The sequence below is a fragment of the Copadichromis virginalis genome, linkage group LG16 (assembly GCF_057382275.1).
Source record: "Copadichromis virginalis isolate Kocher_CV1m ecotype Utaka linkage group LG16, C_Virginalis_male_GT1.1, whole genome shotgun sequence".
Lineage (NCBI taxonomy): Eukaryota > Metazoa > Chordata > Actinopteri > Cichliformes > Cichlidae > Copadichromis > Copadichromis virginalis.
In genome coordinates this window covers 31,427,219-32,003,934 of record NC_140633.1, presented here as the reverse complement: position 1 = coordinate 32,003,934, position 576,716 = coordinate 31,427,219, and the positions used below count along the sequence as shown (strand labels likewise).

Here is a 576,716-nt window from a genome sequence, read left to right as displayed (position 1 = left end):
CCCATTGTGCTGGGTAAGCCCCTGGCTTAGACAGAGAGGGAGACAGGACCAGCTGTAATTAGTTTAGCTCCCTCACTGCTTCACATCCCGCCAGGAGAGGGCTTTGCCCAGTGAAAGGTGTCTCCACAGGGCTCTGAGGCTGAAATGAGGGCGCTCATCTACTAAAGGTCCTATGGAAGGGGTAGGGTTCCTTAACCTCCAATCTGACATGCTGTGACTAAATTGTACGAGAGGGAATCACAAGATGGGTGTTTAGAAGAGTGAAGGGACCTAATTATGAAGGTAGTAGGGGGAGATAGTAGAGTATTCATGCAGCCGCTGAGACCAGCATCCTTGTATAACTCTTGAAATAAAGGTCAAGAATTCATTAAACCAGTCTACATTCAGGAATTTGAAAACAAGCTTTAGCATAATTACAGATGAATGGGATTGGCCACATCAGGAAGTTCACAAACTTTGCCATCTGGCACAATTGTTTTTAAATTCTTCTATATCATGTGGCACAAATTGCATTTTTCCACGGGGGTTTATATATGGTGGCTTAAATCTGGGGTCTAAATACGGTCATCCAAACCTTAAACATGTTTGAATCTGGTGCTTAAAGATCCAATGAGTCCATATAGAAGGTATTTGTGGAAAACTGCATGGGAATCATAAAATCTTACCACAGTTTTACTGGATAGGTTGCCATTTCCCAATGTTTGTCTTAACCCTGCCTACCAGAGCTATTTTCCATTTTAATTTAGATTTTTTTCCCACTGTGGGTGTTGTCTTTGGGAGGTGGGTTGTTCACCCATCAGTGAGCAGCGTCAATGGTTCCCAACCCAAAGTCGTCCATTTTTCCCAGCCCTTTGCCCTGTGTGAATGGATACCCTCTCCCCTCATTTACTCTGGCTATGAAAGAAAAGGCCTTAAATAATCCCCCTTTGCTCTAATCAGGGGAGCTCAGGAGGACTGTACAGAACTAAAGGGGTTCTGCCTTTGTGCCGGCCTTGACTGTCTTGATTTCGTTGGCATTTTCTGGCAAGGACCACCACCCCGGGGCTTTTTAATTTGGTCTCTATTGACTCTGCTTTAATTGGGTCGGGGAGAGATGCATCCAGATTTCAACCCCAAGTTCAATCATCTTAAACCTTCATTGTGTTTTTCACACATTTTACAAAAGATGCAAAGCCTGCTGTGACGGAAGCTGAGTGAGGGAAAGGGAGGAGTGGGAGAACACAGGAGGGGAGGCATTGGAAGAAAAGTAGAATTGATTCAGGGTTTGAACGTACAGCATGTTTGAGAAAGGGGGAATAAAGCCTCTGGATCTCTACACACTTAATCAACACTGACTCACTTTTCCCATTATTGTGACTGGCTGAGCTCAAAGGTCAGCAAAGCCACAAGGACCTATCGATTTACCTGACCCCATTTCCGCATTGTATTAACACAAGGGGATATATGGGTTACTTTTGTGGATAAGAAAAATGCGTTAACAGAAGATGCAACTGGAATGCTAGCTGGTTGGACAGATCACATCTGATGGTTGACATACTCCGATCATGATCTGATGCTAAGCTACCAAAGACTTTTATTTGACCGAGGAAAGATTAAGAGAAAGATCATTTCTGGAGTCTCTCTAAGACCTACAGTATAAGTGAAGTGAATGTCCAGTATCCTTTTATGGAATAATTGCTTGGTTGGAACAAAGGTAAAGTTTCTCCTGTTCAAAAATTTAGCTTCTCTGATCTGTTTCTTGTGTTGTTTGTCTAACTTTAACTTTGCTCCTAATTTTTCATCTTTGTGGTTTCAAAATGTATTTAATAAAGAAATGTATGCACGTACATATGAGCAGTTTTAGGCCTAGTAGCTTTAAAAGGCCCACACAGACCTGTTATGTAAGGGAAACTACATCTGTCTGTCTGTCTGAGTCAAGACTGCCTTGTTTCTCCTGTAGTGGGATGCTGAGTTCGCAGGGTTGGGGTTTCGGGGGATGACTATAACAAATGGAGTGTCCTGATAAGAGCACTGGTGTGTTTAAATGTGTAATCATTTGTTGCCTCTCTGTAGACCCACCAGCCGGTTGGAGACAAGTCAGCGCTGGAAGAATCATGAAATCCTTGAGAATGTACCCCAAGGAATCTCATTAAGGAGCTCCACACGTCGATGGTGCAGCCTTGCACCACTGTTTTTCTTAGTGAGCAGGAGCAGGCCATGGCGGATTTAACTGGATAATGGTATTGGTTTCACATCAGCACAGGCCCACAGTGGATAAGCTGTGAGGACAGCCTGCCTCTCTCTCTCTACCCTGGTCTCCTGTTTCTTGACCGAGTAATTACTCCTTAAGCCCACCTACCCAGGCAACAAAAATAGAATTGATTTCCCATTATGTGAAGCATCACTCCTGCTGGCGAGGTTCTGTCCGGGTGACTAAGCAGCATGCACTCAAGTATTACCCAGGAGTCTGGGAGAGACTGCGCCTTGGTTGCATGGGGTGATGCCATGTTTTATTCCTCAAAACAAAGCAGACATGGTGTTTTAACACCTTTTTGCGCCAGAACAGTCATTTGACAATAGTCAGAAAACGCTGAGGAAGTGAGAGGGAGCGAGCCCCACGCAGTCAAAGTCTGCTGGGTTAATTGACTTTAAAGTGTAGGATTCTCTGTGCTGATACACTGTCAAAGTTATAAACGGGATGGTGCTAAGGCTAAATGTTTTGGTCCTAGATCTTCAGCAAATGCAAATTGATTATATCCTCCTTCTGCTGCTCCACAAGACAAGCTTTTAGAAGCACAGTGCTTGACTTTTACTGTGAAGGGAGAACAGGAAAACTGTGTTGCTGGGTCAGTGGAATTTATGTTTGTAGGACCTTTGTTCAGTTCGTGAATCATAAATAATTTTTGAGTAGATCAAATTCATGGGTTAGGTGAGGCCGGATGAGCGGGGAGAGCATGTGTTTGTCTTGGGGATGGACTGGAACGAGTTTTTGTGGGTTTTCCTTGTCTTATGCAGGCCTGAGTGGGGCCCCAGTTTGTTAATCAAGCATGTCCCAGTTAGTCATGAGAAGGGTCAGTATTGCATTTACTTGAATACATTATAATATACAGTCACTTGCAAAAGTGGGTGTTTCATGGTAAAAAAAAAAAAAAAAAAGCTTTGATGGGGTAATCATGGAAAGTCGAGGCTCATTTCAGTTAGAGAACTCCCACCGTTCTAGAGATACTGGTATTTTGTTGTCTGGGAAGACAGTTCTACATAAACTCAGCAGCTTTTTGTCAAATAAAATGATGTCAGTGAAATAGATGTTTGAATTAAAAACACATATGAAAGTGTGTGTTTATGTTGATGAAGGAACCTGCCAGCTAGTATGTCTCACTGATGTGTTTTTAAAATTTTTTGCACAATAATAGAGCTTTTTGGCACAGAGGAATTAGGCAATAAAGCAACACTTGCTAGTAGGATGAATTTATTGTCGACCACATCCAAGTCTGGCCAATAAAAGTAGAGTATTCACAGGGATAAAGAAAAGCAAACATCCTGATCACAGAGGAAGGTGCAGCTTTGTCCTTGAAACTCAAAGAAACTCTTCATTGTTGTTCTGACTGTGGATTGTGCTACCAATTATGAAACCTTTTGGAGCATTTTCAATGCAATTATCTGACCAATAATATGTTCAGATAATTGCCTGGTTCTGTTAGAGGTCTCTTTCTTGTCAAATAGGAGTTTGCTAAATGCTTGCTCATAGCGTATCTTTTCAGATCTCTTGAGGGGACTTGTTGTGAACTGGTGCTATAAATAAAATCCAATCAAATTATAAATGAGGGTGACACTGTGGTGCATTGGTTAGAAGGTCCTGGGTTCAAATCCTGGCTCCGGGTACTCCAGTATCCTCCCACAGTCCAAAGACATGCATGGGGTTCGGTCAGTTGGTGATTTTAAATTGCCCATCGGAGGGAATGTGTGCATGGATGATTGTCTGTCTTTCTGTGTTAGCTCTAGGACAGACTGGCAACCTGTCCATGATGGACCCCACCTTTTGCCCTAAGATAGCTGGGATAGGCTCCAGCCCCCCTGGACTGTACAAGCGGAAGAGGATGGATGGATTATGAAAATGAAATGAAAATGATGTGTACTGGAACACAGGAGTGTGAATTTATAATGATTCACATCAGTTTCATATTATTTATAGACCAAAAAAACCCCAAAAAGACATTCACAAAATACATCTAAAGCTGCATGATGTGTTGCAGTTTCACTCAGGCATTCAGCCTCACTCTGTCATTTGATTGCTGTAGGATGGGCCTAAACTTCATCCTATTTCACAGCCACACTGTCCTCCCGAGCCGGTGCCAATCACAGCAGGCAAACTCGCCCAGAGCTCAGAGTGGCTGGAGCTCATTAGAAAAAGCTGGGCATGTTGTGGAGCCAGAAACATCCGGAAACCCAATGTGAGACATTCCTTGAGGCGTAGGAGAGGTTAATCAGCAGGGCAAAAACAATGAGCTCGGGTCCTGCAGGTAGAGAGGAGGGAGGAGGAGAAGGAGGAGGGAGGAAGAGGAGGGCGGTGTCCGAGGGAGTGCGAAGGACGGCGTGGTGGGTCGACTGTGAAATGAGGGAATGTATCAGGAAAAACACAAGGACATCCTGGATGCTGCTTGTTTCTGTGTATGCAGCAGATTTTTGTAAGTCACAGCATATCAAGTGTTTCGTGGAAGTGTTCAAAATTCAACATCTGTTATAAGCCAAAGGTCCTGTGTTATATTAAGACTTTTTTATTCCACCCAAAGCAGACATTAGGCAAGGCACCATTATGGCACACTGTGCTCCTCAGAGTGAACAAATTAAACCTGCAGTAGTGAAACAGATTGCATATATAAACTAATTCTAGCTAGTTAGGTTGTGTGGATACATATACTTGCTAATGACAGCTCATGGTCCAAAGGTCCAGTTCAGGGACTCCAATTAGCTGAGGTGAAGATTAGCAGACAGCTAATGTAATTTAAACAGTTGTTATGATGGGGAAAATTAGCTATAAAGATCAAGATATTTTTTTCTGTAAACAACTACTGCTGTAAAGTTGGAAGTTTTTGCATAGTAGTCTCTGGGGACTGACTTATTTCTGGAGCCTCTAGTGGACATTAGAGGAAATGCAGGGTTTAATTGTTAATCTTTTAGTAATGTTGAGAATTGTCAGCATCAGCTGTATTGAATTTTATCCACACTCTCCTGACTTCTATAACTACTTGGCAAGCATTTCAAGCATTGCCTTACTGTCAAATGTTTACTGAAGATAACTGTCGCTTTCCAAAAACAGTCTGACTAAAGCAGTACTGTACAAAAAATGTCAACATGTGTCCATCTACAGTACAGTGTACAGTGTTGAACGGGGAAAAATATTTGACATTTCAAACATGTTTTCTAAGTAAGGTGTGCGTGCGTGTGTGTGTGTGTGTGTGTGAGGAGAAAAAGAGATGAGCAGTGAAGCAGCATGTGAAAGAGACAAAGATGCCCCACCCCTTGCGTCAAAGGCTCCAAAAGACTGATTTCTCGCCCCCTTTTTAAGTTTACTTTTTTATTTCATATCATTTTCATTTCTCAGAGCCAGCAGTCCCTGCTTAGGTAGCAATCAATATGTATTGTAAAAAAACAAACAAAAAAAAAAAAAACATAAATAGAGTGGTGGAAACTTGAGGAAACATGCTTTGGTTGTGCTTTGTTTTTTTGCTGAATGGGACGTTCCATCCATGTAATGCGGGAGCAGATTTAAAATATAACACAGAGTGGATAGCTTGGACAGTTTCATACATACACCACAGCCCATTTTAACCACTAATGGAATGGGCATAGTGTCAATTCACGGCCGGTCCCAGCTGTAGGACTCACTGTGGCTGGTTTTTATATGAGGTGCCTTTGGCCCAGGCCCACGCCAGGCTAACCACACTGCCCTCGCACCGCCACTCATATGAGACAAAAATACTGTACATCTCTCAGCAAACAAAGTTATGAAAAAGTATGATTCAAATGAAACAGCAGGGACTAATCTGCGCAGTATTTTTGTTTTTCCCATGGCTCCAGGAAGGATGATTTTTTTTGGAGCGATAACGTCAGCTGAGGAAATGAGAGATAAATCAAATGTCAGTACAATCTCGCTCACACTCCACCCTGAAGGATTTTTTTTAAAACTTGTTGATAGCACCACCTTCCATTCTTTGTACCTCTGGCTTCACCTGCTGCAGCCTCTGCTTTCTGCTGCTGTCACTGGACACATTCATTAGCATATCTGGTCATTTTCCCTCCTTGTTAACATGCACAAGTCTTATTCGTTTGTGCCTCAGTTATCAGCCTGTACCATATGCTGTGTAGGTGGTAGCAAAGAGTCTAGACAGATCCTTTGGCAACTCTATCTGCAGACCCCCTGAGACTTTCCTCTTAGTTGCTTCCCGACACAAGTTTGATATGTTTGATAACCCTCCCCTCCTGGGTGCTGTGTGTGTTTGTGTGCGTGTGCTTGTATATGAAGGTGCCCGCATGTGTCTGAATAGGGCAATGATGCACAGTCTCCTCTACAGGCATTAATCATTCCCTGGCAAAAATGTGACGTTGGAGCTGAATTCGCGTGTGTTCGGCATTTCTTTTATCTCACCTCTTGTAGGGCTGAATGCATGCGTTAAACCCGTGTCCACCTCTCCACCTGTACAACTCTGTATTTTTGGCTGTGTGATTTTCAGTTAATTTGACTTTATTCTGAGACACACGTCAGCTCTCTTTCTCTTTTTTAATTCTTTAGACACATGAGATACATGGACCCTTTGCCATTAATTGCTTGACAAAACAGCCACAGCAGCAAAGCACAAATCAGGGTAGCAGTCTAACAACATAGTACAAGCATGCTGATTAATTGATTTTCAAGAATAAAGCTTTTCAGTTATATTTGGAAAAAATGATAGCATTTAAAAATCACATAAAAATTAACAAAGAGCTTGTGTTTTTTCCCCAACATGTTATATTTGGTTTAACGTGTTTCCCTGGTTAACTATATAGATGCTGGAGAGTGCAAAATTAACCCCTAGACTGCAAACCCACAGTAGGAAATTCAGAGAAATGAAGTGGAATTGCCTCATTAATAAAGATGCAATAATAATGATAGTTACTGTAAAATCTGATAGAGTGGTTAGAATGAATAGCAGTGTTACATGTTGTTCTATGCAAAGCATCTCCACAGCAGCAGTGTGGATCTCAGGCGCCCTGCAGTGCCTGATGGTGGTTGCTTGGGGAGTGGTCAGTTATGTTCCCATAATTTGCATGGTCGACTGTTTTGGCCAGACAGAAAATGAGACATCCAAATAGGGCCGCAGAGGCCGTTTGACCTCTGGCTGTATTTACAGCATGTTTTAGAAGAGCAGTTTCGCCCAGAAGAAAAGTTCTGTCTGCTCCTGATGCTAGTTGGCTTGCATTTCTATCCTAACCCTCATAAATCCCTGGTGTTAACACACATGTCATTTTAAAGCTATTAAAAATGAATGCGGCGACAGTGGGATTTCTCAAGTTCATCCAGCTTTTTGTTGCCAAATGACCCCCAGACCTTGTGGGTTCCTACATTACGATATACTCAATAATTATTGATTGGTTTCTTTCCTGTGGTTTGTTTTCATAAAAGCCTAAATGGAGCTTGACTTACATGGGAATCAATAGTTAATGACCGACTGACAGATCTTTTCCTTTGTTACACAAAAACACCATATGGAGGATGTAAAAAAGCACTTGTGGTCACATCAGCGTTCTCATTAATTTATCAAAACCTTGTTCTTGACTGTCCTGCGTGTAAGTGCAGATGTAAGTAATTATATGACCACACACATGTAGTCCTCACACCCTATCCTGGTCTTTAGGGGGCAGCAGTTGGAACTCGCCCACCAGCAGAAGCAGCAGAGAAGTTACCACCACGACATCAGATCTCACCTGCAGGGGCACCATGATCTCAGCCGAAGCCAGATTTTGGATAGGGGGAACGGGCTGCCCAAACAGGCTGCTTGGGCTCGGGCCAGCCACGCAAGCTGTGAAAAGGTCCCGCGGCCTCGTTCACATTTCATCAGCACTGCATTTGTTCCAGCTCCTCTCCACTTCCCCTGCCATCTGTGGTCTTAATGAAGCTGTCAAGAAGCTGTCATTCATTCACGAGTGGTGGTCCCATGCAGCATGATTGCAAACATTTAGCCATTGGGGACAGAGTGAAGCCTCAAGCTGCAGCGTAAAGTTCTAGTTTTGCTGAGTAAACGACTTTCACCTCATCCTCGCTCGCGAACAGCTTTTTACCTGTGATGACATGGGGCTTTTTGTGTGTCCTTGTGATCCCCTTTTGAATAAAATCACCGGGTGTTTTATTAACAGAATGAGTAATGACAAATCACAGCATGTCTTAGAAAGTCTTGGATGAGAGTGGGATGTAGTTGTGAAGAACAATAGAGAAAGTCCTACTGTTTGTGGCAGAGGAGTCATAGCAACGATAGACCACTGGGAAGCTGATGAATGACAGAAGGGATTCGTGTTCGCAGAGTGTCACTCATGGCTACTATGGCGCTCGATGTATCCACGCCTTCCTGTTTTTACAGGAGAAGTGGTAACTCCCTCTGTCTTAAGACAATCTGGAGCCTGTGATTAGAGGAGGGCATGAAAACTCGACTCATTTAGGCAAAAGTGATTTTTTTTAAACAACCACAATGTGTTCACTCCAGAGGGAACAAGCTGCTAATCCTCAATCCAGGCACGAAAATGTCAAGAGTTGAAATCAAGCCACTTATTTTCCCCAAGGACCAACAAGATGGCTGTTTTCAGTTAATCTGACAATCATTATTATTATTTTTTATCTTTTCGGACTTGACATCACCCCACTCTCTTTCATGTGTTCATCTAAAGTTTAAAGACATGTTCATATCTCTTTGTTTTACCAACTAGTTTTCATTCCCACTCAAATATCGCAAATTTTGCCTTTTTTTTAGATTTTTTTTAGAGTTGCTGTTGATGCCTTGATTTAACGGCTGCAGTAGTACTGGACACCGAAAGCAGGCTTTTAAATCATGTGGCAGCATCAAAGGTCTAACATAAAGACAAAATCTGCAGTTCCTCTAGTGGCCACCTGAGGGTTTCTCTAAAATCTAGGTAGTCCATATATACTCCCATGTTAAAATGTTTCAGCAGAAATAAACATGTTTATAGTTTGAATGCAAGAAAAGAGTGTGGTTTCATGGGGCAATAGATTTGGTGGGAAACTAAAGGACAGTTTGGCATACAGACTCAACCAGCCAGTGATCGAACCACCAACCTTCCATTCCAAACTATCAGACTGCAGCTATAGCTCACTCTTCATAAGTAGAAAGAATGACAGTGTAAGAATGACAGTATTTCTATGAAAAGCTTTAAGTCTTTAAACTACAGTTACAGGTGGTACATTCTTGCAGCCACAACAGTAGTAAAATAATAAGGATGCACTAATGTCATATCTGCTGCTGTTGGTCTTTTACACTACTGTGCTTGTAAATCTCACAAGCTGCTCTATTTATTTATTTATTTTACATCCTGCACTACTTCCGCAATTGTACATAGGTTTACTTTAAATATATTACTTAGTGTCCTTTATTTATTTTCATATTCTTCAGGAAATTAAAGTGTGAGAACCTTTTTTATTCTCCTGTGTGTCCTGTACATGTAGTGGATTGACAATAAAAAAAAAAAACTTTCAATCTTTGATTCTTGAATAAGAAGGCAAATGTGACCATGCTGCCACTGACAGAATTTTATGAGACTGAAAATATCAATAAAAAAATTGAGGATGATGATGACCCAAAATGTGGACCAAATTTTATTCAGAGAAATTCATAAACTAAGATGTAAGAAGTACTTAAACAGCTGGATATTTGCAAAGTTTCGTTTTTGATCTGTTAGACCCAAGAAAACCTTTAAAGGTCAACGGATGTGGTTCTTTCAGAGTCTTGCTGAAGTGCAGTGTTTCACTGTACATGCATACATGTTGACATGTTGACTACCAGCACTGTATACTCTCAGAGACAGGGGTACAGTAAAAGTCCATTTATGTCTCCACAGATACCATGTGCATCAATGTATCCCCAAGGGATTATTAATGGACCTCAGGGTAACTGTGTATACTCTTTTGAGTGTCAACTTACATACATAGTACATGTATGCAGTGAAAGCTTCATAAGCTTCAGTAACAGAGAGTCTGAGTTGTGGCAAATACAAAAAGAAATTTGCTAAAATATTCATTTTCTTATTACAATTCAAAGTTTAACTGTCCCCTAAACTGATTTCATTCATCCTAGTTAAGTAGTACATAAAAAAGCAGTTTTCATGTCGCACTAAAGATGCACCCAAACTGAAAACTGCCTCACTTTGAAGATGATGGTGGGTTGCTCGTGGATATTCCATGCTTCACTTGTCTAGCTAATCCTCTAATGTATTTATTGTCATGTGTCAGTCTTATGTCAATCAATAGTATGCTGTGCTCTCATTGATAGTTCCATCAATAACTCACCTGGATAAAGAGGTTAATCTCAGGTGCCACTCATTTCATGTCACTAGCATTTAGTTCACAGTGCCTTTTCTCTGGTTGTCCTGATTGCTCCCAGTGTGGGTGCAGATTTATAAAAGCACTCCACAAATGTTAGTCTCTTAAAAAATGAATATGTGACCCAATTTTGTATCTTTTTAAAAGGTCATTAAGACCTCCGTCATCTCTGGTCTCTGAGTGAAAATATGTATTTCCTGACCAGTTACTTTGCTACATGGCCTGATGTATGTGTTGTATTATTACCAATTATTAATACAAACCTTAAATCACTCTCCTAATGAGGACACACAGGCAGGCTCTTCTAGTGTTGAAGTTTTAGGCAGAGGGCAGAGCTGACATCCAGCCCAAAGACCATTTGACAGAAAAACATGGCCACTGTGATTCTGTTGTAGAAACATGCACTGGGACATGAATGAAGGCTACAAGGCTGACTGCTTCTCTCTGCTTCTGTTAACTGCTGAAGATCAAGCTTTGGCTGCTTGGCTACATACACTACAGCATACACTCAACTTGAACATCACTCCAGGTTCTTAGCTAGCTTTGTGTTAGCATGCTGTCTGTCCAGATGCTTGCAGAGAGTCTCTGTGTTAGCCAAAGTTTTCTCTGACCTGGCAATAGTTTGCACTTTACTGTTACATTCTTACCCTTTCATGGAATAAAAAGAAAACTAATGTCTATATTTTCACTCCTCAAAACTTGCAGACTGCTCCACTGTTTTCCTACATGCAAACCGTGTGCACAAAAGGAAAAAAAGCTGCATAGGCACAACAGGCACATTTGATGAGTTTGAGGTTGATTAGTGACTGTAATGTGATTACAACATTTTGAACAATCACACACTGAAAAATATAATGTGATTACATTAACATGTTTGACCCACAGGACATGTGGGCTACTGTAGTCCACATGTCCAGTGGTGTCTGACACTGAGATCTCAGCAGTTGATGGGCGAAGCCTCTGGTGATCTGGATGCTTGTTCTGGATGCTCGTTTGAGTTGGGATATCGAGAGTTTGGCAGCTGTTTGCGGGCAAGTGTTGTTCATGTTTAGGCTATGCCAATGTTTAGGTGGGTGGTAAGTATTAAAGTAACATCCGCATGATTGGAAGAACCTGACATTTCCCAGTGCTGGAACAAGATGATCATTGTTCACTTCATCAGCGAGTGGTTTTAATATTGTGGCTGATCATCCAGACTGCTACATAATCACCCTCCTGCAGTCCTCAGATGCTGAACTAAAGAGGAAAACAGAGAAAAAGCCTTGGGTGCGAGTTCAGTGTCCTTGAGGGGGGAATTTTAACCATGAGAAAGTGTCGCTTTTTCCACCAGAGCTTGTTGGGATTGTGAAAGGTGGAGGCAGTGGAGTCTTTTTTGTGAGTGCCAAATGGGGATGAGTAAGCGATCCCAAGAGCCAGAGGTTGTTCTGGGCAATAAGGAGTGTGGCCACACTGACGTTAGCCAGCGCTCTCCTTTTATAGAGGAGAAGGGTAGCATGGAGCCAAAAGAGGCAGACTGAAGCAGCCAAAGCTAGCAGCACATCTTAGCGGCTGTGGCCCATTCTCATCTAAGCCTGGACAGGCACCCACAACCGCAGAGCCTGGAACAAACCGCTTGCTCAGTCCCTTTCATTTAACCCATCACTCTTTCATTTCTCCAGCTTCAGCCTCTCTCCATCTCTGTCAGTTTTTGCCTCCACCTTTGGCTCCTGCTCTATTCGTCATTCTCCTTTGCGCTTTTTTTTTTTTTTTGGCTGTCCCACTTGTCAATCTGTTAAACCTATCAGGCATTGCTCACAGGGCAAAAATGTGCCATAATGAAATAACATAGGGAATTACAGCATGTTGTGGGTGAAGATGAAACTGGTCTATTTATGAGCGCAGAACAAATAAACTAGCTTTGAGGGTACGTCTGGACAGCGTCCACCACAGAGTAGTGACAGGGCTTCAAAAAGCAGTAAAGCTGGAGGGAAAAACCATTTCACAGCCTAAGTCGGGTCGTTATGAACAAATAACGTAATGGTTGGCTTTAGGTTAGCAATATTTCTGATTTTAGACTGGGTAGAGTTTGATCTTACTCTTAATTAGCCAGTTTTCAGGTAGCATTAGCACACTTAAATCTGCTCAGTGCACCCACTGGATATGATTAGGAGAAAAGAAAAGCAGACACATTCTCACAGTGTATATTTCATTTTCACACAGACAGCTGGCATAAGGTGGTGGAGCTGTGACTACAGCTTGAAAAAAAGCTCTAAGAAAGCTCTAATATGAAAATATTAAAAATAATAGCAACGGCTTCTTAACCAAGCCTTTCACCCCGAGAATGCCTCTGAATAGACAAGAATGCCATGAAGCCAGAAGCATTGCACCTGTTGTTCTTTGCACCTGAAAGCAATGACAGGAAATGTAGCATGAAGTGTTGTTGCTATGGTTTCCTATAAAAACACTGGGTAAAAAGAGTAGTGGGTATAGTAAGTGCAAAGTGGCCTGATATACTGCACTCCACTGAGGCTGAAGTCATCGACCATGAGTCAGTGAATGGCTAGAAAAACATCAAAAAGAGGCGTTCACATTCGACGTTAAACATTCCTTTAGAGGCAGGGAGGGAAGGACTTCAGATACAGATACAAGGCAAAGCATTTCCTTATTGTTTGACTTTCACTATCTTTAAACCTAGCATATGCCCACATATCTGCACAAGTCCCTGACATTTAAGTGAGGACAGAAACAAAATAAGTATTGAAAATTGACCATAAGTAAGTTGACTGTGTTTAACTGAGATGTGTGGCAGCAACAACTCTACTGTACAAATAAAGAAGCAGCTTCCATAACTGTCAAATGAAGCTAATGCTGATGAGCCAAAAACTGCAGTTCCTCTGATTACCGCTCATGGATCTCTCCAGCAGTGAGTCAGTCTCTTAAGTTAAAATGTCCACTACTACAGCAGAAATCAGTATGTTCACAGCCTGATAACAAAACTGTTTTACTCGTTATAGCTAATTTCACCCTTCATAACAGCTGTATAAGAGGTGATCATTATTATAACTGACCCATTCGTATAGAATTAAGGCTTAAAACTAGGGTTTGGTGTCTGTGAATGATGGGTGGATGGTGACACAGGCAGCTGTAGCTTCTAGCTGTCTGCTAGGCCTCACCTCAGCTAATTGGGCTGTTTTGGGGATCCTTTTGTAGCATTTTAATGCAATTATCTGATCAAGAATTTGGCTGATCTGCGGTTAATTGTACTAACAAACTGTTCCAGTTTTGATGAGTGAAATTATCAGATTTTATTTGGATTTTACTAAACTAATCAGGCATCTTTGCACAATGCACTCAAACCTAACTAGCTTGCAAACCAAGGTAATTAGTGTTTGTTGAAAGCTGGCACTTCATCCTCCCACTCAGAATGGTCACTTGGAGACATAAAACAGTGGTAAAGGTTTAAAATTTGGACTATGGTAGAAACTAAACAGCCTCAAGAGCTATAGAAGTATGCCTATAAGATAATGTTACTTAACAATATTTAGCATACATCTGAACCATAGAGTGTGAGGGTTAATATTGCTAACCAAGCCTTTTCGTGACATTAACACGCTCTAATTTCACTTCATAGGAAAGCTTGTTTCGACCGCTGAAAAAAATCTCTGTTTTTTTAACCAGTCAATAAGTCAACAATAAGTCAAAATTTCAAGTTATTTTCTCAGTTTTAACTGATTTTCTCAAGAGCCTAAGTTAGCAAGCTGGAATTTTGAGACAATAACCTTTTTTTTTTGCTCATGAATATTAAAATATGTTTTTATTTTAGTAGCAGGACACAAGCTTCTATACCATTGTACACCATGGTTCAGGTCTGTGCTTCTGTTTGCTGTTCAGCATCATTTTGGCTTTGCAGCCTTTCAGTGTTAACTATTGCTTGTGTGTTAGCATGTTACCTGTGCAGGTCTTTGGAGATATTTAATGCCAAGTTTGCAGCAGTGGTTCGTTGGTCTTAGCTGCCGATTAGCTACTTACACTTCTAATGCTGTCTTTTCCCACGGTGGATTACTTTCATTAACTTATTAATGAACAGAATGAAGGAAAGCTGCTGTTTCTGGGTTCCAGGTGAAAGTTAACTGACTTTTTTTTTTTACTATTTTGTACAATGGCAGGCTTTCTTGAGTTTTATGCTAAGCTAAGCTAAACCCATCTACACGTCAGGTTAGAACTCAGACATACTTAGCTGTCAATACTTCACCATGATATTTCTTTTCCTTCTGTGTGACAGTGTCCTCACTTGAGCTGCAGGTCTCATAACAGGACAAAAAAAGCACAGCTGTCCTCTGGAGCGATGAGGACAAAGAAGGGGAACGAGCCACCAAAGCGTGCTTTTAGTGACACGGTGAGCGAGATCAGACTCTTTCTCATTACACACCACCCTCACTTTGCTCTAAGGATTCTCTTCCTCTCACACACACAGAGGTCAGTCATCCATCCAGATTACAACACCCGCTGTGGGGGTTGTGGGTGGGTTCCTGCCTGATACTGAAGGGAGCTCTCACTTTGACACTGTTATTTCTGGAGCGCTTTCGCCTGATCGTCATCTGCTTGGAGCACTTTCCACTCAAACCTGCACATTTAGCTCATGTTCACTAAAGCTAACATGCAGCATGACAAGCAGCAAGATGACAATAAAACTGGCTGTAATTCACTGCTGAAACATACTGTATGTACGCTCAATGTTTCCCTTAGTGACACTGTACTGAAAAATTTAATGTATATGAATAAAAGTTGTACATCTAAGGTGGAATGTCAAAACCTTTTTAGTCCTTTTCTATTAATTCCCCCTAAAATGTCTCAATAACTATAAATGTTGAGTTAATAACACTGCACCAATGAATAATACAGCATTTTATAATAAATATAAGACAGATTGAACAAACCACAAATGATTCTAAATCTTGGTGAATCATCCATACAACCAGTAAGTAAATTCAACATGCAATGTTAGCAGTAAATTCAACATGCAATGTTCCATAGTAAATCTTTTAGTTATTCTTTAGCAGTAAATCAAGCTTGAATTTTATCATTTGTAGGTCATGCATAGGTGAAGTAGCTGTGCTGATACATTTGAAAAATCCCTGTTTGGAAAATAGGTCAACATTAATCCAAAATCTTTACAACCATGTTTGGCATGCAACCACAAATCGAGGTCAGAAAATTCCTCTGGCTTGCAAATTCGAAAGCCGTGCTGTTTAACCTTGTCCTGTAGTTACTGTAAGCATGAGGAGTTTGCATGTTCTCTGCTATTTTTCAGCTGCTTCTGGTTGTTTTCACATTGGCCCGAGTGCAGCTCGTCATCTGTTCAATTTGGGTTTTTCATTTCAGTAATAAAGCTAAGCTATCATTAAAATAAATTGTGTGTATTAGATTTTTTTTTCTTTTTCAGGAGGATTTAATTTCAGGCCACTTTTTGTCTTGAAGTTGGCCATGTCAGTAAAAGCTTCACCCTCCCTCAGGCTTTGCGAAGAGTGACCAGGAAAAAAAGAGTCGAAAGCTGTGGGGATAAATAGTAATAAAAAAAACACTAATAAAACCTGGGATGAGGCTGTAACAAGCATTAGCTCTACCTCCCGTGTCTGGCATCTCCCGGGAACTCTTGCAGAGCAACAGATGGTAAACTCTGAGTGACTCAGCTGCAGCTCGTTCATGCATGGTCCTCTACTGGCACCTGCAGGTCACATGCAGTAAGGATCGACTGCGCTTTAAGTTACAAATAAGGGGAAAAGTTGCACTATTTGCCATCTTTTTAAATGCTCACTGTGTGCCACTTTTACACATAGCACCACTCTACCCTCAACACGCCCTGGAACTGCTTAATGAATCAACTTAGTGCAATAAGTGAGGTTTCGACAGCTATTGTGAGTGATGATGAAGAGATCTCCGCACAGCCTCGGGCTCTAATCATAAACACATGTGAGTCTTCCCACTATCTGGGCCAATTATAGGCTGCAGACACTAAACAATCTATCACAGGCGTATAGAAAAATGACCCCCCTGATACAAAAGGAGGGATGAAAAATGGCATGGAATGTGAAGAGGTGAGAGCAGATGGATTATGAACTATAAATGTATAACAAATGAACCGAGCAGGGGGCTCAGGACTGCCAGACCTTCTCAATCAATCACCACTCTAACAAGACGGAGGGCAGCGCGCTGTCGTCTCAAAGTGAAAGACTTGCAAGCGGCAAATTCCACGATCGGATGAGAGTGGCACACAAAACACACAAGTCTGCACACAAAAAGAGGAATGAGCAGTTGGAAGGTCTCTCTGCAGGATGTTTATGAGGCTTTGCAAGGTTAAGAACTCATCAAACAGCTCTGTCTGTGTCTGCTGTTCTGCACACCAGTGTTACAGACAGACAGATGCCATGTGGTCACTCCAACGCTTCAGGCCAAAGTCAAGTATCTCAGCAACAACTTCTATAGGTATTGCAGGGATGGGAGAGATGAACTTTTGTAAGTTAAGAGCATTTAATTATATTTGACAACTGAAGCTAAATTTGTCACAAAGTGCCGAAATATGAAATACTTACTTGTAGTAAATATACACCAAAAATAAAACCTGTGTTAGTTAACAAAAAAAAACATTCAACTTTGGAGATACAAATAGCCAACGAATACAAAAATTGGCCATATTCATAAATATGAATAAAACTCAAGTCATTTTCTATTCTGCTCTGTGTGAATGGGTGTAATCAACTCAGGATCACAGCCACACTTTAAACTTTAGCTGAACTACTCGGTCCCCCTCAGCCACAGTTTAGAGTATGATTTTCTTTTGCATTATTGATGTGGATGGAGTGCTGCAGCAGTGAGTCCTAAAACTCAGATATAAATTGGGTCATTTCATAAAAAAATCACCTCCCACCTCATGCATGTTTAAATTCCTAGGGCCTTAAATTGTTTGAATTATGTAATGCGTCCAAAATATTTAAAAGAGCATGTAAATGCCAATGTCATCTGGCATACGATGTTAAAATGTAGGTTAGAAAAAGAGTTTCATATGATCTAATGTGCTTTGAATAGTCACCTATGCCCCATCATGATACAAGCCTTGAAAATTTACCCAGAATGCACTTTTCTGATGTTTCCTCCAGCAAATTATTAGAAAACTCATCAAACATCCAGAGTACCAGTGCTGGTTTCTTTTCCTTTGTGTCACAGATATTGAACTGCTGCACGTTATTCAAACTGCGATGTGTCCCATCATATTGATGTTCCCAGCTGGTTATAGAAAGAATCATATTGAACTAAAAACATATTTTGCCTTTAGACTGTAATTTGTTGCCTTTTTAACTGGAGCTTAAATATGGTTATAAGGGTTCAAAAATCCTGGAAAAAGTAACTTGAGCTAATGAACACCAAATTTTGGCTCAGTCCTATGTGCCTGTCATTCTAAAAATATTTACAACTTCATTAAATATGATAAAGTTATTGTACAAAGAAATAAAACAAATTATTGTGAAAAGATCAGGTGGGAATTTGCTTCACATTTGGTTGGTTTTATATGGAAATACCCAGTTACCCTTTTGCGGTTCAAGTTCTCTGTCTTGAAGTAATTGTGTAATTTTTTTTTAACTAGTTGCTAACAAGTAGTTCATTGAGACTGAGGAAGATGTTTGGGGATATCCAGGCTATCGTGCCAAATACAGCAACGTAAAGCCATTGACATTAAAGTCATGGGACCGTGGTATAGTTTGTTTACAGCCTAGCTTCAATATTTTACTTTATGAGTCATACACTTTTTGTTCAGCAGGATAATCTTTTCTGACTCTAAACTTTTATTTCTCACATATCTTATTTTCATTGATAACTCGGAGGCCTAGGAAAACTCTCATTGGCTTCTTGTCAAAGGAATTACAGTGATACTAACTTCCAGCACTTCCAATAATTAAGCGTGGATTTACGTAACGGAGAACACAGCAAATATTTTCTCCCGACCTCTCTCTCTTCAACCTGAACAGCGCTTTGCTCCTTCGCTGTTTACCTCCGCCCGCCCCTCCCTCACTAAACACACTTCTGGCTTTAATCCTCTTTGCTCCTGCAGACAGACTCTCCCTGCTCTGTTTCACTCACTGTCCACACACATATCCACTCTGCCCTCCCCTTCTCAGCCTCCGCCTCATTGTCCCCGCACAGATGACCTTACGGTCCAGCCGGAGCCCCCACCTGCCACTGGCACCATGCAGACTGAGCTCAGGGGCCCGTGTGGGGGTGGGAGCCGGATGGCTAAAGCGCCACATGCAGCCAATAAACACATTGTGCCGTGCTGTCCGAGTCCAACGAGTCACAATGAGCCAACAGTGTGTGTTCTGGGTGCAGTGATGTCCTGTTGTCGGGGCCTTAAAGGGACACAGAGGGAGGAGGAGGAGGGAGGACAGTGCATCCCTCTTCAACCAACCTCCTGAGGTATTTAGAGGTGAAGAATGGAGCTGTTAGCACAAGATATGCATAGCAAGACACATAAGTTCTTTTCTTTTGCAACCACAATACTTTTCCTCAGATTTCATGTGGAAATCGCTGCATTGGTTTGTTCCATACAGGGAATTTGGGGGTTGGAGCTTCATGATACCAAACCTCTCAGTAAACCCTGCAGCAATGAATGTTTTTTAAGACTGGATGACACAAAAGTAAAATGGCTAGTTTGAAAAAAGTGTAAGAAACTGGTAGTTTGATTCATCCCACATATCTGTGGGAGAACTCATGCTGGATATGCAATTGCGTAGCTCAAAACACTCATGTGACCAGCTGATACAAGCCCTATGTTAGTCTGTCTGTGTTGTGTGCCTGTATGTGTTACTATGGAGACACCTAAAGCAGTAGGTGCAACCACAAAGGCTGGTTGAAGTACTTCAGCAGGTGTTTACGTGTCTGTCTGGTGACTAATTTTATCATGTCAATATTACAAGTTCCAGTCAGGAAATTTTACAGGTGTGTAGCTGAGATCAGCTTTCAGTTCGTGCTTCAGTGCATAACTGAGACACACCAGCTTTTGCATTAAGGAGGAGCTGGGGTGGAAGCAGGTTAAAAAGCATTGGTTCATATGAGGTTTATAGAAGCGTATCCAGCTGAAATGAGTGGGACTGTGGCTGTGTTGTGTCATTGTTGCCCACAGGAGCTTCTGTTGTGCATTTTGGTGATGATTTGGTCAATCAGACCGAGTTCAGTGTTTTGATTGATTTTTCTGTCGGCTCTCAGGGTCACCAGTGTTCCTGGAATCAGCAGATAGTGAAGTCAGCTTTTCAGTGTTAAGGCCAAGAACTGTTTTGTGTAAACATGCTGATATAAAATATACACATCACAGTATAAGTATGCATATGTAATAGAAACCAGGATTAGCTGAAGAGTGAAAAAAAGCCTTCATAGAGAGAAAAGGGTAAAGTGTTTATTTAGCTGTGCTACCACAACTGCTCTGTCGTTGACACCTGTCTTTATCCTTGTGTCTCAATAACTCTTTTCTTGCCTGGACAAATGGTACAAGTCCATGCAGGTGAATTTTTGAAATCCCAAACTGGATTTCTTAAGGAACTTTAAGGTGGTTTGGAGCAGAGAAGTCAAAGATAATTCACAGGCCATCACTTGTCATTCAAACCACCAGTGCCTACGTCACTCCATAACTGCATTTGTTTCCCTTTTTTATTGACTTAAGTATCCAGCATTATATTGAGAGTTCATATTGAGAGTTGATCCAGCATTTGAATCCATCTGTTTAGCTTTGTGCAATTCAGCTGGTTACCAAAGTACTTGTGATTTGGCTTATAATATAATTTCACCTCATGAAGTATTGGAATATGTCTGTTTAGGATGAGGCAAGTCAACATCACTTGCTAAGGTTAAGAGATTCAGTCCTGATAATAAAATCTTGAGTTAAGGTTAGGCACTACATTTCTATTTTTTCTCTTTAAATACCTACATTTAAAATCATGCAATGCCACAATATAGGATTTCTTTTGATATGAAGCATCTTTTGAAAATGTGAAAATTAGCATTTAGCATATGGCTAAAACCAAAAACAGCCTCAGACCTAGTCGGTGGGTTTTAAAGGTGAAAATACTGCTTCAAGCACAAATACACTTGCTTTCCACTTTCCTCTCATCTTCCCCCTGGCTCAGATTTTGAGAGGACAGCAGTGTGAAACTGACACAGCCATTATCTTGCTCTGTCTCAGCCCTCCCTCCTCTCCGCTCTCCCATCTCTCACACAACAGGGAGGGGAGTCTCGTACCCGAACAAAAGGACGGCAGCCGCTTTGTCTAAAGATTCTGCTTTAAGGTCACCGGTTTGTTGTAAAGCCATGCAAATATTAGCATGAGCCATGGATTGGTGGATTGTCCGATTAAAGCTTTTTTAAGTTGTATATTTACATTTTCCATAATGAAACCCTTTAATACTCATCCACCCACCATTCACTTTGGAGCCAAAGTTGTGACTTTGACCTCCCTGAGGTGAAGATGCCATCAGTTTTAGTTATGTGGAAGCAGAGTCCTGGGTTTCATTATTTTTATGTTCAGCTACTCGTGTATTTGCCTGTGCGGGTCATCCATGTATCTTCCTTAGACAATTGCAGCCAAGTGGAAACCTTCCTGCCAGCACTCGTGTCACCTCCCAAGGCTCCGGTGTTATAACTCAGAGGAGCTTCTGCAGAGGGCCTTGCTTTACTGCATCACCTTCATTAACCACCGTGCTGGAAGCTTCCCTGTCATCCCTGGGTCGATGACTTGCCTCTCAACTCCGGCTTAGCTTCCCCCGAGTTTATTTTTCCACTTATCTGTGGTGAGGACGGAGGGAGGCAGAGACAGAGGCAGAGGAAGGGGAGATACTCGGGGCTTTGGATGCGTTTTTTTAATCTGTTATTCTCCTGTATTGGCACGGGCGTCTCCAGTGTGGGGATTAAGAATCCAGACAGAGTGATGGAGCTCGGCGCTGACCCCGAGGGCGGCTGACGAGTAGAGGAGGAGGAGGAGGAGAGGGGGAGAAACAAAATAAATCATCTCTGTGGAATGAAAGAGAGAAAGACTGAGACACAAAGAGGATTGTGGGTTTGTGAGTGTGTGACGGACAAAGACTGTAGAGAAGAAGCAATAGGGAGCAGAGAGAGAGAGAGTTAGCTGCTGGCAGTGGTAATGGTCTTGTTGAAGTGGGGAGCAGTCTAAATCCTGAAACATGACCTAATAAATCTGAAGGTTACCTCACAGCGCAGCTCTGTGGGAGGATCACACTTCATTTCCACACTGACAAATGCATCAGATGAATTAACAACAGTTCACAGTTTCTGGATCGAGGCCTATCAGCTCAATGCCATTTACCTCATCTCTCATTTCTTCCACTTTTCCCACGGCAGATAGATCGCTGCGTTGCTCCTGAAGGAACTGGTGTCCTGTGGTTTTTAATTGGTCTCCTATGACTCTGTATATGACCCAGAAAAAGAAATACGGAGTCTGTGCTTGTTGTTTCAGGTGCTATTTATTGTTGGAGCATGCAAACACAAGTAAAACTCCATTTCCCCTTGACCTGAAACAGACTGTAGCATCAAGAAATTCTCTGGAATAAGCAGATTAGCTAAAATAAGCCAGAAATCTAAACAGAAGGTCAACTCTGAGGCAAAGACAAAATTGTTATACAAATTTCAGGAGATTTTTAACTTTCAGAAGGATAGGTTTGACTCAAATCATCTAAGCTGATATGAAATATAAAACCTAAAATGATCTAACCCTTAAATCACAAGTTTTGGGTATTTTGTTTTGTTTTGTTTTTTACCTACCATCATCTCATCTGTGCACCAAATAATGTAGGTACGGTACAAATAGATAGAATGAAATGCAAAATTAAGCCCAACAAACATGATTCTTGAGCATATCTTCATCCTGCCAGTCTTGACTTAAGAGCTGATCAATGCTCTTTTCAAAACTGGTTTGTAGAGGAGATCGGATAATGGCACACGCTGTCAGATGGTCAGTAGCCAATGTTTTCTTTCTAATTTTTTAGACACTCTGAGGAATTGAACAGCTCTTTTAACTGGGAAATTCCCCAGAAACATTTTAGTGTTAATACCTAAAACACTCAGATTCACACATTTTTTGTTTCTGGCGTCACAGAGGTGATATTCATATTGTGGTCATGTCACAAGTACAGAAGCTCCACCCACCTGCTGGTCTTTTCTTTTTTTTTTCTTTTTTTTCTTTTTTTCAAAATCAGCCAATTATAGGAAACCTGAACTAAAGGAGGACAAGCTAATAAAAGCTTGTTTCAGAGAGTGGATGAACTGAAGCCCTCTAATTCTAGTATAATCCGAGAATAAAAACAGGAAGTGAGCAAAATATGACATCTTTAAACTGATTAAAAAGGTTAAAGATTAAAAAGCAAAAAATTAAAGTCCTTCTGGCTGCTCAAGTTTAAATTGTCTTCATGTGAACACTAGATGGTGCTATTTTTTCCATCTGACACTTTTGCTTTTATGAAACACCATCTTATTTTCAGCAGTTAGGGTACATGCCGGTTACAGTATACATGAAAGCAGGCAGATTTAAACCCTCTGACCTCTGCTTTGAGTTTAAACTGAGCAGTGAAACTCGTGTTGCTGAAGGAAGATGTTTGCATGCGTTCTGGATGTGCTTTTTATGTCTTCAGTTGCCAGTTTTAGTCGTCTAGATGCACAGCTTATGCACAGACTCTAATTATTTAATGTAAATCCAGCTTGAACAGATATGCAGGCATCATCCCAAGGGAAAATATAAGAGTTGGAAGCAAAGAGCTCCTTTAAACTTCAAATAATCTGAGTTCATCTGTATTGGGATTCTGGAGAGCCCACAGTCTCTTTACCCTTTAACATCCTCCGTGTTTTGTTTCCCTGGGTTTCCTTCCCAGGCTTTTTATTTGTCGTGATTGCTTCCTGGCTCAAGGTCATTTCTTCTTGCTCAGCCTCCTCTCCTCAACGTATCGATGCCAGGAGAGCCAAGGTTCTTGGCCGCTAAAGGAAAATCGATATCCCTGAGCGCTCGGAGCTTGTGCTCTAATATCCTCCGAGCGGCGCCTGCCAAAATGTTTATGCTGTGTTCATGGGAGATTTTCAGAGAGACACAGAGAAGAATAAGGAGTGACGAGACCGTATCACAGTAGCTCATGATTTACACTGTTCTCATTAAAGAGGTGCAGCTCCACTCAGTCTTAGCTCAAGTTTGGTGAGGAGGATAAATGTTACTGATCTGCAGGTTACAGGAGGGTGGATGACCTCGTTCTTCTGAGTGTTTATTTAACACAGACAAAGGGAGACATGAGCTTCCTCTCCTCCACGTGCTGACCGCTGGTGAATGGTCTGCCACAGGTGTGAGACCTGACAGCTCCCAGCTCTGCCAGATGGGCAACAGAGCAAACACAGGCCGTGTTAATCTCCAGTTGTCTTTTTGCCCTTGTGGCTGGTGGATGTGACTGTCAAGGGTGTTTGCATGAGGCGTATTGACGGTTTGACCTCCTGACTCGATAAACTCCTCTGTACTTCATCCTATGGAGCAGACAAAAGCAAGGAATGATGGGGAGGGGCGAGCTTTGGTATTCTGGTGGCGCACGTCTCCATTGTGGCACTGTCACTTCGCTTTGGGAGGAGGCCAAAGGAAAGGTGGGGGTGCCTGGGGGAGGGGGGGGGGGGGGGGGGGGGTTGGCCTTTGCCTGGTTAACATGCAAATGAAGCATTTAATGGGCCTGAAAAGGTCATGGAGGTCGAGCTCTGTGATAATCGAGAAAGAGATTAAAGCGCCATCGAAGCAAATGTGTGGGTGTTTGTGGGTGGCTGCGCAGCGTTGCAGCTGGACTTCTTTCTTTGCTCTCCAATGTTAAATAGAAGCTATTCTGTGCCTTTCCAGCTATTTATGTTTATTTATTTTTTCTTTTTCTTTTTGTATTTGTATTTGTGAACTAAACGAGATTAGCTTTGCATGATTCACGAAACTTTTGGACATGTTAAATATGACAAATCACCACTGGAACATATTTTGCATAGATAGAAGCAGAATAGCTTTAAAGCCTAGACGTGGAGAGTAAGATCGTCAGATTGTTTCAGAAACTGCAGATTTTATCTATCCAAAAAAGAACAATTTAAATCAATTACAAGATGAAATCATACATTTACAATTAAATTCAGTGTAATTAATAACAAATTTTAAATGGAACGTAACAACAGTACAAATAAAAAAAACATAAAAATACAATAAAAATGTTTTGTATGAAATATTAAGCGATTAAATAATTTTTTTAAATAAAACACAAAAGAAAATTTTTTATAAAAATATGGAAAAATCAAGTGTATCAAGTGATAGTAGATAAAAATCAGTAATAATTGGACATAAATCAAACCGAACAAAAGGAACAGATGGAGACGCAAAGAGAATTAGTAACACAACGAGTGACGATGGCTTTTCTCAGGCTTGATGGTGTGGGTGTGCAGGTTGTTTGGGGACAATCAATTTTGTATGATATCTCTTTTTTTTATTGATATGCACCCTGGGGAGGTAAAGGCCATCATGGCTCGTGCTATAGATGTCTGCTTGGTGGACGATTGATTGGTCTGGCATTTGATCTTGTGGCTCACAGTGTAGGATGGGGACACAGAGCCATGAGAGCACTCATGGCCACCCTGCTCACCATTCCCCACCTCTGTGGTCCCTCTCATCCCTTTCCCATCATTTATCCCCCTAGACCTGGTTACGTCTGCTTTTAAGATGATATTTAATATATTTTTAATTCCATACTTAAAGTCTGAATGAAACATGACTTTGTGATAGAAACTAATTGCACTCAAAATGTAAAAATACAAAGGATAGCTTGTTTCCAAGCACATCGATTAATCTTTGAATTTTTTCTTTTAAGAATCCTTGTTGTAGCATCACATTAAGGTACAAAATTGTCACGAGAAGTTCAAAAAGGCTCTCTGTGAGGTACAAACCGCAAGGATGGACAGAGAGCCATGCTGACTTATCAAAAGTAAGCAAAGGGACACCCACTCAATCAAAATAAAAATAAAAAACCTTCCAGATGCTATATAAGCATTTAAATGAGCCTGCATTTGCCAGTTGTCTGATATGTGTCACTTCATAAATCACTAAACGCACCGGACTGGGGTTGAGCTAGAGCAGTACAGGCTCATTGCAGTTATTCACCTTTGATGCTCCCTCTTATAGATTTTTTAGGGCGATTTGTGGTTAATGGTTCGAAGACTTCTACCTATGAGTCTCCCCTGCTGCAGATCCCTCTGTGAAATAATAAAATGATAATGTAAGGCAGAGAGGAGCTTTTAATTTGTAAACTGGGCTCCACTTCCTTCTCCGTGTGCCAGACACAGTAAAGGAAGAACCAACCAGTTCCATCTTCTACTTTGATCAGACACTTAATGCAGCTGGATTCCCAGCATATATTTTCTTAAATGGGAGGTAATGAAAAAGCTGCAGGTATTAGCACATAAAAGACTGAAGCACGGGGGGATGTGAGGGCTGTAAGCCGGTGACTGTGAATTAATGTGTTCAGTGAACATACTATGAATCATAAAAGCAGATGGAGCAGCAGGATGGATGTTTAACATATGTGGATGAGTGCTTTCAGCAGTCTGCGCTGCCACCGTGTGGCGAGTGAAGGTATAGATGAGAGCCCCAAAATGTGCCCAACGTTTCCTTCTTGAAATAAAAGTCTGCTTTACAAACCATCGGTCAAAGCTGGGTGAATATGAGAGTATTACAGGAAGGAGGAGAACTGCTCTATTGCCACCATTTCCACATGAAAGTCCATTTCCTTTCGGGAGTCTCAGAGAAGAAGAATGCTGTGGGGGGAGCGAGGCTGGAGTCGCTCTTATCACTGCCACCTCCTATAGGCAAATTTATAGAGACATTTCTCTGGCGTGCTCGGCCTAAACGTCAGATTTCTAATCCTGAGTAATCCTCAGTGAGAGGGTGAGGGAGGATGTATGAGACAGCTCGAGCTGTACCAGGAATGTTTCTGTGCATCAGCGTGAGGAAATCTGAGCGAGGATTCACGCTCATAAATCACCTTTTAATAAGCAGAGTGACGTTAGAGCAGCACGGGGATGGAGATGGAATCATCAGACTCATTTCAGCGTTGCTCATTTAAACCACATGGAAAAATGTTTCATAACATGACATTTTCATGGGAAACAGGATGATGGGCAGCTTGATGGGCCAGCTGCCAGCGTCTGTTCACAAATGTCTCAGTTACAGAAAACAGGGCTGGGATTACTCCCTCCTCCTTTTTCCTCGTGCAGGTTTTCTGAATGGGAGCTGGTATCATCAGCGGGATTTAGAGTGTAAACTGGGCTGTTACAGATCACAGCAGCATTTCAAAAGGAAACACAGATTATCATCATATGCTGTGCCATGTATGATGATAATAATTATAAAGTTTATCTGTGTAGCACTTATCAAAGCCAGTGATATAAAAAGCTGTACAAAGAGCAGATAACACACAATAAACTGAAATCATGAACCAGGAACTACATTTTAATTTTTATGACAGGTTATGAAGGACATCCTGGAGTGAAAACTGAAAAACAGTGTGAAAATTAACCACAATAAAAATAAAAACTAGGCACATTTAAATGAAGCAACATTTTGTATAAATTCACTTTAACAGAACAAAATTCAAAACTGAACTGGGTTGAACAATAAATAAATAAATAGACTAAAAGAATAAAAAATAAAAATCATTGAATGATGGTAAAATTTCTAAAATTTGTTCGTCTTTAAGCTTCTTCAATCCAAACTAAGCTAAAATAAAATAATACACACACAAACAAGAACTAGAGACTGCTTTTTATCATCTGTTTCTATCTACTTCATCAGAACAGAATAGAATTGAAGGAGAAATAAAAATAACATTTGCAGAGATCTGGGGACCTTCTATAAACTTTGACTTTCTGTTAAATCCAAATATTTTACAGTCTTAATAATTTGTTCCTGTAAACCAAGCAGTGTTGGTTTACATATGTTTAGTATGAACAAAAATGGTTTTAGTTTCATGATGTTATACTAGGGTGACCGTATTTTGATTTCCAAAAAAGAGGACACTTGGCCCAGTCATGAAGAACTTTAAAAATACTGTTTGCTTAAAGAAAAATTTACCATATTTAAACGATGCCTTCTCTGTACAGTTAATGAATGGTGAAATAAAATAAAAAAAAGTCATATAGGCTTTTACAAGTCAACAAGTGCAAAAAAAATAGGAGAGTTGCTCATCCTATGTTAGACTACATAAACAACCACTGAAATTAGATTTGTAATGATGGATAACAATTAGTGAATCCCTAACTAAAAATAAAATGAAATTAAAAAAAGAATCAACAAGTAAAAATATAGATTAAGCAGCCTACACAAAAAGTACAAACTTCAATGTATTACAACAAAGCGTTCTGCATGAAGTGAAACATCTCATTCTGTGAGAAATAAAACAGAATAACAGGATATTTAAAAAATGGTTGTTCGATTGTTTTGTTTTGTTGTTGATTGGGACTATAACATGATAATTTTAACCGGTGATTTTAACCTGCACATAGATAATCCTTCTGACCCTGCAACAAAAGAATTCTTAAACATTCTTCACTGTTTGGATTTTACCCAGCACGTCACGCAGCCGACTCACAACAGAGGACACACTCTGGACCTGGTCATCACCCATGGGCTGTCCACCAGCGTGTCCTCTGTTGTTGACTTGGCTGTCTCTGACCACTACTGTGTGTTTTTTAACATCACCGGTTTTATTCAGCGGGAGACCTCGGTGCGAACTGTGAGGAGGCGCTATCTAACCTCTGAAGTGGCTGCAAATTTTACCAGGGTTTTAGACGAATGCCCCCCTGTGATTTTACCTGCATCCTGCGATTTGATTTTTAGTTATTTCAACAGCAAACTGAAGAAAAGCCTTGACTCCGTTGCTCCACTCACCACCAAAAAGATTAACGTAAAACATGCATCACCTTGGAGAAACGAAGAAGTCAAAAAACTCAAAAGAAATTGCAGGGCAGCAGAAAGGAGATGGAGGAAAACTAAAAATAATATCAACCATCAAATATTTTGCGAGCAACTTAAAGTGTACAATAATACATTAAGGAAGTCAAGAAATTCATACTTCGCCAAAATAATCAGTATTAACAAAAATAATCCCAAGGTCCTCTTTTCCACCATAGATCACTTATTTAACCCTGATTTTAACAGCTCCCAAAGAACCCCCACAGACTCACTCTGTGAGCAGTTTGCAGACCACTTCAGGGGAAAGATCAGCGCCATCAGATCTGATATTTTATCTAATCGTGATATGATTTTAAATACATCTGAGGGCTCGATTGTACCTGAGGAGACACTGGACAGCTTTGTCCTGGTTAATGCTGAGAACCTTCAGAAAGTTTTCTCCACAGTGAGACCCACCACATGTCTTTTAGATCCAATTCCTTCTTCACTCTTTAAAACACTTTATGGATTTTTTGAGGCTGAGCTTTTATACATGATGAATTGCTCTCTTCAGTTGGGTGTCTTCCCTGCTGCCTTTAAAACGGCGGTGGTGAGGCCCCTTCTGAAGAAGAGCAATTTGGATTGTAATGATTTTAATAACTACAGACCTGTATCCAACTTACCATTTTTAAGTAAAGTCTTAGAAAAACTTGTTTTTACTCAGATTACTGATTTTCTCAATGATAGACAGATCCTGGAGATATTCCAGTCTGGATTTAGGGTGAACCACAGCACAGAGACGGCTCTCCTAAAGGTTTTAAATGATCTTAGATGTAACTGGGACTCCCAAAAGCTCTCAGTCCTGGTGCTACTGGATCTAAGCGCAGCCTTTGATACAGTAGACCACGCTATTCTTTTAAACAGACTGAAACACATGGTGGGCCTCTCTGGTGCTGTACACAACTGGTTCACTTCCTATCTCTCTGACAGAACTTTTATGGTGAGTATGGATACATGCTCCTCTAAGATCCATAGAATGACATGTGGTGTGCCTCAAGGGTCGGTTCTAGGCCCTGTACTTTTTAATTTGTATATGCTCCCTCTCGGCAGTGTCATCAGGAGGCATGGAGTGAACTTCCACAGTTACGCTGATGACACGCAGCTGTACATCTCCGTGTCTCCTGATGACACCAGACAAATGGATGCCCTCTTTAACTGTATCTTGGATATAAGATCTTGGATGGCAGAAAACTTTTTACAACTTAACCAGGACAAAACTGAAGTTTTAATTGTCGGTCCTGAGGCTCAGAGAGAGAAACTCTTGTCTAAATTAGAGGCATTTTCACTATGTCCTTCGCTACAAGTGAAAAACCTGGGTGTTATTTTTGACTGAGCTTGGTTTTATCCCACATATTAAACATGTAACTAAAATTGGATTTTATCATCTAAAAAATATAGCCAGAGTCCGCCCTATTCTCTCTCGGGCCAACACGGAGATGCTGATGCATGCTTTTATTACCAGTCGCATTGATTACTGTAATGCCCTGCTCTCTGGTCTTCCTAAGAAGAATATTTCAACTTTACAACTCTTGCAAAACTCGGCAGCTCGTGTGCTGACGAAGACCAGAGGGCGGGCCCACATTACACCGGTTTTAGAATCGCTGCACTGGCTCCCCGTGTGTTTCAGGATCGATTTTAAAGTTCTTTTATTGGTTTTTAAATGTATTAATGGTCTTGGGCCTTCCTATCTCTCAGATCTGCTTTTACCATACGAACCCTCGCGGACCCTGAGGTCCTCTGGTACTGGCCTTTTGATTGTCCCTAAAGTCAGGACACATACTCACGGAGAGGCAGCGTTTCAGTGGTATGGTCCTCGTCTGTGGAACAGCCTGCCGGAGGAGCTCAGGGCCGCAGAGAACGTACATGTTTTCAAGAACAGGCTCAAGACCCACCTTTTTAATTTAGCTTTTACTTAGCGTTTATTTATTTTATGCTTATTTATTCTATCCTGTTATTCTATTATTAATTTAGGATTTACCTAATATTTGTTTGATTTTATTCTTATTCATTTTTTAATCTTCTTATTCTATTTATATTGTATCCTGTTCTTATTTATTTTATCATTTTACCCTATATATATTGTATTGCGTCATATCTCCAGTGTTTCCTCGGAGGGCGCTCTCTGCACCGGGGCTGTTATTGACCGTGGCTGCTGGGTCTCTGGGGTCCTCTCAGCCTGGCTGGGGGGCTCCTTTGCCTCCCTCCTGCTGTGTGCCCAGCCTGGAGGCTGCGGTCTGTGACCGGCTCCCGGTGCAGACGGCTCCCTGTTATAGTGTTTCCTCACTTGGCTCATGCGAGCCCAGCCCAATTTTTACTCTTTAAGTGTGCGCGTGTGTGTATGTGTGTGTGGGTGGGGGGATATATGTGTATTGAGAGTGTGGGGAGTGAGTTGGAGGGTGGGGTGGGCTGCTTTTAACTATGTAAAGCACTTTGTGCTACATTTTCTCTGTATGAAAAGTGCTTTATAAATAAAGATTGATTGATTGATTGATTGATTTAAAAAAGTATATCGGTAAAGTTTCTATCGTTGGGGAAAATCGGAATTTTAAACTTGTGTCGCGGAACTGTTGTTGAGCTGTTTCATTCGGATGCATTTGACCGGTGCACGCAACATGGAGGACGGTGTGTAAACAGAAGCGATGGACGCGGCTTAAAGGTTCATTTTCAAAGAAACTCCGCTGCTCTCTGATCGCATGAAGCCGTGAAGGTGAAGGTGGAGGTGTTCGGGTAAGTAATATAAGGAAATGAATGGAGTCACTTTGGACGCTTTTATTCCCCCTGCCCCCCATTAAATATGATCAGAAAAGCTCGCAGAGAACAAGACGAGCCGCAGAATCTGCTCGGACGTTTTCTAATTTACTGTTTTATGAAACATGAAGAGTGAGTGACTGTGTTCCACACTTAAACTACAGAAGTGGAAGTGGGGAGGTTTTTTATGCTGCTGTAGTTCAGGGGGGACTGTACCTGTGCGAAACTGTCAGGTGACCTCCGCGTGTGCATCTCCTCTCAGGGTCTGACTGATCTGAAATCAGCGGGGTAACATGCTTCCTGTCCGGCAGCTCCTGCGGCTCCGGCCTGGGGTTGCTGTCAGCTGTGCCACTGGGCAGAGGATCCATAAACTGGCCTCGGTGCAGAAGGTCACATCACTTACCCCGAAGAAGTTGCGAAGTTTGCTGTACCCCTTCAGCGAGCTGGAGGCTTACCTGCACAGGTGCGTAAAACAGGGCTGGTTCTTAGTCATCAGTAGTGGAGATTTTGTGAACGTGAGCTGGCATCATCTGCTGGAGTTGCACTGATAACTGTGAAAGATAACATCATCAAGTTTATTTGTACAGCACCCATTACAACGAGTAGCACAAAATGCTTCACAGAAACATGTAAGACACAAAAAAATTAAACATTACGACAAATAAAACAGAAATTATGCCACTGTTCTCACAACTAATTTAATTTAATTTAAAATATTTATGTATGTGTAAGTTATGGAAAAATGTACAGATGAAACTAAATCTGTGTGAAAGTTTTCATGAATCAAAATGAAAACAAAGACAATCAAGGCAGCAATACATGTGAACTCACTTTAATTAAATAAAAATACCTGAATGTAAGACAATGATAAATAATAAAGCAATAAAAAGCACTCTGAGAGTGCAAGCCTCCAAAAATCGGAGGGTAACGTGTCAGTTCTTTACTTTAATTACACAAACATAATGTAGGTGTAGGTAATAGATAATGGGTACAAGCCTGTAAATAACTGCACATGAATAACTTTATCTTATTATATAATATTACACTGCAGCATATTTCTAACTAATGAGGCACCTCATTGGTATCATTTTGACAGACTTCATTTTTAGTAAGGTTTTTATTGTAAAAGATTTGGAGGAACTATTTTTACCGTTTAAAAAATATAAATGAGTTTGCCAGTGGCTTCTGTTTCAATCTGTAGCATGTAGCTGTTGATACAGACATTTTCTAATGAAATTGAACCATATTTGTATTTTCAGGTCTGTGGACCGGACACAGTTCCAGCTTTTTGATCCCACTTTGGAGGACATGATTGAGGCAGAGAAGCTCTTCCACTCTTCACCGTCTCATAAGATCGATTACTATATCTCTGCAGAAAGGATGGAGCACGCACCCGATCTCAAACAGCCAGAGGTCAGAGGACAGCATTGCTCAAAACATTGTACATAAATCATGGACATAACTTCTGGTGTTGGGAGTGCCGTAAACATGCATTCTTTCTAATGGCCAGCAGGATGCAACTCCTCAGCTTTTAAGATAAGATAAGATAAGATAACTCTTTATTGTCATTGCACAGTCATACATAGTACAGTAGTACTAAAAGAAGGTCGTGAGAGAATACGCCTACTCACTGAATCTGTGACCTCATAAAACACTTTTCTGATGAGACCATGGTCTTAGTTGCTAGTGACCTCCATCTCTTATATACAGTCTATGGCCTATATCTATATCGATCTACAAAGCTGGATAATGCCAATCTGTATATGTTACCATCGCCACAGTGAGACAGACAAGCTCAAAATCCATATCTTGATACTATCATGATACACTAACTTTCACAGACGCTCAGCTGACTCTTAACTGCTAAATAGAGTCTCTGAACTGGACCTCTGGACCACATTTGTGCTCTTGGAGCGTTTTGGAGCATTTTAATTCCATAGTTCTGACCAATAATATGGGTGTTGTGCACTTCATTTCACTAACAGACCATCCAAAAAGTCTGAGCTCCAGTTTTGGTGAGTGATTTTGTTTAGATGTTACTGAGCACTAATTAGCAGGTATCTGTGGATGCAGCATTAGCTGAAAACATAGCATTTGTTCCTCTTGTTTAAATATGACGCCACAGAAACAAGATATTGAGGACTGCAGTGCTGAGATCAACGGGAGTTCACAAATCAATCAGTGATGCCAGTTTAGCTGCGTCCATCATGAATTTCTTTAGCCTGTCATTAATAGTTAATGTAAGGTGATAATTACCCAACAGTACATTGCAGGTTTGTTTAATAGGTAAATACTTGATCAAAGTGGATTACAAAGGGAAGGGTTACGCATATTTCTGTTTGCTCTTAATGATATATTTAATGATAAAAGTGGGCTTTTTCCCCCCATGCATTTGTCATGACAACATGTCTTCTTTCAAACATGTTGATGCTTTGACTATAATTTTCCATTTCTTGTCACTACAATATAATTGTTTCCTTTCTGGTTTATAATTGCCATTTTTCTACTCTTACTGGGCACTCAAAGCACTTTCACAAAGTAAGCCACATTTACTGGACACAGCCTCTTTGCTAACAGAGTGAGGGTAGCAACATTTCTTGCTGGAAAAGGTTTGAGGTGGAAATTTTGCCTCAAAGTGACAATGAAATCAGCTCAGAAGATGAGTCGGGTTGGATTACTCTTCCTTGCAGAAAAGTGACTCAAAACCACAACTGAATGATAAAGTAAATGTTGTAGGTATGAGGAGCACAAACAACCATTTAAAAAAGGATTCTTGTGTAAAATATGATCACTTTACTCAGTTATTTCAGTGGTCACTTGAGGTTTAACGCAAAACACTTGTGCAGAATAATTTCCCTGACTCTGGGTCAGGTAGAATGGCTGTAAAGAAAGAGAATGTGGACTTTAAGTAGCTTATTCGTCCCTCCTCAACCCTAAATGGATGAAAAATGTAACCTAATGTCTCTTCATCCTCATGAATAATGAAGCAGAACTGAACATGGCTAATAAATCATCAGATTTATAACCTCATGGAGAAGAACGTTAAGCTCTGGCAGCGAGTGTTAACAGGACAGAGAAGTTCCGTTACCACTCGGCCTTCTCCAGAAGGCGAAGCGTTCAAAGCTCGATGACAGTGTCCACCTGGCAGGTGTGCCACATGGCTAAATGGCGCTAAAGGTGATATGGTGGCAACTGGAGCAGGAAAAAGATTCCAGGATAAAAATCGCAGAACTGTAAATTACAGCACACAAATCTGCAGCTGACTTCCTGTTGGTGTTTTCCAGGTGTGTTTTATCGGCAGGAGCAACGTGGGCAAGTCGTCTCTCATCAAAGCTCTGTTTTCTCTCACCCCTGAGGTGGAAGTCCGAGTCTCTAAAACTCCAGTGAGTAACTCGTCACTCCAGCTCCACACACTGTTTCCCTTTAAAGTGGTGAACAAACACAAACCTCAGTTATTTCTTTTATAAAATGCTGTGTTTACATTCACACCTGATTGTTGCTGATTTTCTGTTGTTCTTTGGCCGCTCTGGCTGTGAAAATGACTTAAAATGATCTGCTCTATACTATTAGATGGCTTTTTTTTTTTTAAATACTCTTAAAATTATGACCTTTTTTGGAAGTGGAAACTTCAAATTACACTTTGCATATTCAGTTTCTTTCTTACGGCGAGGGAGGAGATGTAAGAATTTCTGACCAACTCACTTAAACACAGACGAGGGTTAGCTTGTAGAAAAAAAATTTCTAAAAATAACATTTTTTTATACCTGCATCTAAGAAATGGAGCAAATTCTGGGAACTACTTCAGGTGGTACACATGAGTATGCCTCACTCAGTTTAACGCCTATTTAAGCTGCAAATTTCCCATCATTCCCTCTGCCATGACATAACGGGAGGTGATGAGTTTGGACCTTGGACAGGAAACTCTAATCTGCCTCTATTATAAATCAGTCATCTCAAACATTAGTTATCTTACTGAAAATGTATTAAAAAGATACTGATGTACTTTCAGTACCCTGCTATCATCAAAAATACTTCTCAGTTTGACAAAACTGAGCATAAAAGTTAAAAACATAAATTTTGCACTATAGAAAGTGTTGGTAATATGATGTGCACATTTTAATTGAATTTGTGTTGGTGTGGGGACCATTCAGTGTGTGTTCTGTAAATGTGTTACATGTAGAAAATAATAAAAGTCACTGTTTTACAAAGAGATTGGCTCAGAAGATGCACATTTGCCACAGGGATAAAAATAAGATAGAAACTGGCAGATAGAAACTTCACAATAAAAAGGCCCTGAGGTCATTTCCACCCTCATGGTCATCATCATTTTTTTTTTGTGGAGTTTGCATGCTCTCCCTGTGTTTGTGTTGGTTCTTTCCAGGTATTCCCGCTTCCTCCCACAGTCCAAAGACATGCAGTTAGTGAGCATTGGTTAATTGGTAACTCTAAACTTCCCATAGGTGTGAATGTTAGTGTAAAGGGTTGTCTGTCTCTATGTGTTAAGCCCTGCAACAGACTGGCGATCTGTTTAGGGTGTATATAAAACTGGGCATACACTGTGTGATTATTATTATTTATTTTATTTTTTTTTTTTGTCGTCAGTTGCGTTGTTTTGATCGTGATAATTTTGTGAAGCCACATCAAAAATCCTCAGATGAGTTTGCCAAAGTTCTACAAGTTCGCTTGTACCCAGATCACACACTGCACTGACATGCTACTCCATCTTTTCACTTCCATTTCTGTGTTTGCGTTATGAGGGTTGCAAACAATCGGCAAGAATCAGGATTTTTTCTGGTTATTTAAAACTTATCTGAAAATCAAAGTAAGAGTGGAAAAAATAACTAGACAAAAAATATCAATGGTTTTAATTTTACACATAATCAGCCTGATTATAGAGACTATGATGTCTACATGTTTGCATGTTTTCCCCATCTGGAACTTCTTACATGCTGCTCCTCCTTGTGATAAATAAAAAGACTGAAACTAATAAAAACTAAACATTGTAATTTAATGTTACAAAGTTGAAACACACTCACTGATGCTGCAATGACTGAGTTCATCAATATCTGGACATCATAAGCTTTGCCTGTGTCTTACCTTCAGGGTCACACAAAGAAGATGAACTTCTTCAGAGTGGGCAAAGCCTTCACCATCGTGGACATGCCAGGGTATGGACACAAGGCACCCAGAGATTTTGTGGATATGGTAGAGCCTTACCTCTACACACGGAAAAAGTAAGTGATGAAGAGCTGATGAAAGACTTGTTTGTGTTGTTTATTCATGATGTCTATGATGGAGCAATACTGAGGATTGCCTCTGACAGTTAGCCAAAGAAATCATGCTATGAAACTATCCTGAGGGGTTGAGGTAAGTAAGGAAAAGTTGTTTATTGCAGTGAAAAACCAGTTTGGCTAATGCTATCTGCTAATATAAGCCTGTTTAGTTTGCCTTGTAGTGATTGGTCATTGCTGTTGTGATGTTTTTGGCAACAAAGACATGTTCACAAAAATCAGCGCTTTTCTTTCCAAGCTCTTTAGAGTACCATGACCTGGATGACTGAGAACTTTCACAGACAATATATACAAAACTTAAAAGGTGGTTGACAACCAACATTTTAAAAAGGAAAATGTTTAACATTAGTAGTCTTAAGCTTTTAAATGCAGTCTCTTATATTAATTTGATCCTTCCCGCTTATTTAGGAGTTCCTAATAAGTATAAACTAACACTCAAACTAATAAAAACTAAATGGATGTTCACCAGGTCTCAGGTGACACATCTAGGTTTGCGGTGAGCTTAAATGTCACTCAGCGTTTGTGCTCCTGTCTTTCTGATGGTGAGCGACCGTGTCTTCCTGGTGCGAACCTGGTGTTCACTAAAAAACCTTGTGTAACATGTCTTCTTTCAGCCTCGTGAGGACCTTCCTGTTGGTCGATGGCAGCGTCGGTCTGCAGAAGGCTGATCTGATTGCCTTGGAGATGTGTGAGGAGACCCGATGTCCGTATGTGGTAGGACTCTGGCTTAATTTCAGTTTTGTAATCATCAGGATGATTTGGTGCGAAAAAAGTTTTTAAGATCTTGCGGTTTGTAGAACAAGTGAAGCCTGGTTAGTTGATTGAAAGTAACTAAATTTAATCAGCTTTCCATCCATCTTCATCCGAGGCCGGGTCGCAGGGGCAGCAGACTAAGCCGGCACACAATGCACCCGACCCCTATGGCGCCTCCTGCGGGAGGATGGGCCCATGTCTCCTCTTCGGGCTGTGCCCGGCCGGGCCCCTTAATCAGCTTTCATGTGGAATATTTTGTGGAATAAATGGTAAATGGTAAATAGCCTGTATTTGTATAGTGCTTTACTAGTCCCTAAGGACCCCAAAGCACTTTACACATCCAGTCATCCACCCATACACACACACACACTCACACACTGGTGATGGCAAGCCACATTGTAGCCACAGACACCCTGGGGCGCACTGACAGAGGCGAGGCTGCCGGACACTGGCGCCACCGGGCCCTCTGACCACCACCAGTAGGCAACGGGTGAAGTGTCTTGCCCAAGGACACAACGACCGAGACTGTCCAAGCCGGGGCTCGAACCGGCAACCTTCCAATTACAAGGCGAACTCCCAACTCTTGAGCCACGATCAAGAGGGGTCTTTGGGTTTGCGCTCTTTGGTGGAGTTGTTGAGCACTAACCAATCAATCAGCTTTATTCGCCACATGCAGGTTGCCCTGCAGTGGAATGGACCCACCCCCGACCTTACACACACAACACAGACATCACATGGGGATACAGGTCGGAGATCGGTAACATTACAGAAAACCACTGAAATGTACACTACAATGGGAAAGTACAAGAGGAAAAAAAGAGACCTCTACTCATGCTGGACTCCTATGGGAGGACAGCATGAGAACAGGAAACAAAAAAACTCCTCTGCACAGAAATCACATTGGTTGAGCAAACACAGCAGCCATCCTGCCACTGCGCCGCCACTCCAGCGTGGGTCCAGACCCGCCGTGTTCTCCAGGAGGAAACAAGCATCGAAGTGCCTCCCCCTCCGCCTTACATGTGGCTCATTCTTCTTCTCAGTCCTTCATCATTATGTCCACACTGAATTAATGCTGAACGTTCCCACTCAGCTATTTAAAAACTGGCCGTTAAAATGAAGCAGCCCCGCTCGCTGCGCACTCTGCGGTCAATTATTCATGCTCTGAGCTGATTAAACACTGCAACACATTAAGGCTGTGACAGCACAGTCGAAGACAGTTTCAAACTTAAAACTGATATTTCTGTGAAGTTGAAAAAGAAATGGGGAGTGTACACACTTTAAATATGATTACATGGAAGTAGTGGTTGCAAATGATCGGATTCTTTTAATGATTTACAAGGCAAAGGACAGACTTGTCAGTGAAGTTTATTGAGTGTCACATGGTAGTAGGTGGCAGGAGGTCTACGTTCTCTTGCCGATAGATTTTCTGTACAGCTTTTACAGTCAAGGCTGCACCCATTTTAGACTCACCGGGTTCCTCGTTCATTTCTTTGAACTGCAGGAGAACAACAACAAAGTGAATCCTTTAAAATGCTGATCAGGGAGTGCAGTGTTTTTAAGAGACCACCAGGTGTCAGAGCTAGTCTGCTTTGTTAGTTCAGGATGATAGAAGCAAGCATAAAGTGAAACATATCCTTGCTAAGGGAGGGTCCATGTAAGGTACCAGTATTTATATAGTGCTTTTCCAGTCTTACTGGGCACTCAATACAGTTTAGAATAAAAAACTATTCTAACCGTGCTTTCGTGCCATTCCAAGCACTGCAATTTGCCACTTTAAAAGTGCCGGTTAACCTAACGTGCATGCATTTGGCCTGTGTGAGGGTGTCTACATCCAAAGAAAAAAACCACAGGGACATTGGTCAGACTTCACTCCGAGACCACAAGCTGGATTTTAACCCAGGATCCTCTGGTTGAGAGGTGACAGTGCTAACACTTCTGCACTAGCTTAAAAGTTATCAGTGGATCAGGATCATCTGATTCATAACTTATTTATAACCTTGATCACAAAGAAAAGTTTGAAGCCTAATCTTAAAAGAAGAGAAATTAGAGACTGTTTCTGTGTCCTGAATCCAAACTGGGAGCTGGTTCCACAGCAGAGGGCCTTGTCTCCCATTTTAGTTTTAGAAACGATGTAAGTCAAGTAGGCCGACAGACTGAGATAAGTGGAATAATATGGCACAATTAAGTATTTAGAATATGATGGAGCCGGATTCTTCACAACTCTTAGCCCCGTTAGTATTCTTCTTGCAGTTTTGGATTTACTGAAGGCTTTTTGGGGGAGCCACGGGGACATCCTGTCTGTGCGCTTTTCTGAGAGTTGTACTTTATTGTTCAGATGGTGGTGACAAAGATCGACAAATGTGGGAGTGGCACTCTGCTGACAAATTTGCTGAACCTTCAGGATGTGGTAAAGACAGAGACGACGAGCTGCTTCCCTCAACCGTTTCTTATTAGGTAACTGTCTCACTTCCTCTCACAGACCAAGACTCACACAGTGGGTTTCTTAGTGATGAAAAAATATAAACAGAGCCCTCAATGAGTCTTCTTCCTTTGAAGCTTGAGTGATACTTCCTGGATTTCTATTGTTATATTAAACCTGACTCTGACACATATGTTTTCATTAATTATTGTTTTTGTTCAAACTCAGTGCCTGAAAGCTGATAGTTTTACAGTATAACAATACTTCACAGCATAATAAAATGTCTATATTTCTCCCTTTTTGTGTTCTTTGTGAAACAGCTCAATCCAGTTTGGGGGGATTTACCTGCTGAGATGCTTCATCGCTCATGTAACAGGCAGCATCAGGTTAAAGGAGACGTCACAGAGCTGAAAAGAGGCCGACTCGGTCTCGCTGAGAGGGGCAAACGGGCTTCTCTGCTACATTTCTTTAAAAACAACAACAACAACAACAACAACAACAACAACAACAACAACAACAACAACAACAACAACAACAACAAAACCTGATATCCAAAAAACTGCTTCAGAGGCTTTTATTTTCTAATAAAATGTGAAAGACTCTCTGGTTTGCTTATCTTCTTACTTTCTAGTTTGACAGACTGTCAAGTCCAGTTTCAGACACTTTACTGCTCTGAATTTGTGTTTTGTGTCTTTAGATTGGAACTATCAATATTAGGTTGAAAGAAATCTCAGTGCAAGTGAGGAAAGCCACTGTTAGGCTTAATGAAAATAAACATATAGAGATGATGACAATTATTGCCATGGTTATGAAAACCAACTTCACATCATCTAACCAAGTCAGGAACACTATTTAGGAGGTAGTAGGATCACTGTCAAGTTTCCTTCATGATTGCTGTAAACTCTGTTTATTTCTAATGTACAAACCACTGGTTACGCTCAATAATGGGAAGGAGAATTTACTGAAAATTTACTGAGGATATCGCTAGTACTTATGTAATTATTAGGGCTGAAAAATGCTAAAAACAATAATTAAAAAACAAATTTGCACCCACACCTACTGAGGGTCTGCGTCTCAGAAAATGATCATAGTATAAGGGTAATATTCTGCATACAGCTTCATTAAATATACTGAAGCTGTATGCAGAATATCAGAATTCTCAGGGTCAGATTGGAGGCGATTATTTTTTGATGAAATTATTTTTTTTTTTTTTACATTTATTCTTACATGATGCTGCCAGATGTCTCATTACAATCCCACTTCTCTGTACTGCAAGTGTTTTTATTCAGTTTGTTTTTAAAAATTATGTTTTGTCTTATCCAGAGAGTGTTGTCTAATGAGGTTGGCATGTAGACGGATACAAGGGGCGAATGTTTGACGGTGGGACTTAGAGTTTCCATGCTGCACCTTGAATGGGCTTTTGCATGGGAAGGCTTTGGGTTGCGTAAGGACAGATGACCGTTTTGGTTAAATATTGAGTGAACGCCATGTCACAGTTGGAATATCATCAAAACTGGAAACAGGTAATCCCCAAAGGGGGTGATAATGCCATAACTTTCACTATGGTCAAATTCTCAAAATTTGACCCTCAAAAATTCTTCAAACATTTAGACACAAAGTGGAGATTTAGATACATATAATGTCGTAAACCACATAAGCATGAAGTATTTGATTCAATAACATGGTGAAATAACAAGCAGCAAAAGGTTGATCATGTTAATGGTGTTTATTCAAGGGTGCAGAGGAGATTATTATTATTAAAGACAACAAATGAAATAACGAAAAGTAGAAGTGGAAAGAATTTGCGTTAACGGTAATAAAATCAAAAAAAAGAAATACTAACTAAAACTGTACTGAATGTTCACAAAACTAACTAAAATTAACTAGATTTATAGCAAAATGTGTTTGGTTGCATTGATGTGTGCGTGCCCTGCAATAGTGAAATTAAGGTAGTACGTTAGTCGAGTCGTCTGTGTTGCTGCTCCGTCCACGCGCAGAATCAGGTCAGGAAAAGTCGGGAGACAGCGCCAGAATAGAATTGAGGATGATTTTAATATGACTGTTTTGTAGACATAACAAGAGTCTTGTAGTGGAGAGGGACGTAATGTCCTCCTGAGACCCAGAGAATAAGAAAAAACAGGGAGAAAATATTTTCGTTTTTTCTTTTTTCTTTTTTTTTTCTTTTTTCTTTTAAATGAATCAGGTGTTATTAAAATAACAATCTCATAAGATGAAGATCAGGGACCAACCCAGAAGTCACTGACACTTCACTAGCTGTAAACTATTGGTTTAGGAATAAGTGATGGCACTGAACTTTCTATTTCACAAAAGTCAATTTATTTAGGATATCTGAGGAAGTACTGATTTTATTTGGAGACACAAAGGAACATTTGGCACTTCCCTCATCTCACATCTGTTTCATTGTTGTACCCAATCATTCTACAACTGAAAGGCCTTGGACTGCTAACCATTTCAGGCAAGTGGAGTGAACCATATTTTGCTTGACTCTCATCAGATTGGGGCTTCCTTTTATTGATCTTTGGAGAGAAGTCTTCATTACTGGTATTATTCAGGTCTTGTTCACAGGTTTGTCCCAGGATTCTCAGCCAAGAGGAGCTTAAACCCCAGATACTGTGAGTTCTTTTCACACATTGAGATCACTGATAACTCTCAGCAACGACGTGATCTCGTAGAAACAATTAGGTGTTATGGATTCAACTATAATTGCGACACTTATTTTTTTACTTTACTGGAAAAGATTTCTGCATTTTACCCATATTTTATTTTTAACTCAAAATCAAAATTCCAGATTCTACTACATGTTGGTTTTGCACCAGATAGGACGACAGATTTCAGGTGGCCCTGTGTCTTTCTCTATTACATCTGCCACTGCATCTCGATAATCTTCTCTGTGGCTTTTAGTGGGTCCTGACCCTCTCATATTTTGAAAAATCTATGTTTGAATCTCCCTTAATAATTGTGTTAAGAATTCTCTCCGCCTTTGTCAAAAGTTGGGTATTAGGAAAAAGTGAAATAAATATAAATATAAAGTCCCAATGTGTAGAGCACACATTAATAAATTAGTCATGTTCCCTGTGAAAGTAAATGAGCCTAATTCTTAAAGACCCCTGAAATTATTTACCAGATGTTTATTTTTTGAATAAAATAAAAATCTGAGTTTAACAAAACATTTTAAATGTAAATATCAAGCTTACCTTTCTCTCTTCCATAAAATGTGCTTGTGGGCACGCCAGCCATTTTGAAAAGGTGGGAAAAACAATTGGCAAGGCCACACCCCCACACATGTGACATAATTTTAAAGGTACTGTTGTCCTCTCTAAGAAACATCAGGACTTAGAGGAGTGGCAAGTAGAGTATGAGAGCTACAAGCAAAAAACTAAATGTGTACTACAGTGCGCAAAAATGAATTACTGGGTCATCAGGGGGTCTTGAGGGATATTTATAAAACAAAAAATCCCACAAACCTTAAAAGTGCACTTGAAAAGCTCACACAAGAAGGTTAACCTAGCTTACCTAGAAGACCTCATCAGGGGGAGCACGCTCCCCCTCGTTGAAGAGCTCACCCACTTAACTCGCATCCCAAGAAAATAGCTAACCCCAGATAAGGCAGCGTGATGTATCCCGAGATAACAGGACTGGGACATCTAAATAAAGGTGTGAAACAATCGCCTTCAAAAGGTTATCAATTGACTTCAACCAAAATTAGGAACACTCGGTGCGGCAAGAGTTAATAGTTATTAGTCTCAACACCCAAGGATAATTAGAAGAGCATGACTGATATGATGGAACTGAGATTTTGTTACACTTAACTTTTGCAAAACACAAATAGAACTAAATTGAAACTAAGGATTTTCAGAAAATAAAAACTAGACTAAACTAGCAAAGAATTGGTAAAAACTAATTACAACTGGCAAAAAAAATTGAAAATCTGGAGTCGAAACTAAATAAAAGATAAAACCTAATGAAAATGGCGAAGCGTTTAAAACTCTGGTGCAGAGATTGGCAAATCTGACCAGGAACGTTATAAAATGGATTGTCAGAACAGTCAGCGTTAAAGCCACTTTTGACAGTCCATACTAGGATGGCATTGGACATCTTGGGCAAAAAGGGGACACCTTCCTGTTCCTTTTTCTGGAGAATACACAGATCGTTGTTTGAAATCGGAGCAGAATAATCCCCTGATCTGTGTTACGACTGAAGGGTTGTCTAACCCCTAAGGTTGAAGAATTAAGAGCAGAGGATCACCCAACTGGACGACACTGGTAGCTGCAGCAATAGAATAAAGGTTAAGAGCTCTTCGGACAGAGGTTCTAGTCTACGTCTGAATGGTATAAGGGAACACCAAATAAAGCTGTGGGAGAACAGGGGAGTGTCATCTGGACCTGCTATCCTTGTAGTAATAGTTTGTCTTGCACCTGACTTGCGCAAACACAGAGGTCATCTTACATATGGTTTGCCCCTCAGGGGGACAAAGGACCTCAGGAGTGAGAAGAGATGAACCCGGCCACACTGGGCTACAGGGTGTTTGTGAGGTCATTATTCTAATGACCTCATCAGGGGGAATTGTAAAATTATGATATTATTTTATGCCATGTTATACCCCTAATTAAAGATTGTGAATTATTATGTAGTTTTAGTTTGCATTATTCTCCTGAATTAGAAGAAGCTGATAACTATTGCATTAGTTAAACTGATTTGCATTACATTAAATTGCTGACTTGTTGTGAATGAATGATATTGTTTTATGATGCATTATATTGCTGAGTTATAAGAAATACTGTTCGCAGAAGGTTATTGTCTAATTTGTCTGAGTAGAAGAGAACAGAGTGTGCTGGAGTTTTCTGCCCCATTTCAGCAGGAGCAGATAAACAGGGAGCCAAGGTCGTAGCTTAGGCGCTGTGTGAGAGAGAGCATGTGAATGTTTAGGCTTTTTATGATAAGGTGGAGGCACCAGAGGTTATAAAAGTTTGAGCAATGCTCCACCATTTTGAGATTTTGAGGCTGTCTGCATCAGTGTCCATCTCCCACGTGTGTGATCATTAAATCATCGTTTGACTCAACCCGGCCGGACCAGTGTTGTTATTGTGGTTTTTTCTCTTGTCTCCATCCCCAATATTTTGAACCTTAACACTTTCCAGTATAAAACTATGACTAAGACAATGTCATAACTATAGCCAACAATTGTGAAATACTTCTACATATACAATGTTAATGTCAGGAATTCACTGTTAATTCAAACATAATAAAAAAGGAACCTTATATAACGAGTTGAATGCATTATAATGAATTCTATCCATCACAGAACTTGGCTAAACTTTAATATAGCAAGTAAGTGATTATACAACACCATAAAACAGTGAGACTGGCAGCCATTAAGATAATCCTGGACATAAAAATTTTAAAGGTTTTCCAGTTTAAGCATAGGCCTAACCTCAGGCCTGTTTTTTCTGTTGATTAAAAAAAATAAAAACCTCTTAACTAAAAATAAAAATCTACATGGTTGAAAAAAGAAAACTCATGATGCCTTGATCTCTGTTATACCCTCTTACATTTACCTTTATTTTACCAGGACGTTCCACTGAGATTGAAATCTCTTTTACAAGGCTTGGCAGCTTTGCAAATTTAGATCGTTGGGGTTTAAAATGTCTAAATTTATTGCTGTGTTTCTATTCCTGAAGATTTTTATCTGTTCCTACTTTTACTCTGACACAGTGAGAAAAGGTGCAAGAACAGACCAATAACTGTTGAACATGTGAATAAAATTTGTTATATTGTTAAAAAAAAATCTAAAAGAATCAAACCTTCTCTCCTAATATCACCCCATTAGAGACCCCCCCTTGTTCTAAAGAAATTATTCAATGACTCATCTTCTAGCTGCTGATGTGATCTTGTCCTTTGGAAAACATACGTCTGAATTTAGAGAGAAGTGTTGCAAAAGCTCATCAAAATAACTTAAAAGAGTTATCCTATGCTCACAACAGGTTGCTGAAGTACTGATTACAAGGAGCTGTTTAAGAATGGGAATCATATCAGAGTCCGCAATCTGTTTTCATCAGAAAGCTGAAACTAATGAACTAATTTTGACAAAGATCAGAATGACAATTGCTCAGACTGGTTTGATTTGTATCCACAAGGCCACATGTAAAAATAATAATTAAAAAAAAATACAAATCTTCAGTTTTTAAATGCTGAAATCATAATATGACTGAAAAATTAATAACTATTACAGACAGACTGAACTATTTATTCCCCTTCTTTTTGAGAAAATAGATTATCATTCATTATAATGTGGGAATAGCCCATTGTTCCATTTCATTACGCAAGTTTGTACTCTGATAAAATCGAAACAGTAGTTTCGTCTAATTTGTTTTATGTAACATTTCTAAGATTAAATTAATTCTTTACAGTTAAACCAGTTAAAGTATCACAATAACACAATAACCGTGGGCCAAGGATTGAACTCTGTTTAAAGTAATTAAACAGAGAGGAAGACAGAAGTTCTTTTCTATCATGTGTTTGTTCTAAAAATCCAACAGTCCCAACACAGCACAGAAGTTTTTCTGAACCACACACCTACTACACAATCGAGCTCTGATCCAGTGTTACAAAACTGCTTTAAGCTTCATGAACAAATAAACAACTAACTTACAAAAAGCAAAACAACAACCAATACCCAGAAAGTTGGTTGTGTTCATCTGGACGTAGCATTTTCAGTGGGAGAAACACCGCCTCTCTGTGGCTTTCAAACCCCAAAACATGTTGCGTTAGAAATTGGCCCACCCCAAGGATCCGGTCCCCTGGCACATACAGAATAATATAGTGTGCACTGTTAAGTGCCAGGAGGCTTGCCATGATTTATACATTAGGGAAACCAAACAACCTCTGGCTAAACAGATAGCACAACACATCAGGGTAGGTCTCTGCAGTCTATTTACACCTACAGGCCAGTAGCCACTTTTTCAATGATGAGGATGTACACATCAGGACAGGGAGGAACGCTGGTTTGAGCAATATCTAAAGAATTGGGGAATGGCTGCAATCACAGCATTGTAAGATGGTAAAAGATGTACCATTAGGCCCCCTCCTTAATTCAGAGATGGTCTTTTCCCTTTTCATGTAAATGGTGCTAAAATCCATTTATCATTGGCCATTGACCAAAGGTTGTTGATCAATGGTCATGTCAGTTTGCATATTAATGATCAAGAAAGTGACCTCACAGTCCATTATTTACGGAAATCTGCTGTCTGCTGAGACATCACCTGGATGAGTAACAAAACGTTTCCTCCACTGAAAACACTACGGCCACATGAACAGAATCAACTTTTTGGAAATTCCTTATCTGGATGACTGAGACAACAACAAAATACTTTTGACTGGGAGGTTGAAGATGGCACAACTTGGTACAAATCCGTAAATCCATAAACTTTTCACAGGAACTACTATGCAAAAGACCAGGGCCATAAACTCAACGCAAACTCAACATCTGTTGAGCTAGTTGGCTTCTCCCCAAGCAAGATGAATTCTTATCACTCTTTTTTCTCTTTTTTAACAGTAGAGCAGTAACTACGGTGTGAATCCTATCAGATTAAATTGTTATCTGCAGACAGATTTGTGGATATATGACCCAACAAGCCTTCACACGCTCGTTCACATCAGGAGAGAAGCCATACTTAAAGTTTACTGCAGTCAGAACGAAGGACAAGTCAGATTGAGCAGAAAAGATAACAGCTGACCGAGATAAAGACTGATAAGACGCCCTCTGAAGACAAACTGTTTTACACTGCAGTGGATGACTATGATCCCCTTCCTCATAGCTGATCTGCACACATACCTTTACACTTTATGAGCCGTGAAAACTTTAAAGGTGCCCTATTAAAGTAGTAGGGCTAAAAAGCAGAAGAGATATTATGTATATTTACATACGCCCACTTTATACAAAAACTCATATTCAGCAACATCATTAGTCAACTATATGTTACAGTTTATTAAAACACTGGTGCGATCAAAAAAATCCTCCCTCACATGGTAACTTTTGGGCAATTTCAGTGGTTTACTGTAAGTGTTCTTTTTTCATGGAGGAATGATTGCACGTCATACATGTGTAATTAACTGAAAAAGTTAGTTTGATTTTAATTTGGGTTTTACCTAATCCACACAGGCTCAAAATTATACATACATGTTTGAGTATATACATATGCGATATAATATATAGATATGTATTTTATTAGGTTGTGTTGAAATTTATACAGTGTCTTTTATCTTGGCATGGCCGAGATCTATTAAATTTTTGTTAGTGATAGCCAAACCTTTTATTTTTTTCCACCAGTTACATTTAAAGTTTGAGCTTCAAAAGAAACGATTAAAGATTTAAATCTTTCAGCTGCTGATGTGATCTTGTCCTTTGGAAAACTAAAGCATAGATTAAGAGAGACGTTTTGTAAAAGCTCATCAACATAACTCTCTCACTAGATCCTGACAAAAAGTTGCTGAAGAAGTGATTACAAAGAGGGGTTTAAGAATGGGTATCATATCAGACTCCATAATCTGTTTTCATTAAAAAGTGGATATTAGAAACTACAACTGGCCAGCATAAAACAGATTTATTTGACAGCAATCACTAAATTGACCAATACTCAGAAAAATGGAAAAGTCCAAGGCACTCAATGATGGTCTAAGAATGAGAATTGAGCTGAGACTCACACAAGTTAGTAAGGTCTCTTGGAGCCATTCCTAGACAACTGACAACATTTTAAAAAACTAAAATAAAATAAAATGTAACTACAAGTTATATCAGACACTGCTTTGTTTTAATAATCAGTGTTTGCTTTGAAGACTCCCAAAAAGTTGATTCTACTCTGGACGTCCTCTTTTCAGTGGGAGAAATGTTTCGTCGCTAATCCAAGTGACTCTTTCAGTCTCAGCAGGTTTCCCCAAAATTATAAACAGTACGTTTGAATAATGACTGAACCCGCTGACAAATAATAGGCTGTGAGGCCAGTTTATCTCTATCAAGAAAAGGAGAAATTAGGTTTTGATTTCATTTGTTTGTTTGTTTCTCTCACTGAAAATTCTACGTCCAGATGAACAGATTAAACTTTTTGTGATTTCCTTACCGGATGATTGAGCATGCATGGAAACTTTGAAAACTGTTTACTCAGTTTTACTTTATGGGTTATTTTTCAGGGAGTCTCATAAAAATGTAACACATCAATAACAACTTCTCTCACTAGCAGTTGCACATTCAGTTTCTCCCTGCTATTTCCAAGAGCTTCCTTTAAAAACAATGGCTAACCGAAGTAAAGGTTTCATGCGTCATTGTATTTTTAATGACTTTAGTCATTAAACTCATTAAACTAAAGTGCCACCTGGAGCTTCACTTTTTGAACGACAGTACAATGACACTAGTCACTGGGTTCACCAGAGCATGCTGGTGATTTTGTACTCAGGTTTTTATCCACCTTATGAGCCCACCACTACAAAACATAATTTATCCATTGATCATTACCGCCATTTACTAGTACATGCTGCAGTACTGTTTGCCTGTTCATGCTATTATCTGTTAAATGAAAATTATACCATACTATAAGCGTCTGGACTTTGTTAAGTTTTTTATATCATGTATTGATGTATTGCCGAGGTCCACTATGGGAAACTGTTGTGGAGAAATGGTTTTCAGGTTCAGTGAGATTCCTGTCTGAAAAGGTCTTCACCCATTTTTCCTGACCGTCATTGGTTGTGAAGTCTTCCTGTTCTTGTCTGTATTGTGTAGATTTTGACTGTGAAGTACAAGTTTTCGTATGCATCCATTGGAGTATGAATGTGTGTGAATGTTAGCTATGAAGCACTTACAAAAGTGTGCTTGTGTGAATGGGTGAATGCACAAGTTGTGTAAAGCGCTTTGAGTGCTCAGATGAGTAGAAAAGCGCTATATAAGAACCAGTTCATTTACCATGAATGAAGCTAGGACAGCCACTGATGTTTCTTCATTAGTGACAGTTTGCTTGCGTTGACATTTTGGCAAATCCATCACTGAACCAGTGTTGGATTTACAGTTAGCAAAACAGTTTGCTAACTGTAGCATGGAAGATGGGGGGTGTCGTAGGGTGTCTTGCATTGAAATCTGCTGCAATGACCCGGTTACTGCGTTCACCAGATATCAACACAATTTTGATCCGCTCCTCACGTGTTAACCTCTTCGACATGTCAATGGCTGTGAACAAAGAGAAACTTGTAAATAACTCAGGAAAGAATAAAGTTAAGTTGAAGCCAAGCACACCATTGTTTTTCTTGTGACATTACCAATAAGTTTGATGTGTCACATGACCCTCTTCCTATTGAAAAAACAAATGTGGTATCCAAGATGGCCGACTTCTAAATGGCCACCATGGTCACCACCCATCTTGAGGAGTTTTCCCCCTCACCTATACTAATGTGCCACAAACAGAACTTTCACCAACCATTCCCATGTTATAACGATGTATCCATATAAATGGCCCACCCTGTAAATCCGTTGGGCATCTTTCTTTGCCTTTAGACAATAATTCTGATGACAATGGCAAAAGAACCAAACGGGACAGGGGACAGGTGAAGAAAAAGAAAAAGAAAAAAAAGAAATCCCAGCAGTGGCTGGACAAAGCTGGACTGAAGGACAGCACAGAGACACTAATCATGGCATCACAGGAACAAGCTCTAAGTGCAAGATCCAAAGAGGTTGGGGTCTATCACACCAGGCAAGACCCCCGGTGCAGGCTGTGTAAAGATGCCCCTGAGACAATCAGCACATAACAGCAGGGTGCAAGATGCTAGCAGCAGGCCATACATGGAGTGCTATAACCAGAGGTGAAAAGAGTACTCAAAATTTGTACTCAAGTACAAGTACTGTTACAGTGGTTAAATTGTACTCAATTACAAGTAAAAGTACTGGTGTTAAAAATACTTGAGTAAAAGTGCAAAGTACTCTTCTCAAAAACTACTCAGAGTATTAATTACTTGTTAACAGACTGATGTTTTATTCTGTCGTCAATAGCAGGCATTCAACTCGATTCACCAGTATAATGTTCAAAGCACATTTCTCAGATGAACAAGGTATAGAAAGGTAACTTGTTTTGTAAATAAATGTAGATATAAAAGAAGGAATTTTGTTTGTTAAAAGAATGACAAAAATGTTTCTGAACATGCGTCGAACCATTTAAACTTTTCCCCATACACTGAACAACAGGCAGGTAAGTGTCTTAAACTCTTAGCATTTCTGTCACACTTTACTTTCTGAACCTTTTGTTCAGTTTCAGCAAGAGCTGGTTTTCTAAATTAACAGAGGCTATCCGACTTCGTTTGGCTGTGAAGAGTAAACCAGCACAGCTAAAAAATCGTTCACACGCAGCAGAAGCAGGCAGAGCTGTGTTCAGTTTAAGAGAGAGGTTTTTGATTGCTGAGAAGGAGTGCAGCAGCTCCATGGTGTCTGTGGCACAAGCAAGGTAACCATCAAGCTCAACTGTACTTTGCAGCCTTCTGGAGATTGGTCTGGAGAAGAATTCATCTTCATCAGATGACTCTCTTTGCTGATCCTCACTCCCATGCTCTATCGTTTCAAGATGTTGTTTGATGTATGTTAAGGCTGTAATTGCAAGTAGATAATACTTAGAGAGCAAAATATGTGTATTTAGCAAATCTAATTTAAGAAAAGGGATCACATACACAAAAATGCTGCCCATACAGCTAACAAATAAAAACAATCTACATTATGTTCTTTAAAAAAATATATCATATTGGGAAACATATAACCCTACTGATCAAGAGCCATGTCACTATGATAGGCCTATATCAGGCCAATGATACTGATCAACTGATCCATCAATCTGGCTCTGGTACATGTCAGCTGAGAGCTGGAAGATTAATTTGAGATGCAGCTCAGCACTATGTTCCAGTTTTTTTTTTTGTTTTTTTTTTTAAATATAGGCCAGCTGATTGTAGGCCTGTGAGTTTTAAATGACTACAAATTTAATTTATTGTAATGACGGTGGTTGCCCAAATAATAAGCTAAAACATTCCTACGAATTGTAGCTCATATGCATGTGCACACACACGCACGTTAGCTAGCTCCATCTTATTTTAATATCAGGCTAACCAATGGTGGTGACAATATCTTAGCCAAACTAATAACCTTAACACACATGAAAAATAAGAAAGCAATATTGTACACGTATAGTTGTGAAACCTCTTACCTCAAGTTTTAAATGACTACAAATTAAATTTATTGTAATGATGGTGGTTGTCCAAATAATAAGCTAAAACATTCCTACGAATGAGGTCAAACAAAGTTTGCATTGCATCTGGACGCTGTCCCCTTTTCTCCCTCTGTACATGAAAAATTCCTCCAGGTACAGCCATGGGGGGCACTCGTCCTCCGTCTTTTCTACGTCGTTTTCATGGTTGACAGTGTTTTGATTTGATAAATTTAAATTTGATATACCTTTATTAGTCCCACAAGGGGAAATTTCATAAGGCTGCCGACCTATTGCACGCAATGGCGGCGCCATCTTACCCTCCGACCATACATACATTACACAAAACATCACATGGGGAAGACAGGTCAGAGAGGTATAACAATGGAAAATGCACCACATGAGGAAAGATAAGGAGAAAAAAATAACTCCCCCTAGACTGAGCTCCAACAGGGAGATCAGTTTGAGAACAGAAAAAAAACACCTCTGCACATAGCACATGAAAAAAACTCTTAATACACCAAAGAAACACATGACAAGCGACAGGGGTGGGTAAAGAGTGAAAGACAGCCGAATTAGACAGTACATCCGGGCCTGCATGCGCTGGTCTCCTTGATCCCCGTCAGCATCGGAAGAGAATAAGTGTCGAAGGCGTTTGGAAAGCGAGGGGGGATGAGTGTGTGCATATCAGTGTATATGTGCGTGTCCAGAGTTCAGCTGAGACAGTGTCCTTCGCCCTGCTAGGCTAAGTAAACAGTCTTCCAGCCAACCCAGGTGGCCAGCATGGAATGGGAAGGAACAGACTAAACACAGTCGTTATCAGGGTGTTATTGTTCAGCTCCAGCCTTGAGACCGCAACCGGCGCCAAAGGGGGTATCCGCATAAGTGATAGTGATTTTTACTTTAGTGCGAACAGCTCATATGAATTTCAAAGCAGTTCTACAGTCCAACACTGGTCTTTCAATCTCCCGCAAGCTTCGCCATACTTGTGTTCTGTGATGTTGTCATTTCTTGTGCTCAAGGAGACGATTTCTGAGAACTCACGGCAGTGTGCCTCCCCGAAATGTCATCCAATTTGCGCCCAGAGATGATATTTCGGGCTAGCCCTTCTGAGATGTATCCAGTCTGCAGTCAGAGATCTTATTCAGCAGCCGTAGCCTCTCCAAGATCTTATCAATGAGCCCATTTTGAGAAACTCACACCTCTCCCATCGTTCCAATCCCAGCGGGCAGCCTTGTGGGGGTTTGAACAGCCGGTTCCGCTTTCTTAATTCTTCGATAAGTCAGGGCCAAGCCAGCTCCGATCAGCCAGAACCCTGTTACCATGGTTCCGAATAGGTAGATATCTTCAGCACTAGGGATGGGTATCGTTTAGGTTTTATCCGATACCGGTGCCAAATCGGTACTTTTGAAACGGTGCCGGTGCTTAAAGAATGGAGAACACAAACTTTGTCCAAAAACCTCTCATGTTCAGCTGGGTTTTTTTGTAAAAAGACAACAATGTGTTCCTTTTCTGCAGCTATGTGGCATATATGGCATCACTCTTGGCTGGAAGCAGTGCTTAATCAATGGAAAAAACACAAACTTTGTCCAAAAACCTCTCATGTTTAACTGTTTCCCACTTTTTCTTTGGTCATTTTAGCCTTTTTGGCCAGGGTGAAGGGAGCATCTGCCATCAAACAAGAAGACAGCCGCATGTAGCTATGATGATGTTTGCTAGTTCACCTTACATGCATTCATGTAATAACGTGGTTAGCCTACTCAACGTAAATTACACACGAACAACATGAAGCTACTCACGCAGAGAAGAACGGCTGCTGCTACATCATCATCCGTCATCATTTCTGCTACACTGGCAGGGCTAGGGGCCAGGACTCTCCTCTTCGGGTTTTTGGGGGATGTTGTTCCGGGTCCGATAACTGGCAACCCACCCGACGTGCACGGTGTGAGGTCTGGCAGCAAGCTATCAAATACGGCGCATTTCTCGGCTTTTAAAAAAAACGCTATGCGTCGCCAGCTGTTTAATCGGATTCTTGGTGTTACCTCCTTTGACAGTATCACAGTATCAGCTTAAAGCACTTGTTGCAGGCTGCTGAGTTTGCATATTTTGCTGTGAAGTACAGGCAGACTTTTGACCGCTTCGCCTTGGACATTTTTAATCTGTAGCTCTGCTCTAACAGAACGTACGTACCTGGCCCCGCCTACTATCCTCGGAAACGTAAAATGATTGGCTAGAATCTAAAGTGTATCACAGCTCAGGAAAAAAAAGCACCGAAATAAAGCACCGAAATGTGCGCTGCTTTTCGGTCTGGTTACTACCGTTTATATCAGAACCGGTGCCATCATGGCACCGGACACCGGTACCCATCCCTATTCAGCACTCAGGCTCACCCAAGCTCAAACTTCTCGTTGAGAAAGGGGTGTCGATTGCATTTAGTGACCAGTTGATCCAATCCATAATTCCTCTTTTAGGTTTTAGAGAACAGACTGTGAGAGAATGTTCCAGGGAAAAGTAAGTAAAAACACGATCTATACAATAATGACACATTTATTGACTTCCAACAACTAAAGGAAAAATTTAAACTTCCAGACCAAAATTTTTTTAAATTTCTACAAATAAGAGACTGGATCAAAGAAAAAACCAAAGGAACTTTCCCTGAGATTCCCAAAGAAAGTCCTTTTGAAACGCATCTTTGCACCAAACCATGGAAGTCAATAAAAGGAATAGCATCTTCAATATACACTATTATTAATGAAAAATTACCTGACTACAACAAAACGGCTCTGAAAAGAAAATGGGAGGCAGATCTGGGCTATGTTTATGAAGAGGTAGAATGGTACCATCTAATGGAACAGGCACAGATCATGTTAATTTCCACAAATCATAGACAAATGCAATTTAATATATTCCACAGGACATATTATACACCTTACAGATTACATAAAATTGATATTAATTACTCTCCCAAATGTTTGAGATGTAAGGTGATAGATGGTGATCTCCTTCATATGCTGTGGAATTGCCCAGTAATAGAGGAGTTCTGGAGACGGACTACTGAAATAATTTCAAGGGTGATTGGGATCCAAGTCGAAATGGACCCAAAACTATGGATTTTAGGTGACATAGATTCTATAAACGTGGATTACCACAAGAAATATTTTATTTTACTTGCAAGTACTGCAGTTAAAAAATGTATTCTGACACATTGGAAATCTGAAAATTCTCCAACACTGAGATATTGGATTAATGAGTTAGCATCCTACTGTACACCTGAGAAGATATCGCATAGTGTAAAAGGGAAATACGGAACCTTTAAAAAAATTTGGGGACCATTTCTTTCAGTATTACCGTCTTTGGACTTGACAGAATATAGAGATGACGTAAATTCCTCTGGGTTTACCCTGAATTTATCCTTGGTTAGGCCCTTCTGATCAGAGTTCTTGAATGTTGTGCTGATTCTTGTGTATAGACGGGTGTAAATATGGGCTGTTTGGATACACGAATGTGATGAAGTTGAGAGCCATACAGGGGTAAAGGGGTGGGGGGATGGTGGGGAAAAAAAACAAACAAACAAAAAAAAAACACAAGACAAGACAAGGACATAAGAAGCTAAGCAGGGAAGATAAGGGAGAGGAGGAGGAGGAGAGGAGAAAAGTGCGACCGCCTTCGTCAAGAGCAAGAGCAGGGTCCTCTGTCTTCATTTTGGCTTCTTTGTCTCCAAATCTTCCGTCTATAAAGTAGTTTATACTCCACCATTTAGCACCTCTAGACACCTGTGCCTGCTGCTGCAGCGGAGTTTATTCTTTGCTTACGTCTTAAATTGGCGCGGTCGCTATTGCACAGCGTTATTGGCTGCAAAAATGCAGATGAAAGGTTTGAATATTAATTCAAATTGTGGGTGTACTCAGTAGCGACTTTTGATTTTATAAGTAGCCAAGCAGATTACATGGTGTAAGTTGTACTCAAGTATGAGTAAAATTACACACTTGAAAAATTACTCATAAAAGTACAAGTACCCAAAAAATCTACTTAATTACAGTAACGTGAGTATTTGTAATTCGTTACGTCCACCCCTGGCTATAACGAACTGATCGGCATAGTATACAGGAATATGTCACGGTTCGGGGCAGCAGCCGTGTGAAGAGTGGAAGGAGGACTCAAATGCAGCACTTATTCAGATGTGAAGGGTGATTTATTAACAATACCAGACATAAAGTGGAGATGGCAAACAGAACTAAGGACGAACTAAACTGGGATAAACTACAGAAAGGAGTGGCAAACCTGAACATGAAGGGAGAACAGCAGGGAGAGCACGCAGGGGATTTCACAAGGTATGAATACAGACGACGCGACGAGGAACAGAGGCAAACACACACTATAAGTACACAGAGAGACACTGGGAAATCACACACAGGTGGGAGACACAGCTGGACCTGATTAACCTGACGAGACAGGGGAACACTAACACCAGGGACCAATAGAGGGAGCACAAACCCAAAACCCAGTATCTAAAATCCCAAAACACAAACCATCCCAAAACAGCCCAAGAATAATAAAGAGAATAATAATAATAAGGAACACAAACACAAAGTCACTGAGTCATGGCCGCAGGACCATGACAGAATATCTGTATGGCCTGGAAGTCACGAGTTCAAAATAGGACACTCCCCATAGGGTGGTCAATAGATGTAGCTATACTACATATATCATTAGCCTGTGGTAGAGAACCCAAGCTTGAAGGATAGAGTGCCTGAAGGGGCAAGACGGGATTTTTTTGTAATTTTATTTATCATTTTAGCCCATTGCTAGGTAGGAATGTCCTCATGTTTTAGGCAACATGATGGGATTAAAATAAAACATTTATTAATCAGATTTGTAAATATAAACATGGTCTTATTTTGATTAAATTAAACTGATGGGGTGGTGTTGTGGTGCAAAAATGCAAAAACATACTACTTTGGTCCTACTTTTGCTGTCATGCATAAATGAGTTATTGTGGATATAAATTACATTTTACTACCATGAAATGAAAATACCAATGTTGTTTAATAGGATGTTATATGTGCATAAATCATTTTAGTGTCTTGACCTGGCAACCACGTGGCATCCACTCTGTAGATAAGAGCCTTTAGGGGCCTAAAATGTACCTGTGTGCCAAGTTCAGTTGCTCAACTGTGTTAAGGGAGTTGGTGGATAAAGTAGCAAACACACAGACAGACAGACACTTCATGTGTTAAAGTGAGATGCACTAATGTCAGGATTTAGTATGGAAATGCTTAGTTCCTCAATAACCCGCAATATATTTATATGTAAAACATTCAGTTCAGTTCAAGAATGAAAGTTAGACATTGACATGACCATTATGGACTGATATGGGCATCCAGAGAGGATTTAAAAAGGTATTGCGTTGGTGTGTTTTAGGTTTCTAACCTCATGATGTCTCATGTACAGTACATTACATAGTGAGTGCTTAAAATGGAGACTTTACTAAAATGAAACAACACATGATCTGATTAATATGAAGGAAACCCCTGTGAAAGAATCATAAATTACATAAACTAGTCTGAAAAATAAATGATAGATGAAAAATAATAATAATGGATTGCATTTATATAGCGCTTTTCGGGACCCTCAAAGCGCTTTACAATACCACTATTCCTTCACTCTCACATTCATACACTGGTGAAGGCAAGCTACAGTTGTAGCCACAGCTGCCCTGGGGCAGACTGACAGAAGCAAGGCTGCCATATCGCCCCATCGGACCCTTTGGCCATCACCAGTAGGCGGTAGGTGAAGTGTCTTGCCCAAGGACACAACGACCCAGACTGCAAAGTTGCATAAAGTCAGTTAGGAAGGCAATAAAATATATCTGGAAAATAAAGCCACCAATTAGAGAACAGCCCAGGGATCTCCTGGTGGGTTTAAACATGCTCATGTGGCAGATTTCTTTTCTTCTTTTATTAGGTAAACTGTTTTTATGTTGATGATGCTGGTACTATCCTTGTGATAGCCCTTAAATTTCTATCAGGACACTTTGACTTTTTATTGTTTCCACACCTGGTACATGAAGTGCCCGTAAACATTTTCATCCTTTCATGTTTTATTGTTTTACAGCATCTTGATTCTCTATATAATTAGACCTATGGCACATAAAAAAAAGGTAAAATCAAAATGCAAAAATGAATGACACCACAGACAAATCACCTCTAGCCCACCCCCCACCCCCAATTTATGTGCTCTTTTCCTATCAATGCAAAAAATATTTCTACACTTTCTTTTATGATTGTGTAAGCTGCATGCCTTTATATTGGGAATGTTATGGGAACTGTGCAAAGAACATGTGCTCTGTGGCTTTTCCTGCATGATGATGCTTGATGACATGAGAGTCCAATAAAAATTTAAAACCCACGTGGCTATAAAAAATGGAGCCAAGGTCCAATGGCATTTCATATTTCATTGGGATTTTCTTTTTTATATGCATGTGTTTTGAACGCTGACCCCATAAAACATAGACTATTGGTTAATTTTTTATCTTTCGGGCAAATTTTATTTGGCTTTGGAACCGTGGGCATAAAGGGCAGTGATCCAAGCTCACTCCTTCTCTTTGTCAGGTCCATTTTCCTGGACAGGGGGAGAAACTGGACTCGTCTCATTTCAAGGACCCTAGCCCCAAAGTGTGTGCAAGTTTTAAGGATCTGCTGATATTCTTCTTCTGCCACAACAATGTCCATGCTGAAGCCAACCACCATGCTGCCAGCTATCTGTGACAATGCTGCCACAGCCTGCTCGGGCACAGACTGCCTTGTTCCTCCCAGTAACTTCAATGCCATCCTGGGAGTAGTGATGAGCACGGTCCTCACCATCATGCTCGCAATGGTCATGTTCTCCATGGGCTGCACAGTGGAAACTGCAAAGCTGTGGGGCCACATTAAGAAGCCATGGGGCATTATCATTGGCTTCCTCTGCCAGTTTGGCATTATGCCTTTCACAGCTTTTGCCTTGTCACTGGCTTTTGGGGTCCAGGCTGTGCAGGCAGTGGTCATCATCATCATGGGCTGCTGTCCAGGTGGCTCAAACTCCAACATCATCTGCTACTGGTTGGAAGGAGACATGGACCTCAGGTGAGACTTTGGGCAGGTTCATTGCTATTTTTTCTTTTTCCCTTTATGTTAAAGAGCAGACTTCTCTGAGCCTTTTTCAGCTGGTGGTTTCTCCCTGTTAAAAAAGGAACCTTCTTTTTTCCCTACTATCACCAAGTGTTGCTCTTAGAGGACCACTATGTTTACTCTATGATAACTATTTGTTTCTCTTGTGTATGTAAACTAAATAGAACATTTTCATGTTTTTTGGATCCCAGAACACTCTTAAGCTATTTTAAGGAAGACTTTCTTGTTGTGTAGCTACCTGGCAGGAGAACAACAGAATTAATGTATTACAAGTTTTTATTGGTCTAGAGTTTTATTTACATTTATTCAATGTTAATGCACTATTTAAATAAAACAAATTGTGTTAGTGTGTTTAAGCACAGCTAGGGACAAATGCAGGAAACTCATCAGTGTCCAAATCCTTCGCTCCTCAGTATCAGTATGACAACCTGCTCCTCTCTCCTGGCCTTGGGGATGATGCCTCTCTGTCTTTTAATCTACACCAGTGTATGGACATCCAGTGACACCATCAAGATCCCGTATGACAGTATCGGTAAGGAAAGCTCTCGCAGAACTGAAACACCTGTAAGAATTTCAAACATGTGCCTTTAAGAATGTGTATTATCAGGATGTAACTGTGAATGCTGTTCCTGCCTCTAAGGCAGTGGTTCTCAAAGTGTGTGGAGCACCCCACTGGTGGGGCACAAGTTACCTGGCAGAAAGGTTATGCGGAACTAACATCAGAATCACTTTTATGGTGGAACAAAGACATTTGTGGCAGCTAGGTTAATAATATGCACATCCACTGCATCCCCTGAAAAGCTGCAGCCGCGTGTGCAAGTCTGTCGGCTGTCGACTTACACATGCGGCTGCAGCTTTTTGGCTACAGCCTACACACATCAACAGTACCTAGTTCATTCTGTTTTAAGCTGGTGAGGTGTGTTTGCGGATGGCGCTCAGGTATGTTCACCTGCCCCGCAGACCACGCCCCGCCAAAGCTCTGCTATCAAAAGCAGGCTCACTGCAGCCACCATTAGTGAATAGTATTAAACTCTCATTTAAATGATATATTTTTCATCTCTGTTCACAAGTTTCTGGATTTTGTTTTTTTAACTTAGACTGAACATTATTTTTCCATGTCTGATAATGTTCACATTCTGTTTAACTTGTTGCTTTTTTGAAGAAGTAGTGCAGACTAATGAAGCAGTCTAGTGAAAAAAGTTACAAGTTGTGAAACTGGGTGATTGGGACCCACAACCAGTTTCACACCTTGGCTCAGGCGATTAGAGGATCATCAGGGGGTCCTTTTGTCCCTCTGTGGGGGGATACTCCCACTGGGTTTATATCTGGGACTCCCCACCATTTGACCTTAGAACTGAAGAAGCTTGTCGGATGAGAGGTGAAATGTCTTCAAGTAACTTAAAGAAGTCCAGACGCTTTTCTTTGCAAGCTCATTTGACTACGATGACCTGGATGACTGAGTACCTTCACAGACACAATCTACTATTTTGCATCATCAGGTATCACTCTGGCAGCCCTAATCATCCCGATTGCTGTGGGAATGTACGTAAAGCGCAGGTGGCCTGAGATGGCAAAAAAGATTCTGAAGGTAGGAATACTCTACAGCACAGGTGTCAAACTCCAGGCCACGAGGGCCGGTGTCCTGTAGGCTTGAGATGTTTCCTTGATCCAACACAGCTGATTTAAATGGCTAAATGACCTCAACATTTCTTGAAGTTCTCCAGAGGCCTGGTAATGAACTAATCATTTGAATCAGATGTGTAGACCCAGGGAGATATCTTAAACCTGCAGGACACCGGCCCTCTAGGCCTGGAGTTTGACACCCCTGCTCTGCAGTTTATTGAATATAATGCTACAGGTTTAATGTTTTCACTTATAACATCTTGTGCCTCTGTGACATGTTTCTTTTTAGAAATAGCATTTCCATCATACATACTGGGGGGATGTGATATTTCCATTTTACAGTGCCGAACCAGTTAAATCACCTGGACTGGGTTTTAATGGAGTGTTTATGTTGTGCACAGGTTGGATCCATTGTTGGCTTGGTTCTCATTATTGTTATAGCTGTGGTTGGAGGAGTCCTCTACCAGTCGTCCTGGACCATTGCTCCCTCCCTGTGGATAATTGGCACCATCTACCCCTTTATTGGATTGAGCCTTGGGTTCTTCCTGGCTCGCTTTGTGGGTCAACCCTGGTACAGGTGAGGTGACAGCAAAATGTTTCTGACACAGCTACATTTAAAATTTGACTTATTGATGAGGTTCGTCATTGTTCCTTTATTTGTTCAGATGTCGAACCATTGCACTGGAGACAGGTTTCCAGAATGCCCAGTTGTGCAGCACTATCGTCCAGCTGTCCTTCAGCCCAGAGGAGCTGGAAATCATGTTTGCCTTCCCCCTCATATACAGCATCTTCCAGCTCGTGTCAGCACTCGTCTTTGTGGGATGTAAGACCTTAAAACAAACAACACATACATTGGCCATTTTCTCCTGCATCGCTTGACTTTTTTTTAGTTCTTGGTCAGTGAATGCAGCTTCCTTATTTTCCTTCTTTTCGTCCATTGTGATGTTTTTTTGCTGTGTTGAGTCAACAGATTGAGCCAGGTGCTGTGCCATATAAGGATTAAATATTTAACCCAAGTTTAACCAGTAATAGAGTTGCAGCATGCTTCATGCTTCTCTGGTGGTTTATCTGTGTCAGAGATCAAGTATCATGACACCTATGACAGCAGCGGTGATGCCCAACTAGCTGCCACACAAATATCAGCTACAGGTACCCCTTTAAAAAGGGCCAAAGGAGCTGCCATTCCCTGATGGAATGAGCTCTCACTCCCTGGGGCAAAGCAAGACCTTTGGTGCTGTACGCCAGTGAGCTTGCTTCTATAATCCAGTGGGACAGCCTTTGTCTGCTTCACCAATCCAGCCAGAGGTAGAGCTCTGTATAAACATACAGCTGGTAACATAAACACACATTCTGAGTGCTCTCAATGTGGGTACGTAGCACACACACTGGACAAAGAGAATGCATCCTCCTCTGCTCCTCAGATGCAAAAGGAGGGAAGCAAAAGCTCAGCAACTCAAACTCCATTCAGTTATAAGATGCAGGCTTGACCTTGGGAAAATAGGCAGCATTCGGACGCAATACGACCTTATGGCCATCAGGAGAGAACTGTGCAAGAGGGATGCACTGCAACGCATGTAGGTCACCCACTTACTTTGCTGAAGCCAAAGTGAGAACTGATGCAGTCTTATATGAGAGAAATTTCATATCCACAGACTCAATGGGTTCAAAAGAGGGGCTACATATGCCTCCAGCACTAAAGAAAAGTCCCAAGCAGGGACACTGGACTTAAGCACAGGTCTCAGCCAACAAACCCTTTTCAGAAAAGGTATGGTGAGGGGATGTGCACCTGGTGTCACCCCGTCAAAGCCAAAATGACAAGCAGATATAGCTGCTAAATAAACCTTAATCGTTGAAAATGAAAGGACCTCATCCAGCAGCTCCTGCAGGAATTTCAAAACATTCACAAAAGAGCACTGGAATGGGACAGTGTGGCGGTCCTGGCATCATTGCTCGAAGGCTCGCCATTTCTAACAGTACAAGCCTCTAGTGGATGAGGCCGTAGTGTTCTGAATTGTCACTATCACACTAGGTAGCAGACCCTTAGCAATCAAGTTTGACCTCTCAGCAGGTAAGCATGAAGACGCCACAGATCCGGGCGCAAATGAATTATTTCTCCTCCCACCTGAGAGAAGAGGTCCCTGCGGAGGCTAAGTTGACTAAGTTGCCAAGGACTCACTGCTAGCAGGCTGATTATCTCTGAATACCAAGACCCTGTGGGCCACCAAGGGGCCACTACAATCAGTCAGAGAGACTGCCGACGCAATCTCTCTAAAATTGGAGATATCATTTCCACTGGGGGAAATGCATACAGGAGCATGACTGGCCATTGGTGCGCTAGCGCATCCATGCCCAAGGTTGCATTGTGAACGATTATTGAGAAGAACAGGGGGCAGTGAATATTTACCCTGGAGGCAAAAAAAGATCTACCTGTGCATTGCCAAACAGATCCCAAATCTGAGCCACTATCAAAGGGTGCAACCTCCATTCCTTCACCAGAGTACCCCCCTTGGGGGAAATGAACACTGCACCATAACAGCAGAGAGCGAGACAGCTTTAATAGAGGAAGGGAGGGTGTCCCTCCCTGACTGTTTATGTAAGAGACTATTGTTGAATTGTCCTTCCTGTATAAGACATGCTGGCCCTCCAGGACTGGACGGAAATGTTTGAGAGCTAAGAACACTGCTAACAGCTCTAAGTGGTTGATGTGAAGATCACGCAGGGCTGCGGACCAGATCCCTCTCACTGATGCACCCTCGCACAGCGCTCCCCACCCCCTTAGGGAAGCATCTGTGGACACCACCTTGCAAAACAACACCCTCCCATCTGAGAGCCCTGATGCAGTAGCCTGGGCTCCGTCCAGGGATAGAGAACTAGCATGCACGATGCGGTTACCATCAGCCTCCTCCAGAGGTGACGCGATGCACACAGGTGGTGAGAGAGAGTCCAGCATTGAAACACTCTCATCTTTACCAGTCTAAGTGGCACTACAGTGATCATAGATGCCATCGTGCCCAACAAATGTAATATCGTCTGGAAACGCAGTCTCTGTCCCAGATGAAACTGAGCGAAGCTGTAATGAAACGCAGCCACGCAGCCAGGTGCAAGCGTGTCACTGAGGCAACTGAGCAGCCAGCTGGCTGACCTGCAGCATCAATGGCGGGGTGTTGTGTGTCTGTGTCTTTAGCACTGATGCACTGATGCTCTAACATCTATGAACAATTTTAAGTGCAACATCTTCATGAGTTTTTATGTCACCCAGGAGTTTTTTTGTTTAGTGGGATGTTTTATTTGCTGTTATTTTTCATCCCTCACTTTTCCTTTCAATTCTACTCTCTTTAGTTTGCAAACCAAAAGGTTCTGTGTTGGGTTTAGGTAATTACAAGTATTTTAAGTAATTTAGAGAGAAAGACTTTGGTTTGGGTTAAAACAAACCCCCTAAAAATAGTAATCCTGCACATTTACCAGTGATGAGATGGACCTAACACAATCTCACTAATGCCATACCCCAGTGCAAATCGGAACACATCGGAAGGAAAGACTTTGCTTAAATTAGCAATGCCTGTGTGTTTGAGAAGATGGGGCTACTTAATGTCACAGAGGTGAGAATAGCCTTGAATAAACATAGGTTTTAATGTGTGAAAATGTGGAGTGAGGGGATTGATGGAAGTTAGAGTTCACATTGTTGAAAATGATATGGAGGCCGTCTTCTGCAGAATACCTTGAAATTTTCACTTTTCTTTCAGTCCTGGGCACCAAACATTTGAGAACAGTGGTTTACAGATTATCATAGATGCTTACTAATTTTGAAACTGAACAGAAAAGAAGACGTAGGATGCTTCAAATTGTCTTGTTATGGCATCTTGCATAGATGCTTTGTCACTGAAGTCCTGTTTATTCCACTTTTAAAGGTTTTGTCCAAAGGTGTTTGCTCACTGGTTCTGAATCTATGGTTTGTTTCCTGTCCAGGCTTCCAGCTTTACAAAAGGTATTGTGGTGGCGGTTCGTCTGCAAACAGTGACACTCCGTACTTGGAAGGTCACAATCCTGATCTAGAAGAACAAAAGTACCGCCCACGGGAAAATGGTGGCTTTGAGGGCGATGAGAGCAACAACACGGATGTGAAGGATAAAAGCACTGACAAAAGCACTGAGCTGTGATGCAGCCCTGAAAACCAGAGATGTTCGGTTGTTGGTATGAGCAATAACAACTGCATCACTGAACACACCATTCAGACTCTACTGTGAAGACACAATGCACTCTGCAGGCTGTATGTGCACCACACTAAACCATTTGGAAAAGTTTTAGCTGAACAGGGTTGCACAAATTTCTTCCCTGGGACAGTCAGTATCTAACTTCAAGTGGGAACGTGGTGGGGACCAACTGCTGAATTATGTGTTATTTACTTTTATTCATATGTAAATATTTAGAACCACTTTGCCTGTACATTGTTAGTGTCTCTTAATGAGTGCTTCAGTGGTGGAAAACAGGGTGGTTTTTTGTTGTTGTTGTTTTTTGTAATGTGACAGTCATAATTTATTTGATATTACTGTTATTTCAAAAGCAACAAGAACACAGTGATGACAATAAAGAACAAAATGTGATATAATGATGTAGTTACAGCGTAAGAAAAATCTATGTGAGATCCAGTCATGTAAAAGGTGCTGTGGAGTTGTTTTTTTGTTTTTTTCAAAGTGTGTGATTGAAACGACCCTGCCTGATGAAGTGACACTGAGGTACAGTTACCGCAGAAGGATAACTCAGATGTGGGTAGTGATACATACAAATAATCTGAAGAAACACCAATTTAAAAAACTGAGTGCAACTGTACTTGCTTTGGCAGAGGGGTTGGCAGTTAAATAAATGCAATGGACAAGAAGTAGAAATCAAGTAGGATGTAGAAAACCCAAAAGTATACAGATCAGTTTAAGTTACACAAATACAAGAAAAAATGTAAATAGATTGCTATAACATTAAAGAAAAATGTGACATTTCTTATATAAAAAATATGGTTACCAATAAAGCTGTTAGCATGAATTAACTGTGTAACAGCTCCATAAAAGTAGATAAAGATAAACAGATTTTTGTTATTGTTGTTATCTAAAAAAGCATATTTGTTGGATGTTATTTATGCCCTGCCGGGCACACATGGGGCGGCGTAACCGAATGTGCAGCTTAGTATACAGGAACATCTGTGCCAAATATGGCCTAGAAGTCCCGTGGTCAAAATAGGACATACCCCGTAGGGTGGTCGAGAATAACCAAGCCAAGATCCTGTTGGACTTCCAGATACAAACAGACAAAGTGATTACGGCTAACCAATTGGACACAGAAGTGGTGGATAAGCAGATTAAGATGGCTGTAGTGATAGATGTAGCTATCCTAAATGACAGCAACATTAGAAAGACGGAACACAAGAAGCTGGAGAAATACCAAGAGCTGAGAAAAGAACTCAAGGAGATGTGGAGGGTGAAGGCAACATTAACCAGATTTGTAAATCCACCATATAGATAATAACCTGTAGAGGCCTAAAATGTACCTGTGTGCCAAGTTTGGTTGCTCAACTCTTGATTGTGTAGAGGGAGTTGGTGGATAAAGCAGCAAACACACAGATAGACATTTCATGTGTTAATATGAGATGCACCAGATTTAGCATGGAAATGTTTACTTCCTCAAGAATCTGTATTATGTTTATATGTAAAACATTTAATTTAGTTCACAAATGAAAGTTAAATATTGGTATCACCATTATGGACTGATATGGGCATCCAGAGAGGATAAAAAAAGGTATCACGTTGATGTGTTTTAGGTTTCTAAGCTCATGATGACTCATGTACAGTACACTACACAGCAAGTGCTTAAAATGAAAACTTTAATAAAATGAAACAACACGTGATCTGATTAATTTGAAGGAAACCCCTGTGAAGAAATCATGAATTACATAAACTAGTCTGAAAAATAAATGATAGATGATAAATGATAGGTAATGGCAAAGTTGCATAAAGGGAATTAGGAAGGAGATAAAGACTTTAATAAACTAAAACAACACAGGTTGTACTCAGTGGTTAAGAAAAGCGGTAGAAGCACTTAACAGGACAGTCAGAAAAACTCACGACCACACTGGTACTGGGAATTCCACAGTGCTTGTCCTTTAGTGCACATTCTCTACATCTACCTTACAAGGCCCGCTTATCATACATGAAGCACAACCTGTGTTCCTACAACATTGCAAGTAGTTAAAGAGGTGAAAGACTTAAGGTCCGTCCAGTCCATACGCTCACGTGCAGGTGCATACTTATGAAGTTACTAACCCTTACCTTGCATTGTCTTAAAGAGAAACCACACCATTGTGACTGTTACAACATGTTCTCATTAATTTGAATGAAACCCCTGTGAAAGAATCATAATTTACATAAACCAGTCTGGAAAATGGCAAAGTTGCATAACGTTAGTTAGGAAGAAGATAAAATATATGAAAAATAAAGCCACTAATCAGGGAACAGCCCTGGGATCTCCTGCTGGGTTTAAACACACTCATGTGGTGGATTTGTTTTTTTGTTTTTTTAATTAGGGAGGCTGTTTTTATATTAACAGCATTTCAGATTAAAAATTAACTCATGTTCAAAATGGTTGATCATGCAGACTTTGGGGTGTTAATTAAAGATTATGTCACCATGAAATGACGAGCTTTTTCCTCCGTGCCTAGTCTCCTGTACAGAACAGAATGCATTCAGCTTGTCAAATTTACATACGTTTTCGATCGCTACAGTGTGACTCTGCAGTGCTGTGCTGTATGTTTGTAAGTTTTCTCCCCAACAAACACAACAATGGCTACGAAACATTTTGAACCATCAAAGGCAACTGCGGTACCACCCATAAGGCAGAGGAAGGAACCATCGCACAAAAGGTTGGACTTCCGGACATGCTAAAGGAAGGTAGAAGTTACCGTATTTTCCGGATTATAAGGCACACCGGATTATAAGGCACGTTAAGCGAAACAAAACAGATAAGTCAAACTTAACTCATTCTTCTTGCTTTCTCTACTTGATTCATTGATGTTGAATTCTCTGGCAGCCGCTCTATTCACGTTCTGCACCTGAAACAGGGTTTGATCTTTGGTTTCATTCTATAATACTGGACTTATTTTTCTACAAAGGTTTGAACTTTGAGGGTGTTTAAACAAGAGAGAAAAGTGTGAAAATGTTCATGCCTGTCTGAGAAAAGTGTATGAAGTGTGTAGTGAGGGGTTTTTACAGCTTAAAACATCTATAATAATTTTTTTTTAAAAGCTGACTACTTTGCGGATTTGACCTATCTCAGGTTATTTTTTAGAACATAACTCCTACAATAAACGAAGGACCACACCTTTATTTTGTTTTATGGGCTCTGGGTTACTCATGTTTAAAAGAATGATTAAGAGACCAAAGACGGCCATATATAATTGTGCAAAGGACATGTATTCTGTGGCTGCTGCCTCTTTGAAACTTTTCCTGCATGATGATGCTTGATGACATGTGAGTTCATTAAAACTTTAAACCCACAAGGCTGTAAAAACTGGAGCCATGGTGTAATGGTATTTCATATTTCATTGCGATTTTCTTTTTTATATGCATGTGTTTTGAATGCTGACCCCATAAAACATAGACTATTGGTTATTTTTTTATCTTTCCGCCCAATTTTATTTGGCTTTGAAACCGTGGGCATAAAGGGCAGTGATCCAAGCTCACTCCATCTCTTTGTCACATCCACTTTCCTGGACAGGTGGTGAAACTGGACTTGTCTCACCTCAAGGACTCTAAGAAGCCCCAAAGTGTGTGCAAGTTTTAAGGATCTGCTGATATTCTTCTTCTGCAACAACAATGTCCACGCTGAAGCCAACCACCATGCTGCCAGCTATCTGTGACAATGCTGCCACAGCCTGCTCGGGCACAGACTGCCTTGTTCCTCCCAGTAACTTCAATGCCATCCTGGGAGTAGTGATGAGCACGGTGCTCACCATCGTACTCGCAATGGTCATGTTCGCCATGGGCTGCAGAGTGGAGGCTGCAAAGCTGTGGGGCCACATTAAGAAGCCATGGGGCATTATCATTGGCTTCCTCTGCCAGTTTGGCATTATGCCTTTCACAGCTTTTGCCTTGTCACTGGCTTTTGGGGTCCAGGCTGTGCAGGCAGTGGTCATCATCATCATGGGCTGCTGTCCAGGTGGCTCAAACTCCAACATCATCTGCTACTGGTTGGATGGAGACATGGACCTCAGGTGAGACTTTGGGCAGGTTCATTGCTATTTTTTCTTTTTCCCTTAATGTTAAAGAGCAGACTTCTCTGAGCCTTTTTCAGCTGGTGGTTTCTCCCTGTTAAAAAAGGAACCTTCTTTTTTCCCTACTATCACCAAGTGCTGCTCTTAGAGGACCACTATGTTTACTCTATGATAACTATTTGTTTCTCTTGTGTATGTAAACTAAATAGAACATTTTCATGTTTTTTGGATCCCAGAACACTCTTAAGCTATTTTAAGGAAGACTTTCTTGTTGTGTAGCTACCTGGCAGGAGAACAACAGAATTAATGTATTACAAGTTTTTATTGGTCTAGAGTTTTATTTACATTTATTCAATGTTAATGCACTATTTAAATAAAACAGATTGTGTTAGTGTGTATAAGCACAGCTAGGGACAAATGCAGGAAACTCATCTGTGTCCAAATCCTTCGCTCCTCAGTCTCAGTATGACAACCTGCTCCTCTCTCCTGGCCTTGGGGATGATGCCTCTCTGTCTTTTAATCTACACCAGTGTATGGATATCCAGTGACACCATCAAGATCCCGTATGACAGTATCGGTAAGGAAAGCTTTCAAAGAACTGAAACACCTTAAATAATTTCAAACAAGTGCTCTCAATAATGTGTATTATCAGGATGTAACTGTGAATGCTGTTCCTGCCTCTAAGGTAACCTTTTTATAATCTACTTTTTTGCATCCTCAGGTATCACACTGGCAGCCCTAATCATCCCGATCGGTGTGGGAATGTACGTAAAGCACAGGTGGCCTGAGATGGCAAAAAAGATCCTGAAGGTAGGAATGCTCTACAGTTTATTGAATATAATTCTACAGGTTTAATGTTTTCACTTATAACATCTTGTGCCTGTGTGACATGTTTCTTTTTAGAAATAGCATTTCCATCATACTGGGGGGATGTGATATTTTCATTTTACAGTGCCGAACCAGTTAAATCACCTGGACTGGGTTTTAATGGAGTGTTTATGTTGGGCACAGGTTGGAACCATTGTTGGCTTGGTTCTCATTGTTATTATAGCTGTGATTGGAGGAGTCCTCTACCAGTCGTCCTGGACCATTGCTCCCTCCCTGTGGATAATTGGCACCATCTACCCCTTTATTGGATTGAGCCTTGGGTTCTTCCTGGCTCGCTTTGTGGGTCAACCCTGGTACAGGTGAGGTGACAGCAAAATGTTTCTGACACAGCTACATTCAAGTTTGACTTATTGATGAGGTTCGTCATTGTTTTTTTATTTGTTCAGATGTCGAACCATTGCACTGGAGACAGGTATCCAGAATGTCCAGTTGTGCAGCACTATCGTCCAACTGTCCTTCACCCCAGAGGAGCTGGAAAAGATGTTTGCCTTCCCCCTCATCTACAGCATCTTCCAGCTCGTGTCAGCACTCGTCTTTGTGGGATGTAAGACCTTAAAACAAACAACACATACATTGGCCATTTTCTCCTGCATCGCTTGACTTTTTTTTAGTTCTTGGTCAGTGAATGCAGCTTCCTTATTTTCCTTCTTTTCGTCCATTGTGATGTTTTTTTGCTGTGTTGAGTCAACAGATTGAGCCAGGTGCTGTGCCATATAAGGATTAAATATTTAACCCAAGTTTAACCAGTAATAGAGTTGCAGCGTGCTTCATGCTTCTCTGGTGGTTTATCTGTGTCAGAGATCAAGTATCATAACACCTATGACAGCAGCGGTGATGCCCAACTAGCTGCCACACAAATATCAGCTACAGGTACCCCTTTAAAAAGGGCCAAAGGGGCTGCCATTCCCTGATGGAATGAGCTCTCACTCCCTGGGGCAAAGCAAGACCTTTGGTGCTGTACGCCAGTGAGCTCATCTTTGTGGGATGTAAGACCTTAAAACACACGACATATACATTGGCCATTTTCTCCTGCATCACTGGACTTTTTTCAATTCTTGGTCAGTGAATCCTTATTTTCCTTCTTTTCCTCCATTGTGATGTTTTTTTGCTGTGTCGAGTCAACAGTTTGAGCCAGGTGTTGTGCCATATAAGGATTAAATGTTTAACCCAAGTTTAACCAGTCACAGAATTGCAGCGTGCTTCATGTTGTTTCAGTGGTTTGCCTGTGTCAGCTATAAAGTAGAGTTGGTACGATACCACTTTTTTATGTCCGATACCGATATCATAAATTTGGATATCTGCCGATACCGATATGAATCCGATATAGTGTGTTTTTTAAACAAAAAAACTGTTTTTTAATATCGTGCTGCTTTTTGTATAAGTTCATACTCAAGTTAAAAAACAAACACTAAAGCTATTCTGTTATACCTGCATGCAAAAAATACACTGCACCCAAAACATTTCATAGTTCAGCAAAACTGATCAATCTAACAAACTTAAACCTACTCTATCCTTCCTATTCTGGTATTTTAAAGAGTAAGCAACCTAACTAATAGGGTTCTAAAACTCCCAGCAAAAAATAAATAAATAAATAAATAAAATAGGGAACCACCCACCCTCCACCTCATGATGCTTAATCGACGTAATCAACTTTAATTTGATGCAGTGTGAAAAGAAAATGAAAAATGCACAGAAATAAATTATTTTCCAAAAATAATTAAATAGATTCAACATCTTTCTTCAACAGAATTGCAGACTGCACAGATTGTACCTTCCCAAAAAAAAAAGTACTAGCTTACTGGGGTATATTAGACTTAATAGTTGCTATATATAGTAATGGACTTCTATACATTTTACATCAGATTAAAATAATTATTTATTAAAAGCTAGATATTTTAAATGAGAATAAGAAAGAAAAGTATGTCTTTGTGCCCCGTTTTCCTTGTTAATGCCCTATCGGCCCCCTGGCAAAACTTTGCTAGATCTGCCCCGGCTGCATAGAAAAAGATCCTGGTGTAGAACATAAATAAATTCCAACAACAGCTTATCAAGCTTAAACGTGCTGCTGTTGTTCAGACCCTGGTTTCCTCATTCTCATAACTTCTTGGAGATGAAATGCCGGATTGCTAGCTAGGCTACAAATACACACAGCTGCTCTATCACGTGACAAGCACTGCTGCAACGTGCTACGGTTATGAGCCGAGTTACGCCGTGTGGCAAGTTTTGTGAGGTGCTTTCGTGATATTTAATGGATCGGATTACATTTTTTAAATTTTTCTCCGATATCCGATCCAGTGATTTACGTCAGTATCGGACGGATACCGATACGTAATATCGGATCAGTCCATCTCTACTATAAAGTATCGTAATATCCATGTCAGCACATAGTTTGAATATTTTTTCCACCAGTTTCTTTCGGGAAAATTGGGAAAATGGATGACTTTACCTCACAGTCTTATTACTATTTCTTTGACCATTGAATTGTCTAACTGTGAAAGCAAATTACATAAAGGGGGATGCTGCTTAGAATTCAAGGGCACCAGTCAAGGTTAATTCAAGTGTTTCCCAAGAGGTGTCCAGGTGTGCCAGGGACTTTGTGTAAACCAAGCATCATTTTGTAACAGAAAAAAAAGTAATGTAAGAAATTGAATTTGACTATATTATTGACTGACGCATTTAAAGCTGTGATTGAGGAGAGCATTGGAGAATGGCGGAGAAGATGAAGAAAAGCACCCCCAAAATCACCTACAAAAGCTACCTGTCTTTAGAAACTTCCTCGCATGAAGTAATTAGCAGCAGCTTTACAACCTGAGACTCCTGAATGGCAATGACTTTTCACAACTTCCTGCAACAGTGTGTAAAATAACAGCTCAAATAGACGTTGAGAGGATTAAGTGACATGAGAGGACGATATATATGTTATAGGTTTACCTAGGCAACTGATATCTGAAATATCCAGTAGCAATTAACATCAGAGATGTTAATGGTCATTAGCCCAACTGTGGCATTTGTTGGCAGGAATTAACTAAACATTCTCCTGAGAGAAATACTGGCTTTTGTAAAACAGTGGTGGATTTGAACCAGAAGAAGCAGGAACAATGCACTCTCAATAAGAGGTATTGTTCAACACCGCTTTCTCGGGTCTGCTTACTGTGTCTCGCCATGCATGCAGACATCTGTAGCATTACTTTTTTTTTTTTTTTGCCTGTCCCATTTGGTTCTTTAGCCATCAGAATTGTTGTATGAAGACCAACGAGGATACCCAATGGATGCATCTTTAGCATTACTGCACTGAAGCTCTAACACCTATGAAAAACTTTAAGAAGTGCAACATCTTCATGAGTTTTTATGTCACCTAGGAGATCTTTTGTTTTGTGGTATTTTTTGCTTGCTGGTTTTTTTTTCATCCCTAACTTATTCCTTTCACTTCAGGTTAAAACAAACCTCCTGCACATTTACCAGTGACGAAATGGACCTTCCACAGTCCCACTAATGCCATACCCCAGTGCATCTCGGAACACATTCAAAGGACAGAATTTGCTTAAATTAGCAATTCCTGTGTGTTTGAGAAGATGGTGCTACTTAATGTCACAGACGTGAGATTAGGCTTGCATTAAAATAGGTTTTCGTGTGAAAATGTGCAGTGAGGGAATGAATGAATATTATAGTTCACATTGTCTAAAATGACATAGAGGGCATCTTCTGCAGAATACCTTGAAATTTTGAATTCTGTCTGTCCTGTGCACCAAACATTTGAGAACCACTGGTTTACAGTGTATCGTAGATGCTCACTTATACTTGAAACTGAACAGAAAAGAAAACATGGGAGGCTTCAAATTTTCTTGTTATGGCATCTTGCATAGAAGTCCTGTTTATTCCACTTTTAAAGGTTTTGTCCAAAGGTCTTTGCTCACTGGTTCTGAATCTATGGTTTGTTTCCTGTCCAGGCTTCCAGCTTTATAAAAGATTTTGTGGCGGCTCGTCTACAAACAGTGACGCTACATACTTGGAAGGTCAGAACGCTGATGTAGAAGAGCAAAAGCACTGCCCACGGGAAAATGGTGGCTTTGAGGGCGATGAGAGCAACAACACGGATGTGAAGGATAAAAGCACTGACAAAAGCACTGCGCTGTGATATTGCAGCTCTGAAAACCAGAGACTTTGGATTGTTGGTATGAGCAATAACAACTGCATCAGTGATCACAGCATTTGGACTCTACTGTGAAGACACACTGCACTCTGCAGGCTGTATGTGCACCACACTAAACCATTTGGAAAAGTTTTAGCTGAACAGGGTTGCACAAATTTCTTCCCCGGGACAGTCAGTATCTAACTTCAAGTGGGAACGTGGTGGGGACCAACTGCTGAATTATGTGTTATTTACTTTTATTCATATCTAAATATTTAGAACCACTTTGCCTGTACATTGTTAGACATGTGTCTTAATCAGTGCTTCAGTGATTGTAAACAGGGTGTTTGGGGTTTTTTGTAAGGTGACAGCCATAATTTATTTCATATTAATGTTATTTCAATAGCAACAAGAACACAGTGATGACAACAAAGAACAAAATGTGATATAATGATGTAGTTACAGCTTAAGAGAAATCTATGTGAGATCCAGTCATGTCAATGTAAAGCTGTTAGCATGAATTAACTGTGTAACAGCTCCATAAAAGTAGCAGTAGTAGTTAAACAGATTTTTATTATTACTATTTTGGTTATTTATTGTTAATTATTATTTTATTATTAAAATTGGTCAGTAAATCCTGTGGTTAGTTGTTGAGTGAGGAAGTAGCTAAAAGCCAAGTGTGAATGATTGAAATAATAATTTAATAGTCATACATAAATGGTTAATAAGAATGTAATCAGTCTTTGAAAGTCTGGGGTTTCAGTGATCAGTTTTTCTGTCCATACTCAAGCATCAGACTTTGAAATCAACATATTCACACTTTAATGTATGAGTCTGCTGTACTGCAAAGGGACTTTGTTTAATGAAGCAATTACAGTTTAATTTCATTTACTTGGACATTTTTTTTAAATGATGAACACAAACAGTTTTTAATGAATACATTTCTGTTCTCAGTTGTGTAGTTATAAATAAAGATTATTTGCATGTTATTGTTTTTGTGCAGTTGTTCCAATGTCCTTTGTCTTATTTAAAAAAAAAAAAAAGACTAAAGCTTGTCTTTGACCGTAGTGTGGTAAAATGTGAACAGCTGCACGTAGTCTTGGTTCAAGGTCACAATCATAATGTTATGTAAATAAATAGTCACCAAGTAGTCATGCTAAATGACGGTGGATACTAAGAAGACTGTTGAACAACAAATGCAACCCATGGAAAACAATAAAGGACAAGATAAGTATGGCTGGAGTTATTGGATTATGTCAAGTTTCATTCATAACAGTGGCACTGTGTCACCCCTGCCATCTAACACCTCAGTTGCTTCAAGCATAGGCTTAGCATCTACAAATTCAATTTTTCAATTCAATTTTATTTATGTAGCGCCAAATCACAACAAAAGTCGCCTCAAGGCGCTTCATAGATACAGAGAAAAACCCAAAAATCATATGACCCCCTATGAGCAAGCACTTTGGCGACAGTGGGAAGGAAAAACTCTCTTTTAACAGGAAGAAACCTCCAGCAGACCAGGCTCAGGGAGGGGCGGGGCCATCTGGTGCGACCGGTTGGGGTGAGAGAAGGAAGACAGGATAAAAGACATGCTGTGGAAGAGAGACAGAGGTTAATAACAGATATGATTCAATGCAGAGAGGTCTGTTAACACATAGTGAGTGAGAAAGGTGACTGGAAAGGAAAAACTCAATGCATCATGGGAATCCCCCGGCAGCCTACGTCTATTGCAGCAATAACTAAGGGAGGATTCAGGGTCACCTGGTCCAGCCCTAACTATATGCTTTAGCAAAAAGGAAAGTTTTAAGCCTAATCTTAAAAGTAGTCCCGAATCCAAACTGGAAGCTGGTTCCACAGAAGAGGGGCCTGAAAACTGAAGGCTCTCCCTCCGTTTCTACTTTTAAATACTCTAGGAACAACAAGTAGGCCTGCAGTGCAGGAGCGAAGTGCTCTAATAGGGTGATATTGGTACTACAAGGTCATTAAGATAAAATGGGGCCTGATTATTTAAGACCTTGTACTCTACCACAGAGCGGGCAAACACCAAGTGACAGCGCCGACTACTTTGCGGATTTGACCTATCTCAGGTTATTTTTTAGAACATAACTCCTACAATAAACGAAGGACCACTGTACACCTTTATTTTGTTTTATGGGCTCTGGGTTACTCATGTTTAAAAGAATGATTAAGAGACCAAAGACGGCCATATATAATTGTGCAAAGGACATGTATTCTGTGGCTGCTGCCTCTTTGAAACTTTTCCTGCATGATGATGCTTGATGATTGTGAGTTCATTAAAACTTTAAAACCCACAAGGCTGTAAAAACTGGAGCCATAGTGTAATGGTATTTCATATTTCATTGTGATTTTCTTTTTTATATGCATGTGTTTTGAATGCTGACCCCATAAAACATAGACTATTGGTTATTTTTTTATCTTTCCGCCCAATTTTATTTGGTTTTGAAACCGTGGGCATAAAGGGCAGTGATCCAAGCTCACTCCATCTCTTTGTCACATCCACTTTCCTGGACAGGTGGTGAAACTGGACTTGTCTCACCTCAAGGACTCTAAGAAGCCCCAAAGTGTGTGCAAGTTTTAAGGATCTGCTGATATTCTTCTTCTGCCACAACAATGTCCACGCTGAAGCCAACCACCATGCTGCCAGCTATCTGTGACAATGCTGCCACAGCCTGCTCGGGCACAGACTGCCTTGTTCCTCCCAGTAACTTCAATGCCATCCTGGGAGTAGTGATGAGCACGGTGCTCACCATCATGCTCGCAATGGTCATGTTCGCCATGGGCTGCACAGTGGAGGCTGCAAAGCTGTGGGGCCACATTAAGAAGCCATGGGGCATTATCATTGGCTTCCTCTGCCAGTTTGGCATTATGCCTTTCACAGCTTTTGCCTTGTCACTGGCTTTTGGGGTCCAGGCTGTGCAGGCAGTGGTCATCATCATCATGGGCTGCTGTCCAGGTGGCTCAAACTCCAACATCATCTGCTACTGGTTGGATGGAGACATGGACCTCAGGTGAGACTTTGGGCAGGTTCATTGCTATTTTTTCTTTTTCCCTTTATGTTAAAGAGCAGACTTCTCTGAGCCTTTTTCAGCTGGTGGTTTCTCCCTGTTATAAAAGGAACCTTCTTTTTTCCCCTACTATCACCAAGTGTTGCTCTTAGAGGACCACTATGTTTACTCTATGATAACTATTTGTTTCTCTTGTGTATGTAAACTAAATAGAACATTTTCATGTTTTTTGGATCCCAGAACACTCTTAAGCTATTTTAAGGAAGACTTTCTTGTTGTGTAGCTACCTGGCAGGAGAACACAATAGAATTAATGTATTACAAGTTTTTATTGGTCTAGAGTTTTATTTACATTTATTCAATGTTAATGCACTATTTAAATAAAACAAATTGTGTTAGTGTGTATAAGCACAGCTAGGGACAAATGCAGGAAACTCATCTGTGTCCAAATCCTTCGCTCCTCAGTCTCAGTATGACAGCCTGCTCCTCTCTCCTGGCCTTGGGGATGATGCCTCTCTGTCTTTTAATCTACACCAGTGTATGGACATCCAGTGACACCATCAAGATCCCGTATGACAGTATCGGTAAGGAAAGCTTTCAAAGAACTGAAACACCTTAAATAATTTCAAACAAGTGCTCTCAATAATGTGTATTATCAGGATGTAACTGTGAATGCTGTTCCTGCCTCTAAGGTAACCTTTTTATAATCTACTTTTTTGCATCCTCAGGTATCACACTGGCAGCCCTAATCATCCCGATCGGTGTGGGAATGTACGTAAAGCACAGGTGGCCTGAGATGGCAAAAAAGATCCTGAAGGTAGGAATGCTCTACAGTTTATTGAATATAATTCTACAGGTTTAATGTTTTCACTTATAACATCTTGTGCCTGTGTGACATGTTTCTTTTTAGAAATAGCATGTCTACGAGAATATTATTGTGCAGCTCAGTTAAGACCGCTGATTTGTCTCTGTTGTCCAAACTACACCGCCGGATGGAAAGATGTTGAAGGAACAATAGTAAAAGAAATACCAGTTTCAGCTTTAATATCGGACATAAAATTGCAGAATAAAATACATATGGCAGATAAACCTATACTACAAATAATGATATCAGCTTGGAAAGAAGTAATAAAAATTGGTGGTTTGGAAAATGCCTCTAAGGTTTTAAGATGGTGTGCATATGATTCAGATTTTACTCCAAATCAATATGATAATAGATTCAAAAACTGGATTTCAAAAGGTATAACCAATTATTATTCATTTGTCCATAAGGGTGCATTTCAAAGCTTTGAATCTTTAAGGAGTAAACATGACTTGGGATCTGATGATTTTTTTAGATATCTACAGATCAGAAATTATTTTAATCAAAACTTAAAAGTGAACCTAAACGAATTACAATTTGTAGAAACATTCTTATTACTAACCAAATCTGAAGTGCAAAGTAAAATTATTTCTAAATTATATAACAGCATCCGGCGGTGTAAAAACGACAGCACTCTGTATATTAAAGCGAAGTGGGAAAAGGAGGGTAATTTGACAATTACAGAGAAGTGTTGGGCTCACGCATGCAAGATACAGTGGGCTACCACTGGGTCTAATGTTTGGCGTGAATTTTGCTGGAAAAGCATTATGAGATTTTTCATTACCCCTGCTCAACAAAGATATCGAGGAATTGGTGATAAATGTTGGAGATGTGGGGGAGATGGAGCTAACCATTTCCACATCTTTTGGGACTGTAAAGATATTCGCCAGTATTGGTCTCTAATCCATGATCATTTACGTGTTTTTTTCATTTGTTTTTCCTTCAACTTTTGAGACCATGTTTTTGTGCAATGCACCAGTGGATAAACTGAATTCCAACGACAGAAGACTCCTGTATATCCTTCTGGCCGCAAGTAAAAAGCCTCTTACGAGAAGATGGCTTAAGCCTGAACCACCAACGATAGAAGACTGGATACATTCTGTACAAGAGATCTATACGATGGAAAAAGTGTCATTTTCTCTTAAACTTCAGAGGGATACCTTCTACGGAATATGGTCTAAATGGAACGACTATGTTAAGCATATGAGGTGTGATTTTGTGTATGATGTTACAACCCTGAGTTCTACGTAAACCTACCTGCCCTGCTGCCTCCTAACCCTAGGTTTTTTGTTTGTTTGTTTGTTGTTGTTTTGTTTTGTTTTGTTTTTTTTGGGGGGGGGGTGTTTTTGTTTGTTTGTTTGTTTTGTTTTTTCAGAAAAGAAGAAGAAAAAAAAAAAGAAATAGCATTTCCATCATACATACTGGGGGGATGTGATATTTCCATTTTACAGTGCCGAACCAGTTAAATCACCTGGACTGGGTTTTAATGGAGTGTTTATGTTGTGCACAGGTTGGATCCATTGTTGGCTTGGTTCTCATTATTGTTATAGCTGTGATTGGAGGAGTCCTCTACCAGTCGTCCTGGACCATTGCTCCCTCCCTGTGGATAATTGGCACCATCTACCCCTTTATTGGATTGAGCCTTGGGTTCTTCCTGGCTCGCTTTGTGGGTCAACCCTGGTACAGGTGAGGTGACAGCAAAATGTTTCTGACACAGCTACATTCAAGTTTGACTTATTGATGAGGTTCGTCATTGTTTCTTTATTTGTTCAGATGTCGAACCATTGCACTGGAGACAGGTATCCAGAATGCCCAGTTGTGCAGCACTATCGTCCAACTGTCCTTCACCCCAGAGGAGCTGGAAAAGATGTTTGCCTTCCCCCTCATCTACAGCATCTTCCAGCTCGTGTCAGCACTCATTTTTGTGGGAGGTAAGACCTTAAAACAAACAACACATACATTGGCCATTTTCTCCTGCATCGCTTGACTTTTTTTTAGTTCTTGGTCAGTGAATGCAGCTTCCTTATTTTCCTTCTTTTCCTCCATTGTGATGTTTTTTTGCTGTGTCAAGTCAACAGATTGAGCCAGGTGCTGTGCCATATAAGGATTAAATATTTAACCCAAGTTTAAAGAGTAACAGAATTGCAGTGTGCTTCATGTTGTTTCAGTGGTTTGCCTGTGTCAGCTATAAAGTATCGTAATATCCATGTCAGCACATAGTGTGAATATTTTTTCCACCAGTTTCTTTCGGGAAAATTGGGAAAATGGATGACTTTACCTCACAGTCTTATTACTATTTCTTTGACCATTGAATTGTCTAACTGTGAAAGCAAATTACATAAAGGGGGATGCTGCTTAGAATTCAAGGGCACCAGTCAAGGTTAATTCAAGTGTTTCCCAAGAGGTGTCCAGGTGTGCCAGGGACTTTGTGTAAACCAAGCATCATTTTGTAACAGAAAAAAAAGTAATGTAAGAAATTGAATTTGACTATATTATTGACTGACGCATTTAAAGCTGTGATTGAGGAGAGCATTGGAGAATGGCGGAGAAGATGAAGAAAAGCACCCCCAAAATCACCTACAAAAGCTACCTGTCTTTAGAAACTTCCTCGCATGAAGTAATTAGCAGCAGCTTTACAACCTGAGACTCCTGAATGGCAATGACTTTTCACAACTTCCTGCAACAGTGTGTAAAATAACAGCTCAAATAGACGTTGAGAGGATTATAAGTGACATGAGAGGACGATATATATGTTATAGGGTTACCTAGGCAACTGATATCTGAAATATCCAGTAGCAACCAACTGTCAGGTAAAAAGCCTTATGGCTTTAGTTGGATCAGAGATGTTAATGGTCATTAGCCCAACTGTGGCATTTGTTGGCAGGAATTAACTAAACATTCTCCTGAGAGAAATACTGGCTTCTGTAAAACAGTGCTGGACTTGAACCAGAAGAAGCAGGAACAATGCACTCTCAATAAGAGGTATTGTTCAACACCGCTTCCTTGGGTCTGCTTCCTGTGTCTCCCCATGGATGCAGACATCTGTAGCATTACTGCACTGAAGCTCTAACACCTATGAAAAACTTTAAGAAGTGCAACATCTTCATGAGTTTTTATGTCACCTAGGAGATCTTTTGTTTTGTGGTATTTTTTGCTTGCTGGTTTTTTTTTCATCCCTAACTTATTCCTTTCACTTCAGGTTAAAACAAACCTCCTGCACATTTACCAGTGACGAAATGGACCTTCCACAGTCCCACTAATGCCATACCCCAGTGCATCTCGGAACACATTCAAAGGACAGAATTTGCTTAAATTAGCAATTCCTGTGTGTTTGAGAAGATGGTGCTACTTAATGTCACAGACGTGAGAATAGGCTTGCATTAAAATAGGTTTTCGTGTGAAAATGTGCAGTGAGGGAATGAATGAAAGTTATAGTTCACATTGTCTAAAATGACATAGAGGGCATCTTCTGCAGAATACCTTGAAATTTTGAATTCTGTCTGTCCTGTGCACCAAACATTTGAGAACCACTGGTTTACAGTGTATCGTAGATGCTCACTTATACTTGAAACTGAACAGAAAAGAAAACATGGGATGCTTCAAATTTTCTTGTTATGGCATCTTGCATAGAAGTCCTGTTTATTCCACATTTAAAGGTTTTGTCCAAAGGTCTTTGCTCACTGGTTCTGAATCTATGGTTTGTTTCCTGTCCAGGCTTCCAGCTTTATAAAAGATTTTGTGGCGGCTCGTCTACAAACAGTGACGCTACATACTTGGAAGGTCAGAACGCTGATGTAGAAGAGCAAAAGCACTGCCCACGGGAAAATGGTGGCTTTGAGGGCGATGAGAGCAACAACACGGATGTGAAGGATAAAAGCACTGACAAAAGCACTGCGCTGTGATATTGCAGCTCTGAAAACCAGAGACTTTGGATTGTTGGTATGAGCAATAACAACTGCATCAGTGATCACAGCATTTGGACTCTACTGTGAAGACACACTGCACTCTGCAGGCTGTATGTGCACCACACTAAACCATTTGGAAAAGTTTTAGCTGAACAGGGTTGCACAAATTTCTTCCCCGGGACAGTCAGTATCTAACTTCAAGTGGGAACGTGGTGGGGACCAACTGCTGAATTATGTGTTATTTACTTTTATTCATATCTAAATATTTAGAACCACTTTGCCTGTACATTGTTAGACATGTGTCTTAATCAGTGCTTCAGTGATTGTAAACAGGGTGTTTGGGGTTTTTTGTAAGGTGACAGCCATAATTTATTTCATATTAATGTTATTTCAATAGCAACAAGAACACAGTGATGACAACAAAGAACAAAATGTGATATAATGATGTAGTTACAGCTTAAGAGAAATCTATGTGAGATCCAGTCATGTCAATGTAAAGCTGTTAGCATGAATTAACTGTGTAACAGCTCCATAAAAGTAGCAGTAGTAGTTAAACAGATTTTTATTATTACTATTTTGGTTATTTATTGTTAATTATTATTTTATTATTAAAATTGGTCAGTAAATCCTGTGGTTAGTTGTTGAGTGAGGAAGTAGCTAAAAGCCAAGTGTGAATGATTGAAATAATAATTTAATAGTCATACATAAATGGTTAATAAGAATGTAATCAGTCTTTGAAAGTCTGGGGTTTCAGTGATCAGTTTTTCTGTCCATATTCAAGCATCAGACTTTGAAATCAACATATTCACACTTTAATGTATGAGTCTGCTGTACTGCAAAGGGACTTTGTTTAATGAAGCAATTACAGTTTAATTTCATTTACTTGGACATTTTTTAAAATGATGAACACAAACAGTTTTTAATGAATACATTTCTGTTCTCAGTTGTGTAGTTATAAATAAAGATTATTTGCATGTTATTGTTTTTGTGCAGTTGTTCCAATGTCCTTTGTCTTATTTAAAAAAAAAAAAAAAGACTAAAGCTTGTCTTTGACCGTAGTGTGGTAAAATGTGAACAGCTGCACGTAGTCTTGGTTCAAGGTCACAATCATAATGTTATGTAAATAGTCACCAAGTTGAACAACAAATGCAACCCATGGAAGGTCAAGGTCAAGGTCAAGGTCAGATTTATTTATATAGCACATTTCCAACAGCCGATGCTGCACAAAGTGCTTAACAATAACAATAAAATTAAAAACTACAATGTAATACAATAATAACAATAGAAACAATAAAATAGAAGAATTGAAACAATACTAACTAATTCAGATAAATCCAAAATGCTTGGGTCATAATGTGTTAAAAGCCAGAGCGTAAAAGTGTGTCTTTAGTAAAGATTTAAATTGCTCAAGAGTTTGAGCAGATCTAATATTAAAGGGGAGACTATTCCAAAGTCTGGAAAACAATAAAGGACAAGATAAGTATGGCTGGAGTTATTGGATTATGTCAAGTTTCATTCATAACAGTGGCACTGTGTCACCCCTGCCATCTAACACCTCAGTTGCTTCAAGCATAGGCTTAGCATCTACAAACATAATATTGGTAATGATGTAGCCATCAGAGATTAGGATTATCAGTCAAATTCAGGGAATTGTTGATGACACGTAAAATAACCTTCAACAAGGCAAAAGGTTAAGTTTAACAGGTCCCTGAATTAAACTTAACTTTCGAGGACCTGACACCTTTACCTTGTTGAAGGTTATTTTATGAGGGCATCCCCCAACTTACATGAAAACTAGTTGTCTAGACAGTGGCCTGCATGGGTTTCTGTGTTGGTCAACTATCCATCCATCCATCCATCTTCATCCGCTTTGTCCGGGGCCGGGTCGCGGGGGCAGCAGCCTAAGCAAAGAGGCCCAGACCTCCCTCTCCCCAGCCACCCCTGTTGGTCAACTATATATTTCATTTTTGGATACTTCCGTTGTAGGCTTGTTATTAGTGAGTGAGGCCTGATTAAGAGGTCAAATCAATGCTGCAGATTAAAGGCACAGCTGTCCACAAACAAAAGTGCAAACTGCTCTGATAAAGCAGGGTCATTGCTGTGACTTAAGTGTATGCCTAATTGTCTTTACAATGATTCCGTGCTTATGTCTGACTGAGTAGTCCTCAAAACACAATTTTGGAGAAGAAGTCACAGTGTCTTTATCCAACTAATTCCACTCCTTTATCAAACACACTAAACCCTATAAACATTCACCACAGGTTTTTGTGAAATTAAAATCTGTAAGAATGCCACAGCAGAGCAACCGGACTGGGATCATTCTGCTGCAATGCTGGAGGCAACCCGTGAATTTGTTTGAATGGCATTCAAATCCTCCATTGACTCAGCAGCAACTTTAGGCAATTCTGACTGAAGAGTGGGCTGCCAACCCACAAAATTACATCTGGAGGTTGTGCCTCTATGTGTCTGAACAGGCATATTACAACAGTGATCAGTGAGGATAGGGTGCACACTAATAACTGATTGTGTATTTTTTTTATTTTTGTAATCTGCAGGGTTGTCACTACAACAATATACAGTGCTTATTTTTCTTGTTTTGGTCCTCCTTCTGTTTGTTTTGTCACTGATTAAGTTAGGAAATTCAGTGGTCATTTGCCTGCTACACAAACTACACCAGAGAATTTACTCGTGGTGCATTATTAAATCCTTTGACTGTGTATTTGCTCTCTAAATAGTGTCAAAAACATCAGATAATGTCGGCTAGATCAGTAGAGACTGATTATTAGCTAAAGTTAGCTTTATCTAGTTTCCACCCAATGAACTGTTTTTATTTTGGTACTGTTCTGGTCGAATTGGGCTTCGTTGTTTATTTTAAATTGCCTTTAAGGAGAGTGAACTTAAATAGTGAAAACAGCCCAGACTTATTGGAAATGCACAATGATATACTTGTTTTTGAATCTTTCATCAAAGCTAGTTCCAGGGTTTCAAATGGCTGGAGTACCTTGCTAAGAATGCATCTTTCTGTTTATAATAATAATAATAATGGATACTTTATTGATCCCCATGGGGAAATTACTTGTTTTTTCTCTGCATTTGACCCATTCACTCAGTGAAGCAGTGGGCAGCCCACTAAGCAGGCGCCCGGGGAGCAGTGTGTAGGGACGGTACCTTGCTCAGGGGTACCTCAGGGTAGCCGTTAAGTGGATTCGAACCGCCGACCTTCCGATCATGGGGCGACCACTTTACCTACTGAGCTATCCCTGCCCGGGATCAGGTTTTTATCAGGTTTTTAGTAAGAATCTAAATAACAACATTTATGAAAGGCGGAGTTAGGAGTTGGCAGTGTTTACAGCAGATAAAAACAGCACATTTCAAAGTAAAAGTGAAGCAAAAAATACCTGATGAGACTGACGAGAGACCAGATGATGAGACCAGAGATGGAAAGTCAGAACAGTTGGCCTTCTGTGTGAAGGAGGGTGCAGTGAAGGAAAGGTTCATGGCCCAAATTTTGATGCTGCATCTACTGCAATTGAGAAACTACTGGTAGAGAAAGGAACTGATCAACTGAAAGTTGAGTCTGTGTAACATAGAATTACCACAGACTTGCAACAGTCATAGATTGGGGCATTTGGGGGTGTGCAATCCCATTTTAGAAAACAGTAACTTGAACTAATATACACTATATTTTCCCTTCATATCTGCTTTGCTATAAACTGTTTATTAGCAACTGGAAAAAATTCTGATAATCATGATTGAGTCGTTCCGTTTTTCACCCAAGAGCACGTGTATTATATTAAAACGGATTTTTTAAAAATCATTCTTATACATCATAGTCACCTAATTAGGTTGCTTTTGAAAATAACATTGTAATGTGTATCTAAAATGAGGTTTCATATCTCATCATACGCAGTACATTTGTTTTTTGCCGTCACGGACGCGTGGCCAATCCAAACAAATTCTTTCACTTCCCAGACCTGCGGTGGGAATTTACGAGGTGAAATCGAACGCACCAGCAGCCCGTTAGCAGTAAAGCAACGACCAAAAAAGAGACACTACAGCGGAGGACTGTGCGTAAGTAAAACATCATTTTAACGCCAAAACTGGCTGTTTTGTTTTTTTTTCACATGAAGTGACCTTTTTATAACTATTTTAGAGCTCAGAGGCTTTTCGGCACTGAAGCTCGGACCTGCTTTGGTTCCGTTTTGATCAAACAGACGAAAAAAAAGTTGATCTCATTTCCTCTTCTCGAGCGTTACCGTTATCATTCCTCTGATAGATTTTCCTCGGGGTTTAATATGTGGGAAACCAGTAAGTTATCTTACTTTAGCCAAGTGGCTTTCCTTCGATTACATAAACTACTGAAAGCACGCGGGGTGTCGCTGCTGGAGATGTGAGCGAGTTGTGGGTTCACGGGTCGCATTCCCCCTGATTAAACTGAAGTGTCTAAAGTCACGTTAGGAACGGTTGTACACATCAGACAACTTCACGTTAACAGCCGCCTTGTACAAAAAAGCGCCTGTTGCTACTTATCTAATGTTAAACGGTTAGAAAACACTTTTTGTCCTGAGTATACACCTAAGATAAAGAAAGAGGGCAGTTAGCGTAGCCTTAGTCACCCAGACAACTTCATGTCTTATTATCTGTAACAGTCCGAGAATTTCAGATTCGATAGGAGTGAAAACATCACTAATGTGGCTTCATGGGAATACAGCGGCTCCATTGTGTGTGCTTTATCTGATTGCACCAGCTTGGGAAAAGTAATATATTACACATTTACCCAGAGGATTGGCAGAGACTGGTTGATTTAAATCTTTACCTCATATTTTAAGTTCGGTACCATCTATAAAGTGCATTTCCTTGGAAAGAATATATTACTGAATTTCTGATTAACATCCTCCCTAACAAGTCAGCTACCAGAATACAATGCTGACACTATGTTGGTCCAGTAACTCCACAGATCACTTCCACTGTACTGATGAATGTTTGTAAAGCAGTAATAGCTTACTGCATTTAAAAAGAGGCCATGCAGTCTCTTTTTAAATACTTTTTAATTTGACCCTTTTTAAAAAAAAATCCAAATTATTTGTAGGTGATTATATTAGCTTTTTTTTTTTTGCAACAAGCTAACAGTTACTCTGTGTATAGTCCTGAAGTGGCCTCCACACAGTAGCATCCACACAGGAAGTGATTTGGTTGTTTCCTTCCCATAACATTGTCACTGGCTGTTGGTTGGTAGTGGATAGGATACCAGGCTCTGGTTGCTTAGGTAACACTTGTGTATTTACTCCCCTCGTGTGTCAGTCAATGATATCCTTTGCACTCATTGGTGGTCAGTTCAGTCAGTCAGGACTAAGAAAGGTTTAACTGCCATTAACTTTACTGATCTCTGGTTTCCAGTTTGATTGCAGTTGCTTCCATAGACTCCCGGTCCCACAGAAGTCTGTGGGAAACTAGCCCTGACTTTTGTAAGCACTTTTCAGATTTTGTATCAGGCGACACAGGATAAAATATTTATTTGATCAATTTTGGTCATTTCGTCACGAATTGGTTGCAAAACTCTTCAGTTTGATGCTTCATAACACAACTTGATGAACCTACACCAGAGGTGCCTCTGTCCATCTTTTGCACTGTGTTTTATACTGTATAGAGCAGTGGTCCCCAACCTTTTTTGCGCAATGAGCCGGTTTATGTCAGACAATATTTTCATGGACTGGCCTTTAAGGTGTCGTGGATAAATACAACAAAATAAAACGAGTACCGGTACCCAAAAAAAATTATTCATAACACACGGGAAAAGACCCAGGGAAACCAAAGTTAACAATAAATACCCTGTAAATCATACATTTCACACCGAGCCTCAACTCTTGTGGCCCAGTACCAAACAAAGTATCAAAGTTGTTTGGTACCAGTCCGTGGCCCGGGGGTTGGGGACCGCTGGTATAGAGGACACTCCTTTAAACTAATGGAGATAGTGGATCTGGAGCAGATGCCATGGAGAGTTCAGCAAGGTGATTCACAGGCCTCACTGCACGTACTGTCTGGACTGGACCCAGCTGCGCTCACCAGAAACTGGACTTCGGTATTGAGTTTGTACTGCTGCATGGGCTACAGCATAGAAGAGATCATTTTTTCCCTGATCATTAAACGTGTACATGGAGCAGTCTGAATGATCTAGCATCAAAAAACAATAGGAGGACATTTTTTTCTCTTGCTTTGATTTTAGATTGGAGCTTAAAGTGGCTAAGTTTAAAAAGATCTCCTTTTATCTTGTTCCAACTTTGTTTCAGCAAGTGTGCGTGTTTTATAAAGAGCGGCGTTTATGCAGGTGAGCAGCAGACTGAGTTAGTGGAGCTACGAGGTAAAAATGCAAAGAGGATGCAGATTTTTTTACCTGTTCAGCTGATAGCTGTCCACGTATGGTCACAAATTCTGGTCATCTGAATTTTTCATAGTTGCACATGAACATTTCTTCATGCTTGAAGTTTTTTTTTCTCATCAGTACTGTTGTGTTTTGTCTTTGGGCCCCACATGGTTCTTTACGAAGTATAAGGTGGTGCTTTAATAGGTGCATGTTAAACTCGACTGCGATTGGATGATTTATTGGGTCAATGGAGCAGATGGGCTAGCGCTAGTTAGAGTATGCTCACAGTTTCGAAACATTGCAGTTTCTTTAACAGCTCCATCCTGTTTCATTTGTTTGGCTGATATCTTCACATATTGTAAATTCATTAACACAAAGAAATCTATAAGACTTAAATAACCTATGTAAGACAGAAACCAACATAACAACATAGGAACAGTTTTGCTGTGCTATTTTCACCACAGGAGTTGATCATGGTGCTCAAACGTTATTTAAATTCCAGTGGGCAGCATTGCAGCAACCTGAGTTTTCTGCGACTCAGATTTCTGTAATAACATGATTACACATCCTGCTACAATAACAGTATTTGTTGACTGAGTGAGGTTCAGTCACTGCAGGAGAAAACCTCTTCACTGAAAAAATCCTACGACAAATCTGAAGTCTCAGAGTTGGTTAAAAACGACAGTAGAGTTTTTTTTTTAGAGTAACTTGTTGTAATATTTGTTGGAACTGTAATTGAAATCAAAATACACAGTTATTTGCACAGCCTTAATTCGAGCTGCTTCATTATAGCAAATGATTGCTTTCCATAATTGGACCTCGAAAACCACAGATTCTCTTGACTGTCATCTCAGCCTGAGCCGTGAGTGAGTTTTGGCTTTTAGAAAACACTTGAACAGAGGTGCATTTGAATTGTAACAGAAAACAAACGAGTAATCACTTTATCCTAATTATCCTGTTTTATTTAGAATCACTGGAAGACAAAATGTAAAAAGGAATTCCGATTAACCTTTCAGTGCTAGTATAATCACATGCCTGAAATGTTAAATTTAAGAATAAACTGTATTTATGCCAAAAGCTGGAACTTCCTGTGTTATAGTATCCAAAATATTAAAGAATGCCTATCACAGATTAGCTCAAATAAAATAGAAAAGTTCAGTAAAATAAAATCCAATAAGGTAAAATTTACAATCAAGAAGGAGTTCATTTACACAGAAAAGGTTAAATAAGATTAAAAAAAACAAGAGCGTCATAAACCAAAATCTATATTAAAAACAGAGCAGGTGCTTTGATTTGTAATAGAGGACAAAAAGAGAGCTTAAAAACAAAAAAGCCATTGTTTTAGCCTGAGGGGTGCTGAGGCGCAAAAGTCCACAAAGGTTGCTAACTTCCTGCATAGTCAGTTGCAACTGACCTCCAAAATAGCGATGGGAATTCCGGCTCTTTTTAGAGAGCCGGCTCTTTTGGCTCGGCTCACTAAAAAGAGCCGGCTCTTTTGGCTCCCAACTGGCTCTTCAGGTTGTTTTGTTGCTAGAAAGGTAGAAGCCTGGGGGATGCTAGTGTTAATTAATTTATTATCAACAACAATATAAAATTATGCACAAAAGGAATTACTAATGTTTTTTAAAAAATGTGGTTTTATTTATATATGTTTATATATAAATATATACGGTGGCCCCTAGAGACAAAGCACGTACAAACTCTGAAGCATGTACAAACTCCAAAACACATTTCTAGCGTTAACTGAACTTCCAAAACAAAGCTACCTAGATCACTTAAAGTACACAATTGAAAGCATATGTGTATTGTTTGTGTATTTATACACAGGCAGTCATATATATTCAAATAATTTAAAAAAATGTTAATTTACTTGGTACTTCGTGGCTTGTGTAACCACTAGGTAACAAAAGCTCAACACTGCCCCTAGCATCCTGGAGCACTTCCGTTGTGTTTTGTACATGTTTTGGAGTTTGTACGTGCAGACTGCAAACCAGGCTTTGTCATCCAACACAGCGTCTAACCTCACAAATGTGCTTCTGGAAAAATTGTCAGAAATTCCCATAAACACGCTCTTAAACATTATGGAAAGCCTTTCCAGGAAAGCTGAAGCTGTTATAGCAGCAGAGGGTGAGCTGACATCATATTAAACCCTGCGTATTAAGAATTAGATGTGACCCTGAAGTTCACAAGGCAGATGAGCCGATGCTTTAGGAAATATAGAAAAATATGGTGAAAAACAGCTGTTGCTCCATTTGATCCTAGATTTTAAGGACTGCATTCCTGAATATTGCTTTTTTTTCTCCATGAACAACAAAGTTATGGTCCCATTTATTCATGTGACTCTCAAGTATTTGGACAACACTTGGCTAGGTGTGTCACTTAAGTGTTGTGACCTCAGAGCTGTTTGCTCTTGTGACAGCCTGATAAGACAGCGGTCAAGTCCAAACAGAGGAATACTAATGGCTTTGTAAAACTGAGTATACTTCCTCACTTAGAGATGGAAAATTACTGCTCACAGTGAGAAAGAGCAACGCTATTAAAACTCAGCTTACATGTTATGTAAAAGCATCCTTAAATGAGTCACTGGTGCTGTTTAGTGACTTGTAGTAATATAACTGATATAACTAAAGCACCACTGCTTGTTCATGCGTATATTACACAGTAAACCGACCTTATATCCATCTGTGTTCTGGCATTTCACGGAATGATCGATTAGCTGATGAATGATAAAATAATAACAACAACAATAACAAAAGTCAGTAATTTCATTGTCCATTGGAAAAAGAACAGCCCTTAATATTTTTTTATGCTGTAAAACTAAATTACATTTAAAATGAGCCAGTAGTTCACGTTTTAAATTTTGGTCTTTTTTATATTTTCAACTTTTTGAAGGTGGCCTTGGGTTAGAATTCACAGGCTGGCTAGGCAATTTTTCTGTATTGAGTTTCCATGTTCTAAATGTGCCTGTTTTGGTTCTCTTTAGTACTCTAGCTTCGCTGTCTCTGCCACAACAAGTATTTAAATATATGTTTTTGAAATGCCAAACGATCATGTGTGTCATCAGCCATCCAGGACACCATCTATTAAAGCCAGAGAGAACATGCTGAGCGCAGTGTTTCCCATAGCTGTATTAGTTTTTATTTAAGCAGGAAGTGAAACTCTTGAAAATAAGCTTTATTTCCCTAGAGTGCTATGGGTGTTGGCATGTTTCAGGATACTGGGAGTAACTCCACCTCCAAGAGAATATATGAAGAAGCCATCCGTCAGGGAGAACATGAGGCTATCTAGTTAGCATCAACTGGACTTTCAAAATAAGAGTGAGGAGGATTATTCATTAGTAAAATAGCTAGTAAATGTGGGAACACAGAGACAGACGGCCACTCATACTCACATCCAGCCCTACATGCACTTCTGAATCACTAGTTAACCTCACATGCATCGCTTTGGACTGTGGCAAGAAGCTGTAGTACCCAAGCCACTGGAGGAACATGCAAACTCCAACCAGTAAGTGTCATGGTTGGCTGTGTGGTAGGCGGGCAAGCAGGAGTGGTGGATCCAAAATGCAGGACTCAGACACAGAAGTTCAGCTTAAAGCGCAGCTTTAATGCTGGAAAACCTCTTACTAACTAAACTCACCAAAAGACAAACAAAAACGCTGGTGGACTAAAACACTGAAGCACAAAACACTGAACTGGAAACAAAACACTGGCAACACGGAGGCAAAACACACACAGCTTGTTGAGGGTACGACGCAACACTGACTCAGAGAAACACAGGGTCTAAATACACTGGGAAGTAACGAGGAGAATGAGACACAGAAGGAGAGCACAGCTGGGGGAAATTAGAACTGACGAGACAAGCAAAGCAGGACACATTCACATAAGTCACGGACCTTCAAAGTAAAACAGGAAGGATCACACAGAGACGCGAACTTGACACCGTGGAGACAGCAACTAAGAAACACAGAGACATAAACCATAAGGCAGAGGACTCTAAGAACCGAGAGACACAGAGGGGAACCCAAACATGCAGACACAGACTTACACAGAACAGAGGGCACATAGAGAAACATGAAGGGCAAGGGATAGAAACTAGAAACCATAGCATAACTCACACCAAGTACAATAATACAAAACCCACAAAGAACTAAAACGCTGGGTCAGGAGACCCAGGACCCTGACAGTAAGGCCCCAAACAGCTGTTTGATTCAAATTCAGCACTGTAACTGAGTAACATTAAACTTCTTATAGGCTTGAAATTTCATATTTCAAAACTGCAGGAAATTACTGGATAAATGCTTCCCACAGTAGGGGTTCAGTCTGGATTTAGCCTGCTTTCTTTGTAGATGAGAAGCTTGAGTGTCAGTTTGAAGGTTTCTGCTTTGGCTCCTTGTTCAGATGCTGGGTGCTCTCAGTCGGTACTAAAAAGGTATCCAGTTGGTATCCGGGGCTATGGCTCCCCACGCCCTCTAGCAGATCATTACACGAAGGAACCTTTTAAATACAAGCGCGCTCATGCTCACAGGTGTACACACGGGTGCTCACAGACACAAACTACACCCTTTTTGGCTCCTACTTCTCCTCCTGTGTGCTGTCAATCCTACGTGCTGCACAATAATAATTAATATTTAGTATTTACTGTTATATTCACATAGATCATCGCAATGATGTTGTTTATTATATTGCTCTCTCTTTTTTGCTTGTTTTCTCTTTTGTCTTCCTCAACAGGTGATCCAGGTGATTGATATATGTATTTTTTGTCTGTTTGTTTTGTTGGTTTTTGTTTTTTGCCCTTTATCATCATTCCTCTTCCCCGCTGTTTTTCTTTCCCTCGTTCTTTCTCCCTTTTCTTTCCCCCAGTCATGTCTGTCCCGTGTGTAGTAAGCGAAAATAAAATAAAATAAACAATAAAAGCAAAGGTGAGTCAAATAGACCAATACGGCAAGGCCGGGATGGTCCATTTGGTCAAGTAATTCTGTTGGGCATCTTTCTTTGCCTTTAGATGATAATTCTGATGGCAAAAGAACCAAACGGGACAGGGGAAAAAAAAAAGGTATCCAGTTGTTTTGTGCGTCAGAACAGTTTTCCAAAGGCTGCTGTTGTCACTGGCCATCGGGTAAATGCAGAACAAACAGGATTCATTTGAGGAGTAAAGTTAATGTGCACTCAAACCAAATGTCTTCAGTAAATTAATTCAGGAGAAAAAAATTTGTTCATTTGATAAGAAGTTTATCATTCAACAAGGAAGAAGGAAGAAGAACGGTATAAAATTCTGTCAATGCCACAATGTGCATGTAAATAAAAGTTAATTTTGTCTTTCTCAGGACTCTGCAGGCAGTCGGAAAAAAGATGCAAATGAGGGAAAAGCTCTGATGGGTTCTAAAATGAAAGTTAAATTAGTGTAGTTGCGTGCAGGATCATAAGTACTAGAGTTTTTGGAAAGTTGAGTAAACTATGATTATATTATCGTGTTATATTATTATTATTACACTACAATTCTGGCTCTGTTTGAGGAGCGGTGCTCCAAAAAACTTGGTGTAGTCCCTCTGCTCTTTTAAGATATGAACTCGTGAATCTCCACTCATGTTCTGGTGATACAGACAGTTTTTAAAGCATTTATTGTGTAGTGGTTTGCACATTAGCTTAGAAAGTAAAAGGTTCCAGGGTCAGTTCCAGCCACAGACAGGTTAGGAAGGGCATCTGGCGTAAAACTGCCCAATCAAACATGTGGAGCTTGCTGTGGTGACCCCTCGTGAATACGGAAGCAGCTGTTGCTTGGGTTTTTCATTTGTCCTGTCTCCTGTAGTGCAGCCTTTGTTTCATCCACTTTGATCAGGGCCTGTTCACACGGACGGAGATGAAACTCATCGTTTTGCACCGTTTAACAACTTACAGCATCCAGGTGGAGTCAGTCAGCGGCTCTAGTATCTAAAAAATGTAAACTTTTAACAGAAAGAAGGCTATTTAGTCCTGCATATCATCGCACAATGAAGCTAAAAAGGTGCTACCAGTCTGTAACATTTGTTCTTGGCACTTTTTAGCTATGATAGTGGGTCCATATAACGCACGACTGTATACACTTACTTTCTTTTAGAAGATGTTCCAGTGAGAGTGAGGGCTGCCAGGTATGAGTCAGAACAACCCCTGTTTGTGGAAACAGCTCCCCCTGAGAAGCAGCCTGTCCCCATGCGACCGCTACAAGCACGCCTGCTGCAGCTACAATGCAAACGTCTACGTCCTTGGAGGCAGAGAGAACAGATGTCTGAGGGACTTCTGGAAATACAACGTGGGTAAGGGCCCCCATCCATTAATAGCCATGCATATATAAAGATGCAGATCTATATAAAGACGGATGACAGAATACTTCCTTAGAAGCGATATCCTTGTGGCTGGTCGCAGAATAGCCACTAGAAAGACCTCTTTTTAAGAATTACATATTAGGCAGAGTAGCCAAAAACCATGTTCAGGTACTCATTTACATAAAGCCCTCTCTTCAAATGACCAATTAGTCTACTACTTAAAACAGCACAAAAGAAACAGACAAATGTTATGACTTAACACTTTGATCTTCACTAAGATCTGTCCTTTCAGGTATGGTTATGATCACCTCCTGCTCTGCCCTGGTGAAGGCTACAATGCTTCAAATCTCCATCTTTTATATGCAGTCTTTTATTAAAAGATAGCACCAACTATTCCTATGGTATTTGGGCAACGCCTTTGTGCAGATGTAGAAAGTGTTGCAAGTCGTTCAAGTTTATATACACACTGTCATTCATGAAAAAAGATGCAACATTTATTCCACTTAAACTTTGCAAAGGATGTTTTTTGCTGCATTCTTATAAAACAGCCTCCTGTAATATTCTTTTTGTAATCATCAGTTAACAACACTGCTGTGTTCAATATTTCAGTGTCTGATGAATGGACCGAGTTGAGCTGCAGTGGTGAAGCGGCACCAGAGGAGCTAGAGGGACATTCTATGGTAGCTCACAAGGTACCTTCAATTTCTTTAATCATTGGACATAAAGCAGAGAGACCATCTTATGACAGCGGTGGGCATGCAGAGTATGTTTAACAGCTTTGAACTTTTCAGGGTTTCCTGTACGTGTTTGGAGGCCTGTTGGACTCTGCATACACCACATGCAGATGTGCTCTCTGGGTGTTTGACATCGGTGAGTTTCACTGCAGTGCAGCATGGGCTGGCAGCCAGTCACACTACTGTTGTAGTCAATTCTCAGGCTCAGCAGGTAAAACATGTTGCTGCATGTCGATCCTCCTAATCCCTGTAAAACGTTTCATTCCTCTGTGTCACTAAAGCTGAGAGAGAAACCTGAGAGGGTCTCCATGCTCATAACCTCACGACTCTAAAGACAATTAGAAACAACATAAGAAAAGGTGATTTACCCCAACACATATTTATCAAATGGAGGAAAACTGCAGCTGTGTTCATTTCCTGCTCTAACACTTCCTGTGTTCTTCACTTCAGCTCAGTTTTTATTCTGCTTGTTCCAACATAACCTAAATTCCATCTCATGCACAGTTTTTTTCAATTCTCACCACTTATTGTATATAAAATCATATCACATCTGTAAAAAGCCCCCGAAACGCCCACCCTCAAAATCAATTGGTTCTTTTGTTTTCATAAGAACTACAATATGTTTAATGAAGCAATTGTTTTACACACTTGTTACATTTTACCGAACTTGGATATTTTTAGAAGTATAAGCTCTTGAAGTTTTCGTTCCACTCCAAGTGTCACGATGTAAAGAAAAATCTAGTTTTTGTTCAGCATGATGGGATCTGTCATGACTTGCATAAAATGCAGCAGTTTCATTTCTTTGACATAGAGCAACAGAGACAAGCATTGAAAAAGTGCATTCTGGGTAAACTTTCAAGGTTAATATCCTTGGATGGATAGGTCAATGTAGCGATAGCTGTGGAGTGGAGAAACAACACTGGTGTTACCGCAATCTCAATAATAGTTAGGACAGATCACACTGATCAAAGCAAGTTATGGTCCTGAAGATGTTTTTCTAAGTTCGAATCTCAATTGAGTTGAAGGTCAAGGTCAGGGGTCAACTTCTCTTAAAATCACCTATGCTAGGAAGCGGACAGGTAGCACAGGTAGCTGGTGGTATTTCTAAATATGTTATTTATTAAAAATATTTTGCCTGGTTACATTTAAGCATTAAAAACGACAGGATTAGGTTTAAAACTGTCTTGGTTTAGGTTAAAATATAACATTTACCACGTCTTTTAAAGCCTCTCTACTTTGGCCAACTGGACAGTTTGTGTCCCTGTAACAATAGATTTCATAAGACTGGGCTGCACAACAGTGTGTGTCAGTGTATTTCAGAATTATTGCAGAAGTGCCTCTCCTCTTTGTATGTTAGCCTTTACTTACTTTTTTTTGTCTTGGAGTAAGGCTGACAGATGTTGTAAAGATATCATATCCATTTTATTGTACGTCACTCTTTTAGTTTAATTTTCTTGTGTCATTTGTGTTTCAGCAAAGCAGAAGTGGGTGCAGTGGCAGGGAAAGAGGAGCTTGCTTCAGGTACCGAGTGCTTTTCATATCTAAATGATAACATGTTCTCTGTCTATAGAAAACAATCAGATGGTTAGATCTCATTATCAGCTTATAACAGAAATAATTAACCGCTCAGTCCTCGTGTGCTGCCGTTTGTTTTGTGTCACGCAGTCACAACACTTGGAAGCACATCAGTGAACACTGTGCACAGTTCCTGCCATCCTTTGCTTGTTTTAGCTTGTATCAGCAGAACAGAAGTCACACACTACCCACATATTTGTTAGAACTTTAAAGGTCAAATAAATTGATTTGCAGTGTTTCCCCACAGAATGGATATAGCTAAGTAGGAAGAGGATCACCAAAGTAGGAAGAGAAAGGTTAGGGTTAGGTTGAAGAAGCCCAAATTTAATGCATTTTTTGTGACTGTTCAATCAAGGTCATAGAAGTAGCTTACCATCTATTCTAAATGTATTTCTCTCTCTTTCTGTGTGCAGACCCAAATGCCGACCAACAGGAAGGGCCACAGCACCGTGGTGCTCGGCTCTGCCATGCTCATGTACGGAGGATTCATTGACATGAAAGGCACCTCCCAGGATTTCTGGAGTTTGGACTTTAGTGAGTTTAAAACTGACAAAAGGGAGAATTCAGTCAGCTCCTTCCATATAAAACTAACCAAATCTTAAAATTCCCACCTCACACCCTCAAAATCAGCTGACCTTTTATGGTATTTGCCAGAGTTACTATCAAAAGATTAATTGTAGCTTTTGTTCAGCATGATTTTTCTATAAGCAACTTTGAGCATTAATATAATGGGATAGATCATAAGTTCAGTAAACTGCATCAGTTTAGTCCCACTTGATGCCAAGCTCATCTTCTAGCTGTGATTCCATCTTGGTCAATATAATTTTATAAACTGCTCATATTTACCAGTGTGAATGTAGTTTATAGCTGTGAGATGGAGAAACAAATTGACAATTAAACTGAGCTGAACCGTTTCTAGGAGTGAAGTCTCACCCATATTCAGTTAGAGGGCAGCATGTGAACATCATCAGCATTGTGACACATGCAAACACAATGTGAGCTGCAGAATGAGCATTAATTATAGATACTTGTTTGTGTGTGTGTTAATGGCAGATACCATGTCTTGGTCCCTGCTGAGTGGCTCTCAGCAGGACTCATTAGGCCCAGGCCCCAGACACAGTCACTCAGCTATAGCCTATCAGGGCTGCGTGTACCTGTTCGGAGGCTTAAAAGGTTTACGGGAGCAGAGAGACTTCTGGAAGTGGAATTCCAGCAGCCAGACATGGAGTTCACTCAAGTAAGTGCGGAGTTTGTCTGTATTTTTGAAAACTGGATGCAGTGAAAAAGATCAGTCTCGACATTAAAACCACTGACAGGTAGTGATGGGCAAACTGAGACATACAAAGTCGTTGTGCCAGCACTGGATCATGGTTTCAAAACAATTTCACAGCCATCTCCACAGCGACACCTGCTGGCTGCTTTTGTGTCAGTACTTGAACAGGCTATTCTGTGAAACAACACAGACAAGCATTGCAGATTTCTAGACAAATCTACATGTTATACCAGACTATCAATAGTTATGATCAATACATGTTTTGGAGAACTTCCTTTACAACAAAATAAGAAATACTTTGGAATGGTTAAAGACAGCGATGACTGCAATGAACTCTGTGTTTCAGCATTTTGCTGTGGTTGTGTTAACGTACATGAGGCTGTTTCAGTTACTTACTAATTCAGTGCAATACAAAACAAGCCAGTTTGTAAATAATGTATACTGAAAATAGCTGCTCTGTTCATCATGATGTCCACACAAGGTCTGTGGATTTGACTGCGGCTCATTTTGTAAATAGGTTAAGTAGAGGCCCCAATATCATTTATTCTCTTTGTGACTGAATATAGCTAATTACACTTATGGAAAATGAATAAAATAAGAGAAAAATGAAGCAATACTGTCTACATTTGTCATATGCAAAGATTTTTATTCACGACATTTTGAGTCTTTTTGGTTTTTCAGCTATTCTTAGGTGAGTCAGATGTTTTTTCATTATTATTAACTGACATCCCTAACCTTGGAAAAAGTCCATTCACGAGGCACACTTATTGCAGGTATACATAAGTCTTTTTTGCCATGATATAAAGGTGTGAATATGTAACACATCACTCCTGTGAATATACTACTGGATCATATGCCCCTTGAAGGAATTCATCTCTGTGGGTTTCACTAACCTGGCTGTCAAAAAGTTCTATGTTTTTTTAATCCTGTGCTGTGGTTATTGTTTTTGCTGCTGCTGACTCTTAAGCTTTCTGGGAGTTTTTACTATCATTATATTTGGTCTACACTCTGACAATAAAACCTAGAAGCTGTAGGTAAGCCGCCTGTTGAAACTATAGTTAAATGCACCAGCAATGAACCCAGACCCAGAGTCATTCTAAATTAGCTCACACTGGCTCTTACAGATGGTCAGCCTCTAAAAAACACAACTTTGCTCATTAGCTTTTTCAATTTAGGCCCAGTTTATACAGGGAGTGCAGAATTATTAGGCAAGTTGTATTTTTGAGGAATAATTTTATTATTGAACAACAACCATGTTCTCAAAGAACCCAAAAAACTCATTAATATCAAAGCTGAATGTTTTTGGAAGTAGTTTTTAGTTTGTTTTTAGTTTGAGCTATTTTAGGGGGATATCTGTGTGTGCAGGTGACTATTACTGTGCATAATTATTAGGCAACTTAACAAAAAACAAATATATACCCATTTCAATTATTTATTTTTACCAGTGAAACCAATATAACATCTCCACATTCACAAATATACATTTCTGACAGTCAAAAACAAAACAAAAACAAATCAGCGACCAATATAGCCACCTTTCTTTGCAAGGACACTCAAAAGCCTGCCATCCATGGATTCTGTCAATGTTTTGATCTGTTCACCATCAACATTGCGTGCAGCAGCAACCACAGCCTCCCAGACACTGTTCAGAGAGGTGTACTGTTTTCCCTCCTTGTAAATCTCACATTTGATGATGGACCACAGGTTCTCAATGGGGTTCAGATCAGGTGAACAAGGAGGCCATGTCATTAGTTTTTCTTCTTTTATACCCTTTCTTGCCAGCCACGCTGTGGAGTACTTGGACGCGTGTGATGGAGCATTGTCCTGCATGAAAATCATGTTTTTCTTGAAGGATGCAGACTTCTTCCTGTACCACTGCTTGAAGAAGGTGTCTTCCAGAAACTGGCAGTAGGACTGGGAGTTGAGCTTGACACCAACCTCAACCCGAAAAGGCCCCACAAGCTCATCTTTGATGATACCAGCCCAAACCAGTACTCCACCTCCACCTTGCTGGCGTCTGAGTCGGACTGGAGCTCTCTGCCCTTTACCAATCCAGCCACGGGCCCATCCATCTGGCCCATCAAGACTCACTCTCATTTCATCAGTCCAAAAAACCTTAGAAAAACCAGTCTTGAGATATTTCTTGGCCCAGTCTTGACGTTTCAGCTTGTGTGTCTTGTTCAGTGGTGGTCGTCTTTCAGCCTTTCTTACCTTGGCCATGTCTCTGAGTATTGCACACCTTGTGCTTTTGGGCACTCCAGTGATGTTGCAGCTCTGAAATATGGCCAAACTGGTGGCAAGTGGCATCTTGGCAGCTGCACGCTTGACTTTTCTCAGTTCATGGGCAGTTATTTTGCGCCTTGGTTTTTCCACACGCTTCTTGCGACCCTGTTGACTATTTTGAATGAAACGCTTGATTGTTCGATGATCACGCTTCAGAAGCTTTGCAATTTTGAGACTGCTGCATCCCTCTGCAAGATATCTCACTATTTTTGACTTTTCTGAGCCTGTTAAGTCCTTCTTTTGACCCATTTTGCCAAAGGAAAGGACGTTGCCTAATAATTATGCACACCTGATATAGGGTGTTGATGTCATTAGACCACACCCCTTCTCATTACAGGGATGCACATCACCTAATATGCTTAATTGGTAGTAGGCTTTCGAGCCTATACAGCTTGGAGTAAGACAACATGCATGAAGGGGATGATGTGGACAAAATACTCATTTGCCTAATAATTCTGCACTCCCTGTAGCTGTATTGTCCTAATCGCTCCAGCAGTTTAGCAAATTACAAGCTTGCTACATTGCTTTTCATTTTTTAAGTTAAAGTACTTTTTGCTTCCTAGTGTTTCTTTATTCACATTTTTTTTACCTGTGTTTTAATTTGTGAAACTATATTTTAGTTGTAATTTATTTATTTTTTTAGTTTTGCTTTTAAAGAACTTTGTGTTTCAAATCAAGAAACTAATTTGCTTCAGATGATTTAAATGATTTATTCCAGATAGAGTGGTGTAATGCAGAGTAATGAGGCGTGGTGTTCATGGCAAATTGTAAAGGGTGAGAAATGAGTCAAACCTTGTAAAACAAATGCAGTTTTTAGCATAAAGAGTAAAGCAAAGAGCAGGAGGAACATAAAGGGAAGGTCAAGACTCACGAGAAAACTTGACAAGCAGTCTGTTGCAGCTCCTCATCTGAATATTCCCACATAACACAACATGGCAGAAGAACCTGATCCAGTTGATGAGACAGAGAATCCTTCAGCAGCGGCTGAAAAGACTGGGATCACTTTTCAGCCGCTGCTGCCTCGTGCTGACAGGCTGACATGTGAGGTGGAAACACTGATTGTAGTGTGTCTGTTGAAAAAAAAAAAAAGGAAAGAAAGAGTCCTGAGGAACCGTCTCTTTAATGGTTTAGTAATACGTAAATTTATGTATATAAAGAGCTTCAGATCACTGAGATTTACATCTGGAGACTTGTTTTTCTTTTGTTGTTTTTTTTGTTCTGGATGACTGAATATGTTACATGTAAAGACTTGTGGATTGATTCGTCTGGCGTTATGAACATGAACAGCAGTTTATCAGGACTAATGATTAGCCGGTCAGTAGCATAGTCAGGACTAACGTCACTTGTTTTTGCCCCCTGAGGCACAGGTATCATACAGCAAATGGAAAAAAAACAGACAGACAGTGTGACCCTAATAACACAATGTTACGGGAAGGTCTTGTGATTTCTAATGGTGATAACCTGACTTTGTAGGTTGTAAACCGTTACAGTTACATTTAAGTAAAGTCTGAGAAAAATATGAGAGCTTAAGATGCAGATGTAATTGTTTGTTTCTCACCTCCCCTCCAAACTTTCTCTGGTTGGTTTAGAGGCGTTTTATGGCAGGGTTCCTGAAATGAACTGACTGAGTGCTGCCAACTTACAGTGGGGCAAAAAAGTATTTAGTCAGCCACCGATTGTGCAAGTTCCCCCACCTAAAATGATGACAGAGGTCAGTAATTTGCACCAGAGGTACACTTCAACTGTGAGAGACAGAATGTGAAAAAAAAAAAAATCCATGAATCCACATGGTAGGATTTGTAAAGAATTTATTCGTAAATCAGGGTGGAAAATAAGTATTTGGTCAATAACAAAAATACAACTCAATACTTTGTAACATAACCTTTGTTGGCAATAACAGAGGTCAAACGTTTACTATAGGTCTTTACCAGGTTTGCACACACAGTAGCTGGTATTTTGGCCCATTCCTCCATGCAGATCTTCTCGAGAGCAGTGATGTTTTGGGGCTGTCGCCGAGCAACACGGACTTTCAACTCCCGCCACAGATTTTCTATGGGGTTGAGGTCTGGAGACTGGCTAGGCCACTCCAGGACTTTCAAATGCTTCTTACGGAGCCACTCCTTCGTTGCCTGGGCGGTGTGTTTTGGATCATTGTCATGTTGGAAGACCCAGCCTCGTTTCATCTTCAAAGTTCTCACTGATGGAAGGAGGTTTTGGCTCAAAATCTCACGATACATGGCCCCATTCATTCTGTCCTTAACACGGATCAGTCGTCCTGTCCCCTTGGCAGAAAAACAGCCCCATAGCATGATGTTTCCACCCCCATGCTTCACAGTAGGTATGGTGTTCTTGGGATGCAACTCAGTATTCTTCTTCCTCCAAACACGACGAGTTGAGTTTATACCAAAAAGTTCTACTTTGGTTTCATCTGACCACATGACATTCTCCCAATCCTCTGCTGTATCATCCATGTGCTCTCTGGCAAACTTCAGATGGGCCTGGACATGCACTGGCTTCAGCAGCGGAACACGTCTGGCACTGCGGGATTTGATTCTCTGCCGTTGTAGTGTGTTACTGATGGTGACCTTTGTTACTTTGGTCCCAGCTCTCTGCAGGTCATTCACCAGGTCCCCCCGTGTGGTTCTGGGATCTTTGCTCACCGTTCTCATGATCATTTTGACCCCACGGGATGAGATCTTGCGTGGAGCCCCAGATCGAGGGAGATTATCAGTGGTCTTGTATGTCTTCCATTTTCTGATGATTGCTCCCACAGTTGATTTTTTCACACCAAGCTGCTTGCCTATTGTAGATTCACTCTTCCCAGTCTGGTGCAGGTCTACAATGCTTTTCCTGGTGTCCTTCGAAAGCTCTTTGGTCTTGGCCATGGCGGCGTTTGGAGTCTGACTGTTTGAGGCTGTGGACAGGTGTCTTTTATACAGATGATGAGTTCAAACAGGTGCCATTCATACAGGTAACGAGTGGGGGACAGAAAAGCTTCTTACAGAAGACGTTACAGGTCTGTGAGAGCCAGAGATTTTCCTTGTTTGAGCTGACCAAATACTTATTTTCCACCCTGATTTACGAATAAATTCTTTACAAATCCTACCATGTGAATTCATGGATTTTTTTTTTCACATTCTGTCTCTCACAGTTGAAGTGTACCTCTGGTGCAAATTACTGACCTCTGTCATCATTTTAAGTGGGGGAACTTGCACAATCGGTGGCTGACTAAATACTTTTTTGCCCCACTGTAATTCAAAGACATTATCAGAGGTGCACGTCACAGAAATCACTGCGCATTAGAGCTCTGAAACTGATGAAGGAGACTTGGAAATCAAGTTTGCATCCAGATCAAAGGGAAATTTTACTGTCTGCATATTCTTGGTGACAAACGTACCACAAATAGACTCACTGTTTTTCTAATCTGTGATATATCAGCTTTAATTCCCAAAGTGTGAAAAGAGCTTTGGCAAAAGGAAAGGAAAAAGGGGGCAGGAAGCTTGTAGTGTCTGCTGTGACACACAGATGTATCTGCAGTCAGTTTTTTGGTGTCCTCAAAACACACAAGAGTCAGTATTAAACTCAACACCTCACTTTAAGATGTTTTTCCACAGATCATTTGCCTCACCCCTCTTTTGTGTCCTCAGTTCCTCTCTTAGCGTATTAGTCTTAGCCCCTCCCTACCACAGAGAGCAGAGGAGGCAAGGAAGAGACACAAGGAGAGGAGTCAAGGCAGCTGGTGTTCAACAAAAAGAGATGTCCGTCCTTTAAATACGATGAGTGACACATCTGTCAGAAATAGATTTATCATCCCAGGTTTAACAGTGCAAATGATGTGTTTTATATCCAGGGGTAATTTTAATAAAGTAACATGGCACAACACGCCATATAGAAATATTATCACACATACGATCACACATGGATCAGCAGATTATCGATTACAGCTCCTGGTGCTCCCAGCACTTCCTGTCTGACCGGTCTGTTTAGCTCTGATGTTTTTAGCACTGACTGCTGAACTTATTTGGCATCATTTGGTGTGCTCTTTCCTGCTAACACCACCTGTGGTTGTTTTTCTCAGGTACGGCCCTCCTAAACTCACAGGACACTCAGCTGTCACCTATAAAGACTCAATGCTCCTTTTCGGTGGAGGCGAGACCCAGGACTCTCCAAAGAACTGCCTGTGGAGATACAGCTTCATCACTCAGACCTGGATGCAGCTCACCACACTCCCGGGCTCCAACCCCCCAGACAAGATTCACCATTGCTGCACTGGTCTGGGTCCCAGCTACAAAACCAGTAGCACCAGCAAGAGCTTCTGCTCAGACTCAGGACTCCAGCCCAGGTTACTGGGAGGGAAACTCAAGCCGTTTAAGAACAAGTGCTTCCCAGCACCAGATAACGCTATAGAGCTGGAGACTTTCACTCCAGACAGAGAAGCCAACAGAAGTTCTTCAGAACTGGAGACCAGCAGAGAGGCCTTAATAGAGATAGATGGTCAGCGTATTGGAAGCTGCCTGACATTTGAGAACAAAGCATTCATGAAACAATGGAGCTGCTCAGAGGAGGAGGCGCTGGAGGACAAGGATGGAGACATCACTCAGCATCTGCCCGACCTGCTGCTGGTGCTCGGCGGAAAACCTTGTACGAGAACCAGCCCCATCTCCATGTGGCAGGTGACGATGATTGACTGAATAAACGATTCTGTTCTCTGCGCGAGAAGCAGGTTTTAATAGGTGTTACTAGCTTTCTGTGAAAAAGAAAACAACATGAAATATTTTTATACTTTTGTACAGTTTCAGTGTTTTGATTTTTACATTTTTTGCAACATTCAAGTAAATTTTGGGGAAATGGCATTAGCATGAGCTGTGTCCTGTTAACAGTGAATGTGAAAAAACACAGTATCTGTTCTGTGTATCTGTTTATAGTTTCTGTAAGAACAGGGAAGGTATTGGAATCAGATCTTTAGTGAACATCAGCCCAGAATTTCACAGTCATTTATTCCTGTATTAATAAAGACAGAATAGTGCATTTTTATTCTTGGTTGTACTCCCATTGTACACTTCATTAGGTACACCATGCTACCACCAGGGTGGACCTACTTTAGTTAATTGTTCATGGCACAGATTCACCCAAGTTTCTGCAAACATTCCTCAGAGATTTTGTTCCACATTGACATGACAGCATCACACAGTGGCTGTACAGTGAACTCATTGTCATCTTCATGATACCAGATACCAGATATGTGGCACATCATGTTATCCTGCTGGAAGCAGCCATCAGAAGATGGATACACTGTGGTCATACAGATAGGCAACAGCTATACTCAGGTATCTAATGAACTGAAAAAAGAGCAAAACAGAAATAAATGAAAAATAAGCATTATTTAATTAACATTAAAATAAGTATTTGCAGTGTCAGAAGGCTTTGGAGTGTCTGTATTTACCATTGGTACTTACTGAGGCAGGGACATCTAAAGAGTGAGTCAGCTCTTTGTGTTGTGATGGATTATTTTATTCTTCTGACCTCCTTAAATCTGTCCACGATCAATACCACACATCACATGAGACAGAACAGCTAATCTAAAGCTGAACACTTTCAAACAAAAAATCAACTGTAATGAGCAAACCTGCTAAGAAATACTCATTCAAAATACACAAACTCCCTTCAGGTGGTGCCAACAAAGGTGAACGTGTGTCTGAGTGAGTTAAGAATATTTCTACTCGAGTAAAAAATATTTGAAATTGTGTTGCATTCGTTCGTCAGCTGAGCTTCTCCCACAGCTCCTTTTAAAATGACCAAAATTGTTTCATTTATGTTCTCATATTTTTATAGAAATATAGCTTCATGACAGAAATTCTTACCTGTTCTATGAAAAGGACATTTAAACAATTCCCATCTGTTACTTCTTACAAAACAACTTCTTTGTTTTAATAAAAGTACAAAAAGTAAACTGAACGTATGTTTGAGTGAATTACAGTATGCTTATATTATTTAAGATGGCGACTGTGCAATACTTTGATAAACAACATATTGCACTGGAGACCTCACAGTCAGACTCTTTGTTACCTCCATGCTTTACTTTCAAACTAAATCCAAACATCTGGGCTGCAGATGTGGAAGATCGGCAAGATTTTTGACAGAAACAGAAAATCTATAGATCACTCAAATATCTGAAGAGTGTCAAAGTCATACCAAATTCTCTAAAAGGATTCTTTTTTTTTTTCAAATAAAAAGTATTGCAAAAGTACATCGAAATGTCACCTAAAGGTCAGTGAGGAATATTAGTGAGTTGTAAAATAATAGTGTGCTGAGTGCGTCCTTATGCCAGGACACAAACTTAACAAAAACAAAAAGGAAATTGTGATAAAACTTCGAAACACTGAACCTGCCCGCTGATCAGCTCCTCTTACTGACCCCACAGCTGTGACCGTTTGGAAATGTTTTCACCTGCTCAGAAATTTGAACACAGGTCAGCCTGACAATCTTCTAAATCTGTTTGAAGTGCAATCAACGAATGCTTTCACCTAACAGTAATGTCAGCTACACTACACAAGAGGGCGCCACATCTCCACAGACTCCATCAACGAGCTCCAGAAGATGAACTGCTTACCTATGTCTGTTTTCACTTCTGACTAAAAATCCCTTTGGACTCACAGATGGGTTTGATTTCATCTTTTTAAAAAAAACAAAAAACGTGTGTCTGTTTTTAAAAAGAACTGTCGTTTACATCATGAATTCATGGCTGTTTAAAGGGGATTGAGCAGGTCATGAAAATCTGAAGTTTTTATTACATTAGATGCAAATATTGTCACCGAGGGGCTCCCGTACCTTCACTGTAACTGATGTAGTTTGTACAATGGTGCTGTTGTGTCCTGTTTGCTGTCTGTGCTTTATTTTTTGAGTAATGTGTAACACTTTAATGTAACTGCCTCAGAGTTACTGGATGTCTAAAAAGATCTCTATATGACCATTGGCGCTTTATTGCACTGAACTTTTATGACTTTTATGATTTTCTAAATTTAAACATGTTTCATGGCTGACCCTCTTTTTCCCCAGAATGTCCTGTTAGAAATGCCAAGGCTTCAAATGTTTTTCTTAATCCACTTCTGTAAATTGTCCCTGTAAAGTGCAACAAATCCTCATGTTTGAGGTTTGCTAAAACCCACTCTTTAAAAATGAAAAGTTACATATTTTTGAAAAATATCTGTGGACTTCAGGCTGGGTTTACCAAAAAAAAGGGAAGTCAGAATGTAAACCTCAGAAACTTTGGATTTCCACTTGATTTTACAGAGACGTTCAGTGAATTTGAACACTGGGTCTGCCTAGAATCTCAGCATTAATAAAATGCTAAATAGAGTTCATGTGGACCTTTATTGATCCAACTTTTATTTTCTCTCTGAAGTACATCTGTTCTGGGGTTACTCTGGCTTTGCGTGAGTACACCTGTAGGAGAGTAACTTAATCAGCTATTATGCTGCAGACCAGGCTGCTCTAATCCATCGCCGCCGCTGCTGCTCTTCATTTCTTTTGACCTATTGACCTACATTGCTGCTACACACATGACACACAGACGCTTCTGAAAACTACAACAGGCACTCTTACTGGGACTTAAAGGCTGCACAGTCTAATCTGACTGCTGTGCAACATACTGGCCCTCATTTAGAGCAGCAGGTGCCTTTTCCTTTGGAGATTGTAGTTCTAAAGACCCGATGAAAGCAATCCAACACTGATGTTTTCTTCTTATGTAGTTAAATTGAGAGGTTATTACCAAAAGATCACACACCCCTGTTCTCTGCTGGACATCGGGGCGGGGGGGCTGGGAGGAGGTGTTGGCCGTCCGATTGGGATCTGGGATGCGGGGCCTCCCCGCTGCTGCGGAGCCTGGGGCGGTCTGCTTGCCTCCACCCCGGGGGAAAAGGTAACATCTCCTGGGTCTAGGTGCAGTTTCCCCCTCCAGGGGTGAGGGTACCTGGACCTGGGGTATAGAGTTTGTTTGGGGAGTGTGATTGTGCGTACAGTGTCCATGTATGTCTATCCCTACGTTGAGTGAGTGCTGAGTATTTGTATATGTGTGCATGAGGGTGGGAATGGATGTTTGTGTCTGTGTGTGCCTGTTTGTCTGTGTTTCTATGTCAGGTTGGGTCTTACACTCCACCTCTCTGGGAACTCCCAGGCCCTCCAAAGGCCTATCTCCCCTCACCACACTCCCTGCGGGTAACTGATGCCCTCAGGGGTTGGTGCGTTGGTGGTTTTTGGTGTCCGGGGCTGGGCGCTCAGGTAAAGAACCAAATGGGACAGGCAAAAAAAAAAGAAAAAAAAAAGAGAGTAACTTAATCAGCTATTATGCTGCAGACCAGGCTGCTCTAATCCATCGCCGCCGCTGCTGCTGCTCTTCATTTCTTTTGACCTATTGACCTACATTGCTGCTCCACACATGACACACAGAAGCTTCTGAAAACTACAACAGGCACTCTTACTGGGACTTAAAGGCTGCACAGTCTAATCTGACTGCTGTGCAACATACTGGCCCTCATTTAGAGCAGCAGGTGCCTTTTCCTTTGGGGATTGTAGTTCTAAAGACCCGATGAAATCAATCCAACACTGATGTTTTCTTTTTATGTAGTTAAATTGAGAGGTTATTACCAAAAGAGTGAAGTATAAAATATCAAGTGTTATAAGTATTATAACATCCCTTTACAAATGGATTATTACATTTAATCATTATATTTAAAAAAAACAAAAGCAGATGACATTTTTAAAAATCCAGTTTACATATTTTTTTAATGCATTCAGCATTAAAAGCTAAAATTTCAGATGTGATATTCAGACTCTTAGTTTTTTCAAAGCCTGTTTGACAGCAGTTACATTGTGGATATCTTGGTTGAGTGTGTACAGACTCTTGGATTTGGGAAGTTTCTCCCACTCTTCCAAGGAGATCATCTCAAGCTTGGTTGGGCTGGATGGGGAGTCTCCTGTCCCTGGAGAAATCGCTGTTGAACATCTAACCTTCAAACTGTGGATATGCTTGGCTGAAATCACCCTAGCAACCATATCTACTAGTTGAGGAATGCCTCCACAGCATGATGCTGCCTCCACCATGCATCACTGCAACGGTGGGCGTATCAAGTAAAGAGCAGTGCCTGGTGTTTTTCCTGGAGTTCTGCCAGCGGGTATAGTTTTTCTTGCATCAGACATGGCAGTATGTTTCCTTGTGTGCTGCTCATGGACCTTACAGCCGCTGTGATGTCACTCATTGGTTTCAGTCTCTAAGCTCCGAAGTATCCGCCATGTTTTGTTGGAGTAGAATTCCACATATTTTGAGGCCCGAGGCTCCAGAAAGATCATAGACTGTATGGAAGCATCACACAGATTAGTGTGATGCTCAGTAACATGCAATTGAAATTTTAGAGAATCACTCATTTAAACTGAAGTATAAACTTTTAGGATGGTAGGGTAGGTATTCTGGACGATGGCCGAGAGGACACCCTAGTTTGCTATTGAGGCTGCAGATGACTAGATGACTAGAACTATTCTACATACATGCATTGACAGCTGTAGGGCCAAACAGGCATTTCGATAATACTTAACCCCCTGCTGGCCCTGGGACCATTTTTGTACATTGTAGTTTTTCAGTTACAAGCCATTTGCACTGTGTTGAATAGAATATAGCCAAATTCTCTAAAAAAAAGTTTGGCATAATTTCATTTCAAAATTCAAGTCTGACTTCCTTAAATTAGCTTCAGTGGCTAAGCTAACAATACACATCCTCTTAGAGCCCTAGGGGCCGTTTGCAGCCCCATTGACTTCCATTATAAACGCTATTTTTCACTGCAGAATTATTACCGTTAATGTCTTGGTGATTACTTATGTTTCCGTTTCGTTTTGCAGGACGGGCCTTAGAGTTGTAATTTTTTTATTTGTCCACCGGGTGGCGCCCTTGCTCCACATTTGACCCCGGGCTGGAAAACAGTGGGCTGCTTAAACAGACCTGCGGGAAATGAAGCCTCATTTCCAGCGTGCAGCAGCGGCTTCGCCCGCTGATCAGGCGGGACCATTTTCGGCCCCTAGGACCGTGAGAGGGTGCATTTTTTTTTTAGTCAACAGGAAATGACGTATTTGTTGTCACGTGGTATCGGACGTGTGGGCTGGAAAAAGCAGTCCCCGGTGATCGTGCCCCGGTGATCGTCGCGACTTACCCCGGGACGATGCACTTATTTCGGCCTAGAGGAGGAGCATTTGCCGCCTGGAGACCATTTTCTGGTCCTGAAAAAATAAATAAAAGGCGATCGAAATGAATGTTGGTGCCAATCTTTAGTCCATCTAAAGGCCTAATTATAATAACAATTGAATATTACCTCAAATGTTTTTTTTGGAAAATATTCAAGTTTTATGTTTTTTGGGGCAAAAAAAGCAGTGCGCTCATGTGACGAAACCGGGATATAAAGGGTTAAAATCCGCGAAATGTAATTAAAACTTGACATGAATATTTCAAGGAGAAGTAGGTCTAAAAGATTGGCTAATTTAAAGTGGAATAAAATATTAATATATAAATTTTTTATAGCACTTTTTTGGGCGTGGTCGATTAGGACCGATAGTGTGTGCATTTTATGAAATGCGCTCCTGCAAAAAAAATAAAAGGCGATCGAAATGACTGTTGGTGCCAATCTTTAGTCCATCTAAAGGCCTAATTATAATAACAATCAAATATTACCTCAAATGTTTTTTTTGGAAAATATTTAGTTTTTTTGTTTTTTGGGGCTAAAAAAACAGGGCGCTCATGTAATAAAACTGGGATTTAAAGAGTTAAAACAACGAAAATATAATTAAAACTTCATATGAATATTTCAGGGAGAAGTAGTTTTAAAAGACTGACCAATTTAAAGTGAAAAAAAATATGAATATATAAAGTTTTTATAGCACTTTTTGGGGCATGTACATTTTTGTACACTAGGGCCTTAAAAGGATGCATTTTTAAGGGCCAGCCACTCACTTGACTTTCATTGGTCACTGGTACACTGGCAGCAGGCATGTCATACTTACTGACAGTGTTGGGAAGGTTACTTTTAAAATGTATTCCGTTACAGAATACAGAATACATGCCCCAAAATGTATTCTGTAACGTATTCCGTTACGTTACTCAATGAGAGTAACGTATTCTGAATACTTTGGATTACTTAATATATTATCGTGCTTTTTACAACAACGTGAATGTACTATTGCTGTGTGATTTATTACTATTACTGAAGGTGCGCGACTCCGAACTGTAGTAAAGGGACCTCTGACTAATACGGCGGGGTCCCTGTCGGCTCATAGCCGAAAAATAGCTTTACTTTGTTGTGTGGGTCAATTTTTCTTGCGAGAGACAGAGAGAGGCGTTGAAAGACTGCTCCAACGGAACTTATTGTTTTCGGAGGAAAACACGAACACGGTGTACAGTCGAGTCTTAATAGCTTACTTACAACTGGGCTCGTCAGACACTCTTCTTGGCTGAAGTGGTTATTATTATATTTACATGCTTCCAGCTCCCGTTTTTCCTCGACGACAACTCGTACCTTTCCACTCCCCTTTTTCTCCCTCCTCGCGCTCACAGACACATAACGTGTATGGCAGTGCATTCTCCCTGCAGCACGGACTACACTGCCCATGATGCTACATTCTTTAGAGCTATGCTTGTAGCATTCTGCCTGTTAGCTTAGCACAACAACAACAACGAAAAGGCGCTCTCTCACCCAGGAAACACACAGTCGCAGAAAGAGAGAGAGAGCGTCGCCCTGTAACCATGGCAACCGTAACGCTGCCGCCTGGAACGACAGAACGTAGCTGTCAAACAAAACCCAAACAGTCCTGACCCGCGACAAAATGAAACAGGAAAGTACCGCAGTGTAATCCATTTATTTCAACAAAGTAACTGTATTCTGAATACCACCTTTTTAAACGGTAACTGTAACGGAATACAGTTACTCATATTTTGTATTCTAAATACGTAACGGCGGTACATGTATTCCGTTACTCCCCAACACTGCTTACTGAGTCCACTTTTCTCCTAGAAATACTCAAAGGAAGGCGAGGAGAAGATAACTCACCTATGGATTTTATCACAGAACTCTCCAGAGAGCTCCTTGTCCTTCATTTACTGGGAATTGTGAGATAGTCCTAAATTTAGGAGTGTCTTTCTGTTTGTGTATAGCAGCAGTGTGTAATGAGGTCTTTCTGTCGATAGATGGCGCTGTTTGTCTGATAATTTGTGTGGTTATCAGCCCTGCGTTCTCCTCATTTAAGTTCCTGATTTCATTTATGGTTCCATCCACCTTTTTTTAAAGGTTGCAGTGAAATATAAATTCAGTCTTTAATGTATCTGATTAAAACTATTATTTTTTTCTATAGCTCACAAACACAAGTGAATGAATCAAAGATACTGAAAATGGTTCTGTATGGGCTGTAATCTGTGTGAAGTTCGAATCCTGTGTGGAAACACACGTTTGATGCTTTAAACCTAAAACGTTTAAAAATCTTTAGAAAGTAATAATTAAAATGACTAATTTCGGGGGTCTGACTGTGCGCGGTACCTCCGCTAAAGGGGCCGTTATAAAACTTCCTACATTTGGATATCAAGTGATCACCCACACTGAAGGCTGTAAGTCAAATATTGCCAAGACCTGAGGGAGAAAAAAAATTATGCAACCGCTCCGGGGCCTCCGTGTTACCATAATAAAACCATGTCCCACAGTCGTGGATCTTTAGACGTAGTAATAATCCCTTGCGCGCTGTTGGTGGAAATCCCCACGTGGTGTACGAATTCCTGTATAAAAACTTTGGGTGTGCGGAGCCCCTGTTGTCGTGATTGCAAAGAGAGGAAAGGGTCTCACTGAGCATAATCTTGCAGGACGCACGGGAGCTTGCCACCCTCACCCGCGCACGGCGCACACACAAAAAGACTCGGGACTCACGGAGCGCTCGCGTTCTGCTTGAAGCTGCGGGACAGGAGTCTCCGCAGGCTGCTTGAATGGAGAGGAGCCGCCTGTACGGGGTTTTATTCACACTTGTGCTCTTTTGTTTTGGCAGATTACGCGTCTGAACGCAGCGTGGTTTGACAGAAGCGCATCAACAATCAGAACTGTCGTGCGCGCCTCTCGGTTACAGAGATGAACTTTTATTTTGTTGCTGGATAACGAGCTGGAAGCACAATGACTGGAATCGTTTAGTCTCCTGGAATACAAACACATGCTCAGTGGATTTATTCACTGGATGATTTCTCCCGGAACTTTAGTAAATGAAAAGTCGCTTAAATTTCGGTGTGCATTTTTAAAAGATTCACAATTTCTTTCGTAGCGTTTGGACTGTAGAATAAACTTTAAAATGAGCTTTTATAGTGTGGCACTGTCTTGTTTAGTTGCGTGCGTGCTGTGCGTGCGCAGCAGCTCGGTGACCGGGACAGAGACTCAAAGCTCACCCCAGGAGTCGTGCGCGTCCTGCGGCTTCAGGGGGCCGGATCAGTCGGAGCGCATGAACATAGATTTCCTGGAGGCGGTAAAGAGGCACATACTGAACCGGCTACAGATGAGAGAGAGACCCAACATCACCCATCCCATCCCGAAGGCTGCGATGGTGACGGCGCTGAGGAGACTGCACGCCGGCAAAGTACGAGAGGACGGCCGGGTGGAGATCCCCAGCTTCGACGGGCAGGCTGCCTTCAACAACGAGGTTCAGGCGGAGACATCTGAGATCATCAGCTTCGCAGAATCAGGTACTAATCAATAATTCACTGCACATGTCTAATTCGACCCTTGCCTGAACTCTTTCACCCTTTGAGTCTTAACAGGCAGCATGGCACCAGGTGAGTTAATAACTGACAATCCTTAGCAGGTGAATATATATATATATATATATATATATATATATATATATACATAAATTTTTTTTATTTTTAAGCGGCAGAGGCACCCACAACAAACAGCCATAAACCAGCCATAAACACGGAATCTGGTGCAGCCGTCATTTTTTCATCATCTTATTACGTCACACTGGCTGCTGATTTAAATCCTCCTGTTCTGGAAATCCAGAAGAAATGAAACCAAAGACAGAGTCCTTAAATTACCCCCTGTGTTGTCTAGGGGATAAAAAAAGCACCTCTGAATCCAGTTTCATCTCAAAGCTGAGCTCACACTCAATACTCCAATGTATAAAGCCCTCTTTTAAATACGGACAAAGTCCCTCAATTGGCCATTTATCCCTTCCTCTAAGAATGTGTATCTAACTAATTCTCAGAAGTCCAAAGAGACACACACACACACACACCCTCCTGTGCGCACACACACCCTGACACACAGCCTCAAAAACACACATACACACACACACATATACACAACAAAATCATCGACAGAATGGAATAATTGTCACTTGGTGCTGTGAGTACCACGTCTCCAGCACAAACTGTTAGTTTAAGAGAAAGGAAACATAAAATTAAACTCACAAAAATAAGATGCTTTGTACACACACACACACACACAGGTTTCCCATTGGCTCTGCAGCTACAATTAGCCTGAATGGACTGTGAGCTCCTGCCTTCCATTGGGAATGATCTGAGCGCCCTCATGACAAGGCAACAAAGGCCGGGCAATTATTATAAGAGCTCTGTGTGTTCACATCATGTCAACATGGAGAAGAAAAACAGCAGCGAAAACAAAAGAAATTGCTCAGAATAATGTATGAGACATCTGAGTCCATGCTGGGTTGGATGAGGTGATGGGACTGTTGGTGCTGTTAGTGTGTCTGTGTGTGTGCCCATATTGCAGCGTTGCAAAGCTTTAAAGGTTCGCTGGGCTCCTTTGCTGCTGCTTCTTCTTCTACTTCTGTGTTTTTCCTCGCTCTATTCTTCCTCACACCTTTGAGCCTTTGTGTGGCATTGTACCATGGAGCTGGCTCGGGTCCCTGCTCCCTAGACCCCGTCTGCCTCCCGGCCAGCTGGCTCGAGGCCCCCCAGATCGGATGCTGCCAGCCAGGGCACGGTTTAGAGGCGAGGTCTCCAGAATGCTCTGAAGCCAGGGGAGTTTGTCCCTCCCCAAAGATGAGGAAGCCTGAATTGTTGTTTTAGAACAAGGCAAGATGGGGGGTGAAGTTGGCATCTGTTTAGCCAACAGAGAGCCAGTAAATGGATGCTGATAGGTGTTTGTGTGCTTTGTTTTTCTGTGGGGTCAGCTTGTGTCCCGTCAGCGCAGGGTTAACCGCAGTGCCTTATCTCCGGTAGCACAGTGGTACAGAGTCTGCCAAGTGGCCTCGGGCAGGTGAGGGAGGGGATGCCAATCTCTCTTCTCCCCTGACATGCTCCCGTGGGCCCTCACTGAGGGATTCGGTGTCCCGTATCCACAGGAGCGAAGCGGGGAACACGGGCAGAGAAGAAGGGAGGGCGAGAGAGAAAGCGCTGGATGGAGAAGTTCAGATGGGCGCTTCTCGATTGCTCGCTGCCACTGCTTGGACCCAGTGAACTTGTGACAAGTGGTCCAAAACTCAGAATTAAGACTTCATTATGGGAGGTCACTAAGTAGTTCCTCCACAGGATCAGGTTGGCAGGTTTACTGCAGGACACTGCTCTTTCATGAGGAGCTGTCAGTCATGGCACTCCTGGACCTGCTCCAGCCATTTTCCACATTCACTCAGCGGGGTGTGTTTCAGTCAGTGGGATCGGCTGCTACTGTATAGCTCCTGATCCTATAAATGATTTATGCACAGTGATTAAAAATTCCTCTGTGGTAAAGCTTTAATAGCAGCAGGTCCAGCACATTTGTGGCTTTAACCTCTGGTCAAGAGTCCAGAGTCTCACGTCCACGCCTCCTCGGTCTGTGTGGAATTCCTTGAGAGCTGAGGCCTGAGGGGTGGCGGCCATATGACACGTTAGAGCCACGCCGTGTGGTCTTGTCGACAGCATCTTTGAGTAATGAGCTCTGAAGCTTTCTATCTACCTGCCTACTTGCCTGCCTCCATCCACAGCCTCCTCCCTGGCTCGGCAGCGCAGGTGGAGACACGCTGAAACAGCCCACCCAGGTGTCCTGCCTGCTGATAATCACTAACAACGTTTTTCCACTGTGGGGTCAGGCGAGGCGTGTCCAGGCCAGCTCCAAGCTGCTTGTAACACAGCATGAAAAGAACAGTTCATTCCTCCTAAAGAACCTCAGCTGAAATAAGTCATGCAGTGTTCAGATGTATGCTCTTACAGCGCGAGGATCTATATGGTCCATGACACTGAAGGAGTGATTGTTAATGCTCCACTCAGAGAATCAGACATATGCCACCTGTCTACAGGTAGAAGCTACGTTAGACGCTGTGGTTTCAGGCTTATTTCAGCACTTGAAAACCTTTGATATCAAGCAGAAGTCCATTCATGCCTTTGTAGTGGCAGATTAAACCTGCCAGTTGTCGTGACATTGCCGATTTTTCCTGTGGATTTTAACCCTTTACCATCCACAAAGTCACAGGGCAACCACTTAGGGTTAGGGGTTGGTGGCATTTTAGCTACTTCAGAAACTAGAAGACATGACCTTTCAGATCAGCTCTGTCAAAATGCAGTTTTTTGCAGTTTTTCTGTGAGTTTTATTTCCCTCTAACTATGCAACTAAGTGAAAATTCCATCAAAATAAGTTCATGTAACCATAACCCAGGTAGCTGTTAAAAGCAGGGCTGGATATGGAAAAAAAATCATATCAAGATCATTTTTTTTTCATATCAGTTGAAATTGATCTATATTATGATACAAAACAAATCACTATTTCTGTGAAGCCTAAAGGTTTCTGTTCACTCCAAAGTGTAGATATGAGGCTATTATATAAAATATAATAGATATTGCCCTTGCCCTATGACAGCTGGGATAGGCTCCAGCACCCCCCGCGACCCTGAAAAGGAGAAGCGGAAGCGAATGGATGGATGGATTAATACATATTAATTAATAGATATTAAATGTTTATGATCAGGGAGCCAGATAACAAGGATCCGCTGCTTAAATCCAACATTTTCCACTCTGCTTGCTGCCGTAATGTCTTACAATGTAATGCATTTGTGATGTCACTGTGTCACACTCTTTGGCTTTTGCTGTAAAAGCATGTTACACAGAGAAAGAGTCCTGGTTTGTATACAGTCTTGGATTGTGTGTGCATTTTGAAGGTAAAAGGTCAGCTGTGCACTGATGCCACTGCTTCAGATTGTATAAACGATTCATGGTGTTGCCTGCTTTTGTGGGAACAGTTTGTGGCGCATGCTGCTCTGCTTCTTTGTCAGATTTGAAATGGCCAACATGTCTTCACAGACCACCGGAATCCTCGGATGTTCTAGTGGAAAACGCCCGATGTCTGTGTCGATGACACTGTTTTTGTTAACGTTTGTCATTTTCTCTTTCATGTCACTCACACTCTTGTCATACTGCTGTGTACGGCTGAGTAGCTCAAAGATTAGCTGCTTTTTATCAATTTTATTTTAACCATATCTCAGATTGTGATTAAGGAAATGTTATTATCATTATTTTTATCATTTTCTTGCCCACCCCTAGTTAAGAAGTTAAAAAAAAATAGAACTGTTGTGTTCAGAAAATTGGTTTATTTATGATTTTATTCATCAGTTTTATTACCTACTGTTTCTCCATTTGAGGCAGAACGTCACCATTTAATGAATTAAACACGAACTAACTAGCAGAAAACCGTTAATAATTTAGTACTTAACCATGGTTATCTCAGTTTTGAAGATTCACTTTCCTTACTGGCCAATCTTGGGAAAATGTCTTAGATTGTGATTTGATCATATCACTCTGGGAAATTTGATAAACCAATTTAAAGACAGATTCATGAGTAATGAAATTAAAGCTTAGTCACAGGCTTACTGCAGATCCTGAGCAGCTACAGCATAAAAGCAGCTCAGTGATATCCAGCGTGTAAAAATTCCTCAAACTGTTCTGGCAAAAGATTTCAAATGTGACCTCTGAATACTCCTAAACCTAAACCCCTCTGTGCATACTTTTCCCAACTTGTCCCTAGCCCCGTTTACATCCTAACCTTTAATCCCTTCTCTTTCTCTGTCCCAAACCTTTATAACCCTTCTCTTCCCTCTCCCATTGTTTAGTTGTTCTTTAGTCATAGTACCATATGGTTTGATCATGTAATTAAGTTATTTATTCAAAAAAAACTGTAACAATACTTGTATAACAAACACAATTTTTATTTTCAAATCTTCTCTGAAGTTTTGTCAGTTAAGGGACAAAGAAAATAACAATTGTAACTCAAACACACGAAAAACTATTTACATTTTCCCCAGAAGAGTCTCTCTAACGTCTCATTATTCCTCTGTAAAACATAGGGGTTAGGGTTATCACCAATGATGACTTAGACCTCAGACCCCAGAGGGTTACCCATCATCAGTGATGATCCCAACACTAACCCTAATTCTCACCCAGGCAATCAAATTATTTATTTATTTATTATCTTTGCAATTGGTTCAAATATAATTCCAAATTACACACACTGAAGAATAGTCATGCTTTGTTTTTTCCAAATTAAAAAAAAGAAAAAGCACATTTTTACCTTTCTCCAAAATGTGGGGTTTGAGTTACCACCTATATTGCACTTGCATTTCGGAAGGTTAATACATACGACACAAGCCAAATGAAGCAAAAGAATACTGTCTGACAGGAAAATGAGAATACAGTGTTAGGGTTATGTTGGTGTAAGGTATTATGTTGGTGGGTTATGGTTTAGGTTTACTTCTCAATATCAGCAATGACTTGATCTCGGATGTTAACTACACCTGAATTTCATCTCTTTGGGGAATAGGTTGGCCTGGAATCAAAATGGGACATGATCATACAGACGTCTTATTTTGCAGCCTGTCACTGTGTGATGCCCGTCTCTCTCTGAGCTCAGAGCTGTCAAGGCACGTACGGTGATGACTGAGGCGAGGTTAGTTACTTGTAGCCCTGAGGGGTCTTTGCATGAGCTGCTGTTCAGCTGATTCCTTCACGGTGCTGGCTTTGCGTCGATTTGAGCGTGTACTCGTTGTGCACCGTCATATTTTAGCCACAGGCTGATTGTGTGGAGAGTTGCTTACCGTGGGGATGGGTGGGTTTGTGTGAGCAACCAGCTGACGTACTAGAAAGTGGAGAGCTGGTCTGAACAGGCCCCTGTGTGAAGGTAAAGCTGCACTTTAATGGAGGAAAAGGCGCCAGGCGCTTTAAAGAGGAGGCCCGTCTTTGGTGGCCACCTGTTGACACTGACACACACTAATCAGTGGGCAAACAAAGTAATTTAGCTGCTTTCAAAGCTCTGCATGAGCACATTGTGGCAAATCTCCTGAAACAGAAACCTTTCTAGTTACCTCAGGGTAATTTGGAAGACATCATTGGGCTGAAAAAAAAAGTAGTGCCAGAGAGAGCCCAGCGCCACCTTTAGACACCCAGGATCTCTTCATTGTGCTGCTGTAGAAAGTGGCCAGTGTCATGTAAATGGCTTTTATTTTTGCCTCATCATGCTTTTTGCTGGAACGCCACGCGTTTCAATGGTGGGCTGCAGCGCGGCGCTCTCCCACTGCCTCACACAGGGCTTTGTGCTGTCACTCTCAGGGTGCTCCCGCTGGAAGGAGGTGCAAAGGGGTAGCATAGGGTGGGAGGCGGGGCTCGGGTTGGGCACGAACAGCGAACTCAGTGAACCCCCCGCAGGCCTTAGCCATGCCCGCCACCCTCCCAACTTTTCCACTTCTATCCTTCCTCCTTCCCTTCATCTTCCTCCTCCCTTTTCCTTCTTTCGCTCTCTTTTCTTTTTGGTCCTGTCACTTACAAAAATGGACCTAAAGCCAACTGGGCCTGATCCCAGAACTGGCCTGTTACCGCTGGCCTATCAGGAGCTACCACAGAGGTCACCTGATGCAGTCATTGAGAGTTAACAGAGAAAACAAGGGGAAAACAGATCTGTGGAAACAAAGCTGTGCCCTTCTCAGGGGCTTTCTCTGTTTGTGTGTTTGTGTGAGCGTAGAAAACAGTCTGTAGGTCAGTAACCTTTCTCCTCGAGCCACAGAAGTGCGCTTGGTTTAAGCACAACAAAGACCTCCCAGCCTGTCATGGCTTTCAACGACCCATGCTCAATTGTCGAGAAGATGATTAAGCTGTCACATGTTCGCCTATCTCTCTTGGATCAGATGTGATATCACTTACTGAAATTACAAACTACAGCCATGTGATAACTGCTGAAGCATTTTCATAAGCACTGAGCAAACTGAAAACAATATAATGCTGCTGAAAGGTCCTCAGCTTTGGATCCTATGATTTGAGTCAGACATTTATTTTTGTTTTTGCACACTGAACTGACTAAAAGAGACTGTCGTCTACCTTCTTAAAAATTCTACCTCTGTGTAATAAATTCTTCTGTTTATTCTCTTGCTAACAGATGAACAAACACCCTCCAAATCCAACCTGTACTTCCTCATCTCCAACGAGGGAAACCAGAACCTGTACGTGTCCCAGGCCAACATGTGGCTGTATTTCCGTATACTTCCAGGTGGTCCTCAGAAGGGCATCAGGAGGAAAGTGACAGTCAAGATCCACTACCAGGAGGCCACGGCTGTCAGCAGAATGGAAGGAAGCCCAGGAGGTGGAGGCGGCGGAGGGGGAACAGGTCGCTGGGTTCTGGTGGAGAAGCGGGTGGATCTGAAGCGCAGCGGCTGGCATACGTTCCCGCTATCTGAGGCGGTACGGGCAGTGTTTGGGAAGGGCAGCCGGAGACAGGACCTGGAGATCCACTGTGAGGACTGTGAGACAGCTGGAGTGGCTCCTGTTCTGGTGGACCCCGGCGACCCATCCCACCGGCCCTTCCTGGTGGTGCGTGCACGACAGCTGGATGGAAAGCACCGCATTAGAAAGCGGGGGCTTGACTGTGATGGCACCAGCGGGGGCTTGTGTTGTCGACAGCAGTTCTACATAGACTTCCGGCTTATTGGCTGGAACGACTGGATCATTGCACCAGCAGGTTATTACGGTAACTACTGTGAGGGCAGCTGTCCGGCCTACATGGCAGGCGTGCCGGGCTCAGCTTCATCCTTCCACACTGCGGTAGTTAATCAGTACCGCATGCGGGGGATGAGCCCGGGCTCAGTAAACTCCTGCTGTATCCCCACCAAGCTCAGTACTATGTCTTTGCTCTACTTTGACGATGAATACAACATCATCAAGAGGGACGTGCCCAATATGATCGTGGACGAGTGTGGCTGCGCCTGAGTCCACACTGGCCCGTCATTATCTGGACTGTCAGGAAGGCCTTTTGTACAAACAGGATGTTATTGTACGGTACACATATATATCTATACCTACTGTATGTGCAAGCAACACACACTGGTACCATCTAGCAAAAGCAAGTATCACTGTTGTGTCCACGTGTGTTTGCACGTGTCAGCACAGGCGTGTGTATTTATCAGAGTGAGCGACACGCTTGCCGCCCGCATTCTGCCCATTCGTTGGTCAGCGGCGGCACGAGAAGGGAACGCTTATCACCAAATGATACTTTTCTCTAGTTTGCCATTTCTAGTTAAAAAATAATGGCCCGTCATCTCCTCGTAAATGAAGATTTAAAACAAAACAAAACAAGCGCTTAAGGAAAGTGACATGATTGGCTTCACTGCCCACACGCCCCCTGCCCTGCTCCTCCAACCCTCTGAAGTACTCTGAGCACATAACAGACTTGTGTTTTTACAAAGCACTGACAGTTCATCAGCTTATACAATTCAGAACACCAGCACTTCCCTGCCATGCAGACAGACTCAGTCTGGCTGTCCTCTCTGGTGGAGTTAAACTGGCAGCGCTTAATGCCTTGCAGGATTACAGCCTTCACAGCAGCGCAGCGGCAGAACAAAGTCCTCCACTGAGCCCCCACCGCCACCTCTGCAGCCGCCACTGCTGGCGTTATTGTGGCCGTCACTCTTGTGTTGACAGAGAGAGAACTGCTTTCTCCTTCCCCCTGAGGCTCAGCAGAAGCCAGTCTGCAGACTTGGAGACTCTAGTTTTGGCCCAGTGGGTCACCACAGTGCAGTGCAGCACTTGCAGAAACTGAAATGCACACCCTGAATAGCACTTGTATAAATAAATGCCTTCCAAGGGGTACTGAGTGTCCTGTCCTATCGCTGAATAAGTGCCACATGAGCTATGCAATGTATAGTAACCTATACCCATACTCAACATGCTATTAGACTGAATCCTCTCCCCCTCTCTTTCTCTTCTTCTTCTTCTTTCTCTCTTCAGTCCTCAACTCTTTATCAATACTTGAAATGTAATCTTTCGCTTCCTTTCCAAAGCGAATGATTGTTGTGACGTTTGCACTGAAAAGTTGCGGATTTAGCGAAACAAAAACTGCCATTGAAAAGTTATTTTTATAGAAGTAAATTTGAATTTTGTTTCAGATGTATTTTAACTAATTAATGGAACCAAAGAGGCCACGATTTTAGCTGTAGTGCTCGGACGGCAAGGCCGCCGGGTCACTGTGTAAAATACCGTTTGTGATCATTTGTAAAAGGCCTACCACCGCATCAGGGTACGACATTTGATTCTCCTGTCTTAGCTCTATTTTCATTCTCTGTTTTGTACAATGAGCAACATTTCATTTTTCATCTTTAATTCTATTTTTTGTTCCAGTTTTCTATTTAATAAGAAATGCTACTTTAGTTCCTGTCTAAGAAACATTTAGTCCAGTAAATGTCATCTGTACAGTTTATGTAAAATAAAATGTTTTCTTAAATATTTTGTAACTTTAACTTCCTTTCTGCATCATGTTTTAAGTGTGACTGTTTTTGCCTAATGACAACATTCATAATATATTTTATTATTATTATTATTATTATTATTATTATTATTATTATTATTATTATTATTATTATTATTATTATTATTATTACTACTACTACTACTATTGTTGCTGTTGTTGTTGCTGTTGTTGCTGTTAAATCTGCTGAGCATTGGGACCAGTCATAAGGTAAAATTCAAAAATAAAGTCAAAATGTCAAGAAAAAAAGTTGAAATGATGAGAATAGAGTCAAAATAGTAATTTTGATTTGATGGACCAGATGTTTTTTTTCCCTCCACATTTCAACTTTATTCTGAAAATTCAAAGTAATAAAAGAAAAACTCTTCCTGTAGAAAAACTTCTTCACCTAAATGTTTCGCTAAAAACACTCTAGTTGTAACAGTTCTATGGTGTGTGTGTGTGTGTGTGTGTGTGTGTGTGTGTGTGTGTGTGTGTGTGTGTGTGTGTGTGTGTGTGTGTGTGTGGCCCCCTAACTGACTTCACTGTTGTTGGTAATGGGTGGCCCCCTATGGCTCCACCCCTGGGTGAAAGTGTTGGGTTTGTGCTTTAGTCTTTTCTGTGCTTTAGGCTGATATCCACCTAAACAAAAGGGTGAGGCTGAAGTTGCAAGAAAAACATGAGCACATTTCAATCTTTGTCTCCACTGGTTCAAACATAAAACATTTCTCTGCTGTCGCCTGCCAGGACCAAGTGTCTCTCATAAGCTGGAGCTGTAGAACAGTAATTACAAGCATGATTAACAGCTTCAGTGGCATCCACAGCGAGTGCCAGCGGACAAACCTTCAAATACCTGCCCGATTCCTCCTTGGCTGCAGAGTCTGTTGCCGTGCTTATTTGTCATCTGTCTGCACGGCGTGTTGTTTTAGTTTAGGATACTTGTGCACATGCTCATGCAGGCTGTTACATCAGACCTGTTTCCCTCTGCATCACAATGTTTCTATTTCCCAGCGTAGGTCTGCAGTTGCTACAATGTGTCAACACTTTATGCAACAGCACAAGGCTTGCCCGCCTGAATGTCTGTCTGTCTGTGCCAACACCTACCAACGGCAAGATTTCAAATAATGTTTCTGCAGAGCCTCCATCACAACACATCACATGTCCCTGTTAAAACATCAGCCAGATAATTGCTCTAAATGTGTCTATTAGGACCTGCCAGGAAGCGCAATGAGATTTGTTTACCTGCAGGGCAAATAGCACGTTAGGGAGGGATCAGTGTAAGTAACTTTTTTACCTGGAACACCGCGTAGGAGTGAGAATAACCTTGAAGAGCAAGAGAACATTTCTCTATAAAGACAAATTATGAAAACAAATCAGTGTTATGGTGTATGACTGACAGGTGAAGAAGAGAAATGATCTGTCACAGAGTTTTTTTTGTTTAATACTTACTGGAGGAACCTGACAACGTGTGCAGAGAGCAGGGAGGTGCGTAGCTGTCTTGTCATGCTTTCCAGTGCATGCCAAAATCTCCACAGCTGGAATGTTAACGACGCCAAGCTGGAGCTGCAGGCCATTAAAGCAGAGCTGCATTCTGGGCCACACACTCGCTCCCTTAAAATCACATTACAGGTGCGTATTTTGTAGGCTTTTGGCATCGATAATCACTGGAGCTGTACGCACGTTCCCAAAGGCACCTTTAAACAAACATGCACATACACAAGTGCAGCCTCTCCAACCCCCGAGCTATCAGCTTAAACAAATATTGTCCTCCTTGCCCTCCCACATCTAAAACCGTCACAGGTTGAGGTCATGACAGCTGCCAAGTTGACAGGGTCAGCTGGTTTATCGCCGCAATAGCAGCGCTTATTCTTCCAAATCAGCCCTGGCCGCATTCACTAATGAATTTATGATTATTCATCGCCCGGGGCCAGGAATTCCTCTGCTTGTGTTTGTCTCCGTGGTCTGGAGGAATGCATTACATGTGTTGATGGGGATGTACTGATTGCCCACGTACCCTCTACAAAGGGATTGTTGGATGGTAAGGAAGGTTTTATACCCACCATCCTTAGGATGGCTTTAATCTCCATTAGAGGTGATAAAATCCTGACCTTTTTTTCCAGCCTCAAGATATTGTCTAGAGGGACTTTTATTCTACGGAGATATGCCATTAAATCTAAGACAGGAGGCTCATTCTGCCTCTATTTACCTCACCCTACAACCCTATGGGTTGTAGGGTGAGGTAAATAGGTGAATTATGTGGGATCAATAAGATGTTGAGCAGGGGTAGGAATTAATAAGTATGTTCATACTTCTTCCTACTCCTTTTCAGACCAAACATTGTTACATTATGTCAGACGATTTTGTTTTATTTCATTATATATTTTTTGTTTATCTGAACACATACGTGTGTGTGTGTATATCTACATATATATTCGTATCTGTAAATGAAAATATATGTAGTGTGTATATATTGTTTTTTGTTTTATATGTCTGAAACAAATAAAGATACAATACAATACAATACAATAGTGACATTTTGACCTCTGGAGCAACATGGACTGTGCTCCTTGGGAGCTCCTTCTCACAGGAGGATTACGGCAGCCGTGAAAAGGCTTTGCAACTTGAAAGCATATTTGTGATCACTAATGAGCCCAAAAACTTCATTAATCCAGATATTCCAGCCTCGATTTCTTTTTCTTTTCTACTTTTTGCCCCTCTGTTGGGTTAATCAAAATGATGTAATCAGTTTACTGTGCCAAAGGTGACACGGGAACGACCAGTATGGAAGTGCTGGTTAGGATTTAAGTTGACTGACAGGAGCACCAACTCTGACTTTTGGTTTTACAAATGGAAAACAGCATTAACACTGCTTCTAAGTGTTGTTACCAGATCAGTGATTATATTTTCTCTCTTCTGGCTGCTGCTGAGCAGGAGGTGAAGAGGTCAACGCGGCACAGGGCGTGTATTTTTGTGAGTCCACAATGTCATAATGTCAGGGTTGTTTCTTAGCAGATCAGTAGAACAACTGAAGCCTTGTCACCAACTCTCCGCCTGCCCCCCAAACTGTCTCGCTGTCAGCCCCTAAACCTTCTCACCTTCTCACCCCACCTTCCACCATCCCGACCTCCTGACTCCCAGAGTACTGAAGGCAAACTCAGGGGCAACAAAGCCCTCATTTGTTGTTGTCTGTGTTGCCCACCTTAATGATAGAATGGATGGATATGTGAGACTAAAGGGTACAGTCTTAGATTCTGCTATGTTTCCTTTCAGCATAAATTTGTAATAATCTGCAACACAACCTGAAACACAACACCATGAGTAATTTGCAAAAGCAGATTAATATGACCATAGATTGTAGGAAAAGCTAGAAGCAGACAGCGTGGTCTTTGTGTTTTGGAGCCAGAAATGTATTTCGATGAGAGCATGAAGTACTGCACACAGACAAAATAACATCCAAATAAAATCCTAAAATTTCACTCACCAAAACTGCAACCATATTCTTGGTCAGATAATTTACTAAAAATGCTCCAAAGGGCTCCAGCAACACAAACACAGTCCAGAGGTCCAGCAGACAGCTAACAGCTACAGGTGCCTGCTTGCCATCCACCTGTCAGTCAAAGAGGCCACACCTCTAATTTTCAAAATGTTAAGCCTTGAAGGTACAACAAGTATTTTTTTTAACAAAAAAAGAAAAAGAAAAGCATGCTCTCAAATATACATTTATTAGTATGTAATTATGTCTTTCACCAAACTGATGCATGAATCCATTAAAAATACACAGGATATGATCCCCTTCAGTAAAGAAGCAAAAACAAGAGGAAAATGATAATATGACTGGCATCTGGATAAAAATCTCCCTCCTCCTCTTTATCACAAACCTCATCTCCTAAGCTGTTCTCCTAAGTTAGGTCTCTAATACGCAAAAACATGCATAAACATGCTTATTCGTTCCCAAGGTTGTCACAAGTACTTACTGTCAGCAGATCAAACAGGTGACACTCATATTTCCAGACAGCTGACAACAAGCCAGCTAAACAGCCACAACAGCTGGTTATAAGCTAATATTATGGCAGCTAATGTTAGGCCCAGCACTCCTAAAAATCACACTTTCCCTCTGATAACCAGTTCAATAACTCTCTCACATTGTATGACAGTTTATTCAAGTGTCCAAGTTCAACAATGTTAGAGCCATATGAAAGGAAGATTTCTCTACACCGGCTAACAGCAGCTAACAGGGACTGACAGCAGCTAACAGCAGCCAAAATCATTGAAGTAAGAAATAAGCATAACTGACTCATCAACTCATACTGGACTCCTTTCACAAAGTTTTAGCCTCTTCCAGAGGAAATAGATTTTGATACCAGTTAGACTGACAGCCTACACTCACTACAGAGCAATGGTGCCCAGAGCTGTTTGTCCTACAGCAACCGTCAGAGCTAGGATTATGCACTTCAGTTAGCAGGAGTAAGAAAACATAATTCAGTTGACAACCTGCAATCTACTGATATCTAACTTTAAACGGGTCAGTTTTAGTAAGAATGATAGCGATAAAGGGGATGACAAAGAGGAGGAGATTGGGAAGGATAGAAAAACTTTGGACTTGATGGCATTTCTGCGACCTTTAGTGATCCACTGCTGCCTCTCCCCATTTCAGTCCACCAACTTAAAAAGTAAGGGAGTGAAGAGTCAATAGCAATGCAACCAGTCAGTCCATTTCAACCAGGGGCCAATAGAGCTTGTGTTCAGCATAAAAACAATAAACAAACAAGCAATCAAGAAAGAACAAGCCACCTTGATTGCAGTCTAAGTTAAACTGAAACAGAAAGAGAAACCTAGAATTAGAGCATTAAAAAATAAACCAGTGTGGCTTCAAACAAATGTCAGTTAAGATAAGGGGTGTAAACAGTGGTGGTTAGGGTTAATGTTCGGGTCATGACTGAGACCTCACATGCACCCTTTTTTAAAGAATTTTTGCCGAAATGAACCAACGAGATGGTGTTTAATGGAAAACTAGGAAGTGCAAAATATTTTTATTTGACATGTAACATCTAGTTTCTGAAAATTGTCCTTTTCAGTAGGTAGATGAACTGAAACTGGACATATCAAGGTGGCTTAGATTTTATATGTATGTTTATATTAGTAGGATTATTTAAACCTTCTAAGTATATTCATTATGAATCAAATAAAATCATTTACATTAATAATAAATCCATACAAATTTTCTTTAAGTTAAATAACTTTTTGGTCAGCTTAGATATTTTGTATATATTTGTATGTTTTTAATACATTTTTCTATTCTTTTCACTCTCCTTTGATCAGCTGATGGCTTACTGTTAAGTCATGGTAATAGATGATTGCTGTAAAAAAAAAAATCATAGTAATGATGTAATTACATGATAATTAATTATCTCATTGTTCACTGCGGTACATTTCCAAGTTCAAGAAGTTCACGCTAGAATAAACTGCCTGAAATGTGTTTGGTGTGAACACACCATGTGGCTCAATAACCGGCACCCCCACACTTAGTCTCCATCTATCCATGTCCTCCTCTTCTGCCCCTCATTATTCATGCCTTTGGACATCTTCCTGTCCTTTGTCCCCTGGATTTGTTGGACAGTTAAATTTAGCTCTCTGATGGTATTTTAGACCGATGAAGGATGCTTTTTAAAACCTTTAAAAGGGAAAGGAATCCATGTGACTAATGTCACATGCACTCCTGGGAGTTAAATGAAGAATCAGTATATAAACAGTCTGGCTTTTGTTTCCAAGAAGCATAGTTTCAGTCCACATTTCAGTGACGTAGTGTTGTGTTTGGCTGATAGACAGGCAGTGATGCTGAACTCACTCACAGAAGGAAACAATTGTACTCATTTTTAACTAACACTGAACAAGGAAAAATATATACATGGAAAATCTATGATAATTTATCTGTAACACTACTTCCTTGTACACCTTTTAGTAGATGTGAGTGTGTGTCAGAGGGGAAATTCCAGCCAAGGGGATGTAAGGTGTGGCTACGGATCATCTCTGACCACTTAAAAGCGAGGCCATCATCAGCGTTCCTGTATGACTCTCAGCCCCAGCTGCATTTCTCTGAGGGCTCATTATTCCGGCAGGTGCCCTATTGTCCCAACTTTGCGGGCCTTTTCATGAGCATACCAAAAACACAACACCAAAATATGCAGGGGGGAGGAGGACGTGAGGGTGAGAGTGGAGGGGGTGGTGGCCTGTGTCAAAGTCAAGAAGACTCAGAAAAAGTATGACATCAAAAGCAGAGAAGAGAGGACCCTTTGTTGCGAGAGAGAACGCCTACCTGAGCTGTTTGGATGTTTGGTGGGATGTGGTGATGGTGGCCATTAGAAAGGAAAAAAGGTAGAGTCAGTGATGTAAGGATTATCAAATGAGCTGCTGGAGTTCATGTAGCAGGGGTCAGCCGGTTCAAGGCATCCTGTGTCTTTTTATTAAGTTTGATTCATCAACCATCTCCCAAATCCTCCTTCAAAAGTTAAAAGAAAAGAATCACAGAAGCTCCACTTAAACACCAAGGTCCAAATTTGTTCAGTTCTTTTAGCATGGCTGTTCTCCAAGGTGTTACAATGAAGTTTAAAAATAGAAGATTTACAAGGTTTAGCTGGGATAGAAGTAAGCACAAATTTAGGTCCCATTAACATGGACCTACATGTGAGTCAGCGACTGGTTGCTGGAAGTTGTTAACATGAAATTGGTCACCAATAGGCATACGGTAGTTCACTGAATACTAGTGAAACAGTGAATACTGCGACGTATGCAGTATTCACTGTATGTTTCCCTTCAAAGTAAAAGCTGCACTTTTTGAAATGTGTTGGTTGCAGCAGTAAGGCAAAACTTCATTTCCAGTTTGCTCTTTTTACTTCTAGCACATTGTGAGTGTTAACAAATAAGTCAGCATCTTTTATACAAACTACTGACATCTGTGGGAACCTGCTCATTGCAGAGCAATCACAGGGTTTTTGCTGCAGCACAGTCTTTGCAAACAATTTCACCTGGGAAGACCTTTTATAGTCTTTACAGGAATTGGTCCTGTCATGTGGTGAGGAGAACGCAAAGTTGTGTGAAAAATGTATCTGTTTGTTTGGCTTTTTTTTTTTTTTTTTTTTTTTTTTTTTACCATTAGAGGCTTTGCTTCGATTCACTCCATTGTGATGTTTTCAGCGAACCATGGCTAAAAGAGCCAACAGAGCGTTCCTACTGCAGAGTATTTCTCAACAATCTCATTTGAGATGATCTGTCAGAGATAAAGGAAACATGAAATATTATAAATATTACCCACAGGGAAATATTGCCCATATATTGATACACATTGAACAAGATTATAAGATAAGATAAGATAAGATAAGATAGAACTTTATTAATCCCTCGGGTGGGTTCCTCTGGGAAATTCGACTTCCAAAAAGCACAGCAACGACCGAAGTTACAGTTACAGAATTGTTATATATATATATATATATATATATATATATATATACACACACACACACACACACACACACACACACACACACACATATATAAATACAGAGACAAATATAAATAAAATATACAAAGGGGATAAATAGAATAAATAGGAATAAAAAATAAAAATACAAGTGAATTGCACATTTCAAGTATTGAGTCTATTGCACTGTTGACTATTTACAAAAAGTATTGCACAAGGTATTGTACAGTGAGGTGAAGAGGCACTACAGCTTAGTTGTTCCCCCCTCCTTTGTCCTCCTGTTTCCCCTCCCTCTCCCCTCCAGAGAGGAGTTAAACAGTTTGATGGCGTGTGGGACAAAGGAGTTTTTAAGTCTGTTAGTTCTTGTCTTGGGGAGAAGCAACCTGTCACTGAACAGACTCTTCTGATTGTTTATGGCCGTGTGCAGAGGATGCCCAGCATTGTTCATAATGTCCATCAGTTTCTTTAATGTCCTTTTCTCTGCCACTGTCACTAGAGTGTCCAGCTTCATGCCGACCACAGAGCTAGCCCTCCTGATCAGTTTCTCCAGCCTGGATGAGTCCTTCTTTGCTGTGCTGCTCCCCCAGCACACCACAGCATAGAAAAGTACTCCAGCAACCACCGACTGGTAAAACATCCTCAGGAGCTTCCTGCAGATGTTAAAAGACCTCAGCCTCCTGAGGAAGTACAGTCGGCTTTGGGCTTTTTTATACAGGTGCTCTGTGTTGCATGACCAGTCAAGATTATTAATCAATAGATAAAATTACTCTTATTCACAGAGGAACCTGTGGAATATTTAAAGGTCCAGTTCACCCACACAACCCCCCAACTATGATCTCACTCCAGGTGAGTTGAAAGTTGGCAACGTTAAATGTGTCATCATTTAAGAAGCCGACAGAACACATGCGATAAAGTCTGCTCAAAGTTTATCAGCTGTCAGTTTTACTGGCTGTTCGGTTAGGTTTGGGAAGAAGCTTTGGTTTAGATTAAAGTTCACCTGTTGCTAACTTTAATTGTGCATGCTGAAAATGATGCCTAACGTCATCCTGTATGTGACAAGCAATGTGCCCGGGGCTTTGGGGCCAGTGTTCAGCTGGCCTCAAATTAACTGTTTTTTGTTTTCTGATGCTGCATTGTCACTGGTTTATGGTTGGATGGATGTCAAGGCACTAACATCCCCTGCTGTGTGTCAGAGATTGTGTGTCTTTGTTGTATTTCTTCCACACTAAAAGGACTTTCCGATGAGGTCGTACAAAGGATCTGTTGACAGATGTTTCAGTAATAGAAAAACAACTGAGGCTTGTGTTTTATTTCCTCAACTGTGTTTGTGTGTTTGTACACCAAAGAGACATTGTGTCACACATATGTTAACACATTTTGGAAACCATACTCGCAGATTATTGATATTTCATCTAATTTAGAACTAAATAAGAGTCATCCAAACTGTATTACAGTCACACACAAAAAAAGAGTATTAATGTTTTAAGAAAATGGGGATGTACTGATTGCCCACGTACCCTCTACAAAGGGATTGTTGGATGGTAAGGAAGGTTTTATACCCACCATCCTAACCCTCCACCAAATAGGTGGAGGGTTAGGATGGCTTTAATCTCCATTAGAGGTGATAAAATCCTGACCTTTTTTTCCAGCCTCAAGATATTGTCTAAGAACTTGTTGTGTTATTTATATAAAATCTGAATTTTAATATTAACATTAAGTTTCAATAAACAAAAAGCCACAATATAAATTGATACATTAAGACACATTAAGAAAGAATTATGATAGAATTTATCAAGAAACACAATCATCAATATATTTTTATATTTGTATTTATTGTATTGTATTGCATTTAATTTTAAACCTATAATAAAAGTAATTATTTAATTAATTATATCTATTATTTATATTATTAACGTAATAAAGAAATGAATTTTTTGTGATTTTTGTTGTAAATTGAATCTCAAACTATTTTGACTGAAAGCTTGCAGTGCTTATTTTCAAATATTACACCTTTTGTACTTGTAATACAGATTTTGAGAAGGTATGATTAAGAATTAAGCCTAACTCAGTTGTTACATAGTGAGAGGCGGACTGTAGCAAGACCAATATAGAAACAGCAAATTGTGTTATTTTTAGCCCATAGCTGTTTTTTTCCACATGCTATATAATATATATTTGGTGGCACGGTGGTACGGTGGTTAGCACTGCTGCCGCACAGCAAGAAGGTCCGGAGTTCAATTCCACCATCAGGCTGGGGTCTTTCTGTATGGAGTTTGCATGTTCTCCCCGTGTTTGCGTGGGTTCTCCTCAGGTACTCTGGCTTCCTCCCACAGTCTGAAGACACACTGTTAGTGGGGATAGGTTAATTGATCAGTCTAAATTACCCATAATGTGTGAGTGTGAATGGTTGTTTGTCTCTGTGTGTCAGCCCTGCGACAGACTGGTGACCTGTCCAGAGTATCATAGATAACACAGACATTAAAGAGTAGCTTGGCTGCTTGACAGTTAATAGGATGAAATATCGCCTGTAAGATTAACCTTCTAAGACCCGAACTCCTTCATGCATGCATTTTTAATTTTTCTTTGCTATTTGGGTTGATTGGGACCTAAAGAATGTAAAAACAAAGAATTACCAGATTTTTGTTTTTGAGAAAAATGAGATCCACATATGAGGGCATTTGCTTCAAATTTTGATAGAACAGTGGCAGTATAATGTCCTCATAAGTGGATATCAGGCCCTTGTAGAGAAAAGTATTTTGGTCCCAAAATGTGATGTCCACATATGTGGATGCCACATCCTAGGAGGTTAAACTCACATATGTGTGTCTTAGTAGCAAAAGCACACGCCCAGAGTGCTGGTAACACTGAATACAGGTTTAGTATCATAAGCTTGTCACAGAGACACATTCACACCAGTTAACCCAACGCTATGCATGTCTGTGGGAAGAAACCAGAGTACCTGAGAAAAGCCACCCAAACACAGGGAGAAGCTGCACACAGAAAGGCCCTGGGCTGGATTTGAATGCAGAATCTTCTTGCTGTGAGGCGACATCACCATGCCATCCTAGGTGAACAATGTAATTTGTATTTACATTTTTAAAATTTTATTCATATAGTGCCAAATCCCAACAACAGTCTCCTCAACGCACTTTACATGTAAGGTAAAGACCCTACACTAATAGAGAGAAAACCTCCCTTTTAACTAGAAGAAATAGGAAGAGATAATAATAACTAATATTAAATGCAGAGTGGTGTATAAACTACTGTGTGGACAAATGTTGTATATTTGTGATAATAAATGCCTCCTGCTTTAAACACATTTGACTCCCTGAACCGAACCTGCACCCTTTATCTTCACCTCTTTAAAGTTCTCTTTAAAGTGTGCAAAACACAACAACAACATGAGTGCGCATGAGCGAGCGAGCTGCAGACAGTGAGTGAGAATGTGAGTGCCACGTAACGCTGACAGCTTTCAGGTTGAGACGGCCTCCCCAACGGTGTGAAGGAAAACAATGCAGCACTCTTTCAAACACATTCTTGGCGCCAGCTGCCAGCAGAGATAAAAAAAATGAAAGGTGAAGGAGAAACACAAACGCAAACAACAAAACGGTCATATCTCTGGGCGATGAACAGTCGCAGACAAACGGTTTTCTTGCTGTCGAATGGAACAAGTTCACGTAGCTTTCCACACGTTGGACAGCGAGCTTGATATATTGACATTCCTGCTGACTTAGCTGCCTTGTGAGCGAGCCACTGCACATCGAGCATGAGAAAAGAAGACGAGATGGTTTGGGGTGTGGGGTCTTCTCTCTGGGCGTGGATATCACTCAGATCAAAATAAATTTTCCGGCGCCTTAACTCACGATCTGGGTGAGCGAGTGTGCCACACACAGTCTTTGATGGCTCACATGTTGCAGGAGATACTATCTGAAGTTACCCACCCTCTAAAGTCTTTCTTCTCCCTACACATATTTTCTTTTTTTTTTTTTTAATCTCAGATTTCCATGGTGGAATCGGATCCCTGCCCGCGCTCCTCTGTGGTACACACAACAAAGGCATCTGTTGTACCAGGCAGTCATCGTGTTCAATTTAATGTCTCCTAAATACTTTTATTGGTGAATCTTTCAGGTGCATACTGAACATTCCTTTGGGCTTTTGCCAGAAAGCCACACAGAAAGAGACTATTACTCCTGTGAACAATTTAAAGGAAAAATCCAAGTCTGGGCCTCCTACAGTTAGTGGCTAGAGTGGCTCTGTTATTCTGCAGGGGGCATTTTGGTGGAATTAATTGGGTCTGCTTCCTCCTTGAATATCAATAAAAAGGTGTCTGTACTGTGAAAGCTTATTTTTATTCCAGTTACACAGAAAGAGTCCTTTGACATCAGGGCATGATGCAGAAATGCAAATCTCATATCCAAATTGCCCAATGACCTTCATATCATTTTTAAACACTCTGCGTGAGAGTATTTTTTCATCGTGAAAGGTTATTTGTGTGTTTTAACTCACAACACCTTGATCAGATCTTTTCTAAGATGTAGTTTTTAGTGTCTGAAGCTATCCAGCGAGTAAAAACAAAGCAAAAAACAATGTGAAGCTTTAAATGCTATGTGAACATAGCATTTAAATAAGACCTGAACGCACCGTCACGGGAGCATCTGTATGACACCAGTGGGCGTAAGTATTTTATGCCGTCCGATAGAGTAAGAACTCACTGATTTATCCTTCACTGAATCTTTTCTATTATATGGCATGTGTGGCTGAAACACAAAATGAGGGAAATATCTTTTGAAAGTATGCTCATCCATTCAATGCAGATCCTGAGTCATGTCTTCAAACAGCATTTGTCTGTGAGTAGGAGGAACAAACAAAGGGCAAACCCCCCCCAAAAAACAAACAAACAAGAAAACCCAAAACATACTGATAGTCTGCTATAAAGAAGTTTGATCTCTGTAGCTGTAATCTTCCTTCTTCGTAGCAACTGTACTGGGGTGACATGGGTGACTTTTTGCAATAATGGTTGCCCAAGCCATTCAGAAAACTATAAAAACTAAAACATAGCTATGTAACAGTCTTGAAACACGTGGTCTGTCCATCCTGTTGCTCTGCTGACGCTCTGCTGTCTTCATGCTCGTGCCACTTCTGTACCTGCTCTGTGACTGCCTTCCATCTTTCATGCAGAGTGAGCAGGTGTGAATAATTAATTTTATTACGATGCGGGTAGGAAGTAAAATCATTTCAAAATAAAAGCATATAAAATACATACAAACAGGCAAAAACTATTCTTTTAAAATCAAGATTCAAGGTTTAAAGTTTGCATTATTTTTTCTTTTGATTTGTTTCCAGTCTGCCTACTTTGCACTACTTTGTATCCTCGATACATCTACTAAGACAAATCTGGGTGTGAAATCACCTCATATATTGACACATTTTACGCTTGAACATGAGCAGACATGACTTTTAATTACACCCAAACCTGGCCAACCTCGTAATGTGAAATTATTAGTCATGGTGCTTTCACCCACCACAGCAGACAATCCAAATGACAATGATCCAAGCCCTGCTGCCTAAAATAGGTACCACCTCCAGGGGTGTGTCTGTGTGTGTGCGTGCGTGTGTGTATGTGTGTGTGTGTATTTTTCAATACATAGCCACCACAACAACCCCGTTTTGTAGGCCTGCAGACTGAGGTAATGCCCTATAAGAGATTCCTGATGCCTTACCTCATGCCTGTCTGACTTAAAAACACCTCAGTTATCTCAGCCACTTCCTCCTTCTGACCACATGCATATCAGCTGAGGTAAGGATGAAGTGGCCTGGTCCTGCACCAGCAGGCTGCTTGTAGTGACCTGATTAGATTGGGCCGGTAGAGTCAGATGGCACAGCGGGTGAAGTGGATCACACGGGCAGAGTCAGCATTCTATTTTAAAAATAATATCCTCATTCGCTCCCTGTCTTCTAACCTTATATAAGATGGGAAAGGTTATCAATAGGTAGGGCACTTGTCACGTTTTCAACCACAAATTATACTCCATCACTGCACTGCCATTTTCTGTCTCTAATCTTTCAGTTTAACGGAGAAACCTTTGCCGAAGAGCGGACCCTGCACCAGCGGAAACAACGCCAGGATGAAGAAGAATCTTTCAGTTTAACATCTCCTGTCATCTCTTTGTTTATCACCAAGTTAAAAATAGTCACATCTTCTCTTTCATTTTTACTTTCTTGTTACCCTTCTTTTTTGACTTCCACTATTTTTCTCACTTCTTTTGAGCTTTCTTTCCCACTCGTTATTTCATATGGCTCTTTTGTCTCCTCTCTTCTTCTCATATCTTCCCTTCTGATTTCTGGTGGGGGTTTTTTCATCCAAGTATTCCTTATAAGACTAGCAGGATTATTAACCATGACTAATAGGACTCTCGTCAGGACAGACCCAGATGCTTTGCATGCTTTCTCAACACCGCTGGGATCAGTGGTAACTGTAGCTCTATCTGAGCTGGGTTCATTGAGAAACCCTTGCAATAACAGGGACGGATTGTGTTTAAGTCTAACCAAGCAGTAGTAAAGCCACGGGGATTTACACAAGGGGTATCGTCAACATATTAAGCAGCAGCAGTAAGCTAACACCCTCCCTCTCTTTTGTTGATCACACTGCAGACCTGTTTGGAATGTGCTCTTTTTGTACTAAATGGTTTCTTTTATTTTTCCACCTCTCTCAGCCAAAAAAACAAAAACAAAAAGCCAACACTTTTAGATGAGCAGAAACACACCGGACTCTCACCACCTCACCATTTTCAGTCACCAGCTCACACTTTAATAAGAATTTGTCATCAGTCACACTTGTGGCCAATAAAAAATAGTGTAGCTAGGACTGAATTCACTTTGGCAGTCTTTCTGTCTGCATAGATCATTCCCAGGATGTGAAATACTGCCTTTTTGTCAAACCACTGGCATCTGACAAGTATACACAAGGTGTCCTTTGATGATATTGTTGTAGTATCACTTATACTAATAATGAGACAGGTCCCACTCTCAAATTGTCACATATGGACATTTGGTTATGACCCCATTTGAACATTGCAGCTATCCTGAAGCACCATGTCATGCATACTATTAACATCCATTAGGTTCCCTGTAACCTGTTTATTGTTAGGTTTAGGTTTATATGCAGTTTTTACGAGTTTGATATCTCCAAGGGGAATTGTTAGCACAGAAGAAGCATGAGGCCAGAGTGCATGTAGGAGTCTTGATTTGGAAAGTCTAGTTTCTAAAACTATGCTTGTTCAACATGTTGATAGAATTCACACTAATTTCACTGGTGACCCAGTGGATGTTAAGAGGTTAATTTAATGAAAAGATGTGTTTTAACTAGGGCTGTCAGCGTTAATCTCGTTAAAATGACGTTAACGCCATAACCGCATTAACGCGGCAAATCTCCGTTAGCGGGTTAGCGCAGATCGCTTCGTACCTGTGGCTGCATGCCGTCGACGCATTAGCACGGTTAGCTCGTTAACGTGTTAGCGCCATCCAGCCCCACGCACGGGGCGATCTGCGCTAACTCGCTAACGGAGATTTTCCGTGTTAATGCGGTTATGGCATTAACATCATTTTAACGAGATTAACGCTGACAGCACTACTTTTAAACGAGAAATTCCTTGGCAAACCAGCAAGTACAAACAAAGCAAAACTGATGGCTCTCAAATAGGACACAACTGACATTTTGTGTGATTTATTCCACACAAAAAGAACCAGTGAGGGTGGCTGGTACATCTGACGAGGATCCTGCTGGATGTGTACTACACAAGGTGAAAAAAATCCTATCTATTACATCTTTCAGCTGTGTGGTTGATGAAAATGTCTTCAAGAAACTTAAAGAAGTCCAGTTGCTCTTCTTTCCAAGCTCCTTAGATTAGACAAAGATAATACAAATAAATATAAAATGCAGTGTCTAAATTAAGGTGTTTATTACTAAGGAGAAAAAAATCCAGACCTACATGGCCCTGTGTAAAAAAGTGATTGGCCCCTAAACCTTGGGCCACTCTTACCAGCAACAACTGCAATCAAGTATTTGTGATAACTGGCAATGAGTCTTGTACAGTGCTGTGTAAGAATTTTGGCCCACTCATCTTTGCATTTTCGATTTTCGAGCATGAACCACCTTTTTAAGGTCATGCCACAGCATCTCAATCAGATTCAGGTCAGGACTTTGACTAGGCCGCTCCAAAGTCTTCATTTTGTTTTTCTTAAGCTATTTAGAGGTAGACTTGCTTGTGTGTTTTGTTGACTTAAGCTTGAGGTCATGAACAGATGACCAGACATTCTCCTTCAGGATATGTTGGTAGACAGCGGAATTCATGGTCCCATTTACCACAGCAAGTCTTCCAGGCCCTGTGGCAGCAAAACAGCTCCAGACCATCACACTACCACCCCCATATTTTACTGTTGGTATGATGTTCCTTTTCTGAAATGCTGTGTTACTTTTACACCAGATATAATAGAACACAACTTCCAAAAAGTTCAACTTTTGCTACTTTTTACCAAAAGTTTTGGGGATCATCACAATGTTTTCTTGCAAAACTGGGACAATCCTTTATGGTCCTTTTGCTCAGGAGTGGTTTCACCTTGGAACTCTGCCATGCAGGCCATTTTTGCCAAGTCTTTGTTATGGTGGAGTCACGAACATTGACCTTAAGTGAAGCAAGTGGGCCAGGGAACTGGATGTTGTTCTGGCGTTTTTTGTGATGTCTTGGATGAGTTGTTGCTGCACTCTTTAGGTAATTTTGGTTGGCCAGCCACTCCTAGGAAGGTTCACCGCTGTTCCATGTTTTCGTCATTTGTGGATAATGGCTCTCACTGTGGTTCAATGGAGTCCCACAGCTTCACAAATGGTTTTATAGCCTTCTTCCAGACTGAGAGATCCTAATTACGTTGTTTTTCATTTGTTCCTGAATTTCCTTGGATCACAGCATGGTGTCTGGCTTTTATCACTGTATGCAATGCATTAATGTGTCTACAGGACAGGACAAAATTGATGTGTGTCATCAACCAGCAAAATACAGACATTGTAAAAACCTAGGGTAGCACAATTTATAACAAAGGAAGCTTTAACTTTGGCCAATGTTTAGTTATTTAAACTGATACTGTCAATGAGGGAAAAAAATAAACCCAAAAAACTTAAAACTGTAGCTGATTTAAAAATAAAGGCCAAGATTACAGATATGATGCCAATGATAAGTCCAGAGTAACTGAGCCAAAGTCCAGTTAAGAATCCAAACTGTGTCAAGTTGTTAACGTCAAATTCAAATTCAAATTCAAATTCAAATTTTATTTGTCACGTACACAGTCATACACAGTACGATATGTAGTGAAATGCTTGGACAACTGCTCGTGACCTAAAGAAAACAAAAAAGGAAAAGGCTATGAATAAGATAGGAAATAAATATGAAAAATTTAAAAGGGTAAATTTAACTAGGAAGGAATAAAATATAAATTAAGGTTAAAAATGAAATAACTGTACAACACAAATTAGAATGAAGGGTAAATTTAACTGGGAGAATAAGATAAAATATATAAATTAAAGTTGAAAATAAAATAACTGTACAACAAAATACACAATATAGAACTATATAGGTTCAAGGTTCAAGGTTCAAGGTTCTTTATTTGTCACATGCATAGTTATACAAGTATAACATACAGTGAAATGTAGCCTGACACGCTCCTCGACATGTGCATAAATTGGGGGGGGGGGGGGGGGGTGTAGAGGAAGAACATTATATATATATATATACATACATATAGTATATACACTGGGTGAATGTGCAGTAGTAGCAGCAAGCAGGTGAATTCTGTACATTAATATGAATAGACATCTGACTATTTTACAGGATAGACAATATAAACATATTTAAAGTTAAAGGAATTGAAATGTACATTGTGCCTTGGTTTAGAGTGTCTGGAAGAGAGTCCTGTCTCAGTCATTTATAGATGATGTGAGCGGGCGGGTGTGTGTGTTTAGGGCACGGATGGCTTGGGGATAGAAGCTCCTCTTGAGTCTCTCTGTCCTTGCCCGGAAGATGCGGAACCTTCTACCAGATTGCAGAAGTTGGAACAGTTTGTTGCCTGGATGGGACGGGTCCTTCAGTATCTGCGCTGCTCTAGTCCGGCATCTCCTGGTGTAGGTGTCCTGAAGCGGGGGGAGAGCAATCCTGCAGCAGCGTTCTGCTGTACGGATCACTCTCTGGAGAGCTTTTTGGTCCTTCACACAGCTGTTCCCAAACCACGATGTCATGTTCTGTGTGAGGATGCTCTCCACAGCACCTGTATAGAAAATCCTGAGGATCTTTGGAGAGACCCTGAACTTCCTCAGTTGTCGTAGGTGATACAGGCACTGCCTAGCCTTTTTGGTCTGGACCTGAATGTGGGCAGCCCATGTCAGGTCTGAGGAGATGTGGACACCAAGATACTTGAAGGACTGCACCCTCTCCACTGGAGCTCCATTGATGATGATGGGCTTGTAGTCTCTGTGCTGACCCCTTCTGAAGTCCACCACCAGCTCCTTGGTCTTGCTGACGTTCAGCTGGAGGTGATTGTCCTGGCACCACGATGCCAGATTCTTCACTTCATCCATGTAGGCCGCCTCATCGTTGTTGGAGATGGCACCCAACACCACTGTGTCGTCAGCAAACTTCACAATGGTGTTGGAGCCGTGGGTGGCCACACAGTCTGAAGTGTAGAGGGAGTAGAGCAGTGGCGAGAGGACACATCCCTGAGGTGCTCCTGTGTTGATGGTGATGCTGTTGGAGAAGCACCTGCCCACCCTCACCACCTGAGTTCTGCCAGTGAGGAAGTCCAACACCCATGCACACAGACGGCTGTTAAGTCCCAGATCCCTCAGCTTTGTGAACAGTCTGCAGGGCACTATTGTGTTAAACGCTGAACTGTAATCAACAAACAGCATTCGCACATAGTTACCCTGTTTCTTGTCCACGTGGCTGAGAGTGGTGTGTAGGACGTGGGCGATGGCATCCTCTGTGGATCTGTTGGATCTGTAGGCGAACTGCAGCGGATCTGTGGTGTCTGGGATGGAGGAGGAGATGATGTTCTTCAGCAGCCTCTCGAACACCTTCATTACTACCGAGGTCAGTGCAACTGGCCGGTAATCGTTCAGGGATGAGGGTTTGCTGTTCTTGGGCACAGGGATGATGGTGGATCTTTTGAAGCATGTGGGGACCACAGACTTCGCCAGGGACTCGTTGATGATGTAAGTGAACACACCTGCTAGCTGGTCAGCACAGCAGCGCAGCAGACGGCCGGTGATGCCGTCTGGCCCCGCCGCTTTCCTTGTGTTCACTCTCCTCAGTGCCGCTCGGACGTCATGCTCCGCGATGCTGGTCACCGGTCTCTCGCTGATGACGTCACTGTCCTCGGTAGTCAGGCGGTAGATAGCATTAGCCGCCTGGCTAACCTCGAAACGGGCGTAGAACCGATTCAGCTCGTTGGTGAATGCAGAGTCGGCGTTGATCGGCGCAGTGTCCCTGGCTTTGTAGTCCGTAATGGTGCGTAGTCCGTGCCACATACTCCGTGTGTCGCCCTGGTGGAAGCGGGACTCCACACGTTCCCGGTACCGGCGTTTGGCATCTCTCACCGCGCGCCGCACGCCGTATGAGGCCGCTTTGTAGGCGCTCATATCGCCAGTGGCGAGACCCGCGTTGTAGGAGGCGGTCCTGGCGTTTACTGCAGTGCGGATCGATCTGTCCATCCACGGTTTCTGGTTTGGGAATGTGGTGACTCTCGCAGTGGGGATAATCTCCTCCGCTAGCATATTGACGAAGCATACTGCTACTTCCGTAAATAAGAATGTATGTATATATACATGTATGTATATAAGAATGTATGTATATAAGAATGTATGAAGAAATATAAATAAATATATACACAATAACAGCAGCATATACACAATAACAGCAGCGTGATTTAAGTAATGAAGTCAAAGTCAAAGTCAAAGCAAACCTTAAGTAATAATAAAAATAATTTAGTTTAAGTTTCATGATTGTCAGATCTTGAGATTGAAGTGAGGAAGGACATTTGCAAGGCAAATCCTGAACCAGGTCATCCAAGTTTACCTACAGCTCACATTACTAGGAATAAGAAGTCATAGTCAAAGCCACCATGAGGTCACCCATTAGTCTGTGATGTTTGTTATGCTGAGCATTTTAGTACCCACCATCGATTTGAAAACTTCACATTCATAAGGTCACTCTGCCCTAAATCATTTTTATACATTTTTTTTATATGTACACCTTTACTTCAATAGGACTATCATTTATAAAATCAAAATCATTTTGTAATTGATAAGACTTGAAACTAAAGATTGAGACCATAAACTTAGTAGCGGTGGTTTGCGTAGATGAGCTGGAGGAGATGCCCAGGGAGAGGGAGAATCTTTGCTTGGACTGCCCTTGCAACCCAAACCTGGATAAACATTTAAAGCTAGCTGACTGGATGGATTGATGGGTGGATGGAACGCATCAGGAAAGTGTTTATTGAGGGGACAGAGCAAATGAGCAGTGAGCTCACTTTCTCAGAGATTTCTGTTTAGTCTGAGTTCTTCTTGCAAACACTGGAGTTTCCCTCTTCCTGCCATTTGTAAAAATTCAGGTTTAAGGCTCTTCTACAATGTATTTAGACCCAGACATTTCCAATTTTTCACAGTCTGTGGCTTAAAACCACGTGCTGCACTGTATTTGTGCAATAATTAGATTTACTCAGGATGCACATGTCACTGCTTACCATGATGTAATAATCAAGAAAGCAAACTGAAAGTGGGCTATAAAAAAGTTTCTGAAATCACCTCTTACTGAATGTATCAGTGATTTTTATTATTGTGATGGTTTGACTGATTTATAGAAGACAGCTGGCTGTAATCCCACATCCAGACAAACAGAGATGTGTATAAGCCTTGTGTGTGAATGACTGAGTCAGTATACAGGTGCTCCACCTCATCTCAGGCGGCTGAGGCAATTTGTCTGGTAACACACACACACCCATACACATAGAGCGGATGAGGTTGCAGTTTGGAAACTACTGACTTACTTGAGCAAAAATGAAACAGCTTGGGCTGGGCTTAATTGTTTCTCCCCCTCCTTTTCCCCAGTAAGCTGACAGCTCACAGACAGTCATTTCATAAGTCATACACACAGGAGGTTGGCTGGACCTCACGTTTCAAGTCAGAAGGCTGTAAAGGAAGCAATCCTTATATGGTTATCCTGTAAAACTCACAGGACTAACACACGACTAACAAAAGGTGCAGGTGTGCCTTATTTGGCATCAGCTGGATGTTCTTAACCCAGACACCTTAATCACACCTGTAGCACATACCAGCCTCATCAATGGACCATCATTGTAATGACTGCATGTGTACTGATTCTCACAACAGTAACCACAGACACTTCCATATAATTTTCCATCAGTGGTGGAGACTTTGGTTGATTTTGCCACACTCAAATTCCTATTGTGATTAAATCGGAATGTTGCTTACTGTACAAATAAATAACAATGAATGAATAAGCAGGGAGGACCCTGAGGTAGAATGAGCCACTGTAAAGCTGGGAAAACCCAGACTTTAACCACCCTGGCAGTCAGAAATGATCCTTCCTAAAATGTCCAATAAAGCAGCATTGACTCATGCAAAATACTTCAACTCGGGGGAGGAAAACAGGATGGAGTAGATCAATTAAACCATCACCCGCCCCTTTAAATTTAGGAAAGATTATTTTTGGTGTCTTACTCTTAACAAGTCATTTTGTGGTCTTAGGATCAATCTGCAGTTGCGACTCATCGATAGGAATGAAACCTCTGTGATTCAACATGTTATGTCTTGGCTGATTAAAAATTAATTTGATAAAACAGGCACTATTATGTGACTCGCTGGATTTTATGCCCCATCATGAACCCTTAATGTAATTTTGTAACACCGCTGTAAGTTATTTTGGATCCCAAAGTGAGCATATTTAGATTAGAGTATAGCGGGTTAGGTTTACGGCTCATGCTATGATTTTTTTCTCATAGCTCATGAAAAAAACAGAGACTGATGAGATTTTTAACCGGCTTTTTGTGATGTCTTATCCTTGTTGATGCAGTTAAGGCTGGGAAGCAAGATAAGGGGAAGATATCCTCAGTATGCTGAAGTTGTTTCATGGTACAAACCCCCATTTGGACTCTGTCAAGAGTCACTACCCCTTCACCAAATCTGAAATAATTTAGCTTTCCAGTGAATATTTCAATTTTTAGTCACAAAAAGTTTTTCCTGCCATAGGTTTGTCAAGCTAATTCTATCCTACATCTTCTTTTACCACTGGTGTGGTTAGGATTAATGAAAAGATGTGTGAAATATAGGTGTGATTTCAGCTTTATAGGCTTTGATTTGATTGTAATTTGTTTGTAATAAGACATTTTATAAATGATAAATCACCTTTTTGGCCCTTCTAGATGCTAAAACAGTTTTGTTGCTCAGGCAGGGCTGGACTGGGACAAAAAATCGGCCGGGGCATTTTGACTAGAGACCGGCCCCCCAGGTATTATAGGAAAAGCCACAAAGCCTTTGAATGAAAACAGACGCTGTTGTGACAGTGATATAAACTGTCTTGTTGGTATATGTATGATTTCTATACATTTTACGTCAGATAAAAACTTGTTGTAAGCTTCAGATAATTATTTAATAAAAGCGAGACATTTTAAATGAGAATAAGAAAGAAAGGTATTTCTTTGTGCCCCCCTTTCCCTGTTAATGCCCTACCTGGCCCCCTGCAGCTGTCAGCGTAAAAAAGGATCCTGGTGTTATTTGTCTCTCAGAAACAGTTCATAACTTCCCTTCAACTCATTCATGTCACCTAAAAGGTAAACCTGTTTCTCCATCACCTGTTTAGCTCTGATGATTCAGTAAGGACATCTCCTGGTTTCATCTTCATGTTTCCCTCTCACCAGATATCCAAACCGATATCATGACCAGCAGCTTTACAGCTGTGGCTCCAACAAACATCAGCTGATACTAGAAATTAATATTAAATAAATTCTAACAACAGCTGATCAAGCTTAAACGTGCAGCTATTGTTTGACGCGACATCCACTGGTTTCTTCTTTCTGGCGCAAAGTGGGCGATAAACAAACAAGAGAGAAAAGACGATCAGCTGATCATTGATCACTTTCATGATTGAAGAAGAAACCGGAGAGGGAGGGGGAGAGAATGAGAGAAGAAGAGGCAGCTGTGCAGCGTAAAGACAGAATAAATCCACCTTTGTGTCTTTTTCCATCCTAGCCGAAGTACAGGACAAACTGTGCTCCTTTTCAGCTCAATACGAAACGCGTAATATATTCTCTGAATGCGGGACGATTCCGTCTTTTTACAGGACGGTTGGCAACTCTATTAACCTTATGAATAAAATAAAGTTCACTATCAGTAATATCATAGCACCCACCCAGCTGTATAAAAACTCCGTCATGCTAGCTAGTACGCAGTACGAGTTATTGTAACTGACTGTAAAAAGTCAGCACAACGAAAATAAACTCCACCTAAACTTGGTTTATATCTGACCCAGATAGACTGGAGGTCATAACTTCTTACCCGAAGTTCAGTTCACCTGACACTCGGCCGCCTCGGGTCTCTCCCTCCTCCTGCCTCCCCTTTCTCTCCACCTGCTGGCCTCCACCACTTGCTAATGTTACTGAATATGTGGAAGCTCCGCGATAGCCACCACCAAACAACTGAGTTATTTTTACACAGCAGCCAGCATCTGGCCAATCCACCACCTTTCATTGTTTATACCGTTACCCAAAAAAATAAAAAATCATCGGCCCATAGAAACAAAAAAATCACCATCGGCCCACCGAGCAAATACCCGGTATGCCCAATGGCCAGTCCAGCTATGTGCTCAGGGTTAAAATATCAACTCTTCCAATAAGTTAAATTAAGTTTCAGTAGAACAAACTTTGAATTTTAATTTCACTTTGTTTAAGTTCAGCAAACTGGGTTACACCTGCTGAAAAAAAGAATGAAAACAAGTCAAAAATTTATGCAACAGGGAAGCAAAAGTTATCTGATCTGAAACATCATATAATGAAAAAAGCTGCACACATGGCCACTAGTGTTACAGTACATGCCAGTAGTTTAGGAGGGGTACTCCATCTGATAGGGATAATCGTACCAGTCCCTCTATTTGCTTCTGTTTATACGCGCCAAAGTGAAACGGTCTCCAAGACAAAGAGAAGGGTTAACAGTGCAAAGCCTAAGCTCTGTGTTTATATGCAGCTGGACTCCACGTCAGCAGCAGGGCTTGTTTGTGCCTTCGCAGCGGGGTGCATTAAAATGCCTGCACATTTTTAAAGGGTGGCATTATGTTTCCTTGGGAGCTGTGTTTTTCTAGCCTCAGATGTATTAGCCCAAGAGGTCAGCAATCAGCCCTGGGAAATTAGGCGGTGTGTGTACCAACCACCTGAAGATTATCTTGACATTCTTCATGTTACAGGGGGAGGAGAACCCTCCCACCCAATCCGTACTACTCAAGAAAGAGAGACAAGGTAGGGGAGGAGGGCAGAGGTGAAGAATGGATGGAGGGGAGGATGGTGGGACAGAGAGCTAGAGCTAGCTGCTACATGCCACAGCACGTCCATCATGGGCACATTGCCGGCAACCATTTAGAGGCGGAGGGCTCCTGCTTACTAATCCGCTGGTATGAGTGACTTTGTCACTCAAGGAGGCAAGCATGGGGGCTGAAGGACTGTACAGGGCATTACCATTACGGGGCTTATGCAAACCTGTGGTGGGGAGAATGGTGCTGCCGAATGGTGCTGTGACCCCTACTCCCACCCCCCACCCAACAGGTTGTTTTCATGTTTTTTAAAACTTCCTGTAAGTCAATCTGTCTAAAGCCAGACACTTAAGTATTTAGATAAGGTTGTCAAGGTCTTCACTTGTGAAAAAGTTAGGTGAGAAAGTAACATGTCCTGACACCCGTGAAGGAGGAGCTGCTGGAGAATGCAGTCAATGCCAAGTTTGTGTTGTGTCCCTACAGAGTGTGTGCTTTAGGTTTCTTGGCCAGAAGCTTCCTCATAGTTTCTGGGCTTGGCTTAAGATTGCCAAGCACGATGTCTTGGCCTTGATCCCAGTGGCCTTTTACAGTGGTGTAACATGCAAATGATATATAGTACTATACCTTGAAAAACGCATTGAATGCAAGCTTTGGATAAACTTGAAACTTAAAATATGTTTGACTTCATAGAAGTCTTAATCTTCTTAAGATGTTCTCGTTCAAATAAACTACATACATTAATGGAAACGTTTTGTTGTTGTTGTTAAAAGCATTTTTTTGTTTTTTTCCCCAAATAGGTCAAAATTCATTGACAATAAGCCCCTCGCCCAAACATTATCCCTAGCCCCAGATAGGTCATCTGCAACCTGACTGGTGTTAAGAGGTTAAATAAACACAACACAACATGAAGTTTCTGACAGCATTAAGGGATAGACACTGAATAGACACTGAAAGTATAAGTGTCATAATCATTTCTCTTGCAGGAAGAACAGCGTATAAACAACAGTGAGAGTTTGAAAGAGTGAAAGGAAGAGTAAAGGAATGTTGCAAGGTTACTTGTGTCTAAAGTAATGGTTAACAGCTCATTCTCATTCACAGGGCATCAAACCCTCGCGTTCTATCAAAGCACCTGGATTCTTGTTTCACGGCAAGGTGAGGGTCTCATTCACGAATCACTTTTTATGGACAGTTACACAGGAGCTTAATGCACCATATTTAAATGCACCAGATCGGAATGATTGTTCACTGGGCCTCTGTAACTGTGTGTAATTTCTCTAGGATATCCTGGGTCTCACTGAGGTTCCTTTTAGTTTGACATGGCCAAAATACCTTACCTGTGAGACAAGAGACATTCTGGCCAGACACTGAACCAACTGAACTAGCTGTAAATCTATTCTCATTCCATCCTGATCCTATCTCAGTCCTATTCTTTCAGTCACGGCTGATGCTTGTAGATGTAAATAAAGGTAGGAATGCAGATCAACCTGTAAACTGACAGGTCCATCTTCACACTTGGCTCTCTCTTCACCTCAGAATACTTGTGCATTATGTACATCACTGTACATAATGCACCAGTATATCTGTGAATCTCCTGCTCTACACTCTCCTACTCATGAACAAGACCCAAAGATACTTGTCTACTTAGGGCAGAAACTTCTCCAGAATCCGCAGTAGGGAACACTGTTTTTCTAACTGAAAACCATGCCTCACACCTCTGTGTGTTAATTCTGATCCTAGTTGCTTCACACTCTGCTGAAAACCCCCTTTGTGTGAGTTGGAGGTCATTACTGGGTGAAGCCAACAGAACCCGATCATCTGAAAAAAGCGGAGATGTTATCTGGAGAATCTGGCACCATCTCCTCCTTGCTCCACTTAAAGTCTTTTTCTATAAAGCAAAAATTTCATTAATTAACCATTCACTGTGATAAATGGAAGAACCATTTGTGGTGGTTTAGGTTGTGGTGAATGTAAAAGAAATCTCTGATCTCTGAGTAGAGATACAAATAGACTGTTCATGTCAAAGTCACCAATCAACTTTCCAACACGTTTCCTCAGCTTCCTCCCCAAAAGGCTTTTGTATTGCTGTCAAAATGTCATCTTACTTTTTTTTTCTGAAATTTTGCAAGGTGAAAGAAACATCTATATTCTTTCACATAACCAAGTTCAAGTTACTTGGAGGAGACAGTCATCACACAGAAAGTTTGTGCATGGAGGTGGGCTGGGTAGATAGATGGGCCAACATTTTACAGTGTCTGAAAGACAATGTCTTGATTCCATTATTGATTCATTGTTCAATCTTCTCATATAAAGTACTTATTTACCCTAAATCACATTCACAAAACCTAACAATGTCATGTTTATCATCCAGACATTTTTCAACTGTTAGTTTGGTAAATTACAGAAAATATTGACCAGCTCATTTGTGCATTAGATCAAAAAATTCTTCTCTTTGATGTTTTAAAGTAAAAGGCAATTCGGCAGCTTGTTAGTCTATTTAGGTTTTTGAAAAGAAGAGAGATCTTGGCCTGATTTGAGGAACGTCTCCATGAAAAGCACAATCTCTCTGTTTGTTTCTTGACTTGACTGTTTTCCTTTCTATTTGAACCAAGCTCGAACTACAGTAAGCCCTATCAGGAAATTGACTTCTAGTACAGTGATGATGCCTGCGTCACAACAACGAGAGCAATCGTGCCTTTATTATGTAATCTACCCGTTCCTTAAAACGTGAGTTTAGTGTATGGGGCCTTGCTGCTGCAGGACACTAGAAACTTTCTTGGCAGTGTGTGTATGTGTGGTCATCTGGACATAAAGAACAGCTCTATTGTCTCCATTCAAAGGTGAGGGGGACGGGGACCTGAAAAGCACCTCTCATCCAAACCCTTCCTTCTAATGGCTACACTTGACATGCAGGGGACAATTCCTGCAGCAAAGAGTGAAAAGGTGCTGGCCAGCTGAGCGGGACACTCAGCAAAAAGGAAAGAGAGAGGCCTGAGAGAGGAAGGGTGAAAGGAGAGGGGAAGAGTGGAATATATGAAAAATTGAAGAATTTGATTAAAACTAATACAATATATAATCTGGGAAGAGCTTTGTCATTTATATTGCTGTGTAATTTCTGTAAATAAACACTGCATCTGCTCAGAGGTGAAAGAGGCAGAAATTCAGTCCGAGGGGTGTCTTTGTTAAAAAGTAAGTATTGTAGAGTTGAGTGAGGCCATTAGGAGGGCCTGGGATCTTTAAAAAGCACATCCTCTAGAGCCTGGGGCATGCTATGAGAGGAATACCAAGCTACAGGAACAATAGGGAGAGGGCCGAGTCACCCCTGCCCACCAGCCTTTCACCGCGCTGGCCACTCAAAGGGCAACTACCAACACTGCACTGCAAGCTACGCGACACAGAGCATGTTTCTCTTTTAGCGTCACACGTGATTCTTTTCCCCTTGAAAAGCTGCAATAATCAACTTTTATCACATCTAGAAAAAGAAAATGTTTATCTTTATTTGATTGATTTTACAGTAATGCTGTTTTATGCCATGGTGGGTGGCTACAAACTACAAGTGCTCGTTTTGAAATGTAATTTCAAGGTAATTACATGTGATTCACAGTAACTCAGAGAGGAAAAATTAAGATTTTAAATGCAATTCTGAGCAGAGATTATGAAGCACAATTTTTTAAAAAAAATGATAACTTCCTTTTTTGTTAGAATGCAACCTGAATGTCACGGTCAGCGAGGTGAGCCGTGTGGAATTTATTGAAGGACGCAAGGTGCAGGCACTTCTGATGTGAGGAAGCTTGGCGAGGGTGGCAAAAAACAGAACTGAGTAAACCTAAACTGGAAAATCTAAGCATAGAAAACAAACCTGAAACCTAAAGACACAGACGGCGATGCAGGGAGAACCACTCAGGACGACAGAGGAGGGGAAAACCGCAGACAACCAGCAACAGGCAGGAGATCACACAGGGCTTAAATACACACAGCAGTAATCAAGGGATGAGAGACAGGAGGGGAACACACCTGGGGGAAATCAGAGCTAACGGGACAGGGGAAACGTAAATTGAACACACTCACATGAGACAGAGACCTTCAGAATAAAACAGGAAGCTCACAGACACAGAGAACCAGACATGACACTGAACTTAACAGACAGATTCACAAGCAGACAGTGTGACACCACGGACAGACAGAGGGAACCCAGAGAAGTGGGAGCAGGCAGGTATAGAAAAAAACAAATGGCAAACCTTAACAAAAGATATAACAGAATAAACAAGAACATAGAATAATATAAAGAAACACAAAACACTGAGTCGTCAGACTCAGGACCATGACACTGAAGTTTTTTAGGTGAAAAAATGTATATCGCAAACTGTATATCAAAGATGTATGGTGTTAAATTTATTCACTGTAAATATCTTGTTAGAGATTTTTAGGTTCAACATCACTGCAACTTCAGTGTTTTCTGATTTTAAATTTCTTTCTCTCAACAGAGTGACTAAGCTATTTTGCTCAAACAGATGATGTTCAAGGTCACCTGCCCACTATGAATGTCGAATTCCTAAAGGAAGCCCGGCCTTTTGAGGACTCCAAAAGACTCCTCAGGTGTTGGACAACATGCATAGATTTTGGTATGTGCTTCTGTGATTCACAAGAGTAAAAAAAGAAAGAAAAGAAAAAAGGAGTCACTTCACCCTGCTTTGGTGAAGTGTAGAGGTAAGTTGCTGCTGCTGCAGTAAAGGAGCTATTGAAAGACGGAAAACTGCGAAATGGGTCCATAACACTGAGTATTATTTATAAAATTATCATGAGAGCATTTTTACCAAATATAAATTTAGAATATTTAAATGTCAGGGTTATGATCAGTACTGGTTCATCATCTAGCTTCAAATATAGTGTTCTTTTTGTATCCTGTCATCTGGGTTTGTATTTTATAGCCTATTTGGTTTGTGTTGACAAGCCAAGGAAACAACTCTCTGAAATATGAAGACAAAACTCATGCACTCAATTTCCACTTGAGTCACAGGGGCCACTGGAGTCATTCCCCTTGCAGTTAATTGTACGAACAGACCATTCAAGAAGTCGGAGTTGCAGTTTTGCTGAGTGAAATTCCAGAATTTTCTTCTATTTGCATGTTTCCTATGTGTATGGTTATGTGTGATGCACCAATAGAATCCATGGAAGCAACTTGCTAGATTGCATTAGCTGATGAGTAAACAATGAGTAAACCCAACATGGCAGCCATGAAGCTGTTGACAGTGAAGCATTAAAATGTAGAATATATGCTCCTTGGATCCATCTTTTATATAGCCTCTACCCAGAGTTTGCAGCTAAATCTACCACAAAGCATCTTTTCTATTATGGGAGTGCTTTTGTTACTGTCCCTAAAAAGTAGAGAATAAACCCAAAGTATTTAATAAGTAATTAAGTGGTTTCCTCTCAGATGAAGCATTATTAAACTCTGTGTTTGTGTCTCCTCTGATCCCTTTCTGGATGCCGTATAAACGAGCTTCAGCTAGCTTGTAGTTTGAAAAACATCCCAATGAGTGACAGGGAGGAACAAACCGTCACATGCTGTAGACTCTATGTGGCCTTGACATGATTCCAGATCACCGCTGGGAAAATCTTTTCTCTGACTTGTTTATTTATTGCCGGCAAAGTCAGTCAGATTATTCCGTGATGACTAATCAAACAGGAAAGGTTTTTTTTTTAATCATGCTGCTTTTATGTCTCACATCATTTCACCTTCTTTGTTAACTTTTTTCACCCACTGACTCATTTATTACAATTTCTTTTTCTTTTTTGGATCTTCCTTCCTCTGAAACCAAAGACACCATGAAGGCACGTTAAATTTGATGAATCCCATGCTGTTCGGGATGATAAGAGCCACCGCAGGCGAGACTTTGCACTGCATACCAGTACAAAGGGCTCATATTTACATACAACCCTCTTCATCTCAGCTATGGGCTTGTTTTTTTTTAATTTGTGGTTTGCTCCTCAAAGCCTCCCTCAAGATCCAAGGCTTGTTCAGCATGTACTTAATTACTGTAATTTTCAACATTAAAAGCTTATGGGCTGCCACTGCAATAATAAAAAGCGTGCTTTGTCAGTCAAGCCTTTTGATCTTGACACTTTTAAAAACCAGTCCCCTTGGATACTGAGAATGAATCCAATTGACAGGCCTGTTCGTAGGCCGCGGAGCAAAGAAGATTATTGCTCTTTGTCGACATGACCCCATTTGTCTTTTTGAGAGGTTTGAGCTTTCTTAGAGGACTTTGAGGATGTGAAGTTGTATCCATGCTTTAGATGAAGAAAAAGAAACAACAACAAGCTTTTAAGAGGGAGAAAAGCTGCACAAAACCATGTGGTTTCTTCAGTTTGATGTGATAAAAAAGGGTGGCATTAAACACAAAGTGGAAACACTGCAGGAAGCTCCAATGAGAAAAAAAAATCTTATCCATGGATTTGAATTAGTTAAATTTATGAGTTTATGAGTGTTTCTACGATCACGCTTACACATCTCTTCAAGCAACACGGGTAAAGTCTACAGCAAGGAATCTATGGACCAGGCAGCTGTCATTTCGCTCGGTGACATTATGCATGCTTGATATTTGCCATGCTGTTTTTTACCCTCTCCACAGGGGTAATTTGGAGCACAATAAAGCACTCTAGTGGGTAACAGAGCTCTCTTTGTGGCACGGGCCCCTGGGGGCCGCTAATCTCTGCCAACGAAAACAATAGCGTGCTGCTGCAGCAAGGCCCGCTCCTGTCAGTAATGCATCAGGTTCAAACACATGCTCAGATGCACGCACACACTCACATACACACAGGGAACATGGTTGCTGCCCATCCCTACAACCAAAAGCAGCAAATAACTGGATCCCAACCTGAGTGTCAATAAAAAAATGAGCAAATATGGCCAGTTATTTTCCCTGACTGCCTCAACACAACATGTTTCTTCTGTTAAACATGCCACTGCAATTATTACCTAGCAAAGAATATTGTTGATACATGAGCATGCAGTTAATATGTCATCAATAAATAAATCAAACAGTGCTGGGAACCTGATTTACAACACAAATATTCAAAATCAGGTCAACATTAATGAGTGCTGAGAATCAGAGGTTTTCTAAATATCTGTTCTAAATATCTGAAAGTTTAACTTCTTAAATCATTAATTTTTCGTGATAACCTCAGAGCTTAAAGTGTGGGTGTTTGAATGTTGAAAATCCTCAGGCATCCAGACAGCTATTGCAGATGGCTTAGGCAAGAGCGCTAATATCAACAATGAGTCAAGAACAGTCTGAAGCAGCACTCTGCAGAGTCAGGACTGTAAGGTTTTCTGATCTGACTCACTGTTTAATGGCAGTTTGTACCTGCTTCCATTTATGGTATCTTCACTGGACTGCATTCGTAAGCTCTTTTGACTTTTGCGCTGTCCTTCTCTGGTCTCTTCTCCCTTACCTCACCCCCAACTGGTCAAGATGGATGGCTGACCCTCTCTGATCTTTGTTCTGCAGGAGGTTACTTCCTGTTAAAAGTGAGTTACAGCTGAATAGTGTAGTGGTAAGACTACAGACCTTTGGAGCGCGAGTCGCAAGTTAGATTCCTATCCAGTAAGGGTCCTGGCTAGACTCCCCATGCTAAACCAAGCCCTGGAATGGTGCGGCTACGTGCATGGACACAAAAACATTTCACTGCACATTGTACTCTGTATGATATTGTATGTGACAAATAATAAAGCTTGTTTGTTTGTTTTGTTTGTTCCTTCCTACTGTCACCAAGTACTTTTTCACAAGGCTTGTCTGATTGTTGGTGCTTCGTTCTAATATTGTAGTCTTTTACCTTCTAATGTAAAGAGCATTGAGGCAGCTGTAGTCATGATTGGTGCTATATAAATAAAATTGAATTGAACTGAATAATGCAATAATGCTTAAGCCTTAATACAATTTAAACAGTTACAAAAAATCAACTTTTGCACAGTTGTTATGAAGGAAAATTAAATAAAGAGACCAAAACTGTTTTTTGTGATAAGCTGCAAACATGTTTATTTCTGATGTAAAGTTGGACAGCCTCAAGTGGACATTAAGAGAATAACAGCTTTGGTACTAGTGCATTTGCGTCATGAAAGCGTGTTGTGTTCCAGACGTTTTCATTGTTAACACTCTTTCTGCAAAATCATTCAGTTAGAACTGAGTGGCTGGATGGAGACATCATCTTGTTGTGCCAGACTTACAGAAACAAAAAAACTGCAGCAGCATATTTAGCTGCACCTGTCAATTGCTTCAACTTCCTCACTGACTCAAAATTATGTTCAGAGATGTTTCAGTCTAGTCTGGGTGTTTTTCATGAGGTAAATAACTGCCTGTCCAAACAAAAAATGACTAATGGGAACACAATCCCAGACTGGACAGTGACGTCAGAAACTAAAAGGTTATTCGGTCTGAACTCCCTCAGTTTAGAGAGCTTTTTTCACTCTTTTTGTTCCATTAAGTTTTTTCTCGTTAACGCCAAAGAGAGGCAAACTCTCAACATTTAAGTGTGAATACAATACAGTCTTTTGAATTCAGTCAAATGTTCCTCTCCCTCAGAGACCTGACTCAAAGACTGGTGAGGATGATGACTGGCCTGTGTCAAATCAAACACAATTATATTGTTTATAGTCTGACATGAAAACTGTGTTTGTTGTCACACAATATTAAGATTCATGGATGCAGTGAAAGAGGACATGTACATGGTTGGTGTGACAGAGAAGTTTATAAAGCGCAGGGTGAGATGGAGGCAGACGATCTGCTGTGGTGACCCCTAAAGGGAGCAGAAGAAGGAAAAGATTTATCAATTCATTGAAGAAAGTGTGAGAGGGGCTTTTTTCTCCCTTCCCCGCCACCACAACAAATCCAGTCGTATTCTGTGGGAAACACTGGGATGTTGTCACAAATCATGTGATGAAAGTTTCTTATTTATGAGTTACATCACACAAGTCAAATCACTATTTGCGTGTCTGTGTGACCATGTTTTGCGAGATACTTGTGTTTTTCCTGTGCCTGAAGACAGCTCTTAATGACTCTGGTTGCATGTTTGGGCATACTGTCATGTTGCAAAATGAAGTGGGGACGGATCACCTCCCTGATGGTATTGCATGATGGATGGGAATCTAAACATGGGCCTGAACCTTTTGTGAGTTTTTGGCTTTTTTCTTCTCCTGAATGACGTCTTGTAGCAATGCTGCTGTATTCCCAGAGCTCACCACGCCGGTGCACCTTTTTGCACATTTTCCATGTGTGCTGCAAGAGTTTGTCTTGCCATAGCAAAGGTGATAATAATAACATTAGCAATGATTCGGTTCTATTTGATGTTCCAATGAATAGATCCTGACAACCCTTAAAGTGGAATGCATGTAATGCTATAAAGTACACCTGTACTTCTTCTGTTAAGACAAGTTGAAATGTCTGCAGGATTTATAATTAGCAACAAGAGTGTCGATTATGGCTACTGAAATAAAAACTGTCCTCTCACAAAGCCAACTGTTTATTTTCAGCTGCTGTATACCATGAGAAAACTCACTCCGCTTCTGCTATTGGAAACATGAAGGATGACAGAAAACCTCTGGTATACAATAATGACAGGTTGAAAAATATAACTGTCATTTGGAGTCATTTCACCAGCCAATGACAATGCAGTGAGTTGAATTAGAACAGCAACCAAAGCCTATAATCTACATGTTCTCTTTGCATCTGACCTAGATCTGTTCTTTATTGGTTAACCACATGTGCTACAATGGCCAAACCACATGTAAGAGACTGTATCAATAAGAGCAAGTCATCAATCAAGCCTGAACGCTCAGCATCGTGTTTGCTGAGGTTTCCATGCCTTCAAATGAAAGGCGGGATCATTGGCTGACGAGGCAGTGATAGCTTGAAAAACATCAGAGCTTTTTTTTTTCTTCTTAAGTCTGAAAGGGGTGGATGAGCAGTCAACTGTGACACGATATGCCAAACAATACGGCTAATATTTAGAGCAACTCATCTCCCCTGAGGATCACAAAGCGATGTGGCACACTGAAAATAGGTGGGTTTGTATTTCATTCAGCGATCTCTTTTCATATCTGTTGAAATCTGTGTTGTCAAATTTGACAAGATATATGTAAATTTGTACCAGTGATATACTAAAGAGTAGAGAACTCCAATGGAGAGCAAAGACGTGATAAAAATATCATTCTCCCCACAGTTTCCTCCCACAGGATTCCCAGTGATAGGTAGTGGATGGGAAGGAAGACTAAATGGACACAAAACAACCACAATAAGACAAAAAAAAAAAAAACTACATGAAGGTACTGAAGGGCTGTATAGAAATTCAGAATCACCAAACAAATGAAAAATGACCGCATTCAGAGGCAAGACAATCAAAGAGAGATGCAAAATGACCACAAAGAAACACAAACTGTCAAGAAAGAAACAGAAAATTGCCACATTGGGAGAAACAAAAAACTTGATTTAAAAAAGACCACAAAGAGATCGCAAAACCATACCTAGAAGGAACAAAAAATCGTGTTTTCCTGTCTTAATTTTTAATTATTGATTTATTTTTTAACTTTTAATATCTTGTTTCTATGTGTGAAGGACAAGGAAGACTTTCTTTCGGAGTCTATCCAAATCCATATCCGTATTTGGATCCAGGGATTTTTGGAAGGATTATTTACCATAGCAAAACTGGCCCAAACTTGACAAACACAATGAAACTTAAGTAAGAAAAATAGGGAGTCATCATCTTGAAGTTCTAAGATAAGATAAGATAAGATAACCTTTATTAGTCCCACACGTGGGAAATTTGTCTTTTGGAAATATCACAAATGTATCCAGCTGCAGGGCTCCTCATGGAACCGAGACTTAATTCATGCACAGTGTGGAAGGAATTTTCAGCAGCGTTATAATCTCAGCTTGAATCTTTCGAATTTTAATGTTAAAATTTCAAGAATCTATATAGATCAGTGAATTGAACCTCTCCAGCCCCTGAGTTACACCAGCCTTTTATAGCCATATCCTCTACATCCTGATCCAAACACTGAGCTCTGAAGTGTCTGGACAATATTTGTGTATGAAGAACTACCCAGGTTGACGGCTAGATAATAACCTACCCCCATTACCCTCATCGAACACACACTTTAGACCCTCGATGTGTGCTGTCAGCACACATTGAATAGGACGGATTAAACCCCTCTTTCATCCCCTTCTTACGGGTTTTATGTTGGTTCTATGGGTTGCCAGATCCAGCTGGGAGTCTTCACTTTGCCCAGAACGCCTCCCTGTGTTGTGACACAAACAAAGTACACACTGAGGAATCAAACTGCTGAGCTACTTTGAAGATCAGCAGCTATTATTCCTCAAGTACCCACATTGTTCTATGCTTGAATTAGTGCACCTGAATCCACTAATCGATGGCTGTTAGTTCTCTGTGCACATGAATGACATGTGAGGGCTGTTAAGTGATCTTTGAGTGCTTCACAAGGAAAGGCTGTCTGTATGTCAGTGGACCACGATGCCCATCTGAAGTTAAACAAATCCATGACAATATATTTTGGAAGCCGTGACTTTGGGCTCTCTTATCCTTTTCTTGAGTTAACGAAAACCAAAAACTTTCCAGTGAAGCAGAAATTTTAGTCTGCAAAGTTCCTTCCAACATTTCAGGACTGACTAAAGGCCATTTTACCAGTGTGTATGGAAATACCCAAGAATGGGGGAATTTGTGCTCCTGGCCTCTGTCCAGAGGGATATAAAATTGAGGTCAGAGAACACATCTTTAACATCAAATTACCAGTACACCAATTATTTAGCAATGACTTAAGGTCTCGTTGTTTTCCCTTGGAAAAAATGACTCAAAGGATCTTTGTGTATTATATAGATCTATCCTTTATTTATCCAGCTAAAATGTCTAATTGGAGAGATCTAGCCTAGAGGGCAAGAAGTATAACAAACATAACATAAGAAACAAAAAGCACCCACCATTCAGTACAGGCCAGTGGACACAAACATAGAAATCAAAGATAAACCAATGACAATAATCAATTAATTTGAGATTACACTTTTGCAACAGACCTTCGGTTTTTCACATGAACCTTTTACTTTAACCAAAGCTTTCTCAAACAGTCTCAGTCAATACTATATGGACTACAAGTGGCCCACAAAAGGAAGATTAGTCCTTTTTTTTTTTTTTGCTCTTCAGCCTAAATGAGCTTGGTGAAACATGAAAAACTCTCCCCCTGCTGCAGGATCCAGCTGGATCGAGCAGCAAGTTAAAGGTTTGAAGATCTGGAGTCTTAGTACTGCTGGCTTGCATGTTTACAGTGTTTAAAGATTCAAGATTCAAGAGCTTTATTGTCAATACAGTAGTATACACAGTATACAGTGTACCGAAATGCTGTTTCAAAGTTTATCATTGTAGAGATCTAAGACTCCTGAGGCTAGCCTTTGCAGAAACAGCCGTGAAACTGCAGTTTCACAGAACTCAAAGCTACTATGAAAAATATCTGAAACCCAAGCAAATCATTCACTGACAGTTTGATGGGTGTTCTTCCCGTGAAGCAGAATGCCACACACGTCTTTTCTTCTAAAACAAGTGTGAGGAAAAAAGGGATCATCTTCAAGCCACCTGTCACATCTACTAAATTTAGCACATGTAGCAGCAGAAAACAACTTTTACCAGAAAATGCAGTCCTGCTCATTCTAACTAATATACTTACAGAATTTTGAATGTTAATGTAATTTTTACTCAAATAAAGAGACACAGTTCTGTTGTACACAACAAACTATAAAAGAGCCCCAGCATACTGAACATGGCCACAGATGAGTGTTTGCTTGGGTTATTTGTTACGTCCACTAAGCGTGTTTTCTGTAGGATAAGGCAAAGTTTCTGGCAGGTCAGAAAACACGTTTAGTAAAGGTAAAAAAAAATACTTTAATGTAAAAAAAAAAAGCATTGACACATACCTCGGTCTGTATAAAAGTTGCACACTTTGCTGACAGACCGCACTGACTTCTGTGTGTTATGTCATGTAATTTCTGCCTTCAGGAGGACAGTAATTACCATTATGACAGTCAGAGGGTGTTTTCAGGAAAGCGTCAACACACTGTCGCTCATATTATGTGTTTGAACAAATGACTGGTGTGGCTGTTTTTGTCTGTGAACAACTGAGCTCATAACGTTAACGTTACATTAGAGCTTGAGGGTTTTTCCTATCACACTTTGCAGAAATATTTCAGAAGGAAACTAAAAATTTAATGAACTATCAGGTCAGGTTTGGAGTTCATGCTAACATATGGCAGGAACAATGCTGGTGAATGTTAAATAAATATCCTTGGCCAGTAAAGGCTTTGGAGAGATCAGCAGGCAGGACCCTGCGGCCTCGCTGAGTAATGGACAGTTACAAATCTTTTCCATGGGGATCGAGTGAGGAAGGGCTAGAGACAGACATATACTGGGGAAAGTGTGGGGGAATCATTTGGTCGCACACCTGCACCAAGACTGGGTTGTGGTTTGTGATCCCTCCTGAGGGGACGATGAAAACCGAGGACTCCCAGTGAGATGTATGATAAACTGTTTCATGGTACTGTTCAATGATATGGGAAATTATGAGGTGACAGCGGCGCAGCGTGAGAAAGGTCAGGCAAACTAATTTTCCCTTGCGAGTTCTTTTCCTCTTCTTTTACTAATTCATCCTTGCAGTTTTGTTGCATCACTGCCCAGAAAGTAATAACATATCAGACCTTTGAACAATGAAATGTCTGTTTTGCTTTCGCTGATTCAGCCTACATCATGAAAGTGTTCCTCAGAAATGCAGTGGCGCATTTAAAGAAGATATCCATGTCTTTGCAAGGGATTTAAGTGGCATTACTTACCTAAAAACAGCCACAGATCAGTACAGGTTTTTCAGCATAAGTCTGTAATCAGTCATTTTGCTTTGTGGTTTTTACGATACTCTGCAGACTTTTGTTCACTGACTTCAGCCTTTAAGGCAGTGCCTTATCTCAACCGAGAGATACCCCAGTGCAATTTTGAGGTTGGAGGGTTTTAGCTGGATAAATCAGAGGTTAGAGAAATTTATGTTTAGCGTCACTCTTGCTATTTTACTTTCAGTTTCACTCACTGGCTGGGTTTATGTACTAATAAAATAAAAATTCAAAAAACATGGATGGATAGTGCTGTCTAGTTAATCGTATTAAAATGATGTTAACGCCATAACCGCATTAACATGGTAAATCTCTATTAACGAGTTAACGCGGCGCTAACGTGTTAACTGTGCCAACGGGTCGGTGAAGCTGATCAATGAATGATCTGATAAACAGAGTGAAGATGACCCGTCAGTCGTATAGATGTATGTGAGGATCCGAGGAGGCATCATACCAGCAATCGTGGGTTTGTGAACGAACTCATTTTCTGTCACATGACTTTTTTTTCCAATCTAATACAAGAGTAACTCACACCTGAAATGAACAAATGATAAATGAGCTCTCTTCAAAATCTCCCTGCTCAAAACTGGTTTATAATAAAAAAAAATGATGAACTGACTCATTTGTTGACATCAGAAGTAAGGCCTAAATTATTTTTTCCAGTCTTGTTACGACACGTTGTAAATGAGGTCATGTTAAGGATCGCCTTTTTTCCACAGAAGGAAACGTGAGACACAATCATCTCTTCCCTAAATGCATTTGCACTGGCGATGTCTAACAAAACAACTATTGTAGGCTACCTCCTGCACTTAAAATAAAAAGCTAATAGAGGCAGCAAGAGATAAAACGCATAGATTGTTTATTCATTTCTTGAAAGGTGATGTAGCAGAGTGAGGACTGTATGGCAGGCTCCTTGAAAAGTGTAATCTCATAAAATAACATTTAAGGATTAGCTTTAATGTGAGGTTATGCCCAGCACACAGCAGCGTCTGTCATCAGAGGCTTGACTAGTGTTGGCTTGAAGGCAGCTTTGGATGATCCACACTGCTATTAGATGATGATACAAGCGTGATTTAAGGTTCTAGAAAAATCTGATTCCTTTAAAAAAATTCAGAATTCTTTTCTGAAACATTTGTACACATTTTTTTATATATTCACTTCAAGTGAACATAATGTCTGCTCTTGTGTACCAAAATGCTTTGGCTATGTTAGATTTTTATGAAACTGGTAGCAGCCTTTTAGTTTAAAGAGGAGCTCATTTCAAAGACTTTCTTTCTCACGAACCCTCTGAGGTTTAAGTCATCATCTGTGACCCCAACCTGAGCCACGAATCCTCACCATATGTTTTGGAGACAAGCAAAAAGAACTTTACGGGGGGGGGGGGGGGGGGGGGGCCACATGTAAACAAGTTTTTTATGTATGTAACTTAAAACTATATTTTTTCTCCCTGATTGCCACAACTTGGGTTGACTTTCTAATTTTGGAATTGAGCCAAACTCAAATACAACATCTTATTGTTTGAAAGTCAAGACAACATATAGTTTGTTTGGTTTAAGACGCTTTCCAACAATGGAGAAATTCCGCAATGCAAGAAAACATTCTTGCATTGTTTTCCACATAACACTGTCAGAAATTAAGCCTCTATTAACCTATTTGGCTTTCATCCATTTTGCATCCTTGTCAGAGCTACGAGTTTCCTCATCCCCATTTACTTGGACTTAAACTACAGCAAATATCAGCCTGCTCCCATTCTCAGACTGTCATAGTGCCATTTCTCACAGATATGCTAAGGTGTCCTTTGGCAAGGGACCTTGACACACAGAGTTATGTTATTAGTTAGACACGCATGGTTGCAGCTGTGATATTTAACCCAAACCACAGTCACATTTCACTGCGTGAAAACAAAAGCAAAAAGTGAGAAAAAAGCAAAAAAAAGGTATGAAACAGAATCAAAACAGCAAGTAATCCATGTCTCGTGGTTGACAAACATGTGACACCCTTCTACTATCCTAATGAGGACTTTGTAGTGTCTGAAATGTCATCTTTTAGCAGCTCACTGCTCAAGAAAACTGAAGGAACATTTTGAAAACACATTAGATGGTAAATGGCCTGCATTTGTATAGCGCTTTACTTGGTCCCTAAGGACGCCAAAGTGCTTTACACTATATTCAGTCATTCACACACTGGTGATGGCAAGCTACATTGTAGCCACAGCTGCCCTGGGGCACACTGACAGAGGCGAGGCTGCCGGGCACTGGCGCCACCAGTGACCACCACCAGTAGGCAAACATGGGGTTAGTATCTTGCCCAAAGATATTTGACATGCTGCCTGGAGCAGCCTGGGATCAAACTACCGACCTTCTGGTTCGTGGCTGACCTGCTCTGCCACCTGAGGCACAACCACCCCAGATCTCAATAGGCAAGAAAAAAAATCACGCTGGACGTCATTATTGATATTGACTGGATAAGGCTACATTGTTCAGTGGAAATGAAAGTTATTGACCTACAGAGGAATTCAAAGAAACCCTGAAAATCCAAATGAAAAAATGATGCAAGTAGTCCATTTTGAAGAAATTACATTGCAGCAATTATATTCATTACTTCATTTGACTCCCATGTGCCTGTATGGATGCCTGAGAACATCAGGGCATTCTCCTAATATGAGAGCAGATGGTGTCCTGGGGGATCTCCTCCCAGATCTGGACTAGTTGCTCACTGAGCTCCTGGAAAGTCTGATTTGCAAAATAGTGACATCAGATGGACCAAAACACGATGTTCCAAACATGATTGTAATTAGGTCTGGTGACTGTGGGAGCCAGTCAGTGCTACCACTTCCTAGGGATGTTGTTACATGTGCTACAAAGAGTTTTCAGGTATCGGTGCGCTAGAAAGGGGAAAAAAATATAACAAAAGTGCTTTTTTCTTTTTGCGCACTTGTGCTGCCATCAGCTGGTTTCAGTTTGTGTGCAGGAGGAGGAAAACGGTGGTGAAAATGGTGGACAGAAATACAACTTTTGATGAGTATAATTATGGTCATCGCTTTTATTTTTATTCCACAAAGCACAAGACTGCAATGCCAAAGCGGAAATTGCATCCAAGACAGAAAGAGCCACATTATATTGCTAACAGACTCTTAGCACAAAGCTAGCCAAGAACAAAGCGTGATTTTAAAGCTTAATGCATGTCAACCCCAGCCCAACAGCCAAAGCCTGATTTTCAACATGTAAAAAAAGCAGTGACAAGCAGTCACGGTTGAAGCTTCAGTTTCTGCTTGTTCATTTTTTTTTTAAGTGGAGCCCCTGTGCAGATCACTTTAAAGTCTCTTTGGGCTTGTTTGGGCTTTCATACATGTTCATACGTAAAAACTAAAAGAAAGATGGTATGTGTGTCCTCATTAGGATAGAGATTTGTGTTTGTTTGTGGGATTGGAGCCTTATAGGTTTTATTGTTAACTAGTATTTGTGTGACAGTGCGTCTGAGGTCACTTTACAGAGTAATGAGAAAGTTTCGTAAGGTAAGTAAGGTAACAAATTACCTACGGCGTAAGGTCTGACAATAAGTCCAAGGATTTTATACTGATATTGAATGGCAGTCAGGGAACCCTGGCCTAGCCTGTAGAGGCCTGTGCGTCCCTCCAAACCGGTCATGCCACACAATGTAAAAGACAGTATACATAGCGTTCATCAGAGCCTTTCTCAGGGTGAATGCACTCTCATTTGTTAAAAGCACAGGGCCCCAGTAGTGGACCTATCAATTCTGTTATTCTATGGTAAATGCAGATAGAGCTCCACGGTGCTGGACAGTGAGCCCAGTACGTCAGGCCCTCGGGCCACCCTCATGAAGTCTATTTCTGATTGTTTGGTGGCCTGCTGGAGGTCATTTTGTAGGTCTGTGGCGGTGCTCATCCCGTTCGTCCTTGCACTAAAGAGCAGATAAGAGGAAATTTCCAATTTCAAAAACCTTGTAGATCAGATGTTCTGTCAGACATCCCAGTGACCCTGTGACAACATTTTTTGAACCCTGCACTGCATTCTAGACCCAACTGGATTCATACAGATTATTTCAAAGATGGAGCAACTGTGGCTCAGAAGGTAGGCAGGTTATTTACCAATTGGAAGGTTGGTGGTTCTGTCCCCAGCTCCTCTAGTCTGCATGTTGAATCAGGTACACTTATACTATACAACTAATACGCTTATACTCTGAATCTATCAGTGTATAAGTGTATAAAGGGTTAGGTAGGTCAAGTTTATGCTTAGATAAAGCTTTTCTACACTACTTGACAACTTGTACGACATTCTTACTGCAAGCCTCATTCACCTATGCACTTTCTTCTATTTACAAAAGCCCAATTTATCTACAACAAACAAAATATGAATCTTTGCTGAGACTGCAGCACTTGGTGTGCGATGCTATCAGTGTAAGTGTCCTGAGACTGGAACTTTTTTCCACAGCATGTTTATTACTGTGACATGGAGGAAAATCCCCAAACAGACCACACTACTTCATCCAAATATATGTAATGTAATATAGCGGTGGTAACAAATTTACAACATCAGCACAAACACTCAAAGAGCTTTAATGTATATATGAATGTGTATGCTGACCCTTCCAGCTAAAGGGCAGTGCGTGAGGTGTTCCCAGCTTGTTCTCACTGTCTCTGTGCCAGCCCTAAAGCTATGTAAACAGTCATTACAAAATTACAATCCCTAACCCAAACATTAGGGCTTGGATTTAAACACAGAAATCAGCTGGAACATACTCGAGCAACACTTTGCTTTCTCTTGACGTGACATATCGATGAGTGCCTGAGAGTGGGAATTTTTTCCCCCCCTGTAAACTATAAACTCTGTACCAGATGAGCCTGTTCACAGTAATGTCGCAACACAAAAACAATGACTTTTGTGTCATTCAAAGCCCATGAGAAAACAGCAGGCTTAAAGGCTGGCACTCAGATTTACACAAGGCAACAATAGAGGCATTATGTTTAAAATTGGTCATGGGAGCAGGAAAACACCAGTGTCCATCAACATCAGTAATATTTTCATGTATCAGAGTCTATTCAATTCTGTTCCAATTCTGTTTCCCATCATCACAAAAGACAATAAAGGCCAGCACAAAGCAAAAGCAGATTGTTCTTCCTCATCCACCAAAATAATCAAAGGATGATACAACAAGGAAGCTAAGCGCTTGCCACATTCCTAAAGCCAATTATGGCCTGTGGCCAGGGTTCATTTGTTTACTGTGAACACACATAAATATCTTTAAATTTGTTTGTTTGGGCTTCTATTGTGGGCTTTGATAATTGAGCCTAATCATCAGAAGATTGCACGCTGAGAGCATTTCCTCTGATTTAGGTTTCGATATTAAATTTGCACAGGAACTGCTGAAGACGACAAGTTGAAGCAGCGGAGATGAGGAGCTAAACAAACTTTAAATTAAGAGTTTGGTGGATGTTTCCTGTTTGTAGCCGCTTCTCACACTCATCTCATGCCAAGTTTTCCTACAGCTCTACCCATTAGCTCAACCCTACTGCAACCACTGTTACACGGCTACATTCACACATGGCTCTGCTTAATATTTGCAAAGGTTCAAGTAGAGTGCTGTGATTTACTGTATGCTGATACACACCTGACAAAGGTCAGTTATATAATCTCGAAAGCACTGAAGTCAGGACAGGTTCATGCAAGCATCAAACAGTAAACCCCCAACGCTTTAAAAGATATTTATTGTATGTACTACTTTCTTGCCTCTTTACTCTATCTTTACTCTTCAAAGAATTTAAAGATATGCAAGCACTGAAGAGCGTAACATCAACCAGGTAGCCGGTAACTTGTTGAGGGTGATGATGAGGTACATTTTTAACCCTCACACTCATAAAATTTTCAGCTATTTGGTGTTCCTCAGTGGAGAGCATGTAGAACTTTAATGTCACAATGCTTGTAAAACACTTTAAAGGATCTTCTAGTTTCTGTTTTTTCAATTCCAATTTTACCCTCTCAAGGCAGGCGTTGCTGATTTGCAACAGTTAAAAACTAACAACCTGATTACCCCACATACATATTTTATGAGTTTTTTTTACTCAGAAGTACCACTGCAGGACTTGGTTGTGCATTAGCAACAAAAAGTTTAATTTGAGCCTGAGAGGGTTAAAACATGAAGGGGGAAAAAGAAATATATTAATATATACTTTTCGTAACCACTTATCCGATTCAGAGTCACGGGGTCTGGAGCATATGGCAGCTGTCATAGGGTAAGAGGCCCGGGGAGAGCATATAACCTCCATACAGAAAGGCTCCAGATAGCTGGCAGGTTCAAACCAGGGACCTTCTTGCTGTCAGATGATCAATGGTAAATGGCCTGTATTTATATAGCGCTTTTACTAGTCCCTAAGGACCCCAAAGCGCTTTACATATCCAGTCATCCACCCATTCACACACACATTCACACACACTGGTGATGGCAGCTACATTGTAGCCACAGCCACCCTGGGGCGCACTGACAGAGGCGAGGCTGCCGGACACTGGCGCCACCGGGCTCTCTGACCACCACCAGTAGGCAACAGGTGAAGTGTCTTGCCCAAGGACACAACGACCGCACAACGATCAATGCCAGCCAGTGTACCACGATACAACCCAAAGCTGTATTTTTTACAGTGTTTGACACTTTGTAACTAATAGGATTTGTTTTACAACTCACAAAGTGTCAAACAGGACAAAAACCATAGTCTACTAGCAAACATGTGAGTTTCTCTTTCCCTGCCCCTGAAAACTCCAAATTTAGACTGAGTCATTCTTTAAAGGGGAGTGTTTTGGAGCATTTTTAATCCAATTAAATAACAAATAATACACTGACTGTGATGGACTGGTCACCTGCAAAGGGTTACAGACTAGGCTCCAGCTCTCCGTTCACCCCATGTAACTCCTCCCACTTGATGCCATTTTTTTCTGATTGGCTGCCCCTCATGACCAAGAAAGACTCTGTGAAACTGATGTTCAGAGCAGTCTGAAGCACGAGCTTTCATTGTGTTGTGTCTCTGTCTCCTCATGTGTGTTTTAGGACTAGTTATTGTAATAATTGGCATGACATAAACAGAATAAAACCCAAACATGTGCATCTCCTGTGTCTCAAGGCACAATAAGATTAGCTGCTCAGCATGAAAGGTATAACTGTTTAACCTAAAGTTTTTGCAAACATATAATCTGTATAATAATTTGTTATGAAGACAGTGGGACAATTGTAAACTGAGTAGCCGCAAAAAGAAAGATCCATGTACGATATTCAGCCTGAGGGATTCCCTCGTTTGGCAGGAGCAGCATGCCTGAGAGACTGTGCACAGGGAAACATAAACCACATTGACGAGAACAAAGGTCATGACTCAGAGACTAAGGTGTAAACCCCCCACTCTATTCAGCCATGGTCTTCATCTTGCTTGCTCTTTGGCAGCCACTGATCCTAACCAACTCTCAGCTACAAGGTCGAGAAGCTAGAAACTGCCCCCCGTCCCCCCACTCGCTGTTCCTGCCTGCCTGCGTAACTGAAAACTCTCAGCATAGGCTATGCCCTCCACATGTCACTGCCTGGGCCATGAGTAGTGGTGTAACAATGCCAAATGTATGCCAAATGTTTGTCTTTAATGGCGGGTAATTTATAGACACTGGCAGGAGCAAATTTGGACTTGTGGCCAAAGGTGTTGATTACCCTTTTTATCTGGCCGTTTGTTTGGGAGCGTGATCAAAGCCTCCCGTTAGCGATCATGCGCTTTTCTTCCCCCCACAACTCTGCCCCCCTCTGCTAAAACTCTGGCACACGGCCATGCATCAGCCTACTTTGCTTTGTTTTATTACTTCAAAAGGTTAGCGCCTCACCCCATTCATCACACAACACTGCTCCTGTCGAAGCTGTAACAGAGTCAAATTGTTCAGGCATTTGGGCATCTAACAAAGCATGGTGAGCATCTCAGAATCTGATGTAATTCAAGGAGGGATAATTCAACACTCCCAGAGTCATCTTTGATCTGTGATCTGTGCCATATCTGCACCCACAGTCACCCGTGGCTTGTATTATCATGCTTTGTTACTCTTTTGATATTTCATCTGGCCTAACCCATTTGAGCATATCACCACAAATTAGCACTGAGATGTGGAATACTCCTTGATGATGCCTTTGTTTTTCAGTCCCTCTTTGGAATAACTTTGATATAGATGCATCCTTGTTTATGCTTTTTTTTCTGTTTTGAAGAAAGGACAAAGAATGGAAAACATCCAGAAGAGCTCATGGCAGGGTGGAGAGTTTAGCAGTGTTCCCTCTCCTCCAGGCTTTCTTTCAAGCCGAGCTGTGGCTGCCGGATGGATTTGAGCTTATTTATCTTCCCGTTCAGGCCTGTGTTTGTGCAAAAGTTGGCTGTGGAGGGAAGGCACATGAGACAGAGGAAGCCACTCTGCTGCTTTCAGAGGCACCCTGCCCCTATCTTGAGGCCTAATCCGATGAGCTCACACTCAGCATGTTCCTCTCGTGAGTTCTGCATGACTTACGCTGCCCCCAGAGATAAAGGCTAGATGGGGTGCTGCTGTCCTCATGGGGAGGCCAGTATGTGCGTGTGTGTGCGAATATGTGTGTATGTTGGGGGGTGGTGTTACAAGAAGGTGGGAGGGAGGGAGTGGGTGAAGAGTTAGGTTTAGATTGTGGGGAAAGGGGTAAGGGAGGGGCTGTCTCATCATCACCCAGCACCTCTCCTGCCCTCGGACACTGGCCTCGTTGTAAGATTCATATTAAAAACTCCAGCCCTGTGAAGATGACCCCCTAAGACTAATCCTGTGACCTCCAGCGCATTAGAGTGACCGTTAGTGGACATGGCAAGAACAGTCTGTCATTTTGGAATCCCCTTGGAAGGATGGCAATGTGTGTGCGAGTGGTCAGTACTTGTCAGGCCACAAGTACAAGGTGGGGTGTGGGGTCTGTTGGGGAATTGGGCTATTACAGGGGCCCACAACCAGACTAATGTGATGTGGTTGTTACGCACGCCTCACTGAGCCAGCATGTATGCTTCTTCTTATCATCCTTATTAACCCCTGAGCATCCACCAGGTCACCGGCGACCTGCATAGTGTTAGGGTTAGGTTGGTGTCTGCTGCTTCATTAATAATTATCACCTATTTTTAGACAGCGAAATGGATAGAAAGAGCTGTAAGGCCAAAATGCGTGTAAATTATTTGATTTAAAGGTGATATCATCCAGATTATGAAACAACTGTAACTTTAAGCAGTTTGCCAGGATTGTGGTGGATGTTCAATCCAAAAAAAAACAAACAAAAAAACAGTTTTAACTGCAGCAACTTCCTGGTATGTTAAGCATCGTCTTTGTTTGATCCATGGTCTGGTAATCCATGGCAGTTTGAACCTGTCCAAACCTTGGGTTTCAACAGATTTCTTAAACTGTGTGTTGGATTTAGTTTGCACAGTTTGGAAAATATCCCACGTGTCCTATCTCTGTTGTCCTTTGGCCAGCTTCCACATTTGTGATACATAAAACACTGGGAAATATTTAGTGTCCATTGAATTAAAATGTTGCAACAGTTTATCAAAACTAGCTTTGTTGTTGAAATTCCCCCAAAAGTCTGAACAACAGCCCAGTCATGCAGGGGCGTCATTTGGAAAAACCCTTAGTATCTGTTGTGTTGTTCTTTCATTTCTGCTTGCCTACATGAACCGACATGAGAGAACCCTTTATAGCTTCCGAAGTCTGAAACCACCTGACCATTTGGCTGGTAATATTCAATAGCGGCTCAAAGCACCGACTTGTTGTCTCTGGGACCTGTGGACATCTTCTGAAGCTCTTGGAAGCAACTTTATGTGGTGATAAAAAAAAAAGGGCCCAATAAAGCCTTCTCACCACCGGCAGATCCTCCCAGTCCAGCAGTCCTTGTTAATCACAGTAAACAGTTGGAGATCCTTTCAAAGGGGATTAGATCAGGGTCAGGAGCGTTTGGACCTTAATTACCCTTGACATAATGTTTGACCATTCTGTTACCACTGGGGAGGGCAACACTTATTAAGGAGACATGGGTCTAGGGGTCAACAAGGTTACTCAGGTCAACAACACAGCCCATCCCAACCCCCCAGCCAGCTTCTTCCATGTTACATAGGAGGATCCCTCTGCAACAGTGATGGGTGATGATCCCAGGAAGGAATCTGCTTACTTAAGTTAAACGGTGTTAAACGATGGGGATTGGGCACCAGTGTTGGCTGTTGTCTTCAGCTGGGATGGACCATGTATTGCAGGGCTGAGCCATGACGTGCGGACATATGCTCTGAGAGAGGGCAACTGCAGCCAAAGGGTTAGAGGTCACTGGCTCTAATCCTCAGACTATCAGAGTATATCTGTACTTTAGGATATTGCATCTTTGCTGTAATTGCTTCAGCATCCTGTGTTTTTTCTGTTTGCAATAGGAGTAGCACACCATGTGCTTCTGTTTAGTGTACCTATAGTGTCCAGTGTGTTTGCTCCTGGAGTAATGTGAGAAAGAATGTGTCCAGATTTAGCTCAAACTCTCAGCTCCACTGTTTTCTGTTACTAAAAGAACCTAAACATGAGGTGTCTGAGTCAAGTCTCTACTAGGAATACATATATACTTGTGCCCTGATGCTTTTCTGCTACTCTTGTAGATAACTACTGAAGATTCTCCCAGAATGTATGATGTTAATTCTTTCAGATATCCTTGCAGACTTTCGAAGTCTGTAAAATATAACTATGTCTGGGCGTAATCCACAAACAAGGACACTGAAGACCAGCATGGGAGCTTCTATCGCTTTGTGTGCTGACTACGCAGCATGCACAAGTCAGTAGACACAACCAGAATGTGAAGCAGATAATATATAACGAGGATGCATGGTATGCAGTCAAAAGCATCCAATCTCTGGGTGGCTACAGACTGTATACATTCTGTCAAGGATGTCTACAGAACCGAGAACATTTCCATGTAAACACACAATGCTGTGCTGTGTATCACGGGCATTTTTAGCTTGTTTTTTGAAGAAATATAAACGTCTGTGGGCAGCTGAATTGTAGCAAGAGCGTTTGACCTTGAAATCATACTCTGCTACGATATTTGCACTCCAGTTTTCACCAAAACCAAACCTTAAATAGAAAGAGGATATAAAACCTCCTCTTTGAGACGTCTTGCTGTTTGCCTCCCAGGCTGATGTGTCTTCACTGATTATATGGGGCCCCACAGCATTTGCACAAGTTCAATAATTTACCCAGAGTAAACAGTCTTTTGTCCAGCATCATGCTTCACTGGGAAAGCACAATATCCACCATCAACACATGCACACAACACAAAATCCCCACTACCACAAAATGATGTCTTTCTGTCAACTTCATGCTCTCGTCTGTCAAACTAAAAGTGTATGACAACATGTGTCTGTGAATGTAAAATAAAAACAATCTCCTCTGAGCTGACATGAGGGGGAGCACATAATTAGAGGAGTTACTGTAGCTGTAAGGGGGATTGAGGAAGGATTATGGAAAGGTAGGGAGGGCTGGGAAGGAGGGGGAGGCAGGGAGGGGGTAATCTGTAATTAGTTTGTAATTGCATCTTAGATGGTTTGAATTGCCTTTGTGCCATGATCCATGACTGACAGAGGGCATGAAGAAACTTAGTCACATAGAGTTTTTGCATAAACATGGAAAGAACCCATGACATATGACAGGAGAGCCATTAAGATCCATCACTTTACAGCTGCTTTTAAGCTTCCATAATAATTAACAAGACTGCGTGATGGATTTTGTTCACTCCATTTACTTACTCACCTTTTCATTTTAGAGTAGACACTCTGGAGCGCTGTATGTGTTGTGACAACAAGGTCAAAATCTTTCACGCAATGTCGCAGCCTTCCCTGAATTGTTGGGAACAAGCTAACGCAACCCAAGCCTGATGTTGGAATTATAAAGTTTATTTGTTGTAATATCATGTTCTTTACATAACCTTGACTATACTCTTGTCGAGAAAAACACATTAATTTGTGAATTATTGCATTTCATTGACTGGTTGTCGTAAAGTTGTAACTGGACTCAAACCGCTCGCTGCAGCCTTCAGTTCATACACAAATAAGCTGCCCGTCATCCTTGCTTTATAATGTGTTTTTTAAGATTTAAGGCAGGTTTTGAAAACAATTATAACAGCATAACTTACGATAATTATGTCTGTACTGGAGTAGCAGCGCAAATGTATCTTTTTTTCCAACAAGCTTATTGGTCGTTATGCTGAATGTGACTGTGAGCTACACAGTGTACTGTATATCCAGTCTGGCTCCTGCCTGAGAAGTGCGCAGTCTAAGATTAATATCACCAAATGAATGCTGGAACATACTGCAAACAAGTATGACAGACAGCTGTCTGTGTCCTTAAAAAGGGGAACAGTCGCATGATGCTGGAGTCAACCTCAGACATTTGTCAGGGAATCAAAATGAATAAAGGTTTGTATTAACCGCGCAATCACCAACAGGAAAACACTTGTAACCTTTATGGTGGTGCCACGGGGGATGTTGTTAACATACAAGGCATTCATTGGAGCCTCAAGAGCGTCTGTAGAAAAACATTTTCCCCTAATGAAAATGACAAAAGTGTTAGACGTGTACAGTGAGGTGCTGTTTTAGAAGCTGCTTTATGGCCTCCCTTGAGTTTTACATGAGACATGGTGGCTAGGCTGCACAATGAAATAATGAACAGATACTGGGACTGCATTTAAACTGAAACTTTGCCAAGACAAGAGTGGAGCTTTCACTCCTGTCCTCATAAATCTATCACAGGATCTATTAAATGATCCTAAAACGGGCACAGGCGTTTTGTTTGTTTTTTGCTGTAGGTTACAGTAGTTGATGATGCTCGCAAGTAGCAATTTGAGAGCGGCATAAATTGGGGATTTTATGGACTCAGGTCTGCATGGTTTTATTGCAAGAGTGTAAATAAGCATGGCAATGTTTCCAATGCTACATTCTTCACAGGGTCACAGTGATGAAACACGCCACATCACAAATATTAATCTGTGTATGAATTAAATCCTGATGAGCTTTGGGAGAGCCAGAGGTGCATGGACGAAATCATGTTTTGTCATCAGGTTTTCACCAATAAAATAATAAAAAATAGCATTAAGAAGAATTAACATACTCTCTGCCAGCTCGGCAGTCACTGCAAAAAGATATTTGTTAGGGAGAAAAATCCCGCTTATGGTGAAATTCCACACGTGCTCTAAATCAAACATTTAAAAGGTAATCCACAGATGCAGCAGATACTATACAGGCAGTACTTTGTACTTAACAAAAGCCTGAACATAATGCAACCCTGCAAGATCCTATCACATATTATCCTGCTATTGTACTCTACAGAACCAGTACACAATACCTGACATACTTTCATCTGCTCTTTATTTCTTTCATGTGTGTGCACGCAAGCATGCACGTGTCTTTACGAATTAGAAGATGCACTATATTATACTGAGCATACATATATATAAAAAAAAAAAAACCCAGCACGCCCCTGCGGGCGGTTTTATCCTTCAAGCTCGGGTCCTCTACCAGAGGCCTGGGAGCTTGAGGGTCCTGCGCAGTATCTTAGCTGTTCCCAGGACTGCGCTCTTCTGGACAGAGATCTCCGATGTTGTTCCCGGGATCTGCTGGAGCCACTCGCCTAGCTTGGGAGTCACCACACCTAGTGCTCCGATTACCACGGGGACCACTGTTACCTTCACCCTCCACATCCTCTCGAGCTCTTCTCTGAGCCCTTGGTATTTCTCCAGCTTCTCGTGTTCCTTCTTCCTGATGTTGCTGTCATTTGGAACTGCTACATCGATCACTACGGCTGTCTTCTTCTGTTTGTCTACCACCACTATGTCCGGTTGGTTAGCCACCACCATTTTGTCCGTCTGTATCTGGAAGTCCCACAGGATCTTAGCTCGGTCAGCTCGGTCAACCCCAGCGGAAGGGGCTACATGAATAGGATGAGGGACCTATGGATATATATATGTATATATACATATATATATATATATATATATATATATATATATATATATATATTAGGGGTGCAACGATACACAAAATTCACGGTTCGGTTCGGTTCGATACTTTGGTGTCACGGTTCGATATTTTTTCGATACAAAAAAATGTTCATGCATTTTTAATTTGTCATTTATTAAAATTATAAATATATATTTTAACTCAAAAGTACAGTTTTTAAATTTAACCCTAACCCTTGTGCGTGTTTTTTATTTTGACAGCGAATGCGCACCTGCGGGCCACTTATGTGCAGCCCTAGTTATTTAGCTCATCATATTGCAGCCACAGAAATTCTTTTGTCCATGAAACCATAAAGCTGCACTTTCTTTTTGCCTTATAGTCTGATTTGTCATAACTTCTCCGTTTTGTGGTAAGCTTTTCTTTGGCTGTCACTTCTTCACCCTGACCTGTCTTATTTGGCTCAGCAGAACTGAAATGCTTTTACACACTCACTCACATAAGCTCAGCGATTCTCTGCACGATCAACCTCTCACATGTTTAAGCTTGCTGCGGGAGATTTCACTTGTCATGTTTGCATAGTAAGCTAACGATTAATAAGACGATGTCAGAGGAATTGGTGCACAAATTATCATCACTCACAGATCAGTGCTGTCGCTCTCTATACACAGTTCGCACGATTGCAAAGTGAAAGCAAAAAAACAAGCGCAAATTCAAACGCGACTTCAATATGTCACATATTGACAGTGGCTCACCGATGCCAATGACATAATTACCCAGCTACATTTCCGAAAGAATGCAAAAGCATTGACATATATTTTTCCTACAATAGCCCGACGGGCAGGGAAGAGATAGATTTTGGTAGCCCGACTGAAAAAATCGCTAGCTCCGGGACGTCGGGCTAGCGATATTGCAAGCCCTGTATCTGATTGAGGAATCACTCATCTTTGGAAAAGAGAGTTTATTACAGAGAAATGTCTCTTTCCAAAATAAAAGCTATACTATCCGCTTCTTCTGGGCTATATTCTCAGCAGCATAAGGAGAATCATGTGCTAACAGCTGTCTAAATGACTCGGCTAAAGTTAGTAGCATGCTTGCTTTTTTTTGTCTGCTTCCACTTGTCTTTGCACTACAATGATGTCGGTGTAAATGTGCAGTCATATTCGTTGTGTTCCCGCTAGTGCTTTCAGGTTAATCTCGTTGAAATGACCTTAACGCCACAACACTGCAAATCTCCGTTAACGAGCTACCGCCGATCGCCCCGTGCATGGGGCTAGACGGCCAACACGTTAACGAGCTAACTGCGCTAACACACTAGTTCACACCAATGTAATTGAGCATTGCATGGCACATTCAACATACTGTTTTACTTTAGTCCATGACTCGCTTACCTTCAGGGTCATACGTCACATGAAAACCAAAATAATTCCAAACGCCAGATCTGAATGACGTTCAATTTGCCTGTTGCAAGGAGAGCTTAACTTCTGTCTCGCTAGCTTGCCCTGCGCTCTTCCTTCTGACTATGCTGTCTGTGTTGAGCGCTCAGTGGATCTGCGCTCGACAGTGCAGCCTAGGCGGAGTAGTCGAACACAGATTCACTGAGCGCTCAACACAGACAGCATCGTCAGAAGGAAAATTGATCAAATAAATTACAAATGTTGTATTGTTCGATACATATGCGTACCGAACCGAAAGCACTGTATTGAACGGTTCAATATCGATACGAATATCGTTGCACCCCTAATATATATATATGTTCAGTATGATGTCCTATAGACAATATTATGCTGAAATCAATACTTTTTGACTTTACACACAAGATTTGGCAGGTAGTATTTTCCATAGAGACTTGGTTTTGCTAATTGTGAGTCAGCTCCACAAATCTGCCAGTGGTTAGCTTGGAATGTTAGCTGATAAAGGGACAACTACAATTCAAAAGAAAGACTCAGCATTGGATTTATTCCCAAAAACCACATGACCTCCATGAATCAAGTGCACAAATGAACCTCTATATGCAGGATTATATGGAGGCTATTATACAGAACCAGTGAGGGCTCATAACTACCCATAGATCAGTCTAATGCTTTACTTTAGTTTCTACATTCTGATCCAAGCAATGAGCGGAAATATCATTCCAGATTCTCACTCATTTGTTAGTAACTAAGCAGTTTTTCATATCCCTAATAGTAAAATGTGAAACAGACTTGTATTGCCATCACAGTGTGAAGGCGCTGAAGCAAGAAGCAGCCTGTATCACACTTTATCAGCAGCCAAACTGAATTCGAACAACTTCATGCAGTCATTCTCTTATTTACTTCACTGCAACTCCAATCAGTAAATAAATCCTATCAATAGATAAAGACATACTCAATCTCCACTCGATATGCAGCTGCAATAACGATCAAAAACATCCATCACGTGCACTCAAGACATCTCTGTTATCTCCACACAGTGACTTAGACACTCGACCGGTGCAACAATTTGCCAGAGCCTTATTTATCCCAGCTGCATTCCTAATACTATAGATTTCTAAACAGTTTTTAAAAAGAATATCTGAAATCTATTTACTGAGGTTCTGCTTCCACCTTGTTTCAGGCGCTTAGGGGCTTCCTGCGTGTTGTTGCACGTACATTATATAACTATTTCACAGCTCACTTTAAATGTCAGTAAATAACATGCAGCTCTGTGCTGATCCCAAAGCTTCCAACGATACCAAATATGTCAGGCAGAATAATGATGATTTCGATGCAAAAAAAAAAAATGTTTTGAGTGTGAATGCCAAAAACGTCTTGTACATTCCTGACAGTAAAAGTGTGCTCTGAAGTACAACAAGATAAATCACTCAAAGTGGAAAAGGCGGCACTCCATGAAGGCATGTTTGTGAGTATTTAATTATAATTCCAGGGCTGGATCGAGCTCCTACAGCCACACAGTAAAGAATATGATGATTTTAATGAGCCTGAAGCAAGTTACAGGGAATTAAATTTTGAAATAGTAGAAAGGGAGCCTTTTTTTGGGGGGGGGGGGGGGGGGTGTATGCAGAAAGAACATCAACTCCAGCCTATTTCAACACAGCTATTAGAGTCAATTTAATACTTAAGACTTATATAAGGAAAATGAACATGTGTTAGAAGGCATGAGACAAGTACAGCTGAAACAACCAGTGCCACCTTAAAGTGATTTTTCATATTTGTTTAATTTACAAAAAATCTACATCATAATGATTTTTAAACAAATGTAATGAGCAATTATACATAGACAGCATTTTAACAGAGCATTTTATGGTGTGGCATGTATACTTTCACATAATAGATCTTCCTATTTCTATTACTTTGGACTTGAATTAAAAAGAAACTAAGTAACTTCAGTAAAGAAAGACACGTTGTAGTAAAAGTCAGTAGGTGTACTTACTAACTGACAACTTGTGTAATGTGAAACTGTTATGAATGGTGGGAGGAGCCAGAGATGCTGATCATACCAGCACCACAAACTGTATAAAAGATGGGAGCAGCTTGCTGATTTAAAAAGAGAAGCCAAACCAGAATACCTCCATTCTCTCTAAAGGTCAGCAGGGGGCGGCTCCTATGACTACAAAAAAAAAAACACTTCCTGTTGTATAGACATCTATTTGAAATTGGCTCTCAGCTCCCTTGCTTTGTGACCTCAGTAAGCACTGTTGACTTCACTGGCTCATTCACCACTTTCAGTTCATAATAAAAACTTGACATGCTAATCGTTAGGCTCAGAAGGAGAATCATCTAGGGCTTGTGGTTTGCTCAGTTTCACAGTTTGACAGTAACCACTGACACGTCACATCCAGCTTAAAAAACACCAAGAAGGTGACAGTGAAAATGCTCAGCTCAAGGCTTCATAACCAATGGGTGACCTCACTGTGGCTACGTCCATGTTATTTATGGTCAACACTAGAGAGTGAGCCATTAATGAAGCTGTAAAGAGGTGAGCATGCAGAGCAAAAATATAACTTGCAGGGAAAAAATACTAAAACATTTTAAACATTATTTTTCTAGCAAAATGTTTCTATCAAAATTTTACTGAAGCAATAAGAAAGAACAAAGTGTTGATCACAGATTACATACAATTTTTTTATATAGAGACAATTCACAACGTCTTCAGACACTTTATCAAACCTATGAGAAGCATTTGCAGTGGTGTGGAAAAAAAACTCCCTTTTAACAAGAAGAAATCTCCAAAAGAAGCAGGCACAAGGAGGGGCAGCAGTCTGCTGTGGTTGAATGTGCGGTGAGGTAAAAGAGAAGAGAAAAAAGGAGAGTATAGGGAGACTAAAACAAAAGAACTATAACAGAGAGAAGACAAAATTTAATGGCATGTAAAAGTGGCAGATTAACAGATTAGCAGATTAGAGAATAAGAAGAAGGGGTGAAGGAGAAGTGTTCAGTGCTTCATGCGATTAATCTACATGCTCAGCAATCACCCAAATGAAAATAACAGGGAGGACAGGACTCCCGGAGTCATTCCCCATGTTGGAGCAGAGCTAGTGGATATGTGATAGAAACTTCAACACGCTGTGGACATCCAGAGGGACAATGTGAGGGTCTGAAAGACAGAGAGAAAAATTCATGTTGATATTTAAAGAACCAGGTCCAAGAACAGGGTCAAAGATCAGTGGACAATCACAGCAATGCTGAAATTGTGAATGAAATGATTTTGACAGCGTGTGAAAGGGAAAGTGATGATGCACTGAAAACAGCTGGATAAGGGCAGAATCTTCCTGCCTGAACGTCTGCTTTGTGGTAGAGGTCAGACACAGGCCAGAGAGCATGCACAACCGGACTGATATACTCAACATGTCACATCAGGCACAGGTGAGCCCCGAGACAAAAGGACAGGGAGGAATTCTGAATTGGAAAGTGAGCAGGAAAGAGAGGGAGATTGAGAGAAAGCCCTATTTTTCTTTCCATGGTTTCCATAAAGGCAAGCTCTCTGATTGCCTGTGTCAAAGTGACAGAGTCTTTTATGAGCACTTGGCGGGTCCCCGCCCTGGTTTGTATTGCTGGGCAGTGATAGCAGCGGCCATTGTTGGACTAAGGAGAGAGGAGCGGCCCCGTGCTATTGAGAGGGGAGGAGCCCAGCCCCACTTGCCCGTCCGAGGCAGTGTGTTGGTTGAATAGGCAGCTAAGGTGTCCATGCCCCCCAGTGCCCTTCAGTGTGGGAAAGCCAGTGCAGAAAGCACCTGCAGCACCTTGACAGCAGCTGACACAGGATTGCGTGCTAGTTCTGGACGCACAGGCCACGTGACCTGACACTCCATGCTGACGGGTACACTAGGAGTGTCACACTCCCATGCCGTGTTAACATCTCTGGTCAGAGATCAAACGGATCAAGTTCACACACACCATAACATAGGATACACACTGCATTGTGCATGCTCATAGAGATATAGTATAGAATACACCAGCAGTGTAACCAGACACTCTTTGTGGTACAGTAGATATACAATTGCTCTTATACAATTATTGCAGTGCACATGTATACAAGTTATCCAGGAACAAATTACAGCACATAATGCGGCACGCTTCAAAGCCACTCAGAAAAATGTGCTTGAAATGGTGCTAAAAAGGCTTTTGTTTTTAAAAAATGAATAGCCGAATAATCAGCCGATCTGATGCTTTTAGATGTTCCCAGGTATAAATTAAAGACAAAGGGAGAGAGGGCGTTTGCTGTGGCTGCACCCTGACTGTGGAACAGTTTACCTCCTCACGTCAGATTCTCCAAAAGCCTAGAAACTTTTAAAACTGCTCTTAAAACTCACCTCTTTTCATTGGCTTTTAGAAAGGTTTAATTTATTTGTTTATTTATTTTTTATTTGATCAGCGAGGTGTTTTTATGAAATTGTGTTCTATTGTATTTTTATCTGTATTTACTGTACAGCACTTTGGTCAGCCTTGGTTGTTTTTAAATGTGCTCTATAAATAAACTTGACTTGACTTGACTTGACTTGACTAGAAGAGACACATGCAAGGAGAACATTCACAACCATGACACTAAAGTTGGAGGAAGCCATGAACACTCCTAACGACAGAGTTCCTGGAGTTGATTGGGTGATTTTATTGAAAGTAAATTGGGTGATTTACTGTAACCATAGCCTGCTCAGAGGAGGATTTCTACCAATTAACTCATTAAATAGGGAGCAGTGAATGAGTATAGCTAGAGTGAAAATATCCTACATACCTAACATTTCTAAACTATCTGACAATATGAGAGTCAACGCAGGCAGTAAAATAAAAGTGACTCAAGGAACTTTAGTCACTGTCCGTGGAACATCAGCTGGATTGGACTGCTTTGGGAAAGTAACACAAGAGATGATGTCGTTTTCCAAATGTAGTCATTTCTGTCGAATGTACGGCCTCCATCTAGGCTCAGAATCACCAACAATATTTTATACTGATTTCAGTCAGAGCGTCAGTCATTCTCAGTCATGTGTTCCCTGTAAGGTTTCTGTACTGCAGACTTGACATTCTTCACATTCCTCCCTACGATGCACAAATGGGACCTCACAGAAAGGCAGAAAGACCGTAAACCAAGACGACATTCCTTTCAGCTGCACTCGATACTGTAGGTAAGCACTGCAGGAGAAAAGATGGCCATCTTGAAGGCAGTGTTGCATAATCTTTTAAAGAAAAAAAATGTCAGTATTACAGTTCACAGGTGTGCAAAGCACGAGAGAAAAAAAATAAGAGAAGGTACAAGCAACTTTTCTTATTTTGAAAATATACTAGGTAAAGTTAATCTGTACTAATTTGGCCGTGCATATTTGGATATTTTAGAAACAAGGAGTTCACAATAAGGAGATGATGACACACGTAATGAAAAAAAACAACTAAATAATTAATTAGTAGATCACCTTCAATCACTTATTTTAACTCATTCAGATCTGGAATACTCTTTTTTCTCAACACTTTGAGAAGGAAGAAAAAGGAAGAAAAACATCTGACAATAAATCTGTGCTGCTAAAATAAATGCATGACTTAATTTAAAATGTAACATCTTCACATTTTCCTATATGTGCTTATTTAGCACAAAACTCAACACTAATCCTACCTCTAACCTTGAGAAAGTTGTGGGTTTGAGTTTAAGGTCATATTTAAAGAGAAATCAGCCTCTCCCCCCAGGTGTCCTTTGGCACATCTGTTTAGTTAGTTAGCCATCTTTCAGTGACAACCTTTTTCTACTTGTTCTACTTTTCTATTCATCCAAAAAAAAGGCCTTGTATTGGTATGCTTGTGTTGAGGACCATAGGCAGAGCCTGATGAAGCTCTCTCCAGTAATGTTGCCTTCATGCCCAGACCACTCTTGAAAAGCAGGGTTTGTTTTTTTTATTTCAGTGAGACTTTTAGCTGGAGAAATAAAGGATCCATTATATATTATTTATTCTGAAAGTGTTCACATACCCAGAGAGTAAGATGGCAGATTGAGAGCTATGCTCCTCCAGCATAAAGGTTTACCATTATCATGGCATGCTTTCATGTGAGGGGTAATAGAGAACTGAGCAATGTTTTCCCACAAAAACATTGTCCATGCTTTTGTGCTTCTCCACTGAACTGGATAACTGGTATCTGCCATCTCTCCCATCTTTTCTTTATTTGTTGTGTAGTGTTTAGACTATGGATGCCGCTCCTCTTTACCATGCGTCTCAGATGGGTCTTTGAAAAGTTCCTTATCGATGTATTATTGTAGGGTCTTTACCTTTTAAAATACAGTAACGCACCTTGAGGTGACTGTTGTTGGGATTGTATGATGTAATTAAAACAAAATTCAATTTCATTGGTTCACTGACTTCTCTGATTTCTCTCCTTTTCCCTGTAGTAACTTTACATTTTGATAAGTTTTTTTTAGAGAATTTGTCTTATTTCCTGTATGATATTTAACCATTAATCGCTGTTAGAGGGAAACCCCTGCAAATGTTGGCAAAATGGACAAAAAAAAAATCAGCTGACATTTCTGAAATTTCTCTTTTATGTAGGATTAATATTATCAGTCATTCTTTCTTAGAGATGACTCCTGATTGGTCGCCGCTGTTTCCTGGGACAACAAGCGGCAAAGCCATTTGACACATGACAAGCAGCTTGAACTAACTTGTTTTCTGATGGGAGGGGGGACTCAACTGGGTTCACGGCAGTGTGGCTGTTGTTCCAGCACAGAAGGATTACAATTAACCAGCCACTCCTGTTGGGCTTAATGACCGAGCACGGCAAAAGCCAGCAGCAGGGACACTTCCTGAACAGCGCCGGGTTAGCCCTAATTGGTTCTGGCACAGCAATCCTCACTGCTTATCTCATAGCCAGCTGAGAAAAATCAGCAGTGAAGTGTGAATCAAAACATGTTGATTGCAGGAAATTCAGCAGCATACCTGATGAAAAGGCTTCTTTTTATGGCATCATGAATAGTCACACTTCCTCAGTTTTGTTTTTTCAGACTGCTGCATTCCGATTGTGTGTTTATGTATAATTATTATTTACATGAAGTATGGAGAACTTATTTTAGATATGTACTGTAGAGGGCTTTAGAAACAAATAAAGCCATAAATTGCATATGACAGGGACTCCCGGAGTCATTATTTTAATATAATAGGGACCCTGTCAACACATGTCCAAGCTCAGAGTCAAATGGGGCTGGGGGGCTTTGGGTGGGAGGTCCAGGGGATTTGGGTAAACCATCTGTTGACCAAAGCTTTTGGGAAAGAGCACTAATATGGATTTAGGATATTATTCTCTCTGCAGGTGGGATGGTTAAAAACCCCTGTGGATTTCTCTGTGAGGAGGGGGGGAGCCTTAAGAATAAAAAAAAGATTTCAAAAGAAGGACAAGGCAGCATAAGACCAGACAAAGGCACTGCATTACTGAGGTTTTCCTTAAACCCTACAACATGCTGGAAGCGGAGTCAAGTAAGAGCTGGATCAAATGGGATGGAACAAAAAAAATGGAAGAACAATAAAATACTTCACTGCAAATATTTGATTATTTTTGAGGTGAAGTTTCTTTCCTACTTTCAAATCCTGGCCAGAATAGCAGCAGCAACATTTGGAGCATCTGGGTGGATACCCATATAAGCCAAGACCTTGGACTTTGGTAAACCCAGAGACCCTAGTGTTGGGTCAGGATCTCTTTGGTTCACTTGCCGCCTGGGGTTATTCCAAACGCATCCGTCTTTACTGGGCTTAACTGTGATTTGCCCCCTTTTGCTTACTTGTTTGTTTATCAGGATTGAACTCCAGAGCTTTAAGCTGCCAGGTGCTTTCACTCTATCTCCGGCAGGAAAGATGCACAGCTGCTCGCATCTGCATCGAGATAGCAGCAACAGGACTGTACTTCCTGTGGCCACAAATAGGCCGGATGGCTGTTACAAGTTTAAATATAATCATAATCTCCTTAAACTCCCAGACTCCCAGTAAACTGGCTTCCATGTGACTCTAAATATTACTTCTTTCTGCAACCTGCAGCTTCTAGCCTATGTCAAAACAAATCATTAATGGTATTTGCTACAAATGCTTAACTGAAGACTTAACAAACTGTAAGCCTTGAGGGAAAAAAAGGATTTTCGAGTCACGTAACGCCCAGTGACAAAACATGACTTATAGAGCAAGGTTGAATTCAAGATGAAAATGTGAAATATCTTCAAGATTGTGCCATATGGTCTGTTTTTTTCCTGACACTAATATTAGACACTGAGCTGAACAAGATTGCCAAGCTATAGCATGTACCATCATGCTAGCTCAACATTAAAGCAAAACACTTCTAAGAATTCAAATCACCAAAGAAAAAAAAAGGTGGTGATAATGTGAAGCTCTTTCCCAGCTCTCAGTCAGTAAATTACAGCTTCACTCTAATCCAGCTCTGATCCCATCTCTCCCTCCCTGGCATCCTCCCTCCCACCACTCCATTCCCCAATCTGAGATACTGAGTGAATTGATTCCGGGAAAATGTCTATTTCAGGAACAGATTGTGGCATTGTTGTTGACACAGTGTGTTAATGTAGAAGTAGACATAGCTAACACACTGGGGTACTTTAATGATTAATGAGACAGAAACACATCTGTCATGTTGGCTTTCCTCTTCTGACCTAATCATATTTAAGGCATTTTAAAGCAGATCTTTAAAACATTGGTCATCAGAAAAACTCGGGAAAGCTTGGTTGGATTAGAGATGAACTTTGTACAGACATTTATCAAGTAATTGATGGATTCCTGTGGAAATTTAAAGCAGATTAATTTACTGTTTTGCATTTTGTAGCCTTAACTTGACCATTACTATGACCATGTCTTGCCTTAGCACACCACACTCTGCTATATGTGGTGTGCTACACTTAAGCAAAGCTAGCCGGGTAATGCTAGCTAGCTTAGTTTTCAAGCTACATCAGTAGACTGTATGGGTGTTTCGCAAAGACACAAATATCTGCTAATTTGTGCTTAGTAACATCCAAATAAAATCCTAGTATTTCACTCACCAAAACTGGAGCTCAGACTTCTTGACTGGTTTTTGAGTACAATTAACTCCATAGCTAGTCCAGAGGTCCAGTTCAGGAACTCTAGCTGAAGTGAAGCTGACAGGTAGCAGCTACAAATGTAATCATCTACCTGACAGTCAAAGAGGCCACACCCCCAAAAATATTAATCTTAGACTTTAATAAAATATTTCCCCAAAATACATTTACAAGAAAACTACTCTGTATAGGGAATTAAGTGCAGAGACCAAAACTTATTTATTATTGAATGCTCAGATGAGACATTTTAAATATGGAGGTCTATGGATTAACATCCAGTGGTTATTTGAGTGTGTCAGCATTGGGCAAACTGAAATTTTGACCTTAAAAAGTACATTCATCATGATCTGTGTTCCAATTTCCAAATAGACAGTCTAAAAGCTAATATTTTACTCAAATCTGTCAATCACCTCACACTGGTACCAGAGTAATATGTACATCAAATGCCAGTCAGTCCAGTAGATTTTGGGGTATTTTACAGGATAAATACAAACAGTAATACAAGATTACCAAAGTATTTAAAGGTTTCATGTCAATCAATTTAACTACTGTAATTATTATAGTTTAGATCACAGTGGTGGACATGTCTTAAAAACACATCCTTGAAGTGACATCTTTCATGTAGGTAAAAATACTAAAATTCTAAAGTCAAAACAGCGAACATTAGAGGGGTCTGTCAAAAATGGAGAAAGAAAGCTCTTAGATGGATTAATTGCTCCATCATTAAGCCATTAAACACCCATCTCGGTCAAGTTATGTGTGGGGGGCCTTGGAATTAATTCATGGTCAATAAAGATGACTTAAAGCCTGATTAGTGGACTTTACCCCTGCTAGATACAGGATCTGACTGAGGTGAACCCATAAGGATACGTGAATCCAGCCACTTAGGGGTCTCTGCGGTTTAGGGTTGATTAGTTTTGCGGATGTCCTTCCTGATGCTTTGGGGATATCCTGCTGCTTTCTGGTAAACATTTCTGGTTATACAGTGCAAGAACAAAAACGTTTCCCAGCAAGCAGTTTGATCAAAACTGTATATGATCTTATAACCCAGATTTCAAAAGATTTTGCAGCTCAACATAAGACATAAAACTCTCTAAAAATGATTTTATTGACAACATTTTGAACTGCACAGTAGACTCATTTGGCTCTCTGGAAAGTGGCCAGACAGAATATTTTGAAAGCTCCACATTACCCATTAGAAAAGGAAGAGCACGTCAAAGTAGAATGTGAGCTTGATTAACCACAAGTGATGTGCTGATCAGGGACACATGAGACACTGTGTCAAGGAAACAAGACAAGGAAATACAATCTCTTAAACTGTAATTCAGAATAATAGGCTAACTTCCTCTTGGAATGGTTCTGTTTGATAGTTTAATTGTTTGCAGACATGGGAGTGAGCTAAGTGGAATCTGGCAAGATTTTTCTCTCCGGGATTAATAAAAAGCATGTTTGGAGGAAGCCCAAGAAGGTCTTACAATCTAAAACCAGTCATTACAGCAGAAAAACGATTGGCATCCCATTGAACTAAGGAATACACACATTAAATTCTTCCAACTTAGATCAAAAATACCTATCAATACTTCAGGTGAGTATATATGCATTGTGTATATGTGCAATTCTTACAGTTTTTTTTTATATTTTAATGTCAGTGTTAGTTTTTAATCCCCTTGTTTAAAGCCATTTTAATCTCTACCTACCAACCTTCATTTAAAATAGCCTTTCAGTAACAACATTAACATCAGAGGTATGCTTGCTTTTAATTCTGTGTTTGAGATAGCTGCCTCTCTTATCCCGTATCCTTTTAAAGTGTTAGCTACCCGTTGATCCATTTTCTTACACTTGTCCAATTCATGGTTGCCTACGGCCTGGTGCCTATCCCACCTGCTAAAGGGTGAGATAAATCATGGACAGATCCCCACTCTATCTGAGGATTAGCACATAAAGACAGACCACCCTTTACACTCAACACATGCAAATCCAGGCAATGCCAACCTCCACAACACTACTGTTCCCAGAGTCAATCTGTGACTTTATAAATTAATGCAATGTGATGGAGTCCATAGGCACAATACCAGACAGGATAGCAAAAAGTTTGCCAAGTTATAAATATAGTTCTAAAAAAATATCTGGCAAGAGCTCAGTACTATTTTAGGAATTGACACAAAAACCTCCAAAATTACATGGAAGCAAATCCTAAAAGATTAGGTCCATGCACAACACTACAGGATGGAAAAAGGAGTGGGAATAGTGTCTGAATTATGTGCAGTGTTCAGTCATCAGACTCCTGTGGTAGCTGGTGATTCAGAACTATGAATTAAAATTGAGCACATATGGGTCTGATATCTCAGATTAGGTCCAAACGTGGTGCCTAACTCAGAAACGTCTCTACTGGAATACAAAAACACAAGTGGTATGGAGGTTAGCTATATTTATGACACAGATGAATGTTTATGCAAACAGTGGTTAAAAAGTATATCTCCGGTTGAAGGCTTTGTTCCATCTGCACCCAAATCAGATCCTTAGGACAGGCTGCCCTCACTGACATTTGCAAGTGTCCTTGATTTGTGTCTAGCTAATTTGCATGTATTAACAATGGAGGCATCAGTAACTATGTAGCTATGCTGGTTTCTACTGCAGAAAAATGAGAAGTGAAAATCCACCAAACGTGCACTGTCGTGAAGCAGAAATATATTTTGGTTTGTCATCTGTCAACATACTGTCATCCTCCATGTTGTCCTCCATAGCCATATTCTAGTGGCAGCAAGTATTATGTTCAGTGCAATATGATGTCATCCTTTCATGTGCAGCCTGTTCTCATACATGGGACATCAATTAGTGGCATTTTGTCAAGGTTCAAGGTTCTTTAATTGTCACATGTGTAGCAGCATGTATGCAGCATGTTGTCTTCACTGGGTTATGGTTTTGTGAAGTGGGTCTGTCATTCACTCATTGTAATATTCTGGGTTGCTGCAGTTTTTTGTCCATAAACCCAACCAGTGAAAATGGAAGTGAAAAAGGGTAAAACACAGTGGTCCCAATGTAGTATGAACCAGAGTCTCCTGGTTGACAGACCTGGAATTTATGTCACTCCTCAGCCTCCTAAAACAGACTTTGGACAGTGTCGTAAAAAATTTTCCCCTTCCTGATTTATTCGTTTATTAGTGCATATTTTTCACACTTAAACGTTTCAGATAAAACCAATAATACTGGTCAAAAATAATCCAAGAAGACACAAAATTCATTTTCAAATGATTATTTTGTTCATTAAAGGGAAACATCTTCAAATCTACCTAGCCCTATATGTGGAAAAAGTAGTTTCCACCTAAACCTAACCCAGAAAAACTTCTGAATGAAAAGCAATGCTGACAAAAAAAATAACACAAAAGACTCGTCTCACATTTGCCAAAAAAATATTTTGATCATCCCTAAGATTTTTGAGAAAATATTCTGTGGACCAAAGAGATAAAAGTTAATCTTTTTGGAGGATTTGAGTTCCATTATATCTGGTGCGAAAACTAACAGCATTTCATAAAAAGATCATTATGTCAACAGTCACTTTAGGACATGGATGACTTGTTATAATTGATCCAACCATGAATTCTTCTCTCCACCAGAAAATCCTGAAGAAGAATTGGGTTATGCAGCAGGAGAACGATCATTGCCAGTTATAACAGACATGTGATTGCAGTTCTTGCTGCCAAGTGTGGCACAACCAGTTATTAAGGTTTAGGGGGCACTTGCTGTATTACAGAGGACCAGATAGCTTTGGATGTCTTGATTAAGAAGGATTTGGGGGATTTTGAGTGCAATCACATTTCAAACAACCATCAAAGGCATTCTGAAGATGGTCCGAGTCTGTTTGTCCATCCATCCATATACTAAACTCCTCTTGTTCAGGATTACAGCTGCAGCCTCTCCCAGTTAGGATAGATCAATAAGCAGGGTACACCCTGGACAGGTTGCCAAACCAGTGATGAATTTCTGTAGGAATTTCTGTGTAAGTTTGAGAGAATTTGATTTTGAATTTTAGTCTGCTTAAATGCCAAATTGTGTGTTTTTAAATTAAAACATATATACTTGTATGTGTATTGCTCCTCCTCAACGTGAAAAATGATGGCGTTTTCTATAGTTGTGTGCAGTATTTAAAGACGGTGAGTGAAATCAACTTCACATTACAGTATGGGAGCTCTACCTTATTTCAAAGTTAAAGCACTTTATACAACATTAGTTTAGCAAACATTATAATAAATAGACTCCAAAAATATCACAATAAGGGGCCTAGTTTTTTGTTTTGTTTTGTTTTTTTAGACATATTGTTCTTGGTGTGTCCCATACACCACATAGTCACAGTAACACTGGTTTTAATAACAAATGTACTACAACTCTGGACATAAGAACTGACCGGGAGTCAATAAATCACAGCAGCCTGTTATTGGCTAAACATTGACATTGTTCTTGGCCACACAGTCACTGTAAACTGTTTTAATATTTTAATAAATAATGATCTCAAAATGGGGCAGCACGGTGGCACGGTGGTTAGCACTGTTCCCGCACAGCAAGAAGGTCCTGAGTTAAATTCCACCATCAGGCCGGGGTCTTTCTGTGTGGAGTTTGCATGTTCTCCCCGTGTTTGCGTGGGTTCTCTCCGGGTACTCCGGCTTCCTCCCACTCTCCAAAGACATGCAACTTGTGGGGATAGGTTAATTGGATAATCCAAATTGCCACTAGGTATGAATGTGCAAGTGAAAGTGAGTGCGAATGGTTGTCTGTCCCTGTGTGTTGGCTCTGTGACAGACTGGCGACCTGTCCAAGGGTGTACCCTGCCTCTCGCCCTATGACAGCTGGGATAGGCTCCAGCGCCCTCCGCGACCCTGAAAAGGATAAGCGGAAGCGAATGGATGATCTCAAAATGTATTAAAGGACTTTAAGGTAAACAGTCTTTTTCACTTGCCACAGCAGTGTTCCACACCTGAAATGCATTCACAATTAGTAAATGAAACAAGTCTCACAACTACAATCCTCAGTATGCTGATAAAAATGACAGTATCATAAGGAATACCTCAATATTAGCAAGTAAAATCACAAGGGCTTTGTTTCCATTTACAGTGTAAAAAGAGTGATGAAAAAGCCAAGACAGAAGAAACTGGAAGAATAAAATGAGAACATGAAATAACTGTATCGAGTAGTTGTATCCAGAATAATATATTTCCAGTGTCAGAGTTTCACTGCAGCTCTAATATTAGCAGACCACAGTGGAATGACAATGCTGATCTGAGGGCAGTACATCAGACAGAACCACTTCAACACTAAACTGACAGAGCAGCATGTCTGTCCCCTTTGTTAACACTAATATGCTTTATGATATATACACGCACAGTATATCAGGCTTAAGTACAAGCACTATTCCTGCTTCCTGCTCGTTGTAATGGAAGATTGGAGCCAGTAGTGTGCTTCTTTGCAGCTGTACTAACCATTCAAATATTCCTGGTTAGCAGTCATTCACCTTCATTTCTAGTCAATTTAATTCAAGTGCCCATTCACAGCAGTTGCCTCCAGGCTCTTTGCATTGTAAGATTAAGATTTTAGTGTATTGGAGACAAAACCCCAGAAATCCGGTTCAGGCTAACCTGATCCAGTCCTAAGGAAAGCTTTATCAAAAGGAAAGTTGTAAGCCTAATCTTAAAAGTTGAGCGCGTGTTGGTCTCCTGAATCCAAACAGGGAGCTGGTTCCATAGAAGAGGGGCTTGATAGCTGAAGGCTCTCCCATCCATTTTATTTTCAGAAACTCTATTAGGATAATAAGGTGGTATGAGGTATTTAAGATATGATGGAGCCTGATTATCCAAGACTTTGTATGTGAGGAGAAGGATTTTAAATTCAATTGTGGCTGTAAAAGGGAGTCAATGAGGAGACGCTAATATGCAAGAAATATGTTCTCTCATTCCAGTTCCACTTAGTACTCCCACTGCAGTATTATGGATCAACTGAAGGCTTTTTGTGTAGATGTTAGAGTGATCTCATAATAATGGATTACAATAGTCAAGCCTAGAAGTAATAAATGCATGAACTGACACTTCAGCATCACTCTGAAAAATTATGCTTTTAGAGATATTACACAGATGAAAGAAAGCCGACCTACATATTTGTTTAATATGCACATTGAGGGACATACCCTGGTCAAAAATAACTCCAAGAGTCCTCGTGGTGTTACTGGCTGCCAAGGTAATTAAAGCTAAAAATATGTTGGTCCTGGCACAGAACCCTGTAGAATTCCACAACTAACTTTGCAAGCGAAGAAATTGGAGTCTATCTGATAGATATGATCCAAACCACTGTACCACATTTCCTTTAATATCCACTGTGTTTTAATCTCTGTGGCGAGAGTGCAGTCAGCGATATTAAATGCTGCACTGAGGTCTAACAGGACAAGCACAGAGATGAGTCTACTGTCAGAGGCCGAAGATCATTGGTACTTACTGGTTGTAACACTTCACTGCCACTGCTTCGGTGCTATGCTGAAAAATACATCTTGACTGAAATTCTTCAAATAAAAATGAGACTAATAATGTAAACAAAACAGCAATAAGAAACTTTTTAGCAAGTTTGACATAAGCAAGCATTCCTGTATTTAATACTCAGTTCACGAAATCCCTGCTTTTTGCAGCGCACAAATTCTGACAGGATAATGTCTGCAAACTGTTAACAGAACGCAGCTGACCTGTAACTACAGTATCTGCTCATATCTTACTTACGTATTTTTGTTTGTTTTGCTGGATTACAACATAATTATAATACCATACAGGAGACAAGAAGGAACAAATCTTCTTATCAAAATAACTGTGCAGTCAAACATGGCATGCAGATGGAAAATATGCTTCTATAAATATGGCAGTTTATCTAATCAGGTGACGGTGACATGATAGCTCATAACAAACTGAACATAAATACGGGTGTTTTCAAATTATATCATGCTAACTTGAAATCAAATAAGTCGGAAAAGATGAAGCGCAATCTTTGGTTTTGTTATAAAAAACAAATACTTTTGAACTTCGTTTTAAGAAATCACAGAACTTTTCCCATCTTTTGTAGTGAATGTGTTATGTGATCTATGGGAAAAGCATTGAGGATAGAACTACAAAGAAACTTTGAAATGGGAATTCACAGAAAAGAAAATACTTTTAGAAATTCCCGTTGTGTAGCTCTTCTTTCATGTTCACCACAGTACCCTTATCAAGTCTTCCTTCAAGCTCACACAGAAGTATCTCAGGGAATCAAGGGAAATTCTATTTGCCACCCAAAACTGCCAGGTGAGGCTGTATGCTGCTGGGAATGCATTACATACAGTTAGGTGCATAAATATTTGGACAGAGCCCATTGGTTCTGTACATCACCACAATGAATTTTAAATGAAACAGCTCAGATGCAGTTGAAATACAGACTTTCAACTTTAATTTTGTTCACTGAACAAAAAGGTTGCATAAAAATGTGAGGAACTAAAGCATTTTTCTTTGTGTTAAAGTGTAATGGAAAAGTAGGAATAAAAGTCCCTGTCTATAGGTGACATACATACAGAGGATTTTTTTGTTCATTTTTATGCCTCAGTGGTAATTGAGATTTAACCATAACCAAGCTAACGTCAAAGAAAAATGTATTTTGGATGAACCATTTAATCAAAGAAGTGCTCTGTCCAAGTCCAGGTGGAGGTCAAAGCACCCGGGATGGGTGTTCCTGCCCCCATCCAGCAATAACATTATCTCAAACCACTGAAACACCCTACTGGACTGATTGTAGCGCACATAATGTCCTCTTCCTGACATTGTACAAAGGTACATTACCACAATGAATTTTAAATGAAGTTGAAGTGCAGACTTTCAGCTTTAATTTTGTTCGCTAACAAAAAGATTGCATAAAAATGTGAGGAACTAAAGCATTTTAAACACACACACACAATCCATTCATTTCAGGGGCTCAAAAAAAATTAAATAAGTGAAAAAAATGTTCATTTCTATTACTTGGTTGGAAACCCTTTGCTTGCAATGACAGCCTGAAGTCTTGAACGTCACCAGAAGCTGGGTTTGTTCCTTTTGAATGCTGTGCCAGGCCTTTACTGCAGTGCTACCTGGCATGCATACGCAATCCATCACACTGCCTCCGCCGTGTTTTCCATATGATGTGGTATGATGTGGATCATGAGCTGTTCCACGCCTCCAGGTCTTTTTGCGTTGCCGAGTTCACCGGTGCTTTCTCGCTTTCTTTCTCAGGATGTACCAAACTGTAGATTTTGCCACTCTTAATATTGCAGCAATTTATTTTATGTTTTTCTGTTTTCGCAGCTTAAGGGTGGCCTGTTTCACCTGGATTGAGAGCTCCTTTGACCGTAAATCTTCCAAATGAAAGCACCACACCTCACATCAACTCCAGGCCTTTTATCTGCTTAATTGATAATGGCATAACAAAGGAATTGCCCATACCTACCCATGAAATACCCCCTTGAATCATTTGTCCAATTACTTTCAGTCTCTTTCTCTTTCAAAACAAATTTCCCACGTGTGGGACTAATAAAGGTTATCTTATCTTATCTTATCTTATCTTTCAAAAAAAGGACTGCACATGTTAAGGACCTGAAACTCCCAAATCCTTTATCCAATTTGAATGTGGATACCCACAAAAGGTGAGTCTACACATTACTTTTTTATATAACTGTAATCAAAATATGTTTCAGTAAACGGGTAAAAAAAAAAAAAAGCTTGTGTCAGTGTCCAAATATATATGGTTGAGGAGGAACAATATATGGACTGTAGTGCTCTGAACATGTGTTTGACTATGAAACTCTTGATCTTGTAAGTGAGCCATGGATCTAAAGAACCTTGGTACCCTATCAAGTTTGCCATTAAACTTTATATGATAACAACTACTGAATCATGAGTTGGTTATCGTGGTTACAGTCTGAGGTAACCCATCACTATAACCCTATTTTGTAACACTCGCTCATAACTCCACACACGACATTAAAATTCTACTGAGGCAACATGTTAACTTTGTTACCTGTGGTGTTAACACAAAAGCCTTGACCCAGAGTGTATGCCAATTCTAACCAAGCAGCCAACGCTTGATATTCAAAAGCTATCAAAACAGATGAATATCCATTTATTCGGTCACAATAATCTCGGTTAAGATCACAAACTGAAAAAATAGTCAAAATCAAGTTAATTTATATGGCACGAAGTCAAAACTACAGTCAATTCAAGGAGCTAAAGTGACTTCATCAAAGTTTATTAAAAAAGAAACATGTCTTTTTATTTGATTTGATTTTATATATTTAATTTTAATCACAATTCAACTGATCATTCAATCAATACACTGAATGAAAATGAAGTGAATTGAGATACACTGTCTTTCAAGGAAAAGTGGAGGAAAACAGAATGCAGCAGCATGGCAAAGGACACCTATGAAAGCAGCTTTGGTGAAACTGTAGTAGTTTATGTCCAGTCCCAGGATTGGACCAGTTTTATATAAATTAAAAACAAACAATATTTGCACTGAAGTCTTTCAGATTTGGTTGTTATTAGCTTTGATTTGTTCTCGTATATGTGGACTTAATTCAGCTCAGGGAAAAGTCCTGTACTGTCACATTATGCTGTCTATTCAGCTCGTGGCAGGCCTTTGAACAGCACCTGGGATGAGGCTACACTCAGAGCTATAAAGAAAACACCTGGTATGCCTCTGTCCTGAATAACATCACACACGTAGATGTTGTCATTGGACTGCATCAGGCCAGCTGGTACAATAGTACTGTTGTCACCATATAAAAGGCAGCTTATCTTCTTTCACTTTATTCAATCACAGCAACAAATCTCAGCTGAACCTTAGCTGAACAATCACACCAACAAAGTGGATTAGAGCTGGTCCAGAAACAGTGTGATGGCATTTGAATTAAAGCGCATTTCATCTACTCTTTAGTGTTATACAAACATCTTTACACTCCAGAAGAACAAGTGCAAACATCTGCGTGGAAACAGAGAATTTATTGCTCCTTTATTTACACTGTTGCTCATTACATCGACATGTATAGTTTTACAGTACATGGATGTGAGTCACGTGTTTGTCCATGAGGACATCACCTGGTAGCTTGCTTTTCTCTGACAGGACGTGTTCTCGCTTGTCGGCTATCCCCTGAGTTTTGGTTACGCCCTTGCAGATCTATCTGGAAGGGTTTCCTCGCTTTGAGCCCTCTGGAAGTAAACACACAAATATGCAGTTTGTGAAAAAATAGAGAGAGAGGGGACATCCAAACACAGCACTGGGAGCTTAATCATATGATGAAAAAAAGAGATGTCAGCCCTTAGGCCTCTCACTCTGGAATATTCAAAAATGGCAAATGCTGCTGCTTGACTACAGAAAATCACACTAAATAGAACATGCTTCTACCTAGCAACAGTCTTAGTCATGATTCAAACTTCAAATCAAAGGGTGAGGTTAAGCACAGATAGTGATAGAGAACTCAAAAAGTCCTTAATCTCCTTTTCTGATCCTTGACTTGGTGTATACGTGCACCAAGTGGCGACAAAATTGAGAGCTAAAGAATGTCAGTGTGATGGTGGAAAAAACTGTAGATGCTGTATTGTCCACTTGAGGCTGTCTCAATCGTCAATCCAGGTCATCGGCGGCCAAATTAGAGTTAGACTGATTAACATCCAGCTTCGTGGGTAAATCAAAGAAAGGTGGATGCCAAAATTTGTGTGACTTCGTTTGAAATCTTTCTTTTAGTTACTGAAAATTGTTTATTTTATCTTTAAATGCCCAACTTGCATAGAGATATTAGATATCAGTCTCTGTACCTGTACTGAGTTTTAAAGCAGATTAGTATTTATGGTCACGAAGAAACATTTAATTTTAAATGATCTTAAAGCTTAAAAGTAGCCAGGAGGACTTTAAATCAGAGACTCTTTCATCACTGAAACTGCAGAAGTATTTCTTTGTGTTAAAGTGTAATGGAAAAGTAGGAATAACAACCATTGTCCATAGATGACATTTTCCTAAGAGAAAAGCATCTGTGTTGGATCAAGTTTTTACATACAGAGGATTTTTTCTGTTTATTTTTATGCCTCAGTGGTAATTGAGATTTAACCATAACCAAGCTAACGTCAAAGAAAAATTTATTTTGGATGAACCATTTAATCCAAGAAGTGCTCTGTCCAAGTCCAGGTGGAGGTCAAAGTACCCAGGATGGCTTTAAAGTTCCTGCCCAAATCCAGCAATAACATTATCTCAAACCACTGAAACACTCCACTAGACTGGCTGCAGGGCACATAATGTCCTCTTCCTGACATTGTACAAAGGTATATCCCCAGGTCTGCTGTGCAAACATTTCTTTTGTGTAACATTTCCCTCAACCTTTGCTTTTAGGAGGAAATGTTATCCTGTTAGAAGCAATCTGCAAAAACAATAACATTGGGACAATTATATTGTTTTTAAGATTGTGTGTTTAAGATTCAACTTTATTAATAGGAAGAAATCCCAGTTTTCCAAGAAAAGAGATATGGATTCAAAATAATAATATTTTAAATGTTTGGAAACATTCCCTCAGACCTTTGAGACAGCAAATAAATGATTGCTGGGATATTTCCTGTATAAAAGTCTAATGGGCTAACAGTTCAAAATGAGAACATAAAGACACCAACGGCTATGCTGTAGAATCTAAGAAGTACTGTTTCTATGAAATGTGTACATGCTCGTTAAAATAGCCACAGTGGAAAGCAAATGGAAGAACCAGCTGTCAGAGAGAGCAGGGAGGTGCGGTTAGGTTTATAAAGAGAGCCCAGTGGGTACATATTGAGGAAGACAAAAACCACAGAAACTATTGTGAGCTGCACCACATTTATTCTCAACAGCAACCTCAATCCATCGTGTAACATGGAAGTGTCACATATTGCATTTCCTCTGATGTCCACTTTAGATTGTGGCAGTGAGTCACTCCCCTTAGGCTACCTTTTTAGACTGCCACAAAAAAGTACCAAACAAGTTTTTTTTATTTTCAACACATGCAACTCAATTATTTGGATACTCGTAAAGCTCAGAGACTGCAGTACTAATGGCGGTGGCCTCTTTGACTGACAGGTGGATTTTGACAAAGGCAGCTGTAGCTGCTAACTGTTTCCTAGGCTTCACTTCAACACAGCTTTGCCTTGATGTAATTATCTGACCATTAATATGGCTGCTGTGGTGCCTTGTACTAACATTACACATACACAAGATGTTTGGCAGTTTTGGCAGTTTCGAGTGATTCACTTGTTGTATTAGTATTCAGTTGCTTAGCATTACTTAGCTGTTATCGGCCTCTGTCCATGCATGCTGTTTGATAACCAAGATATCCAGTAAGTTAGCACTCTACCCTATCATTCAATTCAATTCAATATATATATTTTATTTATTGCAAATATAAACAGCAGTCTCCGCAAGCTAGCGTAGCTTAACTGTAGATATTTTTTACTTCCCTTAATGAGAATGATCAGAGGGGACTTTTACATTAATCTGTCATTTAGGTGTTAATACATTTCAGCCATTATGGAGGTGACTGAAAGTAGAGATGCATGTTTTTCATTTTGCATGACATCAAAGTTTTAGTTCTGCTGTGGAAGCTTTGCAAACACTGTTTAAACAGCAGGTAGGTATATACTGGGCATCATATCCAAGAGTAAAAAAAGTTTGAATCACTAATACTCAAAAGCTCACTTCGTGTTGAATTGTCAAAGCTGCTGTTTTGCTCTTGTAACTACAAGGTGTCAGATGATCAATGATCAGGTTTGATACTAAAGCTTAAACCCAAGTCACAATCTTTTCTTAATCCTAACCAAGTTATTTTTAGTGCTTAAACCTAACTAGCCAATAAAAGCAAAGACAAAAAAACATGTTCTATACTACTTTTGTAGTATATTTGATTTTTAAATTTAGATGCTTTCAATGGAAACATCCCCACTGTAAGGTAAGGTAATGTAAGGTTTGCATAACTAGCCATTATATTATGTAGTATTTATAGTAATGTTCCCTGCTTTAAGTTTTAATATGACTCAGGAGGCTGTGACAACATTGAAGCCTGGTCTGAAGGTCACCGTATGCTGCCATGTGGGCACAGGTAGCACTCTAAAAAATGTATGAAGTAAAGCATGGTGCATTCCCAAACTAAATCTCTTTCTTCTTTTTTTCCTTTTTCCTTTTTTTAACAGCCAAACTCATAAACAAAGTCAGCTCACAGGCATAAATGCCACTGCTGCTGTTCTTCTCACTCAAAGCTCACATTTATGAGCATGCAGTTAATTTCCTCAGAGCAGATTTTCCCTCCGCTTTGAAGTGGAAACAATATAATTTTTTGTGCATTCCTAATAACATCACATCTAGTTTGGTGACTTTACATAAAAGGTGTTTGTGTACACAGCACCGTGCGGCAGGAGGCCCTTTTTATGGCAGAATAAAACAGGCTTGGCCTTCATGGTTTTTACAGCTGAAGGCTGATCCCGAAACCCGGTGTTTCAAAGCTTCTTGAGCCCTCCACAACCCCCCCACCTCAACTACTTCTCCTCTACAGGGCTGATTACAACAGGGCCCCATTTGTGCTATCTTCTTTTAAACACCACTAAAATCTTTTACATTTCCTCAGCAGGTTCTTGAAATTCAGCTGAGTACAGTGCATTCCCCCAGAGTCTCCTTCTGTCAGGTTTTCAGATGGTGACCTCTCTGCTTTCACTTTTTTAGCCTTGCTTTAACGCTAGCTAACCTTGAGGAGATAACCAAAGAGAAAATAAGCTTTGGTTACCTTGTTTGTTTTACTGGGTTCCCTTTTGGCTCTTTTTGACATATAATAAGGGTGCCTTTATGTAGAAACTGTTACGAGCACACGTCCCAGTTGCCTGAAAGTATGTTGAACTACCTCCATCCTATTTCCAACCTCTTATTACCTCCATGTGCCTTCTTCAACATCCCTACATTGCTTCTCTTCTTGCCACTTATAGCTCCATACCACCCTCTCATTCCTTTTCTCAGTCCGTTCCTTCCCTCTCTACTTATTTCCTCTTCTTTTCTACCCTTCACTCATTCCCTACATTCTTCCCTTCTGCCTCTCCCTCTTTCACTCTCTTTTTGCAATTCAGTCAATCTTCAGTCCCCTCCACCCCACAGTACACCACCCTCTTCTGACATACTCCCTCCCCTGCCCTCTGTCCCATTTTCTATATTTTCTCCTCCAGTTCTGGCCTCCGCACCCACATGACCAACATCATGAGAAAACACTCATGACAGTACGCTCTGCCAACTCTGCCATCCTGTTACACCCCAGGAGCAAAGAACAGTTTTTGCACAAAGCTTCACTGGTGAGTATTGTCTAACCTCAGTTCACTCTGAAAGAAAATACAGCTTGCTTCCAGCAGGATCTTTTCAAAGATCATTTTATGGGGATCCAGATCTTCAGCTGCACGTTTTTCCCAAGGAGCTAGAATTCAGTTTCGCAACTACAGGTCAATGAACTGTCCAAAAATTCGCTATTTACTATGACAAATAAAGAGTTTACTGAGCCAGTCTACTGTGTATCAGTTGTGAACAAGGCGTCCATTGCAGCAATGTGCGATGATGTCACTCCCAACTTGTCATTTTTCAGTATGAACAGCCAGCTTTGTGGAAGGGCATATTTTAAGCCAAACTCCAGTCCTTTCCTAACCCTAACCAACTACTTTAGGTCCTTAGTCTTAGTATGAGAACATCACAAAAATCAAAGGCAAGGGAAACCTGGCTAATAAACTTAGCTCATGCTGTCACAATCATTCAACTTCCTACCACAGACTTTGTAGGTCTGTAACACGGACCGTTATCCCTCAGTGGCTAATATGGATACAGCTGGTACTAAGGCACAGACACCAGAATATACCTTGTACACAATGGTGAGATGCCCTGTGTTGAAAAAATGTTGTTTGACTTGATTTGCAGGATATAGATCAGACAGGCAGCAGTGCAGTAGTTAGCAACAAGGTTCCAGGTTTAAACCCTGGGTTCAGATCCAGCCTGGGGCCATTCTGTGCAGAGTTTGCATGATCTGAGATCAGTGTGAGTTCTCTCTTGGTACTGTCATGTCAAGACATGTATGGAGTTATGTTAGCTGGTGAATTTTAAATTGACCGTAGGTTTGAATGTTTATAGATTTGTGTCCAGATATACCGGTTATATTCCAATATAAAGGTTCTGTTTAGAATCTGAATGTAACTAGTTAATGTGAATTACTGTGCTCATAGATAGCAAGAGATTTGCAAGTTTCACAGATTTATCACAGTTAACTGTTGTATTATCACAAACAGATTGTGTGTAATTGCCTGCTTGCCCTATTTAATCTCAAACTGATAGTGTAGCAATATAAGAATTGCTACATGAAGTGTGAATTTTAAACTCCATAGAGAGAGAGAGAGAGAGAGAGAGAGAGAGAGATAGATAGATAGATAGATAGATAGATAGATAGATAGATAGATAGATAGATAGATAGATAGATAGATAGATAGATAGATAGATAGATAGATAGATAGATAGATAGATAGATAGATAGATAGATAGATGAAAAACTTCAAAATGCAATCAAATTACTCAATACTACGCCACACAGAGCTAAAAATAAATCGCCTTTTTTATAGTATTCATCATGATAATAAAAGGCCACCATTCACACATTTTATTGCCTTTTCAGCCCAGTTATTATCATCAGTATTAAGAGTGTTAAGTGCTCCAAGTACAAGGGTGCAAGTTCTGACAACGGTCTCTCAAAAGGTGTGACAGAATTTGATACAGCACTGTTCAGAGGCGTGGGTGTTAACCACTGCACACTGTGAGGCATTTCTAGCATGAATGCAGCCTACCATTAGCCTAGCAGTGAAGATAATACAACTTCCTCTATCCACATGTTAGAACCTGACAGCCAATTGGAGTCATAAAAGTCCAGAAGGTTCCCATAGCCAACAGTTCACACCAGGAAGACTGTTGTTAATGTTAATGAGGTGTGATGGCAGGCTGCTTGGTTGTCAAGGTCAAGGCTAGCGCTGCTAACAACACACAGCAGCAGTAGTATCAGGGTATGAGACAATACACCTCGATATAACAGAGGTCAAACTGATTCCGCTAATGATGACTTTAATAAAAACAATAAAAAGACCAGAAAAAAATGACTGAAGACTATTTTAAATCACTTTCTTTGGTCTTTTATTGTATCAAATGAATGCTTCAAATGACCTGTTTACACCGGCTGTTGCTCACCTTTCTAGATTTCCTTCTTTCTACAACGAGATTAAAATCAGGTTTTTCTTGTAGGACTGAAGGGGAGAACACTAAGGTGAACATGCATAACTTCTGCAGTAAAGGATGAAAGGTCTGCATGCACGTCTTTATTGCTCTGAAGCAGCTTATACCTATATAAATTACTGTATATATACTGTATATAGTATGTATACTGTAAATGTGACTGTGTACTTACTATCCTGCCTGTTTCTATTAGAGTTTTCAACAACTTTAAGAAGAGCTTGTTTATTTTGTCTGTGTTATAAAATCCAAATCTCACACTTTCACTCTATCATATCATATATGGCAAAGAAATAGTAAGAAAAAAGTAGAGGCAGTCACTGCCTATTTTTTGTAGCATATTTAACGCATGTGTATCCTGGTACATTCTATATTTTTATCCAGTTAATTATTACTGTATTTTGTGGGATTTTTTTGTTTTTGTAACTGAACATCATAAAGTTGTATTTGTGTTTTGTCACTATAAACATTTAAATGAGGGATAAGATTTGGGAATGATCAAAAGCAATAAACTCTATGTGCAGCAGATCATTTTCATGCTCTGTCTAAGACCCAGAAATGATCGGTCTTCTCAACACATCTCCCATGGGGGAGACTTGCTTATGGAAGAACGTTACTAGCGGCTGGTGGCCAACAAGAGTTTCATGCATTGAGTTTGCAGGAAGGTTGCAGTATTGACCAAAAGAGGAAACAGAAGGGACAAGAGTAACTACCCTAAAACCATATGGAGAAAGCTAACTGTGGTTTACATGCTTTTAGACAGACATGTATTCACATATTATCTATATATATGTATATACACTGTGGAGATAAGTGCTGTGGGAGTTCCATAGCAGACTGATGATATTTATATATATACTCAGGAGGCCAACACAGTCCAGGTTCCTGATGTGGCTTCAGAAAAATCACAGGGCCTGGGCAGCAGTGTAGTCTTATCTTTCGTCACGGCAACCCCACGACACATCCTGACAAGGTCAGGTCACATATTTAACCTCTGACCCCTCCACTACTGTTGAGTTTTGCTGAGAACCACTCCAGAAAGGATAGAGGGATACCCAGAGCGGATAGCACAGAGGCAGAGAGTGTGTTTATGTCCATCCCAGTCCAGTGTAAACTGCTTGGATGCTGTCTGTCACTACAGCCCAGTAACACGGTTGTCCTGTTTTTACTGTGCCATTTGTAGCTGTTATGAAACTGCTTTTAGAGGACGGGGCTATGAAAACTTCCCATATACTGAAGCAGGACCCGGGAGATTTACGGTGCTCTGAAGAGATGGAGGTAGCTTGTGAAATTACATCTGTTTGTAGGAGGAAACAACACTGCATGTTTACTAGAGGCCAGAGATTCTCCAGACTGATAGAACTGATAGGAAGTGTTCTCCTTGCTGACAATGAAGATATCTCTTGCTCTTCCAGATGGACAGTGGAGGCTGCTCTCTAGCAGGTGCTGAAAGGCCAAAACCCTCCTTTTAAGCACTATACAGCCTTGGCTTTCAAACCATTAAAAACTTCATTTATCAGTGCCTTACTCACTGCTAAAACTAGAGTGGTTAATTGATTCAGAGTGCCTTTAAGTAGGCCATCAAGTTTTACAATTAATAGATTGAAATTCTGCAAATCAGCATAAATAATGAGAGCTGAAGAAAAACTATAACGAATCCTGAAAGGGAAAAGTTTATTTGAAAGTAAGTGGACAATATAAAGCAATGTTGGATACATGCTCAAAGGTTCAAAAGATACGTTCTCTCAATCACACCACCACACAGTACTGACCCACACATATGGTTCTTACACACACACTGGACTTTCTGGACTTTGGTTTTGCACAACACTGGTCACTATATTCTTCATTTCCGGTTAATACTTGTACAGCTGCTGTTATTGTGTATATATTTATTTATATTTAGATTTCTTCATACATTCTTATATAGTTCTATATTGTGTATTGTGTATTTTGTTGTACAGTTATTTTATTTTCAACTTTAATTTATATATTTATCTTTATCTTATTCTTCCCAGTTAAATTTACCCTTCATTCTAATTTGTGTTGTACAGTTATTTCATTTTTAACCTTAATTTATATTTTATTCCTTCCTAGTTAAATTTACCCTTTTTAATTTTTCATATTTATTTCCTATCTTATTCATAGCCTTTTCCTTTTTGTTTTCTTTAGGTCACGAGCAGTTGTCCAAGCATTTCACTACATATCGTACTGTGTATGACTGTGTACGTGACAAATAAAATTTGAATTTGAATTTGAATTTAAAATATTCAAGTAGGTGAGTAAGTTGGACACTACCTGAAAGGTCATGACCTCAGGATCAAAAACAAAGCTCTGCTAGTCAGCTGTTTGAAATAAATATTTTATGTATTAAAATGTGCAACAGAGTGTGAAGAAAATGAAACATAAACTGAATTCAATTTATTAAACTTGCACATTAACATTATTTTTCATTTCACAATAAAAGCTAATCATTTAAAATCAAGTATTTATATGATCTAAGAGTTAGGAAAAGTCAGTGATCCACTGTGAATACAAGCGATTTTACTCGTGCATAGAATGAAGTAAAGGTATGAGCAAAACTTGACAGGTATCCTCATCATCGGTACAACAGCTGTATCGCTCCTCAGACTGCACCACTAAATGTGTCAGGGTCATGTCCTATTTTACGCTCCAAACGTCCTCATTGAGCTTGAGAAAATGTTTCATCTAGTTTAGTCTGCTGCTGCGCTGCTTATTGCCGTACGCACATTGTATAAATAAAGTGAAATATCGCTCACGATATCACTTGAGCCTGTCAAAGGTAAAGATTATAAAAGCAATGGGTTTAGCAGACGTCTGTAGCCCACCCCTCATATCTGTGTCCTTGTCAGAGGCCTGAGTCCTGACGTCAAATATCATTGCTTTACATATCTGTAGTTTTTGCAGCCACAATATTATCCATCCCACGAGCTGGCTGACTGAGATAACCCTGCTGACATAATCAGTTATTTTCCCATGCTCAAAGCTGTCCCAAAGCCTCACAAGATATTTACATTAGTTTCCAAATGCTAAATACTTCTGTGAGTTACAACTTATCACACATTTATGAGTAAAATCTGAAACATTAGAATTGTTTATGCAAACGGTTACAGTAAGAAACAGTAACAGTATGATTCCTTCGGTCTTTTCCTCAAACAGTATTAGATGTCATCTCAACTGGAGTCTGAAGCTGACTCCTGATATTAGAGACATTTGCAAGAGTGAGAATCAAGGAACTTGAATGGACTGGTGCACTAAAATTCCAGTTTGTATGCCCACATGCACAGCAACATCAGTTTACAATGACCAACAATAGTGAGAGTGACTGATGGGGAAAGTGAATTCTTTGATGATGCATAGCTGTGTACCATGTGCAGAGCAGTGAAAGTGACTGACAGAGCACTAGTGACCTGTTTAACATTAAAGTTAGGTTCATATGCTGTTGTCACCTATTTGGCATAAATACCTGAAGTCTTAAAACACACAAAAACATTAAAAAAAAAACACATGAAAGTTCATTTGGAACGTAGCATCTTGAGCATTTGGTGAAAATACAACCTAACCCTAACCATGGCTAAGCCCTTATGCAACTGCAAGACTATACAACAAGTTCCACTCATCACAGAGAGAGTAATCGATTAAGAGGCACTGAGGTTTATTTTGCACACTATCTGTGTGGAGAGGTGTGTAGATAATAAACATGATTGTCTGACAGGTTTGGTGGAGAGGATCTAATATTGATGGTAATGTTGGTAATGGTTTTCTGCTATAAAGGCATCTCTAGAACTGAAAAAAAATGATTATTTTTTTTTAAATAAAATCATCTTATGAATGTTTTTCTTAGATTTAGTTTAGGAAATAATTCAAGTCTGACTTAAAAGACTTGAATCGTGGCGATCGTGGCTCAAGAGTTGGGAGTTCACCTTGTAATTGGAAGGTTGCTGGTTCGAGCCCCGGCTCGGACAGTCTCGGTCGTTGTGTCCTTGGGCAAGACATTTCACCCGTTGCCTACTGGTGGCGGTCAGAGGGTCCGGTGGCGCCAGTGTCCGGCAGCCTCGCCTCTGTCAGTGCGCCCCAGGGTGGCTGTGGCTACAATGTAGCTTGCCATCACCAGTGTGTGTGTGAATGGGTGGATGACTGAACGTGTAAAGCACTTTGGGGTCCTTAGGGACTAATAAGGCGCTATACAAATTTAGGCCATTTACCATTTAAAAGAAGCCCCATAAAAACATTAACTACACGTTCAAAGTACAAGTATCCCCCCAAAACATCATATGTTCTAATTTTACAATCTTAATGTTAAGAATGATCTGCTGTGGATTTCTACAGTGGACTGAATTCAATTACTGACACTGTGTCGAGTGACTTTCTGTCCACCCTTCAGATGTCTTCAGATTTTCTTTCTCTGAAACACACTTCATGTGTTTCTCATTTCCAAATCACCTCACAGTATACACAGTGCATACCTTCCAACTTACCACAGTCGGTTGCATCATTCATATCCTATGTGTTTTTGCATTCATGTCATCCTGTAACCAGTTTTATTCAGACCTCTGCTACCTACACCTGTCAGCATGTCCAGCTGCCTGGAAGCTTACAACTGCTTATTTCTCCATTTTTTATTCTATTTTTTTAATATATGTATCATACGCTCCCACTCTCACAAAAGTTAAGATGCTCTGTAAAATTTAAATAACAACATAATGCAGTGGTTTACATTGCAAGTCTTTTTTTAAATTCAGAACATAAGAAACACATCAAATGTTTAAACTGAGAAAATGTACCATTTTAACAAAAATATGAGCTAATTTTGTACTTGATGCTAGACATTTTTCCCACTGTCTAGCATCCTTCCGTTAACAACGTCTGGGAACTGAGGAGACCAGCTGCTGGACTTTTGGGAGAAGAATGTTTTCTTATTCCTTTTGAAAATTCCCAACGGAGAATTCAAGCTGCTCAATAGTCTTGGGTCTTCTTTGTCATACGTTTAATTCCATGGTGTTCCAAATGTTTTCCGTTGGTGAAAGGTCTGGACTGCAGGCGGGCCCATTCATGAGCCTTGAGTCTTCTACTAAAGGTATGCTGTTGCAATAGGTCCAGTATGTGATTTAGCATTGTCCTGCTGAAATATCCAAGCTCTTCCCTGAAAAAGACTTCATCTGGAGCGGAGGATATGATGCTCTAAAACCTTTGTATGCCTTTCAGCGCTGATGATGCCCTTCCAGAAGCACAATGTGCGGTTCTCTACTGCATATGGAATTGGTAGGGAACAGTTCTCTACTTTACTCATGAGGTTTAGCACAGAGAAAATGGCAGTTTCATTTTTGCGTGATAGTACGGTGGCCCTGAAGGGCTAAACGGACTACAACTCAAGAAAACACCAGCAATAAGAAAAATGCTGCAAAAGCACACAATACACAGAAATAGGAAAAACAAAAACGGAAAAAGGAAAAAAGAAAACAGAAATAGGAAAAACAGAAATAGGAAAAAACAGATTTTCAAAAGCACAAGGGAAGTGTTTCTGGCGAGACAATAACATGACGGACCAGTTGCAGGAACCAAAATATGCTAAGAATTGCGCTAGGAGACACTTAAACGAAGTGGAGGATCAATGGGTTTTGTGAGGAAAGATAAGATGAGAGGTAAGTGTGTTAGCCTAACTATTAGCCTAAAAATCAGTATTATATGAATCATGAGATTAAAACACACTTACCTAGCATGTTTTGGTTCCTGCAACTGGTCCGTCGGGTTATTGTCTCCCCAGAAACACTTCCCTTGTTCTTTTGGAAATCTGTTTTTTTCTATTTCCATTTTTGTTTTTTCTATTTCTCATTTCTTTTTCTCTATTTACATTTTCTTTTGTCCCATTTCCGTTGTGTTTTGTGTGCTTTTGCAGCGTTTTCCTTATTGCTGGTGTTTTCTTAAGTTGCAGTCCGTTTGGCCTCTCAGGGCCACCGTATGATAGAGCTTTAAACTGTATTTGTGGATAGCAACAGTGTTCACAGACAGTGATTTCATAAGTGTTTCTGGGCCCATGCAATGATTTCCATAACAGAATCATGCCTGTTTTTAATGGAGCGCAGCATTATTCTGAAAATGTTGCACAATTTGTAGACTTGCAAGTCATTGCATTCTGTGTTCATATATATTTTAAACAGCATCTCAACTTATTGGAGTTGGGGTTATACTAGTTCTCTATATTTGACTCCTAATACTTCTACTCTTGATGCAACATTGACTTGAATCTGGGCTGTCTTGTTGATTAGTAGTGCATTACATACATTTGGTTTATAGATGAGCTTCACTTTCTCCCTTTTTCACTTTCTCCCTTTCTCTCCACCAGGTTTTCTTCAGCATCACCTCAAATTTTCATTGTTTGTATCTGCAGCCAGTAGATTTTTCCCCCATTCAATATTTTTATATCTGACAGCTGCCAAAGCCTTTCTAGAACCAAACCCAAAAAAATGAAGTAAAGCAGAGAAACGTCTGAAAACACAAGGTCCGTGCCCATGTCATTCTTCTGAACTCCAGATTAATCGTCCAAAGAAAACACGTTCCACTTCTCTCTTCATCATCTCAAATCTCACAACCAAAGAATGTTCAGTTGTTTATATCATCATTTCTAAGTGATGAAACTTGTAAACTGGAGCACATTCTTTGCTAACACACTCACATTCAGAAATAATATTATGAGAAGAAATATGCTCTAGGTACTCTCATAACCAAGTACTGGTGGAAAGTAAATTCTTTCGTTGCTTCAAAGGTTCTATGATATGCTGCCTGACAAATAAATTCCCTGTGGTATGCTTCACTTTTTAATCTTTTCAATGATACTCATGAATATTTATTACAGGCATTAGTGCAAAGTGAGACATGTGCTATGATATTATACATAGAGTCAGATTTCTCTATCATGTCTCTCTCACTCTGCGGTAAACTGAGTTTGAGTTTGTAGGCTGTGGGAACAGAAATGAATGTCTGTCTCTATGTGTGTTAGCCATGCTCCACAATACAACCACTTGGCAACCATTTGTTTTGAGTCTTCCTATCACAGACGAGTTATGCTCATTGGTGCAGAATGATTAAGACTGACTGTGACATGTTGACAATTTGTTTGTGTTTATAAATTAGACGACAACTACTTGCAAACCTTCACCAACACCAATCTGTCTACAAATGACCCCAGTTTGTAGACAGTGGTCTGAGGTGGACCACAATTGTTTGGAGACTAGTTGCCTTCAACCAGGCACCTTCTGCATTTGCCTTCAGGTTAAAAGCAGTTGAGGGTGTTGCATGCTGAGCAACCAGGTTGTGACTGCAACTACTTGCAATCGGTTGCTGAATCCAGAAGGATAGTTACAGGGTGGATGCTGTCCTTGTATTACTTTAGTGTGAAAGAGCAAAAAGTGGGAGAAAATTGAAGGTAGGTAAATTTTCTTGAGTATATAGTTATTTAACATGAATATGAAATTACTCCCAGCTCTGCAACCTTTTCCCAAAAAAGTTCCCTTAGAACTAAAAAGTAAAACAGGTTTCTCTGTCAGCACAGAGTGTTTGTGTCTTGGTGCACTTCTAGCAACAATAGTGAGACTGGTGTCACTTTCAAGTCACATACAGAAACTTGACATCACAGTGTATCACACCGGGTACACCTATAAGCATGCTTTTACTGCCTGAATCTAACCACAAACAGCAAGTGAAAGTTAAGTAGCAAAGCATGGCATAAACCGCAGTCTGCAGGTTCTCACTATCAGTTATAATTATTATAATTGTCAGTTGCAACTTCATAGTATTCATAGAATATTCATGGATGGTTTTCAAATTAAGTAAACCTACCAGATCATCGGCTTGGTTAATGTCAAGCTTTTTGAAGAAGAAGAAGAAGAAGAAGAATTTTCTACTGAAAAGACGAATGAGACTTTATTTGAAATGTAATGTAATGTAAATGTTATGAAAACGTGTCTATTTAATATGTCCTAACCCAGTTAAGGAAATTGGCATGCTATTCACGATCGCAGCCTGAGTTGGGTGGGTTTTGTACTTCCTTTTTTACTTCGGTACCATGCAGCACCATCTTCCACATTTTCCTAAAGGGACTTCCAATGTGTCCAAGTGTAACACTATGGGTTCCTTACCAGGCAAAAGAGTTGAAAGATGGTGTGAGTAAGAATGCGTTGGCTCAACATGTCTTGCTCTTCTCTGAAGACATCAGTCTTTCAGCTATGCTAGCCCCCAAGTCAGGTGCCAGGCAGACTGTTCATCCAGGCCAAGTTACACTCATTGCTCCTCTACTAACACATTCCAGTTTAAAGTCCGGGCAACGTTCAAAGGAACCAGGCAATTACAGTGCAGCCGCCTGCGTCACTTTTTTGTTTACTTCCAAAATGTTCTGAAGTCTTTAAGCCTTTTGAAGTATTTTCCTTGTGCTAGGGGCTCCTCTTTCTCTCAGGGTAGGAAACTAGCTGTGAGCAATGTGCAAAGATCCAGATGTGTGCCATATTACCAACTCACTCCTGACTGGGCTGCAGTTTCCATTACAGTCACCTTGACAGAGGGATCATACAATGGTCACATGTGTTGAGCGTGTGAGAACTGTTGAAATCTGTTTTCACACAGATTTTATCCCCCAAAAATCACAAAGGTAAGAAAAAAACAATAAGAAAATGCAATTAAGCTGCTGGAGTACTATAGTGATTTATGGTAAGTATAAAAAACAGTGATGTTTGCACTACAAATGTTTCTGTCCTGCAGAGGTGTTTGGCAGTCTACTGAGGTTACCCTACTGTGGATTATTATGTGATCAAACAGTTCTGGGAACAAGTCCATAAAAATAAAAAGCCTTGCCCGATTTAAATTTGGCCAGTCTTCTGTTCAAAGGTCATCTTTATGGAATGTCCAGACAGCTTCCAGCACATCTGTACCTTTAGATCTCTCCCTGGCAGTCCCGTCCTGACCACATGCACCGTGGCCTCTGAGATTTCACCACAGACCTCAAAGTTGTGCAGAAATCAACCAACTTTTCTCTAAGACTAGTCTGAATTTCATGTAGTGGATCATTACTGATGGTGAGAGTTTGCAAATTTTGCAGGTGGTCAACCAAGCACTCTTTAGATAAGGATTTTTCAAGCCAGAACACAGCATGTCACAGGGAAGACTGAGACCAGAAGTATACTCTTCATTATTTTCTTCTCGACGTATATTGGTTGGCGCACTGTGAATCCTTCCTCTTAGGGTCAGGCAGTGCCAAGCTTTCCCACCAACCTAATACATCAGATTTGCTTCTCAGTGACTTTTTTAAACTTTCTCAAAATCAAATTCAAGTTGAAGAACACAAAAGAAGAGATTCACTGCGATATAACACCAGAGAGCAGGACAACCACTACAAATATAAAAATTGTCCAGAGGTCAATGTGAAGATGAGCTTGAATTAGAACGTTAAGTTTTTTTTATTTTTATGGGTTTATTCTTCAAATACTTGTGCAAATGAAATATGAGTCTGTATGAGTTGATTTAGTTGAACTAGATATTTTATTAATTTATTATAAATGAGGTCGGTATACCCAGATAAATCAGCAGATGTACTTTGCAAATTATTACAATTTCAGATTTTTCAGGAATCATTGAGTTACTTCTATTGAATACACACAAAAACTTGCATTTTGCTCCAGCACAGTTATGTACTCAAATACAAGTATAACCAATTTTCTTCTGAATCTCAAATACAGTGCTTTAAGGCTAATAAAGGTAGCCTTAATGTTCCTCCAAATGGCACTATGCATTTATTGGTTTAAGCTTCCTCCCAGCTGGACATGCTTGCGCTACTTCCTCATCAAGGCTGCCAGGAAGGATGCTAATTAGGTGCCCATCCAAACTCAACAGGTTGCTTATTGTAAAAGCAGCATATATTCCTTCCTTGCTCACAACCTTTCCTGTTCTCGGGACAGGCAGACCGTCTGTGAATAAACATCATGATCGAATTCTCACTCCCTAGACCTCATCACCATGACAAAGCTGGAACATACTGTAGACCTGGTGATAAACTAAAGAGGAGCTATTCTACTTTTCTCGATTCTCTTCATAGATCTATTGTTCAAATGATCATATTACACATGATCAAAGCTTTCAGTAAGTTAACAGACTGCTCCAAACATTCAGTTTATCTCAGTTTTTTCTAGTTTTGGATGCATGTGATGTCATAGATAGAGGATATTCCTCGTATGGCCATTTCAGCCACATAAGCAACACCTTCCTGCAATTCTTTTTTTCTTGAGAAAGAGAAAAATATTCACATAGAGCACAGTTCATAGATTGTCTTGAGGCAGAAATTACTAAACACTGAAAGCCACAATCACATCATTTACAAGAGGCAGTCACATCTCTGGTGTTTCTGGTTGTGGGTAACAGTATCAGCAGGCTATGCAAGATAGCCCAGATGCCTTTGTCTGTTATGGGAATGCTTTAGGAACTTATGGCAAATTATATAATCTAGCTATTGTGTTCTACTCCTGTCCCAGGGTCTACAGGTAGTTCCTTTCACCTTAGGTATCCAGGAGTCATCTACAGTGGTTGCTACAAGTATGTTTACCAAATCAAGCATAACATTAGTTCAGACATGCCACAAAGTGAAACTCAACTGTAATTTCAGCAAATCAGCCGATACCCTCCTACACATAAAGTTGTCGCATCTCATTCAGTGTGCGCCATTTAAATTTCCATACCTGCAGTTTCTACACCCCAGGTCATATACAGAGGTCTCAACGATTCTGTCTTGGCCTTAAAAACAAAAAACAAAAACTAATTTTATGTTCCTTTTACATATTTCATGCCCTGCAAAAAAACGAAATAAACAAAAGTGATATGGCTTCTTTGAGTAATTTGATCTAGACGATTACTTTTTGGAAAAACATTGCTATGTCACTTTTTTCCACCAGACACTATTTGTTGTTTGTTTTTTGGTCTGCACATAATTGCTGAACATTATGTGCAGCAACCCATCCCCACCCTAGCTCTTCCTTTCATCTTGTGTCTGAATCGGTGTCATATCTGTTATCACTGATGCCTGCACATGGAAGGGTGCAGAGGGTGCAGAGGTGTGGTCTGCTCTCCTTTGCTTTCCATGTCTGCACGTGAGAAGGTGGAGAGGTCACCAGAACTGAGTCATAATATCAAACATGAATTACTGCAGAGGGTTTTTTTTTTTACTTTTGATCTCAGATATGAAGAAGACAGATGCTTCTTCTGCTGATAAGCAACACAAGCACAAAAGGTTTTACTCTGCTTACAGGTCGCTTCAGCTGAAAGAATTATTCTCTCCCATGATAACTCTTCTTTCTCCTGTGAGGTGACAGACATTTGCTCATAAACACTTTGTTAGCCTATAGGAGGCCCCCCGCCCCTGGCCAGTTCAGGCTAGCTGCTCTCAGCGAATGAAACCAGAGAAATGGCAATGCTCATGGGAGCAGGGTTAGTGACTCAAAGACAACCATTCACGAAGAACACACTCCTCTCAAGGGTGTAAGTCATACAAGTAGCACACATTCTCTGTTGTTACCTACATGGAGTTATTACTATGGACACTTTGATTGATTATTTTAGAAAGCTTAGTAAACAATACCTGACTTTTATTGACTTTTGAGAGGCTGCAGTTTGTTTAAAATGTCATGCATTCATCATTTTTGGACATTGGCTGCATTTTCCCTCATATTCAGTCCAGTCCATTCCTGACCATTTTCAAAGGAATGTTTTTTTGTTCATTAAGCCACTTAACACTGACCTATGAATCATTCATGTATAAAAAAGCCTCGTAACTCAATAGATGAACAAGATAAACTTTTAAATAGCTGCTATCAGCATGTCCTAAAAACACATCATTTGTTCTATTATTTATTTTATTTATTCATATAGCGCCAAACCACAACAACAGTCGCCTCAAGGCACTTAATCCTATAAGGTAGACCCTACAGTAATGCATACAGAGAAAAACACAACAATCATATGACCCCCCATGAGCAAGCACTTTGGCGACAATGGGAAGGAAAAACTTCCTTTTAACAGGAAGAAACCTCCAGTAGAACCAGTTTCAGAGAGGGGCGACCACCTGCACTCATTACTTTAGTTGAATGGTACCTAAAACTAAACAATTTGACAGGAATAAAATAATATTTTTGCGCTTACAAGGTGATTCCCAAAGAGCTATTGGCGCAAAACTTGACATATATCAACATGGTGTGCAGTGAGTGCTTGGAAAAATATAAGTAAACTGGAGAAGTGGAGAACAAAAGCTTCAGGTTTTAAAAAAATATCTACAGTGCCGTAAGTTTTCAGCATGACGATGATCCCAAACACACTTCCAATGCTATAAAAGTAACTGTAAACAACACTATCAGTCATGGATTGGCCTCCCCAGAGCCTGGACCTCGACATTATTGAAGCGGTGTGAGATCATCTTGGCAGAGAACATATCAAAATGCAGCCAACATCCACAGAAAAGCTTTAAATTTCCTTTAAGACACCTGGAAAACTATTCCTGAAGACTACTTACAAAAATTACAGGCTTGGCTGAGAGAGTTCAGTTCATGTTTCAATAAATCACTGCACCCATTTCCCATTTCCTAGGGTATATCAAGACTTTTAAACTGTAATGCATAAAGTTCTGTTATATACCATTTGAGTACCACACACACATATTAGTGAAATACTTAAATTCAATAATTGTATAAAAATAAAAATTATATAGTTAACCATCAGCTGTTCCATAAAATAATTTATTAAAACTGCAAGTCTAAATTTTCCTTTTAAAATCCTCTTTCTCGCCTGTCTATTCAGATAATGGCTCAGCTATTGTTGTGGCTACAGCAAATCATGTAAAGGCCTTAATCTAGCTATTATCATAATCTGGATTTTCACCGCAATCAAGTTGTTTGTGAATGTCCCGTGTGAATACTGCTTTTAAGCAATATTCTCATGTTCGACTGAAATAACCCCGCCGCCTGCTGCCTGTCCCCTGCTGCCCTTCCAAAATAACATCACACACTAATCAATATGAATGCTAAAACACCATAATCTCCACCACCACTCCCTCCCTCCCTCTCTCTCTCTCTGAGTGCTTTCTCTGGGCATCCAGTGCTCACTTGTCAGTGTCCTGCACCTCACGTGGTCGTTTAGCACACATTTAACACATTAAACAATTAGGCTCTAACAGAGGCTGACACCCCCTCACTCCCCCTCCACCCATGTTCAACAGTGGAAAAGCACATATGTCAGAGTGCACGCGGGCAGAAAAGGAAGCAACAGCATGCTGAACATAACCATGGTAGATGGTTAAAGGCAAACATACATGCACAATGCCCACAGTTTATGAGCATTAAATTTACCAAACAAAGTGGGAACAGGCAGGCCTGGGGACAGGTGCAAAGGGGGTGGGGTTGGCTTGGTGGAGGAGAGGGAGGATGAGGAGAAGGGAATAAGCTCTCAAAAAATATTTAAATTGTACATTAGCTTCAAGTCTATTCACTATAATGAGTGGAATTAATTATAGCTGTCATAAAAACACACACTGGCTTCAATAAAATTAGCCAAAGCACAATGTGTGTCGTAAAATGCCAGAGATGTACTGTTTCTGCATATTTTAAACACACAAAAATAAAGTCTTAATGCTTTCATGATACAGTTTCTCATTAATATGCTCCTCTTTTGCAGTGCGGATGGCGTCCGAGCTTCTGGTCCCACCAGCTGCCAGCAGTGTCACAGGGTTAGTGGGCCCTTGAGCCACACAGATAATCAGCTTTATTAGTGCTGCCGCTAAAACCAATTTAAGAGCAGACTAGAGGGATCAGACGGGCCAGCTGTCCACACCAGCGCCTCGGCAGGCACCCTGGCCCCGGCCCACAGAAAACACCAAAACAACAACAACTGCGAGCGCTGCCAATTCAACTGTGTGAACAGGCTTATTACCATATTTGCAACCCTGGCCCAGATCATGAAAATAAAGCCACACACATGACAAATTCTGTTATTCTCGATACATTTTGGTCAATGCTTATTTAAAGTGTGATTATTTTGGTTGATTTTTTTATATTCCAGGTTTTTCTGGTTTCAGTTTGGCCACGATTCAACCCATTTTATTCTCTCACACATCGAGTCAGTGTTCCTGGTATTTCCACACGGCACCTGAGTCATCAACACAGCAAAACATCCTCACCTCATTAACGACCCTCTGACCCCTACAGGGACCAGCCTCATTACCTCATTGCGTTTCCTGTCTACCTACAGTCTATCTCCCAACTTGCCTTCACTGCTAATTACAGAGTGGCGAAAGGAGGCTAACTCCATATTAGTCAGGCCAACACGCTTTACAACACGCTCCAGGCACGATTTTAGCCTTACATCACGTTTGTGTCTGGGTTGACGAAGAGACAGAGGACGTTAATCTGGCCTGGTCACAGTTTTAGTCACAGTTGCATCCTTTACACAGCCCCAGATCTCGTCTGTTCAGACAGAGGTTTCAAGACCAGATTAGCCGCAAAATAACAAGTGAAAACAGGAAGAAGAAATAGATGGTCTTGCCAATAGCAGGGCACCAGGACAGTAGAGAGACTCTCTCACAAGTGCCTCAGTAATCTGTTTCAGTCAAAATCAATCATGAAAAATTCTTGGTAAATCTGGGATATTAACAGGTTGTCTAGTGTTTAGAAACCTGTGCTGTCTTTCTTAAATTTGTCTTTAGAAATTACCATAACATCACCATTAAACATTAGGTTAAGTGCTTTAGGTTTCAGATTGTGTGTCATAGAAGATGTTCACTAGCTTAAATGAATTCTGTACACTCAGGCAATTAGCATTACTTGTGTTTCTATTCATGAATGAAGCAACCCCTCCCCAGCTAAGCTGAAGGTGACACCTAATTCCTAGTCCTGAAAAGATCTGTTTTGCCAAATGTAAGTGTGTATGGTAAAAAATGTTCTAATGTTTTAATCAGTGGACAGATGCTTTACAATTAATGCTACTCCTGCTTTTGTTAAGGATCTGCAGAAAATAAATGTGAAATTTGCATCTCGGTTCAATGGTAATATAAGCTGCTTTGATATTAGAGTTGAAATTACAATTGATATAAGAGCTGATGTCAGTTTAAAGGCAGTAAAATGTAGGTTTTTTCCAAAGATTTTTGAAAAGGTGTGAAAAATACAGACAATTCCACACCCACTATACACCGTAAAAAAATAAAAAAATCCCAAAAAAACCCAGTAATATTCCGGCAGCTGGGGCGCCAAAATAATACCAGAAAATACCAGAAAATAACTTTCTCATGAAAATACGGATATTTTCAGTAATGACAATACAATTTGTTGCCCTAATTTTACATGGGATTTTGTCTTTTTCAAGTGCTTTTAAACATTAAATTAGGAACATTTTAATGTGATTAAACAATGAAATTACCTATAAACAAGGTCAATGAATGCGGCAATATGAATAATAATACTTAAATGTACAGAAATATACAGTTAACAGTTGGTTTAAATGATAATGGATTGCATTCATATAGCGCTTTTCGAGACCCTCAAAGCGCTTTACAATTCCACTTCATAATTCCCCTCTGGCCATCACCAGTAGGTGGTAGGTGAAGTGTCTTGCCCAAGGACACAACGACTGAGAGTGTCCGAGCCGGGGCTCAAACCGGCAACCTTCTGATTACAAGGCGAACTGCCAACTCTTGAGCTACGATCGCCCTAAATAACAATAATAATTATTATTATTTGATGTAAAAAAAAAAAGTTATATATTTTTCCATAGCATTACGTTTGAATTTAACAGTTCAATCTTTCAAATAACGGACAAATATTTGTGAAATTATGATACATTTGTGAATGTATTTTAACAATCTAAATATGCATATGTACAGACAAATACATTTAAAAAACAAGAAAATTATGTTTTATTACATTTACAGTGATTTTACATTAATTTACATTTGAAATTTAAAATCACATTCTATTGATGTAAATTTAATGATATTCTAGAAGAACAGTACAAAACTGTAAAATTCACAGTAAAATACTTTTATATTACAATTTTTTTTTTACAGTATACCTGAAATCATGCATTTAAACAAAGGAGGAAGAACAAGAATCATTTTTTCCTTCTCTCTCTCTCTAAGTAGGAAGAAATATACTCATGCTTACTATAATAGGTATATCTTATCAACTGCTCATAACTGCAAATATTTAATCGGCCAATCAAATGTCAGCAAGTCAGTGGGATGGGCATGTAGACATAATTATAATGTGGCATGGTTGTTGGTGCTGGATGGGCTGGTCTGAGCATTTCAGTAAATGCTGATATGCTCAGATTTTCCCCAAACAACCATCTCTAAGCTTTGAATGGTCTGAAAGACAGAAAATATCCAGTGAGCAGCAGTTTTCTCGGAGAAATGCCGTGAAAAAAAGTCAGAGAAGAGCGGCCAGACTACTTCAAGCTAATAGGAAGGCAACGATAATTTCAGTAACTACTCATCACAACGAATGTATGCAGAAAAACACCTCTGAATGCAGAACACATCAAACCTTGAAGCAGATGCAGCAGCAGAAGACCAATCCTGGTGACACCCCTAAATCTTAGCTAAGAACAAGAATGAGGCTCCAGTTGACACAAGCTCACCAAAACTGGACAACAGAAGATTGGAAAAATGTTGTCTGGTCTCTAAGCAGCTAAAAAATTCTGATGCTATCATGTCAACATGGATGAAAGTTTCTTAGGAATATTTCCAGCACCTTTTGGTGGCAATTTTTGCCATTAAAAGAATTAAGGTCTGAAAGCCAAAGTGACTCCATCCTGGTACTAGCAAGTTGTACTTAATAAAGTAAGTGTAGCTGACGTTTTACTTTGTTTACTTTGCTTTGTGACAATCCTTCAATATCTGCCAAAGTAAGCACTATGTTACAGTTTTTCTCAGTCGCTTTGGTGCGTTTCTCAGAACACCATTAACATTTGCACAGCAGTTAGTGCATTTCCCAAAACAATTAGTGCAAACTGCAAAACCTAGTGGATAGCCTGCAAAAGCACGTCACATGCACAGAATTGATTATCCATACCTCAAAAGCAAGTATCCATGTCAACGAAACTGTCAGTGCCATCAAAATGAAAAGTCTTGACACCATCTTTATGAACAAGATAGTCAAATGGCATTGTCATGTTTCCACTATGACAGTTTATAATTTCAGTGTTTCCCATTGCAAAAACAATTGGTGACACCTGAAAATGCTGACGACAGCACTATGGCCTACCTGTACAGCCATCTGAAATGTGCAGTAAAGTCACTGTAGATGTTATGGGAGTCTTGGGAGTAACTAAGACACTGAATACGTACGTTTCACATTTCCATTGTGTAGAAGTGTTTGTAATCCTACAGAATTGTGCAAAAGAAAAATATGCTACAGTCACTTGTTCACTGTAGAATACATGTAAACATAAAATCACCCATTTGGTAGAGCCTCCTCATGAGTGACAGCTGTAATTCACCTGAGATCAATTGTTCAATTTCGGAGACATTTCCAGGAAAAATGATACAGAAAGGTATAGGATTTGCTTGACAGATGGCCAATATTTGGCATGTGATAACTAGTTCAACAATTTTGTGTGTGATGACTTAAGCAATGGATGTATGACTATTCGTTTTATTGGGAATGACTATTTAGCATCCATAGGTATGATTACTTTTGACTGACATGACATAAGCAAATGGAAATGTCAGAAAGCAGCAGGGAAATGTATGGAAGCAACTGATTCATGTCCAAAATCATTTGCAGTTTGTTCAGAGAGAGGAGAAATTGCTACTATGATGCGCACAAATGACTGAGTGTTGTGGAGGTTGAACTAATAGTTATGAGAATTTCAATTCTGATCTGAGAAACGCACCAAAGCGACTGAGAAAAACTGTATATGCATATCTGTCAGGAACCCACAGGAATCTACAACTTCAGTTACATATGAACACCTGATAAGTCCCATGGCATATATTTAAATATATATATATATATATATATATATATATATATACATACATAGATAGGTGTGTGTGTGTGTGTGTGTGTGTGTGTGTGTGTGTGTGTGTGTGTGTGTGTGTGTGTGTGTGAGAGAGAGAGAGAGAGAGAGAGAGAGAGAGAGAGAGAGAGAGAGAGAGAGTGATCTGTGTGTGATCAAGAGCATAGATCGCACTTAATGTGCAATTAACGGCTGTTTAAACAGCCTCCGTAAATGTTTAATGGTGCAGCCTGTACACGATTGAAAGAGAAGCATTGAAAGAGAATGCAAAAACAGGCCACCAGGGGCCTCAAGGGCCCCCCCCTTGACTTACATTTAATGTATGGAAGAAGGCAGTCATTATCAGCCTTACAATGACACAATTCACTCTGGTTGTGTGTCCAATATCCCATTTGGATTGTATCAGGGCCCCAGTCCTGCCGATGGCTATCTAATTGGAAGAGTTAATCAAGAGCTAAAGTCAGAAGAATTGAAGTGTTTGTGCCTTTTCTTTCAAAGACTGATTCCTCTACAAATCCAGTGGAGCAGAGCCAGAAGAAAGGTTATGTTCAGACTGGATCTAACAGAAAAAACAGAAGATGGGGTTTTTGGTTAAATCTTTGGTATGACTCTTTCCATTTTGAGCTAATATTTCTGTGCTTTAGCTTTTCCTCCCCATCATAGCTCAGAAGTAGTCTGATAAATTGTTTCCAGAAAAATTAAGAGAATGCATGTATGATGTGTTTTTTATTTATTTTATTTTTGTTATTTTAATGATCTTGACCTGCAAAGTGTGAAGCACAATGTTTCAAATTTTTATGTTCAGATAAGCTAAGGCTAGAAACAGCTTTAAATGCTTTAAATGTTTAACTTTAAACATGGTTTTGAGGTCAAGACAACTTCTTTCCATATGAGTGTTTTAGACAATTTTCTGAAATAATCTTCATGTATCTTAATACATCAGTAAACATGTAACATTTGTGTTTACTATTTTGTAATCATTTAGTCTATCTAGTAGCCCTTAAATATTTACTGCCAAAAGCTACCAAGAGAACCTGTTTGTCCAAGGCACTACTGATAGCTGGAATTCAAGAAAAGCATGATATTTTTGGAAGTAACCAAGAAGCACTGAGATTTCTCTCCCTTCTCTCCCAGCTCTCACCTCTCTTCCTGTGTCTAAATAAAGGTGAACTTGAATCATACAACTTCGGCTGCATGCAAACAGCAATAACCTTGTCCTTCATTTGTCATTATCACTGGGAATTTGTGTGGCTGTTAAGTCTGACATCATTAGCCATTTACAGCTCCAAACGCTCTTTCAGTTCCCAAAGGTAAACACTGACGTACTATGCATCCATCTATTGACTTTCTTAACTGCTTGGGCAGAAACCTACCCCAGCTGACATAGGTAGCTGCACCCTGAACAGTTTGCCAGTCTACCGCAGACCCAATACACAAGGACAAATCCCCATTCACACCTACAGCACATTTCACATCAACAGTTAACCTAAGAAGCATGGATTCATATTGTGCAAGGAAGTAAACATACCTGGAGATAACACAAGTGTTTGAGTCACGAGTTTGAGCCATTACACTGCCATCCCATTAAAATAATTTCTGTTCCAATTAAATGATCACTGAGGTCTAAACAAAGACACAAAAGCTAAATAGCAAAGTTGTTTTGTGAAGTTGGGTTGGTTTACAGTATAATGATGTGCTATATTGCTATAAAGGTTACTTTCTGCTGCTCCCTTGACACTAGGGGTCACCACAGCAGGTAGCCCTGCATGTTTATGCTGGAAGACTTTTACATCAGCTAGCCTTGCCGACATGACCCCATGTTTCTGTTTGGAGCAAACCACCAACATTTCACTTGCCGCTTCACTATGGAGCACCATCTACCAAACATACACTTAAGGACATCGCTATGGTAACTCTAATATAAACACATTAGCACAGTTATAAAGGGAATGAGGGTTAAATGCTGAGGATCCCTGATGAACAGAGACAAACGGCATCATGTAACAGAAAGAAGATTCTCAAGAACTGAGCAAACTTCAGCCAAGAAAACATCTGATAGTGAGTAATTTCAGCCACAGAGTGTGACTCAAGATCCTGATGCTAATTTTAATTTTCACAATGAAGCCTTGGTCTGTGGAAGATTTATTTATTTATTTAAAACTGAGCTTATACTATGCACATTAACAGTGCTGATAGAAAGCTGGTGATGCTGAAAATGACCAATCAATAGTTTTAGGGGTATCAAAAAAAGATGAGAGTGCGATCCATCACAGGAGACTGTCAGACCGTAAATGGGTCGATACATCAGCGTGCAGAAACCTTGCTGTGTGCTCAACACGCCACAACTTTCTTATAAGCTGTGAATGCAAATTAAATTAAACAGTCTTGTCATTATTGTCAGATATAGTACAAAAATGTATTTTAATTCAGATTCCCACAGGTGCCAGCGTTCACTCTATGTAAACTTTGTCATCAATACAGGGATACTATTTATACTTCTTAATACCAGTTGTTTCGTACAACATGAAAGTAAAAATAGGCCCTCTGGCCATTGCTTCTGAGCACAAACACACACAGGGCCAGTAGTGTGTGGAGCACAGTGACTGGTGCATTTAAGAGGGCAGGACTCCCTCCACTCAGCGCTCTAGGGGAGCACAGTGATTTACTGTTCCTCTCAGCGGTGCTATAAACGCTGCTCCATTCCTTAATGAGCCACTGACATGCCGCATGTTTCCAGCGTGTTTTCCTTTGGCTCAGTGGGGACGGCTGCCTGATTGCTGGCCCCATTAAGAGGGCATTCCCACTGACACCAGCGCATGCTTTCAGCCATACGCACTCAGGCATTACAAGCAATCAACTAAGGCTGGGTAATAAGGGGTGTCTATACAGCACCTGCTGTGCCACTGGTTGAAAACAGAGCCAGAAGGTGATGCATGCATTCAGACAACTTAGCATTATTAACAGTGTATTCCAGTCATAAGAGGCCAGAAAGGCACTTAGTCTAGCAACAGTAACCAACTTATATCTCCTATAATGACATGATTTGATGGCTCGTTTCAATTTTTTTAATTTATTTTTTTCTGTAGAATCAATGCAGTGGCTCAGGTCTGCATTGGTCAAACCAGCACTTAACACACTATGCATACTGCTATGAAAAGAATTCCACTCACCGGGTATGTGTTGAAACCCTAAGTGCTGCTGCTCCAGTGTTTTTTATAATCCGGTGGAGTTGAAAAATAGCTAAAGGAAAAGAAAAAATCTTCCTTGTGAAACCTGCCTCCAAACACACACAGTCCAAGAACTTGCCACACAGCCACTCTAGAAGCCAATCCAGCAGAAAGACAGGTGGTGACTGACTAGCAGCTGCCAACACAACAGCTGATACCCAATATCTGCTCACCGCAAGTTGCAGCTGGACCAATGGGATGTAGCAACAACCGTTGCTGGGTCAGCTCAGGTTTATGCTAAAGCCCAAGACTTCACTCTGAGGACCACAGATCCCAGTGTGCTCCAGTTTGTCACTCCTGCGTGACCAAATCCTCTCTCTAGGTCTGTCTGGACCTGCCATGCAGAGCCGCCAGTCCCAAGGATGCTGTCCAGACAGCATACGACTCTCGCTCACGCTCTCCTCATAAGGCTGGATTACTCTTTAACCACCTGGCCAGAAGCAAAGCACACTGAGCAAGTTTAAAATCTGTCTACTGTGAATGTAGTCTATTCGAGAAACACATTTTCTATAAATCTGAAAACTAAAGAGCATTCCCTATAAATATATTATGTGTACAGTAATTTGTGTTATATTTATATGTGAATATCTCAGGTTTTCCTAGTATCACACTTGTATCCACTTTATGTATATCAGCTTTTTCTAGCCTATGCAAATAAAAAAGTGTAATTAAATAAAGCTATTAAAAGCAATAACTAAAAAAAAGGAACACAGGGCACATGAATTGTTGTTTACTATGATGCAGAATTGGTAAAATGTAAAAATCAACTGAACAAGCATTAAGAGACAGAGAGCAGGGTTTTTGCCTTTGCGCTCACAGTACATGAGCTAATCCACCCTTTTACAGACGGGCTGCTGCTTTGTCTATTTTACCTTTACATATTTTAGAGTTAAACAGCTCACCACGCAAGCCTGTGACACCTTTTCAAAAGTTCTGAAGCTACATTTTTGTCCCTCAGAGAGATTTAATCACACTTATGATGTCTCTCCCCCAGAAGGACAGATGTTGGATCTCTTCCCACTGTGCATCTTTAGGAACCACATTTAAATTAATAAAACCCAGCAGGAAAACATCTTCTGACTCTGGTCAATAAAATATGATGTGCAGCTGTTTACACTGAAACAAGTACTGTTCAGGTTCAGTAGAAAGCAATAGCAATAATCAGCTGCAACTGGGCATCTGTCACAGACGTTTTAACAAAGTAAACTTTTGTTTGCAACTTGAAATCTTCTGCCCGGTTTGTGTAAATGTAGTTAGTAACATACTCAAAAAGTCAGACTTCACAGAAGTTTTAGATTTTTCCTCTATTAAACATTTTTTTATGTTTAAATTGGTTAGAATGTATCTAAATGTTAACCAGATGTTAATGTGAACGACTCAAGATGAATTAATTAAAAAGAAAAAAGAAAGAAAGCAAAGAAATCAAAGAATGTGAAGTTGGTGCGCCAAATGCTTCAGTGTCTCCTATCAAGAAAACCGCCAGTATGTCACAAACTACACATACAGACAAATAAGGAAGACTGATATGGCTTCACATATGATTTAAATAGAGACCACATTAGAGAGAAAGCAAAACAAATAATGTGTCTCAATTCGCATGCTTCCGTTGGTATGCTTTCATGTTGTACAGTACATGGCTTTTGGTAGTGTTGCCTTTCATCCAACATTGTCAAGACGACCTGCTGAAGTTCAAAGCAAGCATCAGAATGGGGAATAATGGCGATTTAAGTTACTTTGAACATAGCATGGTTGTTGGAGCCAGATGGACTGGTTTGAGTATTTCAGAAACTGCTGATCTGCTGTGATTTTCCCACACAATCATTTCTACATACATACCTTCTGATGGCTGCTTCCACCAGGATAACATATTTGCTTGGTCTCCCCTGTCTTTCTGCTATGTAGTTAAGATGGCAACCACTGGGAGTGCAAAACGTGTACAGTACTACAGTGTCAGCGTTTTGAGTACACAATCTGGGTGCTTGTAGATCACTTCATGTTATCTTATTTAATAGTGTGAATGTACAGGGTGGGCCATTTATATGGATACACCGTAATAAAATGGGAATGTTTGGTGATATTAAAGTCCTGTTTGTGGCACATTAGTATATGTGAGGGGGCAAACTCCTCAAAATGGGTGGTGACCATGGTGGCCATTTAGAAGTTGGCCATCTTGGATACAACTTTTGTTTTTTCAATAGGAAGAGGGCCATGTGACACATCAAACTTATTGGTAATGTCACAAGAAAAACAATGGTGTGCTTGGTTTCAACTTAACTTTATTCTTTCATGAGTTATTTACAAGTTTCTGACCACTTATAAAATGTGTTCAATGTGCTGCCCATTGTGTTGGATTGTCAATGCAACCCTTTTCTCCCACTCTTCACACACTGATAGCAACACCGCAGGAGAAATGCCAGCACAGGCATCCAGTATCCGTAATTTCAGGTGCTGCACATCTCGTATCTTCACACCATAGACAATTGCCTTCAGATGACCCCAAAGATAAAAGTCTAAGGGGGTCAGATCGGGAGACCTTGGGGGCCATTCAACTGGCCCATGATGACCAATCCACTTTCCAGGAAACTGTTCATCTAGGAATGCTCGGACCTGGCACCCATAATGTGGTGGTGCACCATCTTGCTAGAAAAACTCAGGGAACGTGCCAGCTTCAGTGCATAAAGAGGGAAACACATCATCATGTAGCAATTTCAAATATCCAGTGGCCTTGAGGTTACCATTGATGAAGAATGGACCCACTATCGTTGTACCCCATATACCACACCAAAACATCACTTTTGTTGTTCCAACAGTCTTGGAGGGATCCATCCAATGTGGGTTAGTGTCAGACCAATAGCGGTGGTTTTGTTTGTTAACTTCACCATTCACATAAAAGTTTGCCTCGTCACTGAACAAAATCTTGTGCGTGAACTGAGGGTCCTGTTCCAATTTTTGTTTTGCCCATTCTGCAAATTCTGTGCGCTGATCTGGGTCATCCTCGTTGAGATGCTGCAGTAGCTGGAGTTTGTAAGGGTGCCATTTGTGAGTAGCTAATATCCGCCGAAGGGATGTTCGACTAATGCCACTCTCCAGTGACATGCGGCGAGTGCTACGCTGTGGGCTCTTGCTACGCTGTGGGCTCTTGCTACGCTGTGGGCTCTTGCTACGCTGTGGGCTCTTGCTGAATGAAGCTGGGACAGCCACTGATGTTTCTTCATTAGTGACAGTTTTCTTGTGTCCACATTTTGGCAAATCCAACACTGAACCAGTTTCACGAAACTTAGCAAGCAGTTTGCTAACTGTAGTATGGGAGATGGGTGGTCTCGTAGAGTGTCTTGCATTGAAATCTGCTGCAATGACCCGGTTACTGCATTCACCAGATATCAACACAATTTCGATCCGCTCCTCACGTGTTAATCTCTTCGATATGTCAATGGCTGTGAACAAAGAGAAACTTGTAAATAACTCATGAAAGAATAAAGTTACGTTGAAACCAAGCACACCATTGTTTTTCTTGTGACATTACCAATAAGTTTGATGTGTCACATGGCCCTCTTCCTATTGAAAAAACAAAAGTTGTATCCAAGATGGCCAACTTCTAAATGGCCACCATGGTCACCACCCATCTTGAGGAGTTTGCCCCCTCACATATACTAATGTGCCACAAACAGGACTTTAATATCACCAGCCATTCCCATTTTATTACGGTGTATCCATATAAATGGCCCACCCTGTATTTATGCTTTCAAATAAGCAAGTATGCAAACTGAGACACAGGAGATGGTTAGCTAGCGAGCTAGCAGCTTTGCTGGATGGCCAGCAACTGGTCTGCATTAAGGATGAGTACCGGTATCGGTTCTGACATAAACGGTAGTAACCAGACCGAAAAGCAGCACACATTTTGGTGCTTTATTTCTGTGCTTTTTTCTTGAGACGTCATACACTTTGGATTCTAGCCAATCATTTTACCTTTCCAAGGATAGTAGGCAGGCCCAGGTACGTACGTTCTTTTAGAGCAGAGCTAAAGATTAAAAATGCCCAAGGCGAAGCAGTCAAAAGTCTGGCTGTACTTCACAGCAAAAGATGTAAACTCAGCAGCCTGCAACAAGTGCTTAAATGTGATACTGTGCAAAGGAGGTAACACCTCAAATTTGATTAAACACCTGGCGACGCATAGTGTTTTTTTAAAAGCCGAGGAATGCACTGTATTTGATAGCTTGCTGCAAGAGCTCATACCGAGCACATCTACTGCAGGTGTGGTGCCTGTTATCGGACCCGGAGTTAGCAACATACCCCAAGAACCCGAAGAGGAGAGACTTGGCCACTAGCCCTGCCAGTGTAGCAGAAATGATGACGGATAATGATGGCAGCAGCAGCCGTTCTTCTCGGTGTGAATAGCTTAATGTTGTTCGTGTGTAATTTACATTGAGTAGGCTAACCACATTATTAAATTAAAGAATATTTTTTAATCACAGCCCGAGTGATTTTTTTATTAACCTGAGGACGACAAACTCAATTTTATCTAGTCTGGGCAAACATTAGGTTGACCGATGTTGCAAGTGTAAAACTAGTGTTAAGATTAGCATTCAGGGACCTTTGTTTGGTTTGGGGATCTTATACGAGGTACCACAATTTCATCCTAACCTCTAAACTCTAATTAAATCCGAACCTCTATGAGACAACGAGAAAATAGACACTTATAAAGTTATAGTGTGTGTGTGTGTGTGTGTGTGCATGAGTGCATGTGACCATCCATAAATGTAGTTATATGTGTTTGTACATAATAAAAGTGTGCATGGACTCTCCGTGTGACTGTGTGTGAAAGCTTACACCTGCTGGTCCTCAGGGGGGTAATAAACACTACCATGACACATGAGGAGTTACTGTGTATTGAAATCTGAAATATGTGTCACATCATAACCAAAACACAGAACAATGCCTTTATAATTCACATGTTATGGATACTACAGGGACACAAAGGAACAAGAAGCCAAATAATCACAATATAGGCGATATAAGCTGAGTTCCATTTCACAGCAAGGACCTCTCTGGCCTCTCACACGATTGGAACAAAGAGACAGAATGTATTAAATGAAAAGCACTGTACTCCAAAAAAGGCTGAAAAAATAAGGCCTACATTCATGTTGGATGACATACGTATTTTATTTTTATCAGAGGTGTCACTGACTGTGGAAAGATTAAGAAATTACTGTATAATCTGTAACTACAACAAGTGAGTTTTTCCATGACACCACTGATACCGGGAGGGCCCCCACTCTAATTTTCAACTAAACATCCCAAGGTCCAACACAGTGAAACCAGCCCCAGGCAAAAATGACTGTAGGAGAAACTATTTTCTGTTGCCCTGGTATCACCAGCACAGAGCTAATAGATAGCAGGTGAAGGATGAGAATGAGCAATGTCAACACTGCAATCGGAGCTCCCCTTTGGCATGCCTCCAGACCTGCTTAGCTCTTTAAATCAAGTGGTACTTTAGGGCTCAGCAATGCCAACATGTGCACGTGGGGAGGGACCACTGCAAGATATCCAACTCCATCATTTAGTTTTCATTTAAGCCTCCTCATGTGGAACAGATTGTCGTGTGTACGCGGAATATCTAGAGAAACTCCCTGCAAAGATACAGTGGGGCAAAAAAGTATTTAGTCAGCCACCGATTGTGCAAGTTCCCCCACCTAAAATGATGACAGAGGTCAGTAATTTGCACCAGAGGTACACTTCAACTGTGAGAGACAGAATGTGAAAAAAAAATCCATGAATCCACATGGTAGGATTTGTAAAGAATTTATTCGTAAATCAGGGTGGAAAATAAGTATTTGGTCAATAACAAAAATACAACTCAATACTTTGTAACATAACCTTTGTTGGCAATAATAGAGGTCAAACATTTACTATAGGTCTTTACCAGGTTTGCACACACAGTAGCTGGTATTTTGGCCCATTCCTCCATCCAGATCTTCTCGAGAGCAGTGATGTTTTGGGGCTGTCGCCGAGCAACACGGACTTTCAACTCCCGCCACAGATTTTCTATGGGGTTGAGGTCTGGAGACTGGCTAGGCCACTCCAGGACTTTCAAATGCTTCTTACGGAGCCACTCCTTTGTTGCCCGGGCGGTGTGTTTTGGATCATTGTCATGTTGGAAGACCAAGCCTCGTTTCATCTTCAAAGTTCTCACTGATGGAAGGAGGTTTTGGCTCAAAATCTCACGATACATGGCCCCATGCATTCTGTCCTTAACACGGATCAGTCGTCCTGTCCCCTTGGCAGAAAAACAGCCCCATAGCATGATGTTTCCACCCCCATGCTTCACAGTAGGTATGGTGTTCTTGGGATGCAACTCAGTATTCTTCGTCCTCCAAACACGACGAGTTGAGTTTATACCAAAAAGTTCTACTTTGGTTTCATCTGACCACATGACATTCTCCCAATCCTCTGCTGTATCATCCATGTGCTCTCTGGCAAACTTCAGACAGGCCTGGACATGCACTGGCTTCAGCAGCGGAACACGTCTGGCACTGCGGGATTTGATTCCCTGCCGTTGTAGTGTGTTACTGATGGTGACCTTTGTTACTTTGGTGCCAGGTCTCTGCAGGTCATTCACCAGGTCCCCCCGTGTGGTTCTGGGATCTTTGCTCACCGTTCTCATGATCATTTTGACCCCACGGGATGAGATCTTGCGTGGAGCCCCAGATTGAGGGAGATTATCAGTGGTCTTGTATGTCTTCCATTTTCTGATGATTGCTCCCACAGTTGATTTTTTCACACCAAGCTGCTTGCCTATTGTAGATTCACTCTTCCCAGTCTGGTGCAGGTCTACAATACTTTTCCTGGTGTCCTTCGAAAGCTCTTTGGTCTTGGCCATGGCGGAGTTTGGAGTCTGACTGTTTGAGGCTGTGGACAGGTGTCTTTTATACAGATGATGAGTTCAAACAGGTGCCATTCATACAGGTAACGAGTGGGGGACAGAAAAGCTTCTTACAGAAGACGTTACAGGTCTGTGAGAGCCAGAGATTTTCCTTGTTTGAGGTGACCAAATACTTGTTTTCCACCCTGATTTACGAATAAATTCTTTACAAATCCTACCATGTGAATTCATGGATTCTTTTTTCACATTCTGTCTCTCACAGTTGAAGTGTACCTCTGGTGCAAATTACTGACCTCTGTCATCATTTTAAGTGGGGGAACTTGCACAATCGGTGGCTGACTAAATACTTTTTTGCCCCACTGTACACCAAACTCAGCTCAGCAAAGATTGAAGAGTGCGGACCATACTGGATTAGCTGGATGCTGGGACGCTGCTGGAGGTTAAACAGCAGAAACAGAGCACAAGTGATTATGAGAGAATTTATGCATTAGTGAATGTTACACTGCAGGCATGCTTGAAAATGACCCATGTCTTTTCCTAATCACTTTTTCCCTATCTCAGTTGAAAACAAAGTGAAGAAAAAGTAGGAAGGAGAATCGGACTTCATTTCATTCAGCTATTTAATGACGCAGGAGCAGATGTATTTGACGTGAGTCTGTCGTGACTAAATTACAATGCTCCAAAGACTGACTACATTTGGGCTAATGCATGAAGAGTCTAGCTCCATGTTTGAAGAGTCTTTCAGATACATACAAAGGCAAGCCAGTGATAAAGTCACTGGGAGCATGGTGAATGGTAACATTAATTACCACACTGTATGTCCTAGAGTATTTAAAAATAGAATAGGAGGGAGAGCCTTCAGTTTTCAGGCCCCTCTTCTGTGGAACCAGCTTCCAGTTTGGATTCGGGAGACAGACACTATCTCTACTTTTAAGATTAGGCTTAAAACTTTCCTTTTTAGTTAGGGCTGGATCAGGTGACCCTGAATCCTCACTTAGTTATGCTGCAATAGACGTAGGCTGCCGGGGGATTCCCATGATGCATTGAGTTTTTCCTTTGCAGTCACCTTCCTCACTCACTATGTGTTAATAGACCTCTCTGCATTGAATCGTACCTGTTATTAACTTCTGTCTGTCTTCCACAGCATGTCTTTGTCCTGTTTTCCTTCTCTCACCCCAACCGGTTGCAGCAGATGGCCCCACCCCTCCCTGAGCCTGGTTCTGCCGGAGGTTTCTTACTGTCAAAAGGGAGTTTTTCCTTCCCACTGTCGCCAAAGTGCTTGCTCATAGAGGGTCATATGATTGTTGGGTTTTTCTCTGTATCTATTATTATAGGATATACGGTACAATATAAAGCGCCTTGAGGCGACTGTTGTTGTGATTTGGCGGTATATAAATAAAATTGAATTCAAGTCAATTCAATTGAAATTGAATATCTACATTTGGACAACTGGCCTGTTTATAAACAAAACACACCATGACATGAAATCTAATTATTTGCAGATATTAAATATTTCACAGTTAAGTAGCTAAGGTGCTGCTTCATGCTGCCTGAAGGCTATTTACATGTGGAAACATAGCCTGCTGCAGAGTCTGCACTTAGTAAAAAAAAAAAAACATTCCACTTCATTATCAGTGCTGGAATAAAAAAAACAATACAGCAGTTATGCTCCAACCTTCACTTAACTTTGGTGATTTTATTATAGGTTATTATCTTTTTTGTAGTATTTCTGAATCCAAGTTAAAAGCATGTATAAGGTATAAAAGACAGTCATTTTTTCATGATCTGAGAAGTGAAGGGGACGTGGAAGTGCCCAAAGCTTGTATTCTTTTTAACAGCCACCAGGGGGTGACTCCAGGCGTACAGAAGTCCAGGGTTACTTGTACAGAAGTCTATTTTGTAAACTATCCTCAGCTCACTTGCTCTGTGACCACACTCAATACTTTACTGATGAATTTACAGCCTCAGCTGCTAGTTTCAGTTCATAATGATTAAAAGATGAAGTTGATTTTCTAAATTATTATCCAGAAGATGCACATGAGCATGCACATTGTGGTGGTTTTTGTGGAGCCATTTCCCACTGTGCTGCGTTTTGCAGATTTGAATTTTGTGAAGGAGACACTCTCATGACTCATCAATTGACGCCAATGACTAGTCAACTGAAACATTTTCAGATCGACTCAGATCGCTTGAAACCCCGGTCAAGTAGGTCTTATAAAAGTACCTGGAATCAGGTCCTCCCACCTACTGGCAAACCCTAAAAACTGAGTCGAGCCAAGCCAAACCAAACCAAGTAGATACTAAAGGAAAAGGGCTAAAAGATGGTCTCCATGCTCACACTGAAGTTTCATAACAGGACTTCAATAATTCATTAGCCAATGGGTGATGTCACAGTGGCCACATCCACCCCCTACTCTGTCAGCAGCAAAAAAAAAAAAGTAGTTATGAGAAGAAAGTGTTACAAAGTAATGCTTGTGAACTTTACAAACTATTTAACATTCAGATCAGGATGTTCTAGTGCAGCGGTCCCCAACCTTTTTTGCACCACGGACCGGTTTATGCCCGACAATATTTTCATGGACCGGCCTTTAAGGTGTCACGGATAAATACAACAAAATAAAACTAGTACCGGTACCGAAAAAAAGAAAATTTATTCATAACACATGTGAAAAGACCCAGGAAAACCGAGTAAACGATACAAACGATAACAAAATAACGCTGAAAAACAATAAAAACCCTGAAATCTATACATTTCACACCTGAGCCTCAACTCTCGCGGCCCGGTACCAAACGACTCACGGACCGGTACCGGTCCAAGGCCCGGGGGTTGGGGACCGCTGTTCTAGTGTATCCCAGATTTAAGGAGTTAATAAGGGCACCACTGAAGCACTTTCATGTAGTGTAACAGATTTCAACCAGCTCCAGCTATGGCTGCAGATACCTATGGGTCACTCCATTCAGTTTTCAGTCAACTGTAACCCTAGTGTTTGTTAAAGGACTTTCAAAAATACAAAGGATGCCAAGAAGTATCATTATGCGGCATTCAGGGAAACATTCAAAAGATCTTGGCATATGACACGAATCCAAATAGTTTAGACTTTAAAAAGCTCTCAAATTTCTTAGAGTTGAAGCTAGTGTAATCTGAAAACATGCCAAGGAGACTAGAATGAATAAGAATCATTAAGGAAAGATTTTATATAATAAAAGGCCCTCTAGCAGAGGCATAAATATTCATGCTGGCTCAAACAGATGATTTAGAGGAACAAAAAGCCTCTTCTGCAGAAGGCTCATGACTGACCTTTAACATCCAGCTTTAGCAAAAAGCAGCTTTGTAGAAAGACTGCAGTTATGACAAGGTGTTTGTTCTGAGTAATATATCACTGTAGCGTGTGATATAAGCTGGATCTTCTCCAATATGTCAAAACTGATAACTGATACTTCAGTTTGAATTTCATTTTAGGGAAAAAAGAAGGGAAGCACAGGCAGCCCAGTGTGGAGGGTTGAACAGGTGATGAACAACAAACGTGCTTGTGTGTTCTGTAAACTACTAATTAATAATTAATATTCATATAATATCCAGTATTCACTAATTAGAGGTATGTCTTGTGGATTTTTTTTTAAATAGTAGCAGCTACACAGATTGTCTTGCAAAGTTTTTGCAAAGATGCAAGTTTGGTCTTGTTTATTTGAATTAAGGTGCAGAGATGACAATGTTTCAGTTAAGCAGCAATTTGTTTTATCCAATAACTGAAGAAAGACAAAGCAACAGACACAAACTCCTGGAATTAGTCATAAGGTGATATAAGAAACAAAACAAAACATCCATTTAATTATACTTAATTGGTAGTGTGAGCTTGTTGTTAGTCCAGTGTTTCTGGTACAGCTGGCATGATGAACATGACAGGATCGCCAGTGGCGACAAGCAGACAAAGAGAGAGACACACACGTTAAGACTAAGCAAGCTTGCATGTAGAAAGAAACGTAGAAGTGAAACTGAGACGTGAGTTTATTTTGGATGATGAGTGATTGGGTTTTTTTTTTCGTTTTTTTTAATATAACATCAGAAGTGATAGCAGTCAGGAGATCACCTGATCAAATTTCATGGAGCCGGGCCACACTGTGCAGGCAGGCTCATGTGTTTCCTACATCTTCCATTCATTTCTGTCCAAGACCTCCCTCATAATAAGCGGTCCATAATCACCGGGCATAAAGTCACACTGTGAGACAATAAGACTGTGCTATACGTGCTTGCTACACTACACTACACTGCTGCCTGTATTTAGCAAGGGATTATTAATTTTCTTTAAATTCCTCAAGCTTCAGACTGCTCTAAGTGCTGGGTTGGGGTTTTTTTTTTTGTTTGTTTGTTTGTTTTACTCTGGCTTAACATGATGTCAAAGAGATGGGATGACCCAAGTTTGGTGATCTCAGGCACAGAAACTCCACCCACTGCTTTGACAATGAAGGGCAGCTAGCCAGGAGAAAGTTGCCTAAAAGTGGAAGGAGGTTCCTTCAAACAGGATGAACAGGATAATAGATGGCATCAAGATCTAAAATAAATTATCATTATTTTTGAGCTGTGAATCATACAAAGTTAGAGTTCTAGAATAAAAATATGGAAAGAATAGTGAGCAGTAAAAGTCTGTTTCAAATGTTGTGTTTAACAGTGTCCACTAAGCTTATCTTAGATTTGTTCCAGATGAACACCTGATGAATTTCACTCACCAAATTAAAATACAGATTTCAATAAAAAATTGTAATCTTCAAAAATAGAAACTGGCTGCTACATTTAGCTAGAATCACAAACCTTGGTGTTCTTTTCCATCCACTATCAGGGCTTCACATCTAAATTTTCATTTCCATCTTAAAATATGGCTGCTGCACTGCCATTCCTCTCTCTGAGCACAGTTAGACCCAAGTATGTGATACACTGAACATTCCAAGATGAAACAATTTGCTTTAGTGCGTTACATGATGCATATTAAGGACTGGAATAGTTAACACTTGTTTCTCATGGAGTTTCGAATGTGGGAGAGGTGGTTTAAAGACCTGAACTACCTGAAGCAAAACCCGGCAAACAAGACTGCTGACTCAGAGCCTTTCTGATCTGGACTGGTGCAGCATCTGCAGTGATGTGGGTGCTGTACTGATCTGTGGAAGCTGTGGATTATGGTCCATCTATTGCCCTGCTGTATGTCTTTTCCTATGACCACGAGCTAGTGGCTGAAAGAATACATTTGTGTATCTAAGTAGTTGAAATCAGCTTCTCCGGATCCAGACAAGAGGCAAAAAAATTGATGGATGTGTGGATAACTGGAATGGTTAAATCTGAATGGGAGTGTGACTAGGCCAAAGTGTTTGCCGGATGCATTTTTTGACCTTATGACATCACCTGAATTACTATGGATTAGGGATCAACACAGACATTCAATCTGCAGTATTACAGCAGCATTATAAAAGAGTAGCTGAGTCCTGAAATGGACTTAGTCAGATCACATATTTGAACTTCCTTCTGAGGACATTCAACACTCATCATCGTCAGGGTGGTGATGCCCTCAATATAAGAACAGCATCACCGTCATCATCATCATCATCATTAGTGAAAACAGAAGGCCGTGTTCATGAGGACAGTTAACTTCAGCTCGGCGGAGGAAATCCAAAACAACATTTCCATCTGCCTGTGCTCGGGTTACAATGTGTCCTTGTGCTCTCTAATCCACGTGTTTGTCTGGAACATGTCCCGCCTCATAAATCAGACTGTTCAGGCACAATCATTCTACTTTGCTGAAAAAAACAGAAAGCAAAGTGAGAGAAGATGGAAGGTGAAAAGCTGAAGAAAGAAAACAGAGTTGGCAAAATGAAGGCAAAGCATGATCACAGACAAAAGTATAATACAGCTTAGTGCGATGGATTCCCCTCATTCAGCTCAATATTTTTAGAAAGACTGTAAATCCTCTGTCCCTTCTGAATGATATCAGGCAGGGTTACTCTGCAGTTTGATTTAGGTGGATTACTGGACTGGGAGTTGGCGGTGGGTGTGCTGATGGAGGGCCGTCTGTTTGGAAGTGTGTGAGAGATGGTACAGTATTCACTGATGCCATTATGACTGCAGAGTTTAGGACACTGCAGAGATCATGCTGTCTAGACTGGTAGTGCTATAATGGGATTCAGGCAGATTACTGTGATTACACTTGTAGTTGTAAAGCAGGGCAGCTTTCTGGGTAGCCAGAAGGTTCCAGTTTCATTCACTGATGAGCCAGGTTGAATTCCTCAATGGCGAAGGCACATGCTACAAGGAGGACTTCCCTTAAACAATGAAAAAGGTGTTTCTTCAGATAATCAGACTTGTTAGAAAACATTTGATGCATCTTGGCATCTGGTGCCAATGTTTACAGCCTGCTACATAAAACTGTTGTAGCCCCTATAGCTAATCTGCCCCTTCATAATAATTGTACAGTGGGAGAGTATTTTTATTACTCACCTGTATAAACTGTGTTAACACTTAAAGTTTGCATTATTAGGGCTGTAACCTCTTTGAATGGTTCATGGCTGTAGCTGCTAGCTATCTGTTAGGCTTCACCTCAGATAATTAGGACCATGTTTATGCTGTTGGAGCCTTTTGGTGGTGGTTAATTGTTCTAACAGGCCATCAGAATTCTGAGTTCCAGTTTTGCTTAATGAAATTCAAAGATTTTATTTGTATGTTACTTACCAAGTATCTTTGTCTACATGATGCTCTCATACAGTGAATGGATGCACCTTGAAAAATTCATCCAGTTTGCAATTCTAAAATTGTCTATCTTTGATATCATTTATGGTTGCTCCACTTGTGAAAAAATATCAGAATGTCTTCGAAATTGAACTTCTTTAAGCTTCAAATTGTGCTTGTTAAACTTTAATCTTTTTCCTGCATCCTCTATTAGCTGCACATGAATTTTAAGTTCCATGATTGGATCCATAACCACGCCTCCAATATGTTTGAATGTAGATGTTCATTTTTAATACTGCGGTGACCCCTCCCACTCTGTCTACCTTTAATCTTACACCACTGTTTGTTTTCCAGGCACTAGAACTTGAGTTGGAGCTGTGAGGGTCCTCTGCTCACACATCTGAGCAGGGTTCCATAAAGGCATGAAGGACTAAATCTCTGTCTCTGTCTCTCTCAGCCAGGCCTCCTGGATTCCCCTCATTTTATTTTCCATGGTTTGGTTTCCTGCCACAGTCAACGAGCAGCTTGAGGTGGCTCGTGTTTAGATGAATATTGCTACGCAACTAATATTAAGTCAATGTGTTGACATTTTGACTTGCCTCTACGTGTTCTACTGTAACACAATATTCAGTTCCAGCCGGAAAACACAGTGGAAAATATGAGCTCTGGTGAAATATGCTAAGTGTCAATCCAGTCTTCTAAAGCTGTAGGGAAAAAAGTGTCATATAGTTACTTAGGAAACATTTAACAAAGCAATGCAAAAACTTCTTCAGATTATCCACAAAACTTGCTATCAATACCCATTTCATTTGAAATTGTTTCAAAGAGCACCACAGAGGTCCAGTTCCTCAGCGACCCTGAGTCGTTGAGAGGAAGCCTAGCAAACAGCTAGACGCTATAGCTGCCTCTGCCATCATCCAGCTGTTAGCTAAACTTTAAGCTTTAGCAATATCCACAAATAAACTGAGCTGTTATGTCCATAAGCACTAGGTCACTTCTGGACACTGGAGTAATGTCACTGAATTTTCCAGCCCTGGAGGTTGCTGCTTGGATACCATAAGAGGTAAGTGAAATACCCTCTGACCCTTTAAGGCTAAAGTAAACGCAACAGCTAAAGCTAGCGTGAAGCCACTTTCTCACAAACACACACAGACACATGACACTCAGGTGAGCGACTTACAGTGACTCTTGCCAAGCAACGGTCTTAAGATTCCTAAATGAGGTCGTCCAGCTTCCCGTGGCCCTCGTGCATGCTGATTGGACAGCCTGTCGGCAACTACGGCGATGAGGTAAATAGGGTTAGGACAGTGGAAACGGTTAAGTCAGAAATTACATGAAGTTCCAGACGATGCCCCAGACAATGCTCCTGGTCTTAAAGATGTCTGCGGCCCACATGTCAAGTTGTTTGAGGATTTCAAAACTGCCCCTTCACTCTGGCTTCTTGCTTTAAGGGGAATAACTTGCTTGCTTCAAAGCAACTAATTTCTCACTATAAAAGATCTTTTGTTAAAAGAAATACCTGGTAACACACAAAATGCCACATGTAGGTAATGTGATCAGGGGCTTGTGTTTGCTTTGTGTATTCGTATCAGACACCAATACCGCGTGCTTAAGTCACTGCAGGCTGATCGCTCTGCCATCACTCAAAATAATCCCTCAAGATATTTTTTCACCTACATACTTCAAATGGAAATGTTCCCCAAACATCATTAGTTGAATGGCTGTCTGCACAGGTGTACATAAGACTCAAAGCATGGTCATTTGGGCTTTGACTCAGGAGGTTTTAAGTGCGCTCTTGAAGCAAATCCCATTTGTTACTCCATCAGATGCTAAAGGGTGTTTTTACAGTAGACCTGCAACTGTTGACAATACAAGGCCTGTTGTCTGTCATCATCACTCGCCCGTCTGAGAATGATACCAGTCACCCAATACTCTGTCACTTTTAAGCTCATCTAATGGTACTTCAAAGCACCTTTACTTAATCACCAAACCTAAAGCGAGAGCCCACAACAAAAGCAGGAAACAGTGGGGAAACTCCCCAACCTCTGACCTTTTCCCTTATGAGACTCCATATGAGGAATTAAAGCTCTCAGATGTGGCACACATGAACCCCTTATTTCTGTCCCCATCCCCCAAACCCAAGCCTGTGAGCTTTTCTTGAATTTAACTGTAACCTCCCTATATGACAAGAGCTGCAGATGGAACCAAGGAGGGGGCAGTCATGGCAACTGGATCATATCTGAGAGAGAATAAGTGGACCTCTGGAGACCACAAGGCACAGATTTCAGAGAGAAGTCAAAGGCATTAAGTCCAAGTCCAATTTCCTTGTCTGTCTGGACACTCGAGGTTCCCAGACGGTTTGGTCATATGGAAAAAACACACGGGTCTTTGATTTGAGAGGAAGCACCAAGCTAGCTACTCATAGAGGTTTACTATGTAATATATCACAAGCTGGTTATAATAAAGGGGGAAAGACATGTCAAAAAGAATAGCCTTGATCATACGTCTGCAGAGTGTTTAGGTACCGCCATTCGGACAGGTGTCTGAGAGCTCTTGCATGAAGTTCAGATTGGAAAAGTAGAAAACTAACAGCACAACTACAGTTTAATGTCAAAGGCTAGCAGTCCCTGTAACAGGAAGATTTTTCTGTAATATGCACAACTCACAAAACAAATTGAAAATATTATCATGAATGTTGTGTAAAGATACTGTTTAACATTTTCTAATATAAATATAATTGATTACAGAGGCCTTTCCAGCAGTGTGTGATGCTTCTATTGCATCAGAAGTGGCTAGTGTCACAGAGATACAGACAAGGTGTGTGTAGGTATCAGTGCTTCGAAATACTGGGCACAATAATTTTCAGTGCCTAGGTCCTGCCTAGGTTCCACTAGAAGTTGCCTAATTCAACAGACATATGGACATGAATCACCACAGTACTCTCACTTATGGTGAACCTTTGTTATAACAGATTATAACAGATTCTTCACCATTTAAGGACGCCAAGAGCAATTTGAAGTGCTTGGCATCTCCTCAGCCAACAGAATGAATTGGATGACTAAAAAAACAATCTATTTTTAAGTAGTCAAAATATGAAATATCTGGGACAAATCATAAAGATGGGCAGAAGAAGAAAAGTCACGAGGCAACCAGAGAACTGAAAGAGTTACAAAAAGGAAGTCAAAAAGCGGCCGATATGGGAGAGCGATGTAGAGATGAGGGAGAGTTTATTCCTCTCCCCTCCTCTGCTGTCCTTTTATTCTCTGATGCTCAGACCACAGATGTGTATCTGGATCTGATCTGCATCTTTTTGGACTGATCCCTCGCCGGAGTTCCTCAAACCAACCCTCTGTGTTTGGGCAAGCTTGAAAGAGCGCTGATAGTATTCAAAGTGTCATGACAAGAGAGTGACGCACACAGCCACAGAGCGTTATCTCGTCATCGGCAGCTGCAAGTGGAGTCCCAACGCATGCCCGCCGTCTCACATTTCTTCAGCAGCGATCCCAAATGCAAGACAGACCATGAAAGGCCCTTCATAGGTCAATGGCTAGGTGATTTATGAGACAGTGAAGTACTGCACAATGACAACACAGTGTGCCATGTCAGCTGAACAGATGCCTTAGAGGTCCTGAAATATTATCAGTTGCATCTCAGTCATACCCCTGAGCCATGGATACATACACAGCAAAATCTCCAGTGTTAAATTAACACTAGAGAGTCTTGCAGAAAGCCTTAAGAAGCAACCAGCTGATAAATTCATTATGCTAATGTGCCCGTGTGGTTGGTCTAATTTCAAGCAGACTGCTCTAGTCGGAGAACAACAGGATGCAAGTTTAGACCAACCAGGACGTTTTCCTGCTTTATTGTTAGCACAACTATCACCACACAGAATGGAAAAACTCAGCGGATATCTCTGAAAAAAAGGCCTCTGGTAAAGATGTGCCTCACTCATATCAGCACCACAGATCAGTAAGAACTGCAGGGAGGTCTTTCACATACAAGGCAGATGATTGTTCCTTTTACTGCAGTTTTTCTAAGCAGTGTTTGCGCTGCTTAGATACGCACAGAAGTGATTCAGCAATATTATCATTTATTTTGTAATGTTCTATATGTTACTTCTACTTGTTTCTACTTGTATTCTTGGTCATTGTGTATTTTTTAATTCGTTTTGATTCCCTTTTTAATCATTTTTAATTTATCACATTTTAATCACTTTGAATCACTTGGACACTGTTTGTTTTTGGCTTTTTTTGTTTGGTTGGGGTTTTTTTGTTATTTCATGTATTTTTAGTCACTCGATGTGATCATTTTCCATCTCTGCACTTGTTTATTGTCTCTTTGAGCTTATTTTCATCCCCTTTGGGCTGAAAGTGAAGCTGAGCGATCATGTAAGCATTTAGAAATCCATCCATATTAACTTGGGTGCACTCAAAACTAACTTGTTCATACATGTGTAGTCTGACCGTCCCTTAAGGGGGTCAGTGCTGATACCTGTTATGAACAGATGAACAGCCACACTTGACCTCTGTGAGATCAAAGCCATCATTGGTAATAGCTCTTACCCAAACCTAACACTGAAAAAAGACAAGGATCTTTTTGGAAAAACTGTAAAAAGTCATTCAGGGATGTCAGTTACAATTATCATTATGATTAATGCAATCTATCCATCTTTTTTGGCTTATCCAATTCCAGCTGTCCTAAGTCAAGAGGCAGGGTGCATCCTGGACAGGTCACCAGTCAGATGAAGAGAGACATGCTATCCTTCACTGTCATATTCACACCTATACCCACTTTAAACCTAACATGCATGTCTTTAGACTGTGGGAGGAAGTTCAAGTGCCTGCGGAGAACCTACACAGGCACAGGGAGAACATACAAACTCCACAAAGAAAGACCCCAGGGGACACTTGGACTCAAACCCAAGATCTTCTTGTTGTGAGGCACCAATATTATTATATTTTTTTGTCCCTGGGATAGCATGTCTTAGGGGAACAATTTCTAAAGATGAAAAAATACATATTTTTTTATTTAGACAATTTTTATTTTCATTTTTTATAGCTAATTTATTATTTTTGTAATTTTAATACATTTGTCTGACACAGATTTCTCTTGTAAACTAGACATTGAGTCTCAATGGGAGTAGCTGTATAAGTAAAAGTTAAATAAATAAAAAAATATTCTGTATAACACAGGGTTAGGGTTAGATCTCACAGAGGTAAAATCAACCAGGTTATTGATGCCCATCTGAGTTAGGGTTGGGTTTAGTTTTAGCTATCTAATGAATGGGCCAATTTTTCAAAACTAGGACATTTTAAATGAAATCTAATAAAGTTTGGCATTACAGTTATGCTGATAAAAGCTTTTTAATTTACAAAGTATGGAAAAATTCTATAAAAAGGGGGAAAAGTTCAAACTACAGAGGCATGCTGGTCTGGTTGTGGATCTTGGAGAGTTGCAGCAGTGCGTCTCAAACTTTCCATGTACGCCCCACTTCAGAACCTAAAAGATGTCAACCACCCACACCTCATTAATAACAAAAAAGGAGCAAATACCTTCCAAAAATAAAAATTTTTACTTCATATTTCTCTCCCGATTGTCTACAGCCAAAATTTTGGCAATGACTGAGAATAAAAACACTTATGTGTGTGCATAGAGCAGCAACACAGTTCCAAGATTGGAAAAACAGAAAGTTTTCACACATTCAGAGATGGTGTATAAAAATACTTTTTTAGTAGTTTTATAATTATCTGTTAAAAACCAATAGCATGTTTTTTATGGCCTACAACCATCAAAACATAAAAATCAACTGGCAGATAATTTTCTGAATCAGTGACTGAAACAGCTATTGCAAAAACTGATCACCGATGCCTCCTTGTGTTGACCGCTCATAGTGCAGCTCACACTTGAACACAACCCTTAAGTGAGAACCTAAACCAAGCTACAGCAGTAAAATGACGTTTATTACTTCTATAAAAAACTCTGGCTCCAGCTGTAAACCCTCCTCTAATGTGTGATTTTCCTCTTTACCGTAACAGCAGTGGGACTTTTTACTGGATCATTTGGCGACATCACAGAACTCCCTCACCGATTCCTCCCATGAGAGTGACTGTTCATGTGTGATTAGTGGTCAGCGTGTATGTTGGTGCTCTTTCACAGGCTCTGCACTGCACGCTACCGTGACTCGGGTGGCCAGACCGGGTCGTGATTCACAGAATTAGCTCCACTTACAGTTACAGCTACTGTATCAGCGGCAATCTGTGGTTACCGGTCTGGACCTCAAGTGGCCAGAACTACTTTCTCATGGTGCTCAAAGGGGATGTGAAGGAAAGTCCCAGACAGAGTCATATCCGAAAGTGATTGTTCCTGTGGCAGCTCGCTTAGCATTTGAAGTCTTAAAACATAAAGATGACTTGTCTCCACCTGCTGAACTTGCATGGCCTCAAACAATGACATCTTCTTCACCACTTCTCCCAGTTGAGCCAACAAAATGCCTGGGCCGGATGTTAGAGACCGGGTCCTTTGAGGTTGACCGTGACTCACTGAAATGGGGCAACACCCTCCCTCCCCCGTCTCTCGCTCCCCTCCCACAGCTTTGAAGTGGTGGCAGATTGTGCACAAACAACATAAACCTCCCTGCGACAAACCCTGCGATTTACCACCCAAGGCAAGGAAATGGCCACTAAGACAGATCCATTCAGTTTATAGGGTTGTTTTGTAGCTTTCGTACCTCCGGACGGACTCTCCTTTGTCACAGCCACTTTGAGATCTGTGGTAATGAGGATTCCCAAAGAGGGACTGCGAGAAATGACCTCTCCAGGTGCCTCAATGTAGCTTTGGGACAGTTTTGTCACAGATAAATACACACACTCTCACTGCTGTGCTTGACACCTCCAAAATACTGCAGTTAACTGCTGCTTCTTCAGGTTCAAGGTTCACCCACATGTGAAATCCAGAGCTGATTTACTAACAGTCCCGATAAAGGCTGCAAAGAACTAGATATATTTTCACACCACAATTTTCACTTAAAATTGAGTCAGAAGTATAAACAATTGTGTACCTCTATCAGAAGTATAAGGTGTACTTTGTACTCCACAACAGTTAGTTAACTAACTAAACACTATGGAGTACACCCAAAATAACAAGGACAACATAAACGCTCTAAACTTTACTTCAGCGAAGGAACTGAGTACAGGTAGCGGGTTCCGTCGATCATGCTGTGGCACTGGAAGATTACCAGGTCCGATCCAGCTGTACCTGCGGGTGGGCAATCATTAAGCTCCTGTCTATGCATTCAGGTTTGTGCTTATTGGTTTTTTAAAACAAAAGGAAGAAACACTGACTCGCAAAACTGAAAACATCAGATTTACTTCAAATTTTACAGTGATGATGTATCTCCTGTGCTGGATGACGCACTTGTCTTTTCAGTGTGTTACAGTTCTTTGTTTCTTGTATCTTGCCATGATTCTCAGACCCACTTTTTAACTGCTCTGTTCATGTGCAGCAAGTCTTCAAGCTCAGGTTTTAGAAACCCTCAGTTTAACTACAGCCCATGGGCTCACAAAATATATCAACAATTAGGAAAAGACTATTTTCAGTCTGAATCAGTTGAGACATAGGTTTTGTTTCCAATCTGATGTCAGATTCTACTGATTTTTAACCGAAAACATTGCAACACTTTGGAGGACCACTAGAGGGAAGCACTTTCCTAATTATTCAAGGCACAGTTTCCCTACATATATTGTGACTCCCATGCAGGTGTCACAAGGTCTCTAAAAATTTTAGATTTACAGAAACATGAATGCAGGACCTAGTGCTTCCCAGTGGAACATTACACATTGTGTGTGTGTGTGTGTGTGTGTGTGTGTGTGTGTGTGTGTGTGTGTGTGTGTGTGTGTGTGTGTGTGTGTGTAATACTGGCCAGCTCTTTTTGCTTCTAAAAACCCATCATCAAATGTTCCAGTAAAAGAAAGAAAACTAAACATCCACATTAAGGGCTGAATATTTAAACATAGGTCAAAAGGTCAAGGTCATGTGATACTGTGTTATATGGTTTTAAAACAGTATTATTTTAATTTAGTCCTACTAATCTAATCTAATTTCTTCTATCATAAGCAAAATGATCAGAGTAAGAAACTATTTTAAAATACATGTTAAATATGTGTTATTTTTAATTTCTTTTTCTCAGCTTATTTGCATCATTAGTGTGTTTATAATAACCTGAATCTTCCGACTGTGCACAGATGACGCTGGAGGAGGTCCAGTGACTGAAGGAGGAGCTCAGCGATGGCAGATAAGAGGACAAAGCAGCCCCTGTACTCCAGCAGAGGGCTGCCTCACTTAAAGCCAGTACCTCATGAAGTCCACCTTGTTTTATGGAGCTGGGAGGATTGAACATGTCACATGTTGCACAGATTTTAATGCCCTCTCTGTTAGTGAAGGCAATAAACTGATTTTAAATGCAACATTAAACTCTGTTCAAAGCAAACCTTTCTATTTGCTTTCATTTTCGTGAACTATGCTGAATATTCTGTACAGATGTGTCTGTTGAAAATGGGCTTCAGTGATAGCAGAAAAGAGAGGAGACCACACTTTAAATATCTGAACAATTACACTTTTTCTGTTCTTCAGATTGCATGTAACACACTTAGTTTGGATGAGACAAATAAGAGACACTTTTGTTATCCCGAAATTTGATAAATTCATTGTTAAAGGAGACAAAACCCCATGTGAAACAGGATAAAGTAGAAGAGTTAAATAAATTAAAACACAATATGACAAAACAAAAGAGCTCATTAACGTAAAATGACTCATTTTATTCTAAAATAAAAGGTGAACAACAAATAAATGCAATAAAATGATTCAGAATAATGTAATATAAAACAATATAGTCTAGCCCTATAGGGATTAGATTTTTTAGTATTTTGCCCATGAACTAAAACCAGTTTAGCTCATTGGTTCAGCTACCAGTTTTATCAACTATCAATAAGAAGAGACAACACGTATGATGTTATGTAAAGGTAAGATTTGTGCATTTGGGCTGAATTCAGCCCACAAAACAAGAAACAGACATAAAAAGTGAGTCTATTTGTTCATGTTCAGTGACACAAATTGTCCGTGGACAGATACTTTCTAACTGATGCATTTCAACAACGTATAATGTGCTGTCCAGAGAAAGCACCATGGTTCACGTAACCACGGTAGCCAAGAAAACAGACCTTTAAAAGGAGTGGCAACTGTGATGAATCTCTAAACCTAACCACATTGTTACAGCGCGTAATCCGAACCAAGTAATTTTTAAAGGCTACACCAAGCAACATATGTTTACCATTAAAAAAGTTATTCATCTTTCAAAATTAATAACATATTAAAAAATAATAATAATAAAGGATGAATGAAAATCGGTCAAATGTGTGACTCAACCCCCTACGAACTTTTGGCCATTAAAAAGTGAAAAATATTTTGGGCACATAAACACAAAATAGTTCATATGTGACTGAATAGATGAGAAGTCATGTTCAGGGAGATGAAAAAATGTATGTTCAGAGATACAAATCAATAGATTTAACTATAACTATTTGAAAACTGCTGTGAGACTGCGCTGGTTTGTTGTGTTGCAGATGTACTCCCTGTGTAATGCCACTTGGAACCACAGGGTGGTGCAGTGAGTCATGGCAGTGTTAGTCAAGCATCCTTTAACTCAGCACTGGGACAGAATTTATGCTGCTTTAATACTGAGCTGACGGGTAACCATTAGAAACCTTCTTTCAAATAATAATTTTAAAACAATTATTATTATTCTTTAATAATGAAATTTTAACTTTGATACGACATAGATTTCTAAATATTTGTATATTTATCAGACAATGTGTTTTAGCCACAACCTTTACTGTGTATTTAAAAAACATTAACTTGACTTGTTTCACAGATCTTAGGCTTATTACTTCATTATGTAAAACAATGCAGAAAAGTTGACGTAATGATGAATAATCTTAAATATATAATGCTGCAAAACATCTCGGAGTGATTTTTTTCTAACAGTGAAATCAAAATAGCAGCATGATTGAGCAATGGATCACCGACCTGCCAAGTTATCAGTAAGAAGTATGCTATAAAGACAAACGCTGAGTTTCTATTACGCAGACACTGACCTTCAGATCAAACTGAAATCCACCAGATTGGCCAACAATTTCATTTAAAGCAACATGTGACCTATAAACACGGGCAAATAATAAGCTGCACCATCACGGGCTGCAGGGGTCATCACTAAAGAATGCATGAGCTAATACGATCAAACTATGATCTTGTGGTCAGACTTTGAATCCTTTGCATGTCTTCACCTCACCTCCTTCCTTTTATACTTGTTCCCTCTTTGATTCTCTGTCCAAAAGCTTTGGTGTTCGATCTCTGCCGTTACATTCTTCTGCTGTAATCAGGGGAAAAAAACACTCATTAAAATTCCTGCCTGTGAGAGTGTAGTAGCACAGGAGAGAGGCCTGACACTGGCATTCACCCTCTTTTGAGGACACATACAGGCACAGAGGACGCTCATGTGCACAGGCTGGTTTTCACAGTGGCCACTCAGGCATGATGCAGGCGCAAAGAGAGAATGCCACAAAAGGTGGCACCTTGAGCCCCAAAACTAGCTAGGCCTGACAGCCCTCCTGTGACTCCGTCTCTCCTGGTTCTCTTTGCTCTGGAGCTGAACATGTGCGGCCAGGGTTACCTGGGATGTCCATGTTAGTGCTTGTTTCTCTCACACATGAATGGCAGGGCAGGATCACGAAAACATGCTAAAAGGCCTCTTTTATGGACTGTGTGTGTGTGTGTGTGTGTGTGTGTGTGTGTGTGTGTGTGTGTGTGTGTGTGTGTGTGTGTGTGTGTGTGTGTGTGTGTGTGTGAGTGTGAGGGGGCTCTGTGATTGACAGGTCCTCAAAAAACAAGAAATCCTCGCAGGGATGAAAAGCCGATGAAGAATGAATGCATCTGTGAGTCGGTGTCTAACATCACCAGTCATTCAGCTTTGAGTCTCTGTTTACTCAACTGCTATATAGTTATAAAACTGAGTTTGTGGCTTATTGTTGGGCAGCACTGCAAGTTTCAGTCATTATGCAGCTGTACTGTTTATAAGGCTGCAGAAACCTGCAGTCAGCTCACAGTCAAGAAGTCACCACGATGAGTGATTGCATCCTGGTATTTAGTTGTTTTTTAATACACAGCAATGGCGGCTCAAAAATCTTGCAATGGCTCCCAGAAGTTAGCACCATATGCAACCCATGCCATAGAGATAGTGACACAGAAGTTTAAAATGCACTTTTAAAAAATGTTTAATGTTAATGTTTAATTAATGAAATCAAATTCACTTGTAGATTTTGGGCATGATAGTTGATGCCAGATTAGGTTAGCAAACATAATAATAACCAGGAGCATATAATTAATTGTGAATTAATTTATGTTAATATTATTTCATCTAACATTTTGGAATCAGTAAAAAAAAAGCTTCAAAATCTGACCTTGTTTTGTTGACCAAGTTAAATATTCGCTTGTAGACACACTTATCATCATGTTAGTTATCACGGGATTACTTAAACCACCATGAAAAAAACTGGCAGGTAGGTAATAAATCATTTTTAAATATTTATTCTGTTATATTAATGAAAGCAGCCGGATTTCTCACTGTAATGATCAGCTCAACTATGTCAAAACTGCAGTTAAAGGTTTGTTAACACTTGCAGTTAATGTTAGAGCTTTAATATTTTATTAATTTATATACAGAGATCTAACTACATGCACTTCACTTTGGCATTACCAACTATTGTATTGCAATGTTTTTATTCACGACTAATTCCTGAAAGAAGAGCTCTGCCTCCCTATATTCACATATTCCAAATCCCTGCACAGCACTTCCGGGAACTATCTGAAATCTATATGAACCACATGACAATCCCGCATTCTGGACCCCACTGAAGCAACTCTTCTCATTTGAGGGTCTCTGTGTGGAACCATTTTGACAGAAAACAGAATAAAAGATAGTCAACAGTGAGATAAAATCGCTTTAGATTTTCTTCGAGAAAACTAGACAACCATTCCTGAAGACCACTTACAGAAATTGCAAGAAAGCTACCTAAGAGAGTTCAGGCTGTGTTGTAAAGGCGGTCATACTAAATATTGACTTTCAGGCTCATTAGGATTGTACACACTCTGTTTTTGCCTCGTATGCTGTGTTTGCACACGTTTCAAAGTGGAAACATATACAAACATATAAGCATGCGATAAACTGCTGGACTTATTTTCCATTTTCTGAGTGAAATATGAAGAAATGAGTGACAGCTCAAGACATTTGTGCAGTGTTGTATGTGACTGTGTCATGAGTGGGGACAGCTCATTGGTAAACTGGTATTTATGTAACACTTTTCTACTCTTACTATCCACTCAGACTTCACACACGCGCTGCACTTCAAGTACTTTTTAACTGCCACTCACATTCTGACGCAAAGCATGCATCAGGAGCTTTGGGGTTCAGTATCTTGCTTGGGGACATTTCCAAATGCAGACTGGTGGAGACAGGGAACAACTCACTTGATGGTCTGCACAGACTGCAGAGAGGACATGAAAACTCAGTTATTATTATATTTTATTTGAAAGGAGAAACTGATGAGTTTATATATATAATTTCTGTTTTCTGTTTTCACACATTCACTGCAACACCCAGCTTTTTAAAAACAGGACTTTTAGTAATGTTGACAAGGCCGATGCTGATGGATCGAGTGTTCTTCAGACTTTAACCTGCAAGATACCTGGTATAAAGTCTGTGCACTGATGTGTGAATAAAGCAGCTAATAACCTGTTTCATTAAGCGCTCCATCAGGCAGCTTCACCTAAACCACACAGGCACTTACTGTAGTAAGACTATGTCCTGCCTGTGAAAAAGGACTACTGATTCTCCTGAAATTTTCCATGCTCCATGTGTGAAAGAGTCAGAATGCACAGAGCTCTGCAGCTTCTGGTAAGCCTGTGTTAAACGCAAATTCACTTAAGACCGGAAGGTGAGGAGGCGAGCTGGAGCACGGTTCTCATTTTCTTTTGCATTATGTTGATGGTCAGGTGCTGCATGGTGTGAACTTGGGGAAAGGATGCCACGTTGGCATCCTTTCCCCAAGTTCCCACTGGGAAGTTCCACTGGGAAGCACTAGGTCCTGCATTCATGTTTCTGTAAATCTAAAATTTTTAGAGACCTTGTGACACCTGCATGGGAGCCATGTTCCTCTTGTTTTAACAAATAAGATGCTGCCTTGGCATTTTGTGGCTGATAAAGTCAGTAAATCAGCTTCACCATGAGGCACTTCAGCATTAAAGTGGTGCTCACATGGAAAAACATCTGCTGGGGTATATATTCTAAGATTGAGGCCTTCAACTTTGGTTACTATGGGTATTTTTTATTTATTTATTTTATCATTAATCTGTACTTAAGCAGGATTTAGAGTTCAGTCTTTTTACTCTTCAGCTAAATTCAGATTTGATTAAAAGTAAACTTCGCGCACTTGTGCAGAGTGGACCTGGCTTCCCTCAGTTTCTGTCTCCTCTTTCCACATCGTCACTTTCCTTAAAAAAGAACATCTAATATTTTGAAAAAAGAACCACAAAATGAGCCTTTGAACGCTCTGCCACTGCCTGGGTTATGTGAGGTGAAATCTACTGTACATGCATCACATCATAAATGCCGTTTGTCCGCACCGTGCTGCCCCCGCTGCACCGCTCAATAAAAGGTTCCAACCAAGATGAAAAAGCCTACATGGAAGTAAACAAAGCATGAATTATGAAGATTGCCTGTTGTCTACTTTTTAAATCAACAAGCTGTGACTGGAACTACAGGCTGTGGATGTATCTGTTGCTGAATGCGCGTTTGGTTTGTTCATGATAAAAGAGCGCTTTGATAATGTGTCCACCCACTCAAAGAAATCACTGCTCCCAAAAGGGAAAATTACCAGGCGCTTATTTCTTTTCCAACATCAGCGCTTCAGCTGATGCAGATTTGCGCATTTTAAGCGTGAAGTCTAAACCCGGCTCAGATAGACACGCTTAAAGATGAAGCCTGTGAAAAACCGGGAAATAACTGAAACTTAAGCTAACTTTTTCCCCCTGCTTTCTGCAACTGCTGGATTGAGTTAGCCCGGCCCATCTGGTGCAGCAAATGGCCCAACTCACCAGGGAGCACGGGGAGTGAGAGGAGGGATGGTGAGGGGGGGAAGAGAGACAGAGAGAGAGAGAAGGAGGGGGGTCGGATTGAAAACAGATCAGCAGTCTGAAGATCTCAACAGCACCGCATGTCTCTGCAACAACTGCCGTGAGACGCACACAAACCGCGTTTGCTTCCAAACTTTTACGCGCATCAAGGAAGAAACTTAAGCATGAGGTTAGTTAGCTGAGAGCGCGCACAGCACAGCACGCACGCACGCACAAGCGCACCTCTTCAGGAAGATGGATTGTAAGAAAAAGTTAGACACTGCGCTCTGAATCGGGAGACGAAAGAGAGAGAGCGATCGAGAGAGAGAGAGGAGTGTAATGTCGCGCAAACTTTGCGGCTTTCCAAACTTTTCTTAACTCGGTTCATGGAGTTTTGCGTCCAGCCTGGAGAGCGTCGCTCAGTGCTGGTGCCAGCTCGGTTCTAGTTTACGGGAATCTCGACTCCTGGCACAGTCCTCAACCCCCCACCCCCGGCAAAAACACGGAGCTGGAAGAGCTTCGAGGAGAAAAAGAGACGTCAGTGAAGGTAGGAGAAGTTCGTGCAGATGCTAACTGGAGTCGCTTTAATGTTGCTGGGTTTTTTTTCCCTCTCTTGTGTTAGAAAGTGTTTCACTGCTGTTCCTCCTCCTCCTCCTCTTCTTCCTCTGTTTCGGCTGCCTTGCGTGTCAGCGGCAGATGAAGCTTTTAGGGCAGCTTCACATCTCATTTGCACTTTGAACTTATCTGACACAGGAATCCAAAAAATTTTTGCTCCTGCAACTTGATCCATATGGGAAGAGATGTGATCAGAATACCCGGCGCCAATCCTCCTGCTTCACTTTTCACAGTTTAGCGCTAACGTACCCAAAGTCGACTGTATTTTTATCTTCTTTTCATTTGTTTCATTTCAAGCAAAAATAACCTTTGATATATATTTTTTTCCTGCTTCATTGTAGTTATTCTGATGTCAGCCACACGCTCCACTTTTTTAATCCTGTAATGGTACAAAGGAGCAAAAATCAAACAGTGAGCTGAGGAATGGTGGACACATCAGTGCCTTGGACTGTGGGAGATGTGTACTTATTGTTGAAAGATTCAAAGTTTACTGTTTGCTCTGCAGCCTGAGCAGTCAACAAACACTTCACGCCTTTGTGGGGCCCTTTAGCAGCTATATTTGCTGTTGGCTTTCCCTCCTATCTAACAGGCGCTGCTAATGATCTCCAAAGTCATGGGTGGACTTTTATGAGTCCCCCTTTTTTCTTACTTGCTTTGGCCTAAATGTTATTGGGAAAGAAGCCCCGTCTTTGGTGGGAATTTTTCTAAGTCACATTTGAAAATCTGCTTTATTATTATTATTTATTTATTTGTATGTTAATGAGACACAGATTTAGGAAAATTGGGATTTTTTTGGACTTTAAGGCCAAAATGAAGCTTTTTCTAAAGAATTTTTTGATTTTTTTAAAGGTTCAGATGATGGCAGCATTTGTGATCCTTTTTTAAAAACTGAGAAGGTTCATGTGTGTTTTTTTGCTGCACATGATGACACTGGCGGTCAGGGCTGAGGTGATTTGCATGAGAAGAAAAAAGAAAAAGTTTTAGTGCGTTTGGCCATTGTGAGGAATGAAGAGTTCCAACAGTTCAGGCCTATGGAGAGTGAAAGGAGGGAAGAATGGATGAGCCTATTCAGCTCATTCAGCCTCAGTTTGGGGGCTCCGCTCTGTGCCGTTCATAGACCCTATAGTGGCCATGTCACTTTCATCTCTGCAGCCCCCGTGTGCTGCTGAAGCCCCCCATTTCACACAGGCCCTATTTTATTGATCTGCTTCTTGTTTTTTGTTTTGTTTTGTTTTGTTTTGTGTGTGTATGTGTGTGTGTGTGTGTGTGTGATATCTCCCCCACAGCACATCTATCTAAACACGTGTGTGTGTGTGTGTGTGTGTGTGTGTGTGTGTGTGTGTGTGTGTGTGTGTGTGTGTGTGTCTTTTTTGGAAGTCTGCAGAAAATTTAATGAACCACATACTGGTAAAGGAGTCAATGTGTGTGTGTGTGTGTGTGTGTGTGTGTGTGTGTGTGTGTGTGTGTGTGTGTGTGTGCGTAGGTGTGTGTGTTGGAAGAAGAAGAAGAGGAGGAGGGGGTACTTTTCTTTTTTCTTTTTTCTTTTTTTTAAAGCAAATACCGATGAAGTCTAGCGTACAGGGGCAGAAAGGAGGGTTTGGAGGGTGAAGTGACTCTGAGGAGGGGGAGGAGCACCCCTATACCACCACCACCCTCCTCCTCCTCCTCCTTCTCCAACACCACAACCGCTCACTCCTGCTGAGTAAACTCAAAAGTTGAAAGACAGAGAGAGAATGCCTCTCACAGTCTGCACTGTACCAATGAAGCCATTCAGCGGCCTGTCACCTCGTGATGGCATAAAGTGCAGCCAGCGTCGGGATGCAGTAGCTGTGGGGGGGGGGGGGTGTGTGTGTGTGTGTGTGTGTGTGGGGCTTCTGAGGCCTCTGTGGTTGAGCGGAAAAATGTTTGCACTGGAATTTAGCTGCTGTGGATGAAGGATAGCTGCTGCTTGCTCCCTTAAGTGCCGTGTAAACCCCTGAACTGCTGCAGGGAGCGTCAGACAACACTTTGCAGACATACTGATGAGCACTTGGCCATCAAATCTTTGAATATGTGCCTTCAATCACTTCAGTTAGTTGATTGTAATCCAGATTATAATCCAGAAAGTGTACAGAACCTCCAGAAGATGAATGCGTGGATGCTTGGCTGTTGGTGGTAGATCGGCAGAAGAAAAATAAATAATGAAAAAGCAATTTAGGCTGACAATCTGACTCCATTTAGGCTACAATTTTTAGAATAGCCATGGGAATTGGGACATGGAAAAAAAAATAGGTGTCCAATTCATCTTTATGTTTATTATGCCTTTTGTCCCCCCCGATCTGCACTGAAAAAAAAACAAGTGCAGGGAGTTCCAGGGAAAGGCTGTATTGTGAGTGTTAATAAATCAATACTTCAATACATGTCACATTTTCTAAAATGACAATATTTCAAAAATGTTGTTTTTCGCTGTTACAGCATATGATATGTAATAACAGTATGCTGATCAAACAGGCACTAGACACCTCTTTTGGAAAGTTATGTGGATTAGAAAACTCAATTCCAAGGCTGTGGAGGCACCAATAAAAAGAGTCAAGAGGAATCTGGCGATATTAGCTAATCGACACAAAACAATTACTTGATTTTATTTTATTTTTAAAAGCAGATGAAAATACAAAAGTGAGCTAAATGATTATATTAAAGGATTATGAAAAATAGTTGAGAACGACACCCATATATTCAGAGTGTGTGTGTGTTTTTGCTCCTGTTTTCACTGAGCTGGCCTCAGACTGTCATTTCAGTCTGTAACTGCATCTTTGGGCCTTTTTCATCTTCTTCTTCTTCTTTCCTCTCTCTCCTCCTCCTCCCTTCATTTTCTTTTGAAAAACTTAAACATTACTGGCAGAGGAGCAGAAGCATGTGCACGCCTGAGCGTCGTGGACATGGTAGTGAGAGAGTCTGTGTGCGAGAGCGGGAGTCGATCTTGATGAGTCGGTCGTGAAAGGCCTGTTAACTCCTGCCTGCCTGTTGCTTTATTACCGTTCGAGTTTGTAGCGAGCCAAAATGAGCCTCGGGCTACCGGGAAATGTCCTCCAGGCTCCTGACAGGCAGTCCGTCACCAGCTGCAGCTCTTTTCCCTGACTGATGAACTAAATGTAAATAGAAAACCGTGAGTCATGTTGTCCCTGCTCAGCTTTGCAAAGTTGTTTTTCAGACATTAATTTTGGACCGAGTCAGGGTGAGATAGTTTCAGTTCAAGTTCAAATTTTTAAATTGAACTTTAGGCCCAAGAACCTAAAATTTAAGAGCTGAAGCTAAAACCTAATCTGCTGCAGACAACATCCTTCCTTCTAAAACTTTTATTTCTTGTTGATCTCATTGACCAAAGGGTGTTTTAAACCATCTTGGCTTGAGCTGAACTAAACAGTGATTAGATTTAAGCTTTTAGGGAGAGGTGAAAGCACACTACTGTAGGTGCGCTAAGGTGCACAAAAAAGATTGAATCTTTAAAGAGAAAATTGATTTGATTGATTGATTTTCATTATGATTGGAAGACAAATCTAAGTGAAATTTTAATATTTGAATAATCGACCAGTCTGAGCGTAAAGCAGGAAATACTCAGCTTCAGATGCATTCACACTCCATGTGCTTTAGGTGAGTGATCTGCCTGAACAGAGCGTGGAGGAGGCAGCACGCATGATGCTCTGTAAGGTTCTGGAGAAGCTCGGTTTGAAACCAGCTTTTAGTTATCCTGCTAAAATCTTCTCTGAGCACGCCTTAAAGCCTGAAGCGACCGTCTCTGTGAGAGTCCCATAACTGACAACTTAAGATTACTTTCTGTTTTAATTTGTTTTCACTTCAGGCTGTGGTGTCTCAGGATTTTTGTCCATTCTGAGTCTTTAATGGGTTTTTTTTATGCCATTTCTACTTATATATTTTCTTTGAGTTCTTCTGCTTATCATATCGACGTGGCTGTTATGGTTTTATTTCTCCCTCTTTTTCACGCTGTGTGGTGTGCTTTTTAAAAAAAGGGTTTTGACTTGAAATTTGAGGGGTCAAAAAGATCAGGAAACTCACAATTCTGTCTTCACGTCTGTCACGGCCATTGTGCTTTTTTAAAAATATAGAAAACGTGATATCATCAGTTTCATTATCAGTTTCTCTTTCTCTTTTAAAAGACAAAAAAACATAATTGTTAAATATTCACATTATTGAGGGGATGATAAGTGCGATCACACACCCCTTACAGAGCAAGATGTGTGTTTGTGTGTTAGTATAGGTTTGTATGCAGGGATTAAATATATAACGACTGATTTTCACCATCACAAAAAAATGCTGTAAAATAATTAATTTGGTTTGTTTTATTTCAATTTGCTGAACCCGAAGTTAATGATTATGATTTAGAAAATAAAACATAATGAAATGTGTAGCTCAAAGCTGACATGTGGACCAAGTGAGAAATATCTGATATTGTATTAATGAAATCTGTTAGACACTCTGATTTGGTGATGATGAGACTCACTGTGAGACCCGCAGCACACAGACAGACGGGGTGGGGAGGTGTGCTGAGGACTAAAATGTGCAGGGATGAATTGATGAGACTTTAATGGGCGTTTAGAGCGGCAGTAAAAGGCGGCGTGCAACCGCCATCTTTCACAGTCAGCCTGCACTTCAGACGGAGGGGAAAGTGTGCGAGCGAAAGAGAGAGATGGCCGCTTACATTCATGTGTAGAGCCCTTCACTCAATCCCGTCTCCTTTGCTTCTGGCATGGCGGGCGGCGCAGGACAATCCCCGCTTGTTTTAACACTTGTTGTTTCTCTCCCCTCGAGGCGTCCCGTTCAATTCTGACTCAAGTGCGTGAGGTTAAAGAGGCTCACATCATATCCGGGCTGGGCTTCGTCCTCTTTACACTAGAGCGGGTACGAGTGGCCACTCGAATCCCGGCACAGAAACAGAGGTCACGCCACATTCAAAAGGAGCACACATGGCCTGTGAGAACACATGTGAAAATGCAGGATAATGTAGTTTTAACAAGCCGTTTTAAGGGCTGTGCAGTAAAATAACTGACAAGCTCATTACAGGCCGATTGACCTCGTCAATCACTGCAGCCTTTCTCCTTCATCTTCAACACGATTGCGGCGGAAATAAGTTGTTTCAGGGAAACTGAGCCAAACTGAGGGTCTAACGATCGCCTTCCTCTGTCATGTAATTCTACCTCAGCCAGCTCGAGACTCTCCAAAGAGGGAGGAAAACTTAAACACATCCACTCTTGTATACACTGTACTTGGTGTGATGCACGATGTGTCATCAGCAGCAGCGGTGGACAAACACACAGCCCGGTCAAACTCTTCACAGACGCTTCTCCACTGACTCATCTCAAGCCTGGTTTCCCAAAAGTGTTTCAGGTCTAACATCATCATTGTCTATCAGCTTACAAAGGAACAATGGTGGTCACAGAGCGGGGGTCTTGCGGGGAAACCCTACCCAGGTCACCACAGGTCAGTTCATTTGCAGGAAGGGAGGGAGGGGGGGTGGGGTGGTGAAACTTATTCTATTATCTCACCGCAAGATAAACTCTGTGGACAAAGGAAAGTGACAGGTTGGATGTTTTTTTTAAGCCGAACACTGAATATTTTTAATTTAGTCCTGTGACTAAGTGATGAAGTGTTTGTCTCTGGCTTGGACCGTTAGAAAAATGGTAGATTACCAGACATTATTAGCCTGTATCAGCTACAAGCAGTAACCTCAAGAGCTGAAAAATAAAACCAACATGGAAACAGCAACAGGTGCAGTTCCTTTAACATCCACTTGAGGCTCCAGCAGTCTGTTAGTGCCCATAGACGTCCATGTGATGTCCAACTTCACATGAGAGCAACAAATTATTTTCCGTCTCTATAGCTAATTTTCCCCTTCGCAACAGCTTTAATTGTGTGATATTTTTAACTCACCTGTTTAAGTTGTTTTGCATATTTTGCATCATTAGGGGGCGTGGTCTGTTTGACTGACAGATGGCTGTAGTTGATAGCTGTCTGCTAGGCTTCACCTCGTCCCTGACCTGGACCTCTGGATTGTGTTTATGCTGCCTGAGCCTTTTGACGCATTTTTAATGAAATTATCGGACCAATAATATGGCTGCTGTGCGGTTATTTGTACTAACTGATATCAAAGAAGTCCAAGCTCCAGTGAAATTCTAGAATTTTATTAAACTGTGTCTGTATGCTCCCATACAGTCTACAGAGGCAGACTGCAAAGCATTTCAGCGATGATCAGGTGAAAACTTACCACTTCATTCAGATATGGTCACTTCCTGTTGTAGCTAGCATTTATAGATGTAAACAGAAAGTTGGCACCTAAACTGCACTGCACTCTTCTGCACATGTAGCCCTTACAGAGAATCAGCTTCAGATATTGTCCACAGTTGCTTTTTATTAAATGTAGCACACAGCACAGAGAAATAGTCGACCTTTGACCTGTTCACACTTTAGGAAATAGTTTTTTTTACACGGGCACAATCAAATGTTGTCAAGGTGTTTAATATCCAGACTAAAATTGGACATTTGCATTCTCATATTGTGCGTATTGTAAATAAAAAAAGGTTAAAGATTGAACTTCACATCTTTAGACTAAGTCGAACTGTCTTCCCAAAATATTTGAGTCTGTAGAAAGTGATGATGGTGTCCTGTTTATTGTGAACAAATGGAAACCACATGGGAAGTCAGAGTAATGTTCCCAAGCTCATGCATGCTTTCTTCAGTCCATGTTGCCCCCCTGACTGGCTGTGGAATCAGCTGTTAGTGCCATTGATGAGGAGGATTTCTGATTTCCCTTCACTGTATCATTGTCACTTCCTCATTAAACACCCAGCAGGCTTTTTTCTGTGTGGTGGAGAGCTGTGAGATAGACTGACACAGGCTAACAGACAATGCAGTATTGTCTGTGTTGTTTGCCGTTGGCCCTAATCTGATGCAGAGGCAGAGATCGGGGTTTGCGCAGAGGCCACTCGCAGCAAAATGCAGCCATCGTGCTCAAAGAGAGAGAGGAGGGGGATCTGTTTGTGCTCCTAACTCTGGGGTTTGTGTTGGGAAGGGGAGAGGGCAGGGAGTTTGTAAGTTGTGATTTACACCAGGCCCTCCCATAGCTACAAAGTCAACGCAGCCTTAAGGGCAGGGCAGCTGGGCTCCTTTTCTTACATTTCCATATGATGGGAAATATTAGATTCCACATCACGCTGACTCAGTGCCAGGCCACAGTCTCCTCTCAGATAGAAGCCGGAGACAAGAGTCGGAGCTCAGAGTTGAGCTAGGATATAGAGACATGTGGTTGTCTTCAGCAAGTTCCTCCAAACCTTCCCCCTCCTCCCTCATGGCGTTTCTGTTGCTGCCATCCTCTCCTCTCTCTCTGTGGCTTGGGTCTGCTTGTGTTTTGTAATCAGCTCATTAGAGAGAAAGTAGGATGAAAACCTCGCCGTGTTATCTTCAGGGCCCATTTTTGTTCTAATTTGTTTCACATGCAAAACTTCTGTAATGTCAGGCTGCTCTGAGCGTGAACTCGGTAATGCCAAAACATGGTCGCAGGGTAGCAGTGGATTCCAGGGTGAAAAAATTCAGGTGAAGACGGCAGAAAAAGGTTGTTTAACAGCAAAGCGTATGTTACCTTTCATATGGGCCTGACATAAGAAGGTCACGCTCTAGGTTAAAGAATGCAGCTTCATTAAAGTGGTTTTTCTAACACTAAATCTAATCCTTGCATTTAGAGGACAGTGCCATTTGGCTCACCTTGAGCTACACATTTAGTACTTTTAGAGTTTGTAGCAGCCACATAAAAGCACACGGGAAAAGGGACGGTCTACCATTTCTACACATAAGGATCAATCGAGAACCACAGCTCAGCTTCTCAGCTTCTTGGAAAGTTTTGAGGCTCTTTCTGGAGCAGAAGAGATGTCTGAGTAACTAACTGAAAGTCTGCAATACAAACTGGGAGTGTGGAAATTAGCAGCTAATGGTGTAATTATTAGTTTTAGTGAAAAATTTAAAATAAAAAATTAAAATGCACTTTAGGTCCTGATAACTGTTACTGGTCAACTAGGATCTCATCTGAAGATGCGCTTTGACAGCTGCTTTGGATGCCTGCATAAACACACATGCACAGCAAACTTCAATGGGAGTCCCTCTGCTGTGACTAAAGCTTTGACTGTGAATTGGCAGCAGCTGGCATGAGTGGCCGATGCAGACACATGCAGACTGTCAGCTATCAGACACTTCTACTAAACTCACCACAACGACGTGGAAGCTGCACCACAGTGAAACCTGAGTGTAGCAAATGCCAACATTGGCTCGTTGGAGCGTCCGAACACAGACGTGCAGAGTGGCAGTTTAGCTGATGTCGTGGTCGAGGTCAGTGACAGCTGGAGTGGTCGAGAGTGAGTGCTAACAGCACGTTTAGGATGAATGGCCCCCGGCCAAATGCTTCAGAGAGGGAGGCACGACTCAGCAGTGTGCATGGTGGCACCAGTGACAGCTGGGACTTAAAACACACATTACATGGATACAGACTCAGCTCAGCTTCATTCAGCTGAGATATGCAAGCAATGAGAACTTTCTAACTCGTCAGCTTATCAGTTAATGGTTTGATTAATGATTTGCATGCTTGTTGTAGACCAGCGTGGTGGGGCCACACTGGCTAAAATAACTTGAAAATGTTAAAAAAAAAAAAACTTGCTGTGAAGTTTGGCGCGGGCATAGTTGTTCCGTGAATTGTGATAAATTCGGCAGTCCTGTGACATTTCTTCTTGCAAAAAAGTGAATACTTGCAAAAATAAAAGCATTCCCACTTTGCAGCTAAGGTGTAAGGTTACACAGCAGAAGAATGCGTGGCAAATATTTTTTTGTCCCTTTTTCATGTAATCATTCAATAGAGATCAAAACAATTCAATTCAGTTTTTTAATATAGCGCCAAATCACAACAGCAGTCACCTCAAGGTGTTTTACATACTATATATTTTATAAAATAATATGGTGAAAACCCCAGCGATCAAAGGCTGACTTTGAGAATGCATTTGGTGACAGTGGGAAAGAAAAACTCTCTTTTAACAGGAAGAAAATGTAAGAATGTGAGTGACACCTAAATTTGCGCCAAACTCTTTTTTTTTTTTTGTGCCTTTGACAGTGTTAGGACCATTACAAAAAAAAAAAATAATAATAATCACATTCATATATCTTCCCCTCCAGCTGGTGACCATGTACTATATAGGCCACGAGCTCCACATCTGTTTTCTGTTGGTTGAGAGAGACAAAGAGATCAACCACAGGATATTGCCTTTACTAGAAGGAAAGGTCAGGTTCAGGGGTGGAGTAAGAACTCATCCACAGGGCTTTTTTCTCTCTGCTGTTTTAGATGCCTTTTATATTACATCAGTTGTTAGCTTCTCATTACTCTGTATGATCTGCAATCCACTGGATACTTGGTCTTTGGTGAGGGATTTGGTTCCCCCAGTGTGTTGTGCACATTGTAAACATTTGGAATGGATAGTAGATTCATACAAACATGGAATGCAATGGAGAAAATAGTTCAGTAATCCCCGATTTACATGCCTGTGATTGAAAACAGGGCTCACACATATGAGCCATAGTGGTTTTAATTGATATAAGAAATTATTTGCAGGCTTCCTTTGATTCACTGCACGTTAAATTGCTCTTAAAGCAAAGATCTTAAAGTAGCTCAGCCAAGTTAAGTGCTTAACCCTTAAAACAACCTTGACCCTGGCAATGAGAAAGCATATTGTGGCAATCGTCTCCTTTCTGCTTGGCTGACCTGAAGCTATACATGTGAGGCAGCCTGTGGTAATTTCGACCTCTGAATCAAACTAATGGATAACGTGCTACTGTCAGGCCTCTCACGTCTCAACTGCTTTCATGATCCTTCAGACCTGAGCTTCAAATCCTCAAAGGGAGACATTTCTCCGCACAGAAGTGATTCACCCATGGAGAATGTGTCCTGTCCTAGTCTAAACTTGTCTTTTCCCAAAGGTCTTTGTAGTCGCCGTCCATTTTGGCATATCATCTGTCAACAAAAACATTCCTAGTCTGATACAGACTGTTTTGCACTGATGGGGTACAGATTTTGCCACAACAACATCAACCACATTAAGTAGTTTTATGGTGTTATGAAAGGAGTTGAGGGTTTGTTTAAAGGTGCCAAGGTCACATCTTCCGTTTTACAAGACATCTGCATTTTGCATGATGTCAAATATTTGTAATATTGTATCCTAAGAGTTTTTTTTTTCATTTGTAACAGATTTGTAGCTACATAGGGGAAGAATAAAGAAAAAAACAACTCTGACATGTTTTCATATTTTTAATTTTATATGGTGGACTACAGTTGAGCCACGTTACCATTCAGTGGTCATCCCAAAGTTCAGTCTTATCCTGTTTACCTTTGATCTTCGGTCTCCACCAACTTTTAAGGGAAATGTTGGATTTTTAGTTCTTAAATGATGAACTGTTGTTGGGTTTTTAGAGATTTATCACTGAAAACAGCATGCTGCCATGGCTGCAAACCCAGCCAAAACTATAAATTCAAGTGAAATAAACTCTTGGGAGAAAGAGGGCCAACGCAGTTGAGTGACCCGTTTTATTGGTATTGGTTATTATGACTATAAAGGTATAATACCTGGTCAAAAAACTCTAAGTTTTCCACATAATCTCAAGATTTAGTACCTAACAAGCATATCTACGGTGGGTCATTACCCCATGACTTTACTTTCACATGACCATGACCTATGTTCTTTACTCTGGCACCGAAAACAACATGCAGAAATCAAAAAGTTAAAACAATTAAGTAATGGACATTTGCCTGAATACAGTCTCAAATGTGGTGAACCAAAGGTGAAAGTTTTAGAGTGTGGTTTAAAAAGTACTGCCATTTTACTGTTAGGTAGTGTTGCAGCCAAGACCAAAAATGAGCTGAATAGTCTCAGGAAGGAAGCATTTGGTAAGTGAAAAATGCTCTCATGGAGAGAACATCTGGGAAGTTAAATTAAAGGTTACTTATGAAACTGTCACAGAGTCAAGGAGAAAGTCCAGCCAAGGTGGTTAGAGCTGGCCATGAGAGGGGGAAACCATATGTTTTTATGTCCACATTTTGCCGTGAGCTCTCTGAATACGCAGGGGATGCAACAAAAGCACAGTAAAAAAAAAAGAAACTTGCGGTGAACCTGTCACCAGCACTTCCCCTCCGTGCACCGTACACCTGTCTACCTGTAAATTAGATCTGACAGCTGAAGAATTCCTACGTAACCTAAAAATAACATGAAACTTATTCTGTTCCTACGGAGAGTAAATAAGTAAAAATATAAATTATACAATTATCAAGGCATCAGTTAGATGGTTTAGTGGTCATTGTGTGTCACTGCATTTTAAAAGATTGTGAGTTCGATCCAAGCTAGCCAGCCTTATTGAAGCATGCTAGCATACGGTGTGTGTGGTGATCAGATTCCAACAAACCAAATGTGGGTGGGACAATGTGAAACACCCTAATATGGTAAGAGGTTATATGTAATGTAATTAACAAACTATGCAGAATATAGATTGGTCAAAAAGGTAATAACTAAAAAACAAATGGATTCTTTTTTCCCCCCAGATTGACTATTAAGTAAATACAGTAAGCATACGTGAAAGATTCTTATAAAATAGCCTTCCTTCACCCATGTTTTCCCATTTTGTGTCTCAGTAGTTGTTCAGCCGTTATTTGAGCTGCTGTTCTGTCTGGTAACCATCTTTAGGTTTCAATAGGAATGCATCTGTACATCTGCAGGTCTCTTTTTGAGCGGCATGTTTCTTGTTAGAGCCAAGTATTCTGACTTCTATAAAGTAGAGCAAATACAAATGTGGGACACCGTCCCTGTAACAAGAAATAAAAGTGTTATCCACCGCTGGTCACGCTATAGAGCTGACTTTTAGTTAAGCAAACTTAATGGTTTAGCAGTTTTTTCAGCTTATGTGAATTATCCCTGTCATAGGACAACTTTAATCTAATAGGCTTAGTCACCTAAATGTAACCAAATCTGAACCAAAAAGATGGCAGATCAGGAGGTACTCATAAGGGTTAAAGATGTTAAAGGTGACAAATAAGAAAATATGAAGAGTAGTATACAATCCAAAGTCTACAATACCTCAAAAAAAAGATCAAAAGTCTTTCATCTTAATCATGGCTCCAAAACAAAATGTGTGATGAAGATCCAAAAATATGTAAAACAAAACCATATTTTGGCTCATTTTAGTTGTTTTGTTAACCTGCATGAGTGTCACCGTCAGAAACCCGAGCAGAGAGGTCTGCAGGTGGCATAGGGGCTGGAGACCTCAGTTATCCGTCTGTCCCTTGTTTGCCAAGTGAGCAGAGTGTGGGACAGCAGTTGGTGTGAGAAACTGACTGTGTGTGTGTGCGCGCTGCCAGGAAAGAGAGCCTACCAGCATACGGATCGCATTCACTGAAAGATAGGAAGGAAGAAAGTAAGAAGAGCAAAGCCTGGAAATCTTCAGAATGAGAGGGCCTCTTTTGATGTGTGTTTGCATTCCTTTCAGTGTTGGTGAAAGGGGAGCTGTTGAACGGTAGTGGAGGAGAGGAACACTTGAAACTGAACGAGGCGCTAAGAAAAACACACACCGGGTCTCATAACAAAAGTCCTGCACGTCTGAGACGAAGGGGGCAGAAGGTAAATTAACAGAGAGCGGAAGAGGAGTTCAGACAAAAGCAGGCGAGACCAGGGGAAAATCAATCCTGACGTGAAGAGCAAATTCATTAAGCAGGCGATTTTTCTCACTACTGCTTTCATCGTTGCTCCCACAACAAATGATTTTGCTCAGAAATAAATGGAATGATATGGCTCTCCTATGATCTTAGGTCACTGGCAGCTCATCTAGGGTTTGGTTTGGTTTTAGCCACATGCTGAATAGCCTTTTTTTTTTTAATATATAAAGTAGAAGATGATACATTTCAAATGAGGTGTTAGACATTTTGGGGTTAGTTTTTTTGTGTTAAAGTTTTCCATTTGATCTTCCAAACAGGCAAAACGTCAATGAAAATGGGGGGACATCAACTGAACACTAATCCTAGGTGACCTGATGGATCTTAAGAGGTTAAGCCTCGAAGCAGAAAACATATCAGTGACAACTCCCCATTACCTCAGTCTTTTTCCGGTGCCTTGTGCGGTTACTGGCACGCCTGGACCGTCCATCGTAGCAAAGTCCTGGGGAAGGAAAATCAAGATGTGCAATCTCTCCTATAAACTACTCCTTTTCTATGAATCATCAAATACAATAATTTATTATAAATCTAGAATATGTTCAGCAGACTGCATGTGACAGGAAAGGAAGGATTTGGGTAATTAAATAAATATAAGATGTTTCTTTGTGTCTGTGCTCACTTCTAAATAGCAGTTTTGAATGTTTGCAAGATAATTCACTAAAGTGGGGAAAATCATCCAGTTTTTTGTGGCAGGAAGGAGCAAGAACAAAGATGAAAGTGAAGCTTAAGGTTTCGGATATGGTTAGTCTGGCCTTAACCACAGGCAAAGAAAAGCAGCTTTGCATTCAGATGAACAAAATAAATCATTTAGAACTGCAATCTGCGTAAGTCTTGTTTTGGGATTTTGTTGTTAGACTGACATTGCTGTGGTGTTTTTAGCTCTGCACTTCCAGGAAATCATTCGATCATCAGAATTTTGAGGCCGTCTGTAGAGCATCGCCTCCAGTGACCGTCCTGTAAGAGACCAGATAAATTTAAAAGCTTGGGTTCTGCTCAGGTGTAACATAAAAAAAGAAGACTCAATCAGATGCCTGCTCTGCCCTCTGAAGTCTCTGAGCCTGTGGTCACATGACACCAGAGGGTGGATGGGGGGGGGGGGGGACGCTGCTCGTCCTGCGACAGGCTGCCCAGCCAACCAGAAGATGAGTAAAGAAGTGCACCCTTGTTGTTTGTTCGCCTTTGGCCCCTGCCATCTGTCCGCTTAGTTCCTGACACCTGTACCAGCCCGTCAGAACTGGGCTCCCCTGTCATTGGGGGCAACAGGGTCTTGCCTGTAGGGAGAGATTGGTTAAGGGGGGTGGAGGGTGTAATGTAACAGCTCCAAGGTATTAAGGAAGGATGAGTGAGGGTGAAGTTGGGGCCACTTTTTCAAAAATGTGCTCAAATTTTCCAGTTATTGACAGTTTTTGCACCTGTTTTTTTATTTATTCGTTTCTTGCTAAACGACCTTTAAAGGTGTTTGCACCCCCAAACCCCTCTTAATCTAAGTATTGGCTCGAGGTTCAGAGGCAACTGGAAACCAAATAGTTGGCTTGCTGTAAAAGCATGGAAACGGCCATTAATGCGATGCCAGATGTTCATCAGGCGGCAATGTTAAGGGGAGGATTCTCAGTCAGGCTGCTTGAAAGGCGAACACGGTTGCTCCGAGCTCTGGTCTGTTCATGGGCACATCTTATCCGAGCCAACAGGGATCACCACCAAAAACTAGTCGGCTTTTTGGCCAACTCTAAATACGATAAAGGCCCATGAAAGAGCAAATTAGATTCTATCACTAAGGTGATGTCAGAGTGACGGACTTCTCAGAGACGAGATGGCTCGCTGGCGAGCTCAGCGACATTTTTGGCAGCAGAAAAAAAGAAACAGATGTAGCCTAAACCTGTTAGTCGCCCACCTCTAATCGGCTTACATTGGCTCACTGACAGGCGACTGGCACCTCCGAAGGGTAACAGACATGGCTGCTAGTACGCACACCTCACAATAAAGCATGACATGTTGGAAATCCACATGAAACCGAAAACAACGCTTCACACGTTTGCCTGGTAGGAACCAGATCACTGAGCTATTAGGTTTCCATTTGAATGACAGTATCATTCTCCACATTCCTAATTGTGTATTTACCTGGTGTCACACCATCCCGTGTTTTAATATGTTACAACATAGGCTCCACTAATGTAATTTATTATCATCAGGCTGCTCTGAAAGCTCCCTGAAAAGCCTTCAGTCGATCCAAAATACACAATGAGACAACTAACTGGGACTAGAAAGAGAGATCCGTGTTCTTCTATATTAACGTCTCTTTTTTGGCGCAATTTAAAATCCAGAATTGAATTTTAAAATACTTCTCCTCTTGATTAGGCCCCATCTTATCTTGAAGACCTCACAGTATCATATAATCCCAACAGAGCACTGGCTTAGTTGTGGTTCCTTGAGATTCTAAAAGTAGAATGGGAGTTAGAGACTTCAGCTATCAGGCCTCTCTTCTGTTGAACCAGCTCCCAGTTTGGATTCAGGAGACAGACACCCTCTCTGCTTTTAAGATTAGACTTCAAACTTTAAGATATAAGCTTTCTAAAAAAGCTTATAGTTTGGGATGGATCAGGTGACCCTCCCTAACACAAAGTGAGCCGGGTGTTGTTGTGGATAGGTGCTGTATAACTGAATTATTTTGTGGTTTCTTTGCAGCCAAAAATCACATTTGTTTCTCGTATATAAGCAACAATTAATATCCTCTGGATGTTGTTTGTGTTCTTTGGGCACATATTAGGTCATAAACACATTTGGTTTATAAGATCTGAGGTTGTTTTAATCAGCTAGCTGCAAACAGGTGTGAGGAGAGGACAGAAACCTGCAGACCCAACACCCCCCTGTGATTACATGCAGTTGTTCATTCTCTTGTCTTTCCAGCATTGTGACAAACGTTTTCTCACCAGTGTCTGAAAGCATGTGGAAGAGCAACGACCACAAGCTAGCCAGAATGACTTTTCCCTTCTAGGCCAGCCCGGTGGTGGGGGGCTGGTGGGGGAGGTGGATGGAGAGACTGGGTCTTATTTGCTCTCAGCAGAGGATGATCTTGTAGGTCCCACCAAGTCAAACAAGTGGCAGGTTGCCAAGTCATCGAGCCTTTCACACAGACATGAGGAGGTATTGACACAGTGCGTGAGGCTAAAACCTCAGCGCTGAGGGCCACTCACATTTACAATTGGAACAGAAGGGGCTCCATGAACTCATTACATCAAACTGAGAAACCTGAGGGTGTGTGTGTGTGTTCAAGGCTTTTCGGTTACACTGGCCCAATAAACACATATGCACACCTAGGGCTGGGCGATATATCGAGTTTTTTAAAAATATCGATATATTTTCATACGAGATATAAGATGTGACAATATCGTTTATATCGATATAGTCTATGTTACGTTATAATTATACTTGTGGAGCCGCAGGTTTGCCTCTCTTTCGTCCACTTTTGTCTCTACGCAACGTTACTCGGCCTCGCCTCTCCTTCACTGAACACAACTCCCCCTCCCCCATAGCTTCACCTGCAGGCAATGACAAGATGAAAGCGGAAAATCTCCGTTAGCGAGTTACCGTGCGTGGGGCTGGACGGTGTCAACGTGTTAGCGAGCTAACCGCGCTAACGAGCTAACCGCGCTAACGACATGCAGCCCGGAGGAGCTGCACGGCCTAAAATCCTTTCATTTTCTCAAAAATCGACAGCGCGCCTTATGTATGAATTCTGGTTGTGCTTGCTGACCACAAACCGATTTTATGTGGTACACAGCGCTCAGCAATCTGTCAAAAAATGTTTTAATATGACTTTGCTAAGCTACGGAGCTGCACCGCTTGATGTCGGAGGATTACGGCTACCGGGGAGGAGCCTCGCGGAGTGATACGTACTGTGTGTATAAGGACCATAAATGGCACCTGTTCAGAGACGTGGTGCAGCTGTGAAGTCTCTTTGTTATTATGCTCAGCGTCTATTAGTTTACATTTTGACTGCACAATTGTGAGCTTTTTGTTATGCACAAAAACAACATTGTTTTCTTTTATTTATGGACCATGATTATTTAATAAATGCTGATAATTTATTTTTGAGTAATTTCTTCATGTACATCTACGCTGTATGTAAATAAAAGTGCCCGTGTGACAGCTGGGACACAGTGTGACTAAGAACTCTCTTTTTGTTCTTAACTTATGGCTTTAAAAAAAATATCGAGATATATATCTTATATCGCCATCCAGCTAAAAAATATCGAGATATGAATTTTGGGTCATATCGCCCAGCCCTATGCACACCTATGGAGATATGCTACAAACACACTATAGCAAGACAGTTTTTGTTAGTTCAGTATGAAAAAAAAATTCACCTCTCTTGCTTCCTGTGCCGTCTGTTATGTCAGCAGTAATTGCTGAGAGTAATTTACTTATTTAATGTTTGGCTTCCTGAAAGCCCAACTGTGCAATTCTACAATCTCCAGATTTTAATGTTGGGTCTTTTTCCAACTTAAATTCTATTTTGTAGCTTAAAGATTGTTGAAATTTGTTTGGCTTGTGAATGGAAACATTTGTGCTCTGTTAAACTTAGCTCTGTTTTTGTTAGTCTAGTGGTTCTCAAACTGTGGGGTGGGACCCTCTGTTGGGGTATTTGACCCACTGTAAGGGGTCAGTTTTTTGTTCTTTGCTTTTATTTTTTTGTTACTATTCATGTTAATAATTGAAGATAAATGTGGACTGTAAAGTGGGAATTAGTCTGAGTTTCTGAAGAGGGGCATGCAAGAAAAAGTTTGAGAACTGGTGTGCTAGATGTGAGAATGATGAGTATCTTTTTCGCTCGTTAGAAGAAAAGGACAATGTTTAAATATTTTTCAATGCAAGAAAAAAAATGTTTTGAGTTGATTTCCCAGAATGACAGAACACTAATACATTACTACAATACATTAATACAACTGTCTGACTTTTCTGTATTATTATTATTATTATTATTATTATTATTACGCTGTTTTTGCTTCTGCAGGACTTTGAGTTCAGCACAGTACTTCCTTCACCACATGATGTTTTCCTTGATCAGTTTTTTGACCTTATGTTCTTATGTGTGTCTTGCCTCTGCAGCTTGTGACAGAAATTGAAGAGCAGCATGGAAACTTCAGCTCCAACAGCAACTGACAAGAAGGAGTGTAAGAGTTCTGGTCTGGATGGAAGCAGCTTCTCAGAACTCCCGAAGAAACCCTCGCCCACCACTCTGACCAGAGGTACATCCGTATCCGTTTGCTCTTTCCTCATTGTAAGGTGGAAGTACAGCAGAAGAGATGACAGATTAGAGCTTTGACATAATACTTGTCAAAGTAATTTGTTAAAAAAAAAAAAAAAATCAGCTTCTCTTTGGCGCCTTCAAACACCAGAATCTGGACCTTTGTCTTTAGGTTTCTGCACTCTGCACTGCAGTGAACTGCTGCTCACTAAGTAGTTGGGTGGCACATGAAAATGCTCAAAGATGGGGGCTGCGTGTTTCAGAGATGTCAGAGAATGAGTGATGAAAAAATGTTATAATGAGGTCGAAAGACCTTGTTCTCACCTCCCGAGTGTAAATTTCATGAATTACTAAAAAAGGCTGGCACAGCAGTGGACGACATGGTGTATCAGAGGCCGTGGATAAAGAGGAGGGAGGAGGGAAGCACCTTTGAAATGCTAACAAGATGTCGTATGACATTGTGGCGTTAGCGCTATTTCTGCTTAATGATGGGCTTGGTGGCCTGCCACGAGAGGAGCCATGAGCATTAATTGTTTAGGGATGCGTGGTGAGAAACTAGGGCGTTTCAGTGCGTCCTCTCTGGCACCTCCACAAAGGGTCCAAAAGTTTTTCAAACCAGCGATAAGAAAATATTGCACTTGCCATAACATGAATTATTCAGTCGTTTACACAGTTGTGACCATTGTGTGTCACGGAGGCTGTGGGGGTTGAATTTTCATAACCTTGCCCCATTGAAAAGCAGCAGGCTGCAACCATCAGGGGTTATTTGTGCTTGTGAGGTAACAGTGAGGGTGCTGGGTGTCTAAGACTTCGTCTCATAATTAAAAGATGAGAGCTCATGTTTTCATTAGTGAGTGTGTGATGAAAACTCATCATAACGAGGTTGGAGGACCTTGTTGGGGCCTCTGAGGTACAAGTGTTATAAATTACTAACGCCGGCTGGTGGACACTGAACCCCCTCAGAAAGATGCTCTGGCATCAAGTGAGAGGCCACTGCAGCGAATTCAAGTTGTTTTACTGTTTAATGAAGTGCCTGATGCCCTGGCATCACAAAGCTCACTTTGTCACACAGGGGAACCTTTAAAGTAGGACATTAGTATGTCATTAGATAGTTTTAAGGCTTTTGCTTTCAATTTGGATCATGCCTCCTTTTCGTTTCTTATATTAGTATGCAGATTCAAACAAAAAATATAGGACGATTGTGAATACATCAAGTAGTTTTGTACTGGTAAACTTTTAGGGCCTTGTTTGTTCTGCTTAGTCGTATTTGAAATGGAATTTTTAAGTACTCAAACTACATTTAAAAGTACCCGCGTCCTACTCCTAACCCTAACCCCAGATGGATTTCCGTTGACCAAGTGGGTGTAAGGTTTAGGTTTAGGTTCAGATCCACTCTTCTTAAAGAATTTCTTCCTCTTAGGAAGACCAAAATGGAAATGCTTTTTAAAGAAAAATTACCGATGTGGTCTCATTACAGGACATAAAATGCTGCCAGTCTTCCACAATACCATGATAGCACATGGTGTGTTTTAGAGTGAGTAGCTTCACTCACTGCCTGTGACGCTATTGGATGCACAAGGATAATAGTTCAATTTTAAAAGAGCTATAGGTTTCTTGTTGTGATAAGTCGCAGGTTTATCAGCCTTCAGACTGTTTAGGAGCCTTGTTTCACTTTAAAACCAATTATCAGAATTGGTTACCTTGGGAGAGTTTAAGTCTGACTTAAAGGAACGAGAGAATAACTCTTTTACTCAGTGTGATTGTTTTAATGTACTTTTAATTTGATCTGTTATTGTATATTTTACACATGTTGGTATGGGATATTGTATTTGTTTTAAATGTTATATACTTATGTGGTATGCGTATTTTGACTTTTGTTGCCATGATGCCAGGTCTCTCTTGAAAATGAGATTTTTAATCTCAATGAGATATTTTACCTGGATAAAGGACTAATAAAAAAAAAAAAAACAGTATCCCTGCAAGTTGAAAAAGGATGACTACTCTGAGCTTTAACGGTGACACCAAATGGTCCCCTGTATAGTCCATATGCAGTGAGGTTATTTTTGAAAATATAACTCCACAATGGAATAGTGTAACTCAAGGAGAAACAACCCGTGAACATCTTGTTCTCCATAATCCCTTCTGTCAGCTGGTCACGAATCTCATCACTTTGCTTGTGTTTCATGGAGACTTGCATTGCCTTGTTGAACTTGTCTGTGTCTCTGAGTGTGGAAACATAATGGAAGTTTGTGTCTGGTTTCTAATAGAGTGTGTTAGGATCCAAGGGGAAAGAAGAAGTAGGATGAGGATAAAGGGAAAGGGGAATGCTGGCACAAACGCCCAGATCAAATTGAGTCCATCTGATAAGAATCAGACTTGTTTCTCAGGGTCTTGTTAATGGTTTTAAATGGGCACCCACATTCTGTGTGACAGCCTGCATCTGTCTCGGTGCAGGGCGTGCTTCCACAGGCTCGCCTCCCGCAACCTGATTCCCAGGCCCAGGGATTTACGAGTGCTTCAGCATGTCAGAATAACATGTGTTCAGATTAGGTGCCCACTTCCAGGACTGTAAAACATCTCACAATTTCAAAGGGAAACCTGTGATTGATACAACCCCCTCCCCACTTTGCACCAAAGTGTACATGCGCTCAGATGTGCTACTCTCCTCTGACCTCGACTGACGAAGAGTGACGGTTTCAAACACAGACCTGCCAGAGTTCTTTTACGACTCCCGTTATATTCAGAAAAAGTTTGCCAGAGAGAATTTTTCCATCATCGCTCATTTTTGTGTTGACTGTACGAGGCCAGTGGAGCAGACAAGCTGGGTAATGCTGATTATTTCTGCCTAACCACAGTGTTGTCTTCATCTTTCTTAGAATTTGCCAGAGGCTTGTGAAGCCTTTGCAAAGATCGATGATCCTCAGCATATAAAACGTAATGTCCACAGATAGTTATTCGTAGCACTGATGTATCTAAGGAGAGTGCCAATAGAAGAAAAATGACTCACTTTCGAGAGACTCACTTTCGAGAGCCCTTACTGCAAAAGCATTAAATCACTTCTTCCAGTCTTTCCTCATGAAAATAGATCAGAAATAAGTCTTACTACTCTAACTCGAAATATCTCTGAAACAGAAATCCAAAAAACGTCTGTTTCTGTTCCTACGGGTATTTGAATGTAACTCCTTGGAGCCTTTTATTAGGGTAACTATGAGTAACTTTCTGAAGGCTAAAAATGGATCATATATTACAATAAGCAGAAAACAAATTGCATCTGCAACTTTTCTTCTAGATTTAAAATGCTGGAATCATCTGATTACTAAGTTTGAGTCCATTTTATTGGACTAAGAAAATTTTATTCTGAATCAGGTACCTGTCAGCAGGTGAATCTCTTGCTTTTTAGCCCTATGCTGAACACAGTTTCAGAAACTAGAAGATACAAAGATCTTTAATGTCAAGATCTAAGATCTTGACATTAAAGTCCAAAATTGTCACCAAAGGTTCAAGACTGGTTTCTGGTCTCCACAAGGGTACAGCTGTAGTACCATAGAGGTTACCACCCATGAGATAAGCTGTTTTACACGTAAAGGTACCGAAAGCGTAGCATAGATGGATGAAGACATGGTGTGTAGTATAATTGGTCTTTCTGGGAGTGGAGGGTGGATTTGCGATAAGGAACTGGGTGTTAATTATGGTTATCATTGGGTAAGTCTCAGAACTTGAGTCTGAGGGTCTCTGCTGAGGTCTCTGCCTTATGCACGGGGCCTTTCTCTGGATGGTGCTCTGGAGTGGGTCACGGCCCTCCCTGGCAGAGAAAAATGTCCCAGAGAAAAATAGACCTCCCCCCATCCCTCCCCGTCCACAGGGCTACTCCAAAGGGACAGCCACTAATCTTCCTGAGAAAGAGATTTCTGCTTTTCTTTCTGTGCTCCTAAATGAGGCTCTTACACTGTTGTGGTTCCACCGAACAGTTCAGAGGTGGAGGAGGGGGTGGGGGCACTCACTGGCCAGAGTTATGCAGGGATGACTCCATTCATGTTATACCCCTGTGCCCCCCTTGGGGTTCAACTCCTTGGCCCTCCACCTTGGTTGAAAGAATCACAGAATTCATCTTGTGATGCCTGAAGAACTCAACTAAAAAAAGAAAAATGCAGTTCCTCACAATTCTTCCTGAATTATTCTTTGAAGGAGGCAAGTTAAGTTGGCAGTAAAAATTCAACCTTATGTTATGTGTCCTGTTTAAAGAGGTGCTGTAGATTGAATTACATGGCTACACACAAAAAAACCCCCCACCTCCCCTGGGTCTGAAAGCCACCAAACATGTCACGGGTTTCATTTTTAACAGTATATATCCCCACTGAGGAGAGGGAATCGACTCTTATCAGTTGTCATTTACAGTAACATTTTGTAACATATCAATAATGCCTTCCCTGATACTTGAGAAGACTTGCAAGCAACAAGCTTACAGGAAGGCCTATTGACCAAGTCCCAGTGTTTATTTTCCTGTCAGGGTCTATAGCAGCACACTATCAGGAACTCACTGCTGTCCTCCAAGGATGACTTCAAGAGATGCCGATATTGTTTCTGTCCCGGAAAGACTTTCAATTTACAGCTTTTATTTCCAGATTTATAGCTTTGTTGTCTGCAGGATCGGCTTATACCTGTTTAGATTTCATACCTGATAGCTCCAGTATGTGTTTCAACCAAGTGACTACAGGCAGAAACAAGTTAAATTCAAGACTTCTGATGCTACTTTACCAAAAGTGCAATGGAAATAGATGAAATTTAAAAAATGTACATTTTTCAAGTAAACAGACTGATGTCAGTTCAACATCAAAACAAGTGATCTGATTGTCTGGAGAGGTCAAAAACACTAGCACTGTGTGCTTTACGTGAAATGACATAAAGCATTTAAACTGAATTTAACATCACTTAGAATCTTTCAAGGCACATTAGAAAGTGTGTATTAAAGAAATATTAGGTTAAGAACCTGTCTTAAGTCTGCGCAAGCTCAAGCTGGAAACATTGAATTTGTCTTTTTACACATGGACATGGACATGAACAGCATCTTCAGAAAGAAGCAAGTCAAAATCTATTTTGCCAATTTCCAGTTCAAGTCATTGATAATATGATATGATCTCATGGTAAACACATTAGAGCGTTACCTAGGCAATGAAGATGTTGGAATGGCCAGAAGCTCCTAGGTGTAAGCTTCAAAGCAATGTGTGACAAGTGGATTGCAACATTTTGAGCCATGAATTCATCCCCTAAGTTGAGACTGTTAGCAGAGCTTTACACTATGTTGTTTCTAAAAAAAAAAATTTGCAGAGGTCATAAAATTACTTCTGTGAAGTGATCTAAACATAGCAGCCACACTGAAAAGGGTCCAGAGGTCGGTGTGAAGATGATCTTGAGCTGGTGATCAGCCAAATTTAAATTTGGTTTATCTTTTGATTTTTAGCAACTTTTTTCAGTAGCTTCTTTGATCGCATCTCATATTCACATCTTCCCACCAGCTAGCATTCTTACAATACTTGAACGGTTGACTGGCTTTCTGGGCGCTTAAGTTAATTCATGTGGCTCTTATGAACAGTTAAGTAATCCTGATGTCTATGTCTGCCTCTCTGTCTTATCTAGTGTTTCACTTTAGGCCTCTGGCTGGCTAAGACAGAATTCAAAGATTAGATATGCTAAGTGAAAGCAGAAGGAGGACATCTTGTTTTGTTTTTTGGCCTTGCTGATTGCTGTGCTGTAGCCAAAAACACTCATTTCTGATCCCTGAGCTTTTGCTGAAGCCTTTATCATTAGTTATTGTAGGCAGTTCTCATCACAAAGTGGCTGGCCTACAAAATAAGTACAAGAGGAGGCAATAAGAAGCAATGGTGTGGCTGTCCTCCAGAGACTGGGATCAATTGGCTACAAGGGTTTCCAGTCTAATTTATGGTATATAATCAAACATTTGGGTATTTTATGTAAAACTGAATTATGAATACATTCCCAGTATTCTTTTTTATGTTTATAGCAAAGAAACCCCAACTTGAGTCCAACCAAGGAGTTCAGAGGAATTCCTAACGAGCTCCAAGCACCACAGAGACATTTCTTTCTACTTTTGAAAAAGAATATCACAAGACAAATGTTTATTTTACAGATTGCTTAGAAGACAGCCGGAGAGAAAAATATTAAACAGCCCAATGTTAACACTGTATTTTCTGAATCTATTGTATGCCAACTCAATGGAGGGCTAACAGCCTTTGGCAGCTCTCTAATGTGGTTAGGAAACATAAATCAGGCTCAAATGAGAGGACAATTCTGATACTGGTTGTTTCTTTGGAGCTCCGCCTCTGCTTCAAAGCCTCCAGAATTAAAAAAGCAATGTGGTATGCTTTGGGCAATGTCTGTGGATATAAATCTCTCTGTACCAGAGGTGTCTACACGCACAAGAACCAAAGACAACATGCTACATTCCTCGCAGTTTACAAGTAGAGAGAGAGGAGGTGGAGGCAATATATGGATGCTTTAGGGGATTAGCCAACACCCCGTCAACCAGCTTTCTCTCCCTATCCTTCAAGTCCCTTCCTTGCACTTCCCTTTTTCTTTTTGTGCTTCATCCTCTCTTAAGCAGAAAGCCCTTTCCCAGCATGCAGAGTGTAATCCATGCCCCCACCTCTCAGACACTTCCTGCCTGTTTTGTTTGTGGACTCATGGAAATCTGCCCAAGAAGGTGCCTATAACTCTTCTCTAAGGTGTCGGCTCAAGCAACTGCTTTTTTTTTTTTTTTTGCCATGGGAAGATGCTCCATGTTATCAAAGAACTTGTTGAAAGTCAGCGACTGCGCTTTTCGACCTCTCCGCCCCAGCGTAATCCTCAGTATCCTTCAGACTAGAGTTCCCAGTCTGCCAGCCTCGGCTACTTTCATCCGCTAATGTAGCCCTAACACTCACAGTTCAAGTGAAGCCAAATAAACGTCCGAGGAGTTTAGACGTGGTAAAACAAAAATGTGTGCTAGCTGTAAACACAGGCGGGAGGTGCTTATATAAACAGGCCCAGTTCATATGGCTGAGTTGTTCTCGGGGCGGACAGTTTGTGGTCAGGCTCTTCCGGTTCTTATCCCCTAACCTCCCCCTTGACTGCAGGCACAGCTGTGGTCCGCCCTCGTAGAAACACTGCTGGAGGAAAAGGATTAAGGGGGAAGAAAGCCCACTGACCCATGATGAGACAAGCATGTCTGTGGTTAAGAGAATATAGGACCTCAGAACGTCTGCATCCACATAACAGCTCTCTGGGGATAATGTTCTCAAATGTTTCACACAAGACCCCCTCGACTCCGGCCGCCCAACAGATAAGGTATGTGCCAGCCACAGTAAGCCGCTGGACAAAAGGTGTCTTTAAAATTAATGCCTGGTGTAATTGTGTTGTAGCTGAAAGCAAGAGGAGGAAATTGATTTTTGCCATCAGTGAAATTCCTCCTGGGGGACACACTGGTTCTTTTAATTACAGCTATAAGGTTTCAACACCTCAGTCTCTTGCCTCTGGTAGCGTTTAGCAATTAGCCTAATCACCCACAGCTCTGGGGAACAGTCACATTTGTTCATACACATCACCTGCCAGCCTTTGGTTCAAACTTTTAAATAAAACGGTCATGGATGGAAACAATCTCAGACCATCCTGCCCTGTCAGCAGCAGCTGGGTTTGCAGCGGAGGCGGAGGAATTCCATAAACATTTATGAAAAAATAAACTTTTACAATATTTTTCGTAGTCACATCCCCAGGAGGGAGAAATCTTCCTCCAGACGGAGCGTCCAGCCATGAGTCCGGCCGCCCCCAGTGGCCTCGTTTGGGCAACCAGCAAAATAAGTAGATATCTGAGTCAAGAGTGGATACAATTTTCATAAAATATTTATTTTCACTGATGAATATTCACTGTGTGTGGGATTCAAAGTTCAGAATAAAGACAAGTTTCTAAAGCTATATACCATATAAACAATTTCTTACTTCTGGGCCTGGAAGTAGTAGTCCCATTTTATTTTATTTTATTTTTACCATAGTGCTTTTAACTGTTAACGCTTTGTAAGCTTCTATTACTTTACCAGCAGGAAAAACTTGTGCACTAAACCTTAAACACTCAAGAGAATTATTGGCAGAATTAGTTTTTAATTGATGAAGTTTTCAACTCTAGTGAGAAGTGGATGGGGATTGTCTTTACACTGTATATTACTACCAAACAGACAGCTGTTGAGGTACACATGCACATTTTTGGGGAGGTGTCTGTGAGGCCACAGCATAGATTTAACACAGTGTTATAAATTTAATGACTTTCATATTTTTCTAATTACATAAAAAACAGAGTATCTTGTAATTACATTACATCCAAAGGATACAAGTAATGCCCAAGTCATGAAACCAGCCCATTAGCTTTCAAGTGGAAGTTGTGCCTTACAGCTGAAACCAACATGTCTCAAAAGGCACAACTTTTTCTCTCAAGCCAAAGGATCTCCATTTTTGGTTTGAGCCACTCTCCTCACAGCTTGTTGTTTGGCAAATAGTTGTTGAGAGTTTTCATCCAGTCGGCATCTTACGTACAAACTACAGGGGACTGGTGCAGTGCTGTATTCCTCTTTGCAAACAGTTTCATCTAGTAACAGCAAGAAATGTCCAGCATTCACCAACCAGTCGAGGAGTAAATCTTTTTCCATATTTTTCCATCCAAGCTAGGATACACTTAAAAATCTATCCCCAGTTCCTCACTACCTTCTGTTTTTAAGCTAAGCTAAGCTAAGTTAAGCAAAACAAGTCTCAACTTGAGCCATGAGCTCCATCTTTTCATCCCACACAGGGGAAAAAAGCAAAAGTTTCCCAATTGCCCACCTACTTCTGTAAGATCACTCCACTGATATATCACCATATATCAAATGGAATCATATATAGCCACCTGCTATCATAACATTTGAGTTGTCTTGTCATATGAAACAAAAAAGGCAATAAGCTGAATCTCATACAATTTTTTCATATATAGAATAGAAGATAAATTCCAGTTGGGGACTGGTTTTCCTGTACAGTTCTTTATGTCGCCTTCTTTACTCCAGGATTAAAAAAAAACACAACAACAACAACAAAAAAAACAAAAAACGCTATAATTTGGAAATATATTCTACCAGCCATAAGTATCCATTTGCTACATCCTCTTATTCTTTGTGAGAAAATTCTTCAGGACTTTGTTTCTATTAGTTGCACTGCTCTGTAATCACAGCTAAGCCTGTCATGAGGCCCCTGGATGGTTGTCATGGCCCTTCGAAAAGAAAAAAAGCAAACAAAATGCTGCCATATGGAAAACTAATTTGTAATGTCATTCATCATCCAGCTGCAAGAAAAATGCAGGAATAAAGTCAGTCGTTCTAACAGCTGGGTAGCAACACATGATTGAGTGGTATTCCTGGCTAAAAGCATCCACCCTGTTTCTAGAAACAGGATGTCTGAGATCTGAATCGTAAATTCTCCTCATTTTGACTCATCCTAACACGACACATGTCCCTGCTTTTGGTCTGTTAACCTATCACTTTACGCTTGAATTGCCTTAGTGTTCATATGTATAGCAAACAGATCTTAGCTAAGCTGCCATTGTATTGTTTATTGGGTTTCTGAATACACTACACACCAGCGAGGCAGCTGTGCAGATTAGGAATGCAACCTGAGACTCACAAGATATTAAATCTCATTTGGCAAACTCAGAGAACCTAAAGAAATGACCACTATTAAGTTGCACATGAACTTAAAATTGATGGAAAAAGTAGAAAAGTATCTTCCCAAGGCAACACAAGCAGCAAGGACTAAGCAGTACATAGATATTTTAAAATACACTCATATATTTTCAAAAGTGGTTAGAAATTATCCTTCATAATGTTTCTCCTTTCAGTGTTTTGTCAGTAAAGTCGTGCTGGTGGTTTCATTTAATGTTTTGCATTTTATGTGAAGAGCGTGGAGGGGGACACAGTGCTAATACATCACTGAATAACACGCGGCTCATAATACCTTAATGTTAAAATTTAGATTTGTCAATGAAATTTGTTCATTTGGGGGAAATAACGCCCTCTTTGTAAAGCCTTTAGACTTTGCTGACAAAAAAAAAAGTAGCTTTTCTACTTTGTGAGCATTGGTGTTTACTGGGTCCATTTGGGTCTGAACTGAAACACTTAAGACACAAAACTAACCATCATTCATGTTCTGTGAGGCAGAATTGCCACTTTTGTCAGTGGAGTCTGGTGGAGTGTAATGGCAGAGGTGCTAGTTGGAGAAAGTAAAGTGAACAGTTCCCCAGTATCTTCAAGCTAAGCTAAGCTAAACAAGTCTCGACTTGAGCCATGAGCTCAATCTGTGTATCCTGCACAGGGCAAGAAAGCAAATATGCTTCTCAGTGTGTCCACCGAGATATCTCCTCTCATATATAGCCAGCTGTTATCATAAAAGCTAACATGTCTTGTTACATAAAGTGCAATGAAGTGTAAATATAATGGCTTCACTTCCTGTCTGACATCAGGTAAAAACTGTGATATATGTCTAGAGTCTCTGTCCAAGCAGTCCATGGCTTTAGTTTGTGTTTCTGCTTTTTATTACACGTAACATACTGAAAGAAACTCGATCCTCAACCGAGTGAAATTAATCACTGCTGTGACTTCTCACTTGTTGCTTTAGTAGAAAGTACAGAGATAAATGCATCATGTAAATCATCCTAAAAATATTAAGATAGAATTTCTTTCTATACCGTCCAGCCCTATAAGCTGCTTGGGATGCTTTGGTACATGTACAACACATGAATGGTGTTCAAATTCAGCTTTTACATTCTTAGAAAATACCAAGCATATTCCCAGACTTACCTCTGCCAAGTAAAGATAATGTTTTCTTATGCAAAGCTATAATTACACTTGTACAGTGAAGTTTCCCACTTTTTTCCCCCCTACATCTAATCAATAGTCTGCAAATGAGCGTTTATTTAGCTGAAGGCTGTGTGTGTTAGGCATTTGTGTTAGTATAGTATGTAAGCTTGTTGTGTTTTGCTTGCCAGGTGATTTCCCCTGATGGTGTCAGCTAAGCCTGAGAATTCCTGGTTTGGGCTTCAAAGGATACTGGGGTCATCCCCTGACAGCAACAAATACAGACATGTTCAGGGCAGACACAGATCTGAAAAATATCCCGTCTGTCTGTTTGACCGCTTTCATCGCACTTTGCACGGGCCTGAAGATTTGTATAAACTATTTCACAAAGAAACTGCAATGCTTCAACTGAAAACCAGTCACGAGTCCAGTGCTGCCTCACAAACACAGACTCAGATATTTGCCAAGACCATTTGTTTACACTGGATAATTTTATTCTTTCTTCCTGCTTTAACTTTAGAAATTCATTACTCTTTGAAATCAAACAAACAAGAGAGAGAGGGCTTTTTTTGAAGAGGTCATTCAGTAAATATAGCACATCCACTCTAAACCGGTCTAAACTTTAGCAACACTGCAGAATTACAAAGTAGCACTTTTTGTTTCCATGATCCAGACATCCAGACTTTTATTGTCAAAATCAGAATATTCATACAGTCAAAGAATTGGGCTTGGTATGTGATGCTTAACTGTTAGCAAAAGAGAAAAACAAAGACATTTAAGAAAGTATAAAGAAGTGTAAACATGAATGGAAAACATTATGTAAAATGTAAAAATGGTATATAAGGTAGTGTTTGGAAGTGGTCATAGTGGTAAGTATTTAGTATATGTTCTGGGGTTTTTGCAGGAATTATAAGAAAGAATTTAATATTCCTGCAGAACAACAGCACATATACTGGCTGCTCAGCTCTGCAACATGTGCTGCACACAGTACTGACACGATTAAACAGAGGAGTTGGAACTGCACTGCTGGGCAAGCTGTGTAATTATAAAATTAAATTGCCTCAGTCATCTTTTCCTTTGTATTATGTTCTGTAAAAGACAAGTTTCCATAACTGGACAGTTATCAGTCGTTGATATCCCACATCATTTTTATGTTCTAGTATTAACTCATCTTTGGTAGCTTCTTTGTTCTTGGGTACAAGCTGTCTTGCTGAAAGGCAAGTGTGTGTGATATTGTTGTGCAGACTGAGGCACTTTCTTTCCAGGTGCACAGCAGAAAATACGCACTGCTTTTTGAATGCATACATGATTTAAACTGTTAATTTTGGAATCATGACTATCTTCCTGTCTTTATTAGAAGTGAAAAAGAAGTTTTGGAGAAGATCTAGTTAACCTCAGATAGTTTAAACTGTGTCTATGCTCTTTGCATGAGTGCTGTGCACATTCTTTAAGTGTTAGCTTTGGCGAAACAGGTTTGAGATGCTTAAGCGATAAAGGTACTGTAAATCCTCTTTATTCAACAGAGTTGTAGTCTTAGGGAGAATCTGGCCCATCTGAAATTCCCACGGAACAAAGAAGGAGGGAAGGGGTGAGGGGGGCGACTGAGGGGAAGAGAGAAAGAGAGAGGGAGAGGGTACTCAGCTGAAGAGGGGGTATTGTTTACATATCAAGACACTTCCTCTAACGCCGAGGAAAAGCTGTAATTTGCCTTGCAAGGTTTTACACTTTAATTTCTCCATTGTGCAGGGGGATAACCCCTTATTATAGAGAAGGAAGTAGCCGTAAGCCTCGGACAGAGGCTGAGGGCTCACAGAGAGCCTCAGTGAGTTTTTGACCCCCTCTTCTTCCCTTGCTCTCAATCTGGATTTTTTACTTTTTCATTTCTGTGGCCATTTTGGCTGTTCATTAGCACTCAACGTCGTCTGGGCACTTTCCAATTAACGCTCCGCTCCAGGTAATATTTCCTTCCTGTGAGGCCAGGCGAGCTACATTGGTGCAGACTCATAGGCGTCGTGGCCCAAAGAATGGAGGGGGGGATGGTTCAGGTTGCCAAAACCATGGGGTCCCTTACCATTTACAGACTGGAAATCACTTAATAAAATCATCCCAACTTTTGGAAAATTGAATGCAAAAGCCATTACATGACAAGCAAGCCAATTAACATCCAGACTGGGTGCTTGAACCTTAAGCTGTAATGACAGACGTGAGCAAATATTGACCTAACCTATAAATGTTCCAAGAAGGGTAAAATATATGGATACTGCAGAGCTATCCATCAACACGTCATTAAGTTGTGTATTTAGTCTAAAAAAATCTGCACATGGTTTATGTTTTCATATATTTTCAGTGCTGTTTAAGTTGAAGTGACAAGTGTCCAAACTTTTTATGGAAGCTGATTAATCTCAACACATTTTCACACAAGTTCCAAAGTCCCTGAAAGACAGCAGGGATCACAGTACCTCAACAGACTGGAGCTGAAATAATTAGAACATGACTTAATCAATTGTGTACATCAGTTGAAGTTGGAGTTTCAGGATGGGTTGATTTTAAACTATTAGTTGTGAAGGCTAGCTAGCTGAAAAGTGCACTTATAGGCTAGCTCATCCCCTGCTTTAGCGTTTTAATTTATGTTTATTTCAACACGACTTCAAAAGATATCATAAACTCGTCAGAAAAGAAATCACTGACATTATGAAGAAATCAGATTTCAGGCTTTTTCCATCCCTCTCATATAAACTGAGGTTTTGATCGCTGAAACCAAATGAAGCTCCCTCCATGACTAAAACCCGCAGCTGATGCAGACCCTAGTTTTTCCAGTACATCATTCATATTCATGTTTGGGAAAAGGGTTTCAATAATTAACACTGGCTTTCTTTTGATTAACATCAGCTAACATTTTCCTACTGTTAAGATATATACGACTTTCTAGATGTCAAACATAGCACCAAGCTGGCATACTTAGCTAGCCTCCTCACTAGCAAAATCAATTATGAATCCACATTGTTATTTTAGTCCTGACATGTAGTTTAGTCTAGTGTTTGTAATCTGGTTGTTACTGCTACTGATTAGTGGATGAGATTTTTAAGCTACTAGCTAGTGCTGCTAATCAGGCCATGTTAAACCCATTTGTAAAAGCTTTTCTTAGTATATTTCAAGGTAAATTATGACTTTGTTAGGATACGCTGACTAGCTCATTCACCAGCAGCGAAGCTGTTTGTGCAGGTGTGCATTAATGTACCAGGCTGTTGCTGATTCTGTTCAATGGGTCTTGTGGAAAATTGTGTGTGTGTGTGTGTGTGTGTGTGTGTGTGTGTGTGTGTGTGTGTGTGTGTGTGTGTGTGTGTTGTCCTGACTGGTTAAAGTTTAGCTTTGGCAGTTTGTCATAGTAATCGAGACGGTGTAATTGCCCCTGAACTTCTCCACGGGGCAGATGGAGAAAAAAACAATAATACACAGCTTTTATTTTGGGTGACTCTCACGCTCATATAAGGACAGGATATCAGAGCAGCTCACCATACTAACCTGAATATTTATGAATTCTTTTCTGTAATTTTAAAAAATTTGTGAGAGAGTATGGAGCACATTAGCTCAACTCTTCACACTAGAAATTTCATACCTATTACATACAGTGGTTTTTGTTGGCCTCGCTGGGTGTTTTTGTAGTCTCATGTTCACCAAAAATGCTCTGAAAAATATTTTCCTTCAAAAAGTTACAGATAAAAGTAACAACTCAAACCACGCTGAACATCCTCAATGACATGTCAAACACTGACATTTAAGATATTCTTGATGTTCAAAATCTTATTAATATCAAAACTTCTAAACACATGCAGGCTTTATTTCTTTAAGCACCACTAAACTCTGTTTTTTATGAAGACCAACATCTGCATGCACATTAACCTTCATCCTTCTCGTCCACTGTCTAACTAACTTTCTCTCTTTCACTCGGCTGCCACATAGTGACTAGCACTATTAGCCTGTCATAACACGGCACATATAACCGGAGGTGATCCGAGGTCTCACTGAACCAAGTGTCCCTGGGGGCCTAGAGCTGTAGCAGTTGAACCCGATCACTACCTCGTGGTCTGGGGTGATGGGTACCACATGTAAGCAGAGGCAACCGCTAGCCCTAATAGTAGCTGACAAGTGGCGGTCTGATGGGGGGGGGGAGATCGCTATAGAAACATAACCCTGTTTCAATAAGACCTGCGGTGGCGGGCTTGCTTAAAATAAAGTCTTTGTATGGTAGAAAAACTGAGCTTATGGATTGCTTGGTCTCCCCAGGTTTGGCAGACAGTGTAAATAAAATGTGTTCCACGACCTGTTGGGTCAGTCAAAATCAAAGTTTATTTGTTCCACTAGTTATCAAAACTATGAGCCCAGTCTCACTGCCAAAGTAGCACATATAGGTGCTTGCTGAGGCTCTATCATATTTTAATTGGTACTCTTTAGCATCCTTAGACTAGATAGAATAAATATAGTGAACGTATATTCTAACCTCTTAAAGTCCACCAAGTCGTCAGGTGCATTCAGGTTATTAGCAGGGTTTGAGTTCAGATAACATACCCAGAGACTTGTGCTTTTTTTTGCAGGACATTACCTTGAAGCACAGTCTGGCTTTCTTACCAGGCTGTGTTGTGTACTGAAAAGTTATCTTCATGCTAACTCTAGTAAATGTTCCTCCTTGTCTGCTGTGTGACTCACAACACCGCACAAGAAGAAGAGCTATCACCAATTCATGGGGGAATATACAAAATTCACAGCTCTGCTGGAGTGTCAAATGGTACTAATGCTAGATGGACAGAAATAGGACAGTGGTGTTTTTCGTGACACGGTACGTCTCAGGAATGAATGCATGCCTCAGCGCCACTGGTGTGCGGGCTCACACTGAAAAAAGCAGAATGGATTTTAGATATAATGAATACTGTATGCCCCGCAAAGCTGTGAGTGTTTGCTGTAAGACTAACCCTTTAGCTACCAGTCTGGGAGAAGATGACAGAGAAAAACCTAACTAGCTACCTGAGACATACATACAAGTCTAGAAACATTAATGGGTTTAGAGAGAACATGGACAGGAGACAGATTTTTGCTACTTATACCACTGAGAAGAGTTGTACGGTCAAGATATGCCCCCAAAATTCTCTGTTACACAAATCCAGCAACACAGCTGGCATTTGGCCCATATGAGGTGGATGTATGGCTGAGTTGAAACAGTGAGTCTCTGACTTAGCAGTAAAAACCAAATGTGGTCCAAAAAACTGCAAATATAGGCAACATTTGGGCCAAACACAATCCGGGGTGTGAACTAGTAGGCACTGGAAAGAAAAACACTGGATATTAGTGGAGCTGCCAAATTCACCATCGTCTTTATGGTTTTTTGCCGCAGTCATGATTCATTCCCCAGCACCCAAACCTCAGCATATGGCGTCACTTCTCACAGTGTTTGTTGTGAACTTTAATGTGGAGCCTATAAAAGTAGATTAAGAATAATACAGTGGCAGCATGTGGCACCCTTTTCTCAACAGAAAGAGCATGGGTTGGTTGTTGAACATCACAACTGTGCCACATGTGGATCATTACAAGAGCCAGGCAGGGATTGTTAAAACTTCAATGTGCTTTTAAATTAGTGCTTTGAAGCAGAGCAAAGGAAAAATACTTTCTAATCAAGGGCCCGGAAGAACAAATGCCACAGTGATCAAACTGTAGAAAGACCCATCTCCAGCTCAAGACGCCAGTCATGTTTACTGAAGGAAAACCCAAACTAAATAGTAAAAGATTGATAAAATAGGTCCATCTGTATTTACTATTTGTTTTGTTCAGTAACTCGTTCTGGAAAATTCTTTAAGAAGGCATCAAATAACACTTTCTCATTACGATAAATGGAATTCATATCTGGAAACAGACGGTAAATACAATTTAGCAGGCCCTCCCTTTTTGGATCGAGTCAAGATAAGCATACAAGAGTTTGCCCTGCATTATTTCTGGAGTTTGGCATGAGTCCACACTGTAATTGTTTCACTATGTCGCTAGTCAGTTGCACAATCACTAAGACATTAGGGCGTCTTATTTTAGCCCTCCAAAACATCAAGGTCTGATTAAATGCCACTGTTATCACCACGTTGTGCTCTCAGTAAAAACATTTGACTGCCAGACTCTTAAATTTGTTCTCCAAATGTTTCATTTTCTATGTTGATGGAAGCTCTCCAGCACTGATTCAGTCTACATGTGGGCTCAATGACAGAGTGCGCATACAGTCCAGTCAAGTATGGCTAACCCAATGTTTGTATGCAAAAACATTTGGTTTGCAATTTAACAATGCAGTAGAGATTTTAAATTACAGTATAAAAATGACAGAGTTTTACGATATGATGACACAACTTCAAACATCTGTGTCACAAATAATGATGTCAGGCTTCAACATGGTACACCCAGAATGAAGTATTCCTTCTCAAGAAAAAACACAACAAAAAGTGTCAAAAATTCATGAAGCGGAGGCCAAGTTGTCCTGACTTTGAATCACCAATAGTAATAGGGTGTCTACCATTAAAAGACTGACGATCTTAGTAAGTGTAAAAGTATCACCTAGGAAAACTATTAACTATTAATAAAGCAAAAAGATGGAGCATGGTTTGCAGCCTCCAAGTGAATACACAGTTGGAGATATGATCAGGTCTGCAGTAGCACTGATGATAAAACTAGCAATGTGCACCCAGCTTAGTGGCATAGGATAGCTTGTTAGCTTGAAAAAATACATGAATGGAGACTTCTGCATTTTGTTGTATGGCACTCAACATTCAGCGCAAAATGCCAGGTTTCCACGGCACGACATGCCCAAATCATACTGCTGAGAATCCCTGGAAATTTGTGTGTACAGCTGTTAACTTGGACACTCCACTTCATGGCATTATTAACTTTATAAGTTACCAGCTCGTTGATGAACAAGTAAAGTTTGGGTATTTTTCTGAGGAGCTTGTGGTGGAGACAGTCTTAGAGCTTAAACAAGATCTAAAAACGTTGTATTTTAAATATGTCAGTATTGTGAAGTGCTTGTTTATGAGGTTCATTCCACCAAATTAGCAACGTTAAAAAATGCACACACAGAAAATGAAAATTAGCCAAAAGACATCATATTCTTCCAAATGCCCATCCTCAAACTCTTATATGGGCAAGAGTCCTAAAAGAATACATAAAAGTGTACTTTATAGCCGTCCTGATCGCATGCTCTGTGCACAAATTCTGATGAGTATGACATCGGGGATTAATGTCATAATGAAGTCATTATGCTAACACTGGATGACGAGTTCTTACCACAACCATGAGCTGAAAGAAATGACAAATATGTTATAGACATGGGATCCTTTAAGAGAAAAAATAGTTCAAAACAGAATTTTAAATTAAATGCAGCTCTTTAATTTGGTCCTTTATCCTCAGAATGTAAGGTCTGTCACTCTGAGATGAATTTCCGATACGAGACAAATTTCTGCAATCACTGCTCTGCTGCCTGGATCTCTTGTAGTTTCAAGTTACACACATCAGGGCTTTAGAAAGTTCAGAACACACATGCTTTTTCTTCATTGTCAACTAGCTGATTGTATGGCTGTCGTCACCAGTTCTCCACCAAAGCAGCCTTGAAGTTTCCACTCACTGTGAAAATGCTTATTTTATTTTGACATTTGCATGTTTTGACATATTCACTGAAACACTGTAAGGCTACATATGTCGAGTGTAGAGTCAATGAAACCACAATGGAGTCCAGATGCTGGGTGAAGAATGCCAATAGGAATCTGGTGGATCAATTTAGAAGTCAATTCCTTTTTCCTAGATGGTGCAAACTAGATATCCTCCTTTAAATCCACTTTCCCTTTAAGCCACTTGTGTTCTGAAAGTAATCTGAAGGCTTGAACAGCAAATCAGTGGTATTCTTAGCCTGAGATGACCATATTAAGAAGTTCCTCTCTTGATGACATCATATAGAGTCAAAAATAGGACATTTTATGACATTTTATATATACAGATCTATACAGTATTTTATGATACAGTCTGTGTCATATTAAAGTTCTGTCAAGTTATAAGTTCAGGTGGTGCAAAAGTGTTTCAGACCCATGCGTGATGTTTGTCCAGCCTGCCTTGAATCAATATTTCTCTTTGCCACCATGGCGTTGTGTTTAAAGGAGGTGAGCTGAAGACACGTGTACAGCCCGCTTTGACCCCCTGACATGTTTACTATGCTGTTAAGATTGCTTTGAGGAGTGTGTGAGCAGAATTTAGCGATGGAGTCACAGTTGGCTGTGCTCCAAAAATAGCGCGCAAAGGCCTCAGTGTGCAGTCCTATTGGCAGTTGCAGCTGGGCTTCGGGTGTGGCCGTTGCTTTTCTTATGACGTATTTTTTGTAGAAATACAAATTAACAGGATTATCCCCTATTTTCATATTTGAGTTCTGGGAAAATCTGTTGCAAAGTAAGTCCTCATTCAGCAGCTGGTACTGAAGTGGGTTTGAGCAAGGCATCAGCTGAAGGCTGGTCGCTCGGGTCAGGCGGCTCAGTGGAGGTCTGTGGTTAAACTGGGCAGATTCTCAGTGTTAATATAAACAAGGAAGTGTGAAAAACATTTTTTACACATGCAAAAAAATCTTTAAACGGTACAAAATAAGTGGTCAATTTATCTTCCTGTTTGTTACATTTCATCATTTATTATCATTATCATTATCATTATTATTATTGTTCCATCAAAATAATTTAGACTGAAATAGAATTGATACTTCCCATTCCAAAGGAAAGCTCCTAGTATGTAAAAGTTACAAAACTCTAGAGCCACTTCCTCATGATTGAGAGCCCTTCCTGTCTGTATCCATAAAGGTGTTTGTCAGATAAAGGAGATTCCCCTGCAGGCTCACCCCGCCGTGACTCAACTCTCAGAGTGTCACACAAGGGAAGTATCGTGTTAGCTAATTTTATCACACAATGCACGCTGCTGTCATTGCAGCTCCGGTGACAAATGACGCCTTATCTTGAGGGCTGTTGTTTGTTGTTGCTGAGTAATGTCCTAGCCACTCGCTCCCGTCTCTGGAGCTTTCATCTGCTCGCCTGTCAATTGTCACAAACCGCAGTCACGTGCGCGCACACACACAAACAGCGACACAATCGAAAATGCTCAAGTAGCGCTCTGCAGAAACAACGCAAACTTTCTTTGATATGTACACAAACTCAAGTGTCATTTCCCCCATGGGAGGGTTGCTTTCTATGTTCGCTTTTTCCTCTCTGATTTAAGCTTTCCACCGCTCTGCTTCATGCCCTTCACATTTGCCCGTGTATAATCTACTGAAGACAGACTTGTAGTGTAACACGCATCAACCTCCTCCTCTTTCCTTTGTAAATGGTTCGACCCCGTTGGCAGCGAGGCCCTGATGAAAGGGACATGTGTTACTCATAGGGATTCTTGTTTATTTGGCTTCCATACTTGCATTAAGGCCAAGTAAACTGGCCTTTAGGCTGAAGAACAACTGGAGAGACGTCAAGCACTGTTACGCTGTTTGATCACTTTCACTATGGGGAGGAGATCTGAACCACTGATTGATACAGTATCTAACACTGATAGCATAATGCCTCTTGTGCACTTCTAAAATCCAAAAGTGTTTGCACATGGAGAATGGTTTGCACAAAGAAATGCTTAAGGAAACAAAACACACACACACACATCAGATCTCTAACAGTGCCTGAGGAATGAGGAGGCACCTGCAGGCCCCTTGTCATACAAAGGCAGGTAACCAGTGGCTCATTCTGGGGATGGGGTTGGGTTTTGTTGTAGCCACATGTTACCTGGGCAAATATTCAGAAAGTAGAAGATGTCTAATATTTTAGCATTTCAATTTTCCTTGTAACAGCTTTTTAATTTAGAGGTTCCCAATAGGCATAAACCCCTAACCCTAGCAGGGTTCACTGCTGACCTGATGATTGTTCATTTGATTCTGAGTGTTTATGCTTCGCTGATAAGCCTATCCGGTTACACTTTTTGAGAAATACAATGAATAATCTGCTAAACCATGTCTGCTACATTTTTATGTAAGACTGAAACAAGAGCCGCATCACAAAAAGAGGATGAGAAGGGCAGCATTATCAGACTGTGGATCACCTGCGAGCCAATCCGTTTAGTTGGAGGCCCTCTGACCTCCTTCACAGCTGTTTCTTGTTAGTGCTTTAAAACCAATTCACAGAGTTTCCACGCTGAATCCTGCCCCGAAGAAAGAGGCCAGACAAGAGAGGGGTTTGTGAGATCCGGCTTGTCTGTGTGTATATAAACAGCGCAGTCTTAATGTTTTATCTTATCAGGATAGCTGACCTGAGAGTGCAGGGGCTAGCACTTAAGATGCTCATCCCTGTGTTATGAACCACCAGCAGTCAGCTGTTGCTTTTGAGCTCTTCAAAATCTTTTTGTTTAAACCCTTTAGCATCCACCAGCAACTCATCTAAGGTTAGGTACTGAGGGTTTAAGTTAACATCCTGCCTCTTTGGAACATCTGTGAGACTTCATTTGAAGGAAAACGCCTTACGGCTTCATGAAATTTGTCTATTTAAACATGTGACTAAAACAAAACTTAACCCTAACAAATAAGTACAGTACAGTGAATTCTTTATACTGTGTAGCTTTCTAATGCAAACATGCATTTAAGCAAAGTGGAAGGATGTTGGCTGCGTCCTGCAGTCGAGGCTGAAATGGCCCACCTGCTTTTAGAGTTGTTGTAAACTTTGCTGCTATTAATGTCTCAATGAAACTAATGGACATCAGTCGTTTATTTAATATAACTTCCACGCTGATGGATATAAACATTTTCAGCAGTGTAAATTATTCTAAACATAAATTATTTTTCCTCTGAAACAATTTACCTCTGGCCTTTCTAAGCCTATGTCTTCAGTAAGGGGAAGTGTGTATCCTTCTGGAAGACCAAAGACAGGCAATCTGATGGAGACCAGGTCCGTCCAAGAGATACTCCCCAGCCTCCTCCCGGGACCTGGGGAGCAGCTTACCCATGGGGGACACCTCACCTCGGGGTGAACCCCAGCTGGGACAGCTTTAGATTGATGTCCGCTGCCTCCTTCTCCCACACATTGTATGCCATTTTGGGCACTTCCTCTGTCTTTCCCCTTCTTTCCTTTAAAGAAAAAAGCCCAGTTTGTAATTCAGGGGGGTCGGATGGCTGCTTTTGGGTAAAGGATGCTGTCATAGAACCGCTGAGGACGCTCTTTGTGTGAACTGGCAGCCTCTTCATCAGCTGTGTATGAGAGGTTAAAGGGCTCATGGGAGACAGACAAAGCTTTCCTGCCAGCTCTTGCCATTTGAGGTTACTTGGCTTGATTGGTGCTTGCTAACGCTGTTTGGACCGGACAGAGGTCGTGCATAAACCCAGTTTTTGATAAGTAGGAAAAGCAGAAAATGTGGTCGCGACACCTCATTATGTCAAGTATCACTCCATTGGATGTTAAACACATTTACAGGGGGCCTTCCGGTTTTTCCTTACATCCTCCTGACCTACAGAACGGTGACAAACCCAGTGTGTTAATTACCTGATCTGCCTCACACCTGTGCTCTAAAGTGACCAGGCAATAAATCAGAAGTCTGTACAGGAAGCTGATTATCCCGACACCCCATCAGTCTTCAGAGAGAGGCCTGCTGTAGGCTACCTGAATGTTAGCACAGGATACACCAAATCCTGCTAAATCTCACGATTCAGGCTTAGTGGTGCATATCATATTTGTGTTTTTAGTCCATTATAAGTCTCAGTGGGTGGAGAGCCAAAAATGTAGCCAGTGTTCTTTAGAAAAAGAGCTAAAAATGGAAATTTGGAAAAAATCTGGAGGTAAAACTGACAAAATTGCTCCTGTTTCCCCTCAGCACCTCTTTTACACCAAAGAGAGATATTAGCTCAGTAGCTAATGGCAACCCAGGTGAGGTAAGGTCTTGGTAGAGCTCAGTCTTTAGAACAATTAGGGGAGGCGGTGCAGCACCTTGTAGCCCAGGTGATGGATCATACTGGTGGTGGGTTCGTGGGGTTAAAGCTAAGACTGAGGAGTGATTGGCCGAAGCAGACGTGCTGAACTGACAGAGACTAATCACAGCAGAGAGGAGCCAGCTGGGCCTGAGAGGGATCTGTAAACACGCCGGGACAGGATCGGAGGCAGCAGAGGTCTGGGCGAGTAGATTCAGCATATGTGGGGGTGGGGGTGTCATGGCAATGAGACATAAACACAGGATCAGCAACAGACTTGTTAAGATTTTAATCACTCACTGACATGCACACAGTACATCATAAAAAAAATAATATCAATAGATGTCAGCCTATTTACAGAAATTTTAATATAAACAATTATCCAACTGTCTATTGTTTATCTTGGTTTGGGTCATGGGGGCAACAGTATCAACACCGTACCTACACATCTCTCTCCTCAGACCCTTCCTCCAGTTCTTCTTCTGGTGGGATGGACACTGAGGTATTACCAAGGCAGCTGAGAGACATAATCGCCCAGTATGCTTCAGGCCTCCTCCCAGTACCATTGAAATTCCTGGGAGCCATCTAGGAATCATCCTGCTCAGATGCTGCACCACCTCAGTTGGCTCCGTTTGTAGCAGCTCTTCGCTGAGCCTCACCAGCTTTTTCTTGTATCACTATCCTGATCAGCAAAGTTTAGGACCCAGCTCAACCGTTTTTGTCAAGTCTACCTAAGGATCCTTCAGCTTCAACTTTAGAGATTTCTGATAGATGCGCATGATTCATATGTAGAGCAGTTCTGGTCAGTACTGCAGTTCCCCTGATTCGGTTCAGTTTCAGTTCAACAAACAGGAACCTATTATAAAAGCCTTGCTATATTTTTAGGACTTGGAGACCCAAACAGAGCTGAAAGCTGATAATGTAATTTGACCAACCTATTATTACATCCCTCCTCTTTTTTTTCTAACCAGCTTTAGGGATTACAAACAAACCATACGATTAGCAGAAGTTTTTAAATGCTGCATATTATCTGATCCCAAGAATCAAAACTGACTAAATTGTCCAACCAAAAAAACTTTAGTCTACAGTACAGAAGTATTAGGATCCAGCAACAAATCTAACCTGTACTGGACATTATTTCGTTTGAAATATCCAATATCCTGATGTTCCATAACATAGTTACACTGATGATTCAAAACCTCTGGAAAACAATTGTGTCAGTGCTTCCAGGCTGCGAGCGTTTTGGTGTGTACACCATAACATCTACAGACTTAGCAGGAGTTCACAGGGACTAATGAATTTCCGCTCAAACCATCTTGTGTCATTACGGAGACCACTGGCCTAATCCACTTACCTTCTGCCCAGAATCCCCCTATCAATAAAAAAGGTATCATTTTACCTTCCCTGAGGGTAGTTAAAAGTAAAGAGCCACCCTGTTAAGACTTCCTTTTAAACATGGCAGTGGTTTTCGTGCTCTCCTGTAAGCCTCTAATCCTTCTGTCGCCATCACTCGCCCATGTACTGCCCTAGAGGAAGCGAAGTCTTGCAAATTAAACCTGCAGGTTTCATGTTGTGTGTGTACTGCAGGATTCCCGGATTAGGCTAAACACACACTTTTTTTATTAACCTTGAGCATAGCACTTGCTGCAGTGTGTGTGTTTGAAAAGGGCAGTTCTGTTGAAGCTCCGAGCGGCACGTTTGTCTCAGTCACTTTCTGGACGTCTGCTTACGGAGACCGAACTGCAGAACAAATCAGTGTCTGTGTGTGTAATTGTGAATGTGAGTGTGTATGCAAGCACATGAGCGTTTGTGTATAGCCGTTGGCACGGTGCTGTGTAGTTAGGACTCGGGCCAACTTTTTCTAGTGGAATTTCCTGTCTGAATCGCGCACCCCCACCGCTCCTACTCCTCTGCTTTCTCCCCCCCATCTTTCTCCCCGCCTCTTTCTATCAAAGCACAACAGAAGCCTTTTTCCTGAAAATTATTCCTGGCCTGCTCTGGCCTTTCAGGGTATTATTATTATTATTATTATCATTGAGTACTTCCTCAAAGATATGAACCCACTCCGCTCTCCACTTCAGCGTAGTCCTGATCTGGGACTTCATAATGCAAAAGTGCTTTTCCTTCTTCCTCCCCTGAGTCATGAGACTCGAAGTAGCCTTTGTTGATATCGAACACCTGCCATTGTCTTTAGTGAGAGATCAAACCGAGGATTCAAGATGCAAACTAAAAAGAAGGGATGGATGTGGGGCTCTTCCTGCTGCTTGGCAGGATGTTTAGCATGTCTGGAGCCTTCTTATGGGGGTCATGGGGGAGCAAAGATTTGTTCAGTTTTAAAACAAACATGTTACCAGAGTTCAGAGCAGATGTGAAGACTGAAAACGACTCCAGGTCAAAAGTCCCTGTGGCCGGGTTTGATTCATGAGATAAGACAGCCGGGTCTCACGGCATGAAAATGGATGTTTGTTCACGATAGTTTGTAACTTTAGTATTTTAATAGGAAGTTTGTTTAGTGTTTGTTTGTGAGGGGTTCAGTGGGACATGTAAATCCTGGCAAACAACTCTAAACTGGCAACGATTGCATTTTAACACATATGATCTTTTTGAAACTCAATCATACAATTCTATTAATAAATCATGTGGTCACTCGTGTTACTGTTATATCCTTAACAGTGGAAAACTGTTAAACGGTGAATAAGTAGATATGAGACCGATCTGATAAAAGATCATATTCAGGTGAGTAAAAATAAAAAGGGGAACACAACTTAATATTCCAAATGTCCTAACTATTTTCCAGTCTCCAGTGGGACTGTGTTGCATAAGACTGTGCCAAAACAAAAGTCCCTCAGTGCTCTGTGCACGACACGCTTATTGCATATTGAGAATGATAATGAATGCTATAATAAAAATAGTTGACTCACAATCCTACGGCTATTCCATGGTATGTGCTTTTATATATAATGTTAGATGCTGAGTTCTAAACTGTTTGCAATGACACAGCAGAAGCAAAACACTTGTGATGTCAGAGATCCACTAAATGTGTGTTTGTGCAAACACTCAGAAACCACAATGCAGTTAAAATACACAAAGGCTTCTATCTGAATAAATAAATGTGAATAAATCACATTTTAAGCAGTAAATCCATGGTACAATCTTGCTGTGTAAGCAAATCTAAAGTTGTCACTGTGATTATTTTATCCTCCATGTCTCTGGCACACTGATTGCTTTTGGGACACTGTGCTAATGCCATCCACACAGTTTTGGCTATATGAAGCCCAGGGTGGAGTAACCCCACATGCCAGCACGCCCAAAGGGGACAGACGGACGGTAAATCAAGAAGCTGAGGCGTGTGAATCGTCCCAGCCGTGTACCTGTCGGTAGTTGTCCCTGCAGCCCAGCAAACAATGCAGCTGTCTGGGTGATGGAAGGTCCTGCTCAGCCCTTATAACCCCCACATCCAGCAGCACCATCCTGGGAGGGGGTGGGGAGAGGCTTCATGCAGCCTCTGGAGCTTCTGCTTGGTGCTGGTTCTTTTAGTGTTTGTGCATGTATTTTCTCTAATGTCCTGGGCATTAGTCCTTACAGAAGAAACACCAAGACTTCTTCCTGTAGAATGTGATACATTATCCAAAAAGACTTAATCACTGTACATTAGCTTTGCAGAACCGCACAAAATATAATAAGTAAAGAAAAAGTAAGCTTCATCATCCTCTTCACCAGAGATGTGCCAGGAAGCACAAGCAGGGGGCACCCCTCACACAAATCACCAACTTCTGGCTCCACTTGTGAAACAAAGCTCAAACTTCTTTTCCCCAGCTCTACGTTTCTCTCTCTTACTGGGTGCCTGTTTTGGCTTGTTCACCAGAAGCTGACTTGGATTTGTCTGACCGTCTTGCTCAAAAATAAATAAATAAATAAAATGAAGGCGGGTCAGTGGCTGAGAACCAGCAACTTAGGTCTCAATAGAAACAACAAGCCCTTGGCCTTTACAGTTCAAGGAGGAGAAGAGGCACCAGACAGAGTTTTACAACTCAATTTGTCTTCTAGATCAGGTCTCACTGTTCTGGGCACATTCAGTGATTAATAAAACCTACAGGGGTTTTTTTTCACTGCTCTCTGAACTAATAATTTTTATTATTTGCTAATTTTTTACAAATGAAAATCTTGTAGCACAGTATAGAACATGTGTATATGTGTGGCTGCTTTATTTTGACTACATTATTACAATGGCATAGACATCAGGACATTAAAATGTCAGTTGGAACCAGAGGGTAAAGTCTCGTTAGCTTTACTGACTGCCACCATGTTGGTTTCTGGGAGCCAGACTAACTATATTTGGATGACAGATGAGATGAGTTCTGTGTTATCATCTGCTAGCTAGCCTGGATATTAAGCCATATCCATAGACCGTATGGGAGAGATACATATACATGCTAATTGGTGCAAAGTAAGAGCCTAATAAAATCCAAGAATTTAATTCACCAAAAATTGAGCATTTTTTAAAACAATTTCTGAGCCATAAAATTTGAGATATGGGTGTGCTGCACTGCAGTTAAAAATTCTTCTCTTAATTTCATGTTTTCAACAGCGTCACTAGGGCAACGCCTCAGTAAAACCGGGCCTGTCTAAAGTCTGTTTTCAAAGGGTAAAATAATCGCTGAGCGTTAATGCGTGGTCTTAAAAAAATTCCACTCCTGTCAAATGTTATACAGTTCAGAGCTGCCTTCAGGGAACCAATCCAAATTAACCAAGAACAAGATGGTGCAACATCACAATGATTGCCTCAGTCACACTAACAAAAGGCTCTATTAGGGTTAATGTCTGTCTTTGTAACTGCCGTCACCTAAAAACAACATCCAGTATTTAGCCATAGCCTGCAGGCACAGAGTCCTGTTACACACCTTGTTTTCACAGTGATGGCTAAAGTGAATTAGCACACCTGAGGCACATCTCATAGAGAAAGGTGTTGTTAACAATGCAAACACTGAATGAAATGATATTATATTTATACACTATACACACAACTGTTGCTCTTTTTCTTAAAAATACAAAAAAACAAAACCCATAAATACTAATTATTCCCAGCTGCTGTCACGGCAAGTTTAAAAAAACCATTTTTCACTAACAGGTGAAACTGCAGAACTAAAAATAAAAAGTTTAGTAAGTTTAAGAAGTGAAACAAAGTGAGGAAGACGTTCTTGCACTGGTTAAATTTGGGCTGAACATGTGTGAATATTGCTTTGCATCCCATTGGTGCTACACCAGTTTCCTCCTGACACTTGATGCCAGTGTTTTTCTTAGGCTGAGATAATGATCTGCTTTGACCTTTAACCCTTCTGGTCTTGGGCTTACTTGTCCTTGTGAGGACAGAACTCTGCTGCACAGCTCTTTGTCTTTTTCCTCTTATAGTGAACAAACAACTGGATTTGCCAGTCAGATTCACAAAAAGTCCCGCTGAGATACGGCATATTTTTCTCCATCAAAGATCTGAGATGTAAACATTTTAAAGTGGAGAGAATTAGCCAGCCTTTATGTGTGATTAGACCTCTCCTCCTCCTTAAATCATGACGGTAAAGTTTCCTATGATCTGCTGCTCTAATGACAGTAATTAATGAAAAACAGCTGTTCTAATGAGACTTCCCTTGAGCCATCAGAGCATTTATGGCAGGAAATGGCAGATTCGTGCATTTTTGGTCTGACACATAAAGCAGCATTCATTGTTGTGTAAAACTTGCTTTGGTCTTATTGGGCGGAGAGGGAGCAGTTAATGAAGGTTCTTCAGGCACATATGGGTCGGTTTTAATTACTCCTGCATTATGGGAACTGTAAAATGGAGCGGCCACTAATCAGTAACTGTATTCCAGTTTTTCGGCGAGCGTTAAGAAATGCTGTTCTCTAACATTTTTCTGTCTTTTGTGTTTGCAGGGGCGCACCACCTTTTCCCCACTTTTCACACACCTATCCCGATTGACATGCGGCACCACGAGGGGCGGTACCATTATGAGCCACACCCACTCCATTCAATGCACGGGTAGGTATCTATTGATGTCCTCTGAAACACTTTATTTCCAGCCAACTATGGGGGTTGGGAGAAATTTAATGTTTAATTCAATGTCTAATAGCCAACACATTCTGTGTGGCATTAGTAGCGGAGTCTTAGTAAGTGAATATCAGCTAAACAGGTAAAATGGGGTAAAGTCATAACATTTTTCTGGCTCTTAATGGTTCACAGTTACAGCTTATGTCCCTGGGCTTGTCATAAAGTTTGGGAATCATGCTGTGTAACAAACCCAAATTAAAAGGACTTGTATTCTATTTATATTCTTTTAAAAAAAGAGAAAAATACAAGACATACATACTATTAAGGAGGGCTGAAAATAAGCAGAGAACAAAAAGAAACAAACACAAACGCTTGCTCATAACAAGGCTCGTTATCTTAGATCACATGAATCATCAAGCCGTAATAACTCTTTACACAGTGCAACTACATTAGCTCAGTAAGTCATCACCTGTGGATGGAGTTCAACATGGAAAACTCACATTCAGAGTTTTCCATGTTGTAAAAGGCTACCAGTCTAAACAAACGACTAGTGTGATTTAGTTGGAGGACTTGGTGATATGTAAAGTTGTCTCAGTGTGACATGTCAGTTGGTTTATCTCACCACCACTCCATCCAGCAGTCTAGCTGTGGCAGTAAAAAATATACCGTAGGTATCTTGGTGTTATGTATGCGTAACACGTGGGACGTCACGAGCAATTTGAAAGTAAAGCCAGCTGCCACTGCAGACACGGTCAAGAGAATCACCCCATCAAAGAATCTAATCCAGTCTACTAGATGGCTTTTAAAATTGTGAATGTGTCATTCTGTATCTGCCCTCGTGGACCATGGTTTAGGACTTAGCTCTACCAAGAAAGTGGTCCAAACATTGAAAGAAAGTGTTTCTGCAACACAGCAACATCTTTGTTGTATCCTTTAAATGAAAATAAGAGCACTGACTGATTGAATGGTTTGTTATAACAGGGTGGAAGTTTTTTTCCCCTCACTTTTACCACATGTATTCTAACCTGACCTAAAAACAAAGATTCATTTATTTTGTGACTTATGAGTGTAGCGTACCATAAAACTCTGGCCTGCTTAACATTACCACGCCTTCATCCTTATCTAAAATATTCGAACCCTAGAAGGGAACCCAGGAATAAGATCAATAGAGGTTTTGTGGGAATTGTGCTGTTACATTTAAATTCAGCCAGATCAGGTGATACACAGTGCAGGCAGAGCTATTCATCACTAGCAAAGCGAGAGAAAGGAGGGGGGCAAGAGTGTGGCTCTGCACCCGGTTTGTTGTGATTAATGTGATGTGACTTTGTCAGATTGCTCCCACTAATTCATCAAGGCCTTGATCTAGCTGTCTTTGCCCGGCCCGCACCAAATTCACCTAATTACCGCATGTCGTACTGGAGAAATGGAGCAGGCCGTCGGCGCAGGGCACCTGGTGGTGGAACTTCGTCGGTCACGATGGTTCCCGAGTGTCAGCGTTGCGCATCCTTTTTGATGGATCCTTCATTACTGTTTGCATATAACATAATGAGGTCTGAAGGCCTTTCTATAAAAGCTGCCATCCTGCAGTACTTCTTCCATCCTGTGATTCTGTAGGTATCGCAGGGCTGAACACATTACACTGCCTGCTCCTTGCTGCAGTCACTTAGGATATTTGTGCAAGCTGGTATTGTGATCTACATTGGCTACATTGGAATCACACAAGTGATCCTTTGCTCGAATCTCCGGAGAACAAAAGACTGTTATAAAACAGTGTCTAGGCCAAGTATGTATCAACTTTCTATTAATTATGCAGGCTTTCAATGTCATGTGCATTTTTCAGCAAATTTCTAAAGGCTTGGTCCAAAAATTTAAAAGTAGCAACCGTCACACTGTGGTCTCCGTGCCATATCCGAGCTGGCTCTGAAACACATTAGGAAGAGCTTCTGGTGGGCGGACAGTAGAACTTGGACTTTGATACAGTACTTGTGTGCTGTTTGCTGCATATGTGCATCTTCTGTGCAAACCCACAAGCCAGGAGAGCCAGCCACCGTGCCAGTACGTTTGACCGAGTAATTAGCATCTGAAATCCAGCCTTCCGTTCCCAGAACCTCAATGACAACGCCGTGGATGAGAAAAACAGATCCCCCGCTCATTCCACAGCCTGTATTTATGCTTTTTGGGAAGCAGTTGGGGGCAAATTGCAGCACTGAAAAGTTGAAATATGCCCAAGGTTTTTGTGTGGCAGAGCTGTGGCCTACACCGCCCCTGTACACAAACAGATGTGGTGCTGCTCACCAGGCAATCAGCCTGCTGACGGCCCGCAGCCCCACAGCTCGGAATGTGTTGATTAAATACAGTTTACACATGAGCCATTTGGGCTGCTGTTGTTTTGTTTTTTTTGCCCTTCATTGTTTTGGTTTGGGTAACATGGGGCGAGGCGGGGTAGGGTGGACTTTGGATTTTCGACTCCGTCGATTAGTTTTCGGTGGTTTTGACAGACATGTTGGTATCTTGTGTTGTTTCTTGTTGGCTCCAGGACCTACTCATTGTCACGGCTCATGTTTGAATTCGGAGGCTCCCCTGAGTTGCAGCCAGGAATGTGCGGCTGAAAAGACAAGAGAGCCATCAATCAAAAGAGCGGGATGCTGCGAATCAATAGGCTGAAATTTGCACGGTTTATCGCATGGTTTCAGTGTAATTTTCTTACACTCAGAAAAGACTAAATGGTATGTGACAGTAGCGGAGCCGAATAATGGATAATTACCCACTGTAAAATCCCATCTCGTTTTAGTTTATTATCCAATCGTCTGACATAGTTCCACAAGGCCTCTCCTTTGTGTGCACAGTGCATGCTTCTCAGGGAGTGCAGTATCACATCAGCTCCAAATCCTCAGCATCCTGATCAGGGCCCCAAAAACATCCAAGGCAGGATCTCACCACATCCCCTGTGGGGCAGCATGGTGATTTATCTTGATCGCCTTGGCTGCCCAGAAGTACAGAAGGGAGTGTGGTGCATCATAATTCATCCCACCCTGAGCCAGTAGGGAAAATGCCAGAGAGGCAAACACTAACTTGTTGGGCAGCTAAAAGGGCAGGGAGTCAGAAGGGGAGCTGACTCTATGTGACCTCCCCGGGAACACAGAAAGCATCCTTTGGTAAAGAAAACTGATCATTTTCAGAATCTTTATTTGCTCAGACAGTCCAGATGGAGACATTCATTCTTGTTCGAGATTTATCAGATTGGTTGAATGGCTCTTTTTGAGTTCTGGGTCCTCTTAATTAAACAGGGTTTCCCTCAAATCCTTTAACAGTCAGAACAAGTATATTTCTGTTCAGTTTAATCTTTTCACTTTTTACCTCCGCACACTTGACCAATCAGCGCCTGTTGGGTTGTTGGTTTGTGAAAGTCTGACATAATAAATTCATCTGACCCCACAGTCTTAATAAAAACTATAAATTTTTCACATTTGTGTTTAAAGGCTGAAATTGAAGGGAGACCAAAGCAAAAAGAGCATGTTTGCTTAACTTATTGTTTCTGTATGATATTGGACTGGAACTGTTCTGGCCCGTAAAAACGATCCACTTTTCTTTACTTCATAACTAATCGTAGTGAAATCTGCCACCACCAGCGCTGTAATGTACATGCTCTGTGGTATGCACTTACTCATATGCTCAACAAGCCGTACCTTGTCCAAATCACTTTTTCTCACAGCAGCGTTTTAACAATGGAACAACAGAGAGCATGTAATCACACAGTACAGAACACAGAGACAAATAGCAATTACCTGCTTGAAAGCATGTCATCTACTGGCTCACACTGGCTTCCTATCCCTCTGTCTCTTTTTCTCCTCAAGTATCATCATCACCAGGACAAATGACAAGACATCTATATTAGGTCTGTTTTCCATTTCTTAGTCTATTTCCACTGGGTAGCCACCCATAGTGTTCAGGTATGATGGAAATCTCTTTAAGTGGCAGCTCCTGATTAAGACGCAGGGCTCCTCCAGAGCTCAGAGCTCCTCGGAGAGCTTGCTATTAAGCCTCTGTGATTGGAGCCTCGGGAAAACACACAGACTTCAAGTAACATCTTGTCAGAAAAAGGGTGGACTGACAAGGCTTCAATAATGGTACCTGCCAAGCAAGACTATTATTTGCAACCACCTGACAGGCAGGGGCAGTAAATTTCACCTTATTATCATGGCCTCATACACACTCTTTGGCTGTTTGAGTGATTTACTGCAGTTCGAGTATTGTGTGTCAGCACGCGGGTTTGCTGTCAGCCAAGAAACAAATAACTTTGCTGATGGATAAAGGTTTAAAGTAAAATGTGGGAAAATAGGTGAGAATAAAGAGTTTGGCATTTTTATTATAACCGGAATTAAATACATTTATTTTCAAATCAAGTTTGAACTGGATAAGTGGAAGAGGATGGGTTGAAGTTCACACTTGAAACTTTGATTTTGCATTCAGTGAACAACAGTGAAAACACACTGTGGTTACAATTAAAGGCAGCTCATTTGACCTTATGTCTATAAACATAAAGACACACCTACAAATGACTGTGCAGCATCAGTGGCTGAGATATTTAGTACTAAAAAGCTTTGTGCTTTAACTTTATTCGTGTTCTGATCATGTTTGCATTCTTTGGTTGCAGGTAAGTAGGTAAAACAAGTGCTTGAAACCATCAGTTATCATCTTTATGTAGTTTTTAATTTAATGCATTTGTATCCATAAACAAAAACTGTCAGATATCTGCAGATTTTGGCTTGGATATCTGCCCTCTATTGCAGATAGAATATAAACTATTATATTTTAAGATTTAATGAGACCTAAATGAAATTGACTATGTTTCATTATGGACTCAGCTTCGATCCAGGATGGAGGTACAGATGCAACATGCTCAGCAGAGTCCTGTGTTGCATTGAGGCAGGTATTTTTACTGTTCTGTCCATTCAGGACACATTGGATTGCCTTTTTATTTAGCTAAAGGCTGGGATTCCCAGTTACTATGATGGACTTTGAGTCCGCTCTGAGACAGCACCAGTGCCAGCTTACCCAGGTAGTCCTTCAGTGAAGCACCCAGGCACTAATCTGAGGAGGCAGTGCCAGCCTCTCTGTATGCTGTTTACAGGCAGATCGGGCAAAGCGTGTTTTTGTGTATGGAGCGTCTGTTTCTTCTCACTTCTCCCCTCCCGTCCAGAACAGAGGGCTCTTTATGGTTGTTTGTAGGGGACGGCAGAAAGTTGGCCCTCATACAAGGCCGGCAGTCTGCAGGCGCTTACTGGAAATGGAGCGAGGGCCTGGGCAGGGCTGGGCCCGGGTGCAGGTTGGCGGCTGCACAGATACACTGAAAGAAAGACTGAGCAGGGAAATTCTGAAGGGAGGATGGGGTGAGGGGGACGTCTCAGCCTTACCAGGTCCCTGGCCCACCTTTCATAGCCACAGAAAGGAGTTTCAAACAGGAGCAGTCACATTCATTTCATCAAATCCTGCCTGATTTTTGATTTTTTCCTCATTAACTTTGATTTATGCCATAAACTTTTGATAAATTAGGTTATACCTCTATAAAAGATTAACCATTCCTAACACACACACACACGATGTGTACCCAGCCTGCAGTCAATGCTGCCAAAAGTCAAAACCACACATATAAACACTCACTTGTTCACACAACAGCCATGGAGATGCTGAAATGTCAGAGTTTGCTTGCCGTCACTCGTAAAGAGAGCATTTCTGTTATTTTTATTACTTCGAATTGTTCTAGTGAGTGCTGCTGACAGATGCATTTAACTGAAAACGAGAAGATTATGTGAACGAGAGAGCTAACTCGAGGCATTTAGCGTGTAATGTTTGACAGATTTGAACAAGGCCAGCATAAAATCACTTCAATCACACACTTGAACATGTAAAGTAAGGCCTAATATGGGAACAAAATGACCAAATGGGAACATTTCAACATTCAGTTTGAACCTCTTAACATCCAACAGGTCATTGGCAACTCATCTGGGGTTAGTGTTCAGTTACACACCACTCCTTTTTATACACTTGCTTAATCGGACCACCCAAATGGAAAATCTTATATAACATTGTATAGTTTATAGCCAACAAAATTTGCTTATTTAGTATGTGGCTAAAACAACAGCAACAAAAAAGCCCAACTCTAACCACAGATAGGTTGCTGAAGACCTGCGGGATGTTAGAAGGTTAAAAGCAGCCTTATGGTGGCCAAAACTTTAATCATTTCTTGCTCCGACTCATTGTGCAAGGCCCTCCTCAAACTCGCTGACAGTTTTAGTGAGTCATTAGTCTGGTCATTTCTAAGAAAGGGAGGACCCCGCTGTCTTCAGGGCTGTCTTACAGTTATTACCCACAGCTTCCTCCCAGTGCCTGTTTCTGTCCTGACTGTAGTATGAATGACTGATGACCTATGGCTGCGATGCTCCCACGTGATCACAGAGAATGAAACTTTTCCAATGCCTTCTTCGGCGTTCACGAAAACAAGTGGATACAGGGTCTCACTTTGATTTCTGCAACATACTGATGGACAATTTACTAGCTAGTAACATAACCACCCTCTTTTATTTAGCATTTTAGTAATCATTGCTTAGGCTTAAGTGTGTTTCTGAGGGCTGGATCTGTGCCAGGTTTTCGTACCACACACTCAGGGGAAAAACAAGCCACTTGTCATGCCTAAAGCAAACTTGGCCGACATAAATACTAGTGCCCCTTCAAAGGGCTGTGTCGTACTGCCAGCGGCTATCAGACAGTTTTATCTAGCTCAGGATTACAACACCTACTTGTCTGCGTTCTTGCTAGCACAGCTGCCAATTACCTGCCACAGGTAACAAATTTACTGTATAGGCCAATTTGACCGGCAGGCTGACGGAGAACTTCAGACAAACTTCGAGCCGAATGTGGAATGTGGCTACAGGGAACCACTTAAGGTTTTAAGCATCTGCTTGTGTCCTCTTATCACACTCCTTGTAATACTTGATTTGAGACACCCAGCAGTTTTGCCCACCCGAACAGATACAACACACTTCATCGTAGCGTTGCAGTTGAAGTCCTGGTCTCAACTTGTCTGTAGCTTTAGGGCTTAATGGGAGAAGGTGAACAAATGGAGATTATTATGTATTAGCTGTGTGACTGGGGAGGGGAAAGGGTGTAAATGGATTTGGACTGAAGACACAAAAGTTAAGGCATGTCTATGAACATACCACTGGAGATCATTCAGGAGATAACAACAATGCTAATATTCAAATGAACGCACTCTATTTTCTCTCCCTTGATCTCTCGCAGTCTGTCTTGCGCCTTCCCTTAATCCACTCTGCCTCTAAATCTTTCTACCGCTATTTATATTTGTCCAATTTTTACTTCCTTTCCACAGGCCTCCTGGACTGACGGGCAGTCCAGTCATCTCAGATATTTCGCTGATTCGCCTGTCTCCTCACGCGGCAGCCGGGACCGGCGAGTCACCATTCAGCCCTCCACATCCGTATGTCAGCCCTCACATGGAGCACTACCTACGCTCAGTACACAGCAGTCCCACCCTCTCTATGATCTCAGCGGCCCGAGGATTGAGCCCTGCTGACGGTAAGATTTTCCCCCCTCAGTGGATCTGATGCACCACCACAAAAATGTCAGTGAGCAGTGGAGCTTAAGCTTGTTGGTATATTTGAATAGAACTTGTGCTTTAAAGTTTATCAGAGTACATTTTTCTCAGCATTACCTTGTGAAGCTGTGTGTCAGGATGCAAATGTGTAATTCTGTAGACTAAGAAGTTAAATGGGATTCCGACAAAGTCTGTGTGATACTTTTTATAACTTGAAGAATATGTGCGAGTAATCAGCCTGCAGACTCAAAGTGGTGTGCTCGTCCCGTGCCCTCCATCACAATCTAACCAGAGTTCTTATAATAGTCAGATTTTTGCTGCTGTGTTTGTAAGAAAGGACACGTTGGACATTGTTTAGAGTTTGTGTCTGAAAATGGCTCAGGTTTCACTGATTGTCCTTCTTGCATTCTGGTACAATTCAGAATTAAGTTTATGGTCCATTTAGAATAAACTTGCATGAGGTGTTTGCTCACCAAGTCAAAAATCTAAAGCACTTATAGTTGTTTCAAGCCATAAAAATCATCATCTTGTAGTTTTCTGCACAATTAGACAGTATGTGTGGTAGGAGAGGGAAAGGATGAGAGCACGTGTGCATCCAAGTGTGTGTGAACACGAAAGGAGGCACGTACACACTTTCTCAAATTAAGATTTGTAACAATAAATATCACCACAATAATAACTTCATTATCCCATGGATGAACTGCACCTCCACTATCTTGCACTGCATCTTGTTGACTTTGTTTTGATCTGCAGCCTTAGCGAGCTACAAGGGGAGCAGCGTCAGCCACCTTGTGCAGGTTCTGGTTAAAGTGGACCTCCAACTTTTAGAGTCTCCAGAGCAGAAAAAGGACTACTCGTACAAGAGATTTGTTTGAAAGTCTCCAGTCACTCTTCTATGTAAATTCAGCGTCTAAGAATGCAAGCTATAATTCTGGCAACTTAAATCAGAAGCTTATAACAATTTCTTTGCACCTTTATTACATTTATATCTAAAATCTGCTCAAGTAAAATAAGATGAGACTACCTTCTGTTGGATTACAGTCACCACCATGCATCTGCAAGATTTAAACACTCAGTCTTCTTTGCTGTACGTAATGACCACAGACTGAAGAGTAAACTGGAAACTCGGCTTTAAGGAGGTGAGACAAGAGTTGAGCGGGTTTAGAATTTATGTATCCTGTGAACTATAAACCAAGTGTTTCTGCTTGGCTGCAGTTTACACAGCTGATTATTTCACCAGCAGTGATAATTAGTCTTACACCTTATACACTCCCCTACATAAGTCCTGACCCACACCTTTCATCAAGCATGCTCTGGTGTTTCTGCATGTGTGCGCATGCTGGTAATTTGTGGTTGTATCAGGCACATGCTTTGCGGTGCCCGCTCGTTTGTATGTGTGTTTGGAAAGGGGGGGACCGTGGAAAATTAGCACAGACACAAACGCTCCGTGCGCCTGAACTATTGAGTTCACACAGTGACAGAGCCATCCTCCACAACCGATCGGAGAGGAGAGGAGCCCAAGGCCTGCAACGAGCTCCAATAAATCACAGAGCACACGCTGCTGGCAAAGCAAAGCCTCCCCACCTTTCAGGAGAAGCAATGCGGAAGAGATGCTGTCACTGATAAACAGGCGGGGAAGTATGGCACCAAATGGAGGGCACTCTGCAGCTCAGCAGAACATAAATAAAGCCTTTGGAAGCATGGAGCTCAGTGGAGCATGTGTAAACTCCAGATACAGTTACCTAGGTGTAATGCATGTGTTAAAGACTGTTTGTAAAACTGCTTTTGGTGTGATACAAAGTCTGTGCTCATAATGCCAAACGCAAATGTAATTAGTAGCTGGTAGTTGCACTGATATGTATCTCTGACATTTCTACAGTATGTGTGGAGAGGTAAAAGGAAGGACGTCCTAACGTCTGACTGCATGTAAAATAGCCTCAGCCGTGTTAGCAGCATTCCTCTAGTATTGGTTGGTCTCCAGAGAATAAAGTAAACTGCCTGTAGACATCCATGGATGTTTGCTCAGCACTGAACTGGAAGACTTTTGCTTTTCACCAGAATATTTCTGAATGTCTGTTGGATATATAGATGGGAAACATGGCAGCTATGTGACAATGACTCGCTGAGCTTTGGAGCGGTTTCCAAAATGACTTTCTACCTTTGACACCTTCTTGAAGTCTGGTTTATTGTAGGGTTTTTACTTGACAATATTGGATTGAACTGGTTATGTGCAGGAAATGTATGATGCCTTTAAAAGTTACCAGAATAAATGATTAATTTGTTTATTTCAGCTGATAATAGTTTGAGTGGTAGCTTTAGTTTTTTTCTGTAGTATTATTATAATTTTCTGTATTATTTGTCAAAAGAAATATATGCGTTTGCAATTTATTCATATAGCACTTTCAGAAAGCTTTCTTAGCACTTTCAACAACAACACAAACAGGTGACTCACACTCATGTAGACACTCAAAATCCTCTCACGCTGATCTGTTGACAGACTAAAACAGCAGAATTACAGTTCTTTGTTTTCTACTTTTTCACTTAACTGAAGCTGGAGAAAGCCTGGGTGTGCACGGGTAGAAGCTGAGTTTGGAAAACATTTCAACTTTTGACCAGTGTAACTTTCTGTCTGCTTTCTCTGGGGCTGTGGAGCGTAGCCGCTACCCCTCATCCCTCTGTGTTCATATGTGAGGTCACACACATACACCCAGACACAAAATGCTTCTGTGCGGCGGTGGTAATGTGATCTGGCAGCCGTGGAGAAACCAGGAGTATGCTTGCAGCAGCACAAACATGCTGCCTGTGCGCTGTTACCACAGCTATGGCCTAATAGTTTCTGATGGACCCACAGTTTTGCTTTATGCGTCTGTGCGTGCAGAGGGTACAACCCCAGCTTCCCCCGTGTTTCCATTAGGGTGCATATTAATCCATTTTCAGCCCACACCCCTGTCTCCTCCAAATACCCACACCCACTGGAGGAATAGGGAAAAAGTAAAAGCAATCTGTCCCTCACTCTTATAGTTTATGACATTTTTAAACATTGCTTTACTGGATGCAGGTGTTAACACTTTTTACGTCAATATTACTTTTGCTCATGCAGCGTTTAAGGCTTCCTCAGCATTGCACGGGTCCGTGAGCACCTGCACTCTGTGTATGACTTCAGCCTGTCAGACACAAGAGGTGCAGGAATGTGGTTCCCCCCCCCCCTTCCCCCATTTGCCCTGCTCCCCTTCTTCTTCTGCTTCCCTTTAGTCCCCAGAGATTCTTCCCCAAACCCTTCAAGCCTCAAAGACATCAGACTTGTTTCATCAAAAAAAAAAAAAAAAAAAAAAAGCAAGCCTCACAAACATGCAGGAACGAATCTTGAGTCTGTGAAGCAGGGCACTCGATTCCTTCGCTGTTCTCCTGTTTGTTTTTGTCATTCTGTCGAGGGATATGTCAAACACTGTCTGTGAACATATCACTTCATTACAGGAAATCCATTTTGCTCAGCCCTTCTGACTTGTCAGAATTACTTTAGCATCACTTCACAGGTTTACAACGACCTCTGCACTGGGGGATGAGCGGGAATTCTAACAATTTCTCTTACTGATTGCGAGTATTTGCTTTGATCTTTATTTCCAGAAAGAGAAGCTGATCTATTCTCCATTTGTCTCTGTTCTCTGCCGCAGTAACCCACGAACACTTGAAGGACCGCGCCCTATTCAGTCTCCCGCCACCGCCTCCGGGAGCGAACCCTGCAGAGTACTACCTGATGGCCAGCGCCAGCCAGAGAAGCCCCTACGGTGACCTGCTGATGCAAAGTGGTGCGGCGGCGGCAGCTGCAGCGGCCGCAGCTCACCTTCCCGATTACATCAGCCCTGTGGATGGTGAGGAGAGAAATGCTGAGTGTACTGACACATTTACTGTACCCATCAATGTATGCATTAATAGTTTAGCTGAAAAAGAATACTTTGAGTTTAAGACAGGGTCATTTTAAGGAAGCTAAATGGTATGTTCAAAAAAATACAATATTTTATTTCAAGTTTCCATAGTGGAAAAAAGTCTAAAAAGGAAAAATGGGGTAAAAAAGAAACCAAACTGTGTAAACCAGTAGACTCAACAGAGACAGGAAGCCACATGAGGAAATAACCTTCAAAATAAAACAGGAAGAAAACTGAAAAGAAAAGACACTGACACATGATCAGAGCCTATTGTCATATATGTACCACTTTAAGGTCATTGTCTAGCATCCAGGGCTGTCATAAATGGACATGATGAGGAAATGAAAGGATGCATGCAAGAATAGGTATACCTGTAACTCAGGAGATGTTGGAGAAGCTTATTATAGATGGTACTAGACTTTTAACAAATTTTACATAAAGGTGTATTTTATATCAACCCAGGGTTTCTTCTAATTGTAACTAGAGATGGCACGATACCACTTTTTTATGTCCGATACCAATATCATAAATTTGGATATCTGCCGATACCGATATGAAGCCGATATAGTGTTTTTTAATCAATAAAACAGTTTTTTTAAATATCTTGCTGCATTTTGTATAAGTTCATACTCAAGTTTAAAACAACAACTACACTAAAACTATTCTGTTATACCTGTATGCAAAAAAAAATATTTCATAGTTCAGCAATACTGATCAATCTAATAAACTTAAACCTACACCATCCTCCCTATTCTGGTATTTTAAAGAGTACTTAGCGTAAATATTAAGCAACCTAACTAATAGGGTTCCAACTCCCAGGAACAACAAAAATAAATAAATAAAAAATGGGGAACCACCCCTCACGCTCCACCTCGTGATGCTTAATCGACGTAATCAACCTTAATTTGATGCAGTGTGAAAAAAAAAGCACAGAAATCAATTATTTTTCAAGAAATATTAAATAGATTCAACATCTTTCTTCAACAAAATTGCAGACTGCACAGATGGTACCTTCCCAAAGGAAAAAGTACTATAGCTTCCTAGGGTATATATATATTAGACTTAATAGTCACTATATACAGTAATGGACTTCTATTCATTTTACATCAAATTAAAACTTTGGGTGTCAGATAATTATTTATTAAAAGCTCGACATTTTAAATGAGAATAAGAAAGAAAAGTGTGTTTTTGTGCTCCCCTTTTCCCTGTTAATGCCCTATCGGCCCCCCTGGCTAAACTTTGCTAAATCCGCCCCTGCACAGTTACCAGCGTCAGCTACGTAGAAAAAGATCCTGGAGTAGAAAGTAATATTAAATAAATTCTAACAATAGCTGATCAAGCTTAAACGTGCTGCTGTTGTTTATACACTGGTTTCCTCTTTCTGGTGCAAAGTGGGCCAAAAACAAACAAGAGAGACGGAGTCGCGACAGAAAAGCCGATCAGCTGATCATTAAGCAGTTTCATGATTGAAGTAGCAGCAAGAAGAGGCAGTCGCTCCATATATCGCTTGTTAAGCTTAACGCAGGAATGCTTTACAAACATTCAGAGATGGACTTACACACTTGCTTTACTTCTCTCGGGGATAACTTTGTCGGAGATGAAATGCCGGGTTGCTAGCGAAGCTCCACATCCTCAACCAGACCACCGACAGGTCCCGCATGCCACAGCCGCTCCATCACGTGATGCATACTGCTCCGACGTGCTAACGTTCTGAGGCGAGTTACGGCGTGTTGCAAGTTTTGTGAGGTGCTTTCGTCCAGTAATTTAGGTCAGTATCGGACGGATACCGATACGTAATATCGGATCGGTCCATCTCTAATTGTAACTAAGTCATTTTAGTGCCTAAACTGCTTAATTTAGTGTGTTGACCTAATCAGACATCAATGAAAAAAGGCAAAGACATGTTCAGGACTGGACTTTTGGAGCTCTGTGTGAGCCTCACATTGAAAAGTGACACCATGGGGGTAGCATGGAGAGAAGAAAAAAAAACATGATTCCCACTGTGAGGTCAAATTTCAACAGCAATTCGTCAAATTATTGTCCAGATTTTATCTAACAGAATGTTTGGGTTCACTGGGAGATTCTGACATGAAAATCAGTCACTGGAGAAGATAGATCATTCTGTTTGGTTCAGCTGAAAATCAGCCTGCAGACTTTTATTTCATAATTAGGCATTTTTGAAAACCTCAAACCAAATCAAAACCAGAACCTGTGGAAGCTCTCGGCGCTTCCAGCATGATATGTCAAAATATTATCAACCATCTTGATACGGAAACCCAAGCTTGTCTTTTATCACCACTTTAACACTAAGAGGCAAATTTAACAGCCACGTTGTCCTTTGTTCTCAGCACCAGACATGTTGATACGGTCCTCTTGTTCTTCCTCTTGAGGCTTTTTCATGGCAGTGCTTTCAACATCAAAGCTAGTGGTTTTTAGACTTACACGTATGGGGGCCGAGGCTAGTTGAGGGTGTGTAAACACTGAAAGCCCAGAGGCCAGGATCTCATAAAACCACATTACCTTAAAGTCTCTAATTCTGATTGTGTTTCAGGTGTGTTTGTGATGTCGTTATGAGTAACAGCCGACAAAAAAGAAAAACGTCCGGGGTAGCCAATAAAGAGGCAGCATGGAGGTATACCTTCATCTCTGCTCTGTATCAGGCAGGGCTCAATCCTGCATATACTGCTATGTAATAGCAGGGAGGTTATTGCTGACACACACACTCACACTCAGTGGCAGGCAGAAATTTAACCGCCAGGCTAATGCTCACAAACTCGTACACGTGTTTGCACACAAACTCACAGAGGCCAGCCTGTTCTTTGATGCCAGCCAGAACCTCGGCCCTCTATCAAAGTGACAGTCAGGCACCAGAACAGACGTTTGACTTCAGCAAGGAAACGCTTCCAAGAAACCTTCAGCCCTCATGAATGAGAAAGAGAAAGCTCACAGAGAGGAAAGTCGGCCTTTTCGATGCCTGATAATCAAACACCCTGCTTGGCACTGACCCCCTTCAGGAGCCCTCATTCTTCCTTTCATTCCATCCAACCACCCACCCAGAAAAAAAGAAAAAAAAACCTGCTGCACTGTCACGCTTCCAGAAGACACTAAAGCTGCCATCCTCACACACAGGTAGGAAAACTCAGCAGAGAGGAGAAAATCAGGTACAGGATGGCTTGAACATTAATCTTTTAAATTACCTCAATCACTTAGTCAAACAGAGCTGAGCTGAGCTGCAGGCTGAGGCGGGGTTTCAGAAACTGTAGACCACCGCCTTCTCCCGCCCTCCTCCTTCCTCTTCCTTCTCCCACCACCTCAGTGACCGCCGCTGTGCTGCCATGCCCACACTTGTTTGGGTGGTTGTTTACTTGTGTAGCCACAACCCCCACCCCAACACCCCCACCGCCTGCTTCACTGCAACGTCCACACTAGCTACCAGCTTTTATTTAGTGTTCTACCATCCTCGGAGTGATGTGGTCAGGTTTGGGTCACTCTGCCAGTCTCGAGGCACAGGGACCACATTGACCGAGGCGGCCAACTAATGGTCATTGCGGGCAGCCTCAGCCTGAATCAATAGCCTTATTTACTGCTAGAACATGGGAGAAGGAGGAGGAGGAGGACGTGGCAAATATGTGCTTCACCCCTGCCGTTAGTTTTGGAAGGCAGCACAGATAAAATCCATATTAAAAATCAATTTATGCACTAATATTCAGCAGACCCACCGCAAGAACTGGGAGCACTCAGTGACCCTATAGTATGGCTCGTCCAGCCCATGTTTTCCCTCTGGATGAGTGAACAGCAAGGCTCAGAGTAGAGCCCCAAACACTGGGTGCTGCTGTGAGAAGGGTGCTGCTGGAAAAGTTGTGAGCACACGGGATTTCTGGCAGGTCTGCAGGTCTTGCTGGTCCACTTAAGAATTTTTAGGATTTGCTGTCGGGTATACCTCAGACGAGAAACTTAAACACACCAATTTCTCCCCGATGAGGATGACAGCATTTGAAAGACACTGCTGTGGCGCTGACTGAAGTGGCACAGACTGTTAAAAACACAAACATAACCAGCAAAATGATTGCTTTTTTTCCACTGTTAAGACTTTCCCTTCCCTCAGGACTGCCATATGACAGGGTGATGGACAGGTCTCCTAAGCAAACAGTGTTAGCAGTGGCCGTGAAGGCCTCGCTGCAACGCTTAACTGCTTCTGTAAGTTAGTATCTGTGTTTGCGGTATGTTTTTCACGCATCAATCACTGTCGTTATCTGGTGAGAAATCGACTGGGCTGAAATAACAAAAGTACATTCAAGTCCAAAGACACATTCATGAAAAATGTGCATGTTTGGCAGCTTGTTTAATTTAGCATTGTTTCCTAGAGTTTCTTTAATTAAAATAGCTCGGCTGGTTTAGAGTTAAAGAAAAGTTCCTTCAGTTGCTTCTTTAAGTGACAGCTAATCCCACGACTAACCTACTTTCAGTAGATTTTTACACCAGCTCATAAGCCAAAAAGGAAAAAAATGAATAAATCAGAAAACATTTTTGTTGTTACGCTGACCTACACCTGCCAACCTAAAGATGTGTGCAGCTAATTGTCACATCCCATCAGCAGTATGACCTATGTGAGTCAACATAACTGGAAAACTCAGGTACTCAGGTAATCATGGTGCTTCTCTCTTTCTCGTTCTTTCTTGTTATATTCAGTGTAATATTTGTAAGGAAGCTATTTTATTGCATAATAGTAATATACAGTTTTATCAGCTTCCACAAGAACTATTTTCCTTCTCCCGTCTCTTTGTGCTCCACTCTGTGTGTGTGTGGAGGTCCACTTGCAGTGAGGCTGAGACCTGGGAAAGAAGAAACTAATATGAATATGAAGTAATGTGTAACAGTAGGGAAGTAAAGGAGACCAGGGGGACATTAAAATAAAAATAGTACTACATTTAGCATTTTTTAATCTGTACAGATCTGTACAGATGCATCTAGTTGTGTTTGAGGCCTAAGCTTGAATGAGGTTTAAGTGATACTGGGTATATGAATATTATTTTAAATGCCCTTTGCGTATTTTAAGGGTTTGATAATGGTAAAAAAAAATAACAATAATAATAATAATAACAACAACTTAGATCTGTATAACACCTTTCAATAAACCTAAAGACAGTTACAAATAAATATACCAAAAAATAAATACTAATAAATAGGGCAGGACAATATGGACAAAAATATTTATCATGATATATATTTGCAAATTTGCGATAACAATAGAACTGATTACATAATTGATGCGAGACAAAATACTTTACAACTCCACAACTTTATCAGTGCAAAAAAACCCATCAATTTATTTTCACTTAAACAAGCAGCTGTTGCTGAATTCTCTCACAGCTGCTCTGTTCCCATGTTCTACTGTGTGACTGATAGCCTTGAGTTTAAAATCCGCTTCATACGCATGTCTCTTAACAGGTGTCATTTTGGGCTCCTTATACACACACAATACGGTAATATTATGTTGAAGCGCAGTACGTATTACTCTGCGAGGCTCCTGACTACGGTAGCTGTAATGCTCCGACAATCCATCAAGCGGTGCGGATTCATAGATTACCAAAGTCAAACTAGACACTTTTTTGCAGATTTTCGAGCACCGTGTACCACATAAAATCGGTTCGAGGTCAGTAAGCGCAACCAGAATTCATACATAAGGCACACTGGATTATAAGGTGTGCTGTCAATTTTTGAGAAAATTAAAGGCTTTTAAGAGCGCCTTAGCGTCCGAAAAATACAGTAATAACGACGGCCCGCTTGCATGTTCTACAAAAAACTGTGCTTTGGTGCCTATCTGACGGACAAAAACCAAACCAGTTTCACGTCACTGAAGTTGCACCATTTTTACCAACCAATTCTGGTTCATCTGTTTCATTCAACGATCTGCTTATGCCCTTCTCATTCGCCGCCATGTCCGTATGAAAACAAAGGCACTGCGCATGCACATTTTACCCATATTCTATCGCGATATTTGATTTTCTTATCATTGCCTAACATTGTACCGGTATTACTGTGAATGGTATAATATGGCCCAGCCCTACTAATAAATAAATAAATATACAAAATAATAAATATATTAAAATTACAAAAGATAAACTAGGGCCCATAAAACCAGTTGCCCGAGCTGGTCTTAGCCTCTTAATCCCAGTAGAATTAAGACTAAGGAAAGTAAAGTTAGTTAGTGAATAGACTTTAAAGTGTTATTAGCATTGGTACACCGCCACTGCTATGGATGCAAATAAAGTCACATTATGGTATCACATTGGGAGGCTTTCAGAAGGCTGTTTGTATATGAATGCACAGGTATGTGAGGGGTGGGTGGGCAGAGAAATATCAGAGTAGTTTGCTGGAAAACCTTGAAGCTCCCATGACAAAAGCAGCAGCCAAAGTAAATGTCTGCCATCCTGAGGAAAAAGATTTCAGTGTTGATGTAGCGGGGTGGGGGGTGGGGGCCATAGATTTGTGTACCGATGTGGTGGTGAGGGGAGAAGGAGTTGATGGGGTGGGGGAGAGGGGGGGGGGGTTCCCCTCAGACTGCTTACACAAACACTTAACTATATGTTAGTTCATGAGCACATGGGTTGGAAGTGTGTGCATAAACACGATGGCAAACACAACGCTGGCTTTGGGCTGGACACCGGGGGCTCGTAGAGGATACAGTGCGAACCCTCTCGCTAATAAAATTCACAGTGTTCGTATTAGTGCGATTTAACAGGAAAAATAAACAGTCCCCGTCTCAGGCTTGACTGGGGGGTGGATGGAGATGAAGAGGCCGACTGGCAAAACCTTAGCTTTGGTGTAATGGTGGTGTGGGTGGTGTGGTTATATCTCTATTCAAGGTCAAGGTGGGTAAGCTCAAGATTATCTGCTCATTTAAAAGCGCTTGTCAAAGCACAGAAACATTATTAGAAACTCTTATTTGGAAAAACTAGCATGCTTTGGTTCGCAGATTTGTGTTACTTTTGTATCTAGATGTTACTGTTTATACACATTAAATATTGAAAAGTTAAGCCACTCTGCACTGAATGCATTTTATTTTACCAATAACCATTAAAATCCAAGTTTTTACATTGATCTATTTCCCCTAGAAACATAAATATTTACTTGATATTTTCCCCTTGTGTATGTGAATAGATCTTTGCTCTACTTCCATATTCATATGATGGTGCTCACTGTCCAAAGCTGAATATCTGCAGAATACTATGCAAACTAAAATCCCTTAAGAATTGTTTAGAGAACATAAATGTTAGTTCTTAATGAAAACCTTTGATCCACAAAGTTAGTTGCAGTAAAACACAGTGAAGTATGCATGTTCTTGGCTTAGCTTTGCTGTCCTGTACTCAAAACAGATGCTAACCCTTTTTTTCGAAAGCAGAGACAGTTTGTTCACACGTTCAAGGATGTTAGAAGGTTTGCATTTCTTACTACGTGTTTGAGGATTTATTGGCACTGAGCTGAATTTCTTGGCAGTCTTTGTGGGTCCAACTCAGCTGCAATCCTCACCACTCCTCGTTCTGCTGTTGGCTAACTCTGCATTAGCTTAACTGTCTCCATGAACTTATCAAGAGGCCAGTGGATTCTCAGAGAACTGTTTTCACTCACATATTGGCCATGAATACAAATATTTTTCAAACACTGCTGTTTTGTTATCAGTGTTACACAAGGAAAAGCTGCAGACCTATTCTTTGCAGGGCTGCAAAGTGACCCTCCATTGGCTCCGGCTGCAGCGACACCGAGTGCTAGCAACTTCTGGAGATCAGCACAACCCTCCAATTAGAGCATTTTCATTTTCCACAAAACTATTTCGGCAGAAGCAAATGCTTAAAATAATCACGCACACTCCTCACTCGGGTTCTTTTTTAATATTCCTTTTCTTTACTGTATCAGTGTGTGCCTGTAATTATGCCTCTATATAAATCCAGATCCCACAATTACAACCAGCCCGGGATTCAGGCCCACAAAGCACCGATGCACATGCAGACACTCGCATATATGTACGCACAAACACACTCACACACGTTACCACACACTGCTGCGTCGCCACGGCCTGCGCAACATCTGTTTTCTCACTCCCTGCCGGAACCTGTTCACCCTTTCAGTCATAACCACCACCTATAAAACGCTCCTTTACCAAGTGGTGAGAGTTTCAGAGTGAATGAAAGTTGTTCCAGGTAAAATTAGGAAAGATTACTGGGCTAAACAAGAGCTTGCTGACCAAACATTGTTGAAAATTTGTTGCTGGAGGCACTGAGAATTCTTTTGAGCTGAATTAGATGTACAGATTGAAGGCGGCAGTTTAAAGATGGGGGTAGAGGGCGGCACTGTGGGCGCCGTGCCCAGAAGGGTGAGGCTGGCGCCAGCCTACCAGGGCACCAGGCTGTGAGGCCTGTTTCCTGCTTTATAAAGGGGAATATTAATACCTGTATCTCCCATTAAATCTGTTGGCAAGGGTGCAAGTTCACCTTTAAAAAAAAAAAGTCCCCATTCATGATCCCAGTTTTGCTTCAATCCTCCCGCCTCCCTCCTTTACTCCACTCCCACCCCTCTGTGTGGCTGGGAGATGATGACATATTTATTTATTAACCCTACGGAGTCGCATTCCTGAGCAGCGTTTGTTGTTTATGCCAACTCTTTGATACATGTCTATATCATCTCCACCAGCCTTTTTTCTCCTTTTCCAGGCCCACAACTTCTGTTGTCTGCCATCTGAAGCTCCTGGGAGCCTTTTAACTGAGTGCATATGCCTCTGCTTTACGACTTGCCACCTCCAAACATAATAGCTTTGGAAGTAAGCCCCTTCTTTATGGCTGCAGGTCTGGTGCGGTGATTATGGCGGTGCCTGGATTAATTTCGCTAGAGGGGTTGTGAGTTGTACCAGCAAAGAGTCGCGATTGGCAACATATTGGCAGCAGCGTAGCTGACATGCAGGAAATGTGTGTGTGTGTTAGGTCACTATGCACGTGCTTAGGTGAGCCGTGATGGGGCTATTATGAGTATCCTGCCTCTCACACCTCTGATGATGCCTGTTGTAAGTTGTAATTGAACGCACTCAACTCAGCTCTGTCCCCTCACACTGGGACCAGCACCTGTTGGTCCCCACCAGTGATTTGTCTCCGTCTTATGTGGGAGTGAGAGTTGCATGCCTTTAAAAGAAATAAATACACATCAGTATGTGTGGAAAAACAAATTGCCTTCTTTAAGTTCATGGGAAAGTAGTGAACCCCGTCATTTTCTTGTGCTCTTTTTGAAAAGAATGAGAAAACAGTACAAGAAGCAGGTCTAACAGGAGGCCATTAACTCTACCTTTGTGAGTCAGCCTTGTTTTTTTTTTAATGGGATTCTGAAATCAATTTGTTCAAATTGCCTCTATTTAACTTCCCCAAGTACAGCGGCTGAAAGAGATTCCTATCAAAGTAATTACGGAGAATGATTAGGCCCAGATTCATTATGCATAAGAGGATGCAAATGTTAAATAGGGGAGCTGTGTGTGAGAGAGATGCAGGAGATAGGGTTTAGCTTAGCATGGCTGTGACCTCCACTAGAATGCCCGCGGCTCAGCATTTCCTCGAACATGGTCCAGGATAACTGCTGGTTTCTATTGAGGCCATGCATAGTTTTTACACAAGGAATTTGCACATTAAAGGCATTCAACGTGAAATCCAAAAAAACATATTGGGACAATATGTGTGGAGTGTTAGATACTGTTAGCTAGCTTGGGTGTATTCAGTGCTCTGGCTTTGCAGCATTTATTTTTGCTGCAAAGCCAGAAATTTTAACATTGGCGTGTATGTGGATCCGGTCACTTTAGGAACCAGTATATATTAGGGGAATGGCGGTTTTGTCATTTCCTCACAGTCTGCATTTTGCTGTCCATTTTTCAAGCAGTTAATTTATTGGTGGCAAAAAACTCAAATATCAAAAGGCAAAATTGGTGACATTTCTGCATTTGTGTCTCTTGTTGTCTGTCCCCAGTATCCCGTTTTTCCAGCCCAAGGTTGACACCCCGGCTCAGCAGAAAAAGGGCGCTGTCCATCTCGCCACTGTCAGATGCTAGCATTGACCTGCAGACCATGATTCGTACCTCACCCAACTCCCTGGTGGCCTACATCAACAATTCACGCTCCAGTTCAGCCGCTAGCAGCTCCTATGGGCACCTTTCAGTCGGCGGAATCAGGTATAATTGCGGTTCATACAAGAATACTGTATGAACATTGACAGGCATATTTATAGTTTCCAGCAACTGTAGTCTGCAGGCGTCTGTTGATTCAGATCTACCACAGTTATTAATTAGTCACACTTTTAAAAATCACCATTTTTCTTGAAATATCCATTATAATCAAGTTCCTTTTTTGGGTGGCTAGTAAATGTATATATTTTCTATTCACAGCTATTAAAAACAAATGGAGCGAATTTATTGTATTCATACTGTTACAACAAACCAGTAGACATGCAGGGTGGCTTCAAGTTAAGCAAGATTGCTTTGAAGAAAAGATGACACATTCTTCTCCAAAAACTATTAAAAATACATCAGTGAGCATTTTACAACTATCACTTAAAGTGTAAGGTTGCACTGGAAGTAAAGGTGCAGTGTAAGTGGGGGCTTGTCCGGGATTTGGACTGAAACCACACAAAAAAACAATTCTGTAGTCGTTGACTTGGTCTTTATGAGGCATTTTAGATTCAGAGTAAAATCGACTTTCCTGCAGTGCCAGGTTACACTACATGGTCCTTGCTTCAAAGGAGAATGCTAGCTTATCTATTTTCACTTGGTAGTGAGGGACAATGCGACCATGATTCCAGTTGCTTTAATGTTAGTAGACAAAAGTCTCCAGCCATGTTAGCCTTAAAATATCTTTTTTCCTCTCACCCCCTCACTCAGCCCGACATTCAGCTTCCCCCATCACATCAACCCCGTTGCCTACCAGCAGCTGTTGTCCCAGCAAAGGAGTCTCAACGCCTTTGGCCACACGCCTCCTCTCATTCAACAGTCGCCATCTTCGTTCTCTGCTCGTCAACACCCCCTCACTGCATCACCTATGTCCTCCCACAATAGCACCAACTCCGAAGCAAACCAGGTAACATTCATGTCTTTATATTTTAAAGTTATACCTCAGATTGCATTATACGGATATGTAAGCTTGGGATGAATACAGATTTTCTCTGATTACCAAATTTTCACTTTTTATGTCATGATTCTAATGTTTTGTGATCACTAGGTCACATAAACATTAATAGAATAAACAAAGTTTAAGTCTTGTGGTTCTCCAACAAGCAAAACCTTTATAACATTCACCGGACACTATCCCCTAGACAGTTGCCAGTCTTCCCAGGGAAGGGAACTTCACCCTGAGCTCAGAATGTGCAATGCTCTGCAGCTACACCTCAGATTCTGCAGGCCTCAGTTGTTATGCTAATGTTCATGACAGTACAATTAGAAAAAGACTGAACAAATATGACTTGTTTGGAATTTCTGGGCTGTACTTAGTTTTTACGCTGTTACTAATGCCACGGTCTCATTTTTCACATGTTGTTGTTCATCTAATGTTTTGTCTTTAAATAAATTTAAGACCTAATAAGGAGCAAATGATTATTTTTATTTTGTCCTGATACATAAAACATTGCAAAGAGTTTAAGTGTCTCTTGAACTTGACCGTAGATAAAGGTAAGAGAAATTGTAAAATAATACTTTGAAAAGAATTCTTCAAATGTAATAGCATACACATTTTAATTACAGATGAAAATAAAATGTAAAAAACAAACAAACATAGCAACCATAACAAGTAAAATAAACCAAACACAAGTTGATATCTCTGCAACACGATACGCAGACATCTTGGACAAAATGTCCAAACTGCTGTTTCTCCACATTCTTTTGATATTTTTAGATAATTTTAGAAGCTATAAAACTCCAACAAATAGTCGTAAAAAGAAGATAGTGAACCGAGACATAGATTTGAGGTGCTGGAACAAAGCCTAATTGCATGAGTTATCATGAAGTATTTTTACAAATGATGTCTCAGGTCAGAAAAATGTTTGAGGCTCCTTCCCAGTTCCATCTGTCTTACTTCCCACTGTCTCCTCTGCTCCACTTTATCAGCCCACTGTCAACACCGCAGCCCCTCGTAATGTAAACTTCCCACTTGGTGAATCACTTCATCTCACACTACACGCCACTGCCTCCAGCTCTGTTTCAGCACTGTGTCTGCTGAATCCAAGTGTGCTGGAGTGTACTGTATATTTGCACCTTTCTGCACACACTCACACACACAGCTTTATTTCTGTAGTGATCAGAACCATATTTCCCTCTTGGTTTCCAGCCAACTGAATGAATCATCGAGGCCCCTAGAACTGCACTGTAGTGTTCTGGGTGGGATTAGAAGACCCCCCTCTCCATTGTTGGACTTCCTCCAACGAACCTCAATAAACACACACACACTCATATCCATCCTTTCTTTTCTTCTCCATTAGAGCTTTAACAGGCCTTCGTAGTCTTTGTCTTTTCAGAATCAGTCGACAGATCAAAGCCCTCTCGTCGCCCCCACATACACTCACATACTCCTCTAGCCCCGACCCTGCCTCCTCCCCCAATCTGTAGCGAGGGTAATAACTCCTCTTCTTTCATATTTCCTTGCGGCTTTGGCGATCATAAAGCAGTCTAAACTGTTTAGTCTCGGCGGCGGGTCCTAGTCTGACTTATGAACCGTGGTGCCTGGTGCAACCAGGACTTGTCACATCTCTTTGCAGCGGCACAGCGTAACTTTGTGACTCCCCTCTGCTCCCTGTGGTGTGGAAAGCAGTAGAGTCTGGTGCTCAGTCGTTGGTTTAATTAAAAGGTGAGGGAGTGGGAAGATTAATAGTTCACAAATGAATGAATGGTTAGGGATGGTTTGTATTACAAGTAATGGAATGGTTGGCTGATAAATTATGAATGAGATATTTCCAGTGTCAAGGGATGGCTGAATATTTAAAGAGACAAACTCAAAATTTTAAAATCAAAACCTGTAAAAATAAGGATTTGGGATTTGTGTTTTTTGTTTTGTTTTGTTTAGGCCATGATTTCTGAAATGAAACATTGCTGCTGAGTTTATTTATTAATGTATTTTAAGCACCAAAAAGTAATCTCCATTATATTCAAGAGAAGGCAAACATCAAAACACCAAAAGCTTGATGTAAACTGGGCATTAGGATTGACAAGCAAAACTAGTGGCCCAAGGATAAACGTGTAAATAAATAAATATATATATATATTTCTAGGTGTACTGTCCCTTTAAGAACGATAATTCTAACTAATTTTCCTTCAATAAAAAGAAATGTAGGTAATGACAACCAGTTAAAAACACATTCCTCTGTTCCTTCATGTCTTTCAGAACGCCAGTGGAGATCCAGCAGTCAGCAGCACTGTCAACCCACTGACCACGAAGAGGTCAAAGGTGAAGACCGAAGCAGAGGGTCCACTGCCCATTTCACCATCGTCTCAGGTGAGAAAATAATAAGCTCCTTAAAGTGGGAGAGTGGTGCACCTTAAAGTTAGGTTGCTAATTAGTCTCTAATTGATTATAAGTAATGGATACAAATGCAGCTTTAATATGTGACAAGAGGTGTGTTTTTTTACAACTCTTCCTCTGTAATAAAGAGGTTGATAAGATAAGAGAAATGCAAAATAGTGCGGAATGCTTCTTAATGACTTGTGAAAGGTTAAGTCTTGTTTTTTGTTTTGTTTTTTTAACTCATTTAAATTGGATGCACGTATTTGATATCTGAAGTATCATACACTTTGTCTCCAGGACCACGGTGGGGGGATCCTGGACCTGAGTGAAGATCTGGATAAAGATGAGTGTAAACAGGAGCCAGAGGCCATCTATGAAACCAACTGCCACTGGGATGGCTGCTCCAAAGAGTACGATACCCAGGACCAACTCGTTCATGTGAGTTTTTGAGTACTCAGTTGGATTTTTTTGTTTGTTTGTTTTTTAATGACAGCCAGCCAGCAGACAGAGGACATAAATCCAGCAATTCCCACAGGATTAGATTATATTGCAGTGGTGGACGGGGACGTGCAAGCTTTCTTAATTAGATTAATAAGTAATATAGACTTCAGGAACCGGCCCTGCAGCCTCAGTCAGTTTAAACCAGTTGCACCTGCTGCAGGTTCTGGACTGCTCATCCAGAAACAGATTTTAAAAGCAGAACAGGAACTCCAAAGATGGATTTAGAGTCTGTCCCAATACGAGACATCACAGACCACAACAAGAACGACCTTGTTAGCATGTCTTAATGCATCCTCAATCATCAAGGAAAGGAAATCCTAAAAAGCTGATTCTGTTCTCACACTGAAAACACTGTCTAGATGGACAGAATCAACTTTTGGGGACCTTGTTAGCAGTAACCAACTTTTTCAAAATAAGAGCATTGTCTATGAATTTAAAATATATTCTAAAATGGTTGAGAGTTGCAAAAAAAATACTCAGTTAACGTTGGGAAACACCAAAACTGCTAAATTAGAAATTCCTTTAAAGAAATACATACTACCCTCCTTAATCCCTGGTGGTTGTTAGGGTTCTATGTTGTGTTGCTCATTATGTTGTCAGTATCTGCTGTTTTGTTTGCAATGACAGTGGATAGACTACTGTTGTTGTGTAAAAACTCAAAAGTTCAGATTCCTCTTCTGCTCCTAATTAAATCCATGCTGATTGGGTCCACTCAGAAAGCTGAGTAGTGACCGGTCTCTTTCTGTTGGGTCGACACGCGTAATGTTAATGAGCCTGCTGGCTCTTGCCAAATTCAAGCCCAAGCCCTGCAGCTGTGCCCACCCCTCCACAAGCCCAGAGACCCCTAACCCCTAACCTCTTACTCCCAGCAACACCTCCAACCCCCGAAGCCCAAAGGGCCGGCCATAAATCCATCGTCATGCCAGCAACTTTGGGGTTATGCACCCTTGCTTTTTCCAGGCCAACTTCTCTTCTCTACACTTTCTGACTGGCAGTGAGTCACCTCCGAGTAGCAGTAGGAGAGTCATATGTCAGGTCCATAGACCTACAGACCAATGGGAGGAGGTGGACAGGTCGCTATAAGCTGCTACACGCAGGACCAGAGTTACCTTTAACAACTTTGCAAACTCTGTGGACCAGTAGAGGACTGTGCTGATAAACAGTGCCAACAGTGCGTTTATGTTCCTGTTTTCTATAAAGTATAAATTACATGGGTGTGACCTCTAACACCACCTCTCTGAGCACATCTGGGGTTTCACATGAGGTTCAAACATCATCAGCGAAAAGAGACCAAAACAAACACACATACACACCACACACACACACCTGTGGGTTTCTTGTGGTTTCTGTTTGACCAGAGTAATCCTGTTTCAAGAGCCTCCAAATTACGGATTCACAGTAGTGTGTAACCTGAAAATAGAGACCTCTGCGTGGGCCACACACTTTTTTCCATTCCTCCTCCTCTTCCTCCTTCCTCCCAGAATAGCCCTCAGTAGAATTGCTAACCACAGACCTTTTCTGCTGGTGAAGAAGTGGCCACATAAGTGGAGCATTGTAGGCTTGGATGTCCTCAGGAAATGAGGTGGTTCCTCTGGGTGTGTGGATATTTGAATGCGGTGGACGGGACAAGTGTTTTGAAATGTGTCTGTTCAGAGAAATCATGTTTGACTGCAGCAGAAGTCATGTGACCAAATATGCTGTAGCTGAGGACATTTTGCCTTGAAGTGCTCTAGGCTGTATATACGTTGGACTCCAGCATGCCATTCTTTTTTCTCTTCACGCCTTTGATAATTGAGTACTGTCTAATTTCTCTGAAGACTTTCTGCATATTTAAAGTGCAAGTTAAAAAGTCACATAGAAACTGTTTCGATTGACCTCATGATCCATGGAAATGAAGGAAATGAAGGAATGCAGTCGGAAATCCTCTTCTTGATCACTTTTTACAAGGATCCGCTGTAGTTCCTTTTCCAAGAGAAATGTGAACACAAACACAGCCTGAAAAAACACACACACACACACACACACACAGCCTTTGTAGCTTTTGTCTACTATTGACAAAGGCATAATAACTGTCAGCTATAATGGATTGCAGAGTGATGTCAGTGAGTCAAGCATGCATGGACACATGAGGCGGGAGCCTATTCTGGTGGGAAAAAGACAAGAATTTGCTGACTCTTCTTTAGCATTTTGTTACGTTATTTTCATCTTTAGGGAAAAGTATCATAGAACTGTGACAATTTACTGGAATCAATCTGTATGTACAGCATATCAACAATGACCACATCCACGGTGAGAAGAAAGAGTTTGTGTGTCGCTGGGAGGAGTGTTCACGGGAGCAAAAGCCCTTCAAGGCACAGTACATGCTGGTGGTCCATATGAGGCGACACACGGGGGAGAAGCCCCATAAGTGCACGGTAAGCGCCTCGTATTCTTGGTAATTTGCTGACTGGTATCACAAGCCATCATCTCCCATAATGCAGCCAGCACCATTTTCCAGCTCGGATTGCAATGCAAGCTATTTGGCATAGTTGGTGACATCCAGAGAAATACAGACATACAGAGAAAACCTAACGATCCACTATAAGCAGCAAAAGGCAACAGGGGGGAAGAAGAATTCCTTTCATAACATATATGGCATAGGTTATGGCACCCACCTGTTAAGCAATGATGTATTAACTTTGTTTCCAAAACCATAAACCTAGGTGTGATCTGCAAAAATGCTTTTTAACAATGTGTGTGTGCATAACAATGAGAAGGCAGACACAAAATCTCCTCTCACATTCACTAAAGTTCCTGCAGAGCCACAGCAGACATGATACAACTAGTTATACACACTGACTTTAATTCTCACAGTTGGTTCATTGATCTGTGTAAAAACACTGGAGAGGCCCTTTAACCTTCTTGTTAACATGTTAACCAACTAGTTGAAGTTGGAATTTATTCCGCCGCTTTAGCAGTCAAAGAATGTCAGCCCTTTAGTGCGTCAGTTTCGCCTGTGGAAAAAACTCCCTTACAAAAAAACTTGATATGATTTTCTTTGTGCGTACCACCACTATATTTCCCGTGTTTGATAAATCATGGGCTTTCATTGAAGCCTTCATTTGCTGTGTGAAGATCAAATTGAGGGGCCTGTTTGCTTGGCTTCAAAGCTCACTCTGGGCCTCTCATGAATGTATTAAAACAGATGACTTGTGAAGGATAAAGTTAAGAAAGCTGATTGACAGTGTGGGTGTGTAATTAAAATTTGCAGACAAGCAGGGGGCCATGGGTCCTTATTAAGACCAAGCTGTATATTCTGCACACAAATCCCACATGCATCTTCTCCTAACTCCCCTTTAGTCTTTTCTTTTTAAGGATGAGTCTTCGGACTTTTTCATCCCCTTTCTGGGCTGCTCTAATTTGATTCTCTTTTAATTTCAGAGCCAATTACACTCACAATGACTGCTCAGAAGGAATACCAAATTATAGCTTGTACAGTATAAGTGAATACAAAGGCTAAACACAGACTTCTCTTTGTCTCAACAAAGTGCACCAGACAAAGAGCTCTACCACACCTCACACTTAGTTTGGATTTTTTGTGTAATAGCCCTTTTTTTACCAAAAGTGTAGCAGAGCTTTGCTTTTGTGTGGCACACCACAGTAGGTGGGCAAGAGTCCAAGAGTAAATGACATTTAAAAACTGGAACAAAAAGAGCTTTTTCGTGTTGTTTTTGTTGTTGTGTTCCGGCTCTTTTCTCTGGCCAGCTGCAGACAAAACAACAGCACTCAAGCATCAATCTCATTGTCCGTCTGTCCCATTGTCTGTCTCTCTGCAGTTTGAGGGCTGTTCTAAAGCTTACTCCCGCCTGGAGAATCTCAAGACCCATCTCAGGTCCCACACTGGGGAGAAACCCTATGTATGTGAGCACGAAGGCTGCAACAAGGCTTTCTCAAATGCCTCAGACCGAGCGAAGCACCAGAACCGCACACACTCCAATGAGGTAAGTTCACACATGGATCTCATCTGAGCAGCCGGAAAGGTCAGCTAAGATTTAGATTTGCCACAGTAAAAATCATGTTGAATCCATCTTGGCAGAAACCATATGTGTGTAAAATCCCGGGCTGTACCAAGCGCTACACGGACCCAAGCTCTCTCAGGAAGCACGTCAAGACGGTCCATGGACCCGAAGCTCACGTGACCAAGAAACAACGAAGTGACGCTCCCCCAAGGCTACAGCCACCCAAAGGCAATGGGGAGAACGAGGCAAACTCCAAGCACAGCGCAAGAGCCGTAGATGGCAAGGTGGAGGCCAACAGCACCTCTAGGGGAGGGGAAGACTGCCTACAAGTCAAGTCTATTAAGACAGAGAACTCTATGGTGAGTCCTGTTTATCGGTTACACGAGACAGTGGCTCTGGGTGAGCTTTAAAACAGGGGAACAACAGTTATCTTACATTTTTACTAACATTGTTAGTGAGAGGTTCCCTGCTGGACCTGCATGCGTCCTTTCAAACTCACTCTCTGTTTGTTGTCTGAACCTGCTTCTCTCTTTCCTTTGAAACCCTGCTAATGGACAGACTTCACTGAGGTGAGCACGCAGCCTGTTTCAATGTCTTTTTTTTTTTCAAATTCCTGTATGGTGGAAATGTATGGTGCATGATAATCCATGTTCATATATTTTCTTGCTCCTTTGCATGTAAGACAGTCTTACGCTGCCATTACACTGGATTTTTATATCTATGAGCTCAATATTCAACCAACGATAAAAGTCATTGTCACATTAATACTGAAAGGCAGGGACTTGTGTAGCATGTGTGCTGCTCACAGAACTTTTCTATTATCCACTTGTTTTCTTAAATAAATAAACCTCCTTTATAATTCACAAGAGTATGAAGCTATAGGGCTACATTAGTTATTACAAAACACCATCACAATCAGAATTTTTTAACTGTGGTAATTATTTAATATTGAAGAATATCTAATAGGTTTTTTTTTTAGCTTGGCACAAGGCTGTGTTTTAGTTTTCTTTCATTTATATTCATTTTTAAATTTCACTTTTTAATCATTTTATTTTCTTTTTCATTTACTCAAACAGCAAAGTGAATATTTCTATGATCTACTAACCTCTTGGATTTTGATTCATGACACTTTCGTCTGTCCTCCTCCAGACGTATCAGTCCAGTCCTGGTGGCCACTCGTCATGTAGCAGCGAGCCATCGCCTCTCAGCAGCGCCAACAACAACGACAGTGGGGTAGAGATGGCCGTGCACAGCGGGGGCAGCTTCGGGGACCTCAGCGCACAGGACGAGTGCCCCATGGTTGACTCCACTGTTCCCACTGGGGGCCAGCAGGCTGGGATGGGGCTTCAGTTGAGGAAAGCCACGGGTCACGGTGGTGCAGTCACCATCAAGCTGGAAAACATCAAGAAGGAAAGGCTGAAGACGGTGAGGGACCCCTGCCCCTGGGTTAACTCTGCGCCACAGCCGCTGCAGGGCCAACGCATTAGCATGAAGCTGCCTCCCATACCTGCAGTTGGTAAGGACTACATGTTGAAGAAACACCTCATATTGGGCTGTACTGTCATAGACTGTGAAGTTGGAGATGGAGATGGAATGAACCATTTATACCCATCTTGAAGCCTAAGCTTTAGTTATATGTGCTGCTTAGTTTTTTCTTAAATGAGTGATCATATTTCAATTAAAGGTTGGAGCAGTAAGCTAATGCTAGCACTAATAAGGAACATCCAAAACTTGTCTGTCATACAGAAACCTGCTAATAAATGCTCAGTACATTCCAGTAAAATCCCAGAATTTTACTACCCAAACTGGAGCACAGACTTCTTGGACAGTCTGTCAGTACAGTTAACTACACAACAGCCGTATTATTTGTTCCAAAAGTGATGGTGAGTTTAATCAGGTGAGGTTAAGCCTTGCAGACAGCTAGGAGCTACAGCTCCCTGTACATGTAACAAAGCGGACAGTGCTCTAGCTTTCAGTCCCTGTACAGTTGTTATGAAGGTGGACACTAGCTATAAAGACCAAAAACAGCGATGCTGAGAAATGCTTCCTCTGTAATTATAAACTCATGTGCATATATAATGTTATAATATAATAATATTTATTCTAATCTTTTTATCTGCCAGGGTCCCTGCTGGAGAACTCCAACATGAGTAACTTAAGTGGTTCGTACCCTGGCCAACGCATGGATGACCTGTTGTCATGTGAAGTGACGCTATTGAACCAGCTGAACGAGCGCCGTGACAGCACCACCAGCACCATCAGCTCTGCTTACACCCTAAGCCGGCGCTCCTCTGGTATATCCCCGTGCTATTCCAGCCGTCGCTCCAGTGGGACATCCCAGTTTGGCGCTAATCGCCACAACAATATCAGTTCAGCTGACTCCTATGACCCAATCTCTACTGACCTGTCTCGTCGATCCAGTGAGGCCAGCCACTGCGGAGGTGGCGGTGTCAGCGGAGGAGGTGGAGCAGGCCTTCCAAGCCTTCTCAGTCTTACACCAGCACAACATTATCGGCTAAAGGCAAAGTATGCTGCTGCCATTGGTGGAGCACCACCTACTCCTCTTCCCAACATGGAACGAATGAGCCTAAGGACTCGCATGGCACTCTACAGCGACTCCCAAGAAGGCTCATCGCATCCCTTCCATCAGCCACCCTCTGGAACTGTACCAAGACGGTGCAGTGATATTGGATATGGCACGCAGAGCATGATGCCCCACGAAGTACCCACCAATCTGCCACGCCGTGCAAGTGATCCAGTGCCTCGTACGACACTGGACCCTCTCTCCCTTCCAAGGGTCCAGCGCTACAACAGCATGAGCAGCATGAACCCCATGAATGCTCCACCAGCTGCAGAACGTCACCAGACACTGGCTACACAGGGCTATACTCGCTCTGATGGAAGCCTGCAACGCTACCCATTTGCCCCCAGACCACCAAGCATTTCTGAGAATGTAGCCATGGAGAACATGGCGGTAGATGGAATGATGGTTGGGGGTGAGCAGGGTGGAGAGGATGATATGGTGCTTCCAGACGATGTGGTACAGTACCTCAGGTCACAGAATTCTGGCCCCTCTACTCACAACTTGGGACAAACCGACTATAATTCCCACGGTCAGACTCAGGGCTACCAGACAGGCGTGGCTCCACCAGCATCATTTTTTGCGCAGAGGAGGATGGCCATGGTGGATACCATGATGGCTCAGTCCAATCAGGATGTGCAGTCCTGCCAGATGGGTCCGGGAGGTGCTCAGCAGCCTTTTGCAGCACCATCAGAAAACATGAACAAGAATAACATGCCAGTGCAGTGGAATGAGGTGAGTTCAGGAACAGTGGACACCACAGCCAAGCTTCCCAAACAGCAGCAGCATCCTCTCAGGGGGAATCTAGCTGTTGTACAGCAGAGGCAGAACTTTGGGTCCTTCCAGACGCAAGGTCAGGGCTTGAGCAACAACCAGCAAGTTGTGCCTATGAGTCAGAATATATCTATGCAGGGGTATGCAAACCACAGCAACCAGAGGCTGATGAACATCTCTCTACAGCAGCATCCACAACAGAGACAATGCAACAGCGTGAACTTTAGTAACCAAATGAGTCCTCAGCAAGGGTTTGGCCAAGAAGCAATCCCAAGTTCTATATCTGGAAGCACTAGCATGAGACCTACGCGCAACAGTATGGCAGATCAAGAGGTCCAAAGTTACAGATCAAGGACACAGACTGATGTCTATTCTTATGTCAGCCAAGTGGATCCTCAGCAAAATTACGTTATCTCCCAACAGCAGCACAATGTCCAAAATGGAGGCAGAGGAATGTTACAACCCAGGCCTCCCACAGAGCCCAGGTCTACTGCCAGACCACACGGAGGGTCTAGCATGACACAACCGAGCCGATTGCTCAAGTCATCGGATGTTTGCCCCGGTCAAGGTAATGATACCTCTGAGGCAAGCCCAAAGAGGCCCAGTGGGTCAGTAGCCCATGACAGCAACTCAGAAAATCCAAACTCCGCTGTGTTCTACACAGGTCAGATTCACGTGTTTGAGCCACCTTCTGTCAGCTTTGATGCTCCCATGTCCCCATGTGCCAGTCAGGCTCCTTCCAGCAACAACACTTCTGCAGCCAACATGGCTTCACCAGGCGTCAACCAGGTCTCCAGCAGCACAGTGGATTCTTCCACCAGTGGATCTGGGGCCACAGAGCACGCCCAGATCGACTTTGATACCATGCTTGATGACGGAGACCACTCAAGCCTAATGTCGGGCACCCTGAGTCCAGGCCTTCTGCAGAGCCTCTCTCAGAGTTCCTCACGTCTCACCACCCCCCGCAACTCTGTCACCCTCGCTTCTGTACCGGCAGGGATTGGCAACATGGCCATCGGTGACATGAACTCTATGCTCACAGCCCTGGCTGAGGAAAGCAAGTTCCTCAACATGATTAGCTGAGAGCAATCAAACACCTCATCATCCATCCATTCTTACCATGAATATCAGGAATATAAAGACTATACAAGAAAGCACTGATTGTACAATGCAAAACTGCTCATTACATAAACTTTTTCTACACTGTTCATAGTAATATGCTTATCCTGTAATATTTGTTTCAGATTATATGTTACATTAAAAGGTTAATAGTAAATATAGATACGGTTAAGGACCATTTTCTATCATTTGTTAAAAAGCCATACTTTTTAGCTACAAGTCTATGATAGCCCAGGGTATATAAACAGATCAAGAACAATTGCCATTCAGTATTTGCCAGCGTAATAGGCCTTTAAAAAGTGGTGCACTGATAGCAGTTCACATAGTGCCTTGATGAGGTCATCAAGTGTGAGAATCTGAATATGACACAAAAACCGAATTATCAGGAAATGGACACAATATGTGGATAGACTGTTATGTTTGTAGATGATACTGTATGGTACCTGGTCTAAGATATGTTACACACTTGCTGTTTAAGCTAGAGCTGTCAAACAGTTTATAAATGATAAATTCATTTTGTATTGACTTAACTAAACGATAATAGGCAGTTGCAAAAACTGATTATGGAAGCGTGGAGCAGTTTCTTCAGCCCATGTTATGGTTCTTTACTACAACTAACTGGCAAACCTCACACAGGGTGATCTGATTAAGTAGCTCTACCTTCTACATTTTCAACACATCTGCAAGTTGCTTTTAACCCACCCCAGTCCCAGCTCCTTGCTTTTAATACTTTGTCTGACTTCATCAGTGTCATGCTCAGTGCCTCTTCCTGTTGCTGACATCCATGAATGCGCATAGATGGGAGGGCATGTTGAGCTACCATAGCACCAAATAGGCGGGGCAGGGTCTAGCCTGCAGTACTACTTTGACACAGTGACCAAATAAATTTTTAAAAAAGCCTGAGGCCAAATTATACACCAGGGATGGTCATGATTTTCAATAGTCATTCAATTATTTTTTCTTCTATCATTTTCTTTTCTTTTTTTTAATCAGTTGGTTATGCTAAACTATATTTTCCTTTGGCTTTACCAGAATCTGGGTGGATATATAACACACTAATACTCCCAGAGGTCATAGTAATGTAGCCACAGTAGAAACTGTTTGCTGACAACCATTAAACAACGGAAACAGGTTAAATAAGTTATGAAAAATAACTGGATAACAGAAGCATGTGTAGTACAGCAAGGTTAGACGCTGCTGTACAAACAGGAGAAACATGCCAAGCCAAAGACAACCACAGAAATCCCAAAATTTAAACAAAATAAAAAATAAAAATGAGGTTCGGTGCAGATGTTGTCAGGTAAAGCTAGCATGTTACTACATGTGCGTGCACTCATTCGAGTATTTGAGTCTGGGAGTCGAATAAGTTCCAGTAAATATCAGCGTATCTCTGCTCCCTAATAAATGCCAGTATTGGAAAAAAAATAAACTGCCGTTGTAGTTCATATATGCACTTAACCATCCTGCAGCAGAGGAAATAAAAGCTGTGTTTGCTGGAGCATGTCGTTATGTAATAAATGTTTACCATCTGAAATGTTTTGAAATGTGTTACCAACATGTGTGTGTGTCATAAAATTTCACTGAATGCAGTTTACAAAGTGAACATATTTGACAGCCCTAGTTTAAACACATGGTTGTTAGGCATTGTGATCCACAGAACTGAAGTGCTTTCTGGTCATAATCTGAGATTGTGAGGATGTGAAATGTGATTTCCTTCTTTGCCCTCTGGATCAGAGACGTTCATTCTCCATGGTCCCATCTCACAAGGGTAAATGATTGAAAAGGACAAGGATATGCATCAGTGTTAGTCCATCAGGGCACATGAACCCCTGCGCATCTGATGAGGAGCACTCTCTGAAAGAATATACAAGTACCTCTGTGTGTTCTCAGTAGAGATCCAACTCTAATTAACACATTCATACCCCCGTCAGTGCACCCTGTCTCTCCCCTGGGTTCTCAATGAACTGCAGAGTCCAGGAAAGGACTCAGACTTTGATAATGAAATCCTGTTTTCGGACAGGATGGGCAAACTAGGTCTGCAAATTCCTCTGTTTTATTATGTTTGCTGAAATTGCTGAAAGTAGCCTTTTAAATGTTTGTGTGTATGCTACCATCCACTTTTACTATGCTTGGTATGTGTGTGTGTGTGTGTGTGTGTGCGTGCGTGTGCATGTGTATATAGCTTTTGTACATTTCAAATAAACTATCTCCTCTTTTTCTGTCTAAATCTGCTTGCTGTGTCTTCTTTGATCTGTGTTCCCTGGAGACAGACCATGAAAGTGAGGCTACACTGCATTCGAAATCTCATTTAATGTGTATTTTCTCAGACTGTTCTTGAGAAAAACTGAAACCAAACACTATCACATATTCATCCATACAAGTTACTGAAAACAGATATATCTTAAATTGGGGGGGGGGGGGGGGTAAATAAGTCACCTGTATAACTCATACCAAGATTGAATTATTAGGGGTTGCGGCTTATTTCAAAAACAGGAAGACACTAATAAAGGAAAGAGGAGTGAAGCTTGCTAGCAATTTCAACTCATCTCCTGAAACATGAATAAGTACTGGACCTGAATCTGCCTACAAATCACCCCCAGTGCCATACTTACCCTCAGTGCAAAAAGTAACACACATTAGACTCTAATGTGTCTATTTTCTGCGTCTAATACAGCAACGTCTGGCTCTAGAAACCAAAGTGGCAGCTATAAAGATGAATTCGATGCTTCAAACACATGCCGATGGGTGACCTCACCATGGCTGCATCTATCTTTTATATACAGACTATATGAGAGCATTTTAATAAATGCCTCACATGGTTATTGGGTTTAAGCTATTTTCATAAATACGTCATTTGATGTTTGACATCTGTAAATACTAATTAAGAAGAGAAATGGACCTGTAGCTTTACTTTTTAACACACTTCACATAGTCTGTTGAATTTGTGCTAAAAATGATTCATCATCAGTGATTTAATTGTTGGTTTTAAAGGATATCAGTTTTTTGCAGGTGGTGTTTTCATCACCAACCTGGAAGTCCAGCATATAATCCAGCAAGGATTTTAACGGGCAGGATCAAATTTGGTGTGCTCTCTTTTTTATTCTACCTTCAGTAAAATAAACAAATTCAATAAATTTTACTAAATACAATGTTAAATTATTGTCCATGATGTTACGCAAAATGCCAAACAGACCAGATTGATTTTTTTTTTTAAGCAGTCATGATGGTTTTTCACTAAAGGGCCCAAATCAAGACACGGGATCAAGCGAGCAACAGGAACAATCAGTGACTTTAACCCAAAACTTACTTCATGATACAAAACGGAAGCAGTTGAACAACCACAAGGAGGTTGAAGAATTAAGAATACAGAGTGACCGAGAAACAATCAGAGAACTGATTGGGCGCAGGTAAAACTAATGAAGACGGGGCACACAATCACAAAGAAAGGAAAACACAGGCAAAGAAAAGAGGAAAAAATGCCCAAAGAAAGTCACTACCAAAAAACAGGAAGCAAATTTAAACAGTCTAACTCTGAAGTTAACTTCTCCTCAGATGGTCACAATCCAGGACCTGGGACGTAGTTGCTTTTAATTCTTACTGGAAACAAAACAGCATTTAAACCATGTTGATAACTATCTCCATCATGTAATTCCTTTAACCTGACTGGTTTTCAGGGTTACTTACAGTCTACTTCACTATTTGCACACGTCAACTATTTTCTCAGTTGCAAACCAGCAACTAGGTTTTCATTCAGTTTCTTTGCTTTCAGAAATCTTCATCGGTTAAATGCACCAAACCCACAACCCATAGAGTCCAACTTTACAGCAAAACTAAACATGTTTATATGAGAAACCAAAGAATGGAGGAGAATATTCTTTAATTCACCTGTTTAAAGTTTGTTAATTAGGGGCACGGCCACTTTGACTGTTTTTTTATTAATCCTTTTTATTTATTTTATTTTGTAGTATTATTTTCAGCCTGTAATTGTATTAATTTTTCATCAATTTGTCATCCTGTGTTTGTTTTACTTACTGTGCAGTGTTTTTATGTCTTATATGTTTAAATGCTATATAAATAAACTGATTTGAATCGACTGAGCAGTAATCAGCAGGTATCTCTGTCTAATAAAGCCAGCTGGTAAGTTAGCACTCCATTCTCTCATCCAAAATGGTCACTTTTAGAAATAAAGAAACAACTTGGTCGAGCCAAAACTTTGTGAATGTGGAGTCCAAGATCGATGGGTAACATCACAGTGGCTATATGTACTTAAAGGTATATATTTTACATAGTTTATGCTTGCAACTCAGTTTTCCAATTATTCAACATCACACAAATGCACAACGACACAGACAAACAGGAGATACAGATGCAGCATAAAGGGAAAAACACTAAGAACATGAGAATGAAGCAGCCCAAGGACAGTCTACATCTACAGTTGTATTAAACTCAAGGTTTCTGCGTACTCCATCCATAAATTTTCTCTGGGCTTTGTTAAGAACTTTCACCAAGTAAAGAAAATGCTTGTGCAAATGTTCCTGCTTTCAGTCTTCGAAATTATTCTTCTTATGTTTCAGTTTAGATTTCACACTCTGTGTCAGGTTAAAAAAACTCCTGAGGTTCTTCAGCATAAATATAACATCACAGTTAATGTGGTGTCAAATTAAACCAATTTTCCTTCACACTTGTTTCCTTTGCCTTTAAGTAAGGTGTCTTTAGACTGCTGTGTGATAGCTTCAGTGCATATGCTTCAATAATAAAGGAGCAGCATTTGTTTTGCTTTGAAGCCCTGTCTTTCCTCTGCATACATCACTGTCTGTGTGCCCCTCTGCTAATGAAAAGATAATGGATTATTTTAGTAGTTGCACTTTTACACACAATCCTCCAGCCTTCCTTAGAACAAAAGAAAGAGGGGGGGAAAATCCCATCTGAAAAGTCAGGTGAAAAAGGATACTCCATACAGCAAAATGCATACAGCGCAGTTTCTAAAGTTAGATGGTACACTGGCCAAAATTAACAGTGGCAGGCCGGCCCTGAAGAAACAGGTCTGAGGGGCAACATAAAGCAGGAAAGAGGAGGCGGGAGAAAAGGTGGCACAAGAAAAGGAACATCAGAGAAGAAGAGGGGGCTCTTGCAGAGAAGAAAGCAAAGCCAGTGAGAGGTGTAGAGCAGAAAAGAGATGCCACATGAGGGGCCGGGGGTAGAAGAAAAGATGCAGAAAAGAGAGCGAAGAAATCACTTTTAATCTGACAGTGAATTCAGCTGGGGACTGCTTCGAAGTGGAGCCCACTGATTGCTTTTGCCACTGGAATTCCTTATTCTCTTAGAGAGAGGATGGGAGAAAAATAGCCCCGGGGTAGGTAAGGAGTCTCAGCAGAGAGGAGAACAAGAGGTTAGTGAGGCAGAAACGGATGATCAGACAAAGCACACAGCTGGGGAGAAATGGTGTGTTCTGAAGCACACGACTTCACATCATAAACAGGCTCCAGGACACACACATACGCACACATACTGCCTGTTTCATTCACACAAAATTTGCGTTTTACAGTAAAGACTCAGTTTCCCTCTCGTACAAACTTGTTGGACGGGCTGTAAATAATAATGCTCCAAAAGGCAGCGAGCGTAGCATCAAGTATCAATCAACGTTATCGTTTCACCAGCTGTTCATATAAAATTATTAGCCAGTGATGCTTTAAAGTGCACCTGTTGTGCTTTCTGCTGTTCCATTGCAGGATGTTCGCATGAAACCTGCAGTAATCCACGTGAGCCAAAAGCTCAGCTCTTAAATCTCATCTTTTTTAATACTTAGTTTTTTTCTACGTAATATCTCAAACAAATATGTCCCATCCACCTGCTGGTCAAACCTCTTGTTTGTGAGGGGCAGCTAATCAGTAGAAAATTGGTTTAAAGAGGGGGAAACTAAAGCTGTTTGTTTCAGACAGTTGATGAACTGAAGGGCTGCAGCAAGACCCAGAATGAGAGAAAGAAGGATTATTTATGACTCTATAAATGAGCAGAAAGTGTTCTTTTGAGGAAATAAGTAGCTTTCTGGGAAGTTACACTCCCAAACACAATGATTTTTAATAAAAAAAATAATTTAATTTGATGAAAAGACTGAGGGGGGTTTGGTTGTTGCTGCCAGGTTTGTCAACAAGTTCTTAGAGGAAAAAGAGGGACTGAAAGCAAAGAGTTGCTAAACATTATTTTTGTTTGGCTCAGCTGTTCTGAGGGTGGACAACATCTCTTTGCTCTAAGATACAACTGCTTATGAGGTCGAATGCAATTAGGAATCAGCTGTTGGTCGGTAGTATTCACACCCTGCACCGTGGCCGCTACCAGACAAAACAACTTCCATCACAGGGGCAGAGGGTCAAGTGGATGAAAGACGGATCCCCTCAGTTGACCCACATGGAACAAATGGAACTATAAAGCCTTAAAATAACTTCTCAGAGCTGCAAACATAAAAAGCAGTAAATTATAGGGACTGTATGGGCCAAACAATGCCCTGTAAAGGTTAATGACAAATAAGTGAAATATAATATATCCTTAAAGAAATGAAGAGGAATTGTTTTTAAAGGACTTGACAGTTTTATAAAAGCTTGTCCTTCTCTTTTAGCAACACAACTGTTGAGGCTTGAGGGAACCAGATCAGCCTGTGACTGCATACCTCCATGAAGGCAGAAAATTCCCTCCACTCCATGCATGAATTGAGTCCATGGATCCAGAAGGATATCTGGACCAGGATTACTTTGCAGGGATTTTCCTGCATAAAAAACTCCCACTCAAAAAAACCCCAGAAAAAACAACACATTAGGCACCCCCAAAAAGGTTTTAGACTCAAAAGAAAATCACCAGGACTGTAATAACTCTGCAATGTAATACACACACACATCAGATACTGTGGATGCCATTTCTTTACATGCAGCTTATCTTTAGGTAATTTTATTATTCATGAATCATTTTACAATTTATACAACTGGTTTTAAAAAATTACCTTTAGGTAAAACAGATTCGTTGCTTTAACTATATGTGGCGCAATCCTCCATCAGTGCATCATCACCTGTAGATGCCCATTTAGAACTAGAAAAAAAACCCTTTATTTATGGAGGAAGATCAAGATAGTGTGCCATGATTTTTATTATTTGAGATTTGACATAAAATGTCTATTTTTGCCCCTGGGGGGTAAAAAAAAACAATGGGGCCAAACTCAGAATAATGTGGGAATGTTGGATCATCCCCAACTTTGAGCCAAATATCCCAACAACTAGGGACTGACATGAAAACCTTCAGATATTCCTGGATGCTGACCCCCTGATTTTTCCATCAGTGGTTTTAATGTTGGTTTTTAATGTCTTATCACCAACGGTGATGAGACGGCTTACAGGGAGGAGGTCAGCGCCCTGACCCACTGGTGTCAAGACAACCATCTCACCCTCAACGTCGCAAAGACAAAGGAGTTGATAGTGGACTTCCGGAGGTGCAGAGAAGTACACACCCCCATCACCATCAACGGCGCTGCTGTGGAGAGAGTGAGCAGCTTCCGGTTCCTTGGAGTACATCTGGCTGAGGATCTTACGTGGTCAGTACACACAAACAAAACAGTGAAGAAGGCGCAGCAGCGCCTCTTCTTTCTCAGGAGACTGAAAAGATTCGGCATGAGCCCCCGCATCCTCAGGACCTTCTATCACTGTGCCATTGAGAGTATCCTCACTGGATGCATCACCACCTGGTATGGCAACAGCACCGCTTACAACTGCAAAGCTCTCCAGCGAGTAGTGCGGTGCTCTGAACGGATAATTGGAGGTGAGCTTCCCTCCCTCCAAGACATCTACAGGAAGCGCTGCCTGAGGAAAGCGGGGAGGATCATCAAGGACTCCAGTCACCCCAGCCATAAACTGTTCAGACTGCTTCCATCAGGAAGGAGGTTCTGCAGCATCCGGTCCCGTACCAGCAGACTGAGAGACAGCTTTTTCCATCAGGCCATCAGACTGCTGAACACGTCATAGACACCTCAGCTTCACTACTGGAACTTCAACATTATGCACTCCACACTGTATATAAATGCCACTTGTTTTGCACATATTCAACTCTGTATATTTTATATATTATATTATTATTATTATTTTTTTTTTTTTTTTTTTTTTTTTTTTTTACTATTTAATTTGTAAAAATGTGTATACACACACACACACACACACACACGTAGGAAAATATTTAGTATACACATCCAGAAATGCATACACTATTATATATTGTACATATATTTATTAGTTTCAGGTTGGCCATTCTTGTATTTTGCTCGTTTGTGTTGTTGTGTTTGCACATCTCTGTTGCTTGTGGGGCTCGCACACAAGAATTTCACTCGCATGTGCTGTGCCAGTGTGCCTGCACATGTGATGTGACAATAAAAGTGATTTGATTTGATTTGATTTGATTTTGTAGCGGATCAGTGTATATAGTGTGTTTCTGGCTTATAAATGTGTTTCTCCATCTGGTTAATTTAATTATCAGGGCAGTGAGATGAACATATGTAATGTTTATAAAAAATAATTTAATAAAATACAATAAAAATAACAGACATGTCACCAAGTGTTACTAAGGTCACTAAACAAACTGCAAAATAATATATCCATCATTTCAAACTCTTTATACTACGATGGCGCTCCTGTAAATAAATCTAAGCCCAAAACTGTCGTAACATGTGTCCACAATGAATCCACAATATATTCCAAACACATCTGAGCCCTTCTGAAGCTGTATCGGTGTGTGTCACATTTTGCTCTTTGACCTCTGAGGCCAGGTCATCATAATAAAGCGATTCATTGGCTTGAGCTGCTGTGCCTTTCTCTGGGGGCTTTGCTCAGTTTCTCATCAAAGGTTTCCTGCTCTGAGCTCTATGCCTACTGAGATCAGAGGGAAATGACCCGAGTCAGGGTTACCTACTGCTCCGACAGAGCTTTGGCCCATCCCGCCGCTGCTGGCCCAAGGGCAGGCGTGCCCTGCTAAACTCTGGAAGTACAAGAATTATGATCAACTGGCAGAGAGCCCAGAGAATGTCTGTGAAGAAGGGCAGCATTGTGGACCTTCCTCCGGGGTTTGAGAGCCCAGAGTCAGTCTTTAACCCAGATCATGACCTCTCCTTAGTTATTCTCTATTAGCAGCCAAACTGGAGGTCAGATGGTCTGAGAACCTCGTCATGAGTAGGCCGTTGAGGAATGCCATAGTTTGATTGAAGTTAGGAGGATTCGTCTGATTAAAGGCTTACGTGAATGAGAGAGCAGGCATGTGTATGACCTTGTGTTAGTTATTGCTCAGAAGCATTTTGATTGCTTCTCTTTTATGTTTTCTATACTTTTCCTCTTCCTGTCATAACCAGCACAAAGAATGCGCCCACTCATCTCCCTCACTCACTGCATCCTTTAAAATGAATGCTGTGTCATTCGGATTACAGGGGCATGATTGTACACTTGTCTGCTAAGTTGAAATGAAGCCTTTCCTAATATTCTTGTGTACATTGAAATGATAGATCTGTTATTCTGGCAAAGAGAAATGTACTGGGTAAACACCACAGGGAGAATGGGCAAGTCAGTTCCTACCAACGTTCCTTTGGTTAGGCTAACTTGCATTTTTGTGTAGGCCACACTGACCTAAGCATCTTTCCTTTCTTTTTTCAGAGAAATAAGCATGATTTTAACTGGTTTCAGCAGATGGCATCACATCACTTCAGCCCTGGCTCCTCTCCACTGACTTCCTGTACATAATAGAACTAACTTTAAGATTTAAAGTATGCCTGCGTCTGGCTTCCAAGGTTCATTTCGACTCTGTGTGAGAAATTTTGACCCCATGAGTCAGTTCACTTTAAATCCTTTTTGGGGCTCTTAATGATGGTTCAAAGTCGGGGCTTTATGCAACTTCTTCTCTAATCTTTTAAGGACTTATCTGATTGTCTTGGTTTCCTCGAGCAGCCAGTGGAGGATTTATATTTGAAGACCTTGGCTTTCAAAGGACACTTAAGCTAACTGTTGAATAACAGTACAGACATGACATGAGTTCCACATGAGGATTTCATCTACCCAAGCCTGTCTAACCAAACAGCATTCGACTATCAGTGAAAACCAGAGATGGGCAGTAACACGTTACTTGTAATGCGTTACTGTAATCCGATTACTTTTTCGAGTAAAGTAAGGGATTACTATTGCAAAAACGGTAATTAGATTACTGTTACTTTCCCGTAGGAACGCTGCGTTACTGCGTTACTAAAACCGTGATTTTCTTGCGAGAGTGTCTCATGACAATGACGTAAACGAGTGCAACGTTGGTGGCAACAGCTGTGTGCAGATCAACAATGGATAATATATCGAGTGCAGGAGCGAGTATGAGCGTGCAGCGTTTAAAGTGTGGAAGTACTGACCTTGCTTTGAGTTTGATTCCATAAAAAGTGACAAAAACATTTGCGTCTGCTGATCGCTGCATGGGAAGAAAACTTCTTTTTACAGCGAAAAAAACTCCTTAACTTCTGAGCAAGCACCGAGTGCGCAACAAGGTAATGATTCTTCAACTGACCGCTGCGGCACACCTGCACCAGGGTAAACCTACGCCTACGCCACTCCTGCTTTACAGGTGAAAATAGAGCCAAAGGACCGCTAGTCTTTGATTTTATTTATTTTATGCTGTGTTTTACTTGCATTTATTTGAAAGACTGAATGTAAACACAAAAAAATATTTTATTTTATGTGCTGGAATGTGCAGAGGATAGGTTTAAATGTTAAACAAATTTCTTCCAGTCAGTGAATGTTGCATATAATTAAATTTTTGCTTGATGCATAAAGCTAAAAGATCAAAACTAATAAAACAAGTTTTAAAAAGAGACTTTTCCATTTGATTACATTTTGTATGATGGATTATGCAGAAAAAGTAGAATTGGGCTGAAAGATCTATCGCTTTAATACCTATTCAGGTTATAAATCGTGTTTTTAAAAAGTAACTAAGTAATTAATTACTTTTGAAAATAAGTAATCAGTAAAGTAACGGGATTACTCTTTTGGGCAAATAATCAGTAATTAGTTACTGATTACTTTTTTCAAGTAACTTGACCAACACTGGTGAAAACTACAGTCAGCGCCAGTCCAGTAGGATGGTTTATTCATGGTAGATGTTCCACAGATCTCCTTTAAGTCTGACACCTAGTTTTTGCTTGCCATTTTCACCCTCATGATGCAACATGTGCACAAAGTGACATCACAACTGATGGTGCACTCCACTTCTTGTGTACCAATTTTGTAACCTGGCTGGGTGTTACATGTGTTATTATGTTGGCCTTTCAGTCATTGGTCAGCACAGAGGCTCAGAGAGTCTTCAGAGAGAGAGGCTGACTTGACTTTGTAAATTGTGAATTAAAAGATCTACAAAAATAAAGTTTACACAAAATATTCCAAAGGCTGTTTCTCCACCCTGAAACTGAACTCTTAACCCTTTGGAGTTGTAGTTGATGAGTTAGTGTTTTCAGATCCCACAACACTGTAATTATGTAGTGGAAATGCCATCTACAAATACAGTCTGAAAGTCTGAGCACAGCTACAGTGGAATGATTGGCCTTCAAAATGAGTTCTCTGCAGTAGAACTTGCCCTTAAAACCTTGCAAATAGATATTTCAACATGTTTGTTTTTCCTTAATCATACAGTCCTGGAAGCACTTAAAAGAGCAGAGCACCGAGATAATCTTCATCCCATCATAAATCAGTGGAGCAAGGAGGAGACTGGTGCCATACGTTATTTTAGAGAAACCAGCCAGCCACGCAAAGCTGTGGGGTCAGGTTTCTTTGAGTTTCACCTAGTGACATAAGAACAAGGCCTGAGCATCTCACAGATATCATATATTCGTTATTCTGTCCCTTCAGGCAAGGAAGGAGGTCTGCGAACATAAACCTGCTTAGACAAAACACAAATTGTTTCCTTCCATTCAATGCACAATGCCACATAAAGTTTGCTCACACTGCAGGTTTGTGTAGGACAATAAAACCAAGCAGTGCTGTTAGAAGGAAGGAAAAAGTGTTGTGATGTTTTGGGATCTAATTCTTTCATTCACCATCAGCTTCTTGCATCAGTTTAAACCACTTGAATTTGACTGCGCGTCATCCAAAAATACACTGAAAGCTGCTCATCACTGTCCACGTCGAGTGAATTTTGGTTTACTAGGTAACCATCAAAGGTTCCCGCTTATTAAAAATGGACAAGTGTCAAATGCCTCTTCAACTGCAAATTTTAATTAAGCCGATTTACAAAAGGAATTCAGACATTGAGTCATTATCACTGTGCTGATGCAAATTCCCTAAATATCCCACACAGCCAGTATGGCCATCAAGTAGTGAATGAAAAGTGAGTTATGTTTATGTAAAGTCTTTATATTAATTTAAATACAGAAATAGATCAAAGATAATGATAAATGATAAAAACCCAGTATATTATTCCTAACACTGTCACTGGGCCATGTAGCTGATCACTTGGTAATGAAGGAAAATGAATTCTGTGTGAAAATATATTTAAAATATCATCTTCATGTCAGGGTGGTTGATGACACTGTGATAAAGACAGAAGGAAGACAGTACTTTTAGCCATATGGGGTAATCAAGGAAGTGGAGACAGCTGGGTCAAACTGGACACAGGTAGGACAATCAAGACAACAAGACAGGGAAGGATGAAAACTGAACCTAAACAGGAGGCAACAAACTACCAAAATATAATAGGAAGTAACTCAAAGGTTAACTACTACACAGAAACAAACTACACTGTACAAAAGGGCCACTGAGGAAACTCAGGCTCTATAAACAGTGACTAGGAGTCAAATACATGAACTAAGGGATCAGAATTCTAGTGTATAAATCAAAATCTCAAGTTATGAACAAGAACAATGAAACCAAACAAAATATCTAAAGTTCACCAAAATACAAAACCCAGAGAACACACACTAAACATGATATCAAAGGGCGCAGAGAGGTTAGAGTAACAAACACAAGGAACCACATTTAAATAACACAACAGTGAGCTGATTTCTAAAGTTACAAGAACAACACCTAAAATACTGAAACAATATCAGGTAAACAACAGGAAATCAAAACTTTAACCTAACATTAATCAGAAACTATGAATAAACCAAACTGAAAACACCAAAAAAGAAACAAAAAGACTAGAAACAGACTTGCTAAGCTAATTCTAGCTACATTGTTAGCAAGTTCCATCAAAGTTTCACAAATGCAAATCCCTACTAATTAGTGTTAAATAACCTTGTAACAACACACTTTATTTTTCAGGCAAATCCATCATTAATGATCTAAAAGTAACCAGCGGCACTTCAGGGACTTAAATCAGTAACAGTTGATCCCCGAGACAGCTAGTAGTTCTAAACCTGTTATCCAAAGCAGCACATTCCCAAGTCCTTCCTGTATCCAAATGGAGTTTGGGGTTCTAAAAAACACATCCCGTGAAAGGTTTTGTGAACATTTCTGTTGTAACAACCACAGGACTATAAAACAAGTACTGCATGAAGTCTTTTACCCTTTTTTTTTAAACTTTAGAAGCCAGCTTCAAGCAAACATCAGAAGTGCTGCAGGTTTCTGGTTTATTTTTTAGCCTGGAGGTTGCCCATTTCTATTCAAATACAAGCAAATGAAGATGAACATCTCTGAAAGTACTGAGAGCAAAAGAAAAGCATGCAGTTGAGTGATAATTCCCAGTGTGTCTGTCACTGAAACTGAACCCTTTGAAGGTCAGCAGAGTTCATGTAAAAGTGACATAAGCAAGTAAACTATTTAATACTTGTTTTAAACAATCTTAAGTAAATAAAATTGTTTCCATAAGTATGCAGCCATAAATTTGTCACATATGTTCTTTTTTATAGTTCAGGGCTGACTAAGAATATTTTCTGTGGTGTTGTAACAAGGTTTATACACATTTTCTACAGGCACTTATTACATGTATGTGTGCACAGTTAATAGTAGCAACCTGTGGTATCTTTAACTGAAAAAATAGTCATCTAATAAATCATAAACAAATCAGCATGGGGTTGAATCCTCCAAAAATATGTATAGAAAAGAATATTTTCTCTTAGTCTTGTCAAAAAATCCTGAAGAAAAATCCAGGACGGGCTTTTAGTGTAACTCAGGTACTGCACAGAAGGCCTCACTGATATGTCGGCTTTTAGCACTCCAAAGTGTCAAAATGTCCCATTTTAGGTGACAAAGCATTATCACACATCTAATATCCAGCTACATGGGTGGGGGTGACTAAGAGCATCTTTTTGACTCGCAACGGGACACCCCTGCTACACACTTAAATATCCAGCACAGCCTCTACAGCTGCACAGCTATTCTGAGCTAAACCTGAGAACAATTCTCAGCAATGTCACGCGTTTAATTATTATTCCTTCAATAATGCATAATATCTACATATCCAGTGAATATTACTAAGCGTAAATTGTATATAGCTTCAATGGTGTGTTTAGCTGCAGGAAAATCACAAGTAAAAGATTTATTCCCATATTTTTGCCAGCCAGAAAGATTTTTTTTTAATTTTCCTGACAAAAAACTTCAGTTCCTAAAAATATTTCTATTTTTCTGTTTCTACAAAAACTTTACAGGAGAAGTAAACATGTTAACGGACTTCTATAAATTTTAGTTTTAAACTTTAGCGAATTTTACCTTTCATAACAACTTTACAGAGGTGAAAATTTTTATGACTCACCTGTTTAAAGGTTGCATTATCAGGTTATCATGGTCTCGTTGAATGACAGATGGATGGTGACACAGTTGGCTGTATGTGGTAGGTATCTGCTAAGTTTCACCTTAGCTAAATAGAGTTCATGAACTGGACCGTTGGACTGTGTCTGTACTGTTGGAGCCTTTTGGAGCATTTTTAATTCAATTAACTGACCAGTAACGTGACTTCTTTTGCACTTAATTGTACAAACAGGCCAATCCAAGAAGTCTGAGTTTCAGTATTGGTGAGTGAAATTCTAGGATTTTTTTATGGTTGTTATCTGATGCTCCCATACAGTCTATTGATGAAGTCAAGCTAGCTAGCCTTAGTTGATAATCATATTTAGATGATTAGGTTGGATGTTATTTTTAGTGCTAAAAGCCCAACATGGCAGAAGTCAAAACAATATCGAGAGTCCAAAACCAACATGTGACGAATGTTTCAACAAAGTGTCAAAGGAGGGAAGAACTTTTGGTTCTAGCCACATATGAACAGCATTGATTGATGTTCTTAGTCCCTAAAGGGTACAAGAATAAGACAGTGATGCACCCACAGCACACATTGTCATTTGGGAAGTGTAATTTCAGGATCAAATAGAATTATTCTGCATCGTAGGCCAGATGAATGAGATACCTACAGTGGCTAAAAAAATTTATATATTTTTTGTCTTAACAAGAAAGTAAAGCAAATGTTCATAACCATCATAGCAAGTGCAATTTCTTCGATCAGATTAGCCATGTTTACACAACATGCTGTCACTAAGGTATAAAAGCCACAGAGTGATGGTCCTGATGCAGACGTCATTGTGAGCTGGCAGCGGTTCAGGGCCCCTGAGTGTAAAAGCTGCTCCCTGTTCAGAGTGAAAAACCTGCTTTGTACTGAATCAAAAACCCCTGGCTGGTTCTGCTTTTCTCCTCTGGCTGCATATCTCAGTGACAGCGGTTCCAGGAGCCAGACCCTCACCACCAACCCTGAAACCCTCCCTCTCACTTCCCCCTGCTCATTTCTGTCCATTAGCAGTCCAGAGGGGGAGGTTTAGCTGAAAACAAACAACAACAAACAAAAGACCAAAGTGGGGCGAGGAGTGCAGCGGGGGGGTTGCAAAGGGAGAACTTCTGTGTGAAATAATTGCGAGGAACAATTTCAAACAGATGTCTGTTTGGACTTGGCCCTGGGCTCGTGTCCCCGTTAAATATAGTGATTTGATTGGAAAACAAGCAGTATGAGATGGGCTGGTGGCCAGCCGCACCATTCGGGGGCTCTCTAATGACCCCCGGGGGTCGAGGGGTCGTTGGAGTAAAAGCAGATCAGAGAGGATGTGGGGCCAGCGGCCAAGACAGGGCCCATAAATCTAGCCCATTCTCAGAGGAAGCTATCTTTTTTCACTTGGCCATCAGAATTAAAATACAATCACAATCGTCACATTGTGCTGCCTCCAGTGAGCAAAGGTTATAATTCAAAGGCAGCAGACAGAGTTGGGGGGCTGGGATGGGTGGCGGTGGACTTCTGGGAGAAAGGTCAACAGGGTGGTGTATTTTAGGCTGGATGAGAACCGTGGCTCAGGGGGCTGTGGGAAACTTCTTTATCCATATTTTAAAATCTGCGATTACTGACTTTGCTGAAAAAGCATGACATTACTCATAAAAGCAAGTGTGACAGTGCAGCCTGTAGCTCGCTCTTCCAAAGTTCACAAAAATGTTTATTCCAATCCTCTAAATCTGCTTTATGATCTCTGCAGTAAAGTATCGTGAATGGGATGTATTATTGCAGCATTTGTAAGGGGCAAAATCTCCGATAGCACATCCGACCTAGAGTTTTTCTTCCGATTTTCAGCCGGCTCAGCTTTTCACAGATGTGCTAATGTTGGGTGGACAGCTGTGCTTTATGGCAGAATGGCGCAAGATGATCGGGATCATTTTCACCCCCGCTGACCGCTGAAGGAACACACGTGCTTTTCAGTTCATCAGAAATGTTAAAAAAAATCATCAGGCTGCCAGAGAAAAGAGAGTGAGAGCGAGGGTGAACAGATTTCTTTCTCCTGCAACAAAGGCCTTAGTCAGTCGGGCCTGTGAGCTCAGATTAGTGTTACACAGCTCTAACACGCTCCCTGCAGGAGGAAGTCATTCATCAAAATCACTCTGACACAGGGCAAATATTGTGCAGCGTGCATGTTCGGTTTATATCGTGACTCAGTATTCTTCATGCCTCTTGCTACTTGTTCTAAATTCCTGTGTTTAGTTAAAGATCTTCTTTGTAAAAACCTACGCCTAAAGAGTTTGAAACCTTCTAAATGAACTGAAACGTTCGGTTCCTGGGTGAGCAACTAGACTCATGCTGCCACCTTCTGGTGAAAGTTTTCACTGATGGTTTTTCTTTGCAGCAGAATTGAAAAAAAAAAACAACCACAATGACTTTATGTATTTGTACTGACTTCTGTGATATCAGCTGAAGGTGAACTAGGACCAGTTGTGTTTGTGTAATACCAATATGGACTACAACATGGTGCAGGAACTAAATCGACACAGCATTATCATTGCAATAACAATGGGCAGCACGGTTGCACGGTGGTTAGCACTATTGCCTCACAGCAAGAAGGTCCTTAGTTCAATTCCACCATCAGGCCGGCGTCTTTCTGTGTGGAGTTTGAATGTTCTCCCTGTCTTTGTGGGGGTTTTCCACGGGTCCTATGGCTTCCTCCCACAGTCCAAAGGTTAATTGGAAACTAAATTGCCCATAGGTGTGAGTGCGAATGGTTGTCTGTGTATAGGTGTTAGCCCCACGACTGGCGACCTGTCCAGGGCGTACCCTGCCTCTCGCCTTAAGACAGCTGGGATAGGCAACCCTGAAAAAGGACATCAAGTGGAAGCCGATGGATGGAACATAGGTATGGCTAGAGAGAATTATCAAAGGTTTAAAGAACAGCAGAACAGGTTTGGCAACATTTCAACTCACACGCTTGTAAAACACTGCCTCCAGTGATGATAATTAGTCTTAAAATTTACAGAGGGTAATTGTAAATAGTACCGTTTAAATGTAAATCCTGTGTACATGACCATTTATAATAATGACTTTTTTTAATGAATAAAACATGGTAGTGTATCGTTTTCTGATAGTCATAAGATGAACCTTTTAATGCATTTTATAAATGGTATGATATCACTGGTTGGTGAGGTTGTGTCAGCGTTGCAGGTGCCGCATTGGCTTCGTTTTGCCTTTGACGGTACTGTGATGATATAAGGAAAGTGTTTCACAATTTCACTCATCAAACTCTGCTGCAGGTCTTAGGAATTACTAGTTTTGGATGATACAGGCAATATTTGGATAGTGGATTATGTGTACTAGCAACCATAATATTACAGTGTTATGTAGTATTATGATATTATTATGATATGAGCGTCTGGCTAAATTAACTTCAAAGTATTTTAAAATGTGTTCTTCACTTTTAGTTCTCTAATTCACATTGTGTGAAGCAGCAGAAACTCCTTTCTCTGGCAGGAGCATCGGGTTTCACTCACATGGCCACTTTGACCTTTTCACCTCCCGTATGCCTAAAGTTTCACTTTGGTATGAATGTCAACGAATTACAGTGACATGACTCATCTAAATGTAACATCTCAGGTTGCCAAGCTACGTCCAAGTGAAGCTGCTAAAAGATTTACAGCATGTGTTCTTCTGAATCTACGTCTATAGATAGCTCACACATCTAACTTGCTCCATAATATGTTAGAGAAAGGCTATACTTATCGCCAGAATGATGACCTTCTGACCCCCAGAAGTGACCTTCTAAAGATTGCTTTCAGCCATGTGGTGCAGGGGTACTTATACTTGGAGATATCGTCTGACTCATGTCAGAAAAACAGAAGAAATCAGGAAGAATAAGCCATCTGTGCATAAAGAAACAGTGGGTACTCTGTCTAAAGTATTAATATAATGCATTGGCGTTATGGTGAAGTTCATTTATAAATTCTACTTGAATTGTATTAAAATTTAAGTTAAAAAAACAAACGATAAAGGTCGAACTACAAACACGTTTACTAGCGCGACAGCCTAATTTTTCTTTTTGTTTATGTTTTTGTATATTTAACTAGTTTATATACCTCTAGGGTGCGAGCAGATCGACTGTTCAAATCAGTTTCGAACCTTGCTTAATTTGAGCTTTAACTTTAGCAGTTGCAGAGACACCAATCAAATCTTAAGCCAGATCCAAGATATTAAACTATTTTTTCTGTTCAGTTGTATTTTAGTTTTGTGGGGTTTTTTAAGTCCATTTCTGAGCTTATGTTGCAGCTCTGTGCTGAGTGGAGGGACAAACTAACAGTGAGTGGGCGAAGGAGAGGGTTTTTTTTACTCAAACAAATTCACACCAAATTCACAGTTTTCACTCAAAAGCCATCAATCACCCATCAGAATATAGAAAAAAATGGTAGCAATTATCCTCTTTAAGCCAGCATTCTCACACTCTTTGCTCTGGAGCCATCCAAGTGACAGGTATCCCACCTAGCTGCTGCATAGAGATCTATTATATTTACACTGATTGTCCAGTAAAGGCAGGGCAGCCCCCTTTTTTGAAATTTTCTTACCATGACGATATTTTTGAAACCATTAACGTGTAAAGCAAGTCCTTGGGATTCTTATGGTTCAAAAACCATTTAAAAATGAGTTACGGGCTCAGATTTAGAAACAGTTTATCAAGAGGTGCGCCGGGGCAAATTTAACAGGGATATAGAGTGACAGTGAGTGATGAGAGATGATATCACCGTGGCAACTGACAGCCGATTCAAATGTGGGCAATTATTTTCAGTCCGTGATTTTAAATCAGTTCAACTGGATCATTTGGATTAGCAGATTACATCTCAGGCCTGTTTCTGATTGGTGGATTTAATTTGAACAGGCATCTTATTAGAGTATGGACAATTAATATCAGGATTTTAATTAAATCACCTAAGGGCTCAGACAATTTGATCAACTGGACTTTTTTAAAACCACTTTAATGTGTTTTTACTGTCAGCATACAGTATGGAGGGGGACAGCCACAGAGATGTTCAACTAAAACCCAAAATACCATTATAAAAGCTACAAAATGATTTCAGCTGCAGACACTGTTCAGCTTGTAATTCAGAATTACTTCTCTCTCACACTGTTGGCTTTTCCTAATAAAACAAATGAGTTGCTGCCCCCTGGTGGTACGTTTTAGTTAAATTCTGCAAAAGCTCTACCTCTCTATATTAGTGTACTTAACTACTTATGTAGTTTGTAGACAAACATACACTGAATGTTAGCGTACTAACATTGTACCTATTAATATTAAAATGCCCTTTTAGCAAATTAAACTGTTTTCCATTGCAGGTTAATATCATCCAAAATCGAAGATGCATTAAAGGCCTTCACAGAAGAAATGCAGTGGTGATGTTCACTATCTTGTGTCAGATTTAGAAATGTAATCTCTTATTGATGTGTGTCACATTGTGAGCCACCTGCTGCTTAGCCATGAGTGTGAGAGAGACTAGATGTGTCTCTGGGGGCCATGAACTTATACTCACAAAGCCCAGAAAGTAGCACCCACATTCAGCGAGACTCCATACTTTACCTATCATCCTGACCCACAGGTATAATGATAGGTAACACCATGTGGAGCCCGTGTGTTCACAAGCCTGTGCAGGGCAGGGGGGAAGTAGATGGGAAGATAAAAGAGGGCAGCACTGCCCTGTTAACCATTCACTTTTTAACATATTAGCTGCCTGAATATATGCATTTTATTGTTTGCATGACAATAAACTGTAGTTATCCATTTTTAACTATATATCCTGCATTGTTTAATGTTTCATAAATACTATTTCTTCCTTTTTGGTCTGTCATCCAAAAAAAGCATAAAGCACCTCACACTTTAGGCTGTATGAGGAGCAGTCACAGGGTTATATAATGCAAATGCTTCTTAGAGCTTTTGCATATGACCTAAACTGATCCATTCAATTTCATTCCCCCCTAATTTGAACATAGTTATGCACTTCTTCATTTCTGGAGTCTACATATAACTATTAGAGTGCATGTGCAGTGCATTTTAAAGTAACCCTTACATAGTAATGTTGCAGTACATCTTTATTAGGTAGAAAAGGTATTGCAAAATTCAGTGCTAGATTTTACATGGAAACCAAAAAACAAATCATGTTGCAAAAACTGCAAAAGTAATATAAGACAATATGATAAAACGTCAAGTGTTGGAATTTTAAACGTTAGACAACTTCATATACAACTTAGTTGTATTAATCAAATAATCATTATGCAAAAAATTAGTAGTACAAAAGTACACAAATCAAATATAAATGTACTATAAAAATGATTTAACTATACTATTAAATCCATCATATATCACTTTCAGTCATATAACCTAAAACGCGCCAACCAGTAACAGTTACATTCATTTTCAAATATCACATATCAGTTATTAAAAAAGACTAACATTTGCAGTGACTTGTGAGCTACAGTGTAAATGTTGTTAAGACATTGCTCAAAGGTTTTGTATGACAAATGCCCCCACCCCTTGCAACAATAACAAAAATACAAACATCATTTATGTAAAGTACACAGGAAAACATAATCACATATAAGCCAAAGACGACAATTATGCAGATGTCCAGTGCAAACTCTGCCAGAAAAAGCTAGCGTGTCTCATCTCTGTCATGACCATGCATAATCATTTTTGTCCAATGTCAAATGCAACAGGTCCTCTCATGGAGAAACCTATGAAGAATGACACTTTTGACCCCTCTGCATGCCCACTAATCTGGCTCCGATACATTGGGGTCACTGGAAGACCAGTATCTGCCATTATGCAATCACTATGCACCTCCCCTGTGACCCTATAAAGGAGCTCCTCCACCTTCTTCTCCTTCCATATTGTGCCACTTCCCCACATGGAGGCAAACTGCTGTTGCCCATCCACGATGCACTTTTTGATCTCTCCAATGTGGACCAGTCGTTCATAACCAGGCTTCTTTCCCAGGAGGAAATGAATAACGGGACTCTTGCCATTGTACACTTCCTTCATCTCTGCATGATAAGAGGTTTTCATCTGTGAGATGTACCTTCCAAGTTCTCTGTATACCGGACGGTTTGGCTCTGGCCATAACAGCAGAACTGCAATGAAGTAGAGCGGCAAACTCTCACTCAGTGGGATTTGCCCACAAAGAACTTGGGGGAGAAGATTTACCATGGTTTCATATGGCTGTAACCGATGTGATCCCAGTTTAAGACGACTCAACACAACATTGACATAGATAAAGTTCACTTTCTCCTTTGGAGTTGGGTTACACTGCCAAATAAAGAGATACTGTCTAGCAATCTTTTCCAACTTTGCAGTTGAGGTTTCATTTGAGAGACAGCTCAGAATCCCAGAATAGGTGTCAGCCTTTTCCTCTTCCAGGAACTGTCTCGTCTGGTGTAGTTCCAACATATTGTGCAAGGTTTTATTCTTCAAAAGAGATGCAGAATCTGTCTTACAGAAAACCTTTGCATAATTTCTGAAACATCTGAAAAGCTCATTTTGGGACATTTGCTCACGGCTATCTTTCATTCCAAATCTGGAGCCCAGATTTACATAAAAATTGTCAAGGAAGTCTATGTTCTTCTTCATCCTGTATTTGAGGTTGTAAAGTACATCCTCAAACTGTTTCAGAATGACATAGTAGGGTTTGTTTTTGGTGTGCCAACGATCCTTACTTTCTAGGTCGTAAAGTTTAAGATCTCCAGAAAGAACCTGGCTCATTATGTCATGACGAAGACCATCAGAAGAGAACACAGGGGTCTTTGCCAGCACATCAGTGACAAGCACACCAACCTGAATTTCTCCCAGGCAGCCAGAGGTGTTGAAAGTACAGTTGTCTGTTTTGATTTGTAATCGTTGGAGTGACTCCTTCTTTGCAAGGTTCTGTGTTTCCTGGAATGCTTCCAATGCTGACTGAGCCAGTTTCAGAAGTGTTTTCAGTTTCTCTGGACGGATGGGTTCTTCCTTGCAGTCTGCAATGGCATTCTTGAGCTCATGCTTGATCACTTGTGCTGATGTATCTGCAATATAGGAGTTGTCTTTGTAAAGATCTTTTGCTTTTTTTGCCCAAAATTTTGCCTCTACAAAATCTTTCTTTCTTAGGTAATAGTACCGGGCGAGTAACTGGGAGACAATGGGATCTTTCTCATATCTCTTTGAGGCATTTTTTAACACCATCTCTTCCAGTCCAGGTGTTTCATGTGCAATGTCCTGAATGAGTGGAGAGAACTGTGATTCCTCTAATTCATGATATCGCTTGACCAAAATGTGGTGAACATCTTGCAGGAGCTTGCTTTTGCCTTGTGTGCTTTCATAAAACGTGTCTGTGTTCAGCAGAAGGTCAGCAATTTCAACTTTTTTCACATTGTGTGTTGCTTTAAGTTCCAACAAACACTGCTTTGCAATTCTTGAGTGAATCATTTTCACAGCTCTGAAGACTACCTTACCCTGAACTGAACAGCTGGTTATAAAAGTAGAAAATTTTCCAAAACCACATTCAACTTTGTTGGATCCACAAAACGGTTTTGGTTGAAGGTCAAGGAATTCCTCACACAGAGAGACTGATAGAGAGGCCTCGTGGCAGTAAACATCCAACAGAACTAAAACTGCAAGAAGCTGGGCATTTTTCTGATTCATATTGAAGCTCTTCAGTGTGTTGCGGACCACACTCTCAATGTATTCTGACTTAAAGTTCTTCTTCATGATCATGAAACCATAGAATGTTTCAGTGTTTTTGTAAGTTTTCTCTATTTCAACTAGTTTTTCCTCAAACTGTTTCTGTTCCCTCTCAGAGAGATTATTTCCAATGAATACAGTATCTGCAGTTTGCCCAGTCGTTTCAGAAGACTCTGATCTCATGCAGTTCAAGACAACCACCTGCGCAGACTTAGACTGAATTTTTTTCTCTTCGCATTCTTTTTCAATGAGCTGCTGCAAGTCAAATACTTTTTCCATATCATCAAAGTCATCTATCATCAGCAAAACAGGGACACTTGGCAGCTGCTCCTGATATTTATACATGAGAAGTTTGGTCACCTGACTGGCTACTTCAGCAAAGTCAGCATTGTTGTTCCTGAGGACAGCACAACGAAATGTGTTCCGGAGAGACCACAATATGTGCATGGCCAAAGTTGTCCCACCACATCCAGGTACATGCATGAGGTTAAACAACACACAGGCTTTTCTCAGAGAGGATAAATCAGGTATGATTGTATCCTTGATGTAGTCAAAGTGGTCTCGTTTGATAAACGGTGTGGATCCGGGCTGCTCCGAGAAATAAAAATTCCACCACGTCACCTTTCCACCCTTGTAGAAGTTCTCCTCTATCACATTTTTTTCCTCATTTCCTCCTTCACATTGGTTCACACAAAGGACATCTAAGGTACTCAGACTTCGCTCCACTTTCTTCTCAAATAGCACTTTGCTTCCCCCACCACACGGTAGGAAACGACTGGATCTGCGATTCTCTGACCAAAGGCTAAGGATAGTGCCATTGACTTCTGCAAAGCTGAGATCATGTATGCATCTACCTGAGATGTTGATTCCACATCGAGCCTCAATTAAGTCTCTCCAGGAGTTGAATGCTTTGTCATTGTCACATATGCAAAGGATCTGATCTGTGCCTCTGAGTTCCTGCCAGAATGTACTGAAAGTCTCCACAAGGGGGTCCATCTTCTCACTTACTCTTGACAAAATTAAAAAAATGACGAGGAACCTCTTGTTTGGAAGGACATCTTTGCGACACAAGAAGGAAATCACATCTCTGATGGAGGCTCCCTTGTCCATTAACCACTGGTCAATGTCTGAGGGCGACTCATGCTCAATGCCTCCATTGCAGAACACCCAGCTGGTGTTTTGCGTTAATTTCAACTTGTTCGCAATGTCTTCAACTCCTTCTGTGATTTTATATCGTGCCGGTGAATGAATATTTACTGGGCTCTGCTGGTCAAAATATTGCTCTAATCCCTCTTTAGCTGATTCTGGATCAAAGTCCAACACCGCTGTTGGGTTCAGATCTACAAGAAATTTTAGATAATCTAACTGGCTTGGGTATGATTTGTTAGTTATTATCACATACTGCTCAACATTTGATTTATCTAAAGACAGAGAGCCACCAGTGATCATGTGACTGAGTCTAGAGCCCTGAGTGCTGTTTTTTATCACACTGAGGTGCTTCTCTTCTGCCTTTTTCCGGAGTTCTAATTGCTGAGCCATACTTTCTAGAAACTGCTCGTACTCTCGCTTGTTTGGTTGCACAAGAAGATCTCTGCTGCTACCACCATCACGGATAAAGAAACATTTTGATGGTTCTGATTCAGTTTCTTTCATTTTGCCTTTTTTCTTGCCCTTTTTTATGGTGTTTGTGTGGTAGCCGTTTTCTTTACAGATCGTAGTCTCTGGAACAACGTCGACTTCTATGACACATTTGTCAGATAATGTCGTGTTCTTGTTGAGAACTTCAACAAATCGTGGAGGTTTGATGCATGTCTGAGCAGCTTGTTTATGTTTATGTTCAAAACACCCATTAATGGCAGATTTTAGTTCATTTGCAAAAGCCTCTCTGTCCTCAACAACCACTCCCAACACTTGACCGTGGGTGAACTCCGGTTTGTCTCCTATTCCAAAATGTATGGTGCCGTTGGTGCGGCTGTTCATGCAGGCAGCTGCAAAGCGAATGACCTCAGATGTGAACTTCTTCATTTTAGTTTCTTCTGTTGTGCTGGTGAAAGCTTTGTACTCATGGCAGGGTTCAATCAAATCTGAGGCACCTGATTCTGTAACATCAAGAATGCTGCTTTCCGTGTATCTGAATGTATCGTGGTATCTACAAAATGGATACGGCTTGCACGGTTTCCCAGGCTGGTTTCTAGAACCTACTGGCTCTTCTTTTTTAAATTTCACAACTTCATCTCTGGCACGAATGAGAAGTTTAGCCGGTCCAAAAGTCACACCAATTTTGGTTAAGTCAGTTGTATCTAAAAGCAGAAGACTTTCACCATTGATGTCTTCATTAAACAATATTTCAGCAACTTTGTCATCCACGCGATCCAATTGGAGAACCCATTGCCTCACTTGATGTTTACTCCAATCTTGTATGTCTGATGACAGATCATCTTCCTGGCACTGAAATATAAAGTCCAGTTAACATTCCTAATTTCTAAATTAATTATTAGACACTTCAATATTTAGTGAATATGTCTAGTATTATGTGGAACAGTTTAAAACATGAACCTATGTTTTAATTTATAAAAGCTCACTTCTTAATATTTGTTTTATTGAAGCATTTTTCAATTTTTACTTACCTTCATTTCACCTTGATCTGCCATGACAGTACTGCTTCCTCTTTCACAAATATAGATTAGTGATGCTACAAAATAATTTAAATAGAAATATTAGCAATAGAGGAAAAGTAACTGTATTGATTGTAACTCAAATTAAGCAAGTTCAGCCTCACCTTAATTTTTCCTGATCATCAATGATGGCTGGTCAACTTTTCACACATATTGGTAATGCTGCAAAAAAGTAGAAGTATTATAAACACATGGCTGAGGCAGTTTAGGAGTAACAAGGGAGGGATTTAAGAACCAACGAGACTAATTTATTTAGTTTCAGGGGGAATATGTATGACATTGTTAATCTCAATAATCGTTAAGATGTGCTTTGCTATACAGGATTTCAGTATATATACAGTTTTTGGTCTCCTTTATTTCTGTGGTCTCGATAGGTGCCAAGTATTGATTACAGGGTGGGCTGTTTAGCAATTGGTTACCCAGCAACCACACAATTGGAATTCATGTAGTATATGACTTAGCATTGTCTTCATGAAATAAGTAAGAACTTGAAAAAGATGTAATCTGGATGGCAGCATATATTGCTGAAAACCTATAAGTTACCATAAGTTGGCACCTGTGAAACTAAAAACTGGAAAAACAGTATAGTGCTAAACAAATATTTTGAATAAAATTTGTATAATTTGACTGTCTTTTGAAAGAACATCCCAGAGAAGGTGAGCGTTTTTAAAGTAAATATGGGGAATTCATCATTCTATGAAACTGGGCAATTATTTCAACAATTTAATAAATGAAAGATTCAGAGACTCTAGAGAGGTTTCTGCACACAGGAGCCAGGACGCAGAGCTTAGATCTTGATAGGGTTCAGGCCTGTACTGCATTAGAAACAGACCTGTGTTGGAGATCACTGCATGACCTTACAAACACTTCTGAAAAGTGTCGGCAGTTAACACAGCTCTTTGTTGCATTCACACATGCAAGGAACAAACAGAGAAGCAAGATACAGAAACACTGCTTCCTTCCTTAAAACCAGGAAGCAGCCTGTGGTCTCACCACTTATCCTCAGTTCAGTTCAGTTCTTTTTTATTTCAAAGAGGATGTTTAGTTACATCGAGACAGCAGCCTCGATAATACGTATAATAATACAGGATTATAAATTAATGTGCTTGGTATAGGTAAGTTGTACGTGTGAGAAGGCCCCATTGACGCTGAACTCTGTGTTGAAGTGAAGGTGGTGAAGGCAGAGGAAACGGAGGTTCACTGATCTCAAAGTGAGGAGTAATGATCAGTTTTAAAGAAAAGTTGAATTTTCATGTGCAGCTGGCTTATTGGCAGAAGGCTCTGCTCTTTGGCTCAGGTGCACTATGTGGCATATTACATAGTAAGATGTTTTGAGTCAGTTGTATGGTGCAGTGTGTGCTTGCATGAGAAGCCTCTGTGGAACTGTGTACTGACTGAATTAAAGCAAAGTACATATGTCAAGCCCTTGACATGATCCTGTTTTCCAGTGTGGTCCTTGGTGAAATATATTCTAATGATACAAAATTAAGAAAAACCATTTACATACATTATTAGGATTAAGAAAGCTGCCTGAATTTTTTGTAGTAACCCCGTTGCAATACAATAATCAGTTTTGGAGTCGAATTTGTAGCATGATTTAGTGTCAGTGAAACAGAAATCTGAATTTATTATGTTCAGGACAATTATTACAACTACAATAACAGTAGTTTTGCTACTAAGTTAAATTATTTTTTCATAAATTTTATTTTTGCATTTAAATTAAACATAACATGATTATACGAAATCAACCAAGAACAGCTATTGTTTTTAACATTTGTGAAATTATAAGCATGAAAGGAAAAAAAAGAAAGGAAAAAAGAAGAAAAGGAAAAGGAAGCAAAAAAAAGAAAAAACGAAAAAAACAAACAAACAAATAAAATAATTCACGCGGAGTGTGAGGCATGAATTATGATCAGTTATTTTTTTTAAGAATTCTAGAAATGGTTGCCAAATCATACAAAAACTCGCCAGTTTCCCCTCTCTATCAAATCTTATCTGCTCTACCCTGGCCACAGACACCATCTCATTAAGCCACCTGTTAAAACACGGGGCCGAAGAAGACCGCCACTGTAAAAGAATAAGTTTCTTTGCAGCCAGCATACCCATTGTAATTAAGCTCAATTATTTTAAACATATCTGTTTTCTCTGTATGGAAGAGGATTAGGGCCACTGGAAATCACAAAGAAAAAAATATGTGGTGGAATTTTCAGTTTATAAAGTCTGCAACATGGTCAGCTGTGGTCAAGGCATTTAAATTACTGTAAGCAGGAGAGCTAACACAAATCAAACATCACAGTTCTAAAGTCATGAGAGCTCTGAAACAGAAGTAGTGCTCCCACTTCTTTATCCATTACAAGGAAGAGGGAAAAAGTCACAAACTTATCACACCACACATCACGAGGCTCGTTGTTTTGTGCCCTTGGCGTTATTAGCACCTGCAAGGGGAGTTGTCTTCTCCAACTACTGAGGCTGAAATAAGTTAATATAGTTTTAGAAACTTACACTGAACAGTCTATTACAGTGTTAAAACTAGGCATATGCATAAGCTACTTAAACACTTTAAATGAGAATAATAGAAATTTTCTATTACAATTCCAAATTACTCCCCACATTTTTTAATGGTTCTAATCCTCTTCCGTACTTCTGATTCAGAAGCACACCAGTGGTTTCAGTGGTGTGCTCTACAATGCCAGCTAGAGGTTAGAATAAAACCAGGAAGTGGCTTTAGTGTTTAATGTTTTTGTTCAATCCACAAATCCAAAAGACTTAAGGCAACAGAACCAACAGAATCATTCAAAAACTGGTTAATTGCTTTCTGGTTAAGTCTTTTTAGATGTGATACAGTAGGTATTAAGTGGAGACAGGAAGATATGTAATGTAAGGTAATATAAGTAAGCGAAGTGTCATCATAGAAAGGCAAACCCTGTAAAGTAAAACGAAGAACCACAAAAAATAACTGGTTGCATCCTTACTACGCATTTACTATTTTTCCATTTATCTTTATAACAATGAAGGCTCAAAACAAATACTGACCAAAACTCACTCACATTTCATTCAGTCCGCTCTTCAGTCCTCTCGGTTTAAAGCTGAGCTCCGTAGCCAGGTTAATGTAGCGGTTTTGGAGAGCAATAAAACAAAGAGGCTTCTCCCCCTTGTTTGCGGAGGATACAGATGAGATAAGACTGAGGAAGAAGACTTCAGCTGGGCGGGTCATTCTCAGGAATTGAAACCTAACCAAAACTGTCCGTGTGTTTCGATTATTCTTTCCGAAACGATACTTGTTGCGAGATGGGTGACTTCCTCCGTGATTTGTCAGCATTGTATCATGTTCTTTTCGTCGTCTTGATTAATTGTGAAACGATATTGTAAATCCTTTGATCCCGGAAACCCTCCCAAATGAGTCAGTGCGTCAGTCCATGAGGTCCTTGAAATGTTCCACTGGGAGTGGAAAAGTGGAAAGATTCAGTTCCAGGGTTGAAAGAGCGCCCTCCTTCTCAACTGAATAGTTAAATTGAATTTTAAAACACATGTATAATATCTAAGAGCTGAAATTTAACTGAGCTGGGAAAAAATTTGTGAAAAATTAAAAACTGAGGGATTAAAAGCATCCTCCTACTGCGCATCACTGCATCTATCTCCGCCGTGGCTCCCAGCAGCGGGTGCCACAGCTGAACGTGAAGCAACAGCGGGGTACTAAAAGTTGCGGTTCCACTTATGTCCCCTTGAGGCTCCAAAGTCCCCATAGATGTCCACGTTGAGACTTTGGACCTATTTTCTACCGTCATTGCTTTGGAGTAGCGAAACACACCCCACCTATCATTTGCTGGATGTTAAGAGATCTGAATTTAAAAACGACTGTTAAATCGCAGGTTTTTTTTTAACTGGAAGGACTCAATGGGGTATGGCCCTTATTCATATAAAATATATAGTGCTAATGCAACAGCACTTTTCTGTTCATCTTTGACTAACACATGTACTTTTGTAGTATAAAATCACCCTGTGTGTTCTCAACAGTGGAAACAAAATCAAAGTATATAACCGAGTAAGTAGAATAACACTTCACGTTTTCTTCAGTTAAATGATCACAGCTGGGCCAAGTGCAATCACCCTGATCACTGATGACTTTTAAATGACTTCTTATGAGACAATCTACAAAAGAAAGCAATCTGTCCCTTCCATTCAGTCAGTGTTTCCACTGCAAACCATTTCCATAAGAAGGGTTTTTTGTTTGTATCTTTTTGTTTATTAAGCTGCTTAACACCAAACTATGAAGCATTCAAGCATAGCAACATGAATCTGTGTTTCTCCACTTTGATGGAAGATTGCAAACGCAGCTCTCGCCCAAATTATATGAGGACCTAATGGCCTGGAATATTGAACCCAAAAGGACATAATCCATAATCCTGGATGGTCCATCACCCATTGTCAAACAAGGGTGAAGATCTGGTTTACTGTTTTGTGGCCAATTCACATTACTCCTGAATCCAGGGATCAGCAGGGTGCCAGAGCCTTCTCGCCACCACAGTGGAATATATTTTCCTGGTGAACGTCTGCAAGGGAAATGATTATGGTGGGGCAAGTTCACCACATATAGCACTGTGGGGAACCAGTGGTTCAAACATTTCATTAATGAGAAAAAATTGATGTGTATTATTAAGGCCAAAAGCAGTAGGTATAGTATTTCACTAAATGCAAAATGTACAGATTATTTACCACCGACATCGACTGAAATAGCAGGAATTAAAACATGAAAGTTACTCAATAATACAATAACGTCTAGTGACCTCCTATATTGATTAATGTAGGTAAAGAAGGTAATGATAAATACTACAGAGAGCACGGAGGTGAAATGACAGTAAATATTCAGACTGCAGAAGAAACATTAACAGCAGTTGTAGAGCGTACACCATGCTCGAAGAAGAGTTGTTATACGGAAGCAGGAGAATTGCGTATTTGGACAGTTGGAAAAGCACCACTTCATAGAAATGTTGATTTATTGATCAAATGCAGTAGCTTGGAAAACTGTAAGATCCATACTGCACATATTAGAAACAATTTTTCACAGATATAGGTAGGGAAAATCATCTGGACCTTCAAATATCAGGGGCTTAGCCCAGACATGAAGTCTTCTGAATTTCTACTCCATAACAGCACTTTTCCAAAGTTATTTACTAGGGCTGGGTCATATTATACCGTTCACGGTAATACCGGTATAATGTTGGGCAACGATAGGAAAATGAAATATCGCGATAGAATATGAGTAAAACGCGCATGCGCAGTGCCTTTGTTTTCATACGCACATGGCCGATTGTTGAGTGAATCAGATGAACTAGAATTGGTTTGTAAAATGGTGCAACTTCAGTGATGTGGAACTGGTTTGGTGTTTGTCCGTCAGATACACGACAAAGCACATTTTTTTGCAGAACATGTAAGCGGCCGTTGTTATTGTCGTATTTGTCGGACTAAGAGGCTCTTAAATCTGGGAGTAATCTGGGTCCTAAACTCTGTATGCTTCAGGTCAAACAACACTGCAGCATCACTGAGAGTTAAAAACTGTCTAAATTCTGTCATCTTTAATTAAACGATCAGCATTGCTGCTTTACCAGGTGTAACTATGAAGTTTAACTTCCAGACATCCATGAAAACAAAATTTATTACATTTAACGGAGTTAGAAGTTAGCAGGGAGCTAGCGGAAGTTAGCTCGCTAGTTTCGCTAGTTACCTAAGCATGATATTGCATGTTCTGACAGAGATTTCTGAAAAAAATCAAACGTACAGCTCTGCTATCACTTCCAACATAAATGAAGACAGGAAACTAAACAGCAGTGACGTTTGTAGGGTTACTGAAGTTGGGCTAGCTGCTATATAATGATGTGCTACGTGATCGCTAGCGACACAGCTACGTTAGCATAACATAAACACAGTGAAGCTGGAGGACGAACACTAACACTTTTCCACTTATAAAAGTTAACGTTAAAGTCCCTGATAGTTAGAGACAAATGCAATCGCATGGCAGGATGCTGTAAACGGACCAAACTTCAGTCAGGAGAACAACTGAGATAATCCATCCACAATACGAGGTTAGTCATTAATATACTGCAACAACATGCAGCTGCCAGAGAATTCAACATTAATGAATCAATGGTACAGAAGTGAAGGAAGCAAGAAGAATGAGTTTAATAAAGTTTGATTTATCTGACTGGTTGGTTTCGCTTAATGTGCCTTATAATCCCGTGCACCTTATGGTCAGAAAAATACGTAATGCACACTGCAGTTTAATGTTGCAAAGCACCTCTTTTTAACTTCAGTGGATATTATACATGGTTATGCTCAGGATATGTCAGCCCATTTCTACTGGAAATGCCTTTTGGTTAAACTTTAAGCAAGGAATTTGCATTTGCACTGTTAAATTTTTATAAAGCTTTAATGTACATAAAAACCAGCTTCTTGTTTAAGTGAAAATAAATGGAAGGTTGTCTTTTTGCGCTAGTAATGTTGTGGAGTTGTATTTTGTCTCGCATCAATTATATCGTAGGTTATATCGTTATCGCAAATTTTCAAATATATATCGTGATAAATATTTTTGGCCATATCACCCTGCTCTATTATTTACTATATTTCGTAATTCAATCTAAACACCATTTTCATACTGGGTTCCAGCTGTGGCAGGAAAATATAGCTGTTATGTAGTTGGGTTTTTTTTTATGAGAATGAAAAGAAGAATTTGGCAGTTGAAAAGGGGAAGATATTTACAGGTGTTGGCCTTAATCTCTCATGTATGTAGAAGTAGTAGCAAACTATAAATGTGTTTTATTCAATAGATGTCTGTTATGTGCTTAGTCTAATGAGGGTTGAGTGTCCTGTGTTAATAAAGTGCATAGTAAAAAGACAAAGACATACAAATGCAGCTTGTGCTGTTTTCATGTGCTTAAAATTAAGACCAATTTTATTGCATCTGTATTTTTATATTCTTACACTGTAGAGAAAACCAAGCACAGAAAGACGATCTATTCTTGACAATCTATTCCCTGAAACACCAACCTACCTCAAGACTTACACACAGTGTGCACTCTGCTTTTCTAAAGGTTGAGAAAGACAAGGAGTATCTCTCAATCAGGGAATCGAACCTTGGTCTTGTGCAAAAGAGGCAGGGACACTCAATACTGTAACCGTGGGAAAAAGAGAAAAGTGCAGTAACCATGTTAACCAGGAGACAAAATGAAACACTTTCTCTGTTTCATCTTTTGGATACTTCAAGATTTACATACAAGCTTCTGTGTGTAAAATTTGACTGGGAACACTGCCACATTGTGGCCAGATAGGGTGTTACATATGTACTGAAAAGAATTACCACTGGTAACTGCAAAAATCAGAAGGAAAAAATGATCCTCCTCCAGTGAAGTTAAACTTATGTTTACATACTTTTTCAGCATACAGAGACATAGTGAGTCACATCCTTTTAAGGTTGTTTAGCAGGAGTGCTGGCAGCGCAAAACTCACTTTATGGATTTTGGGTCGGGTGTCCAAGGTAAAGGTAAAACAGGTAAAACTTCTAGGTTTAATATGCTCTATAGTGCAACAGTCCTGTGAATGTTATGTCATCATCTGAATCAAAATGACCAAAAAGAAAAGTCTGATCAAACACCTGTTTGTTACACGGTGCAGAGCTACATGGAGAAGCAGTTTCCAGATAAGGTAAAATTATTTACAGGTTCTTTATGGTTCAAAGGATTCATGGTCTGTCTGTGGGCTTTATCCCCAAGCTTGAAGTAACTATTAAAAAGAAAACATAATTTATCACCGAATCCAGCAGATCTTGTGGCCACAGTATTAGGTCCACAATTAGTGGAAGAAAACATGTTTTTTAGGGTATAACTTATAGCAGCTCCTGTATTCACAACTGAGCCTCCAGTTAGCATCAGCTGAGGCAGTTTGTCTATAACTTTTTGTCTGGTGTGGTAGGTGTTCAAGTAAAATTCTACTTTTGGATGGTCAGCAAACTGCACGAGACACGTCCATGCAGGTGGTTGATAACACTGATCATGAATTCTCTCACGCAGGGCAAGTTACTACTGCCAATACTGTTTGAGCAATCCACCAGCAAGACAATGTCTCTGAGCACTATTCTTGGCTGCGCTGTGGTTACCTCCAACACCAAGGAAAAGCACAAGAACTCATTAATTGCTTTCTGCAATTATAATCATAAACTCCAAAGTGCCTACAAATGAAACCTTTTAAAAACATCTCTCGCATCACCAGCACAACCTGGTGTTTAGTGTTCATTTCAACTTCATGTTTCATTTGGTGCGAGAACAGGATTTTAGTGGTTTTCATTAATTTAGAAGCGTCTGAATGAGATGTATTTCCACCCATTTATTCATGCTTTTCTTTATGTACTGCATGAATTAAACATCACTGTGATGTGAAGTTTAAGTTATGTGTATCGAATATAAGAGACAAAGAGCAGTTCCTGGCATTATGGGGCTAAATAAGACAGAGCATGAAGAATTTTCGGTGGTTTTCTAAGTAGTAGTCGGAAGTCCTTCGTCATGAACACAGTGCATCAACACAAAAACCCACAGACTCAAAAACAGTTTCTTCCCCAAAGCGATAACCACCCTGAACTCACACATGCACAGATAACACAACCCCCCCCACTTCCCACTTCCTCTATGGACCACCACTGTGCAATACCAATTCTATGTGCAATAACTCAACTGTATATACATAACACTATTTATTACATATTACTTACGTCTTGTATATTGTACATTTTACGTCTTGTATATTGTACATTTTATATATATATATATATATATATATATGTTTTTTCCCTTTGTTAATACTGTCCATATGTACATAGTGCTGCAGAATTGTACCCCCCACCCCCAGCATGTTTACACTTAGTAGGAGATGCTCTGTATCTCATTGTACAACTGTATAGTGACAATAAAGGCATTCTATTCTATTCTATTCTATTCAATACTGTCTGGAAAAGCAATCTGCTTGAGCCTGTTTGTCAGCAGCCTTAGAGCCAGCAGCTTGAATCAACACACCCATTAGCTGTTGCAGATTCTTCCACATGGTCATTGCATATTTCAGCAACAGTACAAGCTGGGGTACTCCCTGCTGAATATGGCTGCCCCTCTCAGGCAGTACAACATATTTTCCTGCACAAAGTTTAGTACTGCTCCAATGTTGACTATCTGTCGTGGTTTTGATTGGAAATTACCCAAAGCAGAAATGATTGTGTCTCTGTTACCGTGGGTGTTGAGAGTTATCCGGAGTCTCGGGAAAGCACTAAACTGGGTGATACCCACTTAAACTGCAACTGGACTGATTGGCGTGCTTTCCACAAACCTCCTGATCAATTTACAGGCACTTTTGATGGCTGCTGTTTCCATTGCACTATTGAGCAGGAAAATTATGTCTCATTTTTCAATTTCTGCAGCTAAAAGAGTTAAAAAAAATTATGTCAGTCAAACAATATCTATCAATAGTTATGGCTATCAAAGGTGTCATTCTAATATCAGCACACCAGTTCAGCTTGGTGCTGAACTCCTCTACCAGGTAAAAAAAGGCAAAAATGCCACAAAAAATCTTTTAAAAAAGATATTCAAATATCAGATTTATGCAGTATTTTATTTTTATATTAAATTATGTGGTAAAGGGTTAGGTATTTTGGATAGAAGAACATAGAGTTACAGCTTCTGATTTTTAGCAATGTGATGCTTTCAGATATATATATATATATATATATATATATATATATATATATATATATATATATATATATATATATTTATATATATATATTTTTTATTTTTTATTTTTTTTATTGATTAGCATTCAAATATCTCAGCGAAAACAGAACAAAGATCTACCACAAAGCAAGAAAGCATGAGACAAGGCTAATCAAAAGGTATTGGCTGAAGCATTTGCTTATTACGCCAACCCTTTTCACAAAATATCTTTTTGCATGTGTAACACTGGTGGTGCAATACTAGACCTGTTAGTGCTACTTCTTGCCTTCTTTGCATGTAGTGCAGGCAGTATAGTTACCTTTAACCACAGTACGCGGACAGAAGGGAAATATGGACCAGATCAGACAGGTTCTAGATTCGTAGGAGCCAAGGGTGTATGACAACAGAGGACTTGTACACAGTAGGTGTAGAAAACACAATTGCATTTATTAGCAATTATTAAAGTTGTGCACATTTAACAAAAGTAGAGCGCGCTTCTTGAAAACAAAATAAAATAAACCCCACAAATGGTCGACCTAAGGATATATTGTCTTTTGTGTCTTTTTTTAAAGTCAATTTCAGTCTTTCAATGTCCAATAGTCACTCAGTGTGTTTGTAACCAGTCGGGTTACAATCTACCAGTTCATCCGGCTCTTTGGGCTGGGCTCGCCATCCAGTACTGGAAAAGGGATCCTCGATTCTTCTCAGGTCCTCAAAACCAATCCAATCCAAATAAGCAAAGGAAAAAACCTGACCATGCAAAGCAACAAATGCTACACGGGGCTTCACAGTGCTCACGTTGGCTCACGGCCTCTGGAATACAGTATCACTCTTATTATTCTCGCAGAAAAAAAGGACTTTCACTATCCAGCTAGCTTCTTCGCCGCACGGGTAAACTGATCTTTCACCGTCTGTGTCTCTGGCGTATCTGACTGGCACACGAAGGCACACACAGATGTCTCAGCAGCGCACAGACTGGGGGAGGGTCAGACCGGCCAATGATTGGTCGCTCAGTGGATCTGACAAACACACTCTAAAGGACTAAGTCCTGCCCCCACACCATCTATATACCACATATACATATGTACATATTAAACTTATGTTTACATGCTTTTTATCAGTATTTATTATAATTAATTTTGTTTTTATCAATATTTATTCCCATCGTGAGAGTATGAATATTTATACTTTTAATCCCGTTTTTAACACTGGGTTACACATGCAGCTCCTGTACACAGGGCTTGAAGCAAATAATAAAACAAAGCAAAAACCAAACAAACAAAAAAAACTTTCCACCTTAGTTAAGTAACTACATCAAATCAAAAGAATCAAGAGGGGGTTTTTTTTCTTTTGCTATTTCATTCTTGATTTATATATTTTTCTAATACTCTATTTTTAAACATGTTTTTAAACCACTGTCATAACTATTCCACAGGTTAACTCCTCTAACAGAAACACATCTCTGCTTTATATTTGTCCTTATCTTGTTTTTTTTTTAAAGAAATCTGTTCCCCTTAAGTCATATTGACTCTCTCTGACTTTGAACAGCTTCTGAGTACTGGGGCAAAGCAAGTTATTTTGTGCTTTATACATTATCTGTGTCATTTTATATTCAACTAAATCATAAAATTTCAGGGTATTCAGATTAATAAACAAAATGTTAGTTGGTTCTATATAGTTTGATTGGTTTATAATTCTTATAGCTCTTTTTTGTAACTTGAAAATAGGAAGAGTGTTCGTTTTATATGCATTACCCCATATCTCCAGACAGTAAGTCATATATGGAAGTAACAGAGTACAATAAAGTGTGTATAATGATTTTTTGTTCAGGACATGCTTTGTTTTATAGAGAATAGCGATGGTTTTTGACATTTTTGTTTTCACATGGTTTATATGAGACTTCCAACTCAGCTTATCATCAATTATCACTCCAAGAAATTTATTTTTGTACACTCTTTCAATTTCAATTCCATTAACCCTTATTTTAGATAGATTTTTCATTTGTCTAGTGCCAAAAATAATCAATTTTGTTTTCTTTATATTTAATGATAACTTATTTACATCAAACCAGTTTTTTAATATATTTAACTCATTTTCCGCTGTAGTCAGAAGCTGTTCTAGGTTTTTACCTGAGCAGTACAGAGTGGTATCATCAGCAAACAATACACATTTTAACAGTTTGGAAATGCTACATATGTCATTTATATATAATATAAATAATTTAGGGCCCAGCACATATATAGCTCTTAAGATACAATATATATAATAAAAACTACAGCCAAACAAAAACTGGGTCCCAGTTATGGTGTGATGTCTCAAGTGGGCATTAGAGTATGTCCCTTAGACATATTTTATACAGTACAGTACAGTATAAACATACAGTTTCATATATTCTGATGTGTCTATTTTAAAGATTTTGCCCAATATTGAGAAGAACCTTTTGAATTCAGGTCCAAAACATAACTGCAATAATAAAAATAACCAGCGGTAACAACTGATGCTTTTTCATCTTCAGGAAAAACTTTCTTTTCTTTTTTTTTGTTTTTTTTTAATGAAAGAAAGAGAGGGAGAGAAAGAAAACCAAAGGGGAGAAGAGACAGTGAGAAGGGGGGGAAGAAAGAAAAAAAAACAAACAAACAAAAAAACAAAACTCCTGGGTCACCTGTATGGAGAAAAAAAAACAGAAGAGAAAGCAAACAACAAAGAGCAACATAATAAAAAAAAAAGCACCATCACAATAAACTAGCTAGCAGTAGATATCAGTAGATACTAAATAATAAACGATATTGTGCAGCACGCAAGATAGACAGCGCACAATGTGCTTTGAGGCAGCAGCCAAGAAAGCTGTAGTCCTCGTCTGTGAATACCCATGTGTACACCTGTGTGCATACCTGTGTGGATCAGCATGCTTGCATTCCAAAGGTTTCTCCATGTAATGATCTGCTAGGGAGTGTGGGGAGCCACAGCCCCGTCCTTTATGGCATCAAGCAGGCATGGAGGAGATCAAAACTCCAGACATCCAGAGGCCCCCAGAACACAAGAGACCAAGGAAGACCCACAGAGGGGCAGCCGCGCCACTGTCCCAGTAAGAGCTAATAAGAGTCCCAGATGAGGGCTCATTCAGCAGCCGCGGAGCAGAAGCCAGGGGGAGTTGCAGTGTGAGCTCCGCCGGCAGCCAGCTGTGCCTGAGTGACCGAGCCCCAGGCCGAGAGGCCGGGGGCACCCCACCTCCGAAGTGGCCCGAGCGAGCCCCAATAAGCGGCCGCCAAGGAGTGAGCCGGTGTGTACCCGGACGCCCACCCCCAGATACAAAGAACCACCAACGCATCGACACCTGAGGGAGTCCGCCACCGGCAGGGGAAGTGGTGGTGGGTGGAGAAAGTCCTCCAAACCTTGGAGGGCCCGAGATGTCCCCAGAGAGGTGGCGTCTGATACCCAACCTGACATATAGACACAGACATACAGGCACACACAGACACAAACATCCATTCCCACCCTCATGCTCTCATGTGCACTTCACACTCAACCGACGTGGAGACAGACATAAAGAGACGCTGTATACACGATCACACTCCCCAAGCGTACTCTACAAACTGGGTCTAGGTACCCTTGCCCCTGGAGGGGGGAACTGCACCCTGACCAAGGTGGTATTACCCTTTTCCCTGCGATGGCGAGAGGCAGACCACCCCGACTCCGCAGCAGCAGGGAGGCCCCACACCCCAGACCGCAGCCGGACGGCCAACTCCTCCTAGCCCCCCCGCTCCAGCAGGCCGCAGAGAATGGGGGTGAGAGAAGACTCCAAACCTCCCTCCACCCGCTCATTGTAGTGTTGATGCATGTGTGTTCTAAGGTGCACCCTGGTGACATACTCCTACTCCAAGGCCCTGCATGTGTGGGTGGTTGTGGTGGAGCAGGAAGAGGGAGGCAGCTGGAGATGGGGAGGGAAGGAAGGGAGGGGCAGGTGACGCCTCCCTGGGGCCAGCTCCCCCACTGACCCCAGTAGGCACTCCCATACTCCACGACCCGCCAGGGAAAGGGGGCTCAGGCCCATCCAGACCGGGGCCCAGCGCAGCAGTGCCCCCCGGCCCCACAGAGCCCGGGACAGTCCACCCAACCCCACCACAGAGAAAACTGCACCCACCCCACCATCCACTCGTCTTCCAGACTACATGAGACAATAGACGCCCAGGCTGAGATCTTCCTCCACCTCTCCTGTATCTCCCCCTCCTGCAGAGAGTTCCTGAGGGGAGGAAAGCTCCTGCAAGGTCTAACAATCTCCCCCACCGGTTGAAGAGCCCCACAGGCGGCTCGACACACCAGCAGCACCCCGCGCCAGGGATGGGCCCCCATGCACCCACCCGCCCACAACCCCGGCAACACACAAACCAGGACCCAAGGCCCCGAGGCCCGGCCAGGGCCCCGGCCCAGAGACGGAGCGCCCCCAGACCCCCACGCCCATCCCGGACCCACCCAGGGGCAGACAGGCTACCAGGTCAGTAACCCACGTCCATCAGCACAGACCCTCCCCTAGCCCCGCTGCACGCAGCCACGAGGAAATAGTCAAAACAGAGCCCCCAACCGGACAAGACCGCTACCCCGGGTTGAGCCCCCCAAGGAAGATGCCTCCAGGGAATCCCCCGACGTCCTAAGCCTGTCCCTACCCCCACACCAATCACAACATTGAAGGCGGGACCAAACTATGACCCCCCACCCCCACTAGGTGATGGAGCCGATCAAAGGAGCCCAGAGCAATTGATCTGATGTGGTGGCCGAGGCTGTATCAAAAGTAATGTAATCTAATAGATAATTTCTATATTGGTTAGAATTAAGATTGTTTTTATTTTTCCAGTTCATGAGGACAGTTTTCTTGGCTATGCATAGGGCAGTGAAAACCATATGGGCTATGTTCTTTTCTGAAGTGACATTATCTAAGCTGCCCAACAAACACACTAAGGGGAAAGTTGGAATGTTACATTTCAGACACTTTGATAAGTCTTCACATATCTCGCGCCAAAACTTCTGCACTGGTGGACAGAACCAAAGAGCGTGAATGTAATTGTCTGGTGTATTGCTTTGACAGTGTGAGCAATTGTTGGAAGATGTAAAGCCCATCTTGAACATCCGATGACCTGTATAGTGCACTCTATGTAGTATTTTGTATTGTATTAATTGCAGACTGGGATTGGCATACCTGAGACCAGAAGTTTTGGTCTAAACTGACTGATAAATCTACTTCCCACTTTGCAATAGGAAGGGATATTGATTCATCTAATTTAGAAAGTGTTCTGTATATTTTAGATAATAATTTGGGGGATTTAAGAGTAAGGAAATGTGCCGCACTTGGTGGTGTTTGTAATTCAACTTGACTGAGGTTAAATTTCTTTTTTATTATGGATTTAATTTGTTGATATTCTAAAAATCTTTTCTTGTTGATCCCATATTGTGCAACTAGTCTGTCAAATGGGATAAATTCTGTTCCCTCTAATATATGTTCTAAGTATTTAATTCCTTTACAACTCCATTCTGGGAAATTAATCATATTATTGTTTTGTAATATGTCAGGGTTATTCCAGATAGGTGTACGTTTGCATGGGATTAGTGAAGACTCCGTTATTTTTAGAAACTCCCACCATGCTTGCTGTCAGAGAGAAGCTGATGTTGATACTTTTAAAGCATTCATGTCTTTTGATGTTTGAGCTAATAAATGGTAGGTCTGAAATCTCTAGATCCTTGCATAGTGCCTGTTCAACATCTAGCCAGGGCTCATCTAGGAAGGTATGTTTTGACCATTCTGAGATGAACTGAAGCCTGTTGGCTAAGAAGTATTGGTGAAAATTAGGCAGATCTAATCCTCCTCTATCCTTGGTTCTTTGTAGCGTTTTTAGGCTGATACGCGGGGGTTTATCTTTCCAAAGGAATTTAGAAATATATGAATCCAGAGATCTGAACCAGTCTTGTGATGGTTTGTTAGGGATCATCAAAAATAAGTAATTTATTTTTGGCAAGATCATCATTTTTATAGTGGCGACCCTTCCCATGAGTGATATGGGTAAAGATTTCCATCTAGTCAGATCGCCTTCTACTTTCTTTAGAAGTGGGATGTGATTTAATTTAGTTAAGTCTGAGAGCTTAGGAGAAACATTAATACCTAAATATTTAATATTTCCGGATTGCAGTGGGGCAGAGGAAGAATTATGGAAGGAGCAGTTAATGGGGAGAACTGTAGATTTTGGCCAGTTAATTGAATAATCTGAAACTCTTGAAAACCAGTTTATTAGAGTAACTACCTCAGAGAGGTTGGTTTGTGTGTTTTGCAGAAAAAGCAACACATCATCCGCATAGAGACTGATTTTATGTTCTATGTTCTTACATTTTATGCCCTTAATTGTTGTAGCCTGTCTAAATGCTGCTGCTAGAGGTTCGATAAAAATTGCAAAAAGTGAAGGGGAGAGTGGGCATCCCTGTCTGGTGCCCCTCAGGAGACAGAAGCTGGAGGATGTCTGGTCATTTGTTCTGATACGAGCTGTTGGGGAATTGTATAATATTCTTATCCAGTTTATAAAAGAGTTTCCGAAACCAAATTGGTGTAAAGTTGCGAATAAAAATTTCCAGTTAACTCTGTCAAATGCTTTTTCTGCATCTAGAGATAATATTATGGTTTCGATGTTTTTATTGTATGAGTAGTCTATTAAATTAAGTAATCTACGAGTGTTTGTTGAGGAGTGCCGACCTTTTATGAAACCAGTTTGGTCAGGATGAATTAAGAGGGGGGTTATTTTCTCTAATCTCTTTGAGAGAGCTTTGCAGATTATTTTAAGGTCTACATTTAAAAGAGAAATTGGACGATAGCTTGAGGGAAATAAAGGGTCTTTGCCTGGTTTTAGCAGGAGACTAATGTTGGCAGAATTCATATTTGGTGGTAGTCTGCCATTTTCCTCGATTTCCTGCAACATTCCGTGGAATACTGGTGCCAGAATTGTCCAGAATTCTTTGTAGAATTCTGCAGGGAAGCCGTCTGGACCTGGAGCCTTATTATTGGGCATACTTATCAGGGCTTCCTGGAATTCACTTGGCGTCAGTGGCGAATCCAGTTCCATTGCTTGACTGTCTAGTAATTTTGGGAGAGTTACGTTGTCAAGAAACAGATCAATTTCATTTTTAGATGGGTTTACTTGTGGTGAGTATAAAGTTTCATAGAAATCCCTAAAAATGTTGTTTATTCTTCCAGGGTCATATATTGTGTTCCCCGATAAATCTTTAGCAGCACATATAGTTGTTTTTTCTTTATTTATTTTTAACTGGTTAGCTAGAAATCGACCTGATTTGTTACTGTGTTCAAAATTCTGCAAGCGAAGTCTTTGTATAAGGAATTGTGTTTTTTTATTAATAGTTTCATTTAATTCTAGTTTTGTCTTGCATATTTTGTTCAATGTTTCCTGATCTTGGTCGCACGCGTAGGCTTCTTCTAGTGATTTGATGGTTTTTTCTAATTCCTGAATATTTTTGTTTTCTTCTTTCTTTTTGTGTGATGAGAAAGAAATTATTTTACCTCTCATCACAGCTTTCCCTGCTTCCCATAGCACAGAAGCAGATATTCCGGGAGTGTCATTAAAGTCTAAATATGAAGTCCATTCCTTTTTAAAATATTTAATAAAATCTTCATCTTTAAGCAGTGATGTATTAAATCTCCAGTTTTTACTTGGCGTCGTATTATTCTTGTGCATTAGTTTTAAAGATACAGGAGCATGATCGCTGACAGTTATAGGATGAATCTCAGTGTCTGAAATGTCACTCAGCAGTGAGCTGCTGACCAAAAAATAATCCAGACGAGAGTAAGAGTGATGAACATGCGAGAAAAAAGTATATTCCTTACTGTTGGGGTGAAGGGAGCGCCATGCATCGCGAAGGCCAAAGTCCAAAGAGGATGTACTCTGGGCCTTCTTCATTACTAAATCTTGAAAACAGCGGTCGATGTAATCTTGGAGAGCGTCTAAACTCTCCCCGTTGTCCTCCAGGGTGTTAGAGATGATAGAACAGATGTTGTTAGTTATATGACAATCGATTAGTATATTTGGTAATACTGAAGCTTGAAAAACCTTTGTTAAACTCTATGCTACCATTTGCTTTTTTTTATTCCGCCAAATCTCCGGCGTCTGACGTCACCTACAACATGGGTCGCTTACCTTACTCGTCACTTCCGTCACTTACCGTGTGCCTCTGACATGCAGCTGTGCCTCTGACATGCAGCTATTTGCCATCATTCTTGTCGAAGCGTAGAAAAGCTTGACGTCCATGTGCGTCCATGACGTCCACAAATCATGCTGTTTAAACCAAACTGCATAAGTAATATAAGACAAAATGATAAAACGTCAAGTGTCAGAATTTCAAACGCCAGACAGGTTAATATACAGGGTGGGCCATTTATATGGATACACCGTATTAAAATGGGAATGGTTGGTGATATTAAAGTCCTGTTTGTGGCACATTAGAGCTGGGCGATAGAACGATAACGATATGTATCGCGATATAACTTTTACTCGATAGAGAAATTAAGCTATCGCGATAGACCTCGCCGCTCTTGTCCTCTTAAAAAAAAAAAAAAAAAAAAAAAAAGGTCAGCCAATCCAAATTAAGTAGCGCAGAGCCGAACCAATCACAGCCGCAGCGTCACGTCGCGTGACTTGTTACGTACAGCACAAGTGCCAAGCCGCACGTGTGTTTGTTTGGGAAGCAGCCAGCGGGTAATGGAGCCAGCGCGTAATGGAGGAAATGAGTGTGCCGACTAGAAAAATCAACCGAGCGTGACCGAAGAGAAAACAGATGATGGTTCCAATGCCAGAGAGATTGTCGAACGGAAGAGCCATAGAAGTTCCGTAGTGTGAAGGTATTTCGGCTATTTCAAGTCTGATAAAAACAGAGTAGCGTGCACTGTAAATTGTGCCGAAAGCAAGTCTGGAAATACAATAAACTGGTGCATGCGTCACACTGTGCGCCACGTTATTGTTTCGGTGAAATGAATTTCTACAATACTGTTACTGTTAATTCTACTCTCTGCAGTGTTTAAATGCTTACATATACACACAGTTACTGTCCGTCCACACATACGACTCGGTTCTGCTTCTATGCCCCAGCTTTGTTTACTTTTTCCCACCGAGGCTTCTAGACTTCTGATTGGCCAACATTTCTGCACGGTTAGGAATCTAGCTCCACCTGCTGCTTTGGCATGTTCATAGCAGCGTTTTCCTTCATTTCTGCCTTTACGTGTGGACGGGATTATTTTTTAAAACGAAAACGGAAAATCTCCGTTTTCAAAAACACCCATGTACGTGTGGACGTAGCCTCAGTCTCTGACTGGAAGCGCTAATTCGTCATTCGGCTTTTGTCAGACTAGAGTAACTGTTAAAACTGTTTGAAAAGCTAAGCTATACAACAAGGAGAGATTGAGAATTTCCTTTTAGTTCTCAGTTTATTTGATATTGACAAAAGTTAGTCAGTTTTGTCTGTTCTTCTGTAAAACAAACTAAGATTTATTTTTAGAATTAATATTTTGTTTCTAAGTGGAATTGACAATTTAGTCTGTTTCGTTTGTTCTATTTTGAAACTTAAACGCTTTAGCGGCTGCCTTTTGTGTAGTTTGCAATATTTGCCTTTATTTATCTGAAAAAGTCTAATTTTACTTAAGTACATCTACCCTGTTGAACTTATTATGGGAAATAAATATTTAAATAAAAACAAGCTGCTGATTATTTCACATTTTACTTGTGAGCAACGGCACATTTAAATCTTACAAATATAGTTATTTGGCTTATATCGTGATAGATATCGTTATCACCTGAAATGAAAAAAACATATCGTGATATGAAAAAATCTCATATCGCCCAGCTCTATGGCACATTAGTATATGTGAGGGGGCAAACTCCTCAAAATGGGTGGTGACCATGGTGGCCATTTAGAAGTTGGCCATCTTGGATACAACTTTTGTTTTTTTCAATAGGAAGAGGGCCATGTGACACATCAAACGTATTGGTAATGTCAAAAGAAAAACAATGGTGTGCTTGGTTTCAACATAACTTTATTCTTTCATGAGTTATTTACAAGTTTCTGACCACTTATAAAATGTGTTCAATGTGCTGCCCATTGTGTTGGATTGTCAATGCAACCCTCTTCTCCCACTCTTCACACACTGATAGCAACACCGTAGGAGAAATGCCGTAACTGTGTGTATTTCCTCACAGGCAGCCCTCGGGGGGATGGAAACACACACACAGATCACATGACTGAATTCCCGAGGTGTCATGTGTCGCTGTGTGCAGGCGGGAGTAGTGGACCCAAAGTGCAGACTCACGGCAGGCAAAAGTGTACTTCAAACTCAGCTTTTATTACTGGATGGCAAAACGTAACAAAAATCCAAGTAAACTTGCATAAGCAGGCAGACAGAACACACAGCATAAATGAGGGTAGATCACGACACGGACACAGAGAAACAAAGGGCTTAAATACACAGAGGGAGCAATCAGGGAATGGGTAACAGGAGGGAAACAAAGCTGGGGCAAATCAGGCCTAACGAGACAAAGGAAGCAAAACCAGACGCATTTACATGAGACACATACTTTCAAAGTAAAACAGGAAACATAACACAGACTGAATTTACAGACACAGACTCACAGGCAGGCACTACAGAGGGAACAGAGACGTGGGACCAGGGCAGACACAGACACGGAGATATAGCCGACAGGGGAGACAGCAACTAAGGATTACACAGAGACTGAACCATAAGAGAAAACTCTAACAAAGAAACCAAAGACTAGAAATGATAAATAATATAATAAACTCAAAAACCGCACCACACGGAAGGCAGTGGCGGCGATGTGGAAACAGTTCAGGGGGCCGACCGTGCGCACGGCAACGGCGGTGACGTGGGAACAGTTCAGGGGGCCGACCGTGTGCATGGCAACGACGGCGACCCAGGCGAAGGGGCTCCAGAGGCCGGCCAAGAAAACAGTTCCGAAAAAGTTCAGGAGGCCGGCCCGGAGGCTGACTGCACAACAGTCCAAATCTGGGCGGTTCAGGCCCAGAGGCCGGCCGCCTGAGGAGGGTATGGACGTGGCCTGGAAGGAGGCCGGCGATGTTGAGGCACAGGATGTGGTCCGGACGGTGGCGTGGCTGCCACGGGACTAGGCGAAGCTGAAGCTGGACCAGGCGAGGATGAAGACTCGGAGGCTAGACCAGACGAGGAGGGTGGCGCTGCAGGTGGTGGCGCTGCAGCGGAGGCAGGTTGCTGGAAGGCCCCTCGGGCCCTCCAGCAGAGGCAGGTTGCTGTTGCTGGACGGGCCCCTCGGACCCTCCAGCGGAGGCAGAAAGCTGGACGGGCCCCTCGGACCCTCCAGCGGAGGCAAACAAAGGCTGGTGCGGTTCTCCAGAATCACCAGCAGGAACAGAAGGCTGGACAGGCCCCTCGGACCCTCCAGCGGAGGCAAACAAAGGCTGGTGCGGTTCTCCAGAACCCCCAGTGGGAACAACAGATGAAGGCCGGACGGGCCCCTCGGACCCTCCAGCAGGACCAGGTTGCAGAACAGATGACTGGGGAGAGGAGTGGCGGTGGCGAGGGCAACGTTTCCTTCTGGAAGAGGGAACCGGTGGAGAAATGGAGACCTCCTCCTCATCCTCCAACCACATATGTCTCACGGATGTGAAACTGCATAGGTCTACGTTAGCCTGTGGCGTTAGTTCGGTTAGCCACGTCTCCGTGAAGATAAACAAACTGCACTCACGGTACAGTCGGTGGTTGTTCAGAGCACACAGTTCATCCATTTTATTCTGTAGCGAGTTCACGTTGCCCATTATCACTGTCGGGATTGATGTCGGTTTGAATCACCTCCGGTGATCCGCTTTCCTCACTCCAGCCTTGCAGCCTCTGTAGCTCCTCTTTATCTCAGCCGGGATGTTGTGTCGCAGGCTGGTCTGTTCCTTTGTTCTCAGTGCCAGCAGCTCCGCTCTCGAATAGATAAAGGAGCTGGTTCCAGAAGTTTTAAAAAGTGCATTATCCATTATTCAGCGCCATCTTACATCGTTTGTAATTGTCTGGACTTCTTTAAGTTGCTTGAAGATGTTTCACCTCTCATCTGAGAAGCTTCTTCAGGTTCTTCAGAACGCTTGTCTTTGCAAGCTCCTTTGACTACGATGAACTGGATGACTGAGAACCTTCATAGGCACAGCGTTCTTGTAAGTTGTCTCAATTTCGACTAGTTTTTCCTCAAACTGTTTCTGTTCCCTCTCAAAGAGATTATTTTCAATGAATACAGTATCTGCAGTTTGCCCAGTCGTTTCAAAAGTCTCTGCTCTCATGCAGTTCAAGACAACCACCTGCGCAGACTTAGACTGAATTTTTTTCTCTTCGCATTCTTTTTCAATGAGCTGCTTCAGGTCACATACCTTTTTCATATTTTCAAAGTCATCTATCATCACCAAAACAGGGACACGTGGCAGCTGCTCCTGATATTTATACATGAGAAGTTTGGTCACCTGACTGGCTACTTCAGCAAAGTCAGCATTGTTGTTCCTGAGGACAGCACAACGAAATGTGTTCCGGAGAGACCACAATATGTACTTGGCCAAAGTTGTCCCACCACATTTAGGTACATGCCTGAGGTTAAACAACACACAGGCTTTTCTCTGGGAGCATAAATCAGGTATGCTTGTATCCTTGATGTAGTCAAAGTGGTTTCGTTTGATAAACGGCATGGATCCGGCCTGCTCTGAGAAATAGAAATAACACCACGTTAACTTTCCACCCTTGTAGAAGTTCCGTTCTATCAGAATTTTTTCCTCACATTGGTTCACACAAAGGACATCTAAGGTACTCAGACTTCGCTCCACTTTCTTCTCAAATAGCACTTTGCTTCCCCCACCACACGGTAGGAAACGACTGGATCTGCGATTCTCTGACCAAAGGCTAAGGATAGTGCCATTGACTTCTGCAAAGCTGAGATCATGTATGCATCTACTTGAGATGTCGATTCCACATCGAGCCTCAATTAAGTCTCTCCAGGAGTTGAATGCTTTGTCATCGTCACATATGCAAAGGATCTGATCTGGGCCTCCGAGTTCCTGCCAGAATGTACTGAAAGTCTCCACAAGGGGGTCCATCTTCTCACTTACTCTTGACAAAATTAAAAAAATGACGAGGAACCTCTTGTTTGGAAGGACATCTTTGCGACACAAGAAGGAAATCACATCTCTGACGGCGGGTCCCTTATCCATTAACCACTGGTCAATGTCTGAGGGCGACTCATGCTCAATGCCTCCATTGCAGAACACCCAGCTGGTGTTTTGAGTTAATTTCAACTTGTTCGCAATGTCTTCAACTCCTTCTGTGATTTTATATCGTGCCGGTGAATGAACATTTACTGGGCTCTGCTGGTCAAAGTATTGCTCTAAGCCCTCTTTAGCAGATTCTGGATCAAAGTCCAACACCACTGCTGGATTCAGATGTACAAGAAAGTTTAAAGAATCTAACTGGCTTGGGTGTGATTTGTTAGTTATTATCACATACCGCTCAACATTTGATTTATCTAAAGACAGAGAGCCACCAGTGATCATGTGACTGAGTCTAGAGCCCTGAGTGCTGTTTTTTCTCACACTGGGGTGCTTCTCTTCTGCCTTTTTCCGGCGTTGTGATCGCTGAGCCATACTTTCTAGAAACTGCTCGTACTCTCGCTTGTTTGGTCGCGCAAGAAGATCTCTGCTGCTACCACCATCACGGATAAAGAAACATTTTGATGGTTCTGATTCAGTTTCTTTCATTTTGCCTTTTTTCTTGCCATTTTTTATGGTTTTTGTGTGGTAGCCGTTTTCTTCACAGATCGTAGTCTCTGGAACAACGTCGACTTCTATGACACATTTGTCAGATGATGTCGTGTTCTTGTTGAGAACTTCAACAAATCGTGGATGTCTGACGCATGTCTGAGCAGCTTGTTTATGTTTATGTTCAAAACACCCATTAATGGCAGATTTTAGTTCATTTGCAAAAGCCTCTCTGTCCTCAACAACCACTCCCAACACTTGACCGTGGGTGAACTCCGGTTTGTCTCCTATTCCAAAATGTATGGTGCCGTTGGTGCGGCTGTTCATGCAGGCAGCTGCAAAGCGAATGACCTCAGATGTGAACTTTTCCATTTTAGTTTCTTCTGTTGTCCTGGTGAAAGCTTTGTACTCATGGCAGGGTTCAATCAAATCTGAGGCACCTGATTCTGTAACATCAAGAATCCTGCTCTCAATATATCTTAATGTATCGTGGTATTTATCAAATGGATATGGCTTGCACAGTTTTCCAGGCTGGTTTCTAGAGCCTAATGGCTCTTCTTTTTTAAATTGCGCAACTTCATCTCTGGCATGAATGAGAAGCTTAGCTGGTCCTAAAGTGACACCAGTTGCAGTCAAGTCTGTTGGATTTAAAAGAAGAAGACTATGCCCATTGATGTCTTGATTAAACAATATTTCAGCAACTTTGTCATCCACACCATCCAACTCGAGAGCCCATTGTCTCACTTGATGTTTGCTCCAATTCTTGATGTCAGGGGACAGATTCTCCTCTTGAGTCTAAAAGAAAGTTTTTTTTCTTAGTTTAAGTCACTACATAAATAAGTGTGCAGTCACTATAAAGTTTAGCTGATTGTATAATCTGATCTTTACTCCAATCTTGTATGTCTGATGAAAGATCATCCTCATGGCAGTGAAATATAAAGTCCAGTTAACATTCCTAATTTCTAAATTAATTGTTACACAGTTCAATATTTACTGAATATATCTAGTGAAAAACATCAACCCTATGTTTTAATTTATAAAAGCTAATTTCTTAACATTTGTTTTATTAAAGTTGGCAGTTTAATGAAAGCATTTTCCAATTTTTACTTACCTTCATTTCACCTTGATCTGCCATGACAGTACTGCTTCCTTTTTCACAAATGTAGGTTAGTGATGCTACAAAATAATTTAAAGAGAATATTTAGCAATAGAGGAATGGGGGTCGTGGAACGAGGCGAACAGAGAACCGGTCCAACAGAATGTAAAGGTAAGCAACACCTGTTATATCAAAGTGTACATATTGGACAAAGTCTAAATTATCTGTTCGTTAAGTTAAACGATACTCATGCGAAATGCTTCCAGTGTCTGGGCACTAGAGAAAGAGACTTTTGCTAAGAACTACAGGTTGATGTCTGCTGGCCATGAAGTGTAAAACTCACTGTGACTGTTTAAATTAAAAGGACTTTAAGAGTCCTATATGTTGTCCCACAGGCGAGTGAATTATTTTATGTTGTTTAATAGCAGCTGGGTTGAGAAAAAGAAGCTGGTTAGATTGGCATAGTAGATCTCCGCAGCTGTGTGTGTGTGTGGAGTAGAATGTGACAGGCACCATGTCACATTCTAGGAGAGGAGGCGGCAATGGGCTGTGAAGGCGAGAGAGGAAGTGGAGATGGGTGGAAGACAGTCACTAAACAAATGGAGAAGTTAGGAGAGGCAGTCTGTGTGACTGCATGGGGAAAAGTGCCTAAAACAGAGGGTGAAGAGGCAAAAAGGGGAAGTAAAAGAAATGCTGAAAATGTTAAAATTCTGTATCTATATAAGAAATATATTCAGAGCTCTGAAAGATGTCTGAAGGCTTGTGTGGTTGTTTTTATCCGTCTGGTCCCCCTCACATTATCTTGCGACCACTACATGCTAAAAAATATTTTGAATAAAATTTGTATAATATGACTGTGTTTTAAAAGAAAATCCCTGACAGGCTGAATGTTTCTATAGTAAAATTAGGAAATTTATCACTCTATGAAACAATTTAAAAATGCCGCAGAGCTTAGATGTTGATAGTGTTCAGGCCTGCACTACATTAGAGACAGACCTGATTGGAAATCACTGCATGACCTCACAAACACTTCTGAAAAGTGTTGGCAGGTGATACAGCTCTTTGTTGCATTCACACATGCTACCATACAAGGAACAAACAGAAGCAGGATACAGAAACACTGCTTCCTTACTGAAAACTAATCTGTGGTATTACTACTTATCCTCCGGGCTAAAGAGGATGTCAGATCTCATCGAGACAGCAGCCTCAATAGCTTTTTTTTTATTTTTTTAAGCCCTTATAGTCCCACATGTGGGGAATTTTGTAGTCCTCTGCATTTAACCCATTCACTCAGTGAAGCAGTGGGCAGCTACCAATCCAGTGCCTGGTGAGCAATGTGAAGTGACGGTACGTTGCTCAAGGATACCTCAGGGTGGCCGTTCAGTGGATTCGAACCCCCAACTTTCGGATCATGGGGTGAACACTCTACCTACTGAGCTATTGCTGTCTTGATTACATTGAGACAGCAGCCTTGATAATACGTTTAATAACACAGGATTATACATTAATATGCATTGTATAGGTAAGTTCTACACGTGAGAAGGCCCCATTGATGCTGAACCTGTGTACAGGTTTAGGAGCACTGCTGCTGGTGAAGGCAGAGGAAACGGAGGTTCACTGAACTGATCTCAAAATGAGGAGTAATGATGAGTTTTAAAGAAAAGTTTAATTTTCAAGTGCAGCTGGTTTATTGGCAAAAGGCTCTGCTCTTTGGTTCAGGTGCACTACATGGCATTATGTGCATTACATGGTAACATGTTGTAAGTCAGCTGTATGTTGTAGTATGCATTCTTTTTGATTATTTTATTGCAATACAATAATCAATTTTGGAGTCAGATTTGTAACATAATTTAGTATCAGTTAAATAAAAATCTGAATTTATTGCTCTATGCTCAGAGCAATTATTACAACTACAATAACAGTAGTTTTGCTCCTAAGCTCAAGTGTTTTTAACATGATCTCGGTTTTCTCTGTATGGAAGAGGATTAGGGCTACTAGAATTTACAAAATTTACAAAAATAAATAAATAAATCCAAATTAACCCTATATTTTTCCCCCAATGGCTCTAACCCTCTTGTACTTTTGAGTAATAAAAGTGATTTCAGTAGTGTCCTCTATGATGACAGCTAGGGTTAGAATAAAAACAGGAAGTTGCATCAGCATTTAATGTCTTTTCCACAAATCCAGAAGACTTAAGGCAACAGAACAGTATATAATTCAATAACTGCCGACCGACTTTTTTTCTTTTTAGATGTGATACAATTGGTATCAGTGGAGACAGGAAGGTATATTATGTCATGTAATGCAGCGGTCCCCAACCTTTTTTGCGCCACGGACCGGTTTATGCCCGACAATATTTTCATGGACCGGCCTTTAAGGTGTCGCGGATAAATACAACCAAGTAAAACTAGTACCGGTACCGAAAAAAATAAGATTTATTCATAACACACGTGAAAAGACCCAGGAGAACCGAGTTAACGATAAAAACGATGACAAAATAACGCTGAAAACCGATAAAAACCCTGAAAACTATATATTTCAGACCTGAGCCTCAACTCTCGCGGCCCGGTACCAAACGACTCACGGACCGGTACCGGTCCGAGGCTCGGGGGTTGGGGACCGCTGACGTAATGTAGCGTAATGTAAGTAACCTTAGTGTCAGGACAACAAAAACCATAAAGGAGCGGGGACAACTGGTTGCATCCTTACTACGTATTTACTGTTTTCCATTGATTTTTATAACAATAAACGCTCAAAACAAATACTGACGAACACTCACATTTCATCCAGTCCGCTCTTCAGTCCTCTCGGTTTAAAGCTGAGCTCCTCTATCAGTTTAATGTGGCGGTTTTGGAGAGGAGTAAACGAAAGAAGCTCTTGCTGCTTTTTTCTATCAATGACTGCAGAAAAGATGAACCACCTGGCAGCACTTGTTCCGACTGTACAAAAATTGAGTCAAACAAATTTCCCGCCTGAAGGAGTGTCACACTTTTGGAGAGGGATTTGAGCTGACGTGTCAGTGTAACACTGAAACCCGCAAAAAAGACACCGCCCACTTATAATTTCATTGGTTAAAACAGAGGTTCCCAAAGTGTGGGGTGAGCGCAGAGCCAATGCAGGGGGGCACGCTATAAATTAAAAGAAAGAAAAAGGAATGCTTGGACACTGCTCGTATAATGGACACGTTTTTGACGGGGCTCCTACACAAACGCAAAGCAGAAGATGAAGCATTGCCAAATGTGTTTCCAAAACTTCCTTCCAAGTCAAAGATTAGAAAATATGATGAAGCAAATCAAAGGGGTTATCAAACCCCATGCACACACACATTGTATGTGTGCATGTACATACATATGGGGATCAATAAAGTAAGTATCCATTATATACTTACATATCTTATATACAAAAAAGTGCATATAAGATTCTGCCTGTATATGGATGTCTTACGTTTTTTTTCATCTTATTTGAATTCTTTTTATTTGATTATATTATCCCTCTGTTCAGCACTTTGACAGACACTTGATGTCTTTTAAATGTGCTATATAAATAAAGCTGACTTGATTTGATTTGCTTAAAAATAAGACCAATTGTATTGCAACTGCATTTTTATATTCTTTCACTGTAGAGAAAACCAAGCACAGAAAGATGATCTATTCCTGACAATCTATTCCCTGAAACACTAACCTCCCTCAAGACCTACTCACAGTGTGCACTTTGCTTTTCTAAAAGTTGAAAGACAAGGAGTATCTCTCAATCAGGGAATCAAACCATGGTCTTGTGCATGAGAGACAGAGACACTCAATACTATAATAGTGGGAAAAAAGAGAGTGCAGTAAACATGTTAACCACGAGACAAAGTGAAACACTTTCTCTGTTTCATCTTTTGGATACTTCCAGATTTACATACAAGCTTCTGTGTGACTGGGAACACTGCCACAATGTGGCCAGAGGGGGTGTTACATATGTACTGAAAAGAATTACCATTGGTAACTGCAAAAATCAGAAGGAAAGTAGGATCTTACTGAGCCCTGTAAGGGACATTGGAGAAAAAAAATGAAAATGAACTGTTGCGAGATCTCACAAAGTTTTCCAAGATCTCCACCACACACCTTTTCTACTTTCAGTGATTTTATTCTTCTCTTCTTCCCCCAACTGAACTCTTTGGATCAGAGAGTCCACATCTAAGAACCACAACTTTCCAGACTCCTGGAGTTTGGATCATTGTGCACAGTTGTGTAGTTAACAAGCATGTAGGATATTAAAAAAGTTTCTCTGTGTTTGTGTAAGTCTACTTTGATATTGTTAGGTGCACCATTTTGAGTTTTTAATCGTTAAAATAACAGCATGACAGCATTTTCATGGAGCAAGGTCATTTTGTCCAGAAGCTTGAACTCAAAATATACAATACTGATGAAATGAATTAAGTTACTTATAGAGCTGATTAGATGATGCACAGAGAAGGTGGACATCACAGTGAGGTGGGGTTTAAATTTTATACCTGGATCTTGAGCTGGTCCGCAATTATTACTGTTTATTTTTAAACTCTTCTTTAGTTTTTGTTTTAAATTCGATTTTATTTCCTTTCAGTCTTTTATTAGTTTTGTTTGTTACAGTGTGGGCATTTGTCAAGATTTAAGACATTTATGTATGACATATGACAGTGCCTCTCCACTTACAGTTTAACCTTAAGGACCTGTAAGTAGTGACATCTTGGCCTGGTGATTTTGCTTTGCTTGTAATTACTGTTGACTCTCCTTCCCCCCCCCCAGTGCAGGTTTAATATCTTAAAAGCAGCCAAATAATTACTCTCAAACACAGCACAGTTATTCACAGCAAGTCAAAATCGAATCTTTAAAAGCAGCATGTTCCACTTCACCCAGAAAATAGAGAGCCTCAGAGCATCCCAACGCGGCACGACCCAGCAGGAGAACAAAGAGAGCCGAGGCAGCGGGAGATCACACTTCTCATTAAAACAGCATCATACAGTTTTGTTTGTTCATCGTTTCATTTTGTCTGCATGATGATGTGTTCCATTTATTTTGCTTTATTATCATCAGAGTCATTCAGTTGCATTTACAGCATTGCATTTGACATATTAAAGAATGGTACAGCGCTTGTTAATACTAATTGCAACAAAGCAAGAATCAGTAACTAAACAAATATGTAAAAAATAACTAGAGAACATTAAAGCTCAAAATCAACAGTAAGCGAAGAGCTGACAAGCATTTTCACTTTAATGGAAATCTTATTAAACATCACATTATTAGTAGTATTAATATTATTATCATTACAGTGTCTAGTAAAACGTATTTACAATCTGTACAACTCCACTGAGGCACGTCCCGGAGATCATTTTAACACAACGTGGTAACCATCAGTGTTTTCATCTGTTAACACACAAAAATTCAGTTAAAGATCATTCAAAATAAAAAAAACATCCTGATGAAAGCTTGAAGCTTAATATCAATAAATTGTTTCTGCTCTTCAAAAGAACTGGTGTGCTCTGTGACTCTAAATAAAAACAATGCAAAAGCACTGAAAATAAAACAGCTGCAAACGCTGAAACTAAAGAATTTGATTTATTCATTTTGAATTTGATGGCAGCTTTAAGAAGCTGTTTCCCACTAAACCGCTTCATCTGTTCTTTGGAAGTAAGGAAACATGCTTGCTGCAGGAAACCAGCTGCTCAGCAGCATCCTTTGGTTTCTGGACTGCGTCAGGCCAGTTTAGCGCCTGGACTCTTACTATGAAGCCATGCTGCAGGAATACAGCCACAGCCATGGTTTGGGATCATCTCACTGAAATAAACAAGACTTTCCCCAGTAAAACAACATCTAGATGGCAGCAGACAACTCCAAAACATATAGATGCCATCCTGCAGGGATGTTCCTGTTCACTGTGTCTGAAGGCCTGAGCTCCACCAACATTCACTGTTTCAGCTTTTTCCTTGATATTATTTAGCAGATGAAGAAATCCTATGTTTGCGTGTTATATTGAGAAAAGTTCTGTTCATGCTGTTTACCTACAGATTACTGAACTCATTTTCAGCTCTGGGATTATAACTTTAATAATTACAACTTTTCAGCCTTTAGCTGCCCCTGAACCAATTTCTTTTTTTTCCTCTCCAAAATGCTGAACAACAAAGGCCTCGGAGCAAAACAGGCAGCCATCCAGACGAAGTCCTCTACAGGGAAGGTCTTGTGTATTACACCGTGGCTATGCCAAGACTTACACTGCATGAATTCCACAAAAAGGTTCAGGGGATAAAGTGGTTTTCAGTCTTGTGTACAGAGATCTTTCCAGCTTCTCTGAATCTTTTGATGATGTTATGTAGAGCAAAAATCCCCAAACTGTTGGTAGCATTTCTACACTGTGGAATATTTTTCTTACATTGTTCAATGCAATGAGTTGTTTTTTGGTTTTTCTTTTTGACCCTGCTCTATTTATTTAAAATGTTTTTGTTGCATTAAATGTAAAGTGACCACTGATTTTTTTTTGGTTGAGTTCTTCGTTTCAGCATTTGATTTGCTGCATTTGTTGCAGAATGACATTAATTAAGTGCTTGGACTGTTTGGAAATGAGTGCTTTTCTTTCCCTTTTCCACAGCTTCTTAACGTTCCCTGAAACAGGGCTCTACGGATAAAGGTCAGTTACCTCGTATGGTGCTGATGATGAAACTGGTTTCTTCCCTGAGGTTCTGCACCATCTGAAACAAAGAACACCACACACTTTGGTCTTGAAACAGCTGAAACATGTATAAAGTGCACTTCATGGACTTGGAAGGAATCTGGAGCTCATGGTGGAACTTTTATTGATGATCACTAACGGAAAACTGAGACTTCCTGTTCTGTCTGTCATGGGTTTGGAAGGCAGATATATTTTTATGGGGCTAATAAAAAAAACGAAATTGTCATTAGACAATAGCATCCTGTTTTAAAACTGGATTAGAGCAAAGCAGGAGCTCTCTCTTCCTCTTCTCAATGATTTTTTTACCTGCATCTAATCAAACGCAACTCAAAGATGACTGTGTTAGTGTTAGTAGAAGTTAATAGAAGTTAACTACAGATGGAAGTCAGGAAGCTTCCGATACCTGAACGTTACCCCTTGCCTACAGAATCTACATACTCATTTGCAGATATGCACTCATATTAATCAGTGCTGGACAGATACCTCATCTGAGACTAAGATGTGGATCCCGGTGGTTTTCTGTCTGTAGATTTGTGTGATCTGTTGGGAAGTGATGTTGTACAGTGTAGCAATCTTTTCAGACAGGTCCAGCAGTGTCAGCTCTTCCAGGTACAGAGCGTGGTAGACTGCAGAGGCAAGACAGACATACAATGATCACATCAGGTCAGAAGTGTTACTCTCTGCCAGTTTCTGTGATGATTCCCTGATATTTTAGGATTTTGTCTCTGCTGCGTTTCATCTGCAAACATTTATTTTTGGACTAGTAGAACAGAGTGCATGACTCAATGTTCAAAATAACCATTTTTTATCTTATACTGAGCCTCGGTGCAGCTCCTCAGTTGATGGACTGTCTGAAACAAGCATCTTTAGCTCCTCCTCTGTTCCTTCCTTTTATTTTCTCCTGATTGGCTGTGCCTTACAAACACAATATTTAAGAAAGAGTATGGCACATCCATGTGTATTATTAATTGGACTCAGTCTTTTTCATGAGTTTTATTTTGTTTGTATTTTAAGGACTGACTCTAACATCGGCTACAGGTCTTCTTCAGGTCCTCTGACTTGTTTGGTCCAGCTCCGGCTGCCATCTATCTTAGTTTTGAATATTTCATTTAGGGCTTAATAAACCTGCAGTTGTGTTTGGTGTGTAGGAATTGCTTGTTTAAAACCATTCAGTCACACTACAGACAGAGGACTGAAAAAAAAGGACAAAATATGAGCATTCAGACCGAATTCTTGTTGCACACTTACTTTCTCCACAGCCTGGTTTGATGGGAGGTTGATTTCTGGCCTGCTGCTGACACACATAGATGGTAAGACGGGGCTGTACACACCTGAAAATGTGAGCAAAAGCTTGAATTGAATGCATTTCAAGGACCTGCAGCACTAAAGCTTAAGATGCAGTCTGCTCAAGAGGCTGATATCATAAATTTACTGTAATGGAGAAACAATGGATCATATCAGTGTCCAAATCCATCTTTGTATATAATTTATGGTTGAGAGAAGAGACTAGACTAGACTTTAGGAACATCCCAAAGGACTAGAATTGTGTGGACTTCCATATGACCTGACTTGTGTTAAAAGTCAAAGGAGTCGCCCCCTTCTGGTTATTAGAATGAATAATAATAATAATAATAATAATGGATTGGATTTATATAGCGCTTTTCAAGGCACCCAAAGCACTTTACAATACCACTATTCATTCACTCTCACATTCATACACTGGTGGAGGCAGCTCCAGTTGTAGCCACAGCTGCCCTGGGGCAGACTGACAGAAGCGAGGCTGCCATATCGCGCCATCAGCCCCTCTGGCCAACACCAGTAGGCAAGTAGGGCTAAGTGTCTTGCCCAAAGACACAACGACCAGGACAGAGAGTCCAGGGATCGAACCGGCGACCTTCCGGTTACAGATGCGATTCCCAACCCCCTGAGCCACAGTCGCCATAAATGCAGGGTTGAGGCACTTCAGCTGGCCTCACATCCAGAAACAGGAGCCATGCCTATTTTGTATATTCCATGATCTTGTGTCTGTAGATGCACCAACCAGTAAATCATGCAAATGGTTCTGGGTGTGGCTGGGCAGTGTAATTTAATGGCTCACCTTCCCTTCATCGTGTTAAAGAGGCGGATGCCGTCTGCTGGACCACAGATCTGGATCAGATCCTCTCTGGTCATCCTCAGGAGATCAGCACCTGCAACAACAGCAGAAATCTGGTTCTGCTTGCTGCCCTGATCTACAGCAGATCTGATCTGACGCTGCGATAGACGAACACATCAACACTAATCAGTTCTTCCTCAGTTTGTCTTTCCTGCACTGCATGCCTGCGCTTTCTGACAAAAGTTCCAAGACTAAAGTGTGTGGTGTGTTTTTCACACGCGGTACCTGAGAAGCTGGTGAAGAGCCTTGAGAAAGGCGAGAACCTGTGACGGTGCAGCCACTGCTGAGTGTCCTGCGGCAAGGACGACGGCAGAAGGTGCTACATGTCAAAAAGAAGAAGAGCCCTTGAAATGAGTATAGCTGCACAGCATCCACTGTCTCCAAATAATGGCCTAAAAGGAATAAGAGAGCAACATTAACACTTTCACACTGCACCGGTCTCTGTTACTTACATCAGAGCAGCCGGGCATGAACAGCTCCCCCTGCTGGTTTGGAGAACAGTTGCTAGAGAAACGCAAACATGAGGAGGAAAGAACACATTGGGATGATTGGTTGAGTATTTTCTTCTAACTGCCCTGAGACACATCTGTCTGCTCTTTATATGCTGTTAAAAATTCTCTGTTTTGCATCTGCTAATAGCTGCAGAAGTTAGTGCTTGTGAAAGTACTCTCATAGAGTGTAAAGCACAATCACACCAGAGAAACATTTTCAAATTTTCAACCCGTAATTGAAACAAAACACAGTTCCCCTGCAGACCTTGACTGAAGAGATGCGTTTTATGTCGGTGGAAACCACCAAACAAGTATTAAAGTGTGGTGTGAATGCTTACTCACCCCTCAGTGAAAGTGCAGGAGGTTGGTGAGCTGTGGTAAATTGGTGATGGCGTGCTGCTGGTGCTGTGGCTGGTTAGATTTAAGGCATCGGGCCACGGCGAGCACTGCACACAGAGAAGAAGAGAGAAAGAGAAGAAGATGTGCAATGAAGTGGAAAGCTTTTCACAAAGATTAAAGGGTTCAAAATCACATTCAAAGTGCAGCGAGTGATCACAGATGTGTGTAAACCTATGGTCTACATAGTAACAACTTTAGGTAGTTCATCTCCTTTAGCTCACTAGTTTTGTTTCATTCCATTAATGTGAGATTTAGAGGCGGTAGAGGAGGCAGTGCCATTCACCAATATTTCAGTTATTTTAAATGACAGGTGTAAAGACTCTACAATAACAGAGAGCTCTAACCTCACATGGCCTCAGCTGAACATCATGCAAACTTTGTACCAGACACGCGCCAGGATAAAGTCTGTTAATGTCTCATCGGGCTGACATTTGTGTCGTAATATACAGCTTCACAGGTTGTCTAGTACAGAGCTCTGAAGAAAACTTTATTCTGAAAAGATCCGGGCAACTTTAATCGACTTTAGCAAACTCCAGAGCTGAAAGACAAAGCTACAGCAAACCTGCAGTTCCTCTAATGTCCACTAGAGGGTCCAGCAGTGAGTCAGTTGTAATGGTCTCCCATATTAAAGGAATTTTAGCCTGACACAAAAACTGTTTTGGTCTCTATAATTCATTTATCCCCTGATAATATCTGTATATGTTTGTAACAAAATCGGCTTTTAATTTGATATATACTTAAAGCTTGTATTATTATGGGCGTGGCCTCTTTGACTGACAGGAGGATGGTGGCTGTAGCTGCTAGCTGTCTGCTAGGCTTCACCGCAGATAGAGGCGCTGCTGGAGCCTTTGGAAGCATTTTTAATGCGATTATTTGACCAATAATGTGGCTGCTGTGCGGTTAACTGTACTAACAGACCGTCCAAGAAGTCTGAACTCCTGATTAGGTGAAATTGTAGGATTTTATTTAACCAATTTAGCACTAGTTAACAAGTATCTATGTCACACTTAGCAAACACTTTTCATTTTCTTCCTATAAAGACTTCCTGTCCTATAAATGGTTTGTAATGGTAAGTATTGCTACAGTGTCATGTGTGATTTTTGTAATGAACATGACCAGTACAATGGTTCCTCAGGTTTTCTTTTCCTCCAGGTGAATAACAAACTAGCACTGACAAAGCCTCAGTCACTGACAGCAGCAAAGAAAGAAAACTTTTAAAACAAACATTGCAACAAGCAAAGTGACATATTAACAAACTGTAACGTAATAGTGGTTTACATGGTTTGGTGAGCAAAGAAGCAAAACGAAAAGGAGGGGGGAAATATTCAGATCTGATCAAATTCCAGAAACATCCAAGTAACCCAAGAATTTACAGCTAGGTTCAATAAAGTCAAAGCAGAAGGCAAACAAAGGGTCCTCTCAGGCCTCACCTCTTTCAGCAGGGTAGTGTCATGGGATGGCTGATACTTTTCTCTATCTTGAGGGGTCTTTTTATCAATCTTTTCCCGATCTGTCTTCAGTTTGCGATCAGCTCCTTTAGGCTTAAAAAAAAAACAGGACGTGTGGTGTAAATCATGAGATTTGAGGATGTTAAAAATCAGAGATGAGCATGAGGTAAGAGTAAATAAAGTATTGTACCTTAAAGACTTTGACCTGGCAGCTGGATGAGTGGACATGCTCGACGTATTCTCCGTGTTCATTGGTGGTGTAAGTGTCCACCTGGATTCGGAAGGGCACCCCTTTCTCCCCGCCGTGCTTCCGGGGGGTGAACTCGGTGCTGATGCAGTTGACCTGAAAGGACAAGAGAATAGAGAAGAGCTGAAAAATAAATTCAGCTAAAGACCACAACCTCCAAGGAACTGAGACTGGAATTGGATGTGTACCTGGATGAAAACAGAAGCATTCTTCAGGGGATCCCAGAGGAATTCGATGGTGTTGAGGTGCAGAGGGTCTGAACGAGGCTCCAGGATCCCCACTGACAGAGGGATATCTGCAAGTAATGAGCCAGCCACTTATTTCAGCTTTGATTTTAAAGCCCACGTGAAGACATTTGTGTTTTGGTTAACCTGTTAACATCTGAAGCTGAGGAGAGGTTTAACTTTAAAAGTTTAACCTTCTGAAGTCTAAGAACCTAAGATTCAATTCAGTTCATGTAGCGTTTAGTCACAGCAGCAGTCACCTCAAGGTGCTTTTTACCATAAGGTACAGACCGCACAATAATACAGAGAAAATCCCAACAATCATAAGACCCCCTTTGAGAAAGTGCTTGGTGACAGTGGGAAGGGAAAACTCCCTTTTAACAGGAAGAAACCTCCTGGTAGACATCTGCCACGAACTTTTGGGAGACGCGTCAAATGGCTATTGATCATTGATTACTGTCAATGCATTGGTCCAGCACAGCTCCATAATCATTCATACTTAAGTATGACACTACAGTTCACCACACGCCATTAATAATGGCATCACTTCTGCTGCACACTGTTGTACATGAGGAAAACCACAGCACTATCTTCATCTTTGGTGTTTAGCATATTTAATTTTGTTGTGAGCAAATATTAGTGAGTTTCCAAAATCACTTCTCTCACTGTACTTGGGTATTCATGCCATTACTGGACTTTCTGTGCAGTCAGACACACAAATAGTGACTTTGACCAAGAACCACCACAAATCTGTGAGTATCAGTGATCCATGAGTATGTTGGTATGGTGAGCTCACCTATGTCCAGGATTCGGTCTCCAGGTCTGTTCCACTTCCATCCCTCCAGCTGCTGGTGCTCCATGTACTGCAGTCGACGGTCATGGAAAACCACGCGCACAATACTCTGTGAACAAGCAGGATCAGGCTTCAGACAGGAGTACGGCTGTGAGCTGAGCACAGGGCAGCTCGCACCAAGCTAAACAGCAGGAATGTTGGGCAAAGTGCGAAAAGGCTCCCCTGTTTTATTTATACACGCACTGAAACAGGGCGTGGAGGGAGTACTTGCAGCTCCTTTCTTACCAATTCTTAAGCAGTCAGAGTTAAAACTGTTGTCACAAAAGCCCAATGACCTGCTGCCAGTCAGGCTACATGTAATACCTGAGACATGCAGTAATGCTGGTGACTTTCCTTCTATGTGACAGAGCTCCCACAGTCTCTGCAAAACAAGATCCTCTCAGTGGACCGGTTTATGCTTCATCTCTGAGCATCCATGAGGTCAGGTCATCTGGGGCTAGGGTCTGGTTTTGTTTTAGCGACATGCTAAATTGAGTTTCAGAAGCTACAAGATGGTGGCCAAATTTAATTTGGGCATTTCAAACCTCTGAAAATCCACAAAAATGCGATGGACATTAACTAAACTGAAACCCTTGCAACTGAAAGGCAATAACCCTGGAAATTTGTATGCTGTCACAATTCTGTGTTGGTGTTAACACATCAATACCTACGTTCAGCTCTATGTACCTTAACCTTAAAGGCATTAGACATTTATAGTTTAATTAACCCTAACCACAACATTTACATGCCAAATGTATGATACAAATTAGTGAAGTCAAGACTGACCTCTTCACTGACCTTTGATAGCATGGATGTGATTTAGTCAACAGGAAAAAAGGAGCAACTTTTACGCCTTCCGTCATTCAACCCCACTTTTGAAGACTTACTTACAGAACCTTTTTCATCCAAATCCTAAAACCTTATGACATGTGGGAGCTCTGATCTCTTTTCAGTCACCTCACACTGTTGCGTAAAACAGCTTTAGCTACCAGCTAATAGAACCGCATCATGCTTATGCTCATCTGTAAAAAACTGAGCTCGATCAGGTTGGAATTTTAGCAACAGCCACCTTTTAAAATCTGCGTGGACAAGACACAAATCCACAGATGAAATGAGCAGCCTGTAGAGACATGTATCATTGGGCTATTTATGGGGGAGGCTCGTGCATGACTGAGCAGCCGAGCTCAAACAGCTCTGGATGCTTCACGTCATGTGTTTGCACAGACGCCACCTGTCCCATTCCTGCGTCTCTAGGATGCTACGGCGAACATTACGATGTGTCCTGACGACAGAGACGCGTCAAGAGGATGCACTCACACCATAATGAAGTAACTCTTAGGTGAGTGTGTGACTAACTTCTTCTTAAATGAGGAAGTAGAAACTTTGACTGCCATCTGAAACTTGGAGAACCCGAGAGCTGCTAGTTTTGTTTTGTTTTTTTTATTTGTTTTTCACAAGGCTGAGAGATTTTTCTCATTTCAACTTCAGGAAACAACATTTCAGAAAAATTACAAGCACAACGATCATGTGACTTAGATCCAGGTAAAGCAGACAGAAGCAGAAAAGCTTGGTGAGACATACCAAAGAGAGAAAGTGTGTGTGTGTGTGTGTGTGTGTGTGTGTGTGTGTGTGTGTGTGTGTGTGTGTGTGTGTGTGTGTGTGTGTGTGTGTGCTGGAAATGTGAGAGGAAGCTGAGCTGCACGTCTGTAAAGGGCTTATGTGAAGTTTAAGGAGGAGGAGCAGTGAGTTTGGCTGATAGTACCAAGCTCTTCAGGGTCGATGCAGCACCCCCAAAGTGGAAGGGAAGGTCAAGGGACCGGCGACGAACCAGGGAAGTGAACAGACGAGAGGAGAAAGAGGGAGAGGTCACATGAAAGACAAATAAAACAGACAAAAATACACAATACCTTACACCTACCTTCACATATTTGCTGCTTATATCTGTATACTCCACTAGTTTTCTGTTAAGCATACGGATTTCGTAGGACTGACCTACATTTTAAAACATTAAAAACATCCTGATTAAAAATTTTTTTATAAAAGGAAATCAATCAATCAGAAAAGAGGCGTAGATATCAAGACCACACACTGGAAAACGTTTCCGTTTAGTCGTCCTGATCAGACATAATACATTATCACAACAACATGTCAATAACACAGCCAATGAGGGACGCTAAAACTAACTGTCAGTGCTTCTAAAACTAAGCTACAAACCCTGATGGCAATTAACTTTACTAATCAATACATGCCCTCTTTGAATGGCCACAAGCTGCGTGGAACAGCAAGCTCACTTTCATTGTGTTTTTACTGCAAACAAATTACTGTAGAGCAGATAAGCAGGGCAAACTCGTAGAAACACAGAGGAAGATAAAGCACAGATAATAAAAACGTCACTGACAAACACGACAGACGGAAAAAATCAGAAGGTTCCAGAAGGCAGAAAACGAAGACGAGGACGAAGAGGAGGGGAGTGTGAAATGCAAAGAGCAAAAGACATGAGTGAGAGAGGGGTTGATGAGTGAGGTTAGATGATCCAAGTCAGACAAATTAACACTCACGTAGAAGCTCATCTTGCACAAATCAATCAATAAATCTGAATACTTGATTTTTTAAATAAATGAATTCTTCAAATATTAAACATGTCAAATCTTAATCATCAATAACAGAGACTGAGTGTGTGAGTGCAACTATGTAAACAGGATGTTCTGAGATCCAGGTCTAAAGACAGAATCTATGGAAGCTAAAAAAGTCCAAAATTCATTTGCAGTCTACATTACTATGAACGAAAAAATGTGACCAATTCCCAGTAACTAATATTTAAATTTAAGGAATATTATCATAAGTTTGTCAAATGAGCCAAACTGGAACCAATCATGTTTGAGACGTGAGTCACTGGAAACCTCAATGACCATATTTTGAAGAGGGAAGTCCAATCCAGAAATAATTAAAGCGTATTACAAACAGAAGAACTAGCAAAGTGAAGATATTTAAACAATTATGACTTTTGGTTTTGCTTCCCTAGACTGGACAAACATCAGAAAACTTCAACCTGATTTCTGTTGCAGAACAAACCTAATTTTTCTCTTAGTGTATTTAAATGAATGGATTGAACTCTGAGCATCTCCCATGCTTCAGCTGGGACTGCGTGTGACAAAATGAGCTTCGGTCTGTACAGTCGTCACGGAGACTAACAGTGTAAGTACCTTGGTTGAGATAAGTGAGCGCTTCCTCCTGCTGCTTCACAGCCGGTGAAGTGGCTGCACACAGAATGTACTGGAACGGGGTTCTTTTGGCACCATTTTCAGCCATGAGCCGAGCTTCTTCGTTCTTTAAGAAAGGCGCCAACGCCTCTCTGGAGGAGATCACGAGGAGATGGCCAGCTGTCACATCTGATCTTCAGTCATTTAAGCCCAAAGGTTTGTTGTCATGCAGCACGGTTCAGGTTAAATACATCATTAAAGAAAGAAAAAGGTGGGCTAAACTGGGTATTTTCTTTTTTGTCTATGTTTCTTTGTTTAAAAAATAAACTTAAGTACAAGATAAAATAACTTTTAATTTCAGATCTGGTGTCAGTTGATCAGATTTGTAAGTGCATGACTGTGTCGTGTGTTTTTGTTGCTGTACCGTTAGTGTTCCCTTCTGAATTTCATAAATTGTACACTTTGAAAAACACCACACACATCATGATATCCAAAACTAAAAATCAAACGGAAACTTTTACAAACTGACATGATAAAGTGGAACTAACCTGAAATGTGGATTTTGAGTGCAATTCTTTGAATGAACGAACGCCTGAAATGCATTTTTAAAACTCATTTCATGTCAATAACACATTAAATGTGCTCCTCAATCACTGTGAATCAGCACATTTACCAAAGCCACGCGAGCACCTGTGGAGCTGGTAAATTGCTGCACCTGTGTGTGAAATCCTGACATTTCTGGAGCTTGGCAACATGGCAGTGCTTTACCTAATGTAACTAGCAGAGTGCTGGTGGTAGGACTCAGGCTGGGGATGGCAGAACAGCATATTTTCCAGTGTGGCGGCGTTGTCTTGTATTCCAGGACCACAGAGAAGGCGTGGAGGCAGAGGGCGCGAGCGTTGTGCCTGCTGGCTTCCTCGGATTTCAGCTCAGAGAGGTTTGCAGCCCAGCCTCGCCACACACCCCTTATATGGCTCCAGTGATGTCATCAGGCCTGCTATTAGCATACCTTGGATGACCTTTGAGAGGCGGAGAGCGCCGGCACACCTCCCACTACCAATGTCCACCTCGGGTGATGCATTAATAGCAGCTTCAGTTGATCAGTTGTTGACACTGCCAACAAAACACTCACTGTGGGTGAGGATGTTTAGAGGGGACTTTCAGGAAACAAACACAGGAAAAGCCCTCAAATGAATGTCAGTAAGCATATTTATCATCTCTGATATTTCTAAAAGCCAACACAGCAGCTTAAATGACAATTAAATGATGATATTTAAATTTGAAAAAGGCACATTAATCTTTATTGCAGGTTTAGTTTCAGCAGGTTGAGTAGAAACCCCTGCAGCTCACCCCTCATAGCTCCTCAAGGGAGTGACAGATTAAGAGCAGGTCATCTCAAAGTCTGCCCGGGTTAATGTTTATCCAGAGCCGCTAAGCACACCTCAGCGCTCGGATGCAGGTCCAACCTGCGAGGGAAATAAAGACGACGCCGTCCGAGCTTTGATCCAATCTCTGAACGTTACACACGATGAAGTAAGAGGGGGGAATTGTGAAATGTGGAGTGAAAGGCCAGAAAGAGCTGAGATCAGTTCTCGGTCTTTTTATTTCTACAGCAAACAGTTTTTTACATCGCTGCAAACTGATCACACATTGATGTTAACATAAAAAAACTAAACAAAAAACCTTCTGTACAGTTCATCATGACAGAACTAAATACAATAAGATCAAATAAAATATATAAATACAGGTGTAAATATTACAGAGCGCGTGAAGCCAAAGAAAGACTGCTGAACATGCATAGTGAACAGTCTGTAAGGAACGCCGTCACGTCTGTTTTAGATCCAGCGACGAGACGACAGATGCGAGAAGATTGGTGGGTTTTCACCAGTTTGCAGGTTTGCTTTTCTGGTAAAAACTCAGCGGATTAAATGAGCGTGCTGAAGGACGATGAGAAAGAAAAAGTTAAATCCTTTTGAGTACCAGCAAATTCACTGTGTTGTTTCTGTACATTCATTTCCTTAAAGAAGCAGAGTTGGACCATTCTCAGCGGATTTCAACAAATCAGGAATCAGCATTATTATTCATTATTCAGAGTATTATAAAGAAAAAACTACAGCAGATCAACTGACCATGAAAACCAAATCAGGTCCAATAATTAAAAGCTGATCAGACTGAGAAACTTCTTCCCAATCAGGGAATCGATGAAGTGCTTCACAGCAGGAATCCACCACTTAAAACTTTACAGCAGAATAAATTAAAACACAGAGTGTGTACCTTTTCCGTACGAGCGCCTCCTCAGAGTCGAGTGATCTCATGATGTTAAAAGTGCACTTTAACAGCCGAAGAAGCTCCGGGCTCTCCGCGCAGCACTGAGTTGACGCGTGCCGCAGGTTCATGCAAGCCAAAAAAAAGAAAAAGTCTGCTTTTCCGTGAAGCAGCGGTCAGAAAGTGTATGTACAAAACACCTTTGATTTCTATGTGGTTATTGCAGAAGCTGTGAAAGAGGAAACGAGTAATACTGTGTTTGCACGGTCACATGTCTGAGAGTGCTGTGGAGGCTTCTGCTGCAGATTCACATTTTTTTGTTTGTTTTTCTTTCTTTTTTTTTTTTAAAGAGCCGAGAGTGACGGCGCCGTACATCCCGTTCACTCTCTGCAGTCCACAAATGTAAGGCCTGTTCTCCCCCAACTCCTCATCTGCTGTATTTACAAAGGACTTCCTGTAAGACAGAGTAAGCGCTCAGACACAAATGGAAGCAAGAAGTTAAAAACGACACAAACGTCACGGCTTTTAACAGGCTTAGCTTCCACTCCATGTAGCGACGGTGGTTTGTGTTCTCTGTTAAAAGATCTGCACGAAATGTGAAGGATTGTCAGTTCTGTTTAGACATGAGATCTGTTTTGTAATCGTGACAGTTTGGGTTTTAAGCCACTCCTAAAGAGAAACGAGCGCATTAAAAAAAAAGAAATTACAATCAAATATGAGCCTTGAACTAAAATGCTCACATAGGACTTCCTCGTTTTGTCTTTCTGTCCATATCTAATTTTTTTTCCGCCTTGCAATATTTGGTCTTCATGCCCTTAAAACAGAATTCACTGCACACTTTATGGGCTTGTTGCCATCACTGGGCCAGCCAAATGACATTTCATCCCAAACTGAAGATGATCTGAAACATTTCTTTGATGTGAATATTTTCCACTTATAGAAACAAATCTAAAAGCAGAAGGGATGAAGGAGAAACAGATTGGAGCTGATGTGGAGATGGTGGGACCCACAGGAGGAGGAGAAAGCGCCATATCCTAAATCCAAAAATCCAAATGTGTCCAATCCTTCCCCACCAACTTGAAACCAGGACAGCAGTCCCGTTCAGATATTTCCAGAGCGGAGGCGGATGACACGAAGGAACAAAATGGGTCGAGAGGATGAGCTGCAGAGCCGTGATGAGGAGGGTGATGCTCAGAGACAGACAAGTCTGATCTGGAGTCTTGGAATGGATGAAACCACCTCCATTAACTGTGAGAGGAGACATCTGAGGAACTGCTGCTATTGCTGTTTGTCGTCTGAGCACGCTTGATGTACAGGTTCAGTAACTTCATCTGCAAAAGGAAAGAATTGAGAAATTACTCTTTATATCAGCACAGGACTGTCTTAAAGAGGAATAAACTTCTTCATGAGTCAGATAGGGCGATAGGAAGCAAAAAGTACACAATATTTGGCTGGTTCCTTTAAAATGATGAAAGCACTCATGACATCTCGTCATGCAATTAAACCGAGCAGAGGTAGAGTGAGGCTGAAACATGAAAAGCACAAACACCTGCACGCTCCAGCAGAAATAAACAAGTTTACAGCCTGCCTCAAGAATGTCTTTATGTAGTTTACCACTTCAAAACAACTCTACAGGTGGTCAATGCAATTATAACTCACTCCATTGTATGGTAGCGAGACTTAAAATTAGGGCCGTGGCCCCCCTGACTGACAGGTGGATAGCGACACAGGTGGCTGGAGCTGCTAGCTGCAGCTAGTTGAAGTCCCTAAACTGGACTGAACTGGCCTGGACTGTTTGTGCTGGTGACCGGCTTCCTGGGGATACCCTTCGGGGGAAAACAAACAAAAACAAAAATCCCCCCAAAAGTTATTCTAATGGCTGTCAGTCCACATCTTTACTGATATATGTAACAATCAGTTAACTATAGAGGGAAATACAAAAATATGCTGTAGTAGGAGAACCACAAACTGTTTCTCAGGAGAATCTCATCACAGGGACAATTTGCTTTAAACAGGATAAAGAACTCAAAAGTAATCATACACAAAATATTGACACAGGCACTTTTTTAAAATATTCCCTAAAATGTAGCTGCTGATAAGAGGAAGGATTGTTATTAATGATTAACTGCATCCACTCAAAGTGATTTTAGCACTAAGATGATATCTTAGAGTGCAGCTGAAGACTGCAGCGGTGACTCCGTTTAAATAACCAGCTGACCAGGTGGTGGTTAGTAAAGGGGAGTGGTGGAGGTGGGGGGGTTGCAGTCATGTGAACCTGACCCTCAGACCTTAACCATTACATAACTCAAGGACACTCTAGAAGGGCAAATATGACCCTGTGCTTTATAATTTGAGAGCCAGCTGAGAAATAACAACATGGGAAGATGATAAGGCGCAGCGTCTGTTCAAGTGCTTTCGTTGTGAGGACATGCAAATGGAAAGACTTGCTGGCGACGGTCAGTACCTTGCTTCCCGTAAGCTGTGCCAGGTGGGGTTTGAGCTCCTCACCAATCACAGAGTAGATAGCCACCAGACAGAACACACTGGCCTTGCGAACGCTGCTCTCTGTGTTGTCATAGCCCTGCGGAGAGACCGGGGAGCATCAGGTATCAAAGGCGCGTACACGCACACATACACGCACACACACCCACACGAGGTCAGCAGGAACGTGGGAGGGGTCGCCAAGAGTGCAGAGTACACGCAAACATTTCCAGGGACAAATAAGGCAAATAATTCCCACTGTCCAAATATGAACATTGTCCAAATAAGCCTCTGTGGCACTGACACGGATGTTTCTGCTCTGTCTGTGTTATTCAAGCTGAGTACACCAGCAACACATTTAAAAATAAAAACTCGGTTTATTCAAGTTTCTGAAATGTGAGTTTTTATTTCACAGTTTTGGAGGTTTGATCAGTTTTCAGCCTGCAAAACTAAAACAATCACATTCCATTCAAATCTGCACTTCTGTTTTGGGCTCAGACCTGCAGGAGTCCGGGGATGATGTCGGGCAGCAGCTGCAGCAGTGATTCCTTGGCGATGCGTTCAATTACTTTGGTTTGCATCTTGATGGCTGCCAGGTTGATGGGGTAGTCGGCCGTCTGCACTATGGGGCACAGCACCTTGATGCACTGCTCCGGGTGAATGGAGCCGGCCAGCGTCGCCGCCGCCTCCTCGGCTGCACGCACAACCTAAAAACATGTTTTTTATTTTTAACAGATTAGGCTGCTAACAATTTTATATCACACATCGTAAATCCAATCAGCTGGTGTGTTATTGAGGCAACAGCAGGATTTCTGTATCACAGGCATGAGACTAAGTCAGACAAAGCCAAAGTCTCTTTTCCCCCCCAAATTCAGACAATTTCACTGTCCAGTTTAGCATTTTGTGCTCAAGTAGAGAACTTCAATCCCATAAATGTTTCCAACAACCAACAGGAGCTCCGTTCTGTCAGTCAGTGTCTCCCTTTTTTTCTTTTGACTTACTTTTCTAGAACAAACAGAGAAACGAGGCAGCTGCTCCTCCACCACTCAACACTTTATCTTCTTGTAAATTTCCACCAGGAGCATGATGGGAAAAACACGTTTACAGGCTGATTTCGATCTGAGAACTTCCCCAGAAAACGCTTACATTTTAAACTTATTCTAATGTATTCTTACTGTTGCACTTTCAGTCCTGATTTTATACTTGAACCTATCATGGCTCTTGCTTTAAACACAATATATCCTCACCTTTATGCCTGTATTTTAGGCTTTTATAAAGCTTTTTTTAAATGACTCGTCTATGATTAAAAACATCTTTTTATGGTCTTCTGGTGTGTGGTAAGTACAGTGCGGGACTGTACTGAATTTTGCATGTTTCACAGATTTTGTGAAAATTTGTTGGCTGCAAAATGACACACGTTTAGATTAACGCAATTACTGAAAAACTGAATACAGAAAAAGCAAAAAAAAAAGTTTAAAGATAAAGAATAAAAACCTCTGGGATTTATGAACCCCTTTAAAGAGTGCTTTACTTCAGCATACTTTACACTTCTTCAGCAGGATATTATTCATTCATGCTGAAAAACATTTAAAAAAAAATTCCTCATGCTAAATTTCTGTGATCGATATGTTTTTTTTTGGTTATCTGCATGTTTCATCTCAGGTTGGTTGAGTGCATTTTTGTGTATTTTATGTTCAATTTGCTATCAACACGTGATCTGTGTTTACACACACTCTGTACCCCTGCTGCACACCTGACCGACATGAATGGGAAATTTCTCTAGAAGTAAACCTGAATAACTGCTGGAGTGAAGGGTCGAAGGTTGGACTTACTGTCTTCACTTTTTTTAGTGCTCATATTGATAACCACTCTGTAAAGTATTAATTATGAGGTTATTGTGAGCTACAACAGGGATTAGAAATTATTAGAAACCAATAATCATTAATCTCATTGACTGCAGGCTTTTTGTTTATGTATCATGATTGGCATTCGTCTTTCTCACATGTGCTCCTTTGCATATATAAACTAACTTCATGTTTAAGTGAACACGCTACTCAGTCATTAAAGACATGAGAACCGCATCACTTTCAACACGGCACGGCCACATTAACAGATATCGATGACGACTTTATGAAACAAAAATCATGCTCGGTGCCTTTAGCTGAGTGGTGGGAGCTGCGTACCTCCTTGTGAGAGTCTTTGTGCGCCTCCAGTGTCTTCATGATGGTCAGCTCGGCATAGTTTTTAAAGCGGGCAGGCTGATTCCTCAGAATTTCCTTCAGCACTCGCAGAGCCAGAGCTCGAATGGTGTGCTGCAGGAAATGGGAACATAAAGAATATCATCCACACAAAACTACCTTCAGTTTCTTCAGATTACGCTGAATCAAGACAATGAAAACACAAATAAAGGAGACAAAAAAAGGGATTTACATGTACACAAACTATCAGGTTACGTACATCTTTATCACCCAGGGTCTCCAGCAGGAGGAGGAGGATGGTTTTGAAATGTTCGTCCCACACAGCCATGCTGTCTTCCCGTGTGATCTTCAGCAGCTCCACCAGGGCGCCTTTACGCTCCTCTGAGCGCTCGTTGTGATTGGACAGCTCCTTCAAAAGATCGGCCACCAGGTCTGAGTGATCCTGCCCGACTGCTTACCGAGAGGGGACAAGAAGAAAGAGTTAAGAATTGAATTGAACTGCCATGGGCTAATAATCATCCATCAACCTTTTTTTTTTGTTTTTAAAAGACACCTAATTTCTTTTTTTTTTTTAATCACACATCCAGATTTTGGATCTGCAATTCCTCCTTTGGCGGTTGTTGGACTTTACTAGGGAGGTGTGATGAGGTGCAGGTATTTTTGCACATGTATTTCCCTTTCCAGGGACCACATTTTGGGAGGAGGGTACTTAAACTGAACGTAGAAACTTGATTTGTGCCGAACCATTGCTGCTGAGAGTCAAGATGGACATGTGACTGGTGCAGGTGAATTGCGCAAAGCTATGAGCACGGTGATGCATAAAAACCATCAGTATATTACAGGCAACAAAGAAACTCACAGAAAAGTCACTGAACTAGAGCATGAAAGTCTCTCTAAACGAGTTTCTCCTCCTGTTGCCTACCAAAGACTTTTGGCTTTTGCACTGAGGGAATGTGATAAAACCTTATTTTAAACTTTTTTTAATGAACATTATTTTTTTCATAAAATGGGCAAAACAGACTCTACTTTTCTACTTCCAGAGTGATGCTGCTGTTGTTATGGATCTCTTACATAACATATAGAAATGTCTGTCTTGAAACAGCTAATATGTTTAGTAGTCAGCACTAAATGTAATTCGAGTTTTTCTAAAAGTTTTTTATGTCACGGTCCTGGGTTGGTGACCCAGTGTTTTCTGTTTTGCATTGTTAAGCTTTGATTTCTTGATGTCTTTGTTTGTTCCTAGGTTTTGGTTCTGTGCCCGTATTGGGCCTGAGTTTTCCATGTTTCCCTTTTAGTTCAGTGTCTAGTCTGTGTCTTGTGAATTGTCTCTTGTTTCCTGTTTTACTTTGAAGGTTTATGTCTGATGTCAGTGTATTCAGTTTTGCTTCCCATGTCTCGTCTTGTCAATTACTTCCAGCTGTGTTCCCCACCTATTTGTAATCTCCCTGTGTTCTTCTGTGTGTATTAAGTCGTGTCTACTCGTGTACTAGTTGCTGGACTGTCTGTGAATCTACCGTGTTTCATCTGTGTGTTCTCCCTGCTATCAACCTCCATATGCCTCTGCTGACTCTCCTTCATGTTCGTGTTCATGTTTGCTGTTCAATAGTTTAGTTTGTCTCAGTAGAGATTAGTTTTGTTCCGTTTTGCCATTTCCACCTCTGTTCTACAATAAACCACCTTTGCATCTCAGCGAGTGCCTGCACGTGGATCCTCGTTTATTTTCTCCTCACAGCTCACTCCATTCACCGTGACAGTTTATGTTGCATGGGTAGCTGTGAGTCAGATTCTTTCCTTTGACTTTAATAAATATCTTCAGCCTCAGGTGGCATGCAAGAAACTGAGAACAACGGGCATTTTCATGCATGTGTCAGTCTTCATGAACTTCTCTGGATCACTCAGGATGTGACTAAGGCTACGTTCACACTGCAGGTCTTAATGCTCAATTCCGATTTTTTGATCAAGTCCGATTTTTTTTGTCTGCTTGTTCACACTACAAATAAAATGCGACAGCAAATGCGCTCTAGTGTGAACGCTCAAAGCGGCCCGCATGCGCAAAAGAAGATGTCACACACAACGCGCTCTGTTTAGACCCAGAGCAAACAATATTGTTTGACTGATGGCCCTTAATATAAAGACTTCGGACTTTACGTTTCCCAATTTTTGCTTTAAGTTATTACATATTTACATAATAATGTAAATAACCTAAAAATTATCCTTATTGCTGTTTTAGAGAGGAGCGGTGCTTCAAAGGATAGTTGCAGATTTCTGTCAGAATCTGCAGATTATATAGTACAAATAAAATGTTCACGTTGTCTTCCCAACAGTTTCACTGACATCTACGCTGGATGGCCAGGAAGCGTTCGCGAAGTCTTCTCGGGTGCTTCTCCGGCGCCGATAATTAGCGTCTGTCTTGTGTCAGTGACGTAAAAGACGGATTTAATGTGACATGACCGTTCAAACAGCAGTCGCTTTCTAAAACATCGGATATGTATCGGATTCAGTACCACATACGAAAGTGACCCAGATCGGATTTGAAAATATCGGATTTGTGCCGTTCACACTGTCATAGCATGATCGGATATGGGTCGCACAGGGTCAAAAAAAAAAAAATCGGATTTTATGAGCTTTTGCCTGCAGTGTGAACGTAGCTTTATTAACATTATTAACAGTAAGTCCTGTAAGGTGGACTTTTGAAAACAGCTCATCAATCCTGTGCTCCACCTCAGCTGTCAAATGTATTCATTACAAAAAAAAAAAAAAAGGCCACCCTGATCTCCAAGATCCCACACAGTTCCTGTCTATTTCTAACTGAAGTCTTTAGATCAGAACGTTTCTGTTCACTGTTTTCCCCTCACTTATCAGATCTGGTCAATTTTAATCCACCATTTTTTTTTTGCCTTTCGTAGACTGTGCTGGCCATTACTGGAACGAACTGGCTGAATTTCCATTCATAAATCAAATTCACGCGTTGTTAGTAGATCACCCACAGAAAACTTCCGTTCCCGTCAGCAGCCTCATGTTATTCAAAATGTGTGTCCTCGGAGGATGCAGATATCTACAGTTTGAGCAGTTAATATTAAAAATATAAAAGGTAACTTTTTCATACGATAGATCTCTACAGTCAAATTAGATGCAGTGAAAACATTAGAAACATTCAAATATTACAGCTGTAAGCAGAACCGCTTGGACTTTGTTAACACAGAGGCGGAGTTAAAAGATGGAGAGACGATGAGGGGAGCTGAGCGAAGAATGCAAACACAGGTGGAGGGTGAGTGGAGTGGAGGTGCAGGGTGGGCATGTTTACCAGGAGCAAAGACCTTGGAGAGTGCCATCTTGTTTTCACCGCTTTCCTGACGTCGGCCTGGAGAGGAGGAGGAGGAGGAGGAGGGATGAAGGTGGAGGTGGGTGGGGGAGGGGAGGGGAGAGTGGCAGAGAAAAGGATGTGATGACACCAACAACAACAACAACAAGTGAAGCACAGAGCGGCTGCGGCAGAGGGGCTGGACGCTCACTGGTTTCTTCTGTCTGCTGTAAACACGAACCGGCTGGTTCAGGATGACGTTTGACAACTAACCGAGTGAAATGGAGGAAATTCTGTCATTTGTTGCCTCAACATTGTTGCTCCTTTGTGTTTTCACAACGACATCACGTGCTCACAATGCACGACCTGACGTTTGGCTGAATGACAAGAAAGGCTCACATGCAATATGACAGTAAGAGCTGTTTTTTTCTTTATACTCATTCTGTGGATGTCGCTATTTAACTCGTTTCATGTTTTTCTACTACCAGAATAAGCATGAGGCTTATTCAATATAGATTTCAGTTTAAATGTCACACTGCAGACAATGTATAATAATCAGAGAATTAAAGTGACAGTTCGCTCCAATATCAAACTGACTTATTGTATAGATGGGGAGTGGGTGACATTATTTTTGCTAAGGTTAAATACGCAAAGGACCACAAACTGAATAATTGAACCGATACATTTCTCGGGAAAAAGTAAAAAGTTAATAATATGAAGACTCTATGAACATTTAAAGCGGTCTACATTTTCCTCTGTAGGTCAGTTCCAGCCTTAAGCTTCTTCTTATTCGTGTTTTGGAACCTGTTTTGCTTGAGGATGTTGAGGGCCGGATTGACTCGGTGTGCAGGGGTGCGGCCCTCGGGCTTTGTTTTGCCCATGTGTGACCTGGAGTGTTTTGGTATGGGTACTCCAGTTTTGGATATATCAGTTGTGGATAAGTCTGCCTTCTCTTCAGTATAAAGAAACTAAATGGTGCTCATCTCATGGAGCTTGGACCACATAAAAAGACTGCCTGAGATGTTTTCTTTGTATCGAACTACATCGCCAACCAGAAGAAAAACGCAGCTGGCTGACATTACTAGATCTTGTTACGATGCCACAAGCAGATACAGTACTGTGCAATAGTCTTCAGTCACCCTTCATTTTTTTAAATGTTGCTTTCAAGCAAGTAATTTTTAAAGTGCTCTTTAGTAACATTATCCAGGCTTTCTGGAGGTCTTTCTGGAAGTGTTTCTTACTACACTGGCTACTTTTTAACTTTTTCAGTCCAGTCCTTGTACCTGACCATTTTCAGAGGCATGTTGGTTGTTTGTTGAGCCACATAACAAATTCTAACAGCTAATGCACGTGTGACTGGGGTACATAGGTACTTTGCTCAGAGCTGTAAACATAAAAACATAAAATCGGCATAAACTCACAGTCTCTGAACTGTTCCACATCATCGTCGAACACAGCCTCCTTCAGGGCGCTCTTGTCGTACGTGCAAATGGTTTCTCCGTAGCCGTATGGGGCAAATTCTCGAGTCCGCGGCCCAGAGAAGGAGCGCGGCGATGGCGTGTTGAGCAGCGAAGTTTTGTTGTCCAAGGCAGTGCGACCGCCTTCCACCACGTCTAAGCCGAGCCGGGCATCAGACCCAGGAGAGGAAGCTACTCCTTCTCTCCCTGCCTGCGAGATGGGAGAGGGATTAGGCAGTGGTATAAAGAAGATCTGGAGCCATTTTAGCTTCAAATAACCATAAAAATACGAAAGCAAACCAAACAATAAGCAAAAAATGACACATGCCTCACAAAAAGAAAGAGAGTATCCGAAGACAAATCAGTGCATTACATACACAGTCTGCCTGCAGTGGCTACAGAGGCTGAGTCAGCACTGATTAGTAATAATAATAATAATAATGGATTGGATTTATATAGCGCTTTTCAAGGCACCCAAAGCGCTTTACAATACCACTATTCATTCACTCTCGCATTCACACACTGGTGGAGGCAAGCTACGGTTGTAGCCACAGCTGCCCTGGGGCAGACTGACAGAAGCGAGGCTGCCATATCGCGCCATCGGCCCCTCTGGCCAACACCAGTAGGCAAGTAGGGTAAAGTGTCTTGCCCAAGGACACAATGACCAGGACAGAGAGCCCAGGGATCGAACCGGCGACCTTCCGGTTACAGATGCGATTCCCAACCCCCTGAGCCACGGTCGCCCCTTAGATGTGATGTTCTCATATAGTCAATAGACGTAACTTGGCAACAAATTATCGAGCATTAGCTGACAACTTAGAGCACCCCCCTCTCATCTAGACATGGTCACAACTGCTCTAAACACCACCCGAAATAGTGGCGACTAAAATGTTTAAAAGGGTTACAGAAACCAGCAGGAGATACTAAAAGCACAGTTATTTCATGGTCAACATACAACCAGAAAGCCAAACCACTTTTGAGGTCTAAGAACCTAAAAACTGTTTGAAAAATGTCTTGAAAAATGAAAAATGTAATGCAGCAGTGTCTTAAAAAAGGATCAGAATTCATTCTAAGCATTTAATGTCAAATGAAATTCCAGATTTTTCAGAACTGGTTCTGGATATGAAGCTTGTGGCTTACTGCATCATCCCTCTTTGCCTCCCGTCTAATAGGCTCGTTCAGATCCTCTTGGCTCCGGTAGGAGAAGCTCTGGATGGCTTCAGTGACGCCACGCAGCGAGCTGTAGATCTCGTCTGAGTTCATGTTCTCCGTGTCGTACTCCATCATGCTGCCAGACACACAGACATAAAAAGAAACGCATGCATGCACTTTTATATAAAATATGCAGCAAAAGCAAAATACAGCCACATGAATCTGCAGACATATGCATGCGACGAAGCTGTGCTCTTGACAGAAAAGCAGACTGATTTAGAGCATGAAAGGTCAGGACTGACATAACCCTTAAAAATTATGGATTTTCAAAAGGATGCTTCCACTTTATTAGACATGATGGTTTAATGCATGCATTCTCAGATGGTTTGGTGAACTGGGTAAAGAAAAGGATGAGAGTGTGGATTCCTTAGGCCACAATCTCCAACATGCCCGCCTCATTACCTGGGTGAATACGCTCTGCGCAGGACCCTTATGGTGGGGGCAGCAGAGGTGGAGTGAGGCGTAGGAGGAGGAGGAGGAGGGGCAGGCGGGTGCTTTGATAGTCCGTCGACACCCCAACCCCATAACCGACTGTTGTCACAGCGCGGCCGGGAGGGAAGGACGGACAGACAGGAGTGAGAGAGCAGGGAAAGGTGGATGGAAACCGACAACACGAGGAGAGAGCACGGGACGAGACAAGAGAGGGGAGGAGAGAGAGGAAACAGCAAGTGCGCAGGAAGAGAAAGAGAAAAGACAAAAAGAAACTAGTCTGAGCTTTAAGATTACGGGAAAGTGTTAATTAAAGAGGAAAGCAGAATCCCGTAAAAAGTGAGCATGTCGAGTTCATCCATGTAAATAGAACTTTTAACTGATTTTAAGTTGGAGAGTCTCAATGTCAAGGTTGTTTCCTTGTTCACCTCACCGAAAGTCCTGTTCTGACCATAAAGGTGCCAAAAACAAACTTCTCTGTTTTATAGTTAATGGCAGGTAATTTTTTTTAAACACAATTCATCCATTTGGATTTTATTAAAGCATAAAGAAAGCACATTTTGTCCCTATTTACATAAAAAGAAACATGTATCAGCTTCCAGGATGGAAAAATCAAGTGCAGTTCCTCTAACGTCAACCAGAGGCACCAAAATACAAAATAGCTGTTACCCACCCTGTTTGTTCTGTAGGAGCATTCTGTAGCATTTTAATGTATTCATTGTATTTCAGTGAATACAATTCTAGGACTTTTATTAAATGCTACACAGCAATAATTAATCTGTATCTGTGTGATGCACCCATATGGCCTGTCGTTGCTAGCTAGCATCTTCTTGCCAGGTCTGACTCCTTGACTCCTGACTTCTTCACCATTTCAGATAAATCTCAGATACACAAATGCAAGTGATCAGAACAGGACTTTGAGGAAGCAATCTGATCATGGCAGCTGGGCTGAAAGTGTTGCAACGCTGCCCAAAAGAAATGTTTTTTTGCCCACATTTCAATTCAGTATGGTTTGTGATATTTATGGGTTAAGCTGGGTAAATTAGTTAATTGTGTGACTGTGATTTTATCTTGAAAGATAACCTTGAAAAAGCATTTTTGTGCTGCTAATGCTCTCCATACAAGGTGCACTGCAGGTTCAGGTGAAGTAACAATAACTTAAATAACTTATCAATGTTTATGGGTTTCTGCTGGCAGATAAAAGGACAATCCAGGCACAGTGTGTGTGAACTGAATGAGCTGCTCAGCATGGAAGAATGAAACTGGATTTTAGGTAACTGGGCTGCATTATGCTGTAAAAACAGCAGATTAATGCAGCAATCACCCTCCTCTGGTTTACTTTTACAACATGATCGTGTATGACAACTTGAAAGGCTCATTTATCAGTCGCTATGCAGCGAAACTTTTAGCAATCAGACAATTGGCAGGAGGAGTTTTGTAAGATTTCTTTTGTCTTTGTAAATAATTGCTTCTTTGTTTTCACATATGTGTGAATGAATTATGGGCTGTAATCTCTAGAACAGCTCACTCAGTCTCGAGCTACTACAGACCCACCTGGCTGCGCGTTACTTTGTCTACAGGTGACACGTGATGACAGCACCAGTATCCCAACAGTTAAAACACAGCCATGCGTCGACACAGTGAGTGTGTTATTAAGGACAGTGTCATCAAAGGCGGCTGCCTACCTTGGAGAGAGTCCTCCATGGGAGCAGTTTGTCGGTGAGGTGAGAGGGCTGGTCCTGCTGGGTGTGTGACGAGCCGGCATTCGGCCAATAGTGTTACTCGGAGAGCCCTGAATATCAACGACATGAAATTACATACAACGTAACATCGGAAACAGAAGTCCACCTCAAGTTCAATCAGTTCAACTCATCTTAGAATACCGCAACCTGGGTGACTGTAAAATTTTTCCCCTCAGTGACATAGAAATCTTACTGACCACATTGCTGCTGGTGTTACTCGTGTTCTTCAGGTGGTTGTGCAGCAGCTTGGTGGCGCCGTCCTGGAAAGTTTTGGGCAGTGCTCCCAGCAGCATGGTGAACTCTGGGGTGTTGAGCTCAAACAAAGCAATCAGCACCACCTGTGCCGCCTGCAGGCAGCGAGCACAACGTGTTAGGAAAGAAAGCAGAACTGCAGAGAACCTTCAGATACCTTCAGGCTTTCATGGTTTCAGAAGCACCTCGGCCAGGTAGCTACCTGCTCATTATAATGCACATTAGCAACCTAGTGTCTTTAAATTAGCCATTTTAAAGCTCTCGTTAACACCCTATTCTTCCTGACGATATTCTCCCAATACTGGACTATTAACTGAAGAGTTTTCAATCTGGTTGCTGCTTTTAGACCAAACGTAAGGAAGCAGCTCTATCTGAATTATGATCTTCAGAGGAGGCTATACCTCCACTCTAAATCATGTTTGACTGAATATGAACGAGCTACCCATTCTAATTCCTGAGGTTCACTCACAGTTAACTCACATTTACTTTGATAAATATGAATCTACAAAAGATTCCCTACTCTAACCACTGGCTCTTCTTCAACCACGGCTCCCAACTATCGCAGTTAAATGATGCTATTCCAAAGTGAAGAGTCACAGGTCAAAAATGAGGGAATTCTACAGAATTTACAGGAAGCAGGGAAAGGGTTATAAATGCTGAACTGTACCAGGAAGCAAGAAACAGGTGAGTTCCTAACACTGACATTCTCCTACACTTCAGTGCATCTTATTCTAAAAAGCAGTTAATGATACTAAAAAGGTCCAGGTTCAGTTCTTACAGTTCAGTTCTCAAGGTTCAGTTCTTATGAGGCCATGAGTAAAGCATATTAAAGTCATAATTTATGTACAAGATCTTCTTTATTTATCCAATAAGCAGTAATTATGAGGGTACTGGCCAAAGACTCATTGTTGTACCCTAAAAACTGCAGAACATGCTCGTGTAGAATAAGGCATCACTGAGTGCTTTATGGCTAACCCTAGAGCCAATAGGCTAATATGCACACTAACGAGGAACTAGTTAATGCTTAACATGTGTATTCCAATATCAAGCACATACAGTGGACATTATGACTTATCAAGTTAGAATAACAGTAATGTTTTACAATATTTTACAGAATTTGATACACAGGTTGTTGCCAATGCACTTCTGAAACCATGGAAGACATTCTTTCACTTTCTGGCTCCAAGACGGGCTTCTTGGTGCAGTAATGAAGGTTTTAGCCTGTAGAAAAACATTTTTTGAAAGGTGAGAATTCAAAGATGCATTCAGTAGAAAACTAAAGGAAGAAGAATCTTTTCAGGAAAATCAGTGCTGCAACATGCAAGTGAGCAAAGATAAAGGAGAAAGTACTGGTGTGCTGCTGCTGCTGCAGGAGAATAGAAGTTGATGTTTAACAGAACAATGTTTGGTCTATTATTGGGAATAAGTTGTCAAATATGTCATGTTTGATTCTTGTGCAGGTTTCTAGTAAGAAGTGATAGAGAAATGACAACCACACACCAGTTTTACTTAGGGATGCACCAATCACAGTTTATATCGGCTATAACTCTGATTTCAATGACCCGATTGCATATTTATGACAAAACGATGATCGATTAAACATCCAACAGGTTGTTTTCAGGAGGAAAAAACTTGCCTTCCAGTATGTGCACAGCCCAGTTTGATTACTGTAAATATCTCTTTAAAGAATTTTCACACTTTATTTGAGCTTAACCAACATAGGGTCTAAAACATAAAATATAACATCCTGATACATCGGATGAAACAAAGGATTTTTTGTGTGCTAAGAGTTCAGATGAGCTGATTGATATATTTGTGGCTCCAAACGCAGCGAAGCTGCCCATCTCTTCTTTACTTTTATAATTTCAATTTATAAACTATAGATTATACCTAATATTCACCAGGAATAGCATCATACAAAATGAACTACTGGGGATTTTACAGAACTACAAAACCCACAGTGAAAATCTTTAAACTGATAAACTGTGAGGACAAAATGTCCGGGGAGACATCTTCTAGTTGCTGATAATTTGTTCATTTAGGATGGGACTACACAAAACTCTAACCCGGGGCAGCAGTGAAGCTATGCCTGCACATTGTGCTTGAAGGTCGGCTAATATAGCATTGAAGGAACCAACTATCCCAACCAGTGTTGTGTGTTTCTTTGCAGTTGTTTAACTTAATTTTAAAGTAAAAACACACAAAAAACAAACATTTAAATCACCCTGTTGGCCCTCTCTTCTGTCTTTCACTTTGTTGGGATTAACAGTTCATGAATAGCTTTTATTGCACTTAGTGCAATAAAAGTGATAACAAGGTATCATCAACTCAATTAATGTTATCTTTGCTTTAGCTGCTCTGCTCTGTGTGTGAATATATACAGTGAAACAGAGAGCACGGGAAGACAGGAGACTAACCTGAGCTTAAATGAGATGTAAGCAAAATAATTACATAATTAACTCAAATGTATTTCTTTGTCGACTGTTAATTTAAGCCTGAATTCTTTAACAGAAATGACTCTTTCAGGGTAATACAGTGTATTAATACTGGTGTGGAAAAACAAAAAGAGGCTGTTGGTTAGGATTGGTTTAGTTTTGATGTCTTAAAAACTGGGTTGCTTTTTAATTTTGCAAAATGAGCAAATGCAAATGAGCTCATTTCTACTTGAGGTCTAACTATTAAGCTGATTCATAAAAAAAGATTTTAGGCAGTTCTCTTCATTTGTGCAATGGCTGAACTAAAAGGATGAGTGATTTATGAGCTTTACTGGGGATATTTAGTGTATCACAGTAGCACAAAGCACTTACAAGGTACTGCTGTCAGACACAAAAATCAGATTTGACCATGTGCTTCACTTTACCATAATTCCTCAAATACTTAGGGCTAGATAGAAAATTAAAATGGTTATTAAATGAGAATTATTTTGTATTTTTACAGCTAAAATTACAACGTAAATCCAGCCGGCCTGAATGACACTTGGGTGATAAAGGGGTGACATCCAGCTCTTGGTGCCACTATTCCCGACACACATATCTAAAATCTTCATGTTAGCATGCAGATATGCAGGTGGACGGCAGGTTGTTAGGGTGAGTCAAACAGTGTTAGGCACAAACTATTAAAACAAAAAAAACGAGCATTCCTATTAATGTTGCACTGCAAAATTAAAATCCATCCAAATGCATTCAAAACCACAAGCTTTCCTGGAGAACTACGAATGTTAAACAAAAGTCTTTCCAGGTTGCACAACAAGCTCAGTTTATTTGGTGAGTGATCACTTTGCCAGGCACACACTGACTTTATTTGTTCAGCAGAACAGCTGGAGTGTAAATGGTGAGTGACAGGATGCCGCAGTTGGCTTTTTTCTTTTTCGCAGGTTTGGTGGCTGGTTAGGTACCGGGCAGGCGGGGCATTGCGTGCTTGTTGTGATGTAATTGGCTGCTGAAGAGGGCTCTACCTGCTTACACCTTTCTTCCTGGTTGCCCTCAGTTGACTGCAGTAAGGCTGCAGTGCTGGACCTGCCTGCTAGCTCCTCGCTCACCCAGTTATGAAGGGTCTGGGGCAACAGTGGCAAGGCAGAAGGGGCATTACAGAATGGCACAGGACCCCAACCATCATCACAGAAGCAATATTTGAGAAGATCTGTGCATGTGGATCAGTGTCCCCTGATAATAGATGCACCTATTGTATTCTTGTTGGTCTATTTACAGCATATCTAAAGATTTGGGCTGGGTGAGGATTTCATTTGGAAGAGCGGCAGTGGAAAAACAAACAGTGAGGAACACAGAGGGAGAACATATGACGCGCATCAGACAAGGGAAAGATAATGGGCCATTGACCCAAGGCCATCCACAGGGAGAGTGCCTATTATCAAAGTTTACAACTGCTGCTGGACAAACACAACAGGCCAAGGAACCCAAATGAAATAAAGGAGCAGAGGAATACAATATAACAGTTCTGTAGTCAGCAATTTTCTGTAAATTCCAACCCCACATTTTTGTTTTTGGACACTTCACAGACAGCTTTACATGATTCAAACACATCCTTCAATACGATCCTTCTGTATTTTATACTGTTTCTTGGTTCAAGCCGTTTTAGGTCCACCGTGCCTCTTTAAAGGTGCTTTCGGTACAATAAATAAATAAATAAAACGTTCTAAAAATATCAATAGAATGTAAAGAAAGTGCAGAGATTAAGTAAGACATCTTTGTATTGTGTTGTAGAGATATCAACTGAAGATGAAATGGGGCCACACTGTACTCTTTGATAATACTAGAAGGAAATAATAACTAGAATACTAAGTGTGGGAGCCTTAGGACATATTTTGGCCTACCTTCCGCACATCTGAACTTTTTGGTTCAGTGGTCCAGGTGATGATGCGAGACACCGCGAGCCGAGTCTCGCTGGAGTTGACAAAGTCTGTGGGATCCATCTGCCGTGCCAGGGACTCGATGTACTTTAAAATGGCCACTTTCACCTGAAGAGACAAGAAACCTTTAGTCTTGCTGAAATTATATCTGCCGACCAAAAATCAACTTTACTTCTACTTTACCTTGAGGTTTGGAGTCTGAGTCTGATCCACAATAAACCTCATCAGAATGTTGAACTGCTGGTCAAATGGGAAGGACTCCCTAACACAGAGAACGAGAACAGAATTCAATTCTTTCCTTCATGTGGCTTTTAAGCGGGTCTAAGGAAAAGCTGAAATAGGTTTCGAGTTTCATTTTACGTGAAGCGTCCATGTTACTGCAGTAATGTTAGATCCCAAAACTGGAGACAAGTACAACTCTGTATGAAGTCACACTCACATCTGTTGAAGGGTTTCTTTTCAAAGGTGCAGATAGAAATACCGCAGCTTTATGACAACTACTGCATCTCAAAGAGTAGCAAGTACCTCCAACAAGCATCTGTGGTATTTTTTTATTTTTTAAGATCATGTAAATCACTCTGTTTCAGTTAGGCCTCAGTCAGTGTCAAAAAAGAAACAGCACACAGCTGCAAAATGTAGATGAAGGTCTGCAGAGCTCAGCGTAGCTCCTGCAGACTACCATCACTGCACCACTCAAGGACCGTTAGCCCAGAATGAGATAAATGGAAATTTTAGTATCACTCTGTAGAAGAAGTCCAGGTGACGGGGTGTAATGCTTGTTCTAAATATCAATATATTTGCAAATGATTGGACAGCAGTGTTTATATCAGTATAATTTGATGTGGCCTTTGCTTTAAATTTGCTCTCAAAATTGCCGTGCAGCAACGGGGGTCAAACTGCAAACAATAAATCAAAGTTTTAAATGTCCACATTTATATTAAAGCCACAGCTGTGCATGTAAAACCCAAAAGGTTTGTTCATTTGTGAAAAGAATACGCTAACAGAGAATGAAAGCAAGAACGTTTACCCTGCAAGCACGGCTTGCTCGACTACTTTTTTGTGACTTTTGCATTTCAAGATGTTAACTCAGGCCTGAATTGATCCTTTAAAACACCAAAGTGAGTTTTTGTGGAAATAGCCTGGTGGAGAGAGGCTTCACTTCCTGTCTGTGAAGGTAAAGCAGTGACAATGTTCCATTTGTGTCCACAGCAGCACATGGCTTTAGATTATGTGTGTACTTGGTGGGTGTGGTCTACTACCACCTGCTGCAGGTAACACACTGACTGTGGATCAGAAATATGAGGAAACAGTTTGCCCAGTAAAATAGTTTTCATTTTAAACACAGACTTTCTTCAAAACTGCAGCAGCTTCCGACTGAGAAACTAACGGTCTGTTTTTATGGATCCGTCTATCTCGTTGCTTTTATTGAAAAATAATGATCTGTATATAATGTGATTCCATCTGACTGAATTATATAACATTTGATCCTGCATGCCTACTCCTTATCGACCAGCAATGCAATAGGAAGCAGCCATGACTGGTGTGACTTTCAGACCTTGTGACATCCAGGGCTTTCTGGACTTTGGCCTGGACTGAGCCAAGCAGGTCTGCGCCCATCTTCTTCAGCAGCTGGGTGAGCAGGACAAAGAGCCAGTCCTGCAGGTCCTCCCTGTGTACTGTGACGAAGTCCACGAGAGTTTCAAGGAACATGCTGAAGACCTGCAAATATGCACACAGATCATACATTTAAAATGCAAAACATTTGTTAAGGAGGAAAAAAAAAACTTGCAGTTTTTTTAAAATCTCATATTTATTTGCAGAATATGAATTCAAAAACAAACTTACTCTCTGTTGTTAAGTCCACAGCAAGGCAGAACATGCAACAAGGGACGCCTCATTAGTACCAAAAAGTCACAGCATACACATGTAATGTACCATGCATTCATATTGATGTCAGTGTTCATCCAAATGGATTGATTTAGTTGGTAAAGTTCTGATTCATTACCTTGCTGTGAGGATCTGCAAACATCCGTGTGAAGATCTCACAAAGTCTCTTCAGCTCCACGCGACTGCAGCCAACCAACAGAACCAGACAACCAATCAGCCATCACCAATCAATCATCAATGACTCAGCTTTAAGCAAAAGGCCAAATATAAAATCCATCAGGTCATTGCCAGCGCATTTGGGGAAAGCAAATGATCATTGTGTACCTGTTTATCCTTGAGTTTAAATGCACCTGTGGTGATCTACCATGTGCTTCCATGGGTTCAGCTAACTACCTGTTTTCAGATTTCCTTACAGTCTATCTCACTCTGGCTAGCAGGTTGTATACAGTTATTGTTCTGGTTCGCCACCAATCGGATGGTTGATTTGTTTAGTAAGGGTTATAGAACAGACAGACATACAGACTGTTCCAACTGAGGAAGAAATTCACCTGTAACTTGAAGAAAAGCGCAGGGAAACCACAGATTTTTTTAATGACTCCTTTTTGTTGTGCATGTATCCAAACACATTGGGATTTGCATTACTCAAGATAACCAACAAATCCGAAATCACCTCTAAAAGTGATTTGTGTGCACCTTTGAACCACTCTGAAGAAAGACAATAATAACAATAACTAGTCCCCAAATACTAAAGCACATATTTCTTGCATATGTATTTTTATACCCCACAGACAGCACGCCCCCACCTCAGTATTCTTTGGCTCTTGAGGAGGTTCTGCAGGCCCAGCAGGCCCTCCTTCCTCTCAGACCAGTTGGAACTGGCACAGTGGTTCAGGACCTCAGCCACATCCTCCGTCTGGCGCAAGTAATGTGGGATTCCTCCATTTCGTGACCCGTACGAGCGCTCCGAGCATGCACTAGATGCGTCACTGTTGGCATCGTCGTCAGAGTACATCCCCGGGGATTCGTACCTCCGTCTCAATGTCTTCCTCTGAGAAGGGAAGACGGACACTGAGGATTTGATACCGAAATACTGACCGGCTGTGAGGTAACAATCTTGATAAAAGCTTGCCTGTTGCATCTGGTAGCCATGCGGTTTTCTCAACACTTTAAGAAAATTAAAAGTCCAAATTTGTACGTAGATGATATGAAATTCTTCTAATACATTTTAAAGCATTTTCTTTCATTCTTCCTATAAAAAGCCAGTCAAGCAGTGCCACAAGTAAGCAAAGGCCTTGCAGTGGGGGACACGTCAAACAGAAGAGCATATTTAATCTTATCTCAAAAAATGAGCAATGTGCCAAAACAATGACGTTCAACACATTTATACCACAAAGACATGTCTCTGCTCTGGTACCACAGATGCTCACATCAGGGATGCGATGGACAAACATTCAAAGTGAAACAAAAAAATAAAGAAAAATAAAGAAATAAGAAGGCTTTGGGGTGGAGGAGCGATTATGATGAGGCAAGCTGCATTATTGTTTTCTTTACTTGGTTAGTGTATGATGGCATGGATACATGGACAGAAATGCAAAATGACCAACTACCTTATTCCTGGAGTCTCCTAAAAGCTGAAATGGTAACAAACAACCAAGAGGAAAAGAGGAGAAAGGGAACGTTTAAAGGAGGATCAAAGAAAGAGTGCAGTCCATTTTTCTGCGTGCAACACACATGTGACGAGACGTGTTAGAAATATATCTGATCTTAGTAAACGTAAAACTTTTTCATGGAGCTCCGTATTCCTGAAAAAAGGTCAGAATGATTGTTAAGTTTGGTGACATCTACTGTTTTAGCAGTAAAGGAAGTCTTCACAGTGGCCTGAGCATCCATCCTTAACACTTACTAATTAAGATTGCACAAGTGACACGTAAGGCTTCATGGAGTACAAGTACCTGGATAATTATACAGCACCAAATCACAACAAGAGTCGCCTCAATGAGCTTTATATTGTAAGGTAGACCCTACAATAATACATACAGAGAAAAACCCAACAATCATATGACCCCATATGAGCAAGCACTTTGGCAACAGTGGGAAGAAAAAACTCCCAGGCTCAAGGAAGGACGGCCATTTGCCACAACCGGTTGGGGTGAGAGAAGGGTTTAATTTAATGTTTAACAAAGAACCATCAAAGATTTAATTTCACTTCAAATGTCTGTTGGAGGGGATGCAAACAGGTGCTTATATGAACATGTGTGCTAACTAACCAATCAACATGCAGCACTACCAGCTACATCAAAAATGGAGTCAATACAATACTGTACTTTTTAAAAACTAAAATACGGCCCTCCTTCCAAATTCACTCTTACTCATTGTGGACCATCTCATGAGAGCCCTCTTGGTAAATACAATTTATAGCCAATTAAATTTTATTTTATTTTATTTATTTAGTGCCAATTCACAACAACAATCATCTCAAGGTGTGTTATACTGTAAGGTAAACCGCGAACAATGTTGGAGAAAACAAAAATCCCCCAAAACAGACAATCTTCTGTAAGCAGCACTTGCTGATGGTGGGGAAGACGAACTCCCTTTTAACAGGAAGAAACCTCTAATACAAACAGGACAAGGGGAGCGGCCATCTGCCTGACTGATTGGGCATAAGGACAAAAGGAGAAAACATAGAGAGACCAGCAGTTTATGCTAGCTAGCTACCCCACAACAGTAGATTTATTTATTTATTCTTTTTTTCATCTGGTAATATTGAGACGACTCCTGCCACTGACTGGTGTTTATGTATGTCAAACCTTCATCCTCGCAGTAGAAAAATTAAACCTTACACGCGGTCAGAGGTTTGATAAGTGCCCACAAAATGGGAATGCTAAAGCAGTAATAAACAATTTTCCAATCTATCTCTTTGATTGGAAAAAAATTGTGCACTAATTTAAGACTTAATACATGAAAATATGCAGTGTGGATTTGAATAAGGACATGCAACCATTAATGCAGGTAGATGACCAACTGCCCGGACCTCACTTGCTCATTTTAACATTTTATCTTATCAGACAGACTTTAAATCTAATAGTTTCTACATCCATTTTCTAACACTGGGGAACAATTAATTCTCTAGTTGTGTAGGTGACAAGGTCACAAGAATGGGACAGACATAAACACAAGCCAAAAAGATAAGATATCTCATACTTGATGATAAAAGTTTACACAATATATCTCCACACTGATAAACTTCTTAAAAGTGTTGCCAGTAGAGACAAGTCTTTTTGTTTGCTATGCAACATTCAGTCGTGTTAATTTAATATAAAAATTTTTTTAATGTTAATCACAAATTTTAAATTATGCGTCTTTTCTCTCAAAAACCATCAACTTACCAGAGCATCAGCGACTGCTGCCTCCACCTCTGTGCCGGTGTTTAGGACCCTCATGGCATTAACGGACGCAGAAATTCTTGCTTGATGCACCAAACCGTATCGGTCTGCAAACAGAAACGGGAACAGAGGACAGTAAAGTGAAGGTGAATAAAAGCACAAATGCACAGTTACTTACCTGCTTCTCTTACTTACTGGTCTCTTCAATCAAAAAGAAAAATGCTGTGAATTAACAGCTGAAAATATATTTAAGGCTCCAACCACCAAAAGCAAAAAGAAAAGCAACATCTTATAGAAGAAAAACCCAAACAGCAGGTGACCAGGCCCTCGGCCACTAAGCACAGACATGCATCACAGCGGCTGTATACTTATCCCTTGGAAGAAGAAGGATTTAAGAAACCAGCAATTCACCAAATAGGAAAAAACAAACGTGTATGTTAAAAAAACAACAACAACAACAAAAACCATGGAAAAACAAACAAAAAATATATTTAAAAGAAAGATATTTAATGCCACGAAACAAATTTCACATTAGCACAAAAAAATGTAACCGCAGCTATAAACACACTAGAGGCCACTGAATTAAACAAAATAAATAAATAAATCACAGCTAACCAGAAAAAATATAAGAAAAATAAGGCACCGGGAATGCAAAAGAGTGAACACTGTATCAAGAACATAAAATAAAATAAATAAAATAAAATTTTCCCTTTACATGCTTAATTACAAAAGTACTGAATAAAATACTGAGCAGGGAACATAAAACCAACTATAAATGTTGCCTGTAGTCACGTCACTGTACACATCCACAGAAGCATGCTGGCCGGCATGATTTGTGTGTAATATTTTAAAAAATGGGAGGAAACTGAAAGCGGCTTGGCTAGTTGGGGAATCTGATCATGCAGGTCACCTGACTGGCCGTGGGGGTCGGCTGTGGAGAGAGCGCTGGTTGAACGGGAGTGACGTCGGGAGGCTGCGAGGGAAACGAAAGGTGGGCAACATCCGGACCAAAGGGTTAGTGGTGCAAACACACAGACAGAAGCCATTTTTACTCTGCTGGGCTGAGCTTCATGCAACACTGGTTTCAGCACCTCCTCCTGGGCTCAATGGGCTCCCAGGCAGTCCTGAAAACGACAGTTCCTCTCAAGTCCACTTGAAGCCAAAAGTGAATTAATTGCTATCATATTAAAATGTCCAACTTTAAAAAAAGAAAAAACAAAACAAAACAATGTTACAATTATTACATGGAGACCAAACCAGTTCTTTGTTTATCTGTAAACATGTTGATTTCTGCTGTAAAGTTGGACATTTTAATGTTGGTGTCTAAGTCTATATGGGAGTCTATGTGGACACGTGCGCTGCTGGAGCCTCTAGTGGACATTAGATGAACTGCTTTTTGTTTGATTGACTGATTTTTCACCCTGAGGCTGCATCTTGGCAGAGCTTAATGGATTGGGAGCAGTGTCAAAAATATTTGGCTAGTAAACAACGCTACTCTTGTTCTTACAATAGTGATTTTGTCCTTTCTGAGTTTAATGTGATAAAAATGTCCAAAATGAACGACACATTTTATTCAGTAATACCTGAAACTAGTGACTGAGACTGAAACTCATCAGGGAAGTGTTTATTTTCTCATAGACAACAATATGCAATCAGACTTGCAGGTTTAAGCCACTCTGGCAACATAATGTTACCCTTTCTAGCCAAACTGAAACATAAATCTGCCTTTTTGCATTATCCAACCATTCTGCATATTACACTTTTAAGTGTTATGATTTGACATAAAACTGAAGAAAACCTGCTTTAGCTCCATTTCTTGCTCTTAACCTGTGCAAACACAGATCGTTCAGATCAGTTCAGCAGAGTAAAAACAGGTCACGTGTACAGGATAACAGGAGGTGTTGCCCGTCATAATAACAAAGAATTTTTTAACATTAAACGTCGGTGAAAACATGTAGCCTTTTTCCCAGCACACATTTTGATTTTTCAAATTAAGAAAAACACTTATGTTTCTAATACTTGAAAAAAATGGAATCAACCGATATTCATTCACTTATTTTTTTCTACCGTGATAAATCAAAATATTAGCTGTGAAAAGGCACCAAAATGAATAACTGAACTGTGTCTGCTGGCAGAGCAACATAAAGCAAAAAATTCTTTAACAGAGAACAGAAAAAGATGCTGTTACTCTCACAGTTTAGAGTTTTTGGGTTTGGGTCCAAAGAAATTTAGAGAGATTTTCCTGGCAGAGAATGGTGTGATGACAGTAAGCGGGACCAGTCTGCATACGGTAGAGGCAAAGGCATTTCTCACCATTTAATTGGCAAACATGTCTATGATGTTTGAATAAATCCAAATCCAGTTTACTGGAACTAGTGAGATTGGGTATCAAGTCCATAGAGGCCTCTACATTTGACCACTACCTGCTCCACAAAACACTGGACCCCTCCTCCTGCAGGTGGTGGACCCACAGGAGAGCCAATCCATGCATCTCCCTTTGTGTTTATCAAGAAAACACTCTGAATCTGAGGTGAGTGGTTTGCCCACTTATGCAAGTGTTCAAACATCTCCAGGTCTTTTTCACATGTTAGGGAAGACAGATTGACAGCTGGATTGATGAAACATCTGAGAGGATGTGGATGCTGTGTCCGGCTGTTGTGTTGAAGAGACAGCTGAGCATGAAGGTGAAGCTGGTCAAGCTATGTTCATACCCTAATCTGTGACCGTGAATTAGGGGTAATAACTCAGTGAATAAGATCATGCATACAAGTGTTGAGAATGAGCTTCATATGGTGGCTGAGCCCTCTGTGCACCATTTTACCACCATCTGGTGAATGCCTCTTTACAACAAACTTGACGTCACGCCTCTTGATTTCTGTAATCCTACGCATTGTGCCACTGCAGCTGGGTTGAAGACACGAGTCTACGAACATGTTAGTGTTCATGACTGTTTTAATGATGTATCACTACAGAAGTTCAGAGATTAAGTTTGAAAAAATGAAGTTTGTGGAAAAAACTGATTGTTCAGGAGAATAATGCAGCAGCGACCTGTGCCGTAACAGCAAGGATAAATACATGTGGCTGTGTGGTTACGTCACTGGTTGTGTGCAATGTGACCAATGTAGTGGGTGTACTGGTGGCCTTAAGAATAGGATGACAAGGTCAGTCATTCTGGAGAAGATCAGAGTAGATCTGCTGCTCCTGCAAAGAAGACCCAGGATGTGCTAGAGAGATATGTCTTTAGTTTGGATTAGGAAAATCTTGCTGTCCTTATCCAGGAAGAACTGGAGGAGGGTCTAGACAACGATTGGTTACTGCTTCTCCGAGAAGTAATTTTTACTACTTTGTTTATGCTTAGATTTCAAAAATTCTGCAGAGAGATTAAAAAGCCCTTCATCTGCACATGATTTCACTTACAACTATTTCAATTACAGGAATCCCTCTTAAAAAAAGCCCAGCACAGAAACACTGAGGTAAATCTCTTATATAGGAAAACAATTAAATTAAGAAGAGGAAAAACAGAGCAGACACAGTTCATGCACAGAGGAAGGCATGCAGAGATTTCAGATGCTACAGAGAACACAGAGACCAGACAGAAGACTGGAGCAGGAAGCTCGTTTAAGCATCAGGTACATTTTGTTCAGTTGGTAAGCTCACTAGGAGAGAGTCCAGACAGCCGTGAGCTCGGAGATACTCACCCAGAGGAGTGAAGCCCCGAGCGGGGCTGGTGTCACGGCTGCTCTCACGACTGGTGTCGCGACTGCAACCTTGACTCATGCTGGGACGGGGAATGCGGCTCCGGGCTAGCGTGCGGTAGGGGAGAGCAGCAGGAAGAAGAGGTTTACCACACAGGCTGGCTGTTAGGACAACAAGTTAGGTGGGAGTGTCAGTGTGCATCCATAGGAGAAAAGGTGGGAATGAGGCTCGGAGAGAGGAAGACAGAGAGAGAAGAATACTGGAAGCATGAAGCCTCGGATGAGGGTCCTGGAGCATGTAATAGCCAACAATATAAACTGTTTTAAGTGGTTGAACAATAAGTGAGTAACTCTGGTTTTCCATGAAGAGATTACAACAATGTGTATGGTCATTGGAGACAGGAGATTTCTGCGCAGCCCATGTTTATGAGTTTTGGCAGAACAGTGTAAAGGATAGCACAGAAAATCAACTGATTCATAAACCAATCAATAGAGTCAAACTCCTGACCTCTGTCATTGAGTCGGCTAATACAGAGAGACTACGAGAGATTAAAAAAAAAAAAAGCAGATACAGAAGGAAAATGGTGAGAGTAAAGAAAATGACAAACAGCAGTAGGGGTGAGTGAGAGTCAGTGATACAGCACATGGCCAGGAAAGATTAGATCCAAACACGAGCTCAGGCTTCAAACTGTTAACTTGTGAGAAACAGATCAAAACAGCAGGATTTGTAAAGAAGAAAAAATACAAATGAGCAAGTGAAGAAAATAAAGACCTCTTTCCCATCTCAAATCAAATCTATAAACAAACACAAAGAAACACTTGACAAGAAACCAAATTTATCAGAAAAACCAAACAGTTTTTGACTTATAGTCTTTCATCAGGTAACAAGCAACCGATCGAGGGTTGAAGAGCTTCATGAAAAAAAGACCAATAAGAGTTTGGACCTGTAAGTCTGAAAAGTCATGACTGTGCCTGGCCCTACAGCAGGGCAGCCAGAGAGGAGAGGTGTGGTGCACAGGAATTCTTAAGGTACTGGACCACGAAATCAATAAAAATAAAACAGCAAGATCATTAAAGATCATCTTCTTGGGAACGTCCACAATACTAACAGCATCTCTGCTATCTTTAGATTTCTGTTCTGAACACTTGCACTGCTCAGTCAAGAACTGACGTTTTAAAGTGACCTAAACTTCACAGAGAACATGTTTCTGGTGATGAGCGCTGTGTCTGCGGGTAGGTCTGATCAGATTTTAGATTTTTATTCTGGATTTTCATCCACAGTCTCCAGACCAAAAGACAGCAGGTGAAATGTGAGACCAGGAGCATGCTTGCATCCCCAAATATTCTTTGGGTTGAATTTGTCTCCCAAGGTCAGACTGTAAACTTTAACTAACGTCTGAGAAGGAATATTCAGAGGAAACCATCGGACCTGGATTAAAAACAGAACTTGTACAGAGTTATCTAAAAAAAACACCCCCCCAAAAAAAGTGCAGAAGTCCAGAAGTGCACGTGGCTGCCAACATAACTGAGAAACAGATTTCTTTGGGTTTGTTTTGTAGTGGTGCTCTCAGTTTTGGTTTCCATCTTTCTTTTACAGAGGAGGTCGTTTGTTAACACCACCAAGTAATCTGCACACAGGCTGCAGCATCTTTTGTAATTTTTCTCAAAAGTTTAACAAATACAAGTTCAAACCAAACAATTTCAATAAAAAACAAAAAAAAATTTTTTTGGCCCTGTTGTGAGATATCGTAGGTCAGAATATACCTGTGAGGAGTGATTATTTAAGGGCGGGAATCATATCGCAATTTACTGTATTACTGATTTATGATCTGCGTAATAAACTCGCTCATGGAAATGTACAGCACACAAAACAAACAGGACTTAATGTTTTTATCAGAAAGATAGGAAAGTCCAGTTTCAGCTATCTGTACATGTGTTCCTGTGACACATGGTGATCAGCACACCTGAGGGGTCAATGCCGTGCAGCCAGTCAAAGGAACACTGTGTGAGATCTGGGCCAGCTTCTTGTTTTTCTTCTGCACAGTTATGTCATATTAATAGTGACACTAAATAAGCAATTCATTCCCTGCACAATTACAATTCCTATTTATGCATCAAATATCAGAAAACTGCAGAAACAAGTCAGGACTAAAGTGTGTTTAATGGAATAAATACAGACTGCTGCTGGCTTCAGGAGCCATTTCAAAAATCATCACTTGTAAGAATTCAATTAATAAGAATCTTTATATTCAGGGTTTTATAAACAAGCCGCGCATCATTAACACGTTTTTCAGGCATTAGTTCCAGTTTCAACATGCCTGTGACTGAACATCTACCCTTAAATCTCTCCTTAAGACTTTTTTTAAACATATTTTTCATATGTTTTTATTTCTCCTCTACCACTTTCTTCCTCACTTATATTTTTTATTTATTTTATTCATACTTACAGGTCATATTATTCTGATTGTTCTATGTTTTGATGGAAGCTTTATGCCTCATTTTAAATAGCTGTTTATCCTTATTGTATCGTTATTACTGATGGTGAGCTCTTTTATTGAATTCTATATAGAACTCTGCCTCGGCATTTTAAAAATGCTAACTAAATGAATAGTATAACAGTAATTAATTATTATTATTTACTGAAACGTGGATTCCCTCAGTTTGCAATGCCTGGTGGAGACGTGCATCAGTATGTCTCAGTGCACAGACTCCCCGTTGTTTATGTCCACTGTCACTTTTTCATACAGCATTCTCTCTAATGTGTAGATTCTCTTATTTGTTTATTCTACTTTTATCATAACTGGGGTGTAATTTACATTTTTACTGTTATTTATGCAGGTTTGTTAATTTTTGCTGTGCTTTTTATTGCATTGCTATCACATTTGACTTTTAATTGTTCTAAATGCCATCATAATTGATGTTTTATATTCCATATTTTTGTACACTTTTACTGTTTGCCTTAACTAGAAGGCACTTTCTGTGAACTTTTCCTGTTTCTGAAGGTGCTTTAAGTTTAATTCTATGTTATTGTCGTATACAGATAGTAAATGCAGTGAGTGTGCCGCTCCAGAGTCAGGTCCTTACCAAGGCCTAATCGGCTGGGGCTGGTTTCCCGGCTGCAGCCCTGGCTGCGAGGGATCCTGCTGCGCTTGTCTGCCGGAGTGGTGGAGGCTGATGCCGTGGCTCGAGGGATCCGTCCGTAGCTGCTGTGACTGAGTAGCTTACCCGGAGAGCTGGAGCGACTACCGGCTGTTAGGACAAAAAAATTAAAAATTAAAAAGGACAAACAGGAAAAAAGTGGCTGAGATAGTCCTGTAAGGACACTGCAGCCCATAAATCTGACAGATTATGATGTGTTCTTCTATTTTAGGCACAAACCCATCCCATCTTTAAAGGTGAATCACAGTGACAACACAGAGCTTCAAAGACAGGTAAATTACAGTCGTAAACCATCAAGTGACCGAGCTGTGGTAGCCACTAAAACGGCCAAGTGGGACCATCAGATTTTAGACTTTCTTTCTTTGCTTTTATTTTATTCTTGTAATGGATCTGTCTGTCTGTCCCACCCATTCACTGTTTTGTTTGTTACATGACAGGCCATCTAAAACAGGGACGCTAAACTCCACGGTTATGTGGCCCACCAGTTTTACATGGTGGCATCAATATTGAAAATCTGTGGGCCAGACCAGTGAAACTCTCCTCTCTGAGATATCTTAATATATGCTTTTTGTGACATTTTTGTTTGGTGGTGCGATGTGACTTTTCTAATGTAAAATATATGCTGTGGCTCCAAAACGTGGGGAAACACTGCTGTAGATAATGCTGAGTAAATGTGCACAATTACAGAAATATCAGGCTGTTAGTTTGTTACTGCCACATGTCTGGGTTTTTTTTGTTTTTTAGATGTGAAAGATTTCACAGATTTTCTAGAGAAACACTAAAAATATCTGAAAATGAAAAGCCTAACTATAAAATAATTACCAACAAATTAATGAATTTAAAAAAAATTCACACAGCTTTCCTCACAGAAACCATGTAGGAAGGAAACATGTGGCACACAGAAACATGTAACTTGGTCACTTGAAGGTTAAACAATCAAAAACAAAATCTACAGCTTGGACATGTGGGGTGAAGGAAGGAGGACACTTGTTCAAAGTAAATGGGAACAGACAATGCCTTCCACAGTGGAAAAATAACCCCAACAAAACCTCACAAAATTACTAATAGCTGGAAAGTGTGAGAAACATGCAGATACTGTAGGGTGACACAACGAGACTACGTGCAAAGCTTTAGAGTGGACTTCATTTATAGAACTGCGTTGAATCACTGCTGTCGTTGGCGATGTCACCGTTTGCATTCGTATTTGAAATGTCATAGTTTGAATAAACTGCAGCAGTTTAATGTCTGCGACATAGAGGAGATGACACAAGTATGGTCGTTTTCTGATCATTCACTGGAGAAAAGTGCATTGTGGGTAATGCTTATTTACCAAAATTTACCAATTTAACCTATCAAATTTACTGTCTTGCAGCTGTTTCTTAGATTTATAATGTATCACTTATTAATGCAATTTGCACTACTCTCTTGCACCAGATGAGTCTTACTTTTCTTCACCTAACTTCAATTTAAATTTGTTTTTGTTTTTTAAATCACTGTTGTATATATACCATTTTTGCATTGTCTCTTAAAGTATAAGGCCTTTAATATGCAATTAACTATGTTGTTTATTAATGTTGTATAGACTGTACTATTTTATTCGTTATCTGGCTAATGCTGTAACACAATCATTTTCCTTGTGGGATCAATAAAGTTTCTATCTATCCAACCAACCATCCATCCAGTCGCTAAAATTAAATTGGTGCAGTTTTAGACTATGATGGGCAAAGACGGTGGTTGACTGATGTTACTGACTAAACAGTGAGGATACAATGAAGATTTAACGCAATGCTATAAGACAGGTATGAAAGGTGAGGCATCTGTCTTGTGATTGGTTGAAGCTGAGGCCTTACCACTGATGGGATTGGCTGATCTTGATCCTGGGTGATGGAAGCGATAGGCAGGACAGGGTGGAGATCGAGATCAGTCAGAATGAGACAGAAGGGGTTATGTTCATTGATTTGTTCCCAGCATGCACTCTGGGTGGCTGTGGACATGTTAGCTGTGAGCTCACAGATCTAAGCAACGTACAAAGATAACACAACACACACAAAAGCAACAAAGCGTGCATGTATGGAGGCACACATAAACAAAAACACAAGACTGCACAGAAGAAACACATGTCGAGGGGATGTTAAAGCAGCACACAACAATGAACGTTCAGCGCAGGCTTTGCAGCTTTGTAAAGCCGGATGTGCAAAAGCTGGTTAAACAGCTTCATGCTCACATTTCACTCTAACATCGCTATTTAAGCATGTGCATGAGGTGTCTATACATACGCTGGGACTGTGAGACCACTTTGGCCCGACTTCGCCCCCTGCTGTCCACCACTGAAGAAGAGCTGGCTCCGCCAACGCTGCCCGAGCTCTGTCTCCTTGTGCGAACGCGACCTGGATGAAAAGAAAAAGGGAGAAAGAGCAAGAGGGGGGGTAGAAGGTTTAATAGATGGGAGTGACTGCGGTTCAACCCAGCCCTGGACAGAGACGCTGGAGAAGAAGAAGTCTGAGGAAACAGAATGAAGCAGACCTGGATGAGGAGACAGAGCTGCTCTGAAAACATGAAGGGGAAACAGACACACCTGGCTTTGTTAGTGTTCACAAATAGTTCTCAGTGTTTCTTGTGACCCGCCAGACAGGAAAGGCATTCCTGAATCTGTAACTCGTGCTATTCAGAAAAGGACTTTTTAAAGACCATACATTGAGATAATTCCAATGTTTCATTAAAAATTAACTTAAAAAGTAATTTTTTTTAAGGTAAACTCTGTGTTCATATGTAAAGAAGGGAAATAAGAAAGATCTCTAAGTTCCCTCGCCCACCCAATCAGTAGATAGTCATCGTCCATGAGCCTCATTCTGCTGAATGTCTACCTGCTGTCTTAGTGTTGCCTCGTGGTTCTCATAGGAAATCAATGGATTATTGGGTTTATTTCTATAATATTGTAGGGTATCTATGTTGCTTTGATTTTTGCTCTGAAAAAGGGTGTCTTGGGTTTGGAAATGACGTGTTCAGCAGTTTAGTGCATGGCCGCATGTCACTGGAGTGTATTGTGGTGATCGTCAAAGGTTATTTGCTTTGCCTGTTTAGTAATTCCTTGCATTACTTTTCAGTTCTAGAGTTTGGATTCAAAACAATTCTGTGTAATTACAATAAGCTTCCTTCATTCATGGTAAGAAGTGCTGTCACTGTCATCTGTCCATGCAGGCCAACCGAGCTACAAAGCAGCTTTGACAGAGTATGGTAATCAATAACTGGTGTTTTAATTTAATGTGCGTGTTGTATTTTCTCAAGTTTCTAGAGTCCATTGAACATGGATTCTCTTCTATGGTTGTTTATGGTCTCGGTCTTTGATTTCAAGTCTTAATGAATCAAACCTGATGTTCATTTTGGAAATTATTGTCCCATTAGAGTCAAAAAGGACCTTAAAGTATGAGATGTCTTAAGGCAGGACTACCTTGTGATTGACATGTTCCTCTTGTCCCAGCATGGAGTGTCTCAGTCAGATCCACCCCTTGACCAAAACACTAAGCTAGGCTCAAGGCTGAAAATCCCTACCTGACATGAAGTCTCGGATTAACTTATGCAAGCAAAGCTAACCACTTCCTTTTTACCCTAACAGAAACCACAAGAAATATCTTCAGACTTTTTGACCGAGACTTAAAGATAAACAAACACTGAACATCTTTCAGAGCTGCTCTGTGGCTGAAGAAGATTGTATAACTGTAAAGAGTACTCTGATATTTTAAACATGTACACCTTGTTACATCACATATTCTACACAATAATTAAAATGCATTCTGCACTTTTAGACAACATCATAAACCTTCATAATTCCAACCAAGAAGAACTGATAAACTGGAGGCAAAAAGGTTACAATCAGTTCGGCTTTAATTATCATAACCTTCTCAGGTCTAAGTCCTCAGCAATGATAAGTAACCCTAACTGCCACCTTTGGATTTTCCCACATGCTCTCTACGGTCTTGGGAATTGGGGACAAAACAAACATTCAAACTTATATGCAACAAAAATTATTTGCATTGCTGAAAGCTAAAAGGGTAACTGAAAATCCATCCTGCAGGGCATTTGTGGAAGAAAAGCTAAAATATCTTTCTATCCTAACGTTTTATTTTCTGCAGATCTTTTTGCTTTTGATACAAATGTATTTCTGCGATAAAGGTTTTCATCCTCTCACCTCTACAGCCCTGTTATAAAGTGCGAGGTGCAATAAAAGTGAAGACAGCGGCAACCGCCCAGTCTGCAGGTTCACTGAACGATTGTACGATAAGTTATGGGCAAAAGCCAACTCAGCAAGAACATCTAAAGTGTGCTCTTATGCAACACGTCAAGAATAGCACTTGAAAACTGGCGACAATGATAACAGGGATTATACAACATGCTAAAAATAAATCCCCTTGAGGCGTATAGGAAGTGATTAGACTGTGTGCGTTATCTCTTCATATATTCATCGAGACTTACAGCAGATCATAAAAAACCTTATCTGATCGGCCATTCAAACTCATCTACACTAATGACACCACTCAGGTTTTCTGTGGAAAATCACAGAGTGGATTGGATTTTTCTGACTGTTCCTTCCTCTCACAGTTTGCATTTCTTGATCCATGGAAGAAGGCTGAGCTTCTTTATTACACAGTTTCAGGCATTGTACTAGACCGCTGCTGGTACAGTGAGCATCAGTGCACGTCCACCTGCGGCTGCAGGCTCAGTAACAGAACTTCACTCGCTCTCCTACCTGCAGAGCGAGGGCTGCAGAGGCTGACTGCAGCTCTCATTACGTCTCACACTTGGCACGACATTACAGAGCAGCCGTTGTTTACAGCCACATTTTGGTTTTTATCATTACAGCTCTGACACAATTTAAATGGGTGTAACACTGACTGACTAGCTGAAGCTACTGCCTGTTGATAATGCGTTTCCTTAACTCGAAAACTAGGTCCGCTAGTATTAGAATTAAACTGCAGTTCCCTTTAATGACACCTTTTTAAAAAACGTGCCTGCTTAAACTGTATTAAGGCTTAATGTTTGCATTATTAGGGGTGTGCCTGATTTTTTTAAATGGAAGTGTCTGACTAAAACAAGACATATGAAAATTCTAGGACTTTATCTGGATATTATTGAGCACCAGTTTGTGTCTGTGTTACACTTGTATACAGTCTGCAGATGCGTCTTGATAAAGTTACCTGAAAAGTTCAAGCGTGATCAGATGTGTGCCTTGTGTCTTATTCCCATTACTGTGGACGTTTGTCCTTGGTCTGTCTTTCAGTTTACTGCCTGAAGGTTGCTTTTACTTCCCTCCTTTTCCTTCCATCCTTTCATTCGATGTGTTTTTTTCCTGTGATCTATTTTTTGAAGTCATCAGAATCTAAGTTAGTTTTTAGTTTGTGTCTTTTTTCATTAGCGTTAAACAACACGAGGACACTTCAAAGAGACCCCAAACCTATGAGTGGCACTGGAGGTAGCAACACCGTGACAGGAAATCAAACTGTGGACCCATTTAGTGCATGCCACCCTGCAGCACACCATGAGAACCTTTTCTGTAGAGTATGATACAGTAACAGTGGATTCAACTGCTGTTCAAATTAGACAGCTGATGGATACATTTGGGTCATTCCATAAAAAAAGAAAATCAACCACATCAGAAAAGACCTGAAGCCTCAAAATCAACAGATTTTTTTTTTGTACATTAACTTCAGTATATTGAGTGAAGCCTTCATACTATGACTATTTTCTCAGTTACTGACCCTCAAAGTGCATTTTTGATTCCTCATAACTTCACAAATATAAGATTTTCCACATGAGTAAGCTCCAACTTTACTTATGTACTCTGATGGTCTGTAACGCTGAGAATATTCAAAGTATGGAGGTAAAATTTAGCGTGGTGAAGTTATTGTAGAAAAATGTGAGGGAGTCAGGTGGTAGCCGCTGATTGATTTTTCATGCAGTGACCCGTTTGTTAGGGTTACAGTCAGAAGGAGGAAATCCATGCAGACAGTCCATGCAGAGGTCCACAAAACTAGAAAGACTACTTAGAAGGGATAAAGAGAGGAAAAGAGAGCACAGATGAAGAGGAAATGTAAACATTGTGACATCTGACAAAAGAGAAACACTCATACACACAGTTCTTACCATCACTTTTACCAGGAGTGCCATCTATGGGGCATTTAAGAAAGGCGGTGCAGCAAAGAGTGGGAGGAGAGGCACAGAGGAAGTCATTAGTAGCAATTGAAGCAGCAACAGGCATGAGTGGGTGAGCAAGGGGCCTCATCGTAATTAGTTAGGGTCATTATGGAGCCATAGGGACTCATTGGAGGAGAACAAAGCAGGGAGAGAAGTTTGTGCATGGGGAAAAGATTACACAAAATATCTCATCTATTGGGAGGGAGTGGCTTAAACTTCTCGCATTAGCTTAAACAGGCGGCCATCACAGCAGGGGGCCACTCAGCCTCAACCAATCAATTTGTGTAAAGTGTCAGTGGAGGACTTAAACAGTTCCTGTTGACAGAACAGTCTAATGGCAACATCAGCAGTTATTAATATTCCCGGGCAGCTCCATAAAAGCCACTGATTACAGGAGAAATGCTTCAATAGCTCAAGATGACAGGAGAGACTAATCTGTTTATTTGGGACTTTTGCTAAACTGCTGCTTTAGTAGTTCTTACTGTAACATGGAAGAGGCTCAGTTTGCCCCTCAGCTACTTGAGCTGCTCTTCTAAACATCATGGCGCCCAGGAAATGCGACTAGTGTCATATTCACCCAACGGCGGGTGGAAATTATGGGGTCAGAGGGGTCACCTTCTTCTAGGGAAAACAGTGTTCTCCTCATTTAACCCTTCTAACTGTAAAATAGAGATGAACTGATTGATCACCCTCAGAAAAACCTATAGCCTTGCTGCTCATCTGTCCAGAAATCTAAGTACCGGTCAGGGGAATGGCATTAACTGTACATTAAATTTAAAAATGACTGTAGTTCAGGATTTTTTATAAAATATCTAGTGGTTTTTCAATGTGTAATTATAGAGTCAGAGTGAGTGATACGAGGCAGATCATTTTTATTAGTACAAGAAATCTATGTTCAAAGACAGAGGCTTCTGAAATGTGGTGAAGCTCTGTAACACATGACAAAAATAATCATATGATGAAACTGAACTCCTGTAATGAAAAACCAGACCTAATTGTAATCAATGCATCTCGATTGTACGATATTGAATAAAATAATGAAAGGCACTGTGTACTGATAAGACTCCTTCACTCTGCAAACTTAAACGAAGGATCTGCAAGACTTCCTCTGTTTACTCTGTGTTGTTTGTTCACTGGGTGAATCCTATGGTTTGTTACTGGGGAGCTATCTGTCCTCGTGCACGTTTACGGAGAGCGAAATGTTTCATTTTGAGAAATAAGAGTGTGAGCAACATGTGCTGAATACCAGAAAGTGGTCTTCCTTTTTGGTTTGAGCGGGTTAGAAGGAGGAGAGTGATCAGTTACCTAAAGAGGCGTAGGACCCTGGTGGAAGAGCAGCTGCAGAGCTGAACGGCGAGGAGGCGGGAACAGTGGACAGACGAGACTTGGCGCTGGAGGCGGCGTTTACGTCGATGTCACTGCGGGAGCGTTGGAGGGATCCTGGAGTGGACGGCACCCTGGATCCCACAAGCTTACCTGTGGCAACACAGAGATGTTACTGTATCATGGCTACCTTATGATGCTTTTACATTTTCCAGTTTCAGGATCCATTTTCTACACTCAGATGGAAGCATGGCTGAACTTCGAAAGCACTTAAACTGAGTTTAAAAGCCAGATTCTGACATCTTTGTTGAATTCTTGTACTCCTTTTAAATCCGTTTTAATTCTTGTGCAAAAAGCTCTGTACTAGCTGTTGTAAAACACTCTGCAACCAACTGTGAACTAAATGTTCTTCTTGCTTTCTTTAGGTTTAATTTCCACTCCATGCCAACTGCCAGATTCTGCACGCATATGTTTTTACAGCACTACATGCATGTTGCACCTAAATAACTTTAATTTTAATTTAAGCTGGTTATGTAGTAGAGGAGGACAGAACAGACAGTTACTAATCAGTACAGAAACATAAAAAACCAGACTATAAGTCGACTTTCAAGGCAGAACAATGTAAATGTAATGTTGGTTGGGGTGGGCATCTACAATAAACCCTTCTGCTGAAATACTGCCACCTTGTGGTGACAGTTTTCAACTGTTTATTTTACTGCTGCAACGTGACTTCCACCATAAATTGAGGTGAATTTAACACACTTAACACAGCTCCGTAATTTAGATGTTTTTCTCTCAACTTGTGCAATCTTTCAGTCTGAGGCATCTTGTATTGATCCTCTAACACCCCATCATCTCTCCACCATCAAGCTCCCCGATTTTAAATCTCAGGAGTTCTTAATCAGCTTGGTCCAGGGGAAATGATAACGTGAAGTGACACAGTGCATGCGACTCAAAATGGAAATGTTCAGTGTATGCATCACTACTGAAACCCAAAGATGATCAGTCTCACTGATCTAAACATAAATCTGTTAAGAGCCAGGGTTCATCATAACCAATGCTCCAATGGGCCACGGCCAGTAAACAGGTTGGGCAGGTTGAATGGCCAACTGCTGGCTTGTCTACTTCAGTGGTCTTTTCACCTCAATAATAGAACGTTTTTTAAGTTATCATTGGCCTGCTTTCATTTTGAAGGAAATCGTTGCTGCAAGACATCATTGTGAGTGCTTTATTTATATTTGTGACTAAAAACAGATGCATTCAGACTGCAGTCAAAGTATTTAATATTCAGCCGCTACAAAAAGGTTGATTTCAGGAGGACCTTCGTCTCTGATGCAGAAATCCTGCTCGCTGGATACACCTCAATCCTCCAATCAGAGTCCTTTTATCAGAGCACCTGATTGATGAGTTTAAAGGTTAAGAGAAGTTTATTTACTGCTGCTTCACCAACCACTCCTTTGTTACCATAGAGAGAGAGAGTGAAGCTGAAGACGTGGATTTCCGCTGCAGAATACTGCTTGTTCACCACTCAAAATATTGAATCAATAAATAATTCCAGCTCTTTAACCTGTGACCTCAGGAATCTGTGCTTTTTGTGAAGCTTTCGATTTGTCTGAAGCCTTTATGCAAACTTTATATCCTTTCCACGCTGACGAATCGAATAAAAAGATACTTACTTCTCGTCATGCTTCCTCCAATCACGCTCTTCACAGACAGTGGCCGGCTGGGGGAAGAAAAAAAGACACTTTTTAGAATTTATGTGTATCACAACCTAAGACTCATGATTTATAAAATTAAAATGCGTGGACTCCACTTTGGCGCTATCAAATTCAGGTTCTAGTAAAAGCTTTGACTCATCAGCATCTAAACTGGGATAACCCCAAAGGACAAATGAGTTCAGACTGGAGACCACTGCAGCTGCAGGTCTGATGGGCCGAGCATGAGGTCATTACCCAAGTGCGCTCCACAGGGAGTCTACAAACGGGATTAATGATGGCGATTGATTCACCCACCCGCTGCACATCTGACAGTAATTACCAACATCTTTATCACCATATTCAAAACAGCAGATGCATTAGTGGTTTCATATCACTCAGTGAAATCCAATATGTGTGCTCAAGCTTTGAGGATGCAGGGACACGAGTGCTTCCAGCAGGAGGAGGAGAGTAGGAGCCAAAGAGCAGCGCGGTTCTTACTTCAGACTCTCCTGCGAAGACGACGAGGACCGGTCTGACTGGGGCAGAGACACGATGCTGTCTGAGCTCTTCAGGTGAGACTGGAGGGCCTTCTGATAGGTGGCCTCCAGCGCCTGGAAAAGATGTTCTGCCTCCCGGCTGTAGTGGCCGTGAAAGCCCCAGTAGCACCTACAGGGTGGAAAAAAAGAGAAGAGGCAGTGTAGTGAAAAACAAAAAAACAAACTAAACTTTCTCATTGAATTTTAAGACAGGACACTTACTTTCTAGCGATGGATCTGGCTTCAGAGTCAGCATCGTGGATTCCTTTCTTGATGGTCTCAGTGAGAACTGCCACGTGCCTGGGATAGTAAGGAAACATTGCAAGGAGAAACGGTTAAGACAGAAACGAGCAGTACTGATGATGTGGAGCACAAACAGCTCTCAGGGGAGTTCCTCGTTCCTCTCCTCTCTCCTAGAGTTTGAATCCTCTGCTGATCCACAGGGAATGTAGCCACCCGTGGGGCTTTTCACTCGCTTTTTAAAGTCCCCGCTGCGGTTGCCATGGTTACATATAGGGCAAGCAGGCCCCTTGATGATGATGATGATGATGATGGCTCGCTCAGGAGTCATCAATTTAACGGGTCTCATCAGTGGCTCAGCGAGCCAGCTCAGCTAACTGCAAATGCTCAACAACCTAAATGTCATCATGAGAGAGTAGAAGAAGAAGCTGCATGCACGTCTGCGCCTCAGCAGAATGCACGCACACACACACACACACACACACACAAACACACTCTCCTATATAGTATGCTTCCAGGAGGAAACAGCAGACTAGCTCACCTTTCCAGTGTATTGGTGTGCCACTCCTGCAGCATGAGGTCGAGAAACTCGTAACAGCGTCTGGAAAGAAATTAAAGTTTATATGAATACGTCTTTAACCTTTTACACCTTATACTTTTTTACACCTTTGGTCACTGAGATTCGAACCTGTCTGACATTTTTAGTAAATGCACCTATGGTATTTATTTGTAAATTCTACATCACCCCGTTCTCGAGTTAATACATTCACAAAGTTAGGTGTCCATGCCACCCACCCGGAGGGGTAACAACAATACCCCGACAGCCCTTTAGGGCTGAGGAGTAAAATGTATAACTGCAAAGTAATTCAGAGTATTTATTCATTCATTATTCATTTCACTGGATTTAAAGTAAACAATAACCTTTCTGTGGCTGAAGCTCCGACTTAAACATGAACTCTCATGCCCTCAAAAATTATCTAAAAAAAACCCAGCGGCATTAATGACTGCATTATGTGTATATATATATATATATATATATATATATATATATATATATATATACACACACACACACACACACACACACACACACACACATATATACATACATATTAGGGGTGCAACGATATTCGTATCGATATTGAACCGTTCGATACAGTGCTTTCGGTTCGGTACGCATATGTATCGAACAATACAACATTTGGAATTTCTTTTGTCAATTTTCCTTCTGACGATGCTGTCTGTGTTGAGCGCTCAGTGAATCTGTGTTCGACTACTCCGCCTAGGCTGCACTGTCGAGCGCAGATCCACTGAGCGCTCAACACAGACAGCATAGTCAGAAGGAAGAGCGCAGGGCACCTCCCCCACCCTCATTCAGATCTGGCTTTTGGAATTATTTTGGTTTTCATGTGACGTATGACCCTGAAGGTAAGCGAGTCATGGACTAAAGTAAAACAGTATGTTGGATGTGCCATGCAATGCTCAATTACATTGGTGTGAACTAGTGTGCTAGCACAGTTAGCTCGTTAACGTGTTGGCCGTCTAGCCCCATGCACAGAGCGATCGGCGGTAGCTCGTTAACGGAGATTTGCCGTGTTGTGGCGTTAAGGTCATTTCAACGAGATTAACCTGAAAGCACTAGTGGGAACACGACGAATATGACTGCACATTTACGCCGACATCATCCTAGTGCAAAGACAAGTGGAAGCAGACAAAAAAAAGCAAGCATGCTACTAACTTTAGCAGAGTCATTTAGACAGCTGTTAGCACATGATTCTCCTTATGCTGCTGAGAATATAGCCCAGAAGAAGCGGATAGTATAGCTTTTATTTTGGAAAGAGCCATTTCTCTGTAATAAACTCTCTTTTCCAAAGATGAGTGATTCCTCAATCAGATACAGGGCTTGCAATATCGCTAGCCCGACGTCCCGGAGCTAGCGATTTTTTCAGTCGGGCTACCAAAATCTATCTCTTCCCTGCCCGTCGGGCTATTGTAGGAAAAATATATGTCAATGCTTTTGCATTCTTTCAGAAATGTAGCTGGGTAATTATGTCATTGGCATCGGTGAGCCACTGTCAATATGTGACATATTGAAGTCGCGTTTGAATTTGCGCTTGTTTTTTTGCTTTCACTTTGCAATCGTGTGAACTGTGTATAGAGAGCGACAGCACTGATCTGTGAGTGATGATAATTTGTGCACCAATTCCTCTGACATCGTCTTATTAATCGTTAGCTTACTATGCAAACATGACAAGTGAAATCTCCCGCAGCTTAAACATGTGAGAGGTTGATCGCGCAGAGAATCGCTGAGCTTATGTGAGTGCGCGTGTAAAAGCATTTCAGTTCTGCTGAGCCAAATAAGACAGGTCAGGGTGAAGAAGTGACAGCCAAAGAAAAGCTTACCACAAAACGGAGAAGTTATGACAAATCAGACTATAAGGCAAAAAGAAAGTGCAGCTTTATGGTTTCATGGACAAAAGAATTTCTGTGGCTGCAATATGACGAGCTAAATAACCAGGGCTGCACATAAGTGGTCCGCAGGTGCGCATTCGCTGTCAAAATAAAAAACACGCACAAGGGTTAGGGTTAAATTTAAAAACTGTACTTTTGAGTTAAAATATATATTTATAATTTTAATAAATGACAAATTAAAAATGCATGAACATTTTTTTGTATCGAAAAAATATCGAACCGTGACACCAAAGTATCGAACCGAACCGTGAATTTTGTGTATCGTTGCACCCCTAATATATATATATATTAATGCCTCTGAAAGTAAATTCATTTTAATGACTAAAAGTTAAAAGAAAAGATATATAATGAAATTTTACTATTGACATATTATTATACATTTTAACATTAACAATTTAAGTACTAGCCTACTAGCAAGCAACTCTTTTCTTTTTCTTTTAAAGCACTTCGCCCTCAGACTGCTGGCTTACTTGTGGTTCCTAGAGCATTTAAAAGTAGGATAGGAGGCAGAGCCTTCAGCTTTCAGGCTCCTCTTCAGTGAAACCAGCTCACAGTTTGGATGTGTATATGTGTTTGTATATTTACACACACATACGTAAAGTGGCTTTTTGATATCTATTTTGTTTTTATCTGATTACTCCCCGTTCTTGAGTTTTTACATTTTCTCTTTTTTTCCTAAATTTTTCTTTCTTTTTAATCTTGATTTATTTTTCCCTAAATGAAAATCAAGTTTATTGGAAAACAAATAAGAAAACTGAAATTCTTGTCTTTTATTTTTAACTTGCAGCTGGTGTGTTTTATTTTGAAAGGCATTCTTACCGTCTGACTGCGACTGATTTGGAGGTGCAGTTACTGGTGATGATGGGGATGAGCCGTGGGTAATGTGTGTGCTGGGAGAGAAGAAAATGTCAGGAGGGATTATTTCTTCTGACATCTCTGCGAGGATCAGTTATTTGCATGCAGTAATGCTCTGAGATCACTCACCCTGAGGATGAGACGGATGACGGCCATCCCGGACGTGGCCATGACTTTGGCACTGTTGGGCACGAGATTCAGCAGGGTTGGCATGACGCTCTCGGCCGCGTGGTCAAACTTGTTACCGAGAATCGATGACAAATATCTGGCAGAAAGAAAGAAATGGTTACAATGCAAAAAGCTTTCAAAGACAAACTGACAGATTGGCAGAAATACAGAGAAGTGAGTGAGGGATGATGGGAAACGTCTGCTGTGTTGGCATTAAGAGGGATGATAGGATACATGTAGGTCTCATCTATTCATCAGCCTCCTGCTCTTTCAGTGCCTCTCTGCTCTGTTCCACCTCATCAGGGCCGGATTAAACTCGGGATGATGGATGTTTGTAAGTCCAGAGTGATGCTGCAAGACTGGTTTTCATTAGCTTAAGCTTTTCACTGTATAACCTCATCAGTTACGGATCCATGTTAATGTCAGCGCTGCTAATCAAAGCCATTAGAAGCACGTTGATCAATGAGTAAAAACTGAATGACTCTCATTACGGAGCCCTAATCCAGAGAGAAACCCATGAAAATGACATGAAATGCAATCACTTGTGATTTAATGAATCATCCTGACATGTACTCTGCTCATCTGGTCACACCCTGATGACAAAATATTCAGTAAAGATGAACTAAAAGTGAGCCTTTATAGGCAAAGGTTTCAATTAGACACTTAAACCTCTTGTTTTGTCATACTGACAGTTTCACAGCTGAAAAAAAAACTATCTGAAGATTAGACTATGCACTTCACTATCAGGTATACTGACAGGGCGGTCATAAACATAATCAGACCAATTGAGCCCAGCCAGGCAGAGAAATCTAAGCAGTGTCTCATGCAGAAAGATTCTGATCTTAAGGTTTTTTGTAAAAACCCCTCTGCAAACATTAATAAAAGCTGTCACCACTGAGGCGATCGTGACTCAAGAGTTGGCAGCTCGTCTTGTAATCGGAAGGTTGCCGGTTCGAGCCCCAGCTCGGACAGTCTCGGTCGTTGTGTCCTTGGGCAAGACACTTCACCCGTTGCCTACTGGTGGTCATTACCGGTGGCGCCAGTGTCCGGCAGCCTCGCCTCTGTCAGTGCGCCCCAGGGCAGCTGTGGCTACAATGTAGCTTGCCATCACCAGTGTGTGAATGGGTGGATGACTGAATGTAGTGTAAAGCACTTTGGGGTCCATAGGGACTAAGTAAAGCGCTATACAAATACAGGCCATTTACCATTTATCATTTACCACAAGGTGGCAGCGTTATACCAGAAAGTCAAATCATGTTTACAAACTCAAAGTGTTTTCCAATCGAGGCAAACAGATCAAAACACCAGTTTTACAACAATAAAACAAGACTCGAATAAATACAAAAGCATAAATAACAATAAACACTGTAAAAATTAATAAGCATTAATTGTTTATAAAGTTTTTGAAAAACCCTTTCAGATGCTCATTCAGATGCAGTCGCCAATGCAGATGGAGTCGCATGTTTAACTTGGGAGATGTTTGTGTTGCTGGATGCACTTCCTGACACAACCTTGTTTGTTTGGGCCTGGGGCTGACACTCAGAGCACATATGATTCCTGAAGCTGGGACTGGGTCTCCTCCCGCTCTTAAACCAGGGATGTTCACGCATAAAAGCATTGTTAATTACCCTCAGGCTTTCATTTTATTTAACTAATTATTTTATTATTAAAATAAATTAATTGTTACACATTTAGATTATAAAAAGATCATTTAAAAAATCTGCTATGACAGGAAAACCAATCAACTCAAAGAAGAGAAAGAAAAAAAGCTAATTCAGTTTTTCTGTCATTTACTTAGAGTTCTTTTTCTTGCCATCCAGGGTTTAAGGACAACTATGTTTAATTTTTTAAGGTACATATTATTAATACTGTTTTTAAAAAGTCTTCAATTAACTACAGCTTTAACAGAATTTGAAGAAACAACAGCTGCAGTGAGTCAACCAGGGAAATAATAAGAAGAATTCAAAAAGGAGGTCTCTGAAAGAAATGGGAAAAGAAAAAGAAAAACAGCAGCTCACTCACTGGTATAATTCTGCTTCCTGGTGGTGAACGTTTCAGAAAACAATTTGCAGGTGACTGATTACAGCAGGTACTTATACCTAATGGCCAGTTGACAATTTACATAGGTGCCAGCTTGCCAAAGGGTCTGAGTCAGCCCACTGGATGGGTTTACACAGCATGAAATAAATCTTCATGTGCATATTATAACAACAACAGACTCGATGTATGTGGAAAAACTGAGATGTTGTTGAAATCTCACTTATTTGTCTGAATACATGTCATTTCATCTGTTCATCATCTGTTTTTTTAAATGTTAAATTATTCTATAAAATTGTTCCCAGACATATGTTGATGTTGCAGGTGGTTAAGGGTGTTGCAAGGCTTCTAAAATCTCAGTCAGTAAAGTCTTCTTGTCTTACCCCAGCGTGATGCAGGCCTCTCGGACCACCTGGGAGCGAAGGTCTTTAGCTGACAGCTTGAAGGAAGCCTCAAGAAGTCGAAGCTGCTGAGGGAAACCTTCATAATCAGTGGCCCCCGCCAACATGAGGGAACGGACCTTCTTCAGCTACAGAGGAATGAGAAAAGAGAAAAAAAATGTCATGATCAAATATATATTACCTATCATCTTTATATGTAAGCGTGTGTGTGTTTTAAAGAGGACACATGTGCTTCCAGAATCTCACCGCAACCACTCGGTGCTCCCAGTCATGTTTGTCATCAGACAGCACTTCTCTGATCTTGGTCAGCTGGTCCTCGAGCTCTCTGTTAGAGTAGATCTGTGCACAACGGGACAGGAAGGGAAGCCACAATATTAGCAGGACTTATTTCAATATGGTGCACCAAAGTGACTGACCCCAAATCACCAGACTGTGCAGTTCCTCTAATGTCCACTAGAGGCTCAGGCAGTGAATCAGTCCCCACGTTATTAAAATGTCCAACTTTACAGCAGAAATAAACATGTTTACAGACTGATACAAAGACTGTTTTGGTGCAATGTTTTAATCAAGGCTTAAAGTTTGCATTGTCGGGGGCGTGGCTGTAGCTGCTAACTGCCTGTGAGGCTTTACCTCAGTTAATTGGAGTCCCTGAACTGGAGCTCTGCAAGGTGTTTGTGCTGTTGGAGCCTTTTGAAACATTTTTAAAGCAATAATCTGATTACTCTAGATAACCAGATAACCAATTAGCTAGCATTAACTGCCTTCCTACCCCACCCTTTTGTCTCAGTGCAGCCAAGAGCAATAAAGCTAGAATTATATCAGTTTTTTAAATGCTGTCTGTTTTGATTAAACATCCAGGTGGTGTGAGATGAAACATCGTGGATTCATTAAAGTCAATCTGACATGACATCCAGAAATCATGAACGCCTTTAAGTCATGTGGAAGTAGTTTTAAGGCACTTCATGATTCAGCTGTTCAGGTATTTTCAATAAAGCCAAGAATCCCAACCACATGATGATAGCAACCTGTGCTATCATCATGAGATGGACCAAGTATTTTGGACCATCACACAGGTGTGGACCAATTACCTCTAACACTCCTAAAGCCACACCCTCTGGGAAATCTAACTACCATCATACTAAAGCAAGGTTTCATATGGAGAATGTGGCCAGCTCACCTGGACCGAGGGCACGTCTTCAAAGGCTTTAATGAAATCCTCTTCATCAACAGCACCAGCAGCAGCTTCTTTACCTTTGAAAAATATACATAAGGCATTTTAAATGGTATTCAACAGCATCTTTTAAACTACGAATTTGACCAAAGAACAGAAGCCTTGGTTCAGTCATTAACAACCTGCTCTCAATGCAAGCACATCTATGACAAACGAAAAACTGCCGTCAAACAAAGATTTCTTTCTAAAACATAACGAATCGCCAGCCAACAGAGCTCGGCTGCCTGAGGGTAAACTGTTATGACCCAGGGTTAAACTAAAATGTGAATAACTGTTCATTAAATCAGAACAAATAGTGACTTTCAGCGACAGATTATTTATTCCCAGCACTGAGCTGAGCTTGAACCTCTCCCTCACCCGTGGGCTTTGGCGTGGTGGCTGAGCTGGGTCTTCTGACAGAGCTCACTACAGTCCTCCTGCCACTGGGTGGTGCTTTGGAGGAGGAGGAGGAGGACCGGCCTCCGTCCACAGAGTCCTCATCCTCAAAGTTCTTATCTGCAAAAAAGAAGAAGAAGAAATGAGAAAGGGTGTAGGTGACTTAGGCTTTCGATATAGGCTGGCTGACTGTGAGAATTATTTCCCGTAAGGATCAATAAAGCACCGTTCAGTCATCGTTCAGAGGCTGAAATCATTCTCTTAAGTGTTAAACAGCCCTGAGTCATTGCTGCGTTGGATAACCTCTCAGGGGGGAGAGTGCAACACGGGCAATCTGTCAGGTGGTGTATGTATCTGTGCACGTTTTAATCATTCCATCCATCTGACTCTAATCTGGTTTGGCAGCAGTGCATACATGGCCCCCGGCGTCACCTGCCCAACGTGACCACTCACACGAGGGATTAGCCGGTGGTGATATCCGCCAGCTGAGGCACGGAGATAAAGGCGGTGTTTGCAGCCATGATCATGACCGCTGTCTGAGGACATTTAGAGACATTAACTTGCTGTTTAGGAATCAGGTTTGTGCCTTGTCTTTTATTTGTGGAGCCACGTATAATAAACTGATACATAAAATAGAAGCTTCATCCGCACAAGCTGCTCCCTGCATGAAAATCATCATCATGACCAAGAAATACAAAACATGACAGGGACAAAAAGGCAACAGGTTGGCAGACATGAGACGCACAGAGCCAGAGAGAGCAGAGCAATAACAGACAGACAGGAAGCTGTGCAGGGCGAGACGAGCGCGGCGAGGATGAAAATGAGGACAGATAAATGCATCGTTCTTACGAGGGCAGATTTTCTTGCACATCAGCTTCCTCAGCATGTCTCGGCAGCAGCCTCTAACACACACTCTCGCTTTCTTCAGGCATCTCTGTCGAATGGATTGTGTGTGGCTCCGGCACACTCCCAGACAAACCAGCCCTCTCCCTGAGGTGTGTGTATGTGTCACAGTAACATCACTGCTGATGCTGTTGGACTAAAGGCTCTAAAAACAGGGAGGGGTCTGAGGTTATGAAGCATTTTGTATTTACTGAGCACAGTTCCTGTACGATGACCACACTGTCGTGTTTAAATGCAGTTTCTCAAAAAGAAGTCAATAATGATGAAGCTTTATCTGCTGCTTATCGAAATGCAGGTCTCGGGGGAATCAGGGATGCTCAGACCTTCTTTATCAAGCCTCGTCCTCCAGCTCGTCTGAAGTGTTCATAAGCCAGCCGATAGATATTGTTTTCCCAGGGAGGTTGGAGGCATCCTGGACAGTAGCCCAAAGCACCTCGCTTTTTGATGTGGAGGACAAACCCCTCCTGTATGCCCACGTTCTTCACCCTCTCTAAGAGACACTCTCCAGAGGAAGCTCCTTTCTACTGCTTGTATCGGTGATCTCATCCTTTGTCACTGCCCACACCTCGCGGCCATAGGTGAGGGTCAGAATGTAGATCACCAGTAAATCAATAGCTTCTCTGTGGCCCTCTGCTCTCTCTTCACCACAATAGACCAGCACAGCATCCTCATCACTGCAGACCGTCTCTCAATTGCTTACTCGACTCTCAACCCACTCATGATCAAGACCCCTGAGAAACACAGCCTTAGCTCTGTGACTTAGCTCAGCCAATTCTCATCCCAGCCGCTTTATACTTGACTGAAAAACAAAACAAAAAAACAACACAATGTGAGCTGGAAGTCGAACTGACACGTCACCCAGAACACAGATGATGAACACAACGTCTCAAAGAGCCAAGATGTGATCCTGGGTCCATGGAAGTGTGCACTTTAGAGTAAAATAACCAGTACAATCCACACACGAGGTGCAACCAAAGAAGCTCGGTGGGTGCTGAGAAAAGACGTGCAGATGCTATTCGCTCTCTATTCTCTATCGATCGATCTCTATGTGGCTAAACCTCTCAAACAATGAAAAGCCATTAGCTTACTGTAAACCCTTACTTTGCTGCCTGTAAAAAAAAGAAAAGAAAAAAAAAGACGCACCCCCACGTGCACCTGATATTGGGATTCTCCGTCCCACAAATGCTGCAGGTTGAGTTCCGTTTTGTATTATTGAGGCCCAGAAACACGTGGGGCTGCAGACCCACAGGGCAGATTCAAAGTGTGATGCTGTGGCTCAAAGCTCTGAGCTTTGCAACGACCTACACGTGACAATTATACACTTACTCTGATAACTTATGCCCCACTTGCTCCAAATAACATTAACACACCCAAGAGAGGCCAATACAGCCATATCAGACACAACATAACATAACGTATTAAATCTGCAGTAAAGTGTCTGCTGTAGACATTCATGAATTTAAACTTTGTGATTAAATTCATTATTTTCTTTCCAAAATGTTGGACACTACAAAGACACCTGTGTACACACCTTTTAGGCCAATTTAATATCAAAAGGGTTGTTAGTAAATATGGCCCCATATGGACTTTCTTTCCTTGAGACCATGAGACAAAAGCCCCCTAATCAGTTGCCTGAACCACCCTAACTGACTCCTTTCATCTGTTTGGATTTATTTTTGTTTCTAGAACAGCTCTTTTAGGTATGATCCTTGCAATCCATCACACCACTGTTAGAAAGTCTGATTAAGTGGCCAAGCTGCTCATCAGCGCATCTATTTTTTTTCCATGTTAAAGGAAGTAATCAGTTATCAGACGTCATCCGTAGGCCAGCAAAACCAATAGCCAATCACCTAAACACTCGCCCCCTCGCCTCTTCGTAAAGGCTAACAGCTCGCACACCTAAGCAGAAAGCACAGCGCCCGACCACACAGATGAGAGTATTGATCACAGCTGTCAGAGCAGCTGCTGCCAGCAACGCTGACACAACGGCTGGATTGTGTGTGTGATTTATCCAGGGAGCAATTAAAGCGGCATGCAACATGAGATGAGCAGTTCTCTCTCTCACACACACACACACACACACACACACACACACACACACACACACACACACACACACACACACACACACACAAGAGTGTGTGCCACAGCCTGAGGCGGGTCATTAGAGCATCTGAAGGTAAGTGAGTGGTGACAGCAGCAATCAGCCCACAAGCCTCTGGACATCACCTCCATCTTCCTGTAAAGGTTTCATCACTTGTAACAGGCGGAGGTCGTGAGGGACGTCAGCAGTTTAATGTTTTGGGTTTTTTTGTCAGACTAAAACTGTTTGTTCAGTTTCTCATCGATCTTTACACAACTGTGATAAAACACAACACTGGTTACAAGTACTCTGGAAATGTATCAAAAGTATCTGCTGTAGCTGTGAAAGTAAAGCAGGTTTAACACCTCTGTGTTTTATCATCACAGCAAAGCAAAGACGCAACCAAACACGTGAGAAATACATTTCATGAGAAAACAACAACAGTTTATCTGCAGGGGAGAAACAGCAAAAATACTAATCATGTGACTTTAAAAGGGGCCAAGATCTGCATCCATATTACGTTTTTATTTCATCTTAAATTCACTTAAGTATCAGTTAGTTTCCAGCGTGGGTAAGAGAAGAAATGAAAGCAGGGACAGAGAGCAGGTTTGTGTGGGACAGGTCGGGAATTTTGCTTTGCAGAACTTAAAAACAGACACATTTGAATTCTGCAGGTTTGGCAGTAATCATGTCAAGGAGAGGAATACTGCATTTTATCTGAACTCACTAAATGCAATAAGCCTGAAAGGAAGAACTGTAATGAGTGCATCTTTCTAATTTTCTAGTCTTATAATGTCAAGTCAAGTCAAGTCAAGTTTATTTATAGAGCACATTTAAAAACAACCAAGGCTGACCAAAGTGCTGTACAGTAAATACAGATAAAAATACAATAGAACACAATTTCGTAATAACACCTCGCTGATAAAAATAAAATAAAAATATATAAAACAAATAAATTAAACCTTTCTAAAAGCCAATGAAAAGAGGTGAGTTTTAAGAGCGGTTTTAAAAGTTTCTAGGCTTTTGGAGAATCTGACGTGAGGAGGTAAACTGTTCCACAGTCTGGGTGCAGCCACAGCAAACGCCCTCTCTCCCTTTGTCTTTAATTTATACCTGGGAACATCTAAAAGCATCATGTCCACTCTACGACCCACAGTGATACAGTTTCTTTGGATAAAAGCTAAACACTGCAGTGTGGACTGTTGAATGTTGATAATTAAAATAGGGGATATTTTCTCAATAGGATAAAAAATGCTGTGCACTCCCACATAAGAAAAGGGACACTTGGTATACCCCACATCCAGCGCGAGTAACAACGCGATTACATCACCTCCTTCTGAATGGGTGTGTTTTAACCAAATTAACTGCATTTTTTTTTATTTTATTTTGTAGACACATATTCTCATTTCAGTTTTCATTTCTTATTTCACTGTATTAACTCGTTAGTGTTGTTTAACCCCCTCTGAAAATAAAGGTGCAAATCCTGTTGTTTGAGGACTGAGAGGTGTGCTGCCTTTTCTGTCCACTAGGTGTCAGGATACACTGTGGGTGCAGTGTACAGTGGAGCTGTCAGAGCTGGCAATAGTAATCTGCATGAAGCCCAGATTTATATAACAGCGAGGATCTTTTTATACAAACAGAAGAAAAGCTCAGGGGAACGGGGGATTAACTGAAAGTTTAGCTCAGGAAAATTCTCTAAATCGAGGACAGAGGGAGGGCCTCTTGCTATCCCACCAGCTCGCTCGGTTTTCTTCTTCACCTTTTTGTCCCTTGGTACCCCCTAAGGGAGCCCAGAAGAGTCCATCAGGGATCTTCATGAGGCCCAAGGCGGTGTCTCCATCACTCACTGCAGCAGTTTAGCTGGTGTTATATAAGACAGCTGACTGGTGATCAGTGTTATATCATAATAAAGACTTCCTATGTTTTCCTAAAACAACAGAGGAGGATTTTTTATTTTTTATTTAAAAAAAAAAAATCACCTTCTGCCTGCAAATTATGTGCTGATGAAATCTGATGTTTACCATCTCCTGAGATTTGCACAGTGTCCCATTTTATTTTAGACCTCATGACTTCTGTTCATACCCGTTTGTTACAGACGGGATTTGATCCGTCAAATTTCGAACAGAAAACTGAGCTTCTTAGAACCACCGAGCAGGAAGGAGCTCACGTCCCTGTGAATTTCTTAGCTGACAACAATCAACATGTGATCAGTTCACCTATAAATCTGTTTGTTCTTGTCTTTGTATGACTGAAAGAAAAGTTATGGAAATATAAAACAAAACCAGATTAAGAATTATAAAAATAAACACGGAATAAATTAATTTGAGGTAAAAAATGAACATAAGACGATAATCTAAATAAAAATAATTAGTAAATGAAATTATAATTACAGGAAAAAAAAAAATCCTAAAACATTTGACCCGCCCTTTTTTAAGGTGAATAAATACTGAAGTAAATTAAGACAATTATCAGCATTAAATTAATTGTTTTGGTTCACATTAACAGCTGATTTATTTCTCTTTATTTTTTAAATACTGCCAGCAAAAAAAAAACAACCCCCCCCCCCCCAAAAACACACCCAAAAAGGCCACTCACATACACTCCTCTTGTGGTGTTCAGGTTTTTTTTTTTGGCGCTATTTAATGAAAATCTGTCATTTTTTATCACTTCCTGTCCAACAGGATGGTGTGGGCAGTCTGACACAGTGGTCTCATTACTTCAGTGAGCCTGTGGCTACACATGTCTGTCTCTGTTTCACTAAAACTGTTTCCCCTGGTGTCACCCTGCTTTCAGGGTAGACAAAAAGCACAAAGAGAATTATCGATCACAAGTCCAATGAGCAACGAACACCTACTTTTATAATCCACTGTGGTGATGAGAAAAAGATCCACCTCACTGTCTGTCCCAGTGTTAAGACTCACTTTGTGCAGTCTTTGTTTCCCTAATAACTTTTTCCTCGGGTTTCTGATTTGCTTTTGATAGCACTTAACTTCATTTTTTGCATTATCACAGTTTTTTTTTTTAAATGAGAAAGCAGGATTAAGAAGCTAAATCCATACATTACATACAGACATGTAGCCAAATGAGGAAAGAGAGGCCAACAGAGAGTCAGACTAACAAGAAGCCAGAGCTAGGTGAAGTTGTTCAGGCAGATAAACCAGGTCAGAGCCTGAACCACGTCATTCCAGTAAGTGTGCACCTGTAGGAAGCTGCTCAGCACCTTGGGCTTTGACACATGACACAGGATTGGCTCTCAAACATTTGCACATGGCGGCGACCTCACACAATCAATGAGCAAATACTTAAATGATGACTGGCAGGTAGAATCAGCAGAAACGGGAGCAGGTTTCATGACCTGATTCGGACTACCAGCACTACAGTTTAATGTGCAGAAGCAAATTTGGTCATATGTTTTATGGACATCCATGACCACCGATGGGTACTAGGGCAGGGCAATATGGCCAAAAATATTTATCACGATATATATTTGAAAATTTGTGATAATGATATAACTGACGATATAACTGACGTGAGACAAAATACTTTACAACTCCACAACTTTATTAGTGCAAAAAAAACAAAAACAAACAAAAAACCCATCAATGTATTTTCACTTAAACAAACAGCTGTTTTCTATGCAAATTCCTTGCTGCCATTTTAACCAAAAGGCATTTCCAGTGGAAACTGGCCGACATATCCTGAACTATAACCATGTGTAATATATCTACAAAACTTAAAAAGAGGTTATACACACACAATACGGTAATACTATGTTGCAGAACAGTACGTATCACTCGGCGAGGCTCCTGACTACGGAAGCCGTAATGCTATGACAATCCATCAAGCGGTGCGGCTTTGTAGCTTATCAAAGTCGTGCTAAAACATTTTTTTACAGATTTTTGAGCGCTGTGTAAGACATAAAAAGTTTGAGGTCAGTAAGCACAACCAGAATTCATACATAAGGCGCACCGGATTATAAGGGGCACTGTCAATTTTTCAGAAAATAAAAGGATTTTAAGAGCGACTTATTTTCCGAAAAACACGGTAATAACGATGGTCCGCTTGCATGCTCTACCAAAAATTGTACTTTGGTGTGTATTTGACGAAAGCCAAACCAGTTCCACACCACTGAAGTTGCACCATTTTTACAAACCAATTCTGGTTCATCCCTTCATTCAACGATCCGCTTTCGCCCTTCTCGTTCTCCGTCGCCGCCATGCTTTTTCTGCCATGTGCGTATGAAAACAAAGGCACTGCGCATGCGCGTTTGACCCATATTCTATCACGATATTTCATTTTCTTATCATTGCCTAACATTATACCGGTATTACTGTGAATGGTATGATATGGCCCAGCCCTAATGGGTACCTTTGATGTTTGACTCTGACACTCAGACAGAATTACCACTTAAATGCACTATTCGCCTGGAATACCAGCTTATCCTGCTGACTTGGTAACCCAAATTTGGACAAGCAGAAGAAAATAGATAATAGAAAATGGATATCTATTTTTAAGAGTAACAGAAAAAGAATCACCAAATGAGAGCAAACTGCATCTACAGCTGAATCCTGCAAACAGATTACATTGGATTTTTCTAACAAATACATTCTCTGAGATTAAAATCCTTCTCAGAGGACAGCAATTACTGGCATTGCAAGAAACTCCTTAAAAGGTTTGTTGACTTTATTCCAAAAACAAGGGTTGAAATGGAAGTTATACTTTGAATTTGCTAATATTGAAGTCTCCCATAGATTTCTATTTAGCATTAATTAACATTCTCTCAGTGGTTCCAGTGACAGTGTTTGCTTGTTACTGTTTGGGATTTGCTTCACATTCAGGTCTGTGCTCCCCCAAATGAGCCTGTTCACAAACTATTTGCACAGATTGTGAGTGCAGCAGAGTCTGTTTCCCGAGCAGAGGGGCCACTGCTGTACCGGCCTCTTATTGTGCCCATCAAAGACGCTGTTTAAACCCCAGAATCACAGGACTAGAAGGGCTGTCTGCACGATTCACTTGGCAGAGAGCAACAGTAAGACAAAAGCATCATTCAAGAGGTTTATACTCATCTCTTCATTTCTGTGCATCTCCCTTTGTTTTATATAAAGTCCTCCAACACCCCCCCCCCCCCCCCCCACCCCCTTACACAGTCTCGCTCGCATCAGCTGTGTACTGATGAACAATTATTACAAAATTATTTATTTGTGCGTAATATTAAAATTACACAAGAGGGGTTTAAATACCTCATTCAGCTAAAATAGAAGGCATCTTTCATTCAGATAGTTCTGAGAATAGTTGTCTGGTTCTTTTGGGTCAGCAGTGGTCTAACTATAGCAAACACACTGGTATGTGTGGCTCTTGTTTGATAGCTATCTCTTAACTTTGTGATGAGTTGCTTTGTCATTTTGCTGATATATAATCAGATGTATAATAAATGTAGGCCTTAATCAACAGACGCTGAAACTCTGGTGAAAGTTTATTTACAGAGGAGTTATAAAAGTCTGCACAGTCATTTATAAATGTGTGAACTGACAGTGAATTCCCTCTGGCAGGGGGGGTGCTGAATGATTTTGCAACCGAAAACATTAAAAACAGATGATGTTGACGTCTCTTGTAACATTTAACTGTCCTGCTGTGATCTAGTTTTTGCAAACAGCTGGAAATTTGTACATTTTGCTAATAAACTCAGTTGGCAATGAAGAGTGAACTCATTTGCTCCCAGCTGTCGACATGCAAAATGTATGTTTGAACCTTCTATTTTTATCAGTATGGCCTCTTCGAATCAAAGACATTTAAAGAAAAGGTACTTCTTTGGTGCTTTAAAGCCAAATCCTCCTCCACACAGTAAAGCAGCCAATGGCAGCAAATACACAGCATGCACACACCCACACACACACATTAATGAGCTTGTTAAGCTCTCTGCAAAGCACCACTTTCACTGTGTGTGTCACGATCAAAGAGCTTCCTTAGAATGAAGCGCTCTCCTTTCTTTTTTTTTTTTTTTTTTCTTTTTTTTTTTTAAATGACATCAGAAACAGCAGTATGCGACATTACGTGATGGCAGAGCTTCAGTTCATCCTTTGTCATTTTTTTTTTTTTTAATAAATAGGACAGGGGGAATGAATGAGAGAAAGAGGGGGAGAGAAAGAAAGAAAACCAAAGGGGAGAAGAGACGGTGAGAAGGGGGGGGAAGAGAGAGAGAAAAAAAAAAAAGAACTCCTGGGTCACCTGTATGGAGAAAAAAAAAAACAAACAAAAAAAAACAAACAGAGGAGACAGCAAACAACAAAGAGCAACATAATAATAGAGAAAACAAAGCACCATCACAATAAACTAGCTAGTCATAGATATCAATATTTACTAAATAATAAACGATATTGTGCAGCACGCAAGATAGACAGCGCACAGTGTGCTTTGAGGCAGCAGCCAAGAAAGCTTTAGTCCGCGTCTGTGAAGCGCTCTCCTTTCTCCTCGTTCACACACTGGAGTTATACTTGAAATCAGGTTTCACAGCTCAGAGAATCATGTCATTTCTCATTTTACAGACAGTCCCCGACATGATGTCACATGAGTGAAGAAACTCTGTGACTCTTACAACCTGAATTAACATATTTTGTTTATTTTCCAGTCAAGAAATAGATGCTTAAACTGGCTGTCATGATGAGGCTGAGGATGCAGATCTGCTCATCACAGCTGAACACTGAGGGAAACAAAAACCTGCAGAGTCTGCAGGGTTTATGTAAGAGCAGCAGAGCACAGAAAGGGGCTTGTGAGAGCTCACTTACACACACACACACACACACACACACACACACACACACACACACACAAAATGCCTTGGGAATTCAGCCAGTCACAAAAACACTGTGATTGTGTTCAAGAAACTGAGAAGTGAGCAGCTGACATGGCGTCCCACCCACCCACCCACAGCTCTCCTCTGTGGTTATAAATACAGCCTGGATCTGAAGCCTCAGTGTGCGCAGATCTGGAGAAATAATACAAACTTCTAGCTCACATCCGAGATATCCACACAAGCTATCCATCTGAACGATGCGCCACGGTAAACCAGACCTCCAAACAGTTTATACATGATTAGAAATCGTCAGAACTCACTGATTTTACGAGTGATTTTAAATAGATTTGGCTTGTTACAAAGATGGAGCTGTATTTATGATACGGGACAATTTAAAGTTTTAAATGCAGCTTTTATTAGCAAACTTACAGCTTATTTTGTGTTGAGAGCAAACACACAGATGCTTGGAGGTTTAATATCTGTGCATAAGTGAGCCTTTGTGTTTCAGTAGTTCTTTCTCCTCTCTGTAGTTTATAGAAAATAAAACATTTTATATGCATGAAATGTATATCATACATAAGAAAGGAAATGTAAAGAAAATGGAACCAAAACAATAAACAGACTACTCCCACACACTGTTATGAAAACCTAAATATTAGTCACAGAACCGCTCCTTTTTTTGCAGCTGGTCTTAAAGTCAACATTTGGCTTGCTAGCATTAATGAAGCTTTGAAACAAACTGCACTGGATTTATTTGGCTAATTTTTGTGGCCCATACTACTCTGCTTCCAGGTAAAATCACCCCTGAGCAGCTCGAGATTACCTTCGCCTCACCCCTGTGGCCGTGTGAAAGCCGAGCACAACAGCAGAAATGAAGCATGAAGCGATCGCAGCAGGTCTGGAACACGACCAGGATCGCCCTCACACCGCCCCACACGATGTCATCTCTCCTGTCAGAGGAGCGCTGACGGTCTGTTTCTGATTTTACGTTGACCTGCAGAATGTTTATTTGGTTCCTGCTTAATCAGAAATTCACCAACATATCACACGCGCAACATATTTATAGAAACTAAGCGAGTGGAAAGGACTCTTGTTTATTTCTACATGTGCTGTAGCAGTAGTGGAAAATACTGCAGCAAAATAAATCTCTGACTTCATGTTTCCTAAAGCCTGTTTCGCCCACTTCATCAGGTTTCTTGGAGCATCCGCCTATTTAAAAACGCACCACTCCCACTGTGAGGATGACCTGCTTTCTTCATACAATTCAAGTGCTGCAATAACTTTAGTTCCACTTTGGTTCTTAAAAGAGCTGCTGCTGACTGCTGCTCTGCCAGTGACTGAACCGCTGATGTAAAACTGCAAAACAAAATTCATGTCGGGGCTGGCTGCTTTTATAACGAAACGTCAGCAGAAGCAAGATTTTTTTGTCCTTGTATACTCCTACCATAAACCGAAGGTGTGCTTATCAAAAATTATACGCACAAAAATATATAATTGAAGGGATTATGTAACAAATTATCTAAATGATATAGAGAAATGTGTAACCATTTCCAGGATAAGGAAAATCAAATTGTCCCTCGTGGCTTCAGGCACCAGCAGGCATTCTCCAAACAAGAGGCAAAAAAATGTGACACTACCATGTGCACTGCATGGAGAAATCACAGTGTGACCGCTGAAAGCTGCTGCAGCTTCGTCACAGCAGTCACACTTATAATTATAACGCCACGCTGCTGCAGAAACAACCGGAGACTCCCTCCTCGATTGCCAGAGCTATCAAAAAAGTACAGAAGTGGCTCAGAGCTCAGTTTGCAGCAGAAAAAAAAAAGATTACATAAAAAGATAAAAACTCAAACACAGAGCAAAAGAGACGATGATAATATTTTGGGTGTTTCAAAGCGTGTGGTCTGAGAGCTCCTCGCATTTCCAGTCTTACCTTCTCCAGCTGTCATGGTGCAAAGCTGCTGAGCAGAACAGGAATGCAGATCCACAGCTGATCGCTCCACCGATCGGTCAGCTCTAACCGAAGTCTCTGCCACCTCTCTCTCTGTTTACCTCACAGTACTGCCACAGAAATGGCTGCTTTGTTTTGCTCCCTCCCTCGCTCTTGTCGATTTATCCCTCCACAGTCTCTCACTCTGCTCCCTCCTCCCTTGTCTCCTTCCCTGAAAAAACAGCCTGTCTCTTTCCATCTGTCTGTAGTCAACCATCTAGAGAGTGAGCAATTGTATATTTTTGCACTTTTGAGATATTTTTAATCATAAAATTAGTCATTTTAGCTGATCTGTAACAGATAAATGAAACACTAAATGGATGGGATACACCAAGAGAGCTGTAAAAACATGATACTTGTGTAACATATAGCACTTTAGTTGCTGAAATAGCTCAATTTTGTGAGAGGTAAAGCTACGTTTCGTAATTACCCTCTGCAACTATATCTATTACCACCAGGGGGCAGCATTTTACCAGTGGGAGTATTGAGATGTTTTGGGATGTGTGCTGCCCTTAATTTAATTTCTGACATTTCTTTTAAGTCCTACTCCCTATTCCTTCCAAGGCTTTGTCTTTTCCCCCGGATGCCGACCACAACGGTTAAATAAAAGGTGCACTGACTCACTGCTTCCTCTTGTGGTAAAAAGTGATAATACATAGTTGAGCTTTAGCTGACATCCCTCCAACACTACGCATCCTTTAGACATGAATTCAAAGCTGCTTTTTTCAATCTCTTGTCCTTCAGTTAACTTTGGAACAGTTTAAACTTCTGCCCTTTGCAAAAAAGAAAAAAAAAACCCTACTGGATTTATTACAGTTTTCCACTTTTATTAATTTAGGAATATTTTTTCTCTTAGTTCACTTTCATTTTTACTGTGTTATTTAATCAGTGTAATTACTTTCAGTTTTAGACTGAATCATAATTACTGTAATGTGAAGGGTTTTCAGGGGGAAGATTTGGGGACAGAGCAGAATAGAATAGAACCAAAATTCAACAGAAAGCTTTATGCGGGTTTTTTTACTCACAGTCATGTAGAAATACCAGACTCAATAATCAGATGCAGCAATGCTTCATCGGGCCAGTTGTGTAAACAAATTTGACCAACCTTACAAAAAAATAAATAAAACTAAAGACATTTACTGTAATTCTTTCTCATTTCAGTTTCATGTGTGCACATCTTCAGTTCAGTGTTCGCTCTTAGCTTTTTGCTTAGTTTTGGTACAAAAGCACAAAAAACCTTTGCAGTGCCTGAGTTATTATGAAAGTGAACTACAACTAAAGTCAAAACTTAAAGTTTAATGAAACTTTTAGGTTAATCAAAATAAAATTTAAAACTATACTTTAAAAAAAAAAAAAACCTGACTTACGAAGACCCCATTTAACGAAAAATTCAAGTTACGAAGGCACTTAACGGCAATATCTCTGCCCGTGTTACGATGCCCGTGTAACGAAATCCACTGGCTCTGATTGGCTGAGCCCAGAATGCCCAGAACGCCCACAATGCCTTCCGAATCATGTGACAACCCCCTTGGCTTTCGTATTTGCGCTTCGTTGTTCCACTTGAACGACTCAAAAGGCGCAATGGGTGCTTCGACTTACTAAAAATTTCGACTTAAGAAAGACCCTCGGGAACTAATTAATTTCGTAAGTCGGGGTTCCACTGTATATTTTTTTTTTAATATATAGATGAAACATCTATACTCTCTCTCAGTTTGGTCACACTACCATCCTCAGGCATCCATGTATGTGTTCGTTGAAACTCTAAATGACTGTTAAATTTAGCCCCTGACAAATGTGCTCATTGCATAATAACATTAACTGAGCATTTTCAAACAATATAAACTCAATGAAGCATCAAAGTTGCGCTTCAAACTACAGTTTAACACAATTACAACTGAAGTACAAGAAAAAAAATGTAAAACGAAATAAAAATAAAAAGGCCTATAATAACTCAGTGCAGTATAACAACCCATTTCCTCAATGCTTAGAGCTTATTATAGTAACCATTGTCCTTGATGTAAATATGTAAGAAAAACTGTGTATGTTTCTGTTCTGTGTCCTGTTTGTTATGTGTCTTCTAGCTGCTGTTACAACCAAATTTCCCCTTGTGGGACAATTAAAGGATTATTCTATTCTATTCTATTCTATTCTTATTTTGCTGTCACGGCACTCACTGCCCATCCACATTAACACCAGACATTCCCCTCTCTCTAAGACTGACAGATTTCAATTAAAACAAGTCACAGAGTCAATTTCAGTTGAGCTGTGAAAGAGACGAGTCGAGCCAAGCAGCTGATCGTGATGGATATAAAGGCTCAATATCTAATAAGCGCTGAAATGAGTCATGTGTACATGCTCCTCTCAGTCCTCCAAGTTAACTTTCACACAGCAACATGAACACTGGCTAAAGTGTCCACCTTTATTTATTATTAGGACTCACGCTCAGGAGTTGCTTCATATGTCCTACGGAGCTGAGCAATATTATTTATCCTCAGTGTCTGAAATTAAAGGAGATTACAAAGAAACTGACTGATGAGAACATTTTTTCTGGACTGGCTATAAGTAAAAAACGAGGATTAACTAAGGGGGGGGGGGTGTCAGGTGGGATTTTTTTCTCCACTTTGATGGATTTTATACAGATCAATTTAAGGAGTCGAATAAACAGAACAAAGAAGATGAAAATATGGTGCAAAAATAACCGATAAAAATAGCAGGAAAGAGATGAAAGAACTTCAGTGCCGACTGAAATGCTGTGTCATCATCTTAACATTGCGACTGTGACTCAGCAGGCTGGTGAATACAGCTTAAATCTGACAGAAAATCGTGCCTCATCATGATTGATCAAGTCTTACTGAAAGTTAAACTTCACATGACACTCAAAGAAACTCAGAGCGGCAGCTGAGACGGGAGGTGGAGACTGTTTTGAAACACTGATCCCCGTCTCACCGTGTTCTCCTCGGATCAGCTGTTCTTGCTGTAAATGCGGCGTTAGCTGCAATTAGACAGAGTCAGCAGCTCCAAATGCGAAGAATTTCTAACATCCACCCAACTGCAGTTTTATTTTTTTGTGTTTCTGATATATTAACAGAGTCTGCTAGTCTTTTTTTAGTTCCACAGAGGGACAACTGAAATCTCTGACTCTCGCCCCAGGCTGTCCATTGGGCCTGAAACCCTCCCCCACCCTCCTCCTTTCTCCACATTCATGTACACATTCAACATGGAGGGTAGACTCAGAAGCTGACATGCCAGAAAAAGAGAGTGATGACACAGGAGAGAAAAATCTGCCACAAGGAAGATGTTGTCTTCAAGCTCTGCTGTCAAATAACTCCTAAATTTCACCCTGCACCATATGACAGACACACCAAGCTGTCCCATCCCCTCGAAACAAAAACGACTTAAACCACCAGAAAGAGAATTGTTTATGCTCCAGGGCTGCAACTGAGAAACCTTAACCCATGTATTTGTAGCTAAAAATCTCAGACATCCCCTGAACAGATTACAAAGAGGGCAGCTCTAAGGACACACTCACTGAACCATGAGTTCATATGTCCTTGTGAGAAGCAGTCTGATACAAAACGCCCACCAAAAACAACAACTACAACAACAAATGTATAAACTACAACACAGATGAAGCCTAACACCTCAGAGGAAGTCACAGTCTCTGGTCAAAAAAACAGGAGCAGTAAAATGGCCTGTATTTATATAGCGCAGTAATATTCAGCTAAAACCTCTGCAGCCACCAGGTTCACTGAAACCAGCTCTGCAAGTTTCAGCTGATTTTGCAGCTGACTCAAAAACAAAGGTGCAGGAAATCGGAACCTTTGCAGATTCACTTTCAGGACAACAGGCCCTCAGAGACCAGCTGTTTGGTCAGCCTGACCGACCAAGCGGGAGTCAGCCAGTCAGACAACGGGGAAAAACTACAATCTTTAATAAATGTGTTTGAGACGTCCCACCTGTTGCTTTTTGATAGAAGACACTGAGGTACATATAATTTATCCAGCCTAAAACTACAGAGATGTGATTTGAATTTCCACATCAGCCAGCCTCTAATGTGCTCTGCATACCAGCAGAAAGAAGCCTGAAGCAAAGGGAGGAGCACTCACCTGAACCAGAAGATGAGATCATGTTCCCGGATCTTTGGACTTCATCGAATTTGCTGAAGATTACATTCAAGCTGTAACAGAGGGACAGAGAGAAAGACAAGAATGTGAAGATAATTATGCAGATGGCACATAAAACAAAGCAGATGGGCAGCAGAAAGTAACTAAAGACCTGTTTACTGCACTATCCATCACCTCCGAGGTGAGAAGCCCTCCCTCGGCTTTCTGCTGCAGGGACCAAAATAGACCGAAACCACCACACAGATGACTAACAGGCAACGGGGCCAGAGAGAGAGCGAGCGAGAGGGGTGATGGAGGGGTGCAGAGACATATGGCCCAGTGTGAAGGAGGAACGAAGAGGACACAAAGGGAACAAAGAAGATGCCGCATCTGAATGTTCGCTGGTATCTGATATTAAACGTGAAATCACGTTTTGAGCCCGAGCTACAAAATTCTGGCGCCGTTTCAAAGAGCTTGTTCATGGCTGATTACAAGAGCGATGACCATAAATCCGATTTAGGAAAAAATAAATCATCTGGGGTGTTCAGTCATGAGCCAGAAAGTAACCTCTGCAGTGTGGATTTAGACCAAAAAGTGCACGCACACCAGCTCTACTGCAGTTCAGCTCAACTTTAAATCTGCAGCCAACTTCATAAATAATGAATCATAACAGAATATATATTTTATGTTTAAACAACCATTTATTTTACACTCTGTGCTGATTTCTGATGCTAAATCACAGGTTCACAGGTGCTCCGATGAGCTGCAGAATCATGTTTTAGGAAGGTATAATCCTTATATATGGATAATTCGATAGCAATTTAAAACCGTGGTAATATAAAGAAAAATCATCTAATTTATTTAGCATTAAAAATGGGAAATTCCTGCAGTACATCAGCCAAATCTGTAGAAACTCAATATGTGAAAAAGGCTAAATAAAATTTTATATAATTCTAATTAAAAAGAGACTCTTGAAAGTAGGGTTGCTATAAAATGTTTAATGACTTTTACATTTTACCCACTTGAACCAAACAGCGCGTGAAAATCAAGCTGTGGTTGGAACAGGGAACTAATAAAGGGCTCTCTGTTCATTAACCATCGCTCTACCGTTAATCAATGAAGGCTATCAAAGAGAAAAATTGTTAAACGGCAGCGGCCTGTTCTCTTACCGTGACTGTGGCAGGCCCTTCTTGCTGAGATCCAGCCTCACCCTCTCACCCACATGTCTGTAGATCTCCACCAGGGAGCTCATGGCTCCATCACGGACCTGGTGACCAGCATCACACAACAACATCAGAGAGGAGTCAAACAAACAGACGTTTCTATTCAGATGTTCCACAGCAGAGTCACCATGAATAAAATGATGTAGTCAACTCATCAGACAAACCAATGGGGTGAAAAAAATTACAACTTTCACCTCCAGATGGCAGCATTTAATCAGGTACTCTATATGACATCCCTAGTTAACTCACTGCACCACCTGGTGGTACAAGGTGGTGCCGGCTGGCTTAATTTAAACTTCACCTGGTGTCTCTTCAATGTTTTGGTCATAAATTACACAAAATCTTCTAAAAAGAAAAAACGAAAAGAAGAGAGATGTCATGGTAGGCTTTACCTGACTAGTGGGGTCCCCCAGGAGGTTACATATATGAGGAACAATTTTATTGAGAGTCAGGCCTTGGGCTCCATATCTGTAAGACAAACAGATCAGAGTAATGAGCAGCGGGAAAAAAACGAGGAGACGGGAGGACACAGATTTTTAAAAATGAGGTCACGTGACGGCCCAATCGGCCTGCTCGAGCAGAACGAGCGAAGGAGGGAAACTCACGTGTTCAGCGTGGCGATGAGACAAAGGCACACTCCTTCTCTGGTCCGGTTGTTTTTATGCTTGAAGCCTCCCAGCATTCGGTCCCACACGTACTGCAAAAATACACAACATCATGTACACAATGAAACAGGACTTTTTCAAGCTTTTGACTACAAGGGGCCAACAGCTGTGGCTGCAAAAAAATCATCTGTTTATAGAGGAGTCTACAGGTAGATTGCCCTGACCTCAGTAAACACTTTCCCATTTATGTATATCTTAATTGTGCCTGGTTTAAATGTTAAAAGGGAGGATTATCAATGTTATGTTCATTGGCTAACGACATGTGATTGATAAGTCGTTAGTCAATGAGTGTGCTGCGTCCTCAGGTTTATAGCTGGCTCTATTGATGCAGTTCACCCAGATGATCAATTTGAAGCTTCAGAGCAGGACTTGGACAACCAGTGGTGGATGTCACCATGGTAACTTCTTTCTTTTATGCTGTCTGTGCTGGAGACCCTGGGTGTAACACCTGTCTAACAAGGTCAACCACTGGCATCCTGCCGGCCACCTGCCAGCCCCCAGCTTCCACTGCAGGAAGTCTGCGGGTGCAGACGGGTGTGGCAGCAGACTTTCACACCCAGTGAGACCCCCAAGCTCACCACAGAGTAAACAAGTGAGAACTAAAGCCGACATCCATCTGAATTTGAGCTAATGCATGACCGCCTGAACTGTCTTAGAAAAAGTGAGCGTGTTACCTGCGGATTGGCGGTTTGTTCCATGATCTTTAGCAGCAACGTTTGGTCTGTTTCTCGCACCTGATCTTTGGCATCTCCCAATCGATCAATAAGGCTGGGCAGAACTGAGTGAGAAAATAAAATATGAGTTATTTATTGGTACTTAACGATGGTGAAATGGCTCAGTTGTACAGGACGTTTTGTCAAGTTATTCTCATGCAAAGTAAGAGCAGATGAAGTGATCAACAGCACTCAACAGAAACTTGGTGAGAAGAGGTGAGAACAGTAGTTTGAAACTCTGAAACAAAAGCTTTTGATTTTTCACACATTTAAATTCAGGGGAGGATGCACTGAGGAACTTAGGTCATGTCCACACTAATACGTTTTCGTTTGAAAACGCATCTTTTTCTTTTTCTGGAAAGCGGAGGCTTTGGCCTTCTGTCCACACTGAGACGGCGTTTTTGGTCAAGGAAAACGCAGCGTTTTGAAAGCGCCCTCCAAAGCAAATACATTTGAAAATGCAGTTTTCGCGTCCCAGTGCGGACAGTGAGCCTTTTCAAAAACGATGACACATTTTAGTCATGTGATGCAGTCATGTGACCAATTAAACTAAGATAGCAGAGGGCATTATACAGCAGTTTTGTTTGCTCTCAATTTTGACAGCCCTATTAAAGATTAATATCAGTTTGTACATGCTCCAGATAGCTTTTCTTCAAATTCTTTAATTCTCACTCGCTTTTGCAACTTTGTACTTTTGTGTTACTCGACATGTTTCAAAGAGCCTGAAAAAAATAAAATACAAAATACAAAAATACAAAATATGTTTTGTTTGATATTTGTCGATGTGTTTAAATGTGGATGAAGATTCATCCTGAGGGGACTGGGGCAAATAATGAGAGACACTGAGAGTCAACTTCCCTCAATATCAATCAGTATGCAATATTAACATTAAAATACATAAAAACTAAAAACTGAAAGTAAACTTAACAATTTTTAATTAGATAATGCAAACTAACTTTAATTTATAAAGATAATGACAAATGAATAGACTGAGTTTCACTGGTCAGGGTTTTTTTTTTTTTTTAATTCAAGCATTTGAAATAATATAGAGAAAAGCTCTGACTTCACTTCAACTCGATCAGATTACCACTTTAAAAATCCAACATTAAATAAAACATTAAATTCGCATCAAAGATTGAAATTTGAGTCTTACCTGTTCCCACCTGGGCTCTAAATCGCTCCTGTAACCTTGTCACTAAGGCAGATAAGAGGTCCAGGCCGAGCAGCGCCACCTGGTGGAGACAAAATGAAATGCACACATTAAATACAATTTAATGTAAAAAATAAAACAAAAACAAAAATCATCACAGAAATCTTAAACATATACAATTACATGTAAATATTTCTTTTACATTTAATAGAAAAAATGAAATCAGAATGAGGAATTTATCAACAAAGAAACACTCGACACAGGCCTGGGTGTGAAAAGGGGTGGGGTTAAAACAACAAACTGTGTGCACCATGACTCAGGGTACACACTCACAACACTGACCTGTAACACAGGCCCTGCCTCTTGCAACTTTCCTTGTCATGGGGTGAGAGAACTGCTCAAGGAACGCTTAGTGAGAGCAGTCCAGCTGACACCGTAACAACAACAACACACACGCATCGCCTGGCGAATGTCCAGGGTTTGGTGCACTTTTTGGAAACCCAATTACTGTGTGCAACAATAATAAAACAACGAGTAAAACAGCAAAGCAACAATGGCTGCTGCAATCTGCTGGGAGCAAAGATCCTACTGGGGAAACTTCAATATTAATCATCTCAGGATGAAAGTTTAATCTGTACAGAGAACCTTTTTTTGTCTCAGCATGTCAGTACAGATGAATTATTTTAATGAAACTGCATAAAAAGTGCTGTTTAATTTTATAAATATGAAGAAAAGGCTTGTGATCCACACATTAACCCTGGAGAATTGATTCTGTTCCTCTGGATGTTACTGTTTCACTGGGACAAATGTTTCTTCACTCATCCAGTTTACTTTTACAGTTTCAGCTGACTGCAGGTTTCCTCAACAGTATAAACAGTACATTTGCATAACCAGCACCACTGACTAACAATTAGTTTCTTGATCATTAATATGCAAATTGTAATGAACCTTCATCAGTGGCTATGCGCACCATTTACAGAAAGCTGGGAAATGGCTGCAATCCCGTCACTGTAAGATGGTGAAGTATATACTCCTCAGTTCCGAGATGGTCTTTCCCTCTTCTACCGGAATGGCCTCTATTAAATTTTTTGTATTTCCTCTATTTTAATTCAAATGTAAGTTACATTTTATAACATAATCCCAACCATGAGTGAGAGGTGTTGCAGAGGGGGCGGGGACCTCCACTAACTGAACAACCTCATTCACCCCCAACTGGACGGCAGATTTCCACACCTCCATGAGCCTGGTTTGGCTGGAGGTTTCTTCCTTTATAAAGGGAGTTTCTCCTTGCCATTGTCGTCAAACCGGTTGCTCATAAGGGGTAATTTGATTGTTGGGGTTTTGTCTGTTTTCTTGTATTATTGCAGGGTCTTTACCTTACATAATAAAGTGCTTAGAGCCAACTGCTGTTGTGATTTTTCTACCAGCAAATTTACTGGGAACATAAGAGAATTTTAACACCTTAATTTAATTGTCTTTAATTTAGGGCTGTTTTAAAGACCTGCAGGAATCCTACCCTTAAAACCACCGAACTACAAAGTGCTCTTCCCTTTATATTTTCCTCAGTGTCTCCAATGGATGCCTCTCCCCTGCTGCAGGCAGAAGTCCTGGTTATCTGCAGCTCTAATCCTCAGATCAGCCTCTTTGTTCTGCAGCTGGAGAGAATGACGGTAATTAGACTGACGACAGGCCCCACACGAAGAGAGAAACCCTGCACAGGAACGCAAAACAGGTTCACTTGAGCTCTTTCTTGGAGTCATAGCTGGAGGTAAAGAGTCTTTTCTGGAAAATTGAATTACACAAGGAACGCCAAAGAAGAACGTGGTCCAGTCCAGGACAGACAGGCTCCGCCTCTTTGCAGACAGATGGCTAACTCTCTTTTTGCTGCCACCCACATCCAGAGCCCCCAAAACATACACACACACACATACACACACACACACACACACACACACACACGCATGTATATCTCTATTTCACCCCCACCCTGAAGGCTCTGGACCCAAATCTCTCAGACATCATCCCTTCCAAATTCCCAAATCCTCCAATCCGACATGCTCGGCTCTAGTTTCTTCCCCTCCTCTTATCTGCTGCATTTCAATCCTGACAGTGTGTCAGCAAATGTCCACACTGTAAGAAAAATTCTCATCTGAGTGTCCCTTTGCTAACCTTAAAACACAGTTAAAAGAAACTCTGTTGGGGTGAAAAATAAGGTCACACAGTGAGAAAACTAAAAACGTAAAGTAACGTAAAGTAATCCGACCCCCTTAAAGCACAAGGCTGGGCCACTTGGTTTACTGTTTTCTAAGAAACCACCAAAGGCAACAGCAGCACAGCTGCATGGGGACAGCATAATTTTTACATGCTGACACTGTAAAATAAGATAGCTGAAACTGGCGCAGGGCATCAGCGTTGCACGTCCCCTCATGTTGAGTTTTAATATGTTTTGAGTTTGTGGATTTAATTTATTTAGTCTGACAGTAAAAGAAAAGAGCTGATTTTTCCTAATTTACAATGTAAAAGCAGCAGTTTTAAAAAAATGTGTCCATGCATCAAGGGCACAAAACTGTGGCCTACTTTTCACGCACAGTCCAGGTCACACTATTGCACAACAGTGCGGGATAACAGGGATTTGCACAGGCTAAACTTTATTAATATCACAAAGAAAGAAACAACCACCTCACTAACAGGTAAGAAAAGAAAAGAAAAAACTAAAGACCAGCAGAAAAATTACAATAAGCAACATAAACCATGCGATAAATAACCAATAACTTTCAAACCCTAACCAAAGTAATACTCCACATAACAAAACAGCAACCCTAAACAGAATGATGTCATCACAAGCACTACAAGCTGCAGTTCCTCTAACGTCCACCAGGTGCTCCAGCAGTTCTCACAGACTTTACATTACAAATAAACATGCTTACAGCTGGATACAAAAATATGTTTTTTGTCTCTATGCCTAACCCTATGTAGCACCAGACTATTTTCCCTTCCTGAGATTGTACCACAGGTTTTTCTTCCTGTAAAAAGAATGTTTTTCTTTCCCAGAGTCGCCAAGGGTGTGGTCATACCTGGTTGTCAGGTTGTTGGGGTTTTCTCTCTTTTACCTTATAGTATAAAGCACGTTGAAGTGACTGTTGTGAGATTGAATGACAAATGAAGCTGAACTGCACTAAATTGAAATGGAATTGATCTGAAATTCAATAATGTTAAAGGCAACAAGGGCTGTGCCATAACACTTGGTCTGTCATAATAACCACATACATTTTTATGTGATAGGAAAGTGTCATATCGTAATATTGTTACCATAGCAGCGACATCCATTTACATTCCCTAGTGTGCATAACAACTGCTAGAGGTGGAAACAATAAATGTGTTTTACCACTTGAGACAAAAACGCACAGCTGAGTACAGCCGGGCTACAAAGGAGGAGATGATGATGAGCAACCCTCCGCGCGTCGCTGGAGTACTCGCTAGTGACACTCCATATGACTCCAAAGCAAATGGTGGATGGAAATTAATGATTCGGTCACAGGGAGAAAAAGCAGGACTTTAAACATCTGGTTAAAAAGCTCAATCCAGCATACAAGATCCCAGGTAGAAAATATGTTCCAGCTTTATTCTATGACAATATTGTGCAACCATTGAAAGGATTACAAGGTTCAATTAATTTAGTTATTGTTCAGTTAAAGTGTTAATCAGTTATTTTATACTTTTATAATACTGTGTCGCTATAGTGCTGCTGGCACATAGTTTCAGAAGATCATCATCATCATCTATATCGCCCACCCCTGTAGGCCACTTAAAAAAAACAAACAAAAAAAACAACTGAGTTTCTAAAGATTTTCAGCACAGGCAAAGGTCTCTGAGCAGTAAAGCTACCCAGCTGGAGCTGAATGTCAGCTCAGTTCACACAGCTGCAAGACGAGTGGCTTCTTTCAAAATCTGAGCTCACAATGAAGGTTCAGACTTGAAGCATTTGTGGCAGTTAGTGGTCAGACCGTGACGCGTGTTTACCTCAGCTCAAATATGCACCCTGCCGTCACTGAAAGCAGCTTCAGCCTCGCTCGATATTTACTCTGTCAACATGCACGTGTTGGTTTAGCTTTCCATTCACTGAGATGCTGCTTCATGAAGCAAAGACAGCAAATCTCCCAATGTTTACATGATTTCAGGGGCAACCCGTGAGTATGAAGATTTTATTGATCACTAAGGTCTGGATACTCAATCCATGTGCTGTCTGATACATCTGGCGGGCTGGGTGGTTTTGTACATGATAAAAATGCGGAAAAAAATTATTATAGTAAATAAATCATGTGGAAATGTGGTAAGTAAAGTAAAACAAAACACGGGATGCATATTTAGGTTAGAAAACTAGCGAGGGGCAGTAAACTTTAGAAGTCCAGTCAGTTTGTTTCCTGATCATGTAAAAGAAAAAGTTCAGAAAGGACTCTTGGATCAGGCTGTGATCAAACTAACCCACTAGCATCAAGCCTCGTTCAGAGGAACACGAGTGCCTCTTCATCGTCATCCGAGTGGCTGGAAAAACCCGGCAACCCACAACTGGCCACTCTGATGTGGAGAAGCCTTTAAATTAAATCAAGAATTTCTCTCAACTCGCCATCTCATTACCAGTGGAAACACTACACACGGACACACACACACACACACACACATGCAGCAACCTGTAAAGACAAGCAAAACTCAGACATCGATCAAACTCCTCAAAAATGAGCCGTGTCCCTCACACACGGAAAGCCGGATCATTTTCCAGCTTTGTAATTATATACAGCATACCTGTCCCTCCCTCCCAGCCTCCTGCTCTGTAATCACCACATTCTCATGTCTCTCACAGTGCCATAAATCAAGAACTTTTGTCTTTACTTGGTCTACCTTTCAGCTTAAACTCTAACTGTAGCTTACAGGTCTGTTTTCTGGATGCAGCTGCAGGTCAGAGATGAGCGCAGCTGACATTTATGGCTTCATTTTTAAGCTGCTGATGAGCATTAACATTTGAGTCCTTTTGATAGTTTGTTTATCAAAGCTGTATCTGTGCTGCAGGCTGAAGAACAACGACAGACAGTGCTGCATGCAAACACAGCGCAGAATGAGAAGTTCTGATTCCCGGCATGCAAATAGCCCCTCTGTTGAGGTTTGCAGGGAACAGGCAAGCTGCACAGGGAAGATGGTGCTCAATTTAAATCAGTCATTATTTAAAGTTTTTCAAAAACAACACCCTGTTTTCTGTATGACAGACAGGACACCTGTCCAGGGTGTACCCCACCTATCATCCTATGGTAGCTGGGATAGGCTCCAGGCACTACATAAGCGGAAGAAAATTGATGGATTGCAAAAAAACAATACAACCAAAAAAAAAAAAAAAAAAGCCCATAAAAATCAAGACATGAGAGTGAAGACTGAATCAACCAGAATTAACAAATTAAATTACATTAACTTTGAACTACTCTGTCTATATTTCTCGTTACAGCTATTGCACAAGTTTACTCCTCTGGCAGATATGCATCTCTTCTAATTCCGTCTGATTTCATAATGATATAATAATATAATCTCTCCAACAGTTTGAAAGGAGATGATTTGATGCTCTGTATGCTGAAATTAATTCAATTGTAAATTGTTATTAAGTGCATTTTAACAAATAGTCTATTTGCTGGTTCAGCTGATCCATTAATAACCGGCTGCCCTCCACAAGGCAGATAATGCATCGAGCTATCAAGGAACAACACAACAAATAAAATTCTGTTTGATTCAAGAGACCTTTATTGTTATGCAGCATTAAAATAGTTTTATTAATACGCATCAATATCAAAGCCTCCATCTGGATGATGAGTTGTTATAAAGGAGGGTATCAGCTACAGAGACCAAACCTGGTTTTTGTATTAAGCTGTAAGCATGTTTATTTCTGCAGTAAAGTTGGGCATTTTAAAATGTCAGTCTGTGGGGACTGACTCACTGCTGGAGCCTCAAGTGGAAATATTGTAATATGAGGAAGTCATATTTAAATGCACAAGTTTACATAAAGTCAAAGAGAATGGAAAAATCCAAGAATGCTGAAATCATGATGAACTGTGGACCCACCAGAAGTGGGTTTAAACATGGCTGTTTCACCTTTTAATGGCTTTCACAGAGTCTCAACTGTTGCCAGTGTGTTTCTTTGAGCGCGCTCAGTTGTTGCTGCTGCTGCTTTTAGTAATTCGCCTGTGGCAAAAGGGACTCATGAGCACCTCAGCCCGCGTCACTGCCTGTCCCGTGGTTAGCGTCTGATAGACCTCAGCTCTACCTTTAGGACACTGCAAAATAAACACCAGTCGCACCAAGACCAAAGAAGAAGATTTTGGTTTGTTAGAGTCAGAAAAGAAGAAGAGTCTTTTCTAAAATAAAATGCAGCTTTAATAAAAGCTGCTATTTGACCTCTTCAGAGTTTATAGTTACTAACTGTTTAACAGAGGGTTTAATTAGTAATGACAGTCTGTGATATAAAAGATGGAAGTAGCGAATAGGCTTAAAATAATAATAACAATAATAATAATGTATACTTAGTGAAGCAGTGGGCAGCCACTGGGCGCCCGGGGAGCAGTGTGTAGGGACGGTACCTTGCTCAGGGGTACCTCAGGGTAGCTGTTCAGTGGATTTGAATCCCCGACCCCGGCCACCACTCTACCTACTAAGCTATCCCTGCCCCCAGATTAAGATTAAGCTTTAAACCTGCATTCCTCCTAATGTCCAACAGGGGGCAATTTCTTTGTTGCAAAAGTTTGGAAATTCACTGCTAACATTTCTGATCTTAGGAAACACCTTCCTGACTCAGTCGCTAGTTTCAGGTCTCACTGAATAAAATAGGATATTCTAGAGACTGTTTTCATTGAAGTCATAAAGGACCGTGAATTTTTTTCTACTCTTGGATCTGTATGATGTCACTGGGGAAAAGCCCCACCCACATGAATAATCATTTTGAACTATGCAAAGTTCAAAAATCATGCAAAGCTGCTCTAGAGGACTCCAAGAATAAAAAATATTTAGATGGAAATGAGGACAATAGGTCGCCTGCATATTATTCCACACATGCAGACTGGGAGTGTCCCAGTTCAACCACAGGCTCATACAGGCGGGGCCAGACTCATCTAAACAATTTCCAACATGCACCAGATACAGTAACAGAGTGGGAGTGATTAACTGTGATGCTATGCCACCATTTGGAGTTTGCGGTGATTAGCCAGCAGTGACTCAGCAGCACTCAGCAGAGCTCAGGACTCCGGGCAGGGTGGCAACTGGATGATGGAGCTGTGCAGTAAACTCTTATTACAGCCGAGAGCCAACAGCACTTGTAATACAGAGCACATTTAAAGACGCACAGACACAACGCTCTTTCACGGTTCACTTCCTCCTGAGATGGCGCTTCATACTCGAATTGCTGCAGTGAAAACACTGAAATGGGAGCATCCTCCTCCGGACATACTGCCACTGACACTAATACATGCTTCGCTCAAGTTCAAACATGCTTTACGTGAAAGAGTGGAGCCACTAATTACAGGGAAAAATAACAACAGAAACAGCAGTAATAGTGTTTGGCCTCCAAAGAAGTGTCAGAGCTTTTTGTTACAAATGATCACGTCTGTTCACATTTACATAATAGCTGAATAAATCTACAAACTGGATAAATAACAGATTAGTTTTGGTTGCACTTTGCTGTGTATTCTGGGCCTGAAATGAAATATTTAAACCTCTAACACAAAGTTAGTGTCATCCATAAAATGCTGTGACACCTGCCAGGCAGGACAGAGGAGGACATCACTCTACCAGCAGAGGCAGCGAACTGTCAGGACGAACAAACTCAAAGAGCTGACTCAGTGTGTCGCCGTGGGGCTGCAGGCACACAACAACACGGGGCTGCAGTTTGGACTGATCAAAGTTAAATTACAACCACAAAGGCCCACTGTGGAAACAGAGGGACAACAGGCCAACAGCATCTGCACACATCTGTCTACATTTAATACAATCATCAGATGGAACTACATTAAAGTTTATTAATTGGAGCTCTTGCACTGGAACTGAAAGTTTGGATCGGCACATCCATAAATTAAACACAACATTTTTTTTTTTTTTTAATCTTCAAAAAGTGTAATTGTTTTCGTTCTCCAGTGTTATGGTGCTTATTCGCAGGCTGCAGTTACTTATTCATAATGATTTTATTTCTTTTGTGTGCTCTACTAAAGACATAGATATTAAATATTTTACCTTATGAATCCACTTTATTGTATGTATTTTATTTAGCTTTTTACTTTCTCAGCTCATTTAACGTGTAGTTGTAGTTTTGAATTTTACCTTAATGAGTTACACATTTATTCTACTTTACTGAAGATATTTTCTTAGAAGTTTTGGCTGCTGTAACATAGAAATTTACCAATATTGGTGATAAACACAATCAATACTTATATCTTCAGGTCATTATTCATAGAGTCTTAAAGAACGGTGTTTAGCAACATTATGAACAAGCAGTCTTATTATGGATGGTGAGAGCATTCACCTGAGCACTCATATGAACATCATGGATTCTGTTACATGAATATAAAGAAGATGCACAACAGTGAAATCCAACAGAGCAGATGTGTGTTGTTCATATTAATCATTCAGCACAAGCCAAATCACCTTCACAGCAGTGCAGTACTTTTATATTAATGTAAATGCAGATTATATCCATGGCAGTACTATGACATTGACTTTAACAGGACTGCCAAGCCCCAAATATAGCTCCATGTATTATTGAACCGCATTCAGAGACAAGGAGAGCAGAGAAATGTTACTAATGAATAATTCAGTTAAACTGATTATGTGTATTCCACTTTATTGTTCTCTCAGAGTGCGACATTTCTTCTTCTGGAGCCAAAGCAGCTGATGATGGTGCTGCTTCTCCACGTTAGTCCATCGACAGGTAGATCACTGTGCAGGAAATTTAAGAAAAATAAGAAACAATGTTTGCTGTAAGCGAGTGTATTTAGTACATGCAGGTTTCCAGGGAATTACCCGAGGCAACAAATGCTAATCTGAGTGATCCACTCACCTGAAGGTGAACTCGACTGCTTCAATCTTCACGTGACCTAGCATGGTATATCTCTACATTTCTGCTGCTCTCTGGACTGAGGCCAGCCGAAGGTAGGTACAAAGAAGGGCACTATAGGTAAAATACCATCAAAAACTTAAAAAACAACAACAAAAAAACAGTGGCTGCATTAAAAGTTTGGTTGGAAAAAAAATGTTCCCAAAAATTTGAGAAAAAAGTTTTAACTTAGAATTCAGACTACGAGCAAACAACACCTTTAGCGACTAGCTTAACAGTAGCACATAGACGACATCATAAAGCGGGACCAGATCTATACAGACATCTCAAATCCTGCCAGAAGGTGGCGTCTGCCACTGCCTGGGCTGTGTATAACCCCTCAAAATAACCCTCCTCATCCGTTTCCTGATGTCTGACAGCATCGAGCAAGATTATTACAAGCACCCCTATGGTCCTCACATCACAACAGTATGGTCCAAACAGTTAAACACTAGAGAAAGTAGGAAAAGATCCACAGTGAAAATTTGATGACCTACGTTGTTTAATCACTGAGGGAAAAATTTCAGTGACATTAAAAGTCTGTTATTAAGCTGACCTGCTCTGCAATCCTGTAAAATGTGTGCAACGTCATCATAACACAGAAAAACAGGGTGGCAAGCTGACATAACTTGACCATACAATGACTTTATTTAAGATTTGATGCATCATTTCATTAAAAGCATTTCTCTGGCTTTCCTCTCCCTCAGCTGTAGAGGTTTTTCTGGGTTTTCTGTCCATATCACAGCATGACGAAGCACATTAGTCTGTGGCTTCCTTCCTAGGCTAGGCTGACTCAGCAGAACAAATGGCCTAACTGATAACCAGATACAGATGTTGGACAGAGTCGAGCAGATCGAAGGAAGCAAACACTGTTAAAACTAGGCCGTTGAAAGCAGCACAGCAGCCGAAACTTTGTATTTACATGTAGCACAAATTACTGCTTTTACATCAATTCAACAAATATCTGGATTCTTTCCAAGTACCACAGATGCTCTCAGTGTTTCAGTACCCCTCTTCACCTTCCCAACATTAACAGTGAGTTACATTAGCGTAGAAGTTAACCTCGAAATTGAGTTAACTAATCAATCAACCTTTGTGGACACAGGCCCTCACCTACGGTTTCGTGGGTTCAGTTAGGAAAAATTGTCAAAAAAAGGAGTTCCGTGATAGAGTTCAGCGTTTTATGACTCTAAATGAGCCTCTGGTGGGGATAAGTTTACACTGAAGCACATTTTATTAGCATATACTAAAGGCAATGAGGCAGTGTTCGTTAATTTATTCAGACTTTTTTATGCTGGTTCCAAAAATGTTTCAGTGCATGAAGAACTCAGAAACACCCTCTGAAAATGCTGTTGGACAATCAGACGCTGCGTTGAGACGACTCAGGACTGTACAGCAGATCTGTGCTGCTCAAGTTTTCTTTAAGGTGATGCTTTGCCTGATGAACTTTCAAACTCACAGATCAAGCTCTGGTATGTTGTTCCACTTCCAAATACTTCAGCCCAGTCTAGCAGGTAATACACAGATCAAAGAGCTGACTTTCACCTTACTGAAGGGCGTCTCCTCTGACTGACTGCTGCACTGATCATGATGCAAGTCCTGAAGCAGAGGCTGAGATATTTTCTGCCACGTGCTGCACTGCAACACTAGAGTCACAACGTTACAATGGACAGCAAACTGCAGGCACAACATCACAGTCCACACCCGCTGGCCGCTTTATGAAATAACATGTGAAGGTGGAGCGTGGGAGGAGGCAGCCTTAAGGGCCTGAATGTTGCTACTCAAGCCACAGTTGACCACAGTTCAGGTTCAGAGCTGTAGTCAGATAATAAGCCTTTTCCTCTAGTACCTACTTGGCTCAACTTGGTTTTTGTTTTTTTCCATTTCAATTAAGTACCACTTGGGCACATGGAGTCGTTATAGCAACACAGCCAAACACAGCCAAAATCATTTGCATGCGACGCAAATGTCACAACAAAGGAGGACTTGAGACGATGGTATACCTGCTGCTGTGTATGGCTATTTGTCAGACTCGTGGCCACTGTGCTGTCTTTTGTGTAGCCAGTTTCCCCATTGCTGGCTTTCAAAAATGGCAGGCACTTTCATGACTCATCGAGTGATGAGTGACACCAGTTGGTGGCTCAGATCACCTCAGATCGTTTGGAACAGCTGCAAAGTAGGTACTAGAAAAAGGTAACTGGTACCTGGTAGAAAACGAGTTGAGGCGTGCTGTGCCGAGTAGGGCTGCCACGATTAGTCGACTAGTCACGATTACATCGACTATCAAAATCGTCGATGACTAATTTAATAGTCGACGCATCGTTTGAAGCTTTGTAAGATCCCAAAAGACGCAGGAATAAGTACTAGGATTTAAGAGTGTAATAACGGACTGAAACAGAAGATGGCAGCACTGCATGTACAAGGATGCCAAACCCCGAAGAAGAAGACTGTGTCCCAGAATTCATAGCGCAGCCCTGCTCAGTTTCCAGCAATGGCAGCAGCTAGTTAGTTTTAATGTTACTCTTATTATTCTTTCTGGGTCACAAAATAAACGTTTAACATATTTTCAGGCAGGAATGTAGCTGTGTAAACTTCAAATAGCTGCTCAGTTTATCAAGACACCACATATTTTCAAAAGCGCTCCGACGTTGTCGGAGACGTCTGTTACCCACTAGCTCGATAGCTAGGTTCAAGGCTCACTAGACCCGGTGAAAACACCGGACTCCTGGCAAATCGTTTTCAAACCCACCGCCGTCTTTCGCTACTCAGGTTAAACATGATATATAAGTCACTTAGATAACTTAAAAATGTTATTGTTTGGCTTTTTTTCAGTATTTTATTTGTTTCTGAGTAAATCGGTTTGGCTGAGATTAAAGTTATAGTTTTTACACAGCTGAATAAATGTCAAGCAGACAACTGATTACCAGAAGTGTGAGATGCTCGAGAATATACTCCGGTGTCCCGTTATATTTTAGATAGAAAGGTTTTTATTAAACTTCACCGAAACAATCTAAACTATCATTTTGTCTTTATTTTTACTTAGCACATACCTTAAACACTTAAAGCTGTAAGCTAATGATAGTTATATAAGACCAGATGCATGCTGGTGCAATAAGCTGTACGTTTTACGTTCATGATCTGATTAGTCGACTAATCGCAAAAATAATCAGTGACTAGTCGACTATCAAAATAATCGTTTGTGGCAGCCCTAGTGCCGAGCTGACCCGAGTAGGTACTAGTGGAAAAGAGCTGCATTCAGCTGCTACCCGAGTTTGTGTTTAAGGCAGCGGTTCTCAAACTTCTTCTGTTAGTCCCATTTCAGAAACTCTAAAACAGTTCCTACCCCACAATCCAATTAGGGCTGCTGCTATTGATTATTTTAGCAATCAAGAACTAAGATTGATTGATTGATTAATTCTTAGTAAAATACAAAAATAGTTCTGACAGCATTATAACTCTAGGACAGGGTAGATTTGGCGCGCTGTTACGTGAATGTGTTTTTGTTGGGAGGAAGACCAAAGAGCTAAACTGGCTTCCACTGAAAATGATTTGAAATCTTCCCATTTGTTTATGAAGCCACATAAACAAATGGGAACATATTTCTTATTCATTTCTTCTTTGAATCTCTGTCAGACATGTTTTTTCTCTCCGGCTTCTACTATAAATCTGCTTCACGTGTACGTTTGAAAATATACAAAGATCATTAAAAACCAGACTGTAAGTCAGACGTATGAAACCAGGTTTATTCCAGTTTCAGGAACATAAAGAATCACTTTGAATATGTCAGTGTTTCAGCTGAAACAAACTCATTGACGTTCAGCTGATCAGTGCCTGAAGGGTAGCTTATGAGGAACAAACATAGAGAAGGCCTCTTTTCTTACAGCTTTAACACACTCCAACTTCCTCCTAGGCAGGAGGACGACGTGGTTAAGGTGGCTGGCTCAGTGAGTGCTTTATCTGCACGGCCTCAGGTGTGACTGCGCACTCAGCGCGGTGCCACCTGATAATTGTTGGAAGACAAAGTAAGATGGCTGCATTACTGCAAGGCTCTCATCAACCTTTAAGTGGTTTACTTCCTCGCTTTATGTAATTTTGCTGAGCCTTCTCTCTCTCAGATGTCACCATCAGATAGGGCTGCACGATTTTGCATAAAATGAGAATCATGATTTTTTGGCTTAGAATTGAGATCACGATTCTCTTTTCCAATATAAATATTTATTGCACTTATTTACTGCACATCAACTTCGTAACAGTTGAGACTGAACATAAAAACAATAACTAAACATAAAAACAACAAATGTCTCAAATTTTGTGGTTTCCGCAAAATGTTGTACTGCTTGAAATGCCGTCTCCACCGTTGCTCGACACTGCGTGTATAGAGCAGGTAGTGCAACAATAGAAAAATAGTTGCGGGACGACACTGTGTAGCGTTTGTCTAGGGTGTTGATCGTTTTCCTGAATCCCTCGTTTTGCACAGTGTTGATGGGAGCCATATCTTTGGTCAGGTGATAAGTGATAGCCTCCGTAATTTCTTTGTGCCTGCAGAAGTTCGACGTGTATAGGGAAGCGCTGTATAAGGTTCCCGTTATTGATGTTTGGGTGGTTGACCGGGACGGATTTTCTCCTGTCACTTTCTCGTCATCCCTGACGTGTTCTCCGTTGTTTTTTCCCCTGCTAATTTTAGCATCACACGGCACAGCTTCTGTATCACGTGGTATAAGGCTCCGCCCTTGTCATTTGTTGAGCAGGAAGAGTGAGCGCTTGTTTTCATGCAGATTACGTCCCGGATCAAAATGCGGTACAATCGTCGTCGTCTTTTGTTTTGTTTTTTTAAATCGTTGTCATTTGGAAATGAAATCGCACATAAGTATGAATCGAGATCGCGATTTTCTAACAATTAATCGTGCAGCCCTACCATCAGACTCTTTGTTGACCTACACTGGTTTGATTAGCCAATGAACAAACTACCCAGCACACATTTAGTTTCATTTTTTAAAGATTATTTTATTGTTCTCTTAACTTTTTTAGCAATACATTGTGCAAGTTTTTGTAGTCACTGTTGGTACTGAGCAGTAATGTCAGTAACTGGGTTTAAACCTCTGGGAGAATAAAGGCTCAACTAGTAGCCATGGTTGATGGCTTTTTTTTTTTAGTTGGGTGGTGGAAGAACCGGAGTAATAGTGGGAACAAAAAGAGTCCTGATGTCAAAGAAGTTTAAAATAGTTAAAGAAAGCTGAGAGTGATGGAAATGACCAGCAACCCCCGAGGTCATAAAATGAAGCTGTAGCGCAAAAAGGTGCAGTTCCTCTAATGTCCTCATGAGGCTCAAGCTTCTGCTGAATCAGTTCCATAGACTTCCATGTTAAAATATCTGAAAACAGCAAAAGTGAACATGTTTACAGCCTGATATGAAAAACTTTTTGGGTTTCAGCTAATTTTTTCCCCAGCTAAAATTAGTGAGAGCGATGTGTTCTCAGTACTGCAAATACTCGGGTGTGCTTTAGGCGAGGCAGCCGCCTGGATGTCGTTTACATCTAAAGCCACACGGTTTCTTTACTCAGGAGACCGACTGATCTGAATTAATCTGTTGAACAGTGTTTGCTTCTATCAGGTTAGAAAAGCTCAGAAATGCAGAGCGTATGTGAAAACAGCTTCAGCAAACTTTAGGTCATACAAAGCACCTTTTTAAACTACTCACAGCAATTAGAGCTGCCACGATTAGTCGACTAGTCACGATTACATTGACCATCAAAATCGTCGACGATTAATTTAATAGTCAACGAGTCAGTTGAGGCTTTGTAAGATCCTGAAAAGAGTGTAATAACGGAGTGAAACAGAAGATGGCAGCAATGCATCTACAAGGATGCCAGCTGCTATTAAACGCCAAAGAAGAAGAAGCAGTCTCCAGCTGTGTCCAAATTCATGGGCCTTCGGAGGCCGCACTTGTAGGCCGATTACGTTACAGCGACGCGGCGAAGGCTGTCCAAATTCGTAGACTGCTCTAAATACGGCCGACAAACATGATCTAGTAGTCACTTAGATAACTTAAAAAATTTCTTGTTTGGCTTTTTTCAGTATTTTATTTGTTCCAGAGTAAATCAGTTTGGCTGAGATTAAGTTATAGTTTTCAACTGGCTGAATAAATGTCAAACAGAAAACTGATTAAACAGAAGTGTGAGATGGTAGAATTTACTCCAATGTCTTGTTGTATTTTAGATAGCAAGGAGCAGACGGCTGAGTTTATTAAACTCCACTGAGACAATCTGCAAATTTCATTAAAAGTTTAATAAACTATCATCTTGTCTTTATTTTTAGTTAGCTTACAGCTTGAAGAAAGGTATGTGCTAATGATAGTTATATAAGAGGAGATGCATGCTGGTGCAATAAGATGTATGTTTTACGTTCAATGGATGCATGATCTGATTAGTCGACTAATCACAAAAATAATGAAATGAAGGACTAGTCGACTATCAAAATAATTGTTTGTGGCAGTCCTAACAACAATACAACTGAGCAACTTAAACACACTGGCAGGGACGAACTCTGACGGATGAATCCTCAGGCTGCTGTGCTGCTGATAAGACTCTGTGTATGTTATAATGACAAAGGCAAACCAAACCAGGCTGAGCTGACTCAGTAGTCTCTTCTATGTCTATCTGCCAGACTGTCGTGCTCATCAACTGCCAACTAATTGTTTACTGGACAAAATTTCAAATTCAATTTACATCGGGGAGGATTCAGCAAGACAGCAGCAGGGTGAAATCAGACTGTCTTTCACAAACTGGGGGATTGAATCACACATGGAAATGTTGGCTTATGTGAGAGAAAAAGGGGGGAAAAAATCCTCAAGCTGAGCAGATTAAAGAAGAGAGCAGATTACGTCTGGGCTACAGAGGGTTCCCCCCCACAGGACAGAGTTTTACTGGCAGAGGGGTGGGAACCGGGAGAAGGGCATTTACAGCTGCTGCTGGGGACGGTACAGTGGTGAACAAAAGGAACGTCTCCAACACTGCGATTCGTTTAGATAAGAGGGGAGGCGGGTTTCACAGGGCTAAAAACAGGACTGCAGACATGATAACTAAACTGATGAGTAACGAACACATGAAAAGGATGCTTAGTGCTTCAGAACATTAGGTCCATCCCTCCATCTACTAGCCTGACACCTGACCCCATTAGAATAAGCCTATTTATTCACAGTAGCTAATCTGTTTAACATTTAAGCATCAGAAAAATTCATGTCATCCATGACATTACAAAATTACCAAAACTTTTACAGAAAAAAAGCCTCTATAATCTACTAAAGGACAGGAAGGTGGTAATTAAAACCGAGAGAAGCCGTCAGGGATCACTGACTGTTTTTAGCGGCTTGTTGAGATTAAATAGAACAAGATACAAAGCATTAAAACATGTTAAAAACACAACAGCCTTATTAAATGCAGAGTACTTTGGGCCCGGAAGCAGGATTCATCACAACTGGTGATTCAACTGGTGCACTTTGTTTTGTCCCTTCTGTAGTTTATGGAAAATATCTCATAAAAAAAAATTAAAAAAAATCATATGAAGATAAACTCTTTTTACTCAGAATTGTCCAAACAAAAACCTGAAGAGCTTCTAAGCCAAACTCCACACAGTCTGAAGGATTTGGGTTTATTAAGCGGATACCGCACTGGGTTCAGCTTTAATACCATTGAATGGTAACCTTAATCCTGACGGCATTAATGGTGAATATTCCTGGTTTGGGTTATTAGGGTTCATCAAGGTAAAGGGACAATTATGTGGATTCTGTACATGGATTTATTAGAATCATTTTGTTATTCACAGTTACCCTGCTGATGTTTTTTGAGTTTAAATACCTGATTTCTTACTTTTTCAAACTGCGGTCCCTTTATTATTATTATTATTCTTTTTATTAATAAAAGCTGTGTTGTGTTGCCCGTCAGTCTTCTGTTCAGCGTTCCTGAGGACACGGTTTAAGTCTGGGATTAACGACAGAATTAGTCCTTTATGTGATGTTTGCTGCAGTGGTGGTGTGGCCGTAATTGGGTTAAGCCTCAAAATTTAAGACGGGTCAGCGTGACACTGTAACAGTACTTAATGGTGGTAAAGTCTGTTTACCACAGAGAAACATCAATGAAAATATGAAAAGGCTATTTCAGAAAGCTCTTATAAAGGAACACCTGCCCTTTGCTTTCACACTTAAGAAATGTAGGATTTTGTTTTGTTTTCCTTCATTTTTGTCTCTTTTTTGCGTTGCAGTTTCCCCCTCTGAGCTCTCTCTGCACACATCTTGACAAATTAAACTGAGATTAACATTTAACGAAGGATCCAAAGTTCTCCGCAGAGCTGAAACCGGTTCAGTCAGAAAGTTTTCCCGGAAAACACACTCAATAATCCTGGTCAGTTTTCCATAAAGAGATTTAGCCACGAATCCAAAAGTGCGTTGGTGTGTGTACAAAAAGTGAGTGAGTGAACTCTTTGCTGTCATTCAAACAGAAACACAAATAACGATGTCATAGAGATGTGTTATTGATCGAGTAAGTTCATGCACAGGAACGTAAGTGTTCACAGTATTTGGGAGGGATCTGATTTTTGGAGAAAAAGAACAGCAAAACAAATGCAAAAGAGTATTTGTTTTTAATCCAAATTATCTTGTTTTTTTCTGGAAGCCAAACGCATACCTGAAATTCTAGTTTATTTAATCACCCAGCCCAGCGCTCTCACAAAGTAATTATTAAAGAACTTTCTTCCTTGAACTTGTTCAAATGTTTCATTTGCCAAGTACTTTGTGACACAAGAAAAAGGTATTTTAAGAGGAACACTTCTTTGATTTAAATAATTTTTGTTCCTCGGAAAACACAAAGCTCCAAGTTTCTGTTTTAAATAACAATTAAATCCTTTCTTCTCACGACGCAGCAAATACAATACACGTCATACATCAAATCATCTTCCCTGTCAGTGCTGCTTTGACCCTACCTCCATTATTCGATCACGAGGAAGTAAAATGCATTTGCTTTGACTCTGTTTAAACAACACAACAACAATAACAACCAAAGAGAAGAGAATGTGTCCTCTTGAAACCACAGATCAGGTTTTCCTGTGATCCTGTGGCTTTTACTCATGATGTCAGCTGAACACAGGCAGTGTCCCGATCACTTAGCAGCTAATGTGGAAACTATTTAGTTAGAGAAAGAGAGAGGGGTAGAAGGGGGAGAGGGTGATGGATTCATTTGCCATAAATGGAGGTTTGGTGGGGATGCCTCTGATACCAGGCAGCTGTTTCAAGAAAGAGCTTTACAGTCTTTTATAGTCGTCTTAACTAAATGTCAGCTTTCACTCACTTGGTGTGCTTTTATTCTGCGCTTATCTTTTGTTTAGACAGTAAACATGAGATACGGGTTAGCTGTGAGGTCAAGGTCAGGGGAAAACACTCCGTGTGGAGGGGCAGGATATTAGTCGGGAATATAACAGAGATTTCTAATCAATTCCCAGAATGTGTTGTGGAATTAAACAAGATCCGCTCCCTGATGATACTGAAGCTGATCCACAAAAGGTCATTTAGAGTTAAATTGTTATTTCTTGCAAAATTACAAAGTAGATAAGAATATCTTTTATATGACTTCTGCAGGATTAACTGTCAGGATAAGATGCACGTTGAGGCTGAATCACATGACTCTGCATGTGATACAGCCTGATACAGTCCTTTGAACAGATTTTTACATTAACAACTTATCTCTCAAGTTTTGCAGTTTAGTTATAATTAATCTTAATTTTCAGACTGAATTTTGATCCTGAATTCTTATTATGGCTCATCATTATTTGGAAACACCTTAATTTGAAAAGCAAAAGTGTTGAAAGAGACTCTTCAGACAAACAGGTAAATCATCAGAAGACCAAAATGCATTACTGGAAACACAAAGGAAGTGCTGAATTTTCAGCTTGCGTGATCATCAACATTATGATTAAAGGTCTAGCTGGGCCAAAGCTGGTTTTCCCTGGTTTCAAAATGCCTTAATTCCAATATACTGCACACATTTAGCAAAAAGTAACTTAAGGCTAGGGATCCCGATCGGCTCGATGCATGCTCAGAATCATCAGGCAATCGAATAAATTCTTCTTTAAAGGTTTCCTGTATTTGCACAAAACACAAGATTTTAAACAGCTTTTTTGGTCCTGCAAGTTTCACTTTTTCCATCATCTTTGCTGCAGCTGAATTCTCCCAGAGATTTATAGTTCAGTGTCTCTCTCTGTCTGTGCTAAAGTCACCAACAGCATACAGCACGAGGCGGCTCAACAAATATTCTTAGAGCAAAATTAAACTGTTTCTAAAGCAACGCTGCTCTGTTTTTCAAACCAAACAAAAGACTCGAACAAGTTCACAGACAGAGGACTAGTGTGCGCTCCTTATCCTAATCTCACGGGGGGACTTTCAGCCTGTACAGTATTTATCATATCTTATCTGACAGCCTATCCAGTATATTCTTGTTGGATATAACAGACTGTGATGTGCAGGATGCATGAACATCAGGCCTTTCTGACTCTTTGAGTGACTTTGTGATTCATGCACTTGCAATTTCAAACAAGAACAGTCATGCTGGCAGATGACAGACACCTTCTGAAGAAAATATCCTACTTGTGTGCGTGTGTGTGTCTTTTCTTTGTGTCCGGGTGTGCCAGGTCAACAGGATCCTTCCAGCTGTGGTTTCAGCTGCTGAATCATCTCAACAGAAGCGTGGAGGCAGAGATATGACATCACAAGGAGGCCTGTCCTCATGCTCCGGATAGATTTATGCTTAATGTGGTGGCTGTGTCACAGTCACCTGAAGATTCAGACTAATCCTCAGAGTTCCCCTGTGATCAATCAGCACGTCAGTTTATTTCTTTCACATTTACGGTGTGTTTGTTTTCGTTTCCACTGCCTTGTGCGATAAAGGAAGTGCACCTGGCTCTTAAAAAAACAAAAACAAAGCAAAACAAAACAAAAACAATATCAAAAACAAAAATACAAACAAAAACCATGATTTTTGGAAAACTTCAAGCAGCTATCATGCTTCAAAGATATTTTTTCAGGGGACTGCAATCATTTTTGAATAGAATTCCGATGAAAACCAAATTAGTAAATTATAATAAAAAAAGAGGCAAATTAATGTCATTTATGAATTCAAGTCCACCGCCTGTCTAGGTTGTGCATTAGGATGAATTTTCTGCACTTTTACTGTTGATGGATTTTGTGCCACAAGCAGAAACATAAAACTGTGGGGAAAACAAACCATAAATAAGGATGGGATTTGCGCTACAGCCTCCACCCACCATTCCTTTTTCACACTTCCTGCTTCAAGGAGACGAGCTGGTGTCCTGTTTGTAACCGTCCATCATGCCTCCGTTCCTGTGCCTCGCTCTCCGTTCTGCCATGCAGAGGTGGGAGTGGGACTGACGCTGACGGCAGTGACGGTTTCTGGGTTGATGAGGCTCGAAGTCATCGCTCCGACAGCCTGGTGTCACCTGTGATGCTGCTCAACCGTGCAGGAGACACTTTTGCAGGATCAGCTCTTGTGCAGCTTTGTCTTACAGGCCGGCAGTGAGGCACCAATGACATTTTTTACGTTTTTCTCATTTTTGCCATTTCTCAAGTTTGTGTAAGTACAAAAAATAAGCAGAAAATTTACTTTGTTCCTTTTCCCCAAAGTAAATTCCCTTGTGGTTTAGATGATCCACGGATACAGCCATTTATGTTGTGTCTGCACCATCACATGGCTCCCCTGCCTCCCCTGCTCTGGGGTTTCAGTCAGCTTAGCTTTAAGTGTTGGTGAAATGTGTCTAAGCTTGTGTTTTGTCAGTTTCTGAGAGCAGGATCTGCCTTTATGTCCTCGTATAGAAGCTCCTATTAGTTCTTCCTCAGCATAAAGCAAACACAGGTGGGTGTTTTGTGGTGAAGATGCTTCAGGCTTTCAGCCTTTAGTTGAAACTAAATCACAGTTTTACAAAGACACAAACAAATGCATAGAAACGAGACTGGACAGAAAAGTCGTCGGCTTTTGTTTGTGTCTGAAGTGAAAACCCACCAGCTGACATCATCAAAGACGGGACAGGCGATTAGCAGAGAGGATGTAGCTGAATGACACTTCACTTTGAAGTTAATATACAGCTTCTATTCCCCTGCAGGGGATATGATGTATCAGCAGTTAACGTGGCTGATTAACACAAGAAAACCATTTCCCTCTGCTAAATGTGAGGCAGCTACCTGAACTGTGTGCAGTTAAATTGGAAGTCAACAACTAAATGTTATCCATAATACACTTCTCAGGCAAAGTTATGTGCCTCCTGAGGAGTTTCACAGTGTTTACTGCAGAATTAGATTCTGAATGTGGCCACAGCACATCTACTCTATATGCTTTGTGACAATAAATAACAGAGCTCCGCCTCCCTCAAACAGACTCCATCTCCTCCATGTTGCTCTGCAGCTGGTAGTCCTGGTTCTCCACCTGCTGCAGTCTCTGGATAGAGTTATCCTCCAGCTAACAGAGGATTTCCAGAATAGAACTAGCACCACCATCACCAGCTGCAGCCCAACATGGACCAAAAGTCAGTGTGAGACACTCAATCAGGGCTGTGCAATTAACCAGCTTTTAACTTCAGTTATAATTTTGGGTGTCTGTAATTATTAAAACAAGATAATTGAGATAAAAACCATTACTGTGCTGACTTTTGGTTTTGCGAGTCTTATTTTGCCCTTCAGCACATCTTTCAATAAAAGCAACTTGAACCAAGTGCAAATAATAGTAAAATGTTAATGACAAAATGAAAACAAATCACACAATACATGTGCAGCTTGCTCAAGTACAGAGTATGCAATGAGAAACACTGAAATTGGACCCATGACAGGACAAAAAAATGTAGTTTGGCAGCAGCCTCCTCATATCTGCCCCTCCATCTGAGCTACAACCAGCGAATTAAACACTCCTAACCCCAAACTGCAAACTCTTTCTCTCAGGCATGCACCAGACATCTCCCAGCACAACCATCGCAGTGCCAGATGTGGTCATTTGAAGCACACAAAAACCACCATCAGGCTCCGCTGGACCAATGAGACTGCAGAAAAAGCAATACAAGTGAAGTCCTTCCCCATCCTCGCAGAGCTGCAGTATGTAGGGCATCGAGGGCAGGCTTGGCTTTGTTCAGGCACATATCTCTGACATTTTCAGGCCTGCAGAGAGCCAAAGCAGCATATCGCAACGTGAAACCCGAGCTTTGGTAAACAATGTCTTCTTACAGCCACGGCAGAGAAAAGCAATCAGTGTTTGGGCACGGAATGAGCTGCTGATGGAATCGCTTTTCAGGTCAGATAAAACTGTGCCCTGGATTGAACTCCCAGAATAAAGTCCAATCAATCAGAGAAGAATGCCATCCAACTACAGGGCAAGGGAAACAATAATGCTAGTCTGAGGAACAGTTTGCCTTGCAGCGCTGCAGTGATGAATACTGAAAATTCCTGCTCAAACAAACTACAAAAGCTCATTCTATGAGTTCACAATAACAAGGAAGTGCACCTCCTACACAAAAGGAATAGTTTTGATTGGAATCTGTTATTCATGGAAGGTAAACTGTTATCATTCGGCCCTAGGGCAGGGATAGCTCAGTAGGTAGAGTGGTTGCCCCATGATCGGAAGGTCGGGGGTTCGATTCCCCTTAACAGCTACCCTGAGGTACCCCTGAGCAAGGTACCGTCCCTACACACTGCTCCCCGGGCGCCCAATGGCTGCCCACTGCTTCACTGAGTGAATGGGTTAAATGCAGAGAGCAATTTCCCCACGGGGCTCAATAAAGTACAATAATGTACACACTTTCTTCTTCTTCTTCTACATGACTCAGCTTTTACATAAAACCATAAAGTTGCTTCATCTCAAACATGAGCAGCTTTGATTGTGAGCTATGGCAGACATTTCCTAATAAAAACACCTTGAGCACGCTGTTAAACACAACAGGCTCTAGGAGGAGCGTTTGAGTGGGTGGAAAATGGGCTGTTAATTGTGGGGAAAAAAGCTCTTTTGCAGAGAAACATGAGTGCTGTGATAAACGTCTGTCTGCAGGCACGTTCACAGGTCCTCACACTTTTCACTTTAATCCCACAGACTGCTTATTAAAGAGGGATGTAGCTTCTGCTAAACCAAATCTTCTCTCTTTCTAATGACCAGCAGGGGGTGAAAATGAAGATAAAATTCTTATTGTATTGAAATATATGAGAAAACTTCTCATCTTCAGCACACCTGATCTCTGAGCTCAGTAAACACTTGGCTGGAGAGATCATGGTCTCTCTTCTTGGTTTCATGACTTACTGAATAAAACATGGAGCTCATTTTTAGAATTTCTGCTCCTATTTAAAGTGAAATAAACAACAAAGATGAGAATGATTTAGAGGAATTAAAAACAAATATATTACCCTATATTCTGGTTGGACTTTTAAGTGTGAAAAGGTCTTGAAACAAAAAACGAATGGGAATTAATTCATTCCATCCATCTATCCACACTCTTCACAGATTTTCCATCTTGGGCTAAAAAAGAAAAAAGGAAGACCTCTTGCACTTATATCCACACCTACAGCCAACTGAGAATCTCCCATTATCTACACATAAGTATCTTCAGACAGAAGCAGGAAACCCAGCAAGAAAATCTACAGACATGCATGAAGAACAAGCAGACAGGCTTCTTGCTAGGGCCGTAACACTAACCACTACTACACCAATAAACCACGCCACCTGTGAGGAATTACAAAGCTACTTGATCCTCTGAGGGGTGTCTGGAAGACACATCAGACACATCCTGAAACATCAGTCTAGTTTACCTTGAAGTTGCTGGAGTTGACCCAGGAGCTGGCGATGCCATCGACCATCTTGTCCAGCGCTGTCTGGTCCTGCTCCAAGTCATGGGACTTTTCCTTGTCCAGAATGTAATCAATGATCTCCTGGCCAACCTGCAGCCTTCGGCCCATGTCCTTCTGCAGGACCAGGGCCAGACAGTTTTCCATGCTAGGCTCCATCATTCTGCTGTCTGGTAAACACGCCCTCTGGCTTCCTCAGTCTGCCCGGCTGTTTGATTGACTGATCGCTAGCAATCCTCCACTGCTCAGAGCAGTGGGAGTGACAGCTGGACAAAAGGAGTTCCACTTGGTGGGTATGACCTGAAAAGTGAGGACAAAAGGAGGAGGCCACAGTACAGTCTGCTTGTGTTTGGTCCCTCGGGACAGGCCGCCTTTCTGTGCCAAGTGCTAGCCTGCTAGCAAGCTAATGGCTGTGCCCCCGGGATAGATGGAGTAGGGCTTGGGGAATGGCAGCAATGCAGCATGTGTGTGTCTGCACAGCAGCTGGGGGAAGTTTACTCCTCCCTCTTCTTCTCTTAGAGGAGTCGGAGCCAAACCACAGCAGCAGGCTGGAAAAGGCGCTTCTGGCAGCAGATGGAGATGGATGGAGAGTGCTAGCTTAGAGCTCCATGACCTGTCCCCAAAACTGAACGGGGCTGCCCTGCAAGAGCAAGGAAACACAGAACGAAGGAAGGTTATTTCAGGCCATTATTGATCACATATTTATTTACATATTTGTCCAACAACAAAAAAAGAAACATCTCCCACTGCAAAAAAACAAAACACTGTAAGCACACAATGTTTAGCTTTTCCAAAATAAGACCAGATTATTAAGATAATGACCTTCCCCTTGTAGCTTGCTGCCTCTAACAGCCAGTGGATGGATTCCCACGTGAAGGATCATATCTTGGGGCTTAGCTGGTTTCAAAGTAACAGTTCCGGCTTCATGCAGCCAGCAGTATTTCTCTGCCATGAATATACTCCTAACTTGGCTTTACAGGGACATTTATTTTGTTGTCACCCTCCATTTTATGCTATGCCTCAAAGGCCGGGTGGTAACAACCAAATACTTCCCAGTGAATGCCAAACAGTATTTTTACTTCAAATGTAAGTAAGTAAGTAAGTAAAATTTATTTATATAGCACTTTTTAAGACAAAAACGCTGTTACAAAGTGCTTCACAAGAAGACATGTCAAACAAACAATATAGCAACATAAAGGAAGTATAAAAGCATATCAAACAAGCAATAGTACAATATAAATATAAAATAAAACAACATATTACGCATTAACATTACCCAAATGCCTGTCTAAACAGATGAGTTTTAAGCTGTTTTTTTAAAAGAGGCCACCGTGTCGATGGTGCGTAGTGAGGAGGGTAAACCGTTCCACAGTATTGGAGCCAGGGTTTGAAAAGCGTGATCCCCCTTTGTTTTCAGACGAGTCCGTGGAATAGATAGACGACCGCTATCAGTGGATCTAAGAGTCCGCTTTGGAGAATAGGGCTGGAGAAGCTCCGAGATATAGATGGGGGCCTCACCTTGTAGAGACATAAACGTAAAGGTGAGGATTTTAAACTTATATCTATACTCAACCGGAAGCCAATGCAGGGATTTTAGTATAGGAGTGATATGGGAAAATTTATTGCTGTGGGTTAAAAGCCTTGCTGCAGCATTTTGAACCGCTTGGAGCCGATTTAGTGAGGCCTTAGATACGCAGGAGAAAAGTGCATTACATCCTCTGTAGTGTTTTTAATCCTCCATACACGCGTGGAGGTAAAAAAATAAAGCAATAATGCTTTTAACATATTTATTCATAAATTGATATATATATATATATATATATAAAATTTTGAATCAGTCACCTGCGTGTACCTTACACTAATCTGCTCTCAACCACACATCTGCCCCCATCATTAAAACACAAACACAGGAGCTACACTCCCAATCGGCTCTATCACACCACTCCTCCTCTTTATAAAACTTGAAGGAATTCCTGCATAGCCTCTATCAGGTGAAAATTTAACCTGCATGTCCTCAAGAATAGAGATACGAGCCAGACTCGCTGGACTATGACCGTCACGGTGCCGTAAATATGTTGAGTACTTTCTGTTTATTGGACCAGCGGTAAACAGTGTGGGGACACAGAGCAGGTTATCTGCCTGTTTCACAGCTTTTAAAGTGAAGATAAAATAGCTAAAACAAATGACAGGATGAGACAATCAGGCTGTGTGTAAGCATATGTATGTGTGTGTGCAGCTCAGCACTACCAGCTAAAATTGGCCTGTCAGTTTGAGTCCATGGTCTGTTTTTTCCACAAAGCATGGATTAAAAAAAAAGATACTGGAACGCCATCATTTCCAAACTCTCACCTCTGCCTGTGTGCTGCAGGCAGTTACAGATGATCAGTTGACCTGAGGGTCATCCCGGCCTGCTGTGAGCACTCAATTTGACCACACTGGGAAGTGATAAGCTGACACAAAAGCCCCTCTTTTCCTGCAGGTTAGCGACCTCACTGCCAGCGAAGGACACCGTTACTCATCGCTCTGGTCACATGGCTATATGACATTTGACCCTGCTGATTTACAACCAGTTTTCCTTCCTGCATTCGAGTACTGAAACGTGTAGGTTAGCATGGCTGTCATCTGCTCACTTTCATCCTTGTCTATTTACAACGTTATGTCACACACACACACACACACACACACACACACACACACACACACACACACACACACACACACAGGTGAGCTGCAGATTTTGACAGGTGGCACTGTAACATCTCAGAGCCAAATAATGAAAGTGAGCTGTGGTATTAAAACGTAAATAATGTGTTAAATCAATTTGCCAACTACTGCAGCAGACTAGTTTTAAGAAGCAGACAGCAGTGTGATGAGCGTGCCTCAAGCACAAGTATAAATGAGGAGCTGCATCGGCATCACAGTTCAGCTGAGCGATGACCAACACGTTAGCCATAACCGAGGCCTGAGAGACAAAGGCAGCTGCAGACAGTCACTCTACAGGTTCATCTAAAGAAAGTGGCTCTCAGCTTCATCTTAGCTCGAGCAGAACTAAACAGCAAGTGAGTTTGAGCTTTCAGGGAAGGGCCGAAATGCACCGCTGTAAAAGAAAAAGGTACGCTTGAGTTACAACACAAGAAAAAACAAGAGCCTCAGAGTGAAAATGAAAGCAAAAAAATATTTTTCCTTATTATTTGTTTTTATAAGTGAGATTAAAATCTAACTCATCATCGTTATGTCAAGTTTTTAAATTAGAACATATCTAGTGCTGCTCAAAACAATGGGCAGTGAGAAGAAAACACCTAGTTTTACTTGGTGATTGTAAGACCCCCAGCTCACACTTTTTGGGGGAATTTCCTCCACTGAACTATCAGTAAACAGATCAAACATCCAGGTTACCAATGTTCGTTACTGTTCCTGGATATCACAGAGATCCCGCTGAAGGAATCAGAAGGAATCATACTGATGAAAAAATTTGATTTTGACACTTGAAGGAGGTACAAATGTTTATTCTGAGTATCTCCTGTACCTATGAAATTATGGTGGCTCAGAAATGCTGGAAAAATAATTAAAAGCCTTTTAATTTGGATAGATTTGTCACAGTATTAAGGTAGAATTATACAAATACACCAAATACACCAAAGTTATTTTTTATAAAAACTGCTGACAATGAGGGGGTCAGGTGGGGGCTGTTATTAATAATCCATCCATTCAATAGAACAAGCTCATTCGTCTGTCTTCGCACCTGTTTACTGTTTCAATGCTAACATGACTATTTACCACTTTTAACAGGCCACTCATTTCACTCTCTCACACACACACACACACACACACACACACACACACACACACACACACACACAGCTTTGCTTTTGTGCAAACGTTAGCTGAGCCCCTGCTAGCCTTGCAGCCCTGACAGCTCCCAGCCAAAGCCCGCTCCCCCGCCCCTTCCCCGAGCCCGTGTTCCTCCGCCCCAGCTGACCGTGAACCTCTTTTTCCTTCTTCCCCCCCATAAAACAGCAGGCCGGCCTCGGTCTGAGAGCCAGACAGGGGTGTGTATAGGAATAAAAGCTGCAGCTAGCCCTCCTAGCAACCTTTCAATGAAACGTCAGTCCACAGCCGGGGCGGCACAAAGAAGAGAAAACCTGAGCAGGAGCCGAAACGGAGCAGCTTCATCACCCTTTCTTCTACTCACCATAACCTCCGCAGCTCGTCCTCACAGCCAGCCCGTGTCTCCCCGGGTAAATATCCTCACTTCGGCCTTAAATCTCTCCTGTGTCCGCCTCTCTTTCTCTCACTCTCTCCACCCGGAATGCTGCCTGCAGGACAAGAATGGGATCGTCGTGCGCAGGCGCAGTAGATGCAGGGATGATGTTGGCACTTGGAAGTCTGTCGCATGGCAATGCTGAAAAAAACAAAATCCCCGACGGTGTGCAACACATAACACAACCTCTGGCGACATCTGGTGGACACACGGTGGCTTCACAAACGCGCATGTGTGTTTGTTTCTTTATTTGCGTAGATTTTCATACTTCAGGATTTTATGTTTGTTTAATTCCTTTAACTCCAATTTCCACTCAAACAAAACTTTTGGTTCTGTAAGAATTGTCTCCTGTAAGAGTAATAAAAACATCTCTTTACCTCTGCAGCAATTATCATGATTAATAATATTATTCAGTTCTCTAAAATATACAAATCTTCAATGAAAAGAAGATATCTACATGTTGATTCTCTTAAACTTGACTTTTAGATTTCTCAGGGTTGTGGGAGGGTTGGATTTGGAGCCTATCCCAGGTAACATAGGGCGAGAGGTGGGGTACACCCTGGACAGGTCACCAGTCTGTCACAGAGATAGCACATAGAGACAGTCACTTTTAATAATTTCTATTATCAATCTCAAATGCTTTGTGATATTATTAATAATTAGACGTATGGAAGTGGACAGTGACGATGGGATCACTGTTGACAAGTTGCTTCTGCTGGGAAGCCATGTCTGTTGCCACTGCAATAGAGGGTGGGTAAATAAAGCTAAGAAATTGTTGATAAGACATTGGAAACTGCTTGTACAGCATTCAGAGACTTGTGAAACCACGTTTTAAGGTGTGAGTGTCTAATAGTAGTCTTGGTAAACTTGTAGTACTCCCAGTTAAAACTTCCCATAGGAGCAGTGACAGTGGGCGCTGCTGCTGTGAGAGGGAAAAGGGGAGCAGCCTCCACTGAGGATGGCCTAAAGTTAAACTGAGGGTTGCAGAACATCATCCTCTGAACTGTTATTTTTACTAAAAACGAATTTCCCTGACACTCCTACGCCAGGGCTGCAGATTGTCACCTCGAGTGGTACATTAAATGTTTTGGGAAAATTTCCTTGTTTGCTGGGATACAACCTGGCACAATGATCTACTTTTGCCCATTTTGAGAAATGGTGTTTGTGATTGATTAGTTATGCCTGTAGAGGTCTTTAGGGGGAGCTCTTGCCACCATACTGAAGATGTTGAAAGGAAAGCTATCCCACCATTTTCTCTCATTTATCCTCTTTTCAGGTATGAAGAGAGAATTTGTACAGCTGTACTATGAACTATTATGTGGGGAACTGTGTTGCTTGTATTTTCTAAACATGCTAACTGAAGTTTGGAAATCTTTTTAAGCTTTCTTTCAGTTTTCAGTGCTAACTGGTGCACCGTACAGTTAGCTAAGCTAAACACTGGCTTGGTGGCTGGCACAGAAATGCATGTCCCCAGAATATATACCACACATACGGGATATACTTTAATCATAGGAAACACATACAGTGTATGTGTGAGATTAACCTTTGCTATATTTCTGTGTCAAACTATCCACTGATATGCTTGTGTTTGTTTTATAACAAGGATTGGTATTAAAAAAGGGACAAATGACTGTAGATGTGTTTTATAAATGTTTATTTCCAGAACATTTGAGGTTCATAATCTATGTTTATGTTTATTGATTTGTTTGTTTAATTTGTTGTCAAGTGTCTTTCAGCAAATCAAAGTTCACAGTGATGGATGTTGGACTGATACGAAGCAGATGCTCACAGTTGGTTTCAAAGGTTTCAGTCGTCAGTTTAAAGGTAAGCTAATGCATTCGATATTACTGTTATTCTGTATTTCTTTACTGGTGTCATGCAGGCTGGGGGTTGGAAAGCGGCCCCAATAGCCCTCGTAACATCTTCTTAGCTAAATGTAGCTAGAGCACAGTTCTCAGCCTGTCCAGAAAGACAACTGTAATTCACAGTACACATAATTTTTTGACTAAATGTTGAATGAGTCATTTCCCACCTGGTAATCCCACTTTAACACTGTCTGGAACTTCTTCTGAGTTTTAAAACAAACTTTCTGGAAAGCACTTTCCTGATTTTACTAGAAATATAATTTCCTTTTAACTGTCTTTCAATAGACTAAAAGAATAAATAATAAGACTAAAGTATAAAAAAAGATTGTTGGCACACAGGAGGACTCTATGAAACCCACACTAGCACCAACCAACCAACTCTGAACACCTTTCACTACCAAATGAAGTACAAAACAAGTAAGTCAAGAAAAATAAATTACAAAGAGTATTAACATTTAAAAATTCCCACAGTGGTTTGCCCTGGGATTGCCCTTCTTTTTCTCTACTTACTGCTGAAGAGACAGCCAGGAGGAGATTATAATGATGCAAAGGTAGGGTGAAACATGCAAAAGAATTAAACTAGTAAGTTTGAATTATGGATAGTAGAAGTGTCTCCATGGCACGAAGTATTTTCAGCATGAGGTAAAATCACTCCTCTGGAGTAGTCCATTACCAAAACCAGACCCTGGTACCAACAGCAGAACATGGATGGGTGGATCAGTCTATGTCAGGTGGTTGAAACAGACAGATTAATGTAGCTGTAAGTCTTGTATGAAAATTGGAAAAGCAATAAAGCACAGTAGTTGTTTCCTTTAGGCTGTTACATATGCAAAGATGTGGGAATGTCCTTCATCTATGTTTCTGTATCGAAAATGCTGTAAATAGCCTAAAACATCACCTGTTTAACATAATAGATCCTAAAGAGAAAAAACCTTTGCTGTGAATCACAGCCAGTGTAGAGCTGTTAGAAGAAACACAGCAGCAGATATCAGACATTCAGGGGAGCTCGTCACTCCAGCACCTGCAGACAGAGACACACCAACATGTAAGCTATTCTGCACTGCTGTAAAAATTAGGAACACTTTGAAAACACACATTCTTTACTGATGTGACTGGGTACCTACAGAGGGCTGAATTTAAGAACACCACAAAAACCAGCGTGAAAACAAAATTATACGACAGGCTTGATTGGGGTGACTGTAGCTCAGGCGGTAGAGCAGATCGGAAGGTTGGTGGTTCGATTCCTGGCTAGTCTGCATGCCAAATATTGGGCAAGATACTAACCCCAAATTGCTCTCCGATGCATCCATTGGAATATGAATGTTAGGAAGAAAGCACTTAAAAAGTGTGCATGGGTGAATGCACAAGTTGTATAAAGCGCTTTGAGTGCTCAGAAGAGTAGAAAAGTGCTATATTTACATTTTCCTTAAATTTAATTACAGCAACTCAAAATGGCAATTAGTAGCTTGTGTGGGCGTGGCCAACGTGCTTGCTTGACAACATCAGGGCATGCTCATAACTGGATGATGGTTTACTGTATATCCTGGGGGATTGCTTCCCAGATTTGGACCAGGGTATCACTGAGCTCCTGGTCAGTCTGAGGGGCAACCTGGCAGCGTTGAATGGACAAAAAAAAAGTTCAAATATTTTTCTATTGGTTTTAAGTCACGTGAGAGTGGGAGCCTAATATAAGATAAAACCTTGCAATTTCAACAGCACATCTCAGTCTTTCTACATGATAAATGTGTAAATTACAGAGAAAATTCTGGTAGTTCACCTCCTATACTTTCCTGTATTTATAAAACATGGAATTTTTATTAACTTAACTGAAATTTCTACAGAAGACAATGAAAAACAGGAACCTTTCTGTCATATAACTACTTGTTAAGTACTTGAATGGCTGTGAGGGGGTCTTTATCTGCAGGGAAAACTGTAAAACCTATAAAACTACAGTTAAATTTTTTTCCCTTCCTTCACATTTTCCAAAGCCATTCTGCAGGACAGTTTTGGAACCTTTGCCAGGCCAATTCATGCCTGGGGACTAGATCTTTTGACACCTGTGCCTTAGACTGATTCTTATCGCTGCACATACCTCTATACTGGTTTTAAAATGTTCGTGACCTGAGTCAGAACAGAAATAGCCACATCAGCTTTAAAAGCCTCTTTTTCCAGGAATAAACTACAGGAGGTAAAACTGTCACATGAGAGTTTAAGTCAGTATTACAGGACTGAGTAAATGAGTCTCAGTCGGTGGGACTGCTCGTAAATTGAAGATGAAATCTGTCTCAAACTGAATGTGACTTTCTGCTTCAAGCTCTGAGCTGTGGGGAGGGCGTTTGACACGTAATTTGACATTTCCTCTGCACGAGAACAGATCATTGTTGTTCTACTTCAGTCTGAGACCGGAGATGAAGTGAACAGATACAAAAAGAATACAAAATAAATATGACAAAAAGCAACACTGATAATGCAAAACTGCAGAAAATGGTTGATATCCTGAATTTGTGAGTGAATATTGGAGGACCCTTTTGTGGTTTCCAAATTTTAATAATTCAAACTTGTTAAAAATGCGCTTTAGATGCTTTGATTTGCGCTAGTAATTTTTCTGGACTGATTCATACCAGCGTTGTTTTGATTATGAGTTATAATTTTGGGCAAACAGCAACTACAAATGCATTTATTTTATCATGATAAGTATTCTTGCCATGACAGCTACATAGTAGAGCTCAGAAACTTTAAAGGTTACTCAGTGTTTTGAGGTCCTACTGTTTCACATCCTGATGACAGAGATGTTGAAATAACTGCTGTTTTTGTTCTTATTTGTGGCTAACAGCTTTCTGCATATGAGCTCACCATGTCTAGTTTGCAAAAACAAAAGTGGTGATTATGAAACCGCTCAGCTTCATAACAGCTGCAAACTCCCTCCTCTCTTAATAGTTTGTTTGTAATTTGTTTTCAGCACCAAATAGATTAAAATGGGCGTTACACAGGGTGTAACATCAAGGGGACAGGTTTTCTGTGTCTGTGAAGGGGGACACATTTATACGTTTGGGATGCAAAAAATATAGCCTTTTGAATTAAAATTATTCTTTTTGATACACCTCAAATACTTTTAAATGAACAGTCATTGTCATGCAAGTTGAAAGATGGCCAAGCTTTAACACTGGAAGAGAATAATGAGCTACAATAAGTGGACTCATAGTTCTGGCTTCAAAGCACCTCCGCTACTTCCACTGGAAGAAAAGTGTTTTGACATTGATGTGATAATTATTCATTCTTTCATTCATCAAATTCTTTTGCATTTAATTATTAAACAGAAAAAGTGATCAGAGTTGGAAAATACAAAATATCTGACCGCTAAAAAAATTGATATATGGTTTTTACTGTCCATTTTATTAAATTCTATAAAATAAAAACCACTACCACAAATATTATGTTGTGCAACCTCGAGTGACTGTACTGGCATGTAGATTACATGTGAAATTAGTGAGATCCCCTCTATCTCCAGTTTAACTTTTCTCAGTCCACTGGATGGCGCCAAACATACCTTTGCTGAAAGTGTCGGTGGCCCTCTTTGTCGTGTTCAAAGTCGGGTTGTGGATGAGACAGCTCACGGCCTCGTGAGGACCTGCAGGGATTAGTAGAGTGCTGCGGGAGCTGTAAAGGCGGTCGTGATAATTCTGCATCGTTGTAGTTTGGATGTTCCTCGACTCTACTGATTGATGAGAGCTGGTATAGAGGAGGACCCATTGTATCTCAGGGGCAGGAAATCCTCCTTGGGTAGTGCACACTGCAGTCATTGTTTTCATATTAACATCTAGCCTGGGATTCTGATAAGGAACTGAGGAGAGAAGGGGACAGAAGACCATTTCCATCTTTCTAAAATTTTTTGAATAAAGAAAGTGAATATTACTCTAACAGGAGTAGCAATTCTTCATGCCAGATTCTTCAGAATGGCATAACCTCATCAGTCCTTCGACTGGATGAGGTGAATATGTATAATTCCTGAATAGCTTGTGCACTTCAAGCACATCTTGACTGTTTGATTTAAAACCCACTGTGGTTGTGCACAGAGCAAAAATACACAAACTGTGTCTTTGTCCAAAATGATTTGAACCTAGCTGTCACTTGATTACCGATAAATAATCATTACAATCACTAAATGCAAATATTAGCATTCACTGTTGGCAGTGCCTGAAAGGAGGAAACTACACATTCTACATTAACCACAATAGCATAAAATCAATGTCATCTCCACTGACTGTAGGTGCTTATTTATATGACAATATAACTTCTCTTTCTTATTTTTGTGAAAAAGACTGAAAACCTTTCTTACCACCGATCTGTAAAGTTACTTGGCAGATCTGTGTGTGTTCCAGGTGGTATTTCTTCATCACGCTGCCGTCCAAGACTGTCGCAAAAGCCCAGAAAGTCCTTTCGTTATCTTCAAGAGTCAGGTTTTTGATTATGATGCTGATATTTCCTCTAATTATGTCCTGAGGGAAGGCTGTGACTCTGTGTTTATAGTAGTCATTTACATGCTCAGCCATCTTTCTTCCTTCATTATAGGAATACAACACAAAATCCCTGTTATCTTGCCAATAAAAACGAACATTACTCCAGTCCGTGATATTTTTATTTTGTATACTACATTCGAGGACTGCTGAGTCGGTGATAGTGGTGTTAACATACACCAGTGTTGCATTACCCACTGAAACTGGAAAAAATAAAATAAAATAGACAACTGTTAATGATTGCTACTTCCTCAAATCCTGTGACAGTCTAATACCAAGTACTCTTATCTTTAAAATGAATTTCTTCTCAGATAAGCCAAACGGTACAGTTCCATCATGTACACAAACACGCACACAGCTTTGAATGAAAATGGTCTTATAAAAAGGTGATAGCTTACCGATCGTGAGACTGAAAAAAAGTACAAATAGGATCAACATTTTTGTGAGCCTTTTGTCAAAGAGCAGCGAGTAAAACACGTGTTAGTGAGCACGGACACTAAAAATGAGGTCATGTGCAATGGAGACTAACAAGATGCCTTCTTTTGACTCGACAGTCTTCATCGGGCCTTTCCCCCCAGAATGACTAGTAATAAAGTCTTCATAATACCGAAGTAAAGCTCGGCTGCGGAGAGCAGCTAATATCTGCATTATCAGTGCCCTGTGACTACATAAAGCCTACGTGCTTTGGTTGCCATTGAAGAGGAAGTGAGAGTTGGGTAACGTGTCAGAGTATTAAAGCAGAATATTAAACCAAGTGTACTCTAAGGAGACTCAATAATCTGAGCCTTTCCGACATCGAGAGCTAGAAAATAAAACAGAAGAGTGAGCTGATATTCTCTGTTCAGCTCTGCACGACAAGCTTCCACTCTCTGTCAGACAAAGACGTTCAGATGACTTCCTTAATATTGAGAACCACCTGCCATTAGATGCAGATATGAAATCAGTTTAATATGATAGAAAAGGAAGAACATGACTCACGTGTGTTTACAGATCCAACGATGATACCTGACAGTTTTTCCATTGCCCGCCTAACATAGAAACAGTGTGTGTGAAAACCAACAGGGGCCGAAAGGTAAGATTCTCAAATGGATATCTCATGGTTAGACAAAATAGAAAAACTGTTGCATCAAAAAAAATCACACAACTTCCTGTTGCTCTATTTGCTCTTTTTTTCTTCATTGATTTTGAAGTTGTTTTGTCTCTCTTACGTTTAGCTCCTTTGATCTTCACTTTGATCATTTTTTGCCTTCTTCTCAGTCTGTTCGCTTGCTCTGTGTTCAGTAATCTTCTTGTTGATCTGATACAGGCAGTTTAATTTACACTGCTTTCTGTGGTAGTATCTTTGGTTTCCATTGTTTTTGTATCTTCAATCACCGTACACACACTGCCCACTTTATTAGGTACACCTTGCTAGGTCCGGTGTGAACCTCATTTTTCATTAAGAATTTAATTCTTCATTAAACAAAATACTGGAAATATTCGTCAAAGATTTCAGTTCATATGATATTATACATGATAGCATCACACAATTGCACCAAATGTGTGCACTGCATCCATGATGTGAATCTTTTGTTCGTTAACTCGCGGTGTTATCTTGTTTGGGGCAGCCATGGAAAGGGATGGACATGATCAGCAACAATACTCAGGGTAGGCGGAGTGTTTAAAGCTCATTTGGTGCTAATGGGCTGAAGGTGTGCCAAGAAAATATTCCCCACCCCATTACTTGTCCACCACTAGCAGGAACCGCTGATAAAGGCAGAATGGGTCTGCGTTTTTATGTTGTCTACATCAAAGTCTGACTTGACCATCTGAATGTTGCAGCACAAATTGAAACTCATCAGACCAGATATTGTTTTTCCAGTCATCTGTTGTTTAGTTTTACTGAACCTGTGTGAACTGTACTCTCAGTTTCCCGTTCTTAGCTGACAGGAGTGTCACCTGGCTTTATCGCCTGCTGCTGTATCCCATCAGCATCAAGATTCTGCATTTGCATTTGGACATACTCTTCTGCATTCCCTTGGTTGTAATCGTGGTTGGTCATTTGAGTTACTGTTGCCACTCATTGAATATTTGCTCTCTTACAACCCAAGAGATGTTTGTGTTGGAAAATGATAGTAGATTGTCAGTTTCTGCCTGGCAACAACCATGACATGTTCATAAAATTAACATAAATCACCTTTTCTCCCCATTCTAATGCTCAGTTTGAACATCAGCAGGTTGTTTTGATCATGTCTATATGACGAAATGGATTTAGCTGCTGGCACTTGATTGGCTTACAACCACGCGTCAGTGTCAGCTTCACGGGATGTTTTTGGTTTGTTGTTTGTGTTTCAGTCAGATATGAACATCTTCATCCTGCACCATCATCATAACTAATCATGATAAAAATCAAAGTGAAATAGTATACTACTGTTATGGAAACTACTAATATTAATATATAGTATGTTATATAATACTATTTTAGGTCATATTAGGGCCTTGGAAGCACATCATTGGCAGGTTAGCAATCGCGGCAAGATCCTTGTGTTAAATTGATTGTTTCTGAGCAGCCATCAGAGTATTTAGGGGGATAGGAGCCTTTATATTTTACCCACAATGCACTTGTACTTCAGTTGTCTTTGTTTTGCAGCCAGAAACCATGGCAGCAAAGCAAAGAAAGTCAGCAGTGTTGCTTTATGATGATGCCAAAATGTAAACTTTATTTCTCAAGCCTGTATTACAAGAACGAATCACCGTCAGCACATATATTCTCCTTTTTGCAACTGTCTGCTGGCTGCAGTTGTTAGTTACCAGAAATATTGGTGAAGCACAGTAGGTTTGTGGTCCATGGATCCTTTTTTGTTTTTGTTTTCTGCCACAGATGTATTCTTGCTGACTTTCTGTCTGGGACATAAAGCAGACTCAGTTTGTTGAAGTGAAAGCAGTTCAATTTTTTCCTCTTTGTTTCCTCAGGCATAGTCATCAAAAAGGAAAACTTTGTAACTGATTATAAAATGGCAATGATATCTCAGAAGTAATTAAGAACCAGTCAGACAGCTTGATTTAAGTAGTTTTCTAATAATGTAAGCAGAATGCAGCTAATTTCAGAATTTACTAAACAGCTGTTTTTGTCCTGCTAAGGCTTTACACACCAGAAGCGTTTCATAAAAATGTCACGTAATTCCGAATTTTACGGATCCAAACATGCTGTGTAACCTAAATACACACTGAACGTGTTTGCAGAAAATTCATCCTCAAATAACACACTATGAAAAAAAGGAGTTGACATCAAGCAATGATGAGCTAGTCCTGATTTTACTAAACCAAAAAAGGAACAAACAGAAATTCTTTGTTCCTCTCATTCTCAAGAGAAAGGAGCAGCATGCAGAACTTCATGTTGGGATCCAGGAGCTGAAGCTTTATTGCGATTGCTTTTGCGCATATTTCTGGATGTCAGTGGGGCCAGTTGAACTCTTGTTAGCAGAGAAATGAGACCATACTTGAGGAGGCAGAGAAATAATTTCAAGAGCCGATTGTGACACAACAACAATCAAATGTAACACCATGTTCAACACTTTGACTGTGTCACCACCAGACAATGATGTGATTGGTTAGATGTGTTTGCATGCAACCGAAACACTGGAAAAATTTAGCTTAACTTCAAAAAATTAACGTTGCAAATTCCTCCTACGTAATTTCGTGTTGGGTTGCATCAAGAATAGGTGAGTCATAAAATATTTTTAGTGGACGATATATTTGCACAGATTTTATGTTTCTTGTGTGTAGAGGCTTTTACTCAGAAAAACCACCAAACTCTTTTTAAACAGTAAAAAAAATAAAATAAATTGGGGAACTGATTAAAGTTTTGATTGCTGTCCCCCTGATGTGACCCACTGGTTATGTTTTACTTTGAATTGAAGAAGTATTACACAGTTTAGAGAACAGAAACACAAACAATGTCACAACACAACAGTCTATCCAAATGCAGAGCAGTGGGTCTGTTAAATGAAGCATTCTTGTAAAGCTTTTTGTTTTTAATCATTTATGAGCTTCCTTTTCAATTCATGAATGAGCATATAGAGCCACAGCTCCACCTTAGATAGACTGGGTGCTAGGCTAGGTTTTTGTACTTTTCCAGCCCTGGACTACATGATATCTGCCACTGCAAGCTACAGTAAGTAGGTCCTGATTTGTTTGCTATTGAGGGACCAAGTTGCACCACATAGTGGTGCATAATGTGAGCCAAATTTCAGTCTTCTCAGCATAAAATCCTCACGGGACAGGCTTTGTCAGACAATTTAGGCTTTGAAGATAATGAGGCGAAAGGTAGCAGTGGGTACAAAAGCGATGTAACATAACTCAAAAGGAAGTGAAGCTAAATAACAAGCAGAAGACACAAGACTAACGTTTTGTATTCTGTAATGTAGACCTAAATGCTGCAGAGTATTAATGCACTTTGGATTGGGTCCAGATTTACATCACGAAGCTGCAGACGCCCCTCTTGCGCAGTCTGCGGCTCTGCCTTTCAGACAGCGAGGGCTGCGGTTGTTTACGCAGTGTGGGTCTGATTCTTTCTTACAGAAAGAAACATATTCACACATATTCAGAAGTCTGCACGGGAGCTATCTATTCTCTTGTCAGGGTCTTCAAGGAATATTTCATCTAATTTTTTCGGCTTCAAACTCCAATCATCAGGTAGGGGGGTGGGGGTCATTCTGGTCCTGGGTATCCTTTAAAAATATTTTTATTGCATTTATGTTGGTCATTTGAACCACATAGTTTCATTTTTTTTCTCCATAAGAAGTGAGCTTGATTCTCTTCCTAAAACCTTAATTTTTTCTATCTATAAACCATATATAAAAAATATATAATATTCATCTAATTGGGATACTTTTATTCTTTATACTGTGTTAATCATAAGAGCATTTATTTATTTATTTTTTTAATTCAGGTATTTATTGTCTGCTTTTCAGGCTACTGTCAGTGAAACAAAAAAGTCAAAATAAGACATGAGCCCAGAATTGAAGCATGTTTTGATTTATCTGCTTTAATATTTTATTTTGAGTGACCTGTGGAGCAGTATGGAGAAAATCATCTACATTATTAACACATACAGGTATCATTTACAGTATCCTTCAGTCATAACGAGAATGAGAGCCAAAAAATAAAATTAATTAATAAGTAATTAATTAATAAAAGAAAATGTTTTTCTGTTTTTTAACGTTTTTTTCCCTTATGTAGTTGAAACTACATTTGCACATGCTCAAACGCTTCCTTCCTGTTTCGTCATTCTGTACATATCATCCTGCTGCTGACAAAAGGACGTTCCTTTTACTATAAATGGAAATGAGTTGTTTCTCCACGTAGTCGAATTTCCCAGAGGAACCCACCCGAGGGATTAATAAAGTTCTATCTTATCTTATCTTATCTTATCTTGTTTGGTATGTCTGAAAATTTGTTATATGCCTTCAAGACACTGCAAAAATGTATGTGAAGCAAAGTGTGCGTATATGTACTTCTTTTAGCATGGTGACCTTTGTGCTTATGAAATCTGCTCTTTCTATTAATCCAGTTTATAATATCATTATTTACTAATCTCATCAGCTGTCTTGTTAGTTGTTACATTCAGCGATAAAAATGTTGCGTGAGACGTGAAAGTAGTTCGAGTGTCGTGGGAGAACTCTTTTTGTCTGATGACCACGTAAGCCAACAAAATAGTGGCTGTCATTTGTCAGCCTAAAAGTTGAAGTGTTGCCTTGGAAGTGAGATCCTGAACCTGAAGGTTGCTCTATGCATCTAACTGTGTGTGCATGTGGAGGGTTAAAAAAACAAAAGGTGACGTGGTCTAGCAGTTAGCTCCATTGTGTGAAGTCTAAGGTATTGTGCAGTTTAGCTCACTGGAGCTGTTTTCCTACTGAGGAAAAGAATAATCTGGTTGAATTAAAGCTTAAAATAAACTGGCTGAAGGGCAGAGCAGGGGAGCTGGAAAACTGCACAGTTGGCAGCTGCGTAGGGTGAGGCTCGGCTGCTCAACCACATCGTGCTCAAACCGTTCATAGAGTGGGTCTACAAGTAGGCCCACTCCGCTACCAGCTGGTTAACCAGCCTGTGATTGAAAAAGCTTCTTTGTGCCTATTACCATTAATGTAGGTCCCATTTAAAGTCTTTGGTGTTGACCTCATCAGGCCATTTTACCAGAGTCCTCACAAAGATATCGCTTTGTATTAGTTCTGGTGGATCACGTAATCTGATATCCCAAAGCAGTGAGGCTGCGCACCGTTTCTGCAAAGAGTGTTGCACAAGCACTGTTTCAGGTCATCTCCCATTCTTCATCCTGAAAGATATACTGACTGACCAGGGTACATGGTTCATGTCTTGCACACTAAAGGAGCTGTATGAATTATTGGGCATTAAATCTGTTTGGACCAGTGTCTACCACCCTCAGACTGACGGGTGGTAGACACTGAACAAGACTTAAAAGCCCATGATTCATAAGTTCATTCACGAGGATAAATGCAGTTGGGATCGCCACAAAGTGCTTGTATTATTCCTTTCTTTTAGCTCAAAGTTACTTGCCAATTGGTAAGGTCTCGTTGTGGTCACGTGGTGGCGTTGACTATAACATCATACTGTCAGACAGGGGAGGAGCCACACAAATATATCACCTCAAACTCTTAAAAGCATGAAGAGAGGCTGAAACCGCTTCTCTGGTGAGCCTGGTGATGGTGAGAGATGAGTTGGGGCTGGCGGTGCATAATTCCACGATTCCTGCCTCCCGCCATTGTGGCAACCATCTCACACAGCCCCAGAGAGCAGAGTAGCAGAGTAGCGGTGTTTTGCAGATTTGTTCTCCACCCTGCTCAGCTATACTAGTCTCATGACCAAATAATGACTCCGATATCTGCGAGTCTAATGATAGTCTTATGAGCACTATTTTGATACACACCCTATTGGTTACTTGAGCATAAGTGGCAAATTGTTCAGAGGGAATTGGCTGAAATGCTAAAAATGGGAGTAAAGCAACGTGGTGTAGCCCCATAGTTCTTTTTGTGAAGAAAGATGGCTCTATATAGTTTTGTGTTGACTACCCTAAGGTGAATCAAGTTTCACAGTTTGACACTTATTCCATGCCCTGGGTCAACAAGCTCCCTGACCAGTTAGGCACTGCTCACTTTTTCTTGATGTTGGATTTGACCAAGGGCTACTGGCAGATTACCTTGCCCTGCCTGAGTCCAAGAAAAAAACGGCTTCGTGCAGGCTCTCTGTGGGGAACCCTTGCTCTACACGCCGAACTTATCTCCTATTTTGAACTCTTTACACAGGCTCCTGATGTATTTTAAGACTAATTTTAAAATACTTGTACTTACATACCGAGCAGTAAACGGAGCAGCTCCAGTCCACCAGTCCCATTTGGACGTAACTTTTATTGCATTATAACTTGCATTTTTTTTTCCATTTTACCAGCTGATTAGTTAGGCTTAAACAAGTCTTCAGGTTATGACGTCTGAATTGAGTGAATCTAAATGGACTTCTTTTAGTCTCAATTTACTGTATAAAGTACAATAAAGTACTACGTTCCACAGGTCAGAAAGTATTTTACGAGATTCAGAGCTCTACTGTCTGGAATGTTGATTTTTTTTTTTTAGCTGGATGTTTCTCTGTTTCCCTGCAGGTCTGCTGTTCTGGTTCTTGGTGCCAGTTTCATCAGAAACAAATGGAACCAGAGGGGCACCGCTGGTCCTTCAGTGCCATCACAACCTCAGCGAAAAGTTCATTCCTGAGCAAACCTCCATATACTGGCAAAGTAATTCCAGCGTTCTTCATGTTTTTTCAAAAGGACAAGAGGAATTTCAACACCAAAGTGAGTCATTTAAAAACAGGACTGCAATTTTCCGCGATCAACTGGCCTCTGGCAACTTCTCCCTTGTCATCAATCCGCTGATGCTGAAAGACGATCAGCTCAGCATCGAAGTTGCTTACATACCAGAAAGCAGGACGCTCTGCCAAACCACTGTTCATGTAGCAGGTATAGTTCACCTTAATTAACATGGATGCAAATATCAGTATTTGTTAAATATGTGAAATGCAAACTGTATGTCCAATGGGATTGAAAAGATGAAACCCTTCAGGCAGTGTTCAGGCACATATCTTAAGAATAATAAAACAGGTGGCTCGTGATGATCATTTCGAGTGCTGCATGTATTTATTCACTGAGTTGAGTGATGATTGAGGGATAAAACTAGTGACTAGTTTATGTTTTTGTTAATTTGTACAATAATGATCTCTGATTTCTTAAAATTTGTATGAAAATTCTAACATTTATACATGTGAAAAATCTCTGACTCATTTCCAGCTCGTTTTGAGATGCCAAATATCGTGGTCAACACCATAGATATGATGGCTATGTGTGCAACAAAGGGGGGCTTTCCTGAACCAGAGCTATCATGGATCTCCGTGGACCACGAGGGACATGAACGTACACTTGAACCACCTGATGTCCAGACCCTTGAGATCTACAAGGAAGATGACGGCACCTACAGAGTTACCAGTACTGCCAACATCAGAGGATCACAGAAAGTTACATGCAGCGTTTACAACCCGACTTCAAAGGAGACATTGAGTGTAATTAAAGACGTAATTACAGGTACTCCAAGGATCATTTTTGCTTTTCAGCCTGAAGTTGACTTTTCAAATAAATTCAGAATCCATATCCATAGGTTTGAAATAGATATGTAAACCACTGTGTTTATTAATCAACCAACAATGACAAAAACATAGAATAACTTGAGGTTCAACTCCTGAGGCAGAACTCTAAGTCTTAAGTCACAGTTCATCTTAAACACAGACAAAAAATTTTTTATATATATATATGTAATTTTGCTGTAAATTTAAAAACGCACTGTGAAATTTGAAACTGCCGGAATTACATACATCTCATCCCAGAATAACATCAATTGTAGGTCTGTTTCCCTGTAATTTCATGTCATCGAGCCAAAAGCCTTGACAAGCCTAGAAAATAACCAAATTCTCCATTGCAGACTTAGTAGTAGCAAATCTTTTATAGATACAATTTGAGTGAATGAATTCATAATTATATTAACACTAATCTCTTCAAACCAGAGAAGTTCTTAAAGTAACTTTTTGAAAAAAGTGTGGCCCCCAACAATCCTGATTTGAATTACAGTAGCTTACAACGTTACCATTTTCATGCAAGAGAATTCAAGATGCACATCAATTCCCATCAGTTCGTGGAAGCTTTCTGTGTTTCATTCATACAGATTCCCATGAGCAGTTAACCTAAAGTTCAGTTTACAGTGCTGTTTAGATTTAGATGATTTTTGCACTAAGGATTAATTTTGTGTTGAAGTTGTAGGTAAAGTAACACAACTGACTGTTGTAACTGTGTCTTGTTCCTGATTTACAGATGAAGGCTGGAGTCTGCCTTTGGGAGCTGTTCTTGGAGTACCGGTAATACTTGCAGTAATACTCGGAGCAGGAGCCACCATTGGCTGCCGAAAAAGGAAAAGTCTGTAAACTTTTGAATTTTGCTCCTTTTCCTTTGTAATTATTAATTATGTAATTAAATGTTTAAAAATTGGTTACATCAAATACTGTGCGGAGGATCAGTAACAGCAGTACTGAGTAAAATGTATGACTATATACATCATTAGAAAATGACAAAGTGACTCTGACCCCTTAGCAAACTCTGGTTGCTGGGTAAAAATGTGTTATTACTTGATTGGCTGGTGAGTGGTTGCTTGCATTTGCTATGAAAAAGAGAGTGCTACACCATAAGGTTGCTGCACTTGCCTGTAGTTTGCAAGAAAGACGTCCACTTATCTGCAAATACTACCCAAATACTCTTCGAGTTTTAATGAAAGTGTGTAACGTTTGACACAAACTGGAAACTGACAGTTTCCATTTAAAGTAAAAAAAACACATTTGCAATGCTTGCAGACAAGTTGGTGTTTTTCATGCAATCACAAGGATTTTTTTTGTGTGGCACCGTATATTTCTTTGCAACCGATTTGACACTAGTGACTGGCAGCAACAACTGGACAACTGAGTACATACTTATTTTGCTTTTTTCTTCCTTTAATTTGCAACCTCTTTGAGAGAATGCACCAGGTTTAAACCGCTGTGGAAAATTAGTATCAATCTCTTAATTTTAGCTCACCTTCTGAAGCAGTTACCAATGAAAGCTACAACACAAAGTTTGTGAGAGAGAAACATTTCAGGGTGTAAAATAACCTCAAACTATAACTTCATGAAGACCACTTTTCCTCCATTGGAACTCAGAACACGAAATTAAGCACAGGCACAGATGTCTCTGCTCTGTGTCAACCCTTTACGCTGTTGAGATCCATTGGAAAAAGATCCACACATATGCCGTACACAGCTGCTCTGTTGAAAGTTAATACATGAATCATTTTTCTTGCAGGGAGAGACTGTTCAGGACAAAGCCTACAACAACTGAGCGCCAATGAACCTGCACCATTGGAAGACAGCACTCCTGATCCTGCAGCTGTTGTAGTTGATGATGTAGCTAAATAAAGGGAAAACACTAAATAGAAGACATAGCAGGAACTCATGTTTCTGAAATAAAGACCTCATCTATGGAGGACCACAGAGCCACACACACCGAAAAATAGTGTTTTTATTTTAAATTCAATTATTAAATAATAAATAACTTTATTAACGTTTGAATAAGTAAAATAATAAATAAATGAATCTGTAAATGAATTTACAAATGCATAACTTATTGTACAATTCATTATTTAAGCAAAAAAAGTCCTTACTTGATGCACGTGGCTCTTGTGGTGCTCCATATGTTAGCATGTTACCTTCAACAGGTGGTTATAGGCTGAGTCTACAGGCGCACACTCGGAGGATCAACTCTACATTTCACTGCAGGGCCCCTTCATTTTTCACAATCGGTGTCGGGCAGAATGTAAATACATAGGCTGAAATCTAAATTTTACATTTGATGTTTACATCTAAATTATTTAGCTGTAACAAAACAGGAATAAAATGTAGGACACGGAAACTAAAGTTCAAAATTTGAAGAAATAGATCACACGCAGTTTACTGATGGATCGAGATATTAGTTACCCAGATAGCATCAGACCCCAAGGTGGATCTGCCCTGAATACAGTGTATTAAATAAAAACTGTTTTTGTAGCAGTTTATGAACATTACGTTGTTTTAATGAGTATTTAGTAAAATTTAAATGTCTCAATTAAATGTTACAAACCTTTTTTCTTTAAAGAGAGGGTTTTGTTATTTCTACCGTTAGTGGATACATATCCTTAGATTTGCTTTAATGTCTCCCAGTTTAATCATTTCTAATATGAGCCAATCCCACTTTTACTCACAGATGATGGATCTCTTACAGCCACAACAGAGACGTTTCAGAGCAATTTCACGTATAACTCAAAGAATGCAGGGCAGCTTTCCAAGTCTTTAAAGAATGTAAAGCTTTATCAGTAAAGGCAAATGTCTTGTTTTTTATAGATTTTAAATATTTCAGTATAGTTTTGGGAGGATGTACACAGATGATGATTCAAAATATTGTGACGTTATAAACCGATCTGGGTAGGATGAGCTGGAAAATTAGGAGAGGAAATAAAATATTCAGTTAGTTGAACTGGTTGAAATTCAGTTTCTACTGTTAGAGTATTTCCTGCAAGAAACGTAATAACAAGCGATCAAAGCTGTCATCATGATATCAAGGGCCAGATTAGGCCGAGATGTCAGTGTTACGATGCATTTGCAAAATTGCACCCATGCAAGTGGAAAATTATTTTGTTGATCTATTAACGGTGCACTGATTTCCATGCAAAGATGCAGTCAGTACATCTTAATGATTACCTGACTTGAGTGGATTAGCGGCTCAGAAATAAGCACACAGTGAGAGACTGTGAGGGAGCGAGTGACAGCTCTGCAACATCACAGATCACTTTTGCGCGGTTTCTTTTTTTCGCAGATTGGTTGTATGCAAGTCTCTTTCAAAGAGGCTGCTATTAGTGGGACTCAGAAAGATCAAGTGCATTAGATTGACAGTCTTACCCCATATACGCAACATTCACCAGAGAGCAGGTGAAGGAGAGAGATGGCATCAAAGTTAAAGAGAGGCGGAAATCACACCTCAAACGTGCACGGCCATGTGTGTGCGTGATGGATGCGCTAATTAAACACATAGCAATACACTTCTGGTTCTGTGCAAGCAGACTCCAATCCAGACACAGTTTATAGTAGAGCCTATGATACCTTTTGGTGGATCAGGTTGTCGGTCAACCCACTGAGACTGATTTGAGTATGTCAGCAACAATATGTCAGCAATCAGGCTTAATGTGCAGTGTAATCAGATTGCAATCAGAGTACCTGTAGCTGCTTTAAAAACATAATTTAAAAATATATTTAGTTGAGTTTTAAAAGCTTAAAGTCATTTTAGTCTCATCTTCACTCATACTATATATTCACATTAAGAAACAGAAGCAGCATTAAGCCACAGCTGCACAAACCACCCAAAAGAAGAAAAAAACACAGCTTAATGTTAAATAAAAGAGATCAAACATCCAGCTATGAGTGAATAAACACTGATGAGGAGTCCGGTACCACCTGTAGCAAAGCCTCCACCACCATCAGCACAATCAGGTTTAGAGTACACTGCAGACGGGCCTTGATCGATACTGGGATGCTCAGTTTTGGTTTCATTATTCTAAAAATGCAACGCTTTGAATCTTTAGATATCATTAAATTCTGGTACCGGTGTGTGTTTTTCTGTAGTTTTGGGGCCTGATTCGATTATTTTAGCATTCTAGTGTTAAACGTTTTTGAATTTTTTCTGCAAGAGTTATTAATTGAGGCAAAAATGGGAGCAAAATCCACAAATTACTGCTTACAGGTGTGGTTAGTTCGGTCGTTGGTTTTCTAAACACAGATGCAGTCAATTCAATATGACATACTCAGTCTGCCAAAGGCAATGCAATTTCAAGCACAGTCAAAAAATAAGAGATGGTAATTTAAGATAATTTTCTAGCAGGACAGGTGCAGCATTGTAATTGTAAACAGAAAATGAAGTAAATTAATATGGAACGTGTACGTTAAATATAGGCCTACAGTGGCAGTCTAGCAGAGAATCGTTATAATGGAGACAAACTTCAGTAACTGACAGAGTCCAATGTAGGACTGTAAGAAGTAACAATTGGACATCATGTTTTGATGATGGGAAATGTGTGATTGAAAAAAAATGGGTTTGCTGATTTCGTGGGGGAATGTTTGGCGTGTGGTGGATCCGAAATTTGATTCCTTTCAGGGTTGTACATTTTTATTCCTTATATTTTTTTGATTGACTTAATTGTTGTTTTGAATGTGTTGCTGTATGGAATATGCAGTAGGAATGAAAAGGGAGTGGTGAGAATTGTGCCTGGGTTGACTGTGTTTAGATCCATTGGTACTGTCTTTGGTTGGGACTACAGTACACAGGAATGTAGTCATTCATCTCCCCTCACTATTTCCCCTGTTTAAGGTAACTGCCATGCACAAAACTCTACAAACTTTTTTACTCCATCCTCATTGTTCATTGTAAGGGAAGAGGTGAATGGTGGACTGTTTCAGCTGTGTAAGCTAGCTTTTAATACTGTCCCACCATGTTGAATGATGTTTTTTCTGCCACTGTCTGTATATTTAAGTTAACTACTGAAAGACATACAGAACTAAAGTATTATTTAATTACTGTGGAAAGGCAGTGTCAGCTAAAATATGTGAGTTAATTAGATGTATTTATCTTATGTCACAGTTCATGTTGTGCACTGCCTGAAGTCTTCTCATCAGCTAATGCAGAAAATAACAGTAACTTTGTTTGGAAACTGTGGTTCTGAGACAGAGTTTATCATTGCAGAGAGAATACGGGTTTGGTTGTGTCTATTGTAGCTGACACTCTATACAGAAGTCGAGAGCTGCATGTAAGTATCTTCATTCATCTCCAGTTTGAGGGCACAACATATGCACGTATGCGTTTTTGTGATCTATATCTCACACACTGTCAGAGCTGTGAACTCCATTACATGGACTGAGCAATTCTTGCAACTGAAGCCACGGTATGTTGAAGACATTTTGTTGATTCATTTTGAGTTTTGTTGATTTTTAGTAAATACTGACATTACTTTTTTGTGTTTTTTTGTTTCACAAAGTTTGCAATGTGTTAGTACATCTAGCCCATACTGTCACTTATTCTAGCTCTGATTTAAACCTCTCTCTGAGTAAGCAGAGGGCTGCAGTGCCTTGTGGTGACTATTGTTGTGATTTGGCAATGAATAAATAAATTGATATTGAAATCAGTGTTAATGACACATCGCTCTCTCTCTCTCCCTCAGCGACTGTAGTGCGTTTGTGCAGCTTCCTGTATGAACACTCATGATACAATTGCACAAACTTGCCTGGAAGTTCAGGTGTTTAGTGGTGGTTCTTGGAAAGGGCAAATTCTGCTTCTGTGTTTTTTTTTCTTCTAAAAGCTGAGCAGGTAAATCACTTCAGCTTCAACCATCATCTGCACACACAGTGGGCACAGTGTCAGACACTCAGAAAAAAAACCCCTAAATATGTGGCTTTAAATTTATATGCTGCCGTGCTTCCTGTGCATTTGAAGAAGCTAAGAGTGCAAACTAAACAAAACCAGTGACACACAAAGACAACTCACACACATTCATACAAGCACTTTATATGTAACATGCACACTCTGATGGACATACTGGAAGCTTTACATATCTCAGCTGGCTTGAGAACATACTGGTGTTCCCCAAGGAGAGGTGGAGGGAGAGGGAGGGCTGGGTGCCTCTGCTTAGACTCGTGCCTCCACCACCCAGATTGAGATAAATGACATTCCATGGATGGATTGATGCACAGCTTTTTTCCTGGTTGTCCAAACTAGGAGCCCCCTTCACAGTCTTTGGTTCACTGGTATGATTTAAAACAGACACTGACTTTGGTGACACCTCGTGGTAGACTAAAACATGTCATACAGCACATGTTCACAACATCCATTCTTTCACTTTCACATTCCACGTGAGATTGTTAACAAAACACCCTTGGTTTATGCCTGGTTTGTGGCTGTGGCGGTATTTTGTTTTCCCAGAACTGCATGAACCCAAGGTACTTTGCTGCAGACACATCAAGTGCTGTAAAACATGGTGTGAAACAGACTAAAACTAGTCTTCGTAGAACAAATTTCTAATGTTTTAGGTATGCACATGTCTGTTCTGTAATAGGTAATAGAGAAATAATTATGTGACAAAGAGATCCAAGTCCAGTTAGTTTTGCTTAGTCTTTATTTTTGTCTTACCTTTGCTAAATAAAAATGATCTTTTAAACATGTAATACATGTAACAGAATCAAACAGAGGAACAGAATGTTTAAGGGCAACTTTTAAGAACTTCTGTGTTGAAGACTAGTTTCACAGAAGCAAAACTGTTCAGCTTCAAAGGTTTTCACTTTTATTGCGAAGCCACGAATGCAATGACTGTGAACTATGGTGTGATCAGACCCCAGCCTCATGCTCCATTGGCTTAAACATTAAGTAATGAAAGTAAATAAAAAGTTCCTAAAAGTTAGAAATCAAAATTGAAAAGGCAAATAAAGAAAAGTTCAGAAAATGAAAAGGTACAGTTTAAAGTTTATTACACAATATCTGCGTGTAATCAGGTGTGTTTATCCAAATGCTTAACATACACATTTCAACTTTTGAATTCCTTTTTAATACAAAGACCATTCAACCAAATTGTTTAATCAGTAAATGAAAAAAGCCCACTTCTCCACTCACTAGTGGCTCATGCAACATTCCTCTATTCTTTCATTTTTTCCTTGATCCAGGGAATGAAGAAATTAATTTTAGTGTAGACATGAGGATATTTTGGATTATTACAATCATCTGCCAAAGTAAAAGCTGTTAAACCTTGAGACATCTTGTTGCAAATAAGTGGTCCACCAGAATCGCCCTATAAAAAAAAAAGAGCAGAGAGACTTGATTAAGTCGTCTTTGAAAACATTGCATTTTTCTTGTTATGAATAAAAAACAAAAACTAGTTTTTCTGAATATTAATAATGGTGTACTGGTTGCCTTTAACATTTGATTACCTGGCAAACTCCTCCATCCTTCTTGGTAAACTTGGTGCATATCATTTGATTAGAATTAAAATATGCTTGCCAAATACTTTTGCACTCATTGCTGAATTGCATCTTCTCTGTGGCTTCCTTTAGAACATTTGAGGTGGGCCTATTTTTTCCAGTCCGACCCCAGCCAGCCACATAACATTTAATATTGGCAGGTATTTTCCCATTCTTCTTAGGTAGTCCGGTGGTCTTCACATACTTATTCAGTGTGGCATTCTTTTCTAACTGTGAAAGACATCAACGTGTTATTGAAAGGGGAGTTTCTTCTATATATAAAGGTCAGCAATTAACACACACTCACACCTGCTACCTAGCACAAGTGTGAAATTGCATAACAAAGCTTTAACTGTGAATAGGTACACTGCACAAAAATGCTTTAAAATGAAATTTGATGGCCTATTAGCTTTACCTTAAGCAACATGATGTCATAATCGTATTTCCCGTTGAATTTTGGATGACGGTAGTACTTGGCCACTTTGATGCGTTGTTGACTTTTCTCTTTCTTGCTAATGTCATGTGCTCCAAGCACCACTGTGCAAGGACCGCTGTTGTCATATCTGAAAAAAGCTAACATTTTTATGTCCTGAAATCTCATACAGTTACACTGATTATACATAAAAATAAAGGTTTATAAAGTACAGCCATGAAACACTCATAACAGCAAATTTTCTTCAGCCAGGTTACAATATGCTTAAATACTGAACAGGTGACAAATTCAAGGAAAAACCCGAGTTCTTGACTGTTATGCTGTGGTGGATATTTGATCAGTGTAGTTTGCATCCATTTGTCTTACAAAGCTCACGACTCTACAAATTTGGGCTGAGAAATCATCTTTACAGTATTATGAAATAGTTAGACCGACATCTGTGTGTGTGTGGTTTTTATTTTCTGGGGTTAAAATGCCTGTGTCATAGGACACAATGTGTTGCTGAATAGATAGGTGAGTCTGAAAGTGATGTGCCGCTGGATCTTAGTGGAGACCTACAACATGTGTGTTAAACTGTGTTTATAACATAACTCAGTAGTGATATATTTTGAATAGATAAAATCCTTAACTTTTTGGGGGGTAATTGTTACATAAATACCAATTTTTAGGACTTTTTTTCTTTAGTTCTTGATTTACAAAGAAACCCAAAACAAAAGAAATGCCCCTGCACTCACTTGCAGTGTGCTGCCGTTAGAACAAAGTCCTCCCGGATTAGTATCCCACCACATGAATGTTGGGCTTGATACTGGATTGATGCCATGTAAGGTCTGGAATGCGGTTTTGCCTCCCTGCCACCAACTATACCGCTCTCAGCAGCCCCTCACAAGAGAAAAGAAGGTAAAATCAATACACTGATTATATCAAAGTCATGCCCATTTCTTGTTTATGACCTTAAAAAGGAAAAGTGAGATGCTTTAATTATATCTCTTCCAAAAATCTTACCTGTGAGGGAGACTTGTAGAAAGATGAATATGATGCAGCAGATCATGATGGCACTGAAGCAAAAGCTGAAAAGTTTGGCTTTCAAAGCCCCCCTAACCCTTTTTGCTGTCTGCCTTCCAACTGCCACAACGGAAACGCTGTGGGCAGGTGTCAAAAACGTTGTTGCACGGGCAGGAGTTGCTATCACACCCTGCTCACTGCTTTACATGTGAAACACAACTGTGAAAAAACATATTAAAAAAAGATCGTCTGTAGCCATCTTCTCAAGCAAGATAGCATCAAACGTTGTTAAATTGTCAATGCTTTATTGTTTTTCTATACTGTATGTGTGTTTGCACCTTCATGTGGTTTTATGCAATTCAGATTAATTCAATTCAAAATCCTACGTTTTGTGGTTGTCCTCTCTAAAAATCACACACCTCTATGAGAGGATAATTCCAATTTTTGCTCTGATGAAAGTTCCTTTTTTTTCTGTCGATCACATTTATTTTAAAGGAAGATGGTGAAGGTTGGTGGTAAATCGTGAAATGGAAAGCGTGTATTATCGTCATAGTAACCACGGTGTGTACAAAGATATTCACACCTCTCACTATGAACCCTATACACACATTACTTCCTTTTTTCTTTCTTTCTTTTTCTTTTGTTTCATCACATGTGCACATACAGTGCACATGTTTTTCTGAACTTATTATTTAATAATAACTTATTATTTAAAGCCCAGTTTGGTGGGTGTCTTTACAGCATTCTCTATAAGGACATGAACTTGTTGACTAAATGCTGTAAACGTAGTTGAACAGTACATTCATTGCCTTACACAACAAAAGGTTAAAAGTTTACGTTCTCATTTTGCCTTTGAATCTGTGCAGCTGAACAAATTTCGATGTTTGATTTACTCTCTATGTTCTCTCAGATGTGTTCAATCTCTCATCATAATTGAGGGTGTCACTGACAAATTTCACAGAAACATAAATTTAATAATCACAGCAGATGATCCCCTCTGGCAGCCCGTCCTCATTTCATTAACTCGTAAAAGCTTCAAAACACTCTTGCTCTAGTACAAAACACCTATGTTTTATTTTAAATACACGAGTTCAAAATGATCTAACAAAGCCAATAACTCACATTTAATTAGACATTATGCCAAATATTACTTGTTGTAACATCAGGGAATTAGTGGGAAATCTAGCACGGCTCGATCTACACTTGTTTTTTTTACTGCACATGCTGTAAAATACAGAAACTTTGTTTACACTTTCAAGCTGCTTCCTGAAGAACAGGATATAATACTACAGCGGTTAAGGGGTTTTACATGATCCCAATATATAGAAAGCAGTCAGATGGGCTAACCAACCTAGCAAAAGCCACATGATCGCAGCAAGCAGAGGCTACCACAGAGTGAAATGTGATTATAGTTGCTGTGTGATCACCACAATAACAAAGATGATAGGCAATGAAAACGCTGACACTGATAACATTTCATTCAAACTAATATTTGCAAAGAGTAAGTTGGATAAACCGAAAACTAAGAGCACTACTTAAAACATTAGTTTTATTTTTTAAACTAAATAGCTGTATGTATAAATACAGATTTGTCTGTATGGGTAAAAAGCCATGCACCAGTTAGCCACAAAGGTTTTCCTGAAAAAAACAAACAAAACAGAAACAGAACTGTTTATCTTTTTAACAGCACATGGTCCTACAAGTGTAAATGTCACTGACTGTAGATCCAGGTTTGCTTTTTAACACACCTTCTGACTCATAATCAAAAGGGCAGAGTTAGAGTGAAACCAGTGGGCACTCTCACCTCATAGTTTAAGGATGAGGTAAGTGTTGATTTGTGAGCAACACTCACTTGTCTAAACAGTGTCTCAGTTTTCTTGAGAACTGAAACAGATCTGATCCTGAGTACAAAACATATCCACAGGAAACCTCTACAATACAGTACAGAGAACAGCAGAGTATTCAGCCAAGCACACAGTGTACTTGTCCACATTGGCCAGAAAAGAGGCCTAACCAACCAGCATAAGAGAGTGTGGTTGGACCATGCAGTGACTGAGAGACAGATGTTGCAGATTTAAAAATATGCTCTTTAACTAGTTTACTACTTTCATTAGACCACCACAAAGTGTAAGGTTTATGTTTCTATAAACTGGTTAATCCACAGTGTTTGGGAGCTCTTTAATCAAATTGATGCTTTCAATTCTAAAATATATTTACTGCAGTTTTTCATTAATTTCCTAATATAACTCAATGAATGTATTGGTAACGAACATCCCAGCAGTAGCTCTTTGCTCCACCAGAGGAGGCCACTCCACAGTTTGTGGCCCATTGGTATACGTTTAAAAATTGGTGACTTTGGCAACATCTAGTGGTAGTATAAACTAAAACATAGTAAAAAGCACACATTTGTTAGGATCCTTGTGTTGTTTTCACTTTCGCGTTCCATACATGAAACTGTCAGACCTGATTAAACACCTTTGATTTGTGCCTGAAGTGCTACTCTTTTTCCCAGAACTGCATAAACCCAAATACCCTGCCTGTTCAAATGAATGTGTATCTGCTAGTCTTCTTAGAACACATTTGTTTCGTTCTTGGTATGTACGCGTATCACAGTGTTATAATTATTTTGCTAAATGGAAGTATCTTTTAAATATATGAATTAAGTTGAGATTAAGTTGAGATTAAGGGGATCTTTTTCAGACGTTCTATGCAGATGACTGGTTTCACAGGGGAAAACTGACCTCAAATGTTTGCATATGATTGAGAAGCCATGAATGCAATGAACAAAGTCCTCTCGGATTAACATCCCACCACATGAATGGTGTTCTTGATACTGGAGTGATGCCATGTAAGGTCTGGAATGGGGCTTTGCTTCTCTGCCACCAATTATACTGCTCTCAGCAGCCCCTTACATAAGAAAAGAATGTAGAATCAATATACTGATTATATCAAAATCATGCCCATTTCTTGCTCATGACCTTATAATTATATAAAGTAAAGGAATATGCTTTATTCACTTGTCTTTCAAAAATGACCTTATCTTACCTGTGAGGGAGACTTGTAGAAAGATGCATGTGATGCAGTAGATCATGATGGCACTGAAGCAAAAGCTGAAAAGTTTGGCTTGCAACGCCCCTTAACTGTTTTTGCTGTCAGGCTTCCAAGTGCCACAACGGAAACTTTGGTGTCAGGGTGTTAAAAACTTTGTTGCACATGCAGGACCTGATACAACAAAAGGTACAGCTTACTCAAAATGCAAGATGGGAAAATATAGTTTGTTTTTCTTCCAAATTAACATGAAATAATGCACTGCTTAAAATTACAGCATCATTTGATCATCTGTTTCCTTTCCTGTAAAATACCAGAATTTATGCAATACTTAAAATTAGTCCTTAGGTTATGTAAAAGAAAACCTTATGCTGTGTTTAAAATTAGTTACACACCAGTTGAATTTTGAATATTCTTTTAAAACATTTTTTAAATTTCTAGTATAGTTTCTTTGTTTCCTGTCAAAAAAACTGACTTGTTACAACCTTTATTCTAGTCTACCCACCTTTAAATACATGTAGGTAAATATAATCACATTGAAATTCCAGTTAATCACAGGGGAATTACTAAAATACTAGTTTCACTTACTAAACTACATCGCTCTGTGTTCATTCAGATTTGTCTGTACAAGTAAAGAAATTAAGTCATACACCAATTACACAGGTGGTAAAGCCATACATTTTTTCTCAGATAAACAGAAACTGAATAATTTGACTTGTCAAAAGCACATGTCCCAACAAGCCTGAATGTCCTCATTATTATTGATATTTGTGTCATGATTAGTGAAGGAAACGGCTTCCAGGGCCTAATCCGTGGATCGGCTTCCTCCGAGGCGTGGGCGTCTATCAGCAGAGATTGTACCTTCACCTATCAGCAGAGATTGTCCCTTAATCTGTAACACAGTCAAATATATTCTCAAGTAACATTCAAGCATGCCATTCAGCGTGTTAGTACGAGCTCGGGAGCAGCTTGGGAGAACAAGAAAACAGAGACTGCTTCAGGTTGTCTTCCCAAATCGACTCAACTTTATTCTCAAGTACAACAGTTTATATAGAGGGTAAAATTCATGAGTCAGCAGATTCTCAGTTTAAACCAGTACAGACCAAGATCACCTTGGGTGAAGAAGCACCCTTTGTGTAGTTTATCAGTTCAGCTACAATTATGATTATCTCAGCGACATATTTTCAAGGCACGAAATAAAGAGTTCTTTCATTAGTGAATTCTGAAACAAACCATCTGGCCTTCAACAGGCGTCTCCTAAGAGATTTAGAAACTAATGGAGCTGAGGGAGTGATCTCTGTGGTATTTCAACCTTGTACCAGCCTGTGATTCTCACACATCAATTCTTGGGTCAAAGAGAAAAATAACTAAAACAAAGGGGCCTTATTGAATGACAGAGTTTTCCTGTATAATGTCACTATAAAACAATATCCAGTAAATGCTCCCATGGTACTAAAATACCTAACAATTAGTTTCTAAGGTTTTACATTCTCTTCCTCGTTCACACACCTGAAAACTTCTTGGCAGGACTGCGCTGTAGAGCCAGTGTTGCATTCTTAACACATCTTTTGGCTCCTGAGTTATAATCAAAGAGATGGAGTCAGAGTGAAAACAGCGGGCACTCTCATTATCGTGGTTTAAAGATGAGGTTACTGTCACACTGTTTTGCACCTAACAGTGAGCAACACTCAGCGACCACTTGTGGCCACAGCCTCTTTGGTACATTCTTGAAAACTAAAGTATATGTTTGCCTTTCAAAGGTAAAAACTCCAGGTTTTATGGTTTATTTTTGAAATAATCTTACAAGATGTTGATATGGAGAGTAAAAAAGGCTCTTTCAGTCAGCTGTTCTGTTAAACAAGTGGATAAGTTCAGTTTTTATATGAGTTATTTCTCTGGGAGAGATGCCAGTTAACAAATACATAGTGTAAATAACACTAGAAATGTTGTCTTGTTAGTTGTTGGGATTCTGCTTACTAACAAGGAACAGAATTTCAGCCATTTAGTGCACTAGTAATCCAATCACTCAACAATCCCGATGAATGACTGATGACTGATGAAGGGTCCCTCAGTCTTCAAAGTATTGTTCCATGTACAACATTCTCAAATTTTCAGAAATATTACAATTAAATCCACACATAAGTTGTTTAAAAGCATCATTTATTTGCCTGGAATTATGTCATTCATCATTATATTTCACTTCTTAAAGTCAGTAATAACCAGTGTTGGGACTAACGCGTTATTAAGTAATGCGTTACAGTTTAGGTGGAGTTTATTTTCGTTGTGCTGACTTTTTACAGTCAGTTACATTAAGCTGCGTACTAGCTAGCATGCTGGGTGGGTGCTATGATGTTACTGATGTTAAACTTTATTTTGTTCATAAGGTTAGTTATTAGAGTTGCCAACCATCCCGAATTGTTCCATATTCAGAGAGCGTTTCGTAATATTTTCGTTTGGTATTGAGGTGAAAAGGAACAGTTTGCCCCGTACTTCAGCTAGCATGAAAAACACACAAAGCTGGACTTATTCTGTGTCCTTACGCTGCACAGCTGCCTCTTCTTCTCTCATTCTCTCCCCCTCCCTCTCCCGTTTCTACTTCAATCATGAAACTGATCAATGATCAGCTGATCGGCTTTTCTCTCTTGTTTGTTTATCGCCCACTTCGTGCCAGAAAGAAGAAACCAGTGGATGTCGCGCTAAACAACAGCAGCACGTTTAAGCTTGATCAGCTGTTGTTAGAATTTATCTAATATTAATTTCTAGTATCAGCTGATGTTTGCAGGAGCCACAGCTGTAAAAGCTGCTGGTCATGATATCGGTTTTGGATATGTGGTGAGAGGGAAACATGAAGATGAAACCAGGAGATGTCCTTACTGAATCATCAGAGCTGAACAGGTGATGGAGAAACAAGTTTACCTTTTAGGTGACATGAATGAGTTGAAGGGAAGTTATGAACTGTTTCTGAGAGACAAATAACCCCAGGATTCTTTTTTAGGTAGCTGACAGCTGGTAACTGTGCAGGTGTGGATCTAGCAAAGTGTTGCCAGGGGTCCAGGTAGGGCATTAACAGGGAAAGGGGGGCACAAAGAAATACTTTTCTTTCTTATTCTCATTTAAAATGTCTAGCTTTTAAAAAATAATTATCTGAATCTTACAACAAATGATTGATAGATCAAAACAGTGTACATCAATGTCACAACAGCGTTTGTTTTCATTCAAAGGCTTTATGATTTTTCCAATAATGGCGGGCCGGTCAGTCAAAACGCCCGGGCCGATTTTTTGTCCCAGTCCAGCCCTGTATGCAGCTCATCTGCAGTCTGGTGTTACCTACATCTTCCTATTCAGAAGGCAGAATTTCCGAGTTCATAGTACAATCGAAAGCACCACGACTGCAGTTTTTGTGTTGGATGTAAAAAGCGCACATGACGCTGTGACGTAGGCTAGAATCATGGCGGCGGTCAACGACGGTCCAGGCGTGGGATTTCTCTCGTGGAAATATACACATTATTTTTTTCCTTTCTATTGGTAGGTGGCACAGTGCACTTGTGGCAAGTAAGCAAGCTAGAAGACTGGCACTCTTGCTGGGTATCCAGTTACGGAAGCAACACATTAACAAGAGAATTCTGAGTAAAAGCAAAGTTACTTTCCCTAGTAACTAGTTACTTTGAAAGTAACAAGTAACTTGAAATAACTGAGTTACTTTTGATAGCAGTAACTAGTAATGTAACTACGTTACTATTTTAAAGTAACTTACCCAACACTGGTAATAGCACTTTGGCTGAGATTTCACACATAAAACACTCGTACAGTACATCCAGCTGAAAGTTCAGTGCAGTGTTTCAACCATTAGCTTTGTCACTGAATATGTAAAAATTAAAGAATGCAAATGAATATAAACGCTATTCACATTTTCTTTTTGCAGTTCCTTTCCTGCAACACTTGCGGATACAAAATCGGCAGCATTTCACTGTCATCCACACAACTGTTATGAGAATGACGGCGAAAAACGACAGCACATCCAAGCTGTGGTACTGGAACCAGTTCAAATCATGAGCGCCCACTCTGAGATGCGAAGCTCCTTTGTGTCTCATGACAAACTCGGTCCAAAACGCAGCTAGGTCCACAGGCTCAGTGGGACGGTCTAGGTGTATCGCTGAAAGCTCCATCATCTTTGCTTTGTACCTGAGGACAGGTAATATTTTGTTAAAGGTTTAATGTTTTCCAGTTACTGATTCACCAAGCACGTCCACGTAGGTTTAAAGTTATTAACTTGCGTTCCTTAACAGGAAAAGTAGTTTTAGTGGTCGAAGGTTATGCTTGATTAATTTCCAGTGTGCCAACTCGATAAAAAATATAAATTTAGTCATTTTAGTCTTGTTTTTATGATGTGGGTCCAATAAATATGTTAATCACAGTATTTCAACACCATTTTTTTTTGCATTCTTCAGTGCATTTCAATTCAATAACCAGTTTCCTCACCTTTTGTCATAGATAAGTTTCTTTAGCGCACCCAGTAGCTGTTCAGTTGTCATGTCGTATATACTGAGTTTCAAAGCAGCGCCACGGCCCAACAAGCGATTCACGTTGTCTCCCTGGTCTCCAAAAAGTGGAAACATCAACATGGGCACACCATTACAGATACCTTCATAGATACCATGGGAGCCTCCATGAGTGATGAAGACTTTAGCCTTGGCATGGGCTAGGGAGCACAGACACAAACTCGGTTACAGGTCAAATCAACCATGAATCACATGTAGATAATTTCATCTCAGTGTCATATGTTTTTAGCTTGTAAGGTGTGATATTACAGCAGCACACCATAATTTTCTCACTTAACTATGCATACCTAGGAGATCATTTTGAGGTAACCACTTCATAACTCTGACATTCTTGGGTATATCATCAGGTAGTGCACCAGTGTATCTCCACACAACCTGAAACACAAATAAAACCATCTCTGTTCATTGTGCAGAGTACATAAGTAATAAATGGAGGGTTTTGTATGTTTAGAGCAAGGCAAGGCAGAGGACAAAGTCCTGCACTTTAATCTGATTAGACATTTGGCCTCATTGCACAGTGTGAAAATCTCTGGGTATTGTGTAAATGTTTGTGTGGCTCGTGTGGCTGAATCTTGTGTATTAACCAGCTTTATCCTAAACAGAAGTATAAAAAAGTGAATCGATTCCATTGATGTACAGTGAGCTACTCAGGTTATCATTACCCTTTGAGGTATTTTTCGAAAAGCGTCTAAGAAGTGCTTTGCTTTCTCTTCAGGCATGGTGGACACCACTGAACCCATGCTAAACACAATGAAGCCGTCATCTCCTGAACCATTCACAAAGTCTTCCAAGTCCTGCAGAGAGGGGAGGAAAAAAACAGACAAAAAATCTAAAACAAAGACATTTTTCCAACAGCTTTTATGCATTATTTTAAAATATACTAAAAAGAATTCATTTGATTACCAGTTTGTGTATTGTAGCCTCCTTGTTTGTGTATAAACAAACCGTTTGGTTCTGTACAGCTTTTGATCTCTGTTGACATAACACTGCCTCTCACTTCTCTTCCTAGACTATTCTGGCCACTGTTCGGGAATCAGCATTTATTTTCTTTGTTTTCCAGAAGAGCAGAAAAACCAGTTGTGCCTTAGTATCATAACTCATTTCTTGGTAAAACTGTCAAAAATAATTTGCATCTCTATTTCTGAAACTAACAGATCTCTTGTAGTCCCAGAACCCTTTAGCAAGCATTAATGTGAATGATCACTTCACTAAGCAGTTCATGTTAGTTGTTGTTAGAAAAGTTTCTGACCTCCTCTTCCATATAAAACTAATGACTGCTGATTCTCTGCTTTTCAGTAAGCTCTGAGCATATGTGATTTGGCTTGATTACATCCAGACGTGACATGTGCTTGTTTACACTTGCGTTCATATATTCACATACTCACCGCTGGCAGGGGAGCCCTCTTTGCACAGTTGATCCCTCCAATTAACACCATGTTTGGCATGAGAGGTCTGGGCCATTCAAAGGTAAAGTCATATCTGAGAAGCCAGATAGCCCCGTGGCTGACAAGTTCTTGATAAGTTGAAATCTCTCCTATATACCTGCTGACTAGATCATCAAAGTGAGGATAGAGTATTGTGCAAATGTAGGACTGCACACCATACATTACAAAGTTTTTTACTCTCTCTGGGAAAGTCATCGAGTTTCTATTTCCAGAGAAAAACACTGGAACATAGGAAGGAGGAGAAGGACACTTGTTAGCCTTCATATCCAGCTCACATGGAAGCCCGCGAAGGAAATAAACAGCTGGAATGGAAAACATATGAGCCAGGACAGACCCGCAAGGAAGGAAGGGGTCTGTAAGCACAAGATCAAAACCCTGCTCCCTCAGTCGATTCATCAAAGGCTTATTGTCCAGCAAACTCTCACAACCTTTCACCTGGAGTGAAGTAAAGTTGACCAGTCGCCTCAAATTCACTATCAAATCTTCAAATTCTGCGGGTTTGAGGAAGACTTCATTCTGGAAGATGTTGAAAGATCCATCCAGTTCAGCTTTGGTGTAAGGCACTTTGTAAATCTCTGTCCTGAAGCTCTCTGAGCCTTGGATCAACAGGCTGCTTTCTGGCACCAGCACTACGACTTCATGGCCCCTGCGGATGAGTTCCTTCACCAATATCTTCATGCTGAGCCAGTGGCTTCCATCCACAGGCACAACCAGCACCTTCCCCCCTTGAACCGGCCCCATGCTGAAGCAGCATAGCATGGCCAGCAGCCCCAGAGTAGGAAACCACACCCCATTGCTCATTGCCTCCTCTCTGTACTGCAAGCTGGTTTGGTGTGAGACGTAGTGGAGGATTTATGTATTTGGGCAAGTGGAGGGGGTGTGTGTGTGCTTAAATTCTGCAGGAAGTTCAGGCTGCATTTGGGCTTGGCCTATTACACAACAGGAAGACAGGCGGGGAAGGGATTCCTATGGGAGGGAAGTGGGGGAAGTCTAGCATGCACAGTTCCATCTCCTGTTAATCATTCTTTTGTGTCCTGTGAAGTCCGCTTACACTCAACACATTTATCATGCTAACCTGTATGGCAGGTGATTTAACAGCAATTATAATCGTATCCACCGCCAAACTCTAGTAAGATCAGAAAGTCACACACTGCATGTAATGCCTGCCAGTTTGAGCGGAGTCATCTTTATTTACTTTGGATGTTCCTTCTCCCCTCCCCCTGAAAAAAAAACCCCCCGGCACATGTGGGCTAAAGGGAGTTCTTTTTTTCTCTCTCCTCCAGACACGCAAACCTTGAGCCATTGTAATGAGACTGATGGCGTGCGAAGCCAAGTGTAATAGGACACCAACACCCTTCTTCTTGGAGGGGTTTGATATTATCAAAGAAACAACATATGTAAGGAATTTTACCTTTGGTTACAACTTGCTTGAGGCTGATTTGAATAACCATAGTGCTAAATATTTGTTAGAGCGGTAAGATTTATAGAGAACAAGAGTACAATATCTGGAATAAAGTCACAGCAACAAATTCCCATGTCCTGGAATGTGCTGTGGCTCGCTGTGTCTGCAGTTTTCACAAGGAAATTATGAATCGATTCAGGGTTACACACATACTTTTATAACTTTCAGTGCAGTGATTTTGTTATTACATAAAAAAGAAGGGGTTAAAGGGAAAGGGAGGAGGTCTTAGTGGGTTGGAGGGGTTCCCTACTGGCCACATTGTTGACCATCTTTAAATAAATAATTTCTTCAGTAGAAACAAGTTCCAATCCAGAATGTAGGCACCCTGTTTGGAGAAGTCTTAAGTTGCAGTCATTTAGTCTGAAGGCTTTTTAAAAATGATTATTGTTTGTTCGATCCTAAATGACTGAAAACTGTTTCTGTGTGTTTTTGTTTTCTTGTTAGGGGTTTAAACACAAAATTTCCAGTGGGTACTGACACAACATGTGGCTGCACTATGTGACAAAATCATGTATTTGTGTTTGACTGATAAAAATACAAGACTATATGTGGTATTCATTTCATTGCACGCCTTAAATCCAAATCTGTTAAATCCAGTGAAATCCTTGCTCGTGATATAACTGCAGTTCGATTTGCAGCCTTTTTTGTATTGTATCTCATTTTAGTTGTTAGTTACAAGAGGTGCAGGCTCCCATGATTATCCAGCTATAATAAGACATCAAATAATTGTGGTTGTGTTCTTTGTGGTCCATAAAGCCTGGTTTACTTTATTCCTGAGTGAACAAGAAAAACTGAACAATACTTTGTTCCTGACTGTTTGCATGCATGCGTGTGTCTGTTTGCACCTGTGTTTGTTTGAATGATAAGTAACAAAAAGGATGTTGTAAAAAAAAACTACTTCAGTCTAGCCTCTACGTATTTGTTCAGCCGAGCAAGCGTTTTAGTCACTTTAAATTAATCCATGAAATTTCACTGTTGAACACTAATGGGTTAAATGTCAAACTCTAGCAGTCAGTAGGAGTTGCAAGTCATGGTGGCAAAGCATATACTGATTATCAATAAGGGCAAAGGTCCTTATTTGCTTTGTGTGTGCTTTATGTTCTTTAAATAACAGAAAACTATCTATATAATGAGAGCCTGCCCTTTATTCCACTTTACCTATAACCTACAAGTGAGAGTGGTGGCACGTAAACCCACACATACTAGAACAGTTATGTGGAATTTTACCTTTGTGTAAACATCGCTTTGTCTTAAAAAATAAATTTCTGTAAGTAACTAACTAATCAGGATTGTAGATTCAGCAAAAACAACAATGGCACCCTATCCATCCATCCATCCATCCATCCATCCATCCATCCATCCATCCATCCATCCATCCATCCATCCATCCATCCATCCATCCATCCATCCATCCATCCATCCATCCATCCATCCATCGACAGTCAAAACACTTTAGACATTTTCTCTGCACAACAGCCAACTTAACAGTGGGAATGTTTGACTTACACTATAGTGAACAAGCCTTATTGTCCTAAAGTCTGAATAATGATGTCATTGACCTTTCACATGAACTGCATTTCAACTCTTTTGCAATAGGACATGCTGAAACAATTACAAGTTAGCAGCCACTGAAGTGAAGTGTAAAATTACTGTGCAAGAAAAAAGCAACAAAAAACAAAAAGCAACTCTCATCATTGGCAGACAAATCTTCAGTTTTTCATAAAATGACATTTTTGTGGCATTATCTGTTATCTCTACTGAAACTTAGACAGCAGGCTTTTCATTCCATAGTCCTCTGTGGCTCTAAAGAAAAAATATGTTTTAGCCTTCAGACATGGTTAGAAGACAAAATGCAGAAACCTGGCAGTTTCAAGATTACTGACACTTGAAGAGCAGATATTTATACTTGTAAAGGACTCTTGAGGTGTGACTACTCTCCTCACCTTCCTTGAACTTGAATGACTATTAATTACCAGCCCTATTGTAACTGGAACTAGAATATTTTTGTAAACTGTTGGGAAGTCTGCCACTGTGGTCTCACATATTTTCTCTTATCCAAAGACTTTTTGTTTTCTGAAAACAGGGTGAGGAATTGTCACCCTGATACAGAACACCGGCCCTTTGACACTGGGAATGGACTGACAGAGACATTTTCACAAAAGAACCAAAGTTGGAAAGATTCACTTTCTCACTAGTAGCAAAAAAAAGGGGACATTGTCTGTGCCAGATGTATTTTCACTACTGGAAATACTTTTTATGTGAGTATAGAACCTGCATAGAGCATCCAGGATGCAAGACACATGACATCCATTTCCTTGCATGTGTGGATTTACTGAGCAGTAACCTGAGTACTTTTATATAATTGGAAATACAATGGCTATACTGAGGAGCCGGCAGAGTAAAGTCTGTTTAATGTGTGAAAGGGTTGTTGTTTTTGAAAATCTAAAAAGGCTAGATGCTATTGCGACAAGAAAGCCTCGGCACGCAACACACTCTCCGTGCTCACAGATAAACAATCATAAAACAATAAACAATTGTGACAGTGTAATAAAACATCATACAAACGGGACTATATTATAGTTCCTGACCTTGACCACATTATGCCATGTGGCATTTTAGCAAATAAGACACATGCATAACAATCAACAAACAAACAAACTGAAAAAACAAAAAGGCTGTGCTGATATCATGCTGACTGACAAAACTGTGAAGTTGATTCTGCTGTTCACCTAGATGGCATGGTGCCAAATCATTGAAACACCCTCCAAGTTGAAGTTTTCTGTTGGTTTGCTGCCTCTTTACCAAAGCACCATCCTCTGATTAGGACAAAGACACGTTGTGGAAGAGAGCCAGAGATTAATAATAACTAATGATTAAATGCAGAGTGGTGTACAAACACATAGTGAATGAAACAATGTGAGTGAAGAAGAAACACTCAGCCTAGACCCATTGCAGCATAACTAAGGGAGGATTTAGGGTCACCAGCCCTGACAATAAACTTAAAAAGGAGCGTTTAAGCCTGGTCTCAAACTTAGAGAGGGAGTCTGTCTCCTGAATCTAAACTGGGAGCAGGTTCCACAGAGGAGGAGCCTGGAAGCTGAAAGCTCTGGAAATGTTCATTTAACAGGTGAATGCTACTAATATAAACAGGTGTCTGTTCAAAATGATTCCCTTACTAACCTCAGAATTTAAAGTATAAGCTTGCCCTTTCGTGTGTTATCATTTTGTTGATAACTTTTTAACATTGACTCAAACATATTGACCTGCTTTACACCCTTGTTGATTAGACAGTGTGGTTGCAACATTGCCACTGAGTGAAAGACTTAATTAGTTACAAATTCTTATGAGGGAACTTTTAGAAGTTTTAGAGTCCCGATGGCTGAAATCCAGGTGTTATGAAAGGTAGCAGGAAAACTGATATGAGTTTAATGTTCAGGAGAGTGACATTTGATCCACCTCATGGCAGTTAAACCTGCACGTGCGCAGCCAGCACACCATTAAAAGTATTTGTGGTACATGTGAAGTAAAGATTGAGGGGGCACTGTTTACACTGTTTTCCTGAAAAAGAGAGGATTGCCTGTATTGAAACATTTCAAATCAAATGCTGGTGGCTCTAAAGTGCAAAGTTTGATATAGGAACAGTATTAAATCACTGTTCTTAATTGTTTTCCTTTGGTTTATCTCTTTCAGTTTCTCCCTTCAATGAGAGCCAGTAAAAGGATGTGTTGTCATATGAAGAGGTCACTTAACTCTATGATTTAATTATTTGTAATACACCTGACACCAGGTATTCAGTGTACAATTTAGAAGTACATGTTTCATTTTAATGTAAGAATTTTTCTTGACAAAAATCCAGCTCATTTGTATACGGCTAAATAAGATTTAGCCTATAGCACGACTAAAACATAGTGTGAGTGTGTATGCATGCATAAAGTCTGTTTGTGGGATAGAAAAGAAAGTAATATCAGGTGATACAATCACACTGATCTGATACTGCCTTGATGGCTTACTCAGCAACATATTGTGCTGATCTGCTCTTACTGGGTTTCATTCTTTCACCTTCATATTTGGACTTTAACTTCTCAAGCACAAACCTTCTCTTGCCAAAATAATTGTCACGCATTCATGTTTACATAGAAATTTTAATAAATTCAAATATTCGCTAGTTGAAATGAAAAGATACAAACTGATGCTTTTAGTACAAACTAATTTCACCTCTACTCTGCTGCTGCAGCCTTTTCTGTAAAGCGACATTTTTCGCTTTAACCACATGATGGCGCCAAATTCAAAAGAATCGCTAAACCAATACTAGTCACTGTAGAAAATCTGCTTGCACAGCCACGGGGCCCCAGCAGTGAGGAGGACACTCCGCAGCTCTATTTAACAGTTGAAGGATTTTGCTCTGCGGTCTGGTTCCATTTGTGCTTTTACAGAAAATCACTGTTAATCAATACAAAGTTATCATGAGCGATTACCTTTTTATTCTCTAATGAAAGATCTCTACTCTGGTGAGAGTGGTCTCTTCCAGATGAGGGTCAACAAGCGGTTAGATTGATATGAAAATGATCTGCAATGTGTAAGCTGTGGACTTTAAAATCGACCGATCGAAACACACCTAACGCTCCTTTCCACTCCACCGCCATCTTTAAAACATCTTTTAGAAAAAGGTTGTTTCATCCCTCCACTGGAGTTTTTGGAGATGTGCACATTCAGTGCCAAAGATGTTTTGGCATCATGTGATGGCTCAACGCCTAAGAAACTTTTTGTTGTGTGTTTTCATTTATCACCCCTCTGTACTTGCACAGCGGTTGACCTTTTGTTGCCTGCACTTTGTGGTCATGATTGCAGCATCAGCTGAGTTTCCAGAAGAATAAGTGTCTCTGGTTGCTGTGCTTTTAGCTGCACGATGCAAACAGGAATGTCCACACATCTTGCGTTTGCAAGATGGGTTTAATACATGCAACGATTTTAAAGGCTTTTCTATACATTCTGCTAAACACGGCTTGCATGCACTCTTATATAACTGGACATGTACGCATTCGAGTCATCACACAAAACTTCCAACGAAAATCACGGCATAACTGTTCTCTGCGATGAAGCATCTAAACGTTAAGGGGTTAAACACGTGCGCGCTATGATGAACAAAACCGGACAACGGTGACATCAAGCTTTTACTTGTCTCTTAGATGGAGAGAGTAAGACTTCTAAGGTACATCTTTAGGTCTGAGTCTCTGAACGGATGCGCGCCAACCTTGGAGTCTCCAGACGCGCAGAAGAGGATTTTGCGCACTGAAATCAAGCAGAGCCTAAAAGCGAAGACAGCGAGCTGACTATTGTCTGTCTGACTGCAGTCCTGGCACTGGGATACGGGCACGCTTGGCTGTGTTTTACTGCGCATACTGACAACTTAAGACCAACATTGCTCCGGATTGAGTAAGGGAAAATATAGTCCACAGTTTATTTCGCTTTGCCTGGATTCTAAACTTAGAGGAGCGTTGTTACATCTGAACTGCTTAATGTAGGCGCTTCACTACTACAGACGAGCCAAAGAGTCCCAGCTGCTCGGGGGAAAGTACCTCGACATCCTGAGAGACGTTTTGAGAGGATTTTAGGTCTCTTTGCTGAACGTGGACTGAGAGGATGATCGCAGCCGCCTTACCGAAATAAGTGAGGTATTGCCTTTACGAAACGGTAAGGAAAAGTTTAGTATATTTCTTGAATAATTCACTGCCTCCATCTTTGATGTATTTCCAAATTAAAAAGAGACGTTTTAAATGATTTAACGACGTAAATATTTCCACTTTTCTCTCTCTCTCTCCCCCCCTCTCTCTTTCTTGCAGGTGATCATAGCGATGTTTCAGTGCCATGAGCGTCTTCACCTCTCCAAATCTTCCAGAGAGGATTTAATCCCCGCTCATCTTGAATAAGTCGACAAGTCGTTGAAGATGAGTCCTCTGCAAACATTCTTGTTGTTTTTCCTCCTGCACCAGGTGAGGAGTGAGATGAGTGAATGAAAAGAGGCTAATTATGCAGAAGCGTGTCTCCGACTGCGAAAAAGTAGAGATGAAGCATTTTTATTATGCTGTAGGACTCTTACGAGATAATTATTTCTTCACTCTAGGTAATGGTTTAAACTTCTTTTGCTTATATTTGTTTTGTTGGCCTGTCTTTTATGTGGATCCTTATCACGCAGCTGTGCAAGACTTGTCTATCTCCACATTGTGCCAAACTGAATAATTTCCTGGCATGAAATTTTATTTGGCACAGTCATCAGGAGCAAATTCATTTGCCGAGCAGAACTCCTCATTCAGTCTTACAGGGATAAGCTTAATTGTTTTATGTTATCAGGGCTCGCACACTATTCAGTGAAATACTTTTCATGTGTTTTTTTTTAAATCCATAAAATAGTAAATAATTTAATACCCTTAGAAATGGCATCATTTCTTTCTTTTCTGTAGCCACTGAAAAATATGGTAAAAACAAACACAATGAATAACATAATGCAAACATAATGCATTTAGTAATCCTGGAAAGACTCCAGCTTTGCTTTAATGCGCATCATGTATTCTACAATATGCAGTTAATTACCATAAAAGCATCTGAGTTTATTATTTCTATTTGATATTGTGGCTTTTTGTAAGACCATCAGCTTTCTCAGCTATGGAAATTTTACATTACAAGCAGAGTGTTGCAAAAGGTAATAGGTTAGAATTAACAATTAGGTAATATTCTAAATAGAGACACAGAATTACCGAGGTAAAAAAAAAAAATCTACTGAAGATATTTTATAAAATATGCTATTAATTTTTGTGCTGGTTTGCAAAGTTTAAATATTCTTTTCTTTCAGTGTTTATATTCAGTATTATGTCCTTGGGTGTGTTGCTTCTCTCAATCACAGCTCATCTGAAAGTGCAACCTGCCTCTTCATCCCTTCAGGTGCACCTTTGGTGATCACTGGAATCATTAGACGTCTGTGTTGAACCCCTAACCTGTTTTAAGTGTCTTTGCTCTCAAATTGGGGCCAGAGTTCTTTTTTTATTATTACTTTTTCCCCTTTCAAGACAACTGAGAACAATAGATGGAAATTGAAAAACCCAGGGATTTTAAAAGCTTGATGATAACGGTGATGTCCCTGTTAATCCAAAGAAAATTATTTAGGATTTACCAGAGAATGATTGTGTTAAGCTTCTAGACGTAATCTTTCTGTAGTCTAGTTCAGGTTTTAATGCAGCAAGCACTCGGAAGAAAGTTCATGAGCTTTTGGGGAGTATAAAGGCCTTTCCTGCCCTTTCCCCACCCCCATCATATCGTGATGTTGTCCCCTATAGATAGTTGAATACAGCGAGGGTATTAGCGTTTTCATCCTTGCTTTATGGATTCTTGCCATGATCAAACTTGCACCAAAAATGCCATGGGATCGAAGAAGTTCTTCACATCTGTGCCATCCTCAAAGAGGACCTCTTTAAAGATAGCCTTCAACTGTGCAGCTGCAGCAGCAAAGTGCTGTCTGCTTTGGCTGCGGTTGTAATCAGCCCTGTGCCTTCTGGGAGCTGTGCCTCCAGAGAGAGACAGACTGCCTCCCTGGAGAGGCTCTCTTTGTATGCCTCAGTAGCTTCCCTCCCAACAGATTCACCAATGTCTGACTGGGGATGTAGTGGCCGTTATCAATATTACCCTACCTTCTTAGGTTCAAAAAAATCCCAAATATCTGACCCTCAGCAAAGGAATGGAATACGTGCTGCAATATATCATGATGTATGAATAAGATTTCTTTTTTGTTAGTGTATGAACCACTGAAAAGATGCACAAGGATAACGCCCATCAGCGCAAGGCCAGATTTTGAACCCGAGAAGCATTCTGTGATAGAGGATTGCACGCAGGACACTTAAACCCCTTGATATGAAATTTTTAAGCTTCTTGTTTTAAGTAAAAATCCAGAGTTTGAAAAAGTGGTCCAAATCCTCAAAGACCCCCAGATAAAATCACACTTTTTTTCCCATCGCTCGTCACATGCACATTCAATTAAAAAGCGCTTAGAACATGAATCAAACGGTGAAAATGTAACCCTGGACCCAGCATCTGTGCCATGCCCCAGGGACAAATAAGAGGGTCAAAGCCATCCTGGGAGAATCCATTCTTCCCCCTGACATCTGCTGCAGTTATCCTCTGTGCAATGACAGCAGAACAATGTAGATGAAGATGAAACATATTTGAGAGCCATGCTCTCTGCCATCTCAGCCCGTCCTGCCCTACGTCTATACCAGAGACTGCACGCAGGGAAAGTGGGGTTTTCAACTCTGCTTGGGATTAAGTGTTAGGAGACGTTGACAAAGTCTATTACGCCTTTATGTCTTTTTGCCAGGGTGAGAGCTCCTCTGGCAATATTATGTCACAACACAGCATCTATATGGCCCATGCCAAGAGGATCAGTCGCAGCGTTAGATGTATTGCTGCCTTTTCTGTTACCGAAAACACCACCCAGGGTTGAACTGAGCGCGGAAGACAAGAACGTCTTAAAAGATGGGTGTGACGCACTAGCGAGACGAAGCTTAGCTGGTTACTAGTAAGCTGAATGCGTCTTGTACTCCAGATCACGCCAGGCTTGGAGTTCATCCCTGCAACTTTGATGTGCAGTGATTTAAGGGATTACGAGTCATTTCCCAAAGGATTTAGCCTTAATTTTCTACAGTTAATAATTTATTTAAAAACATGTGTTTACTTATTTGGTCAGGCGAATATTTAAAAAAGTCTTTGTTACAAACAATCAGATATTTTAGACACAGATATTGCTGTAAAATTCTGCCAGAGGATTTTCCCCCTAGTTGTGTCCCCCCCCCTCTCTGCAGTGGTAGAGTGAGACAGTGATGCTCTATTCAAAGGCAGAAAGGGTTCTGGCAAGGACAACAGTTTTATCCCTGTCTTCATAACAAAACACAAATTCTACATAAAATCCATCTCTAAGGGCTCTTTAACCCTTTTCCCCTTCCCCATGCTCAATTAGGTTTGGTTTTATTATTTATTTATTGTATATTTAAAGGCAACTAACACTGGGAAGTGTAATAAAATGTACAGTGGGGGGATTAGGAGCAGCTCTTTAATCTCACGCTTCTGATAATACTGCATGGGCTGATTGATTAGTTTTTCAGGAAGCTTATGTCAGAAAAACCTAATCCGTCTTTGGATTGTGCCAGCCTTGTAAGGTTTTCCGCGCTGCCACTTTATCATGGCGGCGAATTACAGAGCTGCTGGGCTGTGATAAGGTCCTCGTCTCTTTTACAGACCCCACCGCCCAACCCCCTGCACCTCCCTTTCCCTCTGGACAATAAAAAAAAAAAAAATGTGTTTATATTCTTCACATCCCTGCTCTGCCTGGTCTTCACATCAACCTCTCCCAGGATTTGCCTTGTAAGAAAGGGAGAAAAAAAAGAGTGGAACTTAAGTCTTCAAAACCCCACCAGAGAAATTGGGTGGAGAGAGAAAAAAAAAATATGAGAGAACACGTCTGGCAGACCAGTAGAAATTTCTGTGGAAGTGATTAAACATTGGATTGACAGAGTGAAGGGGCCTTGTATGCATGCGCTGCCTTCCAGGAATCATTTTGGAGCTTACATGGAGCTGATCTGTATCTGTGCTCATATTGGGGTCACAATCTTTCTAGCCAGGAGGCCTGACTAGATAATCCCTCATAAACAATACTGTCCGTGGCATTTTCAGTCCTCAGCTTGTATGTTGTCTCAGACCTCTGAAGAAAAGGTTGTCGCTTCTCCGAGTGAAATCCCTCAAATGTAGCTCGCAGCCACTACAGGTTCTTCTGACTGTATTGAGCCCCGCAGCCTGCTCCTTTCCCAATCATCAGTCATAATTGTGTTTGTACCGGCAATAAATCCATGATAAAGGTCTTGAAATGAAGAGAAAGAAGCTCCAAATGATTGATAGCTATGACACAATTGCCCTTTGCTTTGACAATAAGCCTAATCACGCCACGGTATGGCCCATTAAAGACTTTAGTCAAACAATTATAAGCTGCACGGCTATTTTCCCGCTAGCTGCTCGTGGGATGTGAACTGTTTAGGATGAAGTGCAGAGCCTCTCTAGTGGTGCAGGAAACATTATGTTTAATATGATGTTGAGTTTCCTGATCTTGGTCCACAGCTATGAATTTTTATGGGCGATGTGCAGCCCGAGGCGGTGTTAGATCTAGAGGCTCTGCTACCTTATAGCATTGTCATTACCTCTCTGCAGTGTCAGAAGCATCCAGCACTCACTGATGCACAGCGCCAGTGTTTTGAAGACTGTTGTCTGTATTGCTCTTTACTGCCGTGCTGCAACAAAACTAAATGTCGCAATCAGTTTATGGAGAGAAGAAGAAATTTTGCCCGCATCCAGAGAGGGGATGGAGTATGATGCCACGGTGCCACTTTTTCTTTTAATTAGTCAAATATTTACATTAACACTACGTCTACCAGCTACCACACTGCAATCACACGAAATCGTGACTTAACAGGCGATGTTTCTTCTTTAAATATTTTCAAATTTCCTGAAAACTCTGACATAAGAAGTTGTTAATTACCGTCTGTGTGGTTCTTGGAGAAGGCAATCACATTTCATGTCAAAGCTCTGAGAAATGATTGACCTCTTTAATTAAAACTGTATTGCCTTTCTGTTAAAGGAAAAGTGTGACAGCTATAGAATAAGTACAATAAATCTCCCTTCTGATTATTCTCAGTTTTGCATTTCCTCCTCTGCCTCCAAGCTTTGAGCCCCCTTTTCTTTTTCAACATGTCATTTTCAGCCATAACAAAGCACTGTCAGCTCCCCTCTGTCTTTGTATATTTCTTGTGAAGTACCTGCCTTCACAGCTACTCAGAGGAAAAAGGAAGCAACGTCTTTCCAACTCTTGTTTCTTCTTCAAAGAGCCCTGTTTCTGTGAAATCAGCCACGGCGCAATCTGCTCGGAGAACAGAAACATTTTGCTCTGTCAAATTTAGCGGACGTGCTTTTGAGCAAATCAAGCAAAAACATTTTGGAATAAAACACTCCTATCATTCACGGCGCGGATTTGAAGAGGAGAAAATGTAAAACTGGGGTAGTCGCACGCTCACAGAAAAGGAGCTCAGAGAGAGAAACATTTAGATTACGTCTTCCTGAGATGAAAGCAGAAAAAAACCTAAAAGTAGAACTTTGAAGTATTAATTTAACAACAACATGCCATGCCTCCTTAAGCTGAGCAGTTTTACAAGCACAGTTACCATTGTCGTACGAAGTATAAGGTGTTAAAACCAGTCAAGAGAATGGTAATTACACTGAGTCCAATGTGCTTTGTGGTATTATCCTTCTCAATCCCTATCAGCTATCAGGCATACGGAGGTGCGTGGCAGGTGTCAGGAGCCAGCACAGAAGTTGGCGCTCTGACCATGTAAGGGGATTATGAAACTGATGATGCGTTGAAAGGTAACGTCTGCCTAAAAGTGAAGTGTTCAGGGCTTTGCAGCTGTCATATGTGGCAGGTGGCGAGATAACACTAGTATCCAGATTACCTGGAGGCTCTCTTCCCAGAGCCTCCCGTCACTCTCTCTCTCTTCTCTCTTGGTGGGATCTTTGTTAACACTTTGGAAACACCTGACATCATCGCTGAATTCAAAGTTTCCACACCGAGCCATGCTCACTAACATCCCATTTTCACCCCCGTGTCTCATGCAGTTAATTAACAAACTGTCAGAATGCATTTTAATTGATACTGAGTATTTTATAGCAAGATGATGATGATTTTCATTGTCTTTTGAACTACAGAGTCAAAGTTTATGTGTTATTATTCTGCTAAAGTCACTGCATGTAAACGTCTATTTCATCCTAAACTTATCATGTGGGTTTCCACATTTTTACAGCTGCAAACATCTGTAAAAGGTAATCAAATGTCATATTTTAAGTATTTTAAAGCATTTTTTGCTCAATCCAGTTTTAAGTTAATTTGAAGATTTGAAGGTTGTGATGCCCCCCCCCCCCACACACACACACATGCACACACACACACAGGCTCCTCCCAAAAATGTAATTTTTTAAATAAAGAAGTCTTAAGAACAATTTTACCCAAAGAAAACAAATATATTGGATCTGGTAGGAAGTTAAATGAACTCTTACTGAAACTGACTTACACATGAAATACACTTCATAGCAAGATGACCTTTTCCCCCCCCCACATGAATGACACGCCCTGCATTATACTGAACAGAAATTTTGTGATTTCTCTTGTCAAATGCATTGACAGATAACAGATAATTCATAGCCTTAAATACGGCTTTACAGTGGCTGCAAGCAAAAGGTCAGACAAGTGAGCAGACATAATGCGTCTCTTGGCATGGCAGGCTCTAACAGGACAGGCTCTGCCTCTCATCGCAATCAAAGTATAACAGGCCCGAGCTAACGGTGGTGTAATTTCCTGTAATTTGTTCAGTTTAACAGGAGTCGCTGAAGCATGTTTCCACAACGACACGGCGGGAGAAGCAATTGTGTATTATTTGGACTGCCTGGTACATTGTCTCCTGCAGGGCAATAGTAAATGTCCAAAAGAGTTGAGGCGAGGCGACGTTTCGGTCATTGTCATTTCAGATGCAGAGGAAAAAGAGGATTGTGTGATCGAGCCAGACAAGAACAACGCTGACACTATTAACATGACTAATGGCTCACATCGTATGATTTATGCTAGCCAAAGGAGGGTTATATTACGTGCTATAATTTATGCTAATCATAGGTTGCAAGCAGCCCCGAGTGACATCATGAGCTGTCAGATAATGTTTTGCCACAACGTGTGCATGCAAACAGGCACAAATAATAAATTTGGGTTCAATATGCTTTAGATGCTATAATAACTCAACAAGGCCAGATTTGTTGCACTGTATTTGTGTGAAAGCAAAATAGGACTTGACTGGAGACAAACTCTACTGCTTTAAATTCGGCATACTTGGAATTTTTTTTGAAGATGAATGTGGGCAGGTGTTGGAGTTGCTCTCTTTTGAGACATATTACCCTTTCTTTTTTTCATCAAAAGAGGTTTAGGGTCAAGGTCAGCTTTAGATCAACAGCATTGCAAGTAGTGGAAATAAGAGTGTCTCTCACTGAGATGAATGCTCGCTGATGTCGGCTCTAAGACATTAACCCTCATCCTCTGCTGTCTTCATAGATAATTTCTGAAAAATGGCTTCAAGTAGTTAATATTCAGTGATGTAACACACAACAGAAGGTCTAAGCAACAGCTGCAATTCTTCCTAACTTCCTAAAAAAGGTGGGCGGAGGGGCGAGCCTGAAAACTAAGTGTAATATTTTTAATAGATGAAAATATGCATCCAACTTTTGGGAAAAGCAATCAGATATATTATGTTTCTTTCTGCTGCTTTTTGCACACAAAGCTCTCAATTTGTAACAATTTTTCTCTTTTCACACGCCTCTCAAATTTTAGGCTTTAGTTACGCTCCATTAAATATTGCACGGCTAGAAAAGATCCAACCTAAAACTAACAAGGATTTCTATGTGGCTGGGTGCCTGCGTTTGCCTTTTCTCTTTGCTTCAAGCCAACATGGAGAAACGCACCATAACAATCTGCAAAGTCACACACATCGGATTTTTTTCTTGCAATTAAATCAACAAGGTTTCAATACATATTTCGTGCGAAGCAAGAAATCCAATATTCATACTTATTATTATCTCTGTGCTCAAGCACCAAAGTTGGATTTTATTTTACTCATAGATATGCCTCTTCGCCCATCCACCGAATATCCTGATAGCGCCAGCGGACTTGTTACATATTATGATAGCGATGCGATGATCCTCTATGTTTCGGGCAAATCTGTCAACAGTAAGAAGGAGAAGCGATGAGTGTGTAGATACAGAGCTAGCGATACAGCTGGGATTATAGAAATGAAAACATCAGCATCACGTCTTTTTGAGCTTGTCTTCCTGCCCTCTCCTCATCGTCAACACTTGTACAGAATGTGTAGACAGCCACAGACTGGCCTTCTGTAAATACACGGCAGTGGTTAAAGGAGTGTCTTTACAGTCAGTATGAAAATCATATACTACACAGAAATGTAACCACTAAAGAAATGCACTGAATTTCTACTCGGCACCAATTGTACCAATATATTTTCACCACAAATAATGTGAGCTGTGTACGCTGAAGATGAATTAAAATTGAGATCTATAACATCTTTTGCAGGAATGTCATGACACTAGAGGCTGTAGTCTGTCTCATTTTCACAGAGGTCAGGTGGTAATGGCCTAAAGGATTATACTGGGGGGTAGCAGATATGCTACATGCACACTCACTCACTAACTGTAGCCTCCTGTGATTGGTAAGCTGCCCCCGGTGTGTCGATTTGCTGTTACGATCCACCACAGTGCTGAAGCACCTGCCATGTGATTCCCCGGACGGCCTCTGATTAAAAGTGATGGGTTTGGAGCGTGAGGCTGTCCCAGCGATCTGAGCACCAATCTATTCTTCAGCAGAATGTAGACTCTCTCTGTGGGCTGCTTTAGCGCCTCCAGGGCCTCCTCTCATGGAACCGGCTCTGGGTGTAAATCATTACAAATGATATGCCCTGTAACATCAGGAGGAAGATGGCTAAGGAAGGACTTTGCGCAGACGATTGCAGGCTGAGAATAGTTTTAATCTGAAAGATGCTACTTGTCATGTTGAATGTTTGAAAGCAAGAGTCTGCAGTCCATCCAGCTCTGCTACATTTTTTTTTGGTCTAATGCTAGCAGCACTGGCTGAGCAGCTCCTAATATGACAGGTGTTTCGTCGCAATAGAGCTGGGTAAGTATTACGAAAGGCAGTGGCGAAGGCGGTGCAATTTTTGTGGGGTGTCCAGATTTTTACTATGTGGAAGCGCATCAAGTTAATGAAGCTTCAGACACAGAAAATTAACAGAGAAATGAATTTCACCACCAAAGTGAGGTCAATTTGCACAGATAAATCCATGAAGAACAGTCGAGTGCATCATTGGAACTGCTCGGTTTGCACTGATGAGCAGGTTAATTGCCCATTTTGTTTATTGTGAGAAAGATGCCTGAAACCAATTTTCCCCAGACGCATATCTCAGCCTTATGCACTGGGAAAAAAAAAATCAGCTATGGAAAACCCAGAAACAGATTAGTTTAGCTTGCCTCTGTATCAACTTCATTTCCTGAGCAAAAATGTGATTTAAAAACCAAAACAGAAACAGAAAAGCAGACTTCAGATCATGAGTTGGCCACATTGTCAGTTGTGAAAGGCTGTGAAAGATTTGGTCACCATCAAAGTACAAAAGCTGTAGACCTGCCCGTGGACCAGAACCCATCACAACCAAACACACTGCCACCAGCTTCTCTCTCCAAATGCATTTTAACGGCATCTCTTTAGATGATCCAGAAGCCAGATGTCACTGGTTTCTTAATAACTTTCTAGAGGCTAGTTCTGGTCACTATGGCAATTACCTTTATGTCAAGCCTCTAAAAGATATGTCTACCCACGGGACAAGCAGGCAGCCAGCTCCATAATGCTCGTTACAGATGAATGTCGAGGCTGATTCATCCTGACTCGCTGTGTGGTTCGCTGCTGCTCAAGCTACTGTCAGGATGTAAGTTTCATGAAAAGCTCTTGATTGTACTGATTGCCACAACATTAGATTGAATTGCCTATTTATGCATGGTTCTGTAAGAAAAGGCCCCCGAGGTGTAGAAATGACAGGTGAAAAATAAAAGCCACAGATGTTCATGTCTGTAATAATAACAATGCACTTTTACACACAGTAAAAACAGGTAGTCCTGCATGCAAAGCAGCGTAAAAGCTGGAGGTTCATAGACTATTCACCCAACTCTGACTTAGGCACAAATGTGTATTTTCCACTCTGTCTTCAACAGCTACACTAGGGTGTGTACTTTGAGGATGTGGTTGAAGATTAATTTTTGAAAACCTTTTTTCCGTTCATTTATGCAGGAAATTAATGCGCACATATGAAAAATGTGATCGCCACTTGTCAGCCAATATTAACAGTTTAATGTAAGCCTGTGACAAAAATACGAGTCCTTAAAAGTCGGTTACAAAAAAATGTTTAGTCAGGATGTGCAATGTTTTTCAGTTAAAAATGTATTTTTCTGTATTCTTTGGAGATATTTAAGCATTTTCAAAACAAAATAGAATAAAGTAGATAATACTGATAGATCTCTAAGTAGCTGATTCTTTTTTATGTATAAGAATGCATTACTTAAACAGTCTTTTACCGTTTAAATTTAATTGTGGGTTGTAAACTATATATGGCCCCATAATTTCCTAAAAAAAAGCTGTTTTGAATGCAAACATATACAAGCATAAACATTTTACTCCTGACATTATATATGTATATACATATACATTTTTTACCAGTCCAAATGTGTTTTATTTATTTGAATTTAGAATTCTAGTCACTATAACGTTAAAGATGGAGTGTCTATTAAAAAAGAAGGCTTAGCTCAGCTAATGAGAGTGATTAAGGTGCTCTTTCAGAGAGGAACCGTGTGTTTTATGCATGACATTTGATAGTGAACTGGAAATATCAGCTATTAGCACCTTGTGTGATACCTTACTGTTTTTGCTCATCTTGGTGGATGTACATTAAAATTACCAGGAAACTGTTTGGTGCATAGGCCTTTATCTTTACTGCTGTATCACTAAACATAGTCCTTTATAGGGCAGATAGAACACTGACTGCTGTGGTGTAAAAGCGCGATATCTGTGCCGGGGTGTCTGAAGTTCACGCATGTCTTTGTGTTTTAATGTAGGACATGCAGGAAAAGGAAGAAGCTAAACCACACTAGCAGATATCCGTAATGTTTGCCACGAGTCACTGCGCCTTGTGCTGTTGAAATGAGGTCTGGTGTTTTCAGCTCTATAAGTCTACAGTTATTATCATAATAATGTCTTGTTTCAAGTTGCCCTGAAACGCCTCTAGCACGGCAGCACCGATTAAGAAATCTTAATTAAGCTTTTGTAGATTCTCCTTCATCAGACCTTGCCTTTTTTTCCCCTTTTTTTTGTACAAAACCTCAGAATCCTTTAGTCGGTTTTAAGAGACATCGCTGCTGCCTAAATGAACAAGGTGTGCTCGAGTGTGTGTTGGTGCTGTGGTTGTGCAGGGAGGCAGCGAGAGAGAAAGAAACCAAAGCCTATGTGTCAGTGCCAGCTTTCAAGTTCCTAGTGCTTCATCTCTCTTGGGGCATTTAAGTATTAGATATCCCTCTGCTGATCCCCTTGTTGTCACAGCAATTTCCCCAGTTGCTCATCATACTTAAACTCCTCTCTCTTTTCCATTATAATCATCCTATACAAAGCACACCTGAGATTTACGCAGAAAGACAATTTGGTTTCACCTCTGAAGCCGCGCAGCATGACACCCAACGTGTTAAAGATATAACAGTTTGAGCTGGCGGGAAGACAAGTGCCGAATCTTCCTTGTTCACAGCAGAGGAAAAATGTTCCTATTGAGAGCCTGCAGATTTTATGCTTAGCATCATCTGCTGTTGTGATGTTATAAGAGTCAAATCAAATTAACAGCTGAGCTCACATAAGGTATTACTAAGTGGCTGTATCAGTGGGGAATAACGCCACTGGAATTGGTTGATTAAATGACTTTGGATGTGATGAACTACACATAGGGGCATTATTACAGTGTTGCCTCATTCATCCATGTTTACAGGGAGCAACTGTCTTAATTAAGCATTGTGAGAGGTGATAAATGGGCCGGGCTCACTGTCCGTGGGAGACCCATTGATTTCACATTACATATCCAGATAGGCGAGCCATTACCTTCCGCTTTAGGCATTAAAGTGTTACCGCAGTCTCGGACATAAGCAGCACAGTAAAGCAAAGCTGTAATTATAAGACACAGCAGCACAGCTTAAGGTGAATGTAGCCCTGTTACATTTCAGATGGAAAGGTTTGGGTATATGTGACAAAACAAATTGTGCTAGACAGACCTAGTTTGTTAGCTTTATACACATATGCCTCCGTTCAGCTTACAGCAAAAATATAATTAGTCTGGAAATAGTATGCAGCATCTCTGTGAGAATTCAAGCAGCCGCTGCTCTGTACTTTCAACATCTGCTTCTCTCAGTGATCCCTATAACTGGGCCCGGGGAAAACCCAGCACTACTAATTACTAATAAAACTAGCTAAGCTTATTGCTGTGAATTATTAAAGCTTTATCTGAAGTGGACCAGGAATCGTTCCTAAAGCTAAACGGCTTTGAGGTACAAGGAGGGATCACGGTTCATTGCTGCGTCTGGATTAGCACTTAGCACTATACTTTATATACGTATACACTTTATACGTACGTACTTCATGACACTACCGTGGAAGAGTGTTTATAGGTGGATGCGAGCTAAAGTTTAGATTCACCTTTCCCTGAAGTCCATGGGAATATCTGTGCACTCTAAATATCAGAATCTGCTTGAGTTCATCAGTGCATCATGTGTTCAGTTTAATACAAACTTCTTGTTTCCTCCCTTCTGTGGTGCCCCTGCTATCTAGCAGTAGTGTATTACATGCTATTTATTTGCATGTGCATGCACTTTTTAATGCTATATTTATATTAATGATTATTTTCTATTTATTTATTTATTTGGTTGTTGTTAAGTGATGTCCAGTGAATGCTATTTAGCTTCTTGCACAGACCTGTAATAATCTTCAGTATTCTATTACTGAGTTTACAATACTACGAGATGCTGCTGTTGAATTTTCTGTATTTAATCTTTATTTCATTTGTGAATATCTGTTTGTTTCCCTTTTCTTTATTAATGAACCCATAATGAATCATTTCATAAATATCTATAACAAAGGATTTTAGGATATGCTAGAAGATGAATGTGAAAATTGTCCATACTGCCCCTAGAGCAGTAGTTTTAGCTGGCAACCGATTCCAGGAAGAGCCCCAAACCTTTTGGAGGTGTAAAAATCTGCCAAATGAAACATGTGGAGCTACCTTCTGTGGTGACGCCTTGTGAATATTATTTATTTATATTTACTCTATGGGTAAATGTTTTTACCATCTGCTTTATACCAATGGCAATTCTCAAAAACACAGAAACTTCATACATACCAAACCCAAGAACCTATTACTGTTAACTTGTGAGGTGGAAGTTGCTCTTCAGAACTGGCAATCGTGCGTACGGTTTATCTAACATTAACCATATTAGTTATTCATAGGCTCATGTTGTCTATATGCACGCTATCATTTTAGCTCTCTACAGCCGCAGCTTTGCTGCTTTTCTGTGCTTTTTTCATTATTTGTGTATGTACCTTTCTCTTTCTCTGCTCTGCTACATGTCAGTGAAACAGACAAATGCAAAGCAGAGTAGCAAAGTATAATGAATGTGAATCCATCTATGTAGAATTACCAAATAGAAAGTTTTTAAAGAACACCCATCAATCCATTTTCTTAAACCCTTAACCAACTAGGGTAGTAGAGGAAGCCTCTTAGCTGACAGTGAGTGACAGGTAAACACCTTGGACAGGCTATCAGTCCATCACAGGGATAAGACCAAAAGACACACAACCATTCTCAGTCAAATTCCCACCTATGGGCAATTTAGAATCACAAATTAACCTAGCATGCATAAATTTTTTTGAGGAAACCAGAGCACACAGAAAAAACCTATGCAAGCACAAGGAGAACAGTCAAATTCCACAAAGAAAGTCCCTGAGCTGAACAGGAAGTTAAAACCCAGAACTTTCTGGCTTTGAGGCTGCCACTTTTAAATGAAAGTGTATAAAAACACTACTGCCATCTGAAAAAGAACATATCAGAAAAACTAAGTACACCCCATGATTCATGAGCATCTTTAGGGACAATAACTTGAAGTAATTGTTTTCTGTGTAACTTTATCAGTCTCTCCCAGCATTGTGGGTCCACTCTTATTTACAGTGTTGCTTCAGTTCATTGAGCTTTGTGAGCATTCATTTATGCAGTTCTCTTAAGAAGTGAACATAAACAGTTGCAGTTTGTAGATTTGTTGGCATGCTTGGGATCATTGCGCGACCTAGTTGGGCCAACCTTTAGCTGATGCTGTGGCTGTTTTGATGGCCTTGGGGTGAATTTGGCACTCCTGGGAAGATCGTGGCATTGTGTTATGATACACCTGAATGCTCCAGACCAACAAACTGCTAAAATGTATTTATAGAGGTGATCACACTTGCTAACGATCAGTTATTATTAGCAGCACTTGGCTGCTATCTACCCTTTTCACATGACTGCACAGAGTTTTGTCAAAACTTTCTTATACACGTCACGTTAACAAGCAATGAATTTGAATGAATGAAATTGCATTTCACAAAGGTTTTCACGTTGGTTAATTGTTTTTTCTATCTATCTCTGTTCTGTTTCCTATCAAGGTCTCGTGCAGGAAAGTGCATGGAGGAGTCACAGAACTCATCGAGTGGAGGGACAGCGATAATGAACAGAAGATATCTCCCACCGGGGCCAGTCCACGGATCCTCAACCCCCTGCGTTTGTTTGCCAGGGGCTCCCCCGAGTTCAAGAGTAACATAAGGGAAATGACATATTTACACAGCATGGAGGACTTTTGGGACTGGTTATCTAACCAGACAGATGTTCAGGGCGCACAGGCCAGAACTAAACGCAGACCCATCGTCAAGACTGGCAAATTCAAAAAGATGTTTGGTTGGGGAGACTTCCACTCCAATATCAAGACTGTCAAACTCAACTTGCTGATCACAGGAAAGATTGTGGACCATGGGAACGGCACCTTTAGCGTTTACTTCCGCCACAACTCCACAGGTCTGGGGAATGTGTCGGTGAGCCTGGTGCCACCTTCCAAGGTGGTGGAGTTTGAGATCGCCCAGCAGTCCACACTGGAGACCAAAGACACCAAATCTTTCAACTGTCGCATTGAATATGAGAAGACGGATCGCAACAAGAAGACTGCCTTGTGCAGCTTTGATCCATCCAAGGTGTGCTATCAGGAGCAGACGCAGAGCCATGTGTCATGGTTATGCTCAAAACCCTTCAAAGTCATATGCATCTATATAGCCTTTTACAGTGTAGACTATAAACTGGTCCAGAAGGTATGCCCTGACTACAACTACCACAGTGACACACCTTACTCCTCAACAGGGTGACCTAGTAGTTGTTAGTCTGCATCAGCCTTTTGTTTTATCTTCAAATAATGTAAATGTCAAGCTCTAAACTCCTTATCCCAAAATACCTAAATACCTGAGACATGTTGCAGGAAGTGCGACTTATGAAGGGACGCACACTGGAGGGATTTGGTGAAACTTTTGTATATACTACACAAATACACAAGTTTAACACTTCAGATAGTTAGGTGTACAGGGACTTGGCTTTAGGGGTTGGCTTGGGATTCAAAAGGTAGTTACCAACCCTGGAAGAATCCACCACATCACAACAGCACATGTTCTCTGTAAACCACGGGTATAATTAGTATGTTGTCCAGATGTTTCCTTCAAGGCTAGACTATAGGCATGGAGCCCTGCTGAGTTGGAAGCGTGTAGCTGGCTTCTGGAAGAGCTGCACTCCTGCCAACATTTTCAAACAATTTTCGAACCTTGTTTAAATAGTAATGTGACAAAATATGACAGGACTTTAAATAATGTTAACAATTACAATACCTAAACATTAATAAAGCTATTCAACAGGGCATAAAATGAAAAAAAGAAATCCCATTTGGAAGATCACTGCATTAAGAATGATTAGTCAAAATGATCATTGCCTTTGAAGTGGCGCTAACATCCATTTATACCTGTTAACAGAACACAGACAGGACAGTCTCTATTACTTCAAATTATTTTGATCAATGGAATTATTTCATTAAGGAATGAATAATTAATATGGTCTTAAAACTGATCTGTTATCGTTCTTTTGTGGGGACTAAAAGCAAGTGACTTGACTGATTCAAACCAATTCCTAAAGTGCTCATGACAAAATAAGTCCATCCAACTAATCTAATGCATAAGAAACTTTAGAGCATGATCATACATTACTAACAAACTGTATGTAGGCACATATCCTAGCTTAACATGGCTGCAGCCTTGTTTGCGCCTTAAAATGTGTTGGTTTTCTGCTACAATTATCATAAGGCATGTGTATGCTAAACTAGTCTGAGATCCAACATCTGTGTTTGCAGGATGCACTTTGAGGCATCAGCCTGCCTAGTGAGCCCCACAGTGGATTAATGTGTCAGGAGAGGTGGGGAGGGGGAAGCAATAATTGCAGGACAGGTGGATTTAGTGAGTCTGGCAGACAATTATCAGCACTTTGTCATGGTTCTGCCACCAGCCCTGACATTACCTGTCTTTAATAGGCTTTAATTAGCCTGGGAAATTTCATTTACCAAGAGTGGAGAAACAAAAAGGTGGGGGTAAAGGCAAAAGTACAAAATCCATCTGCAATTTTAATGAGAAGAGGGACTAAATTTGAAATATAAGACATTTCCCAATAGTACAGCAGGCTTAAGTTGGCTGACTTTGTGTAAAAGTGGATAACATTCAGTCTTGTAGTACATGGTGTAATGTGTTCGACTCAGAAATCACTCAAATTTTTTTTTAAAGCTTTTGTTAAAAACCATTCGGATTTTAAACGGCATGAGTTTTGTTATCTGGAGATACCCAGGGTTTTTAGGTTAGGGCATGTGCCACTAAAGACAAAGAATACATTTCTGTTAGCGTCATTTTATTGGATGTATCTCATGTCTTTCCACTTCAGCTGTAAATGATTCCATCACCTTATACATGAGGTGAGGTGTACGATAAGGAACTTAACTCGGAGTTGATCTATGTTGATGTTTTGGTTCTGCTCCTTTGTGCAAATGCTGTGTGTTAATGTGTAAAACTAAACGTGTTTATTGATTATGGTTTCAAAGTATATGATGTCAGATTATCCTAATTTTTCCAGAGAACTCTATCAAGTATACTGTACCTTATTTTTTGGTGTTTGTTAAGAAATATCATGTAGATAAATGTCATATTTCAGCTGATGGTTAGATTGCTTTGATTTCATTTTTTGTAACTGCAGATTGTACCCAGTTTGATTTCTGCTTGCTCAAAATTGTTTCAATAGTTTCCCTTGTAAAATAGGAGTAAAAGCTCTTCTGTGTATAGTGTAATTACACTTTTCATTTTGGAATATTTGATTTCAGATTTTGTTAAAATGTAACTGTAAAGATCAATTTAGGTTTTTATGGCATTAAACCTTATTTGAACTTGGCTCAAAGCATGCTGTCACACCGAGTCAGGTCTAGTCTGTTGGTGCTCGTAGTTGTCTCGTTTCATTCCTGAAAGGACTTCTCAACAGGATAAACACACAATTTTAAGAGGTACATTTCAGGGTAGCTTTTTAATGGGCAATAAATCTGTGTCCACAGGCGTGGATGATACCAGAGGTACACCTCAGGGAGCACATCCATTTTGCCGTGGCCATCAGGGACAGGGGTCTTTTCATTCGCTTCCATTACTCTTATCTGATCAGGGTGAGGCACCTACTCCTTATAGGCATCAAGTCACACTACGCTTTCCTGCTGCATGCACCCAAATCCCCTGGAAAACTACAAGGAATGTTAACATACGTTTCACTTCTCAGCATTCAACGCTTATTTCCGACAATCAATATAAGGGAAAAATTCAATTTTGACACTGCAGGCATCTCTCTCTTTCAAGCTTTAAAGTTAGTAGAGGAACGCGAAGGAGGAAGATAAAAGGTTGGAGAGGCGTCCTAAAGCAGAGATGGTATCAGGTCTTTTCCTGGGATCTGTGCTGAGAGGGGCGGATGAGGATCAGCGAGCTGCTGATGAAGACTTCTCTTCCAGCAGAAAAGAGCGGCCTCACATTCACTTTAATTAGGGCTTGTGCCAAGCATTCACACATAAAATAGGGGGGGGGGGGAAGCACGTCTTTTATGTGCTGAACAAAGGTTCAACATTTAACATGGCACTATGCTAATGCAGTTAAAGCACATTTTCTTTTGATTATCACAGTGGTGTTGTTGTCTAATTATTATTTTTTTCCAAACAAGAACCCCTCAAAAAGAAAAAAAAAAAAAAATCACCCCAGCCTGATACCTGCACCCATTAGTACAACCATTAAAAGAAACGGTGTGGATAATAACCATCCTTCCTTAGACTGAAATCTCTTCATGAGCTCAACATTCTCCAGTTAAAAACATATTAAAAAAAAAAAAAAAAAAAAACCCTAGGCCACTTCAGACTGCTGGAAAATGTTTTAATGGGTTAATGCAGGCATTCTTGCAGACAACAACTTCATCTTTTTGTTTTTTTCTTTTTTTTGCTTCCAACATTTCAACATCTCAACATGACGCTGAATGATGAGTAATATCATGTAAAAATGATGCTACTCGTAATTTACAAAATCCTCTGAAGTGTCTGTCACGCCACAACATACAAGACGGACCGAATAAAAAATGACAACCCCTCATTCAAACACAGAACAACATTGCCAGTAGAAGTGATGCTCAGCATCCTACAGATATCCAAGCATGTTAGAGGAAGATTTTGCACATACTCAATTAATTTTATTCTGCACAAATATGTCAGATAATTGCAGAAAAAAAATGGTTAAAACAAAATTGGTACTTGGACACTTTCTTTTGACAATAACATGACCATGCATTAGTCTCTCCACTTTTAGTTAACCACAATATATTGAGAATATATAATATTTGCATGTTGGCAATACTAAAGAAACAAATTCTCAAAATTGAATCTATAACAGTTCACAGACGTATGATCTGGAAAAAGTCATTCAAATGGGAGACTGAGTAAATATGTCCATATACTTCCAATGTTTTAATATATTAGGGCCAAAGTACAGACACTTTTGTCTTACATGTTTCACAAGGATCGACACTGTCTTCATAATGGCAGATCACTATTTCCCCCCACAAATACGCAATAGGACACACTTTCTTGTACATTGGTCTTTTGAAGATGGTTCAACTGTCATTTACATAGAAATGGTGCCATCAATATGGGGCATACACATCTTTTAAAAAGTGTAAAGAACTGACCTTGCACTGAAAGTGTTCATGCTTTTTAATGTCTAGTCACAAAACGGGCTAAACATTACAAATATATAATATTTCCCATTTAGTTAAACCTTTGTTACGTTCCTATAGAACTCCATATCAAAATGACTATTCATGGGAACTAGTGCAACCTGGAGGAGGCCTGGTCTTTGTGACAAGGCAGGCACAGAGTAAAATAGACAAAGTACTCCAGAGCAGCTCCAGAGCAATGGCAGATATATTAAGGCCATTTTGAAAATTACAGGAAAAATAAAACTGTAGCAGAGAGCTTGACTTGCTACCCAGTCTGAACAGAATTCAGTTCGGGCAGCAAAGCAAGCAAGCAACACCGAGTGAACCAATTTTTTTTTTCCTCCCCCCAGTCAATTGATGTCAGTCTTCCACGTGCCAGCCTCCCCCACATCCCTGGCCAGAAAGCCCCACTCTTCTTTATTCAAGTGTGTTCAGTTTTGGTGGAAATAAAGAGTGGCATCCTTGCTAGTCCTTCTTTTTTGTAAACCCATGCTTCACACCTCCAGTAAAGTCCTGGGACACAGTCGGGCAGTCAAGACTGTTTTAGGCGCTTCCTGGGAAGACCGAAGGGTGGGCACTGTGCTGAAGCCAGGGCACGAAAGGCTTCGGCTACCAAGTGAGGATGGGACTGGATCATTGACTTCCAGCCTGCAGTCTCCATTATATCTGTAGCATGACTGTAAGCACATGCAAAAATGAAGTCAGATACTCAGACATGATAATCTGCACATTAAAAACCAATAAACATAAATGAGATTGTAATGACTAAGCAAATAAGTGGGATTTGATTTGTGAGTTGTATGCTAAACTTGAAAAAGGGCCATTAGTGCTTTCCGCACACATGCATAAACTAAAATTAATAGAGCGGTGGAATGCGTCGCGCTGTGAATACAACAGAGAGAAATAAGCTTAATATTTCAAGGTGTCCTGTAACACTGCACTACATCATCTGGAAGAGAAGTAAGAAAAAAAAATCTTCCCACGGCAACCACCTGCATTCTTTTTAAAATTCTACAAATATTCCATTTCCAGGGTTTATCCAGGAATGAGTCTATTAATAACTTGGATACAAAGATATGGAGCTTCAAACTGAAAAGGCAAATAGCACTCTGTCTACCTGGGCTAAAACAATGAATTCTAATGCATCTGGTTGGGGAAAGAGATAAGAGTGTGGTATTAATCTTGTGTCACATATATCAGCTAATTACATACTTGCTATTCCAGTTCTTTCCATCTTTACAGCCCAGCTGTCTCAGGACACTGCACCTATGGCAAGGAGATAAAAAGGTAAGCATTCAGGGCTGGTAAACAGAAATGGCAGCAGGAATTTATCACTGGAGTTTTTTTTTTCTTTTTTGCGATACTTGCCTGTTGATAAAATCTATGGCTTGTGCTTTGAGCTGCTCGGCACTGTGCAAGTCAGCCAGGATGAGGGTGTCGGCCACATTCTCCACTGAAAGGCTGTTGCACAAGGCCTCTTCACACATAACCTTTAAACGCTCAAGAGCATACTGGGGTGGAGGTGATGGAACGAGGGGGGGAACACAGAGAGCAGCGATTATAGTCTACACGTTAAATAAATGCCGGTGACTTACGGTTTTATCACAGTTAGTGCAAATGCACATTAAGACTACGGATGCAATCATTTACTGGAATGGATGACTCAGCAATCCTAATAGAAATGGAGAAAAAATGACGAGGATCCAAAATGCTGAAGCAGAAGGCTCTCTAATAAGCATTTTAAAGAAAACTAAAAGCACTACCTTGCAGTTCTATGCCTCTGTCGACCAGTAGAGTTGCAGTTTACATCCAGTTTAAACTTATGAGTTATGTAAGGGAGAATGAAGAAATTTGTGTTGTGTTTACAGTACAAGTGTGCAAAAACTCTATGTCCTCATACTTGGAGATGCTTTACCATTAGAGGTGATTACAATAAAGGAACCATTAAACATGTTGAGAACGGATGTTTACGGGAATGACAGAAAGCTCACTCAGTACAGTTTTGATTCTTCTAACAGTTTATCCTTTTCCAGCTACACAATAACAGCCCTAGACGAAAATATTAGACAAATCAGTCTCAACACAGAAGAGAAACCACATCACCATATCAGCAACCTTAGTTAAATCAGCCCTTTAAAGTTTGAAAAGCTGCCTACAAGTATGTGTTTGGAAGCACACACTGTGGATGAGCACATCCCCCCCCATAAATACATAAATAAATAAAGGTAAAAAATACAGACTACGACGGCTAACAGCTACATAATTACAGAACTGACCGCATTAGCCCTTAAGCCTCATTGACTTACATATAGTGTTGCATATTCCATTCACTGAACAGCTGGAGGCTTCAAACGCTCACAAGGTACACTACTGTCCATGACAATACTGCATACAATTACCATTTCAGCTTTACAGTTTCACTCTTTAAGTTACTAGTGAGTTAGTAACTGAATACAATACAAAGCAAGACCATAAGACTATAAGGTTAATTTTCTACTTTTACAAGAGAAACTGGCAGTAGATGTCTGGTCAAATAAAAGCATAATCTCACTGGGCACTTACTTTATCTGCAGCTGCCAGCAAATTGTCTGCCATTTTCTCCAAATTTGGCGCTTTGCCTGTATAGATGAAGCCCATCATTTCCTTAAAGACATCAGGATCCACATCACTGATGTCAACACGGTTCTGCAAATTTAGACGGCTTTCTTTAGTGCACAGAACCTAGTATGTATATATACACAAAAGCAATAACAGTACTGAAAGGATTTGCTGAGGATGTGACAATTAAAGTTTTACTCCTACCTTTTTACTCTCCTCCATTTCATGTTCAAACATAGCATTAAAAACTGGTGACCTCGCTGCAAAAAAAAAAAAAAAAAAAATGCATAAAAATATATATTAAAAAATATACACTTTTGACATTTACCAATGACTCGTCAACAATATTGAGCACATTAGCAAAGCAAATAAAAATGTCTTAATTCATCCAGGAATATAAGCATCAATGTCACATAAGGAAACAGCACATAAATTACTAAGATCTTAGAAGACAGATGTAAAAAGTCCACAAATATCTATACTATTAAAATAAAATGCTGCAAAATTTATATTGCTGCCACTTTGTTAGCACTTCCTCTTTGAGCACTGAGGCTTCCACCATGTCTAATGAAGATGAACTAGGGAGCAGAGCCAGCCTCTCAATCTCCTGAATCTTACAGTCATCTGGGTCAAGCAGGGCCAAGCAGGGGTAGTGGTGTGGATTAGCACCCACTGCAGAAGTAGGCCGCTACAAATCAAGCCATGAACACAGACTGCTCGTAGTCTTTCGAGGTACTTATAGCTCTCCACAGAAGCTGTTCAGAGGCGGCACAGATGTGTCTGTCTTGGCCCATTTTGAGGGCTTTTCTCTGAGTTGTTACAAACTTAAGTTGTGGAGGCCAGGGAGGTCTTACCTGCAAGGATGGATTTGTGGGCTTTGAACTCCTGCCCTCCCACATAGAGGCTGCAGTCTGTGAAGCGTGAACACTCCCACAGGTTCCCGAGGTCATCAGACAGCTGACACTCTGGTACCTTCAGCATGTTCATGTTAGACTGGCCTGAAATGTTAACAGAATCCTGGACAACACTAACCTGTATAGCAGAGAGAAAAAAAAACAAAAAAACAAACAAACTAAAGCTGTTGTATCAAGTCAAAACATGCTAACAAATCCAGCAGCAAATATGTAGCAAACATTTAGCAGCCAATATGTGTTTGATTTCTTTCTTTTTAGTGTGTATTATCCAGACTAGGGAACCTACAATTTGGATGGCAAAATGCTTGAAAACATACAACCACTTAAATCCAAAATTAATTAACTTTGCTGACATCCCTAATTGATGGGAAGAGACAGTTTGTCTTTAATTTGAATGCAATTTATTTATCAAAGTGGCAATTTCTCTGAAACTGTTTAATCCTTCTGGAAACGCCGGCTGGCAAATTGTAATCCTAGCAATACTAACTCAATTGCACGTACATGAAAATTCACTGCCACCTCACTTAACTTGTCCCTTGAAAGAAGATTTCAGTAGATGTTCATTCTTCTTGACACACCAAATTCAATTATTTCAGAAAACAAGATCCAACACAAATGATGTGTGATGGGGGAAGCATTTCTTTTGCCAACAGTTCAATGTCATTTGAAGCAAATCCTAACAATAAGTTGCACCACAGCATGCACTCAGGTGTAATGTGGTCATGTCAAGAGCTCTAATCCATTAAAAGGTCGCAACATGGGTGTAATTAAGTTCATATAAGAGTGGTCTAATGTTGAAGACTTCATTTAAAATTTAACATAACAAATGAATACTTTATAAAGCCATATATAACACAACAACTGGTACAAAAAAAAAAAGAAAAAAAAAAAAGAGAAGACAACCAGGTTCTTTCCACTAGCCAAATGTTAGTGGAAAGAACCCAATATGAATTTAATCGCTTACAATTTTTACAATCGATAGAACTTTTGACTGCAATCGAGTAGAGAAATTGTGGTTCATGTCATTTGTAATGTTGCTAAATATAATGACCAAAAAAGACAAAATGGTAGCACTTTAATTTGAAGAATAAAAGGAAAGATTACCTCACAGAACAGGGTGAGCTTGTCATCTGGTAAAAGTCCATTGGCTTCATCAAGGAGGAAATCTCTCCGTATAAATTTTTTGAAGCCCCAGTCTTTGCCTTGGACAAATCTATATGCTCTTTGGCTTTCTGCAACCAAGAGGAAAAAAAAACAAAATTGCAGTCTTGTTATAGCTTTTACAAGTAGGGAATGAAAAGGAACCCAAAAAACACTCAAAATCCTGCACTCACCCATTGCTTTTGTCTCCTCTCGTTTAGCATTCAACAAAGAAAATTTGAACTTTGCTCTGACTTCACTTTTTGGACAGCTAACAAGAAGTAAATACAATGACAAATAATCTTTGCTTTCATCATCAAGTCCCTTTGGATTGACTCGCAGACACCTGCCAAGCGAACAGATAACACTGCACGTCAGTTATCATACAAACTTAAAACAGTACTGCGACGCGCCCTTAGGCGCAATTTTCATGTTTCTGAGCAGCTGTGTGTAATTATCACCTATGTGCAGAGTTCACATACTGAAAACAAATATACTTTTTATTGACATGCTGGTTTGTTCTAGAAAATTCTAGGAACTCAATCAGGCAAAAAATTTGATATAAATAGTAAAAAGCTAAACCATGTTTACATTTCCAAAACTCTAAAAGCTATTCAACACATCAGTGATTTTCATGGCCACAGAAACTAAAGGGAAGAAGAAAAAACAACAAACATCTAGCAGCAGTAAAAGGTTTATCTTGAGTACTAACCATTTCATTTTGTCATTAGGGCCAGAAGAGAAAGTTGAGCTCTTCAACACTTCTCCCATTTCCTCTCTGCAAAAGCTAAAGTTGTTTATGGTCCACATGTAGGAAAACTTCACAACTTTGACCTTGAACAAGAATAAGACACATACAGACCCATCAGACCCCTAATGTGAAACTTAACATACTCCCACAGTAAATTCTGATCACTTGGAAAGTGTCACTATGGGGAGAGAGAAAAAAAAAATCCCAAAAGATGTAAAATTGTAACATTAATGAAGACCAAATTCAATTTAGCTGCTGTTGTATGGTGTAATCTTTTGTATGCTGGATTACTGTTGATATTTAACAGCTGTGCCACCCCCGACCTCAGTAATAATATTCTTAGGAGAATAAAATACAGGAAAATATGATTTTAAAACTAACATTAAAAAAAAAATCTGCATTTAAAGTGGCAACCAAGAAGCTTTCATTTTTCTAATGCCTGTAGGGTCACTGCCTATTTATAATGAGATAACCTGATAATGATTTACTCTGCAATTTGCTTATTAAAGTACCAAAATATTTATATGCATGTTTATAATATTAGAAATACTGTGGCTCTGACAACATACTTGGGAGTAAAACGCTGTATTAAGTTACCCCAAATGTAAAATAAGCCGTTCTTACTGCTACAGCTTCACACTGTGTGCAAGAGATGAATTGACTTTTATTATCAAATGCAAAAAGTGGGTGTAGCCAGTTAGATGAGGAGCTGCAGGTGTCAGGCTACAGCCCTGCTATTCAGACTCAGCTATGTGCAGCATTTAGGAAGGGGGGGGGTCAATATTTTTCTTTATTGCCCCCAGAATTTGGTGACCTGTAGTATTATATTTACCTTTATTTTTCATTACTACCAGTAATTACATGTGTATGAGATTGCCACTTTAAATACAATTATATAAAAAATAAAAATAGTTCTATCATTAATAGGTGCAGAAAAGAACAAAAAGAGTACTGTTGTGACCATACCTGTGTGTAACACCAGCTCTCTGCCACAGGTCCACTTGACATCTCCCCAGGAGGAGGAGGAGTGGGAACCCGTGACATCGCTGGCTCTGTGGTACCACTCACTTGCGTCCTTAAAGCACTAACATTACAAGAAAACAATAAACAACGAGTATTTCTCGAGAATTAAACAGCATAAAGTTTAGCTTTCATGAATCAGCCTGGAAACACATTTGAAACATGAGTAAACAAAATGAAAATGAAACCATCCTCATGTACAGTTAACTGTATTCTCTGTACTTTTCCTTTATGTAAAAAGTACCATAACTTGACAGCCAGTCACCCTAAAAGCACATCTCCAAAGTTTGAGTAAAGCTATAGTCAGCGTGATTTATTACAAATATGATTACAGCAAGAAAAAAAAGAAAAGCTTCAATGAAAACAGCCAATATTACATAACTAAATAAATCAAAAGGTTATCTTTCAGCAGTTGTGGCTGGCAAAAAAAGGGTCAAAACAATGTTGGCTGTTCAGAACAGGAATTGAAGCAGGATTTATAGTTCGTCCGAACTGTATGTCTAATGTTTGGACACCTACAAGACATGCCTCTCCACAAATTTCTGAAAAAAATAAAATACAATTTAAAAAAAAAAATCAAGTGCTCCATACTATTTTTATAACAATGGCAAGATACAAATGCCATTTTTATTTCACTTATTCAGTGCATGTTTATGACAGCAATATACCAAAACCTACATATAACTGCTCATATTTATCAGAGCTGGATCACACAGTTTTATTTTTATTTTTCTCCTAACGTAAGATCATTTAAGTTCATATTTTCTTGCAGTAAGTTCAAAAGTCTCTAAAGCCCTGTGATCCTTATCACACTTTCTTGGAGTAAATTTCTATTAAAAATGATGAAACTGGTCATGTTTTTAGACAATTGGCAAACATCCCTAGCATTAATCATCTTTTGTACCTCCCTCCTACCATGTGCTACATAAAAAAATTAAGTAAAATTTCTTTAATTTCCAATATTTAATTTGAGCCCAAAAGTGTTCCAATTCTGAGACAATATCCAGTGTCAAAGGGCAAGCTGATGTCGCCATTTCCATGTTTTATAATACATTATACTAATAATGTAAACTTAATCTTAAATGCATAAATGTTTTACCTAAAAATGTTCTTGTACTCCTCTGTGTGTGTTATGACTTTGCTTAACCATAGCACACGATCATACATTATGTAGTTTTATCACCTAAAGAAAACATTTCGTTAAATAAAAACCAGCGGTCAGTGAATTTGCTGTAGACACAGTATGACTGAAACTGTTTTGGATTATTGTAGACTCCGATGAGACTTCTTTCTATGTCTCTATAAAAATATATCGTGATATGATTGCTATATCAATGCTATACATTTACACTCCCTACTCTGTTACTTTGGTACCTAAAAAATGGAGCTACTTCCACAATTTCCAAATAAGAACAGAACTTTTAAAAATTTCCAAGAAAACTGTTCCTGCTACAGGTGGAAATAGCAAACATATTTTACCTTCTGAGATTTAAAAAAAAAAAAAAAAAAAAAAAAAACACACTGCAAGTACAACCAGGCTAAGAAGGACGAGACAGCAGGCGCTGACGATTTCCGACTCAAAAGAAAACAAATGACTCCACCAAGCATCACAGGAAGACTTTCTGCTTGCGCTCCATATGACAGCAAGGGCAAACAGTGGATGGAAATCACTGACGCGCTTACATGGTGGAACCATGTAATAAAGAAATAAATAAAAGCTGGACCCAAGATGCAACATCCTAGGTGGAAGATTTTCTCCTTTATTCTGTACAGTATTGTACAGCTATGAGTTTATGTCACTGTAGTTATTGTTAAAATTTTCAGGAAAAACACTACCGAGCAACTTGTTTGCTTACAGCTAAATCATACTGTCACTACTATTGCACTATAAACGCTGCATTGTTTTAAATTAGGAAGTATGTCATCAGTGACAGTAGCTCACTGGAAAAGCAGAATGGAAAATGCTCATCATTTACTTGCACTTATAAATGCTGCTGCCTGCAAGCATCATTTAAACATCTTTCAGTATTTTTTTACCTTCTCTGTAATGTCAGAATTATCGCTATGGCAAATTTCCTAGAAATATTGTGATATAATTTGCAAGCTATAGCGCTCACTCATGCTAATGTGTATGTGCGGTTTCCAGTATAAAGCCTTGTATCAGTGCTTTGAGTAGTCAAACTGAATCTACACAATCAAGTCTGCACACATCTGAGCCTAGTGCCCTAAAGAGCAAGAACCAACTCCTTATAATCACCTCTTGAATGGTTGAAATGTACACAGATGGATGTTTTTAGGTTATCACTGGATCCTTCATGACCTTATCCTGATGTTACATACTAGAAAAAAAAAGGAAACAAATATTAGGCCTTGAATATAGAGCTGTTCAACCTATCTAGTAGTAACTGCAGAGCCCCCATGCTACAGAAGCATCTAGAAATGAAGAAAATGCTCATAACAAACCCGTCACATTTATCCCCCCCAAAAAGTCAAATTGAACCACAGGAAAGTGATTGCTTAAATAAATAAATAAAAATCAGTCGTGAATGCCACGTTATTAAAAACTGAGTGCAGCACTCACGACAACATACTGGTTATCCGGATGAGTAATTTAGGTTTGTAGTATTTTGCTAAACGTTAACGATAATTTAGGACAATTTATCGCTCGCCACATCCTTTAGGTGGCTGCTCGGCTGATAGGTCTGTGTGTTAAACTTAAGATTCACCTGCAACTTTCTTTGGCCAACACATTAGCTGGAGTTGTGCTACCTCGCCTGTAACACAACACAGATGATGCTATGCGGACTAACATTCAACTAGCTGGATTGCATTAGCTAAAAGTTACACCGCAGGAGTTGTATTGAGCCTCACAACTTACATTACCCAATACGGTTTTCCAGATGTAAACAAGTGTGACTAACAGTAAGTTAGTATGAAAAACATTAAAAAAATAAATAGCAAATAAAGCAACAGCTCAATGTTAGCTAAAGTATCAATACAAATTTCCAGACCATCATTTACGCCGCTTCACCATATGTCGTCATTTAACAACAAACTTGCTCAAATAAGAACAGTAATAAAAGGGGAAGCATCATATTTTAGATATTTATCGATTTTATGTTCAATATGTATGTAGCTAACCTTTTCATTAGCAAGCTTAACTTCACTTTAGCAGACCGCAAATACGGCGAACAGTCATCAGCTAGCACACAACATGTTAGCAATAAATCTGTTCGCATGTTTCCCAGCACACTTAGATCAGTTGTATTACTTCTCATCTGCGACACAAAATAACTAAAGATACCTCAAGTTGATTCCGTGCCGTGTTGTTTAGACCCCGCATTAGCCGGCGTGAAACAAAAGGGCCTTCGCTGAGACAGGATGCTACCTAACGAAGCGCTTTGGTTCAGCCTGCTGGTGGGAAAACAACATCGGCTAACTAGCGGCTAGCTAGCTAATCTCTACACTGGCTGCTGGCAAAAAAGTTTAAAAAGACGTGGTGACTGCGTACCTCTCAATTTCATACTCCCACATATATCGAATAACGCATAAAGCTTTGTATTACACCTGCTCCTTTCACGGTCCGTCACTTTGAACTCTTTTTCATTCAGTCTCTTTACAAGGTTTCTTTGTCTAATTTATATCTCTGCTAGCTTACATTTGTCTAGCTGGCTGGGGTAGCTTGAATGGCTAGAAAATATAGCTACTGCGCAGGCGCGAAATTTGGATAATGTCCACAAACTGATCATGTCTTCCTCCATCTCAACTATAATAATACTAATAATAATACTACTACTACTGCTAATAATAATAATAATAATAATAATGTTCCCCTTTCAGCTAAACTTTGATCTTAAAAACTGAAAATAGCAGTGGTTACTCTGGAGACTAGATAGACCTATTGATTAGGCTATTCAGGCAATAGGATTACAAACATACACAAATACACACACACATAAGTGTGAATCTTTGCCATTTTGAGACACTGGATAGTATAGTACCTCATCAGCATCCACGTGGACTTATAATACTTATTTTAGATCAAGTAACTTGTAAGTTCCATGTTTGTAATTGGGTTCTTGAGACCTGGATTACAAGTGTGTGTGCCTGTAAAACCCTATTAGCCAGCAAGTGTTGTTTAAATTTTTTTTTACATATGAATCAATTGACTTGACTTGGTAACTTTGGGAAAGGATTGTGCACTCATATATTTATACATTTACCTACAGGTTCTCACATCTTTTTAGGGTTATTTCATTTTTGCTGGTGAGAATATACACATTGCCTTACAACAAAATTAAGTACATTGCAGTACAAATAAATGAGTAGTTTAAACTTAAACACCCCCCCCCCCCTCTCTCTCTTTTCCCCTTTAAAAGCACCTCTGTGACTCTGTGTTGGAAAGTTTCTTCTTAGCTTTAGATCTCATGAGATCCAGTCTGAAGAAGCTAAGAAGAAACTTAGCTGATATTTTAACTTGCATTGATAACGCCAGCTCTTAATGAGATTGCTATCACTATTCAATCAGCACTATAGTGGTCCTTCCCAGGTGGTAATGGTCCTGACCAAGAGCAATACAAGAAGTATGGCCCTGCAAGTAATATGGTTTCTCTTATACCCCCAAGCTACTATTCTAATGATGTGTCAGCTAAAGTTCAGCAGCATAATGCTCAGCCAGCAGTGTTGGGAAGGTTACTTTTAAAATGTATTCCACTACAGATTAAAGCGCCAAAATGTATTGTTTTGTAACGTATTCCATTACGTTACTCAATGAAAGTAATGTATTCTGAATACTTTGGATTACTTAATATATTATCATGCTTTTTACAACTACATAAATGTACTATTGCTGTGTGATTACTGTTACTGAAGGTCTGCGGCTCCGAACCGTAGTAAAGGGACCTCTGGCTAATATGTCCGGTTTGTAGCTGAAAACTAGCTTTACTTTGTTGTCTGGGTCAACTTTGCTAGCAGTTGAAAGGCTGCTCCAACGGAGCTTATTGTTTTAGAGGAAAACACGAACACAGTGTACAGTCGAGTATTAATAGCTTACTTACAACTGGGCTTGTCAGGCACTCTTTTTGGCTGCAGTGGTTATTATTATATTTACATGCTTCCAGCTCCTGTTTCTGCAGGGTGACAACTCCCTCCTCGCGCTCACGGACACATGGTAAATGACCGATTGTTCAGTCGGACGTCACTAGCCGTGTCTGGACCTAAACTCCGCTGCAGGTCCATATATCAAACCATCACTATGGCATTACTGAGAGTTGAAAAACTGTCTAAGTCTTTCATCTTTAATAAAATGATCAGCGTTCTGCTCTACCAGGTGTAACAATTGAGTTTAACATCCAGGCATCCATGAAAACGGAATTTATGACATTTAATGGAGTTAGAAGTTAGCAGGGAGTTAGCTCGCTAGCTTCTATCTAAATACAATATAGCATGTCTGCGGGGTTTTGGAACGTACAGCTCTGTTATCACTTCCAGCATAAATGAAGACAGAAAACTAAACAGCAGTGAAGTTTGTAGGGTTACTGAAGTTGGGCTAGCTGGTATATAATGATGTGCTACGTGACCGCTAGCGACACAGCTATGTTAGCATAATATAAACAAGCTAACTTTTTTTCCACTCGATAAAAGTTAACGTGAGTGTTCTCGGTGGTCAGGAACAAATGTAATCGCATGGCAGGATGCTGTAAAAGGACCAAACTTCAGCCAGGAGAACAACTGAGATAATCCATCCACAATACGAGGTTAGTCATTCATGTACTGCTGCATGGGCTGGGCTGCAGTTACATCCTAAGGTTTTAAAAACTGAGCTTAAATAAATGATTAGCGGTAATAAAAGCCGAGGGAGGTCAACAGGGATCACTGACTGTTTTAGGAGCTTTTTGAGATCAAATAGAAGAAAATACATAACATTAAACATGTTAACAACACAAAAGCCATATTAAACGCAGACTACTTTAGACCCGGAAGTAGGATTCGTCGCGTCATCACTGAACAACCGGATAGCGCTTTACTAGTCCCTAAGGACCCCAAAGCGCTTGACACAACCAGCCATCCATTCACACACTGGTGATGGCAAGCTACATTGTAGCCACAGCCACCCTGGGGCGCACTGACAGAGGCGAGGCTGCCGGACACTGGCGCCACCGGGCCCTCTGACCTCCACCAGTAGACAACGGGTGAAGTGTCTTGCACAAGGACACAACGACCGAGACTGTCCAAGCCAGGGCTCAAACCAGCAACCTTCCGATAACAAGGCAACTCCCAACTCTTGATCCACGATCGACACGTGTAGTCCATTCTCCCTGCAGCACAGACTACACTGACCATGATGCTACATTCTTTAGAGCTACCCCTGTAGCATTCTGCCTATTAGCTTAGCACAACAACAACAACAACAACAACAATAAGGCGCTCTCTCCCGCATGAAACACACTATTGCAGAGTGAGGGCGTCACCCTGTAACCAACCGTAACCTGCAGCCTGGAACAACAGAACGTAGCTGTCAAACAAAACCCAAACAGTCCTGACCCGCCACAATATGAAACAGGAAAATACCTCTGTGTAATCCATTTATTTCAACAAAGTAACTGTATTCTAAATACCACCTTTTAAACGGTAACTGTAACGGAATAGAGTTACTCATATTTTGTATTTTAAATACATGTATTCCGTTACTCCCCAACACTGTCAGTCAGTTATCAAAAATGTGCAAAATGAGCATCACAAACTAAAATTAAAAAGGCTGGCTGTTCATATGGTTAGTCTTAAGGAGAAATAACATGTGTAATCACTTTTACTTCTGTCGTGAGAGTAAACAGATTTCTGTATAATACTGTACTAACTACCACACTGATGTGGAAGTTTTTATTTCAGCATTTTACTGATTTTACACAGGGATGTATTCAGATTCATGGTATAAGTTAGGTCCATGTGGGATTTTTTTTCTTTAAGAACTGTATTCCGAAGGAGGAGAATTAATGTATTAAATCACATGAAACACGAGACCACCTGCAAACAACGTGTGTGTTAGGCTATAACATCACAGGCTGGAGAAAAAACTGGGGGGAAAAACCCATTCAAATAAAGAAATCTAATGTATTTACACTACAGATGAAACTTCCCACTGCGTCTTCTCATTGTTTCTTCTTTCTACTTCTGATGTTGCTCATTTAGCAAACACAAAGCAGCTTCTGGTATGCCATTCTCTGAAACAAAACTCTGTTAAGGCTCCCTGCAGGCCCGTGATAACTAATTCCCTTTCAGATGGATGGACACTATTGTACAGAATGAGCAATAAGTGGCCTTCTTGCACTAGTCTCGATTCACAAGTAAATATGTTACAGTTTTTGAATGTTTGCACCATATAATGACAAAAACACCCAAATATCTGAGCCGGTTGGGTTTTAGTCAAATATACTGTAAACACAGCAGTGAAATGTCACATTTTGCAGCCCACATCAAATGCCTTTAATATCACAGCGATGATACACTGACCCATTTTGAAGTGGAAGGGATGGATGATAAGATCACAGCTGAAGAGGCGATGCTTATCGAGCATTTAAATCAGTTTAATTTAAGGGCAGGGAAACAGGCTTTACTGAACGTGACCACAGGCAACATAATCTAACAATTCAAGAATAGGACGGCTCAAGAATAATCATTTCATTGTATTAGTCTGTTAGACTTTTAACAGCCCCGGCTTTTCATTAGTGTGTATGGTGCACAGTACATACACTTGGTGCATTAAAATTTTCATTTACAAGTAAATAAATAAATAAAAGCTTATTTCTTCAGATTGCTTTTCATATTTTCTATGTGTCGCTTAGTAGTTTATGTATGGCATTTGTTGAAACTCACCCAAGGTACTATCCACCTGCTAATGCTAGCTCCAAAGCCGTTGTGCGCTCTGACTCAAAGTTAGAACAGGATGATTCCTATTCTATAGACATTCTGCAAAAGATATATCATGTAAATTGTAAATTAGGTTGTTTTCAGTATTTTTGCTTGTTTAAATAAAGAAAATAAGTAATATCGATCATATTCTTGGCTCGTTGAGATGAATCTCTGTTTAATCTCTGTCATATCTGCTGTATTGATCATGTATGAATAGGCCTCTGCAATAATGTACCCTTGAACAATGACTGTAGCAGTCCTCTACTGCCAATCTCAAGTACTTTTCTAATTAAAAAAAAATTCAAGTTATCACTGATATTATTACTGACAAGTATTCAGTGCTTTGAGTGATGGAGACTGATATAGACAGAACTTATGAGCAGGAGAAAAAAGGGCTACAGTGCCAAGATGAGTCCCAGTGACCTTATCAGAACATGGCGGCGAGAGAAAAATTGATTTTGACATTAGTCACATACTTTTTTTCCAGACTGCTTTGGAAATAGTCATAATACTGAACAATGGAGATTGTAGAAAAGCCCGAGAATCCAGCGTTTCTTCTAATTTGATTTTAATCTATGTAATAAAAATTCAAATAATCATTGGATGGAAAGTGAAATCTAGTAGTTGATCAAACAGATCATTAGACCTTGAGAAACTTACTTGTGTAGTAGTTTTCAACTCTTCCACCTTCTGCAAATATTCTGTGAGGATGTTTTGTATTTTGTTTTATAGTCATTATACTAAAAAAAAAAAGACTACAGAATAATTTATTTATCCCAAGTTAGAAATTACTTACTTTTTCATATGGAAAAAAAAAACTCACTTCACTGACTTTTGAGTTTCTTTGAGACTTCTTTTCCTTTCCTTTTCTCCTCTTGAGCTCAAGTAGCTGGAGTGGCTTGTGTCAGGTAAAAATTAAACAAATATGTGACCTGTAGATCATTTTGCTTACAGGATCAATTCAATTAATTTGGAGATCTTAAATCATCTGCCAGACTTTCAAGTATTCACTACATATTCCTTAAGGGCTTAAGATCTTGGGAGGTTGACACCACCCACTTCTCTAGCATCAACTTGACAGAGGTTTAAATACGACAGGTTACACCTGTTGCTCCTGGATAGCTTTGCCCATGGCCACATAACTTGATTAGGTTTTAGTTTCCTTTTTTGATTTGAGTGAAATTAGAAGAAAAAATACAAAATGTCACATTTTTGTGGATATGAACTTATATATATATATATATACATACACATAGCTAGACAAAGTTTCAGAGAACATCATACCTGTACTTACATGCCTAAATGCACTTACTTTGTCACATAACTTGAAATATGCTGTCATTAGAGAAATTTATGCTTTTGTCTTGTTGGAAATTGTTTCCATTGTGGTTAATCAATGAATTTTGGCCCAAAATTCTGATATTAGAAAAGCATTTGATGTTGGTGTCTAAGGGACTGATACTTCCAAACTTCTTAATGGTGTTGTAGCGTATATGTAAAATTATTTTTGAGAGGACTAGAATTATTATTAACAACCCAAAAAAGTTCTGAGCTTCAAAACTGTAGGTTGATTAAAGGCTAGATTAAAATAAAAAAATTGAACATGGAATAATCATCTAATCCTAGCTCAGTGAAATAATCCAGCAATTCTTTACACTCTCCTTTACTTTGTTTACTGTATAACCTCAAGTCACCTTCTTAAAATAATCTTACTGGCTGACAGAGAACTGATGGATTATTTCATGAAAAATATGTAAGGTGGAAAATTTGTCTTCTCGTACCCCAAGAACATAATTTTTGCCAAAGATGTCCCATATTTAATTTCCAAGTGCATCAAAATTTTATGTAGGTGGGATATCACATCTATTGCCCATATTTACGACACTGAAATGCATGTGGTATATTAATATCTTCCAGCTGTAACATTCTGCATGACAGTTGAAGGAGACCAACTCTGTGATGCTTTTAGCCGCTAAACACTCATTTCTGTATTGTTTGTGTACTACAACTCCATGTAATTAATTATGAATTCCAGTCTGAATTTTTTCTACTGTGGCATTTAATTCCTGCTCAGTCTTATTGTTTGTGGCAAATTAAAAAGAAACTGATGATGTCACAATGACTAATAGAGTCCTGGCATCCACCATAAAAATGTTCTAATCTTTTTTTGTAAAATGAATAATAGTAAGGCAGTTGAAGTCCAAGTTGACACTTGTGTCTTGTAGTAGCCTGCAGCAGATTTCATACATGGGCTGCCTGTTTAATCCATGCACACATTTCTTAGTATCTTCATTCATTATAAGCTTGAGCCACTGTAATCCATTTTTTCCCACCAACGGTACACATAGCTCTTTTAATCTCAGTAACACTGCACTGAATGCTCAACGCAATGTCACAAGGATGTCTCCGCAGCATAGACTGTAGATTTTAGTAATCCATCCCTGCAAGCATTAATTTTAAATATATTTCTAATAAATGTAGAACTCGCTCTGTGACTGAAGGTCACCATACATTCAGTTAATATATAACATTCATTAAATCCTGCAGCATGTCGTCTGTCTGTGTGTAAATTTGTAAATTTGACTGAGATCTGAAAAACTGAAACACACAAAACCATTTTACTTTATGCTCAACTTATCTAACTTGTGCATTTTTGTTGAAGCTGAGCATTAAATTCATCTGCTATACAAAGCCAGGACTTTTAAATTGGTCGCTCATAAAATGGGTATGATCTTCATATAAGTAGCAATCATACACAAACATAGCCTAAGTTAATAACACAGATGCCGTACTTTGATGTCGTTATTGAACACTTGGATGTGAATTGCAAAAAACTTTATTCTCTAGATTAATTAGCTAACTTCTGTTCATGTGAGCCATTTTGCCTCCTGTGTGCTTTGGGTTTCATGTAAGACACTGCTTCCTTGAAAGCCTTATGTAAATAATCTTGATACAGTTTGACATTATTTGTTCACCCGATGATCACAAGACCTCCAGGGCCAGAGGTAACAAAGCAGTCCTTGCATATGTTGTGCTCTTAATATAACGTTTAAAGGGCAACCACTCGTAGGAAGAAAAGTAACAATCCTTAAATTCCTCAAACTGTAGGACGGGATCTCTATAGTGAAAATTTGACATAAGATCACACCCGACTAAGTACAGTAACATCCGAAGAATTCATTAGCACGCAAGTTCGCTTACTATTTCCAGCCTGGAATGCAAATGATTACTGAGTGTGCTCAACAGAAGTATGAAAGTACAAGCATGCTTTGTGTGTGTTAGACTGTATTTGTCTATAACTGTCAACAAGATGAAGACTAGACTACATTTAATAAGTAATTAAAGCAGAATTTCTGGCAAGGGTTCACAGACCTCTGTTGCAGCATTTGATTACTGTAAAAGAATGAAGAATGAACTAATTTGATACTAATAAGTGGTTTATAATAAAACAAGGATTTATGAACATTATCTGCATGGTTATTGTAAGGTTGCATCTGATGTTTTTAATACCTTTAAGTTCAGTAGGCAGGTGGTGATTAAATTCAAATCTGGAGACAGTGATAAGGGTTTCTTTCTTTCTTTCTTTCTTTCTTTCTTTCTTTCTTTCTTTCTTTCTTTCTTTCTTTCTTTCTTTCTTTTTGTGGCAGGTTTTGGTCAGTTTGTATGAAATTCTGAGACTCCAGCATATTTGACAAACTGGCGATATATGCCACTCTGGAAGTGTAGATAGGATCATTAATCATGAAAAAAATAATAGTGTAGATACAATATGAAGTATGCATACAGCATGGTACAGTTCTTATCGGCTGTAAGCTATGAATTGAAATTATACAATACACTTATCATTTTATATTACAGAAACTTGTAACACTGCACCACAAATGATATTATCCACAATGATTAGAAAACGTTACATCTGGCCATCTCAATATTTGTTAGCAATGAAGTAACAGTTAACTAAAGTTTAATTAACTATTTACAGTTACTTAATTATGATTATTAAAGCATTACTAATAGCTCTGAAAACCTGTTTTTGGTTTTATTAGGTTGGTAACATTTGATACCTGAGTTGTTTAGTTGAGAGATAGTAGGATTTATTTTTCAGCAAAGAATTATTCATAAAAGAAAATGATTTTTTTTTAGTAGATTCAAAACCCCATTTACAAAAATTTTGATGAGCCAAGTATCTGTAGCGTTATAACGCTGGAGTCTAACACCAGAGTTGGCAGAAAATTAACTGTGAGGGGAGTGCAAGAGTGTGAGTGTAATGAAACTCCAAACAAGATTAAATTACATTTGTTTCCATTTTCGTTCTTCTTAATTAAGTGCTTTCCATGTTTTCTGTCTCAGTGTTTGAGGCCTTTCAGAATTTTGACAGGGCTGATTATGTTGCATGAAGCAGATGCTTTGTTGCAAAGATGTCCATTGACAATTATTGCTATTCTTCATAGCTCATTTCCCATGGAGCACTGAGAGAAATTGCACACTGGCTCCATGTTATTAATAGCCCCGCTTGATATGGAAATGAGGCACTAATTTAACCAAAATGCATCTTTTTTATTCTAGTTTGATTATCAAATGAACTAAGACATTCATGAAAAAGTATTACAGTTATTAGATGTGATATTAACACTTTTCAGCCACATTCTTTCATCTTTACACTTGATTAGGGAGAAAAAAATCTAACGTCCAACTTGACAAGCTGATTTTGTATAGCACTAGTTGAGCATGTTTGCTTGTTTGTGCATGTGCGCGTGTGCGAGCGCTTCTCAAATAGAGGAACACAATTTCATCTGATTAGCCATTCTTATACAGGGCATGGATGAAGTAGTGCAAATTGAAAGCTTAGTTTTGCCACACTTTAGCTCCAGAAACACTCAAAAGGCGGTAGCTTTGGTAGGAAAGTGGAATGATGGTTAACTAACAGATCTAAATGGTAACATTTGAAAATAAAAATAATAAAAAAATTCTCAATTAACATTTTAAATCCTTTAGATAACATAATGTAATAAAAAATAATGTGCAGATAAGGTTTATATTCAATATGTCTTAATATAGCAAGATAAAAACATATGAAGGAGTCCCAGAAATTGATCATGAGAATTGGAACACATTTTGGCAGCGTAGTGTACTCGTTTTAAATGGAATGACAATAATGTTCAGCCTCAGCCTCAGTTTTACAATATCAGAGGAACACTGTTGGTGGCCTCAAGTTACCCAATTTTAAGTGGGATGAAAAAAAAGGAAGAAAAGAGGTAAGACTAAAAGACTAAAAACAGCAGAATTTCTCCTTAGATAGGCGGAAGCAGGTAATGGGTTAGGTCAGCTGAGAGCATTTTATACTTTTCTTCTCCTTCTCTCTCTCTTCTTTGTAAATGTTGATCCTAGCTTGCCTTGGCTGTACAGTCCATAGTATTTTAGGATCATGTAAACGTAAAGCAACCTTTTATTTAAGCATCTCAAGCAATGCAAACTATTTTAATATCCCCGAATGTGGAAAACATCATGTGAAAAAGTTTATTTAGAGTTTAGTATCTATCATTTATTTTCTAACTACTAAGCAACATAAGGAAAAGGTCATAGGCTTTCATAGGGAAATTTTTCTTTTTTTCCACTTCCGATTTGGAGCTACAGTAACCGTGACAAAATGAGGCAGTTAAATTTGAGCAGGCACCTCTGTACAGTGAGCATCTCATATTTGTAAACAACACTGCCGTCTGTCATGTCAGAAGTGAAGATGACTGGGTGCGAGAGTCGAGGGGGAAATAAGACATCATGATTTGATGACGAGGCGTCTCATTCCTCAAGCAGGGAGCTGATGATAACCTGTCGCTCTTCTGGTCTGCTACACCTACACACTAACAGGCTGCTGGAACCGGCTTCTTTCTGACAAGCTCCTGTCTTCTTTGCCCTTTCATCTCTTCGCTCCACAAAAGAGAGTTTAGAAGCCTTTTATCTATGCTTGGGGGTACAGTTCCTTGTCTGCCAAGAGAGGAATTCAACCAATTAAGCCTGTGGTACTATGCTTATGAACCATGCATCACAGGAAGGGCTCTAAACGTTTTCAGTATTTCACTCTGCATAATTGGTAAGCCTTATTCGAGTCAATGAAAAATAGTGAAATTCAACACATCCTGTTGTGTTGTTATATGAAAATATAGATCTTGTTTCTTGAGGTTATACCGTAGTTTGTATTATCATGTCCATTACTGAGAGACTGTCGGTGAGCAATTGCTGATCCTGGAGAGTGATAAAGAGAGTCGGGCTGTCTGCAAACTGAAAAAAAAAACAAAAAAACGAGGCTGGAGAGTCATGGAGCATACAGACCAGGAAGGTCACCAGCTGCCAAAGACGGGCTAGACCAGCTCCAGATTGTTCTCAGCTTTTCCTCTATTTACTGACACTAATGACATTGGGAAACTGTCATGGAGAAGCATATCAGAAAAAACCACAAGTACGTTAAGGACAAAGAAAGGTGCAGGCGCACTAAGTTAGCTGCCTG

At 40.6% G+C, this 576,716-nt stretch overlaps 17 protein-coding genes, 2 long non-coding RNA genes and 1 other non-coding gene across 31 annotated transcripts; 10 read left to right on the top strand and 10 right to left on the bottom strand.

The window, feature by feature from the left end:
- Window positions 1–31,181: 31,181 nt before the first annotated feature.
- Window positions 31,182–40,405, top strand: gtpbp8 (GTP binding protein 8). Its single transcript, XM_085434430.1, has 8 exons — window positions 31,182–31,319; window positions 31,603–31,803; window positions 32,600–32,753; window positions 34,625–34,723; window positions 36,444–36,574; window positions 37,246–37,345; window positions 39,720–39,838; window positions 40,124–40,405. Exons 2-8 carry the CDS (start codon window positions 31,634–31,636, stop codon window positions 40,212–40,214), a joined length of 864 nt encoding a protein of 287 aa, XP_085290556.1. The 5' UTR covers window positions 31,182–31,319; window positions 31,603–31,633; the 3' UTR covers window positions 40,215–40,405.
- Window positions 40,406–58,678: 18,273 nt separating this feature from the next.
- Window positions 58,679–65,205, top strand: LOC146691136 (ileal sodium/bile acid cotransporter-like). The gene is made up of 6 exons (XM_085435344.1): window positions 58,679–59,166; window positions 59,625–59,743; window positions 60,711–60,799; window positions 61,236–61,411; window positions 61,500–61,657; window positions 64,801–65,205. The coding sequence occupies exons 1-6, from the start codon at window positions 58,769–58,771 to the stop codon at window positions 64,989–64,991; spliced, it is 1,131 nt and encodes a 376-aa protein (XP_085291470.1). The 5' UTR covers window positions 58,679–58,768; the 3' UTR covers window positions 64,992–65,205.
- A 3,373-nt stretch (window positions 65,206–68,578) lies between these two features.
- On the top strand, window positions 68,579–75,017 carry LOC146691135 (ileal sodium/bile acid cotransporter-like). Its single transcript, XM_085435343.1, has 6 exons — window positions 68,579–69,088; window positions 69,547–69,665; window positions 69,810–69,898; window positions 70,100–70,275; window positions 70,363–70,520; window positions 73,924–75,017. The coding sequence occupies exons 1-6, from the start codon at window positions 68,691–68,693 to the stop codon at window positions 74,109–74,111; spliced, it is 1,128 nt and encodes a 375-aa protein (XP_085291469.1). The 5' UTR covers window positions 68,579–68,690; the 3' UTR covers window positions 74,112–75,017.
- A 1,698-nt stretch (window positions 75,018–76,715) lies between these two features.
- Window positions 76,716–82,833, top strand: LOC146691134 (ileal sodium/bile acid cotransporter-like). The gene is made up of 6 exons (XM_085435342.1): window positions 76,716–77,134; window positions 77,596–77,714; window positions 77,859–77,947; window positions 79,503–79,678; window positions 79,766–79,923; window positions 81,707–82,833. Exons 1-6 carry the CDS (start codon window positions 76,737–76,739, stop codon window positions 81,892–81,894), a joined length of 1,128 nt encoding a protein of 375 aa, XP_085291468.1. The 5' UTR covers window positions 76,716–76,736; the 3' UTR covers window positions 81,895–82,833.
- Window positions 82,834–85,883: 3,050 nt separating this feature from the next.
- Window positions 85,884–105,208, top strand: klhdc3l (kelch domain containing 3-like). Of its 2 annotated transcripts, none has more exons than XM_085434429.1 (8): window positions 85,884–85,968; window positions 94,355–94,547; window positions 95,166–95,248; window positions 95,348–95,426; window positions 96,765–96,811; window positions 97,279–97,399; window positions 97,919–98,102; window positions 104,500–105,208. In XM_085434429.1, exons 2-8 carry the CDS (start codon window positions 94,385–94,387, stop codon window positions 105,110–105,112), a joined length of 1,290 nt encoding a protein of 429 aa, XP_085290555.1. In that variant the 5' UTR covers window positions 85,884–85,968; window positions 94,355–94,384; the 3' UTR covers window positions 105,113–105,208. The 2 variants fall into 2 exon arrangements, with proteins under 2 accessions (XP_085290555.1, XP_085290554.1); XM_085434428.1 differs by having other exon boundaries at window positions 94,352–94,547.
- On the bottom strand, window positions 104,572–108,692 carry LOC146691132 (uncharacterized). Its single transcript, XR_014915536.1, has 2 exons — window positions 108,577–108,692; window positions 104,572–108,396 (listed from the first exon to the last, which is right to left on the bottom strand). It is a non-coding gene; the product is annotated as an uncharacterized LOC146691132 (long non-coding RNA).
- Window positions 108,693–111,923: 3,231 nt separating this feature from the next.
- Window positions 111,924–123,173, top strand: inhbb (inhibin subunit beta B). The gene is made up of 2 exons (XM_085434427.1): window positions 111,924–114,165; window positions 120,833–123,173. Exons 1-2 carry the CDS (start codon window positions 113,778–113,780, stop codon window positions 121,657–121,659), a joined length of 1,215 nt encoding a protein of 404 aa, XP_085290553.1. The 5' UTR covers window positions 111,924–113,777; the 3' UTR covers window positions 121,660–123,173.
- A 55,237-nt stretch (window positions 123,174–178,410) lies between these two features.
- Window positions 178,411–223,381, bottom strand: LOC146691130 (uncharacterized). Its single transcript, XR_014915766.1, has 3 exons — window positions 223,231–223,381; window positions 195,802–195,912; window positions 178,411–179,737 (listed from the first exon to the last, which is right to left on the bottom strand). It is a non-coding gene; the product is annotated as an uncharacterized LOC146691130 (long non-coding RNA).
- A 27,795-nt stretch (window positions 223,382–251,176) lies between these two features.
- gli2a (GLI family zinc finger 2a) lies at window positions 251,177–334,865 on the top strand. Its single transcript, XM_085434426.1, has 14 exons — window positions 251,177–251,643; window positions 269,596–269,735; window positions 298,502–298,607; window positions 306,004–306,209; window positions 309,900–310,097; window positions 320,151–320,352; window positions 321,058–321,253; window positions 323,546–323,656; window positions 323,963–324,103; window positions 326,431–326,580; window positions 327,982–328,146; window positions 328,242–328,523; window positions 329,314–329,680; window positions 330,288–334,865. Exons 2-14 carry the CDS (start codon window positions 269,621–269,623, stop codon window positions 332,600–332,602), a joined length of 4,554 nt encoding a protein of 1,517 aa, XP_085290552.1. The 5' UTR covers window positions 251,177–251,643; window positions 269,596–269,620; the 3' UTR covers window positions 332,603–334,865.
- An 18,599-nt stretch (window positions 334,866–353,464) lies between these two features.
- LOC146691128 (sterile alpha motif domain-containing protein 9) lies at window positions 353,465–386,239 on the bottom strand. 3 transcript variants are annotated; one of them, XM_085434424.1, is made up of 4 exons: window positions 386,199–386,239; window positions 358,882–358,939; window positions 358,730–358,794; window positions 353,465–358,550 (listed from the first exon to the last, which is right to left on the bottom strand). In XM_085434424.1, the coding sequence occupies exons 3-4, from the start codon at window positions 358,751–358,753 to the stop codon at window positions 354,078–354,080; spliced, it is 4,497 nt and encodes a 1,498-aa protein (XP_085290550.1). In that variant the 5' UTR covers window positions 358,754–358,794; window positions 358,882–358,939; window positions 386,199–386,239; the 3' UTR covers window positions 353,465–354,077. The 3 variants fall into 3 exon arrangements, with proteins under 3 accessions (XP_085290550.1, XP_085290551.1, XP_085290549.1); XM_085434425.1 differs by lacking the exon at window positions 386,199–386,239 and adding an exon at window positions 361,811–362,416; XM_085434423.1 differs by lacking the exon at window positions 386,199–386,239 and adding an exon at window positions 361,825–362,416.
- Window positions 380,665–386,260, bottom strand: LOC146691127 (sterile alpha motif domain-containing protein 9-like). Its single transcript, XM_085435106.1, has 3 exons — window positions 386,199–386,260; window positions 383,435–383,499; window positions 380,665–383,118 (listed from the first exon to the last, which is right to left on the bottom strand). Exons 1-3 carry the CDS (start codon window positions 386,203–386,205, stop codon window positions 380,665–380,667), a joined length of 2,526 nt encoding a protein of 841 aa, XP_085291232.1. The 5' UTR covers window positions 386,206–386,260.
- Window positions 386,261–388,448: 2,188 nt separating this feature from the next.
- On the bottom strand, window positions 388,449–400,028 carry tfcp2l1 (transcription factor CP2-like 1). 2 transcript variants are annotated; one of them, XM_085434421.1, is made up of 15 exons: window positions 399,868–400,028; window positions 399,103–399,293; window positions 397,818–397,891; window positions 395,864–395,969; window positions 395,032–395,138; window positions 394,787–394,939; window positions 394,579–394,689; window positions 393,092–393,195; window positions 392,711–392,762; window positions 392,484–392,577; window positions 392,202–392,292; window positions 391,352–391,434; window positions 390,587–390,729; window positions 390,071–390,122; window positions 388,449–388,803 (listed from the first exon to the last, which is right to left on the bottom strand). In XM_085434421.1, exons 1-15 carry the CDS (start codon window positions 399,924–399,926, stop codon window positions 388,766–388,768), a joined length of 1,458 nt encoding a protein of 485 aa, XP_085290547.1. In that variant the 5' UTR covers window positions 399,927–400,028; the 3' UTR covers window positions 388,449–388,765. The 2 variants fall into 2 exon arrangements, with proteins under 2 accessions (XP_085290547.1, XP_085290548.1); XM_085434422.1 differs by having other exon boundaries at window positions 399,103–399,251.
- Window positions 400,029–400,684: 656 nt separating this feature from the next.
- Window positions 400,685–496,403, bottom strand: clasp1a (cytoplasmic linker associated protein 1a). Its single transcript, XM_085434420.1, has 45 exons — window positions 496,250–496,403; window positions 492,022–492,697; window positions 468,074–468,152; window positions 466,882–466,985; window positions 466,148–466,239; window positions 465,935–466,010; window positions 465,489–465,586; window positions 464,323–464,393; window positions 448,433–448,570; window positions 448,022–448,095; window positions 447,091–447,183; window positions 446,827–446,972; window positions 444,368–444,503; window positions 444,203–444,273; window positions 441,453–441,512; window positions 440,894–440,971; window positions 440,634–440,801; window positions 440,115–440,161; window positions 438,421–438,591; window positions 437,065–437,088; window positions 433,203–433,313; window positions 432,777–432,803; window positions 430,852–431,016; window positions 427,771–427,929; window positions 424,983–425,045; window positions 424,076–424,179; window positions 422,297–422,320; window positions 421,493–421,737; window positions 420,808–420,871; window positions 420,648–420,650; window positions 420,358–420,521; window positions 418,986–419,064; window positions 418,767–418,910; window positions 417,891–417,989; window positions 414,382–414,531; window positions 414,128–414,234; window positions 412,416–412,544; window positions 411,942–412,089; window positions 410,766–411,012; window positions 409,348–409,404; window positions 406,303–406,496; window positions 406,029–406,157; window positions 404,346–404,552; window positions 403,829–403,945; window positions 400,685–402,695 (listed from the first exon to the last, which is right to left on the bottom strand). Exons 2-45 carry the CDS (start codon window positions 492,217–492,219, stop codon window positions 402,609–402,611), a joined length of 4,947 nt encoding a protein of 1,648 aa, XP_085290546.1. The 5' UTR covers window positions 492,220–492,697; window positions 496,250–496,403; the 3' UTR covers window positions 400,685–402,608.
- On the top strand, window positions 468,439–468,570 carry LOC146691125 (U4atac minor spliceosomal RNA). The gene has a single exon (XR_014915856.1). It is a non-coding gene; the product is annotated as a U4atac minor spliceosomal RNA (small nuclear RNA).
- On the top strand, window positions 496,388–517,030 carry LOC146691122 (CD276 antigen homolog). Of its 4 annotated transcripts, none has more exons than XM_085434415.1 (6): window positions 496,388–496,550; window positions 498,045–498,142; window positions 510,349–510,702; window positions 511,030–511,320; window positions 512,101–512,202; window positions 513,118–517,030. In XM_085434415.1, the coding sequence occupies exons 1-6, from the start codon at window positions 496,423–496,425 to the stop codon at window positions 513,228–513,230; spliced, it is 1,086 nt and encodes a 361-aa protein (XP_085290541.1). In that variant the 5' UTR covers window positions 496,388–496,422; the 3' UTR covers window positions 513,231–517,030. The 4 variants fall into 4 exon arrangements, with proteins under 4 accessions (XP_085290541.1, XP_085290543.1, XP_085290542.1 ...); XM_085434417.1 differs by having other exon boundaries at window positions 512,101–512,144; window positions 513,118–513,218; XM_085434416.1 differs by lacking the exon at window positions 496,388–496,550 and adding an exon at window positions 497,333–497,594.
- On the bottom strand, window positions 498,138–503,470 carry LOC146691123 (CD276 antigen homolog). Its single transcript, XM_085434419.1, has 4 exons — window positions 503,096–503,470; window positions 502,520–502,900; window positions 501,731–502,024; window positions 498,138–499,204 (listed from the first exon to the last, which is right to left on the bottom strand). The coding sequence occupies exons 1-4, from the start codon at window positions 503,133–503,135 to the stop codon at window positions 499,128–499,130; spliced, it is 792 nt and encodes a 263-aa protein (XP_085290545.1). The 5' UTR covers window positions 503,136–503,470; the 3' UTR covers window positions 498,138–499,127.
- Window positions 517,031–517,987: 957 nt separating the features above from the next.
- Window positions 517,988–522,508, bottom strand: LOC146691121 (granzyme B-like). The gene is made up of 5 exons (XM_085434414.1): window positions 520,276–522,508; window positions 520,008–520,152; window positions 519,256–519,403; window positions 518,811–519,071; window positions 517,988–518,671 (listed from the first exon to the last, which is right to left on the bottom strand). The coding sequence occupies exons 1-5, from the start codon at window positions 520,319–520,321 to the stop codon at window positions 518,519–518,521; spliced, it is 753 nt and encodes a 250-aa protein (XP_085290540.1). The 5' UTR covers window positions 520,322–522,508; the 3' UTR covers window positions 517,988–518,518.
- Window positions 522,509–525,462: 2,954 nt separating this feature from the next.
- Window positions 525,463–530,178, bottom strand: LOC146691120 (UDP-glucuronosyltransferase-like). The gene is made up of 5 exons (XM_085434413.1): window positions 529,268–530,178; window positions 528,545–528,676; window positions 528,170–528,257; window positions 527,803–528,022; window positions 525,463–527,505 (listed from the first exon to the last, which is right to left on the bottom strand). The coding sequence occupies exons 1-5, from the start codon at window positions 530,126–530,128 to the stop codon at window positions 527,223–527,225; spliced, it is 1,584 nt and encodes a 527-aa protein (XP_085290539.1). The 5' UTR covers window positions 530,129–530,178; the 3' UTR covers window positions 525,463–527,222.
- Window positions 530,179–535,782: 5,604 nt separating this feature from the next.
- nxph2a (neurexophilin 2a) lies at window positions 535,783–554,055 on the top strand. Of its 2 annotated transcripts, XM_085434412.1 has the most exons (4): window positions 535,783–536,222; window positions 536,312–536,480; window positions 536,630–536,779; window positions 551,188–554,055. In XM_085434412.1, the coding sequence occupies exons 3-4, from the start codon at window positions 536,735–536,737 to the stop codon at window positions 551,932–551,934; spliced, it is 792 nt and encodes a 263-aa protein (XP_085290538.1). In that variant the 5' UTR covers window positions 535,783–536,222; window positions 536,312–536,480; window positions 536,630–536,734; the 3' UTR covers window positions 551,935–554,055. The 2 variants fall into 2 exon arrangements, with proteins under 2 accessions (XP_085290538.1, XP_085290537.1); XM_085434411.1 differs by having other exon boundaries at window positions 535,783–536,480.
- A 976-nt stretch (window positions 554,056–555,031) lies between these two features.
- spopla (speckle type BTB/POZ protein like a) lies at window positions 555,032–566,023 on the bottom strand. 4 transcript variants are annotated; one of them, XM_085434408.1, is made up of 13 exons: window positions 565,818–566,023; window positions 565,611–565,720; window positions 564,564–564,645; window positions 562,253–562,370; window positions 561,248–561,369; window positions 560,730–560,881; window positions 560,500–560,627; window positions 559,336–559,513; window positions 558,686–558,741; window positions 558,446–558,568; window positions 557,252–557,394; window positions 557,096–557,149; window positions 555,032–556,560 (listed from the first exon to the last, which is right to left on the bottom strand). In XM_085434408.1, exons 4-13 carry the CDS (start codon window positions 562,328–562,330, stop codon window positions 556,416–556,418), a joined length of 1,179 nt encoding a protein of 392 aa, XP_085290534.1. In that variant the 5' UTR covers window positions 562,331–562,370; window positions 564,564–564,645; window positions 565,611–565,720; window positions 565,818–566,023; the 3' UTR covers window positions 555,032–556,415. The 4 variants fall into 4 exon arrangements, with proteins under 4 accessions (XP_085290534.1, XP_085290536.1, XP_085290533.1 ...); XM_085434410.1 differs by having other exon boundaries at window positions 565,611–565,717; XM_085434407.1 differs by having other exon boundaries at window positions 565,611–566,023.
- Window positions 566,024–576,716: the final 10,693 nt, after the last annotated feature.

Bases quoted from the DNA above. Each gene is read 5' to 3' on its own strand.
- gtpbp8 (XM_085434430.1), top strand. From the start codon at position 31,634: ATGCTTCCTGTCCGGCAGCTCCTGCGGCTCCGGCCTGGGGTTGCTGTC. The intron at 32,754-34,624 runs GTCAGAGGACAG...GGTGTTTTCCAG, and splicing joins CCGATCTCAAACAGCCAGAG to GTGTGTTTTATCGGCAGGAG. The intron at 36,575-37,245 runs GTAAGTGATGAA...GTCTTCTTTCAG, and splicing joins TACCTCTACACACGGAAAAA to CCTCGTGAGGACCTTCCTGT.
- gli2a (XM_085434426.1), top strand. From the start codon at position 269,621: ATGGAAACTTCAGCTCCAACAGCAACTGACAAGAAGGAGTGTAAGAGT. The intron at 310,098-320,150 runs GTGAGGAGAGAA...GTCTGTCCCCAG, and splicing joins TTACATCAGCCCTGTGGATG to TATCCCGTTTTTCCAGCCCA. The intron at 323,657-323,962 runs GTGAGAAAATAA...CTTTGTCTCCAG, and splicing joins CCATTTCACCATCGTCTCAG to GACCACGGTGGGGGGATCCT.
- tfcp2l1 (XM_085434421.1), bottom strand. From the start codon at position 399,926: ATGCTGTTCTGCCATCCCCAGCCTGAGTCCTACCACCAGCACTCTGCT. The intron at 394,690-394,786 runs GTACAATACTTT...TTTTTTTTTAAG, and splicing joins GCCAGGTCAAAGTCTTTAAG to CCTAAAGGAGCTGATCGCAA. The intron at 392,578-392,710 runs GTAAGTAACAGA...TTTGACATGTAG, and splicing joins TCATGCCCGGCTGCTCTGAT to CACCTTCTGCCGTCGTCCTT.
- LOC146691121 (XM_085434414.1), bottom strand. From the start codon at position 520,321: ATGATCTGCTGCATCATATTCATCTTTCTACAAGTCTCCCTCACAG. The intron at 520,153-520,275 runs GTAAGATTTTTG...TTCTCTTGTGAG, and splicing joins TCTACAAGTCTCCCTCACAG to GGGCTGCTGAGAGCGGTATA. The intron at 519,072-519,255 runs GTAAAGCTAATA...TGTCTTTCACAG, and splicing joins ATGACATCATGTTGCTTAAG to TTAGAAAAGAATGCCACACT.
- LOC146691120 (XM_085434413.1), bottom strand. From the start codon at position 530,128: ATGAGCAATGGGGTGTGGTTTCCTACTCTGGGGCTGCTGGCCATGCTA. The intron at 528,677-529,267 runs GTGAGTATGTGA...CCCTCTCTGCAG, and splicing joins AGAGGGCTCCCCTGCCAGCG to GACTTGGAAGACTTTGTGAA. The intron at 527,506-527,802 runs GTGAGGAAACTG...ACCTGTCCTCAG, and splicing joins AAACTTATCTATGACAAAAG to GTACAAAGCAAAGATGATGG.
- LOC146691123 (XM_085434419.1), bottom strand. From the start codon at position 503,135: ATGTTGATCCTATTTGTACTTTTTTTCAGTCTCACGATCG. The intron at 502,901-503,095 runs GTAAGCTATCAC...TATTTTTTCCAG, and splicing joins TTTTTTCAGTCTCACGATCG to TTTCAGTGGGTAATGCAACA. The intron at 502,025-502,519 runs GTAAGAAAGGTT...TTCTCTCCTCAG, and splicing joins AGTAACTTTACAGATCGGTG to TTCCTTATCAGAATCCCAGG.
- klhdc3l (XM_085434429.1), top strand. From the start codon at position 94,385: ATGAGTCAGAACAACCCCTGTTTGTGGAAACAGCTCCCCCTGAGAAGC. The intron at 96,812-97,278 runs GTACCGAGTGCT...TTCTGTGTGCAG, and splicing joins GAAAGAGGAGCTTGCTTCAG to ACCCAAATGCCGACCAACAG. The intron at 98,103-104,499 runs GTAAGTGCGGAG...TGTTTTTCTCAG, and splicing joins CAGACATGGAGTTCACTCAA to GTACGGCCCTCCTAAACTCA.
- LOC146691136 (XM_085435344.1), top strand. From the start codon at position 58,769: ATGTCCATGCTGAAGCCAACCACCATGCTGCCAGCTATCTGTGACAAT. The intron at 59,167-59,624 runs GTGAGACTTTGG...TTCGCTCCTCAG, and splicing joins GAAGGAGACATGGACCTCAG to TATCAGTATGACAACCTGCT. The intron at 60,800-61,235 runs GTAGGAATACTC...TGTTGTGCACAG, and splicing joins TGGCAAAAAAGATTCTGAAG to GTTGGATCCATTGTTGGCTT.
- nxph2a (XM_085434412.1), top strand. From the start codon at position 536,735: ATGAGTCCTCTGCAAACATTCTTGTTGTTTTTCCTCCTGCACCAG. The intron at 536,780-551,187 runs GTGAGGAGTGAG...TTTCCTATCAAG, and splicing joins TGTTTTTCCTCCTGCACCAG to GTCTCGTGCAGGAAAGTGCA.
- LOC146691122 (XM_085434415.1), top strand. From the start codon at position 496,423: ATGATGTTGGCACTTGGAAGTCTGTCGCATGGCAATGCTGAAAAAAAC. The intron at 511,321-512,100 runs GTACTCCAAGGA...CCTGATTTACAG, and splicing joins AATTAAAGACGTAATTACAG to ATGAAGGCTGGAGTCTGCCT. The intron at 512,203-513,117 runs GTCTGTAAACTT...TTTTTCTTGCAG, and splicing joins TGGCTGCCGAAAAAGGAAAA to GGAGAGACTGTTCAGGACAA.
- LOC146691135 (XM_085435343.1), top strand. From the start codon at position 68,691: ATGTCCACGCTGAAGCCAACCACCATGCTGCCAGCTATCTGTGACAAT. The intron at 69,089-69,546 runs GTGAGACTTTGG...TTCGCTCCTCAG, and splicing joins GATGGAGACATGGACCTCAG to TCTCAGTATGACAACCTGCT. The intron at 69,666-69,809 runs GTAAGGAAAGCT...TTGCATCCTCAG, and splicing joins GATCCCGTATGACAGTATCG to GTATCACACTGGCAGCCCTA.
- LOC146691127 (XM_085435106.1), bottom strand. The intron at 383,119-383,434 runs GTAAGTAAAAAT...ACTTTCTTTTAG, and splicing joins CAGATCAAGGTGAAATGAAG to ACTCAAGAGGAGAATCTGTC.
- spopla (XM_085434407.1), bottom strand. From the start codon at position 562,330: ATGTCACGGGTTCCCACTCCTCCTCCTCCTGGGGAGATGTCAAGTGGA. The intron at 560,882-561,247 runs GTTAGTACTCAA...TTCGCTTGGCAG, and splicing joins CCTAATGACAAAATGAAATG to GTGTCTGCGAGTCAATCCAA. The intron at 558,569-558,685 runs GTAGGAGTAAAA...CTAAATTTGCAG, and splicing joins AAATGGAGGAGAGTAAAAAG to AACCGTGTTGACATCAGTGA.
- clasp1a (XM_085434420.1), bottom strand. From the start codon at position 492,219: ATGATGGAGCCTAGCATGGAAAACTGTCTGGCCCTGGTCCTGCAGAAG. The intron at 444,274-444,367 runs GTGAGTGATCTC...CTTCTCTCCCAG, and splicing joins TCATCCGTCTCATCCTCAGG to CACACACATTACCCACGGCT. The intron at 406,158-406,302 runs GTACGTAACCTG...CATTTCCTGCAG, and splicing joins AGACCCTGGGTGATAAAGAT to CACACCATTCGAGCTCTGGC.
- LOC146691134 (XM_085435342.1), top strand. From the start codon at position 76,737: ATGTCCACGCTGAAGCCAACCACCATGCTGCCAGCTATCTGTGACAAT. The intron at 77,135-77,595 runs GTGAGACTTTGG...TTCGCTCCTCAG, and splicing joins GATGGAGACATGGACCTCAG to TCTCAGTATGACAGCCTGCT. The intron at 79,679-79,765 runs GTGAGGTGACAG...TTATTTGTTCAG, and splicing joins GTGGGTCAACCCTGGTACAG to ATGTCGAACCATTGCACTGG.
- LOC146691128 (XM_085434424.1), bottom strand. From the start codon at position 358,753: ATGGCAGATCAAGGTGAAATGAAG. The intron at 358,551-358,729 runs GTAAGTAAAAAT...TTTATATTTCAG, and splicing joins CAGATCAAGGTGAAATGAAG to TGCCAGGAAGATGATCTGTC.
- inhbb (XM_085434427.1), top strand. From the start codon at position 113,778: ATGAGCTTTTATAGTGTGGCACTGTCTTGTTTAGTTGCGTGCGTGCTG. The intron at 114,166-120,832 runs GTACTAATCAAT...TCTTGCTAACAG, and splicing joins CATCAGCTTCGCAGAATCAG to ATGAACAAACACCCTCCAAA.